Source organism: Xenopus tropicalis, chromosome 4 (genome assembly GCF_000004195.4).
Source record: "Xenopus tropicalis strain Nigerian chromosome 4, UCB_Xtro_10.0, whole genome shotgun sequence".
In the NCBI taxonomy this organism is placed as follows: domain Eukaryota; kingdom Metazoa; phylum Chordata; class Amphibia; order Anura; family Pipidae; genus Xenopus; species Xenopus tropicalis.
The window spans coordinates 107,045,156-107,619,843 of NC_030680.2; the positions used below are offsets into that span (position 1 = coordinate 107,045,156).

General features: G+C 39.4%; 11 protein-coding genes and 2 non-coding genes across 21 annotated transcripts; 7 read left to right on the forward strand and 6 right to left on the reverse strand.

The window, feature by feature from the left end:
• Positions 1-71,537: 71,537 nt before the first annotated feature.
• On the forward strand, positions 71,538-77,689 carry LOC100493447. Its single transcript, XM_002934170.4, has 3 exons — positions 71,538-71,745; positions 72,358-72,397; positions 76,754-77,689. Exons 1-3 carry the CDS (start codon positions 71,605-71,607, stop codon positions 77,185-77,187), a joined length of 615 nt encoding a protein of 204 aa, XP_002934216.2. The 5' UTR covers positions 71,538-71,604; the 3' UTR covers positions 77,188-77,689.
• Positions 77,690-159,056: 81,367 nt separating this feature from the next.
• On the reverse strand, positions 159,057-163,715 carry faslg (Fas ligand). The gene is made up of 4 exons (XM_002934153.3): positions 163,388-163,715; positions 161,980-162,025; positions 161,570-161,626; positions 159,057-160,837 (listed from the first exon to the last, which is right to left on the reverse strand). The coding sequence occupies exons 1-4, from the start codon at positions 163,649-163,651 to the stop codon at positions 160,428-160,430; spliced, it is 777 nt and encodes a 258-aa protein (XP_002934199.3). The 5' UTR covers positions 163,652-163,715; the 3' UTR covers positions 159,057-160,427.
• Positions 163,716-195,506: 31,791 nt separating this feature from the next.
• Positions 195,507-246,486, reverse strand: suco (SUN domain containing ossification factor). Of its 6 annotated transcripts, none has more exons than XM_002934151.5 (24): positions 246,145-246,486; positions 231,997-232,102; positions 230,713-230,814; positions 230,366-230,508; positions 224,409-224,546; positions 223,619-223,772; positions 222,547-222,661; positions 221,706-221,827; positions 220,289-220,356; positions 218,480-218,587; positions 216,226-216,331; positions 209,944-209,964; positions 209,543-209,598; positions 208,910-209,001; positions 207,313-207,378; positions 205,437-205,517; positions 204,527-204,629; positions 202,630-203,754; positions 201,982-202,069; positions 201,243-201,347; positions 199,955-200,109; positions 199,046-199,137; positions 198,306-198,361; positions 195,621-197,882 (listed from the first exon to the last, which is right to left on the reverse strand). In XM_002934151.5, exons 1-24 carry the CDS (start codon positions 246,192-246,194, stop codon positions 197,439-197,441), a joined length of 3,696 nt encoding a protein of 1,231 aa, XP_002934197.3. In that variant the 5' UTR covers positions 246,195-246,486; the 3' UTR covers positions 195,621-197,438. The 6 variants fall into 6 exon arrangements, with proteins under 6 accessions (XP_031756866.1, XP_002934197.3, XP_012817914.2 ...); XM_012962460.3 differs by having other exon boundaries at positions 195,621-197,885; XM_012962462.3 differs by lacking the exon at positions 224,409-224,546 and having other exon boundaries at positions 195,621-197,885.
• A 235-nt stretch (positions 246,487-246,721) lies between these two features.
• pigc (phosphatidylinositol glycan anchor biosynthesis, class C-like) lies at positions 246,722-265,610 on the forward strand. Its single transcript, NM_001017125.3, is given in 4 exon segments — positions 246,722-246,747; positions 263,839-263,914; positions 264,064-265,367; positions 265,428-265,610. A coding segment is annotated over 1 exon segment (969 nt). The 5' UTR covers positions 246,722-246,747; positions 263,839-263,914; positions 264,064-264,108; the 3' UTR covers positions 265,078-265,367; positions 265,428-265,610.
• Positions 253,289-271,345, reverse strand: LOC105948227. Its single transcript, XM_031901007.1, has 6 exons — positions 271,156-271,345; positions 262,309-262,406; positions 260,469-260,586; positions 258,094-258,224; positions 256,488-256,561; positions 253,289-254,568 (listed from the first exon to the last, which is right to left on the reverse strand). The coding sequence occupies exons 1-6, from the start codon at positions 271,189-271,191 to the stop codon at positions 254,420-254,422; spliced, it is 606 nt and encodes a 201-aa protein (XP_031756867.1). The 5' UTR covers positions 271,192-271,345; the 3' UTR covers positions 253,289-254,419.
• Positions 271,346-276,443: 5,098 nt separating this feature from the next.
• Positions 276,444-427,368, reverse strand: dnm3 (dynamin 3). Its single transcript, XM_031901337.1, has 19 exons — positions 427,223-427,368; positions 423,919-424,094; positions 422,336-422,539; positions 419,449-419,547; positions 418,798-418,958; positions 417,890-418,032; positions 415,607-415,742; positions 414,852-414,919; positions 411,681-411,819; positions 403,402-403,488; positions 401,309-401,379; positions 400,447-400,498; positions 384,346-384,459; positions 345,538-345,647; positions 331,353-331,464; positions 309,618-309,782; positions 306,513-306,736; positions 305,396-305,641; positions 276,444-277,148 (listed from the first exon to the last, which is right to left on the reverse strand). Exons 1-19 carry the CDS (start codon positions 427,366-427,368, stop codon positions 277,088-277,090), a joined length of 2,514 nt encoding a protein of 837 aa, XP_031757197.1. The 3' UTR covers positions 276,444-277,087.
• On the forward strand, positions 370,400-370,495 carry mir199a (microRNA mir-199a). The gene has a single exon (NR_049603.1). It is a non-coding gene; the product is annotated as a microRNA mir-199a (primary transcript).
• Positions 375,543-375,649, forward strand: mir214 (microRNA mir-214). The gene has a single exon (NR_049611.1). It is a non-coding gene; the product is annotated as a microRNA mir-214 (primary transcript).
• Positions 427,369-427,847: 479 nt separating the features above from the next.
• eef1aknmt (methyltransferase like 13) lies at positions 427,848-437,857 on the reverse strand. Its single transcript, NM_001114492.1, is given in 8 exon segments — positions 427,848-430,502; positions 431,558-431,689; positions 432,068-432,280; positions 434,473-434,631; positions 435,242-435,437; positions 435,589-435,788; positions 436,263-437,016; positions 437,677-437,857. Coding segments are annotated over 8 exon segments (2,082 nt in total). The 5' UTR covers positions 437,830-437,857; the 3' UTR covers positions 427,848-430,227.
• Positions 437,858-438,139: 282 nt separating this feature from the next.
• itpa (inosine triphosphatase) lies at positions 438,140-448,009 on the forward strand. Its single transcript, XM_002934168.5, has 9 exons — positions 438,140-438,296; positions 441,941-441,998; positions 442,532-442,596; positions 443,531-443,604; positions 443,746-443,777; positions 445,982-446,097; positions 446,633-446,709; positions 447,143-447,253; positions 447,836-448,009. Exons 1-8 carry the CDS (start codon positions 438,237-438,239, stop codon positions 447,243-447,245), a joined length of 585 nt encoding a protein of 194 aa, XP_002934214.1. The 5' UTR covers positions 438,140-438,236; the 3' UTR covers positions 447,246-447,253; positions 447,836-448,009.
• A 9,376-nt stretch (positions 448,010-457,385) lies between these two features.
• On the forward strand, positions 457,386-474,093 carry vamp4 (vesicle associated membrane protein 4). Of its 2 annotated transcripts, none has more exon segments than NM_001016897.2 (8): positions 457,386-457,405; positions 460,507-460,648; positions 461,159-461,205; positions 466,109-466,159; positions 468,155-468,255; positions 468,692-468,771; positions 468,931-468,982; positions 470,630-471,930. In NM_001016897.2, coding segments are annotated over 7 exon segments (426 nt in total). In that variant the 5' UTR covers positions 457,386-457,405; positions 460,507-460,582; the 3' UTR covers positions 470,659-471,930.
• A 19,306-nt stretch (positions 474,094-493,399) lies between these two features.
• myoc (myocilin, trabecular meshwork inducible glucocorticoid response) lies at positions 493,400-502,561 on the forward strand. The gene is made up of 3 exons (XM_002934149.5): positions 493,400-494,416; positions 498,272-498,400; positions 499,772-502,561. Exons 1-3 carry the CDS (start codon positions 493,834-493,836, stop codon positions 500,557-500,559), a joined length of 1,500 nt encoding a protein of 499 aa, XP_002934195.3. The 5' UTR covers positions 493,400-493,833; the 3' UTR covers positions 500,560-502,561.
• Positions 502,562-506,763: 4,202 nt separating this feature from the next.
• Positions 506,764-567,314, reverse strand: prrc2c (proline-rich coiled-coil 2C). Of its 3 annotated transcripts, none has more exons than XM_031899937.1 (35): positions 566,950-567,226; positions 556,783-556,956; positions 556,289-556,466; positions 555,041-555,147; positions 553,612-553,740; positions 552,637-552,893; positions 552,463-552,542; positions 550,345-550,475; positions 549,941-550,031; positions 547,619-547,778; positions 547,142-547,225; positions 539,630-540,116; positions 538,654-538,934; positions 538,212-538,458; positions 534,547-534,760; positions 531,124-533,424; positions 530,020-530,255; positions 529,133-529,284; positions 524,940-525,291; positions 523,662-523,747; positions 523,181-523,369; positions 522,356-522,607; positions 519,880-519,972; positions 519,159-519,260; positions 518,479-518,731; positions 517,131-517,334; positions 516,570-516,691; positions 516,057-516,175; positions 514,864-515,095; positions 513,134-513,241; positions 512,015-512,221; positions 511,761-511,867; positions 511,453-511,585; positions 509,386-509,622; positions 506,764-508,730 (listed from the first exon to the last, which is right to left on the reverse strand). In XM_031899937.1, exons 2-35 carry the CDS (start codon positions 556,892-556,894, stop codon positions 508,455-508,457), a joined length of 8,319 nt encoding a protein of 2,772 aa, XP_031755797.1. In that variant the 5' UTR covers positions 556,895-556,956; positions 566,950-567,226; the 3' UTR covers positions 506,764-508,454.
• Positions 567,315-574,688: the final 7,374 nt, after the last annotated feature.

The following is a 574,688-nucleotide window of genomic DNA, read 5'->3' on the forward strand; positions in this document are numbered from 1 at the left end:
AATTTTTTACAGACTATGAATTGTAGCGACTGCTATGAATTTGGACTGTTGCTTTTCACATAATTGATTGATGAGATGGCTGCTTGGGACTTATTATGCGGCTGTGATGAGGTTAATGGGTCACATGGTAGTATCACATGATCTATTAAGGTATTTAATTAGTAATGTGTTCACTTGTGTGTATTGCACCTGAAGAAGGGGGTAACCCCCAAAAGTTTGTGCCACTTACTTTCTGCAATAAATGTGTTGAAAGGCATGGCCAGTATATTGGTGTGCTTCTTCCCTTTGTAAAGTACATGGAATGGCTTGGGAGCAGCTGAGGAATTGAAGCACCCTACGGAAGTATGTAAGTGGTGTGCCGAAGAATTTTTCCATTGTATAGGCTTTTAAAGGCAGAGAAGATCAGCTTTAAGTACAGTATATGGAACTAGCTAGGGTCCTATGACTGAATGGAGCAGAATAAAAAAATACATTATGATACTACAAAAGGTGGCTAGATCTTTTTATTCACTTTGACTGTAACCTCTTCACCCTCTGTGTCTATTAGTTTTAACCGTTTAAGTGCCAGCAGAATTACACATTTCAGTTACATGAAATGCCAGAGGTTTTTTGAACACTTTGTGCTCTCTCATGGGGAATTTAGGTAGGAAAACTATGCATTGTTTTTTTTTCAGGAGAACATGAGCTTTCTAAATCTGCCTAAGGTTTTGTGTATTTCCCCTTCTGCAACAAGAGCTCTAAATAGCCAAAAAAAATAAACAGCTGCATCGCTATCGAAAAGGGGGATTTCCGTTTGGACCCAGAACCACAGTGATTGCCATCACACGGACTGCCATTCTCACGGATTCCAGTGACCAGTGGATTCACGCGTCGAGAGTGAAACTTGCCCCAGTTGCTACCACCACCAGTACCTTCTAACGATTATAACACTCCCCCAAGACGTCAGGACGGACAGAACACCCAGGATGACCCGGAGGATGATCAGAGAAAAACTCAAGGACCGATAACTACCTGTTAATGAACAGGAAGTCGACAAAATATGCACTTTGGTGCAGCCTTCTTATTTTTCTTTTGATGTTTATCCCATTGTGGATATTACTTAACTGCATCTACTCTCCTTCACTGGCAGAAACTTTCCAGTCTCTGTTATAAGCCTCCCATTAATGACATTTTTTCTATTTTTACAACCAATTTATCTACGGTATCTAGGGTTAAACATGAAGCTTATCACCCCACCTTATTAGGTTCTTTGTTTCAAGGTTTTAATGGGATTGGGATAATGCTACTACTATTCACACCCAAAGATAATATTACTTGCTCTGCTAATAATCACTGTACTATATGGAATATGTCCACAACTTTCTCTATCTATAAGGTTCCAGATTTGTTAAAAAGTTGTTTTATGTTTTCTAACACCACCTGTGACTGTTCCATATCTAACGTCACTGCATTCCAATCTATTATTCTTAACTTTTCTGTTGTTTATGATTTAACCTTTTTTTTGAATAATGTTGTGTCCATTACTTATACCTGGACATATGTCACTAATTTTTCTCTTCCTGTAGACCTTGCATTAGTTTTCACTAATGGTACTCCTATTGCTAACCGCACATAGTTTATTATTAACATTAAGTGTGTCCATCTTGATACACCCTTAACACATTTATTCTATTATACCAACACCCGGTACCAGTGTCAATGTCACTACTATAAAGATGTCACTTTAAATATTTCCATTCCAGTAGTTCCCATTTGCTTTCTTCACGTACTAAACGTGAGTGGTATGATACACTACTTTGTGGTACAGGTACCACGCTAGAGGTTCTTAATGGTGTTGATATGAAAGTTTTACGTAACAAGTTATTTACAGCTGCTTTCCACCTTAAAACTGCATTCCATGTTACTGCTCAATGGGCCCCTACTGTTGTTGAATCACAAGTTAGCATTAGACAAGCAAATGCTCCAATACCTAGGTAATCTAACATATGCTGTTAAGAATTTTACATTAGGAAGTTCTGATTGGTCCATGTGTGTTTCTCATTATATCTGGATGTCACAAAAGAGGCTAGAACTTGAAAATATGATTAAAATTTCTAATATGTTTGATATTGTATGTAGTAGTAAGGTTGATATATTGTTGTAGCAAATACAGTATCAGGGGATGATAGACGACTACCAATGAGAAGAAGTTTATCTATTGGGCCTCTGAATAAGAAATATACATTCTTCTTCTAGTCAGCGGCCCTCTGTGCTTCAATTATGAGTTCCATATTTTATCCACTTGTTATTGTTACCATTATATTGATTTTGCTTGTTGTTTTTAATCTTTACATGTCTTGCACATTTCACAGATGTATTAGTTGTATGTTTCAATCTTCTGAGCAATCACAACTAAAGAAACTAGATAATCATATGTATAGTTGATCATTTCATGATCTAAGAGGGGATTGAAGGGTTAATATGATTATGAACTTAGTGCTAAAAATCTGTATACATGTTTTTTTTTTGTCTCTGTCCTTCTTAAATAATCTTAGCCATCCTGTTATTCTACAAGTTGTTTTTGTTTTTGTTTTTGCCAATAACATCAAGGTTAAAATGCTCAAGGCTGAATACCAAGTAAACCACAGCGCTCTGCTAAACTTGCTTCTTTTTTTCTTGCTAATAACTAGTAGCTGCGAGGCATATAGAACACTGTGTCACTACTAACAATGGTCTTGCTTGTCGTCACTTTAGCCCAGTATATGAACCTTGCTTTTTACACAAAGATTTAAATGTATATCATTAGAATGTTTATCCTTCTGACTATTCTGTAATGATCAAAGCTGGCCCACAGTATGTTTGCCTAGCTACAGACTTTCTTGTCGGTGTTCATGCTGTTGATTCTTCTCTACCTTTTAGTGGCTGTCTTGCCAACGTCACTCTTTTTCGATGGTTCAATTATACTTACTATTTTTCTCCCATTCCTACTGTTCACAAGTCATTCATGTACTTCCCATCTGCTTTACCCTTAGACCAGTATCAGATCCCTACTTCAATGTACTGTTCCTTAATCACTGATAACACTAATGCTATAGCCGCTTGTCGAAAACATGAACAATAACTGCATGACACTATTAAAACAGTAGCAACTTAGAACAAGTTAATATCCCTAGGTTCTCAAATACAGGACAATTTACAGCATCATTACAGCATCATTGGTATGATATATTCACAGGTTTGTCACCCATTGGCTATTCTATTGTTCAAAGTTTCTTCTATCCGCTTATCATTGTTGTAGCTATACTTGTTTTGCTTATTTTGTTCAACTTGTATTTGTCATGTACCTTTTGCAAACGCATACAAAAGATGATTTCCATTTCTCAACTAGAACAGCTCAAATTAATTCATGTTATAGATTCCTCACTACCTTTCAGTGGTTGCCTCACTAACGTCACCCTTTTACGTTGGTATAATTATACCTATTATTTTTCTCCTATCCCCACTGTCCATCGTTCCTTTGTGTATTTCCCGCCTACCTAGCCTGTAGGTGAATATCAGATTCCCAATACTGTATATCAATCACTTATTATTCATAACACTTACATGATTGCTGCTTATCATAAGCATGATACCCAATTGTATGACACTGCTATTAAGACTGTTGCTACCAAAAACAAATTGCTCTATCTCTCTCTCTGGGCTCTAAAATACAAGATGAACTGCAACACCGTTGGTATGATGTCTTTACTGGCTGGTCTCCAACAGGTTCTGCTATTATGCAGAACCATGACCTTTTCATTGCTAAATCACTTAACTTATTTGCGATAACTGAGACCTGGCTTTCCCCTACTGACACTGCCTCACCTGCTGCTCTGTCCTTTGGGGGGCTACACCTTACTCACACTCCCAGGCCTGGAAACAGGGCAGGGGGTGGGGTAGGACTCCTTCTCTCCCCCCGCTATTCATTTAAAGTCCTTCCACCTCCTCCTTCTCTTTCATTTTCTTAATTTGAGGTTCACTCTATTAGGCTCTTCTCCCCTGTTTCACTTCGCATTGCGGTCATATACCGACCTCCTGGACCGACCTCACAATTCTTTGACAGCTTTTCTGCCTGGCTTCCTTACTTCCTTTCCTCTGACTCCCCATCCATTGTACTAGGTGACTTTAACATACCTGTTAACAATCCTAATGCCCCTGCTACCTCTAAACTCCTTTCACTAACATCCTCCTTTGGGTTATCTCTGTGTTCTGACTCCCCCTCTCACTCTAATGGAAACTCCCTGGATCTTATATTTACAAAATGTTGTTCTACCTCAAACTTAACTAACTCCCCTTTCCCCCTCTCTGATCACAATCTGCTCACATTTCAACTCTCACTAACTCCCTCTACACCCTCTGCTGCCCCCCAAACATACACATACCGAGACCTGCAATCCCTAAACACATCACATCTCTCTTCTTCCTATGACTCTCTTCATTCTAACATCCTAACTGTCTCTTGTCCTAATCAGGCTACCTCTGTCTACTACAGCACACTCACCACTGCCCTCAATGAGCTTGCTCCTGCCAAGACTAAACGCATGAGGCCCAAACCACTCCAACCCTGGCACACTGCTCATACCAAATCCCTCCAAAAACGTGCACTTGAACGCCGCTGGCGCAAATCAAGGTCAGAGTCAAATTTCTGCAGCTACAAATCTGCTCTGCTCTCCTACAACACCACCCTTTGCCAAGCTAAACAAACCTACTTCACTGCACTTATTAACTCCCTCTCTAAAAAACCTGCACAACCCTTCTCTACCTTTAACTCTCTGCTGTCCCCTCCTCTGCCCCCTCCGTGTGCTTCAGTCACTGCTCAAGCTATTGCCGAGAACTTTAAAAATAAAATTGACACCATCCGAAGGGACATTGCACAACTTCATCCCCATAACCATTCCCCTCCCTCCCTACACGCTACCCAGTCTCTTCTTGGCTCCTTCTCCCCAGTGACTGAAGAGGAAGTCTCAAAACTGTTGTCTTCCTCTCACCTTACTACCTGCCTGCTTGATCCCATTCCTACCAAACTTCTACGCAATGCCAACCCCTGTTTTATCAAATCCTTAACTCATCTGTTCAATCTCTCGCTCTCTACTGGAATCTTTCCCTCCCAACTGAAACACGCACTGGTAACCCCTATTCTGAAAAAACCCTCCCTTGATCCCTCCAATCCTACTAACCTCCGACCTATCTCTCTGCTCCCATTCATCTCCAAACTGCTTGAGCGCCTAGTATACAACCGACTGACGCTATTCCTCTCTGACAATAACCTCCTGGATCCCCTGCAATCTGGTTTTAGACAACAACACTCCACCGAAACTGCTCTAACCCGACTAACAAATGACCTCCTTTCGGCTAAAGCCAAAAAACACTACTCGCTACTAATACTTCTCGATCTCTCTGCTGCTTTTGACACTGTGGATCACCCTCTTCTCCTCCAGACTCTCCGCTCTCTTGGCCTTCGTGACACTGCCTTATCCTGGTTTTCATCTTATCTCTCAGATCGATCCTTTAGTATCTGTTACAATAGTGAATCATCTTCTCCCTTGCCTCTTTCTGTCGGGGTTCTTCAAGGCTCTGTCCTGGGCCCCTTACTATTTTCTCTCTATACCTCCTCACTTGGCAAATTAATAAATTATTTTGGCTTTCAGTACCACCTCTATGCTGACGATACTCAGATCTATCTTTCCTCTCCTGATCTCAACCCAGAGCTTCTAACTCGCGTCTCTTCCTGCCTGCCCGCTATCTCCACTTGGATGTCCCAATGTTACCTTAAATTAAACCTCTCTAAAACTGAACTGGTTCTCTTTCCCCCATCCAACGCCCACATTGTTCCCGAGGTATCTATAACAGTTAACAATTCTACCATCACCCCATCTTCCCAGGCCCGGTGCCTTGGGGTTATCCTTGATTCTGCCCTGTCCTTCACTCCTCATATCCAATCACTCATCAAATCATGTCACTTTCACCTAAGAAATATCTCCAAAATCCGATCATTTATCACCCAAGATGCTGCCAAAATTCTTATTCACTCTCTTATAATCTCTCGCCTGGACTACTGTAACTCGCTATTAATTGGCCTTCCCCTCCAAAGACTGTCCCCTCTCCAGTCCATAATGAATACTGCTGTCAGGCTCATACACCTCTCCAACCGCTCCTCCTCTGCCATGCCACTCTGCCAATCCCTGCACTGGCTTCCCCTACCATCCAGGATAAAATTCAAAAAAATGACCCTCACATTTAAAGCAGTTCATAACTCTGCCCCACCCTACATCTCTGAACTTATCTCTAGGTACCATTCAACCCGCTTGTTACGCTCCTCTACTAACCTGCTCCTCAACTCCTCTCTCATTCCCTCCTCACACGCTCATATTGAAGACTTTGCAAGGGCTGCCCCCCTTCTCTGGAATTCGCTCCCACAAACTATCAGACTTTCTCCCAATCTCTCTGCCTTCAAGAGATCTCTAAAAACACATTTATTTAGAGAAGCTTACCTTAATCTAGTGTAACATAACCTCAGTGTGCTGCTAAAAGCAATACCCTGTGCCACACCTCTCACAACTCTGGTCATGCCCATTCCCACACCTTGTGTCTCAACCCTTTCTCCTTGTAGATTGTAAGCTCTTTTGGGCAGGGCCCTCTTCACCTCTTGTATCGGTTATTGATTGCTTTATATGTTACTCTGTATGTCCATGTATGCTCCACTTATTGTACAGCGCTGTGGAATATGTTGGCGCTTTATAAATAAATGTTAATGTAATGTAATGTAATTATGCAAAGTCTTTTTTATCCACTTCTTGCCGTTATTACTGTGCTTGTTTTACTTGTATTATCCAATTTATATCTCTCATGCACTTTTCGTAAATGCATTCAAAAAAATGATTTCACATGCTCAGTCTGAACAACTAAGCTTATTCATGCTTCACATATGTAGTCACTTTGTGACTAAAAGGGGGATTGATAGGGGTTAAATTGCTAAACGCTGAACCTGCACAATTTTGTTTTGAGCCATGAAGGTCTGTGTATGTGTTACTTCAGTTGTTATGATTTCTTTGACTATCTTGTCTCTGTCCAAGTTGTTCTGGCCTTGATAATCTCAGCAAATATTCAAGGCTAATAAACCATAATAAGCTTCAGCAGCTACTTTAATGAATTTCTGTTCTAATAACTGCAAGGCATATGTGCCCACCCATGTTACGTAAGCATAATGGGATGTCTTTATCTATCTACTATATAAGTAATAACAAAACAAAATAAAGTTGAACTTGTTTGCAATACACATACTGGTTGTATCGTTTGTACAAGTTCCCTGATCAGCGCACCTGCAGAAATAATATCAGATGTTTCGCCAACATACACACACAGATTAAATCGGACCGGTCTGTGACTGCAGGAACAGTGCAAGGAAGCACAGACAGAGTTAAAGAGATTAACCCTTACAGTGCTCACTGAAGGGATATCACCCTTCATTCATATGTGAAAGAATTATATTATGTCATATTAAGACATACCCTTAAATCCATTTACCTCCTCCTCCTCTGTGGATAGCACAGTAACCCCCAGCATATAATTACACACCTTAGGGACCATATAATGACTATTTCCAAATGCTAACAAACTCCCAGAACAAACCCCTGCCAGGTTCACCTCCCACAGGCAGCATAGGGCAGGCAGAGTAAGGCACAAACAGGCAACATTAGGAAAGGCTGAGTATGGCACACACAGGCAGCATAGGGCAGGCAGATTAAGGCACACACAGGCAACATTAGGAAAGGCAGAGTATGGGACACACGGGCAGCATAGGGAAGGCATAGAGCAGGCAGAGTACTGCTTGCCCTACCCTGCCTGTGTGTGCCATACTCTGCCTGCCCTCCCCTGCCTATGTGTGCCATACTATTCCTGCCCTCCCCTGCCTATGTGTGCCATACTATTCCTGCCCTCCCCTGCCTATGTGTGCCATACTATTCCTGCCCTATGGCACACACAGGCAGCATACAGAGACACAATGCTGGATGTGTCAGAGGGAATGTCTGAGGTGTGAACAGGTGAACAATGTGGGTGATTACAGTCTGAGCCCAAGGTGTGAACACTGCAGGGGGAAACAATGAAGGCATTAAAAGGTTTGAACAGTACAGGGGATTACATTATTAAATAATACAGGGGGATTACAGCCTGGATCTGAGGTGTGAGCAATGCAGGGGGCCAGTTAATCTCAGAAATGATACCATGTAAAACAGCCAGACAGGTGGGGGGCCACACAGAGGGGGGTCACGGGCCACATGCGGCCCACGGGCCACTAGTTGGACAGCCCTGGCCTAGAGGTTTGAGAACAAGCTGGGAGCGAAGGAGCAGCTTTAAAAGCCGCTCCTCCACTCCCAGACACAGAAGTGCAGCAGAATGTAGAGTCTATGATCTGTGGCACTTAAGTTCTTGTATTCACAGAGCGTAGGTTCCACATTCTGTAGCACTTAAAGGGTTAATATTATTTCTACGTTTAATGTATATAGCCTTCTGTTGTACAGTGCTGTTGAATTTGCACATTTTATAAACCATTTCATAACCCTTTAATAATCCTATTGCCAGACATGTACCGTATATACTCGAGTATAAGCCTAGTCTTTCAGCACCAAAAATGTGCTCAAAAAGTCACCCTCGGCTTATACTCGAGTATATGGATTTGAAAGTAAGTGTCTGGCATCCATTGCGCGCAATCCCCTCCCCCCGCCAGACTGTACCTGCAGACTGTACCGCCAGACAGCTGGACGGGGGAGTGACGCGATGCGCGCGCACCCCCCCCCCCCATCGCTGTTATTAAGGCAGGTATGGTTATTATCCACTTCATATATGGCATTCAAGTTGGCTAAATGTAAAACTGTGGGCTGTTTTGTAATAAGATGAGGAGCAATGCAAAAGAAAAATGCTAACAACTGGCTGACACATCCAAGTCTTTTATTTCCTAACAAGATGCTTTTCAAAGAGTTAATATAGAACATACATCTCTTTCTGTAGACGGGCATACACAGCACAGAATGCGAGTGGCATTTGGATCGTGCTTGCTGCACATATGTCACTGGCCAAGCAGCCTATCAGAAACCAGTCGTTGTAATCACTTCACACGTGTTACATTGGGAGGTTTTGGAAGTGCCACTCCATCACTGCAGCCCATTTTGCAAGCTCCTGCCATTGACAGGTTTCTAGGACTCTCTAGACAGATGGCCACCTCTGTTTTTTTCCCTTTCTCTCTAGCATAAATGATTTTGCATGAGCAAGGAATGGAAATAAGGGCAACATTGGCTGCTTTGTTTCTGCTGGTCAGGGGATGTAACAGAAGGTACAATGTATTAAAGCAATATGATGCTCTTATGAGGATCTATTTGTCATTATTTAAACAAAACAACTTCAAGCAAATCTGATACAAACTGTAATGCAAAAAAAACATTATAGTGCAGAAACGTGAGCAAGTGATATACAGCAGCTGCTTCATAGTGCATTATTGCAGGGAGAGTGTCTTCCATTAACCTTCTTGATCACACAGGCTCCCAACACAGCAGCACCAGTTCCTCAGAAATTACTTAAGGTTAAAGGTGGAACAGTGTTACTTTGGCCACGTAATGCTAATAGGAAAGACTGGTAATGCAGAATCAATGTAAGACGGGCGGCCGGCTGGCCACACGCACGGACGGAGGAGTGACGCGATGCGCGCGCACCCCCCAACAGCCCAGGAGTTTGAGTTTATATTCTGCCATTAATTAAAGCCATATTTTCTAATGAGGTCATGTTGTTCTCTTGTAGCTTTATGTACATGCAATGAGGCTGCAGGTAAGCCATTGGGGGAAACATTTGAATAACATTGCAGCAGGGCTGTTCAATGTTAACATGATCATTGATCACATTTATTCTTTTCTTTTTTTGATAACTTGACACATGGAGACTGCTGCATTGGGATCACTGTACTTTGGCATGTGGTTTAAAGTAATATATCCCTAGGTATAAAATAAACAGTGCTGCTGGTAAAGGAAGTTAATAAAATCCTCCACAAATCTTTAGGAAACATTCAATAAAACCTGGCATCTGGCAACGGATGTGTCTGGCATCCGTTGCGTGCGAAACCCTAGGCTTATACTCGAGTCAATATGTTTTTCCAGTTTTCTGAGGTAAAATTAGGTACCTCGGCTTATATTCGGATCGGCTTATACTCAAGTATAGACGGTATTTGCGGGGAAATTTCGCAATTTGCACAAATTATTTCTCGGAACTGTGGCAAAAATTTGCAGTGAAAAAAATTTGGAAAAAAAATTAAAAACACCCATTGACATTAATGCATTTGGAGTGAAGGAAAACAAATTCTCAGAAATTTGAAAAAACATCCATTGACTTTAATGTATTCAGAGTAAGAAAAAAAACCTGTGCAGCATAAAAAAAGTTGCTGCAAAAAAAAGCCTATTGACTATTTGTTAGCACTTTATAAACCATTTAATAACCCTTTAATAACCTTAATTATTGAATACTAACCTAATTAATAAACAATACTGTATATATCGACATTTTTCAGGATCAAATATTTTCTTTCTAAGAATGCATTTTGTAGGGACACACTTTTTATTTATTAGTTACTATGAGGAACCCTATATCATATACAGTTGAGCTCCAAACATCTCCGGACACGACATGCTGCTAAAACCAGGTCTTTATTGTTCCATCTAAAAACTAGACGCCTGACATGTTTCGTGCGCGAACGCACTTACTCATAGGCAAGGATGAGGAACCCACTGTATCTAGTTTCTTATTTACATATATGTGTCATTGGCCCATAACTTTGTTACCACTTTCTGTCACACTTTAATATAGTATAATCATTGAACCAGGTAGATGTGTTTAGGGAGCCAGGAGTCAACAACCCTTCCAGTGAGGATAAACTAAGTTTAGTCAGTTACAGTGCTACTATTACTACTGCTACTAATCTACTATTACAGCACATTCTGGGCAGCAAACTGGAAAATGAGGTTCAATGTTGATAAGTGCAAAGTTATGCATTTTGGTAGAAATAATATAAACGCAAACTATCTACTGAATGGTAGTGTGTTGGGGGTATCCTTAATGGAGAAGGATCTGGGGTTTTTTATAGATAAAAAGTTGTCTAATTCCAGGCAGTGTCATTCTGTGGCTACTAAAGCAAATAAAGTGCTGTCTTGTATAAAAAGGGCATTGACACAAGGGATGAAAACATAATTTTGCCCCTTTATAGGTCCCTGGTAAGGCCTCACCTTGAGTATTCAGTGCAGTTTTGGGCTCCAGTCCTTAAAGGAACAGTAACACCAAAAAAAGAAAGTGTATAAAAGTAACTAAAATATAATGTGCTGCTGCCCTGCACTGGTAAAAGTTGTGTGTTTACTTCAGAAAGTCTACTATAATTTATATAAATAAGCTGCTATGTAGCCATGGAGGCAGCCATTCAAAGGAGAAAAGGCACAGGCACATAGCAGATAACAGATAAAACACTATTGTATTCTACAGAACGTATCTGTTATCTGCTATGTAACCTGTGCCTTTTCTCCTTTTTTCCAGCTTGAATGGCTGCCCCCAGGGCTACACAGCAGCTTATTATATAAATTATAGTAGTGTTACTGTAGCAAACACACCTATTTTACCAGTGCAGGGCAACAGTGCATTATATTTTTACTTTAAAGCTCTTTCATTTTTTGGTGTTACTGTTCCTTTAAGAAGGATATAAATGAGCTGGAGAGAGTGCAGAGACTGCAACTAAACTGGTAAAGGGGATGGAAGATTTAAACTATGAGGTGAGACTGTCAGGGTTGGGGTTGTTTTCTCTGGAATAAAGGCGCTTGCGAGGGGACATGATTACTCTGTACAAGTACATTAGAGGGGATTATAGGCAGATGAGGGTGTTCTTTTTTCCCATAAAAGTGATCAGTGCACCAGAGGTCACCCCTTTAGATTAGAGGAACGGAGCTTCCATTTGAAGCAGCGTAGGTGGTTTATCACGATGAGGGCAGTGAGGTTGGGGAATGCCCTTCCTAGTGATGTGGTAATGGCAGATTCTGTTAATGCCTTTAAGAGGGGCCTGGATGAGTTGTTGAACAAGCATAGTATCCAAGGTTATTGTGATACTAATAGCTACAGTTAGTATTAGTGGTTGTATATATAGTTTATGTATGTGATAATATAGATTGGTAAGTATAGGTTGTGTGTGCTGGGTTTACTTGGAAGGGTTGAACTTGATGGACTCAAGTCTTTTTTCAACCCTATGTAACTATTCTAGGAATGTGGAGATATTTGGGAATAGCTAGAAAGAGCAGCCTATGCTCCAACAAGGACTGATAGCTAGAGGCATCTCTCCCATAGGCTCAACTTGCTTAAGTGAAGGGACCACAGTACTGATGTGGGAGTCAAGTTATATTCTTCTCCCTGATCCATTTCTGTTGTAGGGGATCCAGACCACCAGATTCTAGAAACCCTAAAAGAGACCCTGTCTCAGCCTTGATTGTACCTATCATTTTACCGTACTGCCTTGATTGCTTGTGAGTAGAACCCCGTGGCCCTTTGACAATAATGCCTGCTATTTTTGTTTACACATAACAGTGTGTATTCTATTTTTATTTATACACAACAGAAAAAGAGGAATAGTTCCACAACACCCTCACCTTCTTCTTCTACTTAGCCCATCTGGGGAAAGAGTCCAGTGTGACACATGTTTACTAGCTGGGGAGGTTTGTTTTAGCCAAGAAAGGGTTACAGTATTTTCAGCCAGATACAACTGTAATCCTTACATAAGAATAAGAAACAATGGAATGGAAGGAATAAGAAACAATATGCATGTACCTGGTATTGCAAACATGAAGAAATAATGATGTCAGAAAAAGCTGTAATTCTGCCTTAGTTGCCAATGCCCATGTCATAGTAAAGTAAACACATTTCTAATACTTTTGCCTAAATAATGCCAGGCCTGAACATGCCTTACACATAAATTGATGACTTAAAGGAAAAGGTGAGGTGGGGGGGGGGGTGCCAAAAGTTAGTCCTGATACCCCCAACCTGTGCAGAATACTGCCCTGGCTCAGGATTCCTCTAAGCAAGCACCACTGGGTGATCCTCCTCTTCAACTTCGTCTTTCTTTGCTACCCCAGGGCCGACATAAAGTGAGTAGTCCAGCATTTTTGTTAAAGTTTGGCTTTTTCCCGTGCTCATACACACCTGCATGAATAAAGAAGAAGCAGAAAGAGGATCAGTCTGTACATGGAAAAGAATGAAATCAGGAGTTCTTCTGCAGTAAACTAGAACTAATAACTTTATTGTCCAAGACAATAGCAATGCAGGGTTATCAGTACTCACAAATGCAGGTGCAATAGGTGGTATGCAGATACACAAGAATGCAGCAGATTCAAATGATGCACCACTATGGAGGATCAGCTGAGCAAATAGATTAATGTCCATAGAGTTTCCACCTCAAATTTATCCCAACAGCAGACTTGATCAGGGAGAATACTCTAAGCCTGATACCCGTATCACTACTACGGTCCCTTCTCTAAGGCAGCAGAGCCTGTAAAGGAGTATACTGCCACTGTCTCTCCTTGTTGGAGCACAAAGAGTTACTTTTACTAAATAAAGCTGAATTTCTCACTTTCCTATTCCTAATTCACGGAGTCCCTGCTCCCCAACTTCTCCAGGTCCCTCTGGTGCAGACAACTTCTGGGTCTTGTTGATCCCAGGCTCCCTGGAGCATTTACCTGGCTCAACAGATGCAGGCCGAAAGAGGAAGGTTCCATCCCTAACCAAATACTATATTAAAGTGTGGCAGGAAGTTGTCATAAGCCTAAAGCCAATAGTAAAGCTATATGCTAATAAAAAAAAGATATATGGGCATCTGTCCAAAACAGTGAAATAAGGAAGTGTAGGGTTTAAAGCTATAGGGGTTGGTAACCCTATAGGTCCCTACAACTACCTTCAGCTGCATTTACAAATAATCTAGTTACTATTAGGAACTAGAGGCAGAATCATTTTCACCCAATGATACATTTAAGGGATGCTAAATTGAACACCTCAGAGCCCATGCAAAAAGCACCTGTATTTCACTAGTGTTTAGTAGAGTAAAACTGGCCATAGACAGAGAGCCTTCGATTGTCAGCTCTGCAACTCCTGAGTCAGCTCATTGGCCAGTGTATTCGGCCAAAGGTACAGATATCCAATGGACAGGTTTCAAAATCCCATCCAGTGAGGACTGTGCCAGGTAATACATCAGGGAATGCAAGGAAAACAAAAAATGATGAAAAGGTTACATTAACACAGCTTTTACCTGATCTTTACCATGTGACCTAGCCACTATGGCTTATGCCACCTCTGCTCTGACATGTCCTCTGCTTGAACTACCTCTTCTTGGCACATCTCGCCTCATGTTGCACTCCTGCTGCAGAAGTCTATTAACTTTAACAACAGGATTTCTGGTTTTATAGTTACACTTCATCTGATTTGCCTTCAGTTTGCAGAAGGTACATATAAAACGTTTATTTGACAGCTTCATAGGATAAATGAATATAAAAAAAAACCTCTACTGGGTAAAATAAAGTTCCTTACACAAGTAAATGATAATATACGCCTAGTGCCGCCACTTATTATTACTATTACCTCTAATCTGTTTGTTCTTTTGAAAAACAGATTTCAATGCAGGATTCTGCTGGAGAAGCTCTATTAACTGATGCGTTTTTAAAAAACATGTTTTTCCGTGACAGTATTATATGTGCTGGACATTCAGGAACCAACAACTGCCAGAAAAGTCCTCCCTTTTAATTCATTTCTGTTATACCCATAATGGACTTTATGCAATTTTGATTTTGGCATACTCAGCTCTTAATATTTCCATTAGGCAACCCCTCAAGTTAAAATGGAGTTATACTGTCCTCTTAAAGGGAATGTTCACCATCAGTCTGTAAAAAAATTTTTTTTGTAAATTATCTTTATTATTTATAATGTCTCGTTTTGAAGCTACAGACCATATAAACATTGGATCAGCCTGAACATTGATGCAGTGATTGGTGTCATAACCCTGCCCCAATGACACCATGGACCCGCCTCCCCCCCATGACAACACAGCCTCACCTCCTCCCCGCTCCCATGACGTCACCCCACCCCCTGCCGGCAGAGGAGGCAATCCTACATGTAATAGAATGTTCTCCTTTAAGTTCATTTTCATTTATTTTATAATTATATTCTTTGTTACTTCAGGCTAATTACTAGCGCTGATCCACATGACTCACCAAATAATATACTTTCTCTTTCTACAAGCATCCTGCTAGGTGTCATGCAGCTGGTTTAGAGCACAAGCACAGACTTTTTCCTCTGACGCTATTGTTATAAATTAGTGCAATAATTGCTTTTGCTGAATATAATTTTCATGGGAACTGTTTTGCCCGGAGCCAATGCACAGCTTGGCTAATGATTAATATGATTAGCTTTGCAGGATAGATCATTCTATAAAATGACATCACACCAATTAAGCAAGATACTTCTAACCTATGTATGGATATTTGATAAACATCAACAAAGTTGTGCAATGCTTACAAACTCTTACTAGCCTGTCTAATAGTAACAATAAGAATTGCTTAATGTGGTATTAATCTTATTCAATTGTATAATACTAATCCATGTTTTTCCATTATTGCCTTTTCATTCATAGTCTATTGTAAAATTGTTCAATTTACTAATCTACAGTTTTTATGTACCTTATTAATCCCATTTGGGATTTGCTTGTTTCTCAGTGATTGTTGTATTTGTCTAATCTAATAAATAAAAAAACAAAGTTGTGCTCATCACTAAATTTCAAAGTGGACCTGTCACCCTAAGAAATAATTCCAAATCCTTTTGTATCATGTTAGTAGAGCAAAATAAACTTTACTTACACTATACAAATTATTGAATTTCTTTTTATTTCAGTCTTGAAATTTGCAGTCACAGCAAGCGGGCCGGTGCCATTGTGTGTAGACTGTTATTATGGCAAGCTTTGTTTCACCCCAATCTTATGCATTTGCCATCTGGGTGATATCTAGGAAGTGCTGAATGGAAAATTAAAGTAATTGTAATTGAAAAATCTGAGCTGTCAGTCATATATTGCCTGCCCCGCCTCAATGCCTCAGCTCAGATTTTTAAATACATTTATAACAGGCATGGATTATTTAATTAAATTTAATTTATTATACAGCTTTTTATGTGTGGGTGACAGGTTCCCTTTAAACTCAAGGTTTGTGGTTTTCTAGTTTCTCTCCTTTTAAGTTATAGGGAAGGCAATCACAAGACCACAGCCCTTGGCATCCTATCTTATCCCACTATGTGTTATCTTTAGGGTTTAGATAGAATTAATTGAGTCAGTAGTATTTTTGGGGTATCTCCAGCTTCTAATTGTTTCTGACATTTTCTGACATCTGACATTGTGATTGAATAAATAAGGCACTAATAGGACACAGTAATTGAAGTGAAATTCAGGGAAATTGATCAGTAGGGATTTTATAAATATTTACTGCATGTTACTGGAGATGAATTGTTAGAGACTAGTATTGGTATTAAGCACTGGCACTTTATACTTATAACCTACATTTTATATTCATAATCTACAATTACAAAATGTCATCTAGTAAAAGAAAACATAATTACATGTGACATGTTTCTAAAATACTGTACATCCATTACAAATGTTGATGGTTTTAAAGTTATTTCTAAATGCAATTGCTATTGAAACAATGTAGCAGAAGCCATAAGCGTCAGTAACAGACCTGTGGTGAAACTTGCACACTTTTTACCAAAATAACATTTTAGCATAAAATTTATCAAGGTCCCCAATGCCATCTTGGAGTAGGGAAGGAATGTGTTCCCCTAATTTGGAGAGGCTTCAGATATTATTTTGCCTTCCTCTGGGCCAACTAGCAGTTAGGCAGGTTTCATATGGACATAAAAGGTTGAACTTGATGGACATTTTTTGCAACCTAAATGACCATGTCACTACTGTATGTTACAATAGGGCTCATTTATGTCTGCAAGTGCAGTGAGGAAAGTACAATTGTGAGCATCAGTACAGATGCAAACAGGCAATTCTTTGGACACAATTGCACTGCGTTGAATATATTCAAAGTCTGCCTGGCGCAATATTCCCTCTAACTTGCGCAAAAAGGAATTAGAGGGAACATTGGCCTGGCGTCATTTCCAGAATTTGAGGTGCGCAGGAGGAGGTCACCCTATTGCTTCAGTGCAAATGAACTGTGCAGATTGATGCAGGGTGCTAAGGGAACCGCTTAGATCTTCCATTGTGAATTGTGCACTTTTGCACCTATTAACCCAGGAGAACCCTGGAGCTACCACCATGACCTTGGCATCGCCTACCCCTGTGCTTTCACTTACTAGCAATAAAATACGTGACGCCATCCTCTTTTTGGAGTGATACTGGCCACAGCTTTATTGATCTTTTTTATTGAGCTTTTTTGGTCTTGTACACTTCTCCAAAATTGTGAGTAGCCTGCTCTGTGCAGCTTTTGTTGTTAATAAACGTTATTACACTATTCCGTGTTTCTTTTTCTATTATATCCTGTTGAGGATCCTGGCTCTACCTTTAATCAAAATTCTACCTTATTTATTTTGGTCCTCATCCATTGATATCTGGTGAGCATATATATCACTAGCACTAGTGGGTGTGGATTTACCGTGCATACATCACACTATTGTCAAGTTTGCCTTTACTATCTGAGCTATATGTGTTTTATTTTTGTGTTTTCTATGCACTTCCATTATTGCATCTGTATACATGTCCTAAATCTGTTGGACTCCCATCTGCCAATTCTTCTAATTGTCTCTTCTAGTGAATTCGCGAATCTTTCAAAAGGTCCGCGAAACGGCAAAAAATTTGCGAAACGGCGAAAATGTCGTGCAACAAAAAAAATGTGTCGCCCGCGGCTATTATTTTGTCGCACGGCTATTCTTTTGTCGCCCGCGGCTATTCTTTTGTCGCGCGGCTATTGTTTCGTCGCCCGCGGCTATTGTTTTGTCGCGCGGCTATTGTTTCGTCGCCCGCGGCTATTGTTTTGTCGCGTGGCTATTGTTTCGTCGTCCGCGGCTATTGTTTCGTCGCGCGGCTATTGTTTTGTCGCGCGGCTATTGTTTTGTCGCGCGGCTATTGTTTTGTCGCGCGGCTATTGTTTCGTCGCCCGCGGCTATTGTTTCGTCGCGCGGCTATTATTTTGTCGTGCGGCTATTGTTTCGTCGCGCGGCTATTATTTTGACGCCCGCGACTATTCTTTTTTGATGCCCGCGACAATTTTTTGACGTGTGGCGAATTTTTCCACAGCAAATTTTTTCATCCATTTCGCGAAACAATCCGCCAATGGCGAAACGCGGAAATTCGCCGTGAATCCATGCCTGGCGAAATATTTCGCCCATCACTAGTCTCTTCTCCTAAATCCCATCTGGCTGCTTCTGTCGCGGCCCCGTATTCCTTTTCTGATAAACCTAAAATCCGCAATGCCTTCCTAAAAACATTGAACTGGAAACACAAAAGGCAGGCACCATCCTGGTGGATTAAGTATGACTCTACCTGTTTTGGTCCAATGGCTTCAAATTCCCTAAAGCATTTTACAGGGCAGGTGCGGCAGTCCTCCACTGCCGTGAGGGGTATTTTTAGGCCACCTCCTTCCTTGTCTGTCTTGGAATCCTTGAGATGAATCGTCAAACCGATTTGGTGCTCCCAAACCTCCTGGTACTGTACCCCCCCTGCTGTTGTACTTGCACTGACCAACTCTGCTATTCTGAACGCGCCAAAAAATGCCCACAAAAATGCTTCCCAGACAGAACGTTTTCAAATGGCGAACTAACTATCTGTGGCAATATCTAGTATAAATAAATCTAAAGCAACTGGACTTGTTTGGTAATCATTGAAGACGTTTCACTACTCATCCGAGCAGCTTCTTCAGAAGAAGCTGCTCGGATGAGTAGTGAAACGTCTTCAATGATTACCAAACAAGTCCAGTTGCTTTAGATTTATTTATACAAGATATACAGTACCATGACCTGGATGAATGAAAATCTTCATAGACATATCTGTGGCAAAATGTCAAACATGCATTCCAAAATGGCCAAGGTTTCAGGGCATCTGTAATCTACCATGGCCCTGCCCCTTTTGTAACCCTTTATGGTCTGTTTTACGGCAAACTCCTTTGTGATATCTCTCCAACCGAGGAACTTAAACAAAAATGCGAGCACTGCCATCATCTTCTCTATCACTCCCACGGACACCTCCTTCTCAAAATCCTTAGCTAATGACCACGCCAAGATCCCCAGCCTAACTCCCTACCTCCAGTCCTGTGGGATCCTACACTCTTGTTGCATGGTATCTATCTCAATCCCAAGCAATTTCAGACATATGGTTTGGGCCTCCGTCTTGTCTTGTGCCAGTGGCACAGAATGCTTGGGACTTGGGATTTTTTCAGATAAGGGATATTTCCATATTTTGGATCTATATACCTTAAGTCTAATAAAAATTATTTAAACATTTATTAAACCAAATAGGATTGTTTTGCTTCCAGTTAAGCATTAATTATTTCTTAGCTAGGATCAAGAACAAGGTACTGTTTTATTACTACAGAGAAAAAGGAAATCATATTTAAAAATTGTTTTATTGCTTATAATAGAGTCTACAGGAGATGGCCTTCCCGTAATTCAGGACCTTTCTGGATAACGGCTTTCTGGATCCCATACCTGTACAAACAATACAACCGTACTACAAGAAATGATGACAGCAATTTGTGCTAATTATTTATTTTAGATTCAGTGTGGGCATCTAACGTGGGCACTAATCCCAGATCCCAGAGACATCACTTAAAGAAACTCCTAGCAACCATATTGCATGCTACACCTTTAGAATGATTAACAGTGGCCCTAACATCAGAGGCACATCTATAGTGGAAGCAAATGCTGCAAATACGGAGGTCAGGAGGTACATGGGGCCCAGTGGGGCACTAACTGATATGATACATTTATGAAAAATGTATTATTCCCAAATAGGGGTCCAGTAACTTCTAGTTACATCAGTGCACATCATGAAATTGACCATGGCAGTGCCCTCACACATAACCAATAACCACATCATAAAATCTACAAGTATAAAAAAAACCAGCAGTGCTCAGTTTCATGCTACTTTACATAGGCTGGTTATATTTTTCTATTATATCAGCCTCTAGCAGTGGCATCTTCAATGTGTTAATTCCAGTACTGGCATATGGTTGCTTCTAGAGGGTGCTCAGCCCATAGTGACTGCATGGGTTTGGCCCTGTGGCACCTTCACTCATATTTTTAGGCATCTCCATTATTTTCGAATTCTATTACATAATTTAATTGTGCAAGATGTTGAACTACGTGCAGAAATCCCTTGCCAAGTCATTGGAAATGCTTACGCAGAGGGAGCTCATTTAGCAAGACCTGCCAGGATCTGTCCAGCTGTACAAGCCCATGTGGCAGCATCTTCAGCATACAACCCAGATTATTTAAATACAGTAGGGAACACCTTCAACATTACTGGAAGCTGAGTTCAGATTAGAGGCTGTGGAAGGGTGTAGGGAGGATGGAGAGAGCAGACATAAAAGTCATAAAAGGTTAATGATAAATTAAAAACAGATTCCCATTTAACAAGCAACACCCATTATAAACATCTTTTTAATTCTAGCATTGTGACTTTTTCTTTTTAGTCACAAAAATCTGGGAACTAAGTCATCTGAAATATGTTTCCCACCAGAGGCTGTCTGTTCATTAAAGCCCAACCCTTAGTTACAAAAAGATCACTATAAATACAGTTATTTATAGTCCAGTTTAGAGCAAAGTACAGTTTTTGTTAAGCCATACAAGTTTCTACAGAGCAAATTTATTAAGTTGCGAAGCCTTCCACCTCATCCTTGTTCATCCCATGGTATAGTTCTCCAGGTTCAGGCATAAACTAAAGCTTAAAGGACATTAAGAGAAGCAAAATGCCATCTTACCTTTTACAGTGTAACACGTTTCATTTAGGGCTAAACTACATGGGAGATTTTGATCAGATTTTGTGGGTTAGACTTATCTGTCCTGTAAAATCCTTTCATGCGACAGCACAAGCACAAAATTATGAACGATCCTACCAAATCTGATCCCCACTGCTCTAATGTAAAGTAGATTGCGCAGCATTGTGTGAAGTGTTTTGTTCATGTATCTACATCCAACAGTCAATGTCTTTCAGTTAGAAAAAAACTCTGCATTGCACTGATGGGCCCCAATAAGAGTGAAACTGGCGTGGATCCAATCAGCGTACTGCTCTGGCTGTACTAAAAAACATGGTGAGTGAGGCTCAGTCTCAAGGGTATTCCATACATATAGACATTTTAGGAGGGATTTTAGAAGGGATCCTGGGCATATTAGAAGATGTATAATAATATGCAAATGATTTTGACTTTTGCTTTGTGCCTCACACAATCAAACAACAGTGGTATCTAACAGTCACCAGGTGAGGCTACATCACAGGGCTAAGTCACTTATTTATACCTTATGTATGATGGCTTCCAACTACTTTGAATAGATTTGGCTAGTTCTAGTTAAGATACAGTTGTTAGGGGCTGAGTCTCAGCCTGTGGATAAATGCAGACCCTACGCTGGTGGCATCAGCCTGTCCCTGTGCCTGCACCCTCAGCCACAGAGTGGATTTCAATGCAAAATGCTTACTGGCGCATTTCAGTGCCAACATCTGCTGTGTGTGAAGGAGGAACAATGGGCAAAATAATAAAAGGTTCAATAAAAAATACATTTGCCTTCCTCCTACTAAGGTATCCCAATATCTTCCAAAATGAAGGGGCTGTTCCTTGGCCTGCATTTATACACAGGCCCTGTGTGCATTAGCCTTAAGGTGCCCATACACGGGCCGACTATAGCTGCCGATATCGGTCCCTTGGACCGATTCGGCAGCTAATCGGCCCGTGTATGGGGAGAGCAGAGCGGCCTGGCCGACCGATATCTGGCCTGAAATTGGCCAGATCTCGATCGGCCAGGTTAGAAAATCCGGTCGGATCGGGGACCGCATCGGCTCGTTGATGCGGTCCCCGAACCGACTGCCCCATAAGCTCAAATGTAATCCAATCGTTTGGCCCCAGGGCCAAACGATCGGATTATTTTTTTTTCAAGTCCCTTGCTACCCGATATCGCCCACCCGTAGGTGGGGATATCGGGTGAAGATCCGCTCGCTTGGCGACATCGCCAAGCGAGCGGATCTTATAGTGTATGGGCACCTTTAGGGTTACTGTTATTCACACTTTAATTTTATGAATGAATATTCTTTGAATAATAAACTTTTATCTCAGCTTGTCTTGACATCTCATTGTACACCCTGTCATATTAACCGCTTGTTTAGCTTAAAAATACAATATAACAATTTGTAAAAACAGAACTGTTATCTGGTAATGTGAAAGGGTGCTGCTAATGTGTTAATTTTATAGCTGTTCCAGAAGAGAGGAGTCAGTTCTCATATTTTATTATAAGGATATTTTCTGGTTGAAAGTACAAGAATATTACTGACTAATCTTAATTACACTTGACTTATTTAACTTCGATCTATTTTAGGATACCCCTTGTGCCATCTATATGTGTAATTGTAATGCTGTATTAGTGCATATTAATTCATGTAGAGAATGTCCCATTGATCAGAATAAGTTTAAAAAGATATAGTAGAGGGTTTTATTTTTTCCATCACACCAATACAGCCTTTTATATACTACCTGCTAGATCCAAAATATCCGGCCATTAGAAGCAAATAAGCAAACAGAACATATGAGCAGTCAGTCTTGGACATATTCAGTTTCAGTTGCTGAGCAGACCTCCTGATTAATTGATTATTACTGGATTGCTGAAACATTTTAGGTTATTTGTAAAGAACTATAAGGTGAAAATATTGGCCCCATTTCAACTGTAATCCACAAGTTACTTATTAATAAATTGACATTCTGCAAAATTAGTTGAATTCAGAACATAAACAGTTGAAAGCAAGCACTTTTTATACTCATTAATACATTTTTAACATCTTTATAATGGTCATTTGGGACACTTACAAACTGCTCATATTCACCCAGATATGAAGGATGCTTTCTCCCAACTGCAGTTTACAGATCTCTCGCCATGTGTTCAGTGGGGTTTAGATCTGAAATTATATCTCCTGTAGAGCACACAAGGGCCTGATTCACTAAAGTCCGAAATAAGGAGTGCTATTTATAGCATGCTTTAAAAATCTTATCACTTCTTATTTTTCGCTCGATTCACTAAAAGGACACTTGTCATAATTAAGAAGCGATGTTCTTGGCGTTATTTATCTTGCAACGACATATTTTCAAGCAATATATTACACAGCGCACAACATATTACGCAGCACGTTGCTTGAAAATATGTTGTCGCAAGATAAATAACGCCAAGAACATCGCTTCTTAATTATGACAAGTGTCCTTTTAGTGAATCGAGCGAAAAATAAGAAGTGATAAGATTTTTAACGCATGCTATAAATAGCACTCCTTATTTCGGACTTTAGTGAATCGGGCCCAAAGCATCTTATGACTTCACAAGCCCAAGCAGCCTTACTCAGGTGCATACCTGATCTCAGCAGCAGGTCTAGGGTTCGCCTCTCCTTGCCTTTCCCTTTCACAGGGTATAACTTTATATAGTGTATAACAGTGTATATAGTGTATATACAGTGTATAACTTTAAAAACTGGGTCTTTCGAATTACTGCTTATTACTAAAAACTTCTCTTAAGAAAAGATTAACATAACTCACACCAACATGCCAGCCAATAATTTCAACTTACATGATACAACCTAAATCCCCCCCCCCCCCAGTCCACTGGCCAAATGACTTCATGAAAAATTTGTCAATTGGACAAAAGCAGTCTCAGTCCTAGGAAGAGTCTATACCTTTGCCATGGATTTCAGGAAGGGGATGATGGAAAATCAGAACTATTCGGGGTACTAATTTGTCAACATTGGACCAAACACTGTGTCATTTGATGCTGAGGGGTAGTGATGAGCAAACTTTGTTGGTGAAATAAAATATTTTGCAGCCAGCAAAATTATACCGCAGATTTAATTAATCACTTAAAAGACAATAAAACAGTTATTTAAAACTTATAATGCAAGATAATTGAAATCTCTAACATTAAATAGTTAAAAAATCCATTGTCCCAGCAGTCAATACTTCATTTTGAGGGTGGGCCAAACTCCCTAAAGGCTGGGGTATTGCTTATGTTTGTCCCAGTCTATAAGAACTTTCCCCTCCACTCCAAGCCTCATGTCAACTTCTGAGGCACCAGGAAGAGAAGCTGCCTATAGACGTATAGGTCTGCAGGGAAGAGGGGGGGGGGGGGGCAGTAAATAGCAGTATGTTTCTCACTAAAGTCTAGTGAGTTTCTTATTAAAGTCATAACGATACATTTCTGATAAATGTGTTGTAAAAAGTGTTGCTATGACTTGAAACTATTCATTTTGTGAAGCAAAACTGCATAAATTTGCTCATCACTACTGAAGGGGTCGCTGTGCAATTTTATTCTTTGGTGTGAGTATGCAATTTATCCTCTATTTGGAGAGACACAGATTAAGGGAGAATGTAAATGTCTTTGTATGTTGTAAGGAGGGCAAGTAGGTGGTGACATTGGGTTCCATGGTGCCCCAGCCCAACACTGTGTGCCCCAGCTTGGAAATCCTTTTTTCAGGTCTACAATGAGAGCCCAGCTGAGAGAGAAAATTGCATATAACATGTGCTCTGCCTGAGAGATGAAGGACGATCCTAAATATAATCTTACAATTGTCTTTTCTGTTTCTGTGGTGCTTTTTATGAATTAAATGTTAAGGTGTTCCCATATATTCCACCCACTGAATATAATGCTAATGGAAAGAACAGAAAGGTGGGGCTGGAAGGGAAGAGCTACACTGATACTATGCAGAAGACAGACAGCATGCAGACAATTATCAGACAAAGAAGAAACTGTAAGAAAGTACTCACAGGAATCAATCAACTGGAGACAGAAACAAATGCATGTACAGAAACTGAAACCAAATTTCATCATTTTAGAATAAGAATACATTTGGTTTAACTTACAGAAGGAAATAAAACTGGTAAAGTACATAAGCTATAAAGAAATAAAAGAACATGCATATGGTTCATGTTAAAACTAACTTATAGTTATATAAGCATTCCCATAGATCCCAATGCACTGACCTAGAGGAAAGCAATGGCTATGCAACTGTATTGGTGTCATTTAATAAGACTAGTTTATTAAACACTACTGTTAGCTAGGAAAAGACCTAGGTTTGTCTACTGTTATGCTAAAAAAATCAGTTATATTGTTTTCAAAGAGACAATTCTCAGAGCATATAAACTGTAGCACAGACTGTCATCCATGTATCATGGACATTAAAGGAGAAGGAAAGGTAAAAACTAATTACGCTTTATCAGAAAGGTCTATGTAAATACAGACCTAAGCACTCACAGAAAAGCTGCAGTGAATCCTCTATCAAAAGAAAAAAGATTTCTTGACTCCTTTTGTATACACGTGTTCTTTCGGTATCAGAATTTCTCTGATACACCTCTTTCCCTTTTCCTCCTCCCCTCCCATAAGAATTCATATGAATTCACTCCCCCTCCCATTAAAATGTGTGATCTAAGCAACCAGCTGCAACATGGAAGCTACTGAGACCAAGCTAAAATGGCAGCTGCTATTTTAAAAAAACAGAGGGAGCTTCAAGGGCTGTGTACTCAGGTGTGGTAAAGCTTTCTGCAGAATAAATATAGCGTTCTAGGTGGCACTAATATGGCTATCTATTGGCATTAATATGCCTTTTGTTCTCCTTTAATCAGGTCAAAATGATATATTTTATTATAATCATATAATACCAGACAGTGGGACAGGTATGCCTGGTGCTCGGTAGCAGGGGGTTGGCACCCTCCCAGGTATTTCAAACGAAAAGAACTCCAGGACAAGCAGAAAATGTGTGAAACCTGCATTGTTTATTGCATGTAGTGCAAAGCTTTGGGGGCACGCCCCTTTGTATACCAATCAGTGGTAGGTGCATAGTTTAAAAAGGTACAACATTTGCATGATTTAACTGGTCATACGTTTTAACCCATTAAAGATCTGACTCTAGATACAAAATTACAAACAATAACATAAGACAAATATTAGGGTTGATTCACTAAAGTGCGATAACACATATCGCATGCTTTTTTGCATTAAAATTGATGCGAAAAAAACACGCGATTCGCTAAAGTATTATCGCATGCGTTAAGTTGCATATCGTGTGCGTTAATTAGCACGCGTTGTGTCGAATACCGCACGAAAATAGTCTTCGTGACTTAAATAACGTAAACAGCATTGTGTCTAAATTAACACAAATATACTTTTAGTGAATCGTGAGTTAAGATGGGAAACATTAGACGCGATAAAATTTTTACCGCATGCTATAAATAGCGCTCGAAATATCGACCTTTAGTGAATCAACCCTATATTGTTTAAATGGGTCTGCAGGATTTTCCACGTTTACCCTGTGTGTCGGAGTTCTTTCCGTTTGCCGAGACAATTTGCAGCTGTTCTTCATTTTCAATTTCTTGTGGTTTTTTAAATTTTTAATGAATTTTGTTTTGCATTTCTCAGGCTTGGAATTTTAACTAATATTTGGCTTTTAAGTCAGAATTAATGACAATTAGTAGAGGACCTAAACAGATATATAAGCAATAAAAAAATAAAACCGAAACAGAAACCTCACAGTGGCTTTGTCACTGACCACGACAACCAGATTGCATTTTCAGTTTCAGGACAGGAAGAGAGAGAAATGGAAGGCTAATAAATAAATAAATAAACAATAAGGACTAGTTGAAAAGTTCATTAAAGTAGTTCTATCTTTCTATCATTAACTTACCAAAGGTTTATTTAAAGGTAAACTTCCCTATAAAAGGGTCACTAAACAAAATGGGGGTAATTTTATCAGCTCTGGGCAAATTTTCCCATGGCAACCAATCAAATTGTCTGCCCCCTCTATAGTTATTATTATTATTATTATTATTTATATAGCACCATCAATTTACTCAGAGCTTTACAGAATAGAGGGGGTGCAAAAGACAGAACAGTTAACATGTACATATAAACAATTGCAGTTACATTGGATGAGGATCGGACATACTAGGGGGAGGGCCCTGCTTGCAAGAGCTTACATTCTAAAAGGGAGGGCTGAGACATAAGGTCAGGGTAACTAGCATGGCGTTAAGAGTTCATGTAGGTGTGTAAAGTTACAGTAAGTGTGGAGTGAGAGGTGAAAACCAGTAATTAGTGAATGTTTGGGGGGTTTAGGTTATAGGCTTGAGTGAAAAGGTGAGTTTTAAAAGACCGTTTAAAGGCTTGGAGAGTATGGCAGTGCCTAATGGGACAGGGAAGAGTGTTCCAGAGGATGGGTGCAGCACGTGAGAAGTCCTGGAAGTGAGAGTGAGAGGAGGTGATGAGTGAGGAGGAGAGGAGGTCATGTGTAGAGTGAAGGTTACGTCTGGGGGTGTACTTGGGGGTTAGGGTGGTTAAATAGAGTGGTGCGGCACCAGTGAGTGCTTTGAAGGTGAGTATAAGAATCTTGAACTGAATCCTGTATGTGACAGGTAGCCAGTGCAAGGATTGGCAGAGAGGGGCGGCACTTGTGGAGCGGGAGGAGAGGTGTGTGAGTCTGGCAGCACTGTTCATCATGGATTGGAGTGGGGTCAGTTTAGACAGGGGAAGCCCACACAGCAGTGAGTTGCAGTAGTCTAAGCGAGATATGACAAGAGTGTGGATGAGAATCTTGGTATAGTTGCACCGCTGAATATATAATTCATTTAAAAATAAATAGATAATTCCAGATCTAAATGTTATTATTCTCCTTAAGCACAGAAGGAGTAAAGACACTGTTTGCAGCCAATTTACCACATCCGGTAATGCCTCACTACCTCAGGCAGGTGCATGGAGATTCTTTATCAGTAGCATCATCAGCCCATCAGGGAATAAAAGCAGCAAAGCTACGAGGACATTAAGCGCACAGAGACCTGTGGTGTGTGCGCCCAACTGAATGGCATTGCAGGTCAGACTGGCATACTCTTCCTACTTTTCGCCTTTGCACGCTTCTCTTTCACACAGTGATCTGCAGGTCTGTTGCACAAGTTCACAGAGGTATTTAGTAGGGGCACAGTTTACAAGTGTGCCATGCTACAGTGTCTTTTTTAACCTGTCTCATTCACCTTGTGCTTCTAAGCATTTGTAGGGACCCATAGGGTTAAGCTCCCTATGGTGTTATCCCCTATCTTTTCCTTATCTTTATGTAATCTGTGCTGTAATAGGGCAGAGCTCTCTACACTCAGATTACAGTTATTAGGCTACCCCCTATAGGTTTAGCCAGGTTGACCACTCCCCTTGGCAGACTATATAGTGTCTTGCACAAGGAAGTGTCTTCCTCTTTGGCTGCTGTTGTCTCAAGGCTTCGCGTCACTGAGCCTGAGGCATTCGGCCCCAGTAAAGAGAACCTGATATTTGTAAGTCGGGGACAGGGCCCCGTGAATGAGATCAAGCCAGCACAGTCAGTTATATATAATAGCACCCTCTAGGAGTGGTGAGCATAGTCAGCTTATTTAGTAAGGGCAGCACTAGCCCCATCAAAGGAGACTGTTAGGGTTTAGTCTAACCCAGGCTTTGTATGCCTTGCTGTAGGGACCACAGTTAAGACGCAGGATTCAGGCAGTTCCTTACCCTGAACCATAGTTGGCTGGAAGGGATCCGTTCCAGTAAAGGGCATCCATTACTGGTATACAGCTAATACTCTGCATATCCTTTCAAGTGGGTTATACTGTTCCTAAAGTGTCACATCTGCTGTTATTCTCTGTGACTATTCAATCTGCTGGGTCTGTGAGTATAAACCCTGCTGCACTATTAAGTTGTGCCTTGTCCAATAAACTTGTACTATAGTTCATGAGCAAGAACCTTTCTGGCGTCCATTATTCTATCTGCACCACACAAGCTTATCTAGTTGTAGTTCAACTACACCCTCAGCTCCATTAATACCTCCCATATAGCGGAGGCCCACTCCTGTGTATTAAGGTCGCATGTAACACATGCTCTATACCTATCACTAGCCTGGGTTTTGCCATATCCTAGCCAAACAAGTGTTACACATTATTAGGCGGCTATAATAAATTGTGAGGCACTCACTTGGAAAAGAGTAGCAAAAACAGGTATTCCTTGGTGAAGCAAGAAAAAAAAATCTTTTATTTGGATTTTTCTACAGGACAAATAAATACTTTGCAATCAGTGGTCTCTAGTTATACTTTAAAATGTTTAAATACAAGGGCACTGAGAAGGAATGTTCTGTGAACAATATGAAATGCTATGTGACAATACATTTCAATGTGTATTTCATGAGAACTAAGTCAATAAGACTTTGGAAAAAGAAATGTATATTTTATGAAGTTGAAACACTGGGATGTATTATGCAAAATGCTTGGGACATGGGGTTTTTCCAGATAAGGGATCTTTCTGTAACTTAAATCCGCTAAAAATCATGTAAACATTAATAAACTCAATAGGATTGTTTATTGCTTTGCTACCAATACAGATTAATGATGCTTAGTTACCATTAAGTACAACTTTTTATTATTACGGTGAAAAAGTGAATAATTTAAATAAAAGAATGCAATATTTGCTTAAAATGGAGTCTATGGGAGATGGTCTTTTTAATTAAATAGAGTTTTCATGTGATAAACAGTGAGATGTGTTTTTCTCATTGAATTGCATCTGGATCTATGGGAACATCTAAAAATGAATTATAAGATACTGTAAGCTATTCATATTGAATTGAATCTGGGCCAGTATATACACAGACAAAAGATTAAGATTTAAAAATCCACACTGGGTTATACAGTATGTTCTTTGCTATCTTTGGGAGGTGCATGCTAATAGAAGCAAAAGATAAATAGCAGTAGTTTCCTGGTTTATTAGATGTCGATGTCGGTCTCAGGTTACTCCATAGCACAGCATCTTGGTCAAAGGTTTGCAATACCCCTTTTGATTCTCAACCTCCCCAAACACAATATTTTTAACTAATCACCGTCTGTACTATATATTTACATATACAGGTATGGGACCTGTTATCCAGAATGCTAGGGACCTGGGGTTTTCCAGATAAGGGGTCTTTCTGTAATTTGGATCTCCTACCTGAAGTCTACTAACAAAATGATTTAAACATTAATTACATCCAATAGGATTGTTTTGTCTCCAATAAGGATTAATTATATCTTAGTTGGGCTCAAGTACAAGCTACTGTTTTATTATTACGGAGAAAATGGGAATCATTTTTAAAAATGTGAATTATCTGTAATTCTGAACTTTCTGGATAATGGGTTTTCCGGATAAGGGGTCCGATACCTGTACAAGCAGCATTATGTAAATAAAGACATATGTATATAAAAACAGATACATACAATAGCAAAACCCTAATTCACTGTTTTTGATTATGTGAAATCTCTGCAGACCCAAATAAAATAAGAGCCCCCCAAAATTCCCCTATATATATATATGTGTAAAGCATACTGAGCAGAACTGTGTGGTGGAGGTCCGGATGTATAATTACTCTGTCTCCTTTCCCTTGCACTCCTTTTTTCTGCTTATCACCTTTCTATTCAATTCTGGTATTTTCATGTTTGCTTTCTGCTTTCCCCCTCACCACATGATTATTTTTGTTCTTTCCCTTTAATTTTGAGTTATTGTATCATAGTTCATTTTTATATTTTTGTGCTGCTGCTTCCCCTCTCTGTCTTTCCTGGTGCCTGCCAGCTCTTCACTTGCCCTCCCCCAGTCAGCACGGCACAACAGTGTAATGAACAGTAATACATTGGCAGCTGTACAGTCACTGCTTGTACAACACAATCTTGCTTGCTGGGTTTTGCCAAGAAATCATTTCTTCGAACATCTCTCAGTCCTTGTATTAAGTTAAAATATTGTTACCACCCAGAGTTTTCATCCAGGAAAACAGTATCCCATTGACATAATCCTTTCGTTTGTTGGCATTTCCCTTCCTGTGGACACACGAATGAACCCTTATGTTTTCAGTAAGTGACATCATGAAGCATAATGTGTGAGATATTATAGTAAATAGTATCTAATGTTTCAATATATTTCACTGTCCTCTCCTCTCTCACAGCATTAGTAATACTTTTCTTTTTGCTTTAATTAGTATTGCGTTTGACCTGGCTGGTGTCCAGAGCCAACACTAAACAAACAGCTCCTCCTAACTCCCTTTAACAGTTGCAGAATGGAAACTCAGCCAATGTTACCAAATGTTTTTGTGATTTTTTGGTATACTTTTTATTTCTAAGTTGCAATGTTTACATACCAAATAATTTACTCTGCCATTTAAAATGTAATTCTTTAACCAACAAATGTATATCTTTTTTAGCTGTAATATTGGTGGAGTCTGAGCTTTCAGAAAGAGCCAGTGCTACACATTAGAACTATTGTTTCTCCTACTCCCATGTAACTGGAGGAGTCCCAAGCCGGACTTGGATTTCTTACTATTGAGTGCTATTCTGATATCTACTGGGAGCTGCTATCTTGCTACCCTCCCATTGTTCTGCTGATCGGCTGCTGGGAGGGTGGTGATATCACTTGCAGCGCAGCAGTATGACTGAAGTTTATCAGAGCACAGGTCACATGGCTGTGGCACCCTGGGAAATGAAGAATATGGCTAACCCAATGTGAAATTTCAAAATTGAATAGAAAAAAATCTGTTTGTGTTTTTGAAAAATGGATTTCAACTAACTGATGTGTTTTGAAAATAAACATGTTTTCCCATGACAGTATTCCTTTAAATGCTGATGTCCCTGATCTCAGAGTAGTCCTCTCAGAACTCTATTTTGATTGATTTATATGATATTAGCAGTTTTGGACAGTGTTATATTACTAATAGCAGGATTGGCTGAACAGTTTCTTTGAAGATTGTCAGCGACCCTGATTGTCTATGGACTTTCTATTCACTTCCTGTATTTACTTAACATCGGGTTGCCGACTCCCAGATGAGTTAAAAGTCTTCTCTTAGTTGTCTAAAAATGCAAATATTTAACTGTTAAAACATAAAATGAATGTGCTCATATAGGTACTCTGAGTAAGTTTACAATTAATTTTTTGGGCTTAGTTTTGCTTTAGGGTGGCCCAACTCCCCAGATCCAGGCCAAGTAGTATCTGTGCCTTTGACAAATCTACTTGGCCCAACACAGGGTGCAACAACCCTGTGTGCTCTTGCTCCCCACTGGACAAATACAAATTCACTAAATCCTCCTTCCAAGTGCCAGACATTTATCCATTGCACTATCCCAACTTGTTTCCTATACTCCTGAACTGTGTCTATTTGACCACCCACCTCCATGTGCCGAGGCAGAAGAGTAATTTGGCTTGGGTCCTAAAGACCCTACAACCTGTTGTGCCATAGGCATGTTCCTCTTCAGCCGACCCCTAGTTCCAGCCCTGCAACTTGTTAGAAGTATGGTGGTTCCAAAGGGTCAGAGGCTACACTTAAAATGTGTTTGTGAAGATTCTCATTCATCCAGGTCATGGCATACTGTATCTGTAATAATAGGTCAAATCAACTGGACTTGCTGTGTTTTTTCTTGAAAATGTTTTGCCAGTCATCCGACTGGCTTTGTCAATTCAGAATGACTTGTACAAAGATCTTTATGGAATAAATACCTTGGAATGTTGCTCTGATCAGCATAACCAAACAGATTGGAGCAACATTTCAAGGTATTTATTCCATAAAGATCTTTGTACAAGTCATTCTGAATTGACAAAGCCAGTCGGATGACTAGCAAAACATTTTCAATAAAAAACACAGCAAGTCCAGTTGATTTGACTTATTACTACAGATACACTAAGAATGGTTCCCTGCATATACAGTAAACAGCCAGCAGAGGGAATTCACTGCTAATGACAGCAAAAAACAACAAGATGATGGAAGCTTATGCTGGAGACATGATAGTTGCCCTATGTATTGGACATTGCAGGGGTCACCTGAGGAAAGCCCTTTTTGCTACATAATTGATAACCACATAATTTTCAGTGACATGGTATTCTCTGTATTACTTGATATTACTTGAAATCTTGTAGATAGTCTTTGTTTTATTGCCTAGTTTATCAATTATCTTTATTATGAGTGTTGCATCTCAGAATAAACCTTCAAAGACACTTTTTATCAAAACGGAATGACTGAAATCAAACGCGGAACCACCTGGTATCAGATTCTGTCACACATTCACAACTATGTGTTCATTTGTCTTGTTTCGCTCAACCATATGGTAGCTGATAAGAAAGCAAATACTACACATACAACCTTTCACCGAAAACATTGCAAAGGGAGGACACTTGATAAGCATGCAACTTTCACTACATGTAATTATATATCAGTCTAAAGAACAAATACAAATAAATGTGTTTTAGGGAGATACCGTGGGATTATACTGTTAATAGTATTCAATTATCTCAATCTATGAACAAGGAATTCCCAGGAGTTGCACAATGTGGGAGGAAGGATGACTCTCTAGCAACTCTACTCTTGTCTTGGAGGCTGAGCTGAGACTAAACTGCTGTCCAGAGTCTAAAATAAGATGAGATTATAATAATTGAGGAATTATAGAATTTGTACAATTGAGGGCTTGCACATAGGGAACAGATGAACAGTCCCAAAATGTTCTCCAGTCTTTATTAGAAAAAGCTGTGCCAGTCTGTATGTTCTTGCATAGACTGAAGAACACCAACATTTTTTAGAAAAACTGGTGATAAATTTACCTGAAATCTGCTGATAAAGTCCGATAATAATAATTGTCTGCAAGTATTTAGTTAGTGTTTTATGGAGAGATTTGGAACCTGGTGCATCCACCTTCCTGGGCTCTGTAACTACAGTAAAAGGCCCTAGCAAGCAAATAATATTGGCAGTATATATGGCAGTACTGTATGCATATGATTATCAAATGTAAGTAGCAGTAGCAATATAACTATATGTAGGTTAAGATGGCCCTATGGCTTTAAACCCTACTGTTTCCTCCTTCCTGTTACTGGGCAGAGGCCCATGTATCTAGTGTGCCATAAGCATATGTGCGTTATTGGTTTATAGGTAGACCACTCACTTTGCACGCTAATATAGTGTTGGAGAAGGGGTTGGGTCTTTCTCTTTGGCTGCTTCCGTTGACCCAGGTGGAAGTTCCACTGAGCCTGGGATCAACAGGGCCCCAGTAAAGTTAGTTACCCTAGAGGCTATGTTTAGCTATAGTGAAATCATGGAACAGGGACCCCGTGAATGAGGAGTAGTAGGTGTCAGGATAATTTAATACGAGCACTTTCTAGGAAAGTGAGATTAGTTAGAAAGAGTTTCAGTTTCTGGCTACAACCAGGAGAGGTAGATGGTACTCTTCCTCACAGGCATTGTTGCCTTAGAGTAGGGCCAGGGTTACGATGCAGGTATGAGGTCAGTTTCAATCCCTGATCCATAGTTGATTGTGAGGGATCCTTGACTGCTAAGGGACACCCTAAGGATAAAGATAGTTGGCCAGGCTACGTTCCACAGGGAGGCCGTGCTGGTTGGTGGTCCTTACCTTCCCCACCCTTGGCTGAGGTGGGTTGGACCGGTGGACACCATATTTTTCTACCTTCTGTGAAATTATATTCTCTCTCCTCTGTGTGAGTACTGCTATAACCTTGTGGATCATTTGTCTTAGACAACCTTCTGGCACCCATTCTTTCAGTTACTTTGCACAAGAAACTACCTTACAATGTTAGAACAAGTACAACGTTAGAATAAATAATAATATTCAAACAGAGACTAGTATTAGTTGCCTCCAGACCATTTCAGTAGCTTATTTGGCCTTTTTCAAACTATGTGCTTGCTTGACTTATATCTTGGCCATACATGTTAAGATCCACTTATTTGGAGAGGTCACCAAACAAGTGGATCTTTTTTCCTAATATGCCATTCTAGAGTGGGAGATACCAGGCTAAAAACCCCCGGTCCTAAGCATTCTGGATAACTGGTCCCATACCTATATATAAAGATAATCACTAGTACATTAAACTCATGGTAAGTTCATATTCAATGTGTAGTATTTATAAAAAAAAAATTACCTTTACTTTGTCATTTGCTGAATGTGGAGCAGGTTAGACAAAAGGTCAGGACTAGTTTATCCAGTTCTTATTCCTGCTGCAGGATTAAGGCATTCTCACATTGAGTTTTCTTGGTTTATATAGTTTCAAGTCAGCTGCACTAGATTTGTTCAGTCTCATTGCAACCATGTGATAGGAGGCCCAGACATGGAAAGATGTCCAGCTGGCCACCTGCTAATATAGTGTGTCTACCAGCTGGAAATGTCAGACTTGTGGTTATAAGTAGGAAGAGTCTAATGAAAAGCAATAAGGATAATTCAGACTAAAAATGAATAATGTATTGAAGTCATTAAAAAGTAGCACCAATTCAACACTGACTCTTCACAGATGTATCGTAACGTCCCAGTGCCCTAAAAGCAGGTGTTCATTTTTTTTCTTACGCATGAGGCTACTAAGGAACCAATCACAACCCTTACTTGGCAGCCCTCAGGAACTGGTTTCACACTTGCTCCCCAACATATTTTACATCTGAATGGTTAAAAAAAGACTGGGAACCCCTGCCATAGCGTAGCTGAGCCAGTCCAAGTACAAATTGTGCATATAAATCTACACATTCTGGATATTTGTGAACTCCTAAAGAAGTTGCAATTTGGGACAATGAAATTTTGGCTTTTTAACTGATTCATGTATATTGATTTGTGTATGAATTCATTATTTAACTTATCAGACTTATCAGCCACTCTTGCAATAATATACAGTATTTTTGGTATGTTTGTGAAGAAGCATCAGGGATGAATTGCTTGTTCTTTTTAATGGCAGGAATAAATTAATACTGGTGAGTCTGCATCCAGTAGTTGTGTCTAGATTATGCCTGAACTATACAGCGGTACAGTAAGGACACTCTACACCGTATCTGCTACTTTATCATTAATGCTGTGACTTGTCTTTTCTATAAAAAATAAAACTAGCCAAACTATTATTATATAATTATACCGTTTATAGAAATGTCCAAAATGTTTTATTAATCTAAAATACAACTACCAGCAACTGCCAACAAGTGTGTCATTAAGGGGGGGGGATTTACAAACCCAGAAAAACTTGTGGGGAAAAAAGTTGCTAATTTTTTAGATGTAACCTCTATTTCAGCTCAGTAGTTGCCTTCCTGGACTAGTACCACTAGAACATGGGTTACACTGTACTCTTTCACTCAGAATGGGCCTTCACTAAGTGGAAGAGGAAGTTGAGGGTGTTGTGAAACTACACCTCTCTTGCTGCTTCACAGAAAAATAAAGACAGAGGGCGCCAGAGGTTCTTGCAAACAACAAAATAACAAGTGTTTATTGAACATCCACAGGGTTTACTCACAATACAGCTTCTCAGAGGCCAGTGGTACAGGCAACACCACGTACAGAGTGTACTACAGACTGACACTCTCCTAAGGACAGATTTGGCAGGAATCTCACTTTACCTCTGCAACACACCCTGTAGTGGATCCCCTCAAGGAATTCTCTATCCTGATTTCCTGTTCACTGTGATCCCTACACTACAGGCAATATGGCCTGGGAGAGATACCTGCAAAACTACCAGTCCCATGTAGGAGCTCAGAACTGCTCTTTCTAGCTCAAACCTAACTGCCTTACACCCCATAACCCTGTATTCCCTCACTTGTACTGAGAGCTATCTCCCATAACCCTGTATTCCCTCACTTGTACTGAGAGCTATCTCCCCTACCCCTGTATTCCCTCACTTGTACTAAGAGCTATCTCCCATACCCCTGTATTCCCTCACTTGTACTAAGAGCTATCTCCCATAACCCTGTATTCCCTCACTTGTACTGAGAGCTATCTCCCCTACCCCTGTATTCCCTCACTTGTACTGAGAGCTATCCCCCATAACCCTGTATTCCCTCACTTGTACTGAGAGCTATCTCCCATAACCCTGTATTCCCTCACTTGTACTGAGAGCTATCTCCCCTACCCCTGTATTCCCTCACTTGTACTAAGAGCTATCTCCCATAACCCTGTATTCCCTCACTTGTACTAAGAGCTATCTCCCATAACCCTGTATTCCCTCACTTGTACTGAGAGCTATCTCCCCTACCCCTGTATTCCCTCACTTGTACTAAGAGCTATCTCCCATACCCCTGTATTCCCTCACTTGTACTGAGAGCTATCTCCCATAACCCTGTATTCCCTCACTTGTACTAAGAGCTATCTCCCATAACCCTGTATTCCCTCACTTGTACTGAGAGCTATCTCCCCTACCCCTGTATTCCCTCACTTGTACTGAGAGCTATCTCCCATAACCCTGTATTCCCTCACTTGTACTGAGAGCTATCTCCCCTACCCCTGTATTCCCTCACTTGTACTGAGAGCTATCTCCCATAACCCTGTATTCCCTCACTTGTACTGAGAGCTATCTCCCATAACCCTGTATTCCCTCACTTGTACTGAGAGCTATCTCCTATAACCCTGTATTCCCTCACTTGCTAAGAATCCATCCAGCCCCTTCTTAAAGTTATATAATGTATCAGCCAGCACAACTGATTCGGGGAGGGAATTCCACAACTTCACAGCTCTCACTGTAAAAAATCCTTTCCGAATATTTAAATGGAACCTCCCTTCTTCTAAACGGAGTGGGTGCCCTCGTGTCCGTTGGAAGGACCTACTGGTAAATAAAACATTAGAAAGGTTATTATATGATCCCCTTATATATTTATACATAGTTATCATGTCACCTCTTAAGCGCCTCTTCTCCAGTGTAAACAGACCCAACTTGGCCAGTCTTTCTTCATAACTGAGACTTTCCATACCCTTTACCAGCTTAGTTGCCCTTCTGAGAGCCTTACTCCAAGTAGAGAATGTACCATTAACAACCACCCTCTGTACCCGATCCTGTAGCCAGTTTTCTATCCATGTGCAAACGACTTCACTAAGACCAATATGCCTTAGCTTAGAAAGCAGTCGTTTGTGGGGAACGGTATCAAATGTTTTGGCAAAATCCAAATAGATTATATCTACTGCATCCCCACTGTCCAGCTTCTTACTTACCTCATCATAAAAAGCAATTAAATTGGTCTGACATGACCTGTCCTTCATAAAGCCATGCTGATTACTGCTCATAATGGCATTCTCCACTACATAATTTTGAATGTGATCCCTTAACAAGCCTTCAAATAACTTGCCCACCACGGATGTCAAACTTACAGGCCTATAATTGCCAGGCTGAGATCTTACTCCCTTTTTAAATATGGGAATGACATTCGCCTTCTTCCAATCCGTAGGTACCATACCTGATGAAAGAGAGTCTGAGAATATCAGAAACAAGGGCCACTGCAATTCTGCCCCTAGCTCTCTCAGTACCCGAGGGTGTATTCCATCTGGCCCAGGTGCCTTGTTTACATTTATCGTGTGTAACCCTTTAAGCACCATATCCTGTGCCAACCACTGTGTAGTTGTAGCTGAGGAAACAGTGCAGCTATTGGGTGGGACTTGGCCCTCTGGCTCCTCTACTGTATACACAGAAGAAAAGAACTGGTTAAGCACATCTGCCTTTTCTGTATCCGCTGTAACCATATTGTTACTATAACTCAATGGGGCCACACCCTCAACCTGCATCTTTTTACTATTAATATACTTAAAAAACTTTTTGGGGTTAGTCTTGGCCTCGGCCGCGATGCGCTCCTCATTTTCTATCTTTGCGTTCCGGATTGCTGTTTTACAACACTTGTTATAGTGTTTATAATCATTAAACGCATCTACTGTCCCCTCTGACTTATATTTCTTAAAAGCTTTCCTTTTTCTCCCTATTAACTTCTTTACCACATAGGGTGATTCTTAACACTTCTACTTTTTCTTATTAATGGAATGAATTGAGAACAGTAATGATTTAATATCATTTTAAATGACAACCATTTCTGCTCTGTGTTTTTATCAGAAAACATAATGCCCCAATCTATGCCCTGAAGCGCTGCCCTTAAGGAGCTAAAATTTGCCTTCCTAAAATTCAGTGTCTTTGTTGCCCCCGTGTAAATTTGTTTCCTGCACCAAACATCAAATGAAATAACATTATGGTCACTATTACCCAGGGGTTCAACCACTTGCACATTTGCTATACGTTCTGGGTCATTAGAGATCACTAGATCTAGTATAGCATGGTTCCTGGTTGGCTCCTCAACAACCTGTGACAAAAAGTTGTCATGCAGCAAGTTTATAAACTTGTTCCCATTTACTGTACTGGCAGTACTATTGCCCCAGTCAATATCAGGGTAATAAAAATCCCCCATTATTATCACTTGCCCCAAACTAGCAGCCTTTTCTATTTGCAACAGGAGCTGGGCCTCCTCCTCTTCGCTTACATTAGGGGGTCTATAGCATACCCCTACAATTAGTTTGGTAGATTCTTTACTATCTGTGAGAAGCTCAACCCATAAGGATTCAGCTCCCTCTGTTACCCCCATCACTTCCTCCTTAATATTTGCTTTTAATTCCTGCTTAATGAACACACACACGTCTCCTCCTTTTCTATTGCCCCTGTCCCTCCGAAACAATGTATACCCCCCAATATTAACAGCCCAGTCATGAGATTCAACCAAGTTTCAGCAACTCCAATCACATCATATTTCCGCTCCAACGCCAGTACCTCCAGCTCTCCCATTTTACCAGTCAGACTCCTTGCATTGGTAAACATACATTTAATACTGGTTCCGGCATGAGAATGAATATTTTTCTTTGCTTCTAACTTTTTGAGTTTATCAGATTTTTTATGCCTATTTTTTGTGCGACAATTCAAAGAATCATGTGACAAGTCGAAAAAGTCTCACTTTTTGCGACTTTTCTGCAACTTTTTCACTTTGGATTTTTTTCTGAGCGGGACCCTTTCATACAGTTTTTATTCGGTAACCCTTGTTTATTTAAATATTGTAAGCCCCCTGTTTGATATAAATTAATGGAAAGTGTTGCATAACTTGATTTCACTAAATAAATGATGATCAAGATGTTTATCCATATTTGGTGCTTCATTAATTGGAAATATTGAGACTCAGTCACTGACATTTGACAACTACACATTGCAGTGTGGAAACTAGAGATGCTGGAGAAGGATATGCATGAAATCGCCCACGCATACTATTGCTTACAAAGCTCTTTTGCATTACTTTACATAACACTCAGCTCAGCCTATGCATTATGAAATACTAACTGTGCAATCCAAAAACATATTTGTCATGACACTGAAGGAGGCGTGCTGCCCATGAATGATGACAAACTATAAATGATCTACTGTAAAGTACACAAAGTGTTGATAATGGTAATTAACATACTACAGCATTGTGTAATTCAAAGCTGTGGATTTAAGGCTAGAGCTGTGACTAAGGTGGAGATTACATATAAAGGACATGTAAACCCCCCAGAAAAAATGTAATCTGTGAACAGCCTCATTAAAATCTTAGAGAGCTCTGAAATATTTAATGAGAGCAGGAAGGGACTGTGGAACCAGCTGCCTGATCAATTGCCTACATACACATAAAGGGTTAACTCACGCAATTAGTTCCAGCGGGAAAAAAGCAGCCTCCTCACTCAACCCGTCCTCTTCCTGGCATCTCCCACGATGTGTCTTGCCCCCCTCCTGCCTTACCTCCGAAGCTGCATCTCCCTCCCTTCCTGTTCTGTCAGCTACAGAATTAAGTTTCGTTTAGAGCACTGTTTATTCTGATTGTTATATTATATATATATATATATATATATATATATATAGTAATAGTGATAGTCCTTGGCCATTTAAATCTCTGGTGTTGTTTGATGGCTTCCACATGCCCACAGTCTTAAATACCTGCCACTCCTGTTGTTCAAAGGTTAATACCAAGGCTGTAGCATCCCCTTAATCACTTAGGAATTTACTTTGGCTGTTGGCTACTGAGCATGCTCACTTCCAAGCTAAAGGTGGCCATACACGGACGATTGTAGCTGCCGATATCGGTCCCTTAGACCGATTCGGCAGCTAATCGGCCTGTGTAGGGGCACTAAGGATGGGCCTGCCCGACCGATATCTAGCCTGAAATCGTGCAGATAACGATTGGGCAGGTTAAAAAAATTAGTCGAATCTGGGACCGCATCGGCTCGTTGATGTGGTCCCCGAACAGACTTTGCCTATACCCGTCATTATAGTTCGATCGTTTGGCTCCAGGGCCAAACGACCGAATTAGCCTGGATTCTCCCGATATCACCCGCCCGTAGGTGGGGGATATCGGGAGAAGATCTTCTCGCTTGGCCACCTTAAGGCAGTAAATCTTCTCAGCCCAGACTACTAACCATGCCCCCTCCAGTTTAGCCACCAGTCAAGGGATGGCATTGCTGGTTCCTACAGAAACTTTGCTCTAGCTGTCTGCTCCTATTTTGGCCACCAGGTCAAAGCTGCTATTTGCTTTAGGAAAATGTGATGGTGCTGATGAACTGGGGTGATATATGCAATACAAATGATGCCATTTAGGTGGGGGGGGGGAGTCGTGCCTAACCTAAACCTATAGTCGGAAAATGCATGGTTTACATGTCTTTTAAAGGGGTGGTTCACCTTTGTTACAGTCTTAAAAAATAAAGAGATATGGTGATTTAAAAGATATTTGCAATTTAATTTAATTTTGGAAATTTTACTTAAAGTGTTTGATTACAATTGTACAATTGGCCAGATTCAATTCCATGAGAAAACATTTTATGTGATCCCTTAAGGGTGAAATTCAATTTGAGGACAAAAAAACTTTTCAAGTAATTTAGTTCCAATTTTTTCCCATAGACTCAAAAAGTTTTCATGTGATTTTTTCTTAGTAAATTGCATCTGGCGCTATGGGAAAACCTGGAATTAACCCCAAATTAATCTGGCCCAGTATGTGTCTCTGAAGTCTTTTAAATTGCACATTGGTAGTGATGAGCAAATTTTTGCGCCAGGCATGGATATGCAACTAATTTCTGCGTTTTGCCATTGGCGAATTGTTTTGCAAAAATCTGTGAAAAAACTAACTTTTTTCATATATATAAATATATGTATGTACACAAATGAACAGAATGCTCAATTCCTCCCCATATCCCATAATAGATTAGCATAGCTTGGTGCAAATCTGTTCTCAATGGTTCCACATACCTGTAAATAAAATCAGTCCTCACACCAAAAATAATAAGTGGGTTGTACCAAAATGAATTTTATCCCATAGAGCTCTATTTAATCAAACAAATGTTATACGTATGGTTTTGTTTTTCTTAATTTATGGTAACTAAATTGCTATTTTATTGCTTTATTCAATTGTATCACCTGGGTGGAATGTAAGGAAGGATGGGACATAACTAGTGATGAGCGAATCTGTTCCATTTTGCTTCGCCGAAAAATTTGTGAATCTTTCAAAAGATCCGTGAAATGGCGAAAAATTCGCGAAACGGCGAAAATGTCGTGCGACAAAAAGAAATTGTCGCCCGCGGCTATTATTTTGTCGCGTGGCTATTCTTTTGACGCCCGCGAGCATTCTTTTTTGATGCCGGCGACAATTTTTGGACATGCGGCAAATTTTTTCATCCGTTTCGCAAAACAATCCGACAATGGCGAAACGCGGAAATTCGCGGCAAATCCATGCCTGGCGAAATATTTCACCCATCACTAGACATAACATATTTTTCAAGTATTTTATCTACATATTCAAAAACTGTTTTTGTAACCTATATCTGACCCAGGTCTTCTGGGCTGGTTATTATGTCCTAATAAAGTTTAGATGAATAACAGAATCCTCAAATTTAGTATCTGTTCTTTAAATGTCCTTCTTTCCTTGATTTATCCAGGTATTTTTTTTAAATCTTATTACTAATATAGGGTTTTTCTTTATAACACAATGTGCCTTATTAGTCCGTTTCAGAAGTCCGGAAGCACCCCCACAGTCACTGACTGTGTTAGTCGTTGTTGGGGGGCTGGTAGAGACAAGTAAGTGTTGTTGAGGGGATATGTCTTGCATCAAACGTATTGTCATGGCGCGCAACATTTTCCCAGTTTTGCGAACCTTTTGAAAGAGTCACAAATTTTTTGGCGAAACGGGACAGATTCGCTCATGACTATACATTTTTGTCCAAGTTTTTACGCCCACCAACATTTACCTGATTCTGTCTTTAGTATTTCTCAGCCCTCTGTTAACAGTTAACTCTCTATCTCACCTAGCTTATCCTTAATGTTGACCTTTAAGTAGTAGGGATGGTTGACAAACAGCAGATGTTAATCATTCACTGAGTAGTATATGATACCGTGCAGCATGTGAAACGCGATGAACAAATAAACAAAGGGAGAGTTCAATTCCGCACAATTTAGAGAGTTGTCAAAGCCTGACAGGGTTAAAGTCTGGACCAAGGAGGAAGTTGTGTACAAATAGTTCAGTTTGTGATATCCAAGGGGTTCAGAAAGTTCAAAGTAGTACTGAGGCAAAAGATCGGGGCAGGCAGCAATCAACGTGGTCAAAACAGAAAGTCAGAAACCAGAAGATCAGGTCAAAATAGTAATATAGTAATTTAGGCTCATCCACCTATATTCAGGCATTTGGGTCCCTAGTGTCTATTTATTTTGACTTTTCCTGCCAAAGTGCAACATGATGAGGTCACGCAGTGCCACATTTCTATGCAATGCACTGACATGGTGTTGCAGCCAAGCTAAACACTCGGCAAACTGACCAGTCACGTCGCACACCCAACGATGTGTGAGAGGAACTTTGTGTATATAAGATATATATAAATGTAAATAGGGTTCTATGGAAAGTGTTTTTTAATTATGTGGATTGGCAGGGAGAATAAAAGGGCCAAATCAGGCAGCTGCTGGTGACAGGTTCCAAATTTTGGTATGTAGAATCGCCACCTTCCTATTTTTAGGCTTCTTTCCTAACATTGGCATCAAGCATCATTTTTACCAGCTAGTCAGCAACCCTAATGGCATGATATGAAATGTAAAAGTGTTAGATAGGATACCCTATTTCCTTACAATACTCCTGCAGTGCTCTTTAGAACAACTAATGAACATTTTTAAAGTGGTTGTTCATCTTTAAATTAACTTTAAGTATGATGTAGAGATTGCTATTCTGAGACAATTTGCAATTGGTCTTCATTTTTTATTATTGGCACTTTTGTTATTATTTTACTTTTTGTTCTGCGGCTCCCCAGTTTGGAATTTCAGCAGCTATCTGGTTACTAGGGTCCAGTTTACCTTAATAGCCAGGGAGTGATTTAAGATCACTATAAAAGATAAAAAATGAAGACCAATTGCTGAAAATTGTCCATAACATTTTAAAAGTTAACTTAAAGGTGCGCTACCCCTTTAAAGAAATGTAGCATTTTTATTTTTATATTATAATTATTATTAGTAGTATATTATAATTATCTATTTACACTTAATTATTTGTATATTAAAGGAAAACTATACACCCGAAGACAATTGTGCTGGTGATTACAGTTCACACTTCCTGTCGGTATATGGGGACTTTTAAACTTTATTTCAGCTGCCGGGTACGGTCCACGGGGCAATTTTCAACTGGGCAGGAGGTCTTGAAACGGGGCCTGTCCCCGTAGTATGGGGACAAATGGTAAGCATACCATAAAGGCACTGCGGCTTCAACTTGATATCACTGGCTTTGGGGAAGCAGATTTTTCCGAAAACCGATAAGAGAATGAAAAGGCATGAGTTGAGCTGTGGCTGCTCCTTCCTCCCCATGCTGCCTATAACATGAGCCAGGCTTTCTCTGCTTGTGCAGACCGCCTGGAGACCACCAACAGGAAGCTGGCCAGCAGGGATTATAATGGTCCAGAGGAAGTGCTGGAAGAGGTAAATTTTACATTAAAAATTGAGTTGATTTTAACTCTGTTATGTTCTTTGCTGTATATAGAAATAGCAAGAGAAAGGAAATGCATACATTTAACATGCACTTGACCTTACAAAAAACTTTAGTCTCTAGCTCAATTATCTGTAGTCCTTTTCTCTGAAACTTTTCATGAACTACAAATCCCATAATCCCTGGAGATATTGGATTATCCAATGGGACATGCTATATCAAAAACTTTTAATTATAGATATAGAGAGAGGGTTTTTGTATGTGTCTGTTTTTTTTACTTTTACATTATTAATATACTAATGTAAGTTGTAAACATATTTTCAGAGCAAGACAAGATGCCTCAATGCATAGTCAGAGGAAGCTTCAACCAAACTAATTAAAAAGTTACAAAATATAATTCTGCACACGTTCCCTAAAAATCACAACTGAATAAAAATGTTGTTACCGTCAGTTGGTCAATTTCCAGAAGAACAAATAGATTACTTAGCAGCACGTGTTCTTGAAAAAAAAAAAATACAGATAGCTTTCACATTTGTTCACAACATTTTACTTCGGAATACTATTATGTTGAAAGAGACAGAAAAGTTTACAGTACTCCTTCTCCAAATCAAAAGCCATGTCAACAGCCACTTAATCCTCTAAAGTAATGGACCCATGATACAAACTAAGAGAGTCCGGAAACGCGGCACAAATGGATTTCACAACACGAGCTGGAATTGGTCTTCGATTCCTTCTTCCAAGAAATTTGTGGATCCAAATCGTAAATGTGAAAATTTGGAAAAATGACAACATATATACAATTTTTGATGAAAATTATATGATATCATAAAAATATTGTCAGTATCGCTTTAGGTTCAACTGAAGACAATATATAAGATTTTGGGATGATGATTCACTAGATTCTTAAAAAATGGTGCCTGCCTGCCTGCCTGTCTGTCTGCCTGTTTGCTGTGAATTCCAAGACTGAAGGAAATTACTTACAATACAATACAACTACAATATATAAATTATTTACATTTTAAAGTATATTTTGTCAGTGTGAAGTTCAATATCTAGCTATGTACAAGAGTAGGTAATTTACAAAACTAAAACCGATAAGTAGTATTTAGTGATGAGCACATTTTTTCGGCAGGCATGGATTTGCAGTGAATTGCCACATTTTGTCATTGGAGAAATGTTTTGTGAAACTTCCGTGAAAATTTGCCATGTAAAAATTCGCAAATAGGCAGTGTCGCAGCAAAAAAAAAACGCACGCGACAAACGCGTTTTGCACATTTTTCATCGTTTTGCGAATTTTCCTGTAGTTTCACGCATTTTGTGGTGAAGCAAAACGGGACAGATTCGCTCATCACCAGTAGTATTTTCTGTATATTTTCAATTTCAATTAATAGCAGCCTTCCTTTTCCCTAGTGTAATGTACTGTTTTTTCAATGCAATGTACCAGACCCATCCTACAATCCCCTTGGTAATTTAATCATTATGCCCCCCCTGTGCAGCCACTTTCAGATGTTACAAATAAATAGGGATGTAGCGAACATCGCCAAAAATGTTTGCGAACCCGTTCGCGGACTTTGCGAACTTTGCGAACCCCATAGACTTCAATGGGAAGGCGAACTTTAAAACCTAGAAAAGCCATTCTGGCCAGAAAACTGATTTTAAAGTTGTTTAAAGGGTGCCACGACCTGGACAGTGGCATGCAGGAGGGGGATCAAGGGCAAAAATTTATCTGAAAAATACTTTGTAAAAAAAACGCAAAAAAAAAAACGCCAAAAAATAACACCAACAAAAAACCGCAAGCTATTCCTATGTATACGCAAAGGCGAAAAACCGAAGCGAAAAAACGCGGCGGAAAAAACGAGGCACAAAAAAAACTGCAGCGAACCCAAAATGGCGAACATTGCCAAAAGTTCGCGAATTTGTGGACGCGCGAATTAGTTCGCCGGTGAACAGTTCGCTACATCTCTACAAATAAACAGCCTTTCCTAGCAAACATAGTGTAAACTTCCCATTTGTACCTGTTGACTTTTCTGTCTGAATTGCATCTGTAACCTCTTAGCTGGAAAAAATATTGCATAAACTCATGGCTGGTTAACAAAGATTAAGTGAAATCATTCAGCATATTGCAAGATTTGGCCTTATATCTGTTTATGTCTTTTCTTTATATCTTGAAAATAATAAACCATTCGCAACATAAAAGTCAAGTCTTAGGGGCCCATTTACTTACTCACGAACGGGCCGAATGCGTCCGATTGCGTTTTTTTCGTAATGATCGGTATTTTGCGATTTTTTCGGAAAATTATTGCGACTTTTTCGTTACCAATACGATTTTTGCGGAAAAACGCGAGTTTTTCGTAGCCATTCCGAAAGTTGCGATTTTTTCGTAGCGTTAAAACTTGCGCAAAAAGTTGCGATTTTTTCGTAGTGTTAAAACTTGCGCAAAACGTCGCGCCTTTTAAGTTTTAACGCTACGAAAAAATCGCAACTTTTGGAATGGCTACGAAAAACTCGCGTTTTTTTGCGCAAATCGTATTGGTAACGAAAAAGTTGCGATAATTTCCGAAAAGTCGTAAAGGCGCCGAAAAAATCGCAAAAAATACGAAAAAGTCACAAAATGTTCGTTTTCCAATCGGAATTTTTCCAATTCGGATTCGAATTCGTGGGTTAGTAAATCAGCCCCTTAAAGTCATATAAGAAATGGTAATAAATAAAGCATAGTGAATGTGAACTGTGAATGGATGATCACTGATGTACAGATTACCAATAGTGGCCTTACAGGAAATCCATATACCATGGGCCATTATCCTAGAGAAAAGGGTACAATGGGCAATATGGAATTGTAGTGTAATTTGTAAGGACTGAAGTTAACTGCATCTTTGGAACATTTTGCTATAGATAATGAAATGGGCTGCTGAACTGCATTTCAGAAGGCCAATGAGAGACAGATGTGTACACTTTGCATGCAAATATCTTAGCAAATTTTTTAATACCTGTTTATGTTAATTGTTACTTCTTAAAACCTTGTGTGAACATTAGCATTGACTATTGCCGGGGATTAAGCCAGAAATTGTCGTGGCTGAACCTCATGCTGCAAACCAACGATTTGTGTGCAAACCAACGATTAAAGACTTGTAAGCTCTGTTTTGTATTAGAGATGTAGCGAACTGTTCGCCGGCGAACTAATTCGCGCGAACATCGGGTGTTCGCGTTCGCGCAAATTCGCGGACTTTTGCCGATGTTCGCCACTTTGGGTTCGCCGCGTTTTTTTTGGCGACGCGTTTTTTCGCCTTGGTTTTTCCGCCGCGTTTTTTCGCTTCGTTTTATCGCCTATGCCTATACATAGGAATAGCTTGAGTTTTTTTTTTTTTGCGTTATTTTTTTGCGGTTTTTTTTTGGTGTTTTTTTTTTGGCGTTTTTTTTACAAGTATTTTTCAGATAAGTTTTTGCCCTTGATCCCCCTCCTGCATGCCACTGTCCAGGTCGTGGCACCCTTTAAACAACTTTAAAATCAGTTTTCTGGCCAGAAATGGCTTTTCTAGGTTTTAAAGTTCGCCTTCCCATTGAAGTCTATGGGGTTAGCAAAGTTCGTGAATATTCGCGAGTTTTGGCGAAAGTCCGCGAACGGGTTCGCGAACATTTTCGGCGATGTTCGCTACATCACTATTTTGTATGTGTAAGGAGAAACCTGCTGCTCCTGACCCCACTAACCAGAATTTTTTAGATTGTGATTAATCCTTTACACAAGTCTGCTTAATGTGGCAACAGCTGTCAGCCTGCATTTAGATACTGGCTGAGAATCAGCCACATCTGTCACTAGCCTGAAAGTAGTTACACATCTGCATTGGGAAAAAAAAAACTTGCATTATATGACCAAGACATTCATTTGATTCCTCACACAATAATGGTGCTGGGAGCTCCAGTAGTGATGCAACGGCAGGCTAAGACAGACAGCAGACTATTTAAGAGTGAGACATTCCTTCAACTACAATCTAACCTTGCAAACCTTCACTTTTTTGCAAGGAGTTGAGTCCCCCTAGGGCATGTCTATTACCAACAGAAAGTTATTGGCCAGATACACCCAACAGAAAGTGATTGACAGAGACCCGCATGGTAGGAAAATGTGATGACGTTGTTTTTATGAGGATGTAAGCAGTTGTCTCTTAGAATAATCTCTGTGGAATTTCCGCAGTTGTGGCACAGGAATGTGCCCCTTTTCATAGTGGGTTTTTTTCATGTCTGTATTAGTGATGAGCGAATCTGTTCCGTTTCGCTTCGCCGAAAAATTTGCGAATCTTTGAAAAGATCCGCGAAACGGCGAAAAATTCGCGAAACGGCGAAAATGTCGTGCGACAAAAAAAAATTGTCGCCCGCGGCTATTATTTTGTCGCCCGCGGCTATTGTTTTGTCGCACGCTATTATTTTGTCGCCCGCGGCTATTATTTTGTCGCACGGCTATTGTTTCGTCGCCCGCGGCTATTGTTTTGTCGCGCGGCTATTGTTTCGTCGCCCGCGGCTCTTGTTTCGTCGCCCGCGGCTCTTGTTTCGTCTCCCGCAGCTATTATTTTGTCGCGCGCTATTGTTTTGTCGCCCGCGGCTATTATTTTGTCGCCCGCGACTATTCTTTTTTGACGCCGGTGACAATTTTTGGACGTGCGGCGAATTTTTCTGCGGCGAAATTTTTCATCCGTTTCGCGAAACAATCCGCCAATGGCGAAACGCGGAAATTCGCCGCGAATCCATGCCTGGCGAAACTTTTCGCCCATCACTAGTCTGTATTAATTACACTATTGCCTATATTCCTCCCTCTTTTGTGTCAGAAAAAGGGGTACAGTATTAAACAATTTACCATATTGTCTGTCTTTTTGTAGGACAAATATTTTCATTTGTATTTGGATAAAAGGAATATTGCATTGAGTGACAAAAGAACCGTTGGTCTGTTTAAGGGCTCTCATCTTTTAATATTTAATACATTAACATTGACTTCATTCTACACTCTTCTTCAAACTTTTTTGCCCTTTGTAAATAAATATATCTTGCTTATCAAATAAAACATCAGTGGATGTAATTTGTATTGCCGTGCTGTATTGACTGTATTTTAGCTTCTTTAGTGTATAAATGAGTAATAAAGTTATCACCAGAGGAGAGTCTGCTGCCACAGTGGAAAGGCCTGCACCGGGTGCCAATGGTATCTGAGACAGCAGATACAAGGAAAGAAATAGAGTGCCAGGAGTTGACACAATAAGGTTCCATGCAGAAACAAGAAAAAACATAAGTAAAAAGTAGCGATAATATGATAATACACTTTACTTTATATATGTTACATTTGGTTGCCAATTTTTTTTTATGATGTTAGGCATCTCTCATGCCTTTGAAGTATATTTATCATGCTGTGTAAAAAGTGGAGTGAAACATTAAGGGTGATGTTGCTCATAGCAGCCAATCAGATGCTTTGCTTTGGTTTTCTAACTGTTGAAATCTAATATTCTAATTATAGAGTTGTTAAGGTACATGGTTGTTCAAGAGTTAATTGTTTGTTATACAAACATTCATGTTACATTGGGCTGTGTTTATATGTTTATAATATGCCATTTGTTCTTTATGGTACGTTTGAAATTAAAACTTCAGTTTTCTGCTCTCTTTTCATCCCAAAACTGGTGTCTGTGTGTTTTCTATTTCTGATTTCTGTAGCCTTCCCTGACTTTCTGGCCCATTTTTTGGAATTGCTGTTTGTAAACTGATTGTATTGTCTTTCTATACTTGGAGTTGCACCTTCTCCTAGGAGAAGCACCCAATGGGCAGCTGAAGTGTACTGGAGGGCATAGCCTAAAGTTTAAACCAGATACTAAAAGTATAAAGCATGGGGTTAGGGGAATGCCAATACAAAAGAGTCACTACTTGGTTTCCCATTATAAACTGATGAGAAGAATTTAGGTTCTGGTGGTCAATAGTCACTATAATTGTGTGTATTTTATAAAACAATGTCCTACAAGATGAACAAAATGACAAATGTGGGGTGGGATTAAAATATTTAAAAAAGCTAATGAGTGGAAAGAATAGCACAAGGAGTATAAAAACCAGTGCAAACATCCAATGACTATATATTCATAACATCACAACTATTGGAAGGTGTATTTCCTTAATGGAATCAAAGGCATTATAAGTTTAACATTTGGCAAGCTAAAGTGGTACACCAGGGAGGATCAATGAATGTTGCATTTAGCAAGGCCACTGATACTGTCCTGCTCAGTTGATTTAGAAAGTGAATGGTGTAAGACTGGTCTAGGTAGATGGTGGAACAGACACACTAACTAAAGCACAGAAGACAAGTTGCTGTTGTGTATGTTCAAAGGAAAGAAAATTAGCAAATATTCTATCCAGGGATACTGCTTGGTTCAATTACTCTTAAAGTGATATTTGATAACCAATTTAAGGTAAAGTGTTTTACCTATGTAAAATATAAAGAAGAGTGGAGTGAAGCATTAACAGTGATGTTGCTCACAGCAGCCAATCAGATGCTTTGCTTGGTTTTTCTAACTGTTGAAATCCAATTTCTCATTGGTTGCTCTGGGCAAAATCACAGGTAATGCTACAGCATGATAAATATACCCCTTAGTGTCCTTAGAATTGTGGCTCATGTCAAATACAGCATAGTGTTGAGTCCTAGCTTCTAGCCTCACAGGGAATGTGCTGCCACAGGTGGCTTTGTCTGCAAGCATAATCTCCTCTTTTACAAGCTCCCCTTTTCTTTGCTTTCATTAAAACTCTGGAGGAATTCCACAAAAATGTGGCTTGCCGGTTTGGCTTCTCCCCAGAAGTCCATAGGTTTTATTTCCATGTAATTGCCATGTTTTTACCCCTTTTATACCTTAGTGTTTTCCCCCATAATTTCAGCTTCGTTGTAAGGGGGGATTATACCTAATGCAAAGTGGGAATGTTTATAGGCTGCGGTAAAATTTAAAAACAGCAGGGGGGAACAAAGACAGCCATACTGAGGTCTAAGTCCAAGGAACTGCTTTAGAATTTTTCAAGCAATGACCGCAGAAATTTTTTGTCTTTTACAACGTTCCCATCAGCAGTGAGTGCCCCTAACAGTGTGTCATTGCCCTAAAAGTGGTTAAAGCTATACTACTGCAGGCTACAAATCTCCCAAAATGCCCTGCCATAGTAAAATATCAAAGGAACAGTAACAACTAAAAATGAAAGTGTTTCCAAGGAATGACGATATAATATACTGTTGCCCTGCACTGATAAAACTGGTGTGAAACTACTACTATAGTTTATATAAATAGGCTGCAAGATTGCTGCAAAGAAAACCTATTACTGGCTGCGATCCAGCTTAACTGTGACAAACTGCCTCCCTTTGCATTATCCCAAGATTAAGCAGGATAGCCACAAGTAATAGGTTTTACCACAGTGTGTGTTATTCGATCTCCATATTCTCAAGGAACGTTCTGCATCAGGATGAGGAAGACAATTGGAAAAAGAGATAAGCAAATATTCAGTCTAGATGGGGAGGAAGGCACAGTCCTAAAGGGCATAGGGAAAGGGAGAGAATACAGCAGGAGCCATGGAGCAAGACAACTTAGAAGCTAGTGAATATTAATTTAAAGAAATAAAATAGCACAGAAATATATTTTGAAAAAAGTGTAAAATGTAGTAATGTTAAAGATAGTTGTTTTTAACTGACAGCCCAGAAACTTTTTCTTGGTCTGGGGTTGCCAGCTTTGTGGCAAACAATACAGACCTACCTTTCTGCCCTGTTAATACCAGTCACTTGGCAACTATGTTGGCCTTGGTGCCATAAAATGGTTCTCAGCCAGAGATTTGAAAACTTTAACAGCTTTTTTTGACTTGCACCTCTTACTTCTGTGTTGGCAGCAGTGCAGAAATCTAAGGATTGTATGCAAAGAAGTGCAATGACTAAAAAGTAAAGGTGCGGATTGCTGTCTATTTGGGCGCAGAGAGGTGCGTTAAACTTCCTTGTCAGGGCTGCAAGTCTTTAAAGTGGAATATAACAATCTGCACCTTAACTTTCTTTTTAAAGATTTAATTTTGCATTTTAAATTATAACATCAAAGGGAACAGCAAGGAAAGAAGAAGATCAAGAAGGAGAGGGGAGAGTAAGTGAGCTGGGGTGGGGGGTAAGAATACCAAGATCAGAGACATAACCATGTCCTTATGCTGGCTTTCCAGAATTAATTAAGGTGATGTGTTTGCCACCAGCCATGATCCCCAGATGACCTCAAATTTACCAGGGCATCCATGAATTAGTATACCATTTTCTGCTTAGTTATTGATAAGCTTTTCCAAACGTTCAGCAAAGGCTGTCCTGTAGATTTCCAATGTAGTAATAATGCCTTTTTGGCATAATATAGTAGTTTCAGGTAACATAATTTAGCTGGAGGTCTCAGCTGTAGGGTTTCCAATTTACCCAGTAGGAAACATTAACGTTCTAACCATTGTGCCCCTCTGCATATGATCCTTAGAGCTTTGCACTGCAACCAGTACAGAAGGAAGAGGTAAATGTCCAAAATAACACTTACTCTGTAATGCAAAGCAAGTTAAATCAGTATATTATTGTCCCTTGCAGTTTTCCCTGCAACGACTATTAACTTTAACATTACTATACTACCCTTTACTATACTGGCATTATTTTCAAAATATATTTCTGTGCTGTACTGTTCCTTTAATTATTTGGCTCAGCAAAAATGGGAATGGTAGAAAAACCATGTTGAGATGGCCCTGCCCTTTGCACCAGCCGTTACATACTGTGCCTCCACATTCTGCTCCATTACAGAGCAGCCAAGTGGCCCTCAGCCTCAGGTCCTCTGGTGGGCCCCACTGCATAGAGTTCAGATTAATTGGAATGGAAAATTCATAAATTCTTTAGTCATAAAACTGATAAGGAAATATTATGCATGACTTCCTTTTATTACCAAAATTCCCTGTAAGAAGTTTGAAATAATTATTATTTTAAATGACAAAAGATTGACATACAACTCTGTATTACAGAGCCTAAAACAGTTCCTCATATTTCTCTTGGTCATGAAGAGCAACCTTTTCTAACGAAACCAAATAGAACAGGTTTAACCTGTTGATGGCATCACTTTCCATTTCAGACTGTCTAACGTATATTTACCGTTTAAGCGCTTCAGGCAAATGACTAAATACTTATATAAAGGTTTTACATATGATTTATGTGTCCTGCTGCATTTTGTTTGCTGATGAAATGTCAAATATAGTGTAGTTTTTACAGCCCCACAGCAGTTAAGTGAAGATAGTGTATGCACATACACAGATAATATCTGTAGCCTGCATCTGTAGATAACATTGTATTGCTTAAGGTGGCCATACACGAGCAGATCCACCTACGGGTGGGCGATATCGGGGACCATTTAGGTAAAAAAAATAATAATCCGATCGTTTGGCCCTGGGGCCAGACGATCGGATTATGTGGGCGGCAATGGGGCAGACGGATCGGGGACCGCATCAACGAGCCGATGCGGTCCCCGATCCGACCAGATTTTCTAACCTGGCCGATCGAGATCTGGCCAATTTCAGGCCAGATATCGGTTGGCCAGGCCGATCTGCTCTCCCCATACACGGGCCGATTAGCTGCCAAATCGGTCCAAGGGACCGATATCGGCAGCTATAGTCGGCCCGTGTATGGCCACCTTAAGAATAAGTGTGTGCTGAGAATCTACCCACGACACTATTAAAACACAATATTCTTAATAACTTTCCTTCAAGTTGCTGTTCAGGTGGGCCTTGCTCCTGCACCCAGGGCTGTATTTCAATTCAGTACTGCCTTAGACATCTGACCTCAGAATACCCCCCTATCGCAAATCAGGGCATGAGCCAGACAGTCTTACAGAGAGGTGTTCTTCCCTCCACTTGGTTGATTTTGCTGTATATGTCTTGTGGAGGACTGGGGAGACTTTTTATAAGCAATGTATTTTCTATAGGCCCCCATGGCTCACCCAGCCCTACTTTTGCACTTTTTCAACACTTTTGTTTCAAACAGGTAATCAGTAAATGATGTCTGCTGATTGGTTGCTCTGGGATACTAGACCATACAATACCTCCTTTGACTGATAATACCAATGAGCCAGTCATAACTATAGGGGCCCTAAGATTTACGTCCCTTTACTGAGGTTCCCCTTTAGGCAGGCACACCTGCATATAATAAGTTATTGTTGGTTTGCAAGCAACCTCCAGTGTCCTGGTCATTTACTTCACAGGAAGATCCTCAGCTATCTGACAAGCACTATTAAGTGGGCACCAAGGTCCGGGGAGCTGTAGGAAGTTGACATATATCTACAGCACACAGCTCAAATAACAAACACGCTCAAATACTTCCAGGCAACACTTAGAGGTGCGCTGCATAACATTTTAGATGGAGCAGACCACATGCTTAGAGAGATGCAGAAATATAGACTGGTCAAGATTCTTCTTGTTTTTTTGTCTATAATATTAAAAAGAGGTGTCTACCATATTAAAGGAGAAGGAAAGTTAAAAACTAAGTAAGCTTTATCAGAAAGGTCTACATAAATACAGACATAAGCACTCACAGAAACGCTGCACTGAGTTTTCTATCAAAAGAAACACATGATTTCTTGTCCTCTTCTGTGTAAACATGTTATTCAGTATCAGACTTCCTCTCCTTCAGGGCACCAGCACAACTGTCAGCTCCTCTGAGCAACCAGACACCCAACACCACCTCATACACCAGTAACGGCGTACCTGAAAATTTCTCCTTGTTTTCGTGATTGGAGGTGGAGGGGAGCAAGCACAGTTACAAAGGACCAGTGATGGGTTTTCCAGTGTCCTGCTGGCCCAGTCTGACCCTGAGTGTAGCTGATCTGTCACAAACATTTATAATTTGGTTTGTCCATAATAAACAATATTTACAGTGTAGATATTGCATTCCTAGTGAGCATATTTAAAGAGTATCAATTATTTTTTACCTCATCCATTTAACTCATTTCAGACCAGAGATATGGTCTGGTAAACATTCATATGAATAACTTTATTGCGCTACACTAGTGCAGTACCGCCGCTCCCTATACGCAGAGTACGCACTCTGCGTAGGGCACCAACTCCCAGGGGGGCACCCAGACAGTACCGCCGCTCCCTACGCAGAGTGCGCACTCTGCTCAACAACATACCAAGTCTTCGCCAGCGCCAGTCAGCCAGTCAGCGCCAGCGGCTCCTTCTCTCTTATGCCGTGGCAACAGGCCCTTTTATAAGGTTGCGCCCGTGCGTATGACGTCATACGTCAGCGACGAGGCGCGACCTTATAGTAGTGCCTTTTTGGGGGTACTGTTTTTGGGGGCACTGTTTATGGGGGCAATTGGGGGTACTTTGTATGGGGGCACTGTGTGTGGGGGCTACTGTCTATGGGGGGTACTGTGTATGAGGCAATTGGGGCACTTTGTGTGGGGGCTACTGTCTATGGAGGGTACTGTTTATGGGGGCAATTGGGGGCACTGTTTATTGGGGCAATTGGGGGCACTGTTTATGGGGGCAATTAGGGGTACTTTCTATGGGGGCAATTGGGGGCACTGTGTATGGGGGCTACTGTCTATGGGGGGTACTGTATATGAGGCAATTGGGAGCACTGTGTGTGGGGGCTACTGTCTATGGAGGGTACTGTGTATGAGGCAATTGGGGGCACTGTGTGTGGGGGCTACTGTCTATGGAGGGTACTGTTTATGGGGGCAATTGGGGGCACTGTTTATTGGGGCAATTGGGGGTACTTTCTATGGGGGCACTGTGTGTGGGGTCTCCTGTCTATGGGGGGTACTGTGTATGAGGCAATTGGGGGCACTTTGTGTGGAGGCTACTGTCTATGGAGGGTACTGTTTATGGGGCAATTGGGGGTACTTTCTATGGGGGCACTGTGTGTGGGGTCTACTGTCTATGGGGGGTACTGTGTATGAGGCAATTGGGGGCACTTTGTGTGGGGGCTACTGTCTATGGGGGGTACTGTTTATGGGGGCAATTGGTTCTATTTTGTCCCCTATAGTAGGTGTTTTTTTTTTTATTATTTTATTTTTACCTCGGTAATATTTGGGGGAGGGGGCACCAAAGTAAATTTCTGCTTAGGGCACCCATTCGGCCAGCAGCGGCCCTGCACTAGTGCATATTGGAACTCCAAACAATAATGGTCACCTACTTCATTCATTATTCCTTATTTTTCTATAAAAATCAAGTAAAAATCTTTACTGCAAGTGTGAATATTTCTTCTCTTTCTGAAAAGCTATATTTTTATAGTATTTTGCCTAAGTCTATCTTTAAAAGATTATATTTGCCCATCAAAACGTGAAATTGCTGATCATTTTTTCAATTTACACAATTTATTTTTTTCTTTAAACTGTATGCTATTAGCAGTTTTACACTGCTAATAAAAGAAATGTGTAATAGGAGTGCCTCCTGCTGTTACGTCCGGGCAGAAGATGCCTCTTGCATCAGTAACTTAAGATATTGGCATTCTGTCTGGCTAGCAGCCCTGACAGAACGATACAAGCACTGCTGTTACAAATCCAAGATATGAGCAGTGTTAAACTACTAATATCACGACAATTAAAGGGAAAATAATATAAACTGCAAAAGATTATGAGAGCACTTTGAGCAATAGGTTGTGTCTGTGGGTATATGTCCCCTTTAATTAAGTTTTGAGCATTTTCCTAAAGTGATGATTTTTAACTCTGAGGTGCTGTAAGATTTTAGAATCTCCTGCTCTGAGGTGGTGCAAACTATTCTAATTTATGGCAAACTTGTATCATGTTTTTCAGCATTCTGTCATTATATTTTCAATATATTTTTAGGAATAATAAAGTGTGCAAAACACAGGAGGGCTCATTTGTAGTGTGCAAAGTGCAATAAAGGCTGCAATTTTTGTGCGCTTTTTATGCTGTGTTTTGTTTTAGAGTGCAGAGACCTGCAGCTTCCATTGCTTATGCAGCTCTGACTGTGTTAGTCAATGCTGTATTATTGAAGGGCGGGGGGGGGGGGGGAGAGGCCAATAGGTATTCTGTTCCCCATCTGCCTGTACCTTGCACGTCATTCAGACATGCAAGGTAAAGAACAGCAGGTGGTGCAGCGCACATAGGGACCAGCTGTGTCTCCTAACCCTGCGCTCATCACTGAGCAGTGCTGAGCGAGCGCAATGTGACGGGGGATGCAAATAAGGCCTTGGATATTTAAACAATCATTTTCTTTATATCAACCCCTTTTCTAGAAAGAATGATGCTTTTGTTTGAAAAAAAGTGAAAACATACAGTGAGCAAATTGCAATCGCAATGTTTTTTTCCCACAATGCAGCTCTTTCCCCAGTGTCATTGTGGTCTTGCAGTCACAAGGGGGTGATTTGCCTGATGCAATCACGCTGTGCCTGAAGGCAAAATTAGCCCTACTGCATGCACATTTCATTGTGCCATCTGTGCCCAATTCTTTAGGAACAATTGCACCTATTGACACTGGATGTCAATGGCAGTAGTGCCAGGGTTCACCTACATTAATAAGTGCAGGGGCACACAATTTGGAACACAAGGCAGAAAGGACTAAGTGGCATTGAGTGCAACTATTTGGAAGTAAAAGGAGTGCATTTTATTGCAAAATGGGTTTTACACACAACTGACTGCAGAGAAATTTGCCGGACCATAACTGTACTTGTGGTGATAAATAATACCAAATAAAACATTACTAAAAACTCTCAATCATACCTTATACAACACACTTAAACATCTACAAACAAGTCAAAGTTCATGAAATTGACAAAACAGACTACAAAGTAAAATCTGAACTGAAACTGTACAGACACTCTCCACACAATCAGTTTTTACTCATGTGGAAACAAACCATCTGGTCTACTAGGAAAAAATCCAAAGGACAAATATATTTAGAATATCTGTATTCAGTCATGGTGGATAAACAATACCAAAAATTACCCCAAAATTCCACAAATCTGCAACACAAAGAAGAGGACCATCCAGAGGAGGACCTTTACATCCTCTGATAAGCTCGAGTATAACATGCTGAAATACATAAATCAACAGAGTGTCACCTTAGCCATGCCTATAAAGGAAGAAATAGTACATATTATGAAAATAATAAGGAATGGAAGACCACAAGGTAAAATGGGCCCATCTGCAGGCCAAGAATCAGCCCTGTATGGCGTTAGCCTTACACACTTATAACACCTTGTATAGTATCTGTTCATCATGTTCATATCAGAATGGAATCTTATCATAGCAGATAGAATGATAGATGTTGTATTGCAAGAATGACTTTCAGTCTTTGCTCCACCTATCAACTTCATTTCGACAAAGTTATAGATTGGCAGGAATTATCAGCACACAGAGAATAACTGTGTGGGATGTTTGTGTGTTTAGTTTCTAGAAGTCTGCATTGGAAGTAGGTGTGAACACACGCCATAAAAAAAAAAAGATATACAAGTTTTGGTTTGCCACATATGATCAGAGTCAGTCTGTCTGCCAATACAGGCCAACTAATTATTACAAACCATTTAAATTTAGATCATCAGCAGTTTAACAGTAGCAGACAAAGAGCAGTAAAACAGATGATGCAATAATACAATATTAGTATATGACTTTACTTATGCTTTACTAATCTCTGCTAATAAAACATAAATTGGCAGCAGCAGTTGTATTTTGTATAAGGACAGTTTCTATCCAATTTTTAATGATAAATAAAAACTAAAAGGGTGCTGAGATGGCTTCATATAGTTTAGTTGTATTTTAACACCAAAAACTAACCTAAATAGAACCGGAGTTTGTAGAGAGGTGGAATGCCGTACTTTCCAGTTGTTCCCTACATTTAATGAATTTATTGTTGGAATTTAAGAAAGCGCAATGGTCCCAGAAGCAAAGGAAACTGTGTGAAATGCAACTTGCAGTTTCTCAAAATAGCGAGCTGGATGGGTTCCTAGTGCTTAATAGAGATGTAGCGAACCTCACAAAAAAAGTTCGCGAACCCGTTTGCGAACTTCCGCCAAAAAGTGCGAACTTTTGCGAACTTTGCGAACCCCATAGACTTCAATGGGAAGGCGAACTTTAAAACCTAGAAAAGCCATTTCTGGCCAGAAAACTGATTTTAAAGTTGTTTAAAGGGTGCCACGACCTGGACAGTGGCATGCAGGAGGGGGATCAAGGGCAAAAATTTCTCTGAAAAATACGTTGTTGACACAGCATTGCGTTTTGTGCTGTAAAGGGCAGAAATCACTCTACATTCCTAAACTTGTAATAGTAATAAACTGCTTTAAAACATCCGGCATCTACATGCCAATCAAGTCGTGTAAAGGTTACGGCCGGTTCACACGCAAAGACAAAACGTCGCAGTAGTGGATACGGAATATATTATTGCTGGTGGAAAAACATCGCTCAGGTGATTTTATTGCAATGCAATGTCACTACTATGTGTAACGTGTTTGGTGCACTACTATGAACAACAGCAAACAGCACTGGACACGTTAAAGAACAGTAACTTAAATTTTTAAAAAAATTTAATAAGTGATCTCTGGTTGGTGCTGGGGGTGAACTACTAGGAGCAGCACACCAGTCCCCCACAGCTAGACTAATAGCACTCGGCTCTATAAATTACAGTAGCAAAGTAAAAAAACACAAATAAAAAAAAATGATGTGAATGTGTGGTTGGTGCTTAGTGCACTACTATGAGCAGCACACCTGTCTCCAACACACACAGACGGAGCTGCAGTACACAATGAAAAGAAGAGTAACAGTAATCAGAAAATAAAAGCAGTCCTTACAAGGACTATTGGGTTACAGCAGATGATCAGCAGGACAGCTGCCCACAGCAGCTACATACAGAGCAGTAGAAAGTATATTACTAGTCAGCAAAGCTACCTAAACTGTCCCTCAAACCCCTGCACAGCTCTCTCCCTATGCTAACTCATCAAGCACACACAGGCAGAATGTAAAATGGCTGCTGGGCTTCGGTTTATATATGGAAGGGAGTGGTCCGGGGGTGGTCCAGGAGGGAGAGCTGCCTGATTGGCTGCCATGTATCTGCTGGCTCTGGGGTGAGAGGTCAAAATTTGACTCCAGCTAAGGCGAACCCAAAATTGCGAACTTCGCTAAAAGTTCGCGAACTTGCGAACTTGCGAACACCCGATTTTCGTGCGAATTAGTTCTCCGGCGAACAGTTCGCTACATCTCTAGTGCTTAATAATAATTTAAAAATTAAGCTCAAGAAAACAGAGGATTTGTTGTTATTACGAAAAGCTAAGCAACTGGAAAGGGACAAACTGGATTATCAGGAGCATAGGGTTTATGTGAGGGAGCGATTACCAAATAGGGGATATCCCTTTAATAGATTGATTCAGCGCAAATCTATATTAAAACGTTCCCGTTCTCCCAAACAAGTGAGGTTCTCTAGCGCTGAAGAGGATTCACATTTGTCGGACACAAGCGTCTCCCTCTGCTCTTCTTTTTCTTCTGTTTCCCCTCAGAGCGACCGGGAAGTGAGGGCTTTGGAGCTATTTAGTGATATGGCATCTAGCTTCCAGCAGGCTCCCACAACTCGGAGATCTAACAGCAAGATGAAACAGCCCGTTGCAAACTGTGAACTCGGAGCTCGCGGTATGGGAGCAGTAACTACAACAACAAAAAACGTAAGAACTGGGGACTACGGAAACAGGAGGGATCGGCGCTTAGAGACAGGGCATATGACGATGCGACGGATAACGGAGACGGCTCATACGAGGATCGTCTGGTATACCGCCTCTGCGAGCGTCAAAAGGGTCAGCGATCGAGGGTCTACATTTGTCCTCCAAAAATTTAACTGACTCACAATTGTCGTTATTATATAAAGGACTTTCTTTTTCCCCTTCCAAGGACTTTGATGTATTGAAAACTTTAATAGATCTTAATCAGTTTGTGCGCAAGCTCACTCTAAGGAAACATTTTGATGTAGGGGTTAACTTGGATGGAGAGAGCCCTGGGGAGTCAAGTGAACAATCTGTTGTTGAGGTTCCAGATTCATGGGTTCCCTTTCCCCAGACTTCTACAGAGGTAATGGTCCCTCTGGGGAAGAACAGCTTTACTGGGGCCCTGTTGAACCCAGGCTTAGTGAACATCCACCTGGTTCAACAGATGTAGGCAAATGAGAAAGATCTACCCCCTGCTAAACACTATATTACATTGTGCAGGAAGTAACCTATTCCTATGTATACACAAAGGCATCTGACAGACCTTGCGGAAATATGCAGCGTTTTTTACTATTTCGCACTATTAGCTCCATGGGAAACGGGATTTGCTACGTCACCAGAACTAGGCTGAAAAACGCCATAGTCAGGGGCTGTGTGGGTTGTGCGGCGTTTTTAGGCGGAGAAAATACGCAGCGTAAAAACGCCACCTCTGGCATCAGCCTTACCAGTTTAACATTACCATTGCTCAGCTTGATGGTCAATTAGGGGAAGATTTACCATCCTATATGTTCTTGGAACTATTGCTGGTAGAGGAATGTGTATTGTTGTTATAACAATTGTTGGACTATAGAAGGGATCTTCTGACAGCTGTTGCAACTAATGTACTAACTACTAACTAAGCTGTGTACAATGAAAACCACATTTTGTACCCACTTATGGCCCAGCAATACCTATCATTCTACAGAGGTAATGGTCCCTCTGGGGAAGAACAGCTTTACTGGGGCCCTGTTGAACCCAGGCTTAGTGAACATCCACCTGGTTCAACAGATGTAGGCAAATGAGAAAGATCTACCCCCTGCTAAACACTATATTACATTGTGCAGGAAGTGGTCATATATATATATATATAATATGATAATAGCAAAATGAATACACGGGCATCTGCCCAGTAACAGTGAAATAAGTAAGTGTAAGCTATAGGGGATGTTAACCCTATAGGTCTCTACAATCATTTATACTGTATAGTGCAAATAAGCTTCCTGTAGGGCCCAATTTGAATATAGGAGTATTTTAAATGAACAGTAAAGGTTGCCATAAAAGCAGCCGATAAAAACTGCCAACATAGTCCCTCCAGGCTGAACCCCAGTCTGGACCTGTTGAGTTAGTAGCTGTACAGGACCATTTTAATAGGGGAGCCTCTAGCACACCTTTCATCTGGGAAAACGTTTGGGAGAAACGTCCTGCAGAGATGGCAGACCCCTCGTTTTAATTAACTGGTGCTACAGTATGGTTCTTATAATCTCTTTGCCTTTTTTCTTGTGGCATTAGGCTGATGCCAGACGTGGCGTTTTTACACTGCGTGTTTTCTAATTCTCTTGGCGGCTGAAAAACGCACAATATCATCATCCATAAAAATAATTTAAACAGTCTTGATGGAAAACACATAATAAGTAAATACGCTAGAAAACGCGCTACCAGGGACTTTTCATGCGTTTGCCGAAATACGCCGTTATTTGCACAGCAACCTATTCCTATGTATACACAAAGGCAGCTGCCAGACCTTGCGGAAATATGCAGCGTTTTTTACTATTTCGCACTATTAGCTCCATTAGCTCTATTTCAGCCTAGTTCACCAGAACTAGGCTGAAAAACGCCATAGTCAGGGGCTGTGTGGGTTGTGCGGCATTTTAAGGCGGAGAAAATACGCAGCGTAAAAACGCCACCTCTGGCATCAGCCTTACCAGTTTAACATTACCATTGCTCAGCTTGATGGTCAATTAGGGGAAGATTTACCATCCTATATGGTCTTGGAACTATTGCTGGTAGAGGAATGTGTATTGTTGTTATAACAATTGTTGGACTATAGAAGGGACCTTCTGACAGCTGTTGCAACTGTAGGGTTTCCCAAAATTTGGGTCCCCTAGGATGGTTGCCCCCAGGATAGACCCCGAGGGAGGGTAACACTTTAGTAGTGGGACACCTTGGGTGGTTTGGCACTATAAGGGTTAACAGGGATTTAGCTTCCCTGCAGTTCAATAGTTAGGCCACAGGGTGCACACAGTATATAAGGCTGTGCAGCCATGTGCCTGCAGGTCTTTCAGCCTGGGACCCCTCTTGGATAAGAGGTGAACAACAGGTTAGAGTTAGACAGTTAGAGAATTGTTATAGACCACTCTAGGAGTGGGAGACAGGCAAGCTAGCTGGGCAGCGTGGCCCCGACAGGAGGTGTAATGGATTAAGATCCACCAGCACTCATAGCTGGAGTCAGGGTATAAGTGCTAAGTATAGGAGATTTGCCTAATCCAGGGGTATCTAAGTGGAAGTACCGGGGTGAGGTCTGCTGAGGGGGTGTCCGCTTGGCGGGAGTACCGGGAAGTGCCCTAGAGAGGGGCTTCTGGCGAGAAGTACCGGAGGGAACCCCTAAAGGGAATCATCTGGCGTGCAGTACTGCTAATATCTTGTGGAGAGAGGGTCTCTTAAGGAAGAGGGAGTATACCCTGACTGCCTCATTGCTCCTGTATGCAACCTGCCTGTCTAACACATCTGTACAATAAATAAGTTCCACTGGTTAAACATCAATCCAGTGTCCTGTCTCTGCATATCTGGAGGATCCACCTGCCTGGTAAGCAACTACCCCAGGGAGGGGGCAAGGTGCCAGGAGGGCTGGGAGTCCCCACACTGCAGTACAGTATCAAGGTCTCAGGAGGGGAGTTATAGTTCATTCTATCCCTATCCTGGGTGGAGGCACGCCAAAGTACAAAGTAATAGCTGTTCCCCAAAGTAAGCGGGGCTCAGGACTCCTGAAAGCGCCAAGTATAGTTAGAAATCAGCAGGTAGTGCCACATCTGTTTATAAAGTGGGCTACATTTGGAGGCACTGCTGAGAGCTACGAAACAGCAGCAAAAGAACAGCAAATACAGTGCAGAAAGGCCATAACAGCATTGGGGCCTAGTGTGATTTGGGAAGCCTGACCTCCGTATGGGATAAATTTTGGGCACCCTGAATCTGTATCCAGTGAGGGATAATTGGCGCCAAAAGAGCAGAGGAGTTGCCCTGGGCCAATCAGATTGCAGGCTTGTGGCGCCAAACAGACCCGGGAAATTCCGTGGGAAGCCCCGTGAGGGGGAGGAGGCAGAACATTCCTGATTGTGGGGGCCGCCCCTTAGAGCGTTTAGCCAACCGTGTGGCTGAAAAAGTGCGCCAAAGTGAGAAGGGCGCAGTTTGGCCGGTGACGTCACCGCGGCCATTTTGGAACTTTGCCAGAGCGTGTGTGTCTGAGCTGGGAGAAGGAGCTATCTGCGCACGCAACGACAAGCATTGGGATGCCTAACCTTAGCAAGCCACTGCCACCTGGGCGGGGACCCTCACCTCCTGCTAGGATGCCCGGACGGGGAGCCGTGCGGATGGAGGACACCGGCCGCAGATTCATCTGGTCGGGCAGCTTTGCGGAGATGCGAGTAAACGACTCACTCCACTGGATGGTACCGCTGTGTGGCGGGTGCGAGACCGAGTCGTTTGGATCTTTAAAACATCCGGAGTCTAGCTGCCCCACCTGCGACCGACCCTACTGGTGCGGACCACTCGGAGTGGGCCCCCGAGGGGCTCAAATACTCGAAGTGGCGGACGTCACCGATGCCTGTGAGGGGCTTATCCTCAGTGAGGAGGAAGAACCGGAGGAGCGGGAAGAAGTGCCTGAAGTTCCAGCCCTGGAGGGGGACCCTTCAGGAAGGGAAGTAGAACCGGATGGGGCCTGCGCTCCCGCCTATACAGCCTCTTGTACTTCTCTGGCGGTGGAAGCTGCGGCCGAAGAGGTGAGTGCTGAGGGGGCCCAAAGTGATACCCACCCTGCCCCTGACCCACCTATAGAGGGGGATGCTAAGCGGGCTACGCTACCCAGATCCCGCAGGCGCAAGGGAGGGCCCAAGATGGGCGCTTATCAAGGGCTGAGAGACCAAGCCTGGTCAGAGGCCATGGGGCCCCCATCACCAGCGTCGTCCGAATCAGGGCTGGATGAGGTCCTGGCTCCCCCTTCCTACCTGCAAGCTTTAAGAGCTGATCCGGCACCACCTCCCTATGGTCCGGAAAGGCCCCGCTCACAGAGTGAGTATACCACTGGGGCAGAGGATTCTGGAGATGAAGCTGGGGACAGTGTGAGAGCAGTGTTGGGTTCCCCCACTAGTTTTCTGGCCCCCCCCTAGGGTTAGCCCAGAGGAAGAAAAATATTTTTGGGTTTTGCCTGGCCAGGCAGACCCCACTGTGTTCCGCTCAGTATCCAGGATACAGAGGGTGCTGAACTTTAAAGTACATATGATGTGGGGGTACTTCTTACCGTACGCACCCCTGTGGGTTTATGATAAGCTGGAACATATGATGGAGGAGTGGGTGGTGGATGAAATACAGCGGAAAGAAAAAATGCCACCCAATATCTTGAAAACCCCTGACCGTGCCAAGAGAGTACAGGCATGGAAGCATGTGCGTTCCAGGGAAAAGGAATGGTGGTGGGGCCGTACCGTGCTAAAGCATGCTGTCCAGAGCTGTGGAAAGAACAACCCTACACCACGTTTCTTTAGTATTGAGTATGTCATGCCAGAAGGTGGAAAGGTGGAGAAGCCCCATCCTAGGTATTACATCCCATATGCAGATGTGAAGAGCAGATTCACTTACCTCGTGTGAGGTGGATGCTCCAGAGGAGTCAAGTTCATCTTGCTGTTTATTCAGTGGAGGCCTGGACTGCCTGCCACTTCTCCCAAAAAGGGGAGCAGTTCTTCAGTTGAAGGGGAAAAAATCCCCTCCCAGGTTATTGCCCAGGACGGGCTCAGCAGCTGCCGGCTGGAGCTGCCACTTGGTTGAGAATCCCCACCCGTTGGTGGAAGACCCCAGGAGGTGCCGAGCACCAGGGGGTAAGGACTCCCTCAAGGAGGAGGAGGGAGTAGTAAAGGAGCAGTTTAATAAAAATTTCTTTTGTTTTTTTGAGAGATGATTGTCCTGTGCATTTCTGAGTATGTGTGAAATTTCTTTCAGGAAAAAGGACTTTGGGACTTATACCAAGACTTTGGGGGTGGTGGGAAAGGTAAAATTGTATTTACTGTTTCCTCCCCTAGTGATACAGGTTTCTGCGCAGACACCGCGAGGGACCGTGGAAGAAGTATTTGGTATAAGAAATGCAAGGGTAAAATGTATATGGTTTTGTAAAAGGTATGTCAGCCGGGAGGTGACATTTTTTCTTGCAGGGGGAGAATGTAGGGTTTCCCAAAATTTGGGTCCCCTAGGATGGTTGCCCCCAGGATAGACCCCGAGGGAGGGTAACACTTTAGTAGTGGGACACCTTGGGTGGTTTGGCACTATAAGGGTTAACAGGGATTTAGCTTCCCTGCAGTTCAATAGTTAGGCCACAGGGTGCACACAGTATATAAGGCTGTGCAGCCATGTGCCTGCAGGTCTTTCAGCCTGGGACCCCTCTTGGATAAGAGGTGAACAACAGGTTAGAGTTAGACAGTTAGAGAATTGTTATAGACCACTCTAGGAGTGGGAGACAGGCAAGCTAGCTGGGCAGCGTGGCCCCGACAGGAGGTGTAATGGATTAAGATCCACCAGCACTCATAGCTGGAGTCAGGGTATAAGTGCTAAGTATAGGAGATTTGCCTAATCCAGGGGTATCTAAGTGGAAGTACCGGGGTGAGGTCTGCTGAGGGGGTGTCCGCTTGGCGGGAGTACCGGGAAGTGCCCTAGAGAGGGGCTTCTGGCGAGAAGTACCGGAGGGAACCCCTAAAGGGAATCATCTGGCGTGCAGTACTGCTAATATCTTGTGGAGAGAGGGTCTCTTAAGGAAGAGGGAGTATACCCTGACTGCCTCATTGCTCCTGTATGCAACCTGCCTGTCTAACACATCTGTACAATAAATAAGTTCCACTGGTTAAACATCAATCCAGTGTCCTGTCTCTGCATATCTGGAGGATCCACCTGCCTGGTAAGCAACTACCCCAGGGAGGGGGCAAGGTGCCAGGAGTGCTGGGAGTCCCCACACTGCAGTACAGTATCAAGGTCTCAGGAGGGGAGTTATAGTTCATTCTATCCCTATCCTGGGTGGAGGCACGCCAAAGTACAAAGTAATAGCTGTTCCCCAAAGTAAGCGGGGCTCAGGACTCCTGAAAGCGCCAAGTATAGTTAGAAATCAGCAGGTAGTGCCACATCTGTTTATAAAGTGGGCTACACAACTAATGTACTAACTACTAACTAAGCTGTGTACAATGAAAACCACATTTTGTACCCACTTATGGCCCAGCAATACCTATCATCCTTTGTTTGTCTTTGGACAATGTCTTGCTGACAATTAAACCGCCTGCTGAGTTCACATATGGCAATAATGTTAATATTCATTATTCCGCAGGAATTTTTACAAAAACAAAGTGTCAACAGGCTCCAGAGTTTAGATAAAAACAGGCATTTTCAATACTCTGCACTCTGTGGTGGAGATGAAACTTTCAGGACAACCTCCTAAGCATGAACATGATAAGCTTTTCCCATTATGTCTCTAACCATTTCCTTTCTTTTAATTAAAATGAAACATTCTTAAGTTCTAAGACATGACATCTAGCACCTAGGCAATTTCAGTATTTAATGGGGACATATATAGATGACGTCCTCACACACTTCCTGTATAAATAAGAGATATTTCTATAATATTGATATATTCCATTTATTAGAGAACATAGAACCCCTATCCAGGGTCACACCCCCAGGGACCCTGATCTTTGCCATCCACCCCTGCCCCTGCCTCCATAGCTCGTACTTACCTAGGGGAGAGTGGTCAAGCAGAGGAGCAATGACGCTTCCCGGCAGGGATTGGGACTGGGTCGGTGGAGCCCACTACTGCCGGGGTCCTCTGGTTTTTTTCCCAGTGTCCCACTGGCCCAGTCCAACCCCGGTGGCAGGTACAACAAGCCCTGTTCTTACACTATTCCTTTGCACCTTGCACCATGAGCACTTAGGATTGCCACCATTCTGGTGTAAAAACTTTGACCTGCACTAGGGACAGTAGCAGGGCCACCTTTTTGTTGGATCCTTACAGGATCCTTACAGGAGGATCGATGGCATGACTGATTGACTATGGCTTTGGCCAAAAGAAAGTTAATGAGGGGACAGGGTTGCAGAGGTAATGGGAGGGATAGAGAGGAAACACAGAGGTGAAATTGGGGGCAGATTTGAGGCGGACCAATGGCAGAACAACTAAGGATTACAAATTTACCTGCAATACACTGTCAGGTAATTCATTATATTGACCCTGGCCTTGACTGGTATTTCACCTAGTGGCAACCCTGGGCAGGGACGGGACCCTGAGGGCACATGGACACCTATATATGCATTTATAACTTCATTTATAAACCATTACATGGATATGCATTGCCATGCAATCTTACAATGTAAAAAATGACACACAAGGAGGACAAGCATTATAAAAAAAACTCAAAAAAAGTATAAATATACAGAGATTTAGAGACAGATATTTTACAACATGAGTTTAGTGCTTGATACATAAAAATCCCATAGGAATGAACAGAGCATGGCTAAGTTTTTAAGTATTCAGTTTTAAAGCCACATTTTGATAAATCTGCCTCTAAGAATCATGTCGTAAGAGACATAGTAGAAAGAAGCACCCTGCCTCGTAGTGCTTACAATTGAAGTGGGTGGAAAGGTTTGGGCATTGGCCCTTAAGTGCGCTGCCAGCAAGGAAGGGTGCACAGTAAACCTAGATTGTAAGCTCTAAGGGGCAGGGTCCTCCTTTCTTCTTTCTGTTATTTGCACATTGTACCGCCATCAGTAAATGTTGCCTCAGAAAATGTCCTCTCCTGCAGGTGACAAAGATACCCAAAAACACCTTAGCAAAGGGATGAATTTGAATAGCTGAGGGAAGGAGAGCTTAAAATATGGATTATAGTTCTGTATCCGGTGTTGAAAAATGACTTTACAGTTAACAATTTATAAAGATGTATGCAAAGCTAGTTGTGCAAAGTTTCTGCATACACATGTGAAACATTTGCAATTCATTATCTGTAAGTGCAATTATTAAAAAATGAACTTTAACTGGAGCCTTGTATGTTAGGAATGAGGTGATCAAACTGGCTTACCAATTCCTCCCCAGTCATGTTAAAGGGCACCTATCAGCCTAAAATTGCTTTCCCCAGCAGAGGTGCAGGCTAACAGAGCCCACACTCTGGTTGGGGGAAACAATTTTTTTTGTTTTTGTTTTTTAAAAAGAGCCCCCTACAAGGTTAGGCTGCCCGCATCGGGAGGGGGCTCCTGGTATGGGCAGCCATGTTGTGGCACTCGCATGCCCATACTGAGCAAGTGCCACAACTCGCTCATTATGCACCTGTGTGTGACATAGGCGGGTGTGTCGCATCCACCGCTCCTACATCACATGCATGTGTATAATGAGCGAGTGGGGAGTCTTGCTCATTATGTGTATGTGCCCTAAACATGGCCTCCCACACAGGGAGCTCCCTCGCGGTGTGAGCAGCCTAGCACCAGCGGGGGCGGTTTAAAATAAAACTATTGTTTTCCCCAGAGTGTGGGCTCTACTAGCCTGTACCTCTGGTTGAGGAAGCACTTTTAGGCTTTACCGATACCTGTTCTTACCATTCTTGCCATTTTCTGTTTATAGAAAATTTTGAGTGATGTATGTGTTAATAATGTAAACTCTCGCTTTCACCCATTGTTAAATATGCACTAAAAAATCCCACACAAATGAATAGAAAGTGGCAAAAATTCCAATCTGTGGTGAGCTCTATTTCCACTTTTGCTAAATATTTTCCTGATCTTTTTTTTACTATCTTACATGCAGCCATGCATTAAGGTTACATGGATTAGATACAAGAAATATGGGCTATCAGGTATATTTTTCTCAGACAGACATAATCTTTTACCACATTTTCATATTCATGCATATATTTGCTGTAATTCATAGCACAGTTTAAGCACAGCTTTTTAAAATCCTTTTGGACAATGGCAAACCTTAGATTAGCAGCATAGCTAGGCACCCATGCATGAAGATTTGAATTTACGGGGGCATTTACTAAGTTCAAATTTTTTTTCCACAATTTTTTGTTTTCGCCAAAACCCAATTTTGCCAATATGAGCATCTAATCCCTGATATAAAAGTCACCAGTGACTGAACTAAGGAGTGTTGGCTGAGATGGCTAGTCTCAGTTAATTGTTTTCAATAACCTACTTGCATCATGAAGATAACAAATTTGTCCCAAGAAGTCCTGTCAAAGTTAGTGCCTGCTATAGGCAGTCTATTTAACATTTAACATCCTACTCAGCAATGATAGAACTGGCAGAAAACATTTATAAAATGTCCAGTGTTATTGTGAAAGGTGCTACGTCATACAGACACAAAGGAAGCCTGGGCAGAGAGCCAAGATGAAAGTTCACAGTTTCCTTATTGAGTTTCAATGGGAACCACGCTGATGACATGAGGTAAAGCATGAAAGAGAAACACACACACTGATTCCAGCTTTCTAGTCTCCACCCCTACAAAGCAAATGCCTTAAATACTAGGGTATCACTGCCTCTCCAAACACAATCAGACCTCATCTTCAGATCTCTATTCAGGCACCTTTAGGCAGACCTTCCATACTTTGTGAATTCAGAGAGCATGGAACATACAGTTTTTATGCCAACACCACAAAGGCCACAGGCAGCATCCAAATCCAAATGGAGCATCTTCCACATTTGTACAATTTGTACTTTTGTGCTCTCTGTGGCTGTGCTTGCATTCTGCCTTGCTTTTCACCAGGTAAGTGCAATATAATTGCTTCTGACAGTGCAAATGAAACACAGTATACCCGTATAGCCTGCTTATTGGTCTACATTCTCAAGGTGTGTGCTTAACCTGCAGAGATGATATAGATAGCTGCAAAAATGCAATACTATTACTATACTGTTACTATTTCAGGATGTTCATAACTCTGAATTCTTGACAAGCAAGTTTTATTTAAATGTGTTTAAACAGATGCTAATATCATTTGATAAACTGTACACTTCTGAATGCAACTAATGGGCACTGGTACTGATTACATGTGAATGTACTTGCTAATGTGATAGAACTGACTTCTTAGCAAAAACTTTTGTCTTGCATTGCTTTATGCCACAGATGCAGTTTAGGTCACTGCAGAGTTTTTGCAGGGGGGACCCAGATGAGACACATTTTGTCACTAATTTGATCTGTTCTTAACAGTAATATTTTAAAGCATATTTATATCAGTCAAGTTTGGTTCGTCAGATCTATGGTGGAGCTTAACCCAAATATTACTCTTTATGGACTTTAGAATGGTTAAAATATATATATATATATAAAGCATTATACTGAAATGTTGAATTACTCACTATTTCTGCATTTTCACCACAGGCTAAATATCTCACTGTGTGCAGTTCCAAAGCTAAATGGGGTAAGAGAACTTCTTTGTTTTTAGTGTTTGATAAAAATTATTTTAAGATTTATGTAAACTTGGAACCAGGTCAGTAAGAAGCCTTCCACATGTGGTTAGCACAACCTTCATGCACAGTGTAGCATTGTCTGGATCCCAGAAAATACTCTTCTATAAAAGGGTTTAGGCTATGGCAAAAGTAATAATGCAAAAATAATATTTAACTACAACACTAATTAAATTCATTTCTGTGCTTTTCCCAAATGCTTACTAACGGGCCTACTTAGCATGTTTGGGTACAAGTGTAGGAGTGCTCTCTTGTGTCTGTACCATTGGAAGGTTTAAACTGCCCTCTGTGCCTTGTACCATGATAACATGTTGGTGCAAATATCAGTGCTGTAAAACACAGGTAGTTCAGTAAATAATTCCTTCTACAAGTGTGGGTCAAGAGCAGGGCTCCCTAGTTATTGCGTTACCTGCAGTTTGGATGTTTAAAATGACATGCGATCTAGGGGGCATTACAGTGGAAACCCACATGCTGCCCATCTCACACCCCTTCTGCAGAGAGCACTTCTTGCATACAGCTGTTTGCACTCCATTCTGGGAGTGTAAACAGTTGCTCTTCAGGGCTCAACCAGTGTATTTTAATGGGTCAAGGTAAAAAGTGCAATAATGTCCAACTTTGCAACCTTGTTTTTATGTTTAGACCCTTGCCTCTGGTTTGCTAAATCTATAAACTCAGTTTCTCCATTTAAAAGCATCATGTCAGCCAATGCTGACTACCCAAAATGAAAAACCAAGATGACATTCATCATACAACTATGGATTATCCGGTAACCCATAGGAAGATGTATGCATGTATGGGAAGGGAATTTCCTGCTCTGACTACGGTTAATTGGTTTGATTAGCGCAAGTGTGATTGACCCGCTGGCCCTTTACTGTTTTTCAAAATAACTACAGTTTAACTCAATATTCTTGGGTATATGCCCTTTGTTTTACAACTCTCAGCTTATTAAGGAAGATTTCATTTTTCATATGTGGATTTCTTGGGCCCTTTTAAAACAGCACAATCTATTCCTGAAATTGCTTTTGTTCCATTGATTTTAATGTTTAGCATAACAGTAATGTGTAACTTTGAAATAAATCCAATAGGAATATTTTGAATAATGTAGAGCTGCAATGCTGCCACTAGAGAACAATATGTAATATGTAACACGCTGAATTCAACATTCCATTGTGGGCTTGACGGATTCCCAAACAGTTTTTTCTACATTTGTATTTAGCTGACTCCAAAGTATGTAGTCAAACCAGATCTCAAAATTTTGTGTCTTATGGCTTTAATGTGAGAAATTAAAAAATTACAGGGGATGCAATTTTGCTCAAATAATGCACATTCAGCCAAATTTAAAAATTGTGGATTAGGTGTATCTTAAAGCAATGGCTTGCGATGTGTTTCCTCTTTATTTATCTGATCTATATTACATTTTCCCATTGCTGAAGTAAAACTTACTGTGTAACGTAGAAGTAGCCTGAATTCGCAGAGTGTTTCTCTGAGCACTGTCTTGCAAGTTACACTAATTTAAATTACATTTAATTTTGCATTTTTAGCAGTTTAGCCTTCTAATGGCAGGCTTTTAGGTCAGCCCTAGAATTAACTAAATACAGGAAGTAGAAATACAGGAGTAGAAAATGCATAGACAGTTGGGGCACATTTACTAAAAGTCTAACATTTCCCATTTATTTGTACAAATCTAAACACATTAATTTCTATGAACGTCTGACATTCACTTAAAAGTCTGAAGTGAAAAAAATCTGTGTGGAAAAAGAGTTGCAAAAATTGGCACACAATAGGGAATGGACATTTGGCATCCACTTTTACATGATCTCAGCAAGTTTTAGCTGGCGAATTGTCGGATTCAGATTTTTAGCCGTTTTGTCATACAGTAGATATCGAATAAGACTCAACTCAACTCAAACTGTTAGTGCAAAAAATCCGAATTGGACAAAAAAAATTCTGCCAGTTAGTAAATGGCCCCCTTAGGGTTGCTGAAAATGGACTTTCATTAGAAGCCAATGAGCTAAAGCCTGCCCAACAGTATAAATCTTAAACGTCTAATATCTCTGAAAGGGTAAGTTTATATCAATATTTTTTATTTAGATTCTCTTTAATCTTTTACATGCCATTTGTAAAAAATGCAGGATTGCAAGTTGTTTGGCAATATGTAAAGGGTTAGATCACCAAGAATGTGAAGCATGGTAGAAGCCATAGAAAGGATGTGTGCCAATTTTTTAACACCGTACTGGTTGTCAGGAAAATGATAACGAGAGTGAGCAATAGGGTTGCCACATTTGCAGGCAGCAAAATCTGGACAAAGGGGTAGAGTGATGACATTGAAGGGCAGACCTGGTGATGTTAGGGGGTGGCTATGACATTACATGCTGCACGATTTTCTAATTCAAAAAATGTAAAAGCTTGGCAGGAGGTTTTGAACTGGACAGACCTATAAAAACCATGCTGCCCAGTTCAAAACCAGAAAGGGATAACCCTAGTCAGGAAAGTGTTGTCCTTTAGAATTCCCCAGTTTGATCTTTAATATATCTGCTCTCTATGCATAAGGAATATAATTTTTAGCTTAAACCCCCCCTCCCCCCAAAAAACTAAGAGTGATCCTTTGAGCACTTTTTTACAAGTTACTCTAATTTCTGTTTCAGTGTTTTCTGAGTTATTAGCAGTTCTGGGCCAGTTTTAGCCAAGCCAATACTAGGGGGCCGATTCATTAAACACGAGTTCGAATACCGAATGGGAAAAATTCTAATTGGATACGATAATTTCTGTAGATCGCAAATATCATGAAAATGTTTACGAAAAATCGTATTAGTCATGATAATATCGTATTGGCGATGCGAAAGTCACAAAATTTTCATACCGAACGATAGTAAACAGCGGCAGAACCTTTCCGAATTTTTCGCGCAAGCATACGAAAAAGTGGCGCAAGCGTGAAAAAAACGGCGACAATACGCTCAGAGCGTTAGAATGAACGTTCCGAGCGTTCGTGTCTTAATAAATCTCCCCCTAGGCTTTCAGTTCAACAGCTCTCTCTGAAGGTCAGAGTCAGTGACCCTAACCTATCTATTCACTTTTTATACTCTTCCTGGATTCAGTTGCTGACTCTCAGTTTAGCCACAAGCTTTGTAAAAATGCACAAACGCAGGTCAGAAACCACTACAAATAGAAAATCACTGTAAATTGCAACACTGCTCAGAGAAGCACCCTAAGCATTAGATTCTTTTTAATGCTTTGTCAGGCTTTTGTTCTTCCTTAAGGGTATTTTATTGCCTATATTCTGTCGATTAAAGGTTATTTGAATTTTGTTACATGTTTGAGCTATACTGTGTCTGTTAATATAAGAACATGCAAACAGAATAGAATGAGTAACTTAAGCTTTGACATCTGATTTTCTCAGTCGTTATTTATCTGGACATGAAAAGTGTCCTGATTCCATATACTTAACATGGTGGAGGAAATAACATTACTGGATATGACTTGATGCTTAGGGCTGTGAGACGGGGAGATTAGTCGCCGTGCAACAAATCACCCTTGTCGCGGGCGACTAATCTCCCTGAAATGCCATTGTACCGGCTAGAATGTAAATCACAGCTGGGGTGGCATACACAGCACAGCGTTTTGCCGAAATCGCTGAAGTTGCCTTGAGAGGAAACTTTGGCGATTTTGGTGTCGCGTTTGCCATCCCACCCGCGATTTACATTCTAGCCGGTGGGATGACATTTCGGGGAGATTAGTTGCCTGCGACAAGGGTGATTTGTTGCACGGCGACTAATCTCCCCGTCTGTCACAGCCCTTAGTCCCATCCAAAAATTGTGTGTTCCAGTAAAACAATTGTTTCTGGGCTGCTATTCAATTAACTGATGCAATGTCTGGTTACAGAAACAAATATTTCAGAGAAGTTTTGTTTTAAGATCTTTTCTCTCCTTCTACAGTAATCGGAAAACAAGTCATCAATACATGAATATATTTTAATTTCACATGCACATTTTCTACATTTGCTTTCTACATTTGAGGAGTACAATTTTTAAAAAATCTATTTAATAGCTTAATTTTTTGGGGGGCTAGATAATCTACCATAACTTTAATGGGAATGATCCCCATTTAGGTCTAGAGATAAACTTTCTGAAATGGCCTTTGATCCTGCCTAAACACTAGGATCAGATACATTATTCTAAATAAACAACATCATGTGAGCTACAAATCATCAGGCTTTTGATGTTAGTGAAGTTGAAAATTGCAGTTTGACATTTGGGACATGTCAGTTGTACATTCCTATGTGTGTGCTGATTTTTTTTTTTTCATTTTGTAAGCTCCAGATTCAAACACATGGCTATGGAGACCCAAGAAGTGCAGCCTAGAGTGGCTCAAGGCGAACAACTCGACAGTGGAAATAAACATAACAGGCTTTTACATGATCCACATCCAAGTATCCTACTCTGTGTCTTTACAAAATGGAATGGTGCCAAAGTCTCAGATTGAGCTAAAAGTGCTTTGTGATGGTTCTTCACAGAAAAATATAATAAGGGAAGTCTTTTTCACAGATGCTGCTAATCAAAAAAAAATTGTTACATTAGATGCATCTGCTCTTCTAATGAAAGGAAACAAAATCCAACTTCATATAGAAGGACATACAAATGCTATTTTGGTACATGATAGTTTAACTTTCTGGGAAATAAATGCAATTACCGGTCCTGAAATCGGGCCTTCTGGACATTGTACAGCTGACAAACTGGAGAGCAGATAAATAGCCATGCAAAAATATGACATCTGATATAAGGTGAGCCTTCAGGGATGTTGTGCTAAGTAAGCAAATATAACATGCTTAATGCTGGTTTGGGGTTCTTACTATTTAAAATTTTTTAATGTATAGTTGATTTGTCAACATTAATAAAGATTTAAAAAGGGGGTTGTTACTCATGAATTCTCTTCTATTTGCACTCTCATATCGAGAAAGGATCAGTCCATAGGCTAATGGAGCCTGCCACTGTATAGTTGGTAAAGGGAAAAGACAAAGGAGATTGGGATGTTAAAAAACAGATAAGACACAATAAAATGTTGCTTGAATACAAAGGGAAGGGAGAAATAAGAAAGGGATGAAGATGTGAAAAGAGAATAGCATAGGAGAAAAGAGAATAAGAAAACTAGGGGAATACAGCAAGGCTGAGAGTAAGCTAGATGTAATATTAGAAATTGGAAGGTGGAGGCAGCAAAAAAATATGTATAAACTTAAAGGAGAACTAAAGCTTTACAAAGAAACAGGCTAGAAATGCTACATATTATGGTTTGAGCTTCTTTATTAGCCCAAGGCTACCACAGACCTTCAGCAGTGAAATCTTGTTACTATGAAGATGCCCCCAGTAGATCCCCATCTTGTTGCCCAAGTTTAGGTACAAACTCACAATATACTGTATAAATGATATATACTATATACGTTGTAAGTCTCAATGCAAGGCTAATCAGTCATAGATTCACATTACATGGCAGCTCAGAAGCAAATGCATTTTGTAGCATAATATAATAATCAGGACTGCAGAAACAGCTTCTATGACAGACAAGCCTTACTTTTGCTTGATGATTTATGATGACTTCTAAGCCTAGCCTCTTAGCAGGCAACCCAGAGCACACTGAGCATGCGCAGTGCCACTGGCACTCAATAGATGGCCTAAAAAGATCCAAGTGTGAACCATTACTAATATAAGGCACTGAGCCTCTCTGCTGATACAGCAAGTTCCGTTTATAAAGTAAACTATATATAGCCATATTTATTTTTAGACTTTGGTTCTCCTTTGACCTTTCATTTGCAAGGATAAGCATACTAGCAGTTTTATTCTGCTAGTGTTTGAGCTATGGGTTTCATATGTGATTTATAAACATAACATTTGTCATACATCTTTCTTTTAAAATGAATGTATAATCAAAACAATACTGTAAAAGCAATGTTGATTTCCTTAATTTGAAAGCTTTGGGGGCACAAAGCTCAAGTACTGCATTGTGCTATATAGAAAGAGAAAAGAAAAACTTGAATAAATATAATATCTTGCATATATGTTGACTTTTGCATTCTTATTGTTAACAAAAACATGTAAAATGCATGTTTGTCAGAATTTAAAAAAAAAGAAAAAAAATCATCAGGACGATGATGATGAGCAAATTTTTTGGCAGCATTTCACCATTGGCGAATTGTTTCACTAAACTTCAGCAAAAATTTGTAACAAATTAGTAAAAAAAAAAAATCACGGGCACATCAAAATAGGCGCAGTTGCATCAAAAAAGTTGCATGCGACAAGTGCATGTTTAGCCGTTTTACCAATCAGCTCAGATCACTAATCTGATTTTAGAATAATTGATCTACTAAAACTAACATTTCTTAATTTTTTATTTTTAAAAAATTTGGATAAACTCATTTCCATGAATGTCTGGCATTTACTTAAAAGTCTGAACTGAAAAAGTCAATGTGGGAAAAATTCACAGAAAAGAATCAAAACTGCAAATTTTTCGAATTGTTACACTGAAAAATAAACCTCAAAAATCCAAATCCTCAAAAGTTTTGAAGCAAAAGAAGGATCCTTCAGGGAAGGGACATCTGCCATTGACTTCTACGTGATCTTGGCAAGTTTTAGCTGCGAATTGTTAGATTTGCATTTTTTAGCCATGTTGTCGCATAGTAAGGGGCCGATTCACTAAAGTCCAAAAAAACGAGCACTATTTATAGCATGCGTTAAAAATATTATCAATTTTTATTTTTTGCAAGATTCACTAAAATGACACTTGTCAGAATTAAGAAGCGATGTTTTTGGCGTTATTTATCTGATGAGCGATTTTAAGCGATATTTTAACGCCTGTGTGATAATTTATGCCACGTGTGATATTTTTTGCCGCTTGCTATATTAGCGCACGCTATTATGCACGTAACCATTACTTTCTGAAAACTAGCGTTCTGAAAATAACCATTTCCCTGCAAGCTGGAGGCTGCATCACTCTAGGGCCAACACATACTTGAAAAAATCCGACTGCAAAGTCCATCTTGTCACCACAGACAATCACCAGCTGCAATTTTGTTTAGTAACGCCTACTTCTGGGAGCTGTTAAGTTTCACAGTAATTATTGCCACATTTTACGTGTTTAACGTTCATATGCGTTTGTGAATCATGCGTTAGTATTATTTCTATTCGCTGATTACCGCAATGCGATGAAAATAACTCATTGCGATAATGCTTTTTTTTTTACGCATGCGATATGAGTGATAACACATGCAAAATGACTTTGATGAATCAGTACTTAATTATCGCACGATTTTTAACACAAAAAACTATACAATAAGCGCTAACACCCTTTAGTGAATCGGCCCCTAAATCTTTTTTTTTCTCTTGTTTTTTTAGTGCTAATTTAGTAAATGGCCCCCTTAGGATTACTGACAATGGGCTTTCATGGCCCCCATAATGTAACAATGCTGAAAAATCACAAATAGTTCCAGCAATTAAACAAATCACACACACACACATGAAAAAGGAAAAGAAAAATAATCTGGAGGATTTGCTTCTACGGGTTCTGTGACATAACTCATAAAATAGTATAACAAATTACATAATGAAAACTGTTCTGTAAAATAATTCCAAACAGATATTACTAATTCATTTTAAAACTCAGAACATGTTTCTTTTTCTGTCATTTGTTACTTTCAGCTGGCAGATTACAAGCGCAGGCCAGCAGCAATCAATTCAGTAAAAAATCTCATTAACTGTGTCCTAGTTCGCAAAGATTCTTTCATGCAGAGTCTAATCCCAACTGTACTGAAAGGCAGATTTACTAACACCCAAATTCAAGTTATTACTGCAATTTGTCTTTTTTATGCTAAAAATTATGAATTCAAATTTACTAACCTTGAACATTAAAGATGTAAAACTGCAAAGATTTTGAATTAAAAAATTAAGCATCTAAAAGTTGGCGAGTTCATGTAGAAGTCAAATGCAGTCATATTAGCAAAATTCAAGCAATTTTTAAATTTAAGTTTTTAAGATAAATTTGAAATTTGTTACCCAAGGCAAGTACCAGTCGCATTATGCCGCCCTGTGCAAACAGCAATCACACTCTGTGCATACAGTATTCACACAGGACTATTAGGATGATGCCACACTTGGCGTAGTCCTGATTTTTTCGGCAAGCGGAAAAACGCTTAGCGAAAATTCAGCCCTACGCCTGCTACTTGTGCCTGCACCCGAATGAATGGGATACGCTCGGGTGCAGGCACATGTAGCCGATATACGCACGAAAACGCGTGAGAATGCAAAGTCTCGTGTTTTCATGCGTATATCGGCTACATGTGCCTGCACCCGAGCATATCTCATTCATTCGGGTGCAGGCACAAGCTGAATTTTCGGCAAGCGTTTTTCCGCTTGCCGAAAAAATCAGCCCTACGCCAAGTGTGGCATGAGCCTTAACTACCAAATAATAATTTGGTAACCTCAAGGTACTGTGGTTCATGTGTGTGTGTATTTGGATCCCTAAATTCAAAACTAGTCTCAGGTGCTAAAAAATCTATATACAAACAGGGCTGCCATCAGAAATCACGGGGCCCATAGTAAAAAATTATTAGGGTCCCCCAGAGGCCTAATGGTTAAAAACCAGAACACATATTGGCAGCCAGGGGCACTGTGTAACCAACAACAGGGAGACGTGACAGCAGTACTAATGGTTATGGCACAAGACGAGACTGGGGAAACTCTTTGCTACTTTCAATAAGTAACAAATCTGATGAAAATACCTCTCCCTTTTTCCACATTTTTCAGCAATTTTGCTGGATTGCCACAAGTAAGATGCAGGCCTGGATTTGTGGCAAGGCCACAAAGGCCCATGCCTAGGGTGGCAACAATTTAAGGGCGGCATGCCGCCCAATCGCATTAAAATTTGCCGGAGGAGCTGAAGAAGATGCCAGAGAAGGAAACTGGCAAACTTTTTTTTTTTAGACCCTGCCCTGGGCTCCACTGCTACCCCCTGGGCACCATTGATTTTTATTTACAACTTGTGGGGGGGTCTGGCCCTGGCTTTGTACCAATGGGAGGGGCCGAGGGGAGGGCCCAGAAAATTTTGTTGTGAGGGGCCCTGTGATTTCTGATGTTGGCCCTGGATGCGCATGAGCGCGATCTGGGTTTGGGGAGGAGGCAAATGGGGCAGCCTTTTGGGCACCGCAAACTCAAATACAGCACTGGTAAGGTGTTTTAATATGCTGCAATGCTAATGTTAGTGAAGGGAGTGGTATTCTCAGAAGATCTGTGGTTTGCAAGTAGCACAAATTTTCCACTGGCAATAAATCTTGTCAGTCAATGTCTCTAAGACAAGAAACTCAAACTGCTCTTTCTCCTTCCACATAGACAGGACAATATTGTCAGATGATAAAAAGTACACTTATACTGCTGTGCCACTGCTGTCTTGCTATGTACACAAGCAACCTTGGGCTCAGATATAAAAAAATGTGCAAACGCAAAATTCTACTCAGTTTTTCTTGCTGTTCTCTGATTTCTACTTTCTGATGTTTTTCTGGCCTACTCTCTTAAATTTTCCTTTGTCCATATTTCACCCACACTCTCACCTCTGCTAGTGGATCACCCACGTTTCCTCACTTGTTTGTTTTTCTCTACATTCTTGTCACTCTCTTTCTCTGTTTCTCTTCACTCTCCCATCAGTTAACACTGATTGGTAGTGATGAGCAAATATGTCCTGTTTTACTATCTATGCCTGGCAAAAAAAAAAAAATAGCTTATTACTACTGATTGATTACTGAGTGTTGATCAACAAATCCCATGGTGGCAAACTCGTAACAGTATCATGGTTAACTTTTCCATTTCTGTTCCAGTATGCTTTCATTTTAGCTCAACACAGAACAACACTGGCCTGCCAATGGGGTTACCTGGAAGAGCAGAGGATCTGCTTTCCATCACCTGCGTACTAAAAGCAGGTGGAGAGAAAAGCAGATGATGCGCTCACTTCTCAAAATAATTTAAAGGAATACGGTCACGGTAAAATATGTTTTTTCAAAACATGTCAGTTAATCTGTTTTTCAATATACAAACAGATTTTTTAATATTTAATTTTGAATTTTCACATGGGTCTAGCCATATTCTTCATTTCCCAGGGGGCTAAAACCATGTGGCCTGTGCCCTGATAAGCCGAGCTGCCAGTTGGAGTGATATCACCCCCCCTTTCTAACAGCCGATCAGCAGAACAATGGGAAGAAAGCGTAGGGGATCAGAAAGCGCTTCCCCCTGTTCTGCCTGTAACATCATGCAGCCCGGTTACATGCAGAGGAATAAACCGGTGGGCTGGGAGCCCCAGTGCACTTCTGGGAGAAAAGGAAGATCCAAAGAGCCAAAAGCAAGGGTGCAGAAATGTGCAGTACTGCCGAGTGTAATAGGCTCAAAGACTCATAGGGGCTGATTTACTAAGACACGATTTCGAATCCGAATTGGAAAAATTCCGATTGGAAACGAACATTTTGCGACTTTTTCGGCATCTTTACGATTTTTGCGTAAAAACGCGAGTTTTTTCGGCGTCTTTACGATTTTTGCGTAAAAATGCGAGTTTTTCGTAGCCATTACGAAAGTTGCGCAAAGTCGCGCCTTTTTCGTAGCGGTAAAACTTAAAAGGCGCGATGTTTCGCGCAAGTTTTAACGCTACGAAAAAATCGCGACTTTGCGCAACTTTCGGAATGGCTACGAAAAACTCGCGTTTTTACGCAAAAATTGTAAAGACGCCGAAAAAATCGCGTTTTTACGTAAAAATCGTAAAGATGCCGAAAAAATACGAAAAAGTCGTAAAGACGCCGAAAAAAAACGCAAAATTACCGATCATTACGAAAAAAACGCAATCGGACACATTTGGCCCGTTCGTGGGTTAGTAAATGTGCCCCTTAGTTACATAGTTACATAGGGTTGAAAAAAGACCATTGTCCATCAAGTTCAACCCATCCGAGTAAACCCAGCACACAACCTATACTAACCAATCTATACACTCATACACATACATAAACTATATATACAACCAGTAATACTAACTGTAGATATTAGTATCACAATAGCCTTTGTTATTCTGCTTGTTCAAAAACTCATCCAGGCCCCTTTTAAAGGCATTAACAGAGTCTGCCATTACCACATCACTAGGAAGGGCATTCCCCAACCTCACTGCCCTCACCGTGAAAAACCACCTACGCTGCTTCAAATGGAAGCTCTGTTCCTCTAATCTAAAGGGGGGGCCTCTGGTGCGCTGATTGTTTTTATGGGAAAAAAGAACATCCCCCAACTGCCTATAATCCCCTCTAATGTACTTGTACAGAGTAATCATGTCCCCTCGCAAGCGCCTCTTTTCCAGAGAAAACAACCCCAACCTCGACAGTCTAACCTCATAGTTTAAATCTTCCATCCCCTTAACCAGTTTAGTTGCAGTCTCTGCACTCTCTCCAGCTCATTAATATCTTTCTTAAGGACTGGAGCCCAAAACTGCACCGCATACTCAAGGTGAGGCCTTACCAGGGACCTATAAAGAGGCAAAAATATGTCCTCATCCCTTGAGTCAATGCCCTTTTTTTTATACAAGACAGCACTTTATTTGCTTTAGTAGCCACAGAATGACACTGCCTGGAATTAGACAACTTGTGATCTACAAAAACCCCTAGATCCTTCTCCATTAAGGATACCCCCAACACACTACCATTCAGTAGATAATTCACGTTTATATTATTTCTACCAAAGTGCATAACTTTGCACTTGTAAACATTGAACCTCATTTTCCAGTTTGCTGCCCAGTTTTCCAATTTTGTCAAATCGCTCTGCAAAGCGGCAGCATCCTGCATGGAACTTATAGTTTTGCACAATTTAGTGTCATCAGCAAAAATAGAAACAGTACTGTCTATGCCCTCCTCCAGGTCATTAATAAACAAGTTAAAAAGCAAAGGACCAAGGACTGACCCCTGCGGTACTCCACTAACCACACTGGTCCAATTAGAAAATGTTCCATTTACAACCACTCTTTGTACTCTATCCTTCAGCCAGTTCTCTATCCAATTACAAATATTATGTTCTAGGCCAATATTCCTCAATTTGATCATTAACCTTCTGTGAGGTACTGTATCAAACGCTTTAGCAAAATCTAAGTAGATGACATCAACTGCCATTCCAGCATCAAGGTTCCTGCTCACCTCCTCATAAAAGGCGACTAAATTAGTCTGGCAAGATCTGTTACGCATAAAACCATGCTGGCACAAACTAATAGATTGCATTCTCTTTTGAAGCATCTGAAACTGTTAACAGACGCAGCCAGCAGCCAGATGAGAGTATTGCTGCCTTTATAGCAGAGCTGCGCAGACTGTCAGAAAAATGTAGTTTTGGCAGCAGCTTGGAATCCTTGCTAAGGCATACCTCCCAACTGTCCCGATTTTCACGGGACAGTCCAACTTTTGACAGCTCAACCAGCAGTCCCGGATTCTTACTGAAAAGTCCCTCATTTCCCTTTGATCTCCTGCACTGAATGCTAAAAAAGATACAGATTTAATTAAAAGCAGCTTTTGGCAGAGAGCCCAGACAGTTAAACAAGCTTCAGCTGCACTTAGAAACATTGTTACTCACATTTAATTAAATAAGTGGGCTTTTGGCAGAGACCCCAGAAAGGTAAAAATCCCCACCTGCACTAAGATACAATTGTAACTAATAAGCTAAACAGTCTCTTGGGGGAACCGAGACTTGCAGCTTAAAGGACAAGGAAAGTCAAAATCTATTAAGCACACTATTAAATAGTACTACTATTGCTATGTAAAAACGCTATATTTCTGGCTTGCCTAATGAAAGATTTACAGAGATACACCTGCTATATTCTACATACTTGTTTCAGTGAATGGCGCCGCCATCTTTAATAGGGCAAGCCCCCCCGCTTCCTTCTGTGTCTCCCACCCCCAGCAGCTGCATCCTTATGTGTATCGAGATATCTGTATCCATAACATTCATCCTCGTCTGCACAACCCCCCCCCCCCCCCCGCCACACTCCCTCTTGTCACACACCACCCGCTCCGGTCCGCTCACTTCCTTTTGCCAGTACCCCCCTGCTCGCTTGTTCACTCTCTCCGGTCCACTCTTTGAGACAACTGAAGGTATGCCTGCAGCTTGAGATTAACTCTTTTGTAGCCTTTCCTTCTCCTTTAAAGGGCAATTTCAGCTTTTTTAACAAAACTGTAATAACATATAAAACAAGACCCCATAACCTGCCAAATTTAGTCAAATGGGAGTGGTATTTAGGGGGTGTGGCTGCAAAAATGGGTGTGGTCAATTTTTTCCTTTTTGTCTCTCTTTCCATTTTCAAAATGTTGGGAGGTATGGCTAACGGACTGTCTTGTGTGTGTGGGGTCAGGGATGCAGCACTGCACAGAAGGCTGCTAGCAAAGCACAACCTCACCTTTGGCCCAGGAGGAAGCACTTGCTTATGAGGCTGCATCTGTGCATTCCAAGGAAATACAGGCCTCATCCAGTTCAGTTATTGCACCAGAGCTGCATCAAGTGTATAACAAGCCTGATGTTAAACTACAGCCCGCATTAGCACAAGTATCAGAGGAAAACTTCCATGCATTATGGCCTACTAATTGTCCTGTATTCTACAGAGCTTAGCTGTTGTCTGCTATGTAACCTGTACCTTTTCCCTCTTTTTCCAGCATAAATGGCTGCCCCCGTGGCTACATAGCAGCTTATTTTTATAAACTATAGTCGTGTTTCTCAAGCAAAATGCAGAGCTTTTACCAGTGCAGGGCAATAGTGCATAGGGCGCCCAGTCGGCTTGGCCCGGCACTGATGCTGAGTCTGTTTGCCTATGCCACTGCAAGAGAGAAATTACCCAAAGACCTTTCAATTTATGCAACTGCAAGTGCACAAGCAACCAATGAATTGGTCCAATAGGGAAAAGTAAGGGCAAAGCTTGGATGTGATAATGTAAGCCATATAGGAAGTTCTTAGTGTTTAAGGTTCAAAATAGGCCTCTCCCATCCCTTCAGAAAACAGATCAGAGAGACAGAAGGACTGATTTAACAGATATAAAAATTAGCCTTTACAGTGGCCTTTTTACTTTTATTTATGGAAAACGAATTTTCATGCATTGTTGGTGGTTTCATAAGATTTGAACATTGAAGGTGACCAACCCCTTTAAGCAGTTGATTAACCCCACCTATACTTTAGCCTTCTGTATTTTAAGCAATGCCTGTATTAGGCTTGCCACATTTTCTCTTCTCCCTGTCCAGGAAGTAAGGTCAGGGGGTGGGTGATTTAGGTGGCAGAAGGGTGGTGCGGGGGCAGGCTTATAATGTTTAGGCATAGGCTTTTCTGGGTTTTAGAACTCTGCAACCTGGACATGTAGCTTTGAACTGGACACCCCATGTGTAAATTGATTTTCCTGTTCAAAGCCAGATAGATAGCAACCCTACCTTGCATTCATATAACGTCCTGTATTTTGATTTCACACAGATTTATAAAAAAGAATCTTTAGTGATGAGCGAAATGTTTTGCCAGGCATGGATCTGTGGTGAATTTCCTCGTTTCGGCATTGGCGGATTGTTTCGTAAACCGAAGAAAAAATTTGCTGCGCGTACAAAAATTGTTGCAAAAATACCCGCGGGCGTCAAAAAAATAGTCGCACATCCAAATTGTCGCAAGAATAGACACAAGCGTCAAAAGAATAGTCGCACGTCCAAATTGTCACAAGAATAGTCGCGAGCGTCAAAAGAATAGTCGCACGTCCAAATTGTCGCAAGAATAGTCGCACTTCCAAATTGTTGCAGGAATAGTCGCACGTCCAAATTGTCGCAGGAATAGTCGCAAGCGTCAAAAGAATAATGGCACGTCCAAATTGTCGCAGGAATAGTCGCAAGCATCAAAAGAATAGTCGCACGTCCAAGTTGTCGCAGGAATAGTCGCAAGCGTCAAAAGAATAGTCGCACGTCCAAATTGTCGCAGGAATAGTCGCAAGCGTCAAAAGAATAGTGGCACGTCCAAATTGTCACAGGAATAGTCGCACTTCCAAATTGTTGCAGGAATAGTCGCACGTCCAAATTGTCGCAGGAATAGTCGCAAGCGTCAAAAGAATAATGGCACGTCCAAATTGTCGCAGGAATAGTCGCAAGCATCAAAAGAATAGTCGCACGTCCAAGTTGTCGCAGGAATAGTCGCAAGCGTCAAAAGAATAGTCGCACGTCCAAATTGTCGCAGGAATAGTCGCAAGCGTCAAAAGAATAGTGGCACGTCCAAATTGTCACAGGAATAGTCGCACGTCCAAATTGTCACAAGAATAGTCGCGAGCGTCAAAAGAATAGTCGCACGTCCAAATTGTTGCAAGAATAGTCGCACGTCCAAATTGTTGCAGGAATAGTCGCACGTCCAAATTGTCGCAGGAATAGTCGCAAGCGTCAAAAGAATAATGGCACGTCCAAATTGTCGCAGGAATAGTCGCAAGCATCAAAAGAATAGTCGCACGTCCAAGTTGTCGCAGGAATAGTCGCAAGCGTCAAAAGAATAGTCGCACGTCCAAATTGTCGCAGGAATAGTCGCAAGCGTCAAAAGAATAGTGGCACGTCCAAATTGTCGCAGGAATAGTCGCAAGCATCAAAAGAATAGTCGCACGTCCAAATTGTTGCAAGAATAGTCGCAAGCGTCAAAAGAATAGTCGCACGTCCAAATTGTCGCAAGAATAGTCACAAGAATAGTTGCAGGCATCAAAAGAATAGTCGCGCGTCAAAAGAATAGTCGCAGGCGACATTTTCGTCGTTTCGCAAATCTTTTGAAAGATTTGCAAATTTATTGGCGAAGCGAAACGGGACGGATTCGCTCATCACTTATCTTAAGAGTTGGGTAAAGGGTCCTTAAGAGTTATATGTAAAAATTACATATACAAATATAACAATATACGGATCCTAAAAACATAACATTTTATAAAAAAAAAGCTTTGAGGTTAATAACAATGTTCAAACCTGGGGGAATAAAGGTCTGCATGTGTCTTTTGTGGTGTTTTTCTCTTGTAATGAGCAAATTTTTTCGCCAAGCATGCATTTGCAGCAAATTTCCTAATTTCGGCATTGGCGATTTATTTTGCAAAATTCCGTGAAAATTCGCTGGCGAAAAATTTGTCACGCAGATTTTTTTTGGGCGTGCATCAAATTGGGCACAGTCTCGTAAAAAAAGGAGATATCGCGTCAAAATTGGGCACGGTCGTGTCAAAAAAGTGCGGGCGACAAAAAACAAAGTGTGACAAATGCATTCTTCACCGATTCGCAAATTTTCTTGCTATTTCGCAAATTCTATGGCAAAGCAAAACAGGACAGATTCACTCATCACTATTCCCCTCCAATTTTTTCCTACAATTTCAATACTCCAAAATTTGAAATCCTCTGGGTTCTTCTTGTGTTGCTGTTTAAAATGTTATATATTTATATATATAATATAAATATATTATATATTTTAACACACAATTATTACTGGTTTGAAGATTCCCGCCCATCTCATGATGGGGGGGTCTTAACACGAGTCTTATTCCTAATATTCTGATTGGTTAGTTTTTACGTATTAGACGCTTGTGTTCTGAATTTCAGGATTTTGTATGTGAAACATGAAATTTAAGCGATAGATTACTTTTAAGGGGTTATCATATACAGTGTCTTACAAAAGTTTTTAAAAGACCAATGATGACCCCATGGGATCACTTGTTGAAACGTCACTCTAAAGATCCTTTTGATAAGCCAAGGGGCTCTTTGGATTCTAGTTCTGCTTTGTGTATACTTACATATAGTCCCCAATTTCCTCATAATAAAAGAATAGTTAATAAATATCTGCCCATACTATGTACTAAGCTCAAGATCATTTTAGGATCAGGCTGCAAATTTGTGACTAATAAAAGTGATACCTTGGGGAAAACTCTATCGCCTAGTATGGTAATAAGTAACAAATTAGAGACTCCCACTTGGCTACAGCACAATGGATCTTTTAAGTGTGGTGCTACTCGTTGTACCTTATGTACTCTTATACATGGGGGTAATGAATTTACATCTTCGGTTACTAATAAATCTTATACTATTGGTCATTATATTATATTAATACCAAAAATGTTATATATTTGATTACGTGTCAGAAATGTGCTATGCAATACGTTGGACAAATGTCGCGGAGTTTTAAAGAATGTATTCGGGAACACGTTAATGACATTCGAATAAGAAAGGAGACAAATGTATCCAGACAGTTTTTGTCCTGTACTATGGGGAATCTAGACTTTTTCCAAGTTCAAGAAATAGAGAGAGTTTTTCCATCTCAGAGAAGTGGTTATTTAACATATAAGATATTAAAACGAGAAGTTTTTTGGACATTCACTCTTCACTAGATTTCCAATTTTGATGGTTCATGTTAAAAAACTTTTTACTCTTCCATTTTGATATCAATGTAACAAAGTATATAACTACATTTCCTCTGGGTACATCTAAATTTCCTCTCTATTTATCTTTCTTCTGAGTGTATATATATATTTCTGCATATCTATTTGAATGCAATTGCTTTATGTCCTCTCTCTTGCATAGGTGCTGTTTCTTTAAATTTTCCAAAGTTCTATAGTCTCCTCCCCCTTTTCTAACTATTTTATCATCTTGTTTTCTGTTAGTGCTCAGCCTTTTAAATACTGATGTTGTTCATCATTTAAGCCTATGATTATGTGTCAGACACGAAACGCGTCAGGATTTTTTCGAGAATGGGAATGGCCTGTCTGTGGATTACCAGAATGCCCCTCTCCTGTTTTTCTTGTTTTAATACTAAACAGATGCAACAATAACCCAGATGTGATGCTGAATGCCTTGATAGCTATTCCTGTCGGCAAAGGTTAACTTGGAAAGCTGCTGCCTTCACTTTTCTCAGCTTATAGAGAAATAGATCACACTAGCAAAAGGGAGAACAGAGCAGGCTGATATTCTTCAGCAAAGCCAGAGAAACTGCCAGTTTAAAAAGGGTTTTAAAAAGAAAGTCAACGAGCAGGAGATTGGATTGCACGTAAGCGCATGTTACCACATCACCCTTCTTTAAATATGGTACACAAACAGAAGAGGGATTTTATATTGTTTATGTATAAAACACAAAAGATAATTAACGCTTTCAACAATCAAAGTGTTATTGGTGGGGAAAGGGGGTAGAATGGATATTTTACTTACAAATTATGTAATCCCTTAACAAGTATGTGATCCCTTAACAAGCCTTCAAATAACTTTCCCACCACGGAAGTCAAACTAACTGGCCTATAATTGCCAGGCTGAGGTCTTAATCCATTTTTAAAATAGGAATGACATCAGCTTTCCTCCAATTAATTGGCCAGGAGGCGGCCCTTAATTCTCAAAACTGCAACTTTCTATTTAGGAGTACCTAATAGCACATACTACCAAAAAAAAGTATATTTTTATGAAAATGGTTTATTTTAGATGAAGCAGGGTTTTACATATGAGCTTGTTTATGCAATATATTTTTATAGAGACTTACATTGGTTGGGGGTATAGTTTTCCATTGAATTATTTTTTAGTAGACTTAAGGTATGGAGATCTAAATTACAGAAAGAGCCTTTATCTGTAAAAATCCAGGTCCTTAGCATTCTGCATAACAGGTCTCATACCTTTATATGTAAAATAACAGTGTCTCCTATGAAGCTCAAATGAACTAGAACATCTAACTGAATATGAACCTGGCTAGATGCAGACACACCTCAGGGAGAATATCCTGGGTCCCTTTCCATTGTGGTCCCTTATTGTAGGCCAGTATTGCCATTGGAATACTAACCCACCTGATTGTTCTAAGTTGGAACACTGAGCTGGGGTGAACTATGACTCTTGACAACTATTCCTGATTCACATGAAGTCAGGCCGAGTCCAACCTTCTAGACTTTCAGCACTGCCTTTTCAGTCAAAGCAACAAATGGAGAAAGACATCCCATAATATCACAGAACTAAGAAGGAACACCTCTTTTCCCACTGGGCAAAGGTCCCTCCTGTCACATCCTGTCAGCAAGAAAAAGATTAGCCATTTCACATCCCTAAAATATAATAAAAAAATTATAGTGAAAATGGAGAAAAGTAGGGAAAAAGAAAAAATGGGAGGTAGATGATGGCATAAATAAAGATAAAGGGATGCTATAGAAGAAAGAGCAATAGAAAACGGGGGAGGATATAGCAGGGGAAGCACAGAGTTGATGGATTGGGAAATCAGATAAGAAATGGGAGAAAAGTATAGAAGGGGGAGTATTAACAAAATTAGGCAGGTGGTAAGGTGCAAAAATACAAAAAAGCATAATTTGCACCCCTTGTATCAGAAATACTGAATATTATAAGGTTTATTACAGTCTATTTTTCATGGAATGCTGCCAATAGATTAGCTTTTTTACTATATTCAAATAAAATGCATTACTTCTTCCAGTTTTTTTTATAAATTTCATGCTGGACTTTTCCGTGTTTCTTGGAAAACGTTTCACTACTCATCCAAGTGGCTTCTTTCTCGCCACTTTTTTTGACGCGTGCAACAAAAAAAAGAAATTCGCTGATCACTACTGGGTTTGTTATATGTGACTTTGTGAGGTGTGATTGGCTGCCATTTTAGATTTCTATTAATAAAGGTGTAGGGGATCAGAGAACCCTATCCCCTGTTTCTCAGTCTGTGACATCATCCAGCCTAGCTACAGCCTGGGGAGGGACCCAATTGGCTGGATGACCCAGTGCACATCTGGGAAGAGGTGTGCTTAAGGTTTGGAGCCAAAAGTCCAGGGGCGGGCCCAGAGTTTATAAAGGGAGCCCCTGCTGTTGTTTACCAGTGTTGAAAGAGAGATCCAGAGTGAGCAGCCAGACAAAGTGTTGTGAGTTTAGACTGACAGGATAAGAGTCTGCTGGGCTGCCAGGAATTATAAAGTCCTCTGTGGTATCTCTTGTGTGTGTTCCCTGGTGAGAACAGGTATTGTTTGTTTGCCTGCTACGTGGGAGCAGCCACCTTTTCAAAGGGGAAGGTACTCTGGGGCAGGAAGCGCTACCTGGGGGGACTTAAGAGCTCTGGGGGAAGGGACTGAACTGATTTAAGGGTTGGGGTCTTTCCAGATCCAAGTTGGGATTGGGCACCTACAGAGACTGTGCCAGGAGTGGATAGATTGCACAAGTTCCTCAGGGCAGGATTATCAGTTATCCCTAAAACTGTTCTACATTCCATTTCAACAGTTATATAAAGTTTGATATTTCTGCAAAACTGTGTGTGATTATTTCTAGTGGAAATCCCCTGAGGTGTGTTCCCCAGTGTCCACTAGGTGGAGGCACTGCGTTATTTCCCAGTATCTAAAATTAAAGAAATCTCCTGTTTTCTAAGCCTATACACAGCCAAGTTAAGTGAGTGTGCCAAGAAAGGGTTACAAAGGTGTGTTTATTAAAGGAGAAGGAAAAGCTAAGACACTTGGGGGTGCCAAAATGTTAGGCACCCCCAAGTGACTTAAATCGCTTACCTTGTACCCCGGGCTGGTGCTCCTGTTAGGAGAAAACAGCACCAGCCTGGGGTACCTGTAGCGCTTCCTCCTTCCTGCTTCCTTTTCCTAAAATGCCAGCAGTCGGCGCATGCGCAGTAGGATGAAAAGCCGACTTTTCTGTTAAAGTTCCGCTATTCACTCTACTGCGCATGCGCGCGCACGGAACCAGGAAGCGCTGGCAGCTACCCTGGGCTGGTGCTGTTCTCTCCTAACAGGGGCACCAGCCCGGGGTAAAAGGAAAGTGATTAGAGTCACTTGGGGGTGCCTAACATTTTGGCACCCCCAAGTGACTTTGCCTTTCATTCTTCATTAGGGTTTTGTGGAACCTATCTTTTAGCTGTTCCTTGGGGGCCACATTCTCTCGTGTGGCCTGGGGTTGGAGCTGCTGGGGAATGTTGGGCGGCTCCTCATCCGAGAAGAAGGCCACGTCACTGCCACGGACATGTGACCCTCTCTCACTTTCCTCCCCACTAAATGTTTCGCCTTGTATTTCAGAATGGCGCTGTGGGGAGTGGAGCCCAGACGAGGAACGTCCACCTTTGGGAAAAAAAAGAAAAAAGTTAATTTAATTTTTTGTTATCTTCATGATGCAAAACAAACTTCATGGACGCTGATTGTCAGTTTTGTTCAAACATGACCAAGTTTATTTGTACCAAAAAATTTGTGGACATTGATTCATTCCAAATGAGGCAAAAAGGTAAAATCAAGTTGAAAAGATTGACTGTCCAAAAGTCAAAGATGAACTGACTGCACCTAACCCAGCAAGATACACTTGGCAAATAACACCCCTATCTTATTAGCAATACACTGCACTTCTGGAATTGAAACAGCTGCAAAATACACAGACACAATTCATTATTATGCCACTGCACAAGCCTAACAAGAAACACAGGTCGAACCAAATTTGTTAAGAATAATACCTGGAATGGGAGCAGATGCTGTTTGTCTCCGTCTGCTCGGGCCAGGTGGAGATAAAGATGAATCTGTTGGAGAAAAGAATGTTTAACCTTAATCTTCTCTGCAAGAGTAAATACACTTGGATTACTGTCATTACACCTACTTTGGCCAACATTCCTGTCTGTATCAAAGGTGCCGGAGACACCTCGCACGCTCTCCCTGTGGAGGAAAGGCAGCAGCAGCTCCTCATATTGTGTGAAATGCACCCGCTTTAAAGGGCCACCTCCAGTTCCAGATCTAAAAAAAATATACAAATGGTTTTATTGTGTTGTCTCCAATAAGCAAGCCATAACAATGCAGTCACTTTTTGTTACTCATTGTTGCCCCAATCAATTCCCTTTACTTTCAAGTGTAACAATACTAAGGCTCTGACACAAAAACCATACTAAAATGCTGCAAGTTGTTGCTAAGTGGCCTCGCTAACTCCCAAGGCTCTCCCTTATACTATCTATGTATTAACCAATGCTTAACCCTTTCACTGCCAGCCGTTTTGGTCAAAGCGGAACTTCTACTGCCAGACAGTTTTTGAACATTTTGCACTGTTTCACTTTAGGGGCCTTTCCTCGGGGGGACTTTTAGTTTACCCAGGAAAACAATATATCGTTTTTTTCAGGACAACCTAAGCTTTTAAAATATGGTAGAATTTTTGTGTAATTCCAATTTTGTAACAAGATATAGGCTTCTAGATGTCTAAAAAATGAAAAAAATAATATTTTCCATAATATAAACACATATACCAGAAACAAAAAATATTTTATGCATGAAAATACACCTGATTTGGAATGTCCCATGTCTCCTGAACGTGCCAATACCAAATATATATAGTTCTATGGAGATTTCTCACTTGTATAGGTCAAAACCCTCCAGCAGTACCCTACCAAATTTCCAAAGCACTGCTCCAGAAAGCTGCATACTTTAGATTTTAAGGCCAAAAATTCCGCTAATAGAAAGTTTATCCCAGAACTGTCTGTCTGCTCCAAACTACCAAGTCGCAATGCTTTCCTAAAGTTATTCGTTTTTATCAAAATTTGTAAAAAATTTTAAAAATCGCTTCAAAGCTTCCAGTCAATAGTATCTTAACTCCTAAAGGTCATAAAGTAACCAAATAAAACACCCTAAATATGAACGCCAGGGGTCCACTGAACAGTTTGATGCCCAATATATATAGGTTTAGCTAAGTATGTGGCATGTAGGGGCCCTAATGGGAACATACCCCCATATGTACTGTCATTTCTGTCATTTCTGCGTCTGCAAAATCAACATTTACATCATTATACGTGGGATAACGCTAGTAAAAAGTAAATTCACCCCAGAAAGCCATATATTTTTGGAAAGTACACATTCCCCCGAATCTAAAATGGGTACCCATGTCTTTCTACTCCAAAGTACCAAGCCGCAAAGCTTTCCTAAAGTTGGCAATTTTGATAACATTTCCAAAAATCCACTCAAAGCTTCCAGTTTCCAGCATCTTATCTCCCACATAGCATTAGGTACCAAGATAAAACCCCCTAAATATGAACGCCAGGGGCCCACTGAACAGTTTGATGCCCAATATGTATAGGTTTACCTAAGAATGTGGCATGTAGGGGCCCCAATGTGAACATACCCCCATATGATCTATCATTTCTGTCATTTCAGCTTCTGCAAAATCAACACATTTACATCATTATATGTGGGATAATGCTAGTAAAATGTACATTCACCCCAGAAAGTCATATATTTTTGGAAAGTACACATTCCCCCGAATCTAAAATGGGTACCTATGTCTTTCTACTCCAAAGTACCAAGCCGCAAAGCTTTCCTAAAGTTGGCAATTTTGATAACATTTCCAAAATCCACTCAAAGCTTCCAGTTTCCAGCATCTTATCTCCCACATAGCATTAGGTACCAAGATAAAACACCCTGAATATGAACGCCAGGGGTCCACTGAACAGTTTGATGCCCAATATGTATAGGTTTACCTAAGAATGTGGCATGTAGGGGCCCCAATGTGAACATACCCCCATATGATCTATCATTTCAGCTTCTGCAAAATCAACACATTTACATCATTATATGTGGGATAATGCTAGTAAAAAGTACATTCACCCCAGAAAGTCATATATTTTTGGAAAGTACACATTCCCCCGAATCTAAAATGGGTACCCATGTCTTTCTACTCCAAAGTACCAAGCCATAAAGCTTTCCTAAGTTTGACGATTTTTATGGCATTTCCAAAAATCACCTCAAAACTTCCACTATGCAGCAACTTATTTTCTACAGGTCATTAGGTACCAAGACAAACCTCCCTAAATATGAACCCCAGAGGTCTACTGAACAGTTTGATGCCCACTGTACATAGGTTTATCAAAGCACATGGCACTTAGAGACCCCCAAATATACCTTGTGCACACTAATTTCATGGCTTATCTTTACCCAATTCATAAACACACTGCAGTTTTATGAGGGGTAGAAGCTGCAGAAATGTAGGATGACCCCTAAAAACCATATATTTTTGGAAAGTACACATTCTGACAAATCCAACAAGGGTAAAGAGTCCTTTCTACACCAAAGTACCAATCTGCAAAGCTTTCCTAAAGTTAGTGGTTTTTATGACATTTCAGAAAATCGCATAAAAATGTTGCAATTTGCCGCATTTATCTCACACAATTTCTTGCGTACAAAGGCAAGTCACCCCAAATAGGAACACCAAAGGCCTACTGAACAGTTTGATGCCCAATATGCATAGATATACCAAAGTCTGTGGTATGTACTGACCCCAAAATGAAAATAGCGCATAAGGATTTCTCGCCTGCCAGCTCAGCTTTTGCACACAGAGCCCCCTGACAGCGTATTATGTGCAGTAACCCCCCCTAACTATACAGAGACCCCCAGAAAACCATATATTTTTGGAAAGTACACATTCTGACAAATCCAACAAGGGTAAAGAGTCTTTTCTACACCAAAGTACCAAGCCACAAAGCTTTCCTAAAGTTAGTGGTTTTTATGAGTTTTCAGAAAATTGCATAAAAATGTTGCAGTTTGCCGCATTTATCTCACACAATTTCTTGCGTACAAAGGCAACTCACCCCAAATAGGAACACCAGAGGCCTACTGAACAGTTTGATGCCCAATATGCATAGATATACCAAAGTCTGTGGTATGTACTGACCCCAAAATGAAAATAGCGCATAAGGATTTCTCGCCTGCCAGCTCAGCTTTTGCACACAGAGCCCCCTGTCAGCGTATTATGTGCCGAAACTTCCCCTAACTATACAGAGACCCCCACAAAACCATATATTTTTGGAAAGTACACATTCTGACAAATCCAACAAGGGTAAAGAGTCCTTTCTACACCAAAGTGCCAATCTACAAAGCTTTACTAAACTTATTGGTTTTTATGACATTTCAGAAAATCGCATAAAAATGTTGCAGTTTGCCGCATTTATCTCACACAATTTCTTGCGTACAAAGGCAACTCACCCCAAATAGGAACACCAGAGGCCTACTGAACAATTTGATGCCCAATATGCATAGATATACCAAAGTCTGTGGTATGTACTGACCCCAAAATGAAAATAGCGCATAAGGATTTCTCGCCTGCCAGCTCAGCTTTTGCACACAGAGCCCCCTGTCAGCGTATTATGTGCCGAAACTTCCCCTAACTATACAGAGACCCCCACAAAACCATATATTTTTGGAAAGTACACATTCTGACAAATCCAACAAGGGTAAAGAGTCCTTTCTACACCAAAGTGCCAATCTGCAAAGCTTTACTAAACTTATTGGTTTTTATGACATTTCAGAAAATCGCATAAAAATGTTGCAGTTTGCCGCATTTATCTCACACAATTTCTTGCGTACAAAGGCAACACACCCCAAATAGGAACACCAGAGGCCTACTGAACAGTTTGATGCCCAAAATGCATAGATATACCAAAGTCTGTGGTATGTACTGACCCCAAAATGAAAATAGCGCATAAGGATTTCTCGCCTGCCAGCTCAGCTTTTGCACACAGAGCCCCCTGTCAGCGTATTATGTGCTAAAAAGTAAAAAATATGTATGTGTGCACACTTGCAAAGAAGTGATAGGGTGTATAGGTGTGTATATGTGTGTGTAAGTGTATGTAAGTGTAAAAAAAGTAAAAAAAAAAATGGAAACTGCAAAAAAAATGACAGTTAGTGTAAATGGTGTAATGTGTGTGTAATAGTGCAAAAATGTACCTGGGGCAGATCTCAAAGGCAGGCAAGGCAGATCTCTGTGCTGGAGGGTCGCAGGGGGCTGCAGGCAGGTCCACGAGGCTCCAAGAGTGAAGGTGGCGGCGCCAGAGAGGGGATTTTTATACCCCACGCAGCAGGCACGTCTTGATGACGTCGCTGCGACTTGGGGTCAGTCTGGGGGCGATCGGAGGAGGGAGAGGACCATCAGCGCCAGTAAGCTCGTTGCCTAGGGGGTTGTGGGGCTGGCAGCCCGTCTCTGCACTCGCATTGATCGGCGAGTGCAGGGAACGTGCTGGCTGAATGAAAAACGTAGCTCCTACGTGCTGGGCACTTAGCGACTTTTTTTGTCAGCACGTAGGAGCTACGGTCTTGGCAGCCAAAGGGTTAAACAATAATCCTCCTTGATAAAGGAGAGTACAGGGCATTAAAATTAAAGGAGAAGGAAAGGCTAAGTCACTTGGAGGTGCCCCCGTACAGAGAGAACAGCAACAGCCTAGGGCAGCTGCCGGCGCTTCCTGCTTCTTCCTCGCTTGCGCACGCATGCGCAGTAGAGTGAAAAGCCGAACTTAAATATTAAAGTCGGCTTTTCACTCTACTGCGCATGCGCCGGCCCACGGATTTCGGCAGCAGCGCGCAAAGGAAGGAGGAAGCGGTGTCTACAGGTGCCCCGGGCTGGTGCTGTTTTCTCCTAACAGGGGCACCAGCCCGGGGTACAAGGTAGGTCATGTAAGTCACTTGGGGGTGCCTAACATTTTGGCACCCCCAAGTGACTTAGCCTTTCCTTCTCCTTTAAGGGGTATGTTTACTAAAGTGAGTTTAAATTGTCTAAGAGTATAGTCTATGAACAGTTGCTAACTTTAACGCCATCAAAGTAGAATATTTGTTAGCAAGAATAGTTTCTTTTGTCGCCATAATATTGGCCACTATAGAGGTGAATATTTAGTCGGCATAATTAGCGCACATGCGGTACTAACTGCAGTGGGCGTGCATTAATTAGCGTGCATGCGGTAAATACCGCGTGTGCGTTAATTAGCGCGCATGCGAAAAGTAGCGCACACATTATTTAACGTGCATAGAGTTTTTGTGACTAAAATATTGCATGCAGTATCGAGCGTAAATTAACACAAGTGTGCTTATAGTGAATCGTGCGTTAATTCGCGAAAATTTAGACACAATAACATTTTTACCACACGCTATAAATAGTGCACGTTTTAACGCACTTTAGTAAATCAACCCTAAAAAAAATCCACAAAAGTGTGTGTGTGTGTGTGTGTGTACACATGACAAAATCCGTGTTGTGTGCATGTGCAGGTAAGTGTGTGTATGTGACACTACCTTGAAAATCCAGAGTAGGAGGTAGAAGGGACCCAGGAACTGGATGAGGCCATCTTCTTTCTTCATCCAGTGAGTGGTCACACTGGGGGGGGGTCCAGAAAGTGCAGGCAACAAAAGGCATGTAGTCTGCACTTGCCTACTGGGCAATCGCACCCCACTCATTCTACATTCTGTGGCACTTAAAGGGTTAATAGCCAACATGCACATTATTACCAAAGTATGTGGCATGTGGAGTCTCAAAAGAAAAAGAATGCATAGAGAACCAACCCCAAATAAACCCTCCGAATTTAGACTATTGTTTAGGCATTTGAGTGTGCATTTGAATTTTAAGTCCAAAGAAAAAAAACAAACTATCTGTGTAGTTTGACATGTAGTCAGAGATATTGTACTATGGATTCTTGAGAATGAACTGTCTTGATTTACTGGTAGCAGGAACAGTGAAGTAGGAAGGCATCTTGTTTAAAGTGACATAGTTACATAGTTACATAGTTACATAGGGTTGAAAAAAGACCATTGTCCATCAAGTTCAACCCATCCGAGTAAACCCAGCACACAACCTATACTAACCAATCTATACACTCACATACATAAACTATATATATACAACCAGTAATATTAACTGTAGATATTAGTATCACAATAGCCTTGGATATTCTGCTTGTTCAAAAACTCATCCAGGCCCCTCTTAAAGGCATTAACAGAGTCTGCCATTACCACATCACTAGGAAGGGCATTCCCCAACCTCACTGCCCTCACCGTGAAAAACCACCTACGCTGCTTCAAATGGAAGCTCTGTTCCTCTAATCTATAGGGGTGACCTCTGGTGCGTTGATTGTTTTTATGGGAAAAAAGAACATCCCCCAACTGCCTATAATCCCCTCTAATGTACTTGTACAGAGTAATCATGTCCCCTCGCAAGCGCCTCTTTTCCAGAGAAAACAACCCCAACCTCGACAGTCTAACCTCATAGCTTAAATCTTCCATCCCCTTTACCAGTTTAGTTGCAGTCTCTGCACTCTTTCCAGCTCATTAATATCCTTCTTAAGGACTGGAGCCCAAAACTGCACCGCATACTCAAGGTGAGGCCTTACCAGGGACCTATAAAGCGGCAAAAATATGTTCTCATCCCTTGAGTCAATGCCCTTTTTTATACAAGACAGCACTTTATTTGCTGTAGTAGCCACAGAATGACACTGTCTGGAATTAGACAACTTGTGATCTACAAAAACCCCTAGATCCTTCTCCATTAAGGATACCCCCAACACACTACCATTCAGTAGATAGTTCGCGTTTATATTATTTCTACCAAAGTGCATAACTTTGCACTTGTCAACATTGAACCTCATTTTCCAGTTTGCTGCCCAGTTTTCCAATTTTGTCAAATCGCTCTGCAAAGCGGCAGCATCCTGCATGGAACTTATAGTTTTGCACAATTTTGTGTCATCAGCAAAAATAGAAACAGTACTCTCTATGCCCACCTCCAGGTCATTAATAAACAAGTTAAAAAGCAAAGGACCAAGGACTGACCCCTGCGGTACTCCACTAACCACACTGGCCCAATTAGAAAATGTTCCATTTACCACCACTCTTTGTACTCTATCCTTCAGCCAGTTTTCTATCCAATTACAAATATTATGTTCTAGGCCAATATTCCTCAATTTGATCATTAACCTTCTGTGAGGTACTGTATCAAACGCTTTAGCAAAGTCCAATTAGATGACATCAACTGCCATTCCAGCATCAAGGTTCCTGCTCACCTCCTCATAAAAGGCAACTAAATTAGTCTGGTAAGATCTGTTACGCATAAAACCATGCTGGCACAAACTAATAGTATTGTGAACTGCAATGTATTCAACTATCCTATCCCTTATTACCCCTTCCAGAAGCTTTCCTACTACTGATGTCAGACTAACAGGCCTATAGTTTTCAGACTGAGAACGAGATCCCTTTTTAAATAACGGCACCACATTAGCAATCCGCCAGTCTCTCGGCACCATGCCAAACCTCAACGAATCCTGAAAAATTATGTGAAGAGGCTTGGCAATCACAGCGCTCAGCTCATTTAATACCCTGGGATGAATCCCATCCGGTCCTGGACCTTTGTTTACCTTTACATGTTCAAGTCTCTTTTGAATTTCCTCCTGAGTGACCCACGCGTCAGTAGCTAAATTACTAGAACTGGGCATATTACAAGGGAAGCCTTCATTATCTGGCACCTCAGATGTATAGACAGATGAAAAATAAGAGTTCAAAATTTCAGCTTTTTCCCCATTCTCATCAACCAACGTACCCCCCCGTGATAATAAAGTTCCCACCCCTTCTTGCTTCATTTTTTTACTATTCACATAATTAAAAAATAATTTTGGATTCTTTTTACTCCTAGCAGCAATATCCCTTTCCATTTCTATTTTAGCTTGCCTGATAGCTTTTTTGCATGCTTTATTTGCTTCCTTGTACCTGTTTCCATGAGAAAAAATTGTTTAATAACTGAGTCAGAGAAAAGGAATAATGCCATGGAAAAACATGTTTTGTTCAAAATGCATCGGTTAATAGAGCTTCTCCAGCAGAATCCTGCATTGAAATCTGTTTTTCAAAAACTCAAACATATTTTTTAATATTTCATTTTTACATGAGGCTAGCCATATTTCCCAGGGTGCTAGAGCCATGTGCTCTGATGAACTTCAGTCACTTTACTGCTGCGCTGCAAGTTGGAGTGGTATCACCCCCCTCCCAGCAGCCGATCAGCAGAACAATGGAAAGGGAGCAAGATAGCAGCTCCCAGTAGATATCAGAATAGCACTCAATAGTAAGAAATCCAAGTCCAGCTTGGGACTCCTCCAGTTACATATGAATAGGAGAAACAAAAGGTAATCTGAAAGCAGTTCTAATGTGTAGTGCTGGCTGTTTCTGAAAGCTCAGACTCGGGCACATTGGACTGAGATGGCTGCCTACAAATCAATATTACAATGAAAAAAAAAAATTTTTGGTTTAAGAATACAAATTTTAATGGCAGAGTGAATTATTTGCTCTGTAAACAGTGTCATTTAGAGATAAAAAGTACACCATGAAAATATCCCTTAATGCACCAGACATCTACGACATGCTAGATCATTTACATTTCCTTTTAACCACTTCGCAGAAAAGTATAGAAAAATAAAATCTGCTGTTAAACATCATTCTACACCAAGCATTTACATGTTTGTAGTTCTCAAACTGTCAACAACTTAAAGGGGACCTGTCACCCTAAGAAATTATTTCAAATTCTTTTCTTTTGTGTTTGTTAAGTTTGCAACTTAATAAACTTTACTGACACTATATAAATTATATATGTAATTACACAATCACAGCAAGCAGGTGCCATTTTGTGGGCATTATCATTAAAGGCATATTTTACATTAGGCTAAAATCTTGTGTATGTGCCAAAATGGGGGCCCTGATGCCCATGCACAGGCTACACAATTTTTTTTTAATAGTGTTCTCAAACTTAATTAAATAAGTAGGCTTTTTGCAGGGAGCCCAGAAAATTAACAAGCTACACCTGCACAAAGATACAATTGTAACTAATAAGCTAAACAGGTCTCGTGGGGGAACTGAGACTTGCAGCTTAAAGTGCAATTATACATTTTTTAGCAAAACTGTAATCCTGCATTGAAATGTTTTTCAAAATGCAAACATATTTTTTTAATATTTCATTTTTACATTTCACGTGAGGCTAGCCATATTCTTAATTTCCCAGGGTCGTGAGCCATGTGACCTGTGCTCTGATGAACTTCATTCACTTTATTGCTGCACTGCAAGTTGGAGTGATCTCCTCCCAGCAGCCGATCAGCAGAACAGTGGGAAGGTAGCAAGATTGCAGCTCCCAGTAGATATCAGAATAGCACTCAATAGAAAACAAAACCCCAAAACCCTCAGAAATGTGATCAAACATTAAATAACCTGCCAAATGTTGTAAAATGGGAGTGATATTTAGGGGGTGTGGTCACAAAAATGGGCATGGTCAAAAAATCCACTGCAATACGTGCAGCATTTATTTTTGTCCTCCTTTACATTTTTTAAATGTTGGGAAGTATGAGGGAGTGCCTGGCTTTGGAGCCAAAAATCAGGGGTGGGGCCAGCAGGTTATAAAGGGAGCCCCTGCTGTATTGCCAACCAGAGCAAACCAGATCCAGAGGAAGAGAGAGCAGCAGACAAGTGAATGAACTGCCAGTAACCAGAGCTGCTACAGAGCACTCAGCCAGAGACAGTTTTCAAGCTATAGCCTAAATCCATTCTAAATCTTGCTCAACTGCCTGTGGGATGGAGTGTGAGAGGAGGGAATGAGAGAGGAGTCGAGAAGTAGGTCAGTAGAGGAGCGCAACAAGCGGGTTAAAGGAGTAGAGAGGGTACAGTCTTTGGACAGTCTTTGGAGGGGAAGACCAATTAGCAGAGAATTACAGTAGTCCAGGCGAGATATGATTATGATGAGTGAATATGAATTTTGGCAGCATCTTTTCTTATGTGAAAGTGACATGATTTGATAAGTGACTGCATACGAGGAGTGAAGGACAGGGCAGAATCAAGGATAACCCCAAGGCACCTGCCCTGGAAAGATAGGGTGAAACACTGAGCCCAGAGAACTGAGTGTAATCCAATTTCTACAGGAGTGTGCCAGGAAAGGGTTAAAATACTGAAAAATTACAATATTTTCCGGAACACAATCAAAAGGGATTTCCCAGAGTAATTTTATTTAATATAAGAAAATGCTAATCACTGAGCATGTGATGTCAACACAGAGGCCAACAACATAGACTGTCTGCATTCTCCACTCCTGAGCAACAAAAATTATTTATTCCCTTCTCTTCTGACCCGTTAAACAGTCTGCATTTCCTGTCTCCCTTAGGAGTTGGTTCTGTGTGTGGCCTGACATGTACACAACCTTTTACATTTCCAGCAGTGCAGGGATTGGCAGAGTGGCATGGCAGAGGAGGAGCGGTTGGATAGGTGTGAGCCTGACAGCAGTATTCATTAAAGGAGAAGGAAAGTCATTTTGGCATTTTACTGCCAATAGATTCGCCACATTAGTGACACCTAGAACAATATATTTATTCTGCATAAACCATTACCATACCTGAGTAAAGAGCTTTAGAAGCTTCAATAATCAAATAAATAACAGATAAATAAATATATAACTTTAGGGAAAGAAAAATGCTACAGCAGCAGACAAAAGCAAGTTTGGGAACGCTAAGGAAGCTGCCATACTAATTATCATCAATTATTATAAGTACTTGGACACCAGTGTACAAGTCCCACCACAGTACTACAATAGTAGTTACAAGGGCAAAATAATTCTTGATGCTGGACTTAATACAAATTTAATTTTTGTAAATAACAAGTTATTGTACCAATTACTTACTCTGGCTCATTGTGCAGATGGATGTGCAGATGTAACGCGCTCGTTGCGCGCACCCACCCTCCTTTCCTCCCTCCTTCCACTTGTGTCCGTGCATACATACCTCCCTCCCTCCACTTATGTCCGTCCTGCCGATGTAACGTGCTCGCAAACCCCCCCCTCCCGTGGACGGACGTGTGTCTTCATGTACTTGTGTAAGTAGGAGTTAGATGGATTTGCCTTTTCTGGTTTCAATCCTTTTAAATCAGAGCTGCAGGTGCTTAGCTAAACAGCATTATCACTGTTTAGAAGCAAGATAAGCTTTTACAATCAAGAAGCATAAGTACATTTTAATGCAGGGCAGTATGTTTAAATGTGAAGGTGCGTGTCCCACAGGTGCAATAAGATGCCAAGGCTTCCCCACAAGCCCCATAAAACAGCGTATAATAAAAACCCGAAATGGGTGACAGTTCTTTCACATGCTACAGTCAATAATCACTCACGAAATGCTGGTAGAAGCGCAAGAACCTTGTCTTGCCATGATTATTAAACACAAGGATCGCTGTTATCATCCTCCCACAGATAACGTTCAGTCTGCGACTAGAAGACAAAGTACAGCGGGGAGGCAGCGCCACTTCCGTCTTCATTGTGAGTCAGTGAGAAGGCAGTAGGGATTTCCGGTGCATTGGGACTAAGGGGATGTGAAGGTTCACAGCGGCGTTACACGTGCGCTGGAGATGTAACATGCTTGCACCCCCCCTGTGTACGGAGGTGAGCGAGTGCGCACACAGCACCAATTGCTTTTAGTTGCGCTGGAGATGTAACACACTCGTAACCCCCCCGTCCGTGCACGGGGTGGGGGGGGGTGCGAGCGTGTTACACTGCCAGATCGAGAGTCGGACACAAGTGGAGGGAGGGAGGTTGGGGGGAGGTATACTCGAGTATAAGCCAAGGGTTACTTTTTGAGCACATTTTTTGTGCTCAAAAACTCGGCTTAAACTCGAGTATATACGGTACTTAGTTTTTACCTTTCCTTCTCCTTTAAGGACTAGAGAGGGGACAGTCTCTGAAGGTTAAGGCCAGTTACTAAGTGGTCATGCACAGGTCGATTCTAGCTGCTGATATCGATCCCTTAGACAGATTTGGCAGCTTATCGGGCTGTATATGGGCACTAAAAATGGGCCTGTCCGACCAACATCTGACCTGAAATTGGCCTGTTTGAAATTTATTTGGATCGGGGACCACATCGGCTCATTGAAGCAGTCCCCAAATCGACGGACAGACCTATACCCCATCGTTTGGCCACAGAGGATATCGGGAGAAAATCCGCTCGCTTGAGCATATCTTAGCATGTATGGCCACCTTTACAGTAGTCCAGGCGAGATATGATATGATGAGTGAATAAGAATTTTGGCAGCATCTTGGGTGATAAATGATCATATTTTGAAAATATTTCTTATGTGAAAGTGACATGATTTGATAAGTGACTGGATATGAGGAGTGAAGGACAGGGCAGAATCGAGGATAACCCCAAGGCACCGGGCCTGGGAAGATGGGGTGATGGTAGAATTGTTAACTGTGATAGATATCTCTGAGAAACAGTGAGCCCAAAGAAGTGAGTGTAATCCAATTTCTGCAGGAGTGTGCCAGGAAAGGGTTATACTGAAAAATTGCAATATTATCCGGGACACAATCAAAAGGGATTTCCCAGGGATTTAATATAAGAAAATGCTAATCACTGAGCATGTGATGCTAACAACATAGACTGTCTGCATTCTCCACTCCTGAGCAACAAAACGTATTTACTTCCTTCTCTTCTGACCCGTTAAACAGTCTGCATTCCCTGTCTCCCTTTAGGAGTTGGTTCTGTGTGTGAACAGACATATACGCAACCTTTTACATTCCCAGCTTGTGACAACGTGTCTGTTCAAATAAAAGTCTGTTATGTTCACACATAATATTATTAAATGTATGGATGAATGACAGTTTGCATTACCTAGAAATGATCATATTCTTTATATATCCCAAGTGGTTACTGTCAAACTTTGCATCCCACTCGCATTGTCTGCATTCCTTGTTTCTGAACGACTAAGATTTTAATTATCACATCCTTTTGACCAATTTAACTGTCCACACCCACTCATGTTTCAGGAATTGACTGTAAATGTTGAATATTAAATGGCTACGTGGATAACCGAGACATAACAAAATGTTATTATGTGGACTAAAAAAGCCATCCAGAATACAGGATTACAGTGAAATCTCAATTTTACATACTCTGATTTTAAGTTTTCCCACACAGTTTAAACACCATTAAACACCATTACTTGTGGGTCCCACCTGTGGTCCCCACCTAATGGTGTAAAATTTAGTGGTTGAGCACAACTTTCCCTTTTTTTGCTATAGTTTATACAGGAGCAGTGGCTAGCTCCATGTTGTAGCTCCCAACCTTCCCAGCTGCAGTCAATGTCTTGAATTGTGTGAATTGTAAAACTATAATCTGTCTGTAATGTGTGCTAAAGTCTGCTACATTGGTTTTAATGCAAGTGTTCACATGGACAGAGATCTCTTTTGGGTGAATAGTAAATTTCCTATCTTCTATTTTTCCTTCTTTCCATTAGGCTGGCCACCTAATGCACTTTTCTGTCTTTACTCTGAATCTGTCAGCACCTGTGAACCATGCATTTAACTAGCTAGTTTGTGTTAAAAACGTGAAATGTATTTTTGTGTTATATTTAAATGTGCAAGATATGCATGTATTGGAAAAGTAATGCATTTGTTAGATGTATTGCTATCAAGACATTTAAAATGCTTAATTACAAGTGCAGCTTTAAACTTAAAAGTATTACCATACCTCTGATCCAGCTGGGTGTGGCGGTTTGCACCTCTAAGAGGCAGGCCAGCAGCACTTCCTGGACTCTGCAAGCAGGGCAGTCATTATAAATAGGAAGTGCTATTTCTCAGAAGAGCTGCTGTGAATAGCAAGGTTTTTTTGTTTTATTTTTCCTTTTTGTAAAGTCTGCTTTGCAAGTCTCTGCTATAGGTGTAAATAAGAGCCTTGCTTATTTGTTTTTATGGAGGTCTTGTGAAATAAAATAAACCTCTGATTTTTTTGCATCAAGGCAAGAATTTTCTTTGTGAAAAATTCCCTATGCCTCACAACAGGCCATATTAAAATAACCTTATACCCAGTTTTTGATACCGCTGGTGTAAGCGGTACAGGTTTATGTTATAATGTGACCGCCACCACAGGGTATGAGCCCTTTACACTATAAGGGTAGAAACAGACCCTCATGAAGAGACTTCTGTTAGGTATCTGTTTCCTGGGACTTGCAGAATGATTTTTTGAATCCCTTGGCCTGCTTTATTAACTCTTACAGGCCTGCAACATGACAATATTCTTTAAAGTAAATTACAGTGTGCATTAAAGTAATTGGTTTAAAAGACGAGGAAAGCTGGGGTGCCAATATGTTAAGTCACTTTTTCTGCAAATTGGACCATCTCTGCCAAAAACCTTTAAGGTCTGTGTCACTTCAGCATTTGGTGTCAAAATGATGCCTGGACTCTCTGCAGGTGGCCATACATGGTAAGATCTGCTCGCTTGGTGGGTGGGCGATATCAGGCTAATCCGATCATTTGGAACTAGGGTCTAGTTCTGCCAGCTCTGTATAATTACCAGCCTCCCTAGACTCTCCCGCTTATCTGTTGCAATACATATAGGGTCATATTTATTATGCTGTGTAAAAAACAGTGCGAAAATTCGCCACACATCGCCAGGCTTCGCTGTATAAAAATGGCGTAAAAACGGTGTAATTCTTTTACGCATTTTTTCTTCCACCGGAACTTATTAAAGATAATGGCGTAATATCCGGCGTTCAGATGGCGATCTTTTCCATTTATTTTACACAGCTTTTTACTCCTTTTTTTCAGCGAATTAGTTTTACACAGCATAATAAATACCCCCTTAGGGTGATGTTGCCATAGTAACCAATCAGATCTTTGATTTTGTCTTTTAACGGTGACTATTCAAATCCAATTGCTGATTGGTTGCTATGGGCAACATCCCTGGTGATGTTGGCTTATAAGCTATAACATACATGCCCCTTAGATCCTGTCTTTTCCTTGACCCCATCACAGAGTTCTATATAAATTATTTCCTTTATTTCTCACTGGTTGGAATAACTAAAAGCACAAGCAAAACCATGAAAAGGTAGACGAGAGTTAAGAGAAAGGTTAAAAATAAATGAATTGTTATAAACTTATTATTAAATTAACTTAAAGACTGCAAAGTAACAACTGAATCTTAATCAAGAAATGTTTTCTGTTTCTAAGAAACTTAAAGTAGGGAGACCACTTACTCATGTTCTCTCTACATTTAGGGGCACATTTACCAAGCAATTTTAAGAAGTCCATTCTTTACAAATGGGATTTTGCCAGTACTCCATTTTTCTGCTATGGTTTCTCTAAAAATTTGAGTTTTTCGGAAATTGTCCCCCAAAAAATGATACTTTCAGACCCTGCAGATCCCAGTGAGTGATCAATCTGAGGGAAAGGTATTGGAAGTGTAGGGACCCATAGGGTTAAGCTCCCTATGGCTTTATCCCCTACCTCTTCACACCTTTATTGTTATTGGGTAATAGCCCCTGTACTTAAGTTACAGTTCTAACACTATTCCCTATAGGTCTATACAGGTTGACCACTCCCCCCTGCAGCCTGATAAAGTGTCTGGCAGGAGGGTGTGGCTTCCTCTTTGGCTGCCACTGCTTTCAGGCATCAGTCCACTGAGCCTGGAGCACTAAGGCCCCAGTAGCATTTCATCTGATAAGTCGGGGACAGGGCCCAGTGAATGAGGAAAAGACAGCATAGCAGCATTTGTAATAGCACCCTCTAGGAGGTGTGAGATCAGACTTATTTAGCAAGGGCAGTCTTAGCCAAATCCAGAATATTAGGAAAGGAGAAGTTTTCCTACTAGGCCTTTATTGCCTTATTGTAGGGCCACAGAAGTGCTTGGGAATTAGGTTAGCAAATATGCCTTGCCGAAACTCTTGATGAGACGGGACTATGCCTGTGAGCTGCCTCTGCCTATCCTTCTGTTGGTGCTTTGCCTACCCAACCTCTTGATAAGAAGGGATTACTAGGGAAACATCATATTCTACCTATTGCTCAACTGTAGTATCGATTGTACTTCTGTATGCTGTTCTACATCAAACTCTGAGTGAGTATATTGAAATACCCTGAAGATATACCTTGTCTTGGACAATAAAGCTTCATCTAGTTAATCTGCAAGAGCTCCTGGAATCCAATTCCTTTAATCTGTTGCACAACACCAGTGTGAGTTGTAGTTCTACTACACCATTTAGCCCTATACTTATCTCCCCTATAGCGGAGGCCCATCCTGGGAAAGGGGGTTGCATGTAACACCCAAAAACCTCTAAAAGCATGAAGCAAAAAAAAAAAAAAAAGAAATCTTACAGGTTTTAGCTGGCTTATTTTTAGGATTGCAACAAATTTATGGCTATTTTTTCCCCCCAACAAAATTAGGTTTTTTGGCAACAAAAAACCTGGACTAAAGAAACCAAGCAATACTTAGTAAGTTAAGTTGAATAAAGACACATCCATCAAGTTCAACCAGAATGCCTATATATAACCTGCCAACTGCTAGTTGATCCAGAGGAAGGCAAAAACCCCATCTGAAGCCTCTCTAATTTGCCACAGAGGGGAAAAAATTCCTTCCTGACTCCAAGATGGCAATCAAACCAGTCCCTGAATCAACTTGCACTAAGAGCTATCTCCCATAACCCTGTATTCCCTCACTTGTACTGAGAGCTATCTCCCATACCCCTGTATTCCCTCACTTGTACTGAGAGCTATCTCCTATAACCCTGTATTCCCTCACTTGTACTGAGAGCTATCTCCCATACCACTGTATTCCCTCACTTGTACTGAGAGCTATCTCCCATACCCCTGTATTCCCTCACTTGTACTGAGAGCTATCTCCCATAACCCTGTATTCCCTCACTTGTACTGAGAGCTATCTCCCCTACCCCTGTATTCCCTCACTTGTACTAAGAGCTATCTCCCATAACCCTGTATTCCCTCACTTGCTAAAAACCCCTTCTTGAAGCTAGCTAATACTGTATATCAGCCAGTACAACTGATTCAGGGAGGGAATTCCACAGCGGCACAGCTCTCAGAGTAAAAAATCCTTTCCGAATAGTTAGTTAAACAGAACTTGTATGTATGGATATCTTTATTTATAAAGTGCTACTTATGTACGCATGTACAGTAGAATAGATTAATACAAACAGGGGGTTATTAAAATAAATAAATACAAAGTATAACAATAAATATAAGGTACAGTTGCAATAAGTTAAGAGTCAAAGAGACACAAGGTCCCTGCCCCATAGAGCTTACAATCTAAATGGGAGGGTAACTTACAGACACAAATAGGCAAATATAAGTGCTGTAGGTCACAGTGGGTGACACTGCAATATAAGTGCCAGTTCCCAGATCAGGTGCTGTGCGAGTGCTCCAAGAGGTAGTCTTTAAGTTTAGTTTTAAAAAGACTGAGGGAGGATTCTCTCCAGAGGAAATCAGGGAGGCCATTCCAAATGTAAGGGGCAGCAAGGCAGAAAGGTTTAAGGCGGGAAATAGCAGTAGTAGTGAGGGGTACAACCAAACAATTTCTCTGCAAGGAACGAAGGGTCAGCCGGGAACATATAGAGACACAAGGGAAGAGATGTAGTGAGGAGCAGAGGAACGGAGGGCTTTGAAGGTTAAGAGAAGAAGTTTGTAAGATATTCTTCGTTTAATAGGAAGCCACGATAAGGATTTTAGCAATGGAGGGGCCTAAACTCTCTTGGATGAGAGCAGAATTCTGGCAGCAGTATTTAATACAGAGCCCTGTAGGGGCAGAGATGGGCATTAAGGAGGCCAGTTTGTAGTAGGTTACAGTAGTCAAGATGGGATAGGATAAGAGCATGCATGAGCAGCCTAGCTGTTACAGTATAAAGAAAGGGATGGAGTTTTGGCCATATTGCGTAAGAAAAAGTGACAGGTTTTGACAGTGGTTAATATGGTCAGAGAAGGAGAGACAGGAGTCAAATATCACCTCCAAATAAAGTGCCGAATCGACAGGGTTAATGAGCGTGCCATTGATAGAGATAGTAAAGGGGGGTAAGACCAGGCTTAGGCGGAAAGATTATTAGTTCCATTTTATTAGTTTCAGTTTGAGGTGGCGTCGGTTCATCCAATTGGAGATAGCCAGGAGGCAGTTAGAAATTTCAGTCTCAGTTAAACTGTCAATGAAGGGGTCAAAAAATAAATTTGGATATCATCAGCGTACAGATTATATTTAAAGCCAAATGAGTAGATAAGATCTCCCAAAACTTCCTTTCTTCTAATCAGAATGGGTGCCCTTGTGTTAATTGGAAGGACCAACTGGTAAAAAAAAAAAAGGAGAGATTTTATTATTATTATATGATCCCCTTATATATTTATACATAGTAATCATATCACCCCTTAAGTGCCTCTTCTCTAGTGTTAACAACCCTAACTTGGCCAGTCTTTCTTCAGAACTAAGATTTTCCATACCCTTTACCAGCTTAGTTGCCCTTCTCTTGACCCTCTCTAATTCAATAATGTCCCGTTTGAGCATTATAACCTTCCAAGTGTCCCATAGTAACCCTACGAGGACATAGAACCTCTTAACCAGCACTGGAGTATGATCAGAGTAAGACAATAAGCAAACATTTTTTGGCAGGCATGGATTTGCTGCAATATTCCGTATTTCACCAACAGCAAACGTTTACACAAAACAGAGGCATAAATTTGGCATGACTAAAATTTGCAGAGCGAGGGAAAAGTTCCTGTCCTATCAAAAAAGTTGCGGTCATGTAAAAGTAACAGCCCCATCAAATAAGTAGCGGTCGCATCAAAAAAGTTAGTCGTGGAAACAAAGTTGTGTGTGTTAAATAAGTTGTACTTTTCACAGTTTCGCAAATTTTCCATCAGTTTAGTAACTTTTCTGGCGAAGCCACAAACTCCCTCATCACTACCCATTTTGTATTCCATGACCTTATTCAACAGATCTTCTCATTAAAGGATATAGTCTTCTTGACCCAATGCCATGGGGATGAGAGTAATAGGAGAAATCATTGTCTGTGGGGTTAAGAAATCAGACTCAATAAGATTAGTGGAGTTTAGACTTCTTATATATTGGATTAGAGTGAGACATACATTGCCTAGATGCCAGCTTCATTTAGATTGCCTCCTACTATAACATTTTTTATATGGGAGCGTAATTATATTATCAGATAGCTTTTTGAAAAAGGTTTGTTCTATATGCAGAACACATATTCCAAGCAGAACCGTGTAAAAGAACCTTTGTATGAATATATCTTCCTTATCATCACTAGAGATGAGCAAGGAAGGAGCCATTTAGAGGACACCATTATTAAAGCAAGTTTTGTATCACTCCAAATTCTTATTTTATCTGCCAGAATAGGGGATTGATGGCCATACACAGACTACACAATTATACACAATGAGGAGAGAGCGGGAATGTGAAGAGCGCAGAGACATTAAGGAAGTGCAGAATGGAAAGTAACTGACTGGCCCGCCTCTATGCCTGGGCAGACAATATAAGTGATCGCTCAGATTTTTAAATACATTTATAACAGGTATGGACATTTTTATTAAAAAAAAAAACTTATTATATTGCTTTTTATGTGTAGTTGACCGATACCCTTTAATATTCTCAATCCTTTGAGGAATTTAGTCCATTGACATTGCATGAAAAAACCTGCAACGTTTTAGTGAAATGAATTTGATAATAAGGATGTAAAATGCATGAAGAGATTCTTTTTTTAAAAAAAATATATTATCATAGCAAGTAAAGTATGAAAAAATAAATAATGTTCACTTCAACATCAAGCTCATTAATATCCTTCTTAAGGACTGGAGCCCAAAACTGCACCGCATACTCAAGGTGAGGCCTTACCAGGGACCTATAAAGGGGCAAAATTATGTTTCATCCCTTGAGTCAATGCCCTTTTTATACAAGACAGCACTTTATTTGCTTTAGTAGCCACAGAATGACACAGCCTGGAATTAGACAACTTCTTATCTACAAAAACCCCCAGATCCTTTGCAATTATGGAAAAATCCAAACACTATCATTTAGTGTTTAACTTGCTATATCTATCTATATTATTTATACCAAAGTGCATAACCAATAAGGATTATTTGGTAAAGAATATATTTTTATATATATAATAATATTTATATCAAGAATGTAACCTATCTTTTAAGGGTAAGTGAAAGCTTATTTAAAGGAGACATATTGGATAAATGAAAAAAAAAAACACCCTAATCCTGTAGGCAATTATGAATAATATATGGTGCTGGTTTTACTTTGGGCTAAAAATTAATCCTATCTGTAAAAATGGCTCATTTATTGGAGCTCCCTATAGATCCTATCAGTTCTCTGTCCCTGTTTCAAATGAAGGGAGGGAGTGCCTAACGGTCCCTGCCAGAAGCACAGTAGGAGGGGGAGCAGCCAATCACAGCCTTGCACTCACACAAGCAAAGCCAGGCTTCAGTTCCCTATCAGGTCAGCCTAGTTGCTGATTGGTTCCTATCCTACAGAGCAGTGTACTGAGAGCCGTAGGCTCCCCTGCACATCCAGAAAACTCAGCCAGCAGGAAGTGGAACAGATGGGCGGGGCTTGTAGGGTTTTTGTGGAATTTCTCAATAAATCAGTCTGAAACACAACTGTTTTTTTTTTTTAAGCACAATCCTTCTATATTTAGAGGAGTATAATTCACTGGCACATTCTTAATTAAGACATGTCTCCTTTAAAGGGATACATTTGCATAAACAGATGCGAGAAATCCTTGGCTGACATCAAAATTTTATGGAAAAACCAGAGTTATTTTTAAATTCTGTCCCAACTACAATGAGGTTGAATAAAATTTTAAAAGACAACAAAACCTGTTACCATCAAACTTACAGTTAATGCTTCTCATAAACCCCCCCCCCCAAAACACAAGGGGAACCAGGAATCTGAAGCTCTTTAAAGGGAAATTATACCCCCACAATAAATGCTTAACCAACAGATAGTTTATAGCATACTGAGGGGCCTATTAACCCTTTTACTGCCAATAACGTGTGCCGTACGTTGTTTGGCAGATAAAGATTCTCTCTGCAGAGGCGGCATTGTGCAGCTTCTGCAGAGAGTTTTTAGCGATGACAGCCCCCTGGACCAACCTCCAAGCAGCAGACACGATCACATCGCGTCTGCCGCTTGGTCCAGCTTCCGCCTTCACCCCCAGTGCCGGCCCACTGACTAGGGGACTTCCTGCTCCAGGACTGCAGCACCAAGGACCAAATTACTTTACCTATTTTGAATTCATCAGAATGTGTACTTTCCAAAAATATATGGTTTTCTCCATTATAAGCAAATAATTCTAATTTTAAAAAAGGATTTCCTTTTTCTCTGTAATAAAACAGTACCTTGTACTTGATCCCAACTAAGATATAATGAATCCTTATTGGATTCAAAACAAGCCTGTTGGGTTTATTTAATATTTAAATGATTTTTAGCAAGTAATGGAGATCCATATTATGGAAAGATCTCTTATCCAGAAAAACCCAGATCCCAAGCATTCTGGATAACAGGTCCCATACCTGTATATACAGTTTTTGGCAGGAAACAAAACAAGTCAGGTGAAACTGTATAAGACAGTGCAAGGTAAATGACATAACGACATACACATGCCCCATGTACAAAACATCCAACGTAATTGTGATCTGCATCATAGCTTGCTAAATCTACTTACCGTTCAGTTAAATGAGACTTATCCTATAAAAAATAATGAATGTACCAGTAAATTACACTTTTCTAGCTATAGAAGGATTGTGCTTAAAAAAAAGTTGTGTTTTAGCCTGATTTATTGAGAAATTCCACCAAAACCCCAGTAGTCCCGCCCATCTGTTCCACTTCCTGCTGGCTGAATTCTCTGGATGTGCAGGGGGGCCAGCAGCCCTCAGTACACTGCACTGCTCTGTAGGATAGGAATCAATCAGCAGCTAGGCTGACCTGATAGGGAACTGAAGCCTGTCTGTGCTTGTGTGAGTGCAAGGCTGTGATTGGCTATCTGTGCTTCTTGCAGGGACTGTTAGGACACGCCCACCATTCATTTCAAACACGGACAGAGAACTGAATCTATAGGGAGCTCCAATAAAGGGGCAATTTTTATAGATAGGATTAATTTTTAGCAGAAAGTGAGACCAGCACCTTATATTATTCATAACTGGAAAGTTAAATGGAGGCTTCTGCCTTTGTAAAACTCTACCTTAGGAAGGGAAGCGCTGACAAACAAAACAAACAGAAGTAGCATGAAAAGTCTTCTGTTCTGAGCACGGAGCATATAAATGTCAAGTACTGAGTTTATTTATCCAATTAAGCAGGCATGGTGGAATGTCTGAAGATATGCCCTCATACTATATATAATAAAAACCACAAGGTTTTCTAGTGCAGTAGCCTTATATCAATTTGCATTTAATCAGGTGACCAGTAAATTCTCCCTACTGATTGGTTGCTTTGTGCGATTAGATCTGTAGCAATCTGTAAAACAGAGCTGGGACAATCCTGGACACAAGACTGCAAAAGTATGGCTGATGGCAGTTAGTTAACCAGTAAAGTAAACCATGCAGCTGTCACACGATGAGAGAACTTCACAAGTGAATATTAAAGATAGAGGGACAGAACTACAGCGATTCAAAGAGCTTATAAAAAGGTTATTAATTAAAAATGTTTGCAGAGCATAGGAAAAGTTGGAGGTGAGCATGCAGAACAATACTATAATAAGTCAAAAATGCACATTGCAGCCCCAGGGCAGAGCCGAACATTGATTAAACAATGCAACAATTACCTGTGATGAATTTACAGGTTGTTAAACTGAACATGTGGCTGAATTGTAGATGTGTCTACATACAGTATTAGCTGTAAGCAGGTTGATATTAAGGTTTTAGTTTATACATAAGGAGTTTCTCATATTTTTGCACCTTCCAGTTATATAAAGGAAGGTCAGTAAATTTTACAATATCCAAAATATGTAATATCTCATATAGTTTAATACATACCAACTAAATACCACTGCAGAAAACAACGCAGACATGTGTACGAGCATATTCTCATTCACAGCACATTTTCTTTGTGGATGTATTTAAGTGGTATGTATGAAACTTTGTGAAATACTGTATATTCTGGATATTGTAATATTTATTAAGGCTTTACGTTAAGGAACTTTTAAACATTTTACTGTGGCATTTAATCTTTTTGTTCTACAGTTGGCATTTATTTGTGTTTATAGATTGGGTTCCTATTTTGGCCTCAAAGATATGAAGGAAATACAGTTTTGCCATTGCACCCTCTCATTGCTATCCAACTGGCTGCCCATGCCCCCGCCCCTGTGTAGCCCCCCACCTCTCTGGTTGCTGTGACTATTTATCTTTGTGTAAGCTTTAAGAGGTATCAGTACTGAGATTTATTGCCCCCCGGCATTGTTCACACCTGTAATCCCCTGTAATGTTCACACCTTTTAGTCCTGCACAGTTCACACCTCAAGCTCAGACAATAAGCGCCCACATTGTTCACCATTCACAACTCAGACAGACTGTAGGAGCAGTGCCAGCATTGTATCATTATGTACTGCCTGCCCTATGCTGCCTGTGTGTGCCATACTGTGCCTGCTCTACCCTGCCTGTGTGTGCCATACTCTGCCTGCCCTACCTTGCCTGTGTGTGCCAGACTGTGCCTGCCCTACCCTGCCTGTGTGTGCCATACTGTGCCTGCCCTACCCTGCCTGTGTGTGCCATACTGTGCCTGCCCTACCCTGCCTGGGAGTGCCATACGGTGCCTACCCTGCCCGTGGGAGGTGAACCTTGCAGGGGATGTTCTGGGAGTTTGCTAGCATTTATTGGTCCCTAATATGTGTAATTATGGGGGGTTGCTGTGCTATCCACAGGGGAGGCATGTAGATTTAAGGGTAAGTCTTAATATGATTTCTTTCACATATGAGTAAAGGGTGATATCCCTGCAGTAGGCACCAACCATTTGTGTTTTTGCTGTGCTACCACCCTAATGTGGGTATGGTCTTAAAAGCCCTTGTGATAACATGGGTGGGTATAAAGTCGCTGTTGTCTAAAAAGGGGAGTGGTCAAAAGTAGCATCAATTATCAGTTCTCCGTGTGTAAGCCAGAAAAATTTCCAGCCCTCGGTACCACAGAAGTTGGACAGCTGTAACTTCTCATGTTTAACTTGCGAAGAGAATAAAACTGCAGAAATATGTTGGAAGTAGCCTCTCCCAGTGTTTTCATAAAATGTTCCACTAGTGACAGATAGTCATGTGCTAGCAGCAATTCCCATAAACATATTTAATCTACATACCGAGATTCAGGTCATGAACACTATAATGCTGGTTTTGGAAAGTCCTGGTTGTAAAAAAAAAAATTTCCTTTGGAAACATTTTTTATAAATACCTTCATTCCATTTGCTTCCTGGGTGGGTGTATGGCAGGCATATTGCCACAGTTTAAGGGAAATTTCTTTGTGTCAAATTGATTCCTGTTGAATATTTGAAATGCCTCAAAAGACAGTTACAAGATTAAATTCTAAATAAATATGGAAAATATAATGGCCCCAAGTTAAACCTTCTGTATTTGGAAAGTAAGAAAAGGTGACTCAGTGGTTATGCTGTTGGGTACACATGTTCATCTTCCTGTATGACCATCCACTAGGGATACTGTATATAAGAAGCTCATGCTGGGTTTTGGGCAAAGATACCTTGTTGGTTAAGTTTTGTTTCCCCGGGCGGGCTTTATTAAATAATAAAAAGTTAGTCACCTAAAATCTCCCAATCCACCCAATTCTTTAGGAGCATTTTCATGGCAAATGTTGACAATGGCCTCAGTGGCAAGCCAGGAGCAACCACCCCTTTAAGTTAGTTCTTCATCAACTGGTGCTCTTGTCAATTCATAGGAATAGACTGGCAGTGCACATTAGTGCAAGCACCAAAAGTATATAAGTACAAGTCAACACATTCAGGGAGCCCACATGCTATAGTGCATGATCTTAAGCTTTCTGAAAACCAGCCAATATCTCAATTTATTGGCATCTAATAACAGGTCCAATGGCTCCTGATCAAATGTGTAGAACTCCTTGGTCCTGGAGGAACCACAACAAAACATTATCCCCGGAGGTCTGTATCTACCCTAATAGTTCTACAGAAATGTGGTGTCATTCATAATCTAGTCATACCTTGTATTTAGAGAACATACTTTTGCCTTTTTAACTAATAAAAATATTTTCCTTACAACTACTGGCATATTAGAGTTGCTTTACTTACGTCCTCCTTCATTCATGGAAAAACATGCCAGGGGTGTAAAGGAAGGTTGGAGGCAAAGATGCCCAAAAACCAGCCTAACATGTAAGGTAGATAAACTGAATTCATAGAACTTTATACTACCAAAGGTTTTGTCTATTTACAAAATATTTGATGGTGCCCTGACTTAAATAAGAACAGGATTGCTATGATTTGTAGAATTCATCCCATCTGACTATAGTGTACATAGTGAATAATGTACTCCCTATTGTAATATAAGGTTTTTATAATTCTCCAAAGCATTCAATGTCCATATAAAAGAACAAAGCAACAGGGGTAAGTATTTAGTATAATGTGACCAGCCTCTCCTAAAAATACAGCTAAGAGCAAAGACACACAGGGTGTTTTACATTTAAATCATGGACTACAGGCAAAGAGCATAAGTACATTTTTTTTTTTTAAGACACAGGAACATGACAATTCTCTAGATCTTTCTCATTATCAATTAATTGCATTTCAGTCTGTATTCAGCAAGGATTGTGCCCAACATATTTTAACTGCAATATTGACTTAACTTTTGGACTGAATTAAATTTAGGATCTCAAACTTTTTTCTGTTCTTAAGGTTTATAAAAATCTATTTTAGCTTACCCTTTTATAAAGGGGTACTAACACATTTGTAAAATTGCCGTTATGTCACCCCTAGAATGAAAATGTTTGTTTTTTTGTCAAAACACACTATTTGTGGAGCTACAACTGCACAAAAACCTTACTTAACTCATCCAACTCAGCAGTGCATTAGGAAGTCATGCTGCCATTGGCTCCCTTAGGCTCCCATAGATAAAAGTTGGCAGGAGAATGATAATAAGGGACTTATTAGGCCCTAAGTGTGCATGGAACAGCAGCTGGTACATAGGTTATATGTTATTCTCCTTAGTAATGTAGGGGATCAGAGAACCCTGTCCCCTGTTTCTCAGTCTGTGATCTCATCCAGCCTAGCTACAGCCTGGGGAGGGATCCGGTTGGCTGGCTGCCCCAGTGCACGTCTGGGAGAGGTGTGCCTAAGCTTTGGAGCCAAAAATCTAGGGGCGGGCCCAGCAGCTTATAAAGGGAGCCCCTGCTGTTGTTTGCCAGAGGTGAAAGAGATACAGAGTGAGCAGCCAGACAAAGTATTGTGTGTTAGACTTGAAAGGATAAAAGTCTGCTGGGCTGCCAGGAAAGAATCAGTCCTCTGTGGCACCTCTTAGTGTGTATCCCCTGAGGAACAGGTATTGCTCAGTTACCTGCTACGTGGGAGCAGCCACCCTTTTCAATGGGGAAGGTACTCTGGGGCAGGTAGCGCTACCTGGGGGGAATTAAGAGCTCTTTGGGAAGGGACTGAACTGATTAAAGGGTTGGGGTTATATCCGGATCAAAGTTGGGGCTGGGCAAAGTACAGAGACTGCCAGCCGTGGATAGCCCACACAAGTTCCCCAGGATAAGAGTATCAGTCATTCCTAAAACTGTTCTACTTCTATTTAAAGTTATATAAAGTTTGATATTGCTGCAACCTGTGTGTTATTATTTCCTAGTGGAAATCCCCTAGAGGTGTGTTCCTCAGTGTCCACTAGGTGGAGGCACTGCGCTGTTCCCAGTTCCCAGTATCAATATTCTTTGAGAACACACATCTCCTGTGAAAATACAGCCCATATTAAGTGAATGTGCCAAGAAAGGGTTACAGTAATAATTGGGTTAACTTTAGGGGGGGATCCACAGGTGTTACTGATTGAGCAGGCGTGTAGGTAATTTAATTTGCAGGTGTTTAGTTTTGTAGGCTGATAAGTGATGGGCTGAGGGGAGCTAGGTAGGTCACGTGGCACTGTTGTAAGGGGTATAAAAGAGGAGATGGGACAGGTTACTTACCTTTCTTCATAGGAAACGGCTCAATGTGTTTCTTTCACCATGCTGTCCAGATTCGCCAGCACTGCGGCTTCCAGGGAGCTGACCACGGAAGAGATGCTACAGTGGATCCTGCAGGGAGAAAGAAAAGATGCAGTTACCCAGTTATATCAGTGACTCCGGCAAGAGAACGAGGAAGCAGAGGAGAATCAGGCCTGCACATCTGAAGAAGTGGGTGGCAGCATTACAGACTCGGCGGCAGCAACCTGCCCAGCAAAAAAGAAGAGAGGAGCAGCAACTGGCGGCAAACCTGTTACACGGGCCTCCACCAAGCTCAGGAAGCGTGCGGTGTCCGTCGCCAGGAGGAAGAGAAAAGGGAAACAGCAAGCGCAGCCATCACGACCAGAGCAGCCAGCACGTCCAGAGCAGCCAGCGCATCCTGTCAACTGGCCGTCCACGTCTGCATCTAGCTATGGGAGGTGAGCATGCACACTCAATCAGTGGAGCCAAAATTTAAAGACACAGGATCCACAAACCTGGACTTCTCGACATCTTTCCAATGGCCACCACAAGAGGGTGCTGCAGTACAAGGAGCAACAGCAAGGGGACAAGCAGGAGTGCAGGTGCCACTTCAGGAGTCACATACCTTGCAAGAACTGGGTAAGCTGGACCTATTATTGCTAATTTCCCTGCCTCTACACCTGGTGCAGCCTTAAGGCAACGAAGCACAGGTGTATTAGAATCTGCTTACAAGGATGTTTTTGCATGTGAATCTACACCACTAGGTCTGCATTTACCCAATTTGGTAAAGGAAAAGATCTTAAAGGATGACTATATAGACTTATTATCACTATTGCCTTCCTCAAAGGACTTTCTAAAATCGGATAAAAAAGGTGATACTGAGGAAGAAAAGCACAGACCAGTGGCTCGCACCTTTTCTAATTGGTTACAGGCCTTTTGTATTTTTGCAAACATTTTATGTAGCAGAAATACAGAATTAGCTCCGGGTCTATTTAAACATATTGACATTATTGTGGATGCTTACAAATGTTATAGTGGTATATCGTGGTTTGTGTATGATGATAGATTTCACCAAAAAATGGAGGTGACTAAGGGCCTTAAGTGGGGGTCAAAAGATATAGACCTTGGGGGGATGGGGATGTTGGTACCCAGACCACAAACTCCATTTCAGGCACAAAAATCAGGGGTTAATAATGCCAAGTCTAATTACTGTTGGGCATTCAATGAGACAACGTGCTGTTTTTAAAGTAACTGCAGATTTAAACATGTGTACAATCTGTTCAGGCCAGCATCCCGCATTCAAATGCATTAAACGATTTTTGCCAGCAGTTGCTAAGGCAAAAATATAAAATCCGATAACGCCGGTGAAGGTATTAGAAATGTTACCTTATCTAAACATGTACCCAAACCAGCAGAAAGCCAAGCTACTATTTGAAGGCTTTACTGTGGGTTTTTGGATACCTTCTAATGAGTTAACATGTTCACACGTGGTGTATGATAATTTAAAGTCTTTATCATTAAATTTACAAATGGCTAAGGATAACATAGATAAGGAGATTGGTCTGAACAGAATTGCTGGCCCATTTGAAAACCCTCCATTTGTAAACATGAGGCTATCACCTTTAGGATTGGTGCCAAAAAAGGAGCCAGGTTCTTACAGACTAATCCATCATCTATCATATCCTAAGGGTTTATCAGTTAATGATGGAATTGACCCTGAACAATGTACATTAGAATAGACTTCTTTTGACAAGGCAGTAGTGTTATTAAGAGATAGTGGTCAAGGGTCATTATTAGCCAAGACAGATATCGAATCTGCCTATACATGCAGATTGGCACCATCTGCTGGGGCAATTTTATTACGACAAGTGTTTACCCATGGGTTGTTCGTTATCTTGTAGTTATTTTGAAAGCTTTGCTACATTTTTTGGCTTGGGTAATTTCTCATTTGACAAACTCTAAATTTATTATACATTATTTGGAAGATTTTTTGTTTATCGGTCTCCCAAAAACAAATACCTATAATATCTTGTTAAACACATTTAAATTAATAGCAAAAAAAATTGGGGTACCATTAGCAAAGGATAAAACTTTAGGGCCAACAACGCAAATTCAATTCTTGGGAATAGAAATTGATACCGTAGCCATAAAATTCAGGCTACCACATGAAAAAACTTGCAAATTATTGCACTTCGTTGAAGTGATTAGAGCAGTTAAAAAGGGAACCTTAAAACAACTACAATCCCTTATAGGTCACTTGAACTTTGCTACTAGGGTAATTCCGATGGGGAGAGCATTTAATAAAAGACTCATTGCTCTCACAGCAGGATTAGATAACCCTAAATGGCATATAAGAATCACAACCGATGTAAAAGAAGATTTGGATATTTGGGAACAATTTTTGAGAACATATCATGGCAGGTCTTGCTGGCAGGAAGAGTTCCAGGATAATGAAGCAATTAAATTATATACTGATGCTGCAGCTTCAAGTGGCTTTGGTATATATTTTTCAGGTAATTGGTGTATTGGCGCATGGCCCCAACATTGGATAGAAGCAGGATTGACAATATTTTGTTAAAGATTTTTCCAGTATTGGTTACATTGGAAATTTGGGGTCCCCAATTTTTCTTTAGAGAAAAAGATGTATTAGTGTCGCAGAGAAGAGGGTTTTTTTTGTTATCAAAAGGAATGTGATTAATAAATGAAATTATATGCAAGTAATTGATTTCAATAAGATAGGCGGCTTGCGAAGGTTAACAAGCTGGCTAGGTTTCTCGGTTGTTGTGCATATAATACTTAATAAAAATCTGCGGCATTTCTCCACTCCATCAAAGTGCCATGTGTTTTTTTCGTTTAGTATATAAAATCCAGCTTGTGCGTTCCATGAATTCCTGAGCCCCACAGTGACGGAAGCCCTGAACATAGAGTGATCTGAAAATAATAAGCTCCATGACCAGGATATCTGCAAAAAAGATCACAAGCAAAATCATTTTTTCCTTTATACATGCATACACCCTTCAACAGATGAATAAAATTAACCAGGAGAACAACCTTAGTGTTAGTAGCATCTCCAGTGTATTTATTCTGGGAATGCTGGCTGGAAATTTACCTGAAGAAGGCGAATCCAGAGAAACATGTAGCATAGCATCTGCTACGTTTAAACAACAGTGATGTTACAAACACCAAGGGGTATATTTATCATGCTGTGTAAAAAGTGGAGTGAAGCATTACTTGTGATTTTGCCCAGGGCAACTGGATTTCAACAGTTAGAAAACCAAAGCATCTGATTGGCTGCTATGAGCAACATCACTGTTAAATTTCACTCAACTCTTCTTTTTATTTTACATAGTGTGACATGCTGAGACAGGGACACCACTTCTTCAGGCAAAAAAACAGGTTTATTTAGGGCCAATTCTTCCCAGCATAAACATAAGTCCATTCATAAACAGTTCAGGGTTATAATTTGTCCCTTCTACAGGGCTCTCACCTTCCAGGGTTACTTCTACACTCTGGGTTTCTACAGGGTTTCACACCATCCCCAGTGACTTTCTCACATTCACGGTGACTCCTCTCAGCACTCATCCGCCTGGTCGTGACTCCCTCTGCTCCTGCTCCCAGCCCCTCTGGGAGTTCCTTACACAGGCAGGCAGCCTTCCTGCCCTGTGCCCCACTCTCAAGAAGTCAAGAACCAACCCCCTGTGTAATCCCAGAGCCCTTTTATGTGCTGCTCACCTGCAGCCTAATCAGGCAGCTCCCTACAGCTGGCCAACTGAAAGCATTAACTTTAAGCATTTACTCTCCCTCCATTCACCCCTGGGACCTATTAATTTGGCTTTTCCTAAGCCAGTAACTTATACCTGTACACAGCATTACCTGCTGCAAAACCAGGCATTTTACCTGGCGCTACTTGTATCCCACCTTTAACACTGGTGGAAAACACATCAAACAAGGATCGTATTCATTGCATTTCTCACATATCCCCCCCCCCCCTTTGTTTTGACCCAGGGGCGAAACACCTTGCAACCCCAGCAGAAACTCTCTCTTAAAGGGATTTTTATTTTAAGTCTCGCCACTTTGTCTTTGGTTAAAAGGACAGGGAGCAACTTTTCACTACACCGGCAGGTGTCAATTACACACCCTTTTAAGAATGACTTGGACTTTTTTCCAGCATGAAAAGAATTCAACACCCTCATCTCAATCTGAGAGTACACACACATGCTTTTCTGCAAATAATTTCTCTCAGGCATTAGCGACCTTCTTTCATACTCCTGCATCGCTTCACTCAACAGGGTTATCACATCTGAGATATTTGAATCATCTTTATCATGCAATGACTCACACAATGACTCTTTGGTTTTTAAGTACCGCTCAGTTGTCTCCACCAGCTGGGCAACTGCCATGGTAGACCGCTAAAAAGGACAAGAGTCTGCAGTATGACCTGGGGCATAGCGATAGGTGTAGTTTACCGGTTCCACTTTGCACACACTCTCAGACAAGTCATACATGGTGCAGGGCTTATGTTTCACCTCACTTTTAAACATTCCCTCACACACAGAATCAGGAGGTAGTTTTACCTTTTCCTCCTTTACCTCCTTTCACTCCTACACACTGTCTGGCTTACCACCATTCACTGACATGTTACCATTTTCCACTTCAACATTTCCAACAGCTCAGTTCACACACACACACAGCTTGACATTTAATAAGTGCAGGAAGTTCACCTGACTTGTCACTGAACACACTTTCAGGTGTCTTACGTCCCCAGCACTCCTTATAGGCTTCTAGTGACCTATACAGGACAGTTAGCAGTAACATGCCCGGTACCATAACAGTGGGTGCAATTAGTTCAGCCAATTTAGCTATATCATTTGACTGAGATTGTTCTTTAGTACACTCATCCCCTTTAAGACCTTCAGGAGATGAGCCAGCAGGGCAACAAAAAGTTACTCTCAACACATGGGTTTAACCCCTTGTTCACTGAGGAACTCGAGCACACTCTGCTTAGCAGTTCTATGCGTAGACTCTTACTTTCATCACTTGCAACATCTTTTTGCAACAAAGCTGCACAATCATTACCATTCACACAGGTAACATTTTGTTCTGTTTTAACAGACTCAAAGCAGTTTACACTCATTGCATCAGTCACATCTGCTAGGGACACATTTACATTGGGGGTCACCCCTAAACTTTTTACCATGGGTGTTACCTCACACCCACAGTCACACTCTCATTATTCACATCTGGATATTTCTCAGCAAAAGTACTGTTAACATTTTGCATAGAACAAACATTAGCCAACTGGTTTGTTTGGCCCCCATTCAAAGCTTTGTTTTTCCATAACTCCCAGAATAGAAGAAAATCAGTTCCCAAAATAATTTCCACATCGATGTCATCAACAACCACAAGGGAGTGGCCAACTGGCCACACATACAGTTGGTTTAGTAGAGACCTCTTGTATATCTGGGCCCTCTTGCCAGGGTAGAACAAACATCAGCAGTTCATGCAACACCTTAGACACGGTTAACTCTTTGCTTTCTTTCTTTACATCAGCTCCCAGGACCTTGCATTTAAATACATGGTCCCAGTCTTTTACCCCACCAGCGTACTGTTCCCTTTCCAGCACCCCTTTAAGAACAGTCTTACCATTCCTTAGGGCATACTCTCTGGCCAACCTCTCCAGACCAGACAGTAAATCCAGCACTGCCTCTCTCCTTGGCATGCTGCACTTGCACCAAGTGCACAGGCTCCAACCTTGGGGCACCATCTCTTTGGCCTTTTCCAATAACTCTTTGGAACACTTTTCCTGGCTTGCATCCAGATGAAACGGCCACCTTTGCCACTTGCAAAGTCTCTGTTACTTCTTTTGCAATGTGTTGCAAACCCACATGCCGCTGTACCTTTAAGGAATCCTGATACAAGTGTCTCTGTATAATGTAAAACTCAGCCTTCCCTGCTCCTTGCAACCCAATACTTGTTGCCTCTTTCCCTCTGGGCTGACAGACTCTTTTCCAGTCTGCTTGAAACTGCAACCACCAGTCATCATAATGCAGTTCTGCTGCTTTATGGCACATCCTGCCCCTTTAGTAAAAGTGTGTATGTCTATTTAAAAGCTCCTTAGTGCCCGCATTCTCCACCAATTGTGACATGCTGACTGTCTGTACACGTAATTTTTGGAGGAAATTATCTATGGTAGGCAAATAAGCTGAAGATCTGGAGCATAAGAGACAGGGACACCACTTCTTTAGGCAAAAACACAGGTTTATTTAGGGCCAATTCTTCCCAACATAAACATAAGTCCATTCATAAACAGTTCATGGATATTGTTTGTCCCTTCTTCAGGGCTCTCACCTTCCAGGGTTACTTCCAAACTCTGGAACCTTTACAGGGTTTCACACCATCCCCAATGACTTTCACATATCCACAGTGACTCACACTTGTAAACAATCAGGCTTCACCTTAAGCCTTGCTGACTCCTCTCAGCACTCTTCCGCCTGGTCACGACTACCTTTGCTCTTCACAGTGGCAGGAGGCACCCCCAGCTCCTCTGGGAGTTCCTTACACAGGAGAGAGGAGGACATTGACCTACTCTGAGTCAAGAACCAACATCAACTCAAGCCCTCACTGTGTAATCCCACAGCTCTTTTATGTGCTGCTCCCCTGCAGCCTAATCAGGCAGCTCCCTACAGCTGGCCAACTGAAAATGTTAACTAGAGTTCGGAATGGAGGGTCTTTCCTGCTCTCCCTCCATTCACTCCAGGGACCTATTCATTGGCTTTTCCTAAACCAGTAACTTAAACACAGCATTACCAGCAGCAAAACCAGGCATTTTACCTGGTGCTACTTGTATCCCACCTTTAACATTGGTGAAAAACACACCAAACAATGATCTTATTCATTGCATCTCTCACAATAGGTACACAACTTTACCTTAATTTGGTTTTCAAATATCACATTAATGAAGAGTAATTGAACCGAGCAGTACACCTGGCTAGAATATTTGCTAATTTTCTTTCCTTTGAACATACACAACAGCAACTTGTCTTCTGTGCTTTACTTAGTGTGTCAGTTCCACCATCTACCTAGACCAGTCTTACACCATTCACTTTCTAAATCAACTGAGCAGGACAGTATCAGTGGCCTTGCTTAAAGCTAGATATGCAACATCCATTGATCCTCCCTGGTGTACCACTTTAGCTTGCCAAATGTTAAACTCATAATACCTTTGATTGTGCAATGGTACATTTCAGTGCTTAAGTCATTAAGGAAATATACCTTCCAACAGCCCTTGGATGTTTGCACTGGTTTTGATACTCCTGTGCTATTCTTTCCACTCATTAACTCATTTTTTAATTATTTTAATCCCACCCCACTGAGACTATTTGTCATTTTGTTCGTCTTGTAGGACAATGTTCTACAAAATACACAATTATAGTGACTAGTGACCACCAGAACCTAAATTATTCTCATCAGTTTATAATGGGAAACCAAGTAGTGACTCTTTTGTATTGGCATTCCCCTACCCCCATGCTTTATACTTTTAGTATCTGGTTTAAACTTTAGGCTATGCCCTCCAGTACACTTCAGCTGCCCATCGGGTGCTTCTCCTAGGAGAAGGTGCAACTCCAAGTATAGAAAGACAATACAATCTGTTTACAAACAGCAATTCCAGAAAATGGGCCAGAAGGTCAGGGAAGGCTACAGAAATCAGAAAATGAAAACACACAGACACCAGTTTTGGGATGAAAAGGCAGCAGAAAATATATTATCAACTGAAGTCTTACTTTAAAATGTACCATAAAGAACAAATGGCATATCATAAACATATCATAAACATAGCCCAACGTAACATGAATGTTTGTATAACAAACAATTAACTCTTGAACAACCATGTATGTATGTATGTATATCTTTAATAATAAAGCACTACTTATGTACGCAGCGCTGTAGAGTAGAATACATTAAATCAAACGTGGTTATTAAGATAATAATAGATAAATACAAAGTAGGACAATAAATACAAATAAATATAAGATACAGTTGCAATAAGTTAAGAGTCAAAGACACAAGAGGATGGAGGTGCCTGCCCCGTAGAGCTTACAATCTATATGGGAGGGTGACTTGCAGACACAAATAGGCAAATATAAGTGTAAATCAATAAGTGCATTGCCATAGCGATGTTCATCTGCGTGCTGATGCTGACATGATATCATCACATCATGATGCGTCATTATGCGGCACATCATTACGTGCGTGTCATTACGGGGAACGTCTATATGGGGCGTGTCATTACATGGTGTGTCAAGACGCAGGCGAATTGGCGCCAAAAGACAAGCTATTTAAAGCGGTTTGTAGTACTGATCAGTGCCTGGTTATCATGGTTATCCTGAAGCCTAGCCGTTATTTCTTGTTGATTCTCTGCTGCTGACTTCTGCCTGTCAACCTTGAATCCGTCCTGACCTCTGCCTGCCCCTGAATCTACGCTGCCTGCCCTCGACTCAGAACTGCCTGACTACCCTTTTGCCTTCTCCTTTGGTCCCTCGTCTTGGTTAGTCGCTCAGGCTTCTCTCGACTCCTCCTGTCCTCACGCTGGGAGGCTTCGTGTTGTGTGAGCCGTTCGTGTGACGCTAAACTTCATGCTGTCCTAATCCTAGCTGGTGCGACCCGGTGACCCTGACTACTGAGCAACCTTGTAAGCCTGACAGTAAGTGCTGTAGGTAACAGTAGTAACCATGTACCTTAACAACCCTATAACTGTGTAATGCAACTAGTGCTGCCAGCTGCCATTCTAGCATGGAACCATCTACTCCCCAACAAAAGGTACGTCCTTACCCCTAAGCTGCCAAGCATGCCAGCCACCAATCAACCATGCAACTCCTCTCCTAACATAACCATTGCTTCCTGGACGCAACCACCCCACCACCAACACTTCAGCACCAACACACCCATATAAGAAAGGAGGGTGGGCATTTTCCTGTGCTGCCTAAGATGGAATAGGAAGCTTTTTATACCTGTAATGACATCCTTGCCCTGCGACTTCCAAAGCTACCAATCCCCAACTGGGAGTGGCTTCACAACCTCCGCGGCTCTGTCATGCCCCTGCTTCCCTACTTTGCTACGGGTCATCTCGTTACTAGAAGTTTAGTATTACTAACACTCTCTACAATGGAACCATTTATATAGAGAGCCCTGTAAACTAGATGAACTTTCCTAAATTAATAATCAGCAGATTTATTAAGTGACAGGTTGTTATTGATACACCAGGTTGCCAGATGTTCAACCTTTCTATATGCTGAAAAAAAATACTTGAGGAATTTTGTTCTTTGTACTTGCAATTTTGTTCTTCTGAATCTGTGGAGAAATAAACATCCTACACACCCCACTACATGTCCCATAGGATGTGAATGTACAGTAAGGCATCCAGGACAGCCTCAAATAATTCTAAGAAATCACATGGGAATAAAAAAAAATTGAAAAATGAAAATGGCATGCTTCTACAATAAAAAACAGCTGCATAGCGTTAAAGGAATTGTTTAGTGTAAAAAGGAAGCTAGGTTTATAGTTCCTCACTGAACTGAATCTGGCCCATAGTTAATTAGCTGAAAATATAATCTATAAAGGCTGGAGTGAACGGATGTCTATCATATTAGCCAGAACACTACTTCCTCCTTTGCAGCTCTCTAACCTGTTAAAAGTCAGTAACAAATCAATGACTTAAAGGGGGGCCATATGGGACAATAACTGTTTGCTTTTGAATCTAAATGAACAGCTATGTCTATGTAGCCCCCCTCAAGTCGGTTAGAGAGCTGCAAGGAGGAAGTTGGGTTCTGACTATTATGTTAGACATCTGCTCACTCCAGTCTTAATAGATGACATTATTGATCAACAAACTATAATAGAAACATTATTGTTTTTGCACAGTTTTATTTTTACACTAAACTGTACCATTAAGACTCAATAACCAAAGAACAACTCAGTAGGGCTTAAAGGACCCTTTAATGATAGAGATAAGCAAACCATTGTAACTAAACTGCTATAGACATTTTGCAATGCCTGTATAACACTACTACTTCCCCACGGGGCATATATGTTTCTGCATTATGTAATTTTTTTACATTGTTTGGTTCTAAAGGTTATATGTAAGTAGTAATGCAACATGGCTTAAAAATATGTATAAAGGAGAAAAATATGACACACAGGCAGGTTAACTGGCTTCTGATAAAACTGACCATACTGTGTGGAACTTTGTAAGCTCCACTGGTGCGGGGGCTCTTGTGAGGGATGTGTAATTTCATAGAATATGTTAGTGTATTTTTAATAAAGGATATTAATATCACACACATAGGGCCACATTTACTAATCCACGAACGCTCTGAGCGTATTTTCCATGAATTTTTCTTCGCTTTTGCGACTTTTTTATTCTTTGTGACAAAATTTGTGCGACAAAATCATATTGTCGTGCCGAGTACGAAAGTTTCGGATTCATTCAAGCTTCGGTATCGTGACTTTCCTTTGGCCAGGTTGGAGCTGCAGAGTGCCATTGAGCCCTATGGGAGACTTTCCTTGGGCCAGGTTGGAGCTGCAGAGTGCCATTGAGCCCTATGGGAGACTTTCCTTGGGCCAGGTTGGAGCTGCAGAGTGCCATTGAGCCCTATGGGAGGCTTTCCTTGGGCCGGGTTGGAGCTGCAGAGTGCCATTGAGCCCTATGGGAGACTTTCCTTGGGCCGGGTTGGAGCTGCAGAGTGCCATTGAGCCCTATGGGAGACTTTCCTTGGGCCGGGTTGGAGCTGCAGAGTGCCATTGAGCCCTATGGGAGGCTTTCCTTGGGCCGGGTTGGAGCTGCAGAGTGCCATTGAGCCCTATGGGAGACTTTCCTTAGGCCGGGTTGGAGCTGCAGAGTGCCATTGAGCCCTATGGGAGGCTTTCCTTGGGCCGGGTTGGAGCTGCAGAGTGCCATTGAGCCCTATGGGAGACTTTCCTTGGGCCAGGTTGGAGCTGCAGAGTGCCATTGAGCCCTATGGGAGACTTTCCTTGGGCCAGGTTGGAGCTGCAGAGTGCCATTGAGCCCTATGGGAGACTTTCCTTGGGCCAGGTTGGAGCTGCAGAGTGCCATTGAGCCCTATGGGAGACTTTCCTTGGGCCAGGTTGGAGCTGCAGAGTGCCATTGAGTCCTATGGGAGACTTTCCTTGGGCCGGGTTGGAGCTGCATTGATTCCTATGGGAGGCTTCCAAAATCATGCACAGAAGGATCAAAGTCGGAAAGGTTTTCCCGCTGTTTACAATTGTTCGGTACGAAAATTTCATGACTTTTGGATCGCCAATAGGATATTATTATAACTAATATGATTTTTACATAAGCATTTTCGTGATATTTGCGATCTTAAGAAATTATCGTATCCAATCCAAATTTATCCCATTCGGGATTCGAACTCTTGATTTCATGAATCTGGCCCTTACAGTCATCTGGGAATACATAGTAATATAGAAAGAGGCAGTGTTTGCAGGAATCTATCTATTTATTCTAAGTATAGCATTGACACCTAGCAACAGCTCTTGGAATAGGTAGCAGCCTGCTAAAGAAAATTTATTTATTCAACATGAGCAAGGATGGGATCAAGCTATACCATGTGATGAACTACAACATTTAACATTAAGGGGCCTCTTAAACTACAAAGCTTATCAAACTGTAATTGAGGACAATCAAGAAACTAAAAGTGATGATGACCTCCAAGGGAGTAGCCAATGGAACCTGACTAGCCAAAAGAGGTTTGAGAGCTATGTTATAAAAGTTCTCTTTCGTATAGGACTGACAAGAAGACTCTTTCTTAGGATTCTAAAATGAGTCTATGGGGAAAACAAAAACATATCTCATTAACAGAGAAACTACTAGGAATTCCCTTAGCAATTGCAATATAATTGCCACCTAGCAATGGTACCCATCCCCAGGGCCGCAATCAGAAATCACGGGGCCCCTCACAACAAAATTTTCTGGGCCCTCCTCCTCCCACGCCCTGCCCCCCAATGCCCCCCCCCAGTGATCCCTCCCATCAGTAGAAAGGACACACAAGCATTGGTAGCCAGGGCCCCCTAATACATTGGTGCCCAGCAGCAGTGCCCCCATAATACATTGGTGCCCAGCAGCAGTGCCCCCATAATACATTGGTGATCAGTGTGCCCTGCAGCCCCCCCTAATACATTGGTGCCAAGAGCAGTGTCCCCCTAATACATTGGTGGTCAGTGTGTCCCGCAGCCCCCCCAATACATTGGCGACCTGCAGCAGTCCTCTTCGGCTTCTCCGATGGCTTCGGTGGCTCCTCTGGCATCTTTGGGAACTTCTCCGGATCCTTCACGGGCGACGCCTCCGCACGTCTGTCTCCACGCGAATGGAGACAGGCCCTTTCATAAGGTTGCGCCCCGAGCGTATGACGTCACCCGTACACGCAGGGCGCAACCAACCAATGACAGGGCCCGGATTTTATTAAAGGGGGCCCGAGCGACTAAGAAAACTGTAGCACCGCCGGGCCCCCTTTAAAAGTAAAAATTGCCCGGGCCCGGTACAGCTGTCCCCGCTGTGCCCCCCTGATGGCGGCCCTGCCCATCCCTAGAACAAATGTTGCTTGCAGATCATAGATTCATAGATTCCTGCAAAAACTTCTTTGTTTTTAAGGAGATTGTTACCTAGTAACAGCCAATGGGGAAGTAGCACATTGCCTTCTTAACCCTTTCCCTGCCAAGACCGTAGGTACTACGTCTTTTTAAAAAAAGCAGTTTCCTGCTAACGACGTAGTACCTACGTTCTTTCTCCCTGAGCGCTTCTCTCTGCATCGGCGGCAAAAGCCGCCGGTGCAGAGAGACAGATGTGCCCCCAACCCCTTCGGCAACGAGCCAAGGGGGTTGGGGGGGATGGTCCTGCGATGCGATTGTTGCAGGACCATCCTACAAGCAGCAGATGCGATCGCATCTGCTGCTTGTACAGCTTCCTGCTTCCCCCCCCCAGAGCCGCCTCCCACCTACTTCCTCGGCGACTGCAGGAAGGAGAAGCAGGGAACCGATCTGACCTTCAGACAGGTAAGTGTGACTTCATTTTTAGTTATACACACTTTTACACACACTTACACACATTTATATACATTTATATACATTTATACACACATACAACACAATTTAGCACAGGTTTTTTTTTTGTTTTTTTTTCCACTTAGCACACTTATATACACTCATATACACTTATATACACTCATATACACTCATATACACACTGTCACACAACTTTTACATGTGCACATGTATACACAAACTCACAAAAACTTTTTAAAAAATTTTTTATTTTTTTTTCATTTTACTTCTTTTTTTTTTTTTTTATTTCCCCCAAAAACTGTTTATTTTGACAGCGTGACTATTGGATCAGATATTCTAATTATGCTGTCGTGTGACTTATTTTGTTGTTTCATTGATTTGCACATTTTTATCCCTATATTAGTGTTCCTGATCTGTTTTAGCGTAGCTTTGCCATGTGTAACTTTGGTGTACAAAAATAACTTTACCTATTTTGAATTCATCAGAATGTGTACTTTCCAAAAATATATGGTTTTCTGGGGGTCCCTGTGTAGTTTGGGGGTCTTACTGCATATAATACACTGACAGGGGGCTCTGTGTGCAAAAGCTGAGCTGGCAGGCGAGAAATCCTTATGCGCTATTTTCATTTTGGGGTCAGTACATACCGCAGACTTTGGTATATCTATGCATATTGGGCATCAAACTGTTCAGTAGGCCTCTGGTGTTCCTATTTGGGGTGACTTGCCTTTGTACGCAAGAAATTGTGTGAGATAAATGCGGCAAACTGCAACATTTTTATGCGATTTTCTCAAATGTCATAAAAACCACTAACTTTAGGAAAGCTTTGCAGATTGGTACTTTGGTGTAGAAAGGACTCTTTACCCTTGTTGGATTTGTCAGAATGTGTACTTTCCAAAAATATATGGTTTTCTGGGGGTCTCTGTATAGTTAGGGGGGTTACGGTACATAATACGCTGTCAGGGGGCTCTGTGTGCAAAAGCTAAGTTGGCGAAAAATCCATATGCGCTATTTTCATTTTGGGTTCAGTACACACCACAGACTTTGGTATATCTATGCATATTGGGCATCAAACTGTTCGGTAGGCCTCTGGTGTTCCTATTTGGGGTGATTTGCCATTGTATGCAAGAAATTGTGTGAGATAAATGCGGCAAACTGCAATATTTTTATGTGATTTTCTGAAATGTCATAAAAACCGCTAGCTTTAGGAAAGCTTTGCAGATTGGTACTTTGGTGTAGAAAGGACTCTTTACCCTTGTTGGATTTGTCAGAATGTGTACTTTCCAAAAATATAGGGATTTTAGGGGTCACCCTACATTTCTGCAGCTTCTACCCCTCATAAAACTGCCATGTGTTTATGAATTAGGTAAAGATAAGCCATGAAATTAGTGTGCATAAGGGATATTTGGGGTTCTCTAAGTGCCATGTGCTTTGATAAACCTATGTACAGTGGGCATCAAACTGTTCAGTAGACCTCTGGGGTTCATATTTAGGGTGTTTTATCTTGGTACCTAATGACCTGTAAAAAATAAGATGCTGTATAGTGGAAGTTTTGAGGTGATTTTTGGAAATGCCATAAAAATCATCAAACATAGGAAAGCTTTATGGCTTGGTACTTTGGAGTAGAAAGACATGGGTACCCATTTTAGATTCGGGGGGATGTGTACTTTCCAGAAATATATGACTTTCTGGGGTGAATGTACTTTTTACTAGCATTATCCCACATATAATGATGTAAATGTATTGATTTTGCAGAAGCTGAAATGACAGAAATGATAGTTCATATGGGGGGTATGTTCTCATTGGGGCCCCTACATGCCACATACTTAGGTAAACCTATACATATTGGGCATCAAACTGTTCAGTGGACCCCTGGCGTTCATATTTAGGGTGTTTTATCTTGGTACCTAATGCTATGTGGGAGATAAGATTCTGGAAACTGGAAGCTTTGAGTGGATTTTTGGAAATGTTATCAAAATTGCCAACTTTAGGAAAGCTTTGCGGCTTGGTACTTTGGAGTAGAAAGATATGGGTACCCATTTTAGAGTCGGGGGAATGTGTACTTTCCAAAAATATATGGCTTTCTGGGGTGAGTGTACTTTTTACCAGCTTTATCCCACATGTAATGATGTAAATGTTGATTTTGCAGAAGCTGAAATGACAGAAATGACATTACATATGGGTATATGTTCACATTCGGGCCCCTACATGCCACATACTTAGGTAAACCTATACATATTGGACATCAAACTGTTCAGTAGACCTCTGGGGTTCATATTTAGGGTGTTTTGTCTTGGTACCTAATGACCTGTAGAAAATAAGATGCTACATAGTGGAAGTTTTGAGGTGATTTTTGGAAATGCCATAAAAATCATCAAACTTTATGGCTTGGTACTGTGGAGTAGAAAGACATGGGTACCCATTTTAGATTCGGGGGAATGTGTACTTTCCAAAAATATATGACTTTCTGGTGTGAATGTACTTTTTACTAGCATTATCCCACATATAATGATGTAAATTTATTGATTTTGTAGAAGCTGAAATGATAGATCATATGGGGGTATGTTCTCATTGGGGCCCCTACATGCCACATACTTAGGTAAACCTATACATATTGGGCATCAAACTGTTAAGTGGGCCCCTGGCGTTCATATTTAGGGTGTTTTATCTTGGTACCTAATGCTATGTGGGAAATAAGATGCTGGAAACTGGAAGCTTTGAGTGGATTTTTGGAAATGTTATCAAAATTGCCACTTTTAGGAAAGCTTTGCGGCTTGGTACTGTGGAGTAGAAAGACATGGGTACCCATTTTAGATTCGGGGGAATGTGTACTTTCCAAAAATATATAGCTTTCTGGGGTGAATGTACTTTTTACTAGCATTATCCCACATGTAATGATGTAAATGTTGATTTTGCAGAAGCTGAAATGACAGAAATGACAGTACATATGGGTGTATGTTCACATTGGGGCCCCTACATGCCACATACTTAGCTAAACCTATACATATTGGGCATCAAACTGTTCAGTGGACCCCTGGCATTCATATTTAGGGTGTTTTATTTGGTTACTTTATGACCTTTAGGAGTTAAGATACTATAGACTGGAAGCTTTGAAGCGATTTTAAAAAAATTTCACAAATTTTGATAAAAACCAATAACTTTAGGAAAGCATTGCGACTTGATAGTTTGGAGTAGACAGACAGTTGTGCCTATTCTGGATTCCCCAGAATCTCTTCTTTCTAAAAATGTAAAATTTTCTGGGATAAACTTTCTGTTAGCGGAATTTTTGGGCTTAAAATCTAAAGTATGCAGCTTTCTGAAGCAGTGCTTTGGAAATTTGGTAGTGTACTGCTGGGAGTTTTTGACCTATACATGTGAGAAATCTCCATAAAACTATATATATTTGGTATTGGCACGTTCAGGAGACATGGGACTTTCCAAATCAGGTGTATTTTCATGCATAAAATAATTTTTGTTTCTGGTATGTGTGTTTATATTATGGAAAATATAATTTTTTTTCATTTTTTAGACATTTAGAAGCCTATATCTTGTTACAAAATTGGAATAACACAAAAATTCTACCATATTTTAAAAGCTTAGGTTGTCCTGAAAAAAACAATATATTGTTTTCCTGGGTAAACTAAAAGTTCCCCCAAGGAAAGGCCCCTAAAGTGAAACAGTGCAAAATGTTCAAAAACTGTCTGGCAGTAGAAGTTCCGCTTTGTTCAAAACCGCTGGCAGTGAAAGGGTTAAATGCCACTCTCTCCATGTCACAGTCTCCAGTAGTATTTTACAAAGGTTCAGGAAGAAGCCTGTCTAGCAGTCTTTATTAATACAGGACGGGAAATCCAGGAAGGGAAATTTATTTTTAGTCTCTTGGGTTCTACCAGGAATAGGAATATTAGAAAAAAGACTGTAGTCTAATTTTCCTATTACATTTTCTTTGATCTGTTTTATTTATTTATTTAGTTATTTTTTTGGTTGCTTTGTGTCAAATATATAAAATGTATAAAAATGATCTGTAATGATTGCAGTGACTCCTTGTGGTGAATTTAAATTCATGCTGAAAAGTGAAAAACTTGAAATAAAGAACTTTTTATCATTTAAACTAATGCTGAGCTTCCTATTTGACATAAATTCCATATGGAAAGTCTGTTTATAAATGTGTAAGCCAACATTAGTAGGGCATTTATGTCAAGATAGTGAACTACAATGGAGTTTACAAAGCTGCGCTTTTTATTTTTAAATTGGGTATTTTGAGCAAGGTTAAAGCTTATAAAATACAAAAAGGCTCATTCACAAACACAACCGCAAGTGCACCATGCTAAAACATATGCAAAGGTATGAGCAAATTACATTATTGACACTAATTATTAAATGTACTGGCACCCAAGCACTGGCACCCAATCCATTATGCCACCCCAGGGGCCCCCTGACCGCGTCCCCCGCCGTACACCCCTAAACCCCCCCCCAGGGGCGCCTGTCTGACGTCCTCCCCTGAATGTGTATGTGAAAGAGGTCAGGGGAGTATTTTCCCGGTGTCCCAGCGGCCCAGTCCAACCCTGCATCCTGACATGGCAGTAAGGTTGGGGTTCCAAAAAATGGTTTGTGTCAATAGCTGCAACAGGCTAATGCTAAAAGAATCACATGCCAAAGATGTGACGCAATCCCAACTCTGCAAAAATCTGCTGTTGCTTTTTTTCTAGATGTTTAATTATTTAACTTTTCTTCTGCAGATCTTCACTATGGTATTTAGCAAGGAAATTTACCTTAGCAACCAAAAAAAACAGGAAAGCAAAAGATTTTGGTTTCCAAAGTCAGTGAGCCCCTATCTAAACTCTGGAAAGAGGCAGAAAAGGAAGGCAATTCATCAAAAAGATAAAAAAATAAAATTAAGACCAATTTAAGAAAATGGTCACTTTTTAAATGTTGTTTAAGATTCAAAATGCAAGCAGAGAGAAGTGGAGGGTACGCCACATGTGAGAGTGCCCTATTTAGTATGTTATTGGCTTCATGGGTGTGAATGTGATTTCTCACTTCCAAATGAGAACTGGATAGATACAGATTAGTGATGAGTGAATCTGTCCTGTTTCTACGAAAAATTCACAAAACTATGGAACAATTTCTGCTTGACTTTATTTGATGTGTGTGACTTTTTGTGACGCAACTGCAACTTTTTGTACATGGGTGCCTTTAATACAATAACATACTGCATTGATACTGCACAAAATTAACATGAGAATTTAAACTATATATTGCCTAATAGAGGTAACAGGTTTAATATAATGTTGGACTGCCATTTGCTATTGACATGTCCATTATTTTCTGTGGAATATACTCCTAAACTCCTACATAGTAGTAGGTTAAACATGGATAAATGTTGTTGAGATCAAACAGCAGACAGAACAGATTCACTGATTGAGAATTCAGGCAGACACAGTCATGCAACCACAGGATAGTGCATTCCATGGTCACAAAATGGATGTTGTCCGCACTCAATACATTTTGGGAACAACATTTTATTTTGTAGTCACATAATAGTTTTGCCATGTAAAAAAATCCTGTCAACACAAAGATATATTTGTAATCACAATAATAACAGAAAGGTCCATTTTAAAATCACTAGGAACAGCTGTGGAGGCAAAAAATGGTTGCACCTAGAAAAACAGAAATTCATAAATGTGCTTGCACCTATATATGTTGCCTGTTAAATCTACATTGATGACTGTAGAATTTTGTGTGAATGATACAACATTTTAGGGCTTGTTTATGAGTGCACATGCAGTCTGCAAAGTGCAATGCACACGTTGCAATGTTTTTTTACCAACAATGCAGCTTGCTCGGTGAGACCTGCCTCATGACTGTCAGTAAAACTTGGTACATGACAACTGAATTGTAGTGCTTTATTTGCAAAAAGTTAAAGCCCCTTTGTTGCATTGCTCTGTTCCTTTATATCACTGTTCCACCTCTCATGATGAGGAAACTTCCACTGCTGATTTTGCTACTAGGAGATAGAAATAGGAGATAGAAATCTTATCAGGAGGGGAACTCCATCTTAACATATACTGTGAAGTTCAATAACCTAAGTGAAAAATAGCTAACTACACTGTCCATTCCCAGAGGTGTATAAGGAGACACAGAGCTCCTTAGTAGTAGCTACGTGTCAAGGCTACTAAATGCCAGAAAATATCCTGCCATAGACAATACTTAGAATTGTCTCTTCTAAAATACACATAGAGACAACTATCAGTAAATGATCAACATTGTCTATTTTTGTAGCTGTGGCAAGTAGCTGCTACTAGTAGCTCCGGGTGTCTTTACCCTAAGGTGTAGATATAATTTAATATGTATATTTTATGTTGTTTAAATTTTGTTAAAAGTTTCATTTACCAGATGACACTGTGGGCTAGAGAAGTAGAAGGTCTTGAATACAGGTTGAAAGGCAATTACCCTAAGAAGTCTATAAAAGGGAGTGAGTAGTTGGCTCAAACCTCTGGCTGATAAAATAAAAGAGCTCATGAGGGCCAATATTTCAAATCATAGCCCAGGTGATTGTAGGGGGCTGTTGCTATGGGCAACATCACCGGTGATGTTGGTGTACACGCTATAATAAATATGCCCCCAAGTGTACAGGGATACCTAGGGATAAGAAGATTTTGTCTAGGTTCCATTTGCTTAGAAGATCCTGAAAGCTGGGACTGACCCATCTTTACTGAGCTAATCCTCTGTGCCCTGTAGATCCAGAGTATTGTGTAAAGATATAACTGTGAGTTTATGCCTTAAACCTATTCAATGTATATATCCTGCTATCTTGCTGATAAAGTCTCCTATGTGGATCAAGTTAATAAAGCCTTTCCTGTTTAAGTTCAAGAACCACTGGTGCCCATTATTGATCTCAGCCTGAGAGATATAGCACCCTGCCTCTAGACCCTTATATAGAGTATTTATTGGTAATGCTTATGGTTTTGGGAGCCCAGGCAGCCCCATTTTACCATAGCTTTACATGTTGAACTTACTTACTAGTTGAAAAGATAGGAGTAGGCCAGCTTGTCAAGCACCTGAGTATCCACCAAGGAGTAAAGAATGGGTTAGCACTTTCTAGCTAAGGAAACAGTGACAGGACTAGCTAGTTCTTTATAGACTGTTAACACAGGGCCCCTTTGTGTGTGAAGCCCTGCGATATAAGTAGTCTCAGGAGGGTGAGCTGTAAGTTGGCAAGTTGAACGCATGGTGCTGTTTAACTGAATTGTTGAGAATGTAAGTGAGTGAATGACTAGTGAAATGACTAGTGAATAACAAGTCCTGTGTTGTTCTCTAATTTATTCAACACTATAGGTGTCCAGCCAAAGAATCTCCCTGCAACATTGGTGTGTACTACAAAGGGTTAATTCAGCCATCCTAGATTCAATATTATTCCACAGTGCACCATGTTACATTCATATTTTGTTACTCTAGATTGCTTATTCCAATCCTATCAAAGGTCTACGTAGGACTTGAGCAGTATGTATGCTTAAGGGTCCGTATGGACTGTTTGATCCCAGAACAGAACTGGCAGGTCAGTTGGTCAATACAGGATTTGGCAGCAACCCAAACAATCAGGTGGATAGCTTATCAATCCTTTATTGACTGTATTTAAGCCCCTGTATGATCAGTGTGAACAATAGTCCCACAATAGCCATTATGTTCCAGATATGATGGGTAGTACTGAGGTTTCCAGGGAGATCCCCACTTTTCAAACTTCTTTTAACAATAACCTTGCAGCAAAAAAGTTACTTACTGTCTGATACATATTTATATGGACTTATTTACAACAGCAGGTGTAGTGGGCAATTTGCATAATTCCCTACAATTGTTGCGTGAAAAACCACTTTATTTAAAATGACTTGCATCAAAATGCACTCTTCACACTTCGGTATAGTTGCACTTGGCACCGCTTAGTCCTTCTTTCCTTCCATTCCAAATCAGGCCCTGCTGCACCTATTCACGTAAAGAGGCTCTGGAACTACCACTACCTCCTCACCGGGCAGTAACTCCAGAGTCCCCATAGCACCCTGTGTCAATCATTGCAGTGCAGTTGCACCAAAAGTATAGGGTGTGCCCAATTTGCAACTAAGCGCAGATACAATTACAGTACATCAGATTTAATGCCCCTTTGCGCCTGCATTGACACTGCCATTCTGGGGGGGGGGGATAATGTTGGAAAAAAACATGGTGATTATGCTCAAAACTGCAACTTGCAGCCCTTCTCCAGCCCTCTAGTCTGCAACCTAGTAATCAGGAAGGCCAGTATAATTATGTACTAATCCTTTCAGTGGCATCATTAGTACATCAAATGCATCAATATAAATTGGTCCCACTGAATACTGAAGGATCAATATGGCAAAGGGATAAAAAAAAAATAGTTGAAGTAGCATTTGTAATGAAGTTGGACTAGAATTGAACATTAAATTAATGTTAAAAATAGACAAGTTGCAAACTCTTTGAAAATCTGCAGTCTCTGATTTATTTTCCACCATAGTCTCGTTCTAAAAAGTCCCTTTTGTCAGTACATGACTGAGATTTACTACATTAGTAGCTGACTTAACAATCCGCTATATCTCCATTAAGGCTTTATGTTAAATTATCTTCTACTTTTTCTACTGAACACAGAAAACAACCATACTTTAACATATCTAGTTTTCTTGCTTTTTCTCAATCTGTTTTTCAGGAAATACAAACATAAGACAGCTATAATAAGATATCTCCTAATCTTGATGCTTGAATGTGTCTGTTTTCTGTAGATCGGCATCTCTCAGTAATGCATATTTAGTGCTGTGTTGTTCCTGCTGGGGGAGGGTGAGAACTGGTGGTTAGCAAGTGTTGAAAGACTAGCGCAGTTATCATACTGAGCAGACACCCACAGAAATGGAACATCCCTGTCAGCATGCAGAAGTCTACCATTTGTTACTTACTCCTTCACATTTTTCCCCAAAAGAAGGGGAAAAAGTAACACAAAAACTGAGAAAATAAGTAATGTTTATTGGTGCGCATGTAAAAATCCTTCTTACAACAAAATAGAAATAGGTACCAGTAACATCTTTACTTGGCTATATTGGTTATGTGTGGGTGTGTATCATTGAACGAGGGTTACAGAATGAAAATAGGATCAGAGGGCCCTGCTCACAAAACCTTACAATCTGAAGGATTAGAGAATATTTGAAATTTAAGATGAAAACAATTAGTTATTCTCTACAATAAGCTGATTTCTGATCAATCAAGAAACATTTAGGGGCAGATTTACTAAAACTCCATAATTTCTCATTTTTTTTATTTTCAAATTGGACTAAACTTGTTTTCCCGAATGTATAATATTTACTAAAAAAAAGTTGCACGAGAAAAGTCATAAAAAACTGGACTTTTTCAAACTATCGGACAAAACCCACCGAAATATGTAAAGTTTCGAGACAAAAGAAAAAACTTCAAGGAAAGGGAAGCAACCTTTACCATTGACTTCTACATGAACTAGGCAAGTTTAATCTGGCGAATTGTTGAATTCAGATTTTTAGCCGTATAAAATCTCTGTAAACCTGCAGCGTTTTTTCTCTGGGACTTTTTTGAAAAAGGTTAGTAAATTAGCCCCTAATTGTGCCTCTCTAAACAGGTGGGTCTTTAGGGAGTGTTTAAAGGTTTGGAGTAAAGGGGGGGAGAGTCTGATGGCTCGAGGAAGAGAGTTCCAGAAACAAGCAGAGGCCAGAGAAAACTGGTGGAGTATTGGTGGAGGATTTTCAGAATTCCCCTACAAAATATCATAGGTTACAGGATTCTGGGAGTTGTAGTCTTATGACATCACCAAGTCTTCAAAAAAGGTTAATGTTCCTTTGAACCCTTTAGGGCGGTGACTAGTGATGTACGTGCCGGCCCGGGACCCGCGGGTTTACACCAAAAACGCAACATCAAAAGCTGAGCACTGCTTCCGGGTCTGGCAGAGTCTATTTATAGGCGCGTGCCCCTCCGTGATGTCATAGGCGGGACGGGTTCAGGTCTATAAATAAACACAAAGCCGTTGGACCAGATCCGGTGTGGGTGGAGAAGGGGCAAGTTAGGGTCAGGTGCACATCACTATTGGCATCTTATCTCCCCAAAATACCTTCCAATCAGCAATAAAGTGAATCTCCGGTGGGAAGGCATACTAGCTGGGCATGGGATAAAGTGATGAGAGAAGAAGAGAGGCACAGGTCAGAGGCAGAGCGTAGGTTGCATAAAGGAGTGTATTTTGATTTCAGAGTTGAGATAAAAGGGCCTTGATTGTGATTCAAGAGGAGATTGGAGCAAGTGAAGGGATAAGCATCTGATGTGGAGTGATGAGATAGATGATTGAGTTTAGCACCAGGGTTTACACTAGTTTGGAGTTGTGATAGGGGATTTATTGGAGCAGCTGCCAGGGGTATGTTACAGGAAATAATAAGACTAAATAAGATTTTCCACTGTATCTAAACTGAGGTAATTTTGTATATGGGCAATGTTGCGCAGATGAAAGCAATAGGCAACTGGTTGAATGTGTGATGTAAAAGACAGACGGGAGCCTAAAATTATTCCTAGGCAGCTCATCTGTGAGGCTGATTAGAAAGGTGGTGTTGTGAGTGAAACATGAGCTGCAGGGAATATATAATGAATTCTGTTTTAGGGAGATTCAGTTTCAGGTGGTGCTGTGACATCTAGGAGGAGATAGCTGACTTGCAACTTGGCAAAAGGATAGTAGAAGAGGGAGAGAGTAGACACGTAGATTTCAGCATAGTGATACTGAAGTCCAAAAGACCGAATAGATATTTCTAAAGAAGTAGCTTCGACTGAAAGGGCCTAAGACAGAACCTTAAGGAACCGCAACAGAGAGAGAGAATGAAGTGAAGCTGGGATAAGCAACTCAAAAGGAGCAGAAAGATAAGATTTGAACCATGAAAGAGCAGTGTCATGAATCCCAGGTGACTACAAAATGTCATCAAATGGTATGTAAGTATAACCTGGTCTTTTCTGTCTTTAACTGTCTTGAGCACTTACAGTACTGGGAAGTATGCAGTGGGGAAGGGGTACAGTAAGGGGCACATTGCTGGTTGCAAGAGCTAGTGCCTTATAAACCACTACTTATTTTAGCTACATTTCAGTTCATATGTAAATAGTGGAGCTGACCCCACACCAATATTCCTTCCTTTAGGTCCTCTATAGTACCATGTCCACCTACTGATAAAGTTTCTACTCGCCTCCTCAGATAGCTATGAATGCAGTGTGAGACTGGGCCAGTGGGGTAAAGAAAAAAAACCTCTCCCAGGGCTACAATCGAGGGGATGGGAGATAGTCCTGGGCCTGGTGTGTTTTAGGGTGTTAGGGGAACCTGGCCAGGCTGCACTTTACTTGATTGGCTGGGCCCTGCCTGTCAGTGAGCTGCAGACTTCAAAAGTGAGGACGGAAGGTCGGATACCTGCATATTTTTTCCTCTTACGGGTGGAAAGATTAAGTCCCGGTAAAGCTAGTATTGGATGGGTTGGAGGGGAAGTTCAACCTTCATCCATCCGATCCCTGTGTGGTTCTACTGGGACTTAGACTTAGACAGTGAGAAAAAGAGAAGTACTGAAAGCTGTGTAGGGGAAAGAACATATACACACACAGGAGCTCCTGTAATCCCTTCCCCTCGGGGGAAAGGTTCATGACTGGCATGGAGGGCCCTTGAGGTGACAGCCACAATGGCCCCAGACACCCCAATCCAACACTGCATGAATGAGGCATACATGCCTGGGTGTTTTGGATGAATGCAAAGTTGCCAATGTGTTAATCTTTAACCTTTATTTTGGGGATATAAATGTTCTCAAAATGTATTATAAAGCAAGCCCATGCCAGCTGTAGAGATTTGATCTTGAGCAGTTTGAATGCTATACAGTTATGGGAGCTGTTCTCAAAGTCCTTTTTGTAAAAAAAAACAAAACTCTTTTGACTCTGTAATAATAAGACTGTACCTTGTACAGGTATGGGACCCATTGTCCAGAATGCCTGGGACCTGGGGGTTTCCCGGATAAGGGATCTTTCTGTAAATTGGATCTCCGTACCTTAAGTCTACTAAAAAAATAATTTACAAATTAAATAAACCCAATATGAGTGTTCTGCATCCAAAAAGGATTAATTGTATTTTAGTTGGCATCAAGTATAAAGTATTATTTTAATATTACAGAGTAAAAGGAAATAATTAAAAAAAATGTGAATTATTAGCTTATATTGGAGTCTATGGGATCCGGATAAAGGATCCCATACCTGTACTTGTTAATTAAGCTGAAATCCATGCTATAAAATGAGACAGTTCTATGTGATTAAAGCAATTGCATAAATAGAGATTCTGGGCATTTTGGCAAATGGAGGATTAAAAGTTCTATGTGGGGGCCCAAAAATGCTCTGAATTCATCCCTCATGAATTCACGCTTTATTCATCTTAATGGCAATTGCTTGTAATAGCAGGTGCACTCACTTCTTATCAGGAAAACCCTAGGTCATAAGCATTCCTGGTCTCATACGTGGATAAGAGTCTTTGCACAAGACTTTTACTAGGGATTGTGATCACCACAGAGCTTTCCCAGAGAACCATAACATGCAAAACCGTTTATGGCCAGGTATCTCTTTCATTCAAATGAAATAGAAATGCTCTACTTATGGTAGGCAAAGGAGGGCACAATCTCAGATGATAAATCTCATCATATGTCCAGCCTAAGCCCATAATATTTAGAGCTTTAGGAACCCAATAAATATATTGTATTTTTCTATTTTATAACATACATACATCCTCATTCTCATATCCTACAGAAGTCAAAGAGCAATGGATGAAATGATTATTTTTGCCTATCCATCTCCGGAAAGGACATAACTTGTGTTTTTATTGTTTATAAAGGAGAAATTTTCAAATTCAACTTTTTGTGCAGTAACTAAAAAAATCTTTATATAAGAATTGTATATATACATACATTTATGTCAAGACCAAAGACTCTGCGTATTACCTAGAACAGTGATCCTCAACCAGTGGCTCGTGAACAACGTGTTGCTTACCAACCGCTTGGATGTTGCTCCCAGTGGACTCAAAGCAGGTGCTTATTTTAGGATTCCTGGCTTGGAGGCAAGTTTTGGTTGCATAATAACCAGGTGTACTGCCTTCAGTAGGCTGCCAGTCCACATAGAGGCTACCAAATAGCCAATCAGAGCCCCTATTTGTAACCCCAGGAACATTTTTCATGCTTGACTAGCTCCCCAACTCTTTTTACATTTGAATGTGGTTTACAAGTAAAAAATGTTGGGGATCCCTGGCCTAGAATAAATAAGTTTCACTTATACTCTCATCAGACTTTGTTTTTAGACAAAAGGTATTTTCTAAAGGACTCCCTTACACCCACACAAAACATCAAAGTACTTGACTCATTTGCTCTTTGCTACAAAAAACAGGGAACGTTCTGCTATGCGTTCGACACAATCCAAAATAAGTGATTCAGCTGTACAGCTATGCAAATCTCATGTTGTTAGAGACCTTCAATGTTTCCATAATACAAAGATCATCATAAAGTAAATGGATAGTAGGGCCTACTTAAAGAAACAAGTAGGAGCCAATTTTTGCTTGGCAGCCATTAATCCAATCCTGCCATAGACAACATTTTTTATATTTGCAGTGAGGACACCTAGTTATTATATTTTAGATCTATACTAATGGTATAGAGCCAAGTCTAATCGAGACCTAAATGAGCTCATGCCTTAGTAACTTGCCTATATTTGCTTCTATGTGTGATTTTAATTAGCATAACTATTTACTGGATATGGTGGATTTGCCCCAAAGCACTGATCAAAAGTAGTATCTAGGTAGCTCCAAATAGGGAACATATTGGTTACTGTTATAAGCAGAGAACAAGTGAGTGTAATTATAGTGCAGGAATACTCCTCCTTGTTTGGTGGTTTGTAAGCATTAAAGACTTGATTGGCAAACACACAACAACAGCATTAAGCATGTTCAGTAGTAATAACACTTTAATGGCTTGGCTATAAAACAAAAGTGGGAAATATTAGCTGGAACCCATTTATCTAAAAAAGAAATAGGTCTATGCTGTTACCATTGTGTCCAATGTATACAAAGTTGTATGGCCTTCTTAAATCCATATTGATGAACAAATGTATTATGGAAAGACCCTTTATTCAGAAAACCTGGGTTCAAGAATAGTTTTGGATAGCAGATCCTATACAGGTATGGGCTAGGCTTACATCTATATGCCTCCTCCCCCCCTGTGAATAGCACAGCACCCCCAGCACATACTTACACACCTTAGGGATCATTTAATGACTATTTCCAACTGCTAACAAACTCCCAGAACAAACCCCTGCCAGGTTCACCTCCCATAAGCAGCACAGGATAGGCAGAGTAAGGCAAACACAGGCAGCATAGGGCAGGTAGAGTATGGCACACATAGGCAGCATAGGGCAGGCAGACTATTGCACACACAGGCAGCTCTGTCTGCCCTATGTTGCCTGCCAACACAGGCAACATAGGGCATGTAGTACATACAGTGTACATTGCTCCTACAGTCTGAGGTGTGAAGAGGTGCAATGTGGGTGCTTACAGCCTGAGCCTGAGGTGTGAACACTGCAGGGGGTGAACAATGCAGAAACTAAATGGTGTGAACAACACAGGGGATTACATGTTTAAACAATACAGAGGGATTGCAGCCTGAATCTGAGGTGTGAACCATGCAGGGGGCCAGTTAACCTCAGTACTGATACCATTTAAAGCCCATGGGCTGCCAGTTGGACAGCACTGGGATATAGTATAAGAAATAATTTCCATAATGTGAAGCCTTAACGCTACTATAAACATTTAATAATTAGCAGCAATAGAATTATTTTTTGCTATCAAAACACATTTTTTCTAGATTGCCAAAACTTTCTGTAGCCTTTTGGAAACTGAGTTTCTAGATAATAGCTCCCGTATAGGTAGCTGTAGTACTAATTATATTAGCATAAATAAGCTGAGGCACTACTTTTTGAGCTTCAGTTGCCATTTCTTTTGCCACTTATGACTGCTGGTCATTCAACAGTAGTCAGAAAGCTACTGGATAGAGATTTAATGTATTGTAGAGATTTTATTTGGTCAAATAAAGTTATGTTAATTAGACTTAGGATACTAAAATAGACTTAAAAAGCACATTTTTCTCTATTTGAATTATCACCACCTGTATTAGTTCAAAATATATGGGGGACCAGAAGACATTCAGTTCAAAATATAGGACATCTTACAGCATCCTGCAACTTAGTAACTGTATTCCAGAATTCTAAATTTCAAAATGTGGTCTTCCCCTAAGTCTAGCATTCACATTGACTCAGCAGGTTTTATACCACTGTAGTTCAAATCGAAAGCACTTGTAACCCCATCATACCTCAGATAATGGATCCCTCCCACCTCTACTTCTGCATCAGTGCTGAGGGGCACAGACTTGCTTGCAGGCTCTTGTTTCTCAGCAAAGCCTTGAAAGACCACATAATGTGGGCTGCCAGGAAATTTAAACAACACCATGCTAGCAACTGCAAGGAAACCAATCACAAGCTCTATACCTGCCAGATGACATTTAGCTATTTCCTAACCTTAAAAAGTGTCATACAGATTTATGCCATTCAACCTGTTTAATAGTCACATACCTTGACTGTGAGCCATACAATTTGTTTTAGCAAATTTCCCAACAGACATGGACAGTCTGAGGTTCTGTAGCTTTTGCGGAGCTACAGGCCCTGGCACTGACAGCGAAGAAATGAGAAAGCCAAAGATTAGATCTAATACAGAATAAAAGAAATGTATGACATGACTGCAAAATCAACATCAAATATTTAAAAAAAAAATATTTGGCATGTTGCAGCAAATAGCTTAGGCTGGCCCAGACGATCTACTTACGGACGGTTGTTCTGGTAACTCAATGCCCAGTCTGCTTCTCCAATAAGAAGTTACTCAGCATGATAATGCCCCAAATAAATTTTGGACTGTGTTGACAGCTGGTGGGAAGCATCTGTGATTTCCAGCCTTGTCCATGCCATGAATAATTCATTTGTTTTGATAAATTAGAAATGATTTTAATGAACAGGAGAGAATTGTTAGAATGCCCAAGATATTACTTGGTTGGTTTTAAAGGGCACATATACCATTATTTTTCAGAGTGCATTAATGGATGTTTTGTAATGTAAAATACAAGGAACTGGCTTTTTTTGGTAGTTTTCAGGTCAAACTTTCATGAAACTAGCCAAAAACTGTTCTTGCTACCCCCCTATCCTGGAGTTCCAGTTTAAGACTGTACAGTTTTCTAAAGAGCCGTCGGTTCTTGTACTCTATGTACTTCTCTTTTATTGCAGATTTCAAAGTGAAGGGCTGAACCTTTAATATGCCCATTGAATTCCTTTTTACAGAGTTCTAGCAGTAAAGCCATAAATAAAAGTGATTTAAAAATAAAAATTGTATAAGATAAGCCTTGTGGGGTTTATGTAAAATATTTGGCCTATTAATGGAGCAGTGGGAATTAATCTTCCATTTCCATTGCTTCTATAGTTAATCTGCAGATCCACATTCACATTAATGTAGAATGTACTCCAGATGCAGTTTATGCGTTGAGTCAAGCCCTATTTATTGGAATCCAAAAGAACCTCCAACCTAAACAAAATCTCAACTAGGATAAAGCCATTTCAACTGTATTTTAGTTTCAACACCTATAGGCATGAAATGTATTAGATGTATTAGATTTATGGCTGTGTTCCTTTAATAAAGAACCCCTGGAAACTCTCTTAGGTAGCAAAGCCCAAAAGTACATGGCAAATAAATTATTAATGTGTAAAAAGACCACAAAAAGTAATTTATATCTTAATAAAAAGGGATTTGCAGATTATTTAGTGGGTGTGCATGGGAAGTGAAAAACACATTAAGTTTGTGGGTGCATAGGAAACTTTATGATTAATGGGTAATACTGCAGAAGGCGCAGTTACATGAGATGTATCAGAAGCAACAGGAAAGTTTAGTAGTGGGTGGCATCAATAGCAGATTAATTCTACTTTAGTATATATTTCAGTGGTTTATAAATTGGGAAGCCAGTCCCTGTAGAAGGGCAGAGTTAGTTTACAAAATTGCCATGAATTGTTATTAAATATTCTCAGCCCAATTGACTTTTTGTCAGATTTGTCAAATGCCTGCAATGACAATGAGTATAGACTGCAGGGAATTCAACAGAAACTGTGTAACAACCATTTCAAGACTTTTATTGTCATTATTTATGGTCCTTATTGTCATACTACATTTTATTATATGTCATTATATTAAAAACATACAGATATGTTTATGTATATATCCTGCAAGACTGTAATCCAGTGCAATCTAAAGTATACAGTATACTGTAATTAGTTCACAATGTTGATTTAATGCGAGTCCAGTGTTGAAAGGGTGAGCTCTCAACTGAAGGTTTACCTGCCAGTGTGTAATGGAGACAATTTTTTTGTGTGTCACTGTGTGTTGATGGGAGCAATTGTAAATGATGGTGTATGATTTAGAAAGGGTATCTGCAAGCAGTTTTCCTGGATTCAGGCGTACTGCCAGAATAACCAAAGTCTCTCCTCAACTTTCTATATTTATATGTAACCCCTTTTTGGCTGTAAACAGACAAATACCATCTAGATAGGCTATAGAGCATGTGGTACAACATGGTCTCTAACACACAGATAGGCTTTAGCTACATAGAAAGATCAAGGGGGAGGTAGTGTAACTACAACTCATTTAGGCTGTGCGCAAAGTAACTCAGTAAAAGGATGCCAGAAAGTTCTTGCAGCAAACTCAAACAGAACTGGTTTTATTGTCCAAGACAATTGATGCACAGGGATAATGCAATAAGTACTCACAATGCAGATGTAGAGCAAATGAATTTGGCAGGTTTAAAGCAGAGCAAGTCGAATAAAGATGCACCACTGTGGAGAGTAGCCTGGGTAGTAACAAAGTCCTTAGGGTTTCAACCTCTAGTGGTCCAGATCCCATACAGCAAACCTGGATTAGGGAGCACAAGCTATACCTGATTGATACTCTTGTCATTACTGTGGTCCCTTCACTAAATCGGCAGAGCCTGTAAAGTAAAATATTCCCAGCTATCTATCCTGGTTGGAGCCAGAAAGCTGCTCTTTCTGATTACAGCTGACTGTCTCACTTTCCTAGAAAGTGATTTTACATATATCATACATTAGTTAATCCTCGTCCACGGGGTCCTTCTTCCCCGACTTCTCTGAAGGTCAACACTTAAGCCGAACACTTCTGGGCCTTGTGGATGCCAGGTTTCCTGGAGCACATCCATCCAAATCAACTGCTGAAGGCCTAGAAGGAAGATCCACCCCTTTGCAAACACTAAGGGGCTGATTTACTAACCCACGAATCCGACCCGAATTGGAAAAGTTCCGACTTGAAAACGAACATTTTGCGACTTTTTCGTATGTTTTGCGATTTTTTCGGATTCTGTACGAATTTTTCGTTACCAATACGATTTTTGCGTAAAAACGCGAGTTTTTCGTATCCATTACGAAAGTTGCGCATTTTTCGTAGCGTTAAAACTTACGCGAAAAATGCGCAACTTTTCGCGTAAGTTTTAACGCTACGCAAAATGCGCAACTTTTTACGCAACTTTCGTAATGGATAGGAAAACTCGCGTTTTTACGCAAAAATCGTATTGGATCCGAAAAATTCGTAAAGAATCCGAAAAATTCGTAAAGAATCCGAAAAAATCGCAAAACATACGAAAAAATCGCAAAGTACCGATCATTACGAAAAAAACGCAATCGGACTCCATTCGACCCGTTCGTGGGTAAGTAAATCAGCCCCTAAGTTAGAGTGTTGTCGGGAGTGGTCTAAACTATGGGCCAATAATGTAAAACATATAAATAGGAAAATGAGATACATGGGTTTCTTCCCAGTAGCAGTAAAATAAGAAAGTTTTGCGTTTAAAGCTATAGGGATTGTTAACCCTATAGGTCCCTACATATACAGTATATATTCCTGCAACAAACTTTATTAGCCACACTTACAACACTAAACATAAGCAGGGAAGGAACAGGGCAATAAACAGGGATATAAACAATCCAAAGCTGTCACCAGTCCACACCTTTACACATCTACTCATATGTTAATGATCTAGCTGGCATTTTGCCATTCCATATGTTAGAGGCCTTGCACCTTAGAACAATATTTTTCAGTCAGCTTTATAAAGTATTGCCTAATGCACAGGCAGGTTAGCCTTCTGACCAGCTGGATATCTATATTAGGACACTGATTGGCATAACTGGAAGAATGGACAGATCTAGGTCTAGAAATTATAAGAATACTATATAGTAAAAAAAATGTTTTTAGTATAGTGATGTGTGGGCCGACACTCGCACAATATTGGTGGGCAGGTTTTCTTCTTCCACCCTTCCCACCTGTGACCTTACACTGTCCAGCTTCACCTCCAGAAGCCTCTATTTTTAGGGTCACACCTTGCTGCCCCATTCCCTTCATAATATCAGAGATGGGCAGGTGTGGGTTTATAAATAGAGGGGCATTACAGGGTCAAGTTGTGCTCGGTTTGGGAGCGTGTGCTGGTTAGGGTCTGATATGGGTTGACAATTTGTCGACTCACACATCACTAGTCTAGTACAGTGCAGAGCAGGGAGACACATACCAGGATAGGGTGTAAATGGATTCCTTCACAGCAATCTAAAGGATCAGCCCTTCAGCACTGCTATTCTGTTTTTTACCCTCCTTTTCTTAGCTATATTTTTCCCTGCACTATTTTGCCCTTATTGCTTCTCCAGGGTGTGCATTTGTCTATCCACCCTGACTCTTTTCTGCCTACCCCACTTCATTAAAATTTAAATCTTGTGTGGGTGTCTTTTACTAATCAATCCACCACATCTCTACAAAGTTTCTATTTAGTGATAACACGAAAACCTTATTATGGTATTTTATATTAAATCGCACCCCCCATATTTTGTCAGCATTGTTCACCAGCACCTAAATGATGAAACTGGAAAGTATGAGTAGCAATGCTAAAAGACAGCCAAAAGTGTGGTATGATACTGAGAAAGATAAAAGCATTTGGTAGGATGAAAGAAACCTCAGACACTCTTTTAGCCATCTTCCTCCCACAAAAAAAAGATCTTTCCACAGAGATATCCTGAACCCTCCCAACTGTTGTTCACACACCCCCATAGAGCAATGCTCCCTTGGGTCCTTCCACTCTGCATCTTGGTATTTTTATCCCCTTTAATGAAGCATCTAATGCTTTTCCAGAACGATGGGTTTATGCACTGCACACTGTGGCCCTTCAGAATATCTGTTAGACATACTGGAGACTACCTTATACCCCTTATGGAACTGTGGGCTAGCGATGCATTTACTGATTTGTGGAGCAATTTTATAAATTTGGGGGAATTTAAAGGAACAGTAACACTAAAAAATGAAAGACCTTTAAAGTAATAAAAATATAATGCACTGTTGCCCTGCACTGGTAAAACTGGTGTGTTTGCTACAGTAACACTACTATAATTTATATAATAAGCTGTTGTGTAGCCATGGGGGCAGCCATTCAAGCTGGAAAAAAGGAGAAAAGGCACAGGTTACATAGCAGATAACAGATAAGCTCTGTGGAATACAATAGTGTTTTATCTGTTATCTGCTATGTGCCTGTGCCTTTTCTCCTTTGAATGGCTGCCTCCATGGCTACATAGCAGCTTATTTATATAAATTATAGTAGACTTTCTGAAGTAAACACACAACTTTTACCAGTACAGGGCAGCAGCACATTATATTTTAGTCACTTTTATACACTTTCATTTTTTGGTGTTACTGTTCCTTTAAGTATATTGTGAATCACTGGATCATTAAGCGAAGTCTAAGCATATTTTGATACATGATTTAGGAGATATTTTGATAATTTGATGAGGAAAGATTATCTCCTAATTTCCAGATTTTTCCATAGAGCCAGATGCAATTCATTAAGAAACACTTATCTCACTGTTTTTCACATGAACACATGAAATCTGTGGGAAAAACTTGAATTTGTATTTGGCCCATTATGGGTTATCGGATGTAGTTTGAGGTCTTTGTGCCGGATTCTATGTGAACAGATGGAGAAATTGGGCCACCAAATTGTACCTTTCTATAACCTCATGTGATCTAAAGTTGGCCCAGAAAATTTGGCATTCACCATTCCAAAATGGAATGATTGTTATGGTTTGTTCTGGAACCATTCCCATACTCCCAAAAGCCCCTAAGTCTGCCTGGCTGTATGTATGCTTCAGTATGTGTGGGAGCAGGAGTCCATCTGAATATTTTCCAGCTGTTCCTATTGTTGTGAGTAGTGATGCACCGAATCCTGTTAGAAACTTAGAACATATAAAGTGTACTATTGGATACTGGATGGATTTTGAGAAAGATCAGTGAGTTGGCGGGCTCATTACCAAAGGAGGTCCTAGATACTTAGATATGCAGTGTTGTTTCAGCCATTGGTCAGTGTAAGAACCTTACCTGAGATGTTACTTATCTGTCGAGGTTTTTAACCAGAAAGTCACGTTTAGTGTAGGGATGAGACCTCCCCTTGATCCATTCCAACACAGGTGAGGTAAGGGCAGGGGGCAGCAGCCCAAGGATTACCACTCCTTATCTGTCACTGAAAATAAGTTCTGCACAGTATAACATAGTAATAAGTATAACCCAGTAACTCAGAATTAGCTGTGCAGCTGGTGGGATCTACTGCTCTCATTATTTCTCAACTAGCTTACATATTGGTTAATGTGTGCTGTAGCCCACAACGGGAGGAACGCAATGACATGTTTTTCCCTGTTATAAAAAAATAAACAATGCAAAGCGTAACTTCCTCGAGCCTCGTCGTTGCCATTCAGGGATCCTGTATCAGCTTATAAACTTGGTTATAAAATTGGTTAAAAATGAGTTTGTCACTAGTGAGAATTAGGCTTGAGAATTTAAAGAGTGAAGGAAATCCCCTAGAAATGTATAATTTTAATGCATATACTGCACATCTATTTGACAATATTCACTGTCCTAGTAAACATGCATCTCCCTTAAATATTAGCAATATCTATTAAAATAGACAGAGAGAACATATCTCTACTGCTCTTTGTTACTAAATTACATAACATATTACATAAAATACATAACTTTTTGGTGTCTTTAGAAGAAATTATATAAAGGTATTTTATTAGTAATGGAAAGGTTTGTACAAAGGAAGGAAATGCTATATTTGCTCTCAGAATGCGTAATGTAAAGGTCCTGATGACCACATCCTTAGTACATTGCGTGCAGGGACGACCGACTGAACTTGCAACACAAGCATTGATTAAGCTAACCTAATTACTTCTGCTTGATATTATATTATATTAGTTGCATTTCAACAAATAATTAAACTCCTATCTAATCATCCTATCTGCTAAAAGCAAAAATATAGACCTGTAAGCACTAATGCAAGTAAATCATGGTGGTACAGAGGTGGTACAGTGGTACGTAAATTGTGCTTCAGTAACATTATTCTGCAACTATATGCTAGAAGTTGCTCAGACCCTTGTATAGCCTTCACTACACATTCTAGCTTGGGAAAATAGCATTTCCTCACAGCATTTTTAAAATAAAATGATGGGATGTTTTAGACCATGGCTCTAATGTGCCACAGACATGCTTTTGGTGCAAGGAGTTTGGGACATATACAATAAGAAGGTGGGTTTTAAAGGGAAATAGGATTTAATTACACTTTATTTTTTCATGCATTCTTTTTTATGCGGTTATAACATTGGAAGCTGCCATACTGTTTCTCATCGTAGCACCCATTTATTGTGAATCCACGTACTCCAGTTGCCTCCAGTGGTCAAATTGACATAAATATATTATCATGCTTGCGTAGATTTACTTGCAGTGATTATATTTGAAAACTGCAAGCAGTAAACTTTTTACTCAGCAAGAGTTCCCTGCCCTGACCAGTTATTTAGATTCTATCCATAATTCTTCAGTTATTTAGATTCTATCCATCATTTGTCTTTAGCCCTGTCTTTTTTAAGTTTAAGTTTCACCTGCACTTATCTTCACTTGTTTCAGTTTAGAAAGTTTCAGGAACAGCATTATGGCAATTTTTTTGTAAAAACCAACATTATATTAACAAATTGCTTATATTATATACTGGGGGAAGGATTTCTAACAGGCTCATGATTCTACTAGATTCTGTGCTGTCTTGATCTGTTCACACCTACCCACTGGGAACCCACCCCTAGTTCACAAAGGATCTGATTTAAAACCCAGTAGGTAAGTTTACGCCCTCCCGCAGGCAACTTTGCGCAAATTTGGAAAACCAGGGTCAAAAAAGTGATGCGTAGGCCTCTCACCGTTGATTCCCTTTGTTGCTGGTGGAAAGTATTTTGGAGAGATTAGTTGCCTGAGGTAGCAGAGGTCTAACACGGACAACTAAATCTCTCCATCTGACATTAGCTCAAGTGTTACCAGAGGAAAGTCATACACAGACATAGATTAAAGCAGGAATGAAATCACCTGGAACATCTTGGAAATCTTGCAGTTTTATATAACTAAGCAACTGTGGGAATGTATTAAACTGAAAGCTAGGATGCATCTAAACCATCAGTTTTAAATTTGGATGATATTCTGCACAAAGAAATTCAGACAAATACATAAATAAATGGGAACCCTGATTATCATATTCAAATCTCATTACATTTTTAAAAATGTCATCAATTAAAAACAAGAATTGTTACATTCAGTCCTGGGTTGACTGAACACCTGCAAACAGTGCTAGGATTTAGCCACATCCCAAACCTAATCCTAGAATCAGTGTATCCTTACTGCAAACTAAAAGGGCATTTCACACAAAATATCAGCAAAGAGTTTGTGATTTAGTCTTTTGGGGGGGGGGGGCAATGAATTAACCATTTTATGTGAAAAAAGGCCACAAACATATGTTTCATTTTAATTGTGTCTTTCTCTGTCCTTATTTTTAGCAGTACAATATTTGGAATCATCAGTTGTACAACCAGTAACCAACCAGAAATGAAAGCAAAATGATTGCTTGCTCTACGCTTTCATTTTAGAGAACAATTTACTCAATTTTTGCGCATTGCTACCTAAGTTGGTAGTAAAATTATTGCATTTTTTCCACCTAAAACTTTCTGAGATAAATTTCCCAGTCACAATTTTTTACCATAAATTACATGAATCACTGCAAAATTAAAACTGCACAATTTAATAAATAGGGGAGGGCCATTTGTCCAAATTCAAATTTTTGTGTTTTTTTCAAACCACAATTAAAACAATAAATCAGTTATTAAAACAGCCTTATAAAAAAAAAGCACAAACAAAAAAAACACATGAAAACCACAAATTTTTCATGTTTTTTCAATAATGGAAAATCTGAAAAATCCCAAAACCTCTAATACCACAAAGCAAAAGAAGCTCTTCCAATTGGAAACAGGACAGCTGCCTACTGACTTGTACATGACGTTGATAGTTTCTAGATGGCGGTTTTCATGGTTTCAAGGTTTAGTGCAAAAAACATGATTTGTTAAAACAAATAAAATGTGAATTTTGGTAAATGCCCCCCTTTTTTGTATGGCAAGCTAATGGGAGCAATTCTATACCTATTTTTTTATAGAAACGAGGCATGAGTCTTATTATTAACCATCACTGGTAAGCAGTATGATATTAGCTACTCATAAATATAACATTAAATAGATAATAAATTTAAAGTACACACAGAAAGCTATGCTCATCTAATTCACCCCTATGTAATAAAGAAAAGGCTTGTTTTTATAAGGAGTTTATTCTTGCCAAAAACTGATATTTGTATAGCCAAGTATACCTAATAAATATCTGTGGGTGTATTCATTGTAACTAACATAAACAAAAAATATATAGAAATAAAAAAGTGTCCAGGCTGTTTAAATATACATTTTGGATAAGGAAAGCTATACCTGAAAGCACCAGTAATGTTAGAAATTGATGAACAAACTAACTCTTCTTAACCCCAAAGTTAGATTTTATTAACATGAATTAATTTAACCCAGAAAATGTTGATGTCCAGTAAAGTAATCAGTTTACAGTATCACATGAACAATCATACTAATTAGCACACAATTTAAATTTGTATTTTCACTTTTATATTCATCATAATATAGCAGGCTACTACATGGAGTACATCTTAAATAAATAGTCTAGTAAATTATATATCTATATATTTACAATAAGGGACACCTGTTAGTGTCATTTAAACAGTACATCTAGCCCTGTTTAGTTAACATAGCCTGCTTTACTTCAGAAACCTTTAGAATTCAACAGTGACTGATACTGATACCATGCTACATTGGGAACAACGTAATCATTTCTAGGGCTGGTTAATTCCATTGTAATGTATTGCCCACATAACACAAGCAAATCAAACTGGAGCTCTCATATTCTCATTTCATACATCTCACTTGACTTGATGACTTGAGAGTGGTTGGGCAGGAACTCTGCGGCCGCGCATATTCTTTTAAACAGAATCCCGCACTTTCCTATCTCTGCTGTACATTCTGTTTCCTTTTGAGTAATACATGTTCTTCTCTTGTACAAGGTGTTTAATGCTTTCAGTTCTCTTTCTGTCCGGTCATCCTCTGTACTTTTGGACTGCTATAAGCAACAAGCATGATCATTGGCATGTTTGCCATTAAACATACAAATAGTGGTTCTTTAACATAATATTTGGCCATTTCTGTGCTTGAAAAGGTTTTGTATAGTGAAGTGTAATTGCATCCAGGATATGAGTTGGCAATATGTAATATTGTATCAATGTGGACTTTGAGGACTTTTAGTGAAAATAATTCATGATGGGTAAATTTGGTTGGAAAGCCATATTCATTTGTATTTGAACAAGCCCTGCATGTTTATGTCAAAGCACGTACCGTGTTTAAAAAGTCAGGGATGCTACAGTGAGAAATAATGGAACTGACTTTCTCATTGAGATCTACATGTATTACAACACTGATGTCAGTTGGTATCATTGTTGGTTGCAGAATTCTGGAAAATGATCACACTGTATAACAGTTACATATTATGAGCAGGTCATATTCATATAGCTTGTTTTCAATTTTAACATTCAACACTGTCCATTGTATTAAGGTAAGTTATAATTCCTTTGAGCACTCCAACATTGTCAGAGTTTGTAAAGCCCGAAGAATGTCCTGGATTCATCAAAACCGACAAGTTTAACATCAGAGACATTGACATAGATTGTTTCATCCGTGGTGAAGTTAAACAGAGAGCCAAGGTAACTGTGCCTTCCCCATTTGTTATTGGAGGTGCAGTATTGATACTCTGTATTTTGCATCAGTATGAGCTCTCCAGGGTACCTCTTGGACTTCTTGTAGACAGTATGGGACAATTCTTTACTCTGGCAGGAAGTGCTTCTGAAGTAAATAGATGAATAAAGGAAGTACAGGCCAGTCTGGTTCACCACTAGACCTCTGTTTTTGTACTGGATGCCAGAGGTAAAAGCGCGTCCAAATGTTTCTTCCCATGCTAATGGCAAAGTGGGTCCTTCTTTACCTTCTTTACCTTCTTTACCTGAAAAGGTATTTTTAAAATAATAATAATATATATGGTAATGGGGCAGTACACACCTATATACATCCTCCCTCGGAATCAGTATAATATATAGGACTTCTGTTTAGTTTTAAATTTATTTTTTTTTTAAAAATCCATGTTCCTTATTTTTAATATTATAAACCTTGTTTATCTGAAGGCCAAGAATCCGCCATGTGTGGCAGAAGCTATAACTAATCTGCAGCCTTTGTTTGTATAATCTTTCTATGCAAAGATAGACTGGTAATCTGTTTTACTACCTACTCCTCTACTGAGGACTGGTAATCTATTTTACTACCTACTCCTTTACTTCCTACTCCTTACTGGACAGAACCAAGAAAGTATATATTTATAAGGTAAAATTGGCCAAGCCTTATTTCTTGAGCTTATGTTGAATAACACCGTTAAACAGTTGTAGATTAAGCCCAGTCTACCTGCGACTGTAGACAATGTTGCAACAGTGTTGTACCTGAGCCTGTAAGAACCCAGTACCATATTCCCCTACCCCTCTATTCCCACTTCAGAAGAACCTTTTCAACAGGCAAGAGTGCTACTGCATATTAGGATGTAACATGCAACTGAAGAGTTCCCAGCAAAGTAGCTGGGAAAGGCCCTCAGAGGTCTTGGGCTGGTACCATGTGTAGTTATTATGTCCAAGGGTTTGTAAGTTAAGAATCCATACTTCATGCATTAAAAACACATATGATTACCTACCTGTTACATGTGCAGCAAGTCTACTTTCTTTTTTCTCAGTTGGGTGTTTGTTCAACCCTGTAAAAAGAGCAAACATTCAATTGATTTTCCAGTATGGTCCTAACCTAAGCACAAAGTGCAAAGTGAGAGAAATGCTAGGTAGACCAAGGCCAATTGTTGTTGATGTTGCAGGAAGGCTCACAGTTATTAGATGTAGCACCAAGCATTCCAACACTGGTTAAATGAATTGCCTGCATTGGCCATAGGCAAGAAATAGAAATTAGTACTTCACAACCTCAAAGTAACCGTCAAGTGTTGCTCACCAAATGCAGCAGCTAAAGGAGAACACTTCTAGAACTTACTCCCATATAAACTCTGCTAAATAGCATATGCCACACTTTTATTTTATAGAGAAACATATTGTAACTCACCAATTAATTTTTCCAAAGCAGGAGGTAATGCCTGGTCACCAGAAATCTAGAAAGAAAAAGTTTGTGGAGATTATTTGCATTTCCAAAAATCATTATCAGCTTTATGAAATCTGCATATGAACTGCAACTATGGAAATCATTATCTACTATACTATTTATTTCCAGCTGCTAAGTTGCTTTCTTTTCTATTACTAGACAAGGGGTGAAGCTTGGGCTCAAAGGAAACAGTGATGGATATTCCAACTGCTTTAATGTCAGTGTGTCTGGGGAAAAAAGTAGTTTCATGGAGCAGGAGCTCCTCCTATTGGATACTCTCCAAAAATATGCTTTTTAATTGCAGCAAGAAACACCTTTGGTCCTGTCTTCGTCCTGTGCACCTCCAAAGCAATTGGATAGACAGAAACACAGTAGCAGGAGTAAGGTGGTGCATTGGTTTTCTTAGTTCATGGTTACTTTAATATATACCACATATAAACCAATCCACGACACAGCTAATTTTTTAGCTCTAGAACAAGCACATTTTTAAAATCCCTCAATGCACCATTTAGAAGAAGTGGAGTTAAAGTTTTTTAAATTCTGTACATAGGTACAGGTATCAGACCCCTTATCCAGAAACCCATTATCCAGAAAGTTCTGAATTAAGGAAAGGCCATTTCCCATAGACTCCATTTTAATCAAATAATTCACATTTTTAAAAATTATTTTTTTTCTCTGTAATAATAAAACAGTACCTTGTACTTGATCCCAACTAACATATAATTAATCCTTATTGGAGCCAAAACAATCCTAGTGGGTTTAACTACAGTTTAATTTTTTTTTTGTTAGCAAATTTAAGGTAGGAGATCCGAATTACGGAAAGACCCCTTATCCGGAAAACCCCAGGTCCCAAGCATTCTGGATAATGGGTCCCATGCCTGTACTTGCCCAGGGATTTGTTAATTATATAAAAAAAAGTAATCACAGTTTTCCTATTCTCATGAATTAATGGAATTCTATAGACCACTAAACTATTATAGTGATATTATTGAAAAATATCTTATTGTAAAACCAAGCTGCATTATTATTTCTATGACAAATTTAAGGGTACCATCATTTTTAAATGGTGATGTGGAGAGAACCAAAGGTTTTTCAAGTAATTTATGCCCTTCCACTGAAAGCCCTGCCATGAAGTACAGCAGATAACCATGACACTGGGACAGCGGAGTCAATCAGCTTTCTGTGCATACAGAGGAACCACCAGAAATTTGTCTGCATTGGATCACTGTTTAAGGGCCACCAATGAGCAACCCTAGCTTGGTCAGAAATATCATTATAAAGCTTTTCTATGCTGCCAGATAAAACACTGGCAAGTTACTTAGGTTGGTTAGGTTAAAATAAAGAAAAAATCTAAAATTAATATGTTATGTACCTCCTTAACGTTGTCCAGTTCCTTTTGCAACTCGATGATTTTATAGGTGCCAAGACCAACACCAAAAAGTGCTAGCAAAATCAGAAGGAACATGATCAGCAAGTAAGTACAAGTGCCATCTTTACGTCGTTTTCTCCTGAAGTCCGGGAATGGGGGTGGTAGAGGCATATTGACTTGGTTTGGTGGCAATGGTGGCAATGGTGGGGTTCTACATGGATCCGTCCAAAAAACTGAAGGCTGTGCGTATCTCATATCTTGCTGCATAATGGGATTTGTCAATCTGAAATCAACGTAATGTGCTGCTGATGTCTTTGTATTGTGCTGTAGTTTTAGCTGCTGAAGGAAAAAACTGTGGTTGTTTCATGTGTAAGTACATTTATAGATTCTAGCTGCTAATTCACACCACCCTCTTCCACCCCCTTTCTTCCTCTCTTCATAGTTCAAAAGTGGAACAGAGTGTGATTCAAAATGCTACAGCATTCTCTTACTTGGTCATTCAGAGAGTGTATGGACTAGCAAAGCATAGGGATCAGGGTGCTTTTAATAAATCATAGTATTTTTAAAAAATATAGTAAAGGTTTTAAAAAGGAATGTTGGGGTTGACATTGCACAAAGGGTCACGGTTAACTGTTTCTATAAGCCGAGGACCTCTGCAAGTAGTTTCTATATGCCAAGCACCGGTCTACTCTCAGCCCACTGTGCAACCAAAGTGATATTTTACAGTGAATATAAAACAAACCACCATGTTCTCAGGACAAATCTCTTTCTGAAGTGGGTGTGATTTTGCTACTCAATAAGTTAATATGTATATAACTGTATATGACTTGGTAATAATAACAGGTGCATTCTGGGCAATTCTGCTGCCTAAGGGGGCAGAGCCCAGCTGTCAAGTGTTAGCCCAATGCCTAACCACAAATAACTCCCCATTGCCACTGTGGAGGGCCTGGTAGGTACATATGTTGGACGGAAGGTAGCCATTCCTGACTGGAGGTTTGCCTCTTGCTACTGCTGGAGATTATAATGCTTTTCAGTAGTTAGAAGCATTGTCAGTCTGTTTGAAAGAGGCATTGGATCTTAAAGTTACAAGTGTTCCATGGTAGCTATTAGCTGTTCCTTGCTGTTTACCTAGCCTGATGGCCAAAGCATCCCTGAGTCATGCTGGTGTCTCAGTAGGTTTTGTATAGCCCAATGCTCAATCTATTTATACCAAAGGTATACAAGAGGGGCTGCTGTAGTCTTTAGTTATCCGCTATGAAAATGGACCTTATGTGGCTTCCTTCATAGCTACAACTTGTCCCTTCTAGAGAATGACAATAAAAAGTACAGTTAAAAGCCAGTTGTGTCTGAAAAAAAAAAATACATTACAGTCACAGCATATATGATATGATGAAAATGGTCACTTACTCAGCTAAGCAGAGGCAAAGCAAGACAATGCTCAGTCCATAGTCATGGCACTTAAAGGACTCCTCTAAAATTACTCCTTTATATGACAGTTACCATCTTATTTCATTCTTCCAGGGATCCCTAGGTTGACAGTTGACATGCATAATACAGTAAAGTCAGAAAAATCCCGGTACTGAGCCTGCACCAACCCAGGGTAGCACCAGGTATCCCTGGGAGCATAACAAACTATGGCCCATAAAGGTCAAAGGGCCCTAATAAAGCAAACCAAAATAAAAAGTACAGTAGGTTTTAGCACAGTGGTTTATATTTATGAAAGATCTACTAAAGCTCATTAAACAACAGTTAACAATATAATACCAAAAACATAATAAGGGGGCAAGAAAGAAACACAGCTTAGATAGCTGCTGCTGCTGCTGCAGTGGGAGGAAATGGTGACGGGACCCTTGCAGAATACAGGACACGTGGTCACAAACACTGCTACAAAATAGGAGATAGAGAAGATAAAGAGAAAAACCCAAGAGAAGGAGACGGGTAATGGTAAAAAAAGGCAACACTTCAGTTAAATGGCTCTTGGATTAAACACTTCAACATGCCATATACAGAGATCCTAATAATCTAGGTGTCCCGCTGTGGGGTTATGGAGAATTGCACTGTTGCTAAAATGGTGTGGCCCATATATGTCTGGCTGACAAATTCTCTTAAATGACAATTTAATTATGTGAAAAATGGCATTGCCTTCTCTTATTAAATGGGCCCTCAGTGTAAAAGAGTTGAAAAAGAAGTATGTAGGCTGTGGTTAAGGGATTAATAAGCCACAGTAGCGTGTTATAAAAGGAAGCCAATAGCTTATGCAGAGGACATGAATCATAGGCAAAATAGCATGAGCCATGGTAGCTGGTCTTCAAAACCGGGAATAGGAAATTATACTTTCAATACACATCTATAAATAGACCCTGTAATATAAACGGCGGCCAGTCTTGAGAAAAAAAAGAAGAGTAATCCATAAATAAATTATATTTAATATATCCAGCATTTGTAAATGCAAAGCCAGTCTGATGGCCACTTATTTTTCTATGTAACACCATTCTAGTTAGACAGCCTTTGCTTCCATGTCTGGTGTGGAACACTGCAGGCTTCTGTTGGTACTTGGGTGCACACATTGCACTGGTTACCACTACTGGCTATCAGTGTTTGTTTTATATATATATAAATCTTATCAGTGCTGTCAGTTGTGAGAGAGCAAGATATATTTATATTATTATTTTGGGTTAAAAATCCCAACCTACTGTTCTTCCACTTCAACTTATTCTTCCGTTTTTTCTTATTCTTAGCGCCCCCCATTTTCTAAACGCTACTCCTCCTACAGTTTTAGGGGTTCAATGCCCAAACTGTCCACACCTCTTTGCCCTATAGCGGAGCAGGTTGCTTGTGCTTTTCTAAGCGATCCTGCCCCCCATCTTTTTGTGGCCCCCAATTTTCCCATTGACTTTGACAGGGAAAATTTTCAAACTGCTGCCACTCTTACAGCTTTTGAAGCTACACCGCCCAAACTTAATTAACATAATAATGGGGTCACCCCGAATGAAACAGCTACATTTGTTGGATGAGCCAATGTGGGAGGAGCCAACAACAGCCAATAAAATTTAATCCATTGACTTTAATGGGGAATTTTAAACTGCTGCCAATCTTACAGCTTTGAGGCTATACTCCCTAAACTCACATAGTCAGGGGTCAGTCAGCCTGAATGACAATGGATGTCCAAAAGTGGGTGGGGCTATCAGATTTTACCTTTTGACTTCCAATGGAGGAAACCTGCTGCCATTCTCACAGTAATAACACCAGGGTCCCTACATTTTGTAGAGTTGGCACCAGGTAACTACGGTTCAAGGTTAGAAAAAATTGGGCAGAGCCAAAAACAACCAATCAGATTTTATGTATTGACTTTCAACAGGGAAATTCAACTTGCTGCCATTCTCACAGAATTAACACCAGGATCCCCAAACTTTTTATAGTTTGTCTCTGGGGGACTAAGGTTAAAGGTTAGGAAAAATGGGTGGAGCCTACAACATCCAATCTGTTTCCACCTATTAAATTTCACTGGTTTATATTTAAACTGATGTCATTATTTAAGTATTAATTCCAGGGTTGCAGTTCAAAAATAGGAAAAGTGGGTTGGGCCACTAACAGCCAATCAGATTTCATCCATTGAATTTTATTGGTTTAAATTTAAAATGCTGTCATTCTCACACTATTTATGCCAGGGTGCCCACTGTTTGTCACTGGGTGACTTTGAGTCAAGGTTAGAAAAAGTGGGCACAGCCACCAATCACAATTCACCTATTGACTTTTATTGGTTTAAATTTCCCATTCCCATTCTTTAACTATTAATCCAAGGGTCCCTAAACTTTGCAGAATTAGTCACTGGGTAACTGCAGTTCCAGGTTATAAAAAGTGGGCTGAGCCACCAACCACCAATCAGATGTCACTCGTTGACTTTCAGTGGGAAGATTTAAATTGCTGCCATTCAGACAATATTAAAACCAGGGTCCCCAAACTTTGCACAGTGGTTTTTACTATATAACTTTGGTTCAAGGTTAGAAAAACTGGGTGGAGCCAACAACAGCCAATCAGATTTCATTCAGTGACTTCACGTTTTTCAAACCAACATGAAGTTTGTTCTTAAACTTCTCTTTCTAGTTTAATATTGTTCTTTCTGTCCTGCTATTGCATTGATATTATGGCATTCCTGTAACATTTATTCAAGAGAATGAGAAATTCATAATAGTCTAACCCACCCCGTTCAGTGTTCACTGGAATATTCGATAAAGTATATGTTATGTATTCAAATATTAATATAAGTTCTCCAGTGGAAAAAATCTCCTAGCTGTTGGCATTTGTTCTTGCACTGGAGTTTTTGGGTAAGATTTTTTTTATAGGTTGCTATGATGAAAAATTATATTAATCCCTTTACACATATGCCAAAATAACATGTCCCCAACAAAGTAGGCTCTGGCAATATCCTATATATATATACCCTGGGCCAAGAGAGGCTGCAGTGACCCCACTGACTGGGCTAAAGTATCTCTCTCATAACCAGGGTTCCCTGGCCTTTCATACATTATTGTTCATTACAAAGCTATATGGCACGGTTTAAACAAAATGAAATGGGAGACATCCAAACAGTTATTTTGGACCAATCTTACAAACCTATTTACAGCTAATGGTAAAGAGCATACATTTCTTACCCTTTTATAAAGCTTCTATGAAGTCGATATACTGTACACTTGGAATTCAAATGCCTCTGAGACTCAACAGTCAAAGCAAAATAAAGCCAAGGTACATACAACAGGAATAAAAAAACTAACAAGGAGATGAAGCAGGAGTTATCCCTGAGAGCTCCCTGAGCCACATCCCTACATCCCTGTAGTTGAAACACTGAGGGGCAGATTTATCAAAGTGTGAAATTAGCACTCACTACAGTAAAATTTACCCACTCCCTATTTATTCCTATGGGATATTTAAAACTGTATTTATAATTGGATGCAAGTTTCCGATTTGATAAATAGACTTCTAAAAATCATATATATATCTTATATACTGTATATATATTCCTAATACATAGAGAGTGGGTACATTTTACTGTAGTGAGCTCTAATGTTAAAATATAATAAATATGCCCCTGAGACATTGCTTTTCTCTTTACAGGCCACCCAACCTTACTTCCTGAGCATCTGGGCATACATGGCCAGTCGTTAGCCATTAAGACTGTAGCTCTGCAATCCTGGTGGATAAAGGATTATTGGTCTTAATGGAAAATATTCGTCTGTTGGCAAAAAGAAGTGAAGAGCAGCTAGAGGTGTGTTTGCTGTGGTTTCATAGCCCTTTCATATGCTTTTACCAGAAGTGAGAACTTTTTTTTTATGAGAACAATTCAAGTGACCTACTTTGATATGGCTACAAGGCAACTGAATGTATTTATTTTTCGAGGTAATTATTATGGGTTTTCAGATTTAGTCATGAATTGTAAATTTTTTGAGTATATAGGCATTCGCGTGATGTCATTTTCAGGTAGCGCTACAGCACAAAATATGTGGCATCATGCTACTGTCATTCATTCAGTTACTCACAAATGCAAAATACTGGAAAGTTTTACGCAGAAGTGATCATGAATACAAGCGCCCTTTTTCCATGCAAGTTTGTGCCATGAAGAGACAGAATTATTGGATGCCAGATTGCAGTTCACCCAGTTATAAACATGGCCAGGAACCCCCTATCCATCACAAAAAATGAAACTACAAGTTTTTTGGAAATGGTAGGAATCCCAATATGCTCTGAATCAAATGTCGTTAATCTGGCACTCCTCTCCTCTTGTTACCTATTCCTAGTCTATTCCTAGTCCCTTTCGATTAGAGGAAAGAGATTTTACCAGCGGCATAGGAAGTCAGTGCAAGCCCCCCTTGAAAAAAAATCTTTTAAGGGGGCTGGGTGCACAGCCACTGTTACCCAGTGTCCTAAAAAAAATCATTTAAACAAATACTACACATTAAAAGGAAATAATTTTTAAAAATTTTAATTATTTGACTATTTCAGATTCTATAGGCAGTGTCGGACCGGCCATGGCCCCCCACAACACCCCTCCCCTTAGCGTGCTTAAATGAAACATTCAGTGTGTCGAGGTGGGAGATATGCAGCCCGGGGATCGAGTCTGGGCTGGGTTTCTCCTGGTGCCTATAGACCCTATCTATAAGAGAGGGCCTTCCCTAATTTGGAGCTTTCTGGATAACAGGTTTCCAGATAACCTCTACAGTACAACATTATAGAAACCCCATACTGAGCTCCAGTGCACTGATTTAATAAAGTCAGCCTGTGCAACTTTATACTTATTCCTGTGTTACATGAACCCTAAGTGACATTCTTATATTGTTTTAACTTGCAGATACCGGTGTGGTTTAGCATATCAGTATCCTGTAAATCATTAACTTAACAGTTAATTTGAGAAATATTCACATAAATTTGAATGTAACATTTCTGTAGTGCTCATGGAAAAGAGATCAAATTTCTAAGGGGAGGACGAGACCCACAAGATATAATAAAAGATCAAAGCAGGTCAAAGCACAGAGAGTGCCTGCGGTGGGCTACGAACACACCTCAAGCCTGTCTAGAAAGGGCAGTGTGACTTCTTAGAATCACCCACTGTTTCCTATGAAAGCGGAGCAGTTGTGCATCTACAAAGCAGCACTTTGGTTTTGTGAACTAATATAAGTTAATATCTATTATGTAGAGGGGAAAATGTAAAATGATTGTACCATGCCACAGACTCAGCCTTCAGTTACTCACTGTCACAATTCATCCAGACTCACACATTTGCACAATATTCCATTTTGCTGTGACACATTTTGGTTGCGTTACAGGAAAGACAGTTCCCAATCTCACAGAATTTTCCCATAATGAAGTGTGCACTCTAGGTTTTTTCTGCTTTCTGATTAAGTCAGTAATTATGATGGCAGTGTTAATTGCACAGATGTTGTGTCCCCCTTGTTTTAGTGTCTGTAGTTTCACCCACAAATCAAACTGTTACCAGATCATCTGAAAAACATCACAGACCCTTCTATCAATTTTTGCAAACTGTATTTAAATAAAAAAAAAAAAACAATCAGTGCAGCTCTCTAGTTTTAATTTCTTTGTTTCCCTGATTTTTTCACAGAACCTCCTGTATACAAAGTAATATCAAGGGGAAACCTTTGTGCAGCTATCACTAAGACAAACTTTCAATACTTTTAAAGCCATGTTAATAACTCTGGGCTCATATTTACTTAAGTGACATGAATTAAGATGTAAATAAAAAAAAAATGTCCAGCCTTTTAAATATAACATAGCCACAAAGTAACATAAGTAACATTATCAACCTCTTATTACAATCAAAATCTGCCTGACTGCTAACTTATCAAGAGAAAGGCAAAATAAATCCCAGCAGAATTCATCACTAATTTACCCAAGATGGAGAACGATTCTTTTATGACTCTAAAAGGGCAACCAGACTAGTCCCTAGATCAATTTTCTTACCCTGAATTTTCTCACTTGCTAAAGGCCAGAATAACTTCTAAAGGGAAGCATTCTACAACTGTTACTGTAAATTAAATTCCAGTTTGCATCATAAAGGAGAACTAGTACAAACAAAAGCTCCCATCCACTGCCCTATATCTGCCCCCTCTCCACAGAGTCTATTACATAGAATAGCGCCCCTGTTGGTAAACCAGACATATAGCTGCAGAGTAACACAGCAGAGTTCACAGGTGCCATCTTCTGTATCTTTGGATGCTCTTCTGTCACTTCACTAATGGACAGAGCTTGCAGGAGCAAGTGCAGTTAAGGCTGATGCCACACATGGAGGTATATTTATCATGCTGTGTAAAAAGTGGTGTGAAGCATTACCGGTGATTTGCCCAGGGAAACCAATCAGCAATTAGATTTCAACCAAAGCAAAGCATCTGATTGGCTGTTATGAGCAACATCGCTGGTAATGTTTTACTCCACTTTTTACACAGCATAATAAATATATCCCATAGCGTATGGCATATATTTTCGGCAAGCAGAAAAACGCCATATGCTCCTACCTGTGCCTGCACCCAAATGATTGGAATACACTCGGGTGCAGGCACATGTAGCCAAAATACGCATAAAAACGTGATACTCTATATTATACCTAAAAGGACATGTGCCTGCACCCGAGCATTCATTCCGGTGCAGGCACAGGTAGGGGCATATGGTGCGTATGGCACATATTTTCGGCAAGTGTTTTCAGCTTGCCGAAAATATACGCCATACGCCTGATGTGGCATCAGCCTTCAGCTAATACTAGATGGCTCCAATTGCACATGCCTCAATGCTCCATGTCACAAAATAAAGGATGCAGGAGATGGCACCTATGAACTCCACTGCGCTACTCTGCATCTACAGTATATGTCAGATTCAGATGTCAGATGGAGGGCAGTGAATTGCTGTCCTTTTCTGTTGCTGACTAGTATGCTACAGCTATATAGCGGGTGCAAAGTTTGCTATAGATACAACAGGGTTATGTAATTTGAGGCACTTAGTTTGCCCAGAACCAGTAACCCAAAGCATCAAATCACTAGGAAGCATTTACTGGTGACCTGTTTAAAATCAAACATCTTATTAGTTGCTATGGGCAACTGCACTAGGCAAACATAACTGCATATGAAGGAACATTTGTAACTTCACATTTATCAACACTGAATTTGCCTAACTACACTAATTTGCCTGAACCCTACTCCAGTTAAGGAAATTAGCCAAACTGCACCACAGACACCCTGCCTTGTCTGTATGTACAGCAGTCCAAACATAAATGTCAGTCTCTGTCTTCTGTTCTGTACTTTGGCCAATATCCCTTTCCCTTGGTTTCTTGTTTCCTCTGACTCTTCTCACCCAGGCACACTATAAGAATTAAAAGCTTTATTTTAGGGTTAAATGTTCATTCAGCAGCACCTCTATCACAAAAGTAACACGGGCATCTTCAGGGGTAAGGGACAGGTTTATTATTGCTCAAGTTTAAAGGCAAAAGCAATCATAAAGGAAACCCAGCATGAGTTAAGCAACTCACGCAGGGTTTCAGCAAAAATACCGAAAAGCTGCTGAACTTTTTGTTATTTAAGATATCCCGCTCGGGGTAAAAACAACTTAGCTTACGAGGTATTTTTGTTCAGTACCCTGCCTGAGTTCTTAAAGGAACAGTAACATAAAAAAATTCAAGTGTATAAAAGAAATTCCAATATAATGTACTGTTGCCCTGCACTGGTACAACTGGTGTGTTTGCCTCAGAAACACTGCTATAGTTTATATAAATAAAACTGCTGTTTAGCCATGGGGGCAGCCATTCAAAGGAGAAAAGGCACAGGTTACATAGCAGATAACAGATAAAACACTATTGTATTATACAGAGTTTATCTGTTATCTGCTATATAACCTGTGCCTTTTCTCATTTTTTCCAGCTTGAATGGCTGCCGCCTGGCTACACAGCAGGGTATTTAAATAAACTATAGTAGTGTTACTGTAACAAACACACCAGTTTTACCAGTGCAGGGCAACAGTAAATTATATTTCATTTACTTTAAAAAGTTTTCATTTTTTGGTGTTACTGTTCCTTTAAATTCACTCCAGGTTTCCTTTTTGATTGCTCATGCCTTTCAACTTGAGCAATCATAAGTCTGTCCATTAGAATCTGAAGATACCCATGTTACTTCTTTTGTAACAGGGACATCATGATATGCAGGGCTATGAGCCAGATATTTGATTAAATAAAGGAAACCCCACATGAAATACCTAAAAGCTGCTAAACATTTTATGATTTAAGATAGCCGGCATGGGGTAAAAATCTCAACGAATTAGGTAATTTTGCCCAATATCCTGTGTGAGTTACTTAATTACATGGGTTTTTTTTCTTATGGTTGCTTGAGCCAAAGCCCTTTATGCTGGAAGTAGATGGCTGGATTTCTTGAGGTATCTTATTACTGTAAGAAGTTCCATAAAACATGCAATAATCATATTTTGTTTCATTCCTGTTTCTGGTAATAAATGTGCCCACACAAATGTATACTCAGTCTCCTGGCTTTCCTCTCAAATGCTCAGACACTCAGTTTCTCAAACGTTTAGTCAAATGATCCCCCATCAGATTAAGAAGAGGAGGGAGCAACTCTCTCTCAAGTCGCTCATCTCCAAGATTTCTGCCTCTTAGGGCCTGGGCACACAGAGTGTATGCGCTGTATGCAGGCTGAGAGAAGCGGATCTGCTTCTGTAACCCACTCAAGTGGAAGCTATACTGTCCATGCAGGAATATGAAGTAGAGTAAACATTCCATGAGCCCAAGTCGTATAAGCAATTATAGAGGTTTCTGCTTGGAGTAAAAAAACAACTCTTCCTTGCTCTATGTCCAATGGGGAGTGTTTCATTGAAAGTCAAAGTAAGGATCTCCCTTTTGGGTGTATTTTTATTTTTTTTGAAGCCAGAAAGCAAGGAATATTGGTTGTATTGTAGAGTTCCTTTGTGCTTAAAGGGACAGGAGTCTCTAGTCATAACCTCTAGTACTCGAGCATTTCTGCATCTCCCTGACTTGGAATATGGCTTTGTTCTTGTCAGGATTGTCTTGAATGTGTGTTTATCGCATTGACCGAGGTCATCAATACACAAGATTTTTTCCTCTTGATATACAAGGATTCTCTCATAATGTCAGTTTGATAAAGATGACATTGAGACACATGCTGTACTTTTGGGAGTGGTGCTATTAGGACAATCAAGCAGAGGAGCGGAAATATTAAACCTTTGCATTTTATTAATGCTCCCATAACATACACTATGGGGGAGATTTACTAATCCACCAATCCGAATCCCGAAAGGGAAAAAATTGTATTTGAAACGAAAATTTTGCGACTTATTCGGCGCCGTTGCGATTTTTCGTATTTGTTGCGACTTTTTAGTCACTGTTGCGACTTTAGCGTATTTTGTGCGACTATTTCGTCATCGTTGTGATTTTTTCGTATTGAGCGATTGTAAACGCCGGAAAAACCAATCCGATTTTTTCGCAACGGCGACGAAAAAAAGTCGCTAAAAATATACGAAAAAGTTGCAATGGCAACGAAAAAGTCGCAAAAATACCGATCATTACGAAAAAAACGCATTCGGACGCCTTCGGACCGTTCGTGGATTAGTAAATCTCCCCCTATGCATGTGGAGCAGAGGAGTACAAATATTGCGACTGTGCTTACATGTGTTATTTACACATTATACATTACATATGTGCAAGTAGTAGGACTTTGGTGATTATTCATTTTGTTGCTGGGAAGTATAGTAGATGCCCACTTATAAGAAATTGTCCTCAGTTGTGACATACATATGCATGTTGCTATGTGTGGAGGGCGAGGAGGCATTGTATAAAATGCCTGCCCACTACAAGTAGCACCATTTGGACATGTAGCCCCTAAATGATACACCATAGTGTCTAAACTAGATATCATTTTTTGTCACATAACCTTAAAGGCATCACATGAGAAAGAATCTTATTAATAATATGCTTAAAAGCAATGTCTGGAGAGATATGTGGCAGCAGGTTTTAATGATTCGGCTACTAAGTATTAAACAGAATGCTGAGGCTTAAAATAAATATGAATACATTTTTTTCGATGTGCTAATATATTAATAGGCAGCTATTTATTGTTTTTAATAAGATGGGGATACCCTCCCCCCTAAAGCCAATGTAATGCTTTATATCAGGGATTTGCCAACCTTTCTTACTCGTGAGCCACAGTAAAATTTAAAAAAGACTTGGAGTGCAACACAAGCACCATAAAAGTTCATGGAGGTGCAAAATAAGGGCTAAGATTGGCTATTAGGCAGCCTCTATGCACACTATCAGCTTACAGGGGGCTTTATTTGGTAGTAAATCTTGTTTTTATTCAACCAAAACTTGCCCCCAAGTCAGGAATTCAAAAATAACTACCTTGTTTGGGGGCACTGAGTCCAACATCCAAGGGGTTGGGGAGCAACATGCCATTGGTTGGGGATCACTGCTTTATATGTATGTATACACTTAAATGGAATTACACTTTATAATGACACTCAATTTTACGGCCAATAATATTGGAGTAGCCAATGTCCTGCCACACAAGGGCTCCCAGGGAGATCAATGGTTAATGAGATCTGCTAAATTATGTGACCATATTGATCCTTTGATAGCTTTAGTGTCAGAAAGTCTGAAAAAATGGCATGCTATTTTACATATGATTAGTATTTATAAGCCCCCTGAAGACAGATTCGATGACTTTTTAATAAGTAGCTGTTTATATTTGAACATTGCATGTGACTGTTCTAAAACACAGCTGGTTTGTTATAATAAATAGGACATTTATTTAATATACACCAACTGGTTTGGCTGCCACTATGCTGTATTCATAAAGGAGTAAAATTTCAATTATTTGAAGACTCACCACTGTAAATGTTGGGTTTGTGTGCTGAGCCCCAAACCTTCAGCTTTCCCCTTCAGGAGAGTAGAAGCAAGAAAACGAGCTTACTCTGACAAACTCCAACAAACAGGTCAAGTAAAAAAAAAAGTTTAAATTCTTTATTTAGGAAGTTTTATTCTTTTTTGACATGCTTTCAAATAAAGGTTTTTTAACTTTTACTTACGTTGTTAAAGAGTAAGCTATTTTTATATTATCTTTACAAATTGTCACAATGTTGTGGTGGCCTGTATGTACGCTGCAAATATCTAGATTTATCAAGTTGTGTATTCTCTTTATCTGTGCGGCGCTTAGTTTGAACTGTGGTTTGAAGTTCACAATTTCCAGAGATAAAACACATAGCAGCATGTCTCACCACATTCGATTCATGATCTCAGCCCCAGCAACTTTATGTTCCATCAGACATGGAACAAGCTCCCCACCACCATGTTTCATCTGCAAACATTTTCATGGGAACAGCTATTCTTACAAGCATCAAGTCTTAATGTCCAAATTTACCTTTCATGATAGAACGTGGGTTACACTAAACTCCTTACACCCAGCTTGGACCATCACACTGTGATGGTTCAACTCAGTGCTACACACACAAACAATCTGTCCCGTTTCGCTTCGCCATGAAATTCACAAAACGGCGAAAAATTAGCAAAACGCATTTGTCACGCAATTTTTTTTGCCGTCACCCTTATTTGATGCGACAACGCCATTTTTTACATGACCGCGGCAAATTGATACGCAACAAAAAAATTCAGCGCAACAAATTTTTCCGCTGTGAATTTTCACAGAAGTTTCTCTAACCAAATCTCCAATGGCGAAATGCGGAAATTGCCTGCGAATCCATGCCTGGCTCCTCACTACCAGGCTCCTACAGTTATAATGATTGCCTTTCAGTAAAGTAGATCAATATCAGAAATACTTAAAACTCTTAAAACACCTAACTCCTGAATGTAACACTATGTCATTATGCTGAAGAGAATAGACCAGATACAGAGCCTACTAAAACTCCATAGTGGAGGAATGGGTGGCACATTTCCAAAATCTTTTTGTCTTGTGTTGCTAAAGCAAAGCTACTTGCAATCTAGCCATGCTATGGCCATATCCTTGCCCACAGTGCAGTACTTCTCTGGATGTTATCCAACCCCAGGAATCCCAAAGAAAACATGTGCAATCTCCTTCCTTTCTACAAATTTTTACCTTATCCTTCATGTGCCCACACCAGCTGGAGGTTACATGACAACACAACCACTATCTTTAACTGCAGAGAAACACCACACTACCAGGTAGAAGCTTCAGTCCCTCTGCCTGATTATCGGTGCATAGCGATGAGTGCATTGGTCCCGTTTTGCTTTGCCGGAAAATTTGCAAAACTACATAGAAGTTTGCGAAACGCGCGTGGCACACAACTTTTTTTGATGCACCTGTGCCTATTTTGATCCACCACACCCATTTTTACACAAATGCGACTTTTTTGCCACACAATGATTTTTTTCTGCAGCAAATTTTTGCTGAGGTTTTGCAAAACAACTTGCCAATGCCAAAATGTGGAAATTCCCTGCAAATCCATGCCTGGAGAAAAAATCCCCTCATCACTAGTGGTGCACGTACTGGGACATTTTCTAATAGTGATGTCATTTTAATACACTGCTACTCTTTTCCAAACATTGACATAAACTGCATAAAAGAATTAGCAAGTAGGACAAGGCTGATAATATCAAACTAATAGAGAATGGCATAAAAACCAGTCGTATTAATGAATGACACACCTCAGCCTTACTCAGCTACCTTATGAGTGGTATTCATACAGTGATTTATATCTTGCTTGGAAGTTGCCAGGAATTATAGTGAGAGAACAAGGCGAGAGTTCTGAGCAGACAAAGGAACCAAATTGTATGATAGGAACAATCTAGAATTGACCTACATTGGCCAATGTAGTGTACTCTGAACCTCCCTCCAGCCTATCCAATTCCCATGTGGCTGTACCATGACTTACACTTTGAGCAAAAAGTATGATCAGTTAAGATGTAGGAAGTTAGAGAATAACAGGTTATGTGGGTTATGCCTGAATTAGAGACTAAGTTAGGTGAAAGAAGAAAAGGGAGGCAATAAAAATATAAATCTGAAAGCAGGGAAAGAAGAAATAGTGAATACAAATAACAGAGGGGATGGCTAGCAGGATAAAATAGTGGAAAGAGTTAGGAAAATGAATGAACACTTAACCAACAGATTTTGCTTCAACAAAAAATGAGTGAAACGATAAGGAAAATCTACGAAACACAGTTGTCGTGCAAATTTTGTGTAGCACACAACTTTTTTTTGTCAAAACCGAGCCCGAGCCGAAGAAAATCGTTAAATTCCAAAAAAAAAAAAAACCTGCAGTCAGAATCCCAGTTTGAGTATTTTGGCTTGGGCAAATTATTTTTACAGCTAAAATCAAGCGAACAATGCAAATACAATAAAATGACTAAAAATGCACCAAAATGTAATAAAAGCACTGAAATACCATGCAAAATACATTTTGCAGTGCGGTTAGCGAATACACTATCTGCAATGGCAATAAAACAATTTTTTCAGGCAAAAAAAAAATGATGCGATCTGCAGATCCGGTGAGTGGGCAGTGCTGGGGGGGGCAGGATTCATATGGGGCGCCTGGGTGTCCACACCCCAGGGGCTACTCATGCCCCACCTCTGCTCATTGCCTAGTGGCTGGGAAACGAGCAGGGAGCAAATGAGTGGCTTAAAAAGTCGCTCCTCCGCTCTCAAACCCGGAAGTACTGCAGAACGTAGAATCTACTTTCTGTGGCACTTCAGTACTCTTATCCAGTGTAGATTTTACGTTCTGTGGCACTTAAAGGGTTAAAGGGGACCTGTCACACATACATAATAAGCTGCATAATAAAAGTCATTTGCAAATTAAGCATGTTTCTGACATTCTTTTTTTTTTTTAATTAAATCGTCCATACCTGTGTTAAGGCCTAAAATATCATGTAGACCCATGCTTCAATATTATCCATATAGCATAGCTTCATTAGTATAATACAGTTATATCTGCATATACTGTATAAATCCATTGTGCTACGTGTATAATATTAGCATCCCTGTACTGTGTGGTGTAGATATCAGAGATACTGTGTGGGAAAAGAAGAAGTTAATAGCCTACATCTCAATAAACAAGAGATTAAGAAATTGCTGCAGTTAAAGAAATATATGCTTAAGAAAAGTTATGCTGTTTATAGAAAATTTGCCAAGAGATTGTGCTAAATGCCCAATTAAGGATAAGATGTTTTGCTAATCAATCACAATAAGCGACCTGATGATGCTATGGTACCAGGATAATAAAAAATATTGTAATGGTCAGTTGGGGGAGGAGATCTCCCCAGACCACCGAATGCTGTATTCTGTGGTGCCTTAAATAAAACTTCCTTCTCTGATGAAATACTTTCTGTGATTTGGCTGTTCTGTGGGTTATTAATACTGTGGTTATCAGGACCTAACCGCTGATGCTGTGACTGGGATCCACCTGCCAGAAGATGTGACCTGGAGTCTGTACTATGTGCAAATGGGCCCACTAGGTAAGCTTTTACCTTCTTTTGCACTGATTATTGGTCTCACCTCCAACCTGTCTTTGTAAGGCTGGATCCTAGTCGTTTTCCTCGGAGAATTGAATTTGTAGTACATTGCCTATAACTGTGTGTATGGCATGTTCAAACTCTGTTTGATTCTATGAGTCCAACAAAATGTATTTTGCTTGAGGTTCCAGGGTTAGGCAGAATAGGGCTGCTGCTTGCAGAGGTTTTTGCTCATCATCAAACTCATGCAGTCCTGGTAGTCCTCTATGTAGGGTTGAGAGACGTCAATGCCAAGGTTGTGAGTTTGTTTGGTGCCATAAGCACTTACACACTTGTTTAGCAAGTGATAGCGGTTCCAGAAGTTGTTGGGAAGAAAAATAAAGAGAATAAATTGCTAGGTTGCTATGGCACAGGTCACAGACATCTGAGAGATACTGTAGGGTGATATAAGATCTAGGATATAATTGGTTACGGATTTTCCTCAAGTTGCTAGTTTAACGCATTCTATTTTTGTGTAGATTAAAATAGCATACATTCACTCGTGCTGACGTGAGAAGTATAGAGAATAAAGTAGTGGAAAGATGCTGTGTGGAAGAGACTAAGTGGATAGTGACCACACCTAACTGGAGCCCAGGTGTCATCTTGCATTTAGCTATGGGGAACCTCAAGTGTAAAACAAAAGAAAATGTTGCATGTACCGTTACACCATTTTGAATGAGCCTCGCAGCCCAATATCCCCAGCTGCCTCTATAGCCGTAAAACATGGTACAAGTGCCTCACAATATGTATTTAAATGGCACACCATTACTAAACGGGCGACCAAAGATTCTGCCCTTATCTCTCCCCTCTGTGTTATAGTTGAATGTACGTCTTTTTTCAACCTAACTTACTATGTTACTACCGTATATTACTTTTAACCCCACCAGATTACAGTTTCTCAAAAAGGCAGCTGTTAAAACCAAAGAATTAGAATGGGGGTAATTAGTGGGCGGTTTATACTTTATGGCGGGATGCCTCAGGACTATACCCACAAATTGGATAGTCTCAGTGAGGATGATGGGAATACAACAGAGCCTCAGGACTTGGTGGTCCCAGTTGCTTATTCAAACAAGACTAAGAATTTACCTAATACAGAACCTAAACTTGAAGGTGCTGAATACCACCATATTCAGCCTACTGCTCCCAAATCACCCCAATCCCATGTACAAGTTACTCCACAGTCATCATTAAGCCCACAACCACCCTTATCTCAGTCACCCATGTCCCAAGCTGATGAGACTATGGGGCTGATTTACTTACCCACGAACGGGTCGAATGGAGTCCGATTGCGTTTTTTTCGTAATGATCGGTACTTTGCGATTTTTTCGTATGTTTTGCGATTTTTTCGGATTCTTTACGAATTTTTCGGATCCAATACGATTTTTGCGTAAAAACGCGAGTTTTCCTATCCATTACGAAAGTTGCGTAAAAAGTTGCGCATTTTGCGTAGCGTTAAAACTTACGCGAAAAGTTGCGCATTTTTTGCGTAAGTTTTAACGCTACGCAAAATGCGCAACTTTTTACGCAACTTTCGTAATGGATACGAAAAACTCGCGTTTTTACGCAAAAATCGTATTGGATCCGAAAAATTCGTACAGAATCCGAAAAAATCGCAAAACATACGAAAAAGTCGCAAAATATTCGTTTTCAAGTCGGAACTTTTCCAATTCGGGTCGGATTCGTGGGTTAGTAAATCAGCCCCTAAGTGTCACGATCAGTATCCCAAAACTCAGAACAGACTCCAAGGGTCCGGTTTCGGCTCACGCTTCCGCCTATAACCGCCACCTTTAACGTCGGGAGGAGCCCTTCGCTACTCGGATGCCACCAGGACTTATTGTGAGAGACCCAAGGAGAAAGTTCTGAGCAGGCACGGGAACCAATCGGATGGCAGGAAGGCGGGGAACACTTCAGAATAGTCAGGACAGGCCGGGGTCAGCAACTGCATCGGGAAATGCAGCAAGAGTCAGGATCCAAGAGAGTAGTCAGTCAGGCAAAGGTCGGTCCAGGCAGCAGGCAAGAATGGTCAGGAACAGGCAGGGGCGGGGCAACCCGGTCGGCCAACTCCGCCCACCTCCCTCGATTAGATCGGTCATTGCCTCCGCCGCTAATGACAAGCGGCAGAGGCAATGACAAAGTAGCACTAGGGGTAGGCAGGAGAGGCTCCTGCCTGGCGCCCCTCAATCGTTGCGCCCTAGGCAGCTGCCTCTTCTGCCTACCCCTAGTTCCGGCCCTGGGAACAGGCAAGGCCGATACAGGCAGCAAACAAGAGAAGTCAGGTACAGGCTAAGGTCTAGACACGGCAGAACAACAAGAATCACACCCAGGAACTCACAGAATGAAAAACCTATGTTGGGCAACGAATACCATTCGAAGAGCGCTTGAAATATTTAAAATTCGAAAATGACGTCACGTGCGCGCCGGCGACAAAACGTGAGTGCGCATGCACGCGCATCAAGAGCGCGCATGCACATAAAAAGCAGAGGAAGACGGCGGGCGTCCCCGCATCGTAGGAGGCGGCGGGCATCCCCGCCGCCCCACTAGACCACCAGGTATTGTTACATTACCCCCCCTCCAGAGGGGGCCACAGGACCCCTAGGCTTATCAGGGAACCTGGCGTGGAATTGTCGAATTGTCGACAGGTATTGTAGAGTCCACTAACCTTTGTATCACATACTCGGGCTGTCCTTCAACAGAAACGGGAGGAGGAGGAGGAGACCTCCCCAGATCTACTTAGGCTCTGTCGTTTCCCTGCCTTTTGGGACAAGTATTACGAAAATTACCCCTATCTCCACAGTACAAACACAACCCGTTAGCCCGTCTGCGAACCTTTTCCTCAGAGGATAAACGGGTAGAACCCAGATGCATAGGTTCTTCTGAGGGCCTAGAGAAAGCAACCTCAGGTCTAGGTAGATACTCTGTAAAAGAGGTTTGTGGAGAGGCTGCAGGTATTCTCTCCTGGCGTCTCTCCCTGTGCCTCCTATCAATCTGAATGGCAAGGTACATTAGGGAGTCTAGGGAGGATGAGGCGGGAAAATTAATCAGGCTGTCTTTTACAGCGTCAGATAGCCCCACTCTAAACTGACTTTGTAAGGCAGTGTCATTCCACCTCGTTTCTACTGCCCAACGGCGGAATTCAGTACAATAATCCTCGACCCGTCGTTTACCTTGCCTGAGGTTACGAATAGCGGAGTCAGCAGAGGCAGAACGGTCAGGATCGTCATAGATTATAGCCATGGCCTTAAAAAAAGGAATCGAGGGATGTACGGGCTGGATCAGAGGGTGGTAAAGTAAACGCCCAAAACTGTGGATCCCCAAGCAGAAGGGTCATTACAAAATTAACTTTCAGTTCCTCCATGGGAAAAGAATGGGGGAGGAAGCTAAAGTACAATTTGCATGCTTCCTGGAAAGCAAAAAATTTACTACACTCCCCAGAAAACTTTTCAGGGAACGGAACGTTAGGCTCCACTACATACATTGCCAAAGCTGTGTGTGGTGAACTGCCTCCTGGGAGAGAAGCAAGAATAGGAGAGGCAGGCTGTTGTTGGAGCGCATCCAACCTTACAGATAGTCTCTGGAGCCACTGGATAATCTGGTCCTGCTGGTCCATCAAGTTCAACTCATCCAAGTAAACCCAGCACACACAACCCACATCTACCAATCTATACTATCACATACATAAACTATATATACAATCACTAATACTAACTGTAGATATTACTATCACAATAGCCTTGGATACTGTGCATGTTCAAGAACTCATCCAGGCCCCTCTTAAAGGCATTAACAGAATCTGCCATTACCACATCACTAGGAAGGGCATTCCCCAACCTCACTGCCCTCACCGTGATAAACCCCCTACCCTGCTTCAAATGGAAGCTCCGTTCCTCTAATCTAAAGGGGGGGCCTCTGGTGTGTTGATTAGTGATCTGCAGGCATGGATTTGTGTGCAGTTGCGTCAAAAACTGTGGACGACAAAAAAGACGCGGGCAACAAAAAAAAATAGTGCAACAAATGCGTTTCGCAAATTTGTCGCCGTTTCACAAATTTTCTTGCCGTTTCGCAAATTTTATGGCGAAGCAAAATGGGACAGATTCACTCATCACTAGTTTTGATTGCTTTTATGGGAAAACACAACACCCCCTATCTGCCTATAATCCCCTCTAATGTACTTGTACAAAGTAATCATGTCCCCTCGCAAGCGCCTTTTTTCCAGAGAAAACAACCCCAACCTCGACAGTCTCACCTCATAGCTTAAATCTTCCATCCCCTTTACCAGTTTAGTTGCAGTCTCTGCACTCTCTCCAGCTCATTAATATCCTTCTTAAGGACTGGAGCCCAAAACTGCACTGCATACTCAAGGTGAGGCCTTACCAGGGACCTACAAAGTAGCAACTGATCAGTCAATGAGTCAATGCCCTTTTTTATACAAGACAGCACTTTATTTGCTTTAGTAGCCACAGAATGACACTGCCTGGAATTAGACAACTTGTTATCTACAAAAAAACCCTAGATCCTTCTCCATTAAGGATACCCCCAACACACTACCATTCAGTAGATAGTTCGCGTTTATATTCTTTCTACCAAAATGCATAACTTTGCACTTACCAACATTGAACCTCATTTTCCAGTTTGCTGCCCAGTTTTCCAATTTTGTCAAATCGCTCTGCAAAGCGGCAGCATCCTGCATGGAACTTATAGTTTTGCACAATTTTGTGTCATCAGCAAAAATAGAAACAGTACTGTCTATGCCCACCTCCAGGTCATTAATAAACAAGTTAAAAAGCAAAGGACCAAGGACTGACCCCTGCGGTACTCCACTAACCACACTGGTCCAATTAGAAAATGTTCCATTTACAACCACTCTTTGTAATCTATCCTTCAGCCAGTTCTCTATCCAATTACAAATATTATGTTCTAGGCCAATATTCCTCAATTTATCATTAACCTTCTGTGAGGTACTGTGTGGAGGAGCTTAAACTCATGGTAGTTGCTGTCACATCTCCTCCAAGTGACATTTTTCCACAGCCAACAGCTGTCCCTGCTCCTCCTCCTTACTCTGCCTACTATCCTGGATACCAGCCTGCAAGAGGGCCTGGCAGAGGCCAAGGGCTATGTCCTATAACCAACCCATACTCTATACACCCCCTGCACCTCCAAACCCCACCCCCTACCCTGACCAACTCCCTCAAATCCAAATTCCTCATCCCCTCCTCTACCTGCACAACCACAAGCCATGTATTATCAGCCCCGCCTGTGCTATGTGTGCTGACAGCCAGGCCATCTTGCACGTGACTGTTATGCTTTTGCCCCTCTTGGACCTCAGGCTTAGAGCAGCACCATAGAGCCTGATGAGAGGGGGGACCGAGCTGATACAGATATGCTGATGCTATTTCCCTTTTTAAAAAATTACCCTTTCAGCTATGTGCCTCCAATGATGACCCACTTGTTGAATGTGTGATTAATGGTTTTTCTATTCCTTGTCTTGTTGATATAGGTGCTTCAAGATCTTTACTTAAGACAACTGAACTCGCTGCTTCACTTCCCTTATCAGGCAAATACTGTTGGTGTAAGCAACTACTCCCAGTGCCTTCCACTAACCACTGAAATTTCTGTAAGGTTGGCCCACTAACTGCAGAACATAGTTTTCTTCTTTCCTTAGACTCTCCAGTGAATCTCTGGTTATGGCTGGGATCTCCTTTGTAATTTAGGTGCCTCCATTTATTGCACCCCAGATGGAATTTACCTTGATGTGCCTGAGGCCTCCTTGGGTGTCTCCGCTCCCTTGCAGCAGCTGCCTTGCTCATTGATAAATCCAGTAATTTGGTTCTCTGCAATCACCTTACCTTATGTTGCCCCATGCACTTTATATCTTTCACTGTTGCCTTCTATTCCCAATTTAATGGAATTAGTCACCCATTCTTTCCACCAGTTGAAGAATATGAGCGTATGGTCTCATCGCCCCCCCATGTTTATGATTTCTAATAAATAAACAAGATTTCACCTCCAAAGGGGGGCTGTTAAGGCCTAAAATATCATGTAGGCCCATGCTTCAATATTATCCATATAGCATAGCTTAATTAGTATAATACATTTATATCTGTATATATATATATATATATATATATAAATCCATTGTGCTACGTGTATAATATTAGCATCCCTGTACTGTGTGGTGTAGATATCAGAGATACTGTGTGGGAAAAGAAGAAGTTAATAGCCTACATCTCAAGGAACAGGAGATTAAGAAATTGCTGCAGTTAAAGAAATATATGCTTAAGAAAAGTTATGCTGCTTATGGAAACTTTGCCTAGAGATTATGCTTAACGCCCAATTAAGGATGTTTTGCTAACCAATCACAATAAGCTGTTAATTTTGCTCCACAAGATGTTTATTTTGCTCCACAATAGAAAAGGATTTGGAATTAATTCTTGGGATGACAGGTTCCGTTCAACCCTTCCCCTGCCAGTGATGTAGAATGTATGTGGCAGGAAAGAAAGTTACAGAGTGCAAGGGATGTATATTCCATGTTTCCAAATTGCTTTCAAATGAATGGAAAAATATAGGTAGATAATGCACCACAACAGAGAGGCCAATTGTGGTTTCATGAAAAGCTTACAGTAAAACACAAACCCATACACAGCCCAAAGATTTAGATACAGGACAGAAGTTTTTTTGTTTTTAAAGCAAATCTGAGTAATACTGCAAATGAGTTATTTCCTTGCTGTCTGAGTAAAGATTTGTCTTGTTTCACTTGCCATGCCTAGGCAGTTCCCTATCCACTGGGATCTTTATTTAACTGACAGAAGTGCATAATGGCTATGAGAGAAATAATGCAGTGTAATGGGAACCCGAGGGTGCTGTTGCTTGTAGGGAGTGCTGGGAACAGAGAAACAAATCTACATATAAGAGAAATGCTGAATGCCAGGGTGCTTACCAGAAATCTTATAGTTTCTGTTTAGCTGCTACTCACCACAGGTACAGGATATATAAATGTCTGTACGGTACGGTGTTACTCTCAGCAGGTATCGGCTTTTGTCATTTTTCCTTTTATGGTTGATACCATACTACTGATGTACAGGGGATTGACTAAAAACGAGAACAGCCCTAACTGGTTGGTAACTTCCAAACACTGCCCCCTCCCCAGTTTGTAGATATATTTACTATACCTACCCAGGGTCAGATCTTTAATAACCTATGGAACCACATGGGGTGGGGTGACACCACATTATTTGGGTATACAGTACAGTATTCTATAACTTTGGACTCAAAGAATTCAAATTCACCAAAAGCCTGAGATAAAAGTCTATTTTATGTGAGGAACAAAGCCTGAGGAAGGATGCAATGTCACTAAATAAACCACATGAAACCATCTGACACAGTGAGGTGGTGGCAGAGTTAAAAGCAGTTACATCAAAGTAATGAGGGCTGCAATAGAAATAGATCTGTTACTGTAAGCGGTGATCCCCCTGTCAGTAGGGCAGGGTATCATGTACGCTTCTGCTAATATTCACTTACCCTTTAATGGGTATTTTAGATTTTTTTAATTCTTCTTCCCCCTAAATATTCCATATTCCACATTTGCTTTGAAAAGACTGAACAGCCCACTAAATGTTTATACTAAGCAACAAACTGATCAGTTGCTATGAGCAACTGAACTGAAAAAATTAAAGGGGAACTAGACCCAACACCCAATTTAGGCATTTAGAAAAGTAAACATAATTTCAAGCAGCTCTGCCTAAGCCCTCTGTTCTCCTGCTGACCTGGCTGACTACTCTGAGATTTTAAAAAATCTAACAGATCTAATCGACTGTCCTCAGCCTGCCTCCATCCTGCATCCTTCAAATCCCACAATCCCCTGCAATTATGATGACAATAAGGAAAGGAACATCAAAGTTCAATGCATTGTGGATTATGTAGTTCCTGCATGATGTCTGTAAGCTGTGGAGAAATTGTTACACTGTCTAACATCAATGTATTAGCCCCTCCTTTCCTGACAGGATTTCAAATGATGCAGAAAGAGAAGAATTACTTTGCAGCTGGAGATCAGCGTATAAGAATGGCATTTATTCATACTTTTTGAAGACAGATTACAGTTATAGGTATATCAGGGGTTTCTGTGTTGTGTGGGGCTCTTTATATAATTTTGGTTTGGAGATTCAAAACTGAAGAAATAAAAAAATATACAATCTGAAAACATATCAGGGCAGCACATATGCAGCACACTGTACATTTGTTTGCACATTTGTAGAGGTTGGGTACCATTGGGACATGGAAGGGGTTTGCTGAGATGGATAGAATAGAAGTTGACCTGCACAAAGCCTTAAAAAGCAAATTTCATCAACAATGGTGCAAAATCTAGTGCTTTCCCACGTAAGTAGTTCAAACAAATATTGACTGTATTTTGCTGTTACTGGCCCTTTAACAGAGAGATGGTTTTACACACATTTATTTTCATTATTATATTTTCATTTCTAACTGTGCCTAACATGTCTGTTATTCTGACTGCCCTACATTTACACTGTTTTTTGATGACACAAACAAAAATATATTCATGTAACTGACCCCAGTATACGATTGAAACCTATCAGCTTCAGTTTCATGTTCCATATCACAGCCAGGAAGACCCACTGCATGTTGACATGAACATTGGTGAATGTATTAGTGGGCCCACACATTTGTGGCCTTCCTATTCTGCCATTTATTCACTATTAAAATGAAAGTGCAACTTTCTTAAAATGGAGAAGCTTCACTTACGCCTTTTTGTACTGAGCACTTACATCACATAAATAAATCGCACTAAGGGCTTTGACAGTCTCCTCCTCCTACTACTGCTTCAATACTTCAACCTGGAGTCATTATGTATCATGATCCCGTGACAATAGAAGCAAGATATTTTTCTTTTAATCTAAACCTATGTGGATTTTAGGAATCCTCTCACACCTTGATTAAATTGTATATCTCTGATACAAATATCCACTTCTATAAGAATAATGTATAGCTTACCTACAGCTTCTGTGTACAAGGGATTTCTAATAGGGAATGTGCTGAGCCTTTCAGGCAAAAGACAGCAAGAGCTCCAAGGGGAACTAAGCCCAGGCTGGAAATCCAATGATTTCCAATGAATCCAATGAGAAGGTAGGACAGGCTAGAATACTTAATACAGGTATGGAATCCGATATCCATTTTAATAAAATAACAAATTTTAAAAAATGGTTTTATATTTTCTGGCATAATAAAACAGTACTTTGTACTTGATCCCAACTAAGATTCAATAGACATAAGATTTTCAATAGATCTTTTGGTAATATTCCGAGATAATTTTTTTATTACCTGGCCACTAGATGGAGCTGGTACTGTGAGTCACATGGTTTAGTGGGGGTGATGGGGCAGTGGGTTTATAAAGCTGTACACTCAGTTGGACTGCACCAGCCGAAGGACCCATGTAGTCCGAAACATGTAGTGCTATGCATATCTAAATAAAGTCCAACACTTGTTTGCACAAACAGGAGCTCTCCAGTGGATTCTATTTGATATTTATGATTTATTCCTTTGGAACTGGTGATCCCAAAACACTGTACAGAGAGATATAATACACAATTTTTTTACTGCAGTAGTCCCTGTTGATAATTTTGGACTGATAAGATTGGCAGGGGTGGGCTAAGCCAACCTAGGCAACCATCGCATCAACTTCCCCCCCACGTGTGCGCATGAGGAGTTCCCACGCAAGGGGGGGTGCAATGGGTCATTGCCCCCACTGTGTAATGACATGCAGCGGGGGCACTGACAAAGCAGCGCAGCCTAGGGGTAGGCAGGAGAGGCTCCTGCCTGGTGCCCTACAATTGTTGCGCCCTAGGCAGCTGCCTCTTCTGCCTACTTCTAGTTCCAGCCCTGATTGTTGCCAAAATAATCCTATTGGATTTATTTAATCTTCACATCATTTTTTAATAGATTTATAGATGCAGACTAAAATTTATGGAAAGATCCCTTATGTGGAAAACCCCGGGTCTCGACCATTCTAGATAACAGGTCTCAGTACTCAGGCTACACAGGAATGGCAGAGCTAGTTAATCAGCCTTGATGATCAGGACAGCATGTAATGAAGGGGATGTCTTTATATAGGACAAAGTTGAATTTGTATTTGGAAACTAATTAGGAACCTCACAGCTTGCCCTGTGGACAGAGAAAGGCAGCCAGAGGCAAGGAGGTGCCCAGATCAAGTGCAGCAGAGCCTCACATTATCCCACTCCTTACAATGTGTTCCCCCATGTCCAAAAGCAATGTATTTTCTAAATGTGCACCAGGAGTCAGACTATTGAGCCACTATGTGGTTGTTTTTGTCAGTTCCACTTTAAATTCTGCCCTGACTGTAGGTACATCTCTTTCCAAATCTTCATTATTTAATATTTTTTAAAAACAAAAAAACTGTACTTGACTAGAATTGCAAACTACATTGCAATCCACTACATTTGCAAACTAGGGTTGGAAATACATATTGTATTTCTATTGGGACCATTTATTAAACCCTTATATTGCCAGCTACAGGGATTTAAGAAAATGAAAAGCTTGACCCCATTATCGATCCTATATATATGTGTGTTCCACTACAGCAAAACTTGGTATATTTGATTGAATATATCAGATTGTAAGCTCTACGGGGCAGGGACCTCCTTCCTACTGTGTCTCATACCACATGGCACTTATATATATATATATATACATATATGTATTTATTTATTATATCACTTGTCCTCCCTGTGTGTAATTTTGTATTCTGTAAGACTGTACAGCGCTGCGTACCCTTGTGGCGCTTTATAAATAAAATTATACCTACATACATGCATGAAAGAAATCCATCCTGCACACAGCATAGAAAGAAAGGCTGATGAGAAGGAAACCTTACCAGCAGCACCCCTACAGTGGGAGAAAATAAATGCAGACAAAACAATGTATAGAGGTGGTGGTGTTGGTGCATTAGATGTGACTGATTAGAAATGTAGGTCCAGTTGCCGATAATCCTCAGCTGGTGAGTGTTGTGGTTATCAGACAACACGTGTAGCCGTGCAGATCTCATGAAGGTGATTGGACTAACAATTTAGCCATCTAAAAGGTTAGCTTTGTATTTCCTACAAACTAGCAAACGGCAAAGCTGCAGTTTCTTAACTAGTAAAGGGGATGGAAGATTTAAGCTACAAGGTTAGGCAGTTGAGGTTGGGGTTGTCTTCTCTGGAAAAGAGGTGCTTGTGAGGGGACACGATTACTCTTTTTTTCCCATAAAAATGATAAGTGCACCAGAGGCCCCCCCTTTAGATTAGAGGAACGGAGCTTACATTTAAATCAGTGTAGGTGGTTTTTCAGTGAGGGCAGTGAGGTTGGGGAATGCTCTTCCTAGTGATATTGTGATGGCAGATTCTGTTAATGCCTTTAAGAGGGGCTTGGATGAGTTCTTGAACAAGCAGAATATCCTCAACTAGCAGTTAGGCAGGTTACATATAGGCATTAAGGTTAAACTTGATGGACGTGTGTAATTTTTCAACCTAACTTACTATGTATGTTACCATCTTTATAAGATACCGTATATACGCGAGTATAAGCCAATCCGAATATAAGCCGAGGTACCTAATTTTACCTAAGAAAACTGGAAAAACTTATTGACTCAAGTATAAGCCTAGGGTGCAGCAGCAGCTACTGCTAAGTTTCAATAATCAAAATAAATACCAATAAAATTACTTTAAGTGATGTGTATGTGGTATTAAAGGTATGTGTTTATAAATATTTATTTAAACAGTAAACTAGCTCTAGTGGAGAAGAGGGTCAACAAAAAACAATATGGTATCTATGATACCTTAAGAGCACTACCCCCTTAGCTCAATCAGCAACCCAGCTAAAACGCAAAGAGTTAAAATCCTTCAAAACTATATATAGTTTATATAGAATATAAAGTGCAATGTCTAGTGTAGAATGCAACAGGTGAGGATGGTAGATGAAGATGAATTTGGGAGCAGCCAGGGCACTGGAAGGTCTGGTTGCGGGTGGCCTAATTTGCACACAAAGGACAGAGGGTGCTAGTCTGGAGGGACCAATGGAACCTGACTTGAGTATAAGCCGAGGGCAACTTTTTCAGCACATTTTGGGTGCTGAAAAACTAGGCTTATACTTGAGTATATACAGTACTTATATATCATATGATACAATAATATCTTCCCTCTCAAGCACCCTGCTATATGTGAGAATAAAGATGAGGCCCATCTCTCTTACAATCCGCACACACCATTCCTTCTGTCTGTCTGAGGAGACATTTCCACGTTCCGTGACAATAATAATAAGCCCAGCAAGTTGTTTAAATTTATTTGGAAATTCACAGTTTCTAAATTGCACAAAGTCTCTGGAGTCACAATTTTATTCACAACATAGTTGTAAGCAATAAAAAAAACAAAAAACTTTTTATTATTTTCTACTTATTTTTCTAATAGACAGGGTTAAAAATTAAGGTCAGGGTGATCAGATAGTCTGCATATTCTGCTGAAATGCTCTGCAAGGAACATGTGGGTTTGTTGGGAATCTAAATGGTAATAAATACTGTACAGGCATGACTTTCCTACACAAATGACTTCCATTTTGTTGGATGATAACAAAAATTGGATACTTAACCTTTCATTAACCCTCTGACAACAATGTCTATACGTCATGGGCAAAAGTGTACGTTTTTTGCATTCCATTCATATGACTGGCAATCACAGGGTTAAAGGGATGGATCACCTTCACTAAAAACATATTTTTATATGGTAAGGCTACTGATCTGCTACTGGGAAGATCCAATTTTCACTCCAAAAAAAATCATGACCAATATTGTCTGTGTGGAGAAGGCCTTCATAGGTGGAAAGGTGGAGCTTTCATGGCAGCGGCTTCCGTGTGCAGAGGAGCTAGCCATTTATGGATTAGAGATACACAGAACTGTGTCATTTGTAGGGAAACAGGAGCAAGGAAAGTGCATGTCAGTGTAACCTCCAAAGCTTCTCAGCTAGATTAGAACAAATAAAAATGTGGTCAATATTCCTAGCTAGTTTGTTTTTTATTGGACAAAGAGCAAATCACTGGAGGGACAGCAAAAACACTAACCTTCTGCCCCAAACCATGCATCTATTTTACTGGCCAGGGGTGCTTGCCCCAACACTGCTATCTTTTCATCTGCTAGGTATTCCTTAGGGGGATTGAGGTGGGTACATGTGCCAGGGCTTGCTATAGTCCTATATATCCATCCCACCTAATCCAGCACAAGGAATACCCAGGAGATGGACAAAGATGGTGGTGGAGCTGTGACTGACCGCACTGCCCAAGTAGCCCCGTACCCCAGGCTGGTGCATTTAGATCTATATTAGAGGCACAGTGTCTGGGCCAGAAGATTTTTGCTCTCAGAACCTGCAGTGATTTAGGGCTTCCCTGTGCTTAAAGCCATTTCCTGAGCTAGTCTGCAAACAAGTGTAATAACCAGTCATAAAAACACAAGCAACAGAATAACGTGGCCTAACTGCGCAACTGCAAATATGCTTGAACATTGGTTCTTACTATAATATTAACATATACAAAGAGCAATAAGAAAAACCTTAAGGAAAGCTCTAGAACAGAATTAGTATAAATAGCAGACATTTCTATTCCATACACACGACCAAGTAGCATGCCGTAAGCCGAGCCATACAAGGAGGGTGGGGGTTGGTGATGGACCCATAGTACCAATAATTATATAAATAAGAGATTTAGACAAAACGTTGGTGGCATAAGCTTGTTTTTCCTGTTGGTGTAGGTGTACAACATGGCTAAACATACTATACTTTTGGTTCCAAGAAGACTGAAGTATATGTAATAATTCATTTACTTACAAATCATGCTTCACCCTGAGCCATAAAGAACAACCAAACTATCAGACTAATCTCCCACAATCACACTGTCCCCAATACATACTGTCCACCAACTCAATGCATTCTTAGCAGAAACAACACTAAAACATATTTAGAATATAAATTAAAAAAGACCCTTAAACAGAACTGACAGACAGTCAAAGGGAGGTCACAGGGGGGAATTTGGGCCCTTTTTATTTGCTAAAATTGTGCCCCAAGTGTCACCATCCTAAGTGCCACACTTCCAAAAGGATAAAATATTTGGACAAAGGAAAAGTTTTGTAATCTGGGTCCAGAACCACAATGAATGGATAACTGGTCCCCACTGCATATACATACACAGGCCAATTTAGACTAAAGCAAACAGCTTTGGGGAAATGGAGTCATCTTAACAACTATGTACGTATAGAAGTTACAAGAGAAGTGTACCAACTGTTGCCTATAGTGTTTCTGAGTAAAAGCATAGCTTTAAAGCAAGTACCGCATTTTTCTACTACACTTTGATAAAAGTGTACATATATTACATATATATATATATATATATATATATATATATATATATATATATATATATATATATATATATATATATATATATATATATATATATATATATATATATATACACACACACTTATACAATGCAGAACCCTCATTACCATAAACTAAACTAAAAAAATACCAGCCTTCCTATTTCTGCTACGTTTTAATGAAAAGGGATCTGGCGCTACAGCGGATATGTGCCTAAGTGAAAGAGGAAAATATCTAGCCACTGCAGTACTTTATTACACAGCTCTGTATGTGTGTGTTTAAGAAGGTCGAAGGGTTATCCCCTATTAATGTATACATGACACATCTCATTCATTCCTTGACCAGATCTAAAATTAGCAGTTAATATTCAATATACTGTAGTAGGAACCGATAGCACTGCATACATAAAGAAGCCTGTGCCAAAGGGACCCAGTGACCAACAGAACATTAAAGGGGTGGTTCACCTTTAAGCTAACTTTAAGTATGTTTTAGAATGACCTATTTAAAGCAACTTTTCAATTGGCCTAATTATTTATTAATTATAGTTTTTGAATTATTTGCTGCCTTCTTCCACTTTTTTGCAGTTTTTAAATGGGGATTACTGACCCTAGCAGTCAAAAAACTATTGCTCTGTGAGGCAACAGTTTTATGGTTATCGTAACTATTCAGTCCCTCTCCTATTCATATAACAGTTTCCTCACCCAAACCACTCCTTGGTTGCTAAGATAACTGGGACCCTAGCAACCAAATAACTGCTGAAACTCCAAACTAGAGAGCTGCTGGACTGAAAATGAAATAACTAAAAAACTACAAACAATAAAACATGAATACCAATTGCAACTTCTCAGAATATTATGCTCTACATCATAATAAACGTTAACTCAAAGGTGAACAAACCCTTTAACACATGGAAAGACACTCAAACTGATGAGCTTTTGGAGCGGAACTAAACTCATACATTGGTATATGCATAAACACATTTTAGTTATAAATATAAAACTAAATATATATATATACACTAAATGATCCATGGCCAGGGCTGAAAATTAAATGGGAGAATCACCCAAAACTCCTAATATGAGCCTAAGGGACACCATTTACAATTAAGAAGCTAGGAAGAAGAGGCGACCAGATTTTGTACCTTTTCAGCCCTCTCCATAGAGCAGATGGAGAGGCAAAAATAAGCAAATAGGAGATAAAGGAAAGTGAAGATATTGGCAGCTGCTTAAAAGGGCACTGCCACTCTCCATAGTAGGACTGCTAGTTCCACTGAATACAGAATCTTGTTCTATTCAGATCACTGAAAAACCAACACACTTATTATTGCATATATTTGTATTAATGTTAAGGAAGTTTGCAAAGTTTAGGAAAACACATTAAAGCAGAAGTTTCTTTGACCTATTTGCTATGTGCCCCCCTTGGCAGCCCAATATTTGGTTGTGTTAAGTTTTAGATATGTTCCCAACAGTAAATTAGCAAGCACCCCAAATCTCACCCCCCACTTTGAGCCCCCTAGGAGGGCCAGTCCCACAGCTTGGAAACCTCTACATTAAGGTATATTATCCCTGTACTGAGCAAGAAAGTGTGAAGCAGAGGGATACAGTATCTCTCTCTCTCTCTCTCCGGTTGCTGAAACAAACTAACGATAACAAGCTAAAATTCACAAATGCTGAATTCAGCGGCTCATTGATCCCTATTAAAGGCTGTTTGAGAATTTAATAAATTTCCTTTTATGGAATAAAACAAAATAATTTAGCAAAGTGGTTTTAAATTGGTCCTAAACAGGAACTAATAAAACTCAAAATGACTGCAAAAACTCAACCCAAAGTAACAAAGGGTTATACATTAAAAGCAGTGCTAATCCAGTCATGTATACTAGCCAATCAGAACTCTCCTTTCACCCATCTATCTACAAGTTAAATCCATGTGCTGTATGGTTGTAATGGGTGATGGGCCAAAAGCCGGCCAGACATATTGTAATATGAGGAATGGGTCATCCATAACACACCAACTACTACATTTATTACTGTGCATAAGCAACATAATGTTGACTAAATGACCACCAAAGCCATGGCTAACTTGTGTGGATGATGCATGACTTTGAGTGCACTGAGTAGTTGATTTTAAAAATACACACAAAATCACAAATACTATAGGAAATCTATAAATGTTCGGGTTTAAAATCAGAAGGAAAAGCAGTCAAATTAATTCACCCATGTCTCAACAGTGTGAACAAATTCTGAAACAAATATCTAAAGACCTGCATTTGATTTATAAAGCAGGGTCAGTATGGGAATTGGTACAGGTTGCCTGTGGATTGTGTGCTGCTGTTTATAACAAATGGCTAGCTGCTAGTCTCCGGCATTTAACTTAATGCAATCATAAATAATTACACTGAAGCATGAGAATAAAGCTGCACTGCTCCCCAAAGGCAATGTGACAAATAGCTTGTTTAGAACCCACGCAACATTTTCTAGTAGCAAACCATATTTACTAGATGCAGTAACTGAACATTAGAATGATACACTGTGACTATGAAGCGTATAGAGGATGTATAGCACTGTATATATATATTCAGTACCTAGTTAAGTGCTACATCTGTTGTACATTTCTTATAAGCATTGTTATAATTAGTGACCTGTGAGCAGCATTAATGAATGGTACAGTACACTTCTCTAGCAACAAGAAAGCTGATTGTTCTCAAGGAAACTTTGGCTTAGTTTGAGTGCATTATTTTGAACATGCCAACACACATATCTAATTTCAACAGATTTCAAAAAATTCAGTTTTAACTAAATTCACTAGTTGAGCAGTGAGCTATTATTCCAGTCTTTGATCCGTAATAATATGCTAGAAAATAAATATTATTTCAACCCCTCTTCTACTCTGAATGATTTTGCTATGCAGACTAGCTATTCCTATATGGCTTTTTTTTTTGCCGATATAGTGAGTTAGCAATGGCATGTCAAATTAGTAGCAGAGACTTGCGGCATTCTACAGAGGTATAAGGTTATAAATATAAATACTCAAGAAATGTCCTAACAAAAACAAAACCACACACACATACATACACACACACACCACTTAATACATGCAGACATTCTAAAAATCTGATTTTTTTCACCAAAATCTTTGTTTCAGTGTTGCTCCAGGAAATGGCCTAATGTGTTGTAGTGCTAAACTTGGAAAAAGTGGAAAAAAACAAAAACAAAACAAAACCATAAAAACCTTATCTGGCATACACATTTGATGCTTTTCCTACCAGTTGCATTATAAATAGACAGAAGGCACATAAATATATAAAGGTGCAAAATACAGGAAAAGGGTAAAGTATGGAAGGTAAGTTGAGCTTACTTTTTACCCAACAAACTGGGCATCAGAATATTCTTTCCCCCAGTAATTAAACTGTGAAAAAATCTACTCGGTATAACAATTTGTAAAGTGAAACAGATTCCACAGGCTGTGTTTAAAACTTCATTATCACACAAGTCAACACAGTCATTTGAAGTTCTGCACACCAGTAGCTGCATCTTCTTTGCATTACTGGAAAGTGTATAAATAGTAAGGGGTTATACCGTGCCAGCCACCAGTGTAGTTAGACACGGCCAGAAACAGTTGTTACCCCAAATGTTCCCACGGTTAGTTCTTTGTTGGTTTTGATAATGTCGTGTAGACTTGGCATGGACCCAGATTTAGTCTGTATTAATGATTTGATAAACTTCCCTTGGTCCTGTAGTTTTGAGCGCCTGCGCTTTATGGCTCTTTTTTCAGTTTTTGTCTTCTGCAGTGTCCCATTACAGAGGGCTGTGCAGGCACCGATCCCGCAGAAGTACGATTCCTCTGACTGAGATGATGTTTCGGAGCTTCCCTCAGAAGGAGGGCCTTTGTAGGATGAGTGATAAACCTCTCCGATATTTGCAAAATCCCTCTCGTTGGTGAAAGGCTTCTTTGTTTTCACATCACCATTTGGGAGCACCTTTAAGGGATCAATAGGCTTCAGGGTTTCAATTTTTTCACTTTTATACTTGCAACGCTTTTTCTGCTGAAACAAAATGAATTGGGCACACTGAGTTGCATATATAAGGCAAAGCTACACATGGAATTCTATAGCAGGAAGAAAAAAAAAAAACCACAATGACAGGAGACGTTTTATGTCACTTGCTATTAAAGAAATAGAACAACTGCTGGCACAGTAACTTTCCCAAAAGTGAAAATGATCCATCTTCCTTCAGAAGATGCTACAGCACCTGGCAGTCAAACACTTGAGAACACCTTTATGCTTAAAGGATAATAATATTCAGGATAATAATAATAATACAATTTATGTTTTATGATTTGAGTTCCAGGATGCTACTAATTCCAGCTCATTTCTCATTATTTAAAAAATCATCTACAAGCAAGTTGGCATGCAGTACAAGGGACTGTGACATTTTTAAAACTGAAAAAGCCAAATAAAACATACCTTTTTTTCAGGTGAAAATTTCAGTGGTTCAACAATATATAAATCATCCGGATCCACTATAGTCAATAAAAATATATATTTAGTAATCAATCCAAAAATTACTTTGCAGAACAAAATTTGCTAATATGAAAAGAAATCAAAACACTGGATACATTTAAAATGAAAATTCTCAATTTTTTATCTCTGACTGAAATAAAAGGAAGATCCTATCCTTGCCAGTGAAGTTAAGTTAAATGTTTTGCTCACATACAAGACTGCTGTTGCCAGTGTCGGACTGGGATGCCAGGGGCCCATCAGAAAACCTTAGACCGTGGGCCAACTCTTCAAACTATTCTTCATCCACTTCTCACTCAACCTCTATATTTTCCTAGTTTTTTTTCTTTATGTATCTATCTTTATCTATTCTTCTTTATATTTAGTAGATTTGTTCCCATAGAGAAATAGGGAATGACCATGAAATAGTTCTAAATAGTTAGAAGCAGGAGGGCCCACCGGGAGTTTTCCTGGTATCCCTGTAGGCCAGTCCGACACTGGCTGTTGCATGTGGGCTTCCCATCTGAGAAGGTAAAAAGGTGTAAAAAACAGAGGGAGAGAGAGCCTAAGGAATAGGACAGGGGTAGAGATGACAAAAAAAATACTGTTCTAACAAACAAAAGGTTTTCTCATTGACTATAAAATGATGCTGAATATAACTTGGGTGGAACAAACATCTTTTCAAATATCTAACACACAACAGTTACCTTCTTTGCTGGAGAGCTGAAATGAATGGGAGCGGATCAAAGGAAATGTGGTCCTTCTTTTAATATTCATGTCATCATAGGAAGAGAAACACCTTTATTAACAAAAGAAACCAGACAGTTTACAGATTGTTCTGTATTTTATATGCTTTAAATACATCTATTTTACAATATAAGTGTGACAACTACGAAATTATTTTTTCTAAATTATGTTTTTTACCTTTGGGAAAACGTTGTGTGCAAACAAAGTTACTATGTGCAAACAAAGTTACTATGTGCAACTGCGCATATTGTGTTTATATTACTAAATAAAGAAACATACTAAATAAAGAAACATACAGGATATATTAAAACACAATTGCAGTTGTTATTTAGTAATATATACCAAAGGATCAAGCTCATACCCAATTTGCTATACATAATATGCTAAATAAGGGATGACTATCTTAAAAACACTTAAGTGCAGCTACCATATAAATGCAAAAACAGAAAACACAATTCCAGCAGCACCTGGACACGTATGTACACACTAGCGCAAAACTCCAAACAGTGTAATTGTGCAATAAGGTAATTATATGCACAGGCTCTAAAGACTGGCCTCTGTGTCTCTTGTGCACGCGTTAATAACGCAACACCATGTGTGAGACATAATGCTGGTTCACCAATCATGTCTCACCAAAAATCCAGCAATTAAGTTAATAAATAATGAAAGATGCAGAGATGATTATTCTGTACCTATTAACATAATTATCTTATTAGTGCTGTATAAGTACACGTGCCCATTTCTATAATGGAGCATTTCAAAGGCAGGCAATAACATGTCCTGCTGCATATTTGCAAGAGCAATTTAGAAAACCAGATTAATTAAAAGTGACAGGGTAGACTTGATGAAATGTAAACAGGAACTTTTACCGTTTTGGACTGGGATAGTTATTGCTTTTTGGTATATTAGAGAGGTCATCTTCACTGAACTGAGAAGAACCTCGACACCTCTGGAAACAAGTTATTATCCCCAAGATAACGCATAGGACGAGGGAAATAACCAAGTAACTCTGGCGGTCAGAGACCTACAAAGAAAGAACAAGTTAGTGTTTGCATTTGTTTCATTACACCTTCATTAATGGTCCCAAGTACACCCTATTACAAACTCTAAAATTACACGGAACATGACACCAATAACTCATACATGAATATAGGTATTTCACCCTACCCAATAGCACCTAACAAATGCACAATTTCTTTTTTCTATGAACAAATACACTATATGACATGTGCCTAAAAGCCTCTTTTCTTTGGAAGAATAATGGTGCAAAAAGGTGTAAAACCATCTCCACAGTTAACAACTGAACCTTCACGGTTACACCAGTTCTACATAGCTGTGATTACAGGTGGCAGTTTTGAAGACGTGCCACAATGGGAAATACATTGAGACAGGCAGACATATTGTGTCACTGCTACTTTTTCAGTGAGAAAACCTGTACAAATCTAATGCTGTGACACACACTTCCAAATTATTTTATTACTTTGTAAATATTTTTCTAAAGGATAACATACACTACAATAACCCCACCCCCACTATATTTAGTGGATTCACAATTTAAAGGGTTACTATACATCAGTGTTTAAAATATGCCCAATAAATATTGTATAATGACTTAAATAGAAAGGGAAACTTTTACTGATATAAACATGAACCAAATAACCCATAATGGATGAATAATGATTTTTTCAGATTTTATCATTGCTTTCTTGTAGTTTGTGAGATGCCACATTCAATTGGGGTGCCAAGTTGCATTAAAATGACCAATTGGTAACCTGAGATCCTGCAATGGGCCTCTTCTTTAAAGACACATTCATGGCTATCTTTCATTAGCATCTCAAACCACCACTTTAGTCTTTTTCCCAGAAATACCTTGTGATGCCCATTGAAACACTGCATTAGATCTTTAGCTGTAACATTATTTGTGTTCCCATTCCCCATGTATTTGTCTAATGTAAATATTAATGGATGAATGTATTACTTTTGACTTGATTTACCTAGGTATTTTGAAGGGGTTACTCACCCGTATAAAAGTTTCAGACTTGCCCAACGCTTGGCTGTTATCAGTGAATTCAAGAAATATGCTACTAAAATCACTATTTTCCCCTTTTAAAAACCTTGTAAGATGTATTGAATTAATTTATTTAAAACAAAACTCACCTCTCTTTTCAGTTCAACCATACTTGCTGAAAGATTAGACACCAGTTGGCTCATATTAAGCAGCTGTGCTTGCAGCAACTGAATAGCATCTGTTTGTCTCTGATCCTTTAAAATAGTCACATAGTTCATATATTCAGTTAAGCATGATTCTAGATGCAAAGAACAGCTATAACTACTGTCAGTATACTATATAGTAAGATACCACACACCAGTGATGGCTCCCCTATTCTGTACTTTATAGTCTGTAATATATTCTGGCATCTGTATAATATATGTACCATGGTAAAAGGTAGTTATTAAATTAACTTATACAACTGAAGGTTGAGGCACTGCTACGATTACATCAGTAAAGAGAAAAAATGACACGATCAACAGCAGCCTATTATCAGAACGACAAGGAGCAAACAAGATAACAGCTCCCTGACACCTGCATTGTTAAAATGCTCCCAAGCCACACTTAGTTGCAGATATAAGAATAGCACTCATTAGTAAAGTCTGGCCATGACTCCTCCAGTTACACTGAATAGGAGAAACAATAGTTTATCTGAAAGCAGTTCCATTGTGAAGTTCTGGCTCTTTCGGAAAGCACAGAATTAGGCACAATGACCTGACATTTATGAATGAATAAAAATGGAAAGTGACATCACTTTTTTTTATAGGCTGCCTCTATAACATTCTGCACATTGAGAAGACATAATGTACGGACAGTCAGAATGTAGCTGCTAAACAAACACGTTACCTGCTCTTCTGCTATTTTTGAAGTGTTTTGAAGCTTTAATATTGTCTTGTTAAAGGCTTTCTGCATTTCTTCCATCTGTTTTCGATATCTTTAAAAAACAGAAAAAAAGCAAACGCAGAGTAAATTATCTATTTTACACAATACACATTTTAAACACAATACACTTTGTGCACAGGGGTATTTAAAGAGGCTGCTTGCCTTTAATACATATCATATAATGACTTTCTTAAATTTCTTTAATTAAATTGTATTAAAAACCTAAAAAGTTGCTAAAATTCAGTCTAAACTCTAGCTTAGAGGGCTGCCACTAAGTAACATGACCGGTTAAAACTGGAATTTTAGAAAAACTGTAAAAAATAAAATCATAAAAAGTCATAATTTCTCTTTAAAAATAATAGGTTTTGTGTTTGTGAACTGCCCCGATTAGAAACTCATTTGGTAAATTACATCCAACGAACACACTCTTTGTAATTTTTGGGTAAGGATGGCGATACTCTTTTGTAATGTTTTGATTATCGAAGCTGCACCTAATACAGTAACTTATGTTTTAGTTTATACTAAAAATAAATTACACAGGCAGCAATTAAGTACATTTTAGTAAAAAAAAAAAAAAATGTGCATTTGTCATGAGATAGAAAAAAAACCCACCTTTGACTAAGTTCTTCTAAATAGCGACTACTAAGGGACATATTGACTTCCAGAGATTTAATGCGGTTATTTAGTCTCATGAATACAGATTCTTTTTGGTTGGATCCATGAACCTGATTCCCATTTGCATAACCCAGATCGGTAGAGTTCTGTAGCTCTGCATAAAAATCTGTTGTTGACCTCTGCAGGGCACCTGTGACTGAATCGTCTACTGTCTCTTCTTCCTTTTTGTCAGCTGTAGTTTGGGAGTCAATAGTTTGTGTCACAATTGGCTTCTGTGGTTCCTCCAAGTCACTATCAATAGGGGCAGTGGTAGATTCCTGAGAAGCAAAGATCTCAGTAGTTGTAATATTGATATTATCCGCATGGTCTTTGATGTTTTGCTCTACTGTGTCGTATATATTAACGGTTTCCAGGCTTGCAGTTGGGGTCACAACTTGGGCAAAAACCTCACTTGTTTTAACATCAGTAAGCTGCGCTTGTAAAGCCTCTGAAGACATTAATTTAGAGTCTGAACCAACTTCAGCTTTTGTTGTCTCTAGAACAGGTGTAGGCAATGCAGACTTTTCACTTGATGTTATATGTAACAGGACTGATGGAGAAATAGTTTGCGTCTGACTTGGTTCCAAGACAATGGATTCAACATTGTTGTTTAAAATATTGCTTGAAAAAATTTCCCCTGAATTCACCAAAATAAAATCTGTTTCTCCAGTCATTTTACTCTCAGAAGGGTCAGAAACAGTCTTCCCAAAGGAAGCATCAACTGTAGCTTGACTTGCCAAAGGTTGATAAGTGAACTCATCACTATCCTCTTTTCTCTTGCTTTCAGAGGTTTTACTTCGCTGTCTGTAAATAGCGACAATAGCAGAGCACCATTTGTAAATGTATTCTGAGAAGCTGGAGATGCAACAAATGGTTGCCAGTTCACCGCAGTATATCTGGGTCTCATATGCATACCAGGAAGTCCTTTCTTCCTCCTGGTCATCACTTTCCAGAAGGGTAACTGTCGATTGCCCATGCTGTTCCTCTTCCTCGTCTTGCACCAACTGAACTATGGGGCTCTCTTTTGTAGTTTCCAGCGGAACCACATGTGCTGTGGGAGCAGTCAAACTTTCGGTTTCTTGCCTAAAACATCAAGTAGATATTAATGCAAAATAGATACCCTATTAAATATCTCACGTCTCTTAAACACATTGTCTACATCGGTATCTGTTAAATACTGGGTCCCCTTTATCACTTAGATTTCCTTCTCCTCCTGTAACCCACTCGGCCCCCTCCCTCAGGAATTTGCTTTGACTTCTAGCTTGTGGGCATGCTCAGTTGTTCTAAGCTGAGATTACTAAACACGCCCTCCAGTCTAGCAGCCAGTCAAGAGATGGCATTGCTGGTTTTCACAGAAACTCCACTCTAGCTGTCTGCTTCAATTTTTTTCCCCTAACCTTCTCTTCTAAGCTCAGCTCAAACAAAGCAGAACTTTTATCAAAGACAGTTCTGCCTGTGTGAGCCTGTATTCTTGATGAAATGTATGCTGAATAAGAGTCTGTGTGTGTGTGTGCTGTTTGCAGATTTTAATGTATCTGATTATGTATCAGAGGAAAAATGGCCACCGGGTGAAAGCTGCTATTTGCTTTAGGAAAATGTGATGGTGCTGGCAAGCGGAGGGGATATATGCAGTACAAATAATGCCATTTGCGTGGGGGAGACATACCCAACTGATATACATTGTAGGCAAATGTAGGCTTTACATGTCCTTTAATCTCTACAGACTACAGACTGAAAAACTCTCTCATATAAAACTGAACATTTGATGTAAAGAAATGAATGAAACCGTGCAAATTTTAATATAGATAAAATATTCACTATTTAATGTTAGTTGTCTTTTAAAGATCAAACTTACGTGATCTGAGTTGGTATCTGAGTTGGCATTTCTTCAGATGGCTTTGCTTTATCTTTATCCAAAATTTCTGAGGTTAGATTTTCAGCCTTGCTTCCATTTTGTTCTAACAAGTGTGCATAAGCAAAATCTTTTGTCAAACGCTCTCATTATACTCAACATGCATCAAAACTGGTTTTGTTAATGTGCTGTGAAACCAAACAAGTCTGTGGACATACATAAAGCTACATACCAAAGCAATAAGCAACCAGAAAGTCATTATCAGGTAAAAGACTATGCAGCAAAGGCTCAAGTCAAATCATGCCCTAGTTTTGATATGTGGAAACATAAGAATTTGAATTTTTTTTTGGCTTTAAAGGTGCAATCTCAAAAAGAAAGCAATGTCTATAGGGTGGATTTTGCAACAACTGTTTTTATTGTTTTCATTACAGACTTGGCACATAAATGAACAAGTAATTTGTCTAGCCATGAAATGTAACCAATTGTGCTATTACTGCACAAAATGGATTATTCCTAACAGAAAATATAATTAAGCAGTTATCAGAGATTATGGTTTAGTTAATAGGCTACAATCTAGGAAATACAGCAGGCAAAGTAATTATATTTTGAGCTTGACGATTACTATAAAATACCAAGCTAACATAAGTTTAAATAAATGACTTGGAAACAAGTTAAAACAAACAGATTGCATTTTGCCTGCTGTTTATGGCCACTGAAATTCTGAAGGACAGAAATCTTTCTGTAATACATTTCAAAGTGAAGCTAATTCTACTGAAAATTACCCTCACATTAAAATACTTTAATTATATCAACTTAAAGTCCTAGAAAGAATGAAACATCTTGATATTTTTTAACTGTTCTGGATTTATTAGTTTACAGTTTATGTACTTAAATATAATTATAAAACAACTACCTTTCCCTTCAGAGCTTTTGTCCTCTGTGTTCGCACCCAGCATATTAGCAGCAAGATTATTCACCATGCTAAGAATGGCATCTGAAGAGAATGCAGGGGAACACAAGCAAATATTATTTTTTGCAGTCAATTCCATGTAATCACCACGGAGGGAGGAAGGTCTGTAATATACCATCCACTAGACTTTCAAATTACCAAAACCAGTATTCAAGGGCAGTATATTTTCAAGCTACTTATATTTTCATTTAACCTTTATTTCCTAATCCAAAAGTTTAATATATTTATGTTATATTTCAAACTAAGAAGTAGGTTAGTTTGAGACATAATCTACCTAGTCGCGATAAGAATTAAAGCAATTATCATTTTTTTTTAGATCAGACCAGAATACTAAGTATGATCTTAAAAAACAAGAAAGCACAAGGGTTATAAAGGATATTGTATGTATCAGATATATAAGTACATCAAATACATTCTGACCACATGAAAATGTGAATCTTCATGGGAGATGGTTTGGTTTATGGATTGAAAATGGAATACTTACAAACAAATTATAAAGGATCAGTGCAGTATGTGCCATTGCTTTAGTGTTAAAGGTAAAAACTTGGACTTTAAAACTACAAAAACCACAGAAGAAGCAGACCCTGCCTAGGGCCTTGCAATGTAGAGGGCCCAGTAAGGACTGAATTAATGAACAATTTTAATAGCAGAATAGGTCAACTTACCAATTTTTTTTGTGCCTCAGTTAAATTTGCTGTGGGGCACAATAACATCTAGTTATGCCACTATAATGTACTGAAATTATTGATGTGGGCAGGAAAACAAGAGTATCTAGCGGAATTGAGCCAATGTGATGCTAAGTTCCCCCACTATTCTACAAGTTATCAGTGGTTTCAAATTTAGATTTTAGAAACACAGATATGCTCTTATTATTTAAAGCTAGTGTTGAATTGACAGCCAATTATACAATCTATACCCTCTCCATCAGAGCAGTGCACAAAGTTTAACATGAGCAACAGAATATGCCAAGCCAAGTATTTACATTTATTTAAATATCTTTTGTTTACTCATTCCTTCAACTGGTCTGTCCTATTTGAAATGGATAACATGCTGTAGACTTTGGTAGCAGGACACCAAGGCAGAAATCAGACAGTACACTAAGGCAATAATTCAGCAATAACAGGTTTGATGACATGGAGCAGCTTAGCTTACAGCAGCATAGAAGCATGCCGTAACAGAACAAACAGAACTACAGCAACACTCAAAGAATCTCAGCAGATTATTGGGAAAACAGAATTCTCATAAACATCAGTGCTGCAAGCAACTTGGGGGTCAAACACCACCTAAACTTTAATCAATAAATCACAGAATGAGATTATTTTATCAGGACTTTTTCTAACAAAATGAAAACTGCATTTATATATTCAACCACAGAGAAAACTGACATGCACTGAAACAAAAATGATCTTGCATAAAAAGATCTCTAAGATACAACTGGCAAGTATAATTTTGGGATCCTCTGTGGGACCCCTGCAAAACAAGCTATCGCATCTAGTAATATGTTGGACGCATGAATGTAGTTTCATAGAGTAAACATTTTGCTTCTTTCCTTACTGGGGCTGGCAGCTGAACCTGCTCACGTGAATTATAAACATTCTAATGCTGTTTGTGCTAGAGCTACACATTCAAGTGCTCCAATTTACTAAGAATGTGTATTCTAGAACTGGCTACTTCCACTCTGCGGGCACATAGATAAAAAGCATATACAATATGTGCTTCATAACCCTATAAAAGCACTTATGCTTCTGTAGATATAGAGCACGTAATATAAAAAAGCTGCTATTTTCAGCTTCTTTTAAATATATTTCTTTACACTTACTTGTAGCTGAACCAAGAAGATTTTTAGAAGATTTATCATCTCTTGTGTTATAATCAATTGGATAATCTGCAAAAGAAATGAAAGGGGAAATATTGTAGTACCATCAAAAATATACAGTGGGCAAAAGCGGTACACCATTCAAAACCACAGGTGTAGGATAATTTTTTCAAAAACCCTTTATCTGGTGAGCTCTGAATTGCGGGAAGGCCATCTCCCAGTGTTCATTTAAAGCAAATAATTCTAATTTTAGAAAGGATTTACTTTTTCTCTGTAATATTATACCTTGTACGTGATGTCAACTAAGATACAATAAATCTTTATTGGGACAAAACAATACTACTGATTTTTTTTTTTAATGTTTAAATGATTTTTGGTAGACTTACAAGACATGACAACCCAAAAAAATATTTTTTCCTAATAAAAGAACACATAATTCTAAATAACTTTGCAATATACATTTATTAGTTTTTTTTGTTTTTAAAGTATTTGTATATATTAGTATATATGATATATATATATATATATATATATATATATAAACAGAAACTTATCAAGTAAGTAAACACTTGGAATTGTTGCCAGTGTTCTTCCTTTATATACAGGTGCAAGTGACAAATGTACCATACATTTGCATGCTAACTGCTTGAAAGCGCAGCTGTTTGTACAATATATGCCTTTAGAGATTTGAATGTTTGAACAATTTGTCTCCGCTGACAGACAGGCTGACTGACTGTGGCTCATATAATATATCCCTGAGAATCCCTGTGGCTGACCTTCACAGATGCCAAAAACCCTTTTTATTAATTTTAAAGGCTATGCATACACTTAGGGCTACATTCATGAAATCACGAATTCGAATCCCGAATTGGATTGCACAAATTGTCACAAAGTACAAAAAGTCACAGAAAATACGCACAAAGCGTTCAACTTCGGATCGCCAATACGATACTATAGTGACTAATACGATTTTTTTGGAAGCCTTTTCGTGATATTTGCGATCTTCAGAAATTTTCGTTTCCAATCCGAATTTTTCCCATTCGTGATTTGAACTCGTTTTTTTGCTAAATCTGCCCCTAAGTGTTGCTTGCCAGTATTAACATGGGGCACGAACCCCCCCAATGATGGATTATGGAGCTACATTAAATATACATCTTTTTGAATTTGAAGCCACTTTTCCAGCTTACTGAGAGTAAATATTGCTAAGAGATGCTGAGGCACATAGATACTTTATGGGAGTAGTCTTATCTCTCTCTCGGTTTCCCACAGTTATTTAAAACAATTTTAGAATCTATAATAGATATAGTAATAACTGTATTTGACATGTGCAGGTCTTTGTTGGCTGCAGTCACTAATACCTCAACATTAATAACCCCCATAATATTATAAGTAAAATACAGGATGAAACTAAATAAAGCTATTATCTAGTACTTGCTAGAGTGTCATAAAAAGGGGTACATGCCGAGACGTAGCACTCCTGAGCAGACAATAAGTATAAGAGAAAGAAAAACTAGTTTTATACATATAGTGAACACAACATTCTGTAAAAAAATATGCCTACTTTTTATTATGAAGATAATACTGGATTTGCTAAGATTACCTTCATCTTCATCATATAGTTCTGGACGCTCTAAACTGTATTGGGAGTCAACAATTTCTTCATATTCCTCCACCATACTGGTGCCAAAAACCCTGGGAGAAACAAAATTACTACAGATACGTGCCTCAATACATGCTTGGACATACACAGTACAGCATGGGGTCTATTACCCAGAAACTCAAATTTTTTTTTTTTTAGAATGTTTCAAAATACAGCAATGCCATATCAAACAGAACCCTGGTTACACAGCAAACTAATCAAAAAAGAAAATACATTTTTACCTACAATAACAGGTTAGTACTTTGTACTTGATACTAACTAAAGCTAGCATAAGTTTACATTAAGCTATAACCTACAAGCAGTATTAAAAAGCTCTTGATTGAGAAATTGCATAGAAAAAAAAGATTAGATAAACTTGTGAATTAGGTCACAATATACAGGAAAAAAACAGAGAAGTAGAAATGAAGAGACTGCATACTAGCTAGTCAGAAGAAGCTAGCTTTAACAGTGCTAAAAATAGAGTTATAACTGGCAGAGTATTTATAAATTTGAAGTAGGGTGTGCATTGTTTCAGTTTCTGTGAGTAAGTGTTAACCCAAGGTGAAATAACTATTTCATAATTATATAATTTACCTTATGAGACTTAAGGGGCAAAAGTGCTCTGATCCGAAATGTGATATCAGCTCCACCTAAAGAATAAGACCAATATAAAGGAATATGCTTACAAATACTCAACATTTTTACAGTATCAGTCAAAAAACCAACAAGCAATTATGGATTTGTTCTACCAATAAAGCTTCTCCTGTTATTTAGGAAGCCCCTAATACAGGATTTGGTTTATGATTTAGCCAAATCCAAGCATTACTGGCAGGATTCGGATCTATCTAAATAATAAGTAGTGTCACAACTGAAAGCACGAACTTTTGTGGAGGATTCGGTATTTGGCTAAATCCTGAAATTTTTGATTTCAGTGCATCCCCTACTTGCCATGCACTAGTGAGCTGAACATTAAACATTCAGAGAAGTTTGCTAACCTTTATGTACTTGATGAACATCTGAAGCAAGAAGAGTCAGGAAACGAGAAAGAGAAAAAAAAAAGTGTCAGTTTAGAGAAGATACATGCAAAAAGCTACATCATCTAAAGAACCATAGCTTAATATGCTTCTTAGAGGAAACCAAGTGTATAAAGTTGTAGTCATTTACAGCTACAGTGGTGCTTGAACGTTTGTGAGCCCTTTAAAATTTTCTATATTTTTATATGAATGTGACATGTCATCTGATTTCTCCAAACAAGTCCTAAAAGTAGATGAAGAAAACCTAGTGAAACAAAAAATTATTATATTTGGTCATGTATTTATTGAAAAAAAAATGATCCAATAACATATTTGCATGTGGCAAAAGTAAGTGAATGGTGCTCTCATTATTTGGTGCGACCCCCAATAACTGCGGCAATAACTGCGGCAATAACTGCAATTAAACTTTTATTAAGCTATGTAACATAAAAAAAAACGTGTTTTTCATTTTTTTTTTTAATAAATTAAATTACCACTGACTTACTGGGCAAAGCTTGAAAAGGTGGGCTAGGGACTGCTAAACTTCCAGTTTAATCCAGAAGTTAAATTGCTGCATTTTTTGTCTACTAGTGATGGAGCACGAAGAGAGAAAGGAGAGGGACAGGAGAAGGAAGCAGGCTAAATTTTCCAAAAAAAACAAAACCCCACAAATACTATTTTTATATGCTATAAGTGCCAATGAAAATATTTAGAAAGAATATTTTGAATGTAAAAATTTTGTGTTACATTTCCTTTAAGGTCAGAACTTTGACTTGGCCATTCTTTGGTGAAAATAACTTGCGTGTTTAGGATCGTGGTCTCAAGGCCCACTGTCTCTTGAGATTGAGTTCACTGACAGTCTTAACATTGATGTCTTAACATTTTCCTTAAGAATTCTCTGGTATGGTTCAGAATTCATTGTTCCATCAATGGTGGCATGCCGTCCAGGCCCAGATGCAGCAAAACAGGCCCAAACCAGAAAGCTCCCACCACCATGTTTCACAGATGGTGAAGAAGAAGGTTCTTATGCTGGAATGTAGTGTTTTTCTTTCTCCAAACGTAACTCTCCTCATTAAAGCCAAAAAGGTCTATTTTGGCTTTATCTGCCCACAAAATATTCATCCAGTATCTATCTGGTTTGTCCACATGATCTTTAGCAGTGGCTTCTCCCTTTTACCTTGCCATACATACCATTGTTGTTCAGTGTTCTAATGGTGGACTCATGAACATCAACATCCGCCAATGTGAGGCGGGCCTTCAGTTGCTTAGAAGTTACCCAGGGTTCCTTTATGCCTCTCTGACTATTAGACGCCTTGCAGTTTGAGTATCTTTGATGGTTGACCATTTTGGGTAGGGTAACAACAGGCTTGAATTTCCTCTATTTGTATACAAATCTGTCTCACTTATGATTGGTGGTTGTCCAAACTCTTTATAAATAGTCTTGTAACCTGTTTCAGCTTTATTGGTATTAACCTTTAATTGGAATGAACCTTTTTCTAAGGTCCTTAGGGCACTTCCTTTTTTTGAGACATGATAAACATCCATAAATGTGTTGTATGTGTCATAAGGCTTTGCTGGATCCCAGTTCTTTAAATAAAACAGGGTCTCTCACACCAGATTGTCATCCCATTGACTGAAAACACCAGACTGATTTCACCTTCAAATGATATGATAATCCTAAGGTTCCACTTACTTTAGCCACGTGCAGATATGTTATTGGATATTTTTTTTCAATAAATATATGACCAAATATAATATTTTTTTGTTGCACTAGATTTTTCTTTATCTACTGATTTTTAAAATCAGCTTTAGGTCACATTCATATAAAAATATAAGAAAACTGTAAAGGGTTCACAAACTTTCAAGCACCACTGTATATGCCCTGTTGTAGCCCTAAATCCTAGACACAAACACACCACAGTATAATCCTCTCCACTGTCACACACACGCCCTTGTATTAAATATACATAAATATTATCATTATACAGAACTATAACTCTGCTTAGCTATGTGTATATCTGTGTGGGTGTCTGCATAGGGTCTAAAGCTAGCCCTTTCAGACCAAGCCGGCAGATTAACTACTGGCCTTCCTGACAGATAGCTACTGGGTAGGAAAATCACATAGGACAAGGAGCACATCAGTGAGTTCATGCAGTCCTCTCCCTACAGGTCTGCATAAGCGCCAGCTATAATCCAATAATTTACCCCAGTCACAAACAATTGGATCAGCCAATCGAGCAAGTCTTAATGTATATAGCCAGCTTTAACCATAGCATCAATCCCTCAATTATCTAGTCTATAGAATTAGGCAGCTGCTACTGTAAATAAACAAAATTTAGTTTTAAAGCCAACTTAAAGCTTTTGTGTGCAGGACAAGTATAGCATTATTGCAATAAATGTCACTAGCTGGTGTGTTTTATAGAATGTTTTGTCTAAGTAACATATCCAATTAAAATCCAGACTTTCAGGTGTATTTGTTCTTTTACAGAGGGATACAGTCCCTAAATCCCTTTAGGTGTTAAACAGAAAGAATTGCATACTTGATACTGATATTGCATAACTTTCCAAAACACAAAAGCCTGGTCAGTAAGATAAACTATTTCTTGCAATTTAGTTTTTAGCAAATTTATGGCCACAATGGTGCAAGTGTACACAATTATCCCTTGGGATAAGCACACAGTAAATGTTATCGGATTTAGGAATTTTCGATTAACTGGCAAGTCATTTACATGTTCAACTACTCTAGCATAACCTGTTGTAACTGTTGTAAGATTAATACTGTAGAACTGGATATGGAATGTGATCGGAATTTGGCAGCTTCCTATACACTGTATGTTTTAATAATTCACTGCTTGTTAAATGACCAATATCAGGGGATTTCAAATATCTTACTTACACTGTGTTGCAAATGCTAATATATATATAGAAATATTTAAATCTTGCTAAAATGGTTTACAAAAGTATTGCAAGTCAGTAACATATATTTAAAAAAAATGACACTCATTCACACAAAATGCTTCTAACACATACCAAAGAAAATTGGTAGATTTTTTAAAGGGCACGGGTTGCCCTATCCAATAGTTCCTATTAGCATATAAATAATCTTGTTCATGTATAAAAGTAATTAAAATATTATGTACCATTTGCCTGCACTATTAAAAGTGTGTGTTTATATAAACAAGCGTGCGGTATAGCCATGGCGGAAGCTATTCAAATTAAAACAGGGCTAAATGGCACAGGTTACACCTTTGCATTCTACAGAGCTTATTTGTTTTCCGTTATGTAACCTGTGCCTTTATGGCTATCCAGCAGCTTATTTTTATTAATTATAGCAGTGTTTCTAAAGAAAACCTGCCAGTTTTCTTTAACCCTGGTGTTATTGTTCCTTTAATCTAGCAAAGTAAACTTTACTTACACTAAACTAATTCGTGCAATCCTGTTTGTCATCCTTCTGAAACTAATCGCAGTAGCAAGCAGACAAGCACCATTTTGTGGACTTTGTCATCCAGGCAAGCTTTGGATTACTACTAAATCATGTGAATGTGCCAAAACAGTGGAACAGATGCACACGCCCAAGAACACCCTTGCAATTCCTTGCGAGTGCAAGATAAGTGACATATGTAATTGACTGCTATGCTAGTGGCATGGAAGCAGGGAAGGCAATAAATGACAGGCATGTGAATATGAATAAAAAAATGTGTTTCATATTTCATAGGAGATAAACAGATGAAATAGGTGAATAGCACCCTTAAGAGAACCTGCTACAACTTTATTCACTTGATTCTCGTTTAGTAATGAAGCACAAGCTTTAAACAGACAAACAGTTTAGGGGAAGAAACGATTTGTCAAGATGCAAGATGTACATAAGTTTGACATAAGAGACATGTAATTGACAGCTCCACCCTTAAAATAAGCATAAAAAGATCAGCTTTTGATTTTCAATTTATTTAAAGAAACTCCCAGATTTAATTCAGAATATAATGTTGTAGTTAAGAGTAGCATGAAAGCATGCAAAAACCAATTGAAGCCATAATCACGCAATTTCATTTTGTTGCTAATATTTAAAAGGAGAAGAAAAAGTGCAATTACATTCATGACTGCCGCTAGAGGTCACCTAAAATGCCATAACTAGGAATCTTGAATTTAATAATGACTTTTGTTTCTACAGCTGCAAGAACAACAAATACTAAACATTTAAAGTTGCTATGGGGTTTCAAGACCAGGTCAAATTTGTCCATGATTAAACCAGTGAGAATAAGTGTTAAATGGGCCAGCCTGAAACTCAAGTGCTGCAATTGGGCCCAGCACAACACCTCTAGCGGGTTGTGGATAGGTGGGAGGCTGCACTCTGCCAACGGCCCTCCACACCCTCATCATCATCACTTCCAACTCCTCCAGCAACTGCCACCTTTCATTTATATACTTGCACCTGCCATGCCCGCTCTGGTGATATCAGTGATGGGTTGGTCAGCGCACGTAAACAAATAATGCTGGCGCAGAGGGCCATGTTAGCAGGTGGAAGGATTAGGAGTGGCAAAGAGTAGACTTTTTGTCAAAACACACATCCCTAATAAGATCTCCTGAGTTTAGACAAAGACAAAGCTGCCTGGTACAATCAAGTAAAAAAATTTCTTTTTCTTTTAAGGCCTCTCTCAAAAACAAATTTATTTCAGTGTCAGAATTAGGATTCAAGCCAATTTGAAATTTTGTTTGCTTGTTTTGATGGTTTTTGAACTATGTATGGTTGCAATGGTCAGTGACTCTAGCAAACAGGCAGTTTCTGAATAACATTAGAAAATAAAGGAGAGAGCTCACAACAAAAGTTACACAAAATACTAACAAGAAAAAAAATATAGCTTCACAGTTCATCAATCAGACAGATTTTTACCTTTATTACTACGATTAAAAGCAATTAAAAAGTGGGTAAATAAAAGGAATAATTTTAATGTTAATATGTTTACATTATTTAAATTTACTGTGCAGATTATAAAGGGGCAGAATTATCAAATATCATGTGGAGAATATTTTAGATTTAGTAACCATTTGAATTTTGCTGGAAATGTTATCAAATTGAAAAAAAATTATTAGTTTTGTTGGTCCATTACTTCAGGAAATTGATAGGGGTGATTGACTTACCAAAAGTGCAGTGTGCAAAATGCAATTTTAAATGATCAATGTGTGTGCAAAATGCAATTTTAAATGATCCATGTTTTTTTTTTTTTTTTTTTACACAGTGCAATTAAATGATATTTCCACCATCACTGCAGTCTTGAGGGGTGTGATGTGCAATTGTGGCTGGTCTAAGAGCTACTGAATTCTATAGTAGACTGTAATTTATCTTTAAGTTAACTTTTAGCATGCTATAAAATGTCCTATTCTTAACTTTCCAACTGGCCTTCATTTTAATAATTATTTGCCTTCTTCTACCTTCTTCCAGGTTTTAGACGGTGGTCACCAAACCCAGCAGTCAAAACACAAACTGCTGAGATGATATCATTTTATCGTTACATTTTAATGCTTATCTTTCTATTCAGGCCTTCTCCTATTTATATTCTAGCCTGTCAATAAAACCACTGCCTGGTCTCTAGGGTAATTTGTACCCTAGCAAACAGATAGCTGCTAAAATTCCAAACTGGAGAGTTGTTGAACAAAAAGCTAACTAATAATTAAAAAACCACAAAAAAATAATAAATGAAAACAAATTGCAAATTATCTCCCAATGTCACTGTGTACATTATGCTAAAAGTTAATATAAATGTGAACTTTCCATTTGATGTTTATATTTAAACAATTTTTCTTAATAATGATAGATATCCACCACTTACATTCTAGGAAACAGATTCAATCAAATATTTTAGTTTTCCTTTTGATTTCATTTGTGGTTCAGTTTGCCCATCAGCTCTAAACTGAAATTTCTCTTCCAAAAACAGTTGCAGTTTATTAGGGAAAATCAAAGTATTACTTCCGTAAAAAGAAAATTCCCAGGGCCACTTATGTTTTAGTTTAAAATAACACAACTGTACAATACCTCGGTTTCTTCAACCTTCAAATTTCCATGTTAATCTACCCATGTGCAAATTATGTGTAATTATGTTTTTAACCACGTCAATGTTTATATCTAAATAAAATGTATTTATTATTTTATATATTTTTTGCATATTTTTTAAATGTTACGCGACCTAGGTCCTATGGACACATAAGGCATTATGACTACAAAGTTTTCCACCCTCAACATGACTGCATAAATATTAAAACAAACCTTACCTTGACATATTTTGCATACATCTGCTCATCTAGCGGAAAACTTTGAACATTTCTTTCATCTCTTGCATGGAAAGTACCAAGCTTTACCCATTTATTTGTTGGATACCTATAAAGCAGAAGGCGGATATTATATATGTGAAATGTATGGTGATTTAAGACACTGCAAAAAATGTAATAGGGGATTAATTCTGTTTAGAATATATGTTTTGAATATAAATGTTCTCTGTAAACAATAATAAGGACACTAATGCTCAAGAAACAAGAGAACTAAGGGATTGCACTTCCATCAAGGCAGATGACTGCTGGGCTGCATTTGGCAGGATTCTGGTAGGGATCAATACAACACGGCCACCTCTCATTTGAAACATGACATAAACTATAGTAGATCTACATGGAGCTCAAATAAAAGGAACCATTTCTAAAGATAATATTTAGCCCAGAGAGAAAGTAGACACATTTTTGTATTCATTATTGTCTACAAGATTTGGCTAGCTTTATTGTACAATTCATGTGCTGTTACTTCTGGGTTTTTTTTTAGCAGTCTAAGCTGTGCAGTAGTGTATGACAAGACACATATAAGAACTTACTAATGGATGTAGTCACTCAACATGTAATACAAGTTTGTTACATGCTGTACAAATGGCAAAGAAACGTGTTCAAAAGGAACAAAATCTTAACACTGTTCTTTCTTTCAAACTATTTGCTGACTGTTAGTGACACGGACACCTTCTTTTAACCAAACTGCACCTAAGTCACCCCCATCCCAGGACTGCTTACTCTCTGCCAACTCGCTCATCAGATTTAAAGGGGAACTAACATGTAAATGAAAATTTAATATAAGCTTTATCATGCTGAAGTAAGACATATTCTAAATTAAAATCAATTAAAAATTCAGACCCATTTCTCAAATAATCAAGTTAATCATCACTACCCCCCCTCCCAGCATCTGTCTTTCTTCCTTCTCTCTGCATGCAACTTATCTTTTTTTTGGGGGGGGAAGCTTTCCAAGAGGATGATTTAGAGTACATTCTTTTAAAATCACCAGAAATCTTGTCTCTCCACAAGCAAGATTTGTGCAAAATTCATTTGTTTTGTTAGATTTTGTTCTAGAATCAGTTATTTGAATTAGTTCTAATATATCTGCTAGGAAGAGAGCCCCCTAAAAGATAGAATGGATCTAGCTTTGATTCAAAATCAAATTACTAACTCAATTATTTAATTGTTACAAAACCTTATCAGCGCTTAGTTGAATCTCAAACCCACTAAGTGAGAAAAAATATATTATTTAAAACTAGAAATCAAAATAATGCTTAATAGTGCCACCTCACCAATATTGTGAAAGAAATTAATTTAATTAAAGTGAACAGCTGCCTTCCTCTAAACTAATCCCCAATTGTACAAAGCTATTAAAAAACAGAGTTGGCGCTCTTAAAAACCAATCGTCAAGTGTTGTGAATTTATTCAAACAATTGCTGTTTATTAATTAGTAAAAACATATACACATGATTAATTCTTACAATAACTGTCTAATTAAAATACACCAATATACAAAGTAATGATCTAGAGTTCAATTGGAAGCTAAAATAATTAATAGAGAACCTAATAATTCATGAAGCAATTCGGAGAATGGAATATAAATAATTTAGATTTAAAAAACAGCACAGTGGAATTCCTAAAAATGCAAATAGGCAATTAAATTTAGGGAAGAACGGGTGTGGGTAATTGCACGCTTGCCCAATCCAGACTTATAAAGTTATCGCGACATCCTTAACATCCACTTGCCCCATACAACAAATAATAATAAAAAAGGAAACCAAATTAATCCCCATAAAAAACCAACTTCCCCAATAGCACCCAGCGCGGGATGGACTGACTCACAGCCACCAGCACGTGTATAGTAATTTAATTATTTAATTGATTAAAGTTCTTTCTTTTCTTACTTTTAGTACGATGAAGTTTATATTTTTTTTTTTTCCCCTTTAAGTTTGTCTGGGAGCAAAGAGCCAGTTGTCACTTATGCCAAGTTGGAAGCTCCTATACATAAGATCAAGCAGCTTGCTTTTAGTGATAAGCTTAAAACAATGCTATGCCATACATACAGAAAAGGACAAACATTTATGGTAAATGTTGCTCCTTAGATAAAAGTCCTTGGTTTAATATTTTTTTGCATGCCAAAAATCACAACAGAATCAACCAAACAGCTACTTGGGGTTCAAAAACTAAAAGACAAAATTCACACTATTTTTTTTTTTACCTGTCACTTATTGAAACCAGGAAATCTTTTGGAGTAGAAGAAAAAAGCTCATAGTTTGCTATATCAAGTTGCTTCACTTGGATAGGCTCACACAGTTCAATAACAAACCTGTTGAGGAAAAAAAAAAAGCTGAAAATTCTTTTGGCATTTTATATATGTGGATATTAGAATAATCTTATTAAGTAAAGATTTTTCTTGATTAACCAACTAAATTGCACAGAGATTACAATGGGTACATGGTCTGCATCTTTATCGAATGTAGATTAATAGGATCTGGACTTCTTTATGCTTGAATTGCATTAATAAATGTCATAAATATGCACTAACAGAGTATTAAAAGGATAGTATAATAAAGCCAAGTTACCGATATATGAGGGTAGCAAAACAAGTGCAGAATTGGAGATGGCACAGGGAATATTAGGTTAGGATCAGAAGCAGATAAGCATTTCATAAAAAGCTTTTACATTTTCATTAAGGTACAAAATTGCATAAAATCCTGAAATACTGTAATGATAGAAAATGAAGGACATAAGAGGCAAATAAACATATCAGCTGGGCAAAAACAAACTGCCTAAAACATTCTGCAGCATTCTTACTCAGCAAGACATCTCTGCCCACTGTAATGCACCCTAACACTCAATTTTCAACATTGCATACATGAGCATGGCCACTTTTGCTATTGTTCCTTCAGTTCACACATGAGCTCTGGCTCCTCTTCACTTCTTTTCTGCCAACCCAAGTAAATTTTCTGTCAGGACAGATAATTCTTCATCCACCAGGGTCACAGCATTATCTGCTGAAATTGCCACCCAACTTGCCATACATGTCCAGATGGTGGGACAATATGGTTGAAATCATCCAAACTGCCTGTAAAGTTAGTTATGTACAACTAGATTTGGATGATTTAGTGGGTTCATCCACTGTTCTCTATGACTGAAGTAAATACATTATATAAGTGAAAGAAAACAATGAAAATACGCTTAAACTGTGATGAGTAGTCTGTTTTTCTGGTATTGCACAAGACCTGCAGAGAGAAACTGCAAAGCCTACATTTGCCTACAATGTATATCAGTTAGTCACGTCTCCCCCACCTAAATGGCAACATTTGTACTGCATATATCCCCTCCATTTGCTAGCACGATCACATTTTCCTAAAGCAAATAGCAGCTTTCAACCGGTGGCCATCAGATACTTTTAAATCTGCAAACAAAAAAACACACACAGAACTGTCTAATAAAAGTTCTGCTTTGTTTGAGCTGAGCTCAGGAAAAAAAAAATTGAAGCAGACAGCTAGAGCTGAGTTTCTTGGGAACCAGCAATGCCATCTCTTCATTGGCTGCTAGATTGGGGGGTGTGTTTAAAACAGGAAGTAGAGTTCTGGCTACTATGTTAGACATGTACCTGCTCCAGCCTTTAAAGGTTACATTTGTGCTTAACTAACTATATTAGAAATATTTTTTTATTTCGCGCAGTCTATCCATTTTACACTGAAATGCTCCTTTAAAGATTGGCGATTATGGCAGAAGAATGGATAATTCTTTTTCTTTGCAAAGCATTTTTAGGGCCACACCAAGAATACGCAGTGCAGTTTAGGTCTTCTGTTTACAAGGATGACATTATATGTACATTCTAGATAGACATGTGGTATGGCATTTGCAAAATGAATGATGTATTCGACTAAGTAAAACCCTCATACCTATTAATTTCCAGGGGAACTAAATATAACTTCTTCACAATAGCGTACATATTTTAAAATAGAAAGTGAGCAATCATTTTTGGATTAAAGAGCTGTCAGTTAATATAACTTACCAAATTTTTGTGCTACATGGATTTAACATGTACAGGTCCATGTTTTCTATTAGTATTGCAGATGTGCTCTGAAACAAATCACAGAATAGAGTCAGTCTTGAGAAAATAAATGCTTAAAGTTGTAAACAGCCGGATACCTGCCACCACTGGAAAAGTGTTCTCTGAAGTTATGAATTGTAATTCACCATCTCATTGTCTAATTAAAGTATAAGTTTGGCAGGTGCCAGGAGAAAATTACCTGTCTGAATTCCTAACATGACTGTAAGGTTTGATGGATAGGAATAATGGGGTGTTATTTTCAAACAGCTTTGGCTATGGACCATGGTTCCAAAGAAGGCATACAACTGTGCTAAAGAATAAAATGGCATTCTGGACCAATCCATACTTCCTGTATCAAAAGTTTGGGAAAGATCCTTTCCTGTTTCAGCATATTTAGGGTTCACACAGAATTGTTTGCTCAGGTTGAGAATAATGAAGATTTATGGAGGCTTAGCCTCTACAAAAAGTGACCAACTATCATACATTCATATATAATTATGTTCTCAAATGGAAAGTACTCTATTGGGAACCTTCTTATTCAAAACTCTTCTCTTCTGGCAGAGATTGAATTGAAAGAACTTTATAAGCCTGCAAAATGTTGTGACCTTATCCAAAATAAACATGTCAGATAAACTGAAAAACCAACTGTGAGCCAGGCCTGAGTGCCCAACATCAGTAACACTATTGTGCCTGAATGGAAGCAGATGCCAACAACAATGCTCTATCAATTCTTGAAAAGTAATGTTTAAGCTCTCTCTAGCAACAAAGGGATAACCATAATAATATCCATATTTTTTTGGATGAGGTTTTAAATTGTAATGACACTTTTGGTTATTTAGTATAGGGGGATATTCCCCTGTATTACATCAACTCACACAGATTATTCTGGCAATAGAATAATTTAGATTGTTTTTAAAATCTAATATGCATTATTATATATATGAAACATGGACAAAATTAAAGTTTACCAATTTGTATGTAATGTTTTATAAAACACTTTAAAGAGTTTAGCAGGATAACTTGGACATTATATAGCAATGAGAAGGGAAATACCAAAATATCACTTTGTTGACTTACACGCTCACTTCTGAACCATGACAATAATTAAATGGCATGGGTTGATTTCAGGAGTTTTGCCTGGTTTTATTTCCAGTAGCTTGAAATGACCCTCTCTGACAACTACCTTAAAAAGGGCAGGCACACATATTGGAGGGAGGTGGTAATAAAGGGCAATCAGGGGCCCCTTTGAGCTACAAAGAAAAATGCCATGGTAAAGAGCCCATAATTGCCCTAGACCATAATTCCTTGGATATGGACAAGATTTATCATATATTAAAATAATTTTTTTTTCATTAATACTAATGCATGTTTATATTACCTTGGCCTCAGGGTTGGCAGAAAGTATTTTTGCGCCACATTCCACTGAAGCATAATTGTTTCGGTTTTTTTGGACCTTCACAGTATGCTGTCCTCCATTTGATGAAGGGTGCATTGACTGGCCTAGAAAAAGAACAGTTTTTTAGCTAAAGCTCTTTATATTTGAAGCATTCTCTAAATGTGCTGACACCCATGTGATAAAGCATAACACTTGTCTATGATTTCTTAGTGCACAACCTTCAAAAGCATTTGATTGCCCTCTAAGAGGCCCTCTGGAATGATCACTTGACTCTCACTTAATTCCAGAAATGGCTTTTGTTAATACCAAAGTAAAGTTAGAAGGAAATAGGTCAAGCAAAGGACATCTAACAACATGACGACCCATCCAAAAGCCTGTACAAAAATATGTAATGGATTATTAATTAATTAGCAATTAATACCATGTCAAAAATTGCTAATATATTTCTGTACTGGCTCCTGAACAACATGACGTGTATCATTTAAAGAGCAACATATCTGTCAGTAAGGAGAACTAGTTGGCTATGTAAAGATATTTAATCTTTGCTGGAACTGGGAAAAAGTAAGTTTACATTTTTTCCACTCCTTCCACTTTTCTACTGCTGACACAGCAGTTCTGTTGCAAATAAACATTTTCTCTAGTAAAACCATTACAAATTCCACTGTAAAATGAAGTGTCTGCAGTGGTATTGCTTTTAATATATAAACTCTGAAAGACCCTAATGGTACTTTGGTAACAAAAAAAAAAATATATATAATAAACTGCTTGCATACAGTGCCAACAATATACATTTACTGTTTTTTTATTTTGAAGTGTTACTTACTTTTTTCTTTTTCAACTTCCATAACTTGTTTTTTCCATTCATCAAATGTTGGAATGTCCTTTGTACCTCCAGGAGCTACTAAGTCAACTCCTGTTGCTTCTTTTTGATCCATTTTCTGCAACAACAAAAATGCCTAATGTGATCTATGAGGCCTCCAAACTTGCATGTGTAACCAATTGTTTCTCCACATTTTAACTACAGTAGAACCACCTTTTTATGTTTTTCAGGGGACCAGAAAAATTGTGTAAAATACAGGAAAAAGTAAAATTATGGAAACGCATTATGTATTACATACTGGCGGGACCACAGAAACACCATGTAAAATGTGGGAAAACCTTTAAATCAGGGTATTTAAAACGGAGGTTCCGCTGTTTTCAAAAGCTGACCCCCCCTCTACTAGCACCAATGAAATTAAATGTAAAAAATACAATATATGTGGCGATAATAAAATGGACTATGGCATTTTCACTTGCAAATATGCTTGTAGTGTCCTTGTATTCCTATATGGAAAAACTTTTAGGGTCCCTGTTTGAGTCTAAAGCTGGCCATACACGCACGATAATATCGTATGAAACCTCGTTTCGTACGATATTCGGTGCGTTTATGGCAAGTCGGCAAGTCGACCGGTATCGCAGGAGGCTGCTGATATCGGTCAATTCGCCGATTGGCCCGGTCAAAAGTTTTTGATCGGGCGCCATAGAAGGTGCCTGAACAAAATCTGCCGTCAGGGCTGAATTGGCAGAAGGAGGTAGAAATCCTATTGTTTCTACCTCCTTATCTGCAGTTTCAGCCCTGAACGGTTAGTGGCGGATCGCGGATCGCCACGTGTGTGGCCACCTTAAGGCAAGCAGTGAATGGCTGCTGCTTATGGAGGTAGTGAGCTCCATGCTTTAGTTGTAGATCTTACTTCGCTTTCCCCCAAGGTATATTATGCCCTCACTGTCACTTCTACACAAGCTGAAGGTCACACATTGTTGCAGAAAGTACTTTTGAAGTGACACAACTATGTGCAATATTAGATCATCATTTCCTAATGCCAGATATAGCTGGCAATTAATGTTTAAATAGCTACCTTTTTTTCTGTATGCTCTGAGGAACTGAGAGGTAACTTTGGCTTTTCCTGTTCAGCTTCTGGAGATTTGGACACCATTTCCTCCTGTTCTTGTGATGTTGCTTTTCTTTCACTGTGCTGAACGGAGATGTTTTCAGTATGATGACCCACAAGTCTGAGAAGAAATATAAAAAAAGGCAAAAAAAAAGAAAAATACAAAACATTCTTTTTATTGCTATCCATGCATTTTCTTGTGGGCAAGCACTGGAAGATGCAAAATCCATAGATGCAGTATAAAGAAAAATAAATTAAAACCCCAAAGCAATCAAACTACAATGGATACATGCTGTCTTTAAGATATCATTTTTAGAATTTGTATCATACTTCCTGGAATGAGATATTACTTTGCATTGAAATTACAGATGGTGCCAACGGTGCAACTGAAAATGCCCAAGATGGTTGCTAGACCTCCTATCTAGTTTGAATACAGGGAGAAGTTATGCACAATATAGAGTTTACATTCCTCATAATGCTTTGTGTGCTAAAATGTTTTACACTTTGAGACAGAAACAAAGGGAACTACAAAATGTCTGACAGACAGACCATCATTTTGAAGGCTTTCCTTTTGCACCTTTGACGTTTTATACTTCATGCGTACACAATATGCACATTTATAAATGCAACACAAGAAGCGAGAAGAGCGTATGAGCTGTTGGATGCTGCATGGTTAAAGGAGCTTATGACAAGTTACCTTTTTCACTCGTTTGAAAGCTGTTTGCTTTATGCAAGTTCAGCCTACTTCAATACTCACCTTACTGGTGGTTTGATAAAGGATGGTTCACTCATAGGGTCAACCTCTACTGCCCCCCCAATGTCACAGTCAGATTCTGACTGCCCAGCTTCACTAAAGCTGGCTACAGGGAGAGCGCCACTGGAATTTTCTACAGCACTGAAGGAAAAGAAACAACATGCTTTTTACCTTTGACGTGTTTCAAGAAAGGAATCAGACCAGATACATATTCTATGTGGATTGGGTTGCAGAAACTACAATTAGGTTTTCTGTATTGCTGTAAAAACATCTATACAATTAGCTACCGTGGGCCAGGGCTCTAGGCTATAGCGATGATGTTGCTTCTTTAAAGCACTTTTCAACATAATCTTACAGCAGCACAGAGTGAACCAGTCAGCAGCACAGGTGGATAACAGTTTTTTCAATCTGTTGGAAAATATGTTATCCCATTACTGATCCCTCTGTAAGGTTGTGCAAAAAAAAAATAATAAAACTGTCACGGAAAGAGTCTAAAGATAGACATTAGAACAACACAAACTACCATTACGCAAACCCTACTCCCATGGGCATGGATCTTTGAGGTGAAAGTGTCAACTGAATGTTTTAAAATAGAGATCACACAATTAGTTTTACATTTTTTTTTTTTTTTTTTAAATATAGAATTGTTTTAGTTAAATTTGAACTAAATTTCTTCTTTCAGTTCTTGTTTTATGAATGGCATAATGCTATGTAAGACTGGTGAAGCATAAGAGCAGTTTTGTGCCCCATTCTTTCCTAGGGACAAGATTGGGAGTTATTTAATTGCTTCCTGATTAGGCCAATGGGAATTGCACAACATACCACTCAATTCCAATAATCATCTAAAAACATACCAGTGTGCCTTATATGCCCCAATTCCCATTGACAGAAAGACAGCAGAAACAATTTCTGACATTTCTGCAACATGGCAGCTTAGGTTTAGCTGCAGTGACAAAATACCATGTTGGACAAAAACACTAATCTACCTTTTGTAAGGTTAGTTTTATGAATTGCTAGCAAACTTTAAGTGCACCTGAATGGAAACCAAAGAGACTTCATATAAATAACTAAATAAAGCTACCCAGAGCAAGACAACCATTACAAGTGGGGACTATTCAAGATCTAGTATCTAATTATGTTGCAAGGACCAAACATGGAGTAGCTTTAGTTCCCTGTTTAGGTCCATAAATGAAAAAACAAATATTTTGTGTTTAAAACAATAAGCAAAATGTATCTCGGGGCCAAGTCCTATTCATTAGATTCATATACTGCCCCTGTAAGTGTTAAGGTATAGGCTCTAAAGTATGGAAACTGGTTATCTAGAAATCTCCTAAATAATTTCCTATTTTGTAACCTCGGTAAACAAATGTCTTCAATGACTAATAAGCTTTTCCCTTGTAATACTAACACTATGCCTTGTACAGGTATGGGACCCCTTATCCAGAAAGCTCAGAATTACAGAAAGCCCACCTCCCATAGACTCCATTTTAATGAAATAATTCAGAATTTTAAAACTGATTCCTTTTTTCTCTGTAGTAATAAAACAGAAACTTGTAATTGATCCCAACTAAGATATAAATAATGCTTATTAGATGTAAAACAATCCTATTGGATTTAATTAATGTTTTATTGATTTTTTAGTTGACTTTAAGTATGGAGATCCAAATTATGGAAAGACCCCTTATCCGGAATACCCTTGGTCCCGAGCATTCTGGATAATGGGTCCTATACCTGTAATTGGTATGGTACTTTAAATTAGTTAAAAAGAGTGAGCATTCTAAACAAAGTTATCTTAATATTCCAATTCCTCTTTCTGGCCGGTGGCTTAGCAAATGTCAACTAATTCTTAGACATTCAAATTTAACATAATTTTTCCATACTGCCAGTTTCACCCTGCCCTACATGAAAGCAATGCAACATTGAAGTAAGCTTTATTTATTGCTAGAATTTTCACCTTAAGTCCATGCTATTTGTTGGGCTTCATAAAAATATTGAGAATTGGGGAAATGGGGAAACATTTTGCATTCTTATATGTACGGAAGATACAGAAGGTATATAAATGGAATTTTAAATATTAGTTATAAGTTTAGATATCTGCAGACATAATTCTTGCTTTTACAAAGCCCCGGCCAAGCTACTGTACTCCACAAAAATAATAAAGGTGCTTTTACAAATAGCTCCACTGCAGAAAAGGCACACATCTATATACATTTATTACGGTTTCAACTTTCCCTCTAGTTTACCTTAATAAGGAGACAGGAGAAAATCTAGATCATATTGATAAGCATTAGCAAAAAAACAGTGTAGGCAAAACAGATAGGTGTGTTAGCCTGTGTTCACCCTGTGTTTTAATGCGTGCCTACCAGTGTTTGGAAACATGGTCTTTACCACAACTTAAAGGGACAGTATACACACCTTTTCAACATGAGCTGAATGAATAGGGCTTTTTTTTTATTTTTGCCTATTGTATTAAAAAAAGAAATATATATAATTTCAGTTATTTCTTGTATTAAACAAGAATATGGAGCAAGTTTCATTTTAGCCTGATCCCAACAAACTAATAAATTACCAGTCCACCGAGAAGCCCCTAATAATGAGCTTCTCAAAGGCAGCTGCGTAGATAAGGAAAAAGTTTGTTTAAAGGGGCTAATTGTCCTATTTTAAAAAAGGAAGGAAACACCGCTTTATAATGGCAAAAAGGTTCTCTTAATTGTGCTCATTTTTATCAAATATGTATTTAGGGTATACTGTCTCTTAAAGTAAGGGTTTGCAACAGCATTAAAACATGTATCTGAAGCAAATGTAGAAAATGATCACAGTTAGACTGGTGATATTTAAACCCTGCAGCTTTCTATCCATCTTTATAGGTTGTTTTCAGCCACTGGCAGTTGTCTTTCATACACCACAGTGTAAAACATCCATCTGTATACACACTTTTGGTCCATTTCCTCACTGCCCTGCCCAAAGATTTGGTATGAGAGGTCCAAGTAGCTGCTCTGCATTGCGACTTACAGCATAGAAGAAATGGGGTAATCTTTATAATAAGCAAGACAAATAATCAACATCAATTAACTAATAATTAAATATTTAAAAAGGAAAAAAAAAACTTTTGAAGTATATAATGATAAACACTTTGTGACTACATTATCTAATATTCTGCAGTGAATATTTATGTTTATGCCATAACAAAAGCGGTTTATGTAATTGCATGTTTCACCATTAGACATATAAATATAGGCAACGTTCAGTGCACAAAAAATCTCTTTATATGAAAGTGAAATCAAAATACATGGCACATATCTAAGAATAATGGAGTGTTATCTTCTCATATATTTTAGGCTCTTGGAATCAAGATAATTAAAAATATGAATACATTGGTGTGGCTCAGGTTCCCAGAAACCAACAACATTTTTAGAAATTAAACATAGATGATTCCCACAGATTTACATGACTCCCCTGGATAACTACAATGTAGAAAATTAACAGGGGCAAGATTAATAGAATAAAACATATTCAGTCTGTAATAAACGCCTTCCTAGTTTGCCAGGCTATGCAAGAGGGGTGTCCCATTAACTTCACAGCTGCAGCAAGGCTTATAGGGATCAGCCACACAAAAATATAGTACAGTGGTTCAGATAAGTCAGCAGTGGACATGTGTAGTAGTATGACTTGGAAACAGTGCCTGCAACCATAGAGAACACTGTAGAGAAATTATACAGACTTACAAACATGGACTAAAAGCTGAATAATAGGATGATCATCTTTAAAAAAAAGCCAAGAGCCTTTTCTATGAGGAGAAATTTTGAAAGACTGCGCATTTTGTCCCTTAGACTGTCCTTGAAAGCCCAGCTTGAAAAGTAAATTAGGGTAAGCTTTATAGGTTAATACTTATTTGCTGTCACAGATATTTCGGAACTCTGATTTGCTGATATCATAATGTTACCTGTTTCATGATAAGGGTGGGCAATGGAAAATGCTGGTTTAAAAATTGGGGCTTAAGCAAAAAAAAAGTCTGGAAAACTCTGCCTTAGGGCTTGTTTATAGCAAAAGATATTATAAATATGCAATCATCGCAGTTATACTAGCAAACTTTATTGAAAAATGTGGAAGTATAGAAGTTCTCTGCACCTGTATTTTACCACAGGTAAGTTCTATCTCCCTGGTTTCCATTGAGGGCTTGCCAAAGCTAAGGTGCAGATTTATCAAAAGTTGTTGAAATTTGTTAATCTTATCAGCCAACCCACTGACAAAATGCACACAGTTTTTTTTTTTTTCTCGAATGCTAGATTCATTAAGAAGAAATGTTTTTTTGCAGAAAACTTGTAAGCCAACAATAGCATTGTTCCTTTTCACTTTCAATGAGGCTGCAAATAAATCAAACTGTTTAAGACAATTTCCACTGATTTCTAAGGATCTCACCAGCTTTTACTTGCTATCCAAGATTTCAGAAAACGTGTGTTTCTTCTCAAATCGAGAAAAAATAAGGAAACTGTTTTCATTACTCTTACTAACCGAATATAAAACATGCTACATTGAAACTGAAAAACAAGAACACAAGGCAACTATAGTGTATGCATCTTATCCCAAACTACTATATTACTGTACATGCTTAATTTGTTTTGCTGTTACTTATTGGTGACAATTACTCTATATTTTGTGTAAATATACATAATATGCCTAGAGGTGGCCATACACACACCAATATTATCATACAAAAATTTGTTTTGTGTGATAATCGGTGTGTGTACAGTGGAAGATGAGGCAACCAATATCGGTAAAAGCCTTGGTTATCGGTCACCTCGTTGATCAGACAGGACCAAAGATTTTGATGGGGGGCCTTTAAAGGTGCCCAATCATTGTAATGTTAATGCCGATTCGGCAGATAGGAGTAAATAATTATTTTGTTTTCACCTGGATAACCGACGATTCAGCTCTAAACGTTAGTAGAGTGGATAAACAAACTTTCCTATGACCAATGGGCGTGGGAAATATCATCGTTGTAAGCGTGTATGACCACCTTAAGAGGCTACAGCACACTAAGGGGAGTATTTATTATGTTGTGAAAAACTAATTCGCTGAAAAAACGGAGTAAAAAGCTGTGTAAAATAAATGGAAAACATCGGCATCTGAACGCCGGATATTACGCCGTTATTTTCCATAAGTTCCGGTGGAAGAAAAAACGCGTAAAACAATTACGCCATTTTTACACAGCGAAGCCTGGCGATGTGTGGCGAATTTTCTCGCCATTTTTTACACAGCATAATAAATATGCCCCTAAGCATTCTGACCACCTAGATGTAATGATGACACAATGAGCACACTCATTAGCATTTCTGATGTCAGCAATAATGTTACGGCAGACATTTCCTTATCCATCAAAGTTATTGGGTGTAATGATGACTTATTGCGCCAATCAATTGTCTACATCTCTACGTGCGAGTACCATTTATTTAAATAGCACCAGCAGGTTACACAGTGTATTAAAATCATTTATAAGAAATGGGGCTATACCAAATGTATCAAAGTATAAGTATCTAGGCATATTGTAGGTCCCAGGTGAGGACTCAAATGTTGATCTAATAAAACAACTTGTGCTTGATAAGCCCTGGATAACTATACTATTTGCACCTTTGCAACTGACCAAGTGAGAGTTTGCCCAAGCCAATAACTGTATGTAAGTATGTATATTTCTAAAAATACACATACATACACAATAGCAAGAAAGTGTGCACTCCGTTCACTTAATCCTTTTATTCCACAATATATCAACACATTATTCCAAATTTTTGGTTTTCAGTCTACAACCTTTGTCACGAGATGCATAACCTCACCTTTTGCAAGATTCACACATGTATACATACATTTTACTTGTGGAGTATTTTTCAGGAAAAGTAATCAATACTTAATTGTAATGTGTGACAAATTGACAAATTACTTGTTTTAGTATAATGCAGACTTACTCTGACTGAGGAACAGAAGGAATTGAGGTAGATGAACTAGAAATGTTTTCTGTGCCAGTCGCCAGATTCAAAGTTCCCTCTTCAAGGTCTTTAGAGTCTGTGTCCACCACTGGAATAGTCTGAACTTGTATTGGATTTTCAACCTAGAGCAACAAGATCAATTCATTAGGGGACAACAATAGCATAATATAAAAAACCAAAAAATCAGCAATACTAATTTCTACTAAAGAATTTTTTTTTTCTGTTTTACTTATACAACTAATAAGTTAGTTAATTTAGACATATTTAAAAGGTTACATCAAAAGGTCTTTAAAATGTCGCAGAAATTCTTAAAATGAAATGTTTACCTTTTCATCTTTTGCACAGTCTTCTACAATATCTTCCATTACTTGATTTTCAGCTACAACTGTTTCCTTCAGTTCAAGGGTTTTCAGCTGATCCATTTCATCCTTCAAAGTGCAAAGGAAACAACGGAACTTAAAAACATCCTGAATCAAACTACTCTACCTGTGCACACTACTGAATTAAACATGATTGTATTACATTGTGTCCACAAATTACAGTATTATTATATTACAATGCAAAGAACTAAACACATTGTATTCTATACAACTATTATCTGGTCTGTAAACCTGTGCCTTGTTTCCTTATTTCAACTTAAAAAGATACCCTCATAGTTTCTGAAGCGAACACATTTTTACCACTTCAGTGTATCAGTACATTATATATAAATACATAAAATAATAAAGGTGTGATGTTTTTAATGTATGAATAAAGTCATTTTTTAAAGTGGATATCCTAGTTGTTCGGCGTTTCTTGGAGTCTTCAATTGATATGGTTTATCTCCCTTAAGCTTACGGGTTCGGGGCTCCAAGTACCCAGACCACTTTTGGAACACTGTGAGTCTTCATTGATCCAAGCTAATACCACTTTGCTGCATTTTCTGACCTTATGCACTAGACCCAGGGTGTATACACCTGGGTCGCTCCTTTAACTTGGTATGAACTGAAACAATTAATTTAGCATTAGTAGCGATTTTGTTTGTTATACTGAGTTTAATTTAACATTCCTGATTTAAAATTTGCTTCTTTTCTTTATTTGTATATTTGTTTACCTCTGAGTTCCATGACCTATATAAAAGCATGAGGCCTAAGGCCTGGAACTCCCCAGGATACATACAGGTATCGGACCCCTTATCCGGAAACCCATTATCCAGAAAGCTCCGAATTACGGAAAGCCTGTCTCCCATAGACTCCATTATAATCAAATAATTAGGATTTTTAAAATTGATTTCCTTTTTCTCTGTAATAATAAAACTGTACCTTGTATTTGATCCCAACTAAGATATAATTAATCCTTATTGGATGCAAAACAATCCTATTGGATTTAATTAATGTTTTATTGATTTTTTAGTAGACTTAAGGTATGAAGATCCAAATTACGGAAAGACCCCTTATCCGGAATACCCTTGGTCCCGAGCATTCTGGATAACGGGTCCTATACCTGTATAATATATATATATATATATATATATATATTTCTTATATTCACTATATAATTTGGAGTTACTGGTCCTGTCATATTTAAAAAATGTTAGTAACTTCAAACCTCACATTATGCAAAAGGCTTACATTTTGCTTAGCAGTCTCGCCTTCACTCACTGTATTATCAGCATTTTGTTCACTTGGTAAAGTATGTATTGTGTTCTCACTGCAACACACTTGCTGATATGGACACCTATGAAAAAACAAAGAGCAAACTGTAAATGTTTAAACCTTTTAAAAAGTGTCATGAAAAAAATCAAGTAGTCATATATTTCAAACAAGCGATGCTTACTTATCAGGACCAATGCTTTGGATTAAATTTTTGTGGCTCAGTTCACATGCAAATTATACAAAGAACAAACTTATTTTTGTCAACTATGGCTCTCAACTTAGCACAAAGCTGATTAGTCAGTCATTTCTTAGGACAAGGGCACATGGAGTGTCTCTTTCAGCCCAGCGGTTTTCCGTCAGACTGAGAAAAGTGGATCTGCTTCCCTACGCTGCTCCGTGTGCCTGCACTGAATGAATATGCACATGCAGCAGAGCTGTGCATAGGTCTGTCTGAAAACACCTGTGTTTTACAGGCAGACCTTTGCTCTGCTGCGTGTGCCTGCACTAAGGCGGCTACTGTAGTTTTCAGTGCAGGCACACGGAGAAGAATACGGCAGCTTCTCTGATCAGGGCTGAGAGAAGCTAATCTACACTTCATGTACCCTTACCCAAAGGCTAACTTGGAACTGTGTGCATCACAATCTCTATGATGCTTATATATGCCCTGCATGTGGGGTGATCAGTCAGCATGGGCTTTTTTTTTGACAAATCATTAGTTAGGGTTACACATAAAAAATGATGATCGTACAGAGAGAAATCTAAATAGATCATGATACCATATTAGAGGCACCAGGGCAACTATTCATTTTCATTGGGTCCCTGGATTCCCACAAGAAAAATTCCTGCATCCTATAATGGGTTTAACATGCTGTAACAGGACCAGTCATGCCATTAGCCAGATGACTATCTTTAACAGCTATACTGATGAATTTGCTTATGATATGCACTTTGTTAACTTAAATAGCTTGTTAAACTATTTCAATTAAAACACTTCTAATAACATTACTCTCGTAACATTTTAGCTCTAGAAGTATAAAGATATATTATACTATGCTTAGCATAAAGCCTTAATAGCATTACCTACTTATTGCTTGGGTATTTCCACAGAAGTCTGTGAATCCAATAAAATCTATGGCGCACCATTTTTGGGAGTACTTTAATAAAATTAGCCTTCGTTATTTAATCTAAATAAAACTATATGTAATGTTGCAATAATCTGCAGAAAAATTAGGTCATGGTCTCATACAGTGGCTTTGCACCCCCGTCTTACTTTTGAAATGCAAAAAAAAGAAAAACCTGATGCAGGTCTGAAACCGTGCAGCACTTTCAAAGCATGAAAAGCCAACAGCTGCAATAAACAGATTAAGACAATCTGTTTTGGCAGACATCTATAAGAGCTGTGTTGTTTCTGTAAGCTATATGTGCAGGGGCAGAAATAATGATACTATATTTTCTGCTTTTTTGGCCCAAGTTTGGCCTGAATAATGGTCTGTCAATCCTAAACAACATCCCTGCGCTGTGGATATCAGTCTGTTTGGGATTTGGGCAGGTTAGACAATTCAGCATGCCAATACACATCAGCCAGTTTCTAGTGCATCGACAGCAGAAGATACTCTCCACTTCCTGCTGTTCCAATAGTTTGCGCTCTTTGCTTGAACTACCAAACCAATAAGAAGAGCGCACCCAGTAGGCCTGTTAATGGCCATCTTAAAACATTCCATACAAGCGAACATATCTGCAGTTTGACCAACCAGGTGTTTAACCAAACCTGACTGACAGAATAATTTGGCCCCACACTAAAGATCAGATCACAATAGTGCCTAATAAGAATTGTTGGGAAAAGACCACACCAAAAGCTCAATGCAGTCACTGGCCAACGGGACTTCAAATTAACTTCCAAAAGTTACCTGACCTTTTTCCAAATATCAATTGGTGAGGCCACTGATTTGGCAGACACTGTTAATCTATGTATGACCTGCATAACTCCACACATCATCATGCTTGATCAAGAGTCTTAACATTTTTAAACCTTGATTATGATGTACATAACTTTAAAAGTCCACTATAAACTTTTTACATTTTCCACTATTTCTGCCTTGTGAAAAGAAAGCAGGACTTGTTTTAAAAAAAAGTAAGCACTAAACATACATCTGGTACCCTACTCAAGCCTTCGACAGTAGACAATCACTATGTAGTTTGGGCCTCTGTGTACTTAAAAGGCCAAGGGCCTATTTTATATCCCTGCCTGGGCCTGCTTGGAAAACTATCTTAATTTAAACTATTCTTTTTGAAAAAATATTTATCATGAATTATTTTTATTAGCTTTTATTTCTATAGTGATGACACAGCCACACAGCACATGCAGCGTGTTCTCCATCAGCATAAAAATGGCAGACAAAAAGTCAATCCGCTCCTTACTGCACTATGGTCAGCAGAACTGACAAGAATGTTATCCACCCGTCAACGTGCACACTCTAAAGAGAAAAAAAAAATGTGCCATTAGCCTTACCAGATACTGTTGATCATTCACATTATTTCCTGAATTACAATCTAAGGTACCCACTGAAATTCACACACATTAGGGTCAATTTTGTCAGAAGCCAATTAAATATAAACACAATGACACTCATGACAGAGAAGTGTCCAGATTAGAATCAAACATTGCGCCCCAGCATTGCAAGGCAGCAGAAAGCAATAGCACTTTCTCCTGCTAAGGAGAAAAAATAAATACCATTGCACAGCATAGAGAAAAGCATGGATTGAGGGCAGGCATGTCAGGCAGACCTGTGGAACATTGCTAGAATTGCTTCAGCAAGTTTGTTGTGATTCTATTGCATGTAACAAACCACCTGACTGGATAAGTATATGGAAAATATGCAAGTGTATACAACTGGTTTTTAAATCCAGAATCCTTGTGGTACCAATTGCCAGAGAGACATTCCAGCTAGTGACATTCAAAAGCCTGTAGCTAGTGTCTTGGTTGCCTTCCTCCTTGTTTGTTCAAAAATTTACATGGCCTACATGGCACAGAAATAAATCACTCAAACATACAGAGTCTATCAATTGCTTTTAAAATCTTTTTTTTTTTCTTGAAACAATTCTGCTCTTATTCTTTTAGTCCTAATAAACACTTATAAACACAAATGTTCTGTATGTAAAAAAATTTAGACTTCTTTTTTGAAAATATATTGCTAGACAAACTCTAGCAACATACACAGAGTAATTGGCATCACTGAAACTGCAAAGCATCAAGTCATGAACAATGTAGACAAAGACGCAGCTGCCCATGTAAGTGCACTGTAGAAAGTCAGAGAAATAAAAAACTGTTTATTAAAAGCTACTAAAAAAGACATTATTTGTCATGTACTACCTAAAAACAGTACATTTTGAAAAGGTAAACTACCAATTGAATGTGTTTTTTTCAGTTACACTAACTATGATAAAAGGCACCATAATAGAGGATTATTCACAGTTACAGTTATATATTGATTATAATATTAATTTTCCTTATTAAAAAAAATTAACAGTAATGCAGTTACATGATTACGTATCTAAGGGGCATATTTATTAAAGCGCGTAAAATGATTTACGCCGTTTTTTCGGTGTAAAACGCGGCGTACACCAAATCTTACGCCATTAATTCCGCCGTACTTCCACCGCGTCTTTTCCCGCCGTGATTCGCCATCGCGGAAAATAGCACGGCGATCTCATTTACCCGTGTACGCCAGCGGCGTACGTACGCATATTTTACGCCGTAATTGTCCGAGTCTGTTCATTTCAATGGGCGTAATGATCGCGTTTTATATACATTAAATTAATAACGCCGTTTTTAACCAACCTATTAAGCAAAACAATAGCTTGAAGAAAAGGAAGTGATGTCACTTCAAGCTATTGTTTTCATCATAGTAGGGTCACCATTTTAGCCTATGGCTGATTTTTTGGTTGTAGCTGCAGAGATTATAATCTCAGCAACAATTGTGTTGCTGCAGAGGAGGAGGGGGCCCCAGCAGGATGTGGAAGGGGATGTGGCAGAGCCTGAACCTGCGGTTCAGGATATGCACCAGGAAGTGCAGGTCCCTGCTAGGATCAGACAGCCCCGCATTTTCAGAAGACATCAGTATCTTCTGGAGGAGCTGTCTGATAATGATGTGCAGAGGATGTATCGGCTGAACCGTGCAGCAATTCTGGATCTTTATGCCCTTGTGGCAGAGGATCTTGAACCGCTCACGGGAAGGTCCAATGCATTACCTGGGATGTGCAAACTGCTTGCAGTTTTGTACTTCCTAGGCCAGGGGTCTGCAACCTTTAATACATAAACCGCGTCTGGCGGCGCGATGACGTCATCGCGGTCCGGCGGCCTCTCTGATAGGCTGCCGGCCAGCGGCAGCACACACATCATCCTCCGCGGCGAGCAGCGCCTGAAAAGCCACTGAAAGACTAGTCACTAGTCTTTCAGTGGCTTTTCAGGCGCTGCTCGCTGCACCGGAGCCGCACCTAAGGCCAAAACGAGCCGCATGCGGCTCTGGAGCCGCGGGTTGCCGACCCGTGTCCTAGGCAATGCGACCTTCCAGCCTGTCACCTCACGCATCATTGGCATGAGTCAGGCAACTATATATGCATATACAGGTATGGGATCCCTTATCTGGAACCTCCTTACTCAGAAGGCTGCAAATTGCAGAAGACCATCTTCCATAGAGTCAATTTTAAGCTAATTATTACAGATAAAAAGGAAATCAGTTTTAAAAAATAATGATAAAACAGTGTATTGTAACTGAAGGGAACAGTTGTATAGACCTATGTTGGTGTGAAAACAATCCTACTGGGTTTATTTAATATTTAAATTATTTTTAGCAGGCTTAAAAGGAAAACTATATCTCAAACAGTGTAGGTCTCTATAAAAATATATTACATAAACAAGCTTATATGTAAAACCCTGCTTCATATAAATAAATAATTTTCATAAAAATATACTTTTTTAGTAGTATGTGCTATTGGGTAATCCTAAATAGAAATTTGCCATTTTAAGAATTATGGGCTGTCTCCTGGGATCATAGGATTCACAGTGCACACAAACAAGCCATGGCACACATACATGCTAGGTCACATTAGCCAGTGAATGAACAAGTTCTGTCTTTTGCTTCCACACTAATTCCTGTTACAGTTAGAGCTGCATTATTTGTGGTCATGTGATCTCTGAGGGAGCACCAAGCCCATCACTAAATGGTGGATCAAGGAAAAGGATGAAAAAAGGCAATATTTACTGAGATAAAGAATCTCGCCAAACTGGAATATATAATAGGTCACTTAACATAATATAAACCATCTTTTGGTTAAGTGTTCATTCTGGGGGTATAGTTTTCCTTTAAAGGAAAAGTGACACTAAAATGTTTTAAGTAAAAAAGCTATTCTACCCTGCACCAATAACTGCCCTATCCTGCAAACCACTTAGTATTTTGAATGCTTTAATAGAAAATACCAGGAAGGAGCAGCATCCACTATGCGACGATCGATTGATCGAGTCTAGCCTTTCTTATGTATAGGAAGGAGTCAGTCTAGGCTCGACCAATCGATCTTCGCATAGTGGATGCAGCTCCTTCCTTCGCCATATCGCCCTACTTCAATTGACAGGAAGCCAAGTTTTAGCAGGTATTTTCTATTAAAGCATTCAAAATACTAAGTGGTTTGCAGGATAGGGCAGTTATTGGTGCATGGTAGAATAGCTTTTTTACTTAAAAAAATGTAGTGTTACATTTCCTTTAATGTATTGTAATCCAAATTACTGAAAGATCACCTACTTAGAAAGGTCCTAAGCATTCTGGGTAAACAATCCTAAAATCCAAAAAAGAGGAAGGCATCGGATCCACTTTTGTCTGCCTGCACAGAAAAGTGAATGATTTGCATCATGTGTCCTTGCCCTTAAAAGACATGTCAACCCCCCAAATTTTTTTTTTTTGCCTAATAAAAGAAAATATAAATCAAAGCAACTTTCCAATATCAATTTATTAAAAATTATTAGTGCTTTAATAGTTATTTGTAAATGTAATAGCTATAGAAAGCAGCATTTAAAGTGATACTGACACCAAAAAACTATTGCTATTATAAGTAATTGTTACTTGAAGTTGCTAAACCTGACTGTTTTGCCAACCTGACTGTCCCTTCTCAGCCTGTCAGTTATAGCTTCTAATGCTAACAAACTGCTGTTGCACAAATATGGCCGCCCCCTCATAGAGGAACATGGGGGATCAGACAGGCAATGTACAAACATTGGACAAATACTTTTAAGGTAAAATTATAAATAGCATGCAAGGACAATGTTATGCTAGATGTAAAAAAGTGTTAATTTCTGGTGTCAGTATCTCTTTTAATGAACTCCTGGTTGTTACTTTTTAAACAATGTTGCAAGTGCCAGGCTCTTCCAGCAAGTTAGGTCTGTCAGTCTGCTGCTTGTGTTACATGGTTTCGAATACCAGAGCCACCAGGGCAGAGAATAGAAAGGACAGGCAGACACTGCTTTTAATAGTAATTATATATACAAATAACTCAAAAACCATTACAAATATGAAATGAATGTATATTGAAAAGTTGCTTAGAAGTAAGTTTTGTTTTATTGGGCAAAAATTTATTTTTGGGGTTTACATGTCCATTAATCAGCTGGCTGCACTCTTTAATAGCAATTAGAGCCACAATCAGAAACGCTGGGGCCCCATTTAAATTACTTGTCTGGGTCCACCCACCCCTTAGACATAAGTGCATAGCACCAAAATTGTTATCCATGCCTCCTGTATTCACTACATAAACAATCAGCTAGCAGGTTGGTAACTGGGTTAATTGTGATGGATTTGTTTTTTTTTTTTACAACACCAGCTACTATTAAACAAATTCACCGATCATTTTACCGAAAAGCGGGGTGTAACTAAAGAGGTGAGAGAACAAACCCTGCAACTGCCCAGTACTGTGGGGCCCAATAGTTAGTCATTTTATGGCTAAAATGTAGGCAAGCGATAGCTCATATAATTCAGTAAATAAATTGCAATATAAACAGCCATGTTTCTCCATAAGTGTTTCATATAAACAGTAACATGCTAATAAGTGTATGATTAAGTGCCCTTTGGCACGAAACGCATCAGGCTGTATATGTTTGAGATGTTTTTTCTTTAAATAAAACAAATGTGTTTTAACTGCACCACTTTTTTGTTTTGGTCCAGTTTTCCCTAGTGGCAGCCTTCTTTCTCATTTTGGTTTAAAATTTTCCTAGGCGCTGAAGGTTTCTTGAGGTTTGTGCACCTGGGTCATATATACTAATTGGTGTATACAACCCTTAACTTGTCCAGTTGGAATTTTTCTTTATTAAATTGCTAATATGTCTATCATATTATTGGTGGTCAGTGGAGTTTGCCCTAAATGTCAAGCCTACACCTACCTTCCACTGTCACAGTGCTGTGCATTGTCCTTGATATTAAAGTTTAAAGGAACAGTAACACCAAAAAATTAAAGTGTTTTAAAGTAATTTAAATATAACATACTGTTGCCCTGCAATGGTAAAACTGGTGTGTTTGCTTCAGGAACACTACTATAGTTTATATATATACGCTGCTATGTAGCCATGGGGGCAGCCATTCAAGCTGGAAAAAAGGAGAAAAGGCACAGGTTACATAGCAGATAACAGATAAGACACCAATGTATTCTACAGGGTTTATCTGTTAGCTGCTATATAACCTGTGCCTTTTCTTCTTTTGAATGGCTGCCCCCATGGCCACACAGCAGGGTTTATATAAACTCTAGTAAAGTTTCTGAGGCAAATTTCTTTAAAATATATACATTTTTTGATGTTACTGTTCCTTTAAAGGCAAGTCACGGTTTCACAACAGACACAAGGCCCAAGTGATTTAATACCAGTCATAGACTTCTAATTTATTCAAAAACAGTCAGTACACTATTTCTAACACATTTCAGTGAGTACATTGACAGACATAATTAGGTTCTGATTCTAACTGTGTTGTGTTTGAAGGTTAGGATGTTCCCTTGAGATGGAGATAGCTGTAAGGTAGATTTAGGGACTGCAACAGAGTAAAGAATGAGAAAAAGAATATATTCTTGTACCAATAAGAATAATTCAGAGAAATAGCACCTATAAATTAAATAGGGTTAAAGCTGATAAATACATCTTCAAAAAAGTTACAGTTAAGTCATTAAAGTTTCTACTTAAAGGGGACCTGTCACCCTAAGAAATAATTCCAGATTGTTTTCACTTGTGTTTGTCAAGCAAAATAAACTTAATTTATACCATATAAATTAGTATAATCATATTTTCGTCAGTCTTGGAATTCACAGTTGCAGCAAGCAGGCAGGTGCCATTTTGTGGACACTTATTAAGGCAAGCATTGTATCCTGCCAAAATCTTATTTATGTGCCAGTATGGGGGGCCCTGATGCCCATGCATTGGTTACACAATTAAATTGTGAGGAGGGTGGGGGAAATGTGAGGAGTGCAGCAATATCTAAAAAGTTCTAAATTGAAAATGAAAGTAACTGCCAGCCCCACCTCTATGCCGAAGGCATAGAGGCGGGGCAGGCAATATATGATTGACATTTGGGATTTTTAAATGCTTTTATAATGGGTATGGATGTGTTAATAAAAAAATGAGTTTTGAAATGGGCTTATATTATACAGCTTTTTATGCCTGGGTGACTGATCCACTTTAAGCTTTAATGTAATTTTAAGTGACTTAGCACTGCATGGCAGGGCCCACGACTGGCTCACAATTTAACTTGTCTCGGTATAACAATCTCCTGCTGATGGCAACCGATAGCAATTACATTTAAAAATAATATTAAAAACCAATTGCAATTAATGCTTGAATATTGGTGCTTAGAATTACATTTGCTTTCATTATACAAAAAAAACTGTTCGAGTGGAGAGAATGGAGAGGTAGGTAAAAAAAAAAACGCCTTAATCGCCAAGAGTATGTAATTGTGATCTCTTGAAAATTCATCAACAGGCACTTTAGAGCATAAGTGGTTTAAATGTTAGTTCTGCAGATATTTCTAGCTTACTACTGATGAGCAAATCTGTCCCATTTCGCGTTGCTGAAAGATTTGCAAAACTGCTGAAAAATATGCAATATGTGGCTACCGCAACCTTTTTTTTGATGCAACCTTTTGCTCACTTGGCAAATTTTTATTGCAGATCATTTTTGCAACAATTTCATGGAAAAAAAATGCCAATGGCAAAATACGGATTTTCACAGCGAAGCCTGGCGAAACAATTCACTCATCCCTAAAGCTTGCATTTAGTTGCCTGCAATTTCACACGGGCAACAAAGTGCCCAGTTTGTCATTGCCCTTAAAAGTGTGGTTCACCACTTGGTTAACTTCTAGTATGCCATAGTGTGGCTAATTCTAAGCAACTTTTCAATTTGCTTTCTTCTCCCGACTCCCTACAGCAGGGGTCTCAAACTCGCGGCCCGCGGGCCATTTGCGGCCCTCGGTACAGTATTTTGTGGCCCGCACCAACGCCTTCTCCAAAGCAATGAATGGATCGCGATTTTTATTGCGATTCAAGGGATAATGCAAGGCACGGCGGGCGGGAGCTGCTGATTGTGGAAATGACGTTATGCCATCTTAACAGTTATTATGGGAAGACGTTCTGTGTGCATAATTAGCTCCTTAGCAGCTAATTGTGCACACAGAACGTCTTCCCATAAAAACTGTTAAGATGGCATAACGTCATTTCCGCAATCAGCAGCTCCCGCCCGCCGTACCTTGCATTATCCCTTGAAAGCCAATTTTTTGTGAAATCCCTTATGCGGCCCAGCCTCATCCTGACTTTGCCTCCTGCGGCCCCCAGGTAAATTGAGTATGAGCCCCCTGCCCTACAGCTTTCAAATGGGGGTCACTGACCCCAACATCCAAAAGACAAATGCTCTATAAGGCTACAATTTTATTGTCATTGCTACTTTTTATTACTCATTTTTATATTAGAGCCCTTCCCCGTTTGTATTCCAGCCACTCATTTAAATCAGTGCCTGGTTGCTAATTTTGGACCCTAGCAACCAAATCTGCTGAAATTCCAAACTGGAGAGCTGCTGAAAATAAAACTAAGTAACTCAAAAACCACAAAAAAATGGAAATCAATTGCAAATTCTCACAATAGCACTCTCTACATTATGCTAAAAGTTAAGCTGAAGGTGAACAACCCCTTTAAATTCTGATGCCTGAGGCACTGGCTTCAAAAGGTTGAACTTATGGCCTGGTGTTGAGTTTCTTCCAACTTCTTTGAAAAGTTTACAGCTAAGCTTAGGGTTCAGTGCAAATCATCAAGCAGAAAATGAGGTTCACATGTCATAAAAGCTGATGCCATAGGGCTTATATTAAAATTTTAAAGCAAATTAGCACTAGTTTCTGGGCTGGCTTGTAATAAGAATATAATTGATTTACTAATCAGCCTTATACCATGACAAAAATCATTTAAAAACCTGGTTGCAATACTGTGCACTCTTTAATAATCAAGGATGTGGCTGCATTCAGAATCAACCAGTCACATTCTGTCTCATCTCTAATAGTAGTTAGTACACACCAGATACCAATTAGGGCTGTGACACATGGGGAGATTAGTTGCCACGGAACAAATCTTCCTTGTCGCGGACGACTAATCTCTCCGAAAAGCCATCTCACCGGCTAGAATGTAAATCGCCAGTGGGATGGCATACGCCATTTCCTCTCACGGCAACTTCAGCAAATAGTGTGCCGTGTATGCCATCCCACCGGGCGATTTATATTCTAGCTGGTGGGATGGCAATTCAGGGAAATTTGTTGCGTGGTGACTAATCTCCCCGCATGTCACAGCCCTTCTAGTGGCTCTGATTGAGCTCAGATAAAGTTTGGATGTTCCACTAGGATTATTCCTCTTGTGGACCATGGCTTTTGGAATACGAGAACAAAAGAACTTTCAAAACATGAAGGGATCTCATCATTGAAAGGTATCAATCAGGACTGAGGTACAAAAAAGTATCCAAATCATTAAACATTCCAAAAAGCACGGTGAAGAAAGCCATCAACAGGTGGAGAAAATAAGATTCAACAGTGGCTGTGTTAAGATCAGGATGTTCCTTTCAAGAGTGATGAGAAGACACAGAGAAAACTGGTAAGAAAGGCCACCAAGAGATCTACAGAACCATTTTTTGGCAAGTACAGATTGTTTTCTACATGCAACAACATATTCTTCATGTCTGGGCTGTGGGGTAGGGTAGCAAAATGAAAGCCTTTACTCTGGCTAAACTTTGCAAAAAGTATACCTAGTCTCCCACAACCATGTGAAAAAGTTTATTATGGTCTGATGAGACCAAGGTTGAACTATTTGCCCATAATTCCAAAAGGTATGTTTGGCGCAAAAATAACACAGCAGCTTATCACAAGAACACCATACCCATAAGTGAAGCTTGGTGGATGAAGCACTATGCTTTGGGGCTGTTTTTCATAAACTGGAACTGGTACTTTAGTCAACATTAATTAAATCATAAATAGCTCTAAGTATCAACTTATTTTGTCACAAAAAATTCAAGCATCTGCTAGGAAGATAAACTTCAACTTTTAGGGCTCTGGCACACGCGGGCGACTAATCTCCCAGAGTTGCCATGACCCGCCATCCCGCCGGCGAACATGTAAGTCGCTGGCGGGATGGCACACGCGGCAGCGCGATTTCCCGATTTGGCGAAAAAGACTCGAGAGTCTTTTCCGGCGATTTAGGGAAATCGCGCCGCCGCGTGTGCCATCCCGCCGGCGACTTACATGTTTGCCGGCGGGATGGCGGGTCATGGCAACTCGGGGAGATTAGTCGCCCGCGAACAGGGAGTTTTGTCGCGGGCGACTAATCTCCCCCGTGTGCCAGAGCCCTTAGCATGACAACAACCCATAGCATACATCTAAATCAACAAAGCAATGGCTTCAAAGGACGATCAATGTTCTGGAATGACCAACAAGCCAGAGTCCAGACCTTAATCTGATTAAACGTCTGCAGCATGAAGATACCCTCTTAATTTGACAGATCTGGAAAACTTTTGCAAGAAGGTGTGGGTAAAAACTGCAAAGTCCAGATGTGCCAAACTGACGCTCTTACCTAAAAAGACTGAGTGCTGTAATAAAATCAAAAAGGTGCTTTAATTGCACTAATGCAACCATGGTTTTAAAGGATTTCTTTTTTTTCCAATAAACAGATTCTGATTTGTTTGTATAGATAATTTTGCAATAAAGGTGAAATACATTCTGCCATTTTGCAGGCTGTAGACTTTTTATTTTCAGTGTACAATTAAAATCAAAACAATATTTTATAACCGATAATCCCAAACAATATATTTGTACTATGGATATCAAGTTTGTTGATCAGGCTGGTTTGGAAATGTAATCAGCCAATCCCATCATGTCAGTCAGTGTATGGTACAGCAGCAGATGAGGAAAAGAAGGTCCTCCTTCTGACCCAAACAAGCAGAACAATAGAAAGATGGCCCCTCATATGGTATACATCCGTTTGCCCCCACAGGTTAGCTGGTCAAATACCATACATTGTCAAGCTTAACTCTTTATTTAACTTTATTATGCTCAGCCCTTACATTACTATGGCAAAACAGTTGTTGATAATCCCTGACAGCAGCTGTCCCAAATACTATGGGGTCAAAAGAGACAACCAACAAAAACCTGTTTTTGTAAAAAAAAAAAAGTAATTCTAAACATTTTTCAATTATTCACTATTGACTATTGGTAAATGTAACTGAAAAAAAGTATTTGATTATCATTTTCTGTTCTTTGCACTTTCTTCTGATTTTGACTTTTGAAACAATGTAACAGAAATCACTTCTAATCCAGGTCTTTTAAACAGCTGCCTTTGATACATAGTTTCAGGAGTCACAGTTCGAAGTAGTGGATATATGGAGCCATGCACATCCTGCTTTGAATTGCAATTACATTTGCAAATAAACCTAAAAACACTGAAAAGTTTCAATTAATGTATATTAGAAAGTTTTTTTCCCATTAGTCAATATATGAATTTGCCAACCCCGGCATCCCTTAAAATGATACCAACTGCTGCATTCATAATCACATTCCCTGAAACTAAATACAACAGAATGCTGTCAATCTGACTCAGCAGCAGTTCCAACTTCTATCTATGACAGTGTAGGCATTCCCTAGTGAATAAAAATCTAAATCAAAATAATTATATTAAATGCAAATAAGACTTTAATATAAAAGATACAGGATATTCCAGGTCTGGGAAAACCAATGAGACCCAATTCTGGTTCCCCCAGCATAACTATAAACAGAAGTCTTTCATAATCATAGGCAGTCAGAAATATAATGAGCAAATGTAAAGATATTCAAAATAATTTTTTTATCACAGCCCATAGGAAGATACATTACAACAAATGAACATGGGGCAATAACAAGCAGCTTGTGACCCACAATTTGCAGATCTTCCAATTATAACACACAGCTGTCATTTAGGGAAAGTCCTACAGAAACTATTTCTGATGGTATCTCTCAGCTAAACATGTTGCTGGACTATGCTTTCAAGCTCTGCCAAAATAAAAGCCAAGAGGTATTCTCTGTGTACTAACGAAAGGAAAAGTTTTCTTAGCTAGCCAGTTATTATTTAAGGGGCAAAACGGTTTTGGCATAATGAAAGAAAGTAGAACTCTAAGCAATCTTTGACATGCATGCTGCTACATTGTTTCAGGAGTCACAGCCAGCAGTGCAGAGAATATAAGCAGCAGGGCAGCTACAACTTTCAGCCAGCAATTACATTTAGAAATAGCTTAAAAATCACTGAGTGTTTTAAATCAATGTATACTGTAAAGCTGCTGGGAATTACAATTTCATTATACATTTTAGGAGAAGATTCCATTTAATTCATCCATATGAACATGAAGAAAAAGTGAAATTATTGTTGGTGTAATGGCATAGTGTTACATTTATACTAAGACCAGGACTCCTAGGACACTGCTTTTCACACAATGATGGGAGACCCCCCCCCCCCTTCATTCAGGGTACATGACAGCGAGACTACCTGTCAGCGAGTAACAGCAATGTGGGCATTTACGCTCCAACAGACAGGCGCAGGGCCCTAAGCACTCACCATGAGCCAACCAGAAAGAGGCAGAATATAATAAACACCCGTTTCGTCATCTTTCCCGGACGTATTTTCTCATCCTCGCTGGCATTTCCCGTGTACTTTAATGAGCACTAGTCGTACAAGCCACCATTGAAAATGTCCCCGTTGGTGTATGGCGCCGGGGAGAGCCGTGCCACTGTTTCCCCTACTTCCCCTTCGTAAAAGCACTGCCCACACCACGCTACAATCCTCCAACGCGGCCGATCCCCTGCGAATGCCTCCAACTGCACAGCCAGCTTAGGCGGAAGGAGACGCGTCACTCCGGCCGAGGTTAGCGAATCAGACGTAGCCTTTACAACCCTCCCCCTTCAAATGCATTGGTTTGGTCCAGAAAGGATGCCTCAGCTCTTTTGAACAACAAGGCCTCTGTAATGGACTGGGGGCGGAGACTCGTGTTAAGCGAATTGGAATCAAGGCGCCCCTGGCAACTATTGTGGCCTTTCCTGTTTCTAGTGAAAGGGTTCTGACAGCCAATAGCATTTCAAGATACGACCGCTCTTGATTGGCTGCTCAGCCAAAGGTTGCAAGGGGCTGGAGAAACGCGGAAGCCTGGCTTTAGGAAATCAGGTACCCACTTACTGGCAGCTTTCTTTTGAGTTGGTAGCTACCCACAGGGTCTCTCCATTGTTTTTCCCTACATTGTAACCTGCCTACTGTCACTGCGGTTTGCTATACATTTCATTTTGTTTGTTGCGACAATATTAGCCTTGACATATGGGGTGGGGGGAATATGGCTAGTGCTTCTCTGCGTAGGTGTCCGCACAGAACGGCAGAAAGTAGGTTCCATAAGTCAAAGGCTTGCTACTGTAGTGTGCGGAAAAAAGTACAAAATTGTAGTTTGCAACAGCCCTGCACTTTGTAAGTGAGCTCTTGAATATGTAACTGCTGCCTCCTTTATATACTGTCTCTTAAGTTGCCAGTTGGTAGTCTTGCTCCTTCTCTCTCTCTCTCATCTATATATATATATATATATATATATATATATATATTACAGTCCACAAAATTTTCAGCACACCAAACCCCTAATATAAATCACCTGGGTGCTACCTCCATGTGTCTAATTATCCAAAAATTGGGTGCACACCAGGATATTTTTTAAAGATTAAAACGTTACTTTTATTTAAACATGCTGTTAAAACAGGCCAACGTTTCGGTCTCCTCCTAAGACCATTATCATTATCAAGGGTCTTGGAGCCGGGTTGGAGCTGCAGAGTGCCATTGAGCCCTATGGGAGACTTTCCTTGGGCCAGGTTGGAGCTGCAGAGTGCCATTGAGCCCTATGGGAGACTTTCCTTGGGCCAGGTTGGAGCTGCAGAGTGCCATTGAGCCCTATGGGAGACTTCCCTTGGGCCGGGTTGGAGCTGCAGAGTGCCATTGAGTCCTATGGGAGGCTTCCAAAATCATGCTAAGTCTGAAAGTTTTGCCCGCAGTTTACGAGCGCTCAATACGAAAAAGTCGCGACAAGATACGAGCAAATCGTAACGGCTACGAAAAAGTCGCGACAATTCGTGCAAGTCGTAATGGTTACGAAAAAGTCGCGATAATTTACGAAAAGTCGTAACGGCGACGAAAAAATCGCAAAATGTTCGTTTTCCAATCTGAATTTTTCCCCTTCGGATTCATGGGTTAGTAAATCAGCCCCTATGTTTGAGGCAAGGCTAAAATTTAGCAGTTGCCTTTCATTAGATGGAATTATCCAAGTTACTGTGTAATAGGCAGGTTAATACATTCCTTAGGTCTGTTGTTTTAATGAAGAAACCGTTAAGAAAAAAATAAGAAAAGGAAACCAGTTTCATTTTAGCACTTCCTGTTCCACTAAGAAGCTCCTGTTCAAACCCTGCACCTTAGGGAAGGGAGGGGATTGTATATTTGTTTGAAGGTAAATAAGGATCTCTGAACAAATTGCCCTGTCTATAAAGGAGGGGCTTTTCAAACAGTGCTTTATAATGGAAAAAAATTAGGAGTATATGGCAAAATACATTTTAAAGCAAAACTATACCTCCAGAATGAATACTTAACCAACAGATAGTTTATATTATGTTAATAATATGGGCAGAACTCTGCCCAATAATTGGCTGATGTGGCCTAGCATGTATGTGTGCCTTGGCTTGTTTGTGTGCACCGTTAATACTATGATCCAAGGAGGCGGCCATTACTTCTTAAAATGGTAATTTTCTATTTAGCAGTACCCAATAGCACATATTGCTAAAAAAAAGTATATTTTTATGAAAATGGTTTATTTAGATGAAGCAGGGTTTTACATATGAGTTGTTTTATGCAATATATTTTTATAGAGACCTACATTGTTTGTGGGTATAGTTTTCCTTTAAGCATAAGTTGTTTTTTTTTTTTGTTTTTTTTATTGTGCTCATTTTTTGCCAATGTGTTTTAGACATATATTTTCCTTTTTAAATCTGTGTTTGTCCCTTGAATCTTTTACACTTGAAAAAGACCCTCTGTTTGGTCAGAACAACCCATGTTACTTAATGGATTTGCAGTGTAGTTCCGGCAATGTATATGCATGCTTCCTCCGCAGAAGAATTGTACTGTATATGTCAATGTCAAATGTGTGAACCAACACCTGGTTTCTTCCTACAAAAATTTGATAAGCTGCAGTCCAGAGCAAGATAGTTATTTATTCCCATTAACAAAGGTGCCCGGAATAGTGCCCAGACTAATTATACCACATGGCAAACCTAAAGAAGTCACTTACAATAAATTGTTTACTTTTGAGCTTCATCTGACTGATTTTTTTTTTTTTTTTTTACATTATAAAGAGTCTGAAGTTTTCATAAAGATTAAATTGTATTCTACTTTTCCATTTCGTTATAAAATAAATGTGCCTACTAACATTTAGCAAAATGTCTCTTGATTACTGTTTAGCCTGCTTTGTTTATTAAGTACATAGAACATAACTACCTTTGAAAAAAGCTCAGTGCAACGTGGCAGTGCTGTTATCAGGTGGAGGATTAAAAACACAGGTCATTTTGATCTGCAAATAGAATATTTCCAGGTCAGTAAATCTCTGCCACTACCCCCTGCCTGTCTCACACCAGAGTAAACACAATTCAGAAGAGAAACATATTCCATGAAGCTGTTAAAGCATATGCATTTTGCTCATGGTATTATAAAGGTAGCGTAGGACATTGCTTCTTTTATTTTTACCATATCTTTTGTGTGATCAGAAGAAAGAAATTCCACATTTTCTGTGTTGATTTTCTCTAATATTAGGAGTTAGTTTGACTTTTGTCATTGTGAGATAATGGGATTTCAAATTGGGTAATTTAAATTGCTGACTGTTGCTTTGGGTGACCACACTTGTGCAGATTTGCCCATTGTTATTCAGTGAGCCGGAATTGCACATAGCGCATATTCCACTTCACATAAAAATGTTACATCTTATTATACCAAGTTCTTCTACATGTTAATTCATGAAACTAGCTTTTGTACAAGAAATAGAACAGAGGCTTATAATCTGTTTGCTTGCAGCAGAATTATTTTAGGGCACCCTAAACCTCTTGAGCCCCACAGCTTACAAATGCTGTAGTCAAAAGCACTTCCTATTGGCCCACACTTTGTTGCCTTTATTATTGTCTGAAGCACAATTGCAGTTGCAGCAAAATGTGGCATCACTGCAGTGTGAAGGCTTCTATAAGTACACTCCAGTTTTAAGATGGCCATACATGATCAAATTTTAGTCTTCTTCCAGTGAACATTCGGATATGCATTGTATGTTTAAATGCAACGATCTAAAACTAAAATTCAGACTAAAATTGTAGGATAAAGCCATTGGACAATGTTTTGTATGTGGGAAAGTTGGCTAATCGTATGAAAGTAACTTTCTGGGAATGCATTTTAGGTCCCCCAAGGACACAGATGCACAGATTTTATCTTCATCCAACTTAAATTTTCTAACCTGTCCGATCGACTAAATTACTGATTGCTATGGTATGAAAATTATCAGGACACTAATTCGTAGCCCACACACGGTTTGAAAACCATACGAAAATGCAATGTATGGCTAGCTTAAGATGGGAGCATGTCAGCCTTTGTTTATTTGGAGTGAAAATAATGTACATTTGGCCAATGTAGTAAACAGGATCTATGTAGCTATCAGGTAGTTTATCCATAGATGAATATTGAATCAAGTTCATGACTAAAGTATCCATCTGACTGAGTTGGAGCAGTTATTTGTACCACTAGACTTTGATCGGTGCATTGGTAGATCTGAGAATATGTTCAGTTACTTAACCAAAGCCACGTAGTTAGCTTGTCAGCCTGATGATAAGAAGGATGACAAATGCTTGCCTAAGTTTAATCTCAGATACTAAGATAAACAGAGTGAACTGAAAACAAAGTACATTAATGTGGGAAAATGTTTAACTGTGAGGTAATGGTGATGCCTTAAATGACTGCCAAAAAACGTTTATTCTTTACAGATAATTAGCCACTCACCATTCCAACTGCATTATCCATTTTTGATGTCATACAAGTGTTGGGAAAAAATGCTTGCATATTCATGTGTGTGCTTATACCTTTTGATAAAGCATCCCATTCAAAAACTTTTGTAGAATACTAAGTCGCTTATACAATTCAGTTTGATAATAAAATCATCAAAACTGCATAATAATGGGATAAAAAGCTTGTTATATTCAGCTGTTCAGGACATATAAGTCCCATGACATTAGGGCTTTGGCGTTGGTTTGGCTATAAGAACCACACTGTGGATTAGGATAGTTTTGAATCTAGCAAACAGTGCTGTGATTTTAGCTGAACTGTGCACTGGATTTGGTGCAAATATATCTTTGTGTGTTTAGCCACTGGAATTTCTCTAAACTTTTCTGTTTCCATTAAAGTTTATAATAAATGCACCCAGTATGCTCATGAACTTTTCTTTACTTAAATTGGCCATGATTTTTGATATAACAAGGGCAGCCTACAGATACCCATGTACTATGTATGTTAGTTGGCTCAGAGATCGGGCCTGTTTATAACTCTTTTCTACTATGTCCATTATCTGCTGTTGTGTAACACATTGGCAGATAAGAAACTGTATAGAAGCCACAGCTCTGCTTCTCTACTTTTTTCAATGTTCTGACTGTTGGTACAATAGAAAGGTGGCCATAGCATGTACAGCCTCTTCATAAGCTATCCATCTGTTCATTCTGTGCACTAGTCCATTATCTAGCAGTTATCCAACCTCATCTTGCAGTAAGTATACATGTGTCTTCAATTATTGGATTCATTTCACATGATGTTCTCCTTTTGCTACAAATATATTATCTTTATTTCTACTGCTCACTATTGCCCCATGCTACAGAGTTTTTGCTCTGCCTTATTCTTGACTGATATGCCTGATACTTTGAGGCTGAAACCCTTTTGCTTAAAGGAAAAGTAACGCTAAAAATGTTTAACTAAAAAATCTATTCTACCCTCCCCCAATAATTGCCCTATCCTGAAAACTATGTTATTTATAATGCTTTAGAAGAAAATACCTGTAAAAAACTTGGCTTCCAGTCATGACTCCTTCCTATACAGAAGGAAGGCTAGACTCGATCAGTCGATCGCCGCATAGTTAAACTTCACCCGATACTTTCTCCTGCATGGCCATATCCCCTGAAACTTTCCCAGGCATTGCCATATCGCCTTTGTTGAAATGACTGGAAGCCAAGTTTTTTACAGGTATTTTCTTCTAAAGCATTATAAATAACAAATAGTTTTCGGGATAGGGCAATTATTGGGGGAGGGTAGAATAGATTTTTTAGTTAAACATTTTTAGCGTTACTTTTCCTTGTGTGATTGCAGCACTCTGAATAAGGTTCAAAGATATCTAGATTACTAAATCATCATGGTAAAACACTGTTCTTACGTAAACCAAAAGTGGTAGCTAGGGGGTAGATCACAAACGGAGCTCATTTGTTTAAGGAGCACAATACATTTTCTCAGTTCACCTCAAATGCATTGGGGTTTTTTTTGTTTTTTTTTTTTCCAGATTTTCAGTGAGGTCGCATCTGTCCTAATCAGGCACTACATTCTGCATCAGAGACAAAAAGATTTGCACTGTTTAGTAAACTACAAACAAATAACAACAGCGTATGCCTTATGTGGGAAGGGGTGACAGGCAATGGGCCATTGGTGCACTTACATGGTCTTAAATTGCATATAATTTATCTGACACAACACTGAGCACCTGTTGGTGTGTGATCAAAATACCAAAACTGTTGCTTGCTGTCCAGTCACATTAATATCTGTGCCTCCAACCCAAAATTGCTGATGTTGTCATGCCCACCCTGAGATGACTTTATTGGCAGTGACGATTTGAATGTTTAAAACCCCACTGTCGCCAGTACAATGGCCTGTTTCTGAGTGTAGTCCTGCTGCTGACTTTCTGTTGTTGGACTCTGTCTGTCCTGACCTGTGTCTGAACTTGACCCTGATTCTTTGTTGCCACGCTATTGCAACTGTTAATGGACCGGTTCAGCATGCTTTCCGAGAAGCACACTTTGCCTGCTCTGCCTGTTTCTCCTGTTGTGCAGTGTGTTCTTGGGTCTTTCTAAAACACATGGAATAAATGCATCAGTCATTGAATTGCAAGTGGTCTCTCTTTTGTTTTTTTGGGGGCATTTTTGGCATATGATACTCGGTGTAAGGTACCAGAAGTATCCACTTGCACTTGGTACAAGATATTCCCCCTTAAAAGACCAGTAAGAAAAATTTGAATGTTTTAATTGACATACTATTTTTTTTCTATCCTCTAAATATATTATCTTTAAAACTAAATTTTCAGCCATACAGACAAACAAATATTATATGTAAATTTAGCCCTTTGGTTAATCATCATGGGCCTCTAGCTAAAAAGAGTAGCAAAATACTGGATGTCACAAGTCAGCTTTCCATTGCAAAGTAAGGTAAACTATTAAAACAGTAAGTTATATCCTAGGTACAGCTGCGGGCACTATAATAGCATAATCTGAGGTAACTGTACTACATCTCCAGAAGGGTACTAAACATGAAAGAACAGGTTTCCATACATGAGATGGCAAGGGTTAACTATATTGCATTAAATGCCCTTGTGGTCTAGCAGGTGTAGGACAAACAAGCCACACAATTAGGGTTGGCTCTGGCCAGTATATTACCAGCCTGGCTAGTAAAAATTATGTTTAATGCTAATGTCATTAATAGTGGAAAAAAAATACATACAAGTATAGCAAGGCCAAGGAAAGGCATTTTTTTCCAGAAAAGGTGGCAAATGACGATAAAGAAAAAGGAAACATTGTTAGCTAAACATTTTTTGGAAAAATCACAAGGTATCACAGCTGAGCTGACAAATAGTGGAGAAAGTTACACCAGGGAGAGGGGGAGGATTAATGCAAATAATTTCAATGTGAATGGTACTTCTTGGTTGTTGCAACCACAAGAACCTAACGGTCTTAATGAAGACTATAGCCTGTTGTGTTATTTATGATATGCCTAATTTGCTTTTTTTAGTTTTAGTAAAGGTAAATTGTTTCTGCCCTGGGGTAAGGTAAAACATAACCGAAGTTATATTGTAAGGGCCAGATTTAGTATTGGGTATGGCCATAGTTGAGGTTGCTTTTACTGAAATTATTTGTAGTTGACATTGCCTTTTAGGGCTCTAAAAAACTCCCTGTTCACGGGCGACTAATCTCCCCAGATTGGCATCCCACTGGCGAAAATGTAAATCGCCGGTGGGATGGCATACGCGGCGGAAGTTGCCTCGAGAGGAAACTTGTGCGATTTCCATTATGCGCATTTGAGTTTTCTCAACATTTTTTTCTGTTTTGTACTTTAAATTTGACTACAGTTGGATTCATTAATTGATTCATTTTGAGTGGTTATGTAATGGGTTCTGTAATGTTATGCAGCACCCCTGTCAAACGGAGAATGTCTGACAATAAATACTAGGGTTTTACCCCATGGTTCAGCTATTCTGTGTGCTGGTATCTCAGCATCTTAGGCCATGCTCCAATCAACCACCATTATGCCCCAGCATAGATCTAAACTTTTATTTTTTAAGGGCTGTTAGATAGGATTGAGCATTTTTTTTCCTTTGCATGTTACAGGATTGCATTGCATTCCTTATATAATAAACTACAGGATATTTATATGTACTACAAAAATCTTGCAGCTATAGTTCAGCAAGCTCCCCATGACTACAGTCAGAGCATCCTATCTTGCATCCTTATAAGTATCATTATTGTGTTTCATCTCAATTTATTTACATGTGAGGCCCAGAGAGAGAAGCAAGGGATGTATAATGTGGAGTCTCTGCAGTCCTCGAGCCTAGAATGTAAATGAATGGTTCTCCAAACAAGTGCTGCTGTAGCATGGTCAGGCCATGTAAAGCTGGATTAGCCTGGATTCGCTCTGCAAGGAAGAAAGAGGAGCTCTGTTATGTAAACATATAGCTGTAGGACTGGTGTATTGGCATATCTTAATGTATCTGCAAACTAGTGCAAACATATTAGTACATTCTGCAAAGGCAAAGCAGGGGAAAGTGGAGTAACTTTATTTTAAATGTATATTACTTCCCCCAACTAAATATTGAATGTGCCTCATTGCCTGTGAGGAGAATTACAAAAGTGAGTAATGTTGGAAGGACTACAATGCCTACAATGGTTTTTATCTTTCAAGCAATGTTTTGAATGGTAGAAATGACCCCACCTTGTCTCTGCCCTACTGCTCATTACACTGACAGTTTGGCAATGAGACATACAGTATTCTATAAACCTATTTCTGCTTAAGGCCAGTAATAGACTATTTCCACGCAAGATGTTTTAGTGGCTGATAGTACTTTCACCACCTACCACACATTAAAGAGGTGGTTCACCTTTAAATTAACTTATAAGTATAATGTAAAGAGTAATATTCCAAGACAATTTGCAATTGGTCTTTGTTTTTTTATTATTTGTAGTTTTTTAAATATTTAGCTTTAAATGTAGCAGCTCTCCAGTTTGGAATTTCAGCAGCTATCTGGTTACTAGGGTCCCATTTACCCTAACAACCAGGCACTAATTTAAATAACAGACTGGAATATGAATAGAAGAGGGCCTTAAAAGGTAAGTAATAAAAACTGTAAATGGTAACAATAAAATTGTAGCCGCACAGATAAATAGTTTTTTGGCTTCTGTGGTCAAAAAGCTGTAAAGAGGCAGAAGAAGGCAAATAATTAAACTATAAAACAAAAAAAAGAAAAATGAAGACCAATTGAAAAAAATTGCTTAGAATTGTCTATTCTATATCATACTAAAAGTTAACTTTAAGGTGAACAATCCTTTTAAATACAAAACATTAAAAGCCCATAACTCGCAAAGTAAAAAAAAAATCATACCTGAGCCAAGCAAAGAGAACTCAGCATGTCCTATTTGGAGCTATTAGCATGAGAGTATTTATACTTTTAAAGGGATAATGTTATGATAAATATATCATAACATTGTCATTGCATGTACTTTATAATGTTGCCATAAAAGTACGTCCTGATGCTTTTATATTGCCTATCTGATCCCCCATTTTCCTCTACGAGGGGGCTGCCGTATTTGTGTATTTACCCAATGCTTTTATATTACCTGTCTGATTCCCCATGTTCCCCTATAAGGGGGCTGCCATATTTGTCCAGCAGGAGGCCGTTAGCATTAGAAGCTATAACTGACAGGCTGAGAAGGGACAGTCAGGTTGGCAAAACAGTCAGGTTTAGGAACTTCAAGTAACAATTATTTACAAAAGCAAATCTCTCAGCGAAAATCAATCAACATGACCTATAGGCAACTTTTTATGTACATTCATATTTTGAGGAGTCATTTTTTAGTGTCAGTATCACTTTAATGCCTTTTGGGATGCAGCCATAGTCATTACTAAAATTCAAAAAAGTAAATGCTGCAGCTGCTATTGGATACTAGAGCTAGAGCAAACTTTGCACCTGTATTTGTTGTCATGCTCAGCCACATATATTTGTTGTCTGAACAAGCTGAATCAGTTGTGTTCAGTGAAGCCTCAGATTATGCATATATAAATACAAATTAACCCAAGATGGCAATAAAACTAAATGTATTTTCAAGATGGTAGTCTGCCAAAGTATGCCTTAAGACTTGAGCTACAAGAACGTATCATTTACTTTTCTATCCACTGATGCAATTATTTATTCAGCTTTAAAATATGTAAATTGCGGTGTTCTAAACAGGCACAGTCACCTCAGCTGCTGGAAGTTGTAGTTCTGTAATAGCCTTGTTCTTGAAGTTTGCAATTGCAGTTTGTAGGATATTTTATTGTTAAAGTGTTCAATAACATACCTGGCAGCATCCCCTGGCAGGTGTGCCAATGCCTTGTTTGACTATAGGAATGCACTGGCAGCAGAGGCTTCATTCTAAAAGAAACAGAACATTAAAGAAAATATATTTCTCACAGCAGATTAAGATCCACTCATTAGGAGAGGTCTCAAATAAGGCAGATGTATGGTTTGGTGAAACCGTTTGGACTGTATGCTTGATATTGGCCAAACTGAACTTGACCTTGTATGGCCACTTACAATAACTGAACAGCATTGACCAACAACAGTCCTAGAGGGTTTATGGCTGATATTGGGTGACTATTTATAAAAAAAAAAAATGTGCAAAACATGAGGCATCTTAACTTGAATACATGTGTAAAATGGATTCCTGGCATTTCTGACTACACATGCAAGAGCAAGCTACAGTGGATTTTGCATATTTATTTGTTTTTATCTGCCTTTTATGACTGTCCTAAATCTTGTCATTTAAAATACAAAGGCCATTAAAGTAACCTTGTAAAAATGTTTCCGTAGCTGGGTGCAATGCATGTGGTAGGTCTGTGTGGAAATATATGCTGGACTTCGATACTCTATACTTTAACATAGAGTTTGGATTTATGAATTTGCTTCCAAGCAGACACACTGTGAGCTAAATATATACTGACATTTGCACTTGCTTTATGAAGCGCTGCATTGATTCTTCAGAAAAGAAGCTAGTGTTACCTGAGAGAGCCCTGGCACCCAGCACAAGCTATCATAGACTGACTTGCACAAGGCTTTCAAAGATTCAATAATGTAATAGCTGTGCTGAATAATATTTTTTGCCAGCTGTAAAATGTTGCATAATATACAGCACAAACTACCCGGCTCTGTGGTGTTTACTTTTAGTTATTTATGGCTCACTGGTTTAGACTGCAAGCTGTAATAGTGGGTACTGATTATGGGTTTAATGTGTTTTAATTGTACTGAAAAGCCCTTAGCTTCAGTTTGCCTGAGATGAGAGCATACAAAGTGACACCCATTGGGGTATCCATGCTTAGTGGCATCATGGATGTAGTGTCATCCCCTTAAATGACATAGCAGATTTGGCCATGGCCAGTGACTTCTTATAAAGACCGAGGTGGCTGACAAACATCACATTCACATTTCACTGTGTCTGGATGTAAAAAGAAAAAAATGATCTGTAAACTTAACTTCAACCCAAACATGAATTTCATTAGCAGATTTGGATTTTGTATAATCTTCTGGATTATCATCTGTTGACTTCATGTGCCTAATTCTTTAAGGCCTAGGGCACATCTGCAGTGATTCTGAACAGTATTATTTGATGTAATATGATCCAACTGACTTGGATTAGAATTGCATTTAATAATGTCCCATGACACTCACAAATTAGGACCCGTCTGGTCATATGTAGTTACTCTAACCAGCTCTGTGAGTCTTATAGACCATGTACAGACAGGACCATTAACAGAAGTAATAATTATAGTAGCTAAGAATACACACAATATTACCTATACTTACACAGGATCATTATGTAATTTCTTAAAGCTGCTGATTAACAAACCACAAAAAAATGCTTGATCTGAATTCTTCCACATTAGAAAGTGCACAAAATGAGGACTCACCGTGCTTTTTTTAAACTTCCGTGCTGGGATTGATGGACTTCTTCACACTGGCTATGCCAATTAGCTCTCATCTCCCTTGGTACATTTTGTGGATAAGATCCAGATTGTAATTGCAAATCACGAGGAAAATGCTAATACACAACAAATAAAAGAATAAGGCTTTGGCTGGCTTTCTAGTTTGCAACACCAAAGGAAATTACTCATCCTCAGGCTAATGTCCTTGATGAACAAGATACAAAGATAAGGTATAAGCTGAAAGCCATTGACTCAACAGGCAGCCTTTCACCTACTTACTAACAGCTGCTCTTGAGCCAAAGGCCCGTAAAGATATGGGTTGTATAGCTACTGTAACAGTAACTCTTAAAGAGACCCGACTGTGTTTAAAATATTAACATCCATTAAGTACTAATGCCTACTATTTATCCAACTAAATATATCTTAATTTGTGCTATGTGGAAACTGTTTTGGGTTGTTTTTTTCTGTACAGTAGTATTGCCCTGTTGGTGATATGGCAGATACACTTATCTGTTCAGAAGGGTAAATGCTCTAGTTGTTTTTTTTTTTCTTTCTTTTCCTCACTTTATTTTTCAACTTTACTTTTTCTTTTCCTCACTAAACACTTGATATTTGTAAACAAAAATAATTGGAATCATATATCAGAATAATTGGTATCAGTCTTTAGGGCGAAGACCCACAGAGCTACTTGTTGTGGCTACAAAAATAGACAATGCTGATAATTGTCGGTAAATTATTTTCTGGCATTTTGTAGCTACGTCTTAGCCCTTAGTGTTACTGAGCTGCCATTTAGTTCAATACTGCTTTTAAAGGGACCAACAGGTATTCTTTTGAAATAATACATTACAAATAATGACTTTTTGTAATTTTAATTTCTTTTTTTTTTTTTTTGTTTCTTCTATTGTGGTTTCTAGTATTTAGCCAGATTGTTCATTATTGAACAGTGTAATCCATTAGTTAAAGGGGTGGTTCACCTTCAGGTTAATTTATACTGCCTATTCTTAGCAACTTTTTTTTTTATATATTCTTTATTTTTCATTTTTAACAGGGTAGGGGATAGGGGTACAGAAAAAAAGGGGGAGAGGGGTGGGAGGCATGAAAAAGGAGAACATGTTATACATGCAGGTTCAGGTTTCCTAGGCTAACAACAAGTTCTTGCTACTTTGTTAATTTACAAGTTGTGTCAGGCAGAATACTGCTTCAAAGTTGTATTTTCTGAAAAATATTTTCCAGAAAATATTTTAACATCTATAGTGGAGAGAGAGGGGTGTCACAGCTTGTTATTAAGATAGGACTTTATTGACATGTATGTGTTTGTTTATTTATTAACCCAGTTTGTTTAGGTATTCTATCCAGGGGTTCCAAATTTTGCGGTAAGTATTGCTGTTGTTGTGTATTAAGTATGATATTTCTTCTAATTTTCTTATATCTTCAATCTTAGCAACTTTTTAATCAGTCTTATTAATCTTTAATTTTTTTGGTTTTTGAATAATTTGTTTTGCTGTTCTGATTCTTTCCAGGTTTTGGCAGCAAAAAACTATTGCTCTGTGTGACTACAAAATTTTATTGTTGCTTTTTATTACTTATCTTTGTATTAAGGCCTTCTCTTATTCATATTTCTGTCTCTCTTTCAAACCACTGCCTGGTTGCTAGGTTAAATTGGTCCCTAGCAACCAGATAGCTGCTGAAATTCCAAACTGGAGAGCTGTTGAACAAAAAGCTAAATAATTTAAATAAATAAATAAAAATTGAAGATCAATTGCCAATTGTCTCATAATAACACTGGCTACATTATACTAAAAGTTAGATTAAAGGTGAACTACCCCTTTAATGCATTGCTCAGGAAATAATGCGTGAGCCTCTATTAAGCATGCTCCCTAGGCTCAAGTCAGTTACAGAGCATGTTACAATTTGATCCACTAGTTGTAGACATTTCTGTGATGCTTCTGAAAAAAATGTATTAATCCAGGTATCAAATGCTAACTGTTTAGAAAGTCGCCTAGCCTACAGAGTTTAAATTGGAAGGAGTTTTAGAAACGCTGTAAAAATAGAAAATACAAAAAAACTAAAACACCTATTACATGTGGCATACTTGTTGTTCTGTGAAGTGGATCTGTCCTCATTTTTTTTATAAGGAATTCTGTATGTGAGAAAGTTTCTAGACGAGAAATAGTTGGATAATTTAATCAATGAATTAATGAATGAATTCATTGGAAGCAGCTGGATCCATCTTACAAATATTATTATTATTATTATTATTATTATTACTGGTATTTTGGATGCTTAAGGGGTGATTTAGTTAAAAATAGCATTGATTTTCTGGGTTTGGACAGAGGCAGTATTCTTTAATTCCCACTTACATGTTGTACTTGGCTGGGCAGGCAGAGGGACCTCACCAAGAGTTCTTTCTGCAGACTGGAACTTAACACTTCTGCTCCTTCATCCTTGCACGCTTGTTTAAGGAGTGTGGGACGTAACCTACAAACACATTGAACATATTTAGATATATTTTTCATCTTTCCTTTACCTACTCCTATCCTGTGCATTATTAACTATAAAGGTCACAGGGGTCTGCAACCACAAATATAAAGTGGAATTATATCTGTGTGTACCAACTAAATCTAGAGAGGAGAAAATCTCCTTTTCCCAGATAAGACAATTCTATTAAATTTTAGTCTGTGTAACAATTAATGGAATCCATATATGTACGACTGACCCAGATTCTGAATTCTCCATGAAACATTCAGACTGACCAAGACGGCAGCTTATTGGCATGTGTATGGGACCCTCAGGAGGGCCTAGCAGACTGATATCTGGCAGAATATTAGGCAGATGTCAATTCAACAAGTTTAAAAATCCCTTTAGGATGAGGGCCGCATCAGCTTGTTGATGTGCTCCATACCCTAATGACCTGTATGCTGTCCTTGTGATCCAGTCATTTGGCCAGAGGGCTAAACAATAGGTTCAGCCTGATAATGCCCACCTCAGGGTGATTGACCTTGGATGAACACAGGCTTTTCAGGTAGAATTTATTTTTTTGTATTTTTCTTTTAATAATAAAATAATATAGTAATAATAGTATATTAGAACTGGCCCCAAATCAATGTTTGTACTTGCTAATTCATTTCAATGCTAGTCTACAGCGTTTTAGAGCCAACAATTCTGTGTAGTTAAACTAATCAGAACTATTTTGTTAAATTAAAGTTCAAAGTTCCCCTTTCACCCCCTCCCTCCTATAACCCTCACTGCCCAGTGACCGCCTGATGCTGCTAATTGCTCAGACACTGAAAGAGCTGATGCCAGCAGCTGGTGAGTTGGTGAGCTGCATTTTAATATAAAGTAGAGGGATTATTTCAACTAAAGAGCCAAATGCAGTCTGCTTTGCAAAATTATAAGTGATGCTGCCAGATGTGAGTTGCATGTATTCATGGACTCTAAGATTAAAAACCATGTTCATCTGTAATTTGCAGCCTTTAAAACTGACAGGGCAGATAAAAATACATGTTGCTGGCAACATTACTGACAGGCAACAATGACTGTGCCACCCCTTCACCCATTCCTAACAATGACTGCTCTACTGACTTCTCAGTAGCTCTTGAAAACTTATTCTGTAAACAAAACCATGAAACTTTGTATATCTACATACTGTATGTTTTGGTGGGTTCTGCCATGCTGCTTTGCTCAAGATGGGCCATCTAGACTCCTGCAAACACTTGCTTGTCCTCCAGGCATACAGATATTGTATTGCTATGTTGAATATGCTAAAGAACATAATTCCCCTTAATATACACCGTACAAAGAAACAATAAAGACTGGCTTTTGATTACCACAACACAGATTTTCTAGGGGTGGGAAACAACTCCAGGGTTTGATCACTGCTATACCATGTGTTCACATGTAAAAATATTTGATGCTTATAAAGAGGTTTGAGCAGTAGAGCAAAACAAATAGCAGTGTTCTGAATCTGACCTGGTAGAGTATGTAGTCAGGCAGGTTAATACAGAATCCAACAAATAAGCACTGTAGTCTGATCCAGAGGTACAGTTACGTAGGGGCCTGAATTAGGCTCCCCCTTGAGCTATGGGTCTCACTTTTAGGTTATACTGTGTGTTTGTAATCATCATATACACCATCTCGATAAGGATATTTTCTATATCATTGAAAAGCATTTCTTTGTCTAGTTACTTATGCAAATGTTACCTTTTCCTCTGCTGGAAGTGGAAGTTGGGGTTGCTTTGTCTGTTGGGTTGTCCATAGGGTTCTGGTCTTGGTATCCGGTCAATCGTTAAAATGGCCACCTGGGAAAAAACTATGACATATAAGGTAAAGTATAATAGCATTTGAGTCCTACATACCCGCAGGCTTTGTCTAACTAGAGCGCAGTAAGTAATAGATGCTGTAGTTAACTTTGTTGTTAACTTTGCCCTAGAACCTTGTCCACTGTATTGTGCTCATATTTTGCTTTACCCATTGTACAACTGCATATAGTGCTGTAACTAGAACTTACTAGGCCCTTTAGGAAAAAAAAACACCCCCCCCCCCCCCCACACTTTGGAAATACGTTTACATCTTTCATGGACATATATTAGAACTGCTTATTTGTCAGCACAATCGTGCAGCTTAGGGATTTGCTGTTTAAAATGGGCATTTGCAGCATTCAGATAAACCCTGTAAGTACTGCCTCCTCAAGATTTGTGTTACTTGCAGGGCTCCCTTGCATCTATGTGCATTGTATTTTGCATTTTTGCACAAATAAAAGATTTAGAGTAGGCTGAAAGAAAGCATTGGCACTACATGCAAAGAGCATGCATGGGACCTTTGTGAATATCATCCAAGTGGCCTTTTTTGCATCCATTTTAGCGCTTTGCAGTTATGCTTGTATTTGTATGCGTGAGCCTTGTATTGTTTTAAAATATTTATTCACTGGGAAAATTTCTTTGAAATCTTTAGAACTGCGCAGCAAAATAAAAACTTGTTTCGTTTGAACTTTAGGGAAAGGCAGCAGAACCAGTTTTTTTTTATCTGCATGGCTGCATTCCTTTTAGAGAATTATATTGTTGCTGTGGGGCAAAGTACCCTGTTCCTATAATATAGGTTAGGTGGTGTATCACTACAAGTTTATGTAAATAAGTATGCTTAGAATCCCTGTATTCATGGTATATTGGGCATTCATAATCTGTTTCAGCAAGCTTTTAGGCAGTATTTCCCAAAAGACCATTTTTTCCCAGCATACGCCTCTCTGTCCTGTGTTTAGATTTCTTTCACAGTGCCCACAATACAGTACCCAGTCACATTTGCTTAATGGAATCTCTAAAGGCCAAGGTAATTATACCAGCCCTATGAACAGTGATTTTTATACAAATATCGAGCATAGGGCTGCATATACATGTCTAGGAGGGGCACAGTCCTTTTTTAAAACTTCTTTGCTTGTGGTTTGTATAATGTTACTTATATCATGTGCATCCAACCTTTTAGGGACTGAAACTCTGGATTCATATTTTGTAAAAAAAAACATTTTACAAGTCACAAGCCACTCTATCTTTAGCAAACTGCCTTTCAGGATTCCTGAGGGTGTACAACCCAGAATTAAAATGTTCACCAGCTACTGCTTTTTGTTGGTGTGGAACATTGTATTTACATATACACTTTGCTTTAATAAGACAATATTTAAGCATCATGATAGCCAAATTACTTCTGTACAGTGACTGAAATTTCTCTCTTTTGGGACAGGTATACAATACATGAAGTCAGAAAGCATTCGCAGAAGCGGAGCTACAAGTCTTCTCTTACAGACTGGCTACTACAGGTACTTTTGCAACGACTGTGATCAGAGAGGGTTTAGCTTGGACATTTTGTTCATTTAAAGCATGCTCCTTAATGGGGAGACAAAATGGACTAACTTGTTATTTTGTGCCTCAGAAATTCTGATAAGGACTCTACATTATCCTTTTCCAGGTAAATGTCTGGTTTTACAGTGAGAGCATCTTGTAAAGAAGTGGAATGAGCCCAGTGCTGCAAAGCCCGGTACTGCAGAGCCCTGGTGCAGACCATTACTCCAGTCTGTCATGGGGAGCTGGAAATCCTCCTTCAGGTTCAGTTGGCTCCCCACCTATCTGGAAAAAGGTGTTATATGAGCATCAGCCTTTTCCTGATAATTATGTGGATGACCGCTTCCTGGAAGAACTGAGGAAGAATATTTATGTACGTCGGTATCACTACTGGGCAGTGGTGTTTGAAGCTGGAGTAGTAATCCAGCAGCTCTGCAGTGTTTGTGTCTTCTCTGTAATATGGTGGTACATGGACCAGGATTTGCTGTCTCCGCAGAAGCTGTGTGGAGTTGGCTTGGCTCTCACACTCCTTGGCTACTTATTATTTGATGCTGTAGACCAAGGTGAAGGAAGAAGAGACAGTGGAAGAACTCACTGGGCTGATCTGAAGAGTGCACTTGTATTTGTAGCATTTACTTATGGGTTTTCTCCAGTGCTTAAGACACTGACAGAATCTATTAGCACTGATACAATTTATGCCATGTCAGTCCTTATGCTTCTTGGACACCTGGTTTTCTTTGACTATGGAGCCAATGCAGCTGTAGTTTCTAGTACTCTTTCCATAAACATGGCCATTTTTGCTTCTGTTTGCCTTGCCTCACGACTTCCAAGGTCCCTTCATGCTTTTGCTATGGTCACCTTTGCCATCCAGATTTTTGCTTTATGGCCGAGCTTGCAAAGAAAACTTAGGGCTAACACTCCATGGACATACATAAGTGTAACCTTTTTCTTTGCCATTTTTGCCATGGCAGGACTGCTAAGCATTTCAAGCGTGGGTGCTCTGCTGTTTTTTCTTCTCCTCCTCTCGGTGGCATTTTTGTGTCCATACTGTCTAATTCGGCTGCAGCTTTTTAAAGACAATATTCATGGCCCATGGGATGAAGCAGAAATTAAAGAAGATCTTTCTCGCTTCCTTGATTAGATATGTTTAAAGGCACAAATAAATATGACACACTTCTGACAGCATAGTAACTAAGAATAAAGGGAAGATTTTCTGTTTTAAACAATATTAGGCAGTAGAGTTTTTAATTTTATATTTATGGGGTTGGTCTGTTATTTGCTATTTAGTTATTCATGCCTGAGAACATGCAGCCATGTTACATACATCTCATATATGACTGTGATATAATGTTTATACACTGTAAAAGACTTGGCTTTTCTCTTTTTTTTTTATATATATATATATATATATATATATATATATATATATATATATATATATATATAATATATATATAATATAATATAATATATATATATATATATATATAATTTCAAGTTAATTCAATTCCAATATGGCAAAAAGACTTTTTCAAAAAGATTCATGTTTAACCGCTATACTCGCCTATTTTCCACCTGTAGCTTGGATGTGGCAAGACAAATTCCCCAGGTCTATGGCCATAAAAGTGATTGCACAGTTCTGATTTTAATAAAAAAAAAATTATGCTAAAAAAACGATTTTGGAATATGGGTTTTTAGTTTTGAATTGTATATTTAAAGGGCATTTTATCCCTTGATAAATGCAACCCTTTTGATATATGGGCATGTATGTTTGAAATGAAAAAGGATGCACATCAAATGTAGGTTCTTGGGCATTTGTGGTTGTCATGCTTGGTTGACAGTAATACCTCTGCAAACTTGAAATATTTATTTAAAAAGATATGTAGCATGTGTACAGTAATTTACAACCACAGAACCTGCCATGGCTACAAGGTATATTTATTCTTTTTACAATCACTGTTGTTTATTTTAAATTGTGCATTTGTTCTCTGTATGCATTAGTAAAATCCTTACTACAAACATAGATAATGTGAACCTGTTTTGATAAATATTACAAATCACCTTGGAGTCCTGGGCCTCATATAATGACACTCAGCATGCATCTATAGTATATAATAGTTTATTTACAGAACTGCTTGGTGGGTTTTTATGTCGGATACAGTACATTACTTACTGGACCATTGTAAACATTAAGCTAAATTAATTTAGGTCTGCATAAGAAAATGAAATGTAAATGAAGGCAAAATGTAAAATCTTTGTTCAATATTTCAGGTTCAAGGGGAGTAGCTTTGTAAGTTTTAGTAGAAACCAAAGTTATTATTAGCTTTTTACTTTAGTTTAGTTTGGAATTTTCAGCTGCCGTCTTGTTGCTAGGGTCTGGCTTACCTTAGAAACCAGGCAGTGGTTTAAATGAGAGACTGAAATATAAATAGGAGAGTGACTGAATAGAAAAATAAGTATTAAAAAGTAACAATAAAACTTGGCCTCACAAAGAAATAGATTTTTGACTGCCGGGGTCAGTGTTGCCCATTTGAAAGCTGGAAAGATGCAGAAGAGGAAGGCAAATAATTCAAAAACTATAATTTATAACATACTAAAAGTTTAGTTAAAAGTGAACCACCCCTTTAAATGAATAAACATGTTGCTTTATTTCCAGTCCATAAGATTCCTGAATGTATATTTAATACTTTTTAATTGCCCTTGTATTTGTACTTTGTTTTCGTCATTTTGTGTGTTTGTGTGTCTTTCCTGCTTCCATATGGACTAAGTTTCCAGTAGTAAAACAGATTTTATTTTGTTGTTCCATTGTTATGCAGAGATCCTCCAGACTAGCAGATAATCCATATGGGTACCACTTTCTCTGAGTTTGGTCTAAGATGGCAAAGCAGGCTTTATTTTTGTTCAAATCTATATGATAGAAAGGGACCAGAGTGCTGCAGCCAATGTTGCTCTCAGAAGGAAAGCACTTTGTTTTTCTCTGTTATGTTTGCCTTTCTCTGGGAAATGGTCTTACCCCTGGAAACAAATACAGGTAGGTAAACACATAAAGCAAATGTATATTTGTCAGCTCTTTGTGCTCTGCTTTATGCACTTTTCCCCTTAATGCACTGTAGAATCCGTGTCACAAATATCCATAACTGGGCACTATACATTTCTTGTTTTTCATTACGAACATAACTGAAATGCACCATTTCTGAACATCACTTGCTGTAGCTTAAGGGCAAAGTCACACTTGGGGGCACATTTACTAACCCACGAACGGGGCGAATGCGTCCGATTGCGTTTTTTTTCGTAATGATCGGTATTTTGCGATTTTTTTCGGAAATTATCGTGACTTTTTCGTTACCAATACGATTTTTGCGAAAAAACGCGAGTTTTTCGTAGCCATTCCGAAAGTTGCGCAAAGTCGCGATTTTTTCGTAGCGTTAAAACTTGCGCGAAAAGTCGCAATTTTTTCGTAGAGTTAAAACTTGCGCAAAACGTCGCGCCTTTTAAGTTTTAACGCTACCAAAAAGGCGCGACTTTTCGCGCAAGTTTTAACGCTACGAAAAAATCGCGACTTTGCGCAACTTTCGTAATGGCTACGAAAAACTCGCGTTTTTTCGCAAAAATCGTAAAGAGGCCGAAAAATCGCAAAAAATACGAAAAAGTCGCAAAATATTCGTTTTCCAATCGGAATTTTTCCAATTCGGATTCGAATTTGTGTCTTAGTAAATCAGCCCCTTGGTGTATGGTCTGCTTCTCTCAGTCTGCATTTTATAGGCAGGTGAAGAGAAGCGTATCTGCAGCTCTATTTAGCTGTACTTGAGCTTATGCCCAAAAAGGGGGTATATATTGCCTTTAAAGGATCTGACATCACTGCAGAACTTTAGGTAAAATATATACAAATCCATTAAAGGGCACGTAAAGCTTACATTTGCCTACATTGTATATCAGTTGGGTATGTCTCCCCCACCCAAATGGCATAATTTGTACTGCATATATCCCCTCCGCTTGTAGCACCATCACATTTTCCTAAAGCAAATAGCAGCTTCATCCGGTGGCCATTTTTCCTCTGATGCATGATCAGATACATTTAAATCTGAAAACAGCACACACACACAGACCCTTATTCAGCATACATTTCATCAAGAATACAGGCTCACACAGGCACAACTGTCTTTGCTAAAAGTTCTGCTTTGTTTGAGCTGAGCTCAGGAGAGTTGGTTGGGAGAAACAAAATTGAGTGTTTCTATGGGAACCAGCAATGCCATTTCTTCACTGGCTGCTAGACTGGAGGGCGTGTTTAGTAATCTGAGCTTAGAACAACTGAGCATGCCCACAAGCCAACAGCCAAAGCAAATTCCTGAGGGAGGGGGCCGAGTGGGTTACAGGAGGAGAAGGAAATCTAAGTGATTAAGGGGATGTTGCAGACTTACTATTAACCTCTGGACAACCAGTGTGGCAGGTATTGAAAGATTTCAAAGAGGCTGTTCACTGATTACATTTTTTGGGTGAGGGGGGGGGGGGGTTACAGTCCTAAGTGCAATTAAACAGTATCCACATTGCCAGAAAAATGGAGGGTTGCTTGACTTTTACAAACAGTAATATTTTTCTCACCAACATTGGGCTACTTATTATGAAAGTTAATATCTAGAATATATTCAAATTAGTAATGGGTCAGAATAAAGTGATCAAACCCTGGAATTGGAAATGAAGCAGGAAAGTCCCAGTCCATAACCCCCTGCATACTTAGTACACCTAAACTGGGCTGCTCTAACTACAATAAAAATGCAGGTCCCATGGTAGAAAACACATTATCACTGAAAATCAGAAGTAACAGCAGATTATTTGCAACATTCATATCCATACCTCATTTTATTTACCCCTACCATGTGTGATATCAGTCATGCTAATGGCATATTTACTAAATGGTAAAAGAGAGGTTGACAGAGGGAATTTTCACTGCTTTCTATTAATTTGTATAGGATTTTTAAAGATATTAATATCAATGGACCCTTTGATCAATATTCCATACAAATTAATAGAGAGCAGTGGAAAGTACCTGTGCTCTGTTTCACCTTTTGCAGTTCCAATACCCTATCAGCCTGTTATCAGTGGGAAATGTTGACAGGGGGATAGGGGCATTTGGAGTGCTGTTGCTTTTGGTACAAGTAAAGGGGAAGTAAAAAAATGAAAGTAAAGGGATGGCCGAACACACTGTTTGCAATAAGCTTTCATTTCAGCCAAAGGCAACACTAATCCCTGTCTCATTGACTAGCGGTTCTCACTTCAGAGGCTTCAGATTGTGCAGAACTGTCTTTCTTTTCAACTGAAACTCTGTCAACAGACGCTAAACACGGCTGCCGGTTCTGTTTGCACAACAATCTGAGTGTACCTACTGTGTTCGTTTTTTTTTTTTTTTCTTAGAAAACTGTATTTAATCCTTGTCATTTTTTTTTTTTAATTTTGAGACACTGTTAGTAAATGATTCCCTAACACCAGCATGTATAAACAGATATTTCATCTAATTTGGTCTGCTAATTACACCTGGTTTGGGATCACTCCTATATGTTTTAAACATAATTTGGAGCACCAGTCCTTAAGGATACTAAAATTAAAGCATTAAAGGAGAACTAAGGCCGGAGTAGTAACAAGTTCCCCCTCCAAAGCCCTCTTTCCCAGTCCTATCCGCACCACTGGGAATCCAATAATACTGTTTGCTCTACATTGTGTTGAAAAGCGAACACAGTGGGGTTAGAGTGCATCATATTACCAGGCCCTTCTCTTCTCTGAGATCCCTAACTTAGAGCATGCACAGTTAAAGCCCAGGTCCAGATCAGCTTTAATTTCTCATGTTCCTGCCAGAGGAAAAAAAAAAGTGGACCTCAGGCTGGTTTTGTGATTGGTGTGAATTTATGCTAGCTTAGTTACCATAAAGTGCGGGTACTGTCTAATTATTACAGAGATAAAGCTATTAAAGAGATAAAGATAAAATTGGGAACAAATGGGAAATGTAAATGCCATATTTCAAAACATTCTGGATAATAGATCCTATATCTGTATCTGTACTTCCTTTTTTTCCCATTTTACATTGCAACCTACTGGCCAGCAAGTGATACAGGTTTATCAGCAAGGAGATGTTTTTACGCTGTTTTGTTTAAGAAACAACATTTGCACCAACTTACCTCCAAAAATGAATTACCTGCAATTTTGTCAACATAGTGGCTTTGTATTGTGGGGTTGGTGACCCTTTAAAGCCAGTTATTGATTTAACAAGGACTGTTTTTCTTGAAACAAGATATTCCGATTCCCCTTAATTCCCCAAACTGCTTTGAAAGCAACTGCTTCATTTGACTGTTCATTGAAATGTTGGGGAAGTGGTGTGAACTCGCCCATGTAGCGACTACCTAATCCCTATCACAATGAGCTGTGTATTTATAGGAAATCCTCTATACAAGCTGAACATATTTTATCTGTGTTGGTGAGATGGGAACTGTACAAGCCTGATTTATTTTGGAAAGGAGCTTACAGAGACGCACACTGTTTCAGCTGCAAAGATAAGAATACGTTTTTGTGCTAAATAATATCAGGCTGTTTTGGCATTTTAGGAATGAAGGACCATTTGCTGATTCTGCTGATTGCAATGGCATTGAGAATACCCAAGCACTCCAATGTGTGAAATATGTTCTGAATAATAAAACCCCCTTTATAGGAGGGTCATGGCCATGTTTAGTTAGAGGATTATGCAGGGTCAATGGGAAAGTTTGCCTTAGATCCAGAGCAGCCAATCAGATGTTTTCTTGCATTAGTCCAAGAGCATGAAAATGCTAACTGCTGAGTAGTTGCTGTTTGTAAGAGGAGTCATTTCAGGATGCAGTACAGGAGCCCCTTGTGTGCTGCCCTTACTGACGCCTAGAAATGGATATTCAGGTATGGGATCTATTCTCTGGGGTAATTTTATTATTCCAAGGACTGTGCTATAGTGGCTATAATATATAGTTAAAAATGCAAAACCCAGTAATCATTTTGCCATCAACATCAAATTATATTAATGTACATGGTCCTGTTTTATCATTAAAGAAAAAAAAATCTAAAATAAGAATTTTTTTATTTAAAAGAAAAAAGTTTCCATATTTTGGAGCTCTCCGGATAATGGGTTTCCATATAAAAGTGTCCATACTACACTGTAAGCTTTCTGTTTTGCTTTCAGTGCCACAGTGTGGCTACGTTTTCTTACCTTTGTGGCACTTGCAGATGAATGGACCGCAGCCATGAGAGTATCGTTCCTATGCAAGAACCTGTACAAAAGGTTGTTGTGTTTGGCTCAGTGCTGCTCAGAGAGACGGGAAGGTCACTATGCTCAGGGCAGTCCCTCCCACCACAGGATTAATATTACAGCAAAAGATCAGAAGGAAATAGTCAGGAGTGACAGCTGCACACAATGGGACACACAGGGGAAGTAGCAAGAGCCAAGAATGACAGGTCAAGACTCTATAATGACAGGTTGCTATAGCTAGCCTTAGCATAAAACAATGACATGCCTATCCAATTAACTATCATTACAGTTTTTACCTACTATTTCTTTTACCCCCTCATAGCAGTTTCCATTGCAATCCAGCTCAGTAATTTGGGCATGGCCCCTTTAAACTTCTCAGACTAAGGAATTCATACAGTGTTCATGTTGCACTTTGTGCATCTAGAACTTAATGAATAGTGGATAGCCTTGGATATGGATGCCACAAGGTGGGTTCATTTTGTACCCAATTGTGCACTATTTCACAGTGAAAATAATTCTTCCTCTGGAATTAAATGATTTTTGTTGGATAGTAGTCGGCACGATTATGTGGACATACAGGGAACACAGTGCTGCTTTACTGGCAATTCCTATGGTCATTTTCTTGGACTGGTAGCAAATGTGCTAAACTTTAAAATAAAAATAAAGGCAGAATTGTTCAGCTCTTGAGCAGGTGGGTAAGATTTGTAGTTCCACAGCTAGTCTTATATAGTTTATTAATTCCTTTCAGCTCACTACCCATCTTCTACTAACCTCCATGTATTTTATTTTTGTTCTGCCTATAGCCAGCGACTGTTCCAGGCCCTTCTGAGGGGGTAGCCAAACGCTGCCATATGATGCAATATTATAAAGTATGATTTAATGGGTTACAGGCTAAACCATAACAGGGTATATTTGGGAGGAGGGAAAACACTTTCCATGACACATGACTCTTCAGCTGCACCGTGATGAACAAATGCATTTATATAGCTATGGGCAAAGATTTAAAATTCTTATGTATTTATGTAATAAACTGAATTGTAAAGATTTTTATGCAGTGTATGTATGTAAGTCTACTAATTAAGGAAAAGTGAAAATATACAGCAGTCAGAGGCGAAATATATAAGGGATCATTTACAATGGAAAGGGCAGTTGCACTCCCACAATTTTACCTTCAGTGAGTTGCACTCTGTTGAGCTTTGTGCTGCTCAGTCCTTTCTGCTCCCTGTTCTATGTTGGGTCTATTGATGCAGTAAAACTAGATTTGCCACCACCTCCAAACTAGATGGTAGCCTAAGGCTGATGCCACACGTGGCGTTTTTACGCTGCGTATTTTCTAATTCTCTCAGCGGCTAAAAAACGCCTGATATCATCATCCATAGAAATAACTTGAAAAGACTCGAAGCAAACCACACAAAGCGTAAATACGCTAGAAAACGCCTTAGCACGGATTTTTCAAGCGTTGGCTGAAAAACGCCAGTATTTGCAAAGCAAGCTATTCCTATGTATACACAAAGGCAGCTGCCAGACCTAGCTGAAATACGCAGCGTTTTTTTACTATTTTGCACTATTAGCACCATGGAAATGGGATTTGCTACGTCACCAGTACTAGGCTGAAAAACGCCATAGTCAGGGGCTGTGTGGCTTGTGCGGCGTTTTTAGGCTGAGAAAAAACGCAGCGTAAAAACGCCACGTGTGGCATCAGCCTTAGGGTTCTCTCTGCACCTCGTGTCAATAGGCATGCACAGATCACTGTCACACCGAAAATAACCCCAACCAGACCTGGAAAACTTTCAGCTTGACTTAATCCTATTTGCGACCAAGGTGCGTTTGAATAAATTTTACCAATCAAGCGCAATGTGCCCTGGCGAGCACAACCGTGCTGGAATTTTTGAAAAAAAAGATGTAATCTGCACTCTAAATTGCTCACAGCACTTGCAGAAGTAAATGGCCCCTGTAATGTCTGTTTTATGTCATGCAGTGCTCTGGCTCAAGATGCTAAAACATTATCACTTCACAATTATTTCACGAAGCCTACAATTCACCCCCCAAATGCCTGCCCGTATTCTGATATTTGAGCTTTAAGCATTTCCAAATTACATTAGAACAGCACCCTGCAATGCTCTACTGCAACACTAACAATGTAGTGCCCAGTAAATCCAATCAGCATAAAGCACAGTGGCTGGTGGAAAGCCATACTTAAGGGGGTTACCAGAAATGGTGATCCTGAAACATGTCGTGATATGAAATATGCACCAATAAAAGGTGAATTGCAGACCGAAGTACTGCTGGTTCCTGTTTTGTTTCTAATCCATTTCGGGTAATTGCTATCACACTGTGGATGGTGTGTGTTTAAAACAGCAGAGGAAAAAGATACCATTTTGGGATTCTCACTCATTTTCTACTTAATACTTAAGGGGGTGTATCAATGGAGACGGCAGGCCCAGCCCAGATAATCTTCTTAAAGGCTTGGAGCATGGAGGACCCAGAAACTGATAGTCACAACACTGTCCAATCAAATTATTTTAGCAAACAATACACAGGATAGCTGATTACCTAATTCAAGTTCAAAGTGCAAATGTGGGTGCAAAAATCTCAATGATGCTTTTCTGTAAGAGATGCAAAGTACACGGAGGAAAAGGAGCACTAGGATTAACACCTGCCTTACTGAGATGATGCTTTAAAGGAGAAAGAAAGGTAAAAACTAAGTAAGCTTTATCAGAAAGGTCTATGTAAATACAGCCATAAGCACTCACAGAAACGCTGCACTGACTTCTCTGTCAAAAGATTTCTCTATGTCTGTAATTCATGTGCCAGAGGCATGCAGCTTTCAGCTCTCTCCTCTCTGCTGCTCCCCCCCCCTCAAGAATGCTAAGAACTCACTCCCCCCCTTAGGAATGTGGATCTGAGCCAATCAGCAGGAAGCTGACTCATAGTCTAACTAACTGAGCATGTTCAACTTGGTCTGGGTGTCTGCAGGAGTGAAGCATTATGGGAACTTTCTTTACACAGCTCAGCATTTTTTCTTCCTGTTTGGCTTCAGATCTTCTGAACAGGAGAAATATGGGGAGACTTAAGGGCACTATTAAGGCAACTGAAGATATGCCTGCAGCTTGAGATTAACTCTTTATTAGCCTAAGGGCCGTGACAGACGGGGAGGTTAGTCGACCGCAACAAATCTCCCTTCTTGCGGGCGACGAATCTTCCCAAAATGCTATCCTACCGGCTAGAATGTAAATCGCAGGTGGGATGGCATTTTCAGGAGATTAGTCGCCCGAGACAAGGGAGATTTGTCGCAGGCGACTAATCTCCCCGTCTATCATGGCCCTTAAGGTTCTATGTACGTTACCCCTACACGTACCACTTTCGCTGCTTTGATTATTGGCATGCTGGTAATGATGCTGTTTGCACACACACATTGATGTCAGCAAAGTCTGAGCTCACCTTGCACACAAAATGGTAATTTACTAATTTGCATTAGTGTATCATGTGCAAGCTGCCTCAAATGCTTTTGCCTGCAATTATGCTGGAGTTTTAGGAAATAATGCAGCACTGCATGTAAAAACAAATAATGATTATCCATTTTTGCACATTAACCTTGTTGTATTAGTAAATAAGTCCTCAAATGCCACAGATGTACTTGCTAAAATACATTATAAGGGGTTTTACACCCTCCAGTGTGCGTCTCACATATATTGCTATTTTCTTTTACTAGTGATAGATGTTGCTATGAAAAATAATATTAGGAATGCACCAAATCAATAATATTTACATTTGGTATGATCCAAAAAACCCCATATAAGAGTCAGAACCCTTGTTTGCTTATTCAGGTTTGAGCATAATCACCGAAACTGCAAACATAGATTGCCATAATTGGGTCCAACTGTTGGCATCGCTTGGCATGTGTTTTGCTATCTCACACCACATGGCACTTAATCTCTGTGTATTTATACTTATTTATTGTATTTATTATAACACTTGTCCTCCCTGTGTGTAACTGTGTATATATATATTGTAAGATTGTATAGCACTGTGTATCCTTGTAGCACTTTATAAATAAAGTTATTCATACATACATACAGTACATGTGCATATGATGCCATTGATATTTCTCTGTTTGCTATATATAGCAGAGCCATATTAGGCAGCCTTAACAGACCATGTGTAATCGCACCCATTAGGCACTGTTAGAGTGGAGCGTAAAGGCTATTTTCCCTGGCACACACACTCCTCAGAATTCATTTAGCCTGTCTTTGTAGACGAAGCTGTGCTTGCAATCAAGTCCAATGCCCTAGCACATAAAAGCAATGATATTTACTGTGCCATGTATGTTTCAACATCTTGCTGGCATATTCATCCTTTTTTTTCTTCTGAGCTTCCTCAGGAGTGTCTGCATTATTTTGTGGTACATGTTCAGACTCATGCAGCTGCAGCTCTGTTTTTAAACATGTTCTAGAATGCCACAGATTTCCTCTTTTGTGTCTGCTTGTCTCTCTTGCTAGTAATAGATGTATTATAATAACAGGCAGAATGTTTCTCAAAAGCAGCTTTCACACCTCTTGCTGTTTGTTAACCAAAAGGTTTCAGGGCTATGCCTTAACATGCTTTATTATAAGTCCTGAAAAGCCATCGGAAGTAAATAACACTGGAAACAATGGTCTTTACTGTGTTTCAAGTAAGTTTGATGTAAAATAGTGCCCTCTAGTGGTGCTGTAGGAAACTATTAGAGATTTATATAACAGCTGTTCAGATCTATAAACGCATTGTAAAGCTGGCTACACATTGAAAGATTTACTTGTTTGGCAAGGTCACCAAACAAGTGTCTCTTTCCTCAATATGCCCACCTTGAGGTGGCCACATTAACAAGATACAGGCCGTCGGTACGAGGGCAGCATCAACAAGCCCATGAGCTCCACTTCCCAAAGGGGTCTTATCTGCCAGATATTAGTTGGAAAGGCCCTTCTGAGGGTACCATGCATGGGCTGATAAATTGCGAACCAATAGCAGCTTTTATTGGCTCATTTATGGCCACATTAAGGGTCATTTACTGCTTGTAGGGAAGGTGTCAAAATATCTGTGCAGTTTTTTTTAGATATTGCACCCTACCCTGTAGTATGGGAAACTGTTGCAGGTCTCTGCTTTTGCACTTATATTTGGGATGTCTGTAAATGGCTTCCTGTGTTTTTAAAGGAGACATTATGTGGGTAACTGGTCCTCATGAAAAATGAATGATCCCTCTGTAAAAATTCTACTTCATACTGTTTTATTTCTTGTTCTAGGAAAGTTCGATCCAGACATTCTGTGTGTGTAAAACAAGGCATAGCAATATATGTGAGGAGGCATGCAGTTTAGTAGTACAAATCACACTGGCAATACTGATTATCTTGTGCAATGTTAAGAGCATACTTACATAATATTAAGTGGAAGATAAAACTACATAATCATTGCAAAAGTTTCCCCAATATCGGGGTGCATAGCTCTGCACTGATGAGCTATTTGGCTAGAAAACTATTTCACTTTTTATTTTTATATTCATGTGACTGTAATTTTATTTTCTGTTATTTATATAGTGCTGACATGCTTAAGCAGAACTTTTGCAGAGTATAGTTATGATTCATGTCAGCCCCTATCCCAGCGGAGCTTACAGTCTAAAGACCCTTATCATAGTCACAGTGATGCCCTAGCATCAACTTGTAGATACTGGTGTGCCAATGTAGGTATACAGGCAAAATGGAAGCATGGCATAGCTTGGCACAAACTAACAGCAAGGGCTGAGGGTGATGTTTTTCTAACACCAAGTAGCTGGCATTACTAGCAGATATCATTAGTCTTGCTTGGTTGTCTCCTGCCGTGCTTGTAGGATGCAGAAATACAGAGTAGGCAGCGCCAGGATATCTCAGTGGCTGAACAAGAGCTCTGTGTTCTCTGGAGGGGATGAACCATCGTGATAAGGCTTTCTGCAGGGGAAACAAGTTCAACATGTTCTGTATGCGGTAACCAGCAAACAATGTATTTAATTACACTGATAATCTTTAGTTAGGCAAACAAGTTAATTAACTACCTTAAATGTCATGACAACTTCAACTGTGTTTATAAGAAGTTTATACAGTGCTCCCTTAATATTCAGAATGGGCCAGATCCGGTATTCTAAAGAGGGTGTAGGTATAATGAGTAGTGGTAGAATAGTATTTGAAGGAAATAATAATCCTTTTTATACAATGTTTGCCTAAATATGTTGTTTCTTTTCCCTTGCTTAGCTGTATATCTTCAATCACTCACTAAATAAAGGAATTCAACGTACGCAGCACAGCATATGTGACGGTGGCAGGTGAGAAGGCCATAAGCTTCCCCAGCATACTCCCTACATTGCATGTTATTCAGGGAACTTACGGCAGGAGCACCAGGGGATGCTAGGGGGAAGGAGGTCCTGTACTTATAGGGCTCTCTTGTGCTCCGGAAAAACATGCACAGAGGGTAAGTTCACTTAAAACGAGAAGTACATGTCAAAATCCCCCCACCCTACCCACCCAAAAAATACCAGTTTGAAAGCCTAATAAAAATCTAATATACAGTTCCTGTTTCTTTAGTATTCATGCTGAATTGAAGAGGGGGTCATTTATAAACAATATGTAAATTTGCACCTGGGCAGTAACTCATGGCAACTGCAACAAATAATGGTGTTAAAAAGTGCTATGTTTTGGTCATTTGGGAAGACACTTGGGTAAGCTGTACAAATATATTAGGTAATTGGCCTAAGATTCTTGCTTCTTAAGCCATGAACAGTCTACTACAAGTTAGAGAATGCTAGCAAAGGTCTGCTATAGGTTGCTATAGGTAACTGCACTGGTGCAATTTAGCACCCGTGACCATAAATCAGACCTGAAGTTGGTTGCGATGTACAGCACAAATGTTTTGAGTTCTTCTATGTGCAGGTAGAAGGAAGTTTATGAGACAGGGAGTGGTATTCATATCAGTATACTTAATTGCTGAACTGTATTTGCTCTCAAGTGATAGCTTAAGATGATATATAAATATAATGTACTGCCCATAACACTGTAGTCTGAGTGGCAAAGTGGTGTTGTGTGTATCTGGGATGAGTGAGCTCTATGTTTAGCTTTTGTTTGAACAGGCTCTGCTCTAGCCACAGGGCCATACAGGCATACTGATTTTAACAGGAATAGGATAGTAGTCAGTAGTCTATTGGCTCTTGTTGAGGCCTAAAATAATGGTTTCCCCCAATCTTAGCAGGAATTCTTTAGACCTTCGTCATACTGGTTTTAAGCAATTGAGTCCACAACAATCAAAAACATTTGAAATTAAACATCTTTATTATAATCCATTAAAGGAGAAGGAAAGGCTAGTAAAGCGTTAATCTCAAGCTGCAGGCATACCTTCAGTTGTCTCAATAGTGCCCTTAAGTCTCCCCATATATCACCTGTTCAGATGATCAGAAGCCAAACAAGAAGAAAAAATGCTGAGCTGTGTAAAGAAAGTTCCCATAATGCATCGCTCCTGCACAGACACCGGGAACATGCTCAGTTAGTTAGACTATGAGTCAGCTTCCTGCTGATTGGCTTAGATCCACATTCCTAAGGGGGGGAGTGATCTCTTAGCATTCTTGAGGGAGGGGGAGCAGGAGAGAGCAGGAAGCTGAAAGCTGCGTGTCTGTGGCAGAGGAAAACAGACACAACTAATCTTTTTACAGAGAAGTCAGTGCAGCGTTTCTGTGAGTGCTTATGGCTGTTTTACATAGACCTTTCTGATAAAGCTTACTTAGTTTTTACCTTTCCTTCTCCTTTAAAACAAACCCCATGTACAAAGCCTAACACGTTTCATGCTTATCCAGCACTTAATCATAGGCTCTAAAAACTTTTTTCTTTATAGTTTTTTGACTTTATATCCTTAATTGGCTATTTTGTTATACTTTGTCATACTGGGTAGAATATCAAGTTAACAGTAACCTGTGTATGTGTTCTGTAGCTGATGGTTCTCATCACTGGCAAAATCAGGGGAACCTGAACAAACAATTAGATCTTCTTATGTATGTCAATCTTGAAAGATACAGGTGCCCATTTATAAAGTACCAGGCAGAACTACTGAGAGCCCCCTGCACTAATGATTTATCCCTAACCTCTGCAGTGCTGCTACTATGCTTCATAGATTAGTGAGGTAACGGGCACTGTAGGACTTCCATACACCGAGGGGCCCTGACCTGGCACACGAGCTTCCATAGTTTAGTAGTAACATCTCATTTTTTGTAACAATTGTTTACTTATATTGACAAAGGCTAAAACTGTGCACTGACAATTCATTTTCCTTGCTCTGCAGATTGCAGAGAAAGCCTAGGAGAGCCCAAACACAACTTGTGCTTTTAAAATAAGTAACAAAATTTCAAATAACTTTGCAATATACATCAGTTAAAAATATGCAGACTTTTCATGATTTTTATGTAATAATATGGTTTGGAACAGTTACCTAAGCCTGACCCCCCTGTTCTCTCGCTGATCTGTCTGACTACTTTCTGACTCAACTAAAATGTAACAGTAGTCGACTGGCCTCAGCCTGCATCCTCCAAATCCCACAATTTCCTGCACACGTGATGCCATTAAGGAAAGGAACATCACAGTGCAATGCATTGTGGGTTATGTTGTTCCTGCATGCTGTCTGTAAACTGTGGAGACATGGTTACAATTTGTAACATCAATGTTTTAGTCCAGTATTTTAAATGATGGAGAAAGAGACAAACTGTTTTGAAGCTGGATTTCCGTTTATAAAATTGGTATTTATTCATACTGTTTGAAGGAACAGATTACAGTGATAGGTATAATAGGGGTTTCTGTGCTGTGTGGGGCTCTTTAACAAATTGTTGTTCTGATGCCGGAGTTCTCCTTTAACTGTTTTATGCCAAGCCCTTAGTACAAGGGTGCCCAGCCTGTGTGTTCACACACTAAGGTTATTTTAGGATATGACTACTTGCTCCCTACCATACCGTCCGCCCCTAACGACCAGAGGTGGCAGTTCATAGAAAGAGGCACAACGCTTTGCACCCCAGTGAAGAAGCACAAACAGTTCCACCTGTTAATTGGTCCAGATGGAAAAACACTGTTTTGCTCTTTCCATTGTGGCTTCATGATTCCAAAAGTGAACCCGCAGGTAGACATCCCCAAGCATTCTGATATTTGGCCACTGGAGGTCACTGTTTTACTAACATTTTAAATGGATATCTCTTTGCTTGTATAAATGAGGACTGTGTCAGCTTCTGCGTATGTATGTATGGATATTTTCATTTATATAGTGCTACATGTATAATATATATATATATATATATATATATAAAGATTAATATGCAGATACATATGACATTATGGACAGAAAGTCTGTGCCAGTTAATAAACATTTATAGGGAAATAAAGTGAACGTAAGTGCAGCCCTGCTATTAATTGAATATGATACTTTTAATAATTTTTTTCATGTTCATTTTTTTCCTGTGCTGCATCCTTAAAGGGGACCAGTCACCCACACATTAAAAGCTATACAATTAAAGTCCTTTTTAATTAAACATGAAACCCTTATTCCTTTTTTTATTAACACATCCATGCCCATTATAATGGCATTTAAAAATCTCAGGTGTCAAGCTGCCTTAAGGTGGCCATACACGTGAAGATCTGTTCGCCTGGCGAGGTTGCCAAGCAAGCGGATCTTTTCCCGATATCCCCCACCTATGGGTGGGGGATATTGTGTGAATTCAGGCTAATTCAGTCATTTGGCCCTGGGGCCAAATGATCGAATTAGAACACCGGTAATTGGCTCAATCGGTTTGGGGACCGCATCAACATTTTTTTAACCTGCCTGATCGATAGCTGGCCAATTTCAGGCCAGAAGTTGGTTGGACAGGCCTGTTGTTGGTGCCCCTACACGGGCCGATAAGCTGCCGAAACGGTCTAAGGGACTGATATCGGCAGCTATCGGCCCATGTATGGCCACCTTTAGGCAGAGAGACAGGGCAGACAATTACTTTCACTTTCTATTTAGCACTCACCCCCGCCCCCCATCATCTAATTGTTTTGGGCATAGGCATCAGGTCCTCTATTCTGGCACATAAACAAGATTTTGGCATGATGCAACAGCTTACTAACAGTGCCCACAATATGGCAGCTGCCTGGCTTGCTATGGTTGTGTAATTTCAAAACTGGAGGAAACGAGATTTATATTATTTATATAGTATAAGTGATGTTTATATTGCTTGAAAAACACAATAGAAAAGACTTTGGAATTACTTCTTAGGGTGTCAGGTCCCCTTTAAGAATAAGGTAATAATGTTGTTTATGTACATACAAACCCCATGTTTGGTCACTAGAGACCAGGAAGTGACAGAAATGGCTAAAGACAGACAGCGTTACTGAATCAGTAGTTTCCATTGCCAGGAAATAACAGCAGGGGGAGCCCTGACTCCAGAACTAAACCCGAAAGCCCAGTCTCCCGCACAGCATGTCAGGTCATTGCCAGCTACAGAGTCTGTTAACTGAAAGCATTTCCCCACTGCTGCTGCTGCCACAGCTCTGAGTAAATAAATGACTCAGCCCCATTATATGTTTAGTCTGAAGCCAAGAGACAGTCTCTAGAGGATAGGGGAGAAGGCGGGGGTGAAGGGGGGAGAACACAGAAAGATGGTGTTGCCCCTAATGTTCTTAGTTTGTGGTTTAGAACGACTTTTCCTTTTAACTCTAGATTGCAGCGTTAGCTCCTTGGAATTGATTAACACTGTTTTATGGACACAATCGCTTTCTTTAAATGGCTAGAAGGTTTCTCATATCGCGCCTTTTGGCAAAGTCCTTCCTTACTTCAAGGAGAAACGTATTTGGCCTTAAGGAGCAAGCATAATGAATGTGCTGTAGGGATTTTTGCTCATGGGTGCAGGCTTGCTTGCTTGCCTTCATCCTCATACAAGCTGCTTGGAAACACAATACTCTTGGGAAATGACATACAATATAATGGCACTCTATTAACTTTAGAGATGTTTGGGTTGTGGCTCTCCAGCTTTCCCTGAACTACTGCTCCCAGCACTTGGCTGATGGGTACTAAGGAAAGGAGCTGCTGAGCACAGTAGGGGGTCTGCAGGCTGATTTAAATTGTGCTTAACACAACTCAGCGACCAGCCTGATTGCTATATACTTCATTCTGATGTAATATTTATATAATTGCACATAAGTATCTATAGAATTTCCATCATGAATGAGTCAGTTCACAGTGCGCTCATTTTATTAAGACCTCACAGATCAAAAGCCTATTCTGAGCTCTGCGTAGGTCAAACAAGGATTTATTATGCCAACCAAGATTTCCCTTTCATCCTGTAAATTTTCTTTTCCATGTTAGCTGTGGCTTACACTGCACAGACAGTTTAATGATCATGATCTTCAGCTTCCCAGCCCCACTGGCATACGTTCTAGAATGGCTAAACTGTGGTGGAAAGAATAGAGGAGAAGAGCTTTGGCACAACACTCTAGGCTGGCCTCAAAAACTCGTAGAAAGGCATCACCATTTCAGCCCCAATAAATACAACAGCCTGTAAACAAACCCATTTGTACTCAGATAATTTTCATTACAGTGACATTAACAGCCTGCAATTGCTACCTGGATGAGGGATGTGTATTTACATTAGAGCTGCCCAGTTTGGGCCCTGCCAGGTGCTTCTGAACTCCCTTTTCGGGCGTTATGTAGTAAAAGGTGTGGAATGGAATTAAAAAAAATAATTGCAGAATAAAAATAAAAAGTTGCATTCTGCAGTGCAGTAATGTTCATTGTACAGTTTATTACACTGCAAATGTTATTTCTGTTATTGTACTTTTAAGAATAGCTTGAAGGTGGCATCTTTTATTTCACACAAAGTAGCTGCTCTGTCATTAAAGGGGTTGTTCACCTGTAAATTACCTTTTAGTATGATGTAGAGAGTGCTATTCTGGGACATTTTGCAGTTGTCTTAATTTTTTATTATTTGCAGTTTTTAAATTATTTTGTTCAGAAGCTTTCTAGGTTGGAATTTCAGCAGTATCTAGTATAAATAAATTTAAAGCAACTGGACTTGTTTGGTAGTCAATGAAGACGTTTCACTACTCATCCGAGCAGCTTCTTCAGCAGTGTTGCTTGGGCCCAATTTAACCTAGCAACTAGACAGTGGTTTGAAGACGAGACAGGGATATGAATAGAGGAGGGCCTGAACAGAAAGATAAGTAATGCAAAATAACAACAATAATGAAACTGTAGCCTCACAGAGCAATTGGTTTTTGGGGAGGAAAATAATTCAAAAACTATAAAAACAGAAAAGTTACTAAGAACTTTTTCCAGTTGAGTTGCAATGTGGTTGAAAAGTATATTTTAATTGTGAGCAAAGGAAAAAATTGATTGCATTGCTCACATTTTCCTCTGATGCTGTTCACTGCATAGGCCTCTTAGTGTTTGTTACTGTTAGTGCTTGTTACTGTTAGTGTTTGTTACTGTTAGTGTTTGTTACTGTTAGTGTTTGTTACTGTTAGTGCTTGTTACTGTTAGTGTTTGTTACTGTTAGTGTTTGTTACTGTTAGTGCTTGTTACTGTTAGTGTTTGTTACTGTTAGTGTTTGTTACTGTTAGTGTTTGTTACTGTTAGTGTTTGTTACTGTTAGTGCTTGTTACAGTTAGTGTTTGTTACTGTTAGTGTTTGTTACTGTTAGTGCTTGTTACTGTTAGTGTTTGTTACTGTTAGTGTTTGTTACTGTTAGTGCTTGTTACTGTTAGTGTTTGTTACTGTTAGTGCTTGTTACTGTTAGTGTTTGTTACTGTTAGTGTTTGTTACTGTTAGTGCTTGTTACTGTTAGTGTTTGTTACTGTTAGTGTTTGTTACTGTTTGTTACTGTTAGTGTTTGTTACTGTTAGTGTTTGTTACTGTTAGTGCTTGTTACTGTTAGTGTTTGTTACTGTTAGTGTTTGTTACTGTTAGTGTTTGTTAGTGTTTGTTACTGTTTGTTACTGTTACTGTTTGTTACTGTTAGTGCTTGTTACTGTTTGTTACTGTTAGTGTTTGTTACTGTTAGTGCTTGTTACTGTTAGTGCTTGTTACTGTTTGTTACTGTTAGTGTTTGTTACTGTTAGTGTTTGTTACTGTTAGTGCTTGTTACTGTTAGTGTTTGTTACTGTTAGTGTTTGTTACTGTTAGTGCTTGTTACTGTTAGTGTTTGTTACTGTTAGTGTTTGTTACTGTTAGTGCTTGTTACTGTTAGTGTTTGTTACTGTTAGTGTTTGTTACTGTTTGTTACTGTTAGTGTTTGTTACTGTTAGTGTTTGTTACTGTTAGTGCTTGTTACTGTTAGTGTTTGTTACTGTTAGTGTTTGTTACTGTTAGTGTTTGTTAGTGTTTGTTACTGTTTGTTACTGTTACTGTTTGTTACTGTTAGTGCTTGTTACTGTTTGTTACTGTTAGTGTTTGTTACTGTTAGTGCTTGTTACTGTTTGTTACTGTTAGTGTTTGTTACTGTTAGTGTTTGTTACTGTTAGTGCTTGTTACTGTTAGTGTTTGTTACTGTTAGTGCTTGTTACTGTTAGTGTTTGTTACTGTTAGTGTTTGTTACTGTTAGTGTTTGTTACTGTTAGTGCTTGTTACTGTTAGTGTTTGTTACTGTTAGTGTTTGTTACTGTTAGTGTTTGTTACTGTTTGTTACTGTTAGTGTTTGTTACTGTTAGTGCTTGTTACTGTTAGTGCTTGTTACTGTTAGTGTTTGTTACTGTTAGTGTTTGTTACTGTTAGTGCTTGTTACTGTTAGTGTTTGTTACTGTTAGTGTTTGTTACTGTTAGTGCTTGTTACTGTTAGTGTTTGTTACTGTTAGTGTTTGTTACTGTTTGTTACTGTTAGTGCTTGTTACTGTTAGTGCTTGTTACTGTTAGTGCTTGTTACTGTTAGTGCTTGTTACTGTTAGTGCTTGTTACTGTTAGTGTTTGTTACTGTTAGTGTTTGTTACTGTTAGTGTTTGTTACTGTTAGTGTTTGTTACTGTTTGTTACTGTTAGTGCTTGTTACTGTTAGTGCTTGTTACTGTTAGTGCTTGTTACTGTTAGTGTTTGTTACTGTTAGTGTTTGTTACTGTTAGTGCTTGTTACTGTTAGTGCTTGTTACTGTTAGTGTTTGTTACTGTTAGTGCTTGTTACTGTTAGTGTTTGTTACTGTTAGTGTTTGTTACTGTTAGTGTTTGTTACTGTTAGTGCTTGTTACTGTTAGTGCTTGTTACTGTTAGTGCTTGTTACTGTTAGTGTTTGTTACTGTTAGTGCTTGTTACTGTTAGTGTTTGTTACTGTTAGTGTTTGTTACTGTTAGTGTTTGTTACTGTTAGTGTTTGTTACTGTTAGTGTTTTTTACTGTTAGTGCTTGTTACTGTTAGTGCTTGTTACTGTTAGTGCTTGTTACTGTTAGTGTTTGTTACTGTTAGTGTTTGTTACTGTTAGTGTTTGTTACTGTTAGTGTTTGTTACTGTTAGTGTTTGTTACTGTTAGTGTTTGTTACTGTTAGTGCTTGTTACTGTTAGTGTTTGTTACTGTTAGTGTTTGTTACTGTTAGTGTTTGTTACTGTTAGTGTTTGTTACTGTTAGTGCTTGTTACTGTTAGTGTTTGTTACTGTTAGTGTTTGTTACTGTTAGTGCTTGTTACTGTTAGTGTTTGTTACTGTTAGTGTTTGTTACTGTTAGTGTTTGTTACTGTTAGTGTTTGTTACTGTTAGTGCTTGTTACTGTTAGTGTTTGTTACTGTTAGTGTTTGTTACTGTTAGTGTTTGCTTAGTGTTCAGCATCAGCAGGAAGCCACGTGTTTTTATACAACTTTTAGTATGACATAGAAATTGCTATTCTAGCAACAAGGAAGGGGTTTGAATGAAAGATTGAAACATAAATAGCAGAGGGCCTAAATAGTATTATAAGTAATTAAAAGCAAGAATAAAAATAAAATAGAGCCATAGATTTTTTTGTGTTAGGGGTCAGTGACCCCCATTTGAATGCTGGAAAGAGTGAGAAGAGAAAGGAAAATAATTCAACTATAAAAGATTAAGCCTAATTGAAAGATCGCTAAGAATAGGCTATTTCATAACATACTAAAATTTAACTCAGTGGTGAACCGCCCCTTTAATTGTATTGTGCTCATAACACAAACAGTAAGAGGAAAGAATGTGGCAAAAGGGATATCTGCAGTTCATATTTTAGACATATTCTTATATTTAAGAAAGTCCAAAGTCTCAAAATAGATCAGTATTATAACTGAACATAAGCTGTCTCAAAATTTCTGGCCCACCAGCAGTGAGATCCTTGTGAGCGGAACTCCATGCATAAAATCTATCTATCTATCTATCTATCTATCTATCTATCTATCATCTATCTATCTATCTATCTATCTATCTATCTATCATCTATCTATCTATCTATCTCTCTGTCTGCCTGTCTGTCTGTCTGTCTGTCTATCTATCTATCTATCTATCTATCTATCTATCTATCTATCTATCTATCATCTATCTATCTATCTATCATCTGTCTGTCTGTCTATCTATCTGTCTATCTATAATTCAGGCCTAGTAAATGCCAGAGGGGCTGCTGGAAGATGCCACAGACAGTCACTAATTATTTGGCTGTTTGGGCCTCAGTGTACTTGAAGTGTCAGGACAAGCCTTGGAATCATGATTGAGCACGCTGATTACTTCCCAAATCAGTATATACTGCAAATATAATGAATAAGTTGACTCCAGTGTTGCTGAACACTGAGCAGCCACATGCTTCTCCCTTTAAGCATTAGTTGTGATTGCAACACAAAGGTGAAAGCTTGCCTGTATATTACTCATGTGACCTGCTCATATACATAGTCAAGTCCAAGGAGAGTTGCATAACCGTTTCTATTTGCCCTGTTTATTTACACTTTGATAAAGTGGCAGATTACAGTACACAATTTAATAAGCATATTTTGATGACCACATCAATAGACTTGAATGTTTCCCAGGAGGATTCTTTGATCAAAAAGCAAAAAACAAAATAGTTTAGTTATAAGTAACTGAAAGCTGAAAAGCAAGTCAAGCAATGAGTTCTGGTGAATCACACTAATCACTTGGCAATGTGATACTAAAGGCTGTTTTGCATAATGAAACTACTTGCATCCATGATCTACATGTTTGTGGGTATTGCAGAATAATACTTGGTTCTTGGGCCCCTCTAAAATCAGTGAACGTTGTTTGAAAATTATGAAATCCCTCTACAAGTTTATAAATGAAGGCAGGCATCTAAACTGTTGGACACTGCTGAGCTTGTGATATATGACAGGGTCTAGGTAGGGGGAAACTCAGGGTAGGCAGAAGAGGCACGTGCCTAGGGGTGTACCTCGTCACTTACCCCTACTTTGGCTTTCTTAATTTGCCACAATGGCTGTCGCTGCACAATGGTTGCGATAAACTCATCACAATAGTGCATCACTTCCATTGTGCATCGCAACCCCCAACTCTTCTCTGTGGCTTCAAGGGGGGGGCCTCAAGGTTGAGGAGTGTGCCTTGGGCATCACTGAAGATAGACCCAGCACTACCTATGGCTGCTCTGGTTAGCACCTGATGAAACTGACCCTGTTGTGAGCATGTGATAAAGATTGTAATCTCCACTGGGGCAGGGATGTGAATGATGAACAATATGTGTAAAGCGCTGCATAAACATGGCAGTGCTACATAAATATATAATTGTGATTGCATAATAGTAGTGTATATGTGGTCTGTTATTAATGTCATGAAATAGTCATGGACTGATTCTTAATTTGGGATTTTTTTAAAAAAAACATCATCAAACATTGCATGTGAATTATTGTTTTGCCTGGCTGATATAATAAAGAAGACTGTTTCATGAAACTCTGCCTTTGATTCCAGTTTAAGGGGGGTGAATGGATTAGAAACATATGGCATGTGTAGGTAAGTGATGGAAGACATGATTCATCCTCAGATATATTTTAAAGGTAAATTTAACAGGCAAGGTTGTTGTTTAGTGCATTCTCCTTTTCTATCTTGTATGTTTATTAGATTAGCAAATCAGTCAGTTATAGTATTAAACCAGTCTGGGGAACAAAAGCCTGCATTCACAGAGTGCTGTTTTCTACCATTGTAGTTGTCAGAATGACCCGCAAAGCTGGCTTTGGCCAAAAGCATATGGAAATTGTGTGAGCAAACACAGGAATGTGGAGCCAGAGCATTCAATGGCAGGATGGAAGCGAGTAAAAATTGTTACCATCTGGAAGGTGTTCGGAGAAGAAATTTTGTCAAGTAAGGAGAAGTGTGGAGGAGAGGTTTGGGACAAATGCAACTATTTTCCAAAGTATTTTTAAGTTAACATGACAGTTATGAGAATATCTGCCAGCTTAAAGGGGAATAATGGCATAAATAGAAGCTGCTCCTATATAAAGGGGATTTAGTATCATGTGCGAATATTACACACATGGAGGGGGTATTGTTGCAAAATGTGGGAAAGTGTTAAGTTACAGGAAAGAAATTTCAAGCAGTGTGAAAAAAATCTTTTCTGTGTTAAATCTGTCACAACACAGGCTACAGTAATTAGGCCATACAATGCTTTATTATGGGACGTTTAAAGAGTGACAACATATTCCACAACAATGTACAAATGAGAATCTATTAAATCTTTGTAAATGCCCGCTCAGGGTTGGATTAGAGGATTCAGTTTAGGAACCCACAGCTCCTGTTATGCATGGTTCCGTATTTAGTACAATTTGCACTTATATTAATGCTTTCACAGGAAGGTGAGCTTATCCACAATGCTTGGAACCTGGAGTTTCCAGAAAACTGGCTTCTCTGTAACTAGGATCACCATACCTTACCTTACCACAACACCATACCTTGAGGCTACTAAGAATAATTTAAATAAACCAATAGCATTGTCTTGCCACCAGTATGGATTCATGCAACTTAGTTACCATCATGTACAAGGTACTGTTTTATTATTATAGAAAAAAAAGAAAAAAATAGAATTATTTGCTTAAAATGGACTCGGTGGGATAGCTTTCCCATTATTTCGAGTTTTCTAGTTACTGGGTCTCTGGATAAGAGATCCTATACTAGGTAAAATGAGGTGAGGTTTAAAGCCCCATGGATTTGAATGAAGGGGCCACAATATGAATGGCCTTTGGGTGGCCACAACACAGAACAGCAGTAAGAGTAAAAGATTAACCAGGACCTGTAATAGGTGAATAAATATGAATATATGTGATCACTGAATCTGCTATTGCACAACCTGGAAAGCCTGTTGGATCCAGGACCCTTTTGGTTTGGATGCACCTGGGAAATACAACAAAGAATCACTCCTCTAAGAAAAATGATCCCACAAGTGAAGGCAGCAATTGCAGACCAAGGAGAAACCAAGTGCTTAATTCCAAGGCTTTGCCCCAATAGGAGTAATCAGTGTAATAAAACTAACAAGTGTAAAGGTTTTTTTTTATCAGTAGGTACTGTTGTGTCAATGGAATCCACTGTCTTACTAAAAATTACTGTGTTCTTTCATTATACAATTAATAATGATTGTTGTTGGTGTTTCTGAGAATTTTAGCAACATGATGCCTGATGTCAAAACTTGCATTATTTTGCTGTACCTAAATAAAGGGGGTTATCCCTGTGGCACTGTACCCCACACAGTTAACCATTTTGTGCCTTGTGTTTTTAGAGATCATATAAATACAAAGACTGGCAATGCTGCAGAAATGACCTTTCTGGGTTCTTCTTTGATCTATGCTGTGCAGTGTGTTTATTGGCAACACATTGGGGCACATTTACTAATGCACGAACTGGCCGAATGCGTCCGAATGCGTTTTTTTTCGTAATGATCGGTATTTTGCGATTTTTTCGGAAATTGACGCGACTTTTTCGTAGCCATTACGAATGTTTCGCAAAATGCCAAAAGTTTCGGATTCATTCAAGCTTCAGTATGGTGACTTTACTTGGGCCAGGTTGGAGCTGCAGAGTGCCATTGAGCCCTATGGGAGACTTTCCTTGGGCCGGGTTGGAGCTGCAGAGTGCCATTGAGCCCTATGGGAGACTTTCCTTGGGCCAGGTTGGAGCTGCAGAGTGCCATTGAGCCCTATGGGAGACTTTCCTTGGGCCAGGTTGGAGCTGCAGAGTGCCATTGAGCCCTATGGGAGACTTTCCTTGGGCCAGGTTGGAGCTGCAGAGTGCCATTGAGCCCTATGGGAGACTTTCCTTGGGCCAGGTTGGAGCTGCAGAGTGCCATTGAGCCCTATGGGAGACTTTCCTTGGGCCAGGTTGGAGCTGCAGAGTGCCATTGAGCCCTATGGGAGACTTTCCTTGGGCCAGGTTGGAGCTGCAGAGTGCCATTGAGCCCTATGGGAGACTTTCCTTGGGCCAGGTTGGAGCTGCAGGGTGCCATTGAGTCCTATGGGAGGCTTCCAAAATCATGCTGAAAGTTTCGCCCGCCGCTTACGAGCGCTCAATACGAAAAACTCACGACAAGATACGAGCAAATCGTAACGGCCACGAAAAAGTCGCGACTTTTCGCGCAAGTCACGAAAAAGTCGCGGCAATTTACGAAAAGTCGTAATGGCGACGAAAAAATCGCAAAAAATACGAAAAAGTCGCAAAATGTTTGTTTTCAAATCGGAATTTTTCCAATTCGGATTCGAATTCGTGTCTTAGTAAATCAGCCCCATTGTGTACTTAAGATCAAAGAGTATCTACAGTGAGATGGTTAAATCAATACTTTATAGCTCACCATGGTATGGATATTGGTTGGGATCACTGGGTCACCACACATACTGAAAATCATGCCAAACAGACAGATACCACAAGAGGGGACATACACTGTATTGTGGCCATTCTATTGTTGTGTTCCTTTGGGTGAACATGCACACGGGCAGGTACTTCATAGGCATTATATAAGTGCACAAAAACCATAAAAGCAGTACAAAGTATACCATTATATTTAAAGAGCATGTATGAGGTGCCATGTAGAATAAGAAGTGTAACTGATTAGGCTAACTTTGTCTAGTCTTGCTGGGTATAATTATGTTCTTGAGGAGGCACTGAAAGAGGGCGTATGATCACTATGTTTAAATTCTGCAAATTGGCGATGAATGATTTGAGAAGTTTAATATGATGGATGGGTGGGTGGATTTCTTTGGCAAGGGAATTCTCCACGGTATCTCTGAGTGTTAATAAATGAGATGAGGCAGAATTACAGAAGCAAAAAATGCAAAAATGAAGATAAGGAATTCACCAGAAAATATCTAATTATCCAAGATCAAATAAAGATGATTCAATGCACCATGAATTTTAGAAAAAAGCAAGAAATTTTAATGTAATACCAGAATTGTTAATTGATGATAGGCCAAACAAAAAGCCAAACATGCTGAGATACAAAATGCGTTGTTGTTCTACACACTTACATAGTTGTAAAATCACATTTCCCAGTATTGTGCATTGTACAGGTTATTACATTGCTAATTATAAAAGCCCATGGCACATTTTTTTAAAGACCTGCCTAAAGGTGGCATAAAGGTTTTGTTGCAAAATAACTGTTTTACAGAAAGAAGTTTTATTACCTTAACTGTGCACTGGCGCAAACTGCAGCACACACAATGCCTTTTCTGTTGAGGTGCTACGGGTTAGCTGAACTTATATTAAATTCTGGCAAAAAACAGAAATTCTGTCTTGCTTTATGCCAGAAACTTCACAATATGTCTGTGATCAGAGGCGGTGTCTCGTTAAACAAAGCAGGATCAATTACCCGTTATCTGAAAGATTCATTATTTACTACCCTGCAAATGTAAAACTAAGCTGGCCGTACACTGACAGTTAAAAGCTGCCAACTCGGCTCCTGCGCTCTGAGATGGAAGTTTATTGGCTCCCAGATGGGGTGCTCCAGAGCCTGACCATCTAATATGAGGCTTACAATTGACCAGATATCTATTGGGCAAGTTAAAAAATCTTACATTATGATCTGATCGTTGACCCCCAGGCCATCTAGAGCAGTGCTGTCCAACTTCTGTTGTACCGAGGGCCGGAATTTTTCCGACCTACGTGGTGGAGGGCCGATAATGGAAGCCAGTTTTGACCACTCCCCTTTTTGAAACCGCACCCACTTGAAACCACACCCATGTTATCACATGACCATACCCATATTAATGGTTGTAGTACAGCAAAAACCTGCCATACTCTGCCTGCCCTACCCTGCCTTTGTGTGTGCCATACTCTGCCTTCCCTACCCTGCCTGCGTGTGCCATACTTTCACTGTGTGTGCCATTCTTGGCTGGTTTGTGCCAAACTTGGCCTGTGTGTGCCATACTCTGCCTGCCCTACCCTGCCTGCGTGTGCCATACTTTCACTGTGTGTGCCATTCTTGGCTGGTTTGTGACAAACTTGGCCTGTGTGTGCCATACTCTGCTTGCCCTACCCTGCCTGTGTGTGCCATACTCTGCCTGCCCTACTCTGCCTGTGTGTGCCATACTCTGCCTTCCCTACCCTGCCTGTGTGTGCCATACTCTGCCTTCCCTACCCTGCCTGTGTGTGCCATACTCTGCTTGCCCTATGCTCACACACAGGCAGCCTACAGTGACACAATGCTGGCACTGCTCCTACAGTCTGCACAATAACTATATATTAAAAAACTTTTTAATTGCAGTACCACCTCAGTATATGTTCTTTTTGTAGTATGCAGGGATTATTTGTGGGTTTCTACTGCTCCTGAGGTGTGAAGAAGTGAACAATGGGAGTGATTACAGCCTGAGCCTGAGGTGTGAACACTGCAGGGGGTAGAACAATGCAGAGATTAAAAGGTGTGAACAACACAGGGGATTACATATTTAAACAATACAGCCTGATTACAGCCTGAATCTGAGGTGAGAACCATGCAGGGGGGGGCAGTTAATCACAGTACTGATACCATTTAAAGCTTACACAAAGGTAAGCCATCAAAGCAGCCAGACAGGTGGGGGGCCACACAGAGGGCCGCCAGTTGGACAGCACTGATCTAGAGCATCTGCTTAATTTGGCCCAATGCCTAGATGGCCAAATTGGGCAAAAATTCCCACATGTATGGCCAGCTTAAGAGAAAACTTTTATTGGCTAAATGAATAGATTGTATAAATTAAAATAAAAGAAATAAGTATGTTTATCTGAGGAAGAGAAAACAGATTACTGATTTTAATAATTGTAGAAAATTGATGTGTTTATTTTCTAATGGAATTCCCTCATATCATCTGGAAAGGTCTCTTTGTGATAATAGTAGAAGAAGAGGACTCATTTCTGTCCACATGTGCAGTGGGCAACTTGTGCTTTTGCCCACAGTCAGTTGCACTTAAAATCACTTTTATTAAAGGTACTTTAAAACTTTGCACTTCCATATATTTGCACTCAGCTTCATTTAGTCCTTCCTGTCTTCTACTCTGAATCAGGTGCTGCTGCATCTATTGATGCTTGTGAATCTTTAAGCCATTGCCACCTCCTGACCAGACGGCAGCTCCACGGTACCCTCAGTGCCCTGCATCAATAGGCGCAGTTTGTTTGCACCAAGCGAATAGGGCAAACATGTCACTGCAAATGCCACTGGGCAGACTTAGAAAATACTTGGCACAACTGTGCCCAATTTGCCCCAGATCCCAAGCATTCTGGATAATAGATCCTATACCTGTACCTTCAATAAAAACAGTTAGCAATAATCTCACTGACTACATAAAGGGAAAAACATGGGAACAGGTAGAATATATGCTTGCTTTTATGCTTTAATTTCTCTTATTACATTTCTCATCTCCTCCTCTAGTTTATGCCAATAATGTGCCCACAATACCGGGCTGAGTACTTTATCCGTCTTTATCATTCAGAGTCAGAACCAGACAACAGAAAGGGACACATAAACGCTGCTCTCAATGGCAATTACATTTACAAATAACTATAAAACCAATAGAAATGTTTAATTAATGTTTATGGAAAAGCTGCTTGCATTATGAGGATGGAGGTCTCCTTTAAAAAGTAACTATACCCTTTGTCCCCAGTCAGCAGATTACAAAAAAGCAGTTTGTGTAAAATCAGGTTAAACACATTATCAGCGTAAGTCCTTTTCATTGGGCCCATGTTGAACATAGGTGTATATGGACTCTTTAATGCTAGTTCTGTGCAGTTTTAAAAGGACAATAAAATAACCAAATAACCACTAATCCTCTTAAAGAGGTTAAACAGAATGGAAGCAAAAAGGCAATCCTACTGTGTGGTCACTATCAATCTTTTGTTTATATGGCAGGGACACATGACCTCCCCTTCCCCTTTAAAACAAAATACAGTCTCCTGCACTGGGAAAACCAACAAACACATGTCTGAAAGGTCAGAGTGAAGCTATCAATGCCCCACATGCACACAGCAAAGCATAATAACAGCGTTCCTATAGAAATTGTAGTAAACGTACTGTGAGTTATGGACTGAAAACATTAACCTAATTATACATTAATAAATAATAACATTAAAAACAATATATGTAAAAAACACTTATAATTATTCATATCACATATACCTAAAGCAATAATCCAACAAAGCAATTGGCCCACCTGTGGCCAAAGTCAGAATGGGCATCAGATATTTCTGGTGGTTCCCAGGCATTAGTGGGCCCTTCTGCTACATAACCTTTTGCTTTTTATGCCTCTACAACTGTCATTTCTAACTCTTCATAAGAGAAAAAAATGTAGGAAAGGAGAAGATAAAGATAGAATAAGAAAAAAGACATTGAATAAATAAAGAGAGAAATGGGGAGAAGCAGAAAAAGAAGAAATGGGAAAAGAAGAGACAGAAGATTGACCAAAAAAATGAAATAGAATGAGAGAAGATGAGTAAGAGGTGAGTAGGGGAAAGCATGAGTGGGCTCCCAGTGGTATAAGGTTTTCTGGTGGGGCACTTGTACTCCATACTGACTCTATTTATAACCCTCTAGCAACCTTCAAACAGTGAACTACAACTCCCTGCTTCCCTCAAGAGGAGGCCCACAACAGAATTCCCAGGGAGAAGGCTGGTAAGAACTGCTGTGGAAACATACACTTGGCCTGGTCAGTTACTATGAGAGTAGAGCTTGTAAGAGCAGGGTCTGCCATAACAAAAATGCCAGTTTGGCCTCTCTCTGGTGATCAAAACCAGATGAGAATAGCTTCCCCCAACCCTACTCCCAGGGAACTGGGATTTCATGACAAAGGTTTTAATGCTACTTTAGATGAGGCTTTATTTTAGCAAAGTGATCTCCAGAAAATTTAGTTTAAGCTGCACTTAGCCTATAAAGCAGCTCTTATCATATATGTAGGAACATTGCACACTGGGTGGGATTTCTGAATGCAGAACAGTACATATACAGATGCTAGTTGAAACATTTTGTAAGCAGTATATTATACCATATTATATGTGGTCTTATATCTGTGCATGGGTGCCCCACCTATGTCACTATGACAGACACCTGAACAAGGGAATCACCTGCTATATCCAAGGAGACCCCTGAATTGGTTTTTCTGGCACAGTTGGTACAAAATACTAGGAATTATGATATTTTCAGTTTCCAATATCCCTTTTCAAGCAGCTAAAAACTGTGATACATTAAGGGGCTGATTTACTAATCCACGAATCTGAATGGGAAAAATTCGGATTGGAAACAAACATTTTGCGACTTTTTCGTATTTTTTGCGATTTTTTTTGTCGCCTTTCAACTTTTTCGGAAATTGTCGCGACTTTTTCGTAGCCATTACGACTTGTGCGAATTGTCATGACTTTTTCATAGCCGTTATGTTGCTCGTATATTGTCGTGACTTTTTCGTATTGAGCGCTCGTAAACGGCGGGCAAAACTTTCAGACTTTGCATGATTTTGGAAGTCTCCCATAGGACTCAATGGCACTCTGCAGCTCCAACCTGGCCCAAGGAAAGTCTCCCATAGGGCTCAATGGCACTCTGCAGCTCCAACCCGGCCCAAGGAAAGTCTCCCATAGGGCTCAATGGCACTCTGCAGCTCCAACCTGGCCCAAGGAAAGTCTCCCATAGGGCTCAATGGCACTCTGCAGCTCCAACCTGGCCCAAGGAAAGTCTCCCATAGGGCTCAATGGCACTCTGCAGCTCCAACCTGGCCCAAGGAAAGTCACGATACTGAAGCTTGAATGAATCCGAAACTTTCGTACTCGGCGCGATGGCTACGAAAAAGTCGCAACAATTCGCGCAAGTCGTAACGCTACGAAAAAGTCGCGACAATTTACGAAAAAGTCGGAATGGCTACGAAAAAGTTGCGACAATTTACAAAAAAATCACAAAATTCCGATCATTACGAAAAGAACGCATTCAGACGCTTTTCGGATGTTCGTGGATTAGTAAATGTGCCCCTAAATGTGCTCTATCTGTAACACAAATTACATACTGCAGGCAGCATTAAGTCACCAGAAAATGCTAGCTATATCATTCCAGCTGATGCTCAGGAGTCCCATGCTCCCCCACAGCCAATGATAACATGTAGGGAGACTCCCTTCAGAGTATAATATATATGGAAAACACATTATAAAAAAAGCATATTTTTCACTGTAGGCTTATTTGATATTTGTTTGGAATGGTATTATTATTTGAGGATTTTATGACATGATAATAAAGTATTTTATTCATATTTGGTTTTTACATCTGCTGTAGTTTTTGGAGTTTAACTAGATATTTGCAGGGTGTTTGATCTTTTAAACCTGAATGTCTTTGGTTTGGTTTATTACTGTATGCTAAGTGCTAAAGTACCATTGCCTGGTATGCTGTCAGTGTGGAAAATGTATACTCCTTGCCATTTCTTTGAATACATATTAGTAATGCTTGTATGCATTCCAGTTATTATTTATCATCATATTCTTTAAACAAATCCTAGCGTCACCAGGTATTTTAATATATAAATTGTTTTATCCAAAGCTTAAAGGTAGCTAGGTTTAATGCATGTATATTTATATAGTTTTACTTGTATATGCTCTACTGTACACATCTACAATACATTGGAATACATTTGTACTCTGAAGATGGATCACCTTGTCCTTAGCCCAGTGTGAATAAAAGAAAGGCTCTCCATGCTTAGAGTGTCTGGCATTATAAGAAGGGCTTTGCTGACTGGTGGCTTGGAGGGATGGGTGGATATTGAAATAACAAATGATGCAGTCCTCCTTTACTATTGATAGTAACACATTGCTGTGAATATTAGGAAGCTTTCAGTATTAAGTGTTACACAACAAAACAGGAAACAGATTCCTGTCCTTTCATAGCATTAATATGGCTTTAATAAGCCTTTGAATTGCTGTTATTCTAGGTCTTATTTTAAATTAATATAGAACTTAAAAACAACCCTTTGGTAACTACAAAATAAGCTTAAAAGCAATGGCCTATTTTTTACCACTGATCTTTATTTTCTTATTCTTAGTAGGCAGTGACTGATTTACCTTCTTCTTCTGCCTCTTTCCTACTTGAAGATTAAAATATTGTCTGTTGTTGGAAGTCACTTACCCCCAAGTGAATACATTTTGGGAAGCCATATTGTGCTATTTGTCTGAAGCTATGCAGTGTGTGCAAATTATACAGCACACATGCAGAAATCACTGGCACACCAGAGAGTTTTACACTGAGAATTAGAGTCAAATCTATAGGACAAATTGTAGTATATTAGGCATATTGGTCTGGGTATTATTGTATCTAAAATCTAACAAATAATATATACCATGTGTTCTCAAATACTTAGGCCAAGAAGATTCCTTAAAATAAGGTACCCGGCGAATCAAAGGTTTGTATGATGCATGTATATTTATCTAAAAAACTGCAAGCTCTTTAGAACAAGGACTCCTTTCAGTAGAGCGGCTTTATAGACTAAGGATTTATAAGCCTTTTCCCAGTCTGTCACTTTGTTTTCCTTTTAGTAATTTGCATCTCTGTGTTTATATAAGGTCATTTATGTCTGAATCCTGCTTGTTTGCCTTGTAAATTGTATGGAGATTATAAATAATTAACCCACGTGCCAGAAATGCAATGTAGGAAAACAAGGAATATAATAATTGCTTTATCTACTCAAAGAATTATTGTGAGAGTCCAACAGGAGGCCCTGACTTTCCTGACCTCCAGAAAGACTTTTCCCTCTCACTGTTTTGTTAGTAACCAAGACAAGGAAAAGGAAAAGAAACTAATAATGAAGGAATTCTTTGCTGTTGTTGGAGGAGGAGTTCTGCTTAGTTAAGGTACTTGCCAAGCTTCTGTTGGACTCACACAAAGGCACATTGTCTCAGAACCCGTGCCGGCCATACACTAAGCAGCGCTGCTCACAGAATACACTCATTCACTCTTATCTTTTATTTTATAGAGTTGGCTGTTTTGCTTCTCAAATAATAATATTAGAGTTACTGACTTAATGATCAAATAAAATATGTTTTCTGTGGTCATGTATAAAATATAACTTTTATAAATGTTCAAATATTTTTCCTAGGAAAACTATATACAGGTATATATAGAGGAACAGAGTGCCACACACACAGGGACTTGATGAAAAAACAAAAAATATTTATTGAAAGAAATCCAATGTTTTGAGCACTAACAGTGCTCTTCTTCAGGGTTTTTCCCTCTATTGCTAAAATCTTGGCCAGCACCTGGAACAGTTGTTTTTTGGAAGGGTGTGCTCCAGTTTCTCTAGTATATATATATATAATCTTGCTACTTGATAAAGAGGCAGGAGCCTCAAAACGTTGTAATGCAATTGTTCTGCACAATGCAGTAAAGATTTTTTCTTTTTTCATTTAAACGAGTCTGGACCTTTTTGTTTCTTTCTATATATATATATAGATATAGATATATATATATAAAGTATCAAACGTAAGGCCAGGTTCTCACCAATGTTCCTTATAAGCTGTGGACAAGCACACACATTTTGAGATTTTGAGACCACCACACACAATAAAGAAGCATGTTGTACTGAGCACACCAGTTTTTTAAGGTGCACACAAAATACACATGCACACACAGCCAAAAAGAAATTAGAGGGTTCCCTTTACTGCATTTGGCATATTAAAAATATAATACATTCAGTTATAACATATCCTGCCCTTGAACAATAAATTTAGCAATCATGGAGGTCTGGAATTGTCAATAGTAAAAAAATCACCCATGTTCTATTCATTTCCGTGGGATTTTTAGAAGCAAATTTATCAATGGATGAAAGTTAAAACTCACCATTTGATAAATGCGCTTCTAAAAATCCCATAGGAACGAATAGAATAGGTGATGTATTTTATATATTGAGCTATAAACTCACATTTTGATAAATCTGCCCCAAAGTATGCCTGGATCATTCTGTGTACATATACAATGTAGCCCTATAGGACAAAACAGACAATTAATACAACAGAATAGGGTATACTTTTGCAGTGCTACTCATGCCCATGCCTGTGCTTCATCTAGGCTTTAGGGCTTCCCTGTGTGGTCTTAACCAGAGCTTAGAACATGAAAGACCCACATTTGCTGCAATAACCATAGTGACAGATACGTCACATTTCTGGGGAATATCTGTTTTGTTATGTTCATAAAGGCCATTTATTTGGATCTGTCCAAATAAATGACTCTTTGAATTTTATTTTTACCACTACTGTCCTTATTATTGATGGCCTTTGCAATTACCTAAGCTGTTTTGCTTACAATTATTGGTAACCCCTAGACTGGGGGTATATTGCATATATATCTCTGATTTCACAATGACTTACTGTTTACTCCTGGATGACAGTGTGTGTGTGCACATGTGAGATATTATTATCCTTATTAAAATATTATCCATATTTAAAAAACCTGAACATACTCCCGAGATAATGTATCACTCCTATCAGTCCCTGCCCCACTGGCCCTTACAATTTAAGTTCCCTATCACAAGTTATGGTCAGTTTTATCAGAAGCCAGTTAACCCGCCTGTATGTTTTTGGAGTATGATCATTTTCACTTTGATATACTGTATTTTACATACTGGTGAACATTCCAAAATATAATATATAAAATATATCTTTCCATATCAAAATATAAAAAAACACTTCCACATAACCCTCATAATATCAGATTGGACTGTTTTCTAGTTAATATAATTACAGCTATCATAATTTAGTAGAGCGCTGGCAAGGGGGGGAATTGGCCCCTGGGCCACCCTACTCAATTTCAAAGAGGGTCCCTGGCCACATAGTGTGTGCATCACTAGTCATTCAGTGAAGGAACTACTGTTTGAGGGTCACTTCATTCTCTTTGCTCTTCAAGCCAAAAGTTGCCAGCCCACCCCTGGCTTAACCAAGTATTTTTATTTACTAGCTACACCAGTTCTGTTCCAAATATTGTAGAGCAGTCGTTTTTTGCAGCAGGACTATGCTTGATTAACTCTTTCAGCACACTTAAGGGGTGTTTTATCGACGACAGAGTTTGATTTTTTTTGGTTTGAAAACTCGAATGTCTGGTATTCATTAAGAGATTCTATAGAAGTCGATAGGAGTTGTCATAAGCAAAGTCATACCATATGCTCAAACTTAAATTTCTAGAGTTTTTATTGCTTGTAAACTCAATATTTTTTATTCACGTTTTCCACATTAATAAATAAGTGACCATTCGATATGCAAATCTATGCGATTTAGAAAAGAACTCGTATTCACAAACTGATTGATAAATTGATAAATAAGCCCAAAAATGTTTGGGTCCATAAAGTCGAATTAATATAAAGTTTCAAATTAGTTTCAACCCTAGTCTTGTTTTATGTACAGCCTTTCTGAATCAACCCATATCTCTTTTGGGACAAGATTTCCCAACTTTTAAAAAATTAATTAAATACAATTGTAAAAACAAATCTGGCCCTATAATGTATAATGGGCCAACTGGGTCTGCAATGATTATACCAACAAACCAAAATTACCTTTTTATAGGTATTAAGCCCCCCCCCTTTTGACAGCTGGGAGGGCTCATTTAGCATCATTTGGAAGTGTGTGCTCTTTTCCTTATGGGCCCTGCAACCTTGATGGTGGTAGAAAGTAAGAAGTCTGTGGAGGTTAAAGGAAATGTGGGGAAGAGGCTTGGAGGGGGGACTGCAGAAAAGGGAAAGGTTGCTTGAGTTTACTCAAGATGCAGATTGTTTCCTATTTAATGATGAATGGTGGCGTGTCACAGCTGTAGCATTCCAGCAAGGGGGACTTAGTGGGGGGAAATTTGAGGCGGGAAAGAAAAGGGAGGAGGAATAACTCTATTTTGAAAGTGCAAAGGAATGGCTGAAAAGAAAAGGTTCCTCTGTGAGAGAGACATATAATACTCTAACAGAATCGGCTGCACTCAGGGGCTAGTTAAAAAAGAATTATTAGGCTAGAGTCCACAAAGGAATGTGAGATTTTATGTGCAAGTCTGCTAATAACTTTCAGGATAATAAAAGCTGAATTAATGTAAAAAAAAATTCCATGCTACAATAACCTTTGTTATTTCTGCTACATTCTGCCCTGTCCAATTCCATACAGGTCCCTTTTTTATACTTGAAGGAAAACTTTACATCTAGATAAATAAATAGCAGATGATTTCAAGGTCGGTGCTTTATTTCTCATTGGGACACAGTAACACAAGTGTACATTGCTCTCACATTGCCCTCCACATGTTGCTGCTGTTGTTGAAGGTTGTTGGGGTTCTCAGAGTTGTAGTTCAGTAACCTGTGAAGGGCAATGGTTGGCTGTTATTGGTTCTCCTTTATTAGTCCTTCCTTGTGGGATATTTGTTTATATCAATGCCCTTCCTTAATATTCAGTGTTGCACTTGTGTGTTTAATGGACCATGTCTAAGGCTGGCTGGGTGTTTGATTACATTTCCCTTTCATTATGAAAACACTAAGAATAATATATTGTTTTACAGTACACATAAAAGGCCAGTGACACTGCACAGATATTTGATTCTAATCACACTGAAGTCAATGATAGGTGAAAATGTTTTGTCCCTTTCCTAGAGCAAGAAACTTTCTTATGTGGCAACTGACTGTGATTAATTGAACTACAGTTACAGTTCATCATAGGTCACTCCCTTTTGAATTCACTATATAATTGCAAGCAGCTTGTATAGACCAGCTGAAGGCCATACTGGAGTTGGGCAGAGAGAGTGTTTTCTAAAACTATTTGTATTAGTGCTCCATTTTTGAGGAATGACTTGTGCAATAATGACAAACCAATTTCAGTTTGTCATTTCCAGTAACGAGCTAGCTTTGTTGGGGACATAATAAAATGAGTAACTACCAATGTTCTTACTTCTCGTAGGCACAAATTGTTTTTTTTTTTATATATACAGGTCCTTTTCAAAAAATTAGCATATTGTGATAAAGTTCATTATTTTCTGTAATGTACTGATAAACATTAGACTGTCATATATTTTAGATTCATTACACACAACTGAAGTAGTTCAAGCCTTTTCTTGTTTTAATATTGATGATTGTGGCATACAGCTCATGGAAACCCCAAATTCCTATCTCAAAAAATTAGCATATCATGAAAAGGTTCTCTAAATGAGCTATTAACCTAATCATCTGAATCAACAAATTAACTCTAAAAACCTGCAAAAGATTCCTGAGGCTTTTAAAAACTCCCAGCCTGGTTCATTACTCAAAACCGCAATCATGGGTAAGACTGCCGACCTGACTGCTGTCCAGAAGGCCATCATTGACACCCTCAAGCAAGAGGGTAAGACACAGAAAGAAATTTCTGAACAAATAGGCTGTTCCCAGAGTGCTGTATCAAGGCACCTCAGTGGGAAGTCTGTGGGAAGGAAAAAGTGTGGCAGAAAATGCTGCACAACGAGAAGAGGTGACTGGGCCCTGAGGAAGATTGTGGAGAAGGACCGATTCCTGACCTTGGGGGACCTGCGGAAGCAGTGGACTGAGTCTGGAGTAGAAACATCCAGAGCCACCGTGTACAGGCGCGTGCAGGAAATGGGCTACAGGTGCCGCATTCCCCAGGTCAAGCCACTTTTGAACCAGAAACAGCGGCAGAAGCGCCTGACCTGGGCTACAGAGAAGCAGCACTGGACTGTTGCTCAGTGGTCCAAAGTATGTCATTCGGAAATCAAGGTGCCAGAGTCTGGAGGAAGACTGGGGAGAGGGAAATGCCAAAATGCCTGAAGTCCAGTGTCAAGTACCCACAGTCAGTGATGGTCTGGGGTGCCATGTCAGCTGCTGGTGTTGGTCCACTGTGTTTTATCAAGGGCAGGGTCAATGCAGCTAGCTATCAGGAGATTTTGGAGCACTTCATGCTTCCATCTGCTGAAAAGCTTTATGGAGATGAAGATTTCATTTTTCAGCACAACCTGGCACCTGCTCACAGTGCCAAAACCACTGGTAAATGGTTTACTGACCATGGTATTACTGTGCTCAATTGGCCTGCCAACTCTCCTGACCTGAACCCCATAGAGAATCTGTGGGATATTGTGAAGAGAAAGTTGAGAGACACAAGAGCCAACACTCTGGATGAGCTTAAGGCCGCTATTGAAGCATCCTGGGCCTCCATAACACCTGAGCAGTGCCACAGGCTGATTGCCTCCATGCCACGCCACATTGAAGCAGTCATTTCTGCAAAAGGATTCCCGACCAAGTATTGAGTGCATAACTGAACATAATTATTTGAAGGTTGACTTTTTTTGTATTAAAAACACTTTTTTTTTATTGGGCGGATGAAATATGCTAATTTTTTGAGATAGGAATTTTGGGTTTTCATGAGCTGTATGCCACAATCATCAATATTAAAACAAGAAAAGGCTTGAACTACTTCAGTTGTGTGTAATGAATCTAAAATATATGAAAGTCTAATGTTTATCAGTACATTACAGAAAATAATGAACTTTATCACAATATGCTAATTTTTTGAAAAGGACCTGTATATGTATATAAAGATTTCTTGGTTAGGTTACTCATTTCATTTCCCTAATGCAGTCTGCACCCGTGGGAGCTTCTTAACTTGTGCATCACTTTGACGTGCAACCACACCTACCCTCATATCTGTGGTGCATTGAACAAAGAATAATTACAGTGAATCTTCTGTTCAAATTTATAAAATGAATCCATCAAATCAAAGCTGTATCTGTATATAAACCAAATAAATGGATCTTAATAATTCTCAATAAATGGAACAATCATTCGGTACGAAAATTTCGTGACTTTCGGGGCGCCAATACGATATAATTGTGACTATTCCGTTTTTTTCATAAGCATTTTCGTGATATTTGCAATCATCAGAAATGATATCCAATCCGAATTTTACCCATTTCGGGATTCAAACTCGTGATTTGATGAATGTAGCAACTAGTGATTAGTGGGCACTTAAGAACTTGCACCTTTATAAAAAATCTTAGCTAGCAGCATCAAGGACCATATGACTACCACTTATCTAAGTATAAAGCAGTGCTGTTCTGCTCCCTTTTTACAAGAGTTTTTACAAGACTTGTCTAATAACACAGCTCTGAGCAGATTGTATTTATTCTCTCCCCAATCAGAGATCTAAATTATTAATACATGAATTGCCAATTTGTGGATAATTCAGTGTAGCCCAATATATACTACCATCAGTCATTTGTAGGAATAGTACATACATTTACTGATAACGCTACTCCTTTGTCATATAGAGATAAAAGAAAAGATCATGTACTATATATGTCCATTTAATATAATACTTATGGAGTGTTAATGGATTTACCTGAAGGATAGTTTCTCTTACTGTATATAATTCAAACATTCAATTCCAGCATTAAAAAATGGTAGCTATATCTTTTCATTTTATTTGTAAATTAACTCCATGCAAAAAGATCCAACAAAGCAATCCCTATTTACTCATTTGTATTACATGGGAACAATTTATTTAATATTCTCCCTCTCTGAATTCATGTTTTTCTTGATGTAATTCAACATATTATCGGGAATGTTTCATTACACACAGTGTAAAAATTTACTTTTTATATTTGGGGTAAATCTATAATAAATATGTGTGTGTAAGATAATAATTATGCTGTGCTAGTTATGTGTGTATATATATATATATATATATTGAATATCTTTCATAAAAAGGTAAAATTTACTTTTGAATAGGATGGGTATGTATATTTATGTTGTTGTCTCTTCCAGCTACTTTTTCCATCTATTCCCATTATTTTTATATAGAGTAATGTCTCACCTGGGAATGCTTGGTGGTGCTCTTGATGGTCGGGAAGGAATCTGAGGTGGGATCAGAGCAGGATCATTGATATTTGGAAGAGTAGGCAAAGAGCCTGGGCGGGATGGCACTGGAGGAGCTCCAACATGGGCATTTGGAAGTGAGATAGCAGCTGGCAGACTGTGACCTGCAGATGGTCCAGTTATGGAGGACATTGGAGTAATAGCACTAGAGGAATGTTGGAATGTTGGACTTTCTAAAGGAGATCTGATATAAAAACAAAACAAAAATATTTAGAACAGAAGAGTACTGCATTCATCCACTGCAAAAAATTATACATACTCTACTTCCTAACTCTACAAATTAACATGAGGAGTGCATTGGCAAATTAATGTGGTCTTCATAAAGTGGGTCTCTATAGGTCCCAACGAATCAGCCTGATTTTTCCATCACATGTGAGTGGCCAAACCAGACCTAAATCTGCTTGTTTAGCAACCTCAATTATCGCACATTCTAATACCTGCTCTCTGACATTTCTGATTAATGGCTTGTGTCATGCCTTCTGTGACATCTTATTATACCCCCACTTGCTAAGCATTTGCAATTCATATAATGGCTTTTACAGCCAAGGCTAAACCTACAAATAGAGTTCTCAGAGAATCACAGGATCACAGATATCATTATGCATACATCTATTATTTCCTTTAGACAGATATAAAGTGTTAAAAATATTGATATTTTAATGGGATTTTGCCTTGTTATTATTATTATTATTATTATTATTATTATTATTATTATTAATAATAATAATAATACTTATTTCTGTTCACTTATGCTGCTATAATATGTACAACTCCTCACCTCCTCTAATTACTGAGTTGCCCTGACAGTAAAATGAGCTATAAGTAGGGGAACATTGTACCTGGGCAACACAGAAACTTAACACAGTAACAGCCCTACGCAACCTCAATTAAATTCACTTTTTACTCTCAACTTAACTTCTGGGTTCCTCAGTGTAGACCTCCTGCCCCTTACAAATTCTCAGTGCAGCACTTGTTGACACCCCACCGTTCAGCTCCAACATTTAACATAATCCTAGTGCTATTCTGTTGCATATCAGTGTTGCATATCAGCTTACCTGTGTGGTTTTAACCAAGAGTCATCTACAGGAGGGGGTATTGGTGTATAGGTGGTGGATGTGCAGATATCACCAATGATATGTAAGGCTTCTTTAAGACAATAATACATGTGCAGTTTCTCTTCACGCTTTTGGGACTGTTCAGTAGACTCCTCCATCAATGTACTTTGGTCCTCATATGAATACAACTGGGCAAGGAGCTCTGAGTGTATGAACTCTTTCACCTTTAATGTAAGCAATAGAGGACATTTTTTACCCAACAAGCATTTGCATACTTTGTGGAATGCCATAATTTCATGGATGGGTAGCATATCCATATTTTAAAAATCTCTTGTACAAATGTATTTAATATGAACAAATATTCAATTAGCAATTTTCACAAGCTTCCGGTGTCTAGTTTGACTTGTAGGTCTGCACATTACTTCAAGAAACCATAAGGAACATAGCTTTAATGTGACCATCTTCAAGAAACCACATATTCAGCACATCTGTTGCTATCTGTGGAAGACATTATACACTGATGTCTAAACATTTTGTCTGTAAATATGTTCAGCAACTTTGCACTGCTAGTGTGACTGAAACAGACATTTTAGTAGAGGGGCTATAACTTCAGAGCTACAGTACATTAGGAAACAGCAGAGAATCCCTGTGTATTTAAATACTGTATATATAAATATGTACAGGTATAGGAATCGTTATCCGGAAACCCATTATCCAAAAAGCTCAGAATTTTGGAAAGGCCATCTCCCATTTAAGCAAATAATTCACATTTTTAAAAATGTTTTCCTTTTTCTTTGTAAAAAACAGTACCTCATACTTGATCCTAACTAAGATATAATTAATCCGTATTGAAAGCAAAAAAGTTGTATTGGGTTTATTTAATGTTAATCATTTAGTAACATACAGATTTTCTTGATTTTTTTTTTCTTTTAAATCATGATTAAACTCATTTCCACAAATGGCATTTATTTATCAAAAGATCCAAATTGTAAAAGCGTGAATGGAAAAAAAATGTGTGATTTTTTCATATTGTTGCACAAAAACTTTTTTCATATTTTTGTGCAAAAGCCAGCATCAAAAGCACCCAAGAACCTTTAAAACCTTTGCTCCACGCAGCAAAGAAAGACGTTACAGTTGTAAAAGGGACATGTGCCATTGACTTCTACATGATCTTGACAGGTTTTAGTTTTAGAACAAATTGTGCTTTGTTTTCCGCAACAAAAACATCTGAACCAATAAAAACTAGCCCCCTAAGAGTATGGAGATCCAAATTACAGAAAGAACCCCTTATCTGGAAAACCCCAGGCCCTGAGTGTTCTGAATCTTGCTCTTAAGTGCCCACACTCATGCCAAAACAAATATGTCCGGGACCAATACTCCCTAAAGGAGAACAAGTCATTATAAAAGGCTCATTAGTAATTGGTTCAGATTCACAATACAAGTTTAGGCGTTAATGCATTCAGCATTGGAAATTTGCATCAGTTTATATGACAGATGAAAGTTTCTGCTTGATAATTTGTGACAACCCCTAAGCTTAGCTTCTCAGCAGCTGCCCAGAGCCCACTGAGTCACTGACACTGCTAATAGAATCCAAGATGGGGAGCTACTGTGAAGGCCTGGATCACTACTGTTATAGAGATTCTTTTGGGGTTTAGTTAGGATTTATTTACACATATTGTATAGGGTTCTGTATCTATATATACACTGATCCACTGCTGAAACCTATACTTAATCCTGAAAAATTAATAAGAAGAAAAGGATTTAAGATATTCCTGGAAGTGCTCATATAGGACAAAGGGCTCATACAATACTCATCTGGTTATACTTATTTATACTTAATTATTACATTTACATTAATGGCAAGACAAGAAGTGGGGAATTTACCTAGTATGATAATTAAAATATCTGAGTATTTTTTACAAGTCTTACTATTTTGATGTTCTCTGTGACCCCATGACTGCAGGAGTTAGTATCATGCTGGGTGTTCTGGATGTGCTACAGCAGTTACAGGTTACAATGAATGTTTATTTATTAGGCTAATCATTCCAAAGTCCCTGTCTGAGTCTTCCCATGAAGATATTTCTGCCTTATAATCTGCAGCATTATAATCTGCAAGGGGAAGTATTTGATAAGATGCAGTCAGCCTTCTTGGCTGTCTGGTGGGAGAAAGCCTTAAGGCCTCTGGAAGGAAACAGAAGAAGTTCAAGGGCTTTTCTGTGCATTAACATTGCCATAGAAACCACTTCCTGAGGATCAGATATGCAAGGGAAACCACTGCACAGAAGTGCTAAGGTACAGAAATATCATGGGAAGAAAATGTCAAACAGAAAAAAAAATTGTATCAAATTATATTGAAGCTTAACCAGATAAAACCAGTAATGCACGTAGATCCAAATATTATAAATGTACTTCTCGTGATATCATTTAGAGAACATTAGGAGATTTATAAATCACAGCATACCAAAGACAGATAGATTCAGATAGATAACAAGATATTAACGGCTAACTTTTACTCATACTGTAAATAGCTCCGGGAAACAAAGGTAGAACAATTAGATAAAGAAATCTGCATTATTCTGGAAATAACCTTGAAATAACAGGAAGGCTGGATAATTCAATTTGTACATGCTTCTGAGCTGCCATGGGATTGCAAGTGAAACAATATTTTAAAGGGAATTTTATGCCCCACTTTATTAACGTACCATTACCCCAGTACTTAATATTGCTAAGGCCTTAGCTACTGTATAGAAGGCAGGTCAACCAAATTACTTTTTAGCCACATCAAGAGCATAATTGCATTCATATTAGACAGTTGTGATATTTCATGCTTTCTCTATTATATTCTCCAGAATATTTCTCAGCTTAGTGGGCAGGCTAAAATTAGGCACCTTACATTCACACTTAAGGTCTGTACATTAAAATATGGGCAATAGAGTTTTTTCTTCCCATAAATTGTCATGCTAATGCTACTGTGCAACACATACCTGTACATTGTTATCATTACCTGTTAGTGTCTCATCTATCAGCATTTTAAAGAAGTGCCAACCAAGGGGCTCACAATAAAATTGCAATATCATTGCATAAAAAATACTCTGCATTACTTACACTGTTGATCATGAGATGCATTAATGTCTTTGGTATCAGATCCCTGATGCCTTTGTTTATAATTGTCATATAAGACTCCACCAAGTTACGAATCGTCTCCACTTGCCTTTCCAGCTGTGGATCCATTGAGAAGTTATCACTTTGAGTATTTTCTTCTAAATCCACCTTAGAGAAGAAAACATTTTTTTACTAATTACAAATCTATGACTTTAACAGAATCAGATTTTTACAAAGACTCTTGAAAGATTCCATAAAGACTTTGTATTCTATTTAGATTCAATTCTTTGATATTGTTACTGTTATAAATCCCTCACCTGCAATATTCCAATTATCAGTACAGGTGTGCCTATAAAACTAGTGAACAACAACACTCCTTGTTAAGTTATATACTCCTGGCTCAACTGGTTTGGCATAAGGTACTGCATACTGAATTTAGTGTCGTTACTGGTAGGAAACCAACTCTAGAAAGACAGTTTTATTTTATTGTTGGTACCTGACCATTATGCAATAGGTTTTCTGAGCTTTACCTTCCATAAACTGGCTTTCTTATGGTCTGCCCCCTGGCTCTGTACTGGTCTCTACCAACACACTCTAGTCATTATGTATCAACTGCCCTAATCTTTCCCTATGCTGATATTTCTACATGGTAACCAACATAGGAATAAAAGTGGAACAGAATGACAAACTAACACCCCTCCTCTACGTTATATGGACGTGAGACTAAGGAAGTCCTTATACATATGGCCCAAAGATACAAATTTTCTCATTATCTATTTTGAAGTTTGCAGAACCAGTTACACCCAATCACCTTTACTTTCATACTGAGTAGTTACTGTCCATCATGCTTAGTAACACAACAGGTACTCATACTTAAATATATTCTTTTTGTCTAAAGTCTTTAGTCTTTGGAATAAGGGACATGGTTGTCAGAATGTGCCTTTGGCCACATGCTTTTATATGGTCATGGGACTCCTCAGTAATTTCTAATATCTTTTTAGTGTGTACTTTATTTGTAATATAACCTATGCTAAGTGATGTTATATATTTGAGGTCACCACCAAGTTCCATGACACCCTTCCCAAGCAGAGAAAAGCTGATGTGCTCCCATTCACTCCTCCTTCCAGGTGCACTGACCTAAATGTAAGTGCACTTACAGAGCGGATTTTGTCACCAAAATGCATACTCCATGTGTGACGGATGACACTGTGCCTGATCAGTCAGTGCCATTGGAAGAAGGAGCAGATACAGTAGGAGTTCACAAGCCTTTCTCAGACACAGAAAAGCCAATGAACAGTCCCTGTACCACTAACCTAAGTAATATGTATGTATGTATGTATGTATATCTGTATTTATAAAGCGCTACTTGTGTACACAGTGCTGTAAAGTAGAATACATTAATACAAACAGGGGGTTATTAAAATAATAATAGATAAATACACAGTATAACAATAAATACAAATAAATACGAGATACAGTTGCAATAAGTTAAAAGTCAAAGACACAAGAGGATGGAGGTCCCTGCCCCATAGAGCTTAGAGTTAAGAGATATATAGTATATATGTTGTATTTGCTGATATATATATATATACAGTGGCTTGCAAAAGTATTCGGCCCCCTTGAACTTTTCCACATTTTGTCACATTACAGCCACAAACATGAATCAATTTTATTGGAATTCCACGTGAAAGACCAATACAAACTGGTGTACACGTGAGAAGTGGAACGAAAATCATACGCGATTCCAAACATTTTTTACAAATAAATAACTGCAAAGTGGGGTGTGTGTAATTATTCAGCCCCCTTTGGTCTGAGTGCAGTCAGTTGCCCATAGACATTGCCTGATGAGTGCTAATGACTAAATAGAGTGCACCTGTGTGTAATCTAATGTCAGTACAAATACAGCTGCTCTGTGACGGCCTCAGAGGTTGTCTAAGAGAATATTGGGAGCAACAACACCATGAAGTCCAAAGAACACACCAGACAGGTCAGGGATAAAGTTATTGAGAAATTTAAAGCAGGCTTAGGCTACAAAAACATTTCCAAAGCCTTGAACATCCCACGGAGCACTGTTCAAGCGATGATTCAGAAATGGAAGGAGTATGGCACAACTGTAAACCTACCAAGACAAGGCCGTCCACCTAAACTCACAGGCCGAACAAGGAGAGCGCTGATCAGAAATGCAGCCAAGAGGCCCATGGTGACTCTGGCCGAGCTGCAGAGATCTACAGCTCAGGTGGGGGAATCTGTCCATAGGACAACTATTAGTCGTGCACTGCACAAAGTTGGCCTTTATGGAAGAGTGGCAAGAAGAAAGCCATTGTTAACAGAAAACCATAAGAAGTCCCATTTGCAGTTTGCCACAAGCCATGTGGGGGACACAGCAAACATGTGGAAGAAGGTGCTCTGGTCAGATGAGACCAAAATGGAACTTTTTGGCCAAAATGCAAAATGCTACGTGTGGCGGAAAACTAACACTGCACATCACTCTGAACACATCATCCCCACTGTCACATATGGTGGTGGCAGCATCATGCTCTGGGGGTGCTTCTCTTCAGCAGGGACAGGGAAGCTGGTCAGAGTTGATGGGAAGATGGATGGAGCCAAATACAGGGCAATCTTGGAAGAAAACCTCTTGGAGTCTGCAAAAGACTTCAGACTGGGGCGGAGGTTCACCTTCCAGCAGGACAACGACCCTAAACATAAAGCCAGGGCAACAATGGAATGGTTTAAAGCAAAACATATCCATGTGTTAGAATGGCCCAGTCAAAGTCCAGATCTAAATCCAATCGAGAATCTGTGGCAAGATCTGAAAACTGCTGTTCCCAAACGCTGTCCATCTAATCTGACTGAGCTGGAGCTGTTTTGCAAAGAAGAATGGGCAAGGATTTCAGTCTGTAGATGTGCAAAACTGGTAGAGACATACCCTAAAAGACTGGCAGCTGGAATTGCAGCAAAAGGTGGTTTTACAAAGTATTGACTCAGGGGGCTGAATAATTACGCACACCCCACTTTGCAGTTATTTATTTGTAAAAAATGTTTGGAATAATGTATGATTTTCGTTCCACTTCTCATGTGTACACCACTTTGTATTGGTCTTTCACGTGGAATTCCAATAAAATTGATTCATGTTTGTGGCTGTAATGTGACAAAATGTGGAAAAGTTCAAGGGGGTTGAATACTTTAGCAAGCCACTGTATAAACTATGCATGACCAGCATAAAATCCTGACCTTTATATGGAACTTCTCAGTTGTTTGTAATATACTAAATTATGTCTGTGATGTTATGACTAAGAAGAGTTATAACTATTTTTTGGGATAAAGCAGATTTAGTCACTGAATTATTAAAACGGAATTGTTTACAGCAACAACGTGTCTGAAAATAATGAATGGCTGTGTACATTAAATAAATACAAGCAGCACAAGGCTGGCCGGGTCTGGGGCCAATGTAAGATTGCCCAACCGGAACCTCTGAATAATTTCAGCTGCTCGTAGCGACCACATGCTAAACATGCGCGCTGAGTCATAATGACAGAGTGCTTTGTACTGATTCTTTCTAGTTTCACACCAACAAACAGTTAAACACTAGAAGGTAAGATTTCCTTCATACTAAGAAACATGACAGCAATTTGTGATATTGAGTATAACTAGATATATTTTTTACTCTACAGTTATGGGATCCGTTATCCGTAATCAAATTACGGGAAGGCCATCTCCCATAGGCTCCATTATAAGTAAATAATTACATTTTTTTTAAATGATTTACTTTTTTTCTGTAATTATTAAACAGTACGTTTAATATAATTAATCCTTATTGGAGGCAAAACCATATTGAGTCATATTGGGTTTAATGTCTAAATACATTTTAGTAGACTTAAACTATGGCCACCTAAATTACATAAAGAGCCCGTTATGCAAAAAACCCCAGGTCCCGAGCATTCTGGATAACAGGTCCCATACCTGTATTACTAACAATATAGGGGCATTAAAAGAGGGACTTATAAGACAATCCTTTTTCTAGTAACCTTGTTCATAACAGGAAGAATGTTATAACCACACATTTGTTTTTATCATTCATACCAGATTATTTTGAATATTCTTTTTCCTTCAACTGCCATACAATCATCAAGAAGTAATCACTTTCTCCAAAATGAAGCAATGGAAGACAATTCTTTTAGACTGTGTATGTTTAAAATCTTTTTGCTCTGTTGTGACAAAAGAGGAGTCTAAATGATCTGTTTTACATATAAAAGAACACTGCCCATTACAATTGCAAACTGACCCTCTGATTAATGTTTGCTTTATCTTTCATCCAGTGTAATACTGCTCTGTAACAAATAAAAAATGAATGTAAAAAGTACACTCATACCAGAAAAATGTAGTTTTTATTTCATTTCCCCCAAACCACTTCTTGTAGACAGCATATTCCCTAGTGTCCGCCCCCAGAATCAGACTGGAATTCTTGTGCTCTCCTCCCCTTGGCTCTTATTCCCCCTCTCCATCACATATATCCTGTATGTGCTTTAGCAGTTTTCTTTGTTTAAATTACAGGGCTGCAATAAGAGACTTTTGCTGGCTAAGCAATGAAGGGACACATGTTTAACATTTTCCCCATCAAGAGAATGTTAAAATAAAAATAGCTGTTGGTTTCTGATCTGGAGAGGACTGTGTTACAGGGAGGTATTAGAGAGCGGGAATTCAGAGCGTGAACAGTATGAGAAGATTGAATTTTTTTCTCTATGAAAATACAGTACTTTCCTTACGCTCTCTTTTTAAAATAATGCAAGCAAAGGGTTCAGAATGACTTTTATTTACCTGCTCAGCTGTAAGAAGTGATTTAAAAGATTAAGATGAAATCATTTTGACAATAGATTTTGTAAATGTTAAAAATAAAATTGTTAAGCAAAAAATAAGCTTTTATATATTTCCACACCTGAATAGTAGGATTTATGGCAAAAAAAGGCAATTGTGATCTTGTAGTTGCCAGGGGTGGCTTTTTGCCCTCACTGTTACAGTGCCACATGGGGTTCTCATCTTGCCTCGTGGCAAAAGCCCCTTTGTATGCAACTGTATACGCTTGTTCACACTCCTGTAGGATTATGGACCCTGAGAAGATAAAAGCACTTTTTCTTATGTAGAAGGGAACAGTTGTGCTCCCTACACTACCAATCCAGGAGAGGTATGAGTGTGTGTGTGTGTAGGGGTGTAACATAAACACGTCTGGATGTGTGTGTGTAAGTGGATCCAAGCAGTTGAATGCCCCAGTATGAAACAGAAAATAAAATCTTGTTTTTCAAAAATGTTAAAGCAGAACTATACCCCTGGGCAATAAAAGCCCCCTTAACTATCACTGCCTTGACCCCCCTCACCTCTCCCTTTATATGATCTTCAGCTTAGCATGTTCCTTGATAAAGTTACATGAAGGCAGGATAATTATTTACATGGCACTTGTGAAAAATGGTCTTCTAATTTAACAATGCATGAGCATATAACTGAATAAATATAAAAGTAACAGATCCCAAAGATAGTTAGCAATGCTATATCATGAAGAAACTAGATCACAGATGTTTTAAATATGGGGTTGTTTTGCCCCAGAGAAGTGCACAGAATTCAACCAGAACCTGATGGTGTTTGCCCTGAGCAAAAACAGTTCATTTACTGGACACAGATGGAAGTAAAAGTTATTCAGTGCTCCCTCTTGTATTAAAGTGACCCTAAAGTCTTTATAAGCATCCTGCAATGTATTCAGCTGGACTGATTTATTCAGCCTACATAGAATTGCAATAATTCCCTTAAAACTGAAAACTATGTTTTAATAAGAGCTTTTTTTTTTTTTTTTTAAGTGACTTTGCCCTTAGGGAATGCAAGTGTGTTTTAAATGAATTTGGTTACACATGATTTTCAAAGAGAATACTTGTTTAAATGAGAAGGCTATGGGAAATGGTTGATTAATATGTGTCTTGGTCTTGGGCTAGCCTATAAACTAGTGCAAGTTGTTATAGACAAATTATATATTAATGATACACTTTGAAAATAGACTCTCAGTGCAGTGAGTATCTAATATAGTAATTAGCAGTTCCATTTTCATCAAATCATTTTTTAGAGTCCAATGAATTTGGTTTCTTTGTTCTATTAGTATTTCCTGTCCCTTTTCCTTTTCTTGTTAATGCTAGTACAGCCTTGTGGCTTTGCAGTTCTGTAAACAACAGTAGCAGTTAGATTTGAAGGTGTATAGCATGACAGGATTGATTTTATAGGTGATGGATATAAACACAATTACAAGATGAGCAGAATCTATAGTCTCTGTGCAAGCACAAAAGTGGTTTTATAGTTTTTCCACCACTAGTTAGATTTACAAGTTACACATTGAATTCAGGTAGACTGTGTCCCTGTGATGAGATTATACATTTGTATTTATTGTCAGGCTTGACTTCTTGATTATTCAAGATTTTCTGGTTTCATTGGTTCCTTGTGCTCTGGATTACAAGTATCTTGTACGGTATAAAGACATCATTTCATCCCAGAAGGAAAGAGGCAGTAACATTATTTCAGCCTTTCATTTTTAACATTCTTAGTGGTTTAAAAATACTAAATGGCTGAAAACATTCCATTGCCTGCTGAATTCAGTTGCATTCTCTGTCCAATGCAAGAGAAATGTAATTCAGGACATGTTTTTTTGACTCTGTAAATGATAGCTACATGACACAGAGTATTACAAAGATGGATGAATGTGGCCATTAGCCTGGGTGGTGGATTGAGCATATTACATTTCAGAGCTGGGCCAAGCTGGCCGGGCAACCTAGGCAATGCTAGCGGTATTTTTTGGACCGCATCAAAAATGAGGCATGTTTTTACACCCACACACATTTTTTTTATGCAGGCAATTTTTTTTCGTGTGGTGAATTTTTCCACAGCAAATTTTGTTGCCCATTTTGTGAAAAAATCCACCAATGGGAAATGCAGAAATTCGCCGCAAATCTATGCCTGCCGAATTATTTCACCCATCGCTATTTATGACTATGATTGCTGGTGTACTATTAATTAGCACACTGTGCCTGGAACTTTCCTAAAAGGGGGCATATTCATCAACTAAAGAGGGTGTGTTTCAAATTGTACAGAGTCAAAGCCCACTATGTATAATTAAGGCACCTCAAGGTACCTCAAATGGGGTACCATTCCCACCTTGCAACTTGACAAATGGCTCAGTACTGACAGTCTTAGATAGATAGATAGATAGATAGATAGATAGATAGATGATAGATAGATAGATAGATAGATAGATAGATAGATAATACATAGATAGATAGACCAAGGCAATAACCCTAATGAACTATATTTTGGACCCCCTCTCAAATTACTAAGAAATCACATAATATCCTAATATTCCTATATATAAGCCCTCTACAATTAATAACATAAATATTCTTGGGGAGCAAGAAAAAAGGTGAGAATGAATTACAAGCACTTTGGATTTTTTCCTAATGGGTAGACAGTACTATAGTTTATAATATACAGCTGATTATGCAAAGGCTGAGGAGTACATTTGAATTCCAAACATGATTTGTAGCAAAAGCGGTTCCAAGAAAAATTATAGCTCTGAAATATGCAAACCACATCTGATGACTTATGACAAAATATTTTTTGTTCCCAGTAAATGTAGAATTTATAGTTAATTATGAAATGTAGGCAAATATTAATGTAGGCCTATGGTTTCAGCTATTAAAGATTAAAGACAAACTAAATCCTAACACAGATAAGGGTATAAATGCTGTATTTTATATACTAGTCTGTACCAACCCAGAGATTGAGTAGTCGTATAACAGAAATTATCCATGCGTTCGAAGTTGTCCACAGCTGCTCCCCATCTTGTGATCTTTTTAGGCATTTTTTGAGAGTCAGTGACACTGCACATGCTTAGTGTGCCCTGGGCCGCTGTTGAAATAATTAGCTTAGAGATCAACAAAAATAATGAAAACATTAGTAGAAAGTTTAGCTACATCTCTTTTAAAAGCTGATGCTAATTAGTTCTAATGGTATCTATGTTGCTGTGTAATGTAATTCTAATGAAATTAAATTCTAAATTAATTACTTAGCCTTGTATCAGGATTTAATATTGTTACTTAGGTAACTGGTAGCAGCCCAGAGCCCAGGGCATGTGAACCAGCAGAAACACTGATAGTGAGCTACATGGGCATTTTTGGAGGCACAAATCTTCACTGGAAAAGTGTTGTGTTGGCCTTCGTCTTTTAAGAAGCCCTAAACAGAAGGTTATTCAAATCTAATTCATTGTTAAATTGTTGTAGTTTTCCTTTAAGTTAGAAATGTATAATGTGGAAATGATGGAATTTCTAAAATAGCAATAGATGTGCAGCCACACTCTGGGCTGAAAGCAACCAGGCAGAAACACACAGGAGGTTTAAACCAAAACTTTATTTATAGTTTGTGTTGCCCTAGGTGATAATTCAATACTTTGAAATGAATTTACCATTTTTATTTTCTGAGTTTGTGCAACTGCTTCGTTCTGTTTCTGCAATTGTTATAAGAAATGTGTATATTTAAACTCTTCTTTTAAAGCCCTTGGTCTGGGCTTCTTTGATTCTTATTGTAAGAAAACCCATTGATGGTTGAACGTGATGGACGTATGTCTTTTTTCAACCTAACTTACTATGTTACTATGTATTAATCCAAATTCCCCTTCTTCTCTTTATATCTGCCCTTTGCCTATAACAGACTATTCTTAATAAATTTGTCAGTTAACTAAAAACTTCACATTCAGAATAGGGTGAGAAAAGAAGGTGTAACCAGTTGTTTTGGGGTATAATCAGTTGTTTTGGTGTGTACAGTATCTCCTCTTATTGACCTGTTTCAGTGCATCCCCAAAGCTTTTGTCTGCCAACCAAACAGGTTTGTCAATGCAGTTTCTTTGGACGGCTAAACATTGCATGCGATAATCGGCAAGCTTACTGAAAACATATCGCTTTTCTGGGGGCTCATTTATCTCTGCAAGTGCAGTCACCTCCTGAAATTTGAGCACAATCATCATGTTTTTTTCCCATGATGCAGCATTTCTTCTCAGAATTCCAGTGACATTTTGGTTGCAAGGGGGTGATACACTTACCGCAATCGTGTCTAACTCAGCAAAATTAATGCAACTGCATACGCATTTTGTCACTAATTGGATGCTATCACGTGAAACTCCATCTGGCATCATATTTGGTGTTTGGCATATAAGTGATGTCTGCGCCCTATTCTTTAGGGGCAAGGGTGCTGCACCTGTTGACACTGGGTACAAAAGGAACCCTGGAGCTACTGCCTAGTGAGGAATTGGCAGTAGCTTCAGGGCTCCCCTGCGTCAATAGGGCCAGCAGTGCTTAATTCGTAATGGAAGGAAGAAAGGACTGAGCGTTACCAAGTGCAACTACAGGAGTGCAAGGAGCACATTTTGATACAAATAAAAGTGGTGCAACTGACCGCAGGAAAACTGCAGAGGCCACAACTGCAGTTGTCCTCTTGTCTCCTGTCTCAAAAAGAAACAGTGCAGATATAAAGAAAACCTGCATGGCTATATAAATATAATAAATCATACACAGTAAAAGCTAAATATTTTTTCTCTTTTCTGAAGCACCATGTAAATCCAGCTGACTGTTAAATGAGTTCTATGTCCAGTCTTAGACACAGAGAAGGTGCCAAGATCCTTTAATAACATTATTAGGTTTATCATTTGATGTGTGTTGTTGTGTTTTGGTCTGCATTTGGTAACACAGAAAAAATAGTTTTGATCCTATTTGCTAATGTTGCTGCATAAGATTTGAGGTCAGTGTTAAGGAATGACATAGGCTGGTAACTACAGTTTGTTTTATTTTGTCATGGGCTTCATCGGCTCATATGGGTGTAACTGAAATGTGGACATAACACATTGTGCAAAGTGCTAAAAATGTTTTTGCACATTATGCTCTACCATTGTACAATGCCCGCTGGCCTCTGTACTGCATTTCAGAGTACAGAGATCTGTGGCGATCCCCTTGAATAAAGCATTTCCAGCATTAGGGAGGAGACATTATTATTATTACTATTTATATAGCACCATCAATTTACGCAGTGCTTTACAGAATAGAACATGTAGGCGTCCCATTTCTGCCCCCAAAGGGTTCGTACTTACAAGCTTTTCTTACTGCGCTCCCCTGAGGTGGCATTATCCTGCATTCCACTGCTGGGGGTGCAAGGAGAAAGCATTCCATTCTTCCTAATGGGGCTGTACTAACACAGTCACATGTAAGTGCCGAACGCAGGTGGAACGCAGCATGTTGCTTTCCACCTCCTTAGCGCTCCAGAACTTGCTCCAAATGATTTTATAATAATTAAAAGTAAACATCAAACATAATTCCATTAAGTCCCAGGGTGATTACCAATGCCAGCACTGTTTTATAGGGATTCAAAAATTCTCCATATTTCCTTACTTAAGGGATACAAGTTCATAGGTGTTTTTTAAGTTGCTAAGCAACACATAAACATTGGAGGATTTGTTAAAAGAAGGTGAGTTGCAAAGGATTTTTGGAACTTAAGGAACAGGTCAGTAACTAGTATGAATCTGATGAGATGGCAAAGTAATAAAATCCCAGTGTTTTCCATTAGCCTCTGCAGTCTATAAATTGGCACTCACTTGTCAAGTTGTTAATTAAAGTACATTTCCCTGCAAGTTACAAGCGCATATGCACTCTGAAATACTGCACAAATCTGTAAGATTTTAGACTTTTTTTAAAATTCCCTGGTGGGCAGCTGTGCTTTCAACGCCAAGGAATACATCAATGCGTCATTTCACTTAATTTCAAGAATGCCACAAGAGGATTGTATGGGCCTGTCTCTCAGGCACTGTAGGCCACACATAGAGCAGTGCTGGAATATCACAGTGTATGCTTATTATTTTCACTAAATCCCCTGCTCTTTATGGCAGATTACATAAATGAAATGTTCGGTGCAAGTGCTTAAAATTATAGACGCTGCTTCTCCATCCAGTAATGGTAATGTACAAGGCACACCCCCACCCATGTGTATGGTATGGACCAGGAACTCTTAGTTGTCTGAAGCTGACAGGGGATTGGAAACAGCCTACCCTCATTTGCTGGGAAAACTGGTATTTTAAAATAAACCTATAGACTATAAGATGAAGAAAGCGTTTATTTCTGTCCCCCTACATTTGTCCTTTATAAGCAATAAGCAAAACTGGGCCATTCACATTGCAAAATTTCACAGACATTTCACTGAATGCATCTGAGTCAGTGGGCATTTCCTCTTGTGCCAAATGCATTGGAGTCGGTGGGCATTTCCTCTTGTGCCAAATGCTTTGGAGTCAATGAGCATTTCCTCTTGTGCCAAATGCATTGGAAGTAATGGGAATTTCCTCTTGTGCTAAATGCATTGCAGTCAATGGGCATTTCCTCTTGCGCCAAATGCATTGGAATCAATGGGCATTTCCTCTTGTGCCAAATGCATTGGAGTCAGTGGGCATTTCCTCTTGTGCCAAATGCATTGAAGTCAATAGGCATTTCCTCTTGTGCTAAATTAATTGGAATTAATGGCATTTCCTCTTTTGTGAAATGCATTGGAGTCAATGGGCATTTCCTCTTGTGCCAAATGCATTGAAGTCAATAGGCATTTCCTCTTGTGCCAAATGCATTGGAGTCAATGGGCATTTCCTCTTGTGCCAAATGCATTGGAGTCAATGGGCATTTCCTCTTGTGCCAAATGCATTGAAGTCAATGGGCATTTCCTCTTGTGCCAAATGCATTGGAGTCAATGGGCATTTCCTCTTGTGCCAAATGCATTGAAGTCAATGGGCATTTCCTCTTGTGCCAAATGCATTGGAGTCAATCGGCATTTCCTCTTGTGCTAAATTAATTGGAATTAATGGCATTTCCTCTTGTGTGAAATGCATTGGAGTCAGCTGTCATTTTTTCTCAATTTTGTCCTCACACCAAGTGCATAGGAATCAATGGACCTTTTTCCTCGCACCAAATACATTTGAGGCAATGCAAAAAAAGATTTTTTTTTCTGCCAAAACACAAATGCAAAATTTGTGAAAAACTTAACCACTAGCAAAAACATGAATTTCACCCCAAATCTTTATCAGCCAAAGTGGTGCTCATCCCTACCCTCTATCTTTTTCAATAAACTTTATGAAAAAATCTTCTACTTACATAAAAAATTAATAATGTCATTATTATTTTGTTAACAGAGAAGAATCCCTCTAATCTGTATTTATATGGTGCCACTCTATATTTTCTATTGGGCAATATTAACTAAAACAAATACATAGGGGAAAAGTATGCAGAAAACTGTGACTTTTTCAAATTGTCCCACTGATATCTCAACTTTTTCTAATTGTTGCGCAAAAACCAGTGCCCAAAATTTGAAAACCTCTAAAGTTTTGAAGCAAAGATGGATCCTCCAGGGAAGGGAAGGGATATCTGCCATTGACTTCTACATAATATTGACAAGTTTTAGGTGGTGAATTTTCAGGTTCAGATTTTTTGCCGTTTTGTTGTAAATCTCGAAATAGACTCAACTTTTTTTTTCTGTGACTTTTAGCAGTAAAAAATCCAAATCAGAAAAAAGCCCACTAGATATGTATCTGCTTGCTATATACAGTATATTATAAAGGAGAGCACTGTGGAATTTCCTCTGGCAAACTGTGGCAAGCTCTAATCCCCCCCTTATAAATTTGTCACATAACGCACCTAAATTACTATCCCCTTTCTTCTAATTCACTTATTATGCAAAGACTGACATTCAGAAATGTAATACTGGAAAGACAAAGTGTGCCAGAAGTTGCAGAAAATGCATAGTCTTTATTTCTGAGCTGATAGCTCTTCTCTGTGTCTTTCATTAAATGTTTTATACCAGAAGTGAAATAAGATGACTAGACATTATAACAACCCTGCTAGATAAATATAAGTGTTGTCTCAGTTCTTACAGATGTGTAAGTAATTCAGAATCCACTGACTAGAAAAAAAAGTGATGAAAAGAAAGAGATGAGCATATGATTTGGCAATGATATCTGTGAAGCAGCAGGATTGTGTTTTGTGATGATGTCTAACCTGAAGCCTTAGCTCTAAGTTACAGCTCTTGGCCTTGGCCGCTACAGCTTAAGTTTAAAATCCTACAATAGTTTTAACCCCTTCACCACAGCTGTCCCTATCAGCTGTCCCGCAGAATACTGACTCTGGATTCTGCCAACCTCACAATCCCTCCAGCAGATTAACCCCACCAGTCTGGCATCTACAGTAAGATTCATGGCCCAGGCTGACAGCTCAGCCCTTTGTGTAAGATTAACTGTTCTGCCCCCTAAACTGCCCCTCACTGTGAAGCCTTGGTGTAAAATGAGCCCCCAGTCTCACAATTGCCCCATTAAACCCCTGCAACCAGGATTTGCACATTCCCATCTGGTATCCCCATCCCCAGCAGTCTTAATCCCCACAGCTACTGTATGTCTCCAACAGGAACCTGCAAAAGGTTATTTCCCCAGTGCTGCAATCCCTCTTTTAGCCCCCTCTTTTAGGATTTGAATAATACTCTTCAACACAGCACCCAGCTTTCTCTGTATTGATATTCTATGAATGATCGCCAGTTGCCATTTAGCAGTATTTGAATGATAACTTTCAGCATCTTAGAAGCACCCCAGAATCCTTAGAGATCTAGATGAGCAACAGAAAAAGGGCAGCTCTCTGTGAAATCCTGTAAGGCAGGGGTCCCCAACCGCCGGTCCGCGGGCTGCTATTTAGTGGGCCGTCTCTGTTCCTGGTCGCGCTGAATATGCGCATATAAAAGCGTGCGCACAACCCCGCCCACCCACGCCCCGGTCCGTGGAAAATTTTACCCGTTTGCCACCGGTCCTTGGCACAAAAAAGGTTGGGGACCACTGCTGTAAGGCATGTGTGGTATCCCCCCAATCTTAACTTTTCATTGTTTCTCTTAGTTAAGCAAATTGTTGATGATACAGTGGGCTTAAACCTGGGTATTCTATCTTGGGCAATACAGAGGCATCAGGATTGTGTATTGTCAAGAGACAGAACTACAGCAGCTACTAGCAACAGTATTTGTAAGCAAAATGTTATCAGGGTGCAAGAGCTCATTATCCAGGCACAGGCAGGTCCAACAAAATAACTTCCAGCTGGCAATAAGTACATAGTTTTCAAAGCCACATTACCACTAATGAACCTTCCCCCCCTTTATTGTTTAACAGGCCTTACTTAGCTTATTACAAGGTCAATGATATAAAAAATATATTGTGCAGCATGCTAAATATGTGCACAGCACTCTGTTTTTTGCACTTTGTACTTTGCACCAAGAAGATTGGGAAGCACAAAAAGTTGTAGCTTCTCTCTATGCTGTGCTGCTTTCAACAGTGCTACATACAGAAGGGGCAGGAGTTACGGGTGTTTTTTTTTTTAGAAGACTTAAGGTACGGAGATCCAAATTACTGAAAGATCCCTTGTCCAGAAAACTCCAGGTCCCATGCATTTCAGATAATAATTCAATACCTGTACAAATATATAATTATAGATAGGGTGATAACTAGAAATAACTAGAAATAAGTGACACATAACGGCCTTAATATAAAAAAGCATGCACAATTATTATAAAAAATTGGGTAAAATACATTGGTTTTGTCCCTGAATTAACACCATTGTTGAAACAAATGCTAATTGTGGCCTCTGTGCTATTTATACGTTTAGTTTTTTTCACCAGACTACTGACGTGATTTATGACATTATCTTATACCACCCCAAACCTGATATAACCCATTAAAGTTCAGATGGAACAGAAATTGACTTTAAATGCTGTGTAAAGAGCGGAAGTGCTCAATGCCAATTTCCACACAGTTTTTTTGTTTTTTTTCATGCAAACACCTCTGCTACAGAAGAGTTTTACACCCAGTTACACATACGCATACAGTATTTGCACAGGTTTATAAATAAGCAGCAGTTTAAATATTGTACCATGATTTTGATTTGGCATTTTGGTATGTTTTAACATTGTTTTGTTCACACAGCTTTATAAAAATGCTTTTTAATGTTCCTAATAATTACTGTGGAGTCCCTAAGATATTGGGCCTTTATTCTTTTGTTTACCAAGTGGCATTAATCTTAAGTTTCCCTATAATGTCTGTGGGTTACAGAAGTATTCCTTATTTGTGATGCAAATGTCTCTTAAGACAGCTCGTGCTACTTGTTATAGCTTTCTCATCGACATACACTAATTACTGTTCTATATCAGATCATTTTGTGCTAGGAAGCAAGTTGTACATCTGTCTCACATGCAAGTCTTGAATAGGAGCTGAAATGAGCCTGCCCAGACCTATCATCTCATTAATGATACAGGAGACAGGGCATCCTGTTTTTTGCAATTGGCTCCACTTTTTGTGTCCAAAATGCAAGTCTTTGTCCTCCTAAAGTAGAAATCAAAGAGTTATGCCTCTCTCTCTCAGTGTTTGGCAGCAATATGTTTAGAGGGACTAGTTGGTGGTCACTGGAACACTCCCTAGCCAAAACCTCCCATAACACTGCGCTTTCAGAAAGAGTGAATGATGGGCAGCACTTGAGTGTCCCCTGGAACACTTCAAGCTTGAACATTATTTAAACATCTGGGCTTAGGAGTGCCAAGGGCCACAAGGAGTAGGCGATAACTATATAAATGCCTGCCTATCGCAGAGTTTAGGTACAAAGTTGTCTTGAAGGTGTCAGCACTCTGTAATTTGCACAGGATCTGGTGTATGGTTCAGAGCTAAGCCATTGCAGTAGGTGCAGATACTTTGTGCATGACTGGCACAATTTTGAGGAAGAATTGGCTTGGAGGTCAAATGATGAGCCTTTCATGTGAGATCTCACACTAGAGACCCTTGTTCAATTCCTTGTGACCCTGAACAAGTTCTTAAACTCCTTGCATACTTATTATGGCTTAATTGATTACTGTTAAAAATAACCCATAATGCACTTTGCATCCCATGTGAAAAAAGCACTACATAAATAATTACCTTTTTCCTACCCTATTGCACTTCCAGGCAGGCTGATATGCTCCAAGAATCTATCTTGATATCTACAGTGGCCATTTTTTCATCTGCCAAACTGTGTACAATTTTCCATAAATCATGAGACGTATAAAACTCCCTGGCAAGGGCAAGAATAAAGTGATTTTTAACTCATTAAATGTCATTATGTATGAACATAAATACTTTTTACAACCAATTACCAAGCTGTATATATTGCCCGTTTAAAAAAAAGTGCGAAAAGTATTTTAATTTTTGTTCACTGACCTGTACACCTCATATTTAGTGGTTCTGCTAAAAGAATGAGACATTTTAATACAAAATAGGAAAAACCACAGTCAGTATGTGCGATATATATATATATTCATATGTGCTCAGGCCTGTAAACAATTTACTGTGAGCTACAATGTCTCCCTTTACTTGAATGTTGCCAAGGAATCCAGAGTATAACCTTGTTTCTCTTTTACTTAAAACCTGCTGCTCTGTTTACTTTCAGATGCACATTGAGATTTTTTTTCCTAGTTGGAGGTTGAATGTGACCACCCCCCCCCCCCCATCTGGCAACTCTGAGCTGTCCTGACAACAAAATTATACTGTGATATTTAAAGAATCAATAATGCATAACTATTGTTATTAGTAGCTTGTATTTTACATTTTATGAGTTTACAACGTTGTTCTCCTTCTGAAATCTATTGCTGACAATCTCATCAGCTTCAAGTTATTTAGAAAATAACTGTGTATATTTAAGATTGTTTTAAGAACTTTAACATAGATCACATCAAAAATCACATATATATCTAGTTAATTTTACAGTTTAATGCCAGGCAAAAAGCAGTGAAAGATGTTGGGGAATATTTCCTCTTTTTTGTACATTTTCTGCAACGTGAAAGGAAATATATCCTGTGGAAAAATGTAATTAAACATACTTTCTTAAAATGCTTTCATTTAGTGAAGGAACTGTTGACTTTGGCAGCTAGAAAGCATGCTGTGCATTCACATATGCCATCAAACAGAAGTAATGAAATTAATGATGTTCCTTTGCTGTTTGTCATTGGACCAACCGGTGAATGTTGCGGTGAAACAAACCCCAAGCAGTTCATTCATTTCTACATGTGAGGTGCTACAGGTAAAATAATGCTTGTGAGCAGTATATAGTGCTAAAGTAGCCGGCTATACAGGCAGTATATAGTGCTAAAGTAGCCGGCTCTGCAGGCAGTATATAGTGCTAAAGTAGCCGGCTATACAGGCAGTATATAGTGCTAAAGTAGCCGGCTATACAGGCAGTATATAGTGCTAAAGTAGCCGGCTATACAGGCAGTATATAGTGCTAAAGTAGCCGGCTATACAGGCAGTATATAGTGCTAAAGTAGCCGGCTATACAGGCAGATCTGAGGGCTGCACGTCAGACACTTGCTCATAATAGGCCCTTGCTATTCAGGAGCCCAGTGTAAGCAATAGTGGTGAATAAGAGAATCTGGAGTACCAGGTGTTCTTTAATCGCAAGATATTTTTTTTCAAATCACCAAACAGGAGATATTTATAAAATAGAAATTCTTAGTAGAATAGAGGCTGGCAGATTGATAACAATTATTAATGCATTGATAAAACATTATGGGTCTTGCACAGAAAGGGCTTAACCTATGAACATTTAAAGAATTCCTTATGTACCTACCTCAGGAACTTTTTGCAACCCCTCAGTTCCACCCTTGCCTCTTTTTCTGATTTTACTACCTACTACTAGAACAATTAAAGGGAATATTAACCTTTACATTAGCTGTTAGTATATTATAATTGGACCAATTCCAAACAATTGGTCCTCATTTTTTACCCAATATTTATTACCCTCACCAGTAAAGAACCAATGAGGAAAAAATAAAATTTTCAGAGGGGAAAATGAAATAAACAGAGTATGTACAATATAATCTCAAATACTGGAACTGCACAGGTTACGTGCCTGCATAAAAGATGTCTTTTCCTGGTTCTTTACCAGTGAGGCCAATCAAAATTGGATTGGATTGCTAGTTTTAAGCCACAGATTTAAAAACATTAGTAGCCTATGTAGTAGCCTATGTGTGAATATATTAATATTACTTTTAATATTATTATTTTTATTTTTATTTAAAAAGCACCAAGATATTCTACAGTACAATAAATGTGTGTATACACTGAACATACAGAATTACACGCAATATACAACCAATAACAATAGGTAGAGAGGGCCCTGCCCAAAAGAACTTACAATCTAAATTACAATTGAAAGCCTTTATTACTTATGTTCAACATTCCGTCACATCACATAAGAAACTGAGATCATCCTGCTATAGTTCCAAGAATGTATAGCAAAGTATATGTGTCTCACCATAACTGGCTTATGGGATTCCATCCAAACTGCTCTAGGCCTTCTAATTTGGCATAGCCCCCAGAGACAGGAGATTTGCAAAATGGCCACTTACATGAAAAATGCAAACGCCTTATATGCATTTAAAGGAAAACATAGTTTTTCATTTACATAGATTTTATTGCTATACTTTAAATTTTATGTAGGGCTTTCTGACTGAAGCCAAGAATATAGATTATGTAAAGTTCCTCTGAACATAAAGCATTGAGCAAGACTTTGTTTAGGCAACTGACAAAAGATAACTGCAGACACCAGCACTGAATGCTTACATTGCAATAAATCATTGTGCATAGGGTGTAAAGCTTGGGAAGCAACCCTTGGGTGCCTAAATATATAAAAAAAAAAAAGTTCCCTACCTTCTAGACCTATAACTTCAACAAAATCTGGCAGCCGGGCTGAGTTGGAGGGGGAGTACACTGCTATGATCCAGTTGGCACATGAGTGTAGACAACTGAGCACGTGCCCATCAGATACTGTAGGAGAGGGTCTGGGCCAGGGGAAAAGTAGCTAGGAAGCAGCAGGATATAAATTTGACGTTGATCCTAGGGCATCTCTCAAGAAATATATCTTTTTCATTTAATAGGTCCTTAAACTATGATATCATTTGTTAGTTAGTGCAGCCCTCAAAAGGTATTGGTCATAAGACAGCTTTCTAGTAACATTTAGGCATTTTAAATTGCAATGAAAAGAATACACTGTAATAGTATTGCAACTTCATGAGAATGTGATGCTGTCTAGCTTATACCTTTGTGCTAATGGCTGGAATCATTCAGACTCTGATACAGAATGAAATCCAGGCAACTACAGAACAGAGTTTGATGTAATTCCCCTTAAACTCTGCATTTCCACACAAAGGTGCTGCTTCTCAGATAACCATAGTTACAAAATGCCCAAATAATATGTGTGCGTTATTTAATATGTTTGGCATGTAGTTAAAAAAGGAAAAATCAGTTTTTTTCAGAGCCATTTGGAAGTAAATGACCTCCTTCACTGCCAAAGGGGCCAGCAACAGCCAGCATGATAGCCGTAAGGGGAAAAACAGATGTTTAATTTATTCCATATTTTGCAGTAAATGGGTTAAAAGGTTAATTTACAAAACTAACCAGGGGGATTATTAGTAAAAAGTTGAGCAAGAATCCTGCCATACTGAGCAAGGCCAACAGACTGCAAGTCGGAGAGCAAAAAGGCTTTGAAGTTTGCTTTGAAATCCTTTTCCTGCCCTCCTGGAAACAGTCAGGTTAACCTGCCACCCCATACAGCCCACCCTCTTTTCATTAGGAATGCTTTGGCTTTGTGACAGCCTTGTTCAGTGCCTAACCTGGGGCCCAACACATAAGTGAAAAGGCAAGGGGGGGTGGGGGTAAAAGCATAGGTATAAGACGATATCTGCAGATACAATACTTCTAAGTCTTTCTTGGATTTTCTTTAGAATGCTTGTACTTGATTTCTGCATGACATATTTGCAACTCACAAATATCTCTCTGTGTAGTTAAATAATTGAAACTATGTGAGAAAGAAAACTTAGTCAAAAACTTTAATTCGTTTCTTTTCATGTGCACTTCTGTAGGTCACTGTCAAAGGCTGATAGGTGGAAGAGAAAAGCACTACATCTCGGTCTTGCTAGAGTCTATTTCCTGCAAGACCAAAGGGGATGCCAGGTTTATAAAGTAGAGTGAATAACTTTGGCAAAAGAAAGTTATGGCTTAGTGGTTGTGACTGGAGTCTTACTCAGGGTAGGGAAGTCTGGACATAATTCTTGGCTTGGCACTTTATGTATTCTAAGTCACTCAATCTCCATGTGCCTCTAGTTCCACAAATTTGATTTTAGCTCTATAGGGATTTGTGAACAACACTGCATTTAATTTAGAAGGCTTACATAAGTACATGATAAAATGTTTTCTGTAGAAGTTCATGTAACAGTTAAGGTTATCTTTATAAGGTTGGTATTTTGGTTTCTTTTTCGTTCCATCTATACTGCTTTCTTAGCAATGTATTTAGGACTCATACCAACCATACCTCTGCCTGGGAAGTTTTCAAAGGGTTAAAGTTAAGACAATAAAGATCTCTATAATCCAATATTCAGAAACTCTACACTGAAGGAAATCTTTGGAAAAACAAAACAAACAGTGACCAGGGAGTAAAGGGCATGTGAGAAAATGAGGTCTGGACTGAGCAGTGCAACATGTGAACCACCTAAGCTATCTTTTTCTAGTTGCCGATATGAATTTCTCTGTGTCCAATGTAGCAAGGAATAAAGCCAAAATAAACATGGGTGCACCTCAGAGTAATTCAGTCTGGAAAGGTTGGACACAAAGCTGCAGTTATTGCTGAGAGCCAGAACTGTATTTGGATATTCTGTAGATACATAAAGCCAGAGCTCAGTTTGCTGGTAAATGGATATCCTGTTCTAATGCTGAAAAGGATGGTGCTTTGGATTGGTCTCTGCTGGCATTCCGAGACAAATATATTGTTTGAAAAAAAAAGTAAGGGGAAAAAAGCAACATTGAAGATTGAATGCATTACGGGAGTCAGACATCAAGACTGAGGCAAATTCTATGGTCACAGAAAAAGAACTTCTTACAAACCTCAACATTAGTAGGTCTCCAAGCTCCTATGCATACCATAAATTCTGAAATCATAAAATAGCATGAATCTGTTTAAAGTTTATATTCATAAGGTAAACAGAAAATTCTCTAGAACTTTTAACAAATAAATCAAAATGTGAAAACTGTCCTTGTATCTTGTTGGAGTATCTTTTCATTTTTTTCCCATGAGAACCTTCTATTCACTTCTTGCTAAATATGGCCCATAAAATAATATTTAGTGCTGAAAAATCTTTTCAAATCAGCCCAGCTATATGTAAACAGGTGTCCAATCTAAAAAAAACATTGTAATACCTGACCTAAATTTGGGGATTCAAAATTATCATATATAAAGTCCTAGTGTTTAAGGCTTTACTTCAATAATGGACCCCTTATGGCACAAGGAGTAGAGCAGTATGTGTCTTTATAGATAGTTTGTTTCTTTTAATCCAATGAATAAAGTAAGCAAGTTTTGCAGGAAAGTTCCCATATCATTTACCTGCTTATGGCTCCATTTGGACTTCATCTTGTTCTGCTGCCTTGGATAAGCATTGCACAATTATATCTACAGTTTGAAATTATTTGCAACAAAAAAAATGCAGTTATTGAAAAAAGGGCTTCTATTTGCCACTGATTTCTGCATGTAGAAAAGTAGCAAATTATATTACTCATTCTTAATAACAGAGGGTGCATTTATAGCAAAATAAGCTCCTTACCATAGATTTATCAGGGTAAACCCCGGCCCGAAGAAGGGATGCCTTCCAGCTATCAACTTCTTCCTGGGAGTCACAGGCTAGTTCCAGGCAACGATAATCCTTGTACACATTCCTAAAAACCACAAATGGGAAGAGCAGTGTCAAATAAGGACAAATTCACATTTGAGAAAGAATTCTTAAACCTTTATTATCACCATTTTCAAGCATGAGGCTATGAACAAGACACTAATATAACACACAACAAGCAAAAATGTTCATTACATTCATTATGGTCTGCAGTATTTTCTCTAGAAACCCCTTATGAAAGTATTTAAGAGAATAGCATTCCCAAGGTCTGTACTACTATGACCCACAACAAGTGTCTAGTGATAAGTGAATCTGTCCTATTTCACATAAAAAGAATTCAGGAAACGGCAAAAAAAAGTCAATGAGTGTTAAAGTCAATGTGCATTGAAATCAATATGTGTTTTTTTACCACAACTTTTTTGCAGCCATTGCAATGATTTATGGCCTGATACTAAATCAGTTGTATGTTCTGTATTTACCTTTCAATAAAGTCCAAGGTCATTTACAATACAATTTTAATTTTAGTAGTAGTAATGTAGTAATAAAACAGTACCTTGTACTTGATCCCAACTAAGATGAATGCTAATATAAAGATAATATAAGATAATAAATTCTTGTTGGAGGCAAAACGATCCTATAGGGTTTATTTAATGTTGATTTAATGGGTTTATTTAATGATTTTTACCTGTAGGATTTATACCTGTAGTAAACGATACTCCCCCCCGAGGTTTTTCAAATATTCGCAAATCTAGACCTTCATCTAATTATTTTGAAAAATGATACAAACATATTTTTCAGAGAGTTTGTGTCTTCAAAAACCATCAAGAACAAGTGACCACCTCTTCTCATCACTAACCTAATAGGAGTCTTCTTTGTGCAGGGTAAGGAAACCCTTTAATTCCTTATAATAGTCTTGTAACCTATGTAGCTTTAAGAAACCAATCAGGATTATTCTCAAGGACTGGGAATGGACATTTGTGTAGAAAACAGTGAGCAAGTATTGGTTAAAAAGGAGTCAGTTTTTGTTAGTGTATCCAGAAACTGTTTTGTAATTTAGGAACATAAGTCTTTGGGGCTACGGCTGCTGGTAGATAAGAAATAAAGGTTTTATCAGATTGGCCAGTTTGAATCACAGTAAGGAGTTAGTTAAGCCTAGCAATCTATTGTGGGGTTCATTCCGAATGATAAATGGAGCAGCCTCGTGTTGCAAGGGATATATACAGATGTGTGACAATATATCAATTCTTCTCCTCCTTTCAAACGTTCTATTTTTTACAAAAAAGAACTCTTGACACCCATTTATAAGTTTCCTGAATAACTAAGCACCAGTGTTGTCTGTATATCACTTGCCTCATTTGCTTCCTAGCCTTTATCCTTGAACACATGTTCTGCTTTAGTAGCCAATAAAGAGCCACCCTTCCATATAATGATACTGCTGATTTTGCTCAGTTCTGCTCAGTTCTGTAGTCAGAGGACTACACCCCGCCTCCATGGGAGAAACAAAAATGCCAAAATATATACAGGCAAAATACTGGCCAGAAACAGTGTAACTGAGGGAGACATATTATAGAAAGAAAGAAAGTTGGGGACAGAAAAAGAGAGAAACTACGTGATGTCTTTGGAATTGTTTGCTTTAGAAATGTCCATCTGCTATGAGTTAGCTGAAATGTGTGACTAAGATTTTCTAGCAGGGTGTGCCCTCTTTTAGGTCACTCTAAATCAAGGCTGCTCCATTCATAGCTTTAACCCCTTTAGATTCTCTGAAGCATTTTTTGCATGATTTTAATCCAAGAATTTAAATGAATTGATACTTCAATGGTTGAACCCAGGATTGAGCTAATTTCAGTGCAGTCTGACACCTTTGGAATATACAGCTTCACAAGGGTCTGTATCTACTGATGCCCTTTTGAGGCCCTGAGGTGCCACATACAGAGATCCAACTCAGGACCAGGACACTATGAGCCAGATTTAATTCAGTGAGAAAAAGGTTTATCAAGAGAAAACTGATGGTCGAGATTTTTCGAATTTGAAATGCAATTCCTTTTAAGAAAAACGTATCTCACAGTTTATTGCATGAAACTTTATTGATGTCTATGGGAAACGAACTGAAACTGAATTAGGAGAAAATTTTTCTCTCCTCAAATTGAATCTTGTCCATAAGTTTTATTTTGATAAACCATGAGATACTGTACCCTTTCTTCACTTAACTGAATCTGGCCCTATATGCATAAGGGCTCAGATGGAACAGAGCAGGCTGCAAGAGGCATAGTTGGTATCCAGATCAAAGGTCATGGCATGTGGCTAACATCCAAAATCCACGCAAAGGCAATGGTCACAAAATTAGGGTGACAGAAGGATATTGAATGGCAATGATAGGGGGCTGAAGCAATTTCTGCAGAAATACAGATGTCAATAGTGATGAGCGAATCTGTCCCATTTTGTTTCTCCAACCTTTGGCATTAAAAGACATAGACAGGAACTGGGTATAAATAGGGAGTTTGGTGCCAAATACTCCACAGCAATGAGCATAGAGACCCGTGGTATGCTTTTATACAGGCATATACAAGGAGCATAGATGCACAGCTGACAGTGCAAAGGACAATATGCAGGGAAAACTAGGGAAGTAATTAATTAGGCTTAAATTAATATTTTATTCATTTGGAAGCACAGTGAGTGAGGCAAAACTCCCACACTCATACAATAACCCCAAGACCCGTTTAGTAGCAAAACGTGAACCTTTTAACAGGAACATGAAAGACTTAAGGCCATTATGCCCATGTTCCTGTAATGTTAACTTTTTTGCTCTTAGTCTGGTTGTGAGGATTTATGCAAGTGCCTACACATTTATTTACTACAGTTATCGACTCGCAAGCACCTAAGCACTAGTGAGCTTTATATGTTGTATTTACATTGCATATTGTGTGGGATATATTTTCAATGAAATGTGGCAGCACCAGGGAACGCTGTGTGACAAATGGGTAAATATTCTAAAAGCAAATATATGAATGCCATTTAACTTTGGGACAGTATATATTGTAAACATTGTGCTGTAACGTGAAACTGCAGGATATCCTTGGCTGGCTTAAGTTTTAGTTTATTTTTCTTATCTGCTTCATGTTCCTAAAAGGATCAGTAAATGGCTGATTTCACAGCACTAATGTAAATAATACAAATTCTAGGGCTTCCCCACCAAGGTTCCCTGACAGATATGGACAATGGCTCTCTACATTTCTGCCATGAAACATGTCCCAACAGATGTTTTTGATCAGAATGTAGGCACCACTATTATTATTACCTGAGATTGGCTCCTGCTGGCAGAAACAGAGGACATATTGTACAATAATGTGCATTCATAGGGCAGCCCAGCAACAGTACAAAGATTTTTAATTGTATTTTTTTTACTTCAATATGTCACAGTCTTGTAGCAGGGTAGAAAGTTTAGTTCCTTATTCTTTCACTATGAATATGGGTTAATGTTATAACAACTGCAAGCTTTGCTTAAGCTCGAGTAGATCATAGCAACCAATCAGCAGGTAATAATTACTCATTGCTATTCAAAATCAGGCCTCTACAGGGCCGGAACTAGGGGTAGGCAGAAGAGGCAGCTGCCTAGGGTGCAACGATTGGGGGGCGCCAGGCAGGAGCCTCTCCTGCCTACCCCTAGTCCGCTCTCTTTAGTCATTGCCCTCACCGCTTGTCATTACACGGCGCCAAAGCACACGCACCGGGGGGGGTGGTGGCTGACCGGGTTGCCTGAATTACAGAAAGACCATCTCCCATAGACTCCATTATAAGCAAAAAATTACAATTGTTAAAAATGATTTCCTTTTTCTCTGTAATAATAAAACAGTACCTTGTACATGATCCTAACAAATATATGCTCTTAATGTTTAAATGAGTTTTGTAGACTTAAGGTATGGAGATCCAAATTATGGAAATATCCCTCATCTGGACAACTCATGGTCCCAAGCTTTCTGAATAATAGATCCCATACCTGTACTTGATCCCAGCTAAGCTATAATTAGTCCTTATTGAAGGCAAAACAATCTTGTTGGGTTTATGTATTGTTTAAATGAATTTTTGGCAGACTTATTATGGTATGGCGATCCAAATTACAGAAAAATCCATTATGCTGAAGACCCCAGGTCCTGCTCATTCTGGATAACAGGTCCCATACCTGTATTGTGTATGGAGACAGTTCGACAGTTGAAATGGACTAAACTTTGTCGCTCAGAACTGGAGATCTTCCTGTCACTGACCACCATCAACACATACTGATCACTGACCCATAAAAAAAGACTGGGGCCACACTTCCCTCAAATCCCATGTGATTTCTACAGTTGAGACATTCATCTTTGTGCCAATTTGCAACTCATCCAGTTATTTGGTCTAAAGGGAATATTTACTAAGCTGTGTAAACAAAACTGGGCAGAAATACAATTTTCTGTGCTGCATTCTACCCAGTCTCTTGCCATATAAAAGCTGACAAAACTATAAATCTTTAGCCCTGTTTAAAAAATTGCTTAAAAAGTTGCGCAAATTAAGTTAACTTGGATGCAGACCAGCAACATTAAAACCACATAATTTGCACACATTTTAAACGCCCCATCTATTTTTTTTTATCATTCGTTATTACTAAAGTGCCAACAAATTTACAGAGATTTCAAATTATTCCCTGCCCCAGCGGAACTTACAGCCTAAGGTCCCTATCACATTCCCATACAGCAGGATTGATGTTATCAGGAGCCAATAAATATATATCTATGTTTTTGGAGAGAGGAAAGAAACCAACGCCAAAAATGGGGAAAATATGCAGACTCCTGGCAGATAGTGCCCTCGCTGGAATCAAGATCAAGACCCCAGCACTGTAGTGCAGAAGTGTTACCTACTGAGCCTCCATGCTGCATAGTGACTACCCTAGCTAGTTTTTCTGATTTTACTATCATAAGTCAAAAGATTTCACATTGTCCACTAAAGTGTAAAATTTGTGGGTGTAGTTTAATAGAGCATCCAAAGCGTTCACATACAGAATTAATACCAAGTGAGAAGCTCAACATTTTGAACCTCAACCCCCCCCCCCCCAGGATCATACTGTTCAAAGTGCACACAAACAAACCAAGGGCACATATACATGTTAGGTCTCATTAGCCAATTAATGGACAAAGCTCGGTCTTTTGCTCCCTATGATGGATCAAAATAAAAAAGGTAACTTAATATAATATAAACTATCTGTTGGTTAAGTATTCATTTTTTAGGTATATTTTTCTTTTAATTGTTCTATTAAGAAAATATCAATGGAAACTTGGCTATTGTTCCTTTAGTAATGTCCAGGGATTTTATAATCTTTATTGCCTCTGCTTTTATAATTCACTTTGCTTTTTCCTCTTTTATAAAAGAGGACCCATGAAACTGATACAGTGAATATGATACCAGTGCAAGGCAGACTCATCATTTAAGAACCAGAAGTTATTCCTCAAAACCCTGTTATATATGTAATCTTTCAGGCAGTGGTTTTGAGACCCCTGAAGATTTTGGAAGGCAATGGGAGAGAATGGGGGTTTGTTTTTAAGGTGGGACAAGGATGTATTTTATACTTAAAGGCCTTGTAAATTAAACAGCAGTGGGAGTTCAACCAAATGCCATTTATTAGCCGTGCAACTGCTTTTTTTCATATGGCTACATAATAATAACATTTTATAGCCAAATTTGACTACTACGAATATCAAGAACAGCAGCCTCTTATGCACATTACCAAACATTAATATACACAGAGAATCAAAACAAATTTAGATTAAGTATTGTAATAATGTACTCTTTGAACACATGTACAGAGTTAAAGCAGCCATTGTTTCAGGCTACCCCTTTGGCTTTTCATAATTAGGAGACCAGCATACCTGGCATTAATAATATGAACATAAAAATTATATTGTCTGCTATAAATAATTTACTAGGTAGTAATTTTGCTAATCATGTACCTTTAAAATTGTACAAAAGGCTATTGATAAGGTATTATGTGCTTTCATTTATTCACAATTATGTGAACAGGACACAGCTATAGATGTAGTATTTTGGTTGTATGGCATAACATTTGTACTCAATGTTAATCTTATTGATTTTAACATTATCTTTACACAGAGTCTTTGTAAGTTACCTGTCAGTTTGTTGTAGGGCACAAACATTGATTTAAACATGTACCAAAATGTAGTTATGTAGTTGAGAAATAAACAATTTATTGTTGTGTGCCTCCTTCATCTAAGATCTTTGCTACTGCTGCCCAACCAAACATGCTGTATGGCAGTAATGTATAACAACGGAACCCCTGTAACAATGTGTTCACTGTGATTTATATAAGATGATAGGTGGTTGTACCCTATTGACTTGAGTTGTGCAGTTGGGCAATTACAATCTAGTTACATTATTTACAAAATCAGATGTGAACAATGAGCCTACTGATAAATCCTAAATTATACTGATGTACATAGGGGCACATATAATAAAATGTAAATTTTCTCCTCATCTAACTCCACCTCAATACAGCAGGTGATTTATTACTCAAAATCAAACATATGTTATTATGAGAGGAATGTGGCATCTTGGCATAATTCTCTGTGAAATTTCATTAGTATATCTTCCCCATAGTAGTGGGGTAATTTCTCTAGAGAATCTCTGCCATAAAGAAATGACGTATGAGGGATATTAGCAAAGAGGAAACTATATAGATAATGAGATGCAAAAATGGCTGTTCAATCTTTATAATGGTAGTTCATCAGCCTGAACAAGAAAAATTGTATTTTGGCAAAAATTAATTCTTGTGCTTTATGGTTAACTGGTGAATATTGCACTGGAGAAGTTGGTGACAATTTGACAAAACTTGTCATATTCTCCATATAGTGAATTGTGCAATTTCATGCAGTGTTTTCATTTTTGTTGAAATTTCAACTTTTGCCCTTTAGTGAATAAGCCCCAAAGTTCCCTAAACCCTTAAAAATAAAGTTCCCCATCGCTAGTTGCTATGAGTGCAAGACTTCCTCCATTCTGTATGTTGTGAATTATTTGTAAATATAAATCTGAAAACATGTTAACATGTAACCATTTATAAGGCACTGGCAGCTAGAGGGACTACAAAATATACCGGAAAGGTCTAAACTTTAATAAATTACAATTTGCTTCTGGGAGGAAAAAAAACATAGAGCTCCTTGTAGAAGAAAATTATTGGGGAAAGGCAGCTAGAGTTGCTAGAGGGAAAGATTGGAAAAAACTGCAACAAATAGGGTCAGAAAAATTACAATTTTTTTTCTTCTTTAAAGCATTTTTTCAACATGGATTTTGCAGTTACCTCTAGAGAATGTTCTGCAATCTTCGCCACTAGGACACTTCCCTTTGTAATGAGTTATGTTATGCCATGTAGAGATCTGGCACATTTACCAAAGCACTTTGCTTTAAGCAGTCAAAGAGTTTTTTTTGTTTGTTTGTTTTATGCGGTGTTAGCATTAAGTTGCAACTATAACCCCCTATTGATTCAGTAAGCGCCTGCAAAAGAATGTCATTGCATTAAATATAACATAATTCTTACCCATGGGGTGACACACTGAAGTAATGCTATGTCTGTCATTACCACTAGTAAGAAAAATATATATATATATATATATAGATTACTGGTGGATTCTATGTCCCCCAGCATCAACACATAGAGCACTGCAACCTAAAATGTGAAATTCTTTTTAGAAAGCTCTGTTGGTGATTTGAACACCATCATTTACTGCTCCACTGAGAATCATGCATATTTTTAGTTGTTCATCTTATGCCCAGAGACAAGCTCAAGTATCTTTTTAACACGTCACAGATACAACTTAATACTGTGCTACTAGTGTAACAAATCATTTACACCTTATAAAATGACAGAGCTTGTGCTTCCTTGCAAATAAATCTGTAACTCTTTCATTTTAGACTGTTGTCTTTAATCCCAAGAAATAATTAGCCTAAAAAAAATCTCCTGCTTTTGTCTGTCTATAAAGCTGCCTTAATGGTTAGAGTTTGGAGGAATGTCAGTCTTTTGTTGGATCCGTGTTCTTGTGTAAATATTACATAACAGAGCCCAAAGAGAATTCTGAGGTTAAAAACATAATGAAATCTTGACCAAGAAACACTTTAGTTTAGTGCACTGTATGATATCTCAGCCTAAAGACCATCATCTCTGCAGAAATTACCAATATTTTTCATCAAACAAAAGTTCAAGAATGAGTCAAAGCATGCAATATTAATACCAGTCGCTGCTAAAGGCAACTTAGCATTAAGATCATGAGCCAATAAAAAAGCTGATGCATTGATTGCACTGCTTTCCAATTGAGAGAAAGAGAAACAAGTTTCTGTTGATAGAGAATTTAATCACAATAACATTTAGAAGAAGCAGCAAATGTTCTACAAACCCCAGAAGGATTTGCACAGTACACAACACAGCTAGAATATAGATATTTAACAAAGGCAACTTACTAAAGTCAACAGGGTTACAGTATGTATGTATATATGTATGTATGTGTGTGTGCATGCATGAGTTTTATATATATTATATATAGAGATGTAGCGAACCTCACAAAAAAAGTTTGCGAACCCGTTCGCGAACTTCTGCCAAAAAGTGCGAGCTTTTGCAAACTTTGCGAACCCCATAGACTTCAATGGGAAGGCGAACTTTAAAACCTAGAAAAGCCATTTCTGGCCAGAAAACTTATTTTAAAGTTGTTTAAAGGGTGACCTGGACAGTGGCATGCAGGAGGGGGATCAAGGGCAAAAACTTCTCTGAAAAATATGTTGTTGACACAGCGTTGCGTTTTGTGCTGTAAAGGGCAGAAATCACACTACATTTCTAAACTTGTGTAATAAACTTTTACAAGGACTTTTGGGTTACAGCAGATGAGATCAGCAGGACAGCTGTCCCCAGCAGCTACATACAGAGCAGTAGAAAGTAGATTACTAGTCAGCAAAGCTACCTAAACTGTCCCTCAAACCCCTGCACAGCTCTCTCCTTATGCTAACTCATCAAGCACACACAGGCAGAATGTAAGATGGCTGCTGGGCTTCGGTTTATATATGGAAGGGAGTGGTCCGGGGGTGGTCCAGGAGGGAGAGCTGCCTGATTGGCTGCCATGTATCTGCTGGCTCTGGGGTGAGAGGTCAAAATTTGGCTCCAGCTAAGACGAACCTAAAATTTCGAACATCGCTAAAAGTTCGCGAACTTGCGAACTTGCGAACACCCAATTTTCGTGCGAATTAGTTCTCCGGCGAACAGTTCGCTACATCTCTAATTATATATATATACTTGCACATTGCCACTGTATACATAACTTGACACCATTATATAGTTAGGTTGGTTCAGTGAGAGCAGAAAAGCCTTGTAGCCCTGCACGTATGAGATACAGGCTCAGAATAGTAGCAGAAGAGAATGAGTGCTTGGACTGCACATTAGATGGATAAAAGTGAGTGCAGACAACTAGGCAATTGTGGTCAGTTGAAAAGCCAAGGATAGAGGTGGGCAGCAGACATCTGTTAGCTAATGTTTGGTGGGCTGGAGGCAAGCAATAGACATATTTATTTATATGACATGCCAAAATCAGACATAGACAAGAGACAGAAGTCAATTAAGCCTTTGTCAGGATTGGAGAAATCACAACAGACCGGAACAGATCTGGACAGCAAAATAAATCAGGTACAAATGCTACCTAGGCATTCAGGAATGTCAGAATAAAATTAATCAAGAAAGAAATTAATCAGGAAATTAAAAATACTCCCTGCATATGTGCAGTAGCCTATATAAAGGTGTGCCTATTACCATTCATCCAAAAAAAACATGTTTCCAGATGCTCCAGAGATACTGTATATATATATTTGTACATAAGTCTTATTGGGCCTGAGGAGAATGCATAGGGCTACAGTGAATTAATAATAAAATGTAAAAGATTGGATTTAAGGGCATAACTTGAGAGAACCATAAAGGTGCTCACTATGGTCATTTCTCTCTCCCCCCTTATTTTCAATATGTGGATTAAATACTTGCCACAAACATGCTACCACCTTTTTTCATGTAGTGGGGTGCTCTGGCCGGCCTTCACTCACAACTTTAGGTACATTATAAAAAAAACTCAGGTCCTTTGCATCAGGAATCAAAGTTTTTCTGTATAATGTTTACCCTTAGATATGGAGAAATGAACAAGTCAACTGGGAAAGGCTGGGTGTGAGGCAACCTAGCAGGTTTTAACCAGATTAATCAAATGTTTCTGGTCTTTAACAGTCATTGTCTGATTCATCCAGACATCCATACTTGATCTATGTCAGTGATTTGAGACAAAAATAACTATGGGATGACAACCCTAACTAGTATGTAAGACAGGTCATTGGAAGCCGAGGCAAAGGTCATATCTCCTTCATCTTATGTTGATATTGGTTCACTGAAAGTTGCTCATTCTTATGTCTGGCCAAATCGAAGGATTATATGAGCCAAAGCATCAAATTTAACAGAAATAGAACTAGGAGTTTAATTGCTGCAGGGGTTAGTTTATTGGCAGCTGGGGTTAGTGACAACCATTTGAAAGCTGAAGCAAAAGAGGGACTAATTTAAAAAATGAATAATGAAGACCAAATTTAAAAGTGGCTGTGAATAGTGTGTTCTATAACATGATTTAACTACTCCTTTAATCAATTATAATTTTTCTTTATTTAAACAGAAAAGTGGTTAAATCTTGGCTTCTAAAAGCCTATAGCTGGAGAACCCTGTTCTACTTTCTGGACAAAATCAAAGAAACAGTTGTTGTTCTTGAACATGTAGAAAAGTATATGCCTAATGGTTTTGTTTTATTATGAAATGTTGATGTATAGCTGTAGAGTGCAGACTGTGTAAAAAGACATAAGTAATTATAGCAGTATTTTAGACAGCAACATGAAAAATCTTTCCATAACCGCTGTCGCTGAATACTGCACAGTTCTATAGGAAGTCACTGACAAATGTCACAAACCATGTAACAACAAATAGCTGAAATAATCATGCCTGCAATGTGTAATTAGGAAAAAATACACACAAATGCACACACATGCACCCATATATGCACACTCTTCCAATCTGACAAATTCTCCCCCACTGGCTTAGGATTCAAGACTGAATACAAGGCTTTGTGGGGGGCAGGGAAAAAAAACAGGAAACCGTTGAAAGTTACACTATATGAAAACCATATGACAGCTGCAAACATCTATTGAACAGATCATAATATGTGTAGGGGCAGAGCAGGACATTGGAGGAAGGGAACAAGAGATGGCGGAAAAACAGCTTCCTAAATATGTGCCTATAGCATGGCTAACAGGCATTTGTGGACATAACAGACTGAAGCAGTTTATGAATAGAAAAAAGAAATTGTGACCGAGACCCCATACTGCAGCATTAATGCTATATTTCCAATTATATTCATCTGAAAGTTACAGAGAAACCGAGGGGACTGAAAGCCAGTTTTAGAAAGTTTAGGAAATATCCAGTTTCTGTGCATGTGGCTGCTTTTAGAATGAAAGCTTATGCATTAAGGGGCAACCTTACCATTATCCTAATGATATTTAAAAAGCCCAGAAACCTAAATACTGTAAGTCCCTTAGACAGATAGTAAAAAAAAATTGATCATTGATCACTAGTAAGAGAAAGGTTAGAGCAGCTTAAGCTTCCCTAGGCAGTGTGCTTTAGGAAAGGATTGAATACCATTTGCATATCTGCGCTAGAATTTTACCATACACTTTGTTTTGCAAAAAAAAAATGCCTATTGACTCTAATGCATTTGGTGAAATCTTACCTTTTCACAAATTTTTCAGTAGTTTAGCCAATTTATTGCCAAAGCAAAGCAGGACAGATTCACACATCACTACTTAGAGTCTGAATATGGTGAGAGCTCGAAAGAAGCAGTGCAACGTAGGGACATTTTGCAGAAAAAGGTGCAATGATAGAAGGGGTAAGCGAATGATCTTGAGTAGTATATAAACAGAGATGCCCAGTAATGTTGGCCACATACATGCAGCTTTTACATACATTTTATCGGTTTCATCTTTGGTGCATGCAATTTGCATTAAAGCTAAGTGGCCAAAAGAGAAAAAAAGACCAGCAAATTATTTGATTCAGTATTAGCTAATCAATTAGCATCAGCTAATACCTGAATGCAAAAGATGCCCTCTACTCATAGGCCCAGCCTAAGACAAGGATTTTAGTCAGCCTGTCACGATGATGTCTGTTATAAGCAGAGCATCCTGTGCTTCGCTTTGGGATGTGGTGAATGCCATTGTTCCCTGCAAGACTATTCCAGCTATCAGAATGTTGCTTGTGCCAAAACCTTAAAGCTGTTAGTTAGGAAAAGTAATTTTGCGGGAATTTGCAGGCCCGGATTTGTGGAGAGGCCACAAAGGCCCGGGCCTAGGGCGGCACAAATTTAGGGGCACTGGAGTGACTAAGGAAGTCCAGGATCCTAGATGCCAAATCCCCAGCGAGGGATTTCTTATCCGGGCAAACCAAGGCGGCCGCATTCGTCAAACAACCCCCTGCAATGCAGTTACTTACTGTATCAGACTTATCTGAAAGGAACAAAAATCACTACAGCATATTTTAATGTGATAGGCACTGTGTAATAAGTCAGTGATATAAATAAGGAATAATAAGTATTGGTTGCTATGTGTAACTGCACTGGGGAATTTTAAAACCTATGTTACTAAATCAACTTCTGTGTTTGTTAATATGTTTTATTAAACAATAATACTGTAAGGAAAATAATGAATTCTCATTTATAAAGAAAATATCATTCTACACATTTTACAATATATAATAATTTACATTTTTCTTTGCTATTTAATGTAATTCCTATATGTCTCTTAGAATTCACTCCGCTCCTTTCCCTGACACCTCATATCACTGACATAATGTATCAGTGTCAGTTCTCCTCCAGCCAAGACTCCATTTCCTACAAAGTCTTGCATGTTGTGTGATTACCAGGCCTGGGAAGAAGGAGAATAACAGAAGCATGAAAGCCAGTTAGAGTCTTGGCTGGTGGAGAAATTATTTCTGATACATTGTTTCATTAGTCTAGAACAGCGCTGCCCAACTTATTACATGTAGTGGGCTGATTACTTCCCATACAATGTGTTCAAGGGCCATATTACATTGTAATGACAATGTCATAGATGAAGTCTATGAAGCCCTAGATCAAAATGGGGGACATCAAATTATTTGAAGAGCCACATCCACCCCACTGGCCTAAATTTGGACCCCCTGGTCTAGAACACAAAGAAGGCACTAGCAAAGGACAGGCAGAAACTACTTTCATATGCAATTTTATTTACCAGTAACTTTAAACTTGATATTTTTCATGTATATAGAAAAGTTGTTTAGTATTGCATTACTTTCAGTATACAAAAACTCATTATTTAGGTGGACATCACCTAAATACATTTTATTTAAAATATATTTTTTAGACATTAGAATTGGGCCTCTTCATCTCTGCTCTGGCACTGATTATTGATTTATTAGGGAAAGTCCAGAATTTTATACCAGACATCTTCCCATATCTCTACCCTATGGTCTGTTTGTTTTATCAGTGGGGGAAACAAGAAAGTGCAAGCATAAGATAGTTTACATTTACCTTTTCCTATCTACCTGGCCTGTTGTTTCAATAAAGACCACTTATTGTGTTTTTAAAAATAACTAGACTCCTGTGATGGGAAGGATCAACAGCAGAATGAATTATATTTGGTTATTCAGCCAGAGAAAGTTGCTAGATATTTAATGTATAAACTTCAAACAAAACAATTAGTTCAGATTCCAGAGGCTCATGCAATGTTTGTGTTTTGCTCAAATAAAACAATTCCACTTTTACAGATTCTAACAACAACCACTGTTTTTAGTGCTCTAAGAATGACTATTACCTGACCTAGTAAACTGTACCTTAGCAATGGCTTCCAAAATAGCTATAGAAAGGGTATTATAATAGAACAGCTGCAGGTCAAATCATTCACCTTTCATACTGTATGAAACATACGGAATGGAAAGGGGGGTAATCACGCAACCCAGAATAAAAACTATACTATACCATCTTTTTGGTATGCACTGTACCTTTGCTCGGTGTTAAACAGAGCAAAAATGTGTTTGCTGGACATGAAGCCTTTTTCCACATCACGGACCTTCAGGTTGTCCAAAGGTAGCATGTACTTCTTCTCTTTTTCCTGTTTGGAAAAACGAAGCAAAAACAAACCAATAATCCTGGATACAGTGGATGTCTCACACAGTGCCAACAACGCACAGTATTACTTCCCTCACCTCAATTAAACCTACATGAATTCTGCAGCTAGATTGGATGGCTGGGCAGAGAGTACCTGGGAAAACACTACCAAGTCCCACAAAGCCAATCATCTATCAATAAAGCTCTGTGTGCCAGCCATGAACTTACATGGGAATGCAGAAGTCATAAAGGTATTATTATAAGCATTATAAACAATATTAAGCAGGTTATTAACTAAGGTTTAGTCAGTGAAACTGAAAAGAAAAAATAATTTTGCATGTTTATTAATTATTTACCATAAAAATGTTTATGTAGAAGGAGGAAGGGAGGGAGGGAGAGGTTCATCAGAGTAACCTACAGTATTTACACCATCTACTTTAGAGCTTTTCCACTAACACATATAAGGGGTCATTTATGATAGACTGGGGAAATAAGTGCAGAGGGGCACAAGGGGACGGGTAGGGGGCAAGGAAGGGAGATACCTACATGTTTTCCCCCCTCCTGCCCTGCATGAATACATGCTGTTAATTGCAGGCAGATTTCTATTCATGGGGTAATCACTGGTATCTGGGCTCCAAAACAGAGTGCACAGAGATTGCTGCTATTCAGAAAAAAGGGCATTTGCAGCTGCAATTTGCACTGTATTAACTGTAAGTGATCCCTGTAATGTCCCAACACTCCACAAACTAAAATGTACTTGCTTTAAAGTGACAGTTATTCAAATGTCAATTAATTCAATTAATAGATTCAATGTGGGTGGTTTTGAAGGAGAACAAGAAGCAAGTGTCTTGTTCACTGGGGCTGTTAAAGCTGTGCCCAAAGAGCTTCATTATTTCCCACCTTTACTATGAGGTTGTCACGACTAAGCAGGGAACGTCACTGGAAGAAGTCGTTGAGGAAGGACCTCCCCTACACCTCTCACTAAGGAACACAGCCGCTGGGGATGAAACAGGACTGGAGCCAAGTGAAGGAGTGGCAGGAGTGCCGCACCAGGCGTCTTAGGCAAAATCAGAAGGCAATCAGATGGTCAGGCAGGCAATAGGTCGGTACAGGCAGCAGGATACAGAATCGGGAATCAGGCCGGGTCAAAACAACAAATATCAATCAGGAATAATGCTTGGCGTCTTTCACAAGGAAAATGATCACTTCGCAGTGATCCTAGGCCTCTGGCGTCTCTTTAAGCGCAAGGCGCATGCGCGGGCGTCAAGACGCACGCCGGCGTCAGAGTGTGCGCGTGCGTCAAGGCGCGCGCCGGCGTCAGAGCATGCGCGTGCGTCAAGACGCACGCCGGCGTCATAGCGTGCGCCGGCGTCGGTGCGCGCCCCCTTGCGACCAGGAGGACGGCCACGGCGGGCAGGTACCTTACAGAGGTTCATTTTATGTTGCTTATAGCAATGATGTTGTGTGATACCTTCACATCCTTATCTTACTAATGTAGACCAATCATTTCCATATGAATTCATTTTTTAGAAAGAAAAGAAAAGGCAGGCATACAGTGCCCAGTGTAGGTTAATGCAGCCACACACTTTTCTTCAGTGTATACAAGAGAGTCAGAGTTTCAAGACCCACTCAATAATGATACAGATGGCTCAGCTCTATTTAGTCAGTGGCTGACACAGTATAGAGTACATAATGGTTTGCTCAGAAAAATTTATGTGAACAATGCACCAGGGCCTGATGAAATACACCCTTGGGGACTTTCATTTGGTATGGGACCTATCGATTAGAGGAAAGCTGATTTAATTACAACATTAAAAAGGGATTATCATCTCAACCTGGCACTTATTGGCCTGTAAATTTGACATCTGTGGAGGGCAAGGTATTTGAAAGTTTGTCAAGAGATCAAACTCAGGATAATGTTCTGGAGAATGGCATTATAAGCAATATCATATGGAGCACAGATCATTTTAAACAAATGTAATCACTTTCTATGTTGAAGCTTGTTAAAAGTTATAGGTCTTAGTTTTGATATGAGATATGAGAATTATGTAAAAATATATACCAGGACAATACAATAAACTCTCTGATGCTTTATTTGCCAGTAGGCCCTTCCAGCAGACACAAGGGCATCCATTGTAATTAGAAGGTTCTTTTTTTATATATATTTTTTAGGTTGAAAGCTGTGAAATTGAGGAGTTCTCTGCCTCAAGCAGTTCTACTAGCAGATATATTAGATAGCCTCAAGAAATGGGGATGGATGGCTTTTTAGCAACTAAGAAAATACAGGGATAGTAAAATTAGCTCTTAGCCAAATTGATCCAAAAACTGGTTTGGTTACCATCTTTGTGTCAGGAAGAATGTTTTCCTTAATTATTCATTATCATAGATAAGTGTAAGACAGCACCTGTGACTAATTCTTTTAATGACAACTTGTCTTGTGTGTCCAGCATAATTAGTGATAACCGTCACGTTATTTCCTTTTGCATCACTGTAATTTAGTAAGTAAATTACCCAAGTGCCTCCTTTCTGCTCACATACGGAGCAGTAGGGACAGGATGCACAGAAGTTTTCTGCACGTCCCATTGCCAGTGCTCCATATGGGAACAAATTCTACGTGTGGATGGGCGGCATGCTGCCTCTAAATTTGTGCCACCCTAGTTCCGGGCCTTTGTGGCCTCACCACAAATCCGGGCCTGCCCATGTCTCCACATTTTAAAACTCTTGAAATATTTACATTTTTGTCCTCTGTCTAAATATAAAGATTGTGTAAAGAAGCCTTGTAATCACGGTCAGTGATTCTTTAAATTCATCTAGAAGTCAGCTGAATAGGTTGCATATAAGACACCTATTGGAGATTTCTTAACATAAGCAAAAGTCTCACAAATTAACAATGTGTTTCAGTACATCCATTGCTCTTCTGGCACACTTTGCAGAACCGGTCATAATTGGCAATGCCCATTTTGCCACCTCCCTACGGTATTTTTTACAGAAAAGGTGGCAACCCCAACCATGGCTATGATCAGACATACACTATTCTGCACTCATGTGTATAGCCATAATTATTCCCTATAAGGGAGAGTCTTCCTTACATTCTAATTCCAGAAATGAGAGATTGTTTGGATCATTAGCCCAGCACAGCAGTGTGGAACTGGCACAAAACAAGAAGAGGAACAGTAAGCAGATTGGCATCAAGATATTGGTACTATGGGGATTTTGTTACTAGTATCTATTTCATAATCTCTGGTGCAAAAAGTGCTGTGAGAACAAATGTGCTTATAATTCTGCTACTTAACTGCAGTACAACTCTTATTCCCAGCAGCGTGAATAGGGTGTCAGGTCAAAATTTCATCTTAAGGGAAACTTTCTTGAGGTTACCATTTTTGTTTAGAAATTCCTTAGTTGTATATAAGTTTGAACAGCCTTTCCCTCTTGCTCACGCTCACTTTTGGTTAGTTTTCTTTAGAAGTGGGGGGCTATTTCCCCAAAGATTCAGAGCACTATGCGCTCTATTGTGAACTTACTGGAAATTCATGCACTGAGTTCTGTTAAAATGTAGCCGGTGCACTTGGAGGGGTGGGCAGGCACTCAAAATATTGCAAATATGCCACTATGCACCACAATGCACACAAAGGGTCTGCTTTACCCTCGCTGTGCCTGTGTTTTATTGTATGTTCACCTCGGTGTGCATTTTTAGAACTACGCATACTTTTAACAGTAATTACTAAAAGGCGTTTTGTTGCTGCATAAGACGTGTGTCATATTCAGGTATTCTACTCTCACACTGTACTCTCTAAACTCCAAGTGGAATAGCTAGAATGTCTTTAAAAACATGAAAACAATCGAGAAATAACATCAGTTGTTTTATAGTGTTGCTCTGTAGCTCAAATTTAGCGCAATGGCTGGAGTCATAGAAGAACACTGAATGTTAGTGGTATGTGACTTAAAATGATTCCAGCTGGTTGGATCACAGGTACTATAAATCCCACAGTGCGCATAAAGCTGAAGTCAATGTTCCATGAATATATACAGGTATCAGATCTATTAAATTAAATGCTTGGACCCCAGGTTTCTGGATAAATGGGTTTTCCTGTAGTTTGGAGCACCATTTCTTAAAACTACTACAAATATATTAACATTTAAAAAAAATAGTTTTGCCATCAACACATTTATGCAGCTTACTGTCTGGTAAATTGTATTGTGTTATTATTAACAAATTAGTCACAAAATAAGAGCTAATTTGTTTAAATGGGAAGATGGCCATTCCTCTGTTTTAGAGCTTTCTGTATAATAGTTTTCCAAACAACAGATCCCATGGCTATGTATATTATAATCATGGATTTAATAACATATAGGAAATGTTAAAGGTTTTATACTCATTTTTAGCTCTAGGCTACCGTAAGCCTTTTTCTGGAATCAGGTTGGGTGCAAAAATCTCATGATACTAATTGCTATAATTAACAGTCGTACGTGCGTAACTGTGTCATGTCAGGGTGGTCGATGTGAGAATTAACAGACTCTGAAAATCTCTGAAGGCTTCATTATTATTCACAGCAAGTCATAGTAACCCAAGGGTCGATTTACCCCTATATATTATATCTTGAATGGAACCTACTGTACAACTGTAGGACAGAATGCAAAATTATATAGCCCTAAAGTAACTATTGCAGGAACTTCCCTTCATACTCTTATTATGCTTGGACTAATATTCTCTGAGGCAGGGATAGCAGAAGGTTAAAGTAATGACAAGACTGCACTTTGCCCTGTTCATTGGCCAGAAACATGTCATCAATCATCATCACCAAACAATGATTACCATGGAAACACATGTATATACATTTTAATGGGTAAAAGAAGCAGCTTTTCGCATTTTTTTTTCTGGAGGAATAATGACATCCAGGTTTGGCATTTCCTGTTCATACGTTTGGCTTTATTCAGAGCCCCTGGCTATGCCTCTGGGCCCCTCACTTCTTCCAGACGTTCTCAGCTGGCTAAGAGCTTTGTCCCCCACACCCACCCCTGTCAGTGCTGTTTTATCATTATGTCTGGATGTGATATTCCTGGCAGACATTTGAATGTTGAAAAAAAGTTTAAAAAAAGGGGGAAAAGTTGGGATTTAACACTTTCTGTTAATATAATGTGAGTAGAATTCAACCCAGCAAGGAAGTAAAAATGATCTGGTCCTAAACTATTCGCAAACTCACTTTAAAACGGAATTATTTTATTCAGTTTATTATTAGCTACAAAACACTGGTTATTTTATGGTAAGAGACAAACCTTTGTAAATCATCTCTTTATAATGTGAATATTAGCGTGTTACAATCTGTTACAATGTCCATCATGACATAAAGCCTGTATCTGCTGTTTCCCTTGGCTCAGTCAGGACAGGGAATTATTACATACGTGCTAAAAATAAACAGCTTGTTAATGCACCGTAAATACAGTTGTATATGTCACAGAAACAAATGAATGGAGTCATATTTAGGGATCCCAATGTGACTTAACAGAGTCAAGGGGAATTAAGATGGTGCAAGCAGGGGCAAGTGTGTAGGTCCCACAAAAAGCATCAGATATTTAGGTCCAACAGATTTCAATGAAGGTTGTTCAGACCCCAGCTGTAAAACTTCAACTCCCAGTATGCCCTGGTAGCTGAGCCTGTGGGGGTTGTAGTCTAATAACAGCTAGAGGCAGTATCATAAGTAATGATGCCCCTCAGACTACACAGCCCTTAGTCTTAGTGGGACCTAAGCACTTCAGTTCCCCCATTGCTGTGTACTGCCTGTCACTATTGCACCACTGCATTGATTGTTGAGTAACACAGAAATTGCAATGAAATGGTATTGAAATGATTAACAGCAGTAACATTCCAGTTGTATCTCGCAATGAGAGGTCAGAGCTACAAAGTCAATAGAATGAATGACCCTTAAAACTGGTTCCATGCTCCCATAGCACAACCTAAATGGTTAACACGTGGTGCTGTTTGCATACAATGCGGGGGAACACTCAAGCAAGTCCTGTTTCCTTATTTAACATCATTACCATAACATCCCTATCCCTATTTTAAAGGTAACAAAGCATTTGCCTCAGTAACTTGATTGGGTCTACTGAAGCCTCAAGGGTTCTGCATTGTGTTATATAGTAATCAGGCCACCTTGCAGAATAGGCACCAGGATTTTCCCTTGAATAGGGACATTTGGGAAAATGTATTAGCAATATATATTATAGGTTCTTTGTATTTCATTAAGGGGTCATACTGATGTGAACTGTATTCCTTTTTAATAAGTACGGCCTCCTTACAAAGAAATATGCCTTTTTCATTTGTTTTCCCATTGCTAAAAACCACCAAGTTCAGGAATATTTGTGGCTTGTAGATTTTTTTTCTACATGTGTTTCTGCTTCGCTCATGTTACTAAAAACAAATGCATTTACTTATCTTCTCTGTCTTTAAGTCAAATGAAATCCATACAATAAGTTATCGTTGATATTACTGATGAAATCAAATGTTGCCTGCAACTGAACATTCTTTGTGTAAAAAAGTGGGATTTTGTTTTGATTTTCAGAAATAAATAAATGATTTATTTTTATCTCTGCACACTGTACTTTTTCTGTGAGTTATGGACAGTTGCACTTTGTAATGCACATTGTAATACAGGTATGGGATCCCTTATCCGGAACCCCATTGTCCAGAAAGTTCTAAATTAGGGGAAGGCCATCTCCCATAGACTACATTTTAATCAAACAATTCAATTAAGAAGTATTTCCTTTTTATCTGTAATAATAATAATATAGTCCCTTGTACTTGATCCCAATAAACATAGAAATAATCCTTATTGGAAGCAAAATAATCCTACTTGGTTTAATCAATGTTTAAAATATTTTTCAGTGGACTTAAAGGAATGGAGATCCAAATTACAGATACCGAGCATTCTGGATAACAGGCCCCATACCTGTATAACTAGTACAATAGCGCAATACAATTAACACTGCTGATTCTAGGCAGTGCGTTTGTAGAAAAGTGGGTGGGTTTAAGCAAACACAGGAGAAAGTTTCTGTGTGATCAGCATTTAGTTGTTTGTAATGTGGTTGTAACGTTTGTGTGCAAAAGTACAAAGTTTTTTTTTAGAATTTAATAGTCCTTACTCCATAGAGGGAGCACGTACATGTGTTAGAATTACAACTCCCAGCATCCCACTGACAGGCAAACTACCTGAAATCATTTATCAACCTGTGCACCTTTTGTGCACATGAAAATAAAGAAATATATATACTATATTTATATATAGTTATTTGCTCTTGATTCCCCTTGGAGTTGGTGTATTTATTGTTTAAATGGCTTTTACCAGAATTAAGGTATAGAGATCCAAATTATGGAAAGACCCCCTTATCCAGAATACCCCAGTTCCCAAGCATTCTGGATAATAGATACCAATGGATAGTGCTTCTAAACCTTACAATCATGCACTAATCAAACAGTATCAGATATAGAGAGAGGTGTGGTAATGGGGCATGGTGCCTAAATCCACTCTAATTACAGAAAGATCTATAGGAAAAAATCTTATACAAAATGTCTGGAGAAAGTCCATTCACTACATACCACAAAACATATAGAGCACTCTGACCTGGGTAACAACATGAAAATACAGAATATTTATGTTAATACAAAGTAAAATAAATATACCAGTATTGATGCAGTGATGCACAATACCTGCCTGAAACTAAGGACCAGGGCCACCATGAGGAATCATGGGGAGGAATTAGCATGGCCCATCCTTGAGGGGCCCCCAAATATTAACCTATTGGTTACCTGAGCCCACACCAACAATATAAAAAAAAAAGATCCGTAGATGCATGGTCATGTACCTAATCTATCCCAGTCACACCCACTATACTAAACCCTGCCCAACCTCCTGTTCACAGCACATAAACATCTCCTGGGGCCCCTAGCTGCACTACCACCTGTGGCCCTGTTCAGAATTCATTGGGGCAGAAATGTTAGGCACCCCCAAGTGACTTTAATCATCTACCTTGTACCCCGGGCTGGTGCCCCTGTTGGGAGAGAACAGCACCAGCCCGGGGTAGCTGCAGTGCCTCCTCCTTCCTGGTTCGGGTGAAAAGCCGAACTTTAACAGAGAAGTCGGCTTTTCACTCTACTGCGCATTCGCGGACCACTGGCATATGCTGGAAAACGAAACAGGAAGAAGGAAGCGCTGCGCTACAGGTACCCCGGGCTGGTGCTGTTTTCTCCTAACAGGGGCACCAGCAGTGCAAATACAGCTATGCACTGCAGTGCTTATTTTCTTAAACAGATTCAACTTTTCATGATTCTAGCAGCCCATGGCAACCAATCAGACAGTTGTTCTTACTACTGTTAATGCAATGAATGTGTGCTATTGCACCAGGGCAAAAGTAGTTATTAAAGTTTAACATTACATTAAAAAATTACATTTCCTAAAACACTAGCAATTATATTAACATATTTCTTCAGAGTCTTTCTATATGTTTATTTAATGGGCTGAATGTGTCCATTAGTTTTGTACATGTAGGCAACATTAAAAAAATGAAATAAAAAAAAAATGAAATTAATGATTGCTTCAATGTTAAACAAAATATACAAATCACTTTTGTGATTTGTATATTTTAGTAGCTCTATGTACACAACACACATATAAACAGATGCATTTCTGGGCACTGCAAACCCTGTTGCTCCCTAGCCATAAGGGTAGGAAATGAATTTGCCTCAGTAGATCGCTTGGGCCGCTAAAAAATCATTATAAAGAAGAACTCTGCAACATTTTTTTATATCATTCTTAAGTTACTATCTCTAAAACTGTATACAACACATTCTCACTATTGGTGGTAACATGGGTTTAAATGGAATGAATGAAAAGAAATGAATTGAATGCAAATGTTAATTGTACTGCGGAAGAAATTGTTAAATGTTGGAAGAAAAGCCATTCGTAAGTCTCATAAAAATGATCACACCTTCAAACACCGATGGTTGTGTCGCTGCTGGCTCATTTTATGTGCGGTTACTATGGAAACACTGCCTCACCTAGCCAGCTGCAAAGAGTTAAGAGAAAGAAAGAACGCCTATAAACTCACATGTTAGAACCATAAGAAACAAAATTGTTTCTTTTTTAAGTACAGAGTAGCGACCTGGGTTTTCTTTTTCTTAGACAAATATATTTGTGTGTGCCTACCTTATACTGGTGGACTTGACCCTCCCTCTTCCTTGCCCTCAGGATACCCCAGGTAGGGAAGATGTAGAACCAAGAGTGGGGCCAAGGAGGTGGCTGACAAGGAAATTAATATCTAAAAGCTCCCTGAGCCTACTGATTAGCAGGAGCCTGTGTTCCTTAAAGAGATACTGACACCACAAATGAAACCTGTTCTACATCTATGATAACATTGCCTTTGCATGCCATTTATAATTTTACCATAAAAGTATTTGTCCAATGCTTTTACATTACTGATCTGATCCCCCATGCTCCTCTATGAGGGGGCTGCCATATTTGTGCAGCAGGAGTCTGTTAGCATTAGAAGTTATAACTGACAGGCTGAGAAGGGACAGTCAGGTCAGCAAAACAGTCAGGTTTAGTGACTTCAAGTAACAATTACTTACAAAAGCCAACCTGTCAGCAAAAAATGATTAGCATGACCTATAGGTCATTTTTTGTGTAGATTCATATTTTAAAAAGTATTTTTTTAGTGTCAGTATCACTTTAAGCCAAGTTGAAGTTAGTTACTCCAGATTATTCATACAGACAGGACACTAATCTTGTTCATCTAACCATACAGTTTGTGTGCCGGATTTTATTATTTATATAATGAAAGTGGCTGTATCTCACTCTGACTTCCTTTGACATTTCTATAGTTACCCCACTGACCAAACAATCAGATCAATACAAATTCTAGTATGTGACTAAATCATATATATCCACTCATTTGATATGTGGTATGAATTAACTCTGGCTCCTGGAATCATGGGATCCATAATTCCTAGAGCTCAAATTTACATTGTTTTGTTCATCTAGTAACGGGATAAACGCAAATATCAATCTAATAAAGGACCACAAAGACCAGGAAGTTCTAATGGTGTCCTTGACTGCATGATTTGCTTAGCAAGAGAATAATATCACTGTAGTTTATTTCTTGCCATGGCTGCTTAACAATTTTTACTGTAAAAAGCTTGGCACCTAGTTTATAGCCATATTTAGACCAGTCTCTACTCACAAAGATAGGCATTTGCTGGTTTTTAATACAGAAAAAAATTACACTTACTTACAGGTATTTTCACCATTGAAGGAAATAAAGACAAACCATTCTAGCAGTTACACCTTGTTATGCCAAATCTCAGCTGTCCTACAAATCATGGGAGCTGCCAATGTGTATTTACAGAAACGCAATCATTTTATCCTCCTTTTGAGCTGGTATTCCTCAAAGAGGTAGGTGGAAAAGAAAAGGTCACAAAGATAGGGGAAGAAACAGAGTGGGCAGGGACAGGGTGGGACTGGCCTCTGCAGGGCCCACAAGGGCTACCTTCCCAGGGGCCCCCACACCCCCCAAAGAGGCCCTGGCTGTGACCCCCACCCCCCACCAGGGCCCATTCCCCTCCCCTACCTGCCCATTTCATCCCCTGAGTGCATGTACCTTCTTACTTATCTTTTGCACATTGGGGGAGAGAGATCAGACAATGAAGGTGTGCCACAGGGAATGGGGCTGGGTCAGCTGTGCACACCAGGTTTTTTACCGGTACACCACTTGCCCAGTCCGACCCTGGGCAGGAAAAATTAAATATTGAGTTTGAAAAAGAGAATGTGTAATAAACAGAGGAATTAGAGGGGAGGTGGGTGTGGCAAATCCACAGTAGCAGGTTCTCTGGTTTTAGTCAGACCTCCATAACAGAATAAAAACCTACATTTAATACAACCAGTATAATACTTGGAAGCGGTCAACCAAAACGTTGATAATACATTTTACAGTTCCAAAGTATTAGTTGAAAGGCTTAATTAGTATGAAGCATTCAGAATGCTGTGGCTCTGTTTGGCCAAATGATTTAACATATATCCAACATAGACAAAGTTGAATAAATAGCATGCTGCCAAACAGATTAAGGCACCCACAGCCACAACTCTATGGCAATTTTCTGCCCTGTAGTGGCAATAGTTTACCAGAAACAGTGATCAAACATCTACAATTTTAATGCACATGCAATTGAAGCATTTATACTTTGTAACTGATTCTTACAAAAGTTTATCAGAAGACTGGACCATGACTGTATAAACCCAACATGGACAGCCTGCCACCCTTTCATGGGGACTCTATAGTTTCGTTATGTTCTTTTTGGAAATCAAAATATTTTGCAAATTCTAAATGAGCCTTATGGAAGTTTCAAAGAGGCAGAATTATAATTATGATATATGTTTTTAATAGGACAATGTAATAAAATGCACTTTTGCACCAGGTCTGTTAACCCATAACAGCCAACCAGATGTTTGCTTTAAAACAAGTACCTAATACATCTATCTATCTATCTATCTATCTATCATCTATCTGTCTATCTATATGTTGTCCTATGCTGATAACTACTTATGTTTATTCTATACATCATCCTAAAACACATCCTAAAAATTATCCTGTAACAAACCTTCAAAAATCTTCAAACTTGCAAATCTGAAACAATCATCATTTTCTACTGAATACTACAATTGCATTTGCTTTATAACTGTAGATATTTGATCACTGTTTCTAGTAAACTTTGGTGTTTGGTGATCTAAAACAATATTATTGATTTTCCTAATTTTAACAAATTGTATGTTGTCTGAGTAACATAGTAAGTTAGGTTGATAATAGACACACGTCCATCAGGTCAACCATAATGCCCAAATACTGTATAACCTGCTTAACTGCTAGCTGATCCAGAAGAAGGTAAAAACCCCATCTGAAGCCTCTCTAATTTGCTGCAGAGGAGAAAAAATTCCTTTCTGACTGCAAGATGGCAATCGGACCAGTCCCTGGATCAACTTGTACTAAGAGCTATCTCCCATAACCCTGTATTCCCTCACTTGTACTGAGAGCTATCTCCCATAACCCTGTATTCCCTCACTTGTACTGAGAGCTATCTCCCATAACCCTGTATTCCCTCACTTGTACTGAGAGCTATCTCCCATACCCCTGTATTCCCTCACTTGTACTGAGAGCTATCTCCCATAACCCTGTATTCCCTCACTTGTACTGAGAGCTATCTCCCATAACCCTGTATTCCCTCACTTGTACTGAGAGCTATCTCCCATAACCCTGTATTCCCTTACTTGTACTGAGAGCTATCTCCCATAACCCTGTATTCCCTCACTTGTACTGAGAGCTATCTCCCATACCCCTGCATTCCCTCACTTGTACTGAGAGCTATCTCCCATAACCCTGTATTCCCTCACTTGTACTGAGAGCTATCTCCCATACCCCTGTATTCCCTCACTTGTACTGAGAGCTATCTCCCATACCCCTGTATTCCCTCACTTGTACTGAGAGCTATCTCCCATACCCCTGTATTCCCTCACTTGTACTGAGAGCTATCTCCCATACCCCTGTATTCCCTCACTTGTACTGAGAGCTATCTCCCATACCCCTGTATTCCCTCACTTGTACTGAGAGCTATCTCCCATACCCCTGTATTCCCTCACTTGCTAAAAAGCCATCCAACCCCTTCTTAAAGCTATATAATGTATCAGCCAGTACGACTGGTTCAGGGAGGGAAAATCCTTTTGCAATATTTAGATGGAACCTCCCTTCTTCTAAACGGAGTGGGTGCCCTTGTGTCCGTTGGAAGGACCTACTGGTAAATAAAGCATTACAGAGATTATTATATGACCCCCTTATATATTTATACATAGTTATCATGTCACCCCTTAAGCGCCTCTTCTCCAGTGTAAACAGACCCAACTTGGCCAGTCTTTCTTCATAACTGAGACTTTCCATACCCTTTACCAGCTTAGTTGCCCTTCTCTGGATTCTCTCTATCTCAATAATATCCTATTTGAGCACTTGGGACCAAAACTGAACAGCATATTCTAGATGGGGCCTTTCCAGTGCCCTGTATAGGGGAAGAATAACCCCCTCCTCCCGCAAAATCTATACCCCTTTTACTACAGCTCAAACCCTTGGTTGCCCTGGCAGCTGCTGCCTGGCACTGCTTGCTACAGCAAAGTTTATTATCTACAAGGACTTCAAGGTCCTTCTCCATTATGGATTGGCCAAAGGGCAGTCCCATTAAGGGTATAAGCGGCTTGTGTATTTAAATTTCATCTGCCACTTAGTCTCCCAGGTTGTTAGTTTGTCAAGATTCTGCTGCAAGGATGCCACGTTCTGCATATAATGTATTGGGTTGAAGAGTTTTGTGTCATCTGCAATCACTGATACATTACTTATAATACCCTCCCCTAAGTCATTTATTTAGCCTTGAGATATTTATTTATTTATTTATTTTAAATCTTTGCTTTGTGGCATTATATTATCTGATGTATCTATTTGACTTTTTTCCAAGCTTCCTGGAATCATGCATTTGCTTTCTATACAGACATTTTATAATAAATTACTCACTTATGACAGAATTGCAAGCAGGATTTGTAGAATTAGGGGGATTCCATGTTCTTGAAATTATATTTCCCAACAAATATTTTGTCTGTTTCCAGATTCTGTGTTCTCCCCTCTATAACCTTCCCATATTTCGCTAAATTTCTGACATGCAAAAGTAGTTGTCATCATATAGTTAATATAAACAACTGAAATCTCAGCAATAAACTATGAATCAAATAGTGTCATAATGCTCCTCTAATTGTAATTGTGATCTATTGAGTAGACCACTAGAAAAATCTAGATATGTTTCTGTAAAGTCACATGATCCATTTATCATTGTTATTTTAATTAAGACTACCACTAATGGGATGTTGAGGATCACTGTGCCCCATTTCATCCTGGCTATTTCAATTGTTAGACAGTTAACCCTAAATCAACAAAAATATTGGTCCCCAGTACTAGAGTTACCAACAATACTATATTGCCCAGTAACATGTGTTGGCCAGTAATTCTTTTATTTTATTAAAAACTCTCTGTGCAAAATGGTATTGCTTTTGGAAGTACATTTAAATATTGACCTTAGTTCCAGCAGGCCTTGCTGTTTTCTTCCATTAAAATCATAGCTAGGTTCCTCATCTTGCACAATGAAACCTATGTCTAAAAATGAATTATTTCACATACAATACAATATGGGGGCATATTTTTGAAATAGTAACTTTGTTGGTCATTTTTCAAGTTCTTCACTAGCTTACTATTGATCTTCAGCTTAAATTAAATTAAGTTTTAAAGGGGAAATTGTCCTACAAATATTTACACAAATCATACATTAAATAAGTCAGTTAAAAAAGTAGGTTTCTATATTATTTTTTTTTGTTTGTTTTTTTACTGATGCCTGCCCCCCCCCACCCCCCCAAATACAATCTCACAAATCCATTCCATAGGGAAATTTTGTTTCTCTAAAGGCCCCCATACATGGGCCGATAGAAGCTGCCGATATTGGTCCCTTGGACCGACTTCAATGGGAAGGCGAACTTTAAAACCTAGAAAAGCCATTTCTGGCCAGAAAACTGATTTTAAAGTTGTTTAAAGGGTGCCACGACCTGGACAGTGGCATGCAGGAGGGGGATCAAGCAAAAATTTCTCTGAAAAATACTTTGTAAAAAAAAATGCCAAAAAAAAACCGCCCCAAAAAAAAACCGCCAAAAAATAACGAAAGAAAAAAAAACGCCAAAAAAAACCGCGGCGAACCCAAAATGGCGAACATCGCCAAAAGTCCGCGAATTTGCGCGAACGCGAACACCCGATGTTCGCGCGAATTAGTTCGCCGGCAAACAGTTCGCTACACCTCTACTCTGAAGATGACATTTTGGTAGCCCTTGTCCATACACTGCAGGAATCTAGCAGGATGGGGTGTATCCCGCACAGGACAGGCATCACAGAGTAGGATAAACAATGGCTATGGAAATCTTTCTCATCACATACAGTAGATAGTTCAGGAACAGTTGAAGAATCGCAGATCTGTGTATCTACAACAAAAGATTGGGATTAACTGATTGCTCGGGATTGTATGAACTCTAGCATGACTGGTTTCACTAAATTCCAGAATCTCATTCCAGTATAAGTGGAAATCCAGAACACTTAAAAGTTCAAAAGTACAAAATATAAATTATGACTTTCACCTACAACCTAAAGCTGATCATGTATATAGTCTCTGTAATGATTGATGTTTTCAAAAAATAAGGAAGCCACAGCAACTGAATTACAGATATCATGTTGATTTGATTAAAACACATTGAAGATGAAGTGAAAATAATGAGAGGTCCGCACGAAGCTTGCTTATCTCCCTCCTGATATATTTTTTGTGTACATCCCACTGTCACTGGTAATATATTTAAGCCATTTACAGTCTCAAAGTGCAGATCTAAAGAAGCCACTTCTCATTTATTTCACTTTCTTCTACTCGTTTAGTTTTGCTTGTACTTATACAATTGTGGAAAAATCTATTCACACTTTGTAGATGGTTCAATCTGAGAGGCCTCTGTGGGAATGAGGAGGCTATACCCTTTGAACAAACATATTTAAACCACGACACATACAAATGTAAAAAAACATAGAACACCTCCAAACATTACATCTCCAAACATTTCCTATATTAGAGCTTATCTTGGGAAAAAAACTGGAATTTTCCATGTTTTTACCCCAAAATGCAGTCCGGTCCGGACTGGCAATCTGTGGATTCTGGTAAATGCCAGCAGGGCTGCTGTAAGATTCCATAGGCAGTCACTATTTAGTGGGCTAGTGGGAGGCAGTTTGGGCCTCTGTGTACTTAAAATGCCAGGGCCTATTTTGAATCCCAGTTCAGGCCTGAATGCAGCATTTCCCCCATCCAATTTCCATGTAATTGGAGACAAAAGAGAGATAGTTGTATTTGACACAATTGTATCCAATATGTCAGATGCATGCGACTCCACATCTAAGAGGTGGTGATAGATGTAGGGTTCCACTGTGTCAATAGGCTCACAGATGGGCAATTCATTTGAACAGACTGGAGGAACGCTATGGCACTTGGCACCAATATGTGTTTATGCATGAGTATCATGAAATGAATGGTGTCAATTTGTACAATGACCACAACATCGGTTGAGGTTGTATGTGAGCTCTATTGTATGACCTTTGGAAGGGTAAACTCAGAGCAGTGTGAACTTGCTTTAAATATTTCCTAATGAAAGAAGGTAATCCTGAAATTCCTATTCACCATAGTGAAATACAATATGAAAAGTAATATGAGTAATAAGCCTGTGTTGCTGGCAAATATACAATAATAAAGGTTTTTCAATTCTGTACGCCATTATTAAATAATGCCAATTGATTTAACACAAAGCTCAGTGTGAATTAGATATAACCCAACTGCACCATTATATAGTTAGTGCTGCCACTAAATGTGTTTTGCTGAAGTAACACACCAATCTGCTACCTTTGTTGGCTTCTAGGGTCTTGAGTACATCATAATCAAATACTATTTTTTCACCCTGCAGTTCCTTTCCTTTTAGGACCTTGTAAAAAAAAATGATCAAACATTACAAAAACAAGTGTATGATTTAAGGAAAGACAGCTCATTCTTGGCAAAATAAAAGCTGAAGAGCCACCAGAACTAACCAAATAATTTTAAGTTGGCAAGGATCACTGTACCAAAATGTGATGGCCCAAAGGAAAAAGAAATGGAGAAAACTATTTGCAGCTTACATAGAACTTAGTGGGTGCATTGGTTGCTGTAGGACGGCCCATGGGATGTCCTATTAAAGGCCTGCAAATCATATAAAACATATTGTGCTTTTAACGTTTCCCAGCCTGTCCAAGGGATCAATGGACTTTATTGGAGACAAAATAAATTCTACTATAATATGTAGTATCTCAAATTTTATAATATCAGATTACAGAATACATGGAAATATACTATACTGAACTAATGTTAGGGTGCTGCAAATCTGGGCTAGTAAATGCAAGACCTTGTAATTAGGTAAAGGCCCCTTTCCAATCACAATTATATTATGAATAGAGTAGATAATCAACAATATACACTCTCATCCAATAATATCTATTTAAATGTCAGATATGAATAGTTTCCATGTGTATTTTACTTGGCCATGAGGAAGAGCCTGGAATATTCTTACTGCATGCCAATTTGGCACATTGCAATGACATTTCTATTCTTTCTTCTCCTCACTGGTAAGCAATAGCACAGCTTAGTAATACAGTTTAATACTGAGTACTGCTCTTTAGCATTATTACATTTATAAACAACAAAGGCAACATCTCTTTCCAGTAACAATACCTAATGTTTGGGTAGTCATGGCAACTGATATAGCTAGTTGGAGTGTTTAACCAGGTGCCAGGTTTCCCACAGAAGCAGTATACCTTGAGGGTAGGCTTAATAAAATATATAGCAAATTTTGATGCTTTGGCACATAATACTATACATATATTTACCTCATAATGCTATTAACAAAACTGTACTCATATCAGTACCCATGATATGTAAGCCTTTTAGAAAGAAGATCCTAGGCCACAGCAAGTGTGCCCTGATGTACAGTTTCCATACGCCAAAAGTAGGTTATATGGGCTGGAATGAAAATATATAACATGTTTTTAAGCATATTAAACATATGGTTTCCTATTCACAGCTGATGGTTTGTTCAAAATTGATTGATTTAAGTTATCATTTATTTTAAATATATTATTTAAAAATAGTCCCAGTATTACTTCTTAAAGGAAAACTATACCCCCCAGAATGAATTCTTAATCAACAGATAGTTTATTATTATGTGTGCACTGTGAATCCTATGGTCCCAGGAGGCGGCCCTTAATTCTTAAAATGGCAATTTTCTATTTAGGAGCACCCAAAAGCACATAGTACAATAGTATATGTTAATGAAAATGGTTTATTTAGATGAAGGTTTACATATGAGCTAGCTTGTTTAAGCAATATATTTTTATAGAGACCCACATAGTATGGGTATAGTTTTCCTTTAAAATAAAAAAAAATAAAAATAAAAATCTGAAAAATGTTATTAAACATGTGTCTTAGCATAGTAATGAAATAACTTTAGAACCCATTGGAAGAGGTGTATTTTGCAATCCCCCCTTTTGGCCCCTTTGCAATCAATCCACCTATAACTGTCCAGCCTGGCATGTAGTATTGTGCAATCGCCTCTCAATAATACAGCATAATAGCTATTTATATTTAACTTAATATTTCATTCTTTGTGTCAGGGGCCAGGAGAAGGAAAGTCATTTTGGCATTTTACTGCCAATATATTTGCCACATTAGTGACACCTAGAATGCTATATTTATTCTACAGAAAGCTTTACCATACCTGAGTAAAGAGCCCTAGAAGCTCCCTCCATTTGTTTAAGATAGCAGCTGCCATTTTGGATTGGTATTTGTAGCTTCCTGCTGCAGCTCTAGCCTTTGGTAGCTCAGGTCACATATTCCTAATGGAGGGGGGAGTAAATTGTAATCAATTGTTATAGGAGGGGGAGCATGAGAAGGGAGAGAGGAGAGAGCTGTGCAGACTCTGACCCTGGGAATGAAGGATATTTCTGAGAGAGGAAGTTTGATACCAAAGAACATGTTTACAAAAAAAGGAGAAAATAAATCTTTTGATAGAGGACTTACTTAGATTTTAGCTTTCCTTTTCCTTTAATGAACTGAGTATGATTGTGAACCTGTAGAAACCCTGGCAGCCCTTAGAAAAAATAATTAATTAAATTAATTATTTTCACAATAAATGATACATTTGCTTTTTCCAGGCTTTGTTTGAAGACCAGCATCTGGCCAGGACCAACTTAATAATTAACTAGGTTACTAGATTTGGGATATATAGAAAAAATGGTCACTTCTGTCATTCTGTCACTCACCCAGTATCTCTATACTATATTGTACCGAGTTGCTCAAAACCCTTTTTATTTATACCTGATCCTCAGTTTATGCTACAGTGTTTAAAGGGGTTGTTGACCTTCACGTAAACTCTCGGTATGTTACTGACCAGTTCTTAGCAACTCCCTCTTTGGTCTTCATTTATAATAGTTTTTGAATTACTTGCCTTCTTCTTCTGACACTTTCCATCTTTTAAATGAGGGTCACTGACACTAGTAGCCTATAAACTAATTTTATTGTTAATTTTATTTTTTATTACTTATCTTTCTATTCAGACTCTCTCCTATTCATATTCCAGTCTGGTATTCAAACCACTGCCTGTTTCCTAGGGTAATTTTTACCCTAGCAACCAGACAGCTGCTGAAATTCCAAAGTGAAGAGCAGCTGAAAAAAGCTAAATAATTCAAAAACAACAAATAATAAAATATAAAGACAAAATGCGAATTGTCTCAGAATATCACTGTCTACATCATACTAAAAGTTAACCTAAAGTTGAACAACCCCTTTAAATACACAAAATCACAGGCACTAATTCTTAGCATCACACACACTAAATTTCATTGCTATGAGTTGCTGCACAATCTGCAGTGTAGCACCTGCTTGAGTAAATCAAACCCATTTCTGGATTATAACTTTTCCTTATTACTACTCTTTAAACGGTGTTCGATGTTTGTGCACTGGTAAGAGAAGCAAAGTCTTTATCATCCTTCATTCTAATCCAGGGGTCCCCAAACTTTTCCACCTGTGAGCAACATTTAAATATAAAAAAGTTGAGGAGCAATGCAAGCATGATAAAAGTTCCTAGGAGGTGACTGATAAAGGCTGTGATTGGCTATATGGTAGCCCAGTATAGACTGGCAGCCTACAGGAGGCTCTATTTGGCAGTACAGCTAGTCTTTGTGTCTCCAAAACTTGCCACCAAGTCAGAAATTCAAAAATGAGCACCTGTTTTGAGGCCCCTGGGAACAACATCAAAGCGGGTTGGTGAGCAACATTTTGCCCCCGAGCCACTGGTTAGGGATCACTGTTCTAATCACTTCCAAGCACTTCTTACATTTCAAGCATTAGGTCTCCAAGTGCAACAAAGGTTTGTAGTTTATCTACATTTATTACAGCTAACAGAGTAAATGCTGAAAGCATAACATTTTAGGGTATGCTGTGAACAAGCATTATGTTGCAGAGTATTCTATAGCATTGTTTATCCACCATTTGATCAATATGCACTAACTGAGTGACACAAATGACATAAAAAATTGCCATTGTCCTTTCAGTTACTACTGCTTGTGTTTTGTGAATGCAGATCTCAGAAGTGCATTGTGGGATTTCTAGTTTCATACATGCTAATGTTTAATCTAGAATTAGAGTGTTGTGTTTTCAGAAAGGAAATGGGCACAGCAAGAGTTGACAGTATGGCAAGAATTTCTTACAGCAGGTTCTCAATGGGCTGATGGGTATAATTATGGAATTATTTCTTTGTGGTATTTACTTACGTCCTATGTATTTATTTAAAATCATAACGCAAAATAGACTTAGGAGAAGTACAGTGAACAATTAAGGGTTTAGAAATGTTGTGGTGATTTTTTTTTTTTTTTTTTGCTGCATAAATTACAGGCACTTCCACATCTAAAAGCTATTTTGTTTTAGAATTACTAGTTACTAGTAAAGCAATTGCTTCTTTAGACTTACTAAAACAGTACAAAGTGCAAACCTCTGCACAATTTGCCTTTTTTTTTTTACCTACAATGCAAAATTCTTTCTAAGAATTCTAGTATAATTTCTCCTGTCAGCTGGTTTTCAAAGTTTCTAAATTGCACAATAAAGAGAAGGGGTGGCAATTGGGTAGCACATAAAGTTTCACATGCACAGGTAACAATTTTCTGCTTCAACATGACCTGTGAGCCACATTTAAATTAAAAAAGTTTTGGGGAGCAACAGAAGCATGAAAACAGTTCCTGGAGGTGCCAATGAGAGTTATACTTGACAATTTGGTAGCCCCTATGTTGACTGGAAGCCTACAGAAGGCTCTGCTTGGCAATTACACATGGCTTTTATGCAATCAAAACTTGCCTCCTAACCAGAAATTCATAAATAAGCACCTGCTTTGAGGCAACTGGGAGCAACATCCAAAGGGTTGGGGGGCAACATGTTGCTCACAAGCCACTGGTTGGGGACCACTGCTGACTGTGTTATTATCTGTTACAGTGTTATTGAACAGCTGACAGTTCTGAATTATGTGTTTAACTGCCACAACTTTGGCTATAGCTGCAAAGCATTAGGGCAGACTGTACTTACCACCCTGTAATATAAGGCCAAACTACACAGGAGATTTTGATCAGATTCAGACCATCTTAGTAAATCTCCAGTGTAGTTTAGCTCTTAAATGCAGAACTTTCTTGCACTAAAGATCACTTTACCTTGTGCCTCACCTTACATCTAAAGTAGGTGCAAACAGAAAATTTGCAATGGCAGTAGTACAGATTACTATACTATACTATGCAACTCTGATGTGTATGTGATTCTTAATGCATTCTAAATATATACCCTGTACCCATATTGCACATAGGAACTAATGCAGCAACTTTTACCTCCCTCTAAAATAGGCCAAGATATTATTTTTAATAACCTTATATTGCTTCTCTCTGCACTGTTGCAGAACTACATTCTTGGCTAAAATGCCTGTCAATGTATCCCTGTAAGTAATGAAATATGTTCTTCACTATAGGAACTGGTGTGACTGCAGCAGTATGACAGTGTGCTAGGCTTGGGTTCCCAAAACAGTTTTGAAACCATTGCCGTAGTACGTGTGAATACAATATGTAACTTACAGTGTAAGCTTTATGGGGGTCAGTGACTGGAAAAATAAATCTTGCCATACAACATAGTTGCCAGTAATACCGAATGCTGCACTAGTATTTGACATAAGGGAAGATTCAAAAGAAAGCATACAAAAAGACACCCATAGGGTAATGTAATAAAAGCAGCAAAGTCTACCCAGATCTAGTACGTACCTATAACAACCAATAAGATGTCAAATCGCTGTCCAGTAAATGCTTTTTGCCAATTGTTAAAGTGATACTGACACTAAAAAACTACTCTTCAAAATATTACTGTACATTAAAAGTTGCCTATAGGTCATTTTTCACTGATAGGGCTGCTTTTGTAAGTAATTGTTACTTAAAGTTCCTAAACCTGACTGTTTTGCCAACCTGACTGTCCCTTCTCAGCCTGTCAGTTATATGCTGCACAAATATGGCAGCCCCCTCATAGAGGAACATGGGGGATCAGATAGGTATTGTAAAAAGCATTGGACAAATACTTTTAAGGAAAAATTATAAAGAGGGTGCAAAGACAATGTTATGATAGATGTAAAACAAGGTTTAATTTCTGGTGTCAGTATCTCTTTAAATGGACAGTAAAATATGCCTTGTACTTTGTGTGTAAGGCAGAACTTATAATTTCTCTGAATGGAAACAGTAGACGATTTTGACCTTTGGAGTTAATATATTGTCTTGAGGAAATCCTGCTAATGGAGTGTATATTTTCCTTTTTTAGCAGCATTGCTATTTCAGCATGAGTGCACATTATGGTCATTCATTAAGGGCTAGGAACAAGTGGAGGATTGGTAAAGGCCAAAATTGTATCAAAACACACTTGTGTTCAGCCCCTGCACCTTGTGATCTGTGCTCTGCACCTTGGACCGCATTGAAATTCTGGTTCCAAATGCAGAGTACAGTGCTGAAATATACACCCCTACCCTGATGCTCCTGGCTTGCTTATGCTAAATGACGTGTAGGCTAGGGTGTGCCGAAGGATTTACGTCTCCTACCTCTTCTGTATGCTGCTGAGCACGAGCAGTGCCACATATATACAGATGCTAAACTCTTAACTCTCTTTTCCGGAAATAGTTGGACCTATGGTGCTAGGAGGAATATGTGTGGGGGAAAAGTATCGTAATATGCAGGGAAATGAGAACTGTGCAAAGGGCACCTCAGGCTTGCCGATGGCAGCCTTAGGCATTCCAGAAACAGCAAGGCTGATACCATGTGACTTCATTAGTTAGGCCCCTCCTCTGATCAGAGTAGGTTAGAGCCCCAGGTTCCAGTGCCTGTTAGGGTCAGTCATCCCTGCTTAGCTAGTGGCCCAGAAATCCCTGGTAATGCTGAGTGGGTATTTCTTAACCGATTACAAATCTAATGTACCGGATCTTATGGATGTTACACCTTGGATTAGAGATAAGTGTGCGCCAACATTAAGTTTACACAGCAATCAGAACTTTAAAGTTCTGCAACTTAGGGGGTGCTATCCCCCACACTGTGCACCAGGTTGACTATCTTTAAGAGGCCAGGTGTGCTGGTGATTCCTAAGTGATCAGGCCTGAACTCTCATTTATATGTGCTGCACCACGGGGGTTAATAAATTGTTTTACTGTATTAGTTTGTTCTTTACCCAATGAAAACCCATTTTACTCAGAAAAAAAGCCTTAAAAGTTAAGATTTGATCTAGGAAACTCATCTCACACAATGAGATTTTAATACAATCCAGATGAATGGATTTACAGAAAGACACCTGAATTGTGCTTCCAAATAATTTTATTTTCAACAAATGAAAAACGTACACAAAATACTTGGGCTCTATGATGACTGCATCTTGCTTTTTGGGCTCCAGACATGATTATGACACTAGAATCGTTACTTTAAGAGTTGAAGACTGAAGCAAATGTATGAAGCGTCTTTGGGGTCCTCACTTAGAGGAAAATATTTGGCAATCAGCTAGTATAAATAGCTAGAGGCTTCTACAAGGGAGGAGGGAAAGCAGCTAGGAAAGCCACATGTGGAACTAATCACTCACGTGGAGGCCATGACAAAGACCATTTCTCCAGACTTATCACGGGGGCTTCACTTTCAGGAAGTGGAGGTAATTACAGTTCGGGTCTAGCAGAGCAGCCTACACATTGCTGGCACTTGCAAAACTGAAGGGAAAGGATGACGTGAAAAAAAGAGATAAAACTGACAAAAGTCAAACACGAGACTTAGTATTTAACACATTTGTTGCAGGATACTTTTCTAGTCACCGCAGGCTAACAAACTGTTCGTTTTCTGTTTCCCACCTAACTGAAATCTGCAAGCGGATCAATCAGTCTGCATTTCCTGATACTTTTAAACAATGTGAAAAGGAGATAGTCTTCTCTCTCTTCACTTTCATTTGGCTGCAGCTTGACTGTAACTTGGCTTTATTTATTTATTTTTTAACACAGCTTTTCCATTCTGGGGCCCACTTCCTGCCTAGCTTAGGCAGAAAAAAACCTGGCTTGAAGATGAAATGACTGCTTAACATTACACTAAAACATCTGGTACCATTTTATACACAGACCTATGTCTTTAGCACAAGCAACTCTAGCTGTCTCTCCTCTAGCACAGTGCATACCCAAACCTCCCAAGGGTGACATCATCCCATATATGGACTCTCAGGCCCAGCCCTCCCCCTTTTCCTGGTCCTAAATTCATTGCCAGATCCCCAGTCTGCTGCAAATGTGCCACGTCAAGACTGGGAATCAGAACATATTCTGCGGCTATGTGTTTCAGCTCTGGTAGAATTTGAGGGGCTTAAGAAATGCACAACCCCCCAATATAAGGACTGTCATTTCTTTTTTCCTCGACTTTGAACAAAAAATGGGGGAAATTTTACCAACGAAGATTGGGGGAAAAAAGGATTTTAACAAAAGAGTGGAACAAAACCAACAATGTTTCGGAAAGAACCTGCTCCGTCGCCCCAGTGTTCAGACTACCTGTTCAGGACAATGCTGTTGTACAGTAGTCTGCACATTGGTTAGACTGGGCATGGGACAGCAACGACATGGATTAAAGGGGGGCTTGAGGCTGCTGCTGCCTTGGAGGGAAACTTAGTATTTTTCCTTTTTGATGTTTTGATATGAAGTGTTTCTTTTTACAGGTTTTGTTCACTAGGGAAATAGGAAATGGTAAGAATGGACAGAATGGACGGAAGAATTTTGCAGAGGACCAAGGGAAGGCATTCTGGTAAGGCCTAGCTTTGGGAGAAAACCTGGCCTCAAAACTGTTCCAATTAGAGCATGCTCATTCATTCTACAGCTTTCATATCGCACCCTACACCTTTAACTGTAGCCGAGTCCTAGTAAATTATATTGTTATCCTAGCAAAAAAAAATTTAGGCATTTGCAGTATTAAAGCTAAATGATTAGTGTAAAATTCTAGGCCTTATTTTTTTCCTTTCTTTTAAATGCCAATTAGATTTGTTTTATGATATTTCCACTGATATTTTGCCATAAATAATAAACATAGTGAACAGCAGAAAACACTTACATAGAGAGTATTATCCATAATGTGAATTTTGTGCGTAGGTTAAGAAACTTTTGACAGTTTTTCTTTTATATTTTTGTGTGATATTCACATTTACCCCCTTTGTTTATTCAACCAATTTAACAAAAGTTCAGATACTCTCTGACAGCTGGACGGTTAATGTTCTCATGCAGAGTGACTTTTTTTTTCGAAGAAAACTTTTAACAAGATTACTTGGGATTATAGTGAGAGGTTCAGAACTGTTATGTGAACAAATGAAAATGGTTAAATGTGAGTCAACTAAATATACACCATCCCGTATCTGGGTATTATTCCCTCTACCAGCTGGGGTGCCTGCCATTTTGGAAGCATTTAATCTCTGGCATTTTTCTTTTCCATAACATACTTTGATGAAAATGTGGAGAACATTATGGCAGCAGAATAGCTAAACAAAGCATTTCACAGCAAATTCATTTTACTCTTTTTCTTGTATTGCATTTCAAATTCCCTTTCTACATTTCAAAATAAATTCCTTTTTTACATTAAAAGTATATTTGGAAACCACGATTATAAAATGAAATACATGTTATATAATTTTGGTTAAAAAGAAAGACTGGGTCCTTATTAGCTATTGGTATGTGTTTGGCAGATAATGTTACATAACTAACAGTTTGCTGTCAGGCCTCTCTGGCACCACAGAGGTTAAACATCTGACCTGTATGGTTTGTTTAAATCCATTGCAAATTTGTTAACATAGGTAGAATTTATTCATTTATAGTGAGAGAGTAGGCTGGCAAAAAATACTGCTCTGAATAAGGACAATTATGGTTCCCAGCATTTAATAATATACTTTTATAGCACGTATATATATACAGAAATTACAACATTTTCTGTATTCATGGTGAAGATTAGGAGTCCTTCAAAAATATTGCCAAAAAGACCTCCCTTTTACATGGAAAATTCACTGTAAATGTGGAACTGCTGCAGTAGCAGAATGTAGTCCTTAGTAATTACCGGGAATTCTGTAACTATATACAAATTCCAATGTATTTCCTTTTCATTTTTTTTTTTTTGAAAAGGAGTATTGCTACTAATAAAAAAATATACAAATATACTTTTTCAGCAGAATAATGGAAAAAGAATTATGGTAGTTACAGAAAGAAGTGCTTTTTGTGCCTTTTTAACTCTATTCCTTTTTCTTTATTCAATCCCTTCCATACGCTTTAAATGTTTTTAATTAGAGCATGTGTTTCCTTGCTGTGAACCATACATTCCTAAACCCAATGTATATTTAACAATGAAATGAGCTTTTACATTTTGGCACACAAAAAGAAACTAAAACATGTATATCATTTTAAAACAAGTAAATACAAGTTAGTCAGGGATTTAATTAAAGCTTTACATGTATTGTATCTAAAGTTTTTTTTAATGGAATGGTTTCTATAGAATAGCGTTTTAAGCATATACCCAAAAATGAATAATATTTTATTTATATATATATATATATTTGTAACAATATTTATACCCTATACAACACTACTCCTTCTTTCTTTACTACTTCCTCACTGTTCTTTCTTCATATACATAGAGAAAGTACATAGAACCCTATACAGCTAATCTTTCTTTTAGAAAATCAGACCAGGAACACCAATGCAGGGACAATTTAAATGTATTTTTTTCTGGAAAAAAACATGAAATAATATCCTGATAAAATGCAGGATTGTGAATAAATTAATTCAATACTCTATCAACAAAGCCTGATATTTGCTTAGAGGAGCCTCTGAGCCCCAGGTGAGAATATAGTATATACCTACATGTTGCCATTATTAAATTGGTAATACTTTAGAGGGCTATAATGAATTGGAGTAATGTGCTTGAGTTGTAACTGGCAACAGAAGAGTTAAACATTTGAGGAATAGCACAGGCTGTCGGCAGCCATGATGCCTCTTCTGTGTAGCTCAAGTTTTGCATTTGTAAACCAAAAGCCTAATCTTTGCCCTAACAACTGTAACGGGAAATAAGCCTTCAGGAGAAAGAAGACTTCCATATGTCTCCCTCCTGTTTCCCATCTGTTAAAAGGGTTAGAACACTTCCTGTATGAGGTTGGCCTTCCAGACCATTATAAACATGTTTATATAAAGAAAAGAAAATTTCAGGTAACTCTGCTGATATCTACAATAAAGGCAGACCACACACAGTATACCACTCCAGACACATTTATTAGGTTAAAAAGTATCTAAATCAGATGTAGAGAGCAGGAAGTTAAGAGTTAATAGGAAGTCATTGGAGAGCAAAATGCATTCTATAAAATGCAGTCATAATCCTTAGCACCTACTTTGTTACAGCACAGAGCTCAGTGTTTAAATAAATGCAATCAATAAATCTGTATGCCAGTGATGCTGAAGTTTTGTCCTTACGGTCTAAAAACAGTTTTTTAAAGTTTCCAGCAAAAGCAATAAAATGAAACAGATAAATAACATTAGGGACGAGTGACCTGTGGCTATCCAGATGCTGTTGGACTACAACTACCAGCAACCCTTGACAACCTTTGGCTTATTATCTCTAAGAAATATGCTCAAGAATAATTGGTTAATTATGTGTTAATTGTAGTGTGCAAACAGGCATAGTCTATCAGCAGTTACTGTCAGATCAGTCGCAACACTTGGTTCCTATCTGCTATCATATTCTTTAGCTTTTCTTTCTTTAAATTCATCCAGAAAATCACTTCATGGGTAATTAATAGAGAACTTGTTTATAGGGCAGTAGAGCAGAATTTACCATTTTCTACAATATTTTCTATATTCCTATCTTTTCTCAAAAAGAAGAGATAATTTTAAAATATTTTTTCATATTATTCCAAACACATTTATTAAGGTTCCTAACATTATAGAAAACATTGCCAAAATGTAAGTATTTAGATTTTTAAGTTTATCATACAATGCAATGCAATACTTTACCCATTAATATGGCCCTTTTAGGAAAAATGTGGGGGCTACCTAGGGCAGCAGAGGCTGTAGGAGGCAGGGGGGGGTCTAGTAATGTTATAATACTAGATATTATAATACTACAATGTTGCTAGTTTATTAAAATAGTTATTTCATTTTTTTATAAAAAAATAAAATTCACAGTTTGCAGCTGTCTGCAAAATATAAAGTATCTATATTTTTTAAAAAATTAACTGGAGAAATAAAAGAATGCTAAAAAAAACAGCAATTGCAAGTCTTGATTTTATAGTTACTCATTAAATACGTGGGAAATAACACTGACACTGCAATATATGCAGTTTTTTCCAAGAAAGATAATTCACCTTAAATTTACCCATCCATAGTCATTTAAATGTATTCCTTTTAAAATGTCCCAATATATAGCGTTAACTTCACAACCAATAAAGCTCAAATCATTGTTATATGTAGCATTCTAAAATATTAAGCCACTGATTTCCTAAATATGAATAATAGAAATGCATGATATAAATGTATGATAAAAAATGCATGAACTATGCTGTACATCCTGTAGGCTCTTTATATGGGGGTTAAACAGAACAAAAGTATTGTAAAAGCAGCTCAGACAACCCAACAACTGTGATATATATATATACAGATTTTATCACATTTTGATCACATCCCATGCTAGTTTCTGCCGCCTATGGGAGAAGTTTAACTGCAACTCAACACCCAGGTGCTTTTTTCCTTTGGAGCTGAGCCCTCTTCATCATGATGTAACATATTTCTTTTCAATGCAACTTGCAGCAAAGCAAATTTATGCATTTAGATTATTTCAAGTGAAAATTATACTAATAATTTCAAGAAAAACTTCAGACGAGCTGTCCAACCTGCAGTCCTCTAGCTGTTGAACAACTCATAGCCTCAGAGCAAGGAAGCTGGAAGTTGTAGTTTACCAACAGCTGGAAGTGCACAAGTCCCGTAACCCTGGTCTAAATCAGAAGAGGCAGATAGACACTAACCCTAGGAAGTTCCAAAAACAATGAAACCCTAGGAAGAAAATGACTGTTCATCTGGCTTGGTTTAAGTTTACTCTCATTTTTTCTTAATGCGGGAAACTGATTCATATTTTCTATAAATGCACTTAAACATAGGTTCACATGTAATAATGCTAGACGGGATGTATTCCCAATTCTTTATTAAGCCATTTCGGTTCTTTTTCCCATTTGCACAACTGAACCTATATATTATAAGTTTGCAGATGTCTTATTTACAAAAAAGCATTGGATTGACACTATGGGACTCTAATGAAGAATTGGTAAAATATTTTTGTATTTTACAAAGATATGTGGTTTGCCAGAAAGTAAATAGTATAGGCTGACAATCAAAAAACAATGATGTAATAATGTTAAGGGTATGTTATTATTTAATGATTTATAATGTTGACTCTCTGTATTTTTTATGTAACCAATAGTTAATAAAGTACAATGTTTGGGTTAACAGTTCTGTAATGACTTAAATTTTATATGTATGTTCCCTCCTGTGTATCTCACTTCTACCTGCCCCCAAAAACTGATCATTCTGCAAAATGCGATGCAGATTTTTTTCTTACACCCTGTGCCAATGGATCCGTGGGATTGGCTGGAAGGAGTTGTCATGTGTCTGCCTGTCTACACTTGCTGTGCAGAACATCCTCTCACCTGTACAGCAGGCACAGACAGGCAGTCACATGACAACCCAGCCTGAATGACAACCAGCCAATGACGGCGCAGCCCTGGAAACTATAGCAACCACATCATGAGTAGCAGTACATCTGCATCAGCTGCATCTCCAGCAAACAAAAGATGGTTTCATTCTGTTGCTTGTTCATGTAGTGTGTGTACATTTTTATTAGCTGAAATCATTTCACATATGGTCAAATCAAAACTGAAATCCATAGGTCAAATACAATGAATCCACATTTACAATAAAAACACATTGTTGTATACTGTTGCCCTGATTTGTAAGATATCAATATTACTATCCTGGAACTAATGCACACTATGAAATGCTAAATTATACACCATAAGGAACACATTTCTTATGGGCCTTTTGCCTGATTCAGGTAAGACAAGAAGGAGCTACAGTATAACAAAAATAGGTAAACGTGTTGGCTGGCAACTCTTAGCACCCATCCGCCAGCTATACTGAGTGGAGATGCTGCAAACTGTTGTTTTGCAATAGGCGTGAGTTTTTAAATTCTTTTTGTATTCAGCTTGTTTGTAAAATTTTAGAGTTAAAATGCCCCAAAGCCAAAGAGATTATGCTAGCTCTTAATGCAGTGGGAACTGACCTGAACTATGTATTTTTTTCTTATGAATAAAAAACTAATTCTCTCCATAGGTTCTGGAGTAAAGTATTTAAAATTAGAGCTTCATGTTATATAGCAACAATAAAAGATCACTCCCACTGCTTGCGATTCTGTACATATTCTATTTTAAAACTGTTAGAAGTGGTTTCTAAATGTTTTTGGGGTTTTGGGTTTTTTTTGTCATAACATAAGCACATTTGTCCCCAACAACAAAAGCAAATCAACCAATCAGAAGTCACCTTTGACAAACATTTGGTTGCTTGCTATATGTAATTTGGCTGAGGCAAAGTTTGCAAATCTTACTATATAACCAAGAAAAATCCTTGCTAAAGAGACTAAAAAAAAATAAAAAAGTGGTTAAAGAACGCAACAAAAAAAGTACAAACAAGTACTATATATATTTAAAACGTAATAATCCATACGATAGAATTTCACTGTCTTTCCTGCATCTAGAAATTATTTTTAAAACAAAACAAAAACTTGTAGTATATGGCAAAGAACACCTCATTTTCAACATCTGCTGGGAATCTGCTCCAGCAGTGGGAAGGTTAACATATGAAAGCAATCCGAGAGAGAGGCAGAGGCCTCCCTAATTGGGCTCATTCCAGTGGTGAGGGTTATGAGCGACAGTTAAAGGATAACAGAGCCTTTCTTTTCATGGCTTGTTGGGGGCCCTCTGTTTGCAGAAAGGGTAACAACGCTATATACCAGATGGTCTCATTTTCAAATTCCAACTGGAAAATGCACAACATCTTGAAAAAGTATTCCAGATAAATGCAGACCTTTTATTAAAATAAGAAGAGAAGTGTGCTGAAAGTAGAGGAATAACATTTTGGTATATGTATACATTGCCGCCTTAGTCTGATACAAATACACACACATTTATTATATGAGTTATTTCTTTTTACATAGTGTTGCATATGACACGTGGCCCTGTGCAAAAGGGTATAACATGGGGTAAGAAGCAGCAGACTGGTGCAAGTCTAGTAAACTTGACAATGACATATTTCAATGCAAATTTACTTGACTGCAGCCAACACAATTCCATACACTTTAATGAACTTCAAGTCCATTGAACTGTATAATTTTGGCATAAATCCCAGTGTTACACTGGCAGGCACATTTATAGGGCAACCTGACCTTTACACTGGAAGTTATATTAAAATAGAAAGATGGGTGTTAGTAACACAACAGATAGAATTGCTATTATATTTTACATCAAATGTTGCACTTTATTTTGGTTTAAGATACACAAAGTACACAACGGCCACTATAAATCCCATTACCAGGTCACAGCAGGGAGCACACATGCAGGGGCCTGGCAGATCACTGTGGTGGGTATTTCTGAAGCATACATCATTATTTGCCCGAGATCAGAACCAGTTAGACAGTGATGCTAGTGTTGCTTCAGATACCTCATGGGTCAGTGACCCTGTTAAGGAGGCAGCTATGGCCATGCAGATGCCTTCACTCCCAGGCATCCCTGGGAGCATTGAGATGTAGACCAGCAATGCACTAGAAATGCCTGATGCCCAGAAGACAAAGTCAGGAGCTACAGCCAGAAAAAAAGGCAAGGACAAGTCAAAGGATGCCAGATAGTCCAGGGAGTTGTCAGCCACATCACAAGGGCAGGGGCTACACCAGGATGGGGCCCTTGTGGTATGACTTTGGAAATGCCTGAGGGCCCCGTTGAAAGGATTATCACAGTTAAGACGATCATGGGTGGAGCAGCAGCCTCTGGGGTGCCTGCAGCCTCTAAAAGGGCTAGAATAATCTTGCTGTTCCTATGAGTCCAGCCAAAGCTTAATAAGTGGGCAACTACAGTTGTACCAACCCACTGGAAAGTTTGAAATGTGGGTTATATATATATATATAACAATCCCTGTTTTGCTTAAAGGGAAGGGCATTTCTTAGTAGCTTAAATGCACCGAATGTCTTAATGTTCTATATATTGATAATGGGTGAGAGCAGAGGATCTCTTGTTGTTGTTTCTATGTATTTCGTGGTCACAACCTCATTGCACCCCCGCCTAATGGTTTAAAATTTAGTGGTTGAGCACAACTTTCCCTTTTTTTGCTATAGCTTATACAGGAGCAGTGGCCAGCTCCTTGTTGTAGCTCCCACTCTTCCCAGCTGCAGTCAGGTGATCCCAGTGGAGCCAATAAAAGGGCAACCATATGGGGGTTTTAACCTTGAAAGCAAGAAAGTTGCAGGTAAAACTTAGTCCCTTGGCTAAATGTATATTGAAGCAGTAGAATTCTTAATGAATCGCATAAGTCAGTGTAGGAACTGGTCAAAAGGGATGACTTTGACGCAGTTAGCCAGCTTGAAGTATATTGCAATATATGGACAAACAATCCCTGTTTTGCTTAAAGGGAAGGGCATTTCTTAGTAGCTTAAATGCACCGAATGTCTTAATGTTCTATATATTGATAATGGGTGAGAGCAGAGGATCTCTTGTTGTTGTTTATATATATATATATATATATATATATATATATATATATATATATGTATTATATATAAAGGGCACTGTAAATAGCAGATCTCATGCCAGTTCCAGTTCTGGAAGACTACTTTTTGGTGAGGTGTTGCTTTCAGCAGAGACAGTACATATCTTGGTTAGAAAATGTTATTCTACCAGTAGGGGGAGGAGTCTCTTACCATAAATGCCTTGGGTGACTCATTCTGTCCAGTGTGGTTATATCGCAGAAAGAGGGGGAATTAGGGTACAAGGTGGCAAGATGTACAAAAACTCTATCTTCTCTAATGATCTGGTTGCAATATTAGTAGGATTTCTCAGTGTGAATGAATCCAAATCATGATTAAGGACTTTGAACTATTGTTTCAGCTCTTCCCTAATATGACAATTGTATCTAAGTATCTACAAGTGTTCTTATAGATTAATGGGAGGTTGTTCTGAGAGTTTAGTTGGGAAGTAACTAATCATAGCAGGAAAATAGTGAACAAGCAGGTGGCAAAACTCATGTGCGGCTTGGGGGTTTTTACAGACTTGATCTCATATCTGAAGGCCACCTTAAAGCAGATGGGGTACATCTCAATAATGTAGGGATGTTTATGTTTTTATTAAGTATTCAGGAGGGGTCGGGGATTAAAAAAGCCTTGATTGTGTTATTAGGTGGTGGCTGGCCTGCTTGAGATATCAAGCAGCTCAGGCGGTAAATTGCTCGCTATTTTGGAGATCATGTCTGGTGATTATTACAGCTAAATGGCTGACCAGTATTGACACAAGCTTGATGTTGGTGGGGTCCAGCAAGGTGGTTACATGGTTTCCTGGTTTCAATTACCATCTGACTTTTTGGGGGTCTGGTGGTTGGCATATCAGGCAGCCCAGAAAGTTACGTGGGGTAAGTATTCTTTAAAGGGATGCTCCAAATATATATCATGTCCATTGTAAGTTTAACCATTGCTTATGTAGGGGTTTGCTAAAATGGGCCCCTCAGGATGTATACCCCTAGGATAGGTCCCTGGGAGGGTAATGGTTAAGGTACAATGGGTATAGCCTGGTATATCTATAGTTAATGGGGAGTATCCCCGCAGTTAGGGTTATGGCCACAGGGTGGTGCATAGGCCCATATAAGGGAAACAGCCATGTGCTGGGAGCCATCTTAAGTTGGGAGCCTCTAGAGAGAGGAGCTCCCCTGTGAGTTAGTAGTTTCCCTGTGTTAGGACACTCTAGGAGTGCCATGTAGGGAGTGGAAGGTAAGAATGGGCCGCAATGCCCCTCCAGGAGTGTAGAGGATTAAGATCCTACCAGCATTACATCAGCTGGAAGTTTAGGGCACACAGTGTGTAGGTGAGGGAGAGATAGTCTCCAAGAGAAAGAGGACCCTGCTAAAGAGTAGCCTGGGTGTAGTACCGGGGATGAGTCTCTGTGGAGGGTCTGCTTGGCGAGAGTACCGGGGAGAGCCCTAAGAGAGGGTCTCTTGGCGTGTAGTACCGGAGGGACCTCCTAGAGGAGATCATTCTGGCGTGAGTACCCTGGGTACCTTTGAGCGAGGGTCTTGTGCATTGATGTAACCTGTGGATGTGCCCTGACTGTCTGATGATACACTCCTGGAGAGGTCTGCCCAATAAAGATCAATCTGTTCATTTGCAATCTGCTGTATTCCGTGTGTGTGTACCCAGGACCACTACAACTGGTAAGGAGTTACCCCAGGGAGGGGCAAATCAGCCTGCAGCCAGTGGATCCTATTGAGGGGTTAATACACTACATCAGTTCCCAGGGTGGGAGTTGTAGTTCTTCCATAGCAGAGCCCTGGGTGGAGGCACGCCATTATCAAAGAAATCCCTGCTTCCCCCATAGTAAGCGGGGCTCAGGACTCCTGGAAGCGCCAACCAGTGACATATCAGCAGGTAGTGCCACAAGTGTTTATAAAGTGGGCTACATTTGGAGGCACTGCTGAGATTGTGAGCAGGAGCTGCTTAGTAGAAAAGGCCCTAAAGCACCTGAGGCCTAGTGGACTGTGAACCCTCCCCTCCGTCCGTGCTAAATTTGGGCCACCCTGAACCGCATCCCAGCCAGGGGATCTGGCGCGAAACTGAGCTAGGCAGAGGCTCCCAGCCAGTTGGAACGCAGGGGTTTTGGCGCCAAGTGTTCAGGAAACCACGCGAGACTTGAGGCATGTAGGGGGAGGTGTTGGACTGAGCTACCTAGTAAACATCAGTGAGATTGCCTGTTCCAATCGGGAACCACCAGAAAGTGCGCCAAGAATAAGGGGCGCGGCTTCGCGAGTGACATCATGGCGGCCATTTTGGGAGATTCCAGTCCTGTGTCTAGTGGGAGTCGCGTGAGTGACTGGCTGCTGCATTACACTCTGGACATGTCTGCACCAAGTGAAAGCGGTAGCGCGGGCCTTGGGTCCCTACCAAACCAGCAACAAAACCGGATCGCATATGACGCTGGATTCCGGTATGTTTGGCTGGGGTCGTTTGCTAAAAAGACAATGTCGCAGGGTGACCCTACCATGGTACCCTTGTGTGGAGAGTGCGGCGCCGAGGCCTACCAGGCGTTTAATCAAGCCATGGGGAGGTGTCCGCAGTGTGGCCATAAGTGTTGGATGGGGCCCCTGAGAGATGAGACCTGTAGAGGGGAGGCCCGACCCAGTGAGGAAGTGGTACAGAGGGCCACACTCCCATTTTGTGTACCCCCATCATACTTCCAAACCTTGAAGATGCGCTTCCCCAACATGGTGTAAAGGCCCAGGGGGCATGTTAAATCCCAAAAGAGGGAACTGTGTTTAAGGGGTGAGTGACACCTACGGTTTTGGTGTGCCCCCAGGAGGGACTTGTCCTTTTCCAAGAAGGAACTGTTGGAGGTGGGTGAGGAATACCCACACTGCAGCCAACCGGCTGGTTGGGAGGCAAGTGCTGCTTCTGTTCAAATTCCCGTAGGGGAGCTTTTGAGTTGACCCAGGAGGGTCCTGTCAGTCAAGAAGGACTGATCCAAGTGCCCACCCGTTGGTGGAGGAAAACCCAAGGTGGGATCACCTTGGGAAATGGACTCCCTCAAGGAGGAGGGGGGTTCAAGAGAATTTACTTTTCTGATAAATAGAGTTTTCAGTTTAAGGGCAATTGGTTGTCCTTGCATTTTTGAACTTGTGTGAAATTTCTCAAGGGACAGAGACTCTTGTGTGGGACTTTTCACATGGCGGGTGGGACATGTATTATGTGCCTGACCTTTCTTTTCCAGGTATACCATTGTACCCATGACAGAGCCCAGGTGGGACTGTTGAAGAGTGATGTTAACTTGATGGTAAAAGTATAAGTATTGTGTTTATTTTGTGTCAGCCAGGAGGTGACAATTTTCTTGCAGGGGGAGAATGTAGGGGTTTGCTAAAATGGGCCCCTCAGGATGTATACCCCTAGGATAGGTCCCTGGGAGGGTAATGGTTAAGGTACAATGTGTATAGCCTGGTATATCTATAGTTAATGGGGAGTATCCCCGCAGTTCGGGTTATGGCCACAGGGTGGTGCATAGGCCCATATAAGGGAAACAGCCATGTGCTGGGAGCCATCTTAAGTTGGGAGCCTCTAGAGAGAGGAGCTCCCCTGTGAGTTAGTAGTTTCCCTGTGTTAGGACACTCTAGGAGTGCCATGTAGGGAGTGGAAGGTAAGAATGGGCCGCAATGCCCCTCCAGGAGTGTAGAGGATTAAGATCCTACCAGCATTACATCAGCTGGAAGTTTAGGGCACACAGTGTGTAGGTAAGGGAGAGATAGTCTCCAAGAGAAAGAGGACCCTGCTAAAGAGTAGCCTGGGTGTAGTACCGGGGATGAGTCTCTGTGGAGGGTCTGCTTGGCGAGAGTACCGGGGAGAGCCCTAAGAGAGGGTCTCTTGGCGTGTAGTACCGGAGGGACCTCCTAGAGGAGATCATTCTGGCGTGAGTACCCTGGGTACCTTTGAGCGAGGGTCTTGTGCATTGATGTAACCTGTGGATGTGCCCTGACTGTCTGATGATACACTCCTGGAGAGGTCTGCCCAATAAAGATCAATCTGTTCATTTGCAATCTGCTGTATTCCGTGTGTGTGTACCCAGGACCACTACAACTGGTAAGGAGTTACCCCAGGGAGGGGCAAATCAGCCTGCAGCCAGTGGATCCTATTGAGGGGTTAATACACTACATCAGTTCCCAGGGTGGGAGTTGTAGTTCTCCCATAGCAGAGCCCTGGGTGGAGGCACGCCATTATCAAAGAAATCCCTGCTTCCCCCATAGTAAGCGGGGCTCAGGACTCCTGGAAGCGCCAACCAGTGACATATCAGCAGGTAGTGCCACAAGTAGTGATGGGCGAAAAGTTTCGCCAGGCATGGATTCGCGGAAAAATTCGCCGCACGTCCAAAAATTGTCGCGGCGTCAAAAAAGAATAGTCGCGGGCGACGAAACAAGAGCCGCGCGACGAAACAAGAGCCGCGCGACGAAACAAGAGCCGCGGGCGACGAAACAAGAGCCGCGCGACGAAACAAGAGCCGCGGGAGACGAAACAAGAGCCGTGCGACAAAATAATAGCTGCGGGCGACGAAACAAGAGCCGCGGGCGACGAAACAAGAGCCGCGCGACGAAACAAGAGCCGCGGGCGACGAAACAAGAGCCGCGGGCGACGAAACAAGAGCCGCACGATGAAACAAGAGCCGCGGGCGACAAAACAAGAGCCGCGCGACGAAACAAGAGCCGTGCGACAAAACAAGAGCCGTGCGCGACAAAATAATAGCCGCGCGACAAAATAATAGCCGCGGGCGACAATTTTTTTTGTCGCACGACATTTTCGCCGCTTCGCGAATTTTTCGCCGTTTCGCGGATCTTTTCAAAGATTCGCGAATTTTTCGGCGAAGCGAAACGGAACAGATTCGCTCATCACTAGCCACAAGTGTTTATAAAGTGGGCTACACTTATAATCATTATGGTGTATGCTATATGCATTTCTTAATATGTTCTTATCTGTCAATAAAAGCTGTGGCTTTTCAATTCCAAACTGGGTGTGTTTTTGTCACCCAGTGAACAGCGTTGGATTTGTGTCCCGGGCGACCCTAGGCCACCCCCACTGGTCGCCCCCCCTCACCTAGTGCGCATGCACAAACGCGCAAACCCCCGCCACAGCAGAGAGCGCGAGAGCGCATGCATATAGCATACATTTAAACTCCCATACGGAGCAGTGGTTAGAGGTCCCAATTGCTCCGTATGAGAGCAAAATTAAAAAATTTAGTTGTGGCAGGGCGGCATGCCGCCCCTAAATTTCTGCCGCCCTAGGCCCGGGCCTTTGTGGCCTCTCCACAAATCCAGGCCTGCCAGTAAAAGGGCAAACCCCATGTATTTATTTATATAGCATTATAAATGTAAGTGCTTTACAAGGTGTAATAATTCTTGTAAGAATCTTTAATTGCTAGGTAATACACATTTGGGATGAGGTCCCTGCCCTGGTGAGCTTACAATCTATTAGGTAGAGGAGACAGAGAGAAACAAAAAGGAGTGGAGAACAAGTGCATAGGTCATGGTGGGTTTGTTGTAGAAACAAAATATACTCAAAGAACTATAATCTTACCGGCACAATAATAAAATATTCATTAAGCTTACTTCATCATCCTTGTACCAGGAAAGGCTCTCTGCAGTTAGAATAAACCAGTAGTCCTTGGCTCCTCCTTTCATGATGCTGATGTTGCTAATTGTCAGCCAACCCTTTCGAATTACCTAACCAAGATAAAAGATAGTAACTGTTGTTTCAAGTTTGTTTTCATATAGTTCATTACAAAAATATCCTTGTCATAAAAAAAATCTGTCCTGGACATCTGCCTAAATTTAACACAGTTCTTAAACTTTAGGTCAGGATTCAAATGAAAATATATTTTTTTTTATTTCAAAGCTGTTCAACTGTTCATAAATTGCTAATATAATACATTACAATTGCGCCATCTGGTGGTCAGTTATACAGAATGTACAGTCGAGAAGAATATATTCAGAAGGAAAACTGCTCTGATGTTGCTCTACTCAGAAAAGAGCTGAAACCTCAGATGACCTTTTTCAAATATTTTCTAGTAGGCAATTGTACAATCATTTCTGATAGATAGATAGATAGATAGATAGATAGATAGATAGATAGATAGATAGATAGATAGATAGATATCCCTGGTATTTTCATAGCTCTACAACTAACTAGGAAATGTCCTATGACCCCACACCATACAGATATATATATATTGCAATAACTGCCCCTTGGCTGCAGATTATCATAAATCCATTTCTAAATTTGATTTAATATGGGCATCATAAGGAAGTAAACAAAAAATATTATTATGGGTTGAATGTTTGCCATAATAAGGATTAGGGAATTATCTACCAAGACTCAGTCTAAATAGTCCATTTCTGACAGTCCTTGCTAATAGAGAATCATCCACCCCATCTTTAGGGCCAGCGGTTTCTGACCTAAAGACTGCAGGTCATGGTCTCATCAGTTAGACTGACTAGGATGCAATGCCTTAGCTCTAGATTACAACAATTTGGCCTTTTTTCCCTTATCTTTTATTTTCCCCTATCTTGGTATGACTTTCCCTCCTTGGTCTGTCTTTTACTATCCTGACAGTTACATTTTTTGTTGGGTGATGTTTTTTCTTTCCCTATCCACTATCAGTCTGAGTTGTTGCGAGCCCACTGAGGGCCACCATTTCAAGATCCAAACCCCACCCACATGACCAGCATCCCCCCCCCCCCCACTGCTAAAGCCGCAAATGGACTCACTGCCCCAGTCAGACAGAATGTGATTAATTATCTATGTCACATTTATTTGTATAACCTTCACATAAATTACTTTCAGGTTTCAAATATACCTCGGCAACTGGCAAAGAGAAAACTTTGCTGGCTGGGCGCTTATTTATTAGAAATTTGTTGCCTCAATTTATGATTTCATGCTTTTCTTCAGTTGTAAGGTGAGTTTAAAATAACAATGAATATGCTCCATGGTAATATCCATGGCTTTAGACATTAAAATTAAATATAAAACATGCACTTGTTTAATTAACCAAGTAATTGCTCTTCACTCTACGGTTCTGGAAGCCTTTCGTAACCAAGCAGGAAGAAGGGAAACACATGCAACAGTAGCCAGAATAGGAGATAATATTGCGACTGTCAGCGGGGTCCTTTGACAGGATGAGTGAATAATGACACGGTTCCTTCCTGCTTGGTTCCAGAGCTGAACTAAATTGGCTAACCCCTACTTAGAAGCCCCGCATATGTGAATAAAGCAAAAATAGGAAGTGAGAGTGAAAGATTATTTAAACTTGTAAAAACACCCCTTCCCTTGATCAAAATGTCAACAGGAAAACAAGATTTTCTAAAAATGATTTCCCATTGTTGAGAAAGCAGTTGTGTCCTCCGAATTATCACTTTCAAACACTACAGGGACCAAAAAAAACCTAAAATCAAAGAACTTTACTTTCTGTGTAGGGCAGAACATTCTTTTATTAACAGGTACCTATATTTAGATGACCAGTAACAAGCATGCTTTTCTGGAACCTGCTTATGCTTATGTGCAAGTAATGCACTGTACATAGTGTAGTGTGTGTACATAGATACACAATATACAGAAATGCATACTGAATAGTTGAGGCTTACTTTGGGCTTTGGAGTAGCTACTGTACCATTCTTTCTTTTGCTGCACACTGTATTGCACAAAATGCCAACCAGTCAAAACATTCAGTTTATCTGAAGCCAACCAACCTATATGTTATTAGACTATTTTATTTATTTTATGGACTGTGTAAGAAACCAGTGCACCCAGACCAAACCAACACATACTTGCCCTGAAATGATCTCAAGACCATACTATCTATTTGCTTCAACAATGTGTATATTCCCAGCATGGGAAAATACTACAGTAAACTGTTTCGTAGACTAATGAAATTAAAAACAAAATGGCAGCTGGTGTCCAGAGATAGAATGCTAAGACATTTTCACTGCCAATGAACAGATCTTCGGCCTGTATATCAAGCCTGTGACAGAAGTATTTAAAAAATCCAGACACTATTGGGCTCTCAAGATGGGCAATGCACCCATGTTTATGCATCAGGCAGATAATTTTGGACAATAACATATTTTGATAAAGGGAAATTATCATGCAAAAACTGCAGCACTGACTCATAATGTCCATGAATGTGCCCCAATATGGCTGCCCACACTCAGAGCTCCTTCCGGTGTTAGCAACATAGCCCTTGTGAGGGGGTTTCTCCACATAATAATGTTTCCCCCAAATGCAGGTTAATTTACACAAGTGCATTGTGCAAAAAAAAATGCAAAAGTTTTCCCCAGAGTTCCAGCATAACAGAATAGCTCACTGAGTAGCCTGTGCTTAAACTTTTATGCAACTTACTAATTCCGACATCAGTTATTGACCATAATGGCACACAGTTTGTGTCAATGCATGTATCAATGTTGTCATTTATGGGGCACCTAATTGCTGAAATTAGCAGTAGAATCTGATTCGGTAGGAATGGGTCAGTTGCATATACAACAGGCAAAGGGAGCTCTTGACGTAACCACTCCTCAAGATAGGTGCTAAATATATCTTATATTGCAAAAGGATACGTTGATTTTTATATACTACGTTCTTTTATATTATCTCAATTGATTACAGTTTTTATCATATGAACATTTTTCTTCTTTTATTAAATAACCTAAGCAAAGTTTTTTTTTTTTTTATCTTCCATGAACCCTTTGCAACCAGTCAGAGCTTGATTACCTTATTTTAACTGCTCTAGATAAGTCTCTGCTAACTGCTAGCTGGGTGCTGTGGGTTGCTCTGGCCCTGTTACAAAATAAGCTGAAATTTCTATGGAAAACATTTATTTTCAAACATTATCAAACAGAGAACAGGCAACAAAAAGCTGGTTATAAAGGGATGAAATGCATCACCATTCCAGACCTTATTGTACTTAACTAAAGGCAAAATTCTAACTCCTAAAGTTCTACAGCTGATATTAAGAAGACTTTATTTCATAGTTACTCCTTATGGTGAAGACACGTGAAGACACATGAAGCTACAAGTAGCAGCTACTTGTCATGCTACAAACAGGGGCTCTGCTACCATGAGGCGAGTTGAAAAATTGAAATTCGGAAATTCGGCTTTGTGCAATTGCGCTCTCTACACTAGCTATGCACCCCCCCCTGGACCCCCTAAGGCGCAGTAAAGGTAAGGGCCGGGCGGCATTGGAGGGGCCGCCTGGGGCGGTTCACAGGTCAAAAACACCCCTGGCTACAAAAATACACAATGCTGACAATCTACTGATAATTTTCTGTACGTGTGTTTTAGCAGAGGCAATTCTCAGTACCGTCTGGTGTTTAGTAGCTGCTAGTAAGTAGCTCCATGTGTCTTTGCCCTTAGACACTGCCCCATTAATTGGACTCATTATGAACATTTATAATTACAAATTATATGTGAGAATTATAATTCTATAATATACAGTACAACAATGTACAATGATTTGATGGTTTCTAAGAAATTTATATTTAACACGTAAATAAGAGATAAGAAAGGATAATATTTAAAAAAATGGCCACAAAACTGACAATAGTAGGAAGGAAAGTAGTTTGTGGAACAAGATATCAGCATTATTCCATCTGTGTATTTTTAGGTAAGAATAGGTTTTGTTGCATCTCAGTTAATCAAGTCACTTGACCAAGCCTGACGTCACAGGATAAATAGCAGCACGCAGGATAAATACCAAGTATATAAGTCTGATCTTTTTTAACAAAAGAGTATTATGATGTATTTTTAAAATCTTCACAGGTTTGTGCAAGAGTTGCAAATTCTTTTTTTAAACTTTTGCAGACGGATTGTTTAATATAGCACAAAAAAATATTAACAGCACATGGGCAGATTCCTGTGTATTGCTTTACATGTAATGTGTATAATTTGCACATAGATAGCCAAATCACACCAATCTGATAAATCAGACCACAGGCCAAGACACCACACCACTCCCTAATTAAGTGGGCGGCTGGCAATTTTCAGGACAGTCTCCCGTTATTCATTCTTCTTTTACTATTTTCTCCCATTTGACAAACTATTTTATATGTTTATATTATGTTTAATGCCCTCAGTCATTGGTGTCCTCAGCCAGGCATCCCTTTCCCTTTCAACTAAATAAAATCACTCAGCACCAGCAGCTTATCACAACTCCCAGCTAAGGACTCCAATAAACATTCTCTTGGGCCCTAGTAGTGTTTGAAATACCCTTTGCCCTTGATGCACTAGGATCCCTGTCCATGCACAATGTTATTGTAATTTATATCTGGCAGACATGATGGCAGATGCATGGTGTTATGCCCCTAGTACTAAAAAAATTCAAGTTGGGAAGCAAGGGTTTGATTGTGTGTTTAACTTTTGGGGCAATGCCAATACCTGGCATTTTGAGAGTGCACAATTGGGTCCATATGGCTGCCACTGAAGGCTAGGCGGAGAGATTACAGGTGTTTTGTCAGACACCTACATTTAACACTGGGTTTACATGCTTAGAATACCCAGAAATGGTATGCCATTGCCTAGATCGCAGATGGCAAAGGCACAAATTGGAGTTTATTAGAAAGGTACAAAAAAAGATGCAAAAGATACTAAAGAAAGTGATATATAGCAGAGAAAGGAAAATCAGGTATGGAGAGAACACAAAAGAAGATGGAATGATAATGGGAGAATGGAAGAGAGGGAATGACAGGATGAAAGGGGTAGAATATAAAAAAAAGCATATAGGAAAGCATAGTTCGGAGAATTGGGGACAATTCATCAGATGTGGAATTGTCTACTGGGCTGTCTTATTGCAACTGTACCTTGTATTTATTTGTATTTATTGTTGTACTTTTTATTTATCTATTATTATTTTAATAACCCCCTGATTGTATTAATCTATTCTACTGTACAGCGCTGTGTACATAAGTAGAGCTTTATAAATAAAGATATACATACATACATACATACATAAGAGACAGGGAAAAAGATAAGAAAGATAGGGAAGAGGAGGAAAAAGTGTGAGAAAGAAAGTGTGGAAAAAGAAAAGGATAGAAGAAAAAGAAATATGGAATAAGAAAAATGCAGGCAAAAAAAATTAAAAAGGAGATCAGAAGAAAAGTGGAAAAACAGAGAGAAGAAAAGACAAGAAGGCACTAGAGAGCTAAGAAGGAGAGAAAAATACAGACTGTAAGTGGGGTGGCATGAGTCATGAACATATGTGGCTTCCTATAACATACATTTACATACATACTCTTTTGTAAATAGTGGGAAAATTTGCACTTGGGCACTAACCCAGGACAGACAATCGTTATTTCATTATTCTACAAGAAGTTGGCTCAATAAAGCTTATCAATGATTTGTTGATGTGGGCTACTATCAGAAGCAAATTTGCGCCATCATTATAAATGAGTCCCAGTGTGCCTTCTTTGATATTTAAAGTGGTGTGTTCCTTCCATTTTGCTTTTGAGTCCTTGCCACACTGCTACTGTTATGATACCTTGAATTGAATGATCTCTGTCATTAAGTTATGCTTCCCTCTTGGTGTCCTCAATTATATGGTACAGTATATTTCCAGTCTCTCCAACTGATATTTAGGGTGCATGGCATGTTAACATAGATGCAGTAAAGGTTGGCATGTCAGGGTTACAGCAATTCCCAGATTTTCTTATTCTACTTAGAATGTTGGCATGTCTGTGGTTTAAACAATCAGATCTCATGGAACTTGGAGGGGAAGTAATGTATCTGAGCCCATGTAATTTCTACATATATGTGTAGGGATCTCCAAAATTGGGCCCCTAGGATGGGTTCTCCTTTGACAGGCACTAGAGGGTGGCCTTAGGGAATTGGACACCTAAAGGTGGTCCTAGTTGTTTTTGTGTTAAGAAAGGGAGTATCCCTGCAGTTCAGGGTTATGGCCACAGGGTGGTGCACACAGTATATAAGGCTGTGCAGCCATGTGCAGCCAGGTCTTCCTGCCTGGGACCCCTCTGGAGAGAGGATAGTGACAGGCCAGTGAGCAGACAGTGAGTAAATTGTTATAGGCCGCTCTAGGAGTGGCAGACAGGGTATTTAGCTGGGCAGCTTGGCCCCACCAGGAGATACCGAGATTAAGATCTCCCAGCACTAATAGCTGGAGTCAGGGATTAAAAGAAGCAGGAATAGGAGTTTGCCTAATCCGGGGGATAGCCGGGTGATATTTCCGGAGTGAGGTCTCCAGGGGGTGTCCGCTTGGCGGGAGTACCGGGAAGTGCCCTAGAGAGGGGCTTCTGGCGAGAAGTACCGGAGGGAACCCCAAAGGGAGGGTCATTTGGCTGGAGTGTTACCGGTATCCCAGGAGAGAGGGACTCCTGAGGGAAAGAGAAGGTATCCTGACATATCCTGTGTATCCTGTGTGCAAAAGCTGTCTGCCACTCCACAAATAAATACATCACTTGGTTCAGCATACTTCAGAGTGTGTGTGTATTACTCCTGGAGGATCTACACCGCCTGGTAAGAATCTGCCCCAGGGAGGGGGCAAGGTACCAGGGGTGCTGGGATCCCCTGAATAGGAGCATAATATCAGGGTCTCAGGAGGGGAGTTATAGTTCATTCTATCCCTATCCTGGGTGGAGGCAAAGTACAAAGTAATAGCAGGTAGTGCCACATCTATTTATAAAGTGGGCTACATATGGGATATTATCCAGAAGCCCACTGTTCAGAAAGCTCTGCATTAAGAGAAGGCCATCTCCCATAGAATCCATTTTAATTCAGTAATCCACAGTACCTTGTCCTTGATCCCAGCTAAAATATAATAAAATCTTATTGCAGGTAAAACAATCCTATTGGGTTTATTTAATGTTTAAATGGTATTTAGCAGATGTAAGGTATAGAGATCCAAATTACAGAAAGATCCCTTATCCGGAAAACCCCAGGTCTTGAGCATTCTGGATAACAGGTACCATAACTGTGCAACACTGTAAATATCCACAAACCTATAAGTAATTATTTCTAGTTATATCTACTACAAGCATGATGGGAGCATCTACTGTATCTCACCACACAAAAAACACGGTTAGGCGATGCTCGAGGTAGGTCTTCTGGTTCCTGGGTCTTGGTACAAGTTCTAGGGAAAACAAAACATCAAAAAGTGTTATTTTAACTACACTGTAGTCTAGTCTATGCCTTAAAAAAATTTCACATGACAGATGAGACTTATGTTTGAAGACATAACACAATTGGAAGTAAGACCACAGTACAGGCAAACTGGAAACTACTTTTCTAGTATTTTTTAGCACATTACTGGTGATAAAGACTGTGATATTGAAACATTATTCATTCACAAGCATTAATCTGTTTGCCTAAACATAGTGCGTAAACGCTGTCTCATTTAAAAGCATCTATTTTATTTGGTTTTTATTGAAGTGCTAATACTCTGTGCCTGGCACATCCAAACATAAATGTACTTTGTGGGAACTTCTGTAAACAGAATGTACAAATACCTTGTAATACATTCATGAATAAAATACAATATTTTGATGACACACCAAAAGGGCATAAACCTTTTAAAAATAATGAAATTCTTTTTGTAAATTAAAACAAGATCAATTTACTTTTTATTTCCTAGAATGATATTGCTTGATAAGCAAGCAATATTCTAATCATGGTACATTATAACATTAACTCTTTCCCTACACATGAGTTTCTTACCCGGCCAACTGAAGGGGTGTGACCAGCAGGTAAAGATACACTCTACTAAACATAATACTGATTATTTAGGCCTGTGCTACACATGGCTTTTTCTCCTCTGGCATAAATACACTGTTGGCAAAAACACCTATCCCCTGCATTCTGCCTGTCACACATTGAGCAGGTTTCTGTGTAAAAAATGCATAATAAAGATGGAGTAGAAGGCAGCGGACTAGTGTTTTCTCTGCTGCCATATTTACACTGCCAGCAAAAATGCCAAGTGTGACACTAGTCAAAAGGTCTGAATTTAATGACTCAACTGCTGTTTAGGATTTGATGTAAACAGGGCCAGTACTAGGGGTAGGCAGAAGAGGTGCATGCCTAGAACACCACATTGGGAGGCACTAGGTACGTACCTCTTCTGTTGCCTACCCATAGTCCAAGTGCTTGTGTCCCCCCCCCCACATTTATCTGTATATATTCTACCTCTATCCCCTCTCCTTGACTCCTGCACACATTTGCGCATGTGTGTGGCAGGGGGCAAAGTTAGGGGCCCGGCTGGGTTGCCTGGGGAGCACACTGGGCTGTCCTGTCCTGGCACTGGATTTAAATTATTACCATCAAAAAAAAACAAAAAACTTTATATCTTACTATAGAACAGTATTTCACAATCTTCTGGGGTGCTTACCAGTTAGTATATAGCAAAACAAAACACTGTTTGTCTAAGGCAATATTTATTTATTACATAAGGTACATTGGGCATGTTATATCTATTAAGGGCCTGAGTTAGGGCCAGCATAAACCAATTCACTGTCTATGCTGTATCTAAATCCTTACATGGACTTAGTACAGTATTCAAGTACATTGAACACACAAGAGTTAAGGTGGCCACACACGTGGTGTTATTCGATCTCTCCCACCCTCCACAGACGTTCAGGGCTGAATCGTCATATATGGAGGTAGAAACAATAGGATTTCTACCTCCTTCTGCCAATCCAGCCTTGAAGGTAGATTTTGCTCAGGCGCTTTCAATGGTGCCCGATCAGAATCTTTTAACCCACCTGATCGGCAAGTCAACCGATATCCGCAGCTTTTTGCGATATTGGTCGCCTCACATGAACCGAATAGGGTACCAAACGAGGTTTCGTACGCCATCAACAGTGCGTGTATGGGCAGTTTAGATCCTCCTGGGTTTTACTTTAGAACTGCCAATGCTGAACTGGCAATTGGCCTAGGGATAGCAGGGAACAGGGCCAGGAGGGTAAGTGCATTTGCACACACTCTACCCATACAAAAGTATAACTGTATTATGTGTGGGGTATCGCTCCAAACTGATTTGTAGATACCCCCCTTTCTAACACCTCACAGGAGTATTCAACTTCCCATGCTAAAACTCTGATCTACTTACCACTGGGCTTGCTAAACACTTTAACCACTTTTGAGGTTATTGCAATAAAAGAAGTGTGTGCAGTGCAGGGTATGTCATTTTTCTTGAAAAAGTTTTTTCTTGCTCCAAAAGATTACGCCACCTTATCAAACCTTAAAAGCGCACTATGCAACATCACTATGCAGTAACTGTCTAGCAAACAATATTACATTTCAAAATGTGAATTTTTATTCTTATTTTTGAGATTTTTTTTTCTGATTCTGACTTTGATTACATTTCCCGCTTAAACTCAAACTCTACGTACATTTCTGGTAAATCTATCTTCAGTTACCATTACATCCCTTGCCACAATAACATCCATGTGTCCTTCATTAAAGAAAAAACCATTAGAAGGTATGTGCTTGGGAGGGGAAAAAAACAAACTTTTGCAACACTAGTTCCCAAATGAAGTTTCTTCGCCAAGTACAGACGATAAGAACTGGGTGTGTGATACAATGAGTGTAGAGAGAAGTTGTGAACTTGTTAATGAAAATGACAGATTTCCAGGAACCTATTAATGCAGACTTAAAACCTTGAGCCTGTCCCATTAGCTTGCTCTTATACAATATAAGCTATCCACATCAATGGGATGCACAGCTGTCCCACTATATTCTATATAAAATGAACACTACCCTACTTGCACAAAGCATTTAGTAATATAGCACAACTGTTCTTTCTGGTCCTGCTAATACAGGGGTCTCAAACTCGCGGCCCGCGGGCCATTAGCAGCTAATTGTGCACACAGAACGTCTTCCCATAATAACTGTTATGATGGCATAACGTCATTTCCGCAATCAGCAGCTCCCGCCCGCCGTGCCTTGCATTATCCCTTGAATCGCAATAAAAATCGCGATTCAAGGGATAATGCAAGGCACGGCGGGCGGGAGCTGCTGATTGCGGAAATGACGTTATGCCATCATAACAGTTATTATGGGAAGACGTTCTGTGTGCACAATTAGCTGCTAAGGAGCTAATTGTGCACACAGAACGTCTTCCCATAATAACTGTTATGATGGCATAACGTCATTTCCGCAATCAGCAGCTCCCGTCCACCGTGCCTTGCATTATCCCTTGAAAGCCAATTTTTTGTGAAATCCCTTATGCGGCCCAGCCTCATCCTGACTTTGCCTCCTGCGGCCCCCAGGTAAATTGAGTTTGAGCCCCCTGTGCTAATACTATAGTTGCTCTTGTAATACTGTAATTAAAATAGAGCTGTGTTACAATGATACAGACAGGAAAGGAAATAGTTCAGGTAGTTAATTCCACAAAGTTCTCTTGTTTGGAGCAGCTGGAATTGTTTTGTGCCAGCAGAAAACAACAGGCACATTCCCTCTTCTCAAGTCAATAACTGGATATATGGGGGGCATGGCCAAATGGCAAGCTTGCCAGAAGTGCTAGAGCTCTGCTTTACTGCCATCATAAATCAGTGTGCTGCCAGAATTATGTCCAAGTTTCAAGTGCACAGGTTCTCCAAAACTGTACCTTATATCTGCCTTATATCAAAATGGGCAAGCACTCAAACAGAGTTTGGCTCGATGCAGCTGCCAAACTTGCTAAACTAGAACAATTTGCCCTTGTGCAGGCCAAAGATTTGGGGGAGGGATTCAGTGCAATTGTCCCATGTCCATCTCACCCATTCGTGCCTGTGGTTAGCTCAAAACAAAGGCCTGTCACTCCACCTGCGCATACTGCTGCCAATCCAGTTTATTGGCCACATTTACTGCCAAAGTGGGCAAACTAAAATTGACCTCTCACTAATTAAGCAAGATCTACAGAATCTTCAGGGGGACTCTGTACATCTGGAGGAGCAGCTAGGTGGTCTAGAGGGCCAAGCAGTGGTTCAGCACCTCAAGCAACAATTGCAGGCCACTATAGCCGGCCTTGATGATCATGAAAACAGGTAAAGGTGCTCTCATATTAGAGTAGTAGGCTGTCCAAAATGGAGTGGCATGGTGGCAGGTCTGGCTTGGTGCGAAGGGACTGGAAAATTGCTAATGTGGTTACAATTTTTAAAAAAGGGATCCTGTTCTCAGCCTGACAACTATATGCCTGTTAGTCTGACATCAGTGCTATGAAAACTTTTGGAGGAGGTAACAAGGAATAGGATACTTGAATACATAGCAAATCACAATACTATAAGTTTGTGCTAGCATGGTTTTATGCATAATGATCTTGCCAGACTCATTTAATGGAAGTCAGCAGGAACCTCGACCCTGGAATGGCAGTGGATGTCATCTACTTGCACTTTGTGCGGTACTGTATCAAATGCTTTAGCAAAATTAATTATAAAACTGAGGAATATTGGCCTCAAACATATTTGTACTTGGATAGAGAACTGGCTGAAGGATAGATAACAGAGAGTGGTGGTAAATGGAACGTTTTCTAATTGGGCCAGTGTTGTTAGTGAAGTACCGCAGGGGTCAGTCCTTGGTCCTTTGATTTTAAATTTGTTTATTAATGGCCTAGAGGAGGGCATAGACAGTACTGTTTCTATTTTTGTTGAAGATACTAAATTGTGCAAAACTATAAGTTCCATGCAGGATGCTGCCACTTTGCATAGTGATTTGGCAAAATTGGAAAACTGGGCAGCAAAAAGGAAAATGAGGTTCAATACTGAAAAGTGCAAAGTTATGTTGTGATGGCAGTTTCTGTTAATGCCTTTAAGAGGGGCCTGGATGAGTTCTTGAACAAGCAGAATATCCAAGGCTATTGTGATACTAAAATCTACAATTAGTGTTGATGTTTGTATATATAGTTTATGTATGTGAGTGTATGGCTAGGTCAGTATAGGTTTGTGTGTTCTGGGTTCACTTGGAAGGGTTTTTAACCCTATGTAACTATGTAGCTGTGAGAGAAGGCACTACGACAGAGATATTCTGTGAGAAGCAGTAAAAGCTTTTGTGAAGGGGGTGTAAATAAAGCCACTAGAATTGAAACTGAAGCCAACACAACTACTGTCCATACAGAATTACATAAATGTGAGACAGAGCTAATTACAAATGCAATAAACAAAATATTACATCAGGTAAAACCCAAATGAATTTACTCCTTAAAGAAAAACACTCCCAGAGAAAATTGTATAGATCAGCCTCCTGATGTAATAATGGGGACAAGAATAAAAAATGATTATCTCCAAAACTGTAGTCTAGAGGGTAACTGAAGATGTGGGACTCTCTTAACTGTAAATATTTTCAAGGTACCTATGCTTCTACTCTTACATATTTCAGATCTAACCTGAATGAATATCTCTCAGACACTGATTTTCTCTGAATCACTCTGGATCAAGCAATCTGGTTGGATAGCGATTTTAAACACTATACGCACCTACTACTGAAAGAAGCTTTTCACGTGCCAAATTGAAATATATTGTTAGGCAAGTCAATTGATCTATATGCATTGGTGGGTTATCCTGTTACTGACAACCCTGCTACTGACAACCCAGCCATCATTCTCAAAACTGTCTTTTTACTACTTGCAACTTAGCCATATCTTCCAAACCCACTTTGTGGGACTATGCCTTGGTGCAAGTCCCAGCAATTACAATGTCATTTAGAGACAAATTTATCCAGATTCCATTTTCTTTGTGCCTACCTGACACCCTACAGTCTTGCAAAAATGTTCTCTCAAACTTCAGATCTCTGCTCCAAATGTTATCTAGCTGTGGGCTCCTTTTTCCATATCTTTTGGGAATGTCCTGCTGCCCAACAGCTAGGGACCACGGAATTGAAGTATATCAGTGAAATGTAACTCCTTAATATTTGATTTTCCAGAATGTGCTGTTGAATGTTATGGGGGGCCTAATTTGTCATCATATCATATTTGTCAAAAAAGCCATGCTATTGCAATTGAAGTCTCCTTCAGCACTGACTCTTAGGGGCTAATTGTATTTTATATATATATATATATATATATATTATATTTTTTGTGCTAATAATCCCCCCTCCCACTTTTTTTTAACTAAAAAACGCAAATTTTTGGGTATTTTTTATGCATCAAAACCACTGAAAAAGTTGAATGTAAAACGTCAGGTGAAAGCTTGTGCGGTCATGTAGAAGTCAATGGGAGCTGTCCAATGCATTTCCTTTGTATTCCTTTCACTTTGAGGTATTTGATTTTTTTTAGGGAGCTATTTGAGCTATTAAAGTGATGTAAAGCTCACATTTCAAGGTATTTGATTTTTTAATGCATTTGTATGCGTGCTTTTTTTTGGATTTTTTAAAAAAAATTATTTTTAAAAATGGGAGTTTAGTTGAGGTAAGTTTTTGGAGAAAATAAACGACTTTTCACCCAAACAGACACTGCTCTATGTGGCTAGAGGCTGTCCGATCACATTCTTTCTTTTTTCTATCATTGTTATTGTAAATCAGTATTCATAACTTTCAAAAATACAGGTATGGGATCCATTTTTCGGAAACCCGCTATCCAGAAAGATCCAAATTACGGGGAAACTGTCTCTTATAGACTCCATTATAAGTAAATAATTCTAATTTTTAAAAATGATTTACTTTTTCTCTGTAATAATAAAACAGTACCTTGTACTTAATCCCAACTAAGATATAATTAATCCTTATTGGTGGCAAAACAATCCTAATGGGTTTATTTAGTGTTTATTAAATCTGTTTTGGTAGAATTAAGATATGGAGATCCAAATTACAGAACACCCCTTATCCATAAAACCCCAGGTCCCTAGCATTCTGGATAACAGGTCCCATACCAGTATATGAAATCCATCCTAGACAAAGCACAGTATTAATGAATAAGCATAAAACATTTGCAGTACTGTATATGGAATGTATAGATGTTAAAGGAATGATGGATTACTCATACTGTTAGCAGGAACAAATATTGGGTACTATGACAAGTTTGGTAAACATAAGAAGTTTTACAACAAAATATGGTTTAGATTAACATTGCAATGAACTTTTGATGTTAAATTAAATTATGCTAAAGTAAATGCAACAATATAGCTTACGGTATGGCAGCTCGCACTGTTTGCTTTGAAGGTGGTTGATTCATTCCCTAGAATAGTTATTATATACAGAATTATATACAGAATAATGCAACATATGTCTGCATTGCACTTTAATCTATTGGTTCCTAACCATGGGTTCCCAGAGCTTGCTTCAAAATGTAATCTGGGTATTGCAGTTCCTCAGCATCATGGAACCCAAGGTTCCAAGGGGTAGTTAAACCTTAAATTAACTTTTTGTATTACGTAGACAGTTGTATTCTGAGACAATTTGCAATAAGTCTTCATTTTTCATTTTGGCAGATTGTGAAGTATTAAGCAGCTCTGCAGTATGAAATCTTAGCAGTTATCTGGTTGCTAGGGTGCAAGTTATTCTAGCAGCTAGACAGCGGTCTAAATGAGAGATTAAAAGAATAGGAGAGGTTTTGAATAGAAACAGGAAAAAGTGTTGCCTTTCTGAGCAAAGGTTTTTTGGCTTCTGGAGTCAAGGACCCCCATCTGAAAACTGGTAAAGGTAAAAAAAGCAGGCAAGTAATAAAAAAAAAAAAAAAAACTGAAATGTAGCTAAAAATAAAACAAAGTTTTTGAACAAATAAAAAGTTTATTACACCTAATAAACTACAAAGAGTCTGCAAGTGGAATGTATTCCATGCATTAATTCCTTTTCCTTGGTTATTCTATAGGTAATGAAAGTCAAATGTTCTTACTAACTTTTTTCGCCAGGCATTGATTCGCTGAGAAATTCCGCATTTTGCAGCAAAATTATGCGGTCGCAACAGTCATGTCAAAAAAGCCGCAGTTGTGTCAAAAAATTTGAGTAAAAAAGAGTGACGGGGTAGCCGCATTTTGCAAATTTTTTGCCATTTCGGAAATTTTTTTGCACTTTCACACATTTTCTGGCGAAGCGAAATGGGACAGATTCCCGTAAAACCAAAAGCTGGAACCCCAATAGCAAGTTTCTTAATTTGTCCATGAGTGTTCCTGATTCTGTCTACAAGTGTAGGATTGGTTATCTGGAAACCTGTTATCCAGAAAGCTCCAAATTACAGGAAGGAGAGCCCTCATCCAGAAAACCCCAGTTCTCGAGCATTCTGGATAACAGCTCCCATACCTGTATATATTGTTTGTGCTCAATGGACAGCACCCAGGCTTATATGGCAGAATGCGCTCCCATATGGCTTGTGTACAGGCCAGTCATCAGGGGGATGTGGGAGAGCTAACAATGTAGGGGGCCTAGCAATAATATATTTATGCATCAGTATTTCAAATCTCCAGAGTAAAAATCCAATTCTGACCTATGTTATAATATAACCCCTACAGTTCATAATTTGCATTCACCATGTGACTATTTAGATTGTAAGCTCTACAGGGCAGGGATGTCCATCTTCTTGTCTCTTTGATTCTGAACTTATTGCAACCGTACCTTGTATTTATTTGTATTTATTATCATACTTTGTATGTATCTATTATTGTAATAACCCCCTTTTTGTTGTGCAATGCTGTACAGCGCTGTGTAATTAAGTAGCACTAAATAAAAAAGATATACATGCATACATACATACCATGTCTTAAATGGTAATTCACATTTCTTGTAAAGTTTATAAAAAGGAATATAAATCTCACCTGGATTCCTATTGGAGTTTTCTTCTGAAGGAGGCTGCATCTTTGCTGAGCGCTAGCAAATGGCAATTAAGTCATGTTAATTATGTACATATATATATATATATACTCACACATATATGTACAGTATATTTACATTAACACATACCATAAAACATTCCTTTTAACTTCTTTGGTTACACAAACAATAGTAGGAACGTTATCAAACACATATCATCTCATGAATAAAACAATCTTTCATAATCAATTAAACTGTTGTCCCATTGGTAAAATATTCTTACTACTCCCCTCTCAGGCATCTCTCTTCATGCAGAATCTGTTGTGAGATTTTGATTGACAGGTAGGTCTTTTATGGGGGGGGATCAGTTTCCTAGGAGATGTATGAGAACTAAATCAAATAATCTACTCCAGCACAAACAAAATCTGACTCTGACACAAATCCTGCATGTACAGAGAGAGAGTATTTCTGGCTATGTTAATACATTTTCTAGGCAAAGAGAGCCCCTCGTAGGATATATTAGACCTAACTGTCAATCAAAATCTCACTCCATGAAGACAGAATGAAGAGTGAGAACCCTAGAATTCTCAAATAATTGGGGTGCTTAATATATTTCCTTTAAAACAAAAACTGATGTGCCTATTGGCTTCAATGGATCTCAGGAGGATTGAGCTCCAAAATTCTTTTGATGAGAAATGCAACAGAGAAGACAAAACTCATAACTAATAATCTTGATCTGCAAAGAAAAGTGTTTTTTTTTTCAGATCAAAATACATATTCATTTCTACCTTTAATCATCTGCACTTATACATAAATATATATATATTCAGCTCAATTTGAAATAAGATGGTGCTAAAGAAAACTTACTTTACAAACCCAATGAAGTCTTCATGATTCGTGTTAATATAAGACAGCTGCATATCAATCATGAGTAGAACCTTAAGAAAATATATGAAATGGTGGTGATTATTATGGTTTCTTTTAGCAGTATCTGATAGAATGGATGTTCTTTGTAACAGTCACTACACAAAAGATGCATTAAATAAAGTAAAAGAATATGAAGAAATGTGTCCGTGTGTATAGTACGAATTCATGTAGAAAACTTCCATACAGTGCTAGCACACATCACCCCACTTGATAAATACACCATAACTGTAAATAAATGACTTATAGAAAAGTGCCAAAAGCCACCAATCACAAATGTAGTCAAACGATTAACCATAATGATTACTGAACGCTTTTCCATAAAACACACCACACAGTGTTATATAAAGTAGAAACACCTTTTATTATTAAACCTTGCTTTTGATACAGGAATCCCTATACATTATGTTTACCAATAAAGTACTTGGTTTTACATCACACTGTGTTGTATTGGATTAAAACACCTTTTTAAAATTTACTTTTAGGGGCTGATTTACTAATCCACGAATCCGAATCTGAATGAGAAAAATTCGGATTGATCGGATTTTTTGCGATTTTTTCGTCGCCGTTACGACTTTTTCGTAAATTGTCACGATTTTTTCGTAACCGTTACGACTTGCGCGAATTGTCGCAACTTTTTCATAGGCATTGCAAATTTCGTGAATTGTCGCGACTTTTGCATAGCCATTATGACTTTCGTGAATTGTCGCGACTTTTGCATAGCCATTATGACTTTCGTGAATTGTCGCGACTTTTGCATAGCCATTACGACTTTCGCGAATTTCGTATTGAGTGCTCGAAAAATTCGCGACAATTTGCGAAAAGTCACAAAATACTGATCATTGCGAAAAAAACGCATTCGGACGCTTTTCGGACGTTCGTGGATTAGTAAATGTGCCCCTTAGTGTAGTAATCCTTATATATTTTGTTTATCATTAAATTATTTATTCTGTATTCACACACATATTCTACCCAAATATCCAGTCGGGTTCAGTTAATACACTTCAATATCACGCCTTTTTACGTCAAGCAACTTCATATCAGATATATAAATGTATGTACAGGTGTGGGATCTGTTATCCAGAAACCTGTTATCCAGAAAGGATAATTCCGAATTACGGAAAGCCCATCTCCTATAGACTCCATTTTAATCAAATATCTTAGATTTTTAGTACCTTGTACTTAATCCCAACTAAAATATAATCCTTATTGGGGGCAAAACATCCTATTGGGTTTATTTAACATTTTATTGATTTTTAAGTAGACATAAAATATGAAGATCCAAAATACAGAAAGACTCCTTTTCCAGAATACCCTTGGTCCCCAGTATTCTATTATTCTATAATAGGTCCTATACCTGTATAGGGCATATCAGTTATTTGAACAGATTAATTAAATCCAATGATATATAGAAAGTAAAAACCCCCTACTGGCAGTTCACGCTTGGCATCTGACGTCACTCGTCTATTCTTGTGATACAGATGCCTATTATGGACAAATTTTGCTTGAATGCTGATATACGTCCCTTTAACTTCAATGGAAAGATTTTAATTTTGTTCTTTAATTTTTTAAACTAAATGGAACAAAATTGTGATAAAAAAATCACGATCACTGTGACGGTCGGGGTTATTTTTGCTCAATACTATAATTGTGATTATTAATGTCTCTTTCTTTGGGGTTCATAGTTTAATGTTTACAATTTTTTTAAAATATCTATCTAAATGCAAATCTCAGGTCTCAAATTTCAGCTCCTTTTTGGTCACTAGTGTTAGTTACCCTAGCAACCAGGCAGCAGTTTGGGAGTCAAAATGAAAGATCATTAAAACAGGACTGGAAAACAGATAAGCAATTAAAAATAAAAACAATGATAAAAGAAAGCTCACACAAATGATCTATTTAGCTTGTTGCTAAAAACACAGCAACCACATAACATTTTTTAGTTGCAGGCCGGAAACAAGCAGAATAGGAAAGCTAATAATTTAAATGTACAACCTAAATAATGTATACAAATTGAAAAATACTACAAAGATACTTACTTGGTCTTTAGTTTTCCCTTCACTTTCTTTTATGTGAAAAGTAACAATTCTTTCTGTTTCCACACAAAGTCTTGGATAGTTTGAAAGCTAAAAAACAAAAAATGTGTATGTATGTATATATATATATATATATATATATAAATGTGGAGAATATAAAGGTAAAAATCAATTTTCTGCAATGAAAAGATCAGTTCTGGGCAAAACTACAGCACAAGCTCCAGGCCATGTAATGACAATCACAGTTTTATTTGTTTAGGCTCCGAAGGCAGAGAGGAGATTTGCTGATAAACATTTTAACCCTCTCACTGCCATAATACATAGAATCTACATTCTGTGAAGCAAAGGACTAAAGTGCCACAGAACTGTAAATTCTTTGTTCTGCAGAGCACACATAAATGCAAGAAATGTGTTCATTTTCCAGTAGTGTCAGCTATGATAATAAATATGAATCATTTTTACTTTGGAGGTCTCTACGTGCCACATGGTTTGGTAATTCTATGTAAGTTGGGAATCAAACTGCTCGTAAGACCCCTGGCATTCATAGTTATGATACTTTATATTGGTACCCATTGACATATAGGAGGTAAAAATGGATTATTTAAGTAATTTTTAAAACAATTCTTTAAAACCACAAAGTCAGCGCAATCCCCAGCCATCCCCAATCTCCCACTCCAAGTTTTCAACTTTAGCATTGGAGCAGGTCCATAGGGGGCTATAGTACTCTGTTGTACTCTATCTAGTATAAATAAATTTAAAGCAACTGGACTTGTTAAGTAATCATTGAAGACGTTGCACTGTTGCACTCTATTGTACTCTATTGCACTTTCATTTTTAAAAATGAAAAATTGGCTCCTAAAGTTACCAAAATGGCTTTTTGCTGCCCCTAGTGACTGGCCATTCCCTGCCACCACCTGAGGCAAGGTTCAGGAGTGGCCCTGCAGTTTGGTATCTTGAGGTAGAAAGTGATGTGTCCTTTGCACAATACTTTCAGGTTGAAAATGGGTTTGGATTGAACACTCACTTCCACCCTCCCCACCTGCGACCGTTCTCTGCCCGGCTTCTGCCTCTGGCATCCTATATTTATCGGGGTGCACCCTGTCAGTGCAGATCTATAAATACAGGTCCCTTGCCGGATGGGTTGGGTACGCATTGGTAGTGGGTGGTGGGTTAAGGTTAGATGCAGGTGACATACAAATATATATATATATATATATATATATATATATATATATATATATATATATATATATATATTAGCATAGTATTGGCTCACTCAGAAGACATGGGGCTTTCCAAACCAGTTGTGTTTTTTACACATGTAATAAAATATGTCTCTATAATTAAGCAAAAAGGCAATTTATATAGTGTTCCCTAAGGAGAAAGGGGTCTCTAAAGCAATCTTCTAAAACATGAGTGTCAGTGCCAATGTCAAAAGAGTAGTAATATTTGATATAAATTATTTATTTCAATAAGCATTTAACCAATTACCTGATATACAAAAGCAATAGGCAAAGGCTGACTGACTGAACTTGCCAGCTCTAAAGGCAGACTTAACTGTACAATGGTAATTGTTTATGTGCTCATGGAAAGTGGTAAGTGCTTTACACCTCATAGGCTAGACCACAAGGGTACCACACCATGTGTAACACATGGGTGCTAGTAAATATCAGTCAATACTGTATCTTGTATCTATATCCAAAGCAACTTTCAGCGCTGCTTTGACATCCTTACCCTGGCAGTTTCACAACAATTCACACTTCTAGTCATGTACTTTGAAAGATTAACACCTGCCTCAATAAGAATCATGGTACCATTGTGACTGGATCATACTGTGAGTTTCAGCCAACATCTAACTGAATAAGTTCAATGGAACCATTGTGATTGGATGTCTGTGACTGTACTACCATCAAGGATTTAAATGCCAGGGGATTCCCTACCACTAATTTGAAACAAGTCCAGTTGTTTTAGACTTAATTTTACTTGATAATGTGGGTCTTCCTTCTTCCTCTTCTGCCGGCAAAATCCCTGGGCCGGCGCATGCGCAGTAGAGTGAAAAGCCGACTTTCTTGTTTAAGTTCAGCTTTTCACTCTACTGCTTAAGACAGAAAGAAGAAAGCGCTCGCTACAGGTACCCCGGGCTGGTGCTGTTTTCTCCTAACAGGGGCACCAGCCCGGGGTACAAGGTAAGCGATTAAAGTCACTTGGGGGTGCCTAACATTTTGGCACCCCCAAGTGACTTAGCCTTTCCTTCTCCTTTAATAGTCCACTTAATATGATATAAACCAGTGCTGTCCAACTGGCGGCCCGCGGGCCGCATGCGGCCCGCGACCCCCCTCTGTGTGGCCCCCCACCTGTCTGGCTGCTTTGATGGATTACCTTTGAGTAAGCATTAAATGGTATCAGTACTGTGATTAACTGCCCCCCTGCATGGTTCTCACCTCAGATTCAGGCTGTAATCCCTCTGTATTGTTTAAAATTGTAATCCCCTGTGTTTTTCACACCTTTTAATACCTGCATTGTTCACCCCCTGCAGTGTTCACACCTCAGGCTCAGACTGTAATCACTCCCATTGTTCACTTCTTCACACCTCAGACATAGGTACTGTAGGCAGAGTATGGCACATACAGCCAGCATAGGGCAGGTAGAGTATGGCACACACAGGCAGCATAGGGTCAGGGAGGGTATGGCACACACAGGAAGGGTAGGGCAGGCAGAGTATGGCACACACAGTCAGGGTAGGGCAGGCAGAGTATGGCACACACAGGCAGGGTAGGGCAGGCAGAGTATGGCACACACAGGCAGGGTAGGGCAGGCAGAGTATGGCACACAGAGGCAGCATAGGGAAGGCAGAGTATGGCACACACAGGCAGGGTAGGACAGGCAGAGTATGGCACACACAGGCAGGGTAGGGCAGGCAGAGTATGGCACACAGAGGCAGCATAGGGAAGGCAGAGTATGGCACACACAGGCAGGGTAGGACAGGCAGAGTATGGCACACACAGGCAGGGTAGGACAGGCAGAGTATGGCACACACAGGCAGGGTAGGACAGGCAGAGTATGGCAGCCCTATGCTGCTTGTGGGAGGTGAACCTGGCAGGGGTTTGTTGTGGGAGTTTGTTAGCAGTTGGAAATAGCCATTAAATGATCCCTAAGGTGTGTAATTATGTACTGGGGGTTGCTCTGCTATCCACAGGGGAGGAGGAGGCATATGGAATTTAAGGGTATATCTTAATATGACATAATTCTTTCACATATGAATGATGGTTGATATCCCCACAGTAAGGACCAAGCATTTGGGATTTTGCTGTGCTACCACCATTGTGATAAAATAGGTGTGGTTTGAAGTGGGTGTGGTTTCAAAAAGGGGAGTGGTCAAAACTGGCTTCCATTAGCGGCCCTCCACCATGTATGCTAGAGAAATTCCGGCCCTCGGCACCGTAGAAGTTGGACAGCACTGATATAAACTATCTGCTGGTTAAGTATTCATTCTGGGGGAATAGTGTTCTTTTAACAAGTCCTCAGTTCTTTAGTATAGAAGCAAAAACTGCAGTTGATTGTCACTGGCAAGTAGTTCAGATCAAGACAGCAATGTTTCAGCCACTTGTGTGTCCTGTATCACACGCACATAAGAATAACAATGCAGCAGATCTCCTTTATACATTTTGTCCCAGCGACATCTAGTGGCTGACAATAGGTAGTTATCTGTAAACTTTTCATCCAAATCTATTCAGGAAATAAACAGATCTAGATAATTTTAATAACAAAATACACTACAAAATCCAAAAGGCAAGTCAATAAGGGTCATTTCCAACCACAGCACAGTATGTAAAGTGCAATTTTCAGCTAAAAATCTGAGTTGTGTCTGATTTAGTTCGATTTGTTAAAACAAATGCAACTGTGTGTGCACTATTGTGAATCTGGTGCAAGTTGTTTGATTCTTTGGGCACAAGTCTGCTGTGACTATTGATAGAACCTGTTATTGGGAACCTTGAATGCTTAGCTTAGCTACTTGGTTCCACAGTGTAAACAGGAGAGCTTGCACATGATTTATAACAGCAGATGGGATGTATACAATGGCACTCAATACAACTATATGAAATTGCAAGGAGTTAGTTTGGGTGCAAGTACCACTAGCATTAGCAACGGACTTGGGTGTGCGAGGCCCACCAGGGTTGCTACCCACCACCAGGCTCCCACCCACATGTACCTTATTCTTAATGCAATCGGGGGAGTGCAGCAATGGAGTGGCAGGTGGGGATCATGTTTGGGTCAGTGGGGCCCACTAGGTTTTTTCCCGGTGTCCCACCAGCCCAGTCCAACACTGAGTAGTGTTGGATTTTAGTGTAATTGCACTTCTGGAAATAAAAGTTTCCTAAAAGCATTTACAACTAAAGGCTAATGTTTAAATGGGGAGGCTGCAAATAGCAAATACGGTAGTCATAATCTTTGCCCACAATACACTTGACCAGAACTACATTTTGCATAAACTCAGTACCCAGCTTTATAAATATATGCAATTTTACACAGTGTGCCATGGCATAAAAGTTGGAATTGTATGTGTTTTTGCAAACTTCCTAAATAAAATTGTGCAAATAACTGAAGTTTTCTGGTAGGGCAGTTCAGGAATGGGTGTTATCTAAAGTTATCTTGGACATAATAGACCAGATAGGGATTTGATTATATGACAGATAACAGATGACTATATACAACATAGCTGATAACAAACATGCTGCAATGAAAACATGACATCTCCTCCAAAGGTAAAAAAATCCATTTAACAAATAGAACAGAATATTATATAAGGGTCACATTAATCATTTTCATTTTTAGTGTTAACTATGGTAATGAAGGTATAAATTCTGCAGCGCAAGGTTTATCCTCTCAGCATTAAAATGATTATTTGTATTGGTTATAATAGTAATAATATATATATATATATATTGTGGGCATATACATCCCCTTTGGTAAACCAAACAGTTAGATTTTTTATACTTAAACTGTGCCATTGCTTATAAATGGAAGATATTGCAGCCACTGGATGATATCTTTCTAACCGGACTAGTACAATTAGTATTTGATGGCAGGTTAGAAGGAAGGCTGGTACTTATTTGTTTTCCAGAAAAGCTGGTAACAAAACTGGAGAATGATGCAATGTAGCGCATGCTATGGCTCTGTAGCCAATGAGAATACATTTGTGCAGTTCAGTTGCAATACACTGAATGTGCAGCACTTACTGCTCCTCTTCTCTTTGGGGATACTGAACACTATTCCTATATTTAACTCTTGGAGCCCTTATTCTGATGAGAGGTGCCTATTGTGGTGCTAGTCTCACTATATACAGTATTCCTAGGGGAAAGTAGGGTTGGTTAATTACTTGGACCTCTAAGGCTGCCCATTCAGAGGGTCCCCAAACAAAACTTGGCAACCAAAGTAGAAGAAACAAAGCCTGTCACACACACCCAGCAGGCCATGTGTTACTGAAGGACTTGGATATGACACATTCTCAGTTAGCATGTGACATACACAGTGGGGCTAAGCTAAACCTTTCTACTAATATCTACTTTGTGGAAAGACTTCCTCGGACAGGTAAGTTCATATGTATTTCCAGGGGATCTTCCTACCATCTGGATATCCATTTTAACATAACACACAAACAGGTTCCAACCAGCCAAAAAAGCTAACTAGAGGCCCAAAAATAAAAAAATTGAGTTTAAACAGGCGTTCATTTACATGAATCCTCTTTATTTTTCCCAAACAGTAATTACCACAGCAGCCATTTAAGGGCCATTTGCACTCATTCTTGGAAAACAATAAGTTTCTTTATGTTTCACTTGAAACTGGGTGAAATAAAAAAAATGAGGGAATTAACTTCTGCTTGAAAATTTGTCAAGGACAGACTGTCACTGACCATTCTATTCCTCTACTATTCTAAGCCTTCGTAGGACTCACTGGTACTCGACAGATCAAACATGCTGAATTTTTTTGACAAAAAAAAGTTGACTAAACATTAATAATTCACAAATTATGGGAGTTGGTTTTGGAAAAACTCCTATTTTTCTGGGAAAATTTCTGAAAAACTTGAATTTTTTGAGAAACAATATCAGAAAAATCGAGTACTGCCAAAAACCCATTTGTAAATCTGGGAAATATCTAGAAGTAAAAAAAATTGACTTTTTCTCAAAATTGCTTAGTAAATGTGCCCCTAAATATATGAAAATTAGGCTGAGAAATACCTTCACCTACAGAATATAACGGTTACTGGTTGCTTCTTGACTACAGGTTTAGCTGGGGATTTGTGCACAACCTTTATTAATTTAATTCAATACAACATATAAAAACAATGCAAAATGGCTACTGTGCCCTCAGTTTGATGTTCTGTATTTTTCTTCTAGAAATTTTAAGGGTGAATATATTATTATGTTCCTATTGTTTTATTCCCCCAATTATTATAAATGTTACTGATTTGCAGTTTAGCCTTGCCAAGAATGCATTGTTTCCCTGTCTAGCAGGTCTCAATCTTTCTTAGGCAAAACATTTCAGCCAGCTGGAAAGCACCCATAACCTCCTTCCATAGCTCCCAGTGACTTTATGCTGAAGTGCAAAAGTGTTTTTCAGCCTGAATATGCTCTGATAAGCATTTTTGGGCTGAAAATGTTTACACCTGCACTTCTACACATTTACATATAAAGCTAATCAGTCTTTAAGCATACAGCCTACAATTACCTAACTCTAAAGGTTTCTATGGACAAAAAGTAAAATAAAATTTTAGATTTCTTATGTTTCACATATCTGTGCATACATTACATGTGTTGGATAATAGCAATCTAATTGCCAGTTTGCCTGTTAAGGAACAGAAACACTTCAGTGTTTATGTGAATTCTAACTACAGTATATATGTGTGCTCTTTACTCATCATTTCAGCCTTTTCTGATTGATAAAGACCTGAATGGAGCTCATTTACAAAGAGTAGTGTGCATATCTCCCCTTTATGGGCACGGGTTTATACAAGTCACACCTACAGACTGACTTGTAATTTCATGGTTTTTAATGAGGGTAATGGAAGATGGAACTGCAGGGGATTCCACCCAGCAGCCCTAGTTATCCACCTTTGGTGTTACCCAGCAAATTTCTGGATGAGAGTTGCAATCCCTCCTCCCCCAAATCATAGTTTTCCAGAGTCTGTCTAATTGATGCAGGGAGTGTGGTTTGTAGCTGCTTTGTTAAATAAAACATATGGAACGCACTTTTAAAAGAAAAGGGCACCCACTTGTTAATGTGTATTGATATGTAATGGAACCATAAGAAGGTGCTTGAAAGCAGAAGATCAGTATCACTATAATAACGTCAGTACATAGAGACAAGAATGATCATGTGGAATGAAAATAAGCCCAATGGGACAGTATTCCCATAAATCCAGGCAAGAAACATTAGTTTAATGTTCATATTATCTCCTCTAGAGATAACAAAGTTATTCAATATTTAATTCAGTTCTAATAGTCAGTTAGGCAACACTGTTACAGTTTTCATAACGAACCAAAAGCAACAGATTTTATTAGATTTGGGTATCATAAGGTCAGAAACATTTGCAGAAGAATGACAGTAAACAAAGTTATCTTTAAACCAAGCAATTCCTGCCTTCTATTCTTTGTTTCCTTTGACATAGAAATGCACACACAAAAATGAGCCTGCATGGTGGCAGTAAGAAAATCTATTTTGGGTATGTAATAAAAGATATAAAGATTGCTACAGGTCCTATCACCAATAGTATCAGCAGGCAGCATGTACTGGTTACCTCATTAAAATAAAAAAATCTTATCTGTTGCTATGGGTTACTGCACCTGATTAAACTTTGTGCCTTTTGTTATAGCTATATGTGTGCTAGTATTAGAATGTACCACTAGATGCCAGTGTAACTATAGGTATAGAGGTGAAATGTGACTGTAATTCTTGCATGAGTACTTATGTCATTTCTCTTGTCCCAGAATATTAGTGGAAAAGAGAAATTTCAATTACAAATTTGAAAAATCTGATAAAAGTATGTTTGGCTATCAGTTATTTGACAAAAATGTGCACACTTCTGAAAATGCCACAGCAATCCGCTCTCTAAAAAGGAGTACAGAGACCTGTGCCCCATTAATACAGCACTGCAGCAATGTATTCATGAGGGATGAGTGGAGACACACAGGTGGCCCCGCCTACCTATTGTTTTTGCTTGGCTTTAGTTGCAATTTGATTATTTCTATTTGCTATAAAATAGAAAACTTGTGTTGTTATAATACCTTAGTTGTGCACTTCTTGATAGTATTAATTAATTCTTGCATCACTAGGTCCACACATTTCAGAGCTGGCCCCTTCAGTTTCACAATCTGTTTCTTTACTATAGCTTCAAACGCAAGGTCTGGAGTGAACAGTCCGGTTCTGTAGTGAGGGAGGAGAACACTCACTGGAGGAAATCAAGGTTCAGAGCAAAAGCTGATTTAGGATGAGATTAGCAGAATGAATTTAATACCACAACATCCATACTGCCAGCTTAGTCTTGTGGATAGATATGTGTGTCGTGCACATAGTTTCATTCCTGGAACCCTGCTTAGAATGTAAGTGGGTAGGATCCTCTCATCTTACACTTTTTAAACACTTAGGGGCTGATTTACTAAGACACGATTTCAAATCCGAATTGGAAAAATTCCGATTGGAAACGAACATTTTGCGACTTTTTCGTATTTTTTGCGATTTTTTCGGCGTCTTTACGATTTTTGCGTAAAAACGCGAGTTTTTCGCCGTCTTTACGAAAGTTGCGCAAAGTCGCGATTTTTTCGTAGCGTTAACACTTGCGCCCAAAGTCGCGCCTTTTTCGTAGCGTTAAAACTTAAAAGGCGCGACGTTTCACGCAAGTTTTAACGCTACGAAAAAATCGCGACTTTGCGCAACTTTCGTATTGGCTACGAAAAAATCGCGTTTTTACGCAAAAATCGTAAAGACGCCGAAAAAAACTCGCGTTTTTACGCAAAAATCATAAAGACGCCGAAAAACTCGCGTTTTTACGCAAAAATCGTAAAGACGCCGATCATTACGAAAAAAACGCAATCGGACGCATTCGGCCCGTTCGTGGGTTAGTAAATGTGCCCCTAAAGGTCTCATTTGTGTCTGCAAGTGCTGTAAATTGCACATTTAAAGGAGAGGGAAAGTCATTTTGGCATTTTACTGCCAATAGATTCCCTACATTAGTGCCGCCTAGTACACTATAATTTATTCTGCAGATAGCTTTACCATACCTCAGTAAAGAACCTTAGAAGCTTTCTCTGATTGCAGCTTCCATTTTAGCTTGGTGTTCATAGCTTCCTGCTTGTGATCTGTTATAGCTCAGATTACACATTCCTAAGGGTGGGGAGAGGGAGTTCTTAACATTCTTATAGGAGCGGGGAGCAGGAGAGGGGAGAGAGGAGAGAACTGCACAGACTCTGGCCCTGGGAATGAAGAATTTATTTGAGAAAGGAAGTCAGATACCTTAAGAACATGTTTACAAAAAAGGAGACAATAAATCCTGTTTCTTTTGACAGCGGACTCAGTGCAGCTTTTCTGTGAGTGCTTATGGTTGTATTTACATTTACATTTGACCTTTCTGACCTTTTCATTAAAAGTACTTGAGTGAAAATGTGCTCCTTCCACTTGCACATGGTTGCACTCAGGGACTTTCCTGCCTTCCATTCTAAATCGAGCACTGCTGTACCGATTGGCACAGGGGAACCATGGAGCTACTGCCACTTCCTAAAGATGCAGAAGTCACTTGCTCGGCAAACACCGGAAATGACAGCAGACAAACGTCTGCGCAATTGTGATTGGTGATAAAATACACACTCACTTTTTTATTTTGCTGAATAAGACCCCCACAATGGTGCTGGAATTTTGGGGGAAAAATGATGCATTATGGGGGAAATAAAATAGCAATTGGGCTCAAAATTGCACTTTGACCAACACACTTGCGGATGTAAATGAGCCCTTTTGTGTTACCATTTGTTAAGCTAAATAAATATCCTGGTGCTACATCAAAAGAGGGAAAAATAACGATGTGCTGTAGGAGATGTACAAGATGTTTTAGGTTTTAGAATTGCGGGGGAAATGCAATTGGCAATTAAAAAACACAATTTACAGGAATCACAGCAAAATGTAATCTTGAAAATAAATGAATTAGCCTAGGATGTATTATATGGAATGCCTGGGACCTGGGGTTTTTCAGAAAAGTGATTTTTCTATCATTTGGATCTCCATACCTTAAATCTGACAATAAATTACACCCAATAGGATTTATATGGATAAATCATATCTTAGTTGGCATCAAGTACAAGTACTGTTTTATGATTATAAAGAAAAGTGGAGTCATTTTAAAAAACTTAATTGTTTGCTTAAAAGGGACTCTACATATTGTTATTGTACTGATTCCCATCTGTTCTACTATTGGATTGGCAGTATATGAACAGAAATATACATATCATTTGTATATATTTGATGTTGTACTAAGCAGTAATCAGTTTGTTAAATTGAACTAAATTACCAATGGTAATTTTAAAAAAAATAAAAAGAAGACAGTATTCAACTGTGGGTAACAGGAAAGGAAAAATATTAGGGATGCACCGAATCCATTTTTTGGTTTGGAATTTTATGGCATTGTAATACAGGTATAGGACCCATTATCCAGAATGCTCGGGACCAAGGGTATTCCGGATAAGGGGTCTTTCCATAATTTGGAACTTCCTACCTTAAGTCTACAAAAAAATCAATAAAACATTAATTAAACCCAATAGGATTGTTTTGCATTCAATAAGGATTATTTATATTTTAGTTGGGATCAATTACAAGGTACTATTTTATTTCTATAGAGAAAAAGGAAATCAGTTTTAAAATTCTGAATTATTTGATTAATATGGAGTCTATGGGAGACAGGCTTTCAGTAATTCGGAGCTTTCTGGATAACGGGTTTCCGGATAAGGGATCCCATACATGTAATAAAAATAATAATAATAAATAGCTTAAAGGAGAAGGAAAGGCAAAGTCACTTGGGGGTGCCAAAATGTTAGGTGCCCCTGTACGGAGAGAACAGCACCAGCCCGGGGTACCTGCAGCGCTTCCTCCTTCCTGTATTGCTCGCACATGCATGCGCAGAAGAGTGAAAAGCCGAACTTAAACAGGGAAGTCGGCTTTTCACTTTACTGCGCATGCGCCGACTGCTAGCATTTTCGGAAAGGGAAGCAGGAAGGAGGAAGCGCTCCGCTACAGGTACCCCAGGCTGGTGCTGTTCTCTTGAGGATTGTTGAGGATTTGGTATTGAGCTAAATCTAAAAATGATGGGTTTGGTGCAACCCTTCAAACCATAGTAAAAGCAGATATGAAAGCGATTGATTTAGTAGTGAGATAATGCAAAACAAAATTCATAAAACCAGAAAATGCAAATTTACCGAACTCCGTGGATGTTTTTGATTGCGTAACTTATTTCTCTTCGCAGTTCTTTCTCATCAAAAACCATCTAAAGCAAGATAAAAAGTCATCATACAGTGTAGAATCCTGTGGTCTTGTAAAGTAAATCTTATCAGAACTAGATAAATTATGCTTGGTGACTAAAGGTAGCCTGAAAAAAGCTTACCAAACCAGACAAGTGGATAATTTGCTGATATGCCCACCTAGGGCCAAACGATCAGATCACAGCTATTGTGGCAAAGACAGCATCAATGGGAATATCAAACCTGCCCGATATCGGTTGGCTAGGCCCCTCAGAGGTTGCCATACACAGATAAGATGCTGAATTGGTCTGTGTAACACCAGACTAGGAACTGAGCTGATGTATGATAGACTAAATAGCCATGAAGCAGCTACCTACTGTATGCTGAACATTGTCTATCACAGGAATTCAGTATTTGTACAGAGAAGGGAATAGATTAAGTGCAAACATAAAAAAAACTTTCATATTTCATATTTTCATATGTAAAGCAGAGTGAGGAACTAATTTAACTGTTTTACGTTAATTTTCCTTGCATCAAGGAGCCTTCACCTTGTTTGTGAGAATGCTGCTACCCTATTTGCACTCATTCTCTTTATCTCTCTCACTCTAGAATATGCACATAAACATACATACAAATCACTTTTCTATGCCATGTTGTAAGTAAGTCAGTATTGTAAGTTTATGTTAATGCAGCACTAAGAAGACTCTGCTTACCTTCACAAGTTCAAATGGAAAACGTTCATGAAAGATACGGTTGATTTTAGCACCACCGGAAAGTTCCATTGTGTCCACTTGATCGCCTGAGCCTGCTATCCTCTTCTCAAAATCCACTGCAAAATGCTGTACCATGCTAAGAGAACAAGACAGCAACAGTTATTTATGAACACACTGCACAGTGTGCAAAATGCAATTTTTTTACACAAATCCCCATGTTTTATACCCCCAATGCAGCATTTTTCCCAAGAATTGCAGTTTAATTGTGACCAGGCAGGAAGCTGCACCTATGCCAATTCAGTAGCAGAGATGATGGCACTTATACAGGAGTGGAAGGAACCAATTTGAACACAAGTACCTTTAATGTATGGTGTCAAAAAGTACAATATTTGCATGTTATTGTGACTGCACTTGAAGCTGCTTTCATAAATGACCCTTAACAATATTTTGCTAAATTTTTTACAGTTATGCATATAAAAAACAATTACCTGTACAGCAGAATTAAACGTTTTCATCAGCACTTTCTACTGACAGTTTATAAATCTGCTCCTAAATCTTTCTAGACTACAGTCTATGACAAAATGTTTTAACATGGGTTTAACTGCAGCTAACACTTGAGTTGTCATAATCCAGTAGCAGATTTACTACTCTATGGAGCTGTCTAGTTATAAACCATTAAAGGAAGTTTAAAAACACTTTAAAAGGGCACTTTGGTGGGACATCACAAAAGAGGAGGAAGCATTTCAAAAATGGTGATTAAAGTGCTGTAAATAAAATCTCTATATTCACAAACTGAAATCTGGCAAAATACCAACTCAAAACATTTTAAATGACAATTCCCCCACATTTTTAAAAGCTTGGTGTAACTGTTCCCCCTGTGCTCAGCTGTGCATTGCTTCCTCCAGTCACAATTTCCCCCTATGCCAACATAATAGGGATGAATAATGTTTCTACCTCACATTTGCATTATTCTGCTAGTCTTCCTCGCAAATTTTTAGTTTTAGTACCAGTACACAGCCCCTTACCCAACATGTCACTGACACTTACAGTATCTGTGCATAGCATGTCCCATGGCATGCCAAGGTCTATAGAGCTACTCTGTGTGTTGGCTGCCATTTTTAGCTGTGTCCTTTCTGTTCCCAATGTCCATACTGGTGATCAGCAAGCTGTACATGCACACTGGGAGCCAAACTAGGATCTTCGCCTACTACACATGTTGTTAGTTGAGATCCATGATGGGAATGGAAGCTACATGGCCAAAGATAGTGGTGTAGCTCTGCAATTCTGGATGTCCAGTGTGCCACAGTTAAGTTAATGCAAGTGTAACTGATATGGTTAGGAAGGGAGAATAAAGGATCTGTGCACTGGCACTAAAACTAAAAATGTATCCCCTGAACTGAAAATGAACTGAAATTTTAGTTGTTCTCCAAAAAGGAAGGAAATCTCTTTTCTGAAAAGCAGAAGGCACAGCTAAAGCCGAGAGCTGCCTGATGGCAGACTGACAGGATTATGAAGAGTTAAAATTCACAGACGTGGAGAAAGAAGTTTGTCGGGAAATTCAACAAATCCATCTCCACTTTTATTTTGTCTCAATATCACCACTTTTATGCATTCGCCCCTTTGTATCAAGATATAGGATCAGAACCATATGGGGAAATATGACAGGATATGCTGGTGTCTGCCCATCTAGGGAATTGATTGAGAATTAATCTTTCCCATAAGGACTGACTAGTAGCCACAACCAACAAGAAACAAAGCATAGAAAACTTCTCATAGAAGTAGTCTACATATATAGAATGTTTTCCACCACATTTATGCACCTAAGGATCCACCCACTGCTATCTACCCCATGGAATTAATGGAGTGATTACTTTCCCACAACAACAGTATTGTCCTCAAATATTTTTAGGGAGTCTACATGCAACCAGCAAATATCATCATCACATGTTGGCAGAATTATCTTTCTAACTAATTTTTCTATAATAAACATGGAGGCAGGGCCAGAACTGGGGGTAGGCAGAAGAGGCACCTGCCTAGGGCACAACGGTGGGGGGGTCACCAGGCAGGTACCTCTTCTTTCACCTACCACTAATTCGCGGCCCTTTACCCCCACTGCAGTACCCCCCGCCAGTAGCCCCGGCAACCCCACATTGCTCACTTGCGCATGCACACAAGTAGGGGACGGAGAACAGGCCAAGCAGACCAGGTTGCCTAGGGTGCCCAACCGGCTTGGCCTGGCACTGCATGGATGGAGTTATAAAGACAGTAGAAGTGTTTACTTACTGCAGCAATGCCTTAGTCTTCCTAGATGGATCATCTGGGTTAATGCTTTTGTAAACCTCAACTTCATGTTGTAGGGACAGAAGCTGATCTTGGAGTTTGCTTCTCAAGTCAGGAAGGGTTTCTCGAATATGGTTAGTTAACTGCTGTAAGACAGATAACAAAGCAGAGTAGGGCTGATATGTGGAGAAACAGTACAAAATTGTACTAAACACAATCAATAAAACAAGGTGACATTAATTCAGATATAGGGCCAAATTCAATTCAGTAAGAAAAAAGTTTATCAATATGAGATGCAATTCAATTCAGAAAAATGTATCTCGTGGTTTATCATGTGAAAACTCTATTGAAGTCTATGGGACAAAACTGGAACTGAATTAGGTAAAAAGTTTTTTCTTCTCGAATTAAATCTGGCCCACAATTTTTTATGTGATAAACCAGGAGATATCATTTTCTTAATGAATTGAATCTTGTACATGACTGGCAATACAGGAGATTCTAAAGCTACCTTAAAGAAGTATAAATATAAACAAATATAAATGAATTATTTGATTATCATTCAGATTGTTTTCTATAGTTTTTTAACAAAATATTTCATTCAGAGTTAAGTGTTTGGAGTTTCTTGAGGTGGTTCTGCTGTCATGCCCTAGTGTGAAGAGATGAGTCTTATCTCTTGGTATAACAAACCCTATTGGTCTATTTTATTAGGCCAATGGCCAATGAGGCAAGTTGGGGAGCTTTGCCTGTTGCATTGTTTTAGTAACAACATCACAAAATGCCTTAGATCTCCTATGTGCTGTTGCCCTTTAACCTATATAAATAAATTGTTTGACTTTATATAAAACCACCAAATACCATTACACCCCCTGCATAAGTGTTGGGAATTAAAAGTCCCCATTTCTTCCTGATACCTGGTTTAGCATCTTTTGAAGGTGTGATGTTCCCATTCGATCAGCCATGTGTCTGTATGCTGGGTGGGTTAAGAAGAACATTTGTTCAGCCTGCAGTGCAGCATTAATGTTCTTCTTTCCATCAATATCTTTCTGGCTTCTGTTAACAACACCAACATAGCCTAGAATGGAGTACACAGTAATTGAGAAGTTTAATGTAAATTAATATAAGTATAAAGCCTAAAATTATTTATCATTTAAACATGTTAACATTTAAATATTAACAGAATTACCATGGCTACCCTGTGTGTCATTAACCTAATAAATTGTCTAAATGATTTAAGTATAAATATCATTACTATTTTAAGACATCAGGATATTATTGCTGAGGGAGTAATGATTTTAAATGCCCCAAATAGTTTGTACAGCAAGTAAATTACTGCATGCATAGCATGCAGCTTTGGTGATTTCTTTCATTGTTTCATGTACATATTTACCATATGTCTAACATACAAACATTTTAAGACATGGGAAACAAACCCCACAAATTTGAAAAGGCGATAGACCAGACAGTACAGGTGTTCCTGCTGTCATAGAAAAGGAGATTCATTTTTTTAAAATAACTCAGCTTAAATTTGAGCCACAAAAACGCCACAGAATTAGGAATTATACCTCTGCGGAGGGGAAGCAACTTGTTCTCCAGTATCTCTTGTGCATTGGTTCCTTCATCCATAAGATCCAGTTTAGTGATCACACCAATGGTTCTAAGCCCTACAAAAGAAGTACACTTCCAGTACAAAATGCAGACATAAGTCAAATCACTGAATATTTCTTTGTGGTAGAAATAATTCTCAGTTAGCCCTGTGATTTGTAATAAACTGAAGGTTGTGTCAGCCTTAATCAAACTCTTCTGGTTGCATTTGAATATGAGCTCAGAGCACATGGATGGTGGCAACTGTACTCTGAAAAGGGCCATAAATATACTGTTCATCATAAGCCCAACAGAGATGTTTTTTTGCACAAAATCCCTCCCACCCTGGGGCAAGGGAATGTTCTGCACAGAATGAGTCCCACCATGCACCTTATTACACTCCAGTGCTAACAAACATAGCATTGCATATTACTGTATGAATTCAGTATCTGTACTAGCCTGTAAAAGAATATTTTCTCAAACTCCATTTCAGTTTAGTTCAAGAGGGCAGTGTATTAATATAAATGCCATCTCTGAGTCATCAGTGAGATAGAGGGAAAGAAGACAAAGTACCTCTTGTTCATTATTAAATGTTTATTAATTTAATTTATAACTCATTGCTCACCATGTCATTACTTTAGTTGCCATGAAGGTGTCCATTTACTGAAATACAACTTAAGACAAACCAAGAAATGATGCTAACCTGTACCAATTACCCGGACCAAATATATTGACTTAAATCACAAATATGTCAAATCTAATGCAAAATGATTGTTCTGTATGCCATTTATTAGCTTCTATCATAATACTGGAACCGATAGATGAGGACTTTTTCTATTGCCTTTTTTCTATATCTTTAGTTGTGCATCTCTGCCTTATTGGGGTTGAAATTTGGGCCAAGGAGAAACAGGCAAAATCCAATACATGATATCCAGGGGGTTAAGGGTCTCTTGGTCTAATATCAGGCAAAGTTTAGGGCCAACTGCAAACAAAATACTCAGTGTGAGACATGAGAGTCAGGAACCAGAAAATTAAGCACTTATATTTCAGCACAACAAGAACTTACAATGTAAGACCTACACAATAAGACATGAAAAACAAGTCCTTAGTGTAACTTTTTTTTTTAATTTAGCATCAAACTGCAGCATTAGCTGCTTGGATGCAATGCCAGGAAGGTAATTCTACATTTGTGATTAAATACGCAGAGAAGTATGGCAATTTGCAAATATTTGTATTTATGGTTCTTTTTTTATTATCTAGCTTTTTACTCTAGATCATTCCAATATGGCATTTAAACTCTATCGCTGTTCTGTTGCCAGTTACTGTAGAGATTTTTGGATGCTAGGTTAAAAGATGATCTAGAGAAAGTGCTAAAAATATTATTCAAAATGACTATCTAGCCTCAGGATAAATCTGCATTCTGTTGCCAGGGTCAATAGGTAAATAGTTTAAAACCATACAGAAAACAAAAGAACCAGTTACAAATTGTAACATAGTACCATATTACGTTACAGTAGGTTGAAAAAAGACACACGTCCATCACGTTCAACCATAATGACTATATATAACCTGCCTAACTTCTAGTTGATCCAGAGGAAGGTAAAAAACCCCATCTGAAGCCTCTCTAATTTGCTGCAGAGGGGAAAAAAATTCCTTCCTGACTCCAAGATGGCAATCGGACCAGTCCCTGGATCAGCTTGTACCAAGAGCTATCTCCCATACCCCTGTATTCCCTCACTTGTACTGAGAGCTATCTCCCATACCCCTGTATTCCCTCACTTGTACTGAGAGCTATCTCCCATAACTATGTATTCCCTCACTTGTACTGAGAGCTATCCCCCCTACCCCTGTATTCCCTCACTTGTACTGAGAGCTATCTCCCCTACCCCTGTATTCCCTCACTTGTACTGAGAGCTATCTCCCATAACCCTGTATTCCCTCACTTGTACTGAGAGCTATCTCCCATAACCCTGTATTCCCTCACTTGTACTGAGAGCTATCTCCCATAACTATGTATTCCCTCACTTGTACTGAGAGCTATCCCCCCTACCCCTGTATTCCCTCACTTGTACTGAGAGCTATCTCCCCTACCCCTGTATTCCCTCACTTGTACTGAGAGCTATCTCCCATAACCCTGTATTCCCTCACTTGTACTGAGAGCTATCTCCCATAACCCTGTATTCCCTCACTTGTACTGAGAGCTATCTCCCATAACTATGTATTCCCTCACTTGTACTGAGAGCTATCTCCCATAACCCTGTATTCCCTCACTTGTACTGAGAGCTATCTCCCCTACCCCTGTATTCCCTCACTTGTACTGAGAGCTATCTCCCATAACCCTATATTCCCTCACTTGTACTGAGAGCTATCTCCCATAACCCTATATTCCCTCACTTGTACTGAGAGCTATCTCCCCTACCCCTGTATTCCCTCACTTGTACTAAGAGCTATCTCCCATACCCCTGTATTCCCTCACTTGTACTAAGAGCTATCTCCCATACCCCTGTATTCCCTCACTTGTACTGAGAGCTATCTCCCATAACCCTGTATTCCCTCACTTGTACTGAGAGCTATCTCCCATAATCCTGTATTCCCTCACTTGTACTAAGAGCTATCTCCCATAACCCTGTATTCCCTCACTTGCTAAAAAGCCATCCAACCCCTTCTTAAAGCTATATAATGAATCAGCCAATACGACTGCTTTCCAAATTGTCTTACAATATTAAAATGTACATAATATTAAATGTTATTTTTAAGGTTATCTCCCTTTTCTTAAAAAAAACTTTCAGACACTGTGATAACAATCCTTTACCTGTGTTTATTAAAGAATTTTTTGTCTTGTTCTACACAATATAAAGTACAAATTACCTTGAGGATCTACTTCTTTGGCCAGTTTAAGGGCATCAGAGTTGGCAAGGTCTGTATTAGCCGGGGTCACAGCAAGAATTAGACAATTTTCTCTGCTGATGAAATTCATGATCATATCTCTGATCTGTGTCTCAATGTCTGCTGGTTGGTCACCTACTGGAACCTTTGTGACTCCAGGTAAATCAATCAGGGACAGATTCAGCACTGAATACAATATGTTTAGAAGATCAGTGAGTAAAAAATATTCAAAACAACATCAAACATGGTCAGCTTGCCATTCAAAAAAGATAACATGATCAACTGTCACACACACACATATATATAAAATATATATGGCTGCAATGTAAACAATATTCATACATCATTACGGCACCTTTCCTTCAGGTAGGAAAAACATTCTACAGGGACAATATACTTGTTTAACTGATTTTGTTATTTATCTTATCAAGTGCCCTTGTAGCTCATTATATGTGGGTGAAACTACATAGCCCATTAGATAAGATAGTTCTGGATACACATCTTGCAATCTTTAGAGCCTAAAGGTGGCCATACACGAACAGATCCGCTCGCTTGGCGATGTCGCCAAGCGAGCGGATCTTCCCCTGATATCCCCACCTACGGGTGAGCGATATCGGGGAGCATTTAGGTAAAAAAAAAAATAATCCGATCGTTTGGCCCTGGGGCCAAACGATCGGATTATGTGGGCGGCAATGGGGCAGTCGGATCGGGGACCGCATCAACGATCGGTCCCCGATCCGACCGGATTTTCTAACCTGGCCGATCGAGATCTGGACAATTTCAGGCCAGATATCGGTCGGCCAGGCCGCTCTGCTCTCCCCATACACGGGCCGATTAGCAGCCGAATTGGTCCAAGGGACCGATATCGGCAGCTATAGTCGGCCCGTGTATGGGGACCTTTAGGGCAGGAATTATGAATATGAGCGCTTTTTTAATTATACTAATTGGACCTAAAATATACTTAATTGGACCTAAAATGTGGTTTTATTGTATAATGTATCAATAGTAGTGATGTGACTAAGGGGCACATTTACTAAACAATTTTGAGATAATTTTGTATATTTTCTAATTTATAGAACATTTCGGAATTTATGCGAAAAGTTCGTTAAAATTCCACAAGTTTTTCAAGGTTCTCATTAAATTTCCACCAAAAAATCATACTTTGAGCAAAGAATATGAACATTCCGGAATTCGTTAACGCTTTGGTTACACTTTCCTCGGGACTATCTTTTTGCCAGGTTTGATTTGTCGAGTACCTTTAAGTCCTATGGAAGGCTTCCAAAGCCAGACATGGAAGGCATCAAAGCTTGAAAGGTTTTTGTGGCATAACAAACTTTTCGGCAAGAATTTTTTTTTTTAACACACAGTGTTAGTTAGAAACAGCAAAAACTGATTTTCTTGCATTGTGATAATTCAAAGGCCTGATGATAGGGAACGTGCAAAATGGCCAGCTAATCAGCTCTGGTTAATCATAAATATTTTTAGTAGTGTGGTATTAGTTATTGTGTATCTTAGTCATTTTGTATCTATTTTATGTATATTTTCCCTTTATTAAGCCCACGTACCATGCGGTGAATAAATTCTCAAACTGATGGGAATGGCAGAAATTCCTTTATTTAGACCTGTTGCTCTTTCTGTTTCTTCTTCAATTTCCTGGCGCACTTCACTGAAATCTGTATATTTGGTTCCCTTGCAATGCAGGAACTCAGCATATTCTGTAGAAGATAACACGTGGATCCATCTATTATATCACAACAAGACCAGGATATCACTGGTATAGACACTGTACAAAAATACAAGCTGAAATGGGATAGTATGCTGTATTCATAGAATATCCATTCTCTGCATATTTGTACAGGCGATGCACCATATCCTGGTTTGGATTCAGATTATTCCCAATCCAAGCAATTTTATAGGAATGCAAATTCAGCTGAATCAAAAGTCATGTGACATTAGAGCATGATGATATTTTTTATTCTATTCAGTCTGAATAGTCTGTCTGAAGACAACTGCTTTAGAGGCTTGGGCTTATAGTGGTAACTGATTTCTGCCATATCCCAGTGCCATTTGTGTACAAATACACTGTTCCGGGTGCTATTGGTCAAAATGAACCCTTATTAAAGCACATATTGGTACAGCTTAAAGAGGATATTTTACCTGTGTTGGAAGTGATAAGCTGCAGGACAAGGGGACGTCGAGTAATGATCCCTGCTCCTCGTGGTAGAAAATCCCTGAAGTTTATAGACAAATAAATAAGGTTGAGGAGACTGCCTCATACAGACAAAAGCAAACAAAAGGAATTCTGGGAATGAATTCCAAACTCTTAAAAAAAATCCCATTTACATGGGTTTATCCTATAGGCTACAGCTCACCCACTGGGTTTAAAGCTGAAGCCAGGATAATAGCTGATCAGATTCCCAACTACAGACCGGTTTCGCCTTTCTTGAGGCTCATCAGTGTAGTGCAGGGTTTTCTGATCAGCTTAGGTAGAGTCACCATGTGGTTCTACAAACAAATAAATGGGGTTGAGGAGACTGCCTCATACAGACAAAAGCAAACAAAAAGAATTCTGGGAATGAATTCCAAACTCTTAAAAAAAATCGAAATTATAGTTTTTTTTGCAAATGACACCAGTTTACAGAAATAACTAACCATTACAATAAAGAGAATCAGTGTTGGATTTGATAGTGGGGTGCTACTAGGGCTGGTTATCCACCCCCACCTTGCCCCCCCCCCCAGCTCAAGGCTTGTACAATCCTTTGAGAACTGGGAACTATATCTCCTTTCTCAGTGCAGATGCCATCCTAGGCCTGGTTGTACCCTTGACTTTCAACCGTTTTGAACATTTGATTTTGTTGGTGTGTAATGAAATCAACCTTTAACAAAAAGAAAGAGTTCTGATACTGCGAGGGCTTTCATACTGATTACATTGGTTCTGTGCTGCTGGAACTCCTAATGACTGCACCCCTGGGTGACTATGGGCTAGGAAACATGTGGGTGACATTCTTTATGTTCTTTTGTGTTGCCAAGCTTGTTACCTACCATTACTCATAAACCATTTCCACATTTACTTAAACTAATATGCCTCACTCTATGACCAGCTTGTTGTTACTGTTGAATGCATAGTTTGCCTTTATTTATCTACATTGAACCTTCTTTGCTTATTCTACCATAGTGACCAAAGAATTCATTTACAACCGCATGTGCAGTGTGCAAAGTGCAAGACTTTAATCAATATGTCCCGGATACAATTGACCAGCAGTTTTTCATATACACAAAAGAAGATTCTCTTTAATCAATATGTCCCGGATACAATTGACCAGCAGTTTTCCAGTTACACAAAAGAAGATTCTCTTTCTTCAGCACACACAGTGCATTCTCTCTCTCTGTCTGTACAAGCTTCTAATACCACTGTTATGGGGAAATGCACTAGGAGACTGCTGTTAATTTATGTGGGAGGTCTCTCATTGCCCACCTCTCCCACTTTTCTGGTATGTCCACATACAGTGTATGAGCTTCCCTCTTAGGCTGTCTCGCTACAGCTTCACCAGGTTTATATGTTATATGTTCATACATATAACACCATATACAATTGGGAATTTCAATTGGCTGACCCATTTAAGTGGCTGAACCATTTAGCTCCCTTTCTAAAATAGATATTTCAAAGTTCAGAAGAGGCTTTGGGAAAAAGTATATCTAGGGAGCTTCTGACCATAAACCTCCAGATCTCTTTGAACTCTGTGCCCATGTGCTAATAGAGGCATGTACTGTATTTGTAAATCAGCCTGATGGAAAACATTGAAATGTGCAGAATTTATGAAATTTGTTTAAGTGTGTTACACAACATTGAGGGCTGTATAACAGGAAAGACCACGGCAGCATATCTTAATAGCACTGGCTATGTATTGCTGATCTGTATAGGCCCTGCATTTTATGCAATTCATAATCTGGCATAAGCTGTTTGATTTATGCACCATTAGGTTGGCCAACAAACTGGCAGTGGCAGTTCTAGCTTTGTGCAACATTAATAACAGATTCCAATATTGAGTAGAGGATTACTTACTAATCTCAAAATGGCAGCAAGAAGCTCCCTAGATATACACTTTCCCAGCGCCTCCACTAAAATTTTTCTACTCGGTTCTCTCTGGTTTATGCCTGTACGAATACTGGGCACTGAAAATACCACAAACTGAACGTAAAAATGTAATTTAGTTTTACTATTTATATTATATGAAATGGCATTATCATTATTTTGCCATATTCTGCAATCATCAAATATATAAAGGGTCAAACAAAAAGCACACACAAATTTAAATCAACAGCAACAAATTCCTCTTGCCTGTGTCTAAATAGAGGCTCATTGTTGGCATTTCCTAGAGCAAGACTGTCTCATTGGTCTATGGAACAGCTCTGTGCCCAGCCATTTCTGCAGGTGCTGCTAGAATGAATGCAGGCAGTCTTTTCAGTAGAGCTCTATAGACTATTAGGCATGATAATAAACTGGAAGTGGAATGTTACTTACAAATGCTGACATTCTTAGTGTCTAAAGTACTGGTTTTGGGAACAAAATATATAATTTCAAATTGTCCAAAATTTAAGAACATTTTAAATGTATGTAAAATATATATATATATATATTTTTTTTTTTTTTTTTAATCCTTCAAGTATCTGCACTCAAATGAAAATCATATATGTCAGGCTTTCTAAGCATGCATGTGGCCCAACAATATGGCTGATGCATGCAGCTCATGGCAATGCCACGGGCTCTGAGTAGCAGTTCCCCCGGATAGATCAGGGCCCAACATAGCATAACTGAAGCTGTTGCTGCATGACTGTTTCAATTGTGGCAACACCTACCCCAGCACTTACCTGCCCACCAAGTTCTCTAACACCGAGCTTTTTCCTGCACTCTGCCCACCCACCACAGCAATCTGAGGCAAATCCACCTGGTAGTTCTGCCCGATGGCACTGAAGGCATCCTGCAACCGGTTTACCAGTGGGATTAGTTCCTCCATTTCTGCCCAGCAAACCACTGACTGCACAGAACTGGGCTGAAAACAAAAGTGTGCACTCTGTCTGGTCCTTTGTGGGTGCTGTCTGTGGTGCTGGAGGGCTGGGCTCTATGTGTAGCTCAGTCCTTGCCCATTCATGGTGTGGGTGTCCATTATCAGACAGCAGCAATCCAAGTGACACCAGTTTTTTTTTTTTTTTTAAACAGTTTTTGGACACAGAGAAGTCTATACAGCTTTGTCAAGCAATCAAACAGTTACCATTTCCTTTACATATATTTGTAACCGGAGCCATCTAGTGGTCACTACTAATCTAAATCTTTAAACATATACATACATATAAACAAAATACACACATTATTGTTATATTATAAACAAACGTATCACTTATCAGGAGGCTTGAATACAAATATCCTTCCTTTCTTATATAAAAATAAAAAAATAAAGATAAAAAAAAAATCTGCCAATCAAATGAGCTTTGCAAGTACCAGTAACTGTGGAGTTTATTGCAACAGCAAGTTTTATGAATTACTAGGCATTTTCAAGGACACATCATTTAATACCAATATTGAGATGCTCCATTCCTCACTGGAGATAAATTTACGCTGGCTGAATTGCTATATTAAAAAACCTAAATAAGAAATTAAATGCATGTGACACACAAAAGGTCCTTAGGAAGTACCACCTGCCCTAGTAGTCACAATCCCTATACTCATAGGCATGTTTCTGTTACAGCCTGGCTCAGTGCTACCTGGGAATTGGCACCTGAAGGAACAAAATAGAGCATCAGCTCTGCCAAAGAGAGAAGGTACATTGTGGGCAGCCATATAGGTATAGGTCTTTCTAATCCTTCCAGTGTAATCTGGTATGATTGCAAATAACTCTTCCAGAAATGAGTAAAGTGGTTTGCAGGTTTGCACCCTTGACCAGGGTACCAAAGTTCCTTAGCAAAGCTCTGACTTTTTGGTTAGTCTCCAGTTTCACACATAACTCTGCTAGCAAAGTGCTAACTTCTTTTAATCATGTATAGTGTGGGGGAGATTTTTTTTTAAAAAGGCTTTCAGCAAAACATGCCCAATTTGCAGTGTATATATATATATATATATATATATACATACATACATACATACAATGTTCATCCTTGCACCATTTAGCCTATTGTAGCCATATATGAGTTGCTACAATCAATGAAAACCAATCAGCTCTGGGTATTAAAGTGATACTGACAGCCAATTAACATTTTTTTACACCTTCTGTTGTGTTTTAATATGTATCAGCTTTAAATTCCTTATAAACTAAATCTGCAAAGTTTTTTCGCTTCATAATTATGGTAGCATGAATTACAGGCCCACGGAGCAGCCATGTTTGTTCCCCTCTTTCAGGTTTTAATTTAAATGCCTCCCAAGTGAATAAATATGCTTTCAGCCGGTGTGTGACAAGCTCAGCTCTGTTGTCTATGTGTAATGGGAAGGGGGAGGAAGAGCCCTTAGAAGCAGGCAGGCACGGGAAAGCTATTTAAATTCTTTGTGCGAAGAGCAGAAAGGGGGGGCAGCCCTCTGAAGCAGGCAGGCAGGCAATGGAAAGATCAAGCCTGCCTGCTATTTAGTTCACAATGCGAGGAGCGAGGGAGGAAGGGGGAACTCTTTGAAGCAAACGGCAAGCTGAATCCTCCCAGTTTATGACAGATTGAGAAGCTACAGTCGGGCTGCCAGTCGGGTTCAGGATCTTCAGTAGGATTTATGTAGAGAAACAGGACTTTTAGGAAAAAACAGTCAACATGATCTAGGTTTGGAAGTAGGTTCATATTTTTAAAAGAAATGTTTTGGTTTCAGTATCACTTTAACGCCTGGTGCTACCTTAGGTCTATACATGAGCAGAATGGGTGGAAAAGAACCAGTTTAAAAGGGATGTCCTGGTAGGAGAAAACATACATTTAAAATTTGCCCTACCCCTCTTGAGAAAAGGGTGACCTTTTTTTACACTTTGCTTTAGCAGAAATCATCAGCAGGGAAAGAAAACACACAGCACAGGGTTAAGTGCTTTGCAGCCAGTAGAATTAGCTTGACTTAGAAAAGCCCAGGCAGGTGCAGTAGCATTTAACTCCACTCTTCCCTCACTAACTATCCTGCTGCTGCAGTCTGCTCTGAACCAAGGATTGGGTAAGCCCATCATTTCAACATTAAATATTATAGGAAGAAGACATATTTTCTAATATTGGGAAAAATATTTCCTTTAAAAAAAAAAACTATCACTCAGTACAGCAAAGCTGCAAAAAAGTAATGATTTAAAAACCATAAAGCAGCATAAAAAATTCGATTAGAATACAATTTTCTAGTCTCAAACTAGGAGTTCATTTAAATGGGCACAAATTTTACGAAAGTGCCTGAATTTAATAACAACTAAAAACCCAGCATCATTTGTAATCTAGGTTAGAAGAGGCCAGAGAACAGAAAGGCAAACAATTAAAAGACACAAAAACCTCTCACCAGATGTTATCCTAGAACAAGGCAGAGATTTTTTTTTATAATAGGACAGGCACTTTAATAGCATGTATCTTCCTTGAAGACCAGGAACTTTTAGATGGACCATTTTGTATTTGTAATGTTCATTTTTGATTTGTTATCCAACATTTCACTGAAGAAAATATACTTGGTTCTTTATAAACACATACAGGTATGTTTAAACACAATTTGGTAAAGTTTATGTGTAACACATTGTGGGTATGCCTAGGTAGCCCAGTTGACCGCACCTAATCTAGAAGCAAGGGCTTCATTAACATGTGGATGTGTGCAGTATCATTTTTAAATTATCCCTGGGCCAGCCCCTGCTGCAATTTTTTGTAAGAAAATTTCCAAATATAGTTTTTTAAACTATCTGAACGGACTTCAGCATCTCAGCCAGACTGTAAGTGCTGTCCCATTGAACCCCGGGCTTTTTAAGTTTTTTCTCCAAGTTCATTGCCAGTTCTTTTAGCTCTAAAGAGCTGAGTTTCCTTTCTGAATTTGCACAGCAAAACAAGATCTCATTGACTTCTTCATCAATCTTCTGGGCATAAATCAAAGGGAAAATTTCACGGAGAACATTCAGCACCTTTAATCTCAAAACTGCATCACGGCATACCAAGTTCAGAATGAATACACCTAAGAGAAAAACAATCTTTCATTAGCACAAGCTTCATGAATAGTTAAACAAAGGTGTACTGATAAAAGGCTGTAGAATAACTAATCCATTTGAGCAACTATAATATTAACATGTAACCACTACCATATTATAAATAATACATATTTAGCATGAAGAGGTACAAGACCCTTAGTAAAGGGTTGAAAATGCTAAAAGTAGTCAATATATTGAAATATAAGCCTAGTTTTTCAGCATCCAAAACGTGCTGAAAAAAATCACCCTCAGCTTATACTCGAGTTGGGTGCCATGGGTGCCCCCAGACTAGAACCCTCTGTCCTTTGTGAGCAAATTAGGCCACCTGCAACCAAACCGTCCAGTGCCCTGGCTGCCCCCTGTCGCAATACTTATTTCCCCTTATGTGTCCCCCGGGACTGGGTCTGCTGTCAGTTTGCCAATGCGCAATGAGCATGGGGTAGTACTCATATTGTTTTTGTGGACCCTCTTCTCCACTTACAGAGCTAGTTTATGGTTTTTCTTTGAAATAAATATTTAAAAACATATACCCCACTGATGCCTCAATTAATGTAATTTTATTGGCATTTATTTTGATTATTGAAACTTAGCAGTAGCTGCTGCATTTCCCACCCTAGGCTTATACTCGAGTTAATAAGTTTTTCCAGTTTTCTTAGATAAAATTAGGTACCTCGGCTTATATTCGGATCGGCTTATACTTGTGTATATATGGTATGACACATATTTCAAGGAGTGGTGGTGGGATTTGTTTTGGTGAGCTCTTCATGCAGCCAAAGGTTAAAAAAAAACATGTTTTTCTCCCACAAATTTAATTTCATCTGTATTCGTTAAAATAACTAAGAAATGTAACAACATCATAATAATCCTTTAGATTGTAAGATCTTATATTTCAGTTATTGGGTACTTTGTACGTAAATCTGTATGTGCCATGTATATACCTATGTATCCTACAGTGATGCAGAATATGTTGGCCCTTCATAAATATGTGTTTATAATAATAATAATCCCAAACTAATAAAGTAATGGTGCTTCCTCATCTTACCGTTAGGATTTAGAATTTTGTGAACATTCTGTAGGAATATTTTTTCCACAAAGGCAGGCGGTGGACAGCTCATGCCAACACTGGGATCCTTGCTGTCCACATCAAACATTATCACGTCATAGCAAGCCTCACCTTGAAAGCAGAGTGACACAAAACAAATTCATACCTACAGTCCAAATTTATAGGCAAGGATTAAGATTTGTTAATAAAGGGATATGATTGTGTACGGTCTAGCATGAAACACACGCATATAACCTTGGGATGTTATACATCCATTCAAATTTATAGTGTCCATAAAACCTTTACTATCACTAAGCTTAACAGATAAAAACTAAACTTAGCGTGAGTTATGGCCCATATCAGGCAAGTTAATGAGCAAGTCCCATCACTTCACACCAGCTATACCTTTATATTTTAAACATTTATATTTTAGGATTTGATATATAAACCTTAGCTTTGTAGCTTTACCTAAAAGACTGTATTTGAATACTACTCATACTCAGCACTTACCACTATCTGCCAAACTATTAATATGGACTAAACCATCTGCGAGTTGAACTTTCATGCGATCATCCTGACAGAAGCTGAACCAGTTGCAGGCCACATCAAGCACAGATGGATCTATTTCAACAACCTCAACTCTTGAACCTGGGAAGTAGTCATGTATAAAGAGGGACAAGCTGCCTCCACCCAGCCCAATCAGCAGAACTGATGTCTTGCACTCTGTAAGACAGATAAGCATATCCTAGCAAGAACAGATTAAAGTAACAAACACGCCAATTGAAATCTAGTAAGACACAAGTGTGCTCCTTGCTTCCCACTCATGGCAGTACCTGCTGTTGCTTCTACACAGATCATAACTAAATTGCCAAGATATTGCATTGCTACTGTTCTTGCTAATGTTTTTTTTCTGCGGAGGAACTGTAAAATATATATTCACTTGTACCATGTGACCTTAACTAGAATTTAAAACTCATGTTTTGAGTGGATAAAGTTTGTATGTTAACTTGGATAAGCTTTGTAAAGTTTGGGTTACAGGATGAGAACCTCTAAATAAGAGTATTTTCAGGCAGAAGGTTTCAATACCTTAGGAGGAAGAAGGATCAGAGTACTATTAATTTGAAGAAAATACTTATTACTTGAGCAATCTGAATGCTATTTAGTATTTTTTGGCACATACCGTATATACTCGAGTATAAGCCAAAAATGTGCTGAAAAATTCACCCTCGGCTTATACTCGAGTTGGGTGAAATACAAGCAGGTTTTTAGAAAAGTCTCACCTGCACAAGCCCCTGCCAGCAATAGTGATTAAGATTCCCGCTACCATAGACGGATTTAAATTAAGGCTTGGGAAGACTAAGCCTCCCCAAACCTTCCTTACAAAAAAAATAAAAATACTGACCAGGGATTGTGTTGAGGGTCAAAGTAAAGGTGAACGTAACTTAGAGCTCATTTGGGAGTTATAAAGACATTACTGCACCTCCGATCATGTGACAATACCACAGGAGTTCAGTAAAGTCACTCGCACTGTGTCTTTCCCCTACAACTTAACTTGATCCTCCTTCCTGTCGCATCATCGGAATCCTCTTCACCCCTCCCGCACATTTTCTGGATTTACTGTTGTAGACTGACAGCAAAGGTCAGTAGTGTTTATGTGCAGTGTTCATCTCATTAGCTTTAAAACTCTTTCCTTCTCTGCAAGCAGTACACCTCCTTGATCGTTCTGACGGTAACAGCCGTTCTACCCCCAACTTTCTAAATATTTTCACTCCTGTTTCTTGCTGCCCACATTTTCAAGTAAACCAGCAAAAGGAATAGGGAAAGCTTTAGCCTTACAACTTAGGTTACTTTTATGTGTGACATATTTAAGGTTTGGAAATATTTAATGATGGTGACTAATGATGGCCTTCCTATAATTCAGAGATTTATGCAATGATCTGTTTTCTGGTCATGATCTCACTGTCGTGTCTGGGGTTAATGTAGTTCCTTTATCCATGTTTGTAGTGATCTTACTGGTATATCTGGGGTTAATGCAGTGCTCAGTATCTATTTGGTACAGTGGTCTAACTGGTACATACTGTAAGATCTGGACCCAGGGTGTGCAGTAACAGGTGAATTACATTTTGTCAATGCCAAATGTCAATGTCAGGATGGTAGGGGGCCAATCAGCTATTTATCCACAGTTGTTGCTTCAACTCTGCATGTGTTATTAGCCTTAGCCTCCCCAAACAAAATAGTCACACTCTCCTATGCCCACTCCCACCAGCCCCAATGTCTATGCTGATAACCTGACACCAGCTGAAGCTGAAGCTCTGTTTGGACATACAGATGATGAGGAAGAATCTGGTTTTGAAGGATTTTAACTCTTTGTGTTTTAGCTTGGCTGCTGATTGAGCTAAGGGGGTAGTTACTGGTATCATTGTTGATACCATATTGTTTTTGTTGACCCTCTTCTCCACTTACAGAGCTAGTTTACTGTTTTTCTTTGAAATAAATATTTAATAACATATACCCCACTGATGCCTCAATTAATGTCATTTTATTGGTATTTATTTTGGTTATTGAAACTTAGCAGTAGCTGCTGCATTTCCCACCCTAGGCTTATACTCGAGTCAATAAGGGTTTCCAGTTTTCTTAGGTAAAATTAGGTACCTCAGCTTATATTCGGATCGGCTTATACTCGAGTATATACGGTAATCCAAAATTAGCAAGAGCACAAACAATATTTATGTCTATAAATGTATCAAACTTCTACCACAGCAAGTCTGCATGACCCTATGAAGTAAACAAAAATAAAATTCCTGTCCTAAAAGGCATAAAGATACTTTTTAAATAATCATTTTTTAATGCAAAAACCTTTTCCTCCTCAGGCGTACTGTAACAACTTATTCTAGTTGGTGCCACTGATCCAATACCTGGCAGTATTCCTGAGTTAGGTAGCATTGCCAGCCCAGAGATCATTGCTTTGTGATGCTCACAGCAGAGGTAACTTTTGTCAATCCTAGTTACAGTGGGTTGTTCGAGATCCTTCACAGGTTTCTGGTGTTTCTTTTTGTCTTTTCTTTTCTTCTGTCCTGATTAAAAGTAATGAACACTATAAGGCATGGGACAAAAACACATCACACTAGATTTTAACAATTTAAATAATTTGAACATTTTCCCTAGGTGCTTTCAACAGCAAGAAGTGAGTTTAAAGGAAAAGTAAAGTTACAATCACCGGGGAGAAGCCAAACACCAAACACTGTTTTTATCATCATTTTATAAACTTAAAGGTTAGGAGATTATTTTAAAGGAGATTTTAAGTGTTGCAATATCTTAAAAAAGAGCCCAGTTGCACCAGTGTAGTTTAAAAGTAAGTGCTAAGTCCTGAACACCTTGCCAAGTAGCCAATTAATCAAAGTAGGTACAACTAATCAAAACATTCCTCAGGTTAAAGAGTTTTATAATTACACTTAAGTGTCTCTTGTAAGGAACAAGGAATTTGAAAAGCACAGGGGTCACATCTGCATTTAAGCAGCATTTGATTTTCTAACCACCATACTATACTATTCTTTCCTGGATTACACCATGCCCTCAACCAATGTAAAAAAAGGAAATCAATGCGTGTGAATGTTGCCTTTGTAAGAAATGGAATAAAAATTCTTGCTATGTCTGGCTGGATTGTTAGGTTATGGAAGCTCTTACCTATGTGCGTGTTGATTGGTAATAATCTGGCCTCAGACTGTACAACATTTTGATTGCTGAGGAATATAAGACGTCGGTAACTGCTGTTTCCATCTCCTTTAACATCCTCTACCACATACTCCCCACTAAAATCACTCTTGCCTCGATGCTGTATTGTGCGTGCTCCAATATCCTCCCCAGCTGACAGGAAAGGGATCTACAAGAAAGTGATGCTTTGGTGACTTAAAAAATCAACAATGAACAAAAGATATAATAGCAACAGCATGCATAGGTGAGTCAATTCATACATTTTACATTTATACAACTTAATGGACAATAAAACTGGTAGAACTTATTTTTTTTGTTACCTGCTGATGATCTGGCAGACCAGGAGGAGCTAGTTCCAGAACCTTTGCAGACAATTCTGACTGAATAGCTTTCATGTCTGTGTATTGCTGATCCCGGTGCAATGCCACAATTATCAGTCTGCGGAACCCAACGCTTCCTGACAGCTGCCTGCGCCCCTGCTCTGATCCAAAGAGCCATTCTGTTTCTCTTCCTTGAGGGACTGGAAAATACATAAAATTTCAAAGCACAGCAGACATTAAAAATAACTAGAAACATACACTTTAATGTTTCTATAGTTAAATATGCCTCCTGCCCACAAATGCTTGCAATGCAGAGCTCTGTATGCTACAAGTAAGTCCATAAACTTTTATGTAGGTAGTTTTAGCATATGATATAAATGGCAGATTTTGTTTTAGCAAAATTTTTTTTTTTAGCAAATTGTAAGACAAATGTTATTCTAAACTGTAAATTCCATCATGCCATAAACAGGTAGTTTAACAAATACTCCAGAACTTTTTTGTGGCCCCACCAATATATAATGCATTTCCCTGATTTTACACTTTATTCTGGTCCCTTGAAAAAAAGTAAAACTGGGGTTCTACTGTACTTCTTATAGAAGACTATAGGACTGCAAACCCGCATATTTTTTTCTATGAATATACAGACATTTACAAAGTGCAAGTTCCATACTCACTGATAAAGATAGCAAAATGATTAGAATGGGATAGTCTGACTGTTGGATTATCCACAATATAAAAAGTATAACGGCTTTTTCTGGAATCCCCATCACACAAGTCTAGTGAAATCTCTTGTGAACTTTGGTTTTGGTTCAGTCTATTTCGAATCAATGCATAACGTTGCCGTTCTTTCACAGCTTCCATTAATTCCTCAGGGCTTGCCCAGCGAGCAGGTTTTCCTCCCTCCTCATCTGGCATCATTTCTAAAACTGTAGGAAAGCCAGATATCTGCCGAACCTTTGTCATCACAAAGACAAACACTGGCATAGGAAACTGGCTGTCGCTTTCTGAGGTGCTGCCCTGCATGACTTGATGAACACGGATCATGAAGCCACCCTGTGAGAAGTGTCCAACAAGTTTCTCCAAGACATGGGCCTGGGCCAGAGAAACACATAAGAAACGCCCTCCACATGTCAACAGGCGACCAATCTCAGACATCATTTTATCTGCAGTTTCTAATGTTCTTTCATCTGTGTCTGTCATGATGGCGTCCAACGTCCCCTTATCCAGCACTGTCTGAAAGTAAGAGTCATCAAACGTTGTCTGTGTGGCATCCATTACCTGGAATGTCATGTTAGGCCGTCGACTGGAATTTCGTTCCTTCATCTGACGAATAACCACCTCACTTACATCAATATTAGTCAGGTTCTGACATCCCGCATCATACAGCCTCTCGCTGAGCTCGGAGTTGCCACAGCCCACTACAAGTACCTGACAAAGACAAAAGTTTGGCTGAATCATAAAGCATTCCTTTATAATCTATTACTTAATGTATTATGGCCAAAGGCGGGGGGGGCATTTGAAGCCTGCGTGAAAACACCCCAACATGACATATCACACATAAGCATTAGAATTGCTTCAGTTAGCGCAGCAAAAAGCAAATGATTATGCTAGAATACTCATTAGAACATTTATGTGTGAATACGTTATTTTATTGACATGCTAATGGTTATTCTAATGCTTTCCATTTGAAGGGTATTTTTGGGCATTTGTTACCGACATTTTGTTGCTGAGCAAATAAATACAATTCCATAGCTCAGTTAACAGTAAATATATAACGTATAACGTTACCAGGTTCTGTACAAAGATGACCAGCCTGCAACCATGCAGCTAGCATAGAGCAACTCCCGGCACGGCACTGGCCTTAAAACCCAGCCTTTGCCAGTAAGAAGATGCAGGGAGTCGCTTCTCAATAACACCAGAAAAGGTTATGCTATGTTATGCTAGACATAGAGTTTGGCAAGAAAGAAGCTGCTCATCAAGTCTGCCCAGACAAACATCAAATACATTTATATTTTTATTTAACTAAAATGTCTTTTATCCGGCTACCAGAGGGGTGAAGCCAGAGGGTGCAGCGTTAGACACACACACCTTGTCTCTGGGCTTGATGTACTTATGCAGCAGGCCGCACAGCTCCAGGTACCCTCCGTACCACTCAAAGGCCCGCTCGCCCCGGCGCCGGAAGAACTGTTCCCAGTACTCAGGGGCAGCAAACTCCTTCGAACTTTTCGGTAGTAAATCCATTCTGTCACCAGTCAATCGCACATGTGCCCCATGTCACTACTAAACAGCGACCGAATACTTCCGGGGCTATAAAACATGGGAGGATGGGATTTGTAGTTTATTGATAATTGTGACTTATTTACTTTTTTGGTTAACTCATTTTTATAACGTTACGTCGCAATTAATGTATTATGGTTTTTGCCAACAGTGTAGCTCTCATTCTGCTATTCTGGTAGGATGTAGGCATTCTGGTAGTGGTCGTTTCCGTGCAGTCGGCTTCCGTAGTTTACCCATGCCTACGTACTAGCTCCTTCTCTACTCTACTCTCTGATTGGTCAATGCAACCAAGCCCACGCTGACCCGGAAGTGGCAACTAGTCACGCCGGTTGGAAGCTTTGCTATACTTAGAGCTATACATAGAGCTGACCATGGCTGCTGCCGGCAGAAGTATCGTATTCGTAACAGGGAACGCTAAAAAGCTGGAAGAGGTAGCGGCTGATTTTGCTGGTGTTTATTATCTCTTAAGAGATCAGTGTGGTTTATTCTAAGGGTAAACCCTATATTTTGGTGAGGATTGGTGTCTTGTCGTGGAAAGTGTCTTTCATCTCCCATTAGGTCGCCTTTCAGTGTAGAATGGCTGTTTGTCCTAACTGGCTGACTTTTTCTGATTTGTAGTTTGCAGTACTAAAAGTTGTCACCTTTAAATTAAGGTATCTTAAAAGAGTGTTTAATTGGTCTTCGTGTTCTACCCACATAAATGTATCCCTGTCTTAAACGCTTACATATGTACCTTAGATGGAGGCAGCACTACAAGTACATTAATGGGGATTACAGACTGAGGGGGGTCTTTTTCCCCATAAAAACTGATCAACGCACCAGAGGTCACCACTATTGTGATTTCTACAGTTATATAGTCTATATATGTGAAGGAATATATGGGTGGGTAAGAGTTTGTGAATATAGATAAATCTTTCTAATATAGAAAATACTAATAGTTTTTTGTTTAGTGTTAAACTGCGGTGCCATAAATACTGATCAAAACTAAATTCAGTTCTTGTGGTAACTGCGGTGGAGCAGACACGAAACCAAACATCTGGAAACACAGAGAGAAACACTTGTGTTTAAGGGCTTTTTCAGTACAGGACACAATATCGACAGTTCAAAGCAGGTGGAACACAACATCGCAGTTAAAAACAGGTGTATAAATTTAATCAAAACACAAGTTTTGTTTCCAAAAGATAACTTATTAGCTACCAGTACATATCAAGCTGGTCATGATTCGTTCATGAAAAGTTGGAAGTTTTAATTTTGGAGGGATTTCCCACGTTTCTGGTACTGATTTATGCAAAATCTTTTTTTTTTTTTTCCATCCACAAACACTCCTGTCGGGTCCTAGTCCTGTATTGTAATCCTCACTGTAAAGTAACTTGGTGGATTGGTAAAGGCCACCACTGGCACCAGGTGTAAGGCCCACGTGTCTGAGCTAATTGAAAGGCTTTAATATAGCATGATTGCATACCCTTGGCTTTGGTGTTAGGGTGGTGTTGTGTTAAAGACTTGAGGATTGTAGTGCAGTGAAGGAAAAGGATTTGTTGCTTATTGTACCACCCAATGTTTAAGCAAAAAATGACACAGCAGGGTTGGTTGTGAACATGGTTAAGTGACCTGCACTGAGGATAGCTTGTATTGGATGTAATACAGGTGGCCATCTGTGTTTGTGGATGGTTTAGTGTAAATAGAAATGCCAAAAAAACACATCCTACAACTCAGATCTAATTGCATGATTCAAAACTGATAGAAACATCATTCTTCTTCCTTTCTTTGTTTGCTTTCTGTACTTATTTTTTTTTTTTTCGAAAAACGCAATAAAAAAAATCTTTAAAAAAACAAAAAATATTCACTTTATGAGGGGCTCTCAGGTGCTAGGTGCTGCCCTTGTTTTTATGGGCTATGGTTTTAATTCATGCTGGCAGAATTGTCCATCAATAAACATTGCTTTTTATCTTAATTTATACTTATATCTGCTTTAACTTAGAGAGTTATAAGTCCCTTCATTGGTGCTGTGGTTTACATTATGGCTATTGGGACAATCTCTGGGAAGGCACATATAAAAGTTTAAAGTTTTGCTGGATACACCTTAGGTTGGTCTTTATTAGGATCTGATTGGTGATTTTTAAACTACCTGCCCTGTGAAGCAACACACCTACCAGTAAGGAGCCCTGCATGCTGCATTTTGTAGGATCCCACAAAATCTCATGCTATTGTGTGACAAGATTTTTGTGGCTCAAATGAAGTCTGACCTTAAATAAAACGACTTATGAAAAGATGTTGTGGTTGTGTTGAGCTAAGTAGTAAAACTGACTGCTGTTAAAGGATCAATCCTTGGTAGCCTTCTGGTGCAGATAGTGTTGTATGCATACCATTGTGTGCAAGCTTATCCCCATAAACCGAAAAAAAATGCAGTCACCATTTTCCTTTTCAGTAGTGAAAGAGTTAGTAAAAGACATTATTTAAGCAGTATTTCCCAAAGGCCAGTTTAGTACAGATGTTGGCCTGTCCTGGGGCTTGTTTTGTGTCCTGCCCCCTCAGCCCACCAGCTCGCAGGTCATCATTCTGTGTATCAAATGCTGTGCCAAGACCTTATACAATCTCAGCAGTTTCATAACTATAGGAAGCCTTGGTATGTAAACTCAAAGTTGAGTGAGTGCAGCTGCAAGCAATCTTGAGGAAATATGCAGCCACTGGAGATTTATATTGCTTCCTCACTCCTGGTTTGCTATTCCCTGCTCCTGTTTTATATTTGCTTCTTATTTTACATGTGTGTGAACATTTTGCAATATAATTTCCATGTATATACAAACATCTTAGCTTACATAACATATTAATACAATGTGTCACTGGCTCCTCTAAATTACTTTTGTGGTTTTTATGCCACAGCTTTAACCTCTCGGTCAAATAAAGCGTACCGTTCACAGCGAAAAATGCTACCTCAGTTGGACCTGTGGACAGATACCGACCACTTTCCATGTGGGGTAAACAATACTGATGGTGATGTGAAAAGGCAGGCTGAATCCACTGCCAGCTGTGTAGCATTCAACTGACTTTAGGCTAATGCCACACCATGCATATGGTGTATATTTTCAGCAAGCCGAAAAACACTTGCCGAAAATATGCACCATACGCTTCTACCTGTGCCTCCACCCGAATGAATGGTATACGCTCGGGCACAGGCACATGTAGCCAATATCCCCCAAACAACACAACACTGCATATTTTCGGCTAATGCCACACCTAGCGATTTCGCGCAAATCAGTCTTTTTCGGCGATTTCCGGAAATCGCCCCGCCGCGTCTGCCATCCCGCCAGCGACTTACATGTTCGCCGGTGGGATGGCAGGGGTAGGCAACTCGGGGAGATTAGTCGCCCACGAACAGGGAGTTAATCGCGGGCGACTAATCTCCCCCGTGTGCCAGAGCCCTTAGTATAGTGGATCTTTCAGGTTTTTATTTTCATCTTCCCAATGTGCTTTGCAACAAATTGTCCAGTTGCTATGTTCATTACACATTGGAACCAAAAATCACTAAGTGCTGTATGGAAACATTGTTTTGGAAACCACAGCAATGAGAAAAACTTCTGTTTGGGTTATGCAATGTGTATTGTACTGGCTACAATGTCATAAAGGTTTGTGTATTAAGAGGATATAATATCTGACACAACTGCATTAGAGTTGTTTCAATACAGGAGAATAAACACATTTGTCAGATACATTGATTATTTATTTTTTTTTTAAATACTTTTTTAATAATTGTTCCTTCACCCACATAACCATGAAGTCTAACAAGAGCAGCAAATCGTAACAGCATGGCTAGGAGGACCAGTGGCTCTCCTGTGCACAAGCAAAGGATAACGTGTAGTTGTTTCCACCACGATCTATAAGCATCTAGCAAGTTAGAAAAGCAGGCTCTTATATTTCTGCAGAGGCAAAACACAAAAATTACATCATTTTGTTTTGTTATATGTAAAAAAAAAAGACACCTATCTTTTGAATATGAAAGACAAGCTTTAAGGAATGCGTATTATTGTTCAACTTGCTGCAGAAACGTTCATATTTTTTCTCTGCATATCCTACACAGGTAATTCAGATTCTTGGAGACAAATTTCCATGCAAATTGGTGGCTAAGAAAATTGACTGTAAGTGCATTTTGTGATACATCATACTAGGGGACCTGTCATATGCGCACAAAAAGCTGTATAATGAAAGTCCTTTGCAAATTAAACATGAAACCCAATGTTATACCTGTTATAAATGTATTTTATTTAAATCATATTGCCTGCACCTCTATGCCTTAGGCGGGAGTAGGTAGTTATTTTCACTTTCCATTCTGCACATTCTAGATGTCACTTGACTCCTTTCATTCCCCCTTCCTCCTCACTGTCAATAATTGTGTAGCCTGTGCATGGGTATGGTCATAAGGTGATACAAAACGTAGTAACAGTGTCCACAAAACGGTGCCTGCCTACTTGCTGTGACTGTGAATTCCAAGACTGGAGGAACAAAATGTAAATAATTTATATAAGTATGAACAAAGTTTATTGTGCTTAACTAATGTGACACAAAAGGTTGTGGAATTTTTCTTAGGATGGCAGGTCCCTTTTTACACTTTTAGCACAGACTTTATAATTGCTTTGCAACTACTAATTAGTTTCATATTAACATTATCTAGTGCCAGAGTATCAGGGAGAACCAGATGACATTTCAATTCAGAAATGTAAGGAGGCTGCAAAACAGGTAAGCTCTGGTTATTGCACTTTATTTTATGGTGTGGTCAGATCACTGTCCTCATGGTTTTATTTCACAGTCACTGCTTTCCTATATAAATATATATAGTGCGTGTGTGTGTAGGCCTGAAAATCCTTTTTTTTCGAGCTACATTATTTGTTCCCAAGTCAAAACACACTCTTACCCCCCTAGCTATTATTTGTCATTTTTTGTCATATTTCATAATCTTCTAAAAATGGAATGGACGAGCCTTGCAGGGGTATCTTGTATGTCATTTGCTTTAAAATATTATTTATGAATGCTGTAAGCTTTAAAATTTAATTTATTTAAATGCTATATTTTATAATCAAATACTCTCTTAATTTATAATTGGACAGAGCACTATCCAGAAGACTTGTGTGTGCTTGCCAATACTGTATATGCATGCTATGTGTTTATTATGTTTGTAAATGACAAACGGGTGAGCAGAATATAGGGGAGATTGTGCTATTAAAGTTTAAGGAATAATGGAAAACAGAGGGCAGCTGTGTGCAGTACAGTTATGGGACCTGTTATCCAAAATGCTTTGAAACTGGGATTCTCCAGAATTTGACCTCCATATCTGAAATATTCTATTTAAACACAATAGAATTGTTTTGCCTCCAATAATATTAATTATATCTTAGTTAGGATGATATACAAGGTACTATTTTACTATTACTGAGAAAAAATTGAAGAAAGAAAGATTGAAATAGTCTTTGGGAGGCCTTCCTGAAATTCTGAGCTTTCTGGATAACTGGTTTCCAGATAACAAATCCTATACCTGTACCAGCAACCTATAGCAATAAGGGGTAATGTAAAGCTGTTATCTTTGTATATGTAAACATTTCTATGCTATCTAACTAACTTTTTATGTTCTGGTTTTGTGATTTCTTTATATTTTTACATTTTCTTTCATGAATAGATTCAAGGCCCAGTTATCGTAGAGGATACTTGCTTGTGTTTTAATGCTTTGGGAGGTCTTCCTGGACCTTATATGTGAGTAAATTAACAACACATCCATTTAACATTCTATGTTTAATATCAACATTAAAAAAAAATGTTATCTTTTATAGACAAATGAATTTATGTTCTAAAAACACAAAGAATAACACTGTGTTGTCTTTTATTAACCTACAGAAAATGGTTTCTTGACAAGATAAAACCCGAAGGTATGAATTTATAATTCAATGTATAATAAACCATTGGGGCAACTGTACTAAAGTTTATATGTATCTAGGCAGAGGTCTTTAAATGTTTTGGAGTTAGTTTGTAGGCCTTTTGTCATGACAAGTTTACAGATGTATGAAACCATGGTCCCATAGTCGCAGGGATATCTTACATCTTTTTCCCTATTTGGCTGGGCCTCTCTTCCACTGCTTTGGGGCCTGCCCCACAGTTTAGAAACCATTCATTTAAGGGTGAGGGAACAAATATCCTTAAGAGTTTCCAGGATAAATACATGTTAATAATAATAATGATATTAATAATGTACAATCCTATACAATTAAATAAAATCATGGGGCACATTTTGTGGTGCTTTTGCTCTTCACTCGTATTTCACTACTATATTCCATAATATTTTATTTCTTTTTGTAGCCATGTACTTTTTACAAAAATGTTTGACTTTTAAAGAAAACAGCTGGCAACAATACTGCATCTCTCTAGGGATAGTCAGGTTCCATAATGAAATCGCTTTACATTCATGACAGGGTTTACAGACAAGTATCTCATGACTATCACCTGTTCTGGCCCTTCCCAATGATTTCCAGCTGGGACTTACAGACAATGTCAGGCATTTTTAACAAGGAAACGTGCATATGATACACAGTGGGGCTGATTTACCAACAGGTTTTAAAGTGCTGTTGCCAGTGAAGGCTAATTAGCAACCTCTATTACCAGCAAAGGGCTGATTGGATGCAATTGCCAATTTTGATTGCCTTGTTTGTTTTGTTTGCCTATGTTTGTAAATCAGCCCTAATATATATTCTTAATACTAGGACAGTTGTTGCTGTTCCTAATGCTTATCTTATCAGTACCTTTTCTTATTTTTAATAATCAGATGTTATATTTGTTATTCTTCTCATTTACTTTCACAACTTGATTACATATCAATAGCTTAATAGTTAAAATGTGAAATATTTTATTAGTTATCATGTTTTTACATGGTAGATATAAAAGATATGGTTGATATCAGATTGGTACAACCCCATTTCCAAAAATTCAGAATGCTGTGTAAAATTTAAATATAAAGAGAATGAGCTGCAAATCATTTAAGTCTTATATTTAATTGCAAATAGTGCAAATACAACATATGAGATGTTAAAACTAAAAATGTTATTGTTAATGTTATTGTAATGTTAGTATTACAGAGAGGCTGGCTTATTCAGGAGGGGAGGGGTGCACTGCTCTGTGACACATACATTGAAGAATGACACAAAAATTTAAGAATAACATTCCTCAGTGTAGGATGCAAAGAATCTAGGGATATCTTTAGGTACAGTACAGTACAGTTACATCAGAAAGATGTAAAGATTTACTGAATCCAGAGAAATCTCTGTACTAAATGGACAAGGCCAAAATAATGTCTGGGTCTCAGTGGGTCTTGCATTAGAATTCCAATTCTGTATTGGAAATTACTGCAGAGGCACAAGAATACTTTTAAAAAATATTCTGTGAACACAGTTTGCTGCTGCATCCACAAATGCAAGTTAAAACACTACCATGCAAAGAAGAAACCATGAACAAACCTTGTCCAGAAACACTTGCTCCTTCTCTGGGCCTTAACTGGCCTGTCTGCAGTCAATACCTGTTATCCACTGAAAGCATTTGGTGCATTATGAAACATGAAATGAGAAATACAACATAGGGAGACCCCAAACTGTAGAGCAGCTGAATCCCATACTGAGTAAGAATGGGACAACATTTTACTTTGAAAACTACAGCAAATGGTCTCCTCAGTTCCCAAATGGTTACATAGTTTTGCTAAAAGAAGAGGTGATGCAACACAGTGGGAAACATGCCTCTGGTCCAACTTTATTTTAAAACATGTGGCTGGCATCGAATTTAAAATGAGCATATATTTTTTAGACAACAATTACATTTCCCAGTTTCAACATCAGATATGTTGTCTTTGTACTATTTGTAATTAAACATAGGGTTTATATGATTTGCAAATAATCTCATTCTCTTTTTATTTACATTTTACACAGTGCCCCAACTTTTTTAATAATGGGGTTGTAGTATAGTTGTTTTGATTTGCTAAGTTTGACTTGTTTTCTATATTGGGCAGGGAGGTTTGCGCCTGAATTTTGTTTATTCACTAGAATATTGTATAAATCTGGGATTTTTGGAATTCTCAATAATGTTTTCACAGGGCTGCACCGAATGTTAGAAGGATTTGAGGACAAGTCGGCCTTTGCTCTGTGCACATTTGCTTATTTCAATGGAAATCCAGATGATAGTGTTCTTCTTTTTAGAGGCAAAACTATGGTTTGTATAAAGTTAGCATAAGTTTCTGTGTACATACAAACCATAAAAAGGGTAAACTACATCTGTAATAACAGACACTGCAAAACTTCCTGGAATGGGAATCTGTTTTACTAGATGGTTAATTATTTGACATTAATTAAGTGGGAAGTAGTCTCCAGCTTTGATGTGGCAGGATTATAACTTCAATCATTTTACTCAATTATTTTCAAAATTTTTATGGTAAGAAATAATGACTTCCTTAGCTGACTGCAGTGACCAGTTCAACCTCTCTGCACACATTAGTAATAGTGAAAAGCCAGAGTTTTATACATGTAACGTGTATGTTATTTTCTTTAAACATTTACCAAAGCATATACACATGTTACATGATTGAGAAGGCTCTGCTGCAGACAGGACTTTCTACGTGTCTGATAAATCACTAAAATCATCATTTAGATTGTACAATTCATATACTAATACAATTGTTGCAACTGCCCATCTGTATCTAGAATATAAGAGATTGATTCATACATTGTCACCTAATCCTTTAAATTAGGGGCAGATTGTGTATCCAAGAGGCCCAAGGGACTTTGGATGGGATCCTTGTTTCCAGCCTGATGGGTTTGAACAAACGTAAGCATTTATATTTAGATTATTATGACCTGACTATTAGATTGAACCACCACTGTTGTACTGGCACTTGTGCAGCTGAAAATCAAAAGACAGATTGTGTGTCCTCTAAGATAATACATCTAGAGTGCATAAAAGCAAAAGGACACCCTAGTTCATGTCAGTATGTTAGCCCCCCAGTAAATAAAATCGCTATTTTTTTTCCCAAGCCAGTGCTCCTTTTTGGAAAAAAAACTTCACCAGCTTGGAGAAATTTCTAAAGAAGAATTTTTCTGCCATTTTACCTCTTTCTTCAAGGAGTCCATTGCAAAGAATTAGGCTTGCATAAGTACGGTATTAAAATCTGGTGGGGCCTTTAGAAGCAATCAATAGATAGTTCTAAACCAGATAGAGTGACAACAGGTTCTTCTTTTTATTGATGTGCCTCTCTTTACAGTTATGCTGAGCTCCCTAAGGAAGTAAAGAATACAATCTCTCATCGGTATCGTGCTTTAAAAGAAATGTCTGAGTATTTCATCCAAAATGGCACAGATGTTTGATGCCTAAGGTACATTAGCAAGTAAATTCTTCTAAATAAGTTTTTTTGGATAATGTATTAGTTTTTTATTCAAACCTGCTCTTTCCCTAAAACAACTAGAATACTTTTTATGATGGGTAAATGCTGAAGTCATCCTCTGTCTGCTGATTTTATTATTTTGTGTGACCTGAGGGGTACAAGGGACTTGAATATGCTCCCATGTGTTTAACCATAGATACTAAAGGGTGAATTGAAAAACAAAGGATGTTTGCTCACACAGCAAATATAAGCAAAACTACAAGTTTTTAAGCTCTTTGTGTGTAACTGTCAAATACTTTGTATGTTGTCACAACATGCAGTCTGTAGACAGCTTCCTGTATATCTTCCTAATGTGTGTTAAGTCAATATATAGCCACAAAGTCTCATGATACAAGGCAGATGTTCATTAACTGAGATTTAGAATCGACCATTATTTAGACAAGCCACAACAATTTACGATATTATAAAAAAGTATCATTAATAGTAAATTGCAGCCCAATATACAATGTTGCTATATGATATATTGTTTATAGCACACATTAACACTAAAACTTTTTTTTTTTTTTTTTACAGGTTTTCTATAAAACATCCCTATATTGTAAAACTGTGACACAAAAACTTGGACATTTGTTGCACCCCAGCTCTGAAGAAAGACTACATTGAGTATTGTGGAGAGTATCATTGCTAACTTTAGATGGTGATGCTAGTGGTATAGCCTAATAAATTTTTTAATATTTTTACATAAACTTTTCACTAAAGTTTTCATTTTATTTTTCGGCATGGGGTCAGAACAAAGGCTTGTATAGGGATCTTCAACAGTTTTGAAGAACAAGAAACACTACTTTTTATTTTGTTATATGGTATGCAGCTTGGTTTTTTGGTAAATATGGCACCTAATTCGGTGTTCATGCAGATATACACAATGTAAGGTTGTAATATCAGTCCAGTGAATTCAAGGGTAAATAGTGCTGAAAGTCCCTTAATAAGGTACCTAAATAAACATTTGCCTAAAAAGACTGTTAATTTGCTATATACTAATTTTCCTGGAGTTATCCTCTGGTTTATGTACTGTCCACCATGCTGATGCTTCTTCTCCATTGGCTGGTATCCAAAATCAAGCTTTATTGTGGCTTTCTTCTTAACGTACTAACCAATCCCTTGTCTCATCTCAAATTCTCTTCCTCAGTTCAAGTTAGTAAGGGGGTGATAAGCCCTTTCTTGTTCTTGTGTACACACATTAGGCAACTTTATCCATTCATTTGGCTTAATGATGGTGCAACTGTTTTGGGGAAAGGATAATTAGAATGTTGGATATTTAATAAAAAAAACAAAAACAAAAAATCAACATTTTATAGTTAACAAGGGGCCAGAAAAAAATGTAAAATCAGGGAAATGTACTATACATTATATATTTGTGGGATCGCAAAATTTGTTTTAAATGAGAGGAAACTTAAAATCAGGGTATCCAACATTGAGGTTTCACTATACTAGACATGGGGGGGTGGAAGCAGTGAGAAATGCTACGGAAGATCAGTTAGATAAGGACCTGGGCCCAGTAGAAGAAAATGTGTGTGGAAATGTAGATGGGGTTAGCAGATATTATAGGAAGGGCTAGAAGACTGGCATCAGTATTAAATATAAGTTCACTAATATGAAAAGCTTAGCTCATAAAATGACACTGGATGAGAATATGATATGTATTTATAACTTTATTTATAAAGCGCCACAAGGATACACAGCACAGTACAATCTTACAAAATACAAAATTACACACAGGGAGCACAAGTGTTATAATAAATAAATACAATAAATATATATAAATGCACAAAGAGTAAGTGCCATGTGGTATGAGACACAGTAGGAAGGAGGTCCCTGTCCCTTAGAGCTTACAATCTAAGTGGTTGGGTAACATACAGGCACAAATTGGAAGGTAAGTGTGCCCCAGGTATGGGCATTGGTATTGCTTAAACATGACTGAATGAGTCATGTGACGGGGTAGGGAATATAGGTGTCTGTTTACCAAGGTTTGTAAAAATTGTCTATAAACTATTGCCTATTATTGCTGCAAATATTCTTGCGACTAATTTAAGGCCACTCCCATGTTTACTAAAGTGCGACGAGACAGATTTGTCTTGCGATAAGTGGTGATATTTATGCAAGCATAGCAGTTAGCTTCTGCGATATTTCAGGCAAGTTGCAAGTTTTTTGGTGCTCATTTAGGGTAACTGCATTATCTGCTATAAATCTTGGGAATTTAAAAAATTGGCAACAATTTTGTCAATAATTTTTAGTAAACTTGCGAGACAATTTACGTAGCATGAATGTGATAATAGGTGATAATATATATGTGCACCAGAAAATTTGCAATGACAAAAGTGCTTGCACTTTTAGTAAACCTATTCTTGTGTTTTTTTTCTGGTGCAAGTCATTGTCGCTGTCAATCGCACCTTAGTAAACAGACGCCATAGAATGCTATACCATGTTTTGAAGGAAGAGTGTAAATAGAAAAGATAAGGGGGTATGTCTGTACGGTAAGCAAGAATTGTAACCTTTTATTAAGAAAGATGTGCCAAGATACAGACTGGCATTACATGTAATAGAAGCAGGTTTTAAAATTTATGTTGCTTAACACAGACTGACAGACTGAAAGAAGGGAAGCATTTGAAAATTTCAAGTTAGAGGGAATAGATTCATGTTTGAAATCTATAAATACTACAAGTGTTGTAAAGCAGCAGTGAACTAGGCAGATATAAAAAAAAAACAAGGATTTTATCGCTTTAGTTGCAAAGAATTCCACTATTTTACTTTCCTTTGGGCATATATATATATATATATATATGTATATGTGATCAGACAGAGGTCCTCTGTTCCCCAGTGTAAAACTCCCTGGATATCTGGTGAATTTAGCCAACCTGTATGGTGCCCCCTGGTATAACTAAAGCCTTGTTTATTACTGCCCACTAGATATATTTCTATCATGTCCAATTTGCTTTAGTAAGAGTTGGAAATACAATTTTTTTCTTTATTTTTTATTTACTGCTATGCTGAATATGGAAGATACTGGTTATTCAATCTAATAATACTGAACACGAAAATGTGATGAATGTGTTATGAAATAAGTAGTAGCAGAATAACAGTATGTCTTAAAAACATGATCTTTCTGTAAATGCATGAGTCATTTTCCAGGCAGAACAACAAGACCTTGGCAGTAATAGATTTCCTATGACTTTCTCCAATCCGTAGTCCAGTAACAATAAAGTGCCACCATCTGCCTCAGTATAAACACATTTAAAAGAAATTTAGTGCCACTGATTTTAAAATATAATACACCATGTTACTCAAATCAAAATATGCAAAGCTCCATGCTTCTTACTGGTGCTTTTGCTAAACAAAAGAGAGAATAAAACAAGCAAACCATACAGTATAGTGACGTATCATACAGCACTCTGTACAATGGCTATTTCAGTGGGTGTCAAAAGAAGTACGCGTACTGTGAAAGGTATATGGTTCTTCAGTTATTGGAAATACAATTGAGAGAATTTAAACATGAATCTATATTCTTGTTTAAATTCTCTCAATTGTATTTCCAAAAACTGAAAGGGAGAATTTCAGTTTTGTTAACATAATCATTTAAAAATGCACTTATGGGAAGGAAAATGGGCTGAAAGTATTTTTTAGGAAATTAAGAAAATGAGGGGAATAGAAAGGTGCAAGGCTAATGAAACATGGGGAACGTTGGCCACCAACAAGAATGACCATTTGTTCTCACAAATACATGCATTTTGTGTGAAAGCTTATCTATTCCTGCCTCTATAAGCATAAGCCAGAGGGCTTTCCATTAATACATTCAGGGGCAGATTTTTAAGTGTGAAATAAGAGCTCATGACCATAAAATTCGCCCACTCTCTAGTCATTTGTATGTGACTTTGAGAGGCATATTTATCATATACTGCTACAGTCCCTATTGACAGTTGTGCTCCTTGGTCTCTCCATCACCCACTATTTCTTCATGTTTCAGGCTCATTTTGTATTTCGCTGATCAAAAAGATGAGAGGACCCCCTAAAACACCTCAGGTAGAGGCCAGGTGGCCAGTACAAGTTATGAAGTTACACATGTTATAAATCTATTATTTGTTTCCTTTTATTTATATTGCACCAACACATTTTCGCAGCACATTGCAAAGATTATTCATTGTTCACATCAGTCCCTGCCCCAGAGAAGTTTACAATCTAAGGTCCCTATTACAGTCACACACACTATGGTCAATTTAGTCAGAAGCCATTTAACCTGTCTGTATGTTTTTGGAGTGCGGGAGGAAACAGGATTACCTGGTGAAAAACCCACCATGCAGACATGGGCAGAACATACAAACACCTTGCAGATGGGGCCCAGGCTGGGATTGAACTCAGGAACCCAGCAGTGCAAGGCAGAAGTGCCGCCCAAATCTACTGTTTAAAATGTGAAATATTAATTCATTTAGTAATGTAGATTCTATGTCTGGCTAGCTGTTTTGTTATTGTTAACAATAGATTAATTATTAATTTCAATAGTATTTCTACACTCAATAACAACATTATCTTTGGGTGTTGAAATACTCACCTGTTTATGTTATTAGTCACAACTGACTGGACTTTTTATATAGGCACATAAACTGTGCAAAATAACCAATTTTCCTGAACTAAAAACTATTTGCCTTTTTAGTAAAGAGATTTAATCAGTCTTCCTGCCAGTTCAACTCTATAAATTTTTATGAACATAGATTTTTATGAACATAGAAAAAAAAATACTTTTTATTTGGTAAATCTTTAAATCTTTAACACATAATTTTTTCTTCTTGCAATAAATGAAAAATTAAGAGACTTTAGAACACAGCTATCCCTCCTGTAGCCCTGCGTCTGCTCCTAACTCACTATTTCCAGCATTTTTCATTTGAAGGCAGACACCAGGTAAGCTTAATTTAAAATGGCCAGTATAGTGGATACATTGGCTTTTCTCCTTTTTTCCAGCCTGAATGGCTGCCCCCGGGGCTACACAGCAGCTTATTATATATAAACTAACACACAACTTTTACCAGTGCAGGGCAACAGTACATTATATTTCATTTACTTTAAAACTCTTTAATTTTTTGGTGTTACTGTTCCTTTAAAGGTCTACTTGCACAAGCTGCCAACATCATGACAAAATTGAAATCTAATGCCAAGGATCAGGGAGCAGTCACATCATGACCTGAGCACCACAATGTACCAGTGCACTGAGAAGTGGTGGACCAGGCCACCCTTCTCCATCCTAAACCACAGACCTGCAGACATCAAGTACTGCCCTGATTGCCTTAGCTTTTTGGGGTGCTCAGCTGGATGCTCTCGTTCCAGGATCATATGTAGTTGAAGCTGATCTAGACCTATGGATTTGGTGTATCTCTGTCAGAAACTATTTGGTTTAAAGGGTCTACTGACCACTGCTACTACTGACTGGGCCACAGGAGGAATTGTGGGCTCTGCCTTGTAAGGTCTCCTATTCATGAGCGATTGCTTCTGTGCTTCCCTGCATTGCGTTTCTCTGTGTTCCACAGCAGGGAAGCGCAGAAACTAACGGAAAAGTGTAACATTCTGAGTTCTACCTGTGTTTGGCGCTTACATGGACCTGTGTGAGTACAGACGCATTAGGTATGATAGGGTGCGTTTGTTTCTCCACTTCCCATCGGTGGAACGTAGAGGAAAGCAACACTTGTGAGTCCTAATTTGTGATAATGTATTACTCTCCCTCTGCCTGTGTCGGCTTTCAGCTCCAGATGCATCAGGTGCAACTGCAGGTAATTGCCCAATTAAGGGGCTATTCAACCCTGCCTCTCCTCCTACTCAGGGCTGGATCATATAATCTTTCCCCTGTGACCAAGCTTCCTGAGAACCTCTATCCAGAGTTTCTGTGTGTCTTCTCGTAATTTGTCCTGATATTATTCTACTGTGGTCTGACCCTGTGCCTGTTATTTAGACTTTGCCTGTCACCTGGCCAGACCATTGCCTGTTTTATCGACTTGCCTCTGCCATTTTGTTTTTCATTTTCTTTATTTTTCAGCATTAAATCTTACTTTAAATTGCAATTAGCCTCCAGTTTTGTTAAGTCATGGCAATGTTTACTAGAAGGTATTCAGCACGGGCTTCTATCAGTTAATTTAGCTGGTAACCCTGACAATCCCAAATGTTGTCAAGAATGCTGAAATGGGGGCAGGCGCCTATGCTAAATTTATCCCACCCACACATACTTGTCTAAAAACTCTTTACCCTTCCTGCTCAGATACATAGGAGTTTTAAGTGACCAGCACACTCCAAAAAAAGCAACATTAGCTTTAAAAAGTTCCTTATACCTGCAAAACACCCCTATTTATAAAAAAAAACCCATTTCTGGTTGAGATTTACCTTTGTTCACCAGCCATGACCCAATAAATAGGGAAAGCTTTAAAACACTAAAAGATGAGCATATTGAGATATCATTTGATATCCAGCACTAGGCGGCTCTGCTCTTCCATTACCCAACATCAAGTCCAGTAGGGTTTGATGGTACAGAGGAATTGACTAATTATATTACATCATGCAGTACCTAGAGCAATTACCTTTGCTTGTGATTCCAAGTTTCTTACCATGTATTCTGTATAGAAGGCAGACTATTAAGGGAAACTTGATTAACTGGGAAGAATGGATTGTTTCCTTCCAGCTAATCATACTGAGTTAACCAAATAATAACATTAGTTTTAATGCCAGCACAGCTCTATTTTCTGTCTTTTGGCTTTTAGTAAAGATATAGTGAATAAAGTACCCCCTATTTTAATATCCTCATATTTTACAACAGGTGGTACTTTATTTATTATATCATACAGGTTTTAGTGAGTCATGTGACAGAAATTACATCATTAAGCTCTGATTATAACTGATGACAACACTAAGCACCATTTATAAGGATATAATTTACAGTTTGGCCCCATAGGGAAATTACCAAACTGTATATTATATGATTATAATGTCTTTTGTATAATCAGTGTTTAATGAAATCATGATTTATAACTATAATGCATTTATATATTGCATAAAAGGGATATAGAAAAGCTCAGAATCTCAGTAACATTGGCTCATGCCAAATAAAAAGCCTGCCTAATACATTGCAATTTATTCTTGGCCTTAAGAATGTTGTGTTGGTTAACCAGACTGATGACTTTCACAGAGAATCTCTCAGCCCAATGGAATGGGGATTGGATAGTCACTGAATTATATTGCTGCAAGGTGATTTGCAGGGCAGGGTTGAAGTACCAGAATGTACATCTCAGTTCCAGACAGAACATTGGCTCTTGCAGTATTTCCTTACTGGATTTTCAGATAATACTATGTAGTACAAACTAAGCACATACCACAAGCATATTTTGAAGTGCTGAAGCATAGAGACAGATGTCCCTTTGCTAATGTTTAGAAACTACAGAAAGCATATTATGTACAGAATTAGAATGAATTCCTTCAGCTTAGAGATATGGGGAATGAGAAGGGCAATAGAAACATTTCAGAAGACAGCAACAAACGGTTGTTTTTTTATCTGATATTCTTTTATGTGCACTTGTTTTTATGGTTGGAGCTAGGTCCCTTGGTCCCAGTGAAACCTGTTTGTGGCAACAGTTCTGGAAAAGCAGCCTCCATACAGAAGTAGCAGAAGTCCATTATTTTCCTGGCCTGTCAGTCATCTTCATTCTGCTAAAGTATTCCATATACTTCTTTCAGTACATTCATATATACATTCAAACATGTTAATTAAGCTATACTAAAAAGAATGAAATTTTCTTTAGGGATGCACCGAATGATGATGCCTGATGCCAATATTATTAATAGAAAAAAAGATAAAATTATAGGAAGGCCGATACTTTTTCTTCTAGAAAAGGTGGCAACCCTAATGAGAAGAGGTATGAAACACAAGGGGGCACATTTACTAATCCACAAATCCAAATCCGAATGGGAAAAATTCGGATTGGAAACGAACATTTTGCGACATTTTCGCATTTTTTGCGTTTTTTTCGTCGACGTTACGACTTTTTCGTAGCCGTTAGGATTTGCTCGTATATTGTCGCTACTTTTTTGTATTGAGCGCTTGTAAACGGCGGGCAAACCTTTCAGACTTTGCATGATTTTGGAAGCCTCCCATAGGACTCAATGGCACTCTGCAGCTCCAACCTGGCCCAAGGAAAGCCTCCCATAGGACTCAATGGCACTCTGCAGCTCCAACCTGGCCCAAGGAAAGTCTCCCATAGGGCTCAATGGCACTCTGCAGCTCCAACCTGGCCCAAGGAAAGTCTCCCATAGGACTCAATGGCACTCTGCAGCTCCAACCTGGCCCAAGGAAAGTCTCCCATAGGGCTCAATGGCACTCTGCAGCTCCAACCTGGCCCACGGAAAGCCTCCCATAGGGCTCAATGGCACTCTGCAGCTCCAATCCGACCCAAGGAAAGTCACGATACTGAAGCTTGAATGAATCCGAAACTTTCGTACTCGGCGCAACGGCTACGAAAAATCGCAACAATTCACGCGACTTTTTCGCATTTTTTGCGATTTTTTCGTCGACGTTACGACTTTTTCGTAGCCGTTAGGATTTGCTCGTATATTGTCGCTACTTTTTTGTATTGAGCGCTTGTAAACGGCGGGCAAACCTTTCAGACTTTGCATGATTTTGGAAGCCTCCCATAGGACTCAATGGCACTCTGCAGCTCCAACCTGGCCCAAGGAAAGCCTCCCATAGGACTCAATGGCACTCTGCAGCTCCAACCTGGCCCAAGGAAAGTCTCCCATAGGGCTCAATGGCACTCTGCAGCTCCAACCCGGCCCAAGGAAAGTCTCCCATAGGACTCAATGGCACTCTGCAGCTCCAACCTGGCCCAAGGAAAGTCTCCCATAGGGCTCAATGGCACTCTGCAGCTCCAACCCGACCCAAGGAAAGTCACGATACTGAAGCTTGAATGAATCCGAAACTTTCGTACTCGGCGCAACGGCTACGAAAAATCGCAACAATTCACGCAAGTCGTAACGCTACGAAAAAGTCGCGACAATTTGCGAAAAAGTCATAACGGCTACGAAAAAGTCGTGACAACTTACGAAAAAAATTGCAAAATACCGATCATTACGAAAAAAAGCATTCGGACGCTTTTCGGACGTTCGTGGATTAGTAAATGTGCCCCAAGGTGTTATAAATACACACAAGCAAACACATAACCTTGCACTAGGAGTAAGTGCCCTACAAAGGGACCAATAAACCCTATCTATGTAAATGTCTACTCTACAGTATAAGGGCAGTGGTACTTGGGGAGATTAGTCACCCCGCGACAAATCTTTGTTGTCGCGGGCGACTAATCTCCCCACAATGCCATCCCACCGGCTAGAATGGGTGGGATGGCACTGTGGGGAGATTAGTTGCCCACGACAACGAAGACGATACTACTTCAAATCGCTTAACGCTCTGAATCGATATGAGACCCTTTTTTGAGTGATTTTACAAAGAAAGCAATGTCATTAAAAACTACTGGAATCGCTGAAAGTAAAACCCACTGATGGAAGCTGCTGCGATTTCCCCATTGCACTGAATATAATTTCTAATTGTGGAATATGACACTTGGATTTGTGGGAAATAGAATTGCTCCATTGTTGTAATCGCTTGTTAGGAAAAGACAAGTGACTTGTTAAAAGCGACTCACTTTTTAAAAATCACAGCGACTAAATCTCCCCATGGGATATTAGCCTAAGAAAGAGACAATTTAAAATAAAATGAAAGAGCAAATATTTGTTCAATACTAAAAATAATGACAACATTTCTTTAATGTCTCTATTTCATCTTAAAAGATGTAATTAATACTTAAAAAAACATTTTGTACGGCGTTAATGAATACAAACAACGTCAAATCATTAATTTCAGTCCTACAATGGTGCTGGCAGGCTGGCTTCACACTGTGCCAGTGCGCTTGCGCATTGTGAGAACGCCGAACTCTAGATCATTCAGAGGGTTAAAGGGAACAGGACGGTGAATCGCGTTTCGAGCGATGGATGGTTTACAGTCAGCTGGAGCGCCATGTTAGCCAGTGAATAAGCTTAGAGCTGAGCATCGCTGGAGTCTCATCCGAACAGGTACAGGTCTGCCGCATCGGCTCTAGTTGGGAGGGATTCCCCCAATAGTGAACCGTCCGAATATATTACAGCTGCCAGTTTGTCTTGTGACAGTCACAGGCGGTGAGGAAGATGGCTCGGTCTTATTGTCTTCTTGTCAGTGGTTCCTCTTTACAAATCCCAGTGTTTGTGTTACTGTACTAAATACGAATTGCTACACACTTATGGCCACCTATTGCTTTACTTGTTAATTTATCTTCTATGTGTGTGTGTATGTATGTATATATATAATATATATATATATTATACACACACACAGTACTCAAGCCATGAATATCCAGTAAATTGATAGTGATAATCAGTGCTTAGTTCTAAAATTTGTGTCTTGCTGCGTTGTGCCACTATATGGTCATGAAACCTCCCATAACCTCTGATATCTTTATCATGTACAATAGAGGGTACATATATAGTCTCATTGACTGTCATAAGGATGATCTTGATGACAACTTTGTATAGATTGGAACACGTAGAACTTTTAAAGGGGTTGTTCACCTTAAAATTAACTTTTAAGTATGACGTGGAGATTTATATTTGCATTTGGTCTTAATTTTTATTATTTACGGTTTTTTAATTAATTTGCTTTTTGCGAAGCAACTCTTCAGTTTGGAGTTTCAGCACCTATCTGGTTGCTTTGATCTTAGTTACCCTAGTAACCAGGCAGTGGTTTGAATTAGAGACTGGAATATGAACAGGAGAGAACGTAACTAGGAAGATAAGTAATGAAGAGAATGACAATAAAATTGTAGCCTCACAGAGCAATAGTTTTTGACAGACAGGGTCAGTGACAGGCCCGGACTGACGATATGTGGATTCTGGTAAATTCCAGAGGGGCTGCTGTAAGATACCATAGACAGTCACTATTGGGCTGGTGGGGGCTGTTTGGGCCTTTTGTGTACTTGAATTGGCCAGGCCTATTTTGAATCCCAGATCAGACCTGGTCAGTGACCCCCATTTGGAAGCTTTAGAAGAAGAAGCCAAATAATTCAAAAACGATACAAAATAACAAATGAAGACCAGCTGAAAAGTTGCCAAGTATTGATCATTTTATAACATAATAAAAGTTAACTTGAGGTGAATCACTCTTTAACTTCACTGGATTACTTAAATAACATGCAAAAATAAGTGCTTTTGTATTGTGACTGTATATAGTAAGCATCCGGCTGGATACTTCAGAATTATTGGAGTGTGTCTGGATGGGATGGAGATAAATAAAATGTTAGGCACCCCCATTGATTGTAATCATTTACCTGATACCCCAGCCGGTGCTCCTGTTTGGAGAAAACTGCAGTGGCCTTGGGTATATGTGAGCGAGTGTTCCTTTTCCTTTTATCTTCTTTCTTCGGAATCCAGGGGCCGAAGCATGCTCAGTTGAATGAAAAAGCCAGCTATTTTGTTAAAGCCGGCTTTTTACTCTACTGCACATGTGCAAAGAAGAAGGAACGCTCGCTCGCATACACCCTGGCCACTGCAGTTTTCTCCAAACAGGAGCACCGGCTGGGGGTTTCAAGTAAGCGATTGAAGTCACTGAGGGGAGGGGGGCTGCCTAACATTTTGGCACCCCCAAGTGATTGTAACTTTCCTTCTCCTTTAGGGCCGTGGCAGACGGGGAGATTATTCGCCTGCAACAAATCTCCCTTGTCGCGGGCGACTAATCACCCCGATATGCCACCCCATCGGCTTAAATGTCAATCGCCGGTGGTATGGCATATGCGGTGCCGCAATTTCCCAAAATTGCGGAAGTTTCCTCTCAAGGCAAACTTAAGGCCCTTAATGTTCATAATTGCGGTAGCACCTTATTCAGGCGCCGAAAATGCAGTACAGAGAAAAATAGCTTTTATAGGCCCCTTTCCTTAGCACCAGCTCCAGAGCAGAGCAGAACAGGACAGAGCCTCGGGTAATACATTTTTGAACAGTAGAATGCAAGAATTATTTTTTAGGTTTTTGCTGAACTCGCAGCTATGTTCTTGCCCCTGTGTATAATTCTACATTGTGTTCTTTTTCCTTGTAAATGCAGAATCATGGTGTAATGGGGTGGGGTGGGGGGGGGGGGGGTTGTTAGCTCTGGAAGGAAATGTATATGTGAATATTTTCATTTCTTTTTATGTAACTGGCAGTTTAGTCTGCTTTTTTCTTTATATGCCAAATATTAGCCAAGACTTAAGACTTATTATCTTTATTATTTTGTGTCCCTGGCAGTTTATTATTGGCAGCTTGTATTTTTAATTTCAAACCTAGTTGGTTGAGAAAGAAAAAAGCAGCTCTTTGTTTTATATTTATTGACCAGGTTTTAGGGGCAGCTGGGTCTCTTCATCAGACATTCCTTTAAACCATGGAGAATTATCTGTTTCAGCCAATAAAATAACCATATAAATGCCAGTATTTCCCTTTCGAAAAGGTGAGACAGTTATTCCAAAAATGCTTATATATCATGCATGTTAAGCAATCCTGCCCAGTGCACAAAGGTTTCCATCACTGTGCAGATTCTTTGTCCTATAATAGTTAATTGGAAATTATGTAGAAATAACCTGTATATGTGTGCATGGGAACTAAAGTTCTCAGCCCTTAATTTCAGCAAGAAAAAAAAATCACTAGTTTGTCAGTGCATAACATTTCTGTAAAACTTCTCAAGTCCAAATGTAATAAATAATACCTCCAGATTACATGGGCATAATGTTTACCCTAGAATGCGCCAATTCCTTAATTTTGGGGTTTTTTTCTTAAAGGTAATCACATGTTGTGGGATCTTTGAGCACTCTGGTTTTAAGTAACCCAAATTAGCACCTGAAATTGCCCTTCATAGACTTTGGCAGTCCATTGTTCCAGTGCTTGTCAGGTGATATTTGTCTAGATAATATTGTGGGCACATTTCAATCTATAGGGAGAGTTTGGGGTGCTTTGGAGCTGTGTTGGGGCTCCTTACAAAAGCATTGTTCAAAACACCTAAAACAGCCCCTTGTGCCATTAGACTTAATAGTATAAACTATAGTATAGTTATATAGTATAGTTCTAGTTTGATTTTCTAATAACATCTTTTTTTTTCTCTCTCTCTTTCTACTGCAAAGGCTGACTGCTATACAAATACATTGCCCTCACTGATCATTGTCATAAAACACAAATTCACATCAAAGGAAACCCAGTATGCCTCCAAAGTTCAAGAGGCACCTCCACGATGAGGAGGTTACAGGTTCAGTTAAAAGTGAAAGGGTAAGTCTTTTTTTTTATATTCAATGTTGTCTATCACGTAGAATGCTCAGCTTGTTTTCCAAGTCACGTTAATAGAAAATAGTGTATATACTGAATTTAATTGACCAGGGCTACAAAGAGATGATGTTTCCATTGGCAAACAGAAAAAAGCAGAGTTCAGTCAGTGTTTAGGCTGGTGGTGGGCAGGCAGACTTATTGGTGGGTGAACCACATAACATCACAGATGATGGTTTTTCTAAGAGGAAACTGTCAGCTCAAGTCACCAACCAAATGAATGCAACTGATGGTCCATTAAATTGCAGTCACTTACAAAAGTGTGCATCCCCTTCAATGGGCTAAAGAATGATGGCTTCCTCAAAAGCAAGGCATGAATCCATTCTTGATGGGGAAAATCAGAAATCCTATATTTTGTTAGAGAGTTTATTTTGACTTTGAAAGATGGTTTCCAATACATCTATATCATTGTTTTTATTAGAGTAGAAATTTCTAATCCTTTTTTTTTATTTTCAGAGGAATCTGTTGGAAGAAGACTCAGATGAAGAAGAAGATTTCTTCCTGTAAGTTTTTTTTTATGGTCTTATAAATATATATAATTACAATTACAGCACAAATCTTGTAAACTAAAAAGTAACATGTCATATATATATCTCAGATTTGTTTCCTGGCATTGGCCAGTGTTCCAGTGATGAGGCAATTCTGCAAGCCAGTATGCTGGATACAATTTTCAAATACATGACAGTAGTGTTTTTGGGGGTATTTTGACAGAGAAAAAAAACATATAGGGCATAATCTACTAGTATCTTGTTTGTGTCCTGTGAGTTGATTGTCACTGTGTCACAATGGAGTATAATTAATCAATATGCAACAAAAAAATATGAATTCATTATCACCGTTTTTATTTATTCCCAATATATTAAGTTGGATTCATTCGTAGGGATGCATCGAATCCAGGATTCAGTTTGGGATTCAGCCAAATCCACGCTCCTGGCCAAACCAAATTCGAATCCTAAAAACCATGTGACTTTTTGTCACGTAAACACGTTTACGTTTACTGTGCAAACCTAATTTGCATATGCACATTTGGATTTGGTTTGGTATTTGGCCGAATCTTTTACGAAGGATTCGGGGTTCGGCTGAATTCGAATAAAATGGATTGGGTGCATCTCTAATTATTAGGCATATGGTACTAGTCAGGAATGATAGATTAGTAATATCACAGTAACCCCTATATCTAAACTGGGAAGTGATGCAGTGATTTGTGGCAATTCCAGGTACATTACAATCTTTTACATCTACAATCTTTTAGTATACTACATCAACAAGGACACTCGGATTTGTGTAATTTTAGAGGTTTTTTTTCAACCTTGACTAAACTCACATTTTTAAAAATAAAGATCCCTTATTTATTAAAAAAAAATCTAAAAACAAAAACGTGGATTAAATAGGAATACAAAAGAAATACAATTTGATAAGGACAACTCCCATTGACTTCAATATGACCATGCCAGCTTTTAGATCGCAAAGTTTTTCATGGTTTTATACTTGATAAATAATAAAAAAAAAAATCAGTGTTCTAGAGTAATTATCTTTGTAAGTAGAACTGGTTTTAAAGGGGTTGTTCGCCTTTAAATTAACTTTTAGTATGATGTAGAGCAGGGATTCCCAAACCTTTCTTGCTTGTGAGCCACAGTCAAATGTTAAAAGACTTGGAGAAAAGTTCATGGAGGAGCCAAATAAGGGCTAAGATTGGCTATTAGGGGCCTCTATGCACACTATCAGCTTACAGGGGGCTTTATTTGGTAGGAAATATTGTTTTTATTTAACCAAAACTTGCCCCCAAGTCAGGAATTTAAAAATAACTACCTGGTTTGGGGGTGCAGAGAGCAACATCCAAGGGGTTGGGGAGCAACATGTGACCCCTGAGCCACTGGTTGGGGATCACTGATGTAGAGGATGCTACTCTGAGACAATTTGCAATTGGTCTTGCAAGTTTTTATTATTTGTGTTTTTTTTAATTATTTCGTGTTTTGTTCAGCGGCTTTCCAGTTTGGGAATTTCAGCAGCTATCTGGTTGCTATGGTCCAATTTAACCCAGCAACCAGACAGTGGTTTGAAAGAGGAATATGAATCGAAGAGGGCCTAAATAAAAAAATAAGTTATAAATTACAAAGTAAAGTAACAATAGAAATAAAATTGTAGCCTCACAGATGAATAGCTTTTTGATTTTAAAAGTTGGAAAGAGTTAGAAGAGGAAAGCAAATCATTCAAAGGCTATAAAAAATGAAGATAAATTGAAAAGTTGCTAAGAATAGGCCATTCTATAACATACTAAAAGTTAACCTGAAAGTGAACCACCCCTTTGAGGAAAATGTGTGTTCAGTTGACCCTACCCATACCGTTACTGTAATGGAGCATACATTTAAGTAATACATCCTGGAACAAAATCCAAAAAAGGCGTGGGAGGAAAAAGCAAAACAAATGAAAGCTTACACATAGCCGAGTCATGTCGGCATCTAAGTCTGTGAAGGTAAATAATTTGTTTATGGGAAGTGGGTGCTAGTGGGGCTCTCCTTACAGTGTGTGCAGGACAAAAAGTCTGTCTTAAGAAGACGAAGATCCATAAAGCATTTTTGTGGCTGGTAAAGGTAGTTGCAATTTAAACCGGTGTTTTGTCCTGTTCTTTTTTTTTTTTTATCCCTTTTTGATCCCTGAGTATGCTTTTTAAAATAATGTAACAGGTCTTTCTCATCTGGTCTTTTAGTCAGCTGCCTTTCAAAGTTGTGTAGATTTAGAGCCCCCACTGCAGAGAATATAAACAGCCAGGCAGCAAGATACAATATTTAATAACAGTAACATTCACAAGTAGTTTTTCTAATTGAATGTATACTGGAAAGTTGCTTAGAATTATATTTTCTTTCACTATTCATTTTGAGTTGACAACCCCTTTAATTTGCTCTGATGTGTCTGACATGATGCAAAAACCACATTGAGGATAAATCACCATAACCTCTAGAAATATTTCATACCCTGTTCAGTGAGATCTATTAGAATGTCGTCATGGTGTTTTATTGCTTACAATGGGTGACTGTCATGAAAAGTTTTAAAAGATTGCCAAAGATTAATAAACCATATTCTTTGTGTGTGTGTTTTTTTTAAATGGAAATGCTGTCACTTTTATTCATATTCCATATTAAAATTCAAGTACAAAAGTTGATTAAATTATCAGACCGGTTGGGGCTAGTGCTAATTATCTGGTATGTTTTTTAGATTATACAAATTTGTCCAAGTGCTTGTATAATACGTTAAAGTAAACTAAAAGGTATACAAATAGATTTTTTGTTATCTTCAATATAAATAAATCTAGTGCTTTAATGGTGTTGCCATGTGAGCCTAAAGCAAAGAGAGCTGATGTATTAGATAATGTTATCTACTTATTTCACAAGTAGATCTGAACTCCAGACAGGATACATTTCAATATATCTTCAAAAAGTCATACAAAGACTTATTATTATTAACATTTATTTAGTAACCGCCAACATATTCCGCAGCGCTGTACAATAATTGGGTTTCATACATAGGACATACAGAGTAACATATAAAGCAATCAATAACCGATACAAGAGGTGAAGAGAGCCCTGCCCAAAAGAGCTTACAAGACTTGATGGTATTAATATATTAGGCAAGTAAGTTTGGAAATGTTACAATGAATCTCCTTCTAAGTGCTGATAAATAACATGCTAATCTGAATGCTATATTCTATATAGTTACGAATGTCTTAGATTTGCTTTACAGCCATCAGCTATGTAGTTTATGTCACTTAGATTGTAAGCTCTACGGGGCAGGGACCTCCTTCCTACTGTGTCTCATACCACATGGCACTTATATATATATATATATATATATATATATATATATATATATATATATATATATTTATTGTATTTATTTATTATATCACTTGTCCTCCCTGTGTGTAATTTTGTATTCTGTAAGATTGTACAGCGCTGCGTACTCTTGTGGCGCTTTATAAATAAAGTTATACCTACATACATACATACATACATACATACATGTAAAGTGGAAATCATGTAACCTCATACTTGGTGCCAGCAAGTGGGTCTGTTATATGGTTAAGTTAGGTTAAAAAAAAAAAAAAAAAGGCCAAATTCCATCAAATTCAACCGCTCCAAGCAAACCCCAGTGCACATACATAGACTATATACACCAATATCTAATTGTAATCGTGTCCCCAATCTTTTTTAACCGTCAGCCACATTGAAATAAAAAAAAAAGTTGGAGAGCAACACAAGCATGCAAAAAATTCCTGGGGTTTCCAGTTTGGGCTGTGATTGGCTATTGGCAGCCTACAGGAGGTTCTTTTTGGCAGTACACATGGTTTTTATGTAACTAAAACTTGCCTTTAAGCCAGGAATTAAAAAAAAAAAACACCTGCTTTGAGGTCTCTGGGAGCAACATCCAAGGGGTTTGTGAGTAACGTGTTGCTCTCAAACCTCTGGCTGTGGATCACTGATCTATAACTTTTTAACTTGAGTTGAGCTGGGCAGCTTTTAGTCATAGAGTCCCAAAAGCTACCGTACCACATTGGTATTGTGTGTTTATATAGTGCTGCCATGAGACAGTATTTTTTCTGTAATACCACTTAAGGCAGCTCATTTAGTTTAAAATTTTGGATGTGAGGAATGTTTTTCTTTCCTGGCACTGCAATGCAGAATACAGGGGTCCTATGATAAATGCCTCGACAGGGAATTCGTAAATGGGTGGGTAATGAAGCTTTTTTTTTCTTTCCAAATATTACAATTTGCTTAAATTGGAGTTTTCGAGACAATGGGTTTCCAGATACGGGATCCAATACCTGCACTTCACTTAGAACCTTCCTGTAAAACTTTCACCTACAGCCATTTCTTATGTCCATATTAGAATGAGGACATGCACTATGAATAGTTACCATGAATTTTAAAGCAGTGGTTCTCAACCTTCCTAATGCCGCGACCCTTTCATACAGTTCCTCATGTTGTGGTGACCCCCAGCCATAAAATTATTCCTAAGACCATCGGAAATATGTGTTTTCCGATGGTCTTAGGCGACCCCTGTGAAAGGGTCGTTCAACCTTCAAAGGAATCGCGACCCACAGGTTGAGAACCGCTGTTTTAAAGTATACATGCAGTTTTCAATCAGAAGGTCAAATATGCAGTTTGTAGCAGTGTCTTTATTTCAAAATTATTTTTGTACTAATTTACCTTTGAACCTAAGGAGGAGGCCTAAGGGTGTTAAATCCACCCAAAAGTGTATAAGTTAAACAATCAATTCACACTGATACTCTATTGCTGTCATTAATTCACAATTTCACCCACACAGTTATGTTCTGTCTGCATTTTTTTTATGGCAGTGATCTTTTGCAGTGACATGATATGCAACTGACTGACTTTTTTTTCTTGCCAGGAGGGGACCTTCTGCACCTAAGTTTGGACCAAGGAATGACAAGATCAGACAGTAAGTCTAATGAGAGACAGCTGAAGATAAACTATCCCAGCGTGCTTCCTGCAGAGATATATTTATCATAGGTTTATGAAATATCACATTGTACAAATAGATTTTACTTAGGATAGCCATGAACTAATAGAGGTACCTGCATTATAAGTAAACTCATTGCTATAGTTTCTGTGGCAGGTTCCCTGCAGTGTGAATAAATACCTTACTAGGGTTGGTAAGGTGGGTGAGTTATTTTTCCATCATTGCTGACCATGTAAAATAACATACTGAGTTGCTGAAAAGGTGAAATACCTAAATATAAATACTGGGCTGGATAAGTTAAGGTAAGGTTCATTGACGACATTGGATGCATATTATGCATATTCTTCAACAGAACCTGGAATCAACAATGTCCATGTATGAAAAGAAATTCCACTGTGTTTATGAATACATCACATTTTGAGATGTTACATTTATTTCAATATTTGTTCTTTTGAGAAAAGGTGTCAGGTTAGGTTGCCATATGCAGCTCCTGGGTGTCCCAATATGACTACTAGGGTATTGACCATGGTCTCTGACACTTGATCTTAGCAGGTGCCATTAGACCTGCAGTTGTGTTGATATGCTGCTAATCTGCTTTGAGTTAAGTGAATTGTTGTTCTGCTTACTCAGTTTACTTCATGGGATACTGTTGTGCTTGTACGGTTACGTGTATTTCCTGGTACTCGTGACACTCTTTTCTTATTTTTTGGCATTAAATAATGGGGCAGTTATGCAGATGAATCCCAGAACTATAAGCCATAAGCTTACTGTTGGTGAGGGCTGCTAAGATCAGTTTTTGACCTTTGCTGCCCATATGTAGCATACATAATCAATATACTGTATCAACTTTCCTCTTCATAACAATGACCCAAGCTGCAAATGAAATTAGCTTCGGTTGAAGACTATAGTCAATGTGTATTGGACCATTTGATGCATTTTTGCTTCACTACTGTCATTTGGAAGCAATCAGTGGAATTCAAATAAATTCTATCTAAGGCTGAGTCAGAGGGATGTTTTTCTAATTATTGAGCTAGTTCTTTTTTCCAAAACAGCCTTGGTATGCGTAACACCTTCACATCCATCATACTGTGTTATTGTCCTATAGTTCTGCTACAGTGTATCCTGCACTGAAATCTCCATATGCTGCTAATGGAATTGAACATATATACCTGGCAGAATATGATTTGTGCATTAACCTAATGGCTCACAGAGAGATGGGAAGGCTCAGCTTGCAGCTGGCTAAATGTTGGTGTCGTTGCTTCCTCTCCATCCATTAGCCTTTAATGTCACTATAGGGAACAGTCAAATCTCATCCGCTGCAAGTAGCCACTTCCAGTCTTCCTGTGTGACATTAGCCTGCAGACTAAAGTGTTGCTGGCGTCTTTGAATAATATGGCGTGAATGACAGTTTAAATTCTCTGTGTGTTTTTTTTTTTTTTATATGCAGGAATGTAACCTTTTGCTCCCTAACCATTAAACAAGGATTCCATCACAGAAGCGCTAAAGAGTAAATGGGTGAAATGCAAATGGGGATATAGTTCCGAACATGCTAGAAACTGATCCACTTTCTCTGAATAGATTAATTTAAACTTGTTTGGATACAGTAAGAATGTAATAGAAATTAAGCAAGCCCCTTTTTCCAAGGTAAACTAATACTGTCAGATCTATCATTTGCTAAACTACCCTCAGTACTTACCTTCTTCTTTGAGCAGAAATTGGTTCCTACGACCCACCCATACAGGGCTTTCTCAAACACAAACTGGCTTGGTTCATATGGTGGGGTACTTAAAGGCATGCAACAGCAAAGTAGTGAACAGGTTACTAAAAAATATTGATGATGAAAACTTTATTGTGGGATAAATTTGAAATGAAATCCAAAAGTTAAGGCTTTCCATTTTTAGCTAAGCTAAAGGAAAATGACCTTGCTAGACTGGCAGTTGTTTGTTGTTGTTCCAGTTGTATTTGTATTTGCAGTGTACAGAACCAGGTGGATGAAGTCATCGATGTCATGCAAGAAAACATCACAAGGGTGATCGAAAGGGGAGAAAGGTTGGATGAGCTGCAGGACAAGTCAGGTAATGGAGCTCCTGCAGTAAGCGGTGAGATAAGAAATTGCTCTCTGATCTATTTATTCTTTAATTTATATGCAGTCATTATTTCCATGCTAAGAAATGCTGACTAAAAGTGGCTATACAGGGGCCAATAAAAGCTGCTAACAGACCAATTCGGCAGCTTATTGGCATTGTATGGGGCCCTCTGATGGGCCAACCCTACCGATATCTGGGCAGTATTGACCAATATTGGGCAGGTTTAATTTTCAGTTGGTTTGAGGACCTGATCTGCACGTTGATGCAGTCCTTGATCCAATGGCCTGCATGTAGCTGCAATTGTGATCTGATTTTTTGGCACACTCACCTCAAGATGGGCATATCAGGTAAAGATCTTTCACTGTATTGCCACCCTAACTTATGCACTTTTCTAACACACAATCCTATATCTGTTCTGCCACAGAAAGCTTATCAGACAATGCCACAGCCTTCAGCAGCAGATCAAGACAGCTTAGGAGACAGATGTGGTGGAGGGAGTGTAAGGTAAGTAGTGCATCAAACTGTAATACATTCAACAACTTGGATTTTTGTCAAATTACCAGTAAAGCAATGAATGGTTATCAGTTTGCATGAATTTTAGCTTTTCCCTGCATAATAATTGGGTTACCATACATCTAATATTCAGTTTATTGTGCTTTTCAGATGAAAGCAATTATAGCACTGGTTTTTGTCATCATCCTACTAGTGATTATTGGTAGGTATATTGCTCACAAACCTAATGAAACTTGTTAATATTGTATTTTACAAGCAATTTCAATTTTATTTTCTTGTTCTCAGTGAAAACATTAGACATGGGGACACAGGGCCTCAAAAAATTATAGTTAGCAAAGCATGTATTGCATCAACTTAGTCCTCTGTTCACCTCCTGTACTGTTGTCACTGCACAGGCAACTTCAAAGCAAATAAAGATGGAGGGGAGATTAAAGCAATATTTATTTGTTGTGCAGTACACTACATCAGTGCTGTCCAACCCCTGTGATACCGAGGGCCAAAATTTTTCTGGCCTATGTGGTGGAGGGCCGATAATGGAAGCCAGTTTTGACCATTCCCCTTTTCAAACCACACCCATGTTATCACAAGAGCTTTTAAGACCATATACACATTAATGGCGGTAGCACAGCAAAAACCCAAATGGTTAATGCTCACTGAAGGATACCATCCTTCATTCATTTGTGAAGGAAGTTTATTATGTCATATTAAGACACACCCTTAAATTCATATGCCTCGCCTGTGGAAAGCCCCAACACATAATTACACTCCTTATGGACCATATAATGACTATTTCCAAATGCTAACAAACTCGGAACAACCCAGAACAAACCCCTGCCATGTTCACCTCCCACAGGCAGCATAGGGCAGACAGAGTATGGCACATACAGGCAGCATAGGGCAGGCAGAGTATGGCGCACACAGGTAGCAAAGAGCAGGAAAAATATGGCACACTCAGGCAACATAGGGCAGGCAGTACATACAGTGACACAATGCTGGCACTGTTCATACAGTCTGAGGTGTGAACAGGTGAACAATGTGGGGGCTGAGCCTGAGTTGCGTTGTTCTCAACTCAGGTTTAGACTATAAACTGACTATAATGCAGTGTGAACTACAGGGTGTTAAAGGCATGAACCATACAGGGGATTACAGCCTGAATTTGCGGTGTGAACAATGCAGGGGCGTTAATCTCAGTACTGATACCATTTAAAGCCTACACAAAGATAAGCAGTCACAGAGTCCAGACAGGTGGGGGGGCCATGAGCCAGATGCGGCCTGAGGGTCGCCAGTAGGACAAGGCACAAGGAAAGGCTGATGCCAGAGTAGGGGCTGATTCTCTGCCTGCATTTAGCCCAAGGCATCAGTAGTTTTGTAACATATTTGTATACCTCTTTCATTTTCTATTTCTTTTGGCAGTATATTTTAAGCAAATTAGAAAAACAGTAAGTTAGGTTAAAAAGACAACACACGTCCATCAAGTTCAACCTTAATGCCTATATATAACCTGCCAACTGCTAGTTGATCCAGAGGAAGGCAAAAAAAACCCATCTGGAGCCTCTCTAATTTGCTGCAAAAAATTCCTTCCTGACTCCAAGATGGCAATCGGACCAGTCCCCGGATCAACTTGTACCTATCTCCCATTACCCTGTATTCCCTCACTTGCTAAAAAAACATTCAACCCCTTCTTGAAGCTAACTTACTTTAACTTAAAGAGCAAATGTAATTTACAGTTTTACTGCTGAAAATACTCTGTATAAAACTGTATAGTAAATAATCTACCTATTTGTTATATAAGGTAATGCTTATTATTCAGTTTTGTAATTTGCTTTGTTCTTTTTTCTCTTCCATACAGTTCCCATAATCCTAAAGTATCGATCCTAACTTTCTCTTCTTTGTGAAGAGCTCCTGGAGGTTCCTGTTCCTGTGGCTATTCTGTACAGAACTGTCTGTTATTTTTTGTTCTTTTGTTTTAACCCCTCTTGTCCCTCAAGGCCATGCAGCGTATTGATTTACACTGCTGTTCCTTTGCAATCGAAAAGAATAAGTCTACATTCCTCACGGAAAATTCTTATGGAAGGTTGTTAATTGTAAATTGGCAAAATGGGGCAGGGAACCATTCATTCCCAAGATAGAAATATCTTCAAGTTTATTTGTTATTTATTGCCAACTCATTATGTTTTGAAATTTCTTTTCAGAAGGGAGAGGTAAAACTGGTTCCATTCAAACTTGCGTTTGGGTAATGGAATAATCTTTCTTCCCATGGGTTTGGTAATCCAAAAACCAAATAAGTACATTTTATACCAGAATGTGCTTATGATTCGTTGCTGTACCAAAACCCATGACAATGTTGAAGTACTTGGTAGAAGAAAGAAGTAACAGCACTCACCACTTCTTGCTGGTGCAGTCCTTTGTTTATTGAGCCAGTTATGCCACACAGAACAATGTTTCGGGGGGGGGGGGCGGTCTACACCTTCCTCTGTCAGGTTAAGTGTTAAAGTCAGAGCAAAACACAGCACCCTTTGCTGTTTATGGAACCATCCATTCCCACTAAAGAATAACTGAAATAATTATAGCGTGCCAGAGCTTGCCTTCATGCCTGCATTATTCTACCCTTCCATACAAATACATATTGTCTCATCTGAAAATGTTAAACATTTTATGACCAGTAGTTAATGCTTTTGGCCTTCTCTGCTGGTAAAAAAGCAAGGTTTCATTATAGAGGCTTTTTTACTTGCCCTTATTATATGAGTGGAGTTTTGTTTACAGGTTTTACTTTGAGCACCCATTGTAAAACTTGAAGTGCAAGTATTACATCATTTATGAACGATTTACAGAATGAATAGCTCCAAAAATGTTTGTGGATATTGTAGAAAATATTTGAAGACTAAAGTTAAAGATTTAGTATCAAATCTTTCACACCAGTGTTATTATATAGGATTTTACCATTTCATACTGTAATTATTCAAAAAAGATTTAGTATTTTAGAATAGGCAACCCCTAGATGTGGAAGGATATTCACAGGGAATCCCCTAAAAAGAACAACATTATGATTGTAGAGTCATTGTGTGGGCACCCTTTGCATTCCACTTTTGGAAAGCTATTTATGCTATTAGCTATTTTTGTTTTACTGAAGGAAGAATCCAATTTCCACAGTCTCATTGTCTAAAGGTGGACATACACGGGCAGATTTAAACTGCTGATTTAGGCCCTTAAGAGCAATTCTGCAGCCAGTCATCTGGCTGAAAATATCCGGGGAAAGATCCACTCATTCAGAAACGTTGCAGAATGAGCAGATCTCAGTCAGTCTCTTAGTGTATGGCCAGCTTTATAATTTGGCACTACTTTGTCACTCAGATATAGAAACAAGTCTGCCAACTGAATAGCTAGCAGTAGCATTATTAGTTACATAGACAAAGGCCCTCTTCTATGTACACCTACATTAAGATTTATGGATAAATCTTTACATACACCATCATTTATTCTGGTAGTTTCCCAGTTTGCACAAAGCTAGTCTGCACAGAATACAGGGCCCCATGAATTTCCATATCTATATTTTAGATACATTGATAGAACTTGATTTATCTGTAGTCTATTTCATAAACCTTATGAGTAATTCTTGATAAAGGTTTTAAAGCATGTAAGGAATAAGTGCAGAGGAAAGATTTAAGTGCCAAGCTATGCAGAATAGCAAATGCTTACTGTACTCCTAATAATTCATGCCTTAAGTACAAGTAGACTTATGTCAATGATAACGTTCTTATTAGTTCCTCTTTCCTTCTCTTTTCCAAAAAGTCTATTTATATATATATATATATATATATATATATATATATATATATATATATATATATATATATATGGGTTGAAATGTTAATTCTGTGTTATGTTATTTATTTATATAATTTAAACATGATTATACCATTTACATGTCTGCTGCGGGTGTGATGTTTTATTACCATTTGCTTATTTTCTTGATTTAAAGAAATGAATCACAGGCTATTCCAGTGTTTTTGTTCATGAGATATGTTCTGCACCAGTCCCACCTTTAAAATCACTGTGACAAAAATGCATCCATGAATTTTCTATAAAATAATTGCACTAATTTCAATAGGTCATGGGATTTTAAAGGATATTATTTGCAACATATTGCTTTTTGTACTTTCTTAGATATTTGCCCTGCACAATTTATTTGGAAAATGAATGGTGACAAAAAGCAATTCTCTCCAATTCACAAGTCGCCCAAAAACTACAGGCAAAAAAAACCCTGGATATATATGGACACTTACTGTACCTGATTGCACCTTTCTGATGCCAGTTAGTGGTTGTAGCATTTAAAATGATGGTTCTCAAACTACATGGCTCCTCACTAGGAGGACTTGAGCACAGAATCCATCCAAGTCATGGTGACCTGTGGGTAAATCTGCACACCCAGACATAATTCCTTATCAGTTGTCAATGTTTGTGTAGCCAGATTGTGTCAATATTAATTACTTGATCCTGATTAGATCTGATGGAATAGTCATCTCCCTGTGTCCCTTTCAAATACAAATCTCATGGCTGCCAAAATGATAGGAAATGTGGTATATTCACTGTACATTCATGACCAGAAACTTCCATGTAATGCCAGCATAAAATATAGGTAGCACGCCGAAAAACGATATTCCTCCATGTCAGTGGCAAGGACATTAGATAGGAACATCTGAGGAACCTTGTGGGTGGAGATAAGGCATAACACAGAGAATGGAAAGATGCCCAGGCAGAATTCAGCAATAAATACAACACCAAGAAACAATATCAAATCAATGCCAACATGTGCTAGAATGTTTTCTAAAAATGCTAAAATGAATAGTGACAGTGGAACTGGTGGACAGTATGGTGGGCATAACAGAAGCATTTTTAAATAAGATCCATTGCTGGGTCTACCATGTACAGAATGGATTTGTACAGGATGTCTTATATCAGTGCTCAGGGTTGTAATTTAAAAATAACATGCATGAATCCTACAGGCTACATAGCATAGTAGTAATATGTGTAGATGATTGTTGGAGACTGTACCAAAAATGATTACCCATGAGCACTTTAGCATGAGGTCTGATTTGAAATGGTTAAGGTGACAATCCATGAACGATTAAAAATAAAACCTTTAATCTATGTAAATCATTAGCCCAAGGCAAGAATGGGAATATAAAATTATATTATTATACAAGTCAAATGAGATATATATGAAAGTTATATATTTCTCTAAACAAAATGTCAGTCTACTGTACAGCGCTGTGTACATAAGTAGCGCTTTATAAATAAAGATATACATACATACAGGATCCAGTATCTGTGTGCTCACAGTCTAGTGTTTTTATAATACAAAACACAAAATCCCCACAGTGAATGTGTTGGACTGGCTGGGTTTGAGTCACTTTGGGATTCAGAAAGCTTTGGCCTTATAGAGAAGGCAGCTTGCGTGTGCTTGTGTTTGGCACAAGAATAAAGCTTTTGGACAAAATTCAGGATCATAAATCAGCAGGGCTGTGAATGTATAAGGTAGCGGCTTTAGAAACAGATGAGCCTGTCGCCAAGTATATGTTAACTGAGTGTCAGGTGAGGTTTTACAGGTCTGACTGTGTTTATTTAGCTGGATATTAGAGGTGAATGTTGTCAGTTGTGGGAAGGGGCAAGTTACAGAGGAGCAACCAGTGATGTCACAGGCCAGGCATTCACTCAGGCACCGTATGGATGCACTTCCAGATGTCATGCACTTCCTACAGTACATTCCGTCTTTTATTATAAACAAACCATACATGTTCTTCTCCCTGTTACCTGCAAGCTTGGATTTCCAGGGCAGCCTACTACTAAGTCCCATGCATAAAACAGGCTGGCATAATATACCTCATTTGCTAGTTGTGAGATCCACAATTCACAGTAGGCACCACAGTGTAGAAAAACAATGGGATTGTGGTGAATACTTGACTACAAAGCAAAATGAAGATTGAGGAAATGGAAAACATAGTGGGCTTTAATACATTATACTTGGCCAATGGAGCTAGCATTTCCTCAGAGACACTTAGCGGTAGAACTCCAGTCAAAGACACAGACAAATATGACCTTAATGGAAAAAATCAGATAAATATCATCTTGATAAGTGAGCGCCACCAACCTTTGCTTTATATACTAATAATTTTCTTATAGCACTACATTTTTAAAGCAGGATTCCTTATACCATAATCTTAATTTCCTTACCATACCATACCTTACATTCCTTGCCCATTAACCAGTCAATGATTCACCCAGTTCCTGTATATAAAAACCCTGTATCATACAGCCTTTCTGTTCCAATGAGTTATGTGCTCAGCTCAGTTTGCCACCTTCAGTGATGAGCTAGCAATCGTATTAGTCTACTTCCAATACAATTATATCTTCAATTTGACTATACATTTTGTAACTTGGCTGCAATTCAGCCATTTTGTCTTATAATGGCTTTACCAGTGCACTAGCTATACTTGTGTTGGAAAAATAACTGACGATGAACAAGTAATATTTCCACATTAGATTACACATTTTTTCAGGTCCCAGAAGGAGACACTAAACTACTTTTTAGAATACTGTCAGTAAATTCTGTATTGGTTATTGTTCTGTACAACTGTAGCATAATTATTTCTAAACCAATTTTTGGGTTTTGTAGCTGACTCCCTAGGAAAACCAAATATGTCTTTGCTTAAACCAGAGAGATCACCATTATCCATTGCTCATGCCACAATATGACTTTCAGCATATCTACCCTGCACATAGGATACAACACCATGCAATCAATGGATAAAGGTCTTCTTCCTGTATCGGTATGTACGTTGAGAGGCAAATATAGCAGCAGCAGTAAGAAGAATAACTAAACTCTAATAACTGTATTTCACATTTACTGCTCTTTTAGGTGAAGTCATTTCAAAGGCTATTATTGCATTAGAAAATGGGGTCAAAATATACACCCATTAATGTTACCAAGAACATTCTAGGGCTTTTGGTCCCAATAACATCAAGCCTGTTTCAAATGAAATATAAATGTGCATCATACATTCTGTTTTCTAGATCTATTCCTATTCCTTTTGTTCAGCTGCTTAAGCAAAGACTGGAACCTAACATGTGGGGAATACACATATAGCTATTCTTAATAGAAGTAGCAGTCTGTCCATTCCATACTTATGTGACTGCCAAATATTCACAAACCAGGGGTTTTAATATGAAGTTGATTATCATTTTGCTTTTATACCAGCTTCTGTTCTTCTGGGATTGCTATCCACTAGGTTTTCTTAACATCGTTGGTGGGATTTGCTTTAATTCAAGAGAATTAGTGATTAGTGATGGGGATCAGGCCTGGCTCACAATTGGCTATCCAGTTCATCCCAACTCACCCCTCTAAGACAGAATGGTGTCTATTACCATTAACAACTCCACTGTTGTCCCCTCTCCACAGGCCTGGTGCCATATGGATTACCTTTCATTCTGGCCTGTTCCTCACTCCTCACATGCAATTCTTAACTAATAATACAACTTCCACCTAATGATTATTTTACACAAGATGCCACCAAAATTCTATTCTCTTACCTTGCAAAATATTGACTAGTGTAAATCTACTAATTGGCTCCCACTGGGAGCAACATCAAAGGGGGTGGTGAGCAATGTGTTAATGTGACCATACACACTAAGATCTGCCTAGCCCTACGGGTGGGCGATATTGGACTAATTAAGGCTAATTCGGTCGTTTGGCCCTGGGTCTAAGGGCTCTGGCACACGGGGAGATTAGTTGCCCGCGACAAATCTCCCTGTTCGCGGGCGACTAATCTCCCCGAGTTGCCATCAGTTGCCATCCCACCGGCAAACATGTAAGTCGCCGGTGGGATGGCACATGTGGCGGCGCGATTTCTGCAAATCGCCGAAAATGCCTCGCGAGGCAACTTCGGCGATTTGCCGAAACCACTTGCGCAGCGTGTACCATCCCACTGGCGACTTACATGTTCGCCGTTGGGATGGTAGTTCGGGGAGATTAGTCGCCCGTGACAAGGGAGATTTGATTTTTTCCAACCACTGTATGGAAAACACTTTACATGCAGCGATCACTTCTTCTGCATTTTTGCGCAATTACCCAGGATACATAGTATCAACATGTATTGACGTCCTGGTGATGACGCATAAGTGACCAGCGCTTAGTGGGGACCGATATTGTATAGACATGTACATAACTAGTCCCAGTGGGGACTCTCAAATAAGTCCTGATCGTGGCACAGAGTCTCCGGATGTGAGCTTACATGAATGGCCTGAAGCTTCGATACGATGTAAGAGGGGGAGTTGCAGTTCAGCTGTGACAGGTGGTAATTTCTGTTCTTTCTGTTCTCTTTCTTATTCTTTGCACAACAATCCGTATTATTTCTAGATGATTGTATCAGTATTGTCTATTTCTTTGTTGTTATTTAAAATATTTGTTAGTAGTTTTTAGGTTTAGTATTTGCACATAGTAGGTGGGGAATCACTAATTGCACAGCACATGACGTCACTAGTAGAATTTTGGCGCCATTTTGGGTTTATGAGTAGGTTTGTTGTAATGTTTTGTTCACTTTGAGAAAGGCTGCGGATACAGCCGAAACGTTAGTCTGACACAATAAAAACATTTTCTTTATTTTTCACTAAGACCTGTGAGTGCGGCATCTACTTTTCTTTAGTATCAACATGTATATATTACAGTTTCCAGTTCTTTATTATCTGTTTCTGCGTGTGTATACAGTAAGCATAAACTCTGCTTATATTTTCTTTTTCACATTAAACATCTGTAAGCATCATTTACAGGGAATACATTAGAATAAGAGCAGTATGGTTTTTCTGTTTCTTATATAAAAAAAAAACTGTCACATTTGGGAGACATGATAGTTAAACTATGCAGAATTTGCCTAAATGATGTCACATTTCCTGAAGGATAACCCTTGGTGACCTTTGTCATTTAAACCTTAGGAATAGTTTGGGCATATTTGGTGTGGAACTTTGCTTTTTCTATGTAGGAACATCAAATGTCTGGGTGGGCCACTAAGTCACTTGGAGTTATTTGCTAGGAACTGCTGGAATCTAAAACATTCAAGCAGGACAGGCTGGAAGTTTACCTAGGTGCATTGGTGTTTTCTTTAGACTCCAGTTGCCAGTGGACCAAGAGACAACTCTTAACCTCATTTCCTTTGTGTCAACAATGTTTAGAAGCCTGTGAGGCAATGTGGGATAATACTGTACATTTCTTCAAACTGTGATAATTTAGCTAGTATGATGCCAGGGATGCAGAGCCAAAGTTAAAGAGTTAAAGCTGCTCCAGGTTAGAAAGCGCAGTGTTAGAAAGCTAAATTCTCCTTGGGCAGTGTTAGAAAGCTGGTGCCCCCCAGGCAGTGTTAGAAAGCTGGTGCCCCCCCCAGGCAGTGTTAGAAAGCTGGTGCCCCCCAGGCAGTGTTAGAAAGCTGGTGCCCCCCAGGCAGTGTTAGAAAGCTGGTGCCCCCCAGGCAGTGTTAGAAAGCTGGTGCCCCCCCCAGGCAGTGTTAGAAAGCTGGTGCCCCCCCAGGCAGTGTTAGAAAGCTAAATTCTCCTTGGGCAGTGTTAGAAAGCTGGTGCCCCCCAGGCAGTGTTAGAAAGCTGGTGCCCCCCAGGCAGTGTTAGAAAGCTGGTGCCCCCCCAGGCAGTGTTAGAAAGCTGGTGCCCCCCAGGCAGTGTTAGAAAGCTGGTGCCCCCCCAGGCAGTGTTAGAAAGCTGGTGCCCCCCCCAGGCAGTGTTAGAAAGCTGGTGCCCCCCCAGGCAGTGTTAGAAAGCTAAATTCTCCTTGGGCAGTGTTAGAAAGCTGGTGCCCCCCAGGCAGTGTTAGAAAGCTGGTGCCCCCCAGGCAGTGTTAGAAAGCTGGTGCCCCCCAGGCAGTGTTAGAAAGCTGGTGCCCCCCAGGCAGTGTTAGAAAGCTGGTGCCCCCCCAGGCAGTGTTAGAAAGCTGGTGCCCCCCAGGCAGTGTTAGAAAGCTGGTGCCCCCAGGCAGTGTTAGAAAGCTGGTGCCCCCCAGGCAGTGTTAGAAATCTGGTGCCCCCCAGGCAGTGTTAGAAAGCTGGTGCCCCCCAGGCAGTGTTAGAAAGCTGGTGCCCCCCCAGGCAGTGTTAGAAAGCTGGTGCCCCCAGGCAGTGTTAGAAAGCTGGTGCCCCCAGGCAGTGTTAGAAAGCTGGTGCCCCCAGGCAGTGTTAGAAAGCTGGTGCCCCCCAGGCAGTGTTAGAAAGCTGGTGCCCCCAGGCAGTGTTAGAAAGCTGGTGCCCCCAGGCAGTGTTAGAAAGCTGGTGCCCCCAGGCAGTGTTAGAAAGCTGGTGCCCCCCAGGCAGTGTTAGAAAGCTGGTGCCCCCAGGCAGTGTTAGAAAGCTGGTGCCCCCAGGCAGTGTTAGAAAGCTGGTGCCCCCCAGGCAGTTGTAGAACTGGTGCACCCCCAGGCAGTGTTAGAAAGCTGGTGCCCCCCAGGCAGTTGTAGAACTGGTGCTCCCCCAGGCAGTGTTAGAAAGCTGGTGCCCCCCAGGCAGTTGTAGAACTGGTGCACCCCCAGGCAGTGTTAGAAAGCTGGTGCCCCCAGGCAGTTGTAGAACTGGTGCACCCCCAGGCAGTGTTAGAAAGCTGGTGCCCCCAGGCAGTTGTAGAACTGGTGCACCCCCAGGCAGTGTTAGAAAGCTGGTGCCCCCAGGCAGTTGTAGAACTGGTGCACCCCCAGGCAGTGTTAGAAAGCTGGTGCCCCCAGGCAGTGTTAGAAAGCTGGTGCCCCCAGGCAGTGTTAGAAAGCTGGTGCCCCCCCAGGCAGTGTTAGAAAGCTGGTGCCCCCAGGCAGTTGTAGAACTAGTGCACCCCCAGGCAGTGTTAGAAAGCTGGTGCCCCCAGGCAGTTGTAGAACTGGTGCACCCCCAGGCAGTGTTAGAAAGCTGGTGCCCCCAGGCAGTTGTAGAACTGGTGCACCCCCAGGCAGTGTTAGAAAGCTGGTGCCCCCAGGCAGTGTTAGAAAGCTGGTGCCCCCCCAGGCAGTGTTAGAAAGCTGGTGCCCCCCAGTCAGTGCACCCCTGACTTAGAAATTCAACAATAGAAGATAACATAGTTGGGGATGCATTTCTCTTTATGTAATAAATATAAAGTGGGGTGCTGTCTGCAGGGGGCCCTGTAGAATCCCCAAGGAAATTACAAACTAATAAAGTCATTTCAGAGCGATCAAAATTGCGGAATAAAAAAAAGTTTTATTTACACCAGAAATAACACAATGCGTTTTGACCCCCACATATTTGGGTGGGTATTCGTCAGGGGCCTGTTTTTTTCTTTGTACTTTTGACATATATGTGGGGGTTGAAATGCATTGGGTTATTTTTTTAAGTAAAGAAAACTTTTTTATTCAGCAATTTTGAGCGGCCTCCAATGACTCTATTAGTTAAATTAAACACTAAGGGGCACATTTACTAACCCACGAACGGGCCGAATGCGTCCGATTGCGTTTTTTTCGTAATGATCGGTATTTTGTGATTTTTCGGCTAATTGTCGCGACTTTTTCGTTGCCATTACGAATGTTGCGCAAAATCTGGCGATTTTTTCGTAGCGTTAATACTTGCGCGAAAAGTCGCGACTTTTTCGCAGCTTTCGCGCCGAGTACGAAAGATTCGGATTCATTCAAGCTTCAGTATGGTGACTTTCCTTGGGCCAGGTTGGAGCTGCAGAGTGCCATTGAGTCCTATGGGAGACTTTCCTTGGGCCAGGTTGGAGCTGCAGAGTGCCATTGAGTCCTATGGGAGGCTTTCCTTGGGCCAGGTTGGAGCTGCAGAGTGCCATTGAGCCCTATGGGAGACTTTCCTTGGGCCAGGTTGGAGCTGCAGAGTGCCATTGAGTCCTATGGGAGACTTTCCTTGGGCCGAGTTGGAGCTGCAGAGTGCCATTGACCCCTATGGGAGACTTTCCTTGGGCCGGGTTGGAGCTGCAGAGTGCCATTGAGTCCTATGGGAGACTTTCCTTGGGCCAGGTTGGAGCTGCAGAGTGCCATTGAGTCCTATGGGAGACTTTCCTTGGGCCGGGTTGGAGCTGCAGAGTGCCATTGAGCCCTATGGGAGACTTTCCTTGGGCCGGGTTGAAGCTGCAGAGTGCCATTGAGCCCTATGGGAGACTTTCCTTGGGCCAGGTTGGAGCTGCAGAGTGCCATTGAGTCCTATGGGAGACTTTCCTTGGGCCGGGTTGGAGCTGCAGAGTGCCATTGAGCCCTATGGGAGACTTTCCTTGGGCCGGGTTGAAGCTGCAGAGTGCCATTGAGCCCTATGGGAGACTTTCCTTGGGCCGGGTTGGAGCTGCAGAGTGCCATTGAGCCCTATGGGAGACTTTCCTTGGGCCGGGTTGGAGCTGCAGAGTGCCATTGAGCCCTATGGGAGACTTTCCTTGAGCCGGGTTGGAGCTGCAGAGTGCCATTGAGCGCTATGGGAGACTTTCCTTGGGCCGGGTTGGAGCTGCAGAGTGCCAATGAGCCCTATGGGAGACTTTCCTTGGGCCGGGTTGGAGCTGCAGAGTGCCATTGAGCCCTATGGGAGACTTTCCTTGGGCCAGGTTGGAGCTGCAGAGTGCCATTGAGCCCTATGGGAGACTTTCCTTGGGCCAGGTTGGAGCTGCAGAGTGCCATTGAGCCCTATGGGAGACTTTCCTTGGGCCAGGTTGGAGCTGCAGAGTGCCATTGATTCCTATGGGAGACATTCCTTGGGCCAGGTTGGAGCTGCAGAGTGCCATTGAGTCCTATGGGAGGCTTCCAAAATCATGCTAAGTCTGAAAGTTTCGCCCGCCGCTTACGAGCGCTCAATACGAAAAAGTCGCGACAAGATACGAGCGCATCGTAATGGCTACGAAAAACTCGCGTTTTTTCGCGCAAATCGTATTGGTAACGAAAAAGTTGCGACAATATCCGTCGTAAAGGCGCCGAAAATTCGCAAGAAATATGAAAAAGTCGCAAAATGTTCGTTTTCCAATCGGAATTTTCCCAATTCGGATTCGAATTCGTGTCTTAGTAAATGTGCCCCTAAGTAACCCACAATGATGTGTACTTTGTACTTTTAGTACAGACTTTATCTGTCCGGGGTTCTTAATGAGACTTGGGCACCATGGACAATCCCCTCTTTTCCCTAACCTAAAACAGGGGAATGAAACTTTCAAGTATATGCTATGAAATTAATATATATTAACTCCCTAGCATATTAAGAACAACGTGTTTAGCTTTTAATTTGGGGAGGATGCATTGGAAATCTCTGATGTAGGACCAGTTAGTGTTCCTGCAATTGCACCTCAGCCTTCCCTGCAATCTGCAGAAACACATGGACATGCTTGCCTATGGTATGTAGCGTGCATATGGCAGATCGTATATCTGCTATCCATTTAACCTAACATCCTTCATCAAACACAAATGTTCCACAGACAATAAAGAAGTAATGGAAGGGTAAAACACCCTCTTTGCCAATTATCCATGAACAAAAAAGGTCTTAGTTATCAATGGGAGGCACAGTGCTAGCACTTAAGAGTTTGCCCTGCCTGCAATTACCCATAGCACTGTGCTTATAGGCACCCATCTTCTTTCTAGCATGCAAGTTCTACCTCTGTGCTTTCCTTTACTCAGTAGGCACAGCATGTACCCATATGTGCAATATTCACAACGTTGGCTGCAACGTTTTGCTCCTTATACTGCTACTGCAAGCAGTCAGTCACTTTCACATGGGGTAATGCAATAATTATCTGTTAATTATATATTACTGGCACATTAATATCAGCTCCTGCCCCAGTGGAGCCTACAATCTAAGGTCTCTATGCTATTTTCACACACTAGGGCAAATTTAATAAGGAGCCAATTAAACTGGCTGCCTTTATGTTTTTGGGGTGTGGGAGGAAACCCACACGGACACAGGGAGAACATACAAACTTCTTGCAGACAGTGCCTAAGAAAGAATCACGTTCAGGACCCTAGTGCTGCAAGGCAGAAGTGCTACCCACTGTGCCACCTTGCTGCCCAATAAAAGTTACAGTGTTTGCATCAAGTCTAGTATCCCCAAGCAATAGTAGTAATGTGCACGTATCTTCATAATGCCTTTACACCTGATAGCACCATGCCAACTGAGCTGAACTGAAAAACTAAGAATTGTTAGTTCTGCTGTATTTTTAGATATTAAAGAAACTGTAAAACCAGAAAATAAAAATGTTGTAACTCAATGAAAATTAAGTAATTTAAATATAATGCACTGGTAAAAGCTGTGTGTTTGCTTTGGAAAGACTACTGTAGTTTATATAAATAAGTTGCTGTGTAGCCATGGGGGCAGCCATTCAAGCTGGAAAAAAGTAGAAAAGGCACAGGTTACTTAAGCAAATATGTAGGAGAGGTACCTGCCTTGTGCCCCCTCATGGTTGTGCCCTAGGCAGGTGTCTCTTCTGCTTACCCCTAGTTCTGGCCCTGGATAACAGATAAGCTCTGTAGAATACAATGGGGGTTCATAGAACTAATCTGTTTTCTGCTATGTAACCTGTGCCTTTTCTCCTTTTGTTCCAGCTTGAATGGAACAAACCTGTGCCCCCCATGGCTACACAGCAGCTTTATTTATATAAACTATAGTAGTCTTTCCAAAGCAAACACTGTTCCTTTAGGGCTCTGGCACACGGGGAGATTAGTCGCCCGCGACAAAACTCCCTGTTCGCGGGCGACTAATCTCCCCGAGTTGCCTTCCCCTGCCATCCCACCAGCGACTTACATTGTCGCCGGTGGGATGGCAGGGAAAGGCAACTCGGGGAGATTAGTCGCCCGCAAATAGGGAGTTTTGTCGCGGGCGACTAATCTCCCCGTGTGCCAGAGCCCTTAAAGGCACACAACCATCCATTGCTTTATTGGCTTTGCATTTGTCTAAGGGAAATATTAAGATAAAAAGAAAATATATGCCTCTTGCTTTGTTTGTCTGTTAACGACTCAGGTCATCTTTGCAACCTTAATTATTTCTTTATTTGTCGCTCACAGTTTCCTTCTCTCATGACTAGCAGGGGCCTGGCATAATGGACCTGAACATTAATGTGACATAAAGGAGAAGTGGCCTGCCCAGAAAAGAACATTTGCAGTAAATTTTAGACATTGCTATAGGATCAACATCACCCATAATCATCTTATAGCCTATACAGACAGATACCAACAGTTGCTTATATTTTGTCCTATATAATATGTTTGCTGAGGCAAGTAGATCAGTTACCCATAGTTCATAGTAATCAGTTCTTTGCTTTCATTTTTCAACTGGCGATAAACTGTTTATAGCTAATTGCTGATTGGTGCTATTGGTAGCCCTGTTATCTCTAGCAGTTGGCACTTCCAGAATGTAGGTTTAAGCAATTGTTGGAATAAGGGTGCTCCTAGTAGCTGATCAATACTACAGCATGGGTTACCCCAAGTGCTGAAAGCCTCTTCTTAAGGCCTTCATACACGGGCCGATAGAAGCTGCCGATATCGGTCCCTTGGACCGACTCTGCAGCTTACTGTATATGCCCGTGTAGGGGCAGAAACGAGCGGGCTGGGTGACCGATATCTGGCCAGATATGTGTGCAATAAGGGCTTGTGCCTGGACCCTAATCTCTTTATCTGTGACATTTAGCTTACGTTGTACAAATGGCATTATCTTTAATTCCCCAGGAATCAGTCCAGTCGGAATCCATGTTCTGATGTTCTCACATTTAGCCCCCACGTCTCTCTGTTCCTAGAACAGTTTAATTTCACCCTTTACAGATATAGCATTTCTTAACTTAGGTGGGCAGATTTATTGTAGAACATGTAAAGGACTAATAAATGTAACTAGGCAGCTCATTCATTCTTCTCATCTGTTCTGTAAGTGCTCAGCCTCATTCCTGCTTTAATTATCCATGTGACATTCATTATTGTGCTGAGAGCCCCTGCACATGTTGTTTAACTGCAACACCTAGGGATCTGGAGCATTATCAGGTTAAGTGAATGCCTATTTATCACGAGCACTTAATGACTGGGGCTGCCCAGCTGTCTCATTTAGTATAGTCACTCTGAGGCTCTTTTATAGGAGAAGAAATAGTAAAAATCACTGGGGGGTGCCAAATGTTAGGTACTCCCCATTGACTATAATCGCTTACCTTATACCCTAGGCCGGTGTTCCTGTTAGGAGAAAACCGCACCAGCCCGGGGTAGCTGTGAATGTGCGATCCTCTTCAGTCTGTCCTCATTCTTCTGAATCCCGGGGCCGGCGCATGCACAGTTGGGTATAAATGGCTACTTTTTCCACAAGGTTTGGCTTTTCACTCCACTGCGCGTTCACAAGCGGCACTTAAGGTCCCCATACACGGGCCGATTATAGCTGCCGATATCGGTCCCTTGGACGGAATCGGTAGCTTATCTGCCCATGTAGGGGCAGAACCGAGGGGCCTGGCTGACCGATATCTGGCCTGAAATTGGTCAGATATCGATCGGGCAGGTTAGAAAATCCAGTCGGATCGGGGACCGCATCGGCTCGTTGATGCGGTCCCTGAACCGACTGCCCCATTGCTGCGTGCAGAATTCGATCGTTTGGCCCCAGGGCCAAACGATCGAATTCGCCTACATGCCTCCCCGATATCCCCACCCGTAGGTGGGGATATCAGGTGAAGATCCACTCGCTTGGCGACATCGCCAAGCGAGCGGATCTGCCCGTGTATGGCCAGCTTAAGAAAGAAGAAGGAAGAGGATCATTCCCTCACAGCTACTCTGGGCTGGTGCAGTTTTCTCCTAACAGGAGAATAAAGGTAAGCAATTACAATCACTGAAGGGTGCCAAATGTTCAGCACCCCCTATAGATTGTACCTTTCCTTCTCTTTTAATACAATATTATTGGGATTGTGTACTCATTCTCACAATATAAAGTGGTCGTTCACCAGTTTGCATTTTTTTTTTATAATTTGCCATTTTGAAATTATTTCGATTTTTGTTCAGCAGCTCTCCAATTTGGAATTTCAGCAGCTATCTGGTTGCTTGTTTCCATTTTAACCTAGCCACCAGACAGTGGCTTGATAGAGAGACAGAAATAAGAATAGAGAAGGGCCTAAATAGAAGGATAAGTAACCAAAAGTAACGATAAAATTGTAGCCTCGTAGAGCAATAGTTTTTTGGCTCTTGGGGGTCAGTGACCCCCATTTGAAGGCTGGAGAGAGTCAGAGGAGGAAAGCAATTAATTCACAAACTAATAAAGCCAAAAAATGCAGACCATTTGAAAAGCTGCTAGGAATAGGCCATTCTATAACATTCTAAAAGTTACTCTGCGTCACTGCTCTCTAGCCTTCATGCACCTTACATTCATTTCACAGGAATTAGGGCATGACACTGGGGATTTTTGTCTATAATTGAAATCTCTGAACATTTTGGTATTTATTCTCCTCAGGATCAAGCTACCAAGCTTTAAAGGTGGCCAAACACGGGCTAATTTCAGCTGTCTATTTGCTGGACTATTGCAGGGGAGAAGATATAACACTGCAGGGGGGAACTATTGAAGGTGATATGGAAGGTTGTAGCCAGCCAGCCCAAGACAGTAGATGTGTTTTTATTCAAACAAGTTTTTCATATTCAGATTTTTTTAAAAATAAGCAAACATTCAAGTTTTTTTTTATAATGGGGGTTTATCCAAAGAAGAAAACTACTTTCCAATAAGCCCAACAGTGTACAATAAAATTGTGATGCATTTTTATAAAGCATTATACTACAACAAAGGGTACAAAGAACTGTACATAAGAAGAACTTCATTACTGTTATTATGGCAGATTATGTGGATTCCATACATTCTTTTCACAGTAAGCATGAGAAATTCTACTCTTCCGTTAGTGACTAAGTGACACAACAGGAATAGTTACAAATAATTACAGTGCTTTGTAAAGATGTTTTACTATTGACTTACATTTATAACTGTATTTGTGCTCTATGTTGTGTTAGTGGGATAGTCTTACAAGACACAAACTTATTTGCCCTCTCCACCTTCTAAACTCTATGGGTTGGTGGGAGCCACGAGAGCTGCACACAGCGACATGAACCCAAATAGTCCATTTTCAAGAGAGATGTATGAAGAGAAGTAATGTTTATTATACATACTGTAGCTACTGTGTATACACATATTTCAGGTGTGGATTTAATGGCTAAGGCACAAACTGAAGATGGACTTCACCTTTAAATTGCATGTTATTGTTTTTAACTTCTGGGAGTATGGGGACAGGATAAGTACAAATCCAGCTGAAATGTATTTCATGTTTGCATTTTTTCCCGCTGATTTATTTTCTGTTTCCCATTACAGCCTTAAAAACACTCACATTTCTGTCCTTTGGAACAACTGTAATCAGAAATCAGGAAACTAAACTGAAGCTCAAAAATGTAATGGAAAGCAGAGATCTGAAACACAAAGGGAAACACAATATCTAACTTTGTTTTCTTTTAAAACCATAAATCATGGCACCCCACAGGTCACTGATAGCTGTAAAAGTGATGATCCCATGCTCAGTTACCAACCCTGATTCGCAGACTGGAGATGCTAGCTTACATGGATTGTCAGATCTATGACTGAGAACCGGTCTTCTAGGTCCCAGCATAATTGTCCAGTGAAGAATTCTGTAAAACTCGGGGGAATAAGCCAACAGAGTAAATAGATCTCATTCAGAGGAAAATCCTCTGCTGGTGCTGGTGCTTCTAAAGCTGGCCACACACGTGGTGATCTGACGATGTTTCGTGCGACCATCGGTTGCACAAAACATCTTCAGATCCGCCACACACCGTTCAGGGCTGAAATAGCAGGTAAGGAGGTAGAAACAATAGGATTTCTACCTCCTTCTGCCGATTCAGCCCTGACGGCAGATTTTGGTCAGGCGCCTTCTATGGCGCCCGATCAAAATTTTCTAACCTGGCCGATCGGCGAGTCGACCGATATCAGCAGCTTCCTGCGATATCGGTCGACTCGCCGACATGCCATACACGCACCGAATATCGTACGAAACGAGGTTTCGTACGATATTATCGGTGCGTGTATGGCCAGTTTAAGCCTCATTCAAACCTTTAATCTGGCTAGTCCCCAAGGAACAAGACCAGTATCTCTTTACAGCTGATATTGTCAGCCTAAAAGAGCTAAACAAAAGAAAGCTCATTTGTACCATGTATGCACCCTTGTCCGGTATCCTTTAGTTAGCCCCCTGAGCTGATCGCTTAGATACTGAATGGGCTCATGTATGGCCACCATAAATTAATAGATAATCTATTGGTTACAGCAGACATGAGGCTTCTTAGCATCTGTACTACTTTACAGGTATGGGACCTGAGGTGCTCTGGATAAGGTGTCTTTCTGTAATTTGGATCAAGTCCAAGTCTACTTAAAATATGTACCTCTAATAAGGATTAATTATATCTTATTTGGGATCAAGTACAAGGTTCTGGTTTATTATTACAGAGAAAAAGGAAATCATTTTTAAAATTTTGAATTATTTGATTAAAAATGGAGTCTATGGGAGATGGCCTTCCCATAATTCTGAACTTTCTGGATAACGGATGCCTTACATGTAGGAAATATCAATATAAAGAAGACATTTCAATAAAGTATCTTATTGCTCTATAAAGGGTCATAAAATAGGGCTACATCAACAATGGGTTAGACAGAGCTGTAGCTGTAGGTAGAAGTATCCACATTTATTATAAACATAAAGGCTTTTCCAAGGCAGATGAATGTTAATGGCCTTTAGATGCCCAAACAGACTTTTCCTTCAACCAACATGTAGGTGCAACAGTGCTGAGTGATCTGAATGAACTGGGCTGAGCTGTTGGAGAAATGCAGCCAAACACTCAATAGGCAGCTTATATCGCCCCATAAGACCAGTTAGAGTACTGGAACATACTGCCAAAGAGACTGGCCCTACATGAAACACAGCATCACATATGAATCCCATTAATAGTTCAGAAGATTTCCCTAGGAGGGGCTTTGTTTCTTGTTGAATATTGTTGAATATTATACCAGCGGTAGTGTTTATCACACCATAAAGGTTGCTAGGTACTGAATTGGGAGTAGCTGCCCATCCTTATAGGCATTCAAAATGAACACTCATGTTTAAGTGTTTGCATTTCGAAACATGTCAGGCTGTTTACATCGCAGTAGCCACTCATCTTCAAGAATAAAGGATTGTTTTTTTTAGTAGAAGGATTGTGTTTTTTTTTCTTTTTTGGTGTTATAGTTCTGCAGTGTTGGAGCCCTGTGATGAACTGGCCAGCACCCACCTCCAGTTTTTCCCTAATAACTGAAAGAGGGAGTGAGTCTGTGCAGGCTAATTTTTTTCTTTTGTTACTTTAGAAACGCTACATGCTGTAACTGCCAAAGGCATTTTTTAAATTTTGCCACACTTGGCAATTAGTTTGTAGTTGCCTCATTTGCACATTAGCAGAAGAGCAACAGATTTACAAGGCTAGATAAAATAATGGAAACAGAAACAAAATGCAATTATACATAAACGAATAAGTTGTTGGTTTGTTCCTTGCATACAAATTCACTATATCTTGAGAGAAGTGTGTTTAGTTGTGGGGATTGGGGTGATCATGGACTTGACTATTCTAGGGTTCACAAGACTAACTGAATGCATTCAGCAGTGTGTATGGTTGTTCTTGCATTGAAATACAGCACAATATTGAGAAATCAGTGCTTCCGCCTAGGGTGCACCCTGCTGGTTACATGTAATGGCAGGAATTCCAAACTACAGTCCTTTCTTGTTAGTTCTTTCCATACATTCTGTTTACCTCCGTACTTAATGAAATAACGGCTACTGAAAAAATCCTGGTGCAGACATAAGCTCTAGGGTTTATATAATAATAAAGTGACTGTTTAGAAGAAATGAAATTGATAATGGCACAGTATATACTGTATCAGCATTAGCTTGTGATGTGCACTTACAGAAACTTCCTAATGCCAGAGAGCAATCTTTAACCCTTATAAATGAACTCAACACCCCTTGGGATGGCTTAGCTTCTATTTGTTTGCCTGTAATATTTCTAAATGGAAACCAGTGCTACAAAAGCACCAGCAGAGAAACACAGTGGCACCTGTCAGGAGCTCATGTCTCTCCACTGCCCTTACAGGCCTGTGATTGGTTGGGCCTGGAGGTTGGAACCTTAATGGTTTCTGCAGTCTAATGAGTTATAATTGGGGAGAATAAACACAAACATATAAATATGCACCACCCGGAACCCCGTAGCCTCTGTTCTGTAGCAATTACTTGAACAACATCAGTTTAGTAACGTCCAAAACATTTGCAAATATAATTACTGGGAACGCCCCAAAAACTGGATTTATTTAACCCCTTTCTCCATTCCTTCGTTTTTTTTTAATATGTCTGAACTGTACCTGTAGAAAGTCTAAATAAATGTACGTTTATGTGATGTGTGTGTATAGGGTCATTTTGGTTGTACTGTATATGCATGGTGCAACTTTGGGGGCCATAGATTTTTTTTCAGGGTCCCACCCCCCTGCACAAAATCACAGGTGACCTGTGACACATCATGGGCGACCAATACAAAATCATGTGTGACCCGTAACACATACAAAATTGCAGTTGTGTGTGCATAATCTCAGGTTACCTGTGACCCCATCATCACTAGACCTCTCTATAGTTACTCCACTGTATGGTGGGGTTTGTGTGTCTTTGTTGTGTGTGCATATGGTGGTACAAACCAAATAACACCAACCGATGAGGAAGGCCATCTAAAAAAATATTCTGTCTAAGTTGAAAGTTAAGCTTGGTGCATACTGTGTACTTTAGTGCTCAAAATATGGGCTACTCACTTGGCACTCACTTTATCCATAATTATCCAGATATGCCAATAAGACCACTGCAGAAAATGCATAATGACCATATTAACCCCAGACATTCCAGCAAGATCACTGCATAAAATATATCATGAACTATTTAACCCCTAACATACTAGCAAGATCATTGCAGAAAATGGATACTAAGCATATTAATCTCACACATGCCGGTCAGATGACTTCAGAAATGCACAATGGGCACTTCATTAAACTCAGACATGCAGGTAAGATCACTGCAGAAATTGATATTAACCCCTAGATAACCTAGACATACCAGTATTAAGCACATTAACCAGAAATACCAGTATGTATATCTTTATTTATAAAGCGCTACTTATGTACGCAGTGCTGTACTGTAGAATACATTAATACAAACAGGGTGTTAATAAGATAATAGATAAATACAAAGTATAATAATAAATACAGATAAATACAGCAGCAATAAGTTAAGAGTCGAGGACACAAAAGGAAGGAGGTCCCTGCCCCATAGAGCTTACAATCTATATACCAGTAAGGGTGAGGTCGCACAAAGCATATATCCACTTCTTTCAGCCCTGCGTTTTTCCATCAGGCTGAGAGAAATGGATCTGCTTTCCTACACTGCACATGGCGCCTCCCTGAAAACTATAGAATTCGCTTCAGTGCATCCACACGAGGCAGAGTGGAGCATAGGCATCTGCTGTCATGCGCTCCTTCCCTTAGCTCCATTCACAGGCATTAGTGATGTGCGGGTCAGCAAAAACCCAACCCTCACCCAAGCCCAACCTGCAAAACCTTAACCAGCACCTGACCCTAACCCACAAAATGTTGCCACTGTAGAACCTGCACCCAACCTTTACCTGCTTCTTTCTGCTTTGTAAGCTACTTCTGTTCTCAATATAGATTCCAAGACAGGGAAACATCAGGAGCAGAAGACTGTTCTTCCCCAGTGTGACCTGCACCCAACCTAAACCTGCAATGGTTGCCCAAATTTCAACCCTAACCCCACCTGACCTACCTAAGGATAAACCCGTAGTGCAAAGCACTACAGGTCAACCCTCGCATCACTAACAGGCACAGTGTCAGTCTGTGCAGCGCTAAAGGGAGTGGATATCAGCGTGAAAATGCAAGCTTTGGCATCTCCACTCCAATATCCATTTTATGTAGCTCCACACAGGCTGATTCCATGCCTGCGAGTAAAGCAAGGAGAAAGTTTTGTGTGCCCCTGTTTTAAGGCTACTGCCACATGGCGCTAATTCTTGGCTTGCAGGCAAAACGTGGCTGAGAATCAACCCCTACACAAGTATCAGCCCTCCCATGTGTCTGCCCCCAGAGCTACCGCATTGGCTTAGGTAAAGGCACACAGAGCACATTTCAGCCCAGAAACATGTGAGTATGGAGTTTAGCTTCAGAATCTGCTCTGTGCCTGTGTAGCCTAGGCCCTGGAGCTGAGTAGAAATAATCCCTCTGCTTAGCGATGTCTGCGAGGGTACAGCCAGCCCCAAAGTCCAACTTCTAAAGCCAGTGAGCAGCATCTCATCTCCCTTCAAGTTGTCAGATATGCCCTAGGGCAGTGATCCCAACATGTTGCTCACCACCCCCTTTGATGTTGCTCTAAGTGGTCTCAAAGTAGGTGCCTCTTTTTAAATTTCTGGCTTGGAGGCAAGTTTTGGAAGCACAGAGACAGTTTTTCTCCAAGCAGGCTAGCAGTCCACATGGGGCTACCAAATAGTCAATCACAGCCCTTATTTCGCTTCACCAAAGAACTTATTTCATGTTTGTGTGGCTCACAAGTAAAAAAAAAAAAGTTTGGATTACCTGCCCTAGGGTGATCTTGTAACCCTACAATATAAAGTGCAATTGTATACACAGAGCGCTCCTCCCTTCCACATGTGCGCTCTGCTGGCTAATGGGCTCTGCTATGCGCAAAGCTGCGGTGAAGAGGTGCCAGTCCCCTAACGCATACCTCCCAACATTTCATTGAGAGAAAGAGGGACAAAAATATGTGACGCGAGTAGTGCGGCAAAAATGTTTTGGCCACGCTTGCATTGTGACCACACCCCCACATGCCACACCCACATTACATGCCCCAGATGTGCCAGTATAATCACTAAATAAAAAGAATAAAGGACATATTAACTTCAAACGTGCCAGTATGACTACATTAAATTGATAAAGGCATATTAACCGCTGACATGCCAGCAAAATTACTAAATGAAACTGATAAAGGGCATATCAACTTCAGACATGCCAACAGTTCTGTGCATTTTCCAAAGTTATGAAAGGGCCAATTCCAGTGGTACATAAATCTATGTTATTTCCTTCCATACTTAATCAGTTGAAAGAAAACAATATTAATGTACCACTAGAATTTCTAGCCATATTAACAGCCAGCCTAAGGTTCCCAAACTTATAAGGGCTCCTTTTAAATGTCTGCTAGATTTTATAAATGGATCAGCGATACCTCTGTCTTATCCTGCATGCTATGCTCTGCCAGAGATTCCCAGGAGTGAGAGATATATGTTAGGGGTGGAAAGGTGAAACTGCCCAGTGCACAAATAAAGACAGCAGCCTCTTCTGCCTGATAAAAGACAGAGGCACCCTCAGCCCCTGACCCACTGAGCAGGACCAAGGAGAGGTATGTGAGCCAATGCCGATAGTTGACCCTTGCCTGTCGCAAATGCTCCACCCAGAACAATTAAACATCAAGGTAAACCTGTGAGCTTGAGTGTAGCAGGGGGGATTCAAGAGTTAAGGGGGCGGGCTTTATTCCCTGGAGCAGAGCAGACACAGCAATCAATTAAATGGCAATGCTGAGAAGCGGGACATCTAACAATGAATTCTGGACAGAGGGAAGTGCTATAAATATCAGGACTGTCCTGCTGAAAGCGGGACGGTTGGGAGGTATGCTACGGGAATGTGCAATCTGAGCTGCTCCAGGTGCAGAGTCAGTGTTTTCCAGCAATTCGGGGGCTGCAGCCCGAACGGTCCCTGCCATGTTACCCAGCAGCACAGCCTCCCCCTGGCCCGCCCCCCTCAGCCCTCTCCAAAGTGACTATTTAAATGACAGTTGAAATCAACAATCCCATAGAGCGGAGTCAGACTCGGTGCTACTTACCTTGCTCCTTCTCTTTGCTTAGCCACACAGGGCGCCACTCTCAGTAAGCTGTTGTTATTGTAGGTGGGCAGCCATCCTATCTATATTATGGGGTCTCTTGCCCTACATATCGTTGTGGCACTCTGGGTGGCACAAGGAATCAGCGGGCAGTTTAGAAGAACCAGTGATGGAAGTGGGCAATGTACTTACTCTTTCACTGTGCCCAGCGCTACAGAGGGCGGATGTACAGAGCCGGCGCAAGCTAAGGCTGCTATCCAGGACCTGCAGCGGGAGGTGTCGGTCAGGCACAAGGAGATGGAGGGTCTGCAGATCAGGCTTGGCTTGCTAGAGAAGCTAGTCAATCGCCTCCTAGGGGGAGAGGGGCTGGTGAAGCCAAGCCTAGGGCCACAAGCCGGGGCAGATCTTCAGCTGGAGGTGCAGAAGCTGAGGATGGAAAAAGATGAATGGGAAGGGCAGAGAGGCAGTCTGGAGATGGCATATGCTGATCTACTCAAAGAGAAGGAATCTTTGGAAGAGGAAAAGCAGCAGCTCAGCCAGAGACTGGAGAGAGATGTTCAGGGGCAATGCCCCCAGGTTCCAGGCAGCTCTAGGGCACAGGCTGCAGACAGCTCTAAGACTCGGGTTCCAGACACCTCTAGGGTAAAGGACCAGCAAGCGCCTTCAAGGCAAGGTGAGTGCAATGTAAATTGGTCTTTAAGTCGCCACTTTATTTGTTGGATTGTCAAACCAATGCCAGTCTCAAACAAGTAATAAAGTCATTTGACTTTTGGAAAATCTGGCCAATGCCCCCTACTCTGAAACTGCCCCATTTGCAAGTCACATAATGCAGAATACATTGGAAGACTGGTACATTATTTAAGCATCTCATTCTTTTTATGCACCTGTTCAATTATAACATACAGCATACAATAATTCTATGTTACATCAATACATAGGGTATTAACAGGTAGTGAACTCTTTTAAGAATGTAGTTTCTGCCACTGGCATCTGAGCACAGGGTTACTACATAACATGTATAATGTTTATAATGGATTGGTATTAAGTAATAAGTAATAAAACACAGTAAGTTGTATGCCCCATAAAGTAAAAGAGCACAGTCAGAAGAGCAGGGAGACTTATGGGCATCTCTGGCAGTTGCTTTGTGCGTTGGCCAGTCCTGGGCATCAATCTGGTCCCTTAGTTGTCCCAGAAATGGACTGCAGTCATGGTGATAGAGTGTGGAAGGGTGGTTTCTTAGAAAATACCCTGAGTAGCCAGAATCTATGCTAGGGTAGGCAATTTTGTACCCGCTCTCATCAGTAGTACAATAAGACCCCATGCTGAGAGTTTGTATAGCTGAAAAATAAAGTAACTGCCTGGCATTAGAGTATGGGTGAGTGCCTGCGGGTCTGTGGGTGCTTTGGTACATATGAACGTAAATACAGGTGCCCATTGCATAATTCACTGTACATGTATTGGTTCAAGAACCCAACAGGATGTGCTTGTGTGTGTCTGCTGGGCTCACAAACAGTCCTAAATAAAGAACTACTTAAAAATGTTGTGTACATAGCTACTGGTGAGTGCAGAATAAACCAAGTCTGTGCGGGGCCTAGAAACAGTTGCACAATGGCATGTGAATTTGCTTGGACCAGGCCATTGGCAGGAATCAGTGCAAGGTATGAGACATGTTTGCAACAGATTTGCCAATAAATAGAGTGCTTGGGGGCTACAGGTGCTGGGTCTGTGCATGTAAGGCAGAAGGTTTTCACAGAAAAGAAACTGTTTCATAAATTGGGAACTTTGAAGTTTTCCCAGATGTGCGGCGCAATAAGCCTCTTGTAAAGGAAACAGCTGCACAAAAGCTTTGGGAGAATCCTTACAGCGCACAGGTGACTCTATGGCCACAGCAGATATATATTATGCTTTATCCACTCGCACTGCTCAGCAGGCTGCCTGTTATTCCTTATTCAGTTCTTCCCATTAAAAGTACAAAGAAGAGAGTAAAAGTAATAAAGCCAAAACCTGACCTTGGTTTGGACAGAGGAGAGGAACTGGGGGGAAGCAATTCAAGACAAAAATAATTTGAATGAGGCAAACTCAGCCTACTGGCCTCCAGCTGTTGATAAACTATAACCCCCACATTCTCCACTAGGGACTTGCAGGAATTTGTAGTTCAACAGCAGATGGGGCAGAGCACAGACATGCCTAACATAGGTAGTAACATTTAAACACAATATATTTTGTAATCTGTACATTAAACAAGGACATTTTCTTGCACAGGGGACCCTCTAAAGTAGAGGACTGGTTGGGTCAGAATGGTCTTCATAGCTAAAAGAGGAAGATGCTCTGGGGCCCCTTGTGTTATGGGGCCCCACAGAGTAGGAAGGAAGAGTGAGCAATAATACTTATAGGACAACTCTGTGGGCAACATGGTAACAGCAACACTTAATATTTGGTTACAACCCCCAGTGCTCATTGACAGCTGAAGGCTCTCCAGGGTTATATGTCAACAGCTGCTGAAGGACCATATCCTGGGCAGTGCTAAATCATAATAGTATTACTGCACGCCAAATATCTATACACAACATCCATTCATTTTCTACAAGCAATTTCTGCCAGATACCAGGAACAGGAAGTCAAGTGGCCAAACATGGCGCTGCCAATCCCGCTGCCTAACATAGGGTATGGGGAAGTGGGGCTGTATTTAGAAATGGTATGTGGTGGGAGTTTCAAGAGATAAAGCACTTTAGATTGTCTTTAATTTTTAGCCCTAGCAACTACATAAAAGCTTAAATACCAAGCTTGAAAGCTGCAAAAAAAATAAATTTTTAATAAACCACAAAAAAAGAAGACTAAATGCAAATTTTCTTGGAATAGCACCTTCATAAAAGTTACTCTTAAAGCAGAACTTCTCAATCCCACCACACCCCCATTGTGACATACAGTACATGATTATGTCCACATGGGAGGTGGACAGGTAGAACTAGAATTTAGTATTGTCGGTGCAAATATTGCCCTTTACCATGTATGCTGGGATAGTGTCCCTTTAAAAATAACATCTGAAGAGAAGGATTGCAGGGAGCAGGTCAGTTTTTAGAAACAGAGCAGCCTGGTCAGCTCATTGTTGTTTATTTGTATGTTACATGTAGTCAGGACACATGTGATACAGAAGTGGGGGGGTGTTTGCAAGGGGAGACAGCATGACCCTGTGGGGAACCTTGTCCCTGTCCTTATGTTACTGATGGCAAATTCATTAGGTAGCAAAGGCCGGTAACAGGACACAGCTCTGAGCTCCTGGGATCTGGTGTCAGGGAGATATTTATGGCTTGGTAGTGCTATTGAAAATATTCATTCCACAGCATCTCCAGGCAGCAAAATTCCATTTATTTTTCAGGATACATGGGAAGCATCATGGCTGTATTTACATGTATCACTGTATGGCTTATACCTTTATCTGCTGCATTTATTGTCAGTAGTGCCATAGTTACCTCCCATTTGAGTTAGTGGCAGACACAGACCAGATGACCTAGATGCACAATAAAAGAGAGCTGAAACCTCTGGATAAGACACACCGTGGCAGTGTCGGATGTTAATCCAGGTGACCACTAGCCCGAAAAGTGGTCTGTCATGCAATATAGAACAACCTAATAGCACACCAATTGTTTGCAAGGTGCAAAATGTGTTTATTTAGCCCATATACACACAAAGAAAAAAAATTTCGGCCACCCATGAGCCCCTTATCAAGCCACAGCAGATGACATGGGAAGGGTAAGGAGAAACTGAAGAGCTGAACTAATCGTGATCCAATTGGATAAGGAATGCTGGCATAACCAAAGCCAATAGGGAACTGGTTGACAGGATTTGAATTTTATAGATAGAGCTAAGTATTGGCAAATCTATAGGGCACCCGAGGAGCCATGAATTCATAGTTAGACATTTTATGAAGGCAGGTGGCACTTTTATTGGTATTTAATTGGATTTGGAAAATAGATCAGCAATACACACATTACATATATTTGTGTGCTCCCACCCCTTCTCCACAGATAATTACACCCTAGACTGGTGTCTCTGCTGTCTGCCCCCTAGTTCTGGCCCTGCTAACTTTCAAGAAATAGGATGTAAGAAATCATCTCTCTCCATCTAATATTAACCTGATATACTCAGTGCTGCTACATTGTGTGAACATCCCATCCTAAGCCAGTGCGGTGCCCTAAAGCTACAAACAGCTATAGATACCAACCCTTATCCCTTTTGTCCCATCTGTATAATTAAATATATAGAAAATAGAATAACCATGGCAGCATTTCTAGTACTAAATGTAAGAAAAGCCCTAAGAAAGCAAAGGGAAGTCACAAAGTTTCTTTAAACAAAACCAAATGATATGGTGTGCAGGCTACATGTACTGCTGTCTTCATACATCAGTGTTACATCCATCATCATTCCTAGTACACAGGGTGTGTCCTCAAAGTGGCAAACTAATTGAGCCTGTGCTTTCCAATGGGCCTATTTGGCTGTTTTTCTCTTACTATACTCATTTCTTTTTCAGTGTCCAGATGGGGTGCTGATCCAGTGGGATACCAGGAACTAAAGTCAGAGCTAACAGCACTTCCAGCATCACGGATGATCCCAGAAACCCAGTCGACGAACCACAGTTCAGAAACTATAAGAGCCGATGGTAAGATTTATTCAGTTCATCGTCTCTCACTGCAATTGGCCTCTTAGTTCCTAGTGGCATGGTAACCGCAAGTGTTTATGTACAAAACCTGCCTCTCCCAAAAAGCCATTGCATTGATTTTTCCATTTACAAATTGCTCTTTACATTTGTGCCTAAATCTCCTGTCACAAGCATAACATTATATGTGCTGCACAGCGGCCCCTCATGTGAAATCCTATGTGAAATGACTGGAACATGTTCATGACATCATGGAAAATAAATCTGACAGCATTCCAGATACGCAGCCACAAGAGCGCCTAATCCTAAAATGTTGCTCCCCATGGAGAGCATTTGCAAAGGTTATAGCTGTGTATTTCAGAGTAGAGAAATCTGAAGAAAACACAAGTGTTAGCTTTAAATAAAAGTATACTGATATCTGTGATGCATGTATCTACAATCCTACCTTAGAAAAACATAGCTTAAGGGAAGCAGCATAACATAATTTTGTTTTTCGTCAAGTCGCAAATAGATTGGTCCAGTGTATTAACAATACTTTGAGAGGGTGAGAGTGTTTACCCAAAGCATAAACATGGGTTACAGGGCCCCCCACATGTTCATTTGAGGAGGTGGGAATACCAGAAGACACTATATCACACAGTGGGACAACCCTAAGCTTCTATACACTAAAGTTAAAAAAGTTAGCCTGCCATGCAGGAACCTATACCCTTTGATTCTTTAGGGGAACTACCTTACACAGCACACCATTTGTCCAGATGCCATGGTACCATATCCAGACATATCAATATCCATATCTATTACCTGAATGGTACATTTAGAAATATCATTAGGAGCCAGGGTACTGGTGATTTTTCCTAGCGGAACCCTGACTTGGTTGGGCACTTTTCCCTTCCTGGAAAGCATAGCATTAACTTTTTCCTACCTTCATCAGATTCTGCTTGTGTTTCCATGTATTCTAGAGTAATTATAGAGGGCTGGCAGGGGAGTTTCTCATGATATTTCTATGTATTCCTCAGACCTCAGTGAAGTGGTATATATTGGGCAAATTGTTTTGAAAAACAGCTACTTTGGCTGTATTAGTGAGCTACAATTGTACAAAGAAACTCTGAAACAAGGCAATACCAGTGTATGCCTCAGCAAGAAGAAAATGTTTAATGGCTCCATTTGGTGGGCCCTTCATATAAGGTTTTCTGGTAGGCACTTGGTGCCTATATATCAAGAGTCCCATCTGCATTGACCAACAGTACAGGCAAATCTATCAGTGTTTTTACTGGTCAACCAGATTCTGCGTGGGGCTAAAAAACAATGTCTTATATGCTTTAAGATGCTATATAACTCTGTTTCACCTTCATAGAATTGTAACATTTGTTTCAGGAGCTTGTGGTGAACTTACCTGGATTGGAGAACCAACAACTTACAGGAAAGCTGATAACATAGCTGGAAAGTATGGAGTATGGATGAAGGATCCAAAGCCATTGGCTCCATATACGCTGGACACTGTCTGGAGGGTGAACACTGTAGGGGCAGATATCCGTCAGGTTTTTGAATATGAAAATATTGATCAATTAATTAAGGGCTACCCAGGCAAGGTCTATGTTCTTCCACGCTCAATGGAAAGCAACGGAGCTGTTGTTTATAAGGGTTCCCTATACTATCCGCGTCGGAAATCTAGAATACTTGTAAAGTATGACTTTAAGACAGAGTCTGTTGCTGTCCAGAGGGAGATTCCGAATGCAGGGTATCAGGGCCAATACCCTTACTCTTGGGGTGGCTACACTGACATTGACCTTGCTGTTGATGAGGTTGGTCTGTGGGTTATCTATAGCACAGAAAAGGCTAAAGGGTCCATAGTTTTATCTCTTCTAGACTCGGAATCCCTTGAGGTCAAACAGAGCTGGGAGACCCAAATTCGCAAGCAGTCAGTGGCTAATGCATTTATGATCTGTGGCACCCTATACACTGTTGGAAGCTATTCCTCCTCAAGTACTACAGTCAACTTTGCTTTTGACACCAGCACAGGGGTTCAGCGTCCAGTTGGCATACCCTTTAAGAATCAGTATGGCTATGCCAGCATGATTGATTACAACCCAACAGAGAAGAAAATATATGGTTGGGACAACTTCAACATGGTGGCCTATGATGTGAGGTTGTCCAAAATGTGAGTTCAGATGGAAAGAGAATATTCTGTGAAAAGACAAGAGAAAGAGGACTGGTAGATAGCTCGGGGTACATACAGAGGGATGGGTAAGCATAGCTTAACTTTGAAGCCACAAACTAAAGAGGAACAACCGCTAATGCAGCTTCCTACTATTCTCTGTGCTTTGGCCACTGTATAGCCCTGTCATGTGCAGCAACTCCATCTTATAGGGATTAAGAGAAATAACCAATGTTTAATATAGTTGCATATTGCATTAACTTCAGATCTACAGTATGTGACGTGTTTTGAACATCACAACAGGACCTGACCAACTCAAGCTTTATAGTTTCTCAGTAAGGACAAACCTAGGGAAAGTACAATTCAACTCGTGTTTAAATATCAGCATGGCATGTTTGTATCATTATCATATACATGTATAAGAGCAACTGAGCAAGGAAAGCATGTCCATAACATACCAAACTCATACAAATATCTTCCCTTACCTTGACTAACAGCAGCACTGTTTCTTCAGGCCAGAACCAAATGCAGCTACAGAATGGAGCAGGGCAGACAGTGAGCAGAAAACCAATGCTGTATGTTTATGTGCAGAAATATTTTTTTTTTTTCATTTAATTGCAGTACGCAGGGTTTTCACAAACAAGGGAGCTTTCTTGTGAAATTACAATTTTATTGTGCCTCTGCCATGATAGATGCAATTAAATGTTTTGTACAATAGAAATTACTGCATTTTTGATTATTCCCCTGCCAGCAGATCCATGCTTTACTGAGTGCTGGTGCAGAATATTGTGAATGGTTATATGGCAGTCCCCAGCATTGTCGCAGAATATAGTGTTTAATACAATGACATTGCTGATATATATTTGCCTTCCTCAGGTTTATATTTGTGCCTCTTCAGTACTAAGGTATCATAACACCTGTGCTCCTCTGCAGTTTTGGTGCTGGTATAACTGCTTCAGTGTCACTGCCCCATCCACAGTAGGAATCACATCTACACAATCCGGCTAGAAAGGCTGCATACACTGCATTCATTTATACCACCCAGCAACTCCCATTTATTAGGAGTTTCAGTTATCTTCATCTGCAAGCTTTAGTTAACTAACCCATATACTCTGACCATTGATTCTGGGATTGTAAAATGCCGCCATTATACTGGGGGCCCTATTGCAGTTGTGTCCCTTGTAGCTATTAACCCTGGGACAATATGTTAAACCCTAAAACGTGCTCATCATGTAGGATTTTTATATTTTGTTTTCAACAGTGTTTGTGCGCAGAAAATATTTCATACCACCATAATCTCCTTTTTAAACGGCAAATTACCTTCTCCTTTTAGTCCATTTCACCACTGACTTCTATAAAAACTTCCAAGCTTTTAGATGGCGAATTATTACTTTTGAGTTTGCACTTAATAAATACCAGACATTCAAATTTTTGAAACATAATTTGAGTTTTTTAGTGCAAAAAAAATCAAATTGTAAAAAAAGAATCAAACATGACTGTTAATAAATCTCCCACTAAGAGTATCATGTGGAATACAAGAAAGTCGAGAATGGTTAGATTTTTTATGTAAAATGTGCACTTAAAGAATGTTTACATAGAATCTGACCTAGACTATTTATTGTGCTATAGCATCAAGATAGTGTCAAAACACAACACTGACACTATAAAGGGAAATATACAGAGTCCATATCTTTATAGCAGCCATCAGTGTTTGCAGTCCAGTATAGATTCCCAGAGTCCCACCCCATGTTATATTGAAGTTCCTATAATAACAGCTTTTGCTAACCTGGCTGAACTACTGTTGCTAAGCAATGATCATGGATGGAGACTGGAAGAATATTTACATGTTTACCTCTAACCCTTCTGGTATATTCAGGAAAATAAAAGATTTTCAGAATGTTATTGATGATGCTGGCTACTCAGATCTGTAACATATTATATTTCATGACTCAGTTCATGTTTGTAATGTTTATTTTTAAAGATAATAAAAGTTTTTTGTAACCATTCTATAGAAATGTGCTTTATTTGAGCAGAAATTTCTTCCCTTTTTTCTCCGTGCTGATTTAGGAAGATGTGTCCTATTGGGGCAAGTAGCAAGTCCAGGCTAACTCTGCAGTCTATTCAGAGTGCTATGTATAGCAAATGTGTTCAACGCATGGTCACAGCATTCTGTAATAAATATATTGGCCATGAAAACACCTGAGGCTGCAATCATGGAGTCCTATACATATCCTCATATCCAGTTTCCACTTTCTCTTTGCAAAATTATTTTGATGAAGTTTACATCAGGTCAGACTTCTGGTGGAACCCCTTATCATGGGTGAGACGTAGGGCCCTCTTTGTAAAGTGCGCAATGGAGACATTTCCTGCTTTAATGTCCTTTGCTGTCAAGCAAGAATACCTTAATAAGCCGTTTTTTTTTTATCATTTAGCTAATTAGAAGGTATTGTAGGATATAAAGGATCAGAGCTGGAGAAATCTCACTGCATATAAGCATATTTGATGAAAAGATCTCCTTGAGGTCTGGCCAGTATAGGATTTTATACTAGGGTATTAATAAGGGGAAACTCTTGCCTGGGTACCATGTGTGGCAATATCACTGTAGGGTGCAATGTGCCTTAATATTAGTTGCCAAAGTTCATAGGAGTGTAGCTTTAATTATTTCAGGTCACCAAGTCACATAATCTATAACACAATAGTGTACTGAGCATTTGCAGAAAAATAAAGTATAGAGTGTATCAATAACAACGTAGCTGCAGTATGCTGATGGGAACGTATTTTCTGTAATGGGAAAACACCTACCATTAGAGGACATGCAAACACCCACAAAAAATGTAATCTGTGAACAGCTTCTTTGAAATCTTTAAATACCTGCCCCTCCTGTTTGTTAATAGGTTTAAAGTAAGGCTGCAGCATCCCCATAATCACTTGGGATTTCTTCTCCTCTATGGTTCCCATAGAAACTCTGCTTTAGCTGTCTGCTCCTATTTTTTCTCTCCTAACCTTCTCTCCTGAGCTCAGTTTACCCATTAGTGTGCTCAATCTAAACAGAACATTTGATCAAAGTAAGTTCTGCCTGTGTAAGCCTGCATTCTTGATTGCATGAACTTTACTGCACACGAGCTGTTTGCAGATGTAGATGTCACTAATAATGTGTCAGAGAATGTGCCAGCTGTTATCTGAGGAAACCTTGATGGTGCTGGGGAACAGAGGGGATATATGCAGTACAATGATGCTATTTGGGTGGGGGAGATGTGCCCAACTTATATAGACGGTAGGAAAATGTTGGGTTTACATGTCCTAACTGAGGGATCCCAGCAGTGGACTTACCTATAACACTGATAGATGCTTATACAGGTAGGAAGTCTGTTAATAAGAAACCAAACGTACTGTAATTATTACGGAACACTTTTCAGCATGAAATGTAACTTTAACGTGTGATGCAGGGTTTGTATTGTAAATAAAGCATTTTGCACATTATTTATATAGTGTTGACATGTTCTGCTCAACTTTACTCAGATTATGAAGCATATGAGTTGCAGATCCATAAGTTGAGCTGAGATGTTTTATAGAAAATGCAATTAGATATTAAATAGACATTAGATAAAATGGAGTTTGTGGGCAAATCACCTTTTGCAAAGTTACTACTGGACCACTCCAAAATGTTCACATTGCAGGGCAAGACTGGGGGACTGGCCTTTTACCCATTTCTGCAGGTTGAGCAGTGGAGAGGAACGTATAATGGATGTGGGCAGATGAGACTGAAGATGCAATAAATTCCTCATTATTGACAAAGGACATGTGGTTTGCAGCAAACAAGTTTGTATTACAGGATCTCCCTCTCCAAATGATCCAAAACTGAATATGGCAATATGTGTAGGTGTACCAACTTCAATTTGAAGCAGCGTAGGTGGTTTTTCACAGTGAGGGCAGTGAGGTTGGGGAATGCCCTTCCTAGTGATGCTGTAATGGCAGATTCTGTTAATGCCTTTAAGAGGGGCCTGGATGAGTTCTTGAACAAGCATAGTATCCAAGGCTATTGTGATAGTAATATCTACAGTTAGTACTAGTGATTGTATATATAGTTTATGTATGCGAGTGTATAGCAACCCTATGTAACAAGCAGTGAGTTGGAAAGATGGCTGTGCAGTTGTAATATGCATATTTCAGAAGAAAAGGCTCCAAGATGTCCAGATACTGTAAAGTACATTTGCCATTTTGACTCAGTGCTCCCAGGGAGAGCTGTGGCACCAGAATAGGGCTGCTAGGGATGAGAGCCGACTGAACCTTCTCTATTCACATTTGTGCCACCAGACTGACTACACCACGACGTCCATGCTTGGCTGTGCTGCTACTCTCTGACTTCAATTCCTATAATTCATTGCCCCAGACAAATGCCAGATTCTGCTCAAAGTGCATGGCTGTAACTATATAGTAGTGGAGGACACGGGGCCAGGTAAGGACTCCCAATTATCAACTAGATATTTTTGAAACCGAAGGTCCAGCAGAAAAAGATTTTGCAGGTGAGTGCCTTTTAATCTATTGTTGGAACTGAATGGCTGATAAAGCCGTTATAAGCAAAGGGGGACCCTAAGCAAAGGCTCAAACTCCAAGGTGGGCTTCATTCAACAACCACTGTCCTGGGTCTCAAGACTGTAGGAATTAAAGTCGGATGGCTGAAAAGGGAGCACTGGAGGACTCTTGGTACAATGTTGCACAGTGCAAAGGAGTTGGAGATAGCAGTAACTAAAGTACTGTTTGAAACAAACTGTTCATGGCTAATTATCTTGAAACAATAAAAAAAGGTTTATGGTAAATGGCTTAGATTGGAAATATCTACAATGCAAAGTTTTCTGGTTGCCCCTTTAACAGACCTGTAAAGAAGGCATTGTGGGAATGAGTCTTGGCTGGAGCAGAGATGGCTTTGCTATGTTGTTGCATGTGAGTATATAATGGTTTCTCCACACAGTAAAGAACAAAACCCTGTTATAGTCTTTTGTGTAAACATGTTCTTCGGTATCAGACTCCCTCTCTCAGAAAAATCCCTTTCCCAGGGCCAGAGTCTGCACAGCTCTCTCTCCTGTCCTTTCTCCTGCTCCCCCTCCCATTAAAACGTGTGATCTGAGCCACCAACAGCACAAAAGCTACCTAGACCGAGCTAAAATGGCAGCTGCTATCTTAAGCAAACAGAGGGAGCTTCAAGGGTTGTTTACTCAGGTATAGTAATGCTTTCTGCAGAATAAATATAGTGTCCAAGGTGGCACTAATAAGGCAAATCTATTGGCAGCAATTCAGCCTGCAGTAAATTGATCAAATCTGTTGGACTAGTTGGGTTACTGGACAATCTGTGCCAAGCAACCAGAGATTGTGGACAGGAGAGAGTGACTGGATACTTGGAAGAGTGTAAAGGTTGTACACGTTGTAACATGGCCAAATGAGCTAAGTGGGAACTAAGCAGTACACATGTATTTGTTGCATTTTCCATCAAGTGCACGAGGAGTAAGACAATGGGGTGTCCAGGGGTCAAATATGGTGGGAACTTTAAAACTGGAAAGCCAATTGTGATTTTTACACTGGATACCCCCTGAAATATCCCCACTGGTGCCTGGAGCCTCCCTATTATAGACTGCAACTGCTCAGTTGCTTTACTGTTAATTCATTTTACCAGCATTTTTTTCCAGCAAAGATCTAATTCTATAAATGCCACCCACCCACTACACAAAATACCACTGCTTTCCAATATCTTCTAAATATATCTGCATGAACTACTGAGTCAAAATGAATCTTTTTTTTTTTTTAAATCAAAATGGTACTGAATACAATTCAGAGTGTTGAAGTTTATCACCTACCGTAAAAAACTCTCAAATGTTTTCTCCAGGGGGGACTAAATGAAAAAGGGCCTCGATTAAGACTTTTAAACAGCAACAAATTGTCACATGGCTGTGAGGATCTATTGCCCATTATAAGACACAATTTCATAACATGTCTGTCAGGCTACTGCTATCAGACCATAAGACACAACATTTTCTCAGTGGATTTTAAGCAAATATATAGTTGGCCTTATGAAAAAAAGAGCATTAAGTGCCCAAAAGGCAAATGGATGCCACTCCTGCTCTTTGGTATGACAAGCAGACACATGCACTAAAAGCATTAGAGTCCCTCTGTACCACAGATTTGTGGATCACAGGGATTAATGCATGACACACAGCAATTTTTATTCAGAGAATACTTTATTAGTTTCTGTAATCAAACCCGAATAATGTAAATAAAGAGCTTACATATTTAATACAATGCATTTTATCTTTTCCCTGGTCAGACTGCGGGCAAAAAAAAATTCTAAGATTGGCTGTGATTTTCTGTACAATGCCATAGAGATTAGCGTGGGATGCTCATTTGACTGGAACCCAATCTTTATTCTCAGACAGACATCACAGCTAAAAAAAGAACAAAGGTATATATATTTATATATATATTAAAAAAAAATACAACTATAATGCAGCGTCTTCTCTAGCTGCACATTCTCTGTACAGCAACTCATGTCATTATGTGCTCCAGCAAGAACACAAGATCTGTAACCATACGGTCACTGCGGAGATGGCTCGGCCACACCAGGGTAACAGCAGCCAGCAATATCACCAGCAGTGAGAGACTGGTCAGATTTAATAATATGAAATGGATCTAAGGACTGGGAAAGTTGCAGGATGTGTGGTTGAGAGAGTTGGGTTGGTTTCGCTCACTACTATGAGCAGCGTTGCTGTTCTTTATAAGAAAGGAGACAGGCAACTTTCACACTCCAAACCGCCCCATTATCATTTCCAATCAACAGAAGAAATCTTAGGATAAAAACACCTAATGCAACATTTCTTTTCTAGCGTACAGTCCTGCTCTGCATGTGGAACAATAAGGAAGATTCTTTTTTCCCATTTAAGTTTATTTTAAAAAAAGTCACCTTTTTACTTGATTTTACTTTTTCAGCAGAAACAAAAAAAAACAAACAAACAAAACAAAAATAATATCTGTGGTCTCAAAGAGGTCAGATTATTTAAAGGTACAGTATACAGAATGATATCGTTTTGAAACATTTAAGACAGCAGCAACATTGGCATGGATTAAATTCATCTAGCTTAGTGATGTTGGGATTATTCAGCAGCTAGGCCACATTCTGTGACACTTTTACACAGCAGACCATTTATCAGGAGAAACCCAAAATGTCTTCGGTACAGAGGAAGCATGAGGACATTAGATTGGTTTGTGTATGCACCTCAACTGCTTAATGTCTTAGATTTCTGCCTGTATATCTAACAATGCAATAAGGCTTTTAATAAACTTGTCTAATTTGTGTTTAAGGAGTCAGAGGCTACCACAGGATTCAAGGATGTAACTCCCATTGATACGGGACATAAACACATTCCTATGAACCCCATAACAGGGAGAGAAAATCAAGTGGTAAGAGGAAGCCAACAGTGTATCCCTAAACAAGACCATAAAGCGTGTTTGGGCATACATTTATAGTGTTGTACTCAAGCTCACTCTATGTCAGCGTGGCTAATGTAATAGTAACTCCACTGACAGGATAGCATTCCTTACCAACTATACATTAATGTAAGCATTTAAGTGGTGACCTGTCAATTTGTAGGGGGGTGAAGTAAGCCAGCATTTTAGTTCTACACTCTTAACAGCAACAGAAATTCTGAGCAAAACATGAACCATCTCATCAAAACAGCTTGCACCTCTCAGAAAGGGCAGTAAAATTAGACACTGCCCAACTCACAAATCAGCTAACTAAATGTCTTCTAGTTCCACTCCTATCTTTAACACCTGCTGTGTCTTTAAGTAAACAAAAGTAATATTTTGATACACCTCAGCATAATGTTCCCAACAAAAGCCACACAGAATTCAACACTATGACTTAGTCTCCTCTGTCTTGATGGCTTGAGGTTTAATTGGTCCAGTTCTGATGGGCTTTGTTGAGGTTGCCACTGCAGCTGCAGCCAATGTGGCTGCAGGTGCTGGATTTTCCTCAACCTTCTCCTGGGTACACACTGAGGGGTCAGTCATGGTGTCGGAAGGCTTAGTGGGGCCTGGCATGGTCTTTGGAGGTTTCGGACCAACAGGTTTACTCTGCTGATGCTGCTGTTGCTCAAAGAAACGGTGTGTTGATTGTAGAACCTCTGCTCTCTGTTTTGCCTTAAGAAAAAGCAGAGATAAAGACAAAACAGATGTGCTCCGTGAATTAAAATGTGTCAAAGTAAAATATCTATTTAATTGTCATTTCCTATATTACATTCCTTTCCTCAAAAGAGCAAAAAAAATGCATATATTGTATTCACTTACAGATATTTCTGAAAGGGTTTTAAGAGACGCATAAGTAAAAAGCATAACAGAATAATATACAACTTCATAGTTGGTGTTAATTCTTTATAGTTCTAAAATTATGTGCTGCCTTCTGGTTTGTTCGTTTTCAAATGGGGGTCAACAACCCCAGCAGCAAAGCAATTATTGCTCTGTGAGGCTTCACGTGTATTGCTTTTGCGACTTATTAACCATCTTTCTATTTGGGAGCTCTCCTATTTAAATTCCAGTCTGTCAACAAAACCACTGCCTGACTGCTAGGTAAAATTGGCCCTAGAAATAAGATAACTGCTGAAATTTCAGTCTAGAGAGCTGATAAACAAAAAAATAAAAACTGGAGAGTAATTGCAAATTGACTGTATAAAACACAAATTTATTCTTAAGGCAAACTGTGCTCCTTTAAGTAAATATACACAGGAAGCTACTAAATTATTAGAATGTATAAAAGCTCAGCTATTTAAAGCATTCTAACCACACTGACCTTCAGATCCTGCTCAGCCTTCATAGCAGCATGTGCTGGCGTAACACGCACCCCTGAAGGTGGGGCAGGAGGGGCCCGTGACACATGATGAAGGCGAGGATGATTCATCAGGCCTGTGGGCATTTGTGGTGGCATCTGATTTGGTAGACCCATGGGTGGGCGCTGAACTTGAGGCTGAAAGGTATTTGGATGGGGTGCTCGAACCAATGGCGGGACAATATTGGGTTGAGAGAGGATCTGAGAAGAAAGGAGATTGCATATGAGCTCAAACTAAAAAAAAAACCAAAACAATTTATGAAAGAAAGACAAAACCCTAGCCTAAACAGACATCACTATAAAAACAGAAAGACATTTTTAATCCATTTGTGTGGCAAGGGATAAGGATCTTAAAGGTTTGCCTGAATAATTAGGTAAGACAGTCAAAGAGGAAGTTTAGGAAAACTAAAAATTGGTAAGAACTAAGGTTCACCCGTACGTTTTTTGTTTTTTTTTAACTGGTATAATGTAACTTTTTCAGGTAATAACTTGTATAAATTCAATCTACAATTTCTGCATGGCAAAGCAAAATTGATGCCAAACATGCAAAACTAATAAACTCCAACCAACCAGGAAGTACAACCAATATACTCCAAAACACATAATATACATGTAAAAGCATCAAAAACATGTCAATACCAAAACCTCAGGACTGAAGTCTAAACTGTCCCCCTATTAGCAGAAGCTCACGGCAGTACAAATAGTGTTTTTCAAGGCTTAAAAAAAAAACAACAACATTCAAACACAAGTTTTTTGGCCAAAATCCACTTGTGACCACTAGCACCAGGCAAGTTCCAGTTAAGTAAGAGACAGACTAAATGACTATATCCAGGGTCCTCACTGCCAGAAAAATGTTCATGACGGGTGCACTCAATGTGCCATGAGCCTAAGGGGGCCTCACCATATTATCTTATATGTCAGTCAATCATGTCAAAAGTTAGCATGTGATTAGACTAATATCAATTTATAAGATCCCATTGAGGTCAATGGGGACTTGACTTTGGGGGCTAAATTGTCAGAAGGCCCAAGCTGCAGCATGTTGCAACTCTACTTGCAGTGGGATTGAATTCTGTCAAATGTGTCTTCCAAGACTGCACAGTACTCATGCACAGAATACACTAGCTGGACTAACTGCAATCTGACTATACATCAGTAAGTTTGAAAAGACCCTTGAATTATTGTAAATAGAAAACCAAAATTAGGAAAGAAAATGTCTAGGGCTATTAATGATAAATATTATCATTAAACATACTATATTAAACATTATCATTAAGCATTAAACATACATTCAGAATGTAATTATTTTCCTCTAAGAAAAGTACAATACAATTCTTTAGCAGAGGTCTAACTCACAGGGGCAGTTAACTTAAACAGGTTAATTGGAACCCTTTGGGCTTTACTGCACCATGTTTATAGACCACAAGGAAAAATATATTTGGCAGTATTTAGTAGCTTCAGCCAATGGACAGTTTAATATGCTATTTGTATTTTTTGTCAGGTTCCAGACTGATATCTATAGTTTTAAATTATACCGTAAAGTACTCCCACATGACTATGATGTAGCATTATTAGCCCTCAACTGCTTTTTGGTATCTATCTTCTGAAAGAATATTGTTTCAACAGTGTTGCGTGCATCAAAATTTCTTTAGTCCATGTTACTTTGTGCTCGGACCTTTTCTACACCCCATCTTTAGCACCATGCCCTTAGTTTCAATACCCTGCACTGTATTTAGATCAGCAATCTTGCCATAACTACATCACTAATGCCAGTAACATTTAACAGGTAGATATCTATTTTCCAGTTGCAAGATTTTCTGATATTTTACATAGGTGTCAGTGACTACTTAAGATATGGATCCTGACAAAAAGTTCTGAATGAGCACCTCCAAAGACCAATCTGTAGAGTTACAAAGAGCTAGCTAGACAGCAGCCACAATAACCGTAAAATCAAACCACTAAGTGCGATAGCACTTATTAGCACTTTTTACCACAGATCAAATTGTAGATGTTGAAGGCAGCATTAGATGTTACCTGTGGTGGGAACTGTGTGGGAAATGGGGGCTGACCCATCCGGACACTGGCTGCCGAAGAAGTAAACTGGTGCTTCTGGTAAACCAGACTATTTATTTTACTAGACTGGCTATTTGGACTGGTAGAACTGGCCCTGAATGAGAAAAAACAAATGCACATACAGTTAAGACCAAAAAAAACCCTATTTTCTTGTGAGTAATACATTTATAATATACACAAAGCATGGTACTCCTGTTGTGCTAACCCTGTCCCCACAGGCAAAATACATCTTGCTTTTGCTACTTTACATAAAAAGGAATCTAACTTACCGAAAAGGACTGGAAGTAGGAGTGGTGCTACGTCCTGCCACAGGTGGTGTACCAGGCTTTACATGGTCCAGACTAGTACTGTAAGGTTTCAGGTCCATATCAGACATCTAGAATTGAAATGCAGTAGATGAGAATAGTGCAGTAAAGCTATTATACTTTTACTTGAGAATGTAGGCTTTCCAGTACCCTACAATAGTAGGTACCAAATAATCTGAATACATAAAGACAAATTTTAGCATATGTAAATTAACAACCTTTCCAGGGGCAGCAATCATGCCATGCTGACCGCCTGCGGGGATAAGGCCTCGGTAAGCCTGGCTCACTTGGCCTGTTCTAGAAAGGCTCTGGTGCTGAGCTTGTGGTGTTGGTGCAAGAGCCTGAGATAAAGCAATGAGAGGCTGCCCAGGTGAGGAGCCAAAATTTGGCAGTGACAGCTGTGATCCCTGTAAAGGTACCGTCATCTGCAAAGGAATTAAAAAGAGGAGTATAAAACACCATTGATAAAGATATGTTAATCACATTGAGAATGCCACATGCAAAGGGTCCAACATTCTAAGTATTTTCTGAAGTTAGGTCATCAAATTTCCACCAAACCAAGCAAGGAAATGCTTGTGCCAATATGTTCCAGCTTCAAGCAGTACAATTCTGACAATTTCCAACCCGTTCTGACATGTCCTATGGATTACTAAAAGATACTTTCCCATTTGGGCACCAATTGGAATAGAGCTGAAAATACTTCAAGTAGTATTGTAACTGGTTCTTACAGATAAAATATAGCAAACAAGGGAAAGTTGTGCTTAACACTAAATTTATATTCATTAGGCGGGGGTACAACGAGGCTGTGACCATAAAATTCAATTACAGGCAACAACAAAAGGTCCTCTGCGCTCACCCATTATCAATATACATAGGACATTAAGACATTCTGTGCATTAAGCTACCAAGCAATGCCTTCCCCTTTAAGCAAAACATGGGCTGGTCTTGTTCCAGTCTTACTGATAAGAGTAATAAGTTTTCTAGGGGAAAAAATGTTGCCCTCTTCCCTATATGCTGGAAGTAGCACTACTGGTCTTGCAGGGCACTACTGTGCACTTGCAACAAATGCTCTGCCCTATAGGACACTGCATTCCACATAAACTACTTCCACATAACCGGAGAAGGGGATGATAGAAATGGGCCAAAATGTAAATTGGAAGGTAAGAGTATTGTGCAGGGAGGTGCTAAATAGAGCCTTAAATGAGAAAATAAACTTAGGATAGTTATGCACCTTAAATTTTAGGGCTTCTGTACCAGCCCAAGTCCATCACTGCCCTTTAGCAGTAGTAGCCCCCATAAGAATACATATGATAACTGAAAATAACTCTACTGCTCACCTGCTGAAGTGCGGTAGGTGACTGGGCGGTGCTGTAGAAGTTCGTTTGACTGGGTTGCTGTACTTGCCCAGAATAAATGTTTGAAGGCTGGCCCAAACCCTGACGTGTCTGTAAAAACATGGAACAATGTACTAAATAAAATCTTCCTGCAAAATTTAAACTGAAAAGCAGGAATGACTGCTCTTGGCCTAAAAGTTGACATTTAAGCTGAAAAGCCTCTATCATAAATGGTTATGAAATAATAATAGAGGGCAGCACATGCACAAATTACAAGTGGTTTAGTTTATCGGTTCTCGGAACATATGCACTTGCTCCATAATTTAAACACCACGGCAGGAGATTCCAAGTACTAAATTAGTATGAGGTTGTGCATAGAGGCCCACTAGTGACCAAATTAGCTAACTCAATGTACTCTTGGATAACTTAAATCATTTCTATTTAAAATACATTAAAAATTATATTGACCCCATATAGATAGGCTCTAGGCCAATGATTATGTGCAGGGTAACCATGAAATGCATTAGGCTATCATATGGGTTCAATATAGTTTTTTAATGTATTTGAAATAAATGATTTTTGCAAGAGCACATTTTGAACATATGCACTTATATGACAATTTATATGCACATCTGCAATTACTACATGTGCAATTATCATACCTTAGTAGGTGCTGTCTAACAGGTTGCTTAACTAAAAGTTGACAACATAATGATTACCAGTGGAACTATGCTATCACTATTTGTAGGGTCTTATTAGGGGAAAAAAAACAGCACAAACACTATATGTAGTCTTATATATGGAGACACATATAAACATATTTAGTTCAGTTTTTACGTAGACATAACGGATTTCTTAAATTGAAAGGGAAGCATGATAGTTTGTCCCAAAATCATCACTTTGCAGCAGGAAAAGTAAGGAAGGGGTTCACTGTCTGTCAGCCTTAGTGAGGAGGGTAAATGTTCCTTAGGGTGAAGACACAAAGAGCTACTTTGTAGCAGCTACTTTTTAAGGCAACTGAACGCCAGAAAATTCCCTGCCATAGACAATACTGAGAATTGTCTCTGTCAAAACAAACGTAGAGACAATTATCAGTAGATGATCAGCATTGTCTATTTTTGTAGTCATGACAAGTAGCTGCTACTAGTAGCTTTGTGCTTCTTCACCCTTATGAGCCAGACAGACTATCATGGTTTCCTGAGCAATTAGTCTGTGTAAAAAAAAAAATTATATTTGGTAGTTTAGATTGTATTCAAGCACCTTTATAAGCACAACTGAATAAACTCATGTAAAAAAAAAATAATAGGGGGATATTTTGTCCCACTTTTAATATGAGTCCAAAGAATAGGGCTTGTGTGGAACTTCTAATCTTAAAGTGTCATTTTTTTTTATTGTAACACACACATAATTCCTGTGATTGAAAGAATGTTGCTCTTTTTAGGAAAAGACATGAAAAAGTTTTCTGATCTAAGAAGAGCAACATCCATCTACTGGCCAGGTCTTTAAAGGAAACATGGACTACTCCCCCACTGTTTTTCATCTGTACTGTACATCCGTTTTTATATATGTCCTCCCAGCTGTAGAGTTGGAAGAACTGACCAGCAGGTGGTGGTATAACAAAATTCATTATACTGGTTTATAAACAGTTTGAAGACTTTAAATTAAGTGTCAATTTCAAACGTGCTTAGAGTGTGCACATTTATTGTTTCATGAAGTTTACATACACCACTTACCTGTAGAATATGTGTATCAATTAACTGAGATCCACCCAAACCAGACTGGCTCAGCTGGTGCTCATACAAGATAGGGATTGGTTGTGTACTAGTGGTCTGTTGATAGGCCAAGCTGGACTGTGCTTTAGCTAGGTCTTGGTGCTGCACACCAGGGAAATTATGTAAGGCAGCTCCAGATAGGACTACAGGAGAGGGTTGGGAAAGGTTATTCTGCAGAAAAGCTTGCTGTGACCTGAAAAGCAGATACAAATTGATTAGCAAGTGATGAGGGGGGAAAAAAAACATAACTCCTCCTAGGTCATATGATATTTCACCATTTTGTTTCTGATAACAAGACATTTTTTTTTTTTTTTTTTGCTCTTGTCCAAACTTTTTTAAAATGTCTTACTAATATCAAATTCAAAAAGAGCATATATTTTTCAGAAAAATAATACAGTTTTGACATTTGATATCTTATCTTTATAGGTGTTTGTAATTAAAGGGGGCCTATCACCAAAAGAAATCATTTAAAGGACAAGAAAAGTCAAAATCAATTAAGCACACTATTAAAGCCCCCGTTCCCCTCTCCTCGCTCCTGCAGATACCAACCGGCAATCACACCAAGGGGGTTGGTGTGACTGTTCCGGTTGGTATCTGAAGGGGGAGCGCCTGCTTGTGCTGCATAGGGCCGTTTACGCATGCGCCGCCTACAGTCCTGGTTGTAGAGTGGTTGCAGGAGTGACGCATTATGGAAATCCTCTTTACCCAGCTCAGCGGGTTTTTTTTCCTGTTTGGCTTCTGATCATCTGAATGATTGCAATTTGGTAAGACTTAAGGGCACTATTTAGACAACTGAAGGTATGCCTGCAGCTTGAGATTAACTCTTTATTGGCCTTTCCTTCTCCTTTAAATCCTTTCCTATCTTGTTAGTTGAGCAAAATAAACTTTACTTATAATATATAAATGAATTACATTTTGTTCCTTCAAGTCTTGGAATTTACAATCACAGAAAGCAGTCAGGCACCATAACTATTATTAATTAATTAATTTTTTATCATCCAAAAATCTTGTGTATGTGCCAGAATACGGGACTTAATGTCCATGCCAAGGCAACACAATTATAGAAAGTGAGGAAGGAGGGGGAAAATGAGGAGTGCTAAATGGAAAGTAAAAATAGTGGAGTGCCCCAGAATTTTGACAGAAGCTTTACTTACCTGTAAGGTTGCAAAGATGGGGTGAACAACTCCTGTGCCTGAGACACTGCTGGGCCAGGTGCTAAACCAAGCTGGGCTTGATGCTGGCTTTGTAGAGGGGCATATATGGGTATTGGGATCTTGAAAATATTTTAAAATATATAGAAAGATTAGACTTGGAAAAGTTAAGGTAGCCCAAAATATACCATAACCTTAAAAGGACACAAATACAACCCAGTAATTGTACACACATATATATATATATATTTCTTATGGAAATACTTAAGAGGTGAATGTTTAATTACTTCCATCTTTCTTAATTTTCTCTAACTTCCATGATGTTTCTCTAACTATCAGTGATCAATGGCTTTCTGCTTTATAACCTCCCACAACCCTCAAGCATTACAAAACTCTTAGAAGAAGCTTCAAGTTGGTGCTACTATGTTTCTGTAACAAATTGCCATTTCTAACTTCATTTCTCAAAATCAGGTGCACCATTTGCTTTATGATGTATGGATAACATTCACAACTCACCTGGGAGAGCCCTGGTTGAAATCCCTGCTGCTGGGTAAGAGTTGGTGGAGCTAGTCTGGCATGCTGAGTGTTAAAAAGGTGACTTGTATCCATATAGAATGCAGGAATTTGTGCAGCCGGCCCTGTGTCAAGATTATAACAATTCTTAAGAAAGGTTCTATAGCAGAGGAGAAGTTTCAAGAAACCTGCTAAACCTAATTTTAGCAGACGTAATTTTAAAAGTGCAGACTTAGTATTATTTGACAAAGCACACAGGGCATTATAATTGTTGGTGTTACTGGTCCTTTAGAAATGGATAAATTCTTCTCTCCTGTTGATAATGTTAAAGTAACATATGGAAGCAAGAAGCATTATATTTGAATTAGAGGCCAATAAACAGTTACACAATCCCCAAACTCCAAATAGATTAGGTAGACACTATCAGACTAAGTCTTGAAATAAGGGAAACTGAAATAAACCCTAAGCTTTTTGTCTTGTTTGTACAAAAGAACTACCTAGTGTCTAAGAACAATTCAATAAGAACACTTTAGACTTTATTATTTTCTTCAGTATATCACTTACCAGCTGCAGACTGGGAAACATACACCTGAGGACTCTGTTGCTGTGCCATGAGTGAGGGCAAACAACTCAGCTGAGAGAAGTGGCTGGCAGAGGCCATGTTGCTGCTGCTCTGCAGTTGCTGTGGCTTAACCTTGCAGATGTTTGGGGGGTCTGATGTTGTAGTAGTTTTTGTGCTAAGGGAAGAAGTTGTGTATGTTCCAGTTCCTAGAAAGTGAGGGAAAAGAGCTACAATTTAGGAAAAAACTGGTGTATGAGAGACAGGTTTCATTCACCAGTAACACTGATTAATGCAAAAGACATGTATGGAGTATGGGTGTAGAGGTGTGTCATTACTTATTTATTATGCCATTTGTACACAGACATGGTAACAGTGGAGGTACACATCACACAAATCTAACTGAAGGCCCACAGATGTATCTTTTTGTGGCTGCTGCCCAATGCCATCACATATAGCTCTCAAACAGCTGTCTGCAAAATCATATTTTTGAGATGAAAACAAAAGGGTAGGGGGAAGGAGAGCAACCGAGAAATATAAGAAATGCAGTCAGAATGGGAAGGTAAAGAAATGGAGAAGAAAAAAAAGAACAAAATTAGTGTAGGGAAGAAAGTAAGAAAACAAAAAATGGAAGTGGTGGGGGAAAACAAAGTTTAATTTGTCAAATATGTAAACTATGCTATTATAAAAAAAAAAAAAAAAAAAAGTAGTGGGAATACATATGTCTAGATGACAGAACTTCCCTGAAACCTATATCATTAGTGGAGTAAAGCTGGCCATACATTTACGTATACATTGGGCAGACAATCCTAAGCAATACTTTGGATATGCCTTAAATACCTTGGATATAGGTCAGGTCTGTCAAAGTACCATGTCGGCAAGACTATGGTACATCAGTAGAGGAAGAAGTAAACATGAGCCACAGATCCCTTTCAATTCCCAGTGTTCTGATCATTTAGTTTATCAGCACATACAGCCAAAATAATAAAAAAAAAAAATGGATGCCACAACATGTAAGCTTACTCATTTGGGCAGGTCAGTGCAAGAGTACCAGTGTAAGGCCAAGAAATTGTGTCACAATAGATGGTGGCCATACATGCATACAGCTACTTGCATGTTATCCATGAATACAGCACATGATTAATTTGATGCTGCACATGACTGGCCAGTGTATGACCACATTTTATGAAATATTCACTTCTGTGATACACCCTTAGTTACACAAACATGTGCCTGCATTAATCATGATGTATCATGTATTCATAGATATAGATAAAAAAATATATATATTTATATATTTTATCTATACATACATACATAAACAAAGATAATAAAATGCTATATTTAGAGCACCTGATAAAGAAGTTGTTGGTGTTACAGAGGCCACTGGTATAGGAGGCATAGATGCACTTGAAAATGAGTTGTATGGTACATTGGTTTGAACGGATGGTCCAGGATTCCCACTGCTAGAAGAAACACCGCTATTAGAGCTGCTTGCAGGCCCCACTGCAGATGTACTGGTGATTGGAGGTGCTGCAGATGTTATTGGGGAGCCTTTCTCTGCAACATTTGGAGAGTTCTCCCAAGCTTTGCGAGCAGATTCCATCTAAAGAACAGCACAATCAACCAAACTGGTTAACACTATCCAAAATAGCAGCTGATCAAAAATACTTTGGCAATAGTTTATTGTAAACATCTCATCAAAAATTATTACAAATAAAGGAGTCATGGCTCAAAACTAATCAATTACGTGAGTGTGTGTGTGCGCAAAGAAATACCAAGAAATACAGAGATAGTTTGCCCTGGAAAGAAAATCAGCCTTAGAATAGTTAGGTGCATGCACACTGCTAACCCATATATACAATGACATAAAAAAGGGACAAAAAATTAAAGCAAAAGTGAAAAAAATAAATAAGCACACCTGATATTTTAAACACATTGGTTTGAGATGTATGAACTTCTCTGCTTTTCTTATCAGTTAAAGCTGATCAGTAATATAAAGATTCTTCCCTGAAAAGATATTCTGTACCTACCTTGAGTGTAAGATCCACAGTAGCAGGAGACACTGGTGTCAAACTTGAGCTCTGCTGAAGGGTCTCCCTTCGTGATATGGGAAGAGTATGGGGCAAAGGTACCTAAGAAGCGAAAAAACATTTTTAATTTTTATTCTTCACTTATATAATACTAAAATATTCCTGTAGCACATATACAGTATACACTCCCAGGTGACTTCTAATATTGTCACTATATATATATCTATATCAATACCTGTATTGAATATTATATATATTTAATAGTGACATATTGATCTCTGTTATATATATATATCTCTATATCTCTCTAAATATATATACAGGTATAATATGTTATCTGGAAACAAGTTATCCAGAAAGTTCCGAATTACGGGAAGACCATCTCCCATAGATCTCCCCATCTCCCATAGATTATAGGCAAATAATTCTAATTTTTGAAAATGTTTTCCTTTTTCTCTGTAATAATAAAACAGTACCTTGTACTTGATCCCAACTAACATATAATTAATCCTTATTGGAGGCAAAACAAACCTACTGGGTTTATTCAATATTTAAATGATTTTTTGGCAGACTTAAGTTATGGAGATCCAAATTACGGAAAGATCCCTTATCCGGGTCCTGAGCATTCTGGATAATAGGTCCCATACCTGTATTTATATATAAAATTCACGAGCCATGAACTTCCTGTAAAGGATATTGCATGCACTTCCAGTAAACTTACATTGGGCACCAATCCTTGTTCCATTTTTGTGCTGCTCGGTGCTGAATTGTTTGGAAGAGCAGTAGAAGGGCTAGTGTAATCTGTTACGGATTCCTGTGGAAGAAAGATGAAAACAATTAAGTATTTTGCACTGCAGTGTAATGTACGTGTTAAAGGAACAGTAACACTACAAAATAAAAATGTTTTAAAATAATTAATATACAGGTATAGGACCCATTATCCAGAATGCTCGGGACCAAGGGTATTCCCGGATAAGGGGTCTTTCTGTAATTTGGATCTCCATACCTTAAGTCTACTAAAAGATCAATAAAACATGAAATAAACCCAATAGGATTTTTTTGCATCCAATAAGGATTATTTATATCTTATTTGGGAACAATTACAAGGTGTTTTATTACTACAGAGAAAAAGGAAATCAGTTTTAAAATTCTGTATTATTTGATTAAAATGGAGTCTATGGGAGACAGGCTTTCCGTAATTTGGAGCTTTCTGGAAAACGGGTTTCCGGATAAGGGATCCCATACCTGTATAATGTACTGTTGCTCTGCACTGGTAAAAGTTGCGTGTTTGCTTCAGAAAGACTACTATAGTTAATAGAAATAGCTGCTGTGTAGCCATGGGGCGCAGCCATTTAAATTGAAAGGAGGAGAATAGGCACAGGTTACATAAGAAGATACCAGATAAAATGTGTAGAATACAATGGGAATCTATGCTACTTATCCGTTATCTGCTTAGTAACCTGTGACTTTTCTCCTTTTTTCAATTTAAATGGCTGCCCCCATGGCTACACAGCAGGGTATTTATATAACTGCAGTAGTTTTTATGAAGAAAACACACAACTTTTACCAGTGCAGAGCAATAGTATAAAATATATTATATATTTTTATACACTTTCATTTTTTGGTGTTACTGTTCCTTTAAGTCAGTGTTTACCAAAGACAGGACTCCCATGATGAATTTTGCAGCAAATATTCAGTTTTTGCACTTTTCTTACACAATGCTGAACATTAACCTAAATTCTGGAATTAACACCAAAACCTCTTTTTTTTGTAATTAAGGGGCCCATTGACTAAGGTTTTCTGTGAAAAATTTCTTTTCGAGATTTACATATGGGGTTTTTTTTACAAAAAACCACAAACATTTCAGATTTATAAAGCGTTACGTGACTTATTTTTGACTGATAAAAAGTATGCCAGGTTTAAGCTGGCGAGAACCATTGAGTCCTATGGAGGCTCAATGATGGCTTGTCCTCAACACATTTGTAAGGGGGAAGTTAATCACCTCATTGTTTTCTATTTCACACATTTTCAAGGGGAAGTTAATCCCACATTGTTTTCTATTTCACTCAGTCTCAACTGAAACACATTGTTTTCCAAGAATGAGTGCCAATGCTTCTAAAATGGCTGCTGGAGCAATTGCTATTTGGGAAAAATAAAGAGATACATGGAAATGAATGGCCATTTAAATTTGTCGAGTTTCTCGAATTTCTCGGCTGGAAAAAAAATTGTAATTTTTGAAGAAGCAGAACTGTAAAGCATACAAGAACTAGGTAAGTTAACAGTGAAAACAAAAGATAGTAGGACTTGGTGTTAAAGGGTCAATATACACATTATACACAAAACTGCTAAGCAAAAATAAACACAGCACATAAACAAATAAATACAGCATCTGTCTACACAGTCAACTTTTAGGTTAAGAAAAGTTACTTAAGGCACTTAAGTATGGATTTTTTATAACCTTACTACTATCAACCCCCCCACCAGAAAAATGATTTTATTGCAAATAAAAGCAATATATATATTATATTTTAGGTTAAGGCTGTCACATGGGGCGGATGAAAATATTAATGTACTCAAAGCTGATCTCACTGTATTTAGGGCTGTGTGTATTAATAATGGTAATGGGCTCTAAGCAGTTATCAGAGGGCTGTAGGGCTCGCAGTGGTAGTGTGCTTAAAGCACTTTTTATTAAGATGCATTCATTGTAAATTTACAAGTATAAAGCAATACTTCAGGCAAAAAAAAAAGACTTACTATCAAAAAACAAATGGTTAAAAATTTAGTGTCTTGTGTCTTATTAATGGAAAGGAGAAGAAGAGAAAAGGAGGTGAAGTGTGGCTTGAAAGTCTGACTGGTATCTCTAAGGGTACAAGGCTTTAACCCTTGTTTTACAAAACAGTTGTACAGGTCTAACTGTGGGAGATGCAAATGAATTTTGCCTCGCTCAAGCCTCACGAACCTGTTAGATTGATTACATTGTTTATTTGTTGCATACACAGTTGCCCATTTAGGCTTTACAGCATTATTAGTGTAGGATTACATATTTCATGTCATGATAGAAAAAACAAATCTTTGAATTATTTGAATTTAATTAGTTTTGAAGTAGCATTTTCTTTATAAATATGCTACATTAGAGTTGACATAAAATCACAGGACGTAAAGGGCTGATGTAAGGTACCAGCTTTAAAAGTAAATACCTTAGCAGTTGTTCCAAATTCAGGCGCTGACACAGACAACATGTTGCTAATATCTGCAGGCACTTCTGTAACAGTCTTGTTTTCCTTTGATGGCACAGGCTCAGTTGTCCGTACAGTTGCTAATGGCTTTTCCTGTGTCTCTGGCTCCACCTGCTGCTGAACTTCCTTAACCTTACGGTTTTTCAAAGAGCGCTCTTTACCAATAGGTCCTGGCTTGTACTCTTTACTGAGAACTACACCAAGTTCTGGAATCTGCACAACGGATGCATGAAAAAAGGAAAAATGTACATATTTAATAACAGCTTATATACCTTTTCTTACATTCAACTTATGGTCACATTTATAAAAAAATACCATTCAGAAAAACACCTCTGATAATGTCCAACAGATGTGAACTACGCCAAGGTAGCCTTGCAATACGCTCAAATTTTGAAAAAGTACTTGTTTGATACAGTATCCTGCAGTGTATTCTGTATATTGGTATTCTTTAAATGTGCACACAAAACCATTTTAGAGTGTGTAGAGCCTTGAGAATCCTCTGATAAAGTGGCAGCCTACTCAGCAACAAAGCTGAAAAGCCAGTTTCAACTACAACGTAACTATTTATATAAATTTTGTTCAGCTTCTATGCTTTGGGCCTATAACGTCACCAAAGATATCATCAGTACAAATATATTAAAACTGTGATGTCAAAGAGTCCACGGGCAAACACAGGGCCATAACAATGCCTTGAAAAGTGCCATCTGGCCTGAAGCCCTCCACGGACAGCCATAATTTATATTAAACAGAAGATTTTCTTACAGTAATTTTATTACTGCTAATTACCTTTTGTGTCTTGATAGGACCAGCACGAGGTTGCTTTTGCCTTTGCTCCTTTGGTTCTGGAAGAGAGTCAGCTGCCTTCTCAGAAAGAGATGATGTTCCTTCATTATCACTGCTGCTTGATGCTGGTGCACCAAACTGAATAGTTTCCATTGCCAAGTCCACAGTACTCTCTTGTCCATTCTTAGAGGCCTATGAACAAAGATCTTAGTTTAGAAAGAGACCATCTTCAACACCTCAAGTGGCCTGTGATATATTGTTGACATGCAACTCCCAGACATACTATTTAAGGACCGGACATAAGTTTGGTACCACTGAAAAATGCCAATATTTAAATAAAAAAGGGTCATTTGTAGAGTATCTTGGGGATGACGGGGGTATGATATAGCCAAGCCTATGCCTACACCTTTAAGATGAAAGAGAAACGAAGATGCAGTGAAGGATGCAACTTAAATTAGATCTTAGACCTGCTTAAGTACATTACCTCTTGATTTCCAGCAGCAACAAATCCTGTTAGAGGTTTATTCCATGCACTTGAAGACGGTGGCTGAGGAGGATTTATTGGGCCCACTGAAAATGCAAGTTTACAAATTTTAAATATCGCCATAGATATTTTGTATTCAAATTTATTGTCAAGCTTATTGGAACTTACTAGTTAAAAACACCAAAAACACTAGTGCTAAATGGATTTCAAGCCATTTAATGCAAGCACCCACTCAAAAGAGTATAAATTTACCTTCATGCTTATAACTTGCGGAGTGGTGTAAATTTATAATTTGTAAATTGGCCGTGGTTTCTACAATCATGCCAACTTTTTTTAAAAAAAAGAATACTTAAGAATATGGTGAACTTGAACAAATTTTTGCCAAATCAAATCACTGTTTGCTTCTTGGAAACAGATTGCGGCCAATACATAGTCAAAAAGCATATGTCATTACAAGCGAGGATGGTCGGATATCCATATCCTTGTTTCAGCGGGTCATCCAGTTAAACACAAAAGAGGAACTCTTTCAGGGTGGTCAATGTCCGTGAGTACACTAATCAGTGGTGATTTGTACCCTGTGTTTTCAGACAGAGACAGCAATTCACAATGCAACTGCTTGCAGATAAGCCATTGTTTCTCCTACTCAGAGTAACTGGAGGAGTCATGGCCGGACTTGGGTTTTTACTATTGAGCACTATTCTTCTATCTACAAGGTGGAAGCATTTTTAGCAATGCAGGTGTCAGAGTACTGTTATCTTGTTACCTTCCCATTGTTTTGCTGCTGGAGGTGGGAGAGAGGAGGCATCACTCCAATTTCTAGTGCACCATTAATAAGTGAATAGGTTTAGCAGAGCACAAGTCACATTGTTGGGGGCACATGGGAAACCAAGAATATGGCTAGCTCCAAGCCAGATTCAAAATGAAATATTAAAGAATATGTTTACTGTTTGGAAAAATGGATTCCAATGCAGGACACTGCTGAAGGAGCTCTATTAACAGAAACATTTTGTAAAAAATGACAGAATCCCTTTAACTTTCCTGCGATAAAGGTATTTAAGACTACTGTGTGAATTCTGAGATAAAATAAAAGACAGACTGGCAATATTGCCATTTTTAGTCAGAGCAGAAGGCTGGGTACTTCCAATGCAATCAAAAAGTGATTAATAAATTGTACTCCCCATGCTCTATCTGGCACATACAGCCAAGACAGCACCTTTAATTGGCTTAAAGCCAAGAACTGAGTTTATTAATTTTAGACGTTGTTTAGTGGTCACTTACATTTTTTGGATAAATCACTGAGGACATTTGGGGCAGATATCTTATTTTCCCAAAGTTCGGTTCCCAGAGCACTTGGTTGTTGAGTAGGAGGTGGTGGTGCCTTAACAGATCCTGTAAATTCTGTGCCATTCGCTGGAGTGTTTGTAGGAGGCTGGGACTGAACAGGTGGCTGAGGCTGGCTTTGAGTTAACGCAGTAGGAATTGGTTGGACTCCACTAGGCTGAGATGCCAACACAGTTGACTGGGCCTGCAAAGCTGCTGCTGCTTGCTGCTGCTGCTTTTTTGCGAATCGTGGTGGCAACTTAGAATTTTGTCCTCTTCCTTTTTCACTAGAACCTTTCTTATTCCATATCTGAAATAAAACAATAACAAAAGTTAAAATAATTGCAAAACATAACTGGCAAAGTGAGAGGTTTCCACTGCATAGGAAATTAATCTACTGCATTCACACATTAATGCATTAAAGGGGAATTTTATGTTCAAAATAACTTCTTGTACAATGTAAATAGAAAAAAAAAAAAAAAAACCAACTGCAGATTGTCTTTTAATCTATCTGCCATTCTCTACCTGGTTGCCACCGTCAGATGTCCAACAAACAGAGACAGCATTTTTATTATAATTTCTTATTATCGATATCATTCGACCACATCTCTTGTTCATTTTTCAGAATGCCACTCAGAAACCCTATCAACTAAATAATAGTTTTGATTCCAGAAGCTCTTTACCTATGACTTGACCCAGAAAAAAAATAATTACCGTATATACTCGAGTATATGTAACTGTGTGCTGTTGCTCGTTGTGCATTACAGATCCACACAACACAGTCATCAAGGAATGCGCAGCAAATGCTTAATATATAACGGTCTCCCTCTTACTGACATCTGAATCTGTGCAGTTGTAATGCACTTGTTGCACGCACCACCCCCCCGCACGGACGTGTGTGCGTGCGCATGTGCACCGTCCATGGTCGCCGGTTCAGAGGAAACAAGTATGAGATACTTTCACTTTTGTACTACATTCCATCAGCTTTTTTTATGAGGAGAATTTACAGGGCATCTAGGTTTCATGACATGCTGCTGAAAATCCCAAGAACCTTTGTCAGTCACAACTCAAAGGAGACATATGTTCCCATAACATCAAAATGAACCTCGGCTTCAGAATGCCTGTCACTATTGGCAACCACATAGCCTATTCATTTCATGTCCTGTCTCACTCTGCTCCGCTGATCACAATATGTATATTTTTTAATGCGACGCGCCATAATGGGATGTGCACACAGCACTAATATGATGAGAGCGCACACAGCATATGAGTGAAGCACACGATTGATACGATAGGAGCTCACACAGCAGGATGGAAAGTACTTGATAATTAGTATGGCAGCTTCCTTAGCCTTCCCAAACTTGCTTTTGTTTGCTGCTGTAGCATTTTTCTTTCCCTAAAGTTATCTATTATTTATTTATTTATCTGTTATTTGATTATTGAAACTTAACAGTAGCGGCTGCATTTCCCACCCTAGGCTTATACTCAAGTTAATAAGTTTTTCCAGTTTTCTTAGGAAAAATTAGGTACCTCGGCTTATATTCGGATCGGCTTATACTTGAGTATATACGGTATCTATTTCTTTGCTCTGCCCTCAAGCCCGACATCACAGCTGTATGCTTAGTGGAGCAGCAATAAGAGAAGGGTTGAGGAAGTCATAAGTCATTCGACTGGATATAAATACACTCATTTTACTGGATTGGTTGACAATTCAAAGGCTCAAGAAAAGTCACAGCATAATACACCTCATAATAGCTCTTCAACTGTCTCAGAAACTTGCTGCTACACAGCTAAATCTTGTGAACAAATCTATATAATGTGTTTTAAGTGTTTTTTAGGCTTTGCATAGTATAAACTTAAAAAGGAAAGGTAGTAAAGCAAGAAAACAAGAGTAAAGAGTCTCAAGGACCTCAATATGAAAGACTTGAGAGTCTTTGACTCTCAAAAAACTTAAAGGCAGGGTAGGGAAGGCAGAGTATGGTACACACAAAGGCAGGGTAGGGCAGGCAGAGTATGGCACACAGGCAGGGTAGGGCAGGCAGAGTATGGCAGGTTTTTGCTGTACTACAACCATTAATATGGGTATGGTCATGTGATAACATGGGTGTGGTTTCAAGTGGGTGCGGTTTCAAAAAGGGGAGTGGTCAAAACTGGCTTCCATTATTGGCCCTCCACCACATAGGTCGGAAAAATTCCGGCCCTCGGTACAACAGAAGTTGGACAGCACTGTCATTGACTATGTTAATGGTTTCCTACAATCTATGCTTTGCCATGTTGCCTGTCCACACTCACAGTTGCAAAATAAAAAGGTCTAGCATAAACTAGAAAGAACTAGTACAACCTTTTGGAATGCTTGCGTGTGTTCAAAAATTAAAAGGTAACAAATGCCTAACCTCTGTACGCCGGTAACAAAGTCACCAGACAGGTGGCTCTGGCACAGGTTTGCAGACGGCTCCTGAGTGGGACTTACAGCTATCTGGAGGTATTCCAAAACTTGCTGCATCCCCCAGAAAGGTATTGGATGGGTTAGATGAGCCTAAAACCAAATCTAAAACTACCAGAACTTTCACTTCTGATGACCATGAACCGGAAGAGGACTCCCTTATGGCTTCCGTATTGGAAACCTTAAAAACTCTCAGACTCTGGGAGCTCATCTGAGCATCCCAACCTCTCTTTAAGACGCAAAAGACATCTCCAGTTTTCCCCAATCATTCTCACCTAGACTCTATTATTCAGAATGAATGGGACTCTCTGGAGAAAAGCTATGAGCTTAACATAGGTTTTCAATGTCTGAACCCCTTCCCTCCAGACACCACAGAAAAGTGGTCCAACACACCATCAGTAGATTCACCGGTATCACACCTATCTAAACACGCAACATTACTATTCTTTGATACTATGGACAAAAAATAAACTTGAGGGACCACTTCAGCTTTTTCCACTTCTGGGGTGGCTCTTCACCCCATATTTACTGCTGCTTGGGATAACAGAATGGCACAGGCCTGGTCTGAAACACTCCTGGAGGGGATTTTTCAGGCATTCCTCAACATTAATTTGGCCACTTAGATCAAAGACAACTGCTACATTTGCGAGGCAGCACTAGATGCTGCAGAATCTAGTAGCGTTTCTGCTTATCTGTAGCAGCCCAAAGAACCTAATGGCTAAAGTTGTAGTTGGCTGACATGTCCCCCAAAAAGTTTCTCACTTCACTGCCTTCAAGGGAAAACTTTTGTTTGGTACGGAATCGGACAAAATTATAATATTGCTCTGTATTCTCAGATCCGCAAACTTTTTGTCCTTCCTTTAGGACCAAGTCAGGGTCAGCTGGCTGCTAAGACCACCAAAGCCAGCTGAAGGAAACTATCCGTAGAGTGTATGTGGCCCAGGGTCAACCTGCCCCACTGGGGGTTCAGGCACATTGAACCAGCGCAGTCAGTGCCTCCTAGGCCCTCAGGAACTAAGCCTTGGTAGAACATATATGCAAAGCGGCCACATGGTCTTCAATCCATTCCTTTGAAAAATTCTACAGCTTCAACGTGTTTGCAGACTGAAAGTTCTGCAGGTGGCAGTAGTCTAGCCAAGAGACCGCTTCCTGCACACCCTTCTGGCCTAGGGGTTGGCTTTGTTATACCACCATTGGTCCTGCGTCCCCAAGGAGATTTTAAAGAGGAGATTTAGGGATACTTACCATTAAATAATTTTTTCTCTAATCTCTTGGGGGACAAAGGTCATCCCGCACCTGAAAGTGGAGTCTATTATCCTTATTCATGGTTATCTGTGAATAGTTTGATTCTAGTACTAGTTCATATATTACATTCCCTCCCGGTCTTTGCTATTCAAAACTGGCTCCAAACTAGCTGAGCTAGGGGTGTAGCTGAGAGGGGGAAGCTCTTTTTTTTATAGTGTCCTGCCTCCTAGTGGCACAAGCTATACCCCATTGTTTCCAGACAAGATTAGAGAAAAGGATTTAACTATCACTAAATCGTCTTCACTAGTACACACTATTTAGTATGCAGCTGCAGGCTGCCATATAATTAAGATGTATGTGGCAGCCTGCAGCTACGTACTAAATGGATAGTGACTACATAAGATGCATGCACAAATAAATAAAATTAACAGTGCGACTGTGCATTATGCATCTTTACACATACCTGTACAGTTTGCTCCTCTTTCTTTCTGCGTTCTTCATCCTGTAGTCGCTTCTGTTGTTTCTTAGAGACTACTTCGGTAAAGCCATCATTAAGATTAGATTGAGAGTCTTCAAGTGTGGTTACTTCAGGATGATCGTCAATAATCACAACACCTGAAAAGCAGATATATCATTAACGTTGCACAACTGCTCTGGATACAAACTGTAAAAAGGTTGCATGTGTAATATTTTGAAATTACTGGTAAACTGATTCAAAGTTATTCTACAAGGTACTCTACAGTATTTCCACAGGCAAAATCCATAAAGCAGATTCTATGTGGCAAATCAAGAAAAAAAGAAACATGATCAGTATTTTCTGCAGTATACCTTCTAGCTAAAGGGATAAAGGTGCAGTTCACCTTGTTATTATGCCTCAACATAAACTAATATTGATATATAGTACTGCTGTCAAACCTTAAGTAAACACCTTTTATTCTAACAGCTAATCTAATCACTTTAATTATATCTAGTGCTACCTATATTGTGGCAAGACTGATATAGCTGGAAGACACCAAATTGCTAATACCAAAAAAATACATAACATGCACTTGTAAGATTGCAGCTGCATACTAAATGAATAATTAATAATAACTATAAGCCAAATAGCCACTGTTTCTTCATTACAATTGCAGACCTCAAGAATGATTTTATAAATGTTTGTATTAATTGTTTAACAAATATATGGTGTTATATATTTAAAGACTGTATTTAGAAGTGGCGGTAAATTAGGGCTGTACAATTATGTTTGAATTGCTGGTATATTAACTATGCAGCCAATCAGCAGAAAACATGAATAAGTTAATATGTGTTTAGTTGCAGGGAGGTTTTTATATAATTAGACGAACATACTTGCATAGTTGTTAAGGTCAAACTGTGACAAAGCATCAACTTTTTCTTTTGGCTTTTTTGCTGCTGGTTTAGGTTCTTCTTTCTTTTTACCAGCAGTTTCCTTAACTCCTTTCTGTTGTGCAGGGGCACTTCCAACATCTTCGGCATATGGGTGATACTGGTGGTAATGATGCCCATTGCTGCTGACACTAGAAGGATCTGCTGTAACCATTACAGGTGTCTGGTCATCTATTGGCCTACAAAGAGAATGTGTTTAGTAGCTGTACTGATTTTAAGTGATATAGACACTAAACTGGAAACCAATACTACTAATTGCATATTACAAGGCAAAGAAAATACAGATAAAAGGAAACAATTGGTTTATACATATCAGCTCCTTGGCCATTCCTGCCCCAGGAACCACTTCTTTCCACTTCAGACAACTTTGGGAAACAGAAGCGATGCATATTTAATCCCACTGGCGATATACATTCTTGTAAATTCCAGTGGGTTACCAGAAGCAGTAGAAAAAAAAAATATTCTCTTCTAATGCAGGGAGCACAATCACTCTACACAAGCAAGGTGGGCCCTCCTCACTCCTGCAATGCTAATGAATTAAGCATGGGGTGGGTAAGTGTTTACTGGTTTAATTTGCCCTTTAAAGGATCATACAGGCTCTAAAGACAAACAGGGAGACAGCTATAAATAATGCTATTTTTCTTTAATACTTTTAAATGGGAAAAAAAACTAAGAAAACATTCGTATATTTTTAGCCTCAGGAAAAAAATCCAGCTAGTCTGGGTAGGAAGACTTAAAGATACACATATAGTAGAAGCTTGTGTTTAAACTCTATTTTACAAACATGAATATTCAAACAAGTTTTTTTTTTTTTTTTTTTTATAGAAAAGCATTCTTGTTGGGGGAGGAGACATGACAGCATGGTTATTCAGTGCTCACAAATCAGCAGCAGAATACAGATGAAGATCACTGTAGACATTTGGCTCAGATGACCCACCACATCCACAAGGTGTGTTAAAAAGAAGCCTTCTTTAAGTGCACTAAGCATAAAATTGTGTGGAGAAATGGACTTTACTAAACACAGCATATGCAGTTCTTTATTCTTACCCTTTTTTCCCTCTCTGCAAAGATGTGGCATTACGTCTTTCACCCCTTGGCCCTGAATAGTGTCTGCCAGGCTTGGGAGCCCCTGGATTGCCACGACGATTCTGACGTTCCATGCCAGGTCTCTGACTAGAAAAACTTCTTTTAGCACTCTCTCTTTTTGGAGGAGATTGAGTCAACCCATCTATTGCTTTTGTTGGTGCAGGTGACTGTGTATTTGTAGATGTTGCAGCTTTTCTTTCATCTCTCTCCCTTCTCTCATTGAAGTCACTACTTTCTGAGGCAGTTTCCCATTCCTCATTAGCCTGGTCAGATGAATTATGATTAGAAAGATCTGGAGTTTTGTTGCCTGAAAAATCTGAAGGAAGATCATGAGTGGTACTTGAAGCTGAAACTCCTTGATTGGAAGCTCCTGTAGCTTCTATGGATTTGCCGACATCTTCTCGCTCTCGTTCTTTCAAACGCCTAAATCTTGGGGGTTTATCTTGTCTAGGTGGACGGGCAGGTCTTTGTCTTCTAGGCCTGTCTCTTACAGAGTCAAATTTTCTTTCAAATTTGACAGGTGTCCTTTTTTCTCCTGATGGTAATACTGACTCCTGATGCCTGCCTTCACTTTCATCCAAACGAGGTGCAATCGGCTGTTTGGGCTCTTGCTGTCTTGGAATCCACTGATTGTCTCTATAGCCAGTTCGTCGTGGTGGAGGAGGTCGTGTTGAACGCATACCAGACTCTCTACCTCCCCTTCTAAATCCTCCAGCTCCCCTTCCTCTTCTGGATGGCTCCCCTTTTGGTAGGAAGCCTGGTTTAGTTCTGGAATCCTCATCTCTACTAAATGGCCTTTCAGTCATTCGTGCATCTGCTCTAGTTCCTACTGTATCAGATTTTAAAGCAGTAACAGATTTAGGTGCCCTTTTCACTTCAGGTCGTTCTTCTCTACGAGTTTTGCTTCTGTTGCCGCTCTCCTTGTCAGAGAGAGGGGTATCACTAGCACTTTCCCGTCCTTCACTATCAGAATCGGTTTCAGAACCTCGCTGTCTACGCCTCTTGGGCATTACTTCAAAGTCTGAGCTTTCACTACGAGTTTCGCTTTCTTCTCTGCGCCTTAATGATCCAGATGGAACCTGCTCAGAACGAGGTTTGGTATCCCTATAATGAGGGTAGTCCCTACCCTGTCCTCTTCCTCCACGGCCCCTTCCTCCATAGGACCCTCTGTAACTTCTTCCTCTAGAATAATACTCTCCCCTGCCTCTTCCCCGATACCCTTGATCAGGAAACCAATCTCTGTCTCTAGCTTCTTTCCTATAAGCTCTAGGAGGAAGAATTGGTTCCCTCCTGTGTGGTACAGTTGAAAATGGTGGATGTGATCCTTGAGGTTTGGAATCTACTTTAGGTTTATCAGAGGGGTTGTCTTTACTGACAACCCGAACTATTTTTTCCTCCTTGCTTGGCTGATTTACTGGAGCAGGGTGAACTACAGGTTTTGGAACTGGTTCTGAAACGCTCTCAAGTGACTTTGTTTGCTCTGTGCTTAGTATACTGGTATTCCCCACATTTGGAAAAGTTGCTGGTTCTGAGCTTTGTTTATCATGTTCAGTTTTGTTAACTGCAGTATTAGCACTGTTGGCAGGTACAGCTGGAGGTTGCTTCCTCTCAACTTTATCTGGTTTTGATACTTTTTCATGCCCAGATTTCTCCTCCTCTTTTTCTTTCCTCAATTCACGTTCTTCTTTCATGTCCCTCAGAACTGGCTTTTTGATAGGTCCAGACCTCCTTACAGGTCTATCACTACCGTCCTCCCTACTTCGAGACCCAGGACGAGGACCCCACCTGGTTTCAGATTTTGGCTTATATGGCTTGTCTGTTTTTGAGAGCTCTAGGGGCTTAGGCCCCTGAAAATTCTGAAACCCCTCTTTTCGTTGTTTTTCCTCTACCCTATCATCTTTAATGTGCTCTGATGGTCTAATGATAGATTTAGATGGCAAAGGGTCCACTCTTCTTTCTTCTTGCTTTAGAGTGCGTGTAGACTCGCTAGAAAGACTTCTTGTCAATACAGGCTGAATCTCAGACTGGGGAACTTTGTCTTCAGAAGCCAATGGCTTTTCAGTTTGCTCAAATGATGAGACTAAAGTGTCTTGTTCTTGTGACTGAAGAATCGCTGATGGCTCAGAATGTTGGACTGGAGCAGAATGAAGATCAGGCTCTCTTGGCCTTGAGAAGAAATCGGATTTGTGCTGTGATTCAAATGAAGTATGTTCAATTGAGTAAGGTTCTGAACGGACTTCTTGCTCCACAGATGTTTCAGACCTAAGAAATGAACAAAGAACTTGATTAGTCTGCCAGGAAAACATTTTTACATGGTAAACGTGTAACGCACAAAAAATACCTGACAATTCATAAAAAAGGCCAGTTTAATTAAAAAAAGAGTTGTTTTTTTTTTAATTACATTTATAAATAATGTCGTTGGTATTCTAAAGTTGCAAAATCATTTGCAACTGGTCATTTTTTCCTGCCTGGCTGGCTGGTTACTAAGGGACCCTGACAAAAGTACAAGGTAGTAGTCTGAATCACAAAATCTTCGGAATAATCTTATAATTTACAGTTTATGCTTAAAAACTTCTGTAGTTTCTAGATATTGGAGTAAAACTCTGTCATCCCAGTGGCAAAGTAAATGTGCCAACTACAACCTCTTGGCTTTAAACCCCTAGAGAACCCATGCATTGACAGTCTATTAAAAAAAAATAAAAATAAATAAAATGCTTAAACTACCTGCCACATGCCCATGTGGGGTTCCATTGGGCAAGTTAATAGTTTTAGAGAGTGGATAAGGCAATTGGTTCACCCTCAGAGAATGTACCAGTATGCAAATTAATTCCTTGTGAAAAGGGCAGAACAATACATTTGTGAATTATAATATTTATTGTGACTTCTCATTTCTTTCACATAAAAGATACCTTTTCATACATTTTTATAGTTAGTCTCCCAGACTTCAAAACAACCCTATAATTCAATCATACCTGCCACCAGGTAGAGAGCCTTATCAAGAAAGTTTACAATTGATGGAATGAAAAAGGCTGCAGTTTACAAGTTACACCTGGTTACCATTCCCTCCCATAGGGTGTCATCTGCTTGCTAACCAAGAAAGAATTATATCTGCCACCGCAGGCTCAATAAAGCCCAACAAGGCCTGTAACTAGGAGAAAAAGATGGTGGGGAGCTACTGGGGACATATTTAGTGGCACAGATCTTTACTGCTTTACACCCAAAACACAATTCTGCCCTATTTCTTTCTTTTCTTTGTAAGCTTTGGTTCTCCTTTAAATAGAATAAAGGTATGAGGTAACGTCAGAGGACCAAACTTTTGTAACAGATGTGGGTTATACACTATAGTTATACTAAGCAACAATAAAAGTGGATGTCTATTAATACCTGTAATCGTCAGGTTCATCTGATGGTTTAGAGGGTACAGTAACCTGCTGTGTATCAGAATGGGAGTAAGGTTCTGATCCCCACATCATACGAGGCTCAGAAAGTGTGACACCATGGTCTCTTACTGAGCGAGCCATGTGTTCATATGGTTCAGAGGCAGCTGATGGACCCTCAATTTGATCACGTCGCATCAAGGGCTTTGGTGGTATCATTCCTGCACACAAAAAATGCTCTGTGATATCAATGACTTGCAAATCTAACATCACCACACTGAATACGTCTATACCAATTAATTTGTTTGGGAGGTTTAGATCACCTTTAAGATTAAATAAACAAAAGTAGCAACTCCCAGATGTTGCCGAGAGAGAGAGAGAATAATATATATATATATATATATATATATATATATACACACACACGCATATGTTATGTAGCACACCGCTACATAACATACCTCGGGTGCTCGGTAAAGGGTTCCAATAGTATAAAAAAGACCAGCAACTCTGGGATTTCTTGTGAAAAATCAAAACATGTATTCAAAGTAGCATAAACAGTAGCTGTTTATGCTACTTTGAATACACGTTTTGATTTTTCACAAGAAATCCCGGAGTTGCTGGTCTTTTTTATAATATATATATATATATATATATATATATATATATATATACTTCCTAGTGTGAAGCTCCACCCCTTTTCTTTGCTGAGCTCTGCTTCTCTGACTGTGAAGAGATGCCTACTGTGTATGCTTGCTGCCTCTGCTCCAAAGGAAATCAATCAGGCATCCACAGTAGACACCTTTGACCATCTTCACAATCAGAGAAAGAAGGAGAGCTTAGCAAAGTAAAGGGGGTAGTACTTCATGTTAGTGTAGGAAGTAGCTCAGAGAGCTGAAGTTGAGCTGCTTGTAATACAGAATCTGCATGGTATTAAGTGCTGAGAAGTGGTATGTTATTCTGGAGGCTCTATAGTGTTTTGGGGGCTTTTATGATTAAAAGCTTACTTATCCTTTAAGGCAGTGCTGTCCAACTGGCGGCCCGCGACCCCCCACCTGTCTGGCTGCTTTGATGGCTTACCTTTGAGTAAGCTTTAAATGGTATCAGTACTGAGATTAACTGACCCCCTGCATGGTTCTTACCTCAGATTCAGGCTGTAATCCCTCTGTATTGTTTAAAAATGTAATCCCCTGTGTTGTTCACACCTTCTAATCTCTGCATTGTTTACCCCCCCTGCAGTGTTCACACCTCAGGCTGTAATCACCCACATTGTTCTCCTGTTCACACCTCAGACATTGTATGTACTGCCTGGTCTATGCTGCCTGTGTGTAGAGTATTGCACACAGGCAGCATAGGGCAGGAAGGGTATGGCACACACAGGCAGCATAGGTCAGGGAGGATATGGCACACACAGGCAGGGTAGGGCAGGTAGAGTATGGCACACACAGGCAGCATAGGGCAGGGAGGGTATGGCACACACAGGCAGGGTAGGGCAGGCAGAGCATGGTACACAGGCAGCATAGGGCTGGCAGAGCTTGGCACACAGGCAGGGTAGGGCTGAGTATGGCACACACAGGCAGCATAGGGCAGAGTATGGCACACACAGGCATCATAGGGCAGGCAGAGTATGGTGCACACCGGCAGCATAGGGCAGGCAGAGTATGGCACACACAGGCAGCATAGGGCAGGCAGAGTGCTGCCTGTGTGTGCCATACTCTGCCTACCCTATGCTGCCTGTGGGAGGTGAACCTGGCAGGGGTTTGTTTTGGGAGTTTGTTAGCAGTTGGAAATAGCGATGAAATGGTCCCTAAGGTGTGTAATTATATGCTGGGGGTTGCTGCGCTATCCGCAGGGGAGGAGGAGGCATATGGATTTAAGGGTATGTCTTAATATGACATAATAGAATTCTTTCACATATGAATGAGGACGAAGCATTTGGGTTTTTGCTGCACTACCACCATAGTGATAAAATGGGTGTGGTTTGAAGTGGGTGTGGTTTAAAGGGGGAGTGGTCAAAACTGGCTTCCATTAGCAGCCCTCCACCATGTATGCGAGAGAAATTCCGGCCCTCGGCACCGCAGAAGTTGGACAGCACTGCTTTAAGGAATATTACACACTCAACAACCTCAAGCCTATTTAAATGGTTGTGTCCTTCAGCTGCAAACACTGGCATGGTTTTTAACAAGGAGTGAAAAGTCACAAAACACTATCCGGAATAAAAACAGGTGCACAAACAAACAAGAAAAAAAAAAAAAAACAACAGCATACATCCCTATAATGTCTCTCATCCATATGAAGGTATAAAGGCAAAGTATTCCAGCTGGGCTCTTTTGCCATTTTCAATTACACAGCCTTTTACTAGTAACTTTCAAATAAGGGGCCGCCTGCCAATGTCCAAGCAAGGAAAATGGAACTATCTGGACAAGTATGCAACATCTGTAGGACCATCATGCGGTTCTGTGGGATTGCAGTTGATCACATGTTTAAAAAATGTAATCTGCTGTACAAAGAATTGGCTAGTGGCTATTCCCACGGGTGCAAAAATAAACATAATAAACAATGATGATCATTTGCGTATAATGGTCTCTACATGTGTCTTAAAAGAGGCAATTCTCAGTATTGTCTCTGGCAGGGTATTTTCTTGTGTTTAGTAGCCTTGACAAATAATTGCTACTAAGTAGCGGTGTGTTTTCACCCTAACCATGACCAACTGACAAGAGAAACTTATCTGAAACCAACAAAATTGGAATGAATTTGAATATTTTACATTAATTTCAGTATGAGTGCAAAGCTACAAACTTTTGCACATCTAATGTAAATATTCAAGACAGCTGCTGCAACTCAGGCTATCAAGCACACAGCAGTGGTCATGTAAGGCTATGACAAAAAACGTGTTAGGAGAAGGAAAGGTAAAAACTAAGTAAGCTTTATCAGAAAGGTCTATGTAAAACAGCCATAAGCACTCACAGAAACGCTGCACTGACTTCTCTGTAAAAAGATTAGTTGTGTCTGTTTTCCTCTGCCACAGACACGCAGCTTTAAGCTTCCTGCTCTCTCCTGCTCCCCCCTCCCTCAAGAATGCTAAGAACTCACTCCCTCCCTTAGGAATGTGGATCTGAGCCAATCAGCAGGAAGCTGACTCAGTCTTACTAACTGAGCATGTCCCGGTGTCTGTGCAGGAGTGAGGCATTATGGGAACTTTCTTTACACAGCTCAGCATTTTTTCTTCCTGTTTGGCTTCAGATCTTCTGAACAGGAGAAATATGGGGAGACTTCTGGGCACTATTGAGATAACTGAAGGTATGCCTGCAGCTTGAGATTAACTCTTTACTAGCCTTTCCTTCTCCTTTAAGCTGCATTGTGCTGCTGTAGCTGTCAGTGTGTACTGATCTGGTCAAATAACCTTATATAAACAGAATGGTCTGCTGTATTTAGCTTCACTGTGAATGCCATGCTTCTTGTAGTCTGTTATACTTTCACAGGATCACTAACCTTTATTACATAATAGGTTTCTGATTATAGGAAACCCCCCTTGTTGCTCTAGTCTGTGCTCCTATCAGCTTAAACCCCTTACAAAGAGCATAAAGGTACTAAACGTAAAATTATACATCAGAAATCAGAGAGATCTGTCTAAAACAAATCTACATAAGAAAAAAAAATCTGCCAAATTACCAGGATGCATTGGTGGCATGTCCATGGTAGGTCGGCCAGACATCATTCTAGGATCCATATAAGGCTGCATCATAAGCCAACGAGGATCAAAACCCATGGAAGCCAAATGCTGAGGGTGTGGTTGAATAGGCTGATACAGAGGCCTGTGCTGTGGTGGGGGAACAGGACTTGTGGATGCCTGGGACTGAGTTGGCTGTGAAAGCACACCTTGTTGCTGTTGTTGCCACTGTTGTTGTTTCATCTGCTCCTGAAAATATATAAGCATTAGTACCACTAACAAAAGTGGTTAAACTTATACAAGGCTTTTTTTTTTTATCACATAATTGTAATTTAGCCAACATCATGATTTTACTACCTAGTATCTGCATTATACATACAATGTATGTATTATTATTATTATAAACTCCAAATATGCTTTTTATTGAAACACAAAATAAATTACCTGTTGTCTCTGAAATCTTGGCGGTAAAGACTTTTGAAACTGTTTTGAGTATCCAGAAGAGACTGCTGGTCGAGGCTGAGCTCCAGTCTCTGACTCATTTTCATGTGTCATAACAGCTGTTGGACCTGGTGAAGGGGATGGCGGGAGGACAGTGGAAGATGTAGCAATAGAAGGAGGCTGTAGGATTGAAACTGCTGAATTCATCTGGATAGGTAATGCAGGTGGTGTACTCTCCCTCTCACTGGAAACACTGCCTTTTCTTGTAAACAGCTGTTGTTCTACTGTTAAGCAATAAGCATACACATCAATATACTCAGAACATAAAGTCCACTTCAGTTTATTGAATTTCCTTATAAACAGGGCTTATATAAAAAAGGGAGATTCATATTTAAAGGAAATTATGCATTTGTATTATATCTTTAATAGTAAACGTTAATCATACTTCTGAACCATCAGGTTTTGAATTCTAAAATATCAAAACTTACACTTCCCCACGGCATAAATAATGGGGTTTAAATTACAATTTAATAAATAAAAAAAGTCCACTGTATATGGAAACGCTGCTTAGAATCACATCTTTCATTGTGGAAAATCTCACCTTCTTCAAATTAGGAAACTCTTCAGAGCATAATTTCATACCCTTGAATCACACTTTCCCATTGTGGAAGGTACCATTCTCAAGAAAGAACCTACCAAACTGGTATCAAATCTCAACAATAACATGACTACACAAAGTTTTGTATCAGCCCAGTCATACTAGGGGGAAATTCAGTCCCACATTGTCCCAAGACAAGTGAAAAGAAGCAAAAAGATCTAGGCAGGTGAATATTGCCCTTGTAAAGGGGACTGAGATTTCTCGAATAACTGTGGTGCAAATGCAATGCTTTGATAAATACAGATATGCTCAGTTAAATGAATCTAATAAAAAAAAGGGGCTGTTAATACCACTCACTCCCAATAAACTAATCTGACCAACCTTGATCAGTCTCTCGCTCATCCAAAGCATTAACACTTCCACTTTCCTGTGGAGGTTCTGCTTCAGGTTGTGCAATTTCTTCCTCATAATTTCCTTCCTGAACAGATGTATCCTCTCCCTCTGGACTTGTCTCTTTAATAGGTTCATCTTCAGTAATTTTCTCCTCTTCTAAAGAGGGTTCAAAAGTTGATTTTTCAGGAACAGATATCTCTTCTGGAGCTTTGTCTAGTTGAGTTTTCTCAGAGGACCCTGTACTTGTGGAAGCTGCAAACTTTTCATCCAGACGTTTCAACTTCTCTGCACAGGCAGCTTTCCTCTGCTCTTCCATGCGGCGCTCTTCCTCTTCACGTCTCTTCCGAGCTCTTTCAACAGCAGCTGAAACCTCAGCCTGTTGCCGCCGTCTCTGTTTCCATAGTTCATCCTCACTGGGTCGAGGGGGCAAGGTTGCCTGTCTTCCAGCAGCACCAGTACGGCTTTGAGAAGGTTGCTAGAACAGAAGGGATGTTAAATTGGCTTTTATGTATATTATCCTACATGTACATCATTAGCGTTAGAAATCTGTTATTTAAATCCAGATCTTTCAAACAACCACTACTTTGTTTTTGGATTGTAGTTCCACCCTCTAACTTCGCTTGTCATCAAGGCATTAAGTCGAACCTTTATATTGGCTCATTGAGCCAAACACTCTAATCTAATTCTAATAATTAGAAGTGAACTAATATGTCAGCTGCTGACCATTAACAAACACTAGCCAGAAAACAAACAAGAAAAAAGCACCAATATGAATGGTGGTACACGCTGAGATATTTCATGCAACATTAGTCAAAAGGGATCACATACGTCCTCTCTCTAACAGGTAATAGCTTAATTTACTCAGCTTTTCTTAAGAAATATACAGCAGATGAAGCTAGAGCTGGGCGGTATGACCAAAAATTTATATCACGGTATTTTTCAAAAAAGGGATTTCTTACTTACCGTAAAATCCTTTTCTCTCTAGTCCTATGGGGGACACAGGACCTCCCTCCCGGAAAACAAGGGAGAGTTTCTCTTCTTCTCAGCCAAGTTTATTATGGTTAGTATGTTAGTTTGCTCGGTTCTTGTTACATAACTGAGTTCCTGGTGGGAGAAGGGCATTATATAGGGGAGGAGGAGGAGAATTCAACTCTGTTTAAGTGTCCTGCCTCCTGATGGGAGGGGATTTAACCCCATGGTTCCTGTGTCCCCCATAGGACTAGAGAGAAAAGGATTTTACGGTAAGTAAGAAATCCCTTTTTCTCATACGTCCTGGGGGACACAGGAACCATGGGGACATACCAAAGAGTCCCCCTAACAGGGAGGGAGAAAACAGATAACTAAGGTAAGAAAAGTAATAACTCCTTTTTTAAGATACTACTGCTTGTAGTACCTTGCGCCCAAATGCCGCCTGGGCGGAGGCAAATGTATCAAATCTATAGAACTTCGTAAAAGTATGTGCAGAGGACCAGGTTGCCGCCTTGCACAGTTGTTCAGCAGATGCCATGTTCCTGCAAGCCCATGAAGCACTGACTGCTCTTGTAGAGTGGGCTGTGATTCGAAATGGAGGAGACTCGTTCAGGGAAATATATGCCTGACGTATTGACTCCTTGATCCATCTAGCGATCGTGGCCTTAGACGCCGGTAGTCCTTTTCTGCTGCCAGACGGGATGACAAAGAGATATTTTGACTTGCGAAAATGTGCTGTGCGGTCTACATACGTATGCAGAGCTCGTACTACATCCAGATTGTGTAGCTTGGTCTCTTTATCATTCTTGGGAGAGCTACAGAATGAGGGAATCACTATTTCCTCGTTCAGATGAAAGGGTGATACCACTTTTGGTAGAAAGGAAGGTACCGTTCTCAAAACTGCCTTTTCTTCATGAAAGATGAGGTACGGAGATTCACATGACAACGCACTCAGTTCCGAAATTCTGCGGGCGGAGGAAATCGCCATCAAGAATACCACTTTCCAAGTAAGCCATCGTAATTCCACGATGGATAATGGTTCAAAGGGGGAATTAATCAAAGCCGAGAGGACCACATTAAGATCCCAAGGTGGAACTGGTGATTTCACTGGTGGTACAATGTGAGCTACACCTTGTAAGAATGTCCTTACGTCTTCCTGAAGAGCAAGTCGCGACTGAAGTAGCACTGAAAGAGCAGATACCTGGACCTTAAGAGTCCCCAGACTTAGCCCTTTCTGCAGACCTTCCTGCAAAAACTGAAGAACTGTAGGAATCTTCGCCCTTTGGTAAATTATGTCCCTATCTACACACCATTCCATGAACAGTTTCCAAATCCTATGGTATGCTTTGGAAGATACCTTTTTCCTGGCTTCTAGCATGGTTTGTGCCACATCCGACGAAAAACCTTTCGTGGTCCAGATTAGCTTTTCAATTTCCACGCCATCAAATTGAACATTCCTGGATTGGGGTGTAGTATGGGACCCTGACTCAGAAGATCTAGTCGTTGTGGTAGTCTTATGGGAGATTCTACTGATAGATTCATTAGAGGTGTAAACCACGACCTTCTTGGCCAATGCGGTGCTATTACAATGAATGTACCCCTTTCTTGTCTTATTCTCTTTAGAATGCGAGGCAACATCGCTATTGGTGGGAATACATATGCTAGGGAGAACACCCATTCTGCTGTCATCGCATCCGCATCCTCTGCTAGCGGGTCCCTTGCCTTTGCTATGAATCTGTCCGTCTTGCGGTTGTGGCGCGATGCCATGAGGTCTAGGTCTGGTTGACCCCACTTTGTCGTGATGTAGTCGAAGACCTCTGTGTTCAGTTCCCATTCTGTTGGGTCCACGTAGTGCCGACTTAGAAAATCCGCTTCCCAATTTACCACTCCTGGAATGTGAACTGCTGAGATCTGGGTTACCCTTGTCTCCGCCCATCGAAATATCTTGCTTATCTCGCTTGCTGCTGCAACGCTCTTTGTCCCTCCTTGTCGGTTCAGATATGCTACCGCCGTAGCATTGTCCGACTGGATTCTTACGTCTTGGTCCACTAGTTGTTCCTCCCAGTGAACCACTGCTCTGAAAATCGCTCTGATTTCCAGTATATTTATCGGGAGTGTCCCTTCCGATTCGGACCATAGTCCCTGGGCAATCTGAGTCTTGAAGGTTGCTCCCCAGCCCGATAAGCTGGCGTCCGTCGTTATCACCTGCCATCTTGGTTCCTCCAGCGACCGTCCCTGAGAAAGGTTTGCTGGAATTGTCCACCACTCCAGTGACTTCCTTGTTATGGCATGGAGGTCTATTTTGTGGGACAAGCACTTGTGCCTCTTCCACTCTGATATTATGCATTGTTGAAGTGACCTGGTATGAAACTGTGCGAATCGAACAGCCTCTGTCGACGATACCATCACGCCCAGTACCTTCATGCAGTGGCGAATCGATGGTCTTTGAGTTGTCTTTAGTTCCTGAACCAGTGATATGAGTTTTTGTACCTTCTCTTCTGGTAGGAGTACCCTCCCCTGATGGGTGTCGAATATGAACCCCAGAAAGGGCATTCTCTGAGACGGAATCAGGAATGATTTTTGTCTGTTGATCGTCCATCCAAATTCTTGTAGGGTTTGCATGGTTTGTGTTATGTCCCTCTCCGCCTGATGGCTCGATCGAGCCTTTATCAAAAGATCGTCCAAATATGGAGTGATACACACTCCTTGGACTCGGAGGTGGGCTGCCATTGTGGACATGATCTTTGTGAAAATTCGGGGAGCCGATGAGAGCCCGAAGGGTAAGGCAGTGAATTGAAGGTGTTGACCCTGGAAGGCAAATCGAAGATATGCCTGGTGAGGAGGGAATATGGGAACATGAAGGTACGCGTCCTTCATGTCCAGAGATGTCAAAAATTCGCCCGGTTCCATTGCTCGTATTACTGAGCGCACTGACTCCATCTTGAATCTCCGATAAACAATCCATTTGTTCAGATGTTTGAGGTCGAGAACTGGGCGGAATGTTCCTTTCTTCTTTGGAACTATGAACAGATTTGAGTAAAAACCTGTGAATTGTTGAGATGGTGGGACTGGTATAATCACGTTGGAATGAAGTAGTTCCTCCACGATTGACAGAAAAGCAGCTCGTTTTATGGGTTGCTTTGGTACCCTGGACATGAAGAAACGTGTTGGGGGAAGGCGCCGAAGTTCGAGTTTGTACCCTGACGAGATGGTCTCGACCACCCAGGGGTCTGCTATGTTTCTTGCCCAGGTTTCCGTAAAGTGTTGGAGCTTTCCCCCTACTGGCAGATCTGTCCGTGATCCGGTCGGCCAGTCATGTGGATGATTGCTTGTCATGGGGAGTCTTGTTTGAGGATTTTCTAGGCTGCCATGTGGGCTTACCTTTTGGGTTGTATCTTCCCTTGTGGGAAAATTGTCTGGTTGGTGACGAACTCTTGGAGTTGCGAAACCCTTGGCCTCGAAAAAACCTCCTCTTTCCTGTCGAGGGATTGTGTTTGGCTTTTGTTTGCGGCAATAGGGTACTTTTACCCCCGGTAGCCTGAGAAATAATTTTTTCCCGTTCTTCGCCAAACAGGCGCGAACCCTTGAAGGGTAGAGATGTAAGAGACCTTTTTGAACTCAGGTCTGCCGACCAGAGACGTAACCATAGTGCGCGGCGCGCTGCCACTGACAGCGCCGAAGAGCGTGCTACTGTTTTTAGGACGTCCAAAGAAGCCTCGCTTAGGTAGGAGCTTGCTTCCTGGATGCGTAAGACTAAGGTTTCTATATCCTCCACAGGTATTTCCTCCCGAATGCCCGTGAGGATAAGTTCCGACCAAGCCTCCAGTGCTCTACCCACCCATGCCATAGCGATGGTTGGGCGGAGTGCGGCACCTGCTGCTGTATAAATGGCCTTAAGGAAACCCTCTAGTTTTTTGTCCGTCGCGTCCTTAAATGCTGAAGCATCTGCGACTGGTAAAGCGGTGCTCTTAGAGAGCCGTGACACGGGAGCATCCACGGCTGGTGGGCTACCCCACTTCTCCATCTCCTCTTTAGGGATAGGGTAAAGCTTAGCAAATTTCTTAGTAATCTGAAACTTATGTTCAGGTGTATTCCATTCTTCCTGTATCATGGCCTGTAATTGCTCATGTACCGGAAAAACAATGGAATGATCCGCCGACCTACGGAATAGGCCCTTGCTTTTTTTAGTGGTTGAAGTGGTCTCTTCAACCTTCAGGATTTCCATTACTGCTGTGATCAGGTCATCCACCTTTGTTGAATGATCTGTCGTGACCGAGGAATCCTCGCCTTCAGATGCTGAGGGTGAGAGTTCCCCTTCGCTGAGGGGTTCTTCCTCAGAATCTGAGGGTGAGCCTGGTATGATGTGTGATTCACTAACTGCGGCTGCTTTGCGCTTGAGCTGTCTCTTGGGAGTACCTGGGGACGAAAGCTTCTCTAGTACCTTGTCTAGAGATGATGCCAATAGTGGTATCCCCTGTAGTGCTGTCAGTGATTGGGATAAGGATATTGCCCATGCTGGTGCAGCAGGGTTACCCGTGTCCACCGATGCAGAGGGACCTGCGGAGTGTTCAGGCATATTTTCCCCTGTGCTTGGTGTTGCCGGCAAGGCCGGGTTATGTGCGGGAGCGGAGGCCTCTGCTGAGCTGGCCGTGCTACAGGATGTACAGACTGGGTCCTTCTGCCCAGACTTAAATTTTGTCTTGCAAATAGAGCATGCAAAGAACATTACCTTAGTGTTCTGCTTCTCCCCCCTGAGGAATAATGAGTCCCTCTTCCCTTCAGACATGTTTATTATATCCCTCTCGATCCCTCCTAAAAAACCCTAATACCTGGTGTGAGTAGGAGCGGATAATAAGGGAAGAGGAGAAGCTGCCAGTACTTCTGTGTGATGGAATCGGTGGAGAGGCGCAAGCGCTGCGTCCGTCTCCGTCTGTGTCCTTGGCGCCAATGAACAGGGTGACGTATGGTCTCGGTGCGTATGCGGCGCAACGCTTACCCGGAAGTACGTCACCGGGAGTTTCCTGTTCGGCGCGAGGTATGATGCGCGCGCAGATATGGCGCGAATCTCTGTAGGGCGCGCGTTGCGCTCTGTGCCTTTGCGGCTGCCCCGCTCGCCTACCCACCTCTGCTGTCCCTACCCCATAATCGGGGCTTGGGGAGAGGAGTGTGGTAAGCGGAGCTATCCTCCACAGATGCTTCTGTGTGGTGCTGGGGCAGCGTCGCTCTCCTCCTACTACTGGCGGTGTAACTGCCGTCGTGGGGTGCGACGGGGAGAGGTTAGAGGGAACCTCACACTCATCCCCTTGGGTACTGGTGACCCGTTTACGCTGGTAGTGTCCCGAGCGGGGTCAACCCCGTAATTCAGTGAATACTGGTTCGGGTCCTACCCCTGGAACCGGGACTGCCATATTTCTTTGTTGGGCCTACCTAAAGGCCTTGTCGATACCTCCTGACTTTGCGAGGACACAATAAAAACTGAGTTCCTGGTGGGAGAAGGGCATTATATAGGGGAGGAGGAGGAGAATTCAACTCTGTTTAAGTGTCCTGCCTCCTGATGGGAGGGGATTTAACCCCATGGTTCCTGTGTCCCCCAGGACATATGAGAAATTATATCGGTATCACGGTATTTGACGGTATATAAATAAAAAATAAATAATAAATATTGGTGGCCCCCCCCCCCCCCCAACCACAACCCCCCCCCCCCCCCACACCCCCACAACCCCAATTCAATTTCTGGTTTTCCAATGACACCAAAAGGAATAAATGGCACTTGAACTGCACACACGTGATAGCTTTTCCTTACTTGTGAAATAGATTGGGCACAGCGGGAGCTTGCAGTAATGCAACATTTGCGCAACTGAAGATTAAATGAAAATAGATTCATGTTCTGTTCCCTGATGCTTTATGGCAGGTTAGTGATAGGCGTAGGTGCATTATGCAGGATGCACTGGTTTCTAAGCAGCCATTCAGCATGCAAATGCCCAAGACCAAGAGGCATAAAGATTTAAAACCAGCCAGCTCAATCCTTTTAAATAGGGAACCATGATGTGAATGCTGCAGTACTTCTACTACCACTGTGGCCCCCCCCAACCCCAACCCCCCAGCAGAACTTACCCAACTTGTGGTTCCTCCAGCGATGCATCCTAGTGACGTCGCGTGCGCGCTGACGTCACGTACGCACGGGCGCAACCCGGATATAATTGGAGAAAAATAGCAGGAGGCGCGCATACCGGTATAGCGGTATGTTGAAAATTCATATCGTTTTTTTAAAAAAAAAAACGGTATACCGGTTTAACCGGTATACCGCCCAGCACTAGATGAAGCCACTCTAGGCAACTTAAAACACCATGTTGTACTTACAGGAGCACGTTGCAGCAAACAGTACCCATACCCAGAGATAAGCCCCCTTTGTAAAAAGAAACAACTAAAGGTAGAATATATGATTTTAGGGATATACTGAAAGCACTTTTAGTAGAATGGGACGCAAAGAATGTGAGCAGTCATAGATCAAAACGTTCAAACCAGCTATACCTGCTGTGGTGCAGTTTTTGGCTGCAACAAAGGTGGAATGCTCTTCTCCAGGGATAACAAAGGTGGAGGCATCTGTCGCCGGTCCTGTTTTCAGGAAATAGGAGGGGAAAAATTGCTTCAGCAAGTAGTAGTCTAAGAGTAACAATGTTAAAAAAAGATTACTAGTTCTACTTGTCATAAAGAGGCCTCATTGAGCATAAGTCAATTTACAAAAACTAATTTGTTAGCTACAAGCAGCAGAATCCAGTTGTCAGTGACACCAGCAGCAACCAGAAAGCAAGTTTTAGAATCAAGAGGAAGAGCGAGTGGAGAGAAAAAAAAAAGCAAGAATCATGTCATTGCTAGGAATATGAGTAAAATATCAAACACTGTGTGATACTGAATATACAGAGAATTAGACATTATCAATATTTCTAACAAATTAAGAACCCTTCTTCCATCCACCTAATGAAATGTTAATTTCTCTTCAGCACAAACCTGGGTATCAAGCGAGGGACCTTTGCCAAAGGGTCCTTTTGGCCCAGAAGCAGCAGGGGCTGTTTGAGAAACTGTGGTAGCTGAACCGTCGTCTGGTTCTTTGTGAGCATCTGAACTCTCTTTCCCATGACTTTGCTCAGTTTTGGAGATACGGTCATCCCTACACAAAGGGTTAAAACAATAAATTGGATTTCTTGTGATAATGTTAAAATGACAATACATAATTTGTTTTACTTAACGAAACAGGATAATTATGTATCTTTCATTTAGTTAATGAAAGCAAATATATCCATCCTGCACACCTTTGGTAAGTACCTCCTTTAGTGTAAGATTACATCGATGACCTGTTCACCAAACCTAAATGCATTTTTACTATAAAGAGAATGGCAAGTTTTTTCATTAAATGGATGGTTACAAAGTCATCCTGGAATTACATTAACTCAATTGTTTGCTTAGGTAAAGCTTATCCCCTTGCAAGAGAGGTATAGATCTCCTCATTACAATGAAAAAAATCAGTTGGATCGACAAATAGTAAACATTTAGATTACGTTTGCCAGCACACATTCATAGACACACACCCATGTTACAGCAATTCTTGCAAATTTTGAGAAGATATATTCTTTAATTAGGGGAATCCACTCACCACTTCACTCAAAAAACTAAAAATCTTAATGTGATCATCACAAGAGGGAAATATAAAAGGCAATTAAAATGATCTTTGCATTCTTAACACCAGTGCCTTAAAATAGCTTTGGTTTATTTTCCTTTGCTGGTAAATAAACTCAAATGCACCCAGAGATAATCAAATGTATTACTACCTGATTATCAAAGAAATTGCCTTTTGATTTAAAAAATAAAATAAAAAAAATTAACCAGTTCAGGAAATAAATGTAATTGTGACATTTTCTGAATCGTATGCCTGCTGCCATCTACGTAGGAATGCCAAGTAGCAAAGACACTCACTGTGTGGAAAATTTTCGGATATTAAAGGACATTTCATTCTGTTTTACTCAAGAGCAGTGCCTCTCTCAATAAGAATGTACTTGGACAGATTGCAGACATAAAATTAATGTTGAAATATGGAGTACAGCAAAAACAGGTTTAGCTCTCATAACATAGTTGAGTTCAGTTCAAAGATTATTGCAACTGTTCAGTTTAACCCTGATCTAACGCACATTTAAAATGCAAGCTCAGTGCAATTTACAAAAGGTTACAATTAACGTAGGGTAATATTTGTTTAAAGACATAACTTAAGCCATTAACAATTGGTTATAAGGTATAAAGCTACTTGCTGTCAATGCAAGTAGGAACAAATTAAACTATGATTATAATGGCCAATGTTTATCAAGGAATCTATGATTTCTATATTTCTGAAACAGCTGATTTGAAAGGATTCTGATTGAAATGATATAGAAATGCATCTAAAGTAATTGTAACATGCTTTTCATTAGTTGCTCAAATCAACTACTAAGAAAAGACTCATACTGACTTTAGTAAAGGAAGTACTATAGCCTAGAAATAACTCTAATCCCAAATGAGAAATGATGTTGTGTCCTCACACTGTGGAGGGATGTTTAAAGTTGTAGCTGAGCACAAGCTAAAGGGCCCAAAATTTAATGGTAAAAAATAATTTATGAAAAGGACATCCATGCACATACACCCCGCACACGCACACACAGCCTTCCAGTCTTTATTTATTGTGACTAGATTTATCAATGCTGACAGATTTTAAGCCTTGGTATCCTTACACCCAATAAACTAAGCTATAGCTGCCCATACACGCACCAATATAATCGTACAAAGATATTCGGTGTGTGTAAGGTGGGTTGATGAGGCAACCGATATCGACAAAAGCTTCTGATATTGGTCATCTCGTTGATCGCCCAGGGTGGAAAATGTTGAATCATCAGATAGGAGTGGAATGCTATTGTTTCTACCTGCATAGCTGACGATTCAGGTCTTAACGTTAGAGGAGTGGGTGAATGATCCTTCCTGCAACCGATGGTCACAGGAAAGATTGTTACTGTAATGTGTATGGCCACCTTAAGTGGCACAATTTAAAAAGAAGTCTACATACACAGGAGTTGTGTTAACAAAATACATGGAAGCACATTTTGTTGAATATTAAAAAAATGATTGTTTTAATGAAAATACAAAAAGTAAAAATGGATACAATTGCATACAAAATTTCACAAAAACACTGCCACTACAAATACACAATTTAGCTAATTATACATATAAGCAAGAAGGGTTTTGTCTTTTTGTTTACTTTAACTGTACACTGTGATTTAAATAAGATAAACAATGTGCAAGGTAGATTACCAGCTTTCGGATCTCTCTTTATGGCTAGAAGACTGTTCATCATCATCACTGAAGTTGAGCTGTTCAGTATAGTCAACCTCACTTTGTGCACCTAGAAGAGAAATATAAAACAAATAGCATGTAGATTTCTGCTATTAAAGTAAGTGGGTAAATGATATACCCCATACTGTCCAGAGGAAAGGGCCCCTAAAAAGTCATTCTACAAAAAAACAGTTATCCCAATGTTACTGAATAGGGTAAATTAAACAAACATTGTTTTCAATTGTAAATAAAGGGCAGACCTCAAGGGTACGTGTAGTTATTATAATACAGGCAACTGGCAAGTTATAGATCAGAGTAATTTGTTGCCTGGTACTTTGTAAACTTTTTCTTGTGGTAGTCATGAAAATGTTGAAAATAATTACCTGCCCAGCCTTCATCTGCTTCTGTGTCTAGGTTATCCAGCTCTTTCAACTCATTTGCACTAATAATGGAGGGGCGCTCAATGCCCTCAGCAGCCCAAGAATGTGCTGGTCGTCTCTCGCCTCTAGGAGCTCTGAAAAAGTATAATGATAATTAATCCTCAATCTCAATAAATCCTTAATTCCAAAAACAAAGCAACCATGAAATAATTACTTAATGTTACTTTTAAAACACCAGTAATATTATAATCCCATTTTTTTTTGTTTACTGATATATAAAGGAAATCAAACCCTACCCCATTCCTAGCCTCCCCTCCCCACAAGAGCTATTCTGTTCCCAAGTCTCCTTGTGTGCTTAGCAGCTATAAACCTACAGAGTTGTGCGGGGAGTTTAACGGCGCCATCTTCACTGCCTTTTGATGTTCTTCTGTCAGTTATTGATAAGGATCTTGCAGGAGCATGCGCAGTTGACGCAGATTCAACTTTGCATGCTCCTCCAAGATCCACATTGGCAGTCACTAGTGACCCTAATCACCGAAGTGCCTAGTTAGTAGTGGAAAAGTCATTTCCTGTAATTCTAGATGCACAGGCCCATGTACTAATTTACCCTTTTCATGTAGCAAGATGCCAATTTAAACCAACACATTGGGGCAGATTGTCTTAAAGGACATGTAAAGCCTACATTTGCCTACAACGTATATCAGTTGGGCATGTCTCCCCCACCCAAATGGCATCATTTGTACTGCATATATCCCCTTGTTTGCCAGCACCATCACATTTTCCTACAGCAAATAGCAGCTTTCTTGTAGGCCTGCGATGAGAATGGATGGTCAACCAACTGGGCTGTGGGACACTTTACAGGACCAAAATGTAATGGATATGAATAGAGGCACAAAGTTCTTCCATTAATGTTTCTCCAGAATTTTGTAGTGGATCAAGATAGAAAAAAAAAAAAAAATGTTTCGGCTTTGGCTGTTTTATTCTAAAAGGTGCCATACACACGCTGATTTGAAAGGAACCCAAACATTGCCTATACCTTAATGCTGGAGTGTCAGATAGGGGTAGAATTCCTATTGTATCTGATGATTCAGCTTTTAACATTAGTGGAGTGGACGAATGATCTTCAGTGTTCAATGTAAAAATGAAACTGGGTAAAATAGATAGATTGAGCAAAACATAAAAAAATGTTTTCAATATAGTTTCCCAAAAATATATTAACAAAATCTATAAGGTCTGGAGTGAACAGAAATCTAACATAATGGCCAGAACACTACTTCCTCCTAGTTGTCAGTAGCCAATCAGTGACTTAAGGGGAGCCATATGTGACATAACTTTCCAGTTAGTTTGCTTTTAAACCTGCTTGCTCACAAACTAACTGAACAGTTATGTCCCATGTGCCCCCCCCCCCCCCCCAAAAGTCACTGACTAACTAAAGGTGACCATACACTGGAAGATTTGCTTGTTTTGCCCTAAAGGTGGGCGATATCTGGCATAGGCACTATCGCATCAGGGTCCACAGAAATTAACCAGTGTGGTCCCCCAATCTGATGGAAAATCAAACCTGCCAGATAGAGATCTGGCCAATTTTAGGCCAGATCTTGGTCGGGTAGGCCCATCGGGGGGTGATCATATATAGACAGATAAGCTGCCGAATCAGTCTAAAGGACCTGAATAGGCAGCTAAAATCTGCCCCTGTATGGCCACCTTAAGAGGTTAAATATTTTGCACAGTCTATTCTACCCAGTTTCATTTTTACAGTGAACTGTTCCTTTAAGAGCCTGCCTCTTGAGAAGGTGAGGAAGAAGCCCTCCTTACAAAGTGTCACTTATATTTCTCTTTACCAACCTTTAGGGGACCTACAGTATAAGACTGGTGGCCCTTTTTTTGAAACCTGAGGCAGGCTTTTTCAAAATGGTTTAAAGCTGATATTTTGATGCCGACTGCATTAGATAAGAGGGCTCGACATCATGATGGACAAATGGTTACTAGATAAATATAACTAACCTACTGAAAACATTCCCACGTAACACAATTTAAGATACAGCATGAAATATAGATGTGAACATTTAATTACAATTTACATATTTTTGTAAACAAGCTAATAGACTGCAGAATATTTACCTGCTGGCTTCAGCTGGAGTAGGGTAACGAGTCGGTCCCTGCATTTGAGGAAACGGCAGCTTTGAATATGAAGGAAACATCTGAAAATGTAAAAGAAAAATATATATTACAAGAAATAAGACTAATGTATAGCAGTAAATTGACAGTTTTAGATACATAACCATAAAAACTTACATTTCCAGCAAAAGGAGGCATCATACCCCTGAATGCAGGAGGTACACCAGGCTGCTGCCCATTAAGTTTCAGTTGTGGTTGTGTTGCGGCACATGGGAGTAATCTATTATCACGTTTTTCACCGATCTTGCCCTGATCCTGGATAGCAGTTAAAGAGGCATTTGTGGTACCATCCTCTGGAACTGTTGTAGCAGATTCCTGTTCCGAGGGGGTACCAAGATTTCTTCCACCTCCTTCTCGCCAGCTGGCTACGTCAGCTGTAAACACAGGAGCACACAAATTAATAAACTGTATATATTGTGTAATATACATGAGTATCATAACAGTCAAACACCATATAACAGTTTAGATAAACAAGCTGCTGGATAGCCATGGGGGCTGCCAATAAAGATAACATGTATGGTCACCTTTACCCCTTTGTTAAGATTCGCTTGTTTGGCGACGTTGCTAAATGAGCAGATCTTCTCCCGATATGTCCACCTAAGGTGGGAAACAGCTGCCTAATTTGATCGTTGGGCCCTAGAGAGGGTATATCAGCCATCAAACCGCAGAAACGAGCTGAGGTGGTCCCCGATCCAACAGGAAAATAAAACTTGCCAAATTGAGATCTGGACAATTTTAGGTCAAATATTGGTTGGGTAGGCTGTCTGGAATGCCCATACATGGGAAGATAATCTGCCGAATTGGTCTGAAGGCCCTGAATCAGCAGCTAAATTACTGTTTCTTTAAAAACCAGCAGGGAATAAGTCTTGCTGACCAGGGCAAGACATAATGTGCAGCAGAATACCAGTCTGTTTTTCTTTATCAGGTGATTACAGAAGTGGTGTACAACTTTTTTTCCCTACTATGCTTTTTCTATGGAAACCAGCAAGTTTCTAGAGTGTGACATCACTAAAAATTTTCAGTTATAATAAAAGAAAAACACCCTACAAAAAAAAAAAAAAAAAAAAAATGACAGACACGACAAGCACTTACTTTGGGGACGTAAACTGGGTCCAGGGCCATAATTATCATCTGTTGCATCCTTATCTTTTGTTTTTTCTTGCTCCCCAGCTGCCTGCAGACTGGGAAACTCTTGCTGAAAATATCGGTTTACCTGAACTCCTGTAAACATTAAACACGTTACCATAATTAACAAATTCACAACCCAAACACTGTTAACACAGTTAACAAAACACTGAGAACTTGTGAGCAAGAGCTCATTACTCTCTCTTTACCCATTGGCTCTTCCCAGCAGCCAATTAGCAGAACAATGGGCAGGTAACAAGATGACAGCTTTGCTGAAGGATTCAGCTTCCTACCTGGATAGTGCATCTATAGGCTAATAGCGCCACTGGTACCGTTCTAAATTTTAGCAAGTGGGTAAACAGGCAAAAACAGTCCACACTGCCTTTGAATAATTTAGGGTGGCTTCAACATTTGAAGCTCTGCCAACTAAAGTACACTGCGGAAAATATAAATATAAATATATATATATATATATATATATATATATATATATATATATATATTATATATAGAGATATATATATCTCAAAAAGCACTGTCACCACACTCATCCATAGTGTAAATCCCGGTGCTCTGCAACTTCAGGACGCCGTCACATCCCTCCACAATAGATACATTTGAAAAAGATGCGGCACACGGATTATTTGCAAAAAAAAAAGTGTACACTTTTTTTTTGCAAATAATCCGTGTGCCGCATCTTTTTCAAATTTATATGAGGCATGTGACCATGTTTAGCAATGCAAATGATTTTTTAATTTGTTTTGATCTGTGTAATGATGAAAACTTCTCTAGCCTCTAGGAAACCTGGAAGGGTAAAGGTGTATGGGGTTTCAGTAATCATTGTCTTTCATTGTATTTATTGTTTTAGGGCTAAAATTCTAACTGCTTCTCTCTGTACCCTTATTTACAAATGCATACTGTGTGTCTGACTATGTATCCTTTACTGTACAAGATAATTGAAGCTAATGGCACATGGGGCAGTATAAAATTACTTTATATACACAAGTGCTTACATTAGTTATCTTTCCATTAGCCTGACTCAATGAAACAAAGCAGCAGTAGTAAACAGTATATAAACAAACAGAACAGTTACCTAAAAAGCTAAGAAAACAAAGTAGCCTTGCAACACACCCAAATGTCTTTCAAAATAACCAACCCCTACAATAAGTTAAAAATAAAGTAAACCTTGTAAGCCACCTATAGGAAAAAGAACATTTTGAACCACCTTCTATAAGAACAAAAAATTATTAACTTAAAAAGTATTTAAATTCAAAATTAATTTCAAAATTAAATGTCTGCCAACGTTTGCACAAAGTTAAAATTTTAGATTTAGATGTTACTAATACCAATTCATTAAAAATACTTTACAAAAACATAACAAAAAAAAACTCCTTACCCTCTCCTTGCACACCTGGCTTCGTACTGGCCCATGATTTGGCAACGGCAGGAACTTCTGGTGGTGGGACAACTGGCTTTGGTGGAGGTGGCGGCACTTCTGGTGTTCTAAAACAGAGAAATAAAACTACTAAAATATACATTTAAACAAAAAACAGCTGGAGCTACATTTAACTGAATATTAAGGCGTAAAAAAATAAATCAGTTTAAGTTTAGGGGTATTTAATGGCACGTAGGCTGGCCATTCCTGTGTAAATGATAAAGGGGGTGTAAACCCAACCATAATATTGTCCCACTGTGCCCTAGTTTTGAAGTTGCCATAAAACAATTATAGAAGGAAGAAAATTCACCAATAAGAATTCTACTGATAAAATATTATAAACACAGAAGAAATGGCCAATGAGAATATTAATTCCCAGCACTGTCAGATATCTTGCTGGTATCTTACATGTAGAGAGATAGTTATGCAATGCTCTTCTTCATTATAAGACGCCAGAATCAGATACAGGGATAAAGGACAGACTTTTTCAGTGCTGGGAAACTGCTTAATGTGTCCAACTCCAATTGCAGAAACAAGGAACAGGAAGCCAGATTTACATAGATCAGCAGAGATTCTTACTGGATGATTTCTGCATTTTGCATTTTAAAGCAGTCATTGACTAGAAATTTGGGAGAATGTTTTGGAAAAGTTTCAATGTGCCATATTGGTTAGTTTTAGAATACAACCCTGATGTTGCTGCACTACAGCTGCCAGCATTTACATTATTCTTAGATTTGTAGTCCAGCAATAACTGAGTAAAGTTTGGTCAAGCAGTGTTGTGCAGCAGGGTTTACATTCTCTTTAAAGTTTTGTAAGTGGCAAAACAAGAAATCATTGCACAGCATATATTTTAGCTAGAACATACTTCTATAAAATACTGCATTTCTATACACAGGTGCAAACTATCTATGGCTCAATTAATAACACTTCCATCTTTTGGATGGGAAAATCACCTAGTTTATCACAGAGAAAAACACCAGCTTATAATGTTTATAAAAAAAAAAAAAAAATGGTTATCTGTCCTGTCAAACCCACCCACTTCAGGTTTTGGCATTAAAGGGCTGATTTATAAACATGTAAAATTACTAAGGAGGACACTAAAAATTAAGAGAGTTGGTAAAAAAAGGACAAGGGAGAATAAATACAAAGGTAGGAGAGCAAATGTTACATCAACAATGTTGCAAATCTTAAGAAAATTAATCTACATACTTTTCATCTTCAGATTGATCCTGTTTGGAGGCCCAGCCTGTGCCATCTTTAGGCACAATGTTCACATTGGGGTCGTTTCCTTTGTTTTCGGCTTTAAGACTGGGCAAATTGGCAGGGGGAGGCATTCGTCGGGACACAGCCACTTTACCCAGGCTTTGAAGTCCATGACGAGCAGCAACTACAAAATAGATTAAAATATTTTTGGACTCTCAGGGTTCGGACGAGTCAAAAGGTTTCACGTACAAGACCACCACAGGGTTGTTAGTGTGCAATTTGGTAGAAAACTACAGTTTAAGACGAAATACAAGTAAAAGCACACACTCAGTAGTTTACAGAGACACTGGCTACTGCTTATCAGGTGGTTTTATTAACTAAAGACACATAAAACCAAGATTTAATAAAAGTCTACCACCTAGACAATCTTATAAATATCTATCTAAGATCAGAACGACAATTATTCAAAAGATCACAAAAATCATCAATCTGACACTTACCTGTGGTTTTTTGAGTTTCTAGAGACTTTCCCTTGTATGTATTATAGAGGCTGAAGGTTGCATACTTTTTCCCATCCTTTGCTTTTGTACTCTGGCCTGACTTCTCCGACATGTCGAAGGAAATTCATCGAGTCTTTTACAGCCGATGCCTCACTTTTTAGGCCCAGTATGTTACTATTGTAAAGTATGATAACATACATATTTTAGATAAATTTTAGTGACACTTTTTTTTTTAACAAAAAGGAGCTGTTATATTCAAAAAATCTTGAAAGCAGCAACCAGAGAAATTTAAAGCAATATGGAGAAACTGGCTAAACTACTGATATTAAAGGCGATATATAACTTTAAATGGCATGTTTAAAAAGTGTTGTTCCCCTTTAAATTAACTTTTAGTAACACATTGACGGATATACTGAGACAATTTGCAACTGGTCATTTTTTATGGTTTTTCAGTTATTTAGCTGCTGGGGTCAGCGACCCACATTTGAAAACTGGAAAGATGTTGGAGAAAGGAGAATAATTTAAACATCATAAAAATAATAAAGACCGAGATAGAGAGATAGATAGAGATAGATAGAGATAGAGATATATAGAGATATATATATATATAAACTTCCAAGTAAATGCCGGCACTCATGTATAGATAAGTTGCTGTTGACTGGGTGCAGGTCCAAATAATGTTGAAGGTGCTTGAGAGAGGGTCAGCACTCACAGGACTTATATAAACAAATTATTTTTATTAAAGAGGAGACTCCTGTTCGCGACCTGGTGTTTTCCGGAAAAGGGGATCTTTCCGTAATTCGGATCTCCTACCTTAAGTCTACTGAAAACAGTAATTAAACCCAACAGGATTGTGTTGGCTCCAATAAGTAAATAATTGCTACCGCGGACAGCTAAACTCCTTAAAATGCTTTACCACCAGCAATAATAATAGCAGTGGCACTTTGTTTTTCCTGAGGTTGGCAGAAGTTGCTCATGAGGAAACTTCAGGTGAGTTAAGAACTAAATGCTGTGTATGTTTTCCCACCAGCGATTCACATTATTTCCAGTTTTATGTGGGGTGATTAAATGCCCCCATGTGTCAGTACCCAAAAAATGACACCCATTCAAGCTAATAGGCATTTCACTTATCTAAATGGAAATCACTGTACTTACAAGAGTTTATAAGGGGCAGAGAATTCTCAGTTTACCATCAGAATTTACACTACTTTTCTTTACATTTTTTTTTTTTTTTTTTTTTAAATGGTGTTCCAAGTATGAAAAAGTTCAAGTGACAAAATACTGACAATGTTGTGAGGAACAACATTCCTCACATGTAAAATCTGCAGGAAAAATTCTAGAAGAATTTTGAAAACTTGCCCACCTGGTGACAGATTACATTCTTGTCTGAAATGGGGAGGAGTGGGTATGATACAACTCATGTGCAACAATCAAACAATACAGCACACACCCTCATAATCTTCACCCATGTAGGAAAGAACATATATATCAGCTTTTTAGTCCAAAACACCTCCCTTTGGAGTAGTATCACCACCCAAATCAAAAGTGATACTTTGTAACTGATAAACTGATACATTGTGGGTAACTGCATTTCTGTTGAGTATTTTGTATCTTTTTTTCTGCAATATATATTTTCTTTAGTAGTAGAACTGTGAACTTGTTTTTAACCGCTATTTTTCCTGATTGCACGTGTCCCTGTGTATACAAAGATTCATATTTTTTATCCTGAATACAGGGTCTCTTTTCCTGTCATATGACCAGTGTGAGAGCATGGGATTGGGCGAGTGCTACAGGTTTTATATATTTATTTACTGATTTTAACTGTGCACATGGTCTTGATAAATATATATTTAAAATGGATTAAAGATTTTTATTTTTTTAACTTTTAAAGGTTCCTGGTGTGCACCTGTTTATTTTTGAATAATTTGTCAAGTTATGAAAGTGAATTGACTTATCACACCACAATCTTACAAGTGGAGAAAATTTCTAATTTTACAATGAAAAAAGTGCTCTCACGTGCCTGCAGCAAACCACAATCCAGGAGAAAAGTCAAAAACATAGCAGAGTCCATAGCACCAGTGTGCATTGACTATATTTACCTGCTTTAAACACACCAAGAAAACAAACCTTAGCAACACCATCCCTTGCCATTCCTCATTCAGTTCAGAACAAATGAATGTTTCTAAAGGTATAGGATACACAAAACAACTATTGAAGTTTCATGTTTCAACATGAGCTTAAAGAATAGGGCTTGTGCTGGCCACAGTTTCAGCCTGTTTTAATCAAGAAATATCTATACATTGTTATTTTATGCACTAAAGAGGGCAGGGCAACGACAAACTACTTTCACTTTCCAATTTCCTGGTTCAATCAAGTCACTGATTTTCTGGCAAGCTAGATGATTTATGTCAATGAAGAAAAAAAAATGCGTATTTAGGAGACAAACATTTCAGTTTGCTTGCTTGCTGGCCTTTATCAACCTTAATTAACAAAATTAGTCCATCAAAGTGTCCAAAACTTTAGCAAACATCTCTAAGGGCAAGAGCACACTAATCCGCTTTCCTTTGCAAGGTTTTTTTTTTTTTATTGACACAGGGTAAAGCAGATCCATTCACCCCTGTAGCTCCACCAACAGGCCGGTGTTGGCCTTTGTGGAGCTACATGGAGCACACATTGGCACAAAACACAAAATGTATGCATTTTCACACCATCATTTAATCTGTGTAGCTCCACACAGGACACTGGGCCTGTCAATGGAGCTACACTGGTGTGAGCATAAGTACACATATACGTATAAACAAAAGAAAAGGTCAATACCAAAGGTATGGTGAGGACTATCAAAAGCTGAATTTGTGATTTTTTCACATTTTTAAATAAACGTAGGCAACTCAGGTGTGTTAATTTATTACAAAATTCAAATATAAAAAATTTAACAGAACTAAACCTTGAAAAAAAACAAATTCACATACTACTCATCATTTTCAGTGGGTCTACAAACTCTCAAGAAGTATAGATAAACTCGAATTTGAAAAAGAAAAAAAACATTTTGTTAGGACAACTCCCATTGACTTCTGCATGAACTCACAAGCTTTTAAGAGTTTGCATTTAAGTTTTTGGCACTTAATAAACATTGAACATTTATGTTTAGGAAACCCTAATTGGAATTCCTGAGCTTTTGTAGAAAAATATTTCATTTGCAAGAGAAATTTCAAATTTGATAAATCAGCACCATAGTGTGTGAACCATTAATACAGCAGCAGAACATTATAGCGCTATTGGAAACATTTGTTACAATAATGTTTGCAATAATTTGCCCAGATAGAATGATTAGTTGTAATTTACAAATTGTATTAATCAAAACAATGCATAACGAGTGATCAAAAATGATAACAAAACTTAATGGTCCTATTAGAAAAATCTGATGCAAACATTCAAGTATCTCATTCTTTTTCAAATGTGAGAATGGTGAAAAAAAAAAAATCATATGTATGTTAGCTGGGGATCGAAATTACACTGAAATAAGAAATGTCCTAAATACAATTAAACATTCTTCAACATTTCTGAAATAACAATTTATTCTTACTATCCTCCTCTCAGCTCACTTTTTTAAAATCACAAGAAGTCTTTCTACATGCAGGATATATGCCAAACTCAGTTATTTTGTAAGATTTTGTTTTGTGCTGGAATCAGGTATTAGGTGTTTGAGTAAGGTAGAAAACGCTGGCTAATAAAGGAAGGCCCCCCCCTCCCCAAAACAATGTATAAGACCTATCCCAACAATCAAAACCTGACTACTACATGGAGACAGATGTGAGTGGAGATAAGCTTTAAAAATTCTCTACCATTTCTGAAATATTAACTGATCATACTGTATTTAGAAAGTTGTCTTTTTTCAGTATGCAATAGCTCCCCTTTAAAAAAAAACAATTCATAAAGTATATTGTGCATTTTTTTGGTCTGACACACATTTCGAAACAGTATTTACTAATTAACTAAGACAAGACAGAACTGTGCCATTTACCCCATGATTTTTAAGACACCAAGGCATTTTAAATCTCTGGATGGTGTTATTCAGTTTATCCAAGTTTGCTTCCACTCAATATTAACTTACCTTTGCCATTACTTGTCATGAACTACAAATTATACTGTATATGAACGAGTTATTAGACAAAGGTACGGAAAAGCTAAAGATAATAGAAACCTATGCGAAGGGAATGTATGTGTGGAAAAAAAAATCAAAATCTAAAGTTCCCCATACACCTTAAGATCCGCTCGCTTGGTCCTTGGGCCAAACGATTGAATTATAACAACGGTATAGGCAAAGTCGGTTTGGGGACCACATCAACGAGCCGATGCGGTCCCCGATCAGACTACATTTTTAAACCTGCTGATTTCAGGCCAGATATCGGTCGGGCAGTCCCGTCGGTAGTGCCCATACACAGGCCGATTAGCTGCCGAATCGGTCTAAGGGACCGATATTGGAAGCTAGAAATGGCCCGTGTATGGGGACATTAAGATGCATGCATACTTTATTGTGCTCTCTTTCTTGCCTTATTAAGTAGACAGTCAGCAAAGACTATTGGAAAGTCTAATTATTTGGCCTCACTGACTCTCAATTTTTTTCAGGATATGGTCTATCATACATTGTTTTTTTAACACCTCTTCAGCTAAAAGATACTCTTTTTGACTCAAAATAGCTGGTAGAAACATTTATGTCTGACGAAAAGACCTAAAGAAGAAAATCAGCAAAGCGATGCCAATTCCTCTGTAAACATATGACACCCAAAATTGACTGAACACCTACACAAATTATACACAAAGATAAATTGAATCTACCCAACAAAAGCACATTATAATAAATTGCACTGTAAAACCAGGACAAAAGTTAACACCTTAATGTAGTGGGTACCAAACTGCCCCAAGGGTAAACCTACAAGGGGGCTTGAACTGATAAATCCTGACATCTGCCTCAATGAGCTAAAATTGTAGAAAATAAAATATACATATATCCATATTTAGTTTACAAATATCTAACACTGCCCATTCTGGCTGGTTAAAAATATGCATTTATTACTATATGCATCATGTTGAAAATGAGTTACATTTTATGACATATTTGACTATCATCTTCTTTGTCTTCTTTTTCCTCTGTACCATCTGTTTCATATGCACTCTACAGTGTTCCAAGGGAAGGTATGTGATAGCTGCTGGTACTGCAATGCATTCAACCCTCACTGGGACCTTGAATATTGCTGCTCATATGCAAGTCAGCATTACTCTCTACAAACAGCACAGACAAAAGAAAAAATAAACAAAAAGGTGGAGGGGGGGGGGAAGACATCTGGAGATCACAACCTACCCCCCCCCCCCCCCCAACAAAAGGCTGACAGAAATTATCACAGGCTTGAATTTTGTAATGTATACCATATCAGCAACAGTTTGTTTTTTTCTTAAACCCAAACGTTATTAGGACAAAAAGTAAACAAAATACTTATGAGCGCTTATTATCTATTCTTATACACAGGATAAAATTAAAATCATGCATCCAATTTAAAGGGAAAATGACTGCCCTTTATGATATAAGCGCATTCATTCATAAATAAATTTCTGTGTGTATGTATACTCTTCATATAGATATATATTACATGACTCCTGAGATTGAGAGGAAACCATGACAGCTTGCCTCTGAATCACTTCCACCCCCCCCCCCCCACCACTTAAACAGGCAGTCATTCACTCCCACCCTCAACTGTTCCAAGTTGAAGTGATAAGATTCTGGGACCTGAAGTATATCTGGTTTTCATTTTGGGCTGTTAAGAGATTTTCTGGAAGGCAGAATCCATCACTTCAGCATGGAATGAGGTGAACAGGAATTATTAACACATATTTATAGTGTTAGTGTTAGTTCCAGCATATTCTGCGGAGCTTTAATATAATTGCTTATATGCAATGAACATACAGATTGCATAGAAAAATACAACCAATAAACCAATACAAGAGCTTGAGAGGACCCTACCTAAAAGAGCTAAATTACTCCATTTATTTTAAGCAATTCAGTTTATGCTTATGCACCACTCCCTTTTTTTTTTTTTTAACATAGGCCCAACTTATATCAATATGTTGCTTAGAATAGCAATTGTATTCAAATAATAAATGTGTCCAAATAATAGGCACCCCCAAGTGATTTTAATCGCCTTTTACCCCGGGCTGGTGCCCCTGTTAGGAGAGAACAACACCAGCCCAGGGTAGCTGCAGCACTTCCTTCTTCCTGGTTCGGGTCGAACAGAGAAGTCGGCTTTTCACTCTACTGCGCATGCACGCGTCATTTAGTCCTAAGGAAAACCGAAGCAGGAAGGAGGAAGCGCTGCGCTACAGGTACCCCGGCACCCCCAAGTGACTTTGCCTTTCCTTGTCCTATAAAGCACTCCATTTCGAGCCAATATCTGTAATATATATTTACCATATAATAATAAATGTTAAACAATCTTTTTTCATACCACTGTCTACATATGCCAGAAATTAACATTCCTTTTCTATGTATTTATAATTTTATTTAAAGCGCTACAAAAGCACTACAAAGATACACAGCGCTGTACAATCTTACAATATACATAACTACACACATGTAATGTGGTGCCATGTGGTGTGGGACACAGTAGGAAAGAGGTCCCTGCCCCGTAGAGCTTACAATTTTCATCACAGGCTAATGTCAGACAAGGCTGTTTCCCAACAGCATATGTCCACCAGTGAAGAAACCATATAAAACAGATTGTGCCACCTCACTTTAATGGAAACCACCTCTTTCAGCAACAGTTCTAGTAAAGCCATAAACAGGTAAAATGTTGCAGTAGATCATTAGAAGATATAATATGAATAAACCCCCGAATTGGTATAGACTTATCGAGTGGTCCTCTGAGCACCTGGTAAAAGCAGTTTAGACATGCAAATACCTTAGAAGCCATTAAAAATAGAAAATGAATGTAAATTATAAAAAGAAGAATGTGCCAGGTTGTTCCATGATTTATTAAAAACATCTCCAAAAACCCTACTAGTCCTGCCCATTAATTACACTTCCTGCTGCCTTTTTCCCAGGCTGTGCAGGGGAACCAATGGCACTCAGCACATTGCACTGAAGGTTAGGTACCAATCAGCAGCTAGGCTGACCGGAGAGGGAACTGAAGTCTGTCTTCGCTTATGAGACTGCATTCCTGTGATTGGCTATCCCCCTACTATGTTTCTGGCAGGGACTGTTAGAACACGCCCTCCCCTCATTTGAAACACAAAGTGAAACCAGCACCGTATATTATTCATTACTGCCTACAAGATGAGGGAGTTTTTCACGTATGCCATATGTCTCATTTAACACATGAGCTGGTGAATAAAGTTCAGAGATATATGGTGGCTTGGATTTGTTAGTATTTTATTCAAAACGGTAGCTGAAGCCAGTGTAGGGATTGGCAGGGTGGCACAGCAGAGGAAGAGTGGTTGGGGCTGTATGAAATTGGCACCTGCATTTACTATAGACTGGAGTAAAGAAGCAGGCCAATCAGAGAAATGCAGTAGTTAATAAGTGACATCATGAGAGTATAAGATCAACTTTTTGTTGCATTTTGAGTAAAGTGTCATTAATTATTGACTGGATAAAAGGACTACAGATAAAATTCTAAGCAGAAGATTTAATAGATATAACATAGTTCTAGAATGATGTTGGGTGAGGAGGAAGGAAAGAGGACCTCTTCTGTTTTGGACATGTTTTATCAGAAAGGCTATCTCCACATATGCATGCAGGTAACTGTGATCATACAGTCCCTATAAGGTACAGCAGAGAATAGAAGACAGACTACAATACCGCTGGACAAAAAATACTATAATTATAAGAACATTTAAATATAGACATCATCTCTACAGTGGGGTGAAATATTCACTCATTCATGCTTATGGGTGGTCCACTGAACAAAACATTTTTGGATTTGACCAAATACTAACTCAATCAATACTGAAAAATGTAGCTAACCACTAATTTGCCTGTATCCACTGTTGAACAATACATTAGCAAACTTATACGACAATGAGAACAACTACCTGAAAGAAAGTATCAATTTCTGTACAAAAACACAAATCACAGAACAGAAGGGTTAAAACGCAGGACCAGACCCTCAAGAGTTTAACTGAACAGGGCACTGTAGAAGAGGAGGCCAAAGACTGACCATGATTTCTGTATACATCACTTTAAATGTATAACACTCAGAGTAGGAGAATTCTTTAAAAGACAACATTCTGTATCAGCAGGCATTTGCTGTATAAGATGGTCTAAAAATTCAACAGGGTTAAAGGCCAGATTAATGTCACAGAAAAAAAATCTGCATGTAAATCTATTACACATGCCAATTTAACCTGGGGCTGCCCTTAACTAAAATATAAAGAAAAAGTGCATACGGTCATGTTTACAACAGAAACACCTACTAAATATGAAAAAAAAAAAGCTAGATATGTCTAAAAAGCAAATCAATACTGCACAGATTGAGATTTTTTAACAAACCAGCGGAACTGTATATATGCGTTTGTGTAAATGATGTATAATCTCTATATACATCACAACACACACATCAGGTAATTGGCTCTGGGCACAGCTTTTTTTAAAAAAAAAAAATCTGAGCATACCCCAGCAGCTTTCGTCAGCAGATGCTAAGGATTATGCACAGTCAATAGCAGCTGCTTCTGGTCGCTGGCTAGAAATCTATTACATGCTCCCACCCCCCACAAAAAAAATCTAGATAGCTACAAATAGATAATCCCTATGTATGAAATTATCATAGGAATTGCAGATCAAATGCTAAAGGGCTGTGCATAAAATCTAACTATCTTACAGCATCTGTTAAAAGACGGCATGAGATAAAGGTAAGAGATCAATTAAAAAAAATAAAGAAATCAGGACACTGGGCATCATTGGTTGCAGACAAACAGCAGCTATTGATACAGTGCAGTTATTGAAGCTCTTCTGCCTTCCCCAAATTACTGGTATTCCTACTGTAAGATGAATAGCAGTAATATTCCTAAAATATCCTCCTTACTCAGAGAAGTAGCATTAAGAAAGCTGCAGTTTTAAATTCTGATCACCTGCACAGCTGTCACATACTTTGGGTTATGCCAGAACCTCTGCTGACTGGCTATACAAAGGTAATATAATCAGGGTATCCCTGCTGCAATTGTCCATGTACCTGTACCCTTCTTAATAAAGGATCCATGTAAATATTGGATAGAAGAAGAGATTTGGGAAATTAAACCTAAACGAGAGACTCAGAGTGCACAATATCTAGTTAGTGCTACAGCAGCTCTATGTGCCTCTGCAACTTGGAATTAGATAGATATTTTAATGAGAATTTGATTTTAAAATAAATATTACTATTCTAGAGATGGACTTATTTTAATCTGCCATTTTTTAGCCTACAACTGTTAATTGTACTGGGTGGTAGGGGTTACTCGCTCCAGTAAAAATGTTGTATTGCTTATACTTGTACCCAGGTCCTGTACTGCTCATCTTCTATACTGAATTCCCTAATGCTAGCTGGTTTTAGGACAATTGACCCCTAGTAGAGAGGGATGTATATTTCAAAGCCTGACAGCTGCACAACAAAAAGTGTAAATGATTCAAAATCGACAATTGTGACCAATTCAAAATGGCTTAGAATACTACTGTGTAGGTCTCACTTAAATGGAAATTGTAAGGCAACCCAGCATTTCCCATTCCTAGCATCTACATAGGCATTGTTAGAATTCCAAACATGAGCGAGAAACCTCAGTGCACAGATGTCCTCCGACACGCATACCCCTGGCAATAACAGGGTATTTACACATCGCTACCTCTGCTAACCCCTGCTAACTGTGCAACCTGCAGCCCTCCAGCTACTTACTAACCACAACAGCAGCATCTTATCTACACCGCATAAACGGATTTGTGCTTGTACAGCAGATAGCGAGACGCAGGTTGCACATCGCTGGCTCAACTCCTAAACCAGCTCCGATGGGAATTTAGGCAAACCCCGTTGAAATTTAGGCCTGGGCCTGTTTAGGGCCAGATTGCATCATTAAATTAACTAAACTTCAATGGCTTATTGCTTTGTCAAAAAGGGGAAGAGAGCATCCTCTTTGTCAGCCACCATATCTCACCTGGGCAGGAAGCGTCGTATCCACAGAGAATGGGGCTGATGGGTCGCTTCCCGGCAGCGGACTGAATGGCGGTGACACCGGCGCACAATTATGACGCTAACGGAAACGGTCGCCGTAAGACTTGCCCCTTCGTGATTATATATTGTACCAGGCGTGCTAATTGTGCACCATACCCAGAAATAAGGCCAACCAACCAAACAGGACCCACTTGTCGCCTGGTACTCCCGCTATTATGTCCCACAGCACACTTACCACACAACCGAACCCCCGGCGCCAGAAAAGATGGCCGACCGCCAACGACCGACGTCACCACGCGCACGCATTAACGTGCTATGAGACGCCGGGTTCCATATTTGCCAGACCTAAAAATGGCGTACAGCGGTAGAATACACTGCAGTGTTAGGGGAAAGGCTGGACGCGGCCTCCCAAAAAAGTCGTAAATAGACATTTTTATTTTGGGCTTTCTCATACAATAGACGAACATTTGGCGATGTATAGTCTAATGCACGTTGTTGGGATGGTTACGTATAAGGCTTTATCGCATCTTTTTTTAACCCAAAATAATTTGATGATAATCAATTGTACCTGAGTTTGTTAGCCCTACACAATATTCCCGCCGAATCAATGATTATATATGGGCGCTGTAGTTGTTGTATCCTGTAACAGAAGACCTGTACTAAAAGTATTTAAATTGGACGTTGCCTTTTTATTTTTTGATAAAGGTATTTTCTGAAGATTATAATAAACGAACAAATAAACCAACTGAATGATATCTTGTAGATTATAAGCTCTTTTAGGCAGGGCTCTCTTCACCTTTTGTATTGGTTATTAATTGCTTTATATGTTACTCTGTATGTCCAATGTATGAAACCAACTTATTGTACAGCGCTGCGGAATATGTTGGCGCTTTATAAATACACATTAATAATAATACTGAAACTTTATTAAATGCTTAATATATCATGAAAGAAACCAATGTTTTGCAAGGGCCTTGCGCTGTTATTTGTGCATAAAGATGAGCTGTACACACTAACGTTCCATATGGGACATGTTTAGCCTGAGCTCCTGATCGGCCTTAGCCATGCTTAGATATTCCCTGTTCCACAGAAATCCTATCCACTTTTTGGACTTTGTATATGGAAATGTGCTGGGAGTTGGGCACAACTGAATGAACGTGCAGGAATGGAAGGTGCTCACACATTTGGCAGGGTCCCAGTAGTATGTGTGGTGATTTAGAAGAAACTTCTCTGATTGGAAGAATTGTGTTGGATAGTGAAAGAACACATATTGTATAAATGGAAAAAAACCCTAATCCCGTAGGCAGTTATCAATAATATATGGTTCTGGTTTCGGCTAAAAATTAATCCTATCTGTAAAAATGGCCCCTTTATTGGAGCTCCCTATAGATCCTATCAGTTCTCTGTCCAGGGTTGCCAGATATTTTTTTTTCCAAACTAGCAAAAGTCAGGTCTAAAACCAGCCCAAAACTAGCCAAAAGCCACTTTGAAAGTAGCCCTAAAATAGCCCAAAAATAGCCCAAAATGCGCAATGAAAAAAAACTCTAAAAAAATAAAAGTATATATGGGAAAACATGCCTTTTTTAAAGCGTATAATCACTACCAAGTAACTGGGATGGCTGATAATTCCCTGCCTTTTGTGCTCAGTATAGCTGGGAAGTATGTCACTACAGAAATAGATTCCGAATGTTAAATTAACCCCAGACATGATATACATATCCCAGGAGTTATAGCTTACTGATCAACTGCAGAACTGCCCCCACATCACAGTAGAAAGTAATAGTACAATCACATACCCTATAGAGCAGGTAGCAGGCTGCAGAACAGGCAGGTTGAGCCTGAAAGAGCAAAAAGGAATACAAAACAGAGCCTCTATACTGTCCAATTGTAGTTTTATATTAATCCTAGCTGTAGGCTAATTGTTAGATACAAACTACATTACCCAGCATGCAACAGAACAAGCAAACTAGGGGGATACAAATGTAACCCTATTTTGGCTACGGTTGTACTTTTAACACGCAATCACCTGCGTGTGGCGCTACAGGAGCCCTGAGCCCCCGCTTATTATGGGGGACAGGTGTAATATAAATGAATGGCGTGCCTCCACCCAGGGTAGGTATAGGTAGAACTATATGTATCCTCCCTGGGAAAACTCGGTGATGGTCCTCCTTGGACCCGGACTCCCAGCAACTCCCGGTACCTTGCCCCTCCCTTGGGGTAGCTGCTTACCAGGCAGTTGAGGATCCTCAGTATATGAACCACCAAGACACTGGTTAAAATGGTGAACCAGATGAACTTGTTTATTGATGCAGGCAGAACACTTCAGAGGATGTCACACAGACGGCTCAAGTCACACACTCTCTCTTTGGGCTACCCCCGGTACTCCCGCCGGATGCTTCCACCTAGGAACTCACCCCGGTCCACGCGTAGGGCCCCTTCACTGGGAACACTCCCAGGTGCTGACTTGGCTCCTCTTACTACACACTACAGGCCCTTAACTCCAGCCATGAGTGCTGGGGGGTCTTAACCCCTCTCTCTCCTGTCGGGGCTATCACTGCCCGTTCTCTCTAGCCTGCCTGTCACTCCTAGAGTGACCTGTTACAGTACCTCCTGTACTAGAACACAAGCCTGTTATATGCTTCTTTACAAGAAGCAGTCCCAGGACGAAGACCTGCTGAAACTGGGTGTCAGCCCTTTTTATACTTTTAGCACAGCGACATCTAGTGGTTGCTGTTAACTTGCAGGGAAACTCCCTTTTCACACATAAACACCCAGGACCACCTTTAGGTGTCCAAATCTCATAAGGCCACCCTCATGGTGCCTGTCTAAAGGGGAACTAATCCTGGAGGGGCCCAATTCTTTGGGGTCCCTACATTCTCCCCCGGCTGAAACTCTGTCACCTCCTGGCTGACATCTCATACACATTCAAATACCTTACACAATACTTTTACATCACGCTTCAACAGCCTCTCCTGAGGTCTGTCAAGGATACAATGGGTTACCTGGAAACAATGTTAAACACAATAAACATTTCCCTTCAACCCCTTCAATCTTTGTGTAAGTCCCACACAAGAAAAATTTGAAAGGACACTTGTTGCCCTTAACCAAATTTAAAACTTATTGAACTGGAAAATCAAAGTCTCCACCTCTCCTTAAGGGAGTCCATGTCCCAAGGTAATCGGTACCCTGGGATACCTCCAACCAACAGGTTGGGCACTCTGGTCAGTCCACACTCCGACTGACGAACCCTCCTGGATCTCCTTGCGGCCTGGCATCCTCCTCTGGCCAACACAGGATCTCCCTGCTCTCTGATGCAGCCGTCATCTTTGCTGGCAAAAGCTACCAGTAACTGTGCACACGCTTTCTCTCGCGCTGACTCACTCTGCTCCAAAATGGCCACTGCGACGTCACTCCTTTGGTCACGCCCAGGCCTCTTGGCGCACTTTCTCGCTGATCCAGTCGGTCGCACCACGCAATTGGGTGGCACCGATACAAACGCTGGTTACACCCCTCTCTCACACGCTTCCTCTTGCGTGCCTTCCCTGTCCCTTTGGCGCCAACAGCCCTGCAACCTGATTGGCTAGGAGCCTTTCCTCACTCCTCTCGCGCCAAAATCCCTCTTGGATATGGATCAGGGTGGCCCAAACTTTAACACGGATGGAAGGAAGGGTGTAGCACTCACACAAGGCCTCAGTTCCCTTAGGGCCCTTTCTGCTTAATGATTCCTGCTCTCATCTCAGCAGTGCCTCCAAATGTAACCCTATTTTGGCTACGGTTGTACTTTTAACACGCAATCACCTGCGTGTGGCGCTACAGGAGCCCTGAGCCCCCGCTTATTATGGGGGACAGGTGTAATATAAATGAATGGCGTGCCTCCACCCAGGGTAGGTATAGGTAGAACTATATGTATCCTCCCTGGGAAAACTCGGTGATGGTCCTCCTTGGACCCGGACTCCCAGCAACTCCCGGTACCTTGCCCCTCCCTTGGGGTAGCTGCTTACCAGGCAGTTGAGGATCCTCAGTATATGAACCACCAAGACACTGGTTAAAATGGTGAACCAGATGAACTTGTTTATTGATGCAGGCAGAACACTTCAGAGGATGTCACACAGACGGCTCAAGTCACACACTCTCTCTTTGGGCTACCCCCGGTACTCCCGCCGGATGCTTCCACCTAGGAACTCACCCCGGTCCACGCGTAGGGCCCCTTCACTGGGAACACTCCCAGGTGCTGACTTGGCTCCTCTTACTACACACTACAGGCCCTTAACTCCAGCCATGAGTGCTGGGGGGTCTTAACCCCTCTCTCTCCTGTCGGGGCTATCACTGCCCGTTCTCTCTAGCCTGCCTGTCACTCCTAGAGTGACCTGTTACAGTACCTCCTGTACTAGAACACAAGCCTGTTATATGCTTCTTTACAAGAAGCAGTCCCAGGACGAAGACCTGCTGAAACTGGGTGTCAGCCCTTTTTATACTTTTAGCACAGCGACATCTAGTGGTTGCTGTTAACTTGCAGGGAAACTCCCTTTTCACACATAAACACCCAGGACCACCTTTAGGTGTCCAAATCTCATAAGGCCACCCTCATGGTGCCTGTCTAAAGGGGAACTAATCCTGGAGGGGCCCAATTCTTTGGGGTCCCTACACAAACTTTGTCTAGTTTCCAAAGTACAAACCCGCCAAGGCTCCAAAAAATAGCCCAAAACTGTACCTTGGTGGGTTTGTACTTTGGAAACATGCCAGGGCTTTAAATTAGTTGCCCAGTTTGGTGGAAAAACCGCCAACCTGGCAACCCTGTCTCTGTCCCTGTTTCAAATGAAGGGTGGGAGTGTCCTAACAGTCCCTGCCAGAAGCACAGTAGGAGAGGGATAGCTATTCACAGCCTTGCACTCACAAGCAAAGATAGGCTTCAGTTCCCTATCAGGTCAGCCTAGTTGCTGATTGGTTCCTATCCTACAGAGCAGTGTACTGAGAGCCGCAGGCTCCCCTGCACATCCAAAGAATTCAGCCAGCAGGAAGTCGAACAGATAATTTACTGTATAAATTATTTTAATCTTATTTTCTTCAGCCTTGGAATTCACAATTGCAGCAAGCAGGCAGGCTCCATTTTGTGGACACTGTTATCAAAGCAGGCATTGCATCCTACCAAAATCTTGTTTCTGTGCCAGTATGGGGGGACCTGGTGCCCATATCCATGCACTGGTTACACAGTTACATGGTGAGGAGGGAGGGGGAATGTGAGGAGCGCAGAAACATCTAAGAAGTTCTGAATTGAAAGTGAAAGTAACTGACTGCCCCACCTCTATGCCTAAGGCATAGAGTCGGGGCAGGCAATATATGATTGACAGCTGGGACTTTTAAATGCTTTTATTATGGGTATAGATGTGTTAATAAAAAATGATTTGGAGTTTCTTGTTTAATTTGAATGGGGCTTTTATTATACAGCTTTTTATGTCTGGGTGACAGGTCCACTTTAAGTATTGCTCTTGATGTAAAGTTAAGAATTGCTTTTACCTCTTGATTTAAAGTATGTAAAATTAATACTTATAAAAAAGCTATACCCTCTTCTAAAATGTAGAAACGAGTTGCTGGAAAGCTGCACACCATAAGAACAAGATAATACCTGGGTGCTCGTGCAGGAGATATAGATACTCAGGGTAGGGTTGACAGCACACGCAGGGTTTTCATATGAAAAATCACAAAGGTGTAGATGAATAAATGTGAGGCTTTATTCAGTCCGACGTTTCAGTTCCTATCTGGAACTTTCATCAGGGACCCTGATGAAAGTTCCAGATAGGAACTGAAACGTCGGACTGAATAAAGCCTCACATTTATTCATCTACACCTTTGTGACTCTTCTAAAATGTAATAAGGTATGAGATGTCACCTTACTTTTAAGTAAGCACTTTGTATCCTCATGCTGCTCATATGTGTAAAGATTTGTTCCTTTGGCTTTGCTTAATTTGGCTGCCAATGCACCAAGCCAAATCTGGCTGATCTGATCGTTGGCCTGGGAGCAAAACAACAGATCATACTGCAGGCCTGCAGAGACCTGTTGGCATGGACTGCACAGACACACTGATGCAGCCTCATTCCATGTTATTTTTAAACTGACTGACACATACCCTGAAAATATTTGGATAGCTATCTGTCAGGTAGGCCCTCCTGAGGTCCCATACTTGGCCAATAAGCTACCTTTGGTGGGGCCAATTTGACAGTTTTTATCAGTCCATAATCCTAGGAAATCACATTCTTGATATGCATACATGAGATTTACTATCAACATCATTCTAGAAGTTAGAGATTAAATTAAGGAGAAATTTATGGGATTGTGAAAATGTGAACATTTTTACTCAGATGATACAGAGTTTATATCCTTATAAGCATTGCACACAAGTCTCTCTTTCTGTACAGGTGGGAAAATCCCTTAAAGGAGAAAGAAAGGCAAAGTCACTTGGGGGTGCCAAAATGTTAGGCACCCCCAAGTGACTTAAATCGCCTACCTTTTACCCCGGGCTGGTGCCCCTGTACGCAGAGAACAGCACCAGCCCGGGGTAGCTGCAGCGCTTCCTCCTTCCTGGTTCCGTGCGTGCGCATGCGCAGTAGAGTGAAAAGCCGAACTTTAACAGAAAAGTCAGCTTTTCACTCTACTGTGCATGCACAGAGCGCTGCCATTTTAGGAAAAGAAAGCAGGAAGGAGGAAGCGCTGCGCTACAAGTACCCTGGGCTGGTGCTGTTTTCTCCTAACAGGGGCACCAGCCCGGGGTAGAAGGTAAGCGATTTAAGTCACTTGGGGGTGCCTAACATTTTGGCACCCCCAAGTGACTTTACCTTTCCTTCTCCTTTAAGAACATTACACAGAGATGGGACAGGGACTTTTATTTCACACTATTTTTTCCAGACAATAAGTACAGTGGCTGTATGAATTTGCATCCATTATTAATTTACAGTCACTGATTAAGAGAATGTTTTTAATGAATGTGAATCTATTACTGAGTTTTATTTGGGTAAGAGAACTTCCATTACCTTCTACCCTATGCAACATTGATTAACATTCTGAGACAATTTGCAAATGATCTTCATTTTTTATTATTTGTAGTTTTTGAATTATTTAAAAATTGTTTAACAACTCTCCAGTTTGGAGTTGTAATAGCTATCTGGTCGATAGGGTCCAAATTACCTTAGCAACCAGGGAGTGGTTTGAATGAGAGTCTGATATATCAATAGGAGAGGGATTGAATAGGATAAAAAAGTTCTAAAAAGTGATAATAGCAACAAAACAGTAATCTTAGAGAGCAATAGTTTTTTTGGTGTGGGGGTCAGTGCCCCCCAATTAAAAGCCCAAAAGAGTTTTAAGAAGGCGCCAAAAAATTCAAAAACTATAAGAAACAAATAATGAAGACTAGTTGAAAAGTTGCTTAGAATTGTTAATTCAATAACAAACTAAAAGTTAAATTAAAGGTGAACCACCCTTTAAGTGCAAAAAAAACAAAAACGTGAATGTAAAAATTTGCCATCTAAAAGCTTGCGAGTATCTATAGAAATCAATGGGAGTTGTCATAGGCAAAGTCAAGACAGAATCTCAAAATCAAATTTTTCAAGTTTTTCGAGTTGTACTCGAGACATTCGAGTTTTATTCAAATGGGTTTTCCTCATTAATAAATAAGCGAACATTCAATATGTGAGTTTATTCATTTTTGAAAAACAAACTTGAAAATTAAT

Bases quoted from the DNA above. Each gene is read 5' to 3' on its own strand.
- LOC100493447 (XM_002934170.4), top strand. From the start codon at position 71,605: ATGGAACATACAGTTTTTATGCCAACACCACAAAGGCCACAGGCAGCA. The intron at 71,746-72,357 runs GTAAGTGCAATA...TTTTCACCACAG, and splicing joins TCTGCCTTGCTTTTCACCAG to GCTAAATATCTCACTGTGTG. The intron at 72,398-76,753 runs GTAAGAGAACTT...TCATTTTGTAAG, and splicing joins CAGTTCCAAAGCTAAATGGG to CTCCAGATTCAAACACATGG.
- faslg (XM_002934153.3), bottom strand. From the start codon at position 163,651: ATGCAGCAAGATATGAGATACGCACAGCCTTCAGTTTTTTGGACGGAT. The intron at 162,026-163,387 runs GTACATAACATA...TTTTCTTTCTAG, and splicing joins AACTGGACAACGTTAAGGAG to ATTTCTGGTGACCAGGCATT. The intron at 160,838-161,569 runs GTAGGTAATCAT...ATACCTTTTCAG, and splicing joins ACTTGCTGCACATGTAACAG to GTAAAGAAGGTAAAGAAGGT.
- suco (XM_012962460.3), bottom strand. From the start codon at position 246,194: ATGACGAAACGGGTGTTTATTATATTCTGCCTCTTTCTGGTTGGCTCA. The intron at 216,332-218,479 runs GTAAAAAAAAAA...TCTGCTTTATAG, and splicing joins CTGGTTTCAATAAGTGACAG to GTATCCAACAAATAAATGGG. The intron at 209,599-209,943 runs GTTAGCAAACTT...CTTATTCTTTAG, and splicing joins TGTTCATCAAGTACATAAAG to GTGGAGCTGATATCACATTT.
- LOC105948227 (XM_031901007.1), bottom strand. From the start codon at position 271,191: ATGGCTGCGGTCCATTCATCTGCAAGTGCCACAAAG. The intron at 262,407-271,155 runs GTAAGAAAACGT...GTTTTTTCCCAG, and splicing joins CATCTGCAAGTGCCACAAAG to GTGGCCATTTTAACGATTGA. The intron at 260,587-262,308 runs GTAACATTTGCA...ATGTGTTTGTAG, and splicing joins CACTTCCAGCAGAGGAAAAG to GTTACGTCCCACACTCCTTA.
- dnm3 (XM_031901337.1), bottom strand. From the start codon at position 427,368: ATGGAGGAACTAATCCCACTGGTAAACCGGTTGCAGGATGCCTTCAGT. The intron at 403,489-411,680 runs GTATTATAACAA...TTTGTTTTTTAG, and splicing joins TCAAGAAGTGCACAACTAAG to CTTTCAAACTATCCAAGACT. The intron at 306,737-309,617 runs GTAAGTAATGCA...CTTACATTAAAG, and splicing joins TGCATCTCATGATCAACAGT to GTGAAAGAGTTCATACACTC.
- itpa (XM_002934168.5), top strand. From the start codon at position 438,237: ATGGCTGCTGCCGGCAGAAGTATCGTATTCGTAACAGGGAACGCTAAA. The intron at 438,297-441,940 runs GTAGCGGCTGAT...TATCCTACACAG, and splicing joins ACGCTAAAAAGCTGGAAGAG to GTAATTCAGATTCTTGGAGA. The intron at 446,710-447,142 runs GTAAGCATTTAT...CTCTCTTTACAG, and splicing joins CCTGATGGGTTTGAACAAAC to TTATGCTGAGCTCCCTAAGG.
- vamp4 (XM_031900103.1), top strand. From the start codon at position 460,583: ATGCCTCCAAAGTTCAAGAGGCACCTCCACGATGAGGAGGTTACAGGT. The intron at 460,649-461,158 runs GTAAGTCTTTTT...TTTTATTTTCAG, and splicing joins GTTCAGTTAAAAGTGAAAGG to AGGAATCTGTTGGAAGAAGA. The intron at 461,206-466,108 runs GTAAGTTTTTTT...TTTTCTTGCCAG, and splicing joins GAAGAAGAAGATTTCTTCCT to GAGGGGACCTTCTGCACCTA.
- myoc (XM_002934149.5), top strand. From the start codon at position 493,834: ATGGGGTCTCTTGCCCTACATATCGTTGTGGCACTCTGGGTGGCACAA. The intron at 494,417-498,271 runs GTGAGTGCAATG...TTTCTTTTTCAG, and splicing joins GCAAGCGCCTTCAAGGCAAG to TGTCCAGATGGGGTGCTGAT. The intron at 498,401-499,771 runs GTAAGATTTATT...CATTTGTTTCAG, and splicing joins AGAAACTATAAGAGCCGATG to GAGCTTGTGGTGAACTTACC.
- prrc2c (XM_031899936.1), bottom strand. From the start codon at position 556,894: ATGTCGGAGAAGTCAGGCCAGAGTACAAAAGCAAAGGATGGGAAAAAG. The intron at 523,370-523,661 runs GTAATGTACTTA...CTTTGTTCATAG, and splicing joins TTGCTGCTGGAAATCAAGAG to GCCTCTAAGAATGGACAAGA. The intron at 519,973-522,355 runs GTATTTACTTTT...TTTCTTCCACAG, and splicing joins AATTTGGAACAACTGCTAAG to GAATCCGTAACAGATTACAC.